General features: G+C 46.5%; 2 protein-coding genes across 3 annotated transcripts; one reads left to right on the forward strand and one right to left on the reverse strand.

The window, feature by feature from the left end:
- Nucleotides 1–42003: 42003 nt before the first annotated feature.
- pag1 (phosphoprotein membrane anchor with glycosphingolipid microdomains 1) lies at nucleotides 42004–326248 on the reverse strand. 2 transcript variants are annotated; one of them, XM_038809687.1, is made up of 8 exons: nucleotides 325958–326248; nucleotides 248983–249062; nucleotides 132755–132966; nucleotides 117570–117624; nucleotides 112431–112524; nucleotides 111455–111981; nucleotides 68140–68490; nucleotides 42004–42042 (listed from the first exon to the last, which is right to left on the reverse strand). In XM_038809687.1, the coding sequence occupies exons 3-8, from the start codon at nucleotides 132901–132903 to the stop codon at nucleotides 42019–42021; spliced, it is 1200 nt and encodes a 399-aa protein (XP_038665615.1). In that variant the 5' UTR covers nucleotides 132904–132966; nucleotides 248983–249062; nucleotides 325958–326248; the 3' UTR covers nucleotides 42004–42018. The 2 variants fall into 2 exon arrangements, with proteins under 2 accessions (XP_038665615.1, XP_038665616.1); XM_038809688.1 differs by lacking the exon at nucleotides 248983–249062.
- A 97-nt stretch (nucleotides 326249–326345) lies between these two features.
- Nucleotides 326346–365047, forward strand: mrpl53 (mitochondrial ribosomal protein L53). The gene is made up of 3 exons (XM_038809690.1): nucleotides 326346–326528; nucleotides 347872–347984; nucleotides 363846–365047. Exons 1-3 carry the CDS (start codon nucleotides 326437–326439, stop codon nucleotides 363971–363973), a joined length of 333 nt encoding a protein of 110 aa, XP_038665618.1. The 5' UTR covers nucleotides 326346–326436; the 3' UTR covers nucleotides 363974–365047.
- Nucleotides 365048–468760: the final 103713 nt, after the last annotated feature.

Here is a 468760-nt window from a genome sequence, read left to right on the forward strand (position 1 = left end):
TGAATGGAAGTGGAGGTATTACCAGCACCTGCAATCCCGACGCCATACATGAACTTGACTCCATCTTTACCCAAATCGCCTCCTGATCCCCGTACCAGCCCAGCATCTTTTCGGCATTCGCTGCTCAATAGTAATAAATCAGATTCAGCAGAGCCAAACCCCTCAACTGCCATCCTCTCTAAAGCACCGCTTTCCGAATCCTGGCTACCTCGCCCAGCCAAATAAACAATGAGACGAACCACTCCACTCCAAAAAAGAATGCTTTTGGCAGAAAAAACAGCAGGCACTGGAATAAAAATAGAAACCATGGTAATATGTTCATCTTTACCAATTCAACCAGGCCTGCCAATATTAGAAGGAGCCTATCCCACCTCTGTAGGTCCGCCTTAACCCTACTCACCAGGCTCGTGAAGTTAAAATTACAGAGCCTGGCCCAATCTAGAGCTACCTTCACCCCCAGATACCTAAAGTGGTTTGTCGCCAAGCGAAATGGCAGCCCACCCCAAGTTCGCCCCCTTCCCCAGTGGGGAGACCAAGAAACATAGGCTCTTTTCTAAATTCAGTTTGTATCCCGAGAAAGCCCCAAGTCCCATTATATCTTGACCAGGTCCAAGATATACAAAAGGTCATCGGCACATAGGGAAATCCTCTGCTCCACCCTCCCCCTCACTATCCCCCTCCACTTATCCGACCACCTCGTCACGATGGCCAAAGGCTCTTTCGCCAGTGCAAACAGAAGGGCGGCACAGGATGTCCCTGCCTCATTGAGCCCCCATATGTAAGTAAGAGTGATTTCACAGGGCTGGTGCATAGGTTGGTTTCAGGGGACCCATTAAGTTCAATTCTTATTTGACTTTTTCAAAGTGGTTTGATGCAATTGATGTCTTGCCTACCCATTCTGGGCACAGTTAAGAGTCAACCACATTGCAGTGGATCGGGAATCACATGTTGGATAGACAGGGTAAGGGCAGCAGATTTCCTTCCCTGAAGGATATTCGTGAACCAGATAGTCTTTTATGATAATCCAGTGGTTTCATGGTCACCATGAGGCTAGTGTTTTAATTCCAGATTTATTTATTTAATTTATATTTCCCCACCTATCCTGGTAGGAATTGAACAAGTGCCTCTGTGTCATTAGTCTTGGCCTCTGGATTATTAGTCCAGTCATGTTACCACTTTGTTACCATTTATTTAATTAGTGTTGAACAGAAAGTAGAAGAAAAACTTTGTTTTTCATTTTCCCGAAACCACAAAGCAAATGATGTGCAGGACCGTTATCTCTGACATCAGTTAGCTAAAAATGTAGAGGTGATCATTATTTTTGCCAGGAAACAACAACTCGTTGCATCTGTGACCCCCTCATTTACTCTTCATTTCACTCTCACTACCAGCTCCTCTTTATTTGGTGGTTTTGGATGCAATTCCTTTGTTTCTTCTGCATTGTCCTCCATGGCCCATGCGCAGGCCCAGATAGTCATCTGCCCAAGTATTAGTTATGTCTGAATGGAAGATCTGAGAAGATCCTGAGCTTAAACATCGCAGCAGCTCTCAAGTAAGTAGTCCTGGCATTGGAACTCAAGAGCTGGGGGTGTCTGGTCGAGATTGGGGTCTGGGGTCAGGTGGCCAGGAGCAGGGGATCCAGTGTTCAACTAGCCAAGAGCCAGAGGTCGGGATGTGGGAGTTTGGGAATCAAGGGACTGGAATACGCTAAGGCACTAGGAGCATGAAGGTTGGACAGACTAGAGCCCAAAGAATGTGTATAGTTCCTTTACTATGGGGGTCATAAAGAGCACAGCTCCTCCTCCAGGCTTTGCATTTGGGTAAATTGCTTACCTTCTTGGAACAGCCTGGCAGGCAATCTCCGGGTCCAGTTTCCTTGAATGCAATAGTTGCCTCAGGAAAAAAAACTTTCTTGGAATTTGGGTGCCTGAAGCAGGAAATGGGCCTGTATTTGTACATGCAAAGGACCTAATGCCTTTTCAGGCGTGAGTAAAGATGGTGCACTTGTGACAGAAAATGTACACACGTTTACTGCCTTCCATATTGAGGCCTTAGTAGTCCGAGTGACATCAAAACAGCAACATCTGCATGGACCAATTTCTAGGCCACCCCATCAACATTTGGCAGCAATTCTGGACTCAATTAGTGCCAGCATCTCTCTCTGCTGTTTTCAGGTGAAGATCATTTTTCTCAGTAGTCAGAATGCCATGTTTGTGAGGAAGGGGTCTAAAGGAATGGGGAAAAAAATACTTTATAAATTTGACTTTTTAATTTATTAATCAAAATGCAGTAAAAACTTAAATGTTGCTGCACTACATTTTCCTTCATTTCCTCCTTGTCTTCTTTGTCCATGTAATCCTTCATTTATTTTGGGTATTTTTCAATGTTATCTTAATTTAACCGCTTTCTGAAGCTTTTCTTTACATCTAGCCTGTGTTGTTATCGCAAGACCTCAGGGCAAGACTGACCTGTGCATGCACTCTTCCAATGCAATTGTGCACAGGCCACATCAAAAAATTGTAAAATTATAATCAGGGGATAAGTTCAATTTTCTTCAGGCAGTTCTCCAGCCACCGCCTTCTCCTTCTGCACTGGTGCCTGAGGCCTCGTGCAGCAATGCTAAAATCATATAAGGTTGACAAATTGGATCCAATTGTGCCTACATTTCCCACACACCAGAAGCTCAATTGGACAAACTAAACGCACAAATAAAAAGGAAGAAAATCGGAAATGCAAGAGGATTGTTTTCTTAAAATTGTTGTAAGTATATGGAACAGATTATCGCCACGGTTGGTGGACCGCAAGACTTTAATGTATTTCAGGAAGGAGCGAGACTGGTTCTTGTTAAGAAATGAAATTTAAAGCAATACAAAATGTACCAAGGGAATATTGTGGATAGGTGGGCTCAATAAACTGAAGATTCTCTACCTGAAACTGCCACTTTTACTTGTTCTCTGGCCCCAAATCATCCAAATGGAGACCAGGGAGGCTCATTTCCAATATGTAAATGACCCCAAAGCAAGAAATAAGGCCAGAGTCAGCTCTCATTTTCTGAACTAGGTGGAAAAAATCTACCAGAGTTCTATCTCATTGCTAGTGGGGCAACAGAAAGCTCAGGCCTTGCAAGAAACCAGGCTGAGTCAGGTGGTGGCATACCCCATCTAGTGATTCTGGCATCCATAGAGGAGGCAGTCCCTGAAAAAGGCCTGTTTCAGCTCTGCCGTGATTTAGCTTAACCGCCCTCTTATGTTTCCCACAGGACTGGTGTGGTTGGGGAGCCATTGCAGGCCAGAGCTACAGTGTCAGCATTAACTGTAGAAGAGGAAGAGGTGAGTGAGCCTGCACCATTACGTCAGTCAAGCACACCCTTCACTAGCACAGACACACATACCTTGGTGGGGGCCTCATATGATCTTGGTATGGGCATACTAGGGTGAGCAACATTTATGAGTGAACAGGAGGAGTTGTTGGAAGCAGAGGCAGCTGTGTCAGTCCCCATTGGAAGATGGAGGAAAGACACAGCCATGCTCAGGTAGCATGGAGATGCACAGCCACAAGAGTCACACAAAGTGGATATTCCTGTGCCCACATGGGAGCAGAATTCCTCATGTGTGCACCATCACATGTCCCATTATTTTGAATTCATGAGCTCCTGCATTGAGAGAGTGTCCACCCTTACAAAGAGCCATATGCAACATCACTCCAAGTGGATGCGGGAGCAGCAAGCTGACACAGAATGTCTGACACATTCTCTAGCATTTATTGTTCTGCGGCACGAATGGTTCAAAGATGCATGGAGTGGGCGATGGTAGCTGCTGATTTCCTCTGATGATTAGGTGCTCCAGCAAAGAGCTGAGAGAGTCAGAGAAGATGTTGAGGAGGCTACCCCTCATAAGGCACAGAATCTGACACCTTAGCCCCTCTGATCATTAACAGAACGGGGCACTGTGAACAGAGGCAGCCCCTGCAATGACACTGATGGAGCAACCTGTAGAGCAGTACCCACCGGCATTCCCCCCCCCCCCCCCCCCCCCTCCGCCCCCGCAAGAAAGGACAACTTCACTTGAGTGACACATGTTAATGCCTGTGTATAGCTATGAGAATACGCTGGATGTGGTATTTTCTGATCCAAGACCTCTATGTTTCCGGTCTTTGATGAAATCAAGATTAAAGGAAGGAGGGAGGAGTGATGCAAAGCTTTGGACTGATATTGTATATAGCTCTTTCAAATGTATGGCCGGTGGTGGCTTGTTCCTTATTCACTGTGGGAAGCAATGAAAGACTTTGCCTTACTTAATGAAGGTGAGTATCAAAACGGAGTTGAGGTGGAGATGGTTAACAGCTTCAAATTCCTAGGGGTGCACATCACTAAAAATCTGTCCTGGTCCACCCATGTCAACACTACCACCATGAAAGCACAAGAGCGCCTATACTTCCTCAGGAAACTAAGGAAACAAAGGAAATTTGGCATGTCCATACTGACTCTTACCAACCTTTACATCCTATCTGGCTGCATCACAGCCTGGTAAGGCAACTGCTCGGCCCAAGACTGCAAGAAACTTCAGAAAGTCATGAACACAACCCAATCCATCACACATCCATTGCCTCTATCCACACCTCCCGCTGCCTTGGGAAAACAGGCAGCATAATCAACAAAGACCCTTCCATCCAGCTTACTTACTCTTCCAACTTCTTCCACCGGGCAGGAGATACAAAAGTCTGAGAACACGCACAAACAGAATCACAAACAGCTTATTCGCCGCTGTTACCAGACTCCTAAACGACCCTCTTAAGGACTGACCTGTTTAATGTTACACTCTTGTATGTTTCACCCGATGCCGGTGTCTATGTATTTACATTGTCTACTTTGTGTTGCTCTATTATGTATTTTCTTTTTATTTTATTTTCATGTACTAAATGATTTGTTTGAGCTGCTCGTTGAAAAATTCTTTTCACTGTACCTCGGTAAACGTGACAATAAACAAATCCAATCCAATCCAATCCAGACATAAGTGCTTTCCAGAATGAAGCATCATCAGCAGCACGGTAGCATTGTGGACAGCACAATTGCTTCACAGCTCCAGGGTCCCAGGTTCGATTCCGGCTTGGGACACTGTCTGTGCGGAGTCTGCACATCCTCCCCGTGTGTGCGTGGGTTTCCTCCAGGTGCTCTGGCTTCCTCCCACAGTCCAAAGATGTGCAGGTTAGGTGGATTGGCCAGGCTAAATTGCCCTTAGTGTGCAAAATTGCCCTTAGTGTTGGGTGGGGTTACTGGGTTATGGGAGTAGGGTGAGGTGTTGACCTTGGGTAGGGTGCTCTTTCCAAGAGCCGGTGCAGACTCGATGGGCCGAATGGCCTCCTTCTATGAATTCTATGAAAACATTTCTGTATAAGAGCTGTCTGAGTTTCCCTGCCATCACGCTTAATGCCTTGAGCTCTGATCCTGACCTGTGGAAGGTGATGCAAAGTCTGGGCACCGCCCTCCACTGCACTTCCTCCTCCTCTGAAGAAGAAGTGGGCTGCTACCCCACTTCCCTCTCTTTGGGTACTACATATCTTAGGGCAACTATGTTAGGGAGAAATTCTTGAGGGAGGCTACAGAAGGGCACCTCCTAATTAATCAACCAGCAACTCCAGATGTCCAATGGCTCGCCAGATGGTGGTCATAGTGATGAGATAACAATAATGATAATCTTTATTGTCACAAGTAGGCTTACATTAACACTGCAATGAAGTTACTGTGAAAATCCCTCCGTTGCCATACTCCGGCGCCTGTTCGGGTGCACAGAGGGAGAATTCAAAATGTCTAAATTACCTAACAAGCACGTCTTTCGCGACTTGTGTGAGGATACCGGAGCACCCGGAGGAAACCCACGAAGACACAGGGAGAAAGAACAGACTCCGCACAGACAGCCAAGCCGGGAATCGAACCTGGGACCCTGGAGCTATGAAGCAACAGTACAAACCACTGTGCCACCCATGATACCAATTATAGCATCTTTCTGCCTCCATTGCAGGGTCTCACTTCCTTGACAGCAACCATCTTTCCAGACAATATCCCGTGTTACCTAGCAGTATCCACAGAATCTCTTGGGTGCTGTAAAGAGCCGCAGCACCTGTGATCGGCTGAGTATGGAGGGTCTTGGCAGCTGCCAGAATACCGTGCACACACCTGCATGAGACACTAATTGTGGTTGCAGACCAGCTGGGTATTTAAGGACTGAATTCCCTTCGAATTGAGAACCTCTCTGGCTGCTCAATCTGTGCCTTGATATCCACATGGAAGTAATATGACCTCCTGCACCTGAGGGAATCCAGCAATGGAGGTGAATCCCACTGCCCTCTGTATCTGTGTTATCTATACATTTTCAACTCAATGTACAATGCGGTCCTCTCAAACAGTGCTTCCATATACTGCCTTATGCAATGATTGGCAGCCACTTAAGAGATTCCACCCAGGTCAGCAGTGGATCCTTGGAAAGACAGAGCTGTGAGGAAGTTCACAACCAATGTGACTTTACAGTTGCTGGCAGGCTGTACTCACAAGACTTGTTATGCATAAGGTGATCGATCCTCAATGAGGGCACACAGGTCAGAAACAATTGCCTGGAAAAGGGCAGCCTCCTGCGGCACTGATGCTCTGACATTTCTCTTCTTCGTAAGTGCACCCTGTTGGTAGGTATTGCCCCCATTGTCTCCCAGCATTGGTTCCTCACCTCTGAATCCCTCATGGCCAATTAAGGATCTGCATCTATTGTTGTAGAGGCTTCTCTTCATTGCTGATCTCCAACTGCAGGAATGGCCTTGCTTGCCCCCAACTGGATTGCCAGTGCTTCATGGGTTTCCCCCAAATTTGCTTTTGCCTCTTGACCCCTGAGGCGTCACTCACTCCCTCCCATCAGCTGCTCACTAAGCAAACTCTCAGGGAGAACCTATCACGTTAAAGCCACTGTGGGGCAATGAATGAACTGATGCCTGAGCCTTTCTCTTCTTGCGCTGTGATAGTCCACACCGCGAAGCTGCCTTCTCATCACGGCTGCGGTGGGTCTGCATGCCAACTTACCCACCCCGCCATTTTCACGGAACTCGCTGCTACCCCCATCGCAGCAGAACCGCATCAGGAAACAGTCCCGCCTCTGGGCGGCGCGGTTTCCCAGCCCCGACTGCCTCCCTTCGCGCGCGCGAACCCACCGTGCATCTAAAATCTGCCCCCACAATCTTTTTCCTCTCATATTTCGCTATCCAGAAGCAAGGCCATTTTAGTAGCACAACTATACCCAATGCAAGTGATCGAACGCAGTTAAAAGTGAGAGAACTGTGAGAAAATGGGACAAATTAATGCAGCCAAGGTTAGTACTTTTCTCACGGTGCCCACCTTCAGCACTTTCATTGTAACCATCAGAATGTTTCAAAATACCTTTGGTCTGCCTCGCCCAGCCAGACTAACAAGTTTCCAGCTGGTTACAGTTACAGTTGGCCAGACAATTGCAAATGCTTAGTTCACCGGCAATGTTTAAAATCACAGTTTCGATTACATAGACAGTAGAATGCACATTAGAAATGCGACTGAACTGCTGGAACCCTTCTTCACTTTTGGATAGATGTTTAAGTGGGGCACAGGAACTGTCGCACGCATGGAATTAATCGCTGCAAACCATTTGTGAAATTATATTAACATCTTCTATGGCGCTGCAGAGAGACAGAATCTGAAAAAAAACACTGAATAAAATCAAAGAGCTGGTGTGCAGAGAAACTAATCAGGAAAGTTTCACTTTGGGGTGAAAATGTTATGATTTATCACTGAATATTACACAACAATTCACTTGTTTTAACTATAATATATTTTGCACTCTATGGTCTAACACTCCTGTCACAATAAAACAGCATATCCCACGTACAAAACATCTTGGTGTAAGTGCCAAGATGTGTCCACCAGGAGTCAAGGTAGCGAGTTTCCAATTCTGGATGGTGTTGAGCTTCTTGAGTGTTGGCGCTGCACTCTTTCACTCATCCACTTCGCCATATTCCTGACTTGACCCAGTACTGGGAACTGTCAGATACTCCTATTTCAATCAGAGACATGGGCGCGATTCTCCGGCCTAATTGCGCTCTCGCAAGACAAAGCCGGTGAATAGAGGGAGAGACGGAAAATGAGAACCGTGCCGAGTGCCAAACTGTTTGCGATGCAACCGGTCCGCTCATGTAGGTGAAATCGGGATCCCGCTGTAGCATAATGTGAAACCAATTATCATCAATTAAACCCGATTTCTATACAATTAACGGGAGCCACCCAACATCAAAAGGCCTCCGGTGATTCAGAGGCCTCCCCAGCAAGTGGTCACACTGGCACTGATTAGTACTCCTTTTGAAAACCTGAACCTGGCAGATGGGCTGCTGCGGGGAGCCAAGGAGGTGAGAAGCCATCTTCTCTCACAGACAGTAAGCCTGGGGGGGCACTGGGCTTGCTGCTCCTGTGCTCGGGAGGGTGTGGGTGGGGGAAACCATTGGGTGCCCTGTGGGACAGTGGGGGGGGGGGGGGAAGGGGCCATGCGTGGGTCTGCCATGCCAACCCCTGGACCGTGTGCCTGTATCGCGGCCAACCTTAGCCCCTGCCTGTCTGCCCCACCGACCACCCATAACTCCCACTGACAGGGGAAGCCTCTGGCCATGCGGTTGAAGACTATTGCTAATAGGGAATTGGCAATCGTCATTAAGTGCGCACTTCACACATCCCAAGCGGATCCCCATGGATGGGTATGTCATGTAGCATCCCAATGACACCTTGATGCATAAACACTATGCTTGAATACTGCAGGAGGCAGCACCACAGACAGAGCAGCCAACCTTCAATCATTCAGGGCATGAACTCCAGTACCGGGCACATGTCCACAGCCAGGTGTGCGTGGGCATGTCATTTGGGAGCTGGGGGGGGGGGGGGGGGGGGGGGGGGTTTATCTAGGGGGTGGGGCATGGGATTGGTGGCCAGCCCGCATCATGGAACAAAGAGCCAGAGGTGTCATACTTGGTGTGAGGGTATTTTAATATTCCTTGTACAAATGTCCACCACTGTCCCACTATCCCGATGGTGCCGCCCCACAATCCCCACCCTCCCTTCCTTGCCCCCCAACCCTCCAAGATGCCCCTTCGCACCCCCCAATGCACACTCCACTCTTTACCCCTTACTTACTCTCACTCCTTCATCAGAGGGGTGGAAGTCGAGGGAGCTGGTGGCTACCAGTGCTAGTCCATAGGATGGGTCAGGGTTGCCACCCAATGCCCTGTTCTCATGGTCGTTGCCTATAGGGCCATGTGGTTCACCTCAGGATGGAGGGGCAGCTGGTTCAAGCCCTGGCTGCACCTACATCATCTGGCTCTGCCAGCCCTTGTGGCTCCCCGGTTTCTGCACTGTGGTGTCAACGCCCTCAGCGATGCTCCACAGTGATTGGGCCAGGCTTTGCAGTGCCTCGGAAATGCCCACCTGTGACTGGGACAAGCTCTACAGTACCTTGGCCATTCCCATCTGAGAGCAGGACATGTCGCTCAGTGCCTCATCAAGGTCAGCCTGGTCCTGATTCACATCTCCTAGTGAGTTGGACATTGTGCTGAGGCCCTCCGCCATGGCGTCACCCCTGCACCATGCCTTGGACACCTCTACTAATGCTGCTGACGTCATGCACCAGGCTCCCCACTGAAGTCACCACCCTAGCAGTATTGGCCTCTGTGCCATGCATTGCCGGTGGCATCTCCTGTGCCTGAGATGCCGGTAACATCTCTACACCCCTCAGGATGTCCCGGCCGCTCCCTAACGTTTCCATCAGCCCCCGGTAAACCTGTTCCAGAGGCTCATCATCTGGTTGGGACCCAGTTGGGACCTGGGATCGAGCAGCCCTCTGACTGCTATCTCGCCCGGACATTACTGCCTCCACTTGATGTGCAGTAACGACTGTGTGGTGCTCACCAGCTTGTGCCCCAGAAACCTGTCCACTAACGTTGCTCACCGAGGTGCGTGTATCTGCTCTGGTGGAGGGTGGGGATGAAAGCTGTGACGGATCGATGGTTGCATACTCGGAGCTCTCCTCTGAGGTGGTCTCATGGGAGGCAGGAAAGGGGGCCACCCCGGATGGGCTGGCACCATCGGCTGCAGGATCTGCGGGAGAATGAACACGTGGTAAGTGGGAGGAATGGGTCAGTCTGATTGGCGATAACAATTCACGTGTGGCAGTCTATCTGGGTGGGACCCAGTGGATCTTCACTCTGCTGCATGCTCCGACATCCGTATTGGTGCTGGCTCTGTGTTCAGCCACCCCCGTAACCTCCATGGCCCATTCCTTGATGGTTGTAAGTATTATATTATGTCTGGCATCCCACGCCCGTCTGGGCCCTCTCCTGGCGATTGTGAGAGAGAATTAGCCTGCAGAGATATATAGAGGATATTGTTAGCCACACGTGTGGTTCAGATTGGTGGGGGTAAAGGGATAGTTGGGGTTTCGAGGGGGGGGTGGTTGGTGTCAACTAGCCCTTGCTGCTCAGTACAGGACATTGACCTTCCAACACTGGCCAGTTCTTCTGGTCACACTGCCCGAGCTGACAGCCATTGCCACTTTGTCCCAGGCAGCACTGGCTGCCCTGTGGCTCACCCTCTGGGACCCTCGGAGGAATAGGACATCCCCCCCTGGCCTCCACTGCATCTAAGAGCCTCCCTAGGTCCACGTCTCCAAACCTTGGGGTCCATCGTCTCAGCACCATGGCTGCGAGCTGAGTGGGGTTGGTTGTGCAATTTAAGTGCAGGTCGTCCTTGTTAGTGCGGGGCCACGTGCGGTCCCAGTGAATCGCCTGGCAAGCCCTCATTTGCGGCCTGAAGCCAGTGAAGTCTCATTAAGTGGACCAATTAACGTTGAATAGCGTTGCTGGCCTTGCCGGGCTGTGTGCAGGAAATCTCGCGGCCGTTCTCGCTCGCTACCACACTTAGAAATCATTTTGGAGAATCACGCCCTTCAGATGGTTCTGAATGTTTAATCGGGACAGTTACCCATGGAAAGTTAGAAGAATTAAAACCACTTTTAACTACTGGGTAACTACAATACTGATCCCTTGACCTCCCACTTAACCTCCTGACTACCCTCCTGTATCCCCACAGGAGCCCAAACCACCCCCATCTCTCTGACTACTCCAACTGCTGACTACCCTCTCAAACCCCCAACTACCTCCTCAACCCCTCATAATTAACACCACACACCTCCACAGGAGGTGGTGGTATAATGGTATTGTTGCTGAGCTAGTAATCCAGACACCCAGGATAATGCTCAGAGGGCCAGGGTTCGAAACCCACCACAGCAGATGGTGAAATTCAATAAAAACCTGGAATTAAAAGTCCCAAGATCATGAAACTATTGTCGATTGATGTAAAAACCCATCTGGTTCACTAATCTTTAGGGAAGAACATTGACCGTCCTTACCTGGTCTGGCCATACCATGCTGATTTATTACGACCTGGGGAGAGCCAGGATTACAAGTGAATGTCACTTTACAGAAAAACACACCCAGTCATTTACTTCTAATTAAATATAGCAGGAACTTATTTTTTCTTCTTCCATAAAATCTGAGCATCACTGGCCAGGCCAACATTTGTTGCCTGTGCCTAATTGTCCATGAAAAGGTGTTAGCGAGTCATCTTCTTTAATCATTGCGTACAATTTGGTATGGGTACACTCACAATGCTGCGAGGGAAGGAGATCCAGAATTTTGGCCCAGCAATAGTGAAGGAACAGCAAAACAGTTCCAAGTTAGGATGGTGCTCGACTTGGAGGGGATCTTGCAGATGGTGGTGTTCACATGTGACTGTCGCTCTTGTCCTTCTAAATGGTAGGGTGTTATGGTCTCAGAAAGTGCTGTCGAAGTAGGCTTGGTGAGTTGCTGCAGTTCATCCAATAGATGGTCTATGCTGCTACTACTGGGCTCTGGTGGTATAGGGAGTGAATGTTTAAGGTGGTGAGTGGGGTGCCAATCAAGTGGGCTGCTTTGTCCTGGATGATATTGAGTTTCGGCTGTACACATTCAAGTAATTGGAGAATATTTCATTACACTTCAAATTTTGCCTTGGAGATAGTAGAAAGGTTTAGGGGAATCAGGAGATTAGTTACTTACCACAGAATACTCAGCCTCTGGGCAATTTTTGTAGTACAATATTCATGTAGCTGGTCTAGTAAATTCTGGTCAATGGTAACCCTCAGGATATTGATAGTGGGGGATTTAGCAATGGTAATGCTGTTTAATGTCAAAAGGAAGTGGTTAGACATTCTTCTTGAAAATAGTCATTGTCTGATATTTGTTTAGACTGAACAATTGGTGCTTGCCACTTATCAATCCAAGCTTTAGTACTGCTTCAGCATCTGAGTATTGAATATTGTGCAATGATCAGCAAACATCTCCACTTCTGACTTTATGATGGAGGGAAGATCCTTGATGAGCAGATGAAGGTGGATGGGTCTAGAATATCACTCTTTTTTTTGCTATAAATTTAGAGTACTCAATTATTTTCTTCCAATTAAGGGGCAATTTAGCGTGGCAAATCCACCTAACCTGCACATCTTTTTGGGTTGTGGGGGTGAGACCCACGCTGACACGGGGAGAATGTGCAAACTCCACACGGATGGTGACTCGGGGCTGGGATCACACCTGGGTCCTCGGCGCCATGAGGCAGCAGTGCTAACCACTGTGCCACCACGCCGCCCCTAGAAAACTACCCGAGGAACTCCTGTGTCGATGTCCCAGAGCTGAGATGATTAGTCTTCAACAACCACAACCATCTTCATCCATAATAAAAATACTACAGTTGCGGAGATCTGAAATAAAAACAGAAAGTGTTGGAAAAAACTCAGCAGCTCTGGCAGCATCTGTGGAGAGAGAAACAAAGTTAATATGTCGAGTCCAATGTGACTCATTTTCAGAGCTGAACAACAGTCATACTGGACTTTAAATGTTAAATTTCTCTCACCATCTTCCTTTGTTCCAAGTATGACTTGGTTAGACAACAGCTTCACCAATGATTTCAATTGCCTTCAACCTTGCTCATGCTTCTTAGTGCCAAACTTGGTCAAGTGCTGTTTTGATGTCACTCTTAACACTTTTGAATTTCCGCTCTTTTGTACAAATTTGGACCAAGGCTGCAATGACACCTGGAATGGAGCAGAGGTGATCAGGTTATTGTTGAGTTAGTGCTGCTTCTTAGCACTATGGACAACTACTTTAATCATTTAAGAGTGCGCTGATGGGGGTATCAGGGAGGTGGGCCATGAGAGGAAAGATGGAAAAGGGGCAAGTGGAAGTGGGGACACTTCTCAATGTGCTTTAACCTTTCATGCCTTGCTCCCACTTCCCCCAGTGCCTCAGTCAGAGCCCTATATGCATACAGCCGCTGTGCATATGACAACGTCTGCCCCTGAACATGTATAAGTGGGGTAGTTGTTGGGAGAGGATGGCTGCCATGGTCATTTCAGCTGTAAGGGTAGGACACAAGTAGCCTATCTGGCTCCAGCTCTGCTGTAGTCACATGGTTGGCACCACATAGGAGTAATAGAAATCAGAAGAGGGAGACTTTTGTGTTGCACAAGGGATTTTATAAGGGATTTTATAATAATGTCATTGCTGTTTTTTCGATAGAAATTGAAATGAATCAAGCACTTTATTTGAAGCCCCCATTGTGCTCCATCTCCATTGTTGCCTCCTGCATTTGAAATGAACACTAGACTTCAGGAGATGATATGGGCGTGATGCAAAGGGCGTGAATGTGATGAAAGAACATGGGCTGGATTCTCAGTTTGGGGGACTAAGTCCCCACCCCGTCATGAAAACGGTGGTGTTTTACGCCAGGAAAACTGGCGCAAAACGGCCACCGATTCCCTGCTCCGGGTGGGACTAGCAGCCAGGCAGTGTAGAGCTCCCAGATCTAGCTGCTCATACGGACCAGAGCATTGCCGGGCCTATAGCCGCGCATGCACACAGCGGCGGCCTGCAGCGACCACGCTGTGCTTCATGGCAGACACAGCCCGCAAAAATAGTCCCCCCCCTTCAGCTGGCTCACACACCCTGGACCGTCTCCCACCCCAGGGTGCCCCCAGCCTAAAATAATGCCCACGGATTGGCCCTCCACCGACTGTGGTGGTGCTGGACTGAGTCCGCAGCTGCCACGCTGAGTTCCCGACAAATGAGACCACATGTGTTCCACGCCGTCGGGAACTCAGCTAGTCGGGGATGGAGCACCGCCTGAGGCCGTGGATACAGCGTGCGCTATACTCTTAGAGTACGCCACTTTTCAGGGGGCGTAACATTACGAAAGCAGTGCCGTCCCCGATTCTGTTGCCATCGGGGATTCTCTGCCCCGTCGCCGAATGCGATTTTGGCGTCGGGGATCCAGACCCATGTGACTGTGGAATGCTTTGTTTTTGTGGACAGTGGGCAGTGGTTTAGTACTGGAGTGTCATTTGGGACTTTACACACTCAGATCAGGCACCCTGGTCACATCAGATTCCCCTTCCTGATGGAGGTGGTGGGGGAGATCCATACTATCTGATCCTCCTTCTTCTGCATACGCTTCCCTTTCTGTAGCACCATGTTGTGCAAAGCTCAGTAGACCTTTACCAGTTCAATACCCTTGCTGGTGTTTACTGAATAGAGCCTCCAATCTGGTAAGGCACCTGAATCGCACCTTCAGTCACCCAATGGCTTTCTCAATGATCACCCTTATGATCATGTGGCTTCTGTCGTAGCTCTCCTCTGATTCAGTGTTAGGACTCCACATAGCTGTCACGAGCCAGGTCCATGTTCTCAGAGGACAGCCCTGGTTTTCCAGGAGACACCCGTAGACTCTATATGGAAGTGCAAACAAATTTGAGGGACACAAATGTCACAGAATTAAGAAATCACAGCATCTTCTGTCATATTTTGCTCAAGTCTGCATGAAAGTCTTCTCGCAGTCACATACTAGCTGAACATTGATGGAGTAGAATCCCTTCCGACTGATAAATAAGATAACCTGAGGTCACCTTAATGGCCCCATGTATTGTCCATGATTCTCTGTACCTGTGAGAATCCAGCTGCAGTAATTGTGAGAACATTATGTGTCTGACTGGCTTCAATAGTGTCAAAGTGGACATAAATTGTAGCATTGATAAATATGGTTTTGATCACCTGGGAGATTCGCTGTGAGCAGTGTGGCGATATGCATCACTGTAGATACACAAGGGGTTAATGTAAGTACACGTAGACTAGCTAGACACAAGAGGGAGCACCAGAGACATGACACACAGACACTCAACCGATAGGTCAGTAAGATAGGACACGACCAATGGCATTCACGATACACACAGAGGTGACACTACCACATGGGGGGCATTACACCAACCCATATATAAAGGACACAGCACACATGATCTTCCTCTTTCCAGTGAAGACACTCAGTGAGTACAGACACAGGGGTTGATTCAACATCACACCCACCACGTGGATTGTAGCAGACTGGTTTGTCAGTCTGAGTAGCTATAGAAGGATTAACAGTAGAGGCGAATCCGAGTAGGAGAATTGTAAATAGTTTAATAAACGTTTTGAAGTTATCTCCACGTCTGAACCTTCCTTTGTCAGAGTGCACATCAAGGAAGCAGCTTATGCTACGCCAAGCACATAACAAGACAAGCAGCAGATTATATAATTCTACTTATGTCAAAAGCAGTGTCTGACTGGCTTCAATAGTGTCAAAGTGGACATAAATTGTAGCATTGATAAATATGGTTTTGGTCACCTGGGAGATTTGCTGTGAGCAGCAGATTGTATAATTCTACTTATGTCAAAAGTAGATCAGAGTAGGAGCTGGAAGTGAACAAAATTTAGTGAACTTGACAGCCACTGGCAGTGCATGGACCTCTTGGAAAGAAGAATTGTTCCTTTAGGTTGCAGATATCAGTAACATCCTGCCATGAATGCCTGAGCCTCCTGTGGCACTGTTTCTCCATTATGCTGAAGAAGTTGATTCTCTGTCTATAGACCGTGTGCTGGGGTATCTCCCCCTTCAAGCTGTAGCTCTGTGTCCATCTCTTCTGCCCTGTGGAATTGCAAGTGGCTGAGGAGAAAGAAGCTGCTTTTGCTATTGTTGGTTCTGCTGCTGCTGTTGGTGTTGGTAAGACCGGTCCTCTTCTCCCTCATCAGAGATCAAGGGCAACATTTCATAAACACCTCCTATGCTGTAGTGAAGGAATGTTCAGATCAAAGTGGACAAGGTACAAAATCATAGAATCCCTACAGTGCAGAAGGAGGCCATTTAGCCCACTGAATCTCCTACGAAAGAGCACCCTACCTAGACTCAATCCCCTGCCCTATCCCCATAACCACACCTAACCTTTGGACACTGAAGGGCAATTTAGCACAGCCAATCCACCTAACCTGCACATCGTTGGCCTGTGTTAGGAAACCGGAGCTCCCAGAGGAAATCCACGCAAACTCCACACAGTCACCCAAGGTCGGAATTGAATTTGGGCCCCTGGCTGTATGACGCAGCAGTGCTAACCATTACATGATTTTTTTTAAAGTTAGAAATCGTCTGTAAAGCACTGAAATGTGCTCTCAGAACAAGCCCTTGGGGCTTAAGCCTTTCACACAGGCAGAGAACCAACTCTGCAGTTTTATTCTTTAAAGGCGTTCCAACCTGTCAGTTTCAATGATCAATGCCGGTGTGCTCTCACCTTGCTGATGCTGGTGAGATCCACATAGCCCATGAGCTGGTCATTAAAGCCAGGGTTAATAGAATAATAATTAAATATTTAAATATTTCCATGACTGATCCAACATCTCCATGGGCGTTCTCTCATACGCCTCAAACGAGCCCTGGTAAATACCAGGGGCGCAATTCTCCGCACCCTACGTCGGGTGGGAGTATCGCAGGAGGGCGGGCGAATCACGCCACGCCGCCCAGGCACCCCCCCGCGATTTTCCCACCCCCCCCCAAAATGGCGTGTCGCGTTTTGCAACAGGCCGCTCAGAGAATTGCCGCTCGCCGTTTCTAACGGCGACCGGCGATTCTCCGGCCCGGATGGGCCGAGCGGCCTGCCAAACCCGACCGGTTCACGCCAGCGCCAACCACACCTGGTCGCTGCCGGCGTGAACAGCGTGCGACCGCTGTGGGGGGGCGGAGGGAGGATCGAGCACCATGGGCGTGTTCAGAAGATGTCTAGCCCGAGATCAGTGCCCACCGATCGTCAGGCCGGTGTCTCTAACAGACGCACTCTTTTCCCTCCGCCGCCCCGCAAGATCAAGCCGCCATGTCTTGCGGGGCAGCGGAGGGGAAGACGGCAACCGCGCATGCGCGGCTGACGTCACTTAAGCGCCACCGGCCGCGTCATTCCTGGCGCGCCGCTTTGACTCAAGCGTCAAGGCCGGGCGCTCGGAATTCACGCGCCGCCGCTCCTAGCCCCCCTGGGGTGGGGGGGGGGGGAGAATAGGGGGCGAGGAGTGGCCTCCGACACCGGAGTGAAACACTCCGGGATTTACTCCGGCGTCGGCTGTTTGTCTCCCTTTGGGAGAATTGCACCCCAGAAGTGGCAGGTGTGGCTGGTTTCCAACACAGGCATTTTCTGGAGGTTTAACCTGCCCCCTACTCATATGCGAATCCATACCCCCACTGCTGAGCAGTAAAATGTGCCCTTTATTTCTCTTTATCTGCCTCATTCAATATTGAATTCACCAACTCTAATGTATGTTTCCTTCTTAATTTGCAGTTAATTTTACACATTTGAACCTGATTGGTGAGGGAGATACATAGCTACTTTGTGAGCTAGAACTGAAATAAGGAGGAACTACTTCTCGCAGAGGGTGGTGAATTTGTGGAACTCGCTGCCCCATAGTGTGTTGGAGTCTTGAGACATTAAATGATTTCAAGAAGGAGATAGATATATTTCTGATTCTAAAAAACGGATTAAAGGGATATGGGGAACTGATATGGAGGTGGATTTGAAACCAGCCAAGAGTTTAGCCATGACCTGACTGACTAACGGAGCAGGCTCGAGGGCTGAATTGCATACGTCTGCTCCTAATTCCTATGATGACCCTATTCACTCAGGTTCCAGATAGCCAGTTTTCCTCACTCCTCCGCTATTAGCTACGCAAAAATAGTAAAAATAGTAAGGGCAAGTCTAACCAGTAGCAGATAATGTAAGATGCCCTACCGGAATAAATTATGGTCCAATATATCACAGATGTCAAAACAATGTTTTTTAGGTTTGCGGGGAACTGGAAGGCAACATTTAAAAAAAAATTCAGAGTACCCAATTATTTGTTTTCAAATTAAGGGGGCAAAGTAGCATGGCCAATCCACCTACCCTATTGGGTTGTGGGAGTGAGACCCACGCAGACAAGGGGAGAATGTGCAAACTCCACACGGACAGTGACCTGGGGCCGGGATCGAATCTGGGTCCTCGCCACTGTGAAGCAGCAGTGCTAACCACTGTGCCACCATACTGCCCACTACTGGAAGACAACATTGGCAGTAATTCCTGTTTGTGGAATATGGCAGTGTCAGGGTAATGTTGTAGAGATACTGTTTAAAAATATATTGTGATGAACAGCTCCACTTCTAAATCACTCTTAAACGACTGGTTATTACCAATTTCAGTTCTTACTCTTATAGTAAGATAAACTTCTGACAATCTGCAAGACCAGTCCTAGCCAACAAAAACACATCTGTTAATGAGCTCTGCTTTCCATTTCACAAAATAAAAAGTGGAAGAGTTTCCTGAATTTTAGTATGTTGCTTTGAGAATGAAGTCAACAACAGACTCCAACCAGCTAGCTGCCTTATCAACAATCACTCGTGTTTTTAAATTGGCATTAAAAAAATATATATATAACAACTTTTTCCCACTCCAGGAAATTAATCTTGACTTTGATAGTGAGATGCATGATAGTGAGTCAGCAGCCAGGAGAAATGTAAAATGTGTAGCAGGCTGACTGTCAGCGATTTTATAAAGGATCATGTAAAGTCAAAATCTAGATGCCTCCCCCAACCCCATGTGTAATTATGTACGAGGTTCTGTGGAAGTACAAAGGCACCCATCATTTTGGACTGCAATACCCCACACCATAATAGTTACCCTGTTCACCTCTACAATAAAGTATATCATTAACTCCTACTAGATTAATATTTCAGAACAAATGATAAAGTTTTATTTGTGGGACAGAAGTGACGAGCTGAAATGGGTAAAGCATTGAGGTAATCTATTAGCAACCACAAATATTTAGGGTGGTATTGTCTGCTCCCGGGACTAAGTGCCCGTGCCACAGGGGGCCAGCATGGCGCTGGAGTGGTTCACGCCACTCCAGTGTCCCTACGCGGCGCCAGATGGGCGCCGCGTCAACCCGCGCATGCGCAGTTGGGGCAGCTCAATCCTGCGCATGCGTAGTTGGGCCGCGCCATCCTGCGCATGCGCAGGGAACTTACGTGCACCGGCCCCTCACCAACATGGTGCCGGTGTTCTGGGGCCAGCCGCGGAATGAGGTAGGCCCGTGGGGGGGTGGGGGGGGGGGGGGGAAAGAGGCCGGCCTGCCGATCGGTGGGCCCCGATTGCAGGCCAGACCCCATCGGAGGCCCCCCCCCCCCGGTGAAGGAGCCCCCCTCCCCCACTCACAGGCCGCCTCTCCAGCATTCCTGCACATTTCCCGCCGGCAGTGACCAGGGGTGGACGGCGCCGGCGGGAACCTGTCGTGTCGGAGCGGCCGCTCGGCCCATCTGGGCTGGTGAATCGGCGCTCGCCGTTTACGCCGATTCTCCGAGCGGCCCGGCGCGATTCGCACGACGCTGGTTTTGGAGGTGGGAGAATTGTGTGCGGGGGTCGGGGCGGCGTGGCGCGATTCGTGCACGCCCCGGCGATTCTCCCACGCAGCATGGGGGGGGGGGGGGGGGGGAGAATAACGCCCTTGGACTTTGTATGTTTCTTTGACCAAAATTTGGATTTAAATCCATATTTTGAACCATGTATGTCGCATGAGCAAGCAGAGCCATGCTTCGGGACTCAGAGAAGACCCGAACAATCCTCCTTGTTCCATCACTATATTCCAGCATGCTGCCAGTCCCAGTAGGTTCCCCCTCCTGCTTACTTTAAGTGCCCATTTTCAGCTCGACTCTGCAGGAAGCTGCCAGATTTCCCATGTTCCCTGTCAATTGCTGGCGGCTCATAAATGTTGTGTTATCTGGAGGAGTGTGTTCCAGATTCCCACTCCTCTTTGCACTAAGAATGACTTTATGATGTCACTTCCAAAAGGTCTCGCTCTAATTTTAAGGATATGCCCCTTGTTCCAGACATGACCTCTTCCACACAATCCATAGACTTCCTACAGTGCAGAAGGAGACCATTCAGCCCATTAAGTCTGCACCAACCCTCCGAAAGAGCACTCTACCCAGACCCACTCTCCTGCACTATCCCCGTAACCCCACTTAACCTGCATATCTTTGGACTGAGAAATATAATGGTCACAATTCTCCCGAAGTGTGGTAGCGAGCGGGAACTGCCACAAGCTTCTTGGTGCTCGGTCCGCTGAGGCCAGTAATGCAATGAAATGTTAATTGGCCCACCTAACAAGGCCCCAGGGGCTTTACGCTGCAAATGAAGGCTTGCCAGCCGATTCACCAGGACCACGCTCACCAGTCCTCTGCTAACAAGAGCGAAAAGTACTTAAACTACACTTGCACAGCCAACCCCACACACCTCAAGGTCATTGCGCCGATGCGACCAGCCCCAAGGTTTGGGGGTGCGGACCTAGGGAGACTCCTAGATGCGGTCGAGGCCAGGAAGGATTTCCCCTGAGGGTCCTGGAGGGTGAGCTAAAGGACAGCCAGTGCCGCTTGGGTTGAAGTGGCAATGACCGTCAGCTCGGGAAGCGTTCCCAGGAGGACTGACCTCCAGTACCGCAAGAAGGTCAACGACCTACACCAAGCTGCACGCATGAGTTGACACCACCTCTGAAACATTCCCACCCCAAAGTGACCAGTCCCCAACCCTCCATTTGCTCCCAACCCACCCTTCCCCCCCATTCCCTTCGTCCCTCCTCCCTTCACCCCAACCCTTCCTTTACCCCACTCCCTTCACTCCCCCTCCTTTCACCCAACCCTCCCTTTACCCCACTCCCCAAACCTTCATTCATACCCCACACCCACCCAATGTGAGCTGCATGTGTGACTAGCGATGTCTTCTCTGTCTCCACAGGAGAAGCTGCCCCACAATCGTCGGGCGAGCGCTCAGACTGGTGGAGGGGTGCCAGACGTAAGAATCCTCACAACCTTCAAGGAATGGGCTCTGGAGACTATGGGGGTGGCCGAGGACAGAGTGGTCACCAATGCCCCCTCCTCCTGCTCGGTACCCATGGGGCCCTGGGGTTGACCTCGGGTTGGAGGGGCAGCTGGATTGGTCGCCAATGCGGAAGTCGATCCACATGGTCGCACCCGGAGGATCTGTCAAACATGAATTGTTAATGTCATGAATTACCCATTCCTCCCACTGACCACGTGTTCATTCCCCCGTAGGTCCTCCAGCCGACGCCGCCGGCCCATCCAGGGTGGCCCCCTCCCTTGCCTCCCATGAGACAACCTTGGAGGAGAGTTCCGAAGATGCCACAATCGATGCTTCACTACTGTCATCCACACCCTCCACCAGCGCAGAGACATACACCTCAGTGGGAAATGTTCGTGGACAGGCTTCTGGGGCACAATCTGGTGAGCACCACACAGTCGCTGATGTACATCAGGTGCAGGCAGGAATGCCCCAGGCGAGACAGCAGTTGGAGGGCTGCTGGATCCCAGGATCCATCTTGGTCCCATCCAGAAGCTGAGCCTATGGAACATGCTATCCCGGAGCTGAGGAAGACATTAGGGAGCGGCAGGGACATTCAAAGGGCGACGTCAGCGACGCTCCAGCAGATCCATAGCCGATCTGGAGGAGGAGCCCCAGAGGCCACAGGTGCAGGAGATGTCCCCTGCAATTTGTGGCACCAAGGCAAACACTGCTGGGCTGGCGCCTGCAGTGGAGACCCTGGTGCACAAAGTCAGCAGCGTTAGTGCAGGTGTCCAAGGCGTCTCCATAGTAAGTCACGGCCTCGGCAGAATGTCTGACTCGCTGGGAGATGAGACTCAGTACCAGGCTGACCTTGATGAGGCGCTGACGGACATGTCCCGCTCTCAGATGGGAATGGCCGAGGCACTTGAGAGCATGGCCCAATCACTGAGGAGCATTGCCCAGGGCGCCGACACCATGGTGCAGAAAACAGGGAGCCACCAGGGCTGGCAGAGCCAGGTGATGCAGGGGAAACCAGGGCTCAATCCAGCTGGCCCTCTGTCCGAGGTCAACCCCAGAGCCCCATGGGTGTCATAATATACATCTATGTATATAATGGAGTGCAGACAGGCAGTGATTGACGCACAGGATGACCAGTAAGCACATAGAACACAGCAGCCAATCACCAGACAGGATACTACCACTATAAAGCCAGAGGGCACCAGTTTTCCTGCTCTCTCAGGACCCAGCCTCTGAGACAGTCAGAGTTCGTGAGCTAGCCAGTGCAAACACCATGTGGTAGCTAGTAAGTCTGGTTAGGCTGGTATCGGGTCTCCAATCAAGTCAGCATAGTGTCAACCCACAGTTGAACATGTATAATAGTTTAGGCTTTAAATAAAATCGTGTTGCATCTTATCAACTGTTGGAGATCTGTCTCTCGCTACACTGCATCAAGTGCAGTCCACATCGACCCAGCCTGCCCAACACATCAATGGGTACTGAGCAGGAGGAGGGAGCACAGAGTGGCAACCCGACCCATCCAATGGACTGGCAATGATGGCTACCAGCTGCCCAGAGTTCCACCACTTTGATGAGGGCGCGTCTCGCAACCAGCACCCGGAATTGGAAGGCACGGCTGTGCCGTCACCAAGTGCGCCGGGACCTTTCAGCCACAGAGCCCCCAGAGTATGCCCGCCAGGGTATTTGAAGGCCATGTGATGTGATGAGGTAAGCAGCTGTCTGCCTCCACCTCTGATGTGCATCCTGGGGATATACCTAGACATAGCGGTAGAGCAAGGAAGGCCAAGCACTTTGAGGATCACTGAGAGGGAAGTGGGGGTGTGGGGGTAGGTGGGGGGTAAGGAATGGAGTGTGCATTGGGGGGGGAGCGGGAGGGGGGTGTAATGTTCTTGTCAGATGGCCTGATTTACATTCCAAGAACACTTGTAGCTAAAGCTATAAACGATTTATTAACGTTAACTGCGGGTTAACTATATACAAAACAGGGGACTCTCGGTTGCGGCTATGCGGAGCTAAGTCGCATGTTCGGCAGCTCCCGCTAGCATAGGACTTTTGGGCTCTTTTTATGGCCCGCTACGGTGCTTGTTTGACTTTTCCCGGTGTGGAAAGAGAACAGCAACATTCCCCTGCTGGTGTATGGATTGGACCAGGAGTGGAGCTTCATCTTGTATACCGTTTCCTGGGGGCAGAGCCCCCCAGGGTTCCAAGCCCGGTCTTAAAGAGCCAATGTATTAAAGATAAGGTACCGTTACAGCAGCTACTGATACCATTCATCACATGGGCCAAGAAGGAGCAGAGCAGCAGATGGGAGAATGCGGAGGTCCGAATCTACCAGGATTGGAGTGTGGAGGTGGCGAGGAAGAGGGCCGGTTATAATCGGGCGAAAGCAGTGCTGCACGGGAGAGGGATGAGGTTTGACATGCTGCAGCCGGCGCATCTATGGGTCACCCACAAAGACCGTCATCACTATTTTGAGTCCCCGGAGGAGGCCTGGGCCTTTGTTCAGGTCGGAAAACTGGACTCAGACTGAGGGTTGGGGGATGGTCGGGGATGGTTGTGTTGTGCTTCGAGGGAGGGTTCTTTCTTTGTTCCTTTGTTCTTTGGGGGGTTGATGGGGCGTTGTTCAGGCCTGCCAGATGGGCTCGTGAAGGGGCCAATGCATTTAGGCGTTTAGCCTGGGGGGTCGATGGTCGGTAGGGGTTGATGGGGCCTCATGGGGTGGGGGTGGGGGAGAGGGTGGCCAGGGATGGGGCTAGTGAGATTGGGCCTGAAAAGGGAGCTGCGCCAGTGGAGGCGGGACTGGCTGAGTGGGAAGCGCAGGCTTTTTCCCGCGCTAAGGGCTGAAGGGGGCGGGGCTGAAGTTGGAAGCGCGGGCTTTTTCCCGTGCTGGGACCGGAAGGGGAAGGAGGTGAGCCTGTTCGTGGGCAGGGAGAGGAGGGGCAGTGTTACACGGGGGGGGGGGGGGGGGTCGTTGGTGCGGCGGGAGTAGCCGGGGTCAGCAGGAGTCAGCTGACTCACGGGAGTGCAATGGGGGGGGGGGGGGAAGCAACGCAGCTAGGGATTGGGGAAGAGGGGGGTACCGGGTTGCTGCTGAAAAGGCCAGGGAGGAGCTGGAGTTGACAGAGGGGGTCGAGACGGGGATCTGCCGCTGTGGGGAACGGGCCGTGCAGGGGACGGGGGCACGTGGCTGGTCTAGGAAGGTCTATGGCTGATCGGCGAGGGTGGGGGTGAATAGCCCCCTGATCCGGCTGATAACCTGGAATGTAAGGGGACTGAATGGGCCGGTCAAACGGGCCTGGGTATTCGCGCATCTGAAGGAGCTGAGGGCGGATCTGGTCATGCTCCAGGAGACGCACCTAAGAGTGGTGGATCAGGTAAGGTTGAGAAAGGGGTGGGTCGGGCAAGTGTTCCATTCTGGCTTAGATGCAGAAAACCGGGGTGGTGGCGATTTTTGTGGGGAAGAGAGTATCGTTCGTGGCGTCGAACATGGTGGCGGACAGTGGCGGCAGGTACATGATGGTAAGTGGTAAGCTTCAGGGGGAGCGGGTGGTGCTGGTCAATGTGTATGCCCCGAATTGGGACAACGCGGGCTTCATGCAGCGTATGTTGGGCCGGATTCCAGACCTTGAGTCAGGGAGTCTAATGATGGGAGGGGATTTCAACGCGGTGCTGAACCCGGCACTTGATCGCTCCAGGTCCAGGACGGGTAGGAAGCCGGCGGCGGCCAAGGTGTTGAGGGGGTTCATGGACCAGATGGGAGGGGTGGACCCCTGGAGATTTATGAGGCCGGGGGTTAGGGAATTCTCGTTCTTCTCCCATGTCCACAAGGCCTACTCGTGGATTGACTTTTTTGTCTTGGGCAGGCCGTTGATTCCGAGGGTGGAGGACGCGGAATACTCGGCGATAGCCATTTCTGATCACGCTCCGCATTGGGTGGACCTTGAGTTGGGGGAGGAGAGGGACCAACGTCCGATGTGGCGTCTAGAGGTGGGGTTGCTGGCTGACAAGGAGGCGAGCGGGTGGGTCCGGAGGTGTATAGATAATGGGGAGGTGCAAGTTGGGGTGGTTTGGGAGGTGCTGAAGGCGGTGGTTAGAGGGGAGCTGATCTCCATTAGGGCACACAAGGAGAGGGGGGAGAGGAGGGAGAGGTTGGTGGGGGAGATGGTGACGGTAGATAGGAGGTACGCAGAGGCCCCGGAGGAGGGATTGCTGAGGAAACGACGTAGCCTCCAGGCTGAGTTTGATTTATTGACCACCAGGAAAGTGGAGGCGCAGTGGAGGAGGGCGCAGGGGGTGGTATATGAATATGGAGAAAAGGCGAGTCGGATGCTGGCGCATCAGCTTCGGAAGCGGGAGGCAACTAGGGAGATCGGGGGAGTTAGGGACGGAAGAGGGAGCACGGTACGAAGCGCGATGGGCAACAACGGGGTCTTTAGGAGCTTCTACGAGGAACTGTACTGGTCAGAGCCCCCAGTGGAGGAGGGAGGGATGGATCACTTCCTGGACAAACAGGTTTCCGAGAGTGGAGGAGGAGCAGGTGGCGGGGTTGGGGGCACCAGTTGGACTAGAGGAGCTGGTCAGAGCGATAGGGAACATGCAGACGGGGAAGGCACCGGGGCCAGACGGGTTCCCGGTTGAATTCTACAAGAAGTATTCAGACTTGCTGGGCCCGCTGCTAGTTAGGACCTTCAACGAGGCAAGAGAAGGGGGGGCTCTGCCCCCGACGATGTCTAGGGCGCTGATCTCCCTGATCCTGAAGCGGGATAAGGATCCCCTACAGTGTGGGTCATATAGGCCGATTTCACTCCTAAATGTAAATGCAAAGTTGCTGGCAAAGATATTGGCCATGAGGATTGAGGACACCATGCCGCAGGTCATACACGAGGATCAAACGGGTTTTGTGAAAGGGAGGCAGTTGAATGCTAATGTATGGAGGCTCTTAAATGTTATAATGATGCCGGCAGTGGAAGGGGAGGCGGAGATAGTGGCGGCGATGGATGCGGAGAAGGCCTTTGATAGGGTGGAATGGGGATACCTATGGAAGGTGTTGAAAAAGTTTGGGTTTGCAGAGGGTTCGTTAGGGGGGTGAGGCTGCTATACGAGGCCCCGGTGGCGAGTGTGGCTACGAACAGAAGGAGGTCAGAGTATTTCCGACTGCACCGGGGGACGAGGCAGGGGTGCCGCCTGTCTCCCCTGCTCTTTGCGCTGGAGTCGAGGAACTGGAGGGAGGAGCATCGGCTGTTGTTATACGCTGATGACCTAGTGTTGTACTTGGCGGACCCGGTGAGGGGAATGCCGGAGGTGATGAGGATCCTTAGGGAGTTCGGGGATTTTTCCGGGTATAAGCTCAATGTGGGGAAGAGTGAGCTGTTCGTATTGCACCCAGGGGACCAGGAGAGGGGGATTGGTGAGCTCCCACTGAAGAGGGCGGAGAGGAGATTTAGGTACCTGGGGGTGCAGGTAGCTAGGAGCTGGGGGGGCCTTACATCGGCTTAACTTCACGAGGCTGGTGGAGCAGATGGAGGAGGAGTTTAAGAGGTGGGATGTGCTGGCACTCTCCCCAGCGGGCAGAGTCCAGTCAGTCAAAATGACGGTGCTCCTGAGGTTTTTGTTCTTGTTCCAGTGCCTCCATATCCTGATTCCTAAGGCTTTTTTCAGGCGGGTCAATCGGAGCGTTATGGGGTTTGTGTGGGCGCAGAAGACCCCCGAGGGTGAGAAGGGTAATCCTGGAGCGGGGCAGGGATTGGGGGGGGGGAGGGGGAGGTTGGCGCTGCCTAACCTCTGTGGGTACTACTGGACCGCCAACGTGGCGATGATACGTAGGTGGGTAATGGAGGGGGAGGGGGCGGAATGGAAGAGATTGGAGGTGGCGTCCTGTGTGGGCACGAGTCTGGAGGCGCTGGTGACGGCGCCGCTACCGCTTCCCCCAACGAGATATACTACGAGCCCGATGGTGGCGGCTACCCTCAAAATTTGGGGGCAATGGAGGCAGCATAGGGGGGAGGTGAGGGCTTTGGTGTGGTCCCCGATATGGGGGAACCACCGGTTTGTCCCAGGGAGAATGGACGGAGGGTTTATGAGCTGGCACAGGGCAGGTATTAGGGGGTTGGGGGACCTATTTGTAGATGGGAAGTTTGCGACCCTGGGGGATCTGGAGGGGAGGTTTGGCCTCCCCCCCGGGAAACACCTTCAGATACATCCAGGTAAGGACGTTTGTCAGGTGGCAGGTGGCGGAGATCCCACTGTTGCCGTCAAGAGGGGTTCAGGACAGGGTGCTCTCGGGGACGTGGGTTGGAGAGGGGAGGATTTCGGCAACCTATCAAGTGATGTAGGAGGGGGAGGAGGCCACGGTGGAAGAGCTGAAAGGTAAGTGGGAGGAGGAGTTAGGAGAGGAGATCAACGAGGGGACGTGGGCGGATCCCCTGGGGAGGGTGAATTCCTCCACCTCTTGCGCAAGGCTCAGCTTAATTCAATTTAAGGTGCTGCATTGGGCGCACATGACTGGGGCAAGGCTGAGCCGGTTCTTTGGGAGAGAGGACAGGTTTGTCAAGGTGTTCAGGGAGCCCAACAAACCACACCCACGTGTTCTGGGTGTGCCCTGCGCTGGAGGGCTTTTGGAGGGGCGTCGCGGAGACGCTGTCAAGTGTGGTTGGCTCCAGGGTGGAGCCGGGCTGGGGGCTCGCAATATTCGGGGTAGCGGTGGAGCCGGGAGTGCAGGAGGCGAAAGAGGCCGGTATTCTGGCCTTTGCGTCCCTGGTAGCCCAGCGCAGGATTCTTCTACAGTGGAAGGATGCGAGGCCCCTGGGCGTAGAATCCTGGGCCAATGATATGGCTGGGTTTATCAAACTGGAGGGGGTCAAATTTGCCTTAAGGGGGTTGGTGCAAGGGTTCTTCCGGCGGTGGCAACCGTTTCTAGACTTCCTGGCGGAGCGTTAGGTGGGCGGGCGGGTGAGAGTTCATTTGTTTTTCTTTATTGGCCGTGTATATTTGCTTTCATGTTAATTATTTCTGTTAACTTATTATTTGTGTGTGGGGGGGGGGGGGGGGGGGGGTTACTGTTCTTATTTCTTTCTGTTCTTGTTGGTAAAAATTTGTGAAAACTTGAATAAAAATTATTTTAAAAAAAACTATATAGAAAACAATAGATGAATCACGGCATTAACATGCACATGAGGGGCAGCACGGTGGCACAGTGGTTAGCACTGCTGCCTACGGCGCTGAGGACCCGGGTTTGAATCCCAGCCCTGGGTCACTGTCCGTATGGAGTTTGCACATTCTCCCAGTGCCTGCGTGGGTTTCACCCCCATAACCCTAAGATGTGCAAGTTTGGTGGATTGGCCACGCTAAATTGTCCCTTAATTGTAAAAAAAAATAATTGGGCACTCTAAATTTAAAAAAAAGAAACATGCACATGCAACCTCTCTTCCAGTTCTCAAGTCAGTCTGAGGTCACCTGACTCTCACATTCAGTTATATACTAATGAGACTCCTAGTGGTCCATCGGTGAATTACAACACAACGATGATATCACCACAGGGGGAGGGTCGGCATAGTGGTGCGGCACCATCAGGAGAGTGGAGCAATGGTGTACACTAGTAGGAGGAACATTAAAATACCCTTACCACAACCAGTATGACTCCTCTGCCTCTTTGTTCCACGATGAGGCCAACCACATGTCCTATCCTGCAGACATGGCCCCCCCCCCCCATACCCCCCAGCCGACATGCCCTGCCCAGGCACACCCGGCCGCTAATGTGCCCGGCGCAGGAGCCCATCTGCTGGGTGATCAAAGGCTGGTCGCTTCATCTGTGGTGCTGCCTCCTGCAGTGTGCAAACACAGTGCCCATGCTTCAAGGTGTGATTGTGATGCTCGGCAACGATCCCCCCATGTGCTACATGACATGCCCACCCACAGGGATCCACTTGGGATGCGTGAAGTGCTCACTTAACCATGATTTCCAATTCGCTATTATCAATAGCCTTCAGCTGCACGGCCAGAGGCCTCCGTGGTCAGTGGGAGTTATGGGTTATCGTTGGACAAACAGGCAGGGACTTGTGTTGCCCCCGGACTGGGAACGCATGGTCCAAGTGTTGACCTGGAGGACCCGCACACAGTTGACCCCCCCGCCCACATCAGTGCCCCTCCCCCGTCACAACTCTCCCAGACTCTATATCCCCAGCCCCCAATGGCGGCCTGTCCCCAACTGAGGCTGCACCCTCCTGGTGGCCCCCCCACCCCCCTCCGCGCACTGGGGCAGCAAGCCCAGTGTCCCAGACTCATTGCCTGTGAGCCAGGATGGCTCATCACCTCCTCAGGTCGCTGCAGCCTTCCACCAAGTTTTTCAAAAGGAGTACTAGTCTGCACCAGCGTGACCACTTGCTGGAGAGGCCGCTGGATCACGGGAGTCCATTGGGGTGGCTCCCGTTAATTGTATGGAAATAGGGCTTAAGTTGTGATTATTGGTTTCTCGCCACGCTAAGGCGGAATCCTGATTTTGCCAATGGGAGCAGGCTGGTTGCATCGCAAAAGGATTGACGCCAGGCGCAGTTCTAGTTTTTGGCCTCTCCCACTATTCACGGCCTCTCACTTGAGCGAAACAAGGCCAGAGAATCATGCCCACTATTTACACAATTCACTTTTCTTCACATCCACCAAGGAGTACTGCAATATGTTGTGAATGTGAGAGACACATCATATTGTACAGTATTGTGGCTATTTAAGCTTATTCACATGCTCTCTCCTGCCACAAGTATTATGCCCAAAAGAAAATAATGAAGCATTTGAACAATTATTTGACAGCTATAAATCAAACAGTGGAGGAATGCAAAAGGGGGAGGGGGGGGGGGGGGGGGGATAAATAATGCATGTTGCATTCTGGATCCACCTGCATGGGCGAAAACAGCTGCCTGACACATTTTTAGCTCAACTGGCTTGGACTCACACTTTTCTAATGTGTGTGTGATGAGGTTCTGCATACATTGAAATCCCTGTTGTGCTGCTACTGGTGCAGTAGCCCACTCCAATATGCTGATGAACCCAAGATTTGGGAGAGGGTTGTGGCGAGGTTAAGGTAGTGGGAGAAACATTTCACTCTAATATCTATGACTTAGCTTGAACATACACCCATTTTGAATGGGGGCATCATATTAGCATATTTTCAATCTACCAGGACTCTTCCAGAATCCAGGGAATTCTGAAATATCATAATCAATGCATTCCCTACTACCACCTCCCTTAATATCCTAGGGTGCAGGCCATCAGGTCCCAGAGACTTATCTGCCTTTAATCCCATTAGTTTATTCAATACAGTCTCCCTAATGATGGTTATGGCACAAAGTTCCTCTGCATTAACTGTAGTTTTTGGAATTATTTTATTATCCTCTACCTTGAAGACAGAGGCAAAATATTGATTCAATGCTTCCACTATTTCTGTGATCCCCATTATTACCTCACAGTATCGTCCTCTAAAGGGCCAACATTTACTTTAGCTGTTATCTTCCTCCTTATATACGTGTAGAAGCTTTTGGTGTTTACGTGTTATGTTTTCTGCTAGTTTTCTTTCAAAGTTTCGCTCTTTTGCTGAAAATTAAAATTCTCCCAATCCTCCAGCCTGCCACTTTTGCAGTATGGTATGCCCTAATTTTTGCCTTTGTCTTCCTTGACTTCCTTGTTTAGCCATGGAACATTTTGCTCCCTTTTGCAATTTCTCTTCCTCCCAGTAATATACTTCAATTGAAAGGTATTTAATATCTCCCCGAACATCCGCCATTGTTTCTCAACGGTCCTTCCCTCAATTATTTTTGCCCAGTCTACTTGGGCCAACTCTTTCCTCAGGCCTGTATAATTACCTTTGCCCAACGCCAAAACTCTAGCATGACTCTCCGTTCTCTCTTACTCAATCTGAATTTGAAATTCTAGCATGCTGTTATCACTCCTTCCAAGAGGAACCTTAATGACAAGACTATTTATCAACCCTTCTTCGTTACATAATACTAAATCTAAAATAGCCTGCTCCCTGGTTGGCTCCATAACATATTGCTCTCAGAAACAATCCCTCATACACTCTATGAAATCTCCCTCGAGGCTACCCTTGCCAATTTGATGAATCTAGTCAATATGCATGTTAAATTACCCATGATTCCCATTGTGTCCTTCTCACAAGCCCTCATTATTTCTTGGTTTATACTATGCCCCACTGTGGAAGTATTGCTCGGGGGCCTGTAAATTACTCCTACTGAGGAGATTTTCCCCTTGTTTTTTATTTTCATCTAGATCGATTCAACATTTTGGCCCTTAGTGCCAATATAATTTCTTAATACAGCCTTGATGTCAATCTTTAACCAATAAAGCAACTCTACCTCCTGTACCATCCTGTCTATCCTTGCAGAATACTGAGTCCCCTTGGACTCCCAGGTCACTGTCCTCCTGCAATCATGTTTCAGTAATCCCCACCAAATCATAGAAGAGTGGAAAAAGAAGTGGCAGATGGAATACATGTGAAAACATGTGAGGTTATGCACTTTGGTAGGAATAATGGAGGCATAGACTATTTTATAAATAGGAAAAAGCTTAGGAAATCAGAAGCACAAAGGGACTTGGGAGTTCTAATTCAAGAGTCTCTTAATGTTAACGCGCAGGTTCAGTTGTAAGTTAGGAAGGCGAATGCAATGTTAGCATTCATGTCGTGAGGGCTGGAATACAAGAGCAGGATGTACTCCTGAGGCTGTATAAAGCTCTGGTCAGACTCCATTTGGAGTATTGTGAGCAGTTTTGGGCCCTGTATGTAAGGAAGGATGTGCTGGCCTTGGAATGGGTCCAGAGAAGATTCACAAGAATGATCCCTGGAATGAAGAGATTGTCATATGAGGAGCAGTTGAAGACTCTGGGTCTGTACTCGTTGGAGTTTACAAGGACGAGGGTGGATCTTATTTAAACTTACAGGATACTGAGAATCCTAGATAGAGTGGACATTGAGAGGATGTTTCTGCTAAGGAAAAACTAGATCCCGAGGGCACAGCCTCAGACTGAAGGGTCGATCCTTTAAAACGGAGATGAGGAGGAATTTCTTCAGCCACAGGGTGGTGCATTTGTGGAACTTTTTGCCGCAGAAGGCTGTGGAGGCCAAATCACTGAATGTCTTTGATACAGAGATAGATAGGTTCTTGATTAATAAGGAAGTCAGAGGTTATGGGGAGAAGGCAGGAGAAAGGGAATGAGAAACAAATCAGCCATGATTGAATGGTGGAGCAGATTAGATAGGCCAAATGGCTTAATTCTGCTCCTATGTCTTATGGTCTTATATGTAGTAGAACAATCTGGCACCTAAAGGGTTAACATGGGACTGAGTACAGTACTGCCCACACAGTGATGTAAAAACGCACATGATCTAAAGCTAAGGTCAGTCTAGAGAGAGGTGGTAACATCTCAGGACCTAGTCTGGGGTCCTCTCCGTACCTTTACCCTGTACTGTAAATATGTACATAGTTCAGTCCTGTTAATAAAGACATCTTTGTAACAACACTGCTTCATGCTGTCCAAACCATGCACATCACGAGTAGCAACAACAGAACAGATCATTGTGCACAAAGAAGAAGTGAAATATAACTTCATGATTTTCAAAACAAAAATAAAAAGCCTGAGTAAGGGAATTAGGTCACAGTAATCCTGATGTTCCGTTCTATTCAAAATGATACCAGTAGGAAGTAAAAGTATCTTGGAATTTCTGTTTAAATGATAGTCTTTTGTAAAGCTGAAGGGCAAATGTTAAAATAACAAATTGTACCATGGACTGAAAGAAGTTACGTTTGCTGCCTTACCTTTTTGACCTGGTGGGTTCGAATGCAGATCTTGGGGGTCTGAGAAACTGTGAGAAGAGGTGAAGTGGCTCCATTTAAAGAAGAAATACATCTCAAAGGAGTGTCAACTCATCAATTCACAAAGTGTTTCCTTTTAAATTACTCTCAACAATCCTGTAATTCAGATGAGGTGGTTTTCCCATTCAATGATAGGTTAGTTCTGGTCTCATTTAAGTCAACCTTCAGCCAAATAGAGATAACTGGAAACAAGGCATATGAAACCTGTCTATGTTTCTAGTAACTCAGGGCCCCACTTTAAGGGTGTTGAGAACAGAACAAAACCTTTCAAGCTTGGAACCAGAATAAGGGAGGGAGGAAGATAGGAATTATTCTTGAAAGTCATCTTTATATTGCAAAATTTATGTTCACATCAAATTCAGCAGACTCTTTCTCGTGCTCTGGTTATTTTTATGAGATCACTTTTTATCAGCACAGCAAGCATGCTGTCTGTACCTGTGGGCAGCTCAGCAGACTGATTGATAAGAGGGATAGGTGTAAAGAGTGATCTGTTTTTCTGCTCCCAGTAGGCAGCTAAAATTAAAAAAAACTCACAGATGACAGCTGGGGTGAAACTCAGGGCAGTTCAGTCAGCTGTGATTCCAGAAATTGTAACTATCATGAATCAGACTTTTATTAGGTAACCCCTCACCACCCCGACTCCACAAACAACTTTTTGTTTTTCATGAACCAAAGCAACTCTGAACATGCACTGGGACAGCTCAACCCAGCCCAACCCAGCCTCCTCGTCAGACACTATCTCCTGGAATGACCTGAACCTGAAGGAAGCCACATTTCCCGACTTAATTTCAGGTATTATTAATTTGCTGTAACGAAATTGAAGTGGCTGCAGTACAGACACATTGACAATATCCAATGGAGAAACATTGAAATCGGATTTAAAGTGAGGCAGATTTCAAATCCAACACAGCAATCTGTCCAGAAATGTTCCTTGGACCCCAATTGCAGAGGGCAGCATGGAAGTTTGGGCTCCCTTTTATGCAATCAGCATACAATGGGGCTGGATTTAATGGTGGCCCTGATGCAACCACACAGCAACCCCACTGTGGGTGTTACCGGGTTCCCCAAATTGATTTGGTGCCCAAAAGGGAATTAACTGCCTAATATTGGGCTTCCTTTCCTTTGAAGTTGACGGTTTTGCCTCCAAGAGCTGCTGGTCAATTAGGGCCAGCAATTCTACAGTCCAGCAGCACCACCAAAAGTGATGGCCACTGCTGGTATTGCAGCCAACCAGGACCAGCAACATGCAGGCTGCCCCTCAACGCAGGTAACTGGGGTGGGCTGGCCAGGGTACGTTAGGTAGGAACGGTGAGGATATGGGGACGGATTATTGCTGAGGGCAGGGTGGGGTGTATTTCAGTGGTGACTGTCCTTGCCGCCATGAGTCACAGAGTGTCTGTTCAGAAAGACCCTCCTGCCCCTACGAGGAGGTTGCCAGCTTTTTCTGGGCAGCCTCCCCAAATGGGACAAGGCCACCACCCCCTCACCCCCAGCTGCTGATATAATGCCATTGGCAGCAGGATGAAACCCTTAAGTGGTGACACAATGCCCTTGATTAACTTCTGGGTTGGAAGGCCATCCTCAAACTTTCCCCCTCCTGACTGAACCACAGAAGGTCAGGAAGGTGATGGGCATCCACGTCCGGCCTTTCATTCGGATTTTAAAGCCCCCCTTCGCATAGCCCACTTCTGTGGGCTGATTCAATTCTGCCTACTGAGTTTAAAAGTTTTCTGCTGAACGGGGATGCTTTGTTAATCAGGCCTAAGGCAAAGATGATAAATTGAAGAACTATGTGATGGTCACTTTTCCAAGCCTTGATGGTCTCAGAGATGTTGGTCTGGTCACTGTGTTTATAGTACTAAAGTGATTGAAAGAGCTTAAGTGGACCGTATAATTATGTTAACAGAATGATTAGGAGAGGTTCAAATGGACTGTGAGTATGATCTTGGCTCCATGTTGTGGTTTTGATGCCATTTTTATGTGTCTTTTGACATATTGTGATTTAGTGATAACGCAGTGTGCATGAGATGTAGAGACCAAAGGTAGAATTGATAACGGTTTTGAGTATGTTGCAGTCATACTAGATTGTGTAGAATAATGTATCTCAATTCTTATAGTGCATAATAAATAATAATAAATAATTGTATCACCGTACTTGAATTTCACAGTATGATTTACTTCAGGTTGGCTGGTGTGAGATGAGATTGTTAAGGAACTGCTTCTGCAGAGCTACAACTGATGTCTATGTGGTCTGATCTTTAAAGTACTGCAATAAATTGGAACAAGAAATCAGTCAAACAGACAGTCTGGGAGAGGAGACATGGGGAAAACCTCTGTGTGTTGAAATACACCAATCAATGTGAGGGCTCATCTGGTGTTGAATATGTTCAGCTGTCAACAGAAAAAGGAGCTTTACCAAATGAATCTGGGAAGAACAGGTAACAAATAGTAAACATCCATGAATGCCCATATATGGTGTTATAGTTGCCGTCAATGCATGGTGTCTTTGACATGACCACATGTCTCCTACCTGTATGTTTGTGTAAGTAAATGTGCATGTATGGACAGATAAGCTGAAGGCAAGTGATGCTCAACACTGGCTCCTGCAAATCATGTTAATAAAAGAGATCATACCCCATCTCTGGTAGGACCCTTCCTCACCTGTCCCTCTCAGAGCAAATTTCACTTTCTCCAAATACAGGAACACATTTTGAAACTTTTATAAATAAACTTTTATGAAGAATTATTTTAGAAGGATTTGGGTTATTAGGGGAGAGGCCTTTCCATTTGGATCCTGCCTGGAAAGGACATCCAGGAAGCAACTTATTCCAGTATTAACAAATGTCATGATAGCCCTCTGAGTATCATTTAGTGAAGCTTCCCAAACTGGTTCTTTCTTTTGTTTATCCTCTTTAAATTGGATGAGGTGGCTAGTGAGTGAAATCGAGACGTCTGAATGATCCACAAGCAATCTCTGAAGACATCTGAGAATTTAAGGTTCAATTAAGGTTCAAACTGACATTGCTTTTGGTGCCCTGTGAAGGAAGTCCTAAACTGCCAAGTTGTTTAAGATGTTAAAATCCAGTTGTTGGCTATTAGAGGTTTTGACATTTTTGAGTGGGAATTACGGTTGAGTAAACATTGTTTTGAAGGAACATACGCTAGAACAGTAAGATCTGGGTCACCATGATTGCACTCAAACCACTGATTTTAAGAGATATTTCTTGTCACGTATGGTACCATTGTAAAATAGTTAAATGATGCAGACAATATATGTACAATATATGAGGGGTAATGTTAATGGTAATGCTACTACAGTCGTAACCCAGACATTTGGCCTGATTCTCCGGAGACATGAATTCAAGGCCCACCATGGCAACTGGAGAATTTATATTCAATTAATTAATTTCAAAAAAATCTGGAATACAGTGCTTGTCTCATTAATAATGATCATGAAACGACCAAGGCCATTGAAGAAGCGGTGACGGCTGACTTCCGGTGACGGTGGGCGGGAGGCAGCCGCGCGTTGGAGGGCTCCCGTTCGGGAACAGCATTGTCGGGGATTGACGCCCGGTCCTAGGGGCAGCGAAGGCGGTGAAGGCCAGGAGAAAGCACAGGGAAGGGATACGTCGAGGTCCAGTAAGAAAACGGCTGTGAAAACAGCTGAAAGTTCGTCGGGGAGTGGAAAGGTCACCGCGGAGTCACCAAGGAAAATGGAGGCTGGAGCACCAGGGGAGGCCGCATTGCTTACGGCTGAAGAAATAACTAAGGTAATGGCTGCGGAATTCGAAAGGCAGTTTACAAAATACATGGAGACAATGAGGAAGGAGATGAGGGAGGTTTTGAGTGTGCTGGTGGAGGAGGCGATTTCCCCGGTGACGACGGCGTTGGCGAGTGCAGTGGCGGAGGTGCGGGAGCAAGGAGAGGCACTGAAGGAAGTGCAGGAGACATTATTGCAGCATGGGGATCAACTTACGTCGATAGAGAGGGAGATGCAGAAGATGAAGGAGATTAATATGGATCTGCGAGGAAAAATGGAAGATCTGGAAAACAGGTCCAGGCGACAGAATTTCAGGATTGTGGGGCTGCCCGAAGGAGTTGAAGGGCCGAGGCCGACTGAGTATTTTGCTGCGATGCTGGCAAAACTAGTGGGCGAGGGGGAGGATCCCTCCCGATATGAACTGGATCGGGCTCATTGGTCGTGGAGGCCTGTACCAAAGGTGAGTGAGCCGCCAAGGGTAGTGACTCTGTGTTTTTGTAGGTACAGTGTGAAGGAGAAGGTCCTGTGCTGGGCCAAACAGAAGCAGGTGGTGCAGTGGGCTGGAGCTGGTATACGTGTATACCAGGACTTTACCGTGGAGCTGGCGAGGAGGTGGGCTGCTTTCAACCGGGTGAAGAGGGTACTGTATATTAGCAAGGTGCAGTGCGGCATTGTATATCCAGCAAAGCTGAGGGTGACTTATAAGCTCAAGGACTTTTATTTTGGAACGGCGGAGGCAGCGGAGGAGTTTGCAAAGGCAGAAGGACTGTGACAGAACTGAGAAATTGAAAAATGGGCATGTGCCGATGTAACCTCATGACTGTATTTTCTTTTTTTTGTTTATTAGTTTCACTGCGTGCGGGTGTATGGGCTAAAGGTGCCGATGTTGTATATATTTGGACAAGGGAAGTGATGGGACTTTCACTCAAATTGAGGGCTCTTTGGGGTGTAGGTGGATATGCGGTGTGCGTGTTCTGAAACGGGATTTTTGGGCTTTCCTAGGGTCGGGCAAGGGGGGAAGGGACCCGGGCGGGGGCCTCCACGCTGGCTGGTCTAAGTCGGCCAGTGAACGGGAGTGAGGTTCGGGGAGGGGCTGCAGCCATCGGAGCCTGGCAGAACAGGGTCCGAGTGGTCTAGCCGGAGTGGCAAGTTGGGGGGAAGGAACCGAGGTTGGGGGAAGGAGTTTTACAAGAGGCAGTGGGCGGGAGGAGTTGGGGAGAAGTGGGGAGGGGGAGGGGGGGGGGCTGTTTACAACTCTTGGGTATCATGTACGGCACTCTTTCAGAGGTTGGACGGCATTGAGTGTGTGTGTGTGTTGGGGGGGGGGGGGTTTACAACTTTTGGGTATCATGTACGGCACTCTTTCAGAGGTTGGATGGCATTGAGTGTGTGTGTGTGTTGGGGGGGGGGGGTTTACAACTTTTGGGTATCATGTACGGCACTCTTTCAGAGGTTGGATGGCATTGAGTGTGTGTGTGTGTGTTGGGGGGGGGGGGGGGGGGGGAGTGGACTCTATGGTGACCATGGGCGGTCCCGGACTCCTTTTTCTTTTTCACCTTTGGAGAATAAAAACATTTATTTTAAAAAATGATCATGAAACAACTATATTATCGTATAAAACCATTTGATTCAGTAATGTCTTTCCGGGGAGGAAATCTGCTGGTTTTACTTGATCTAGCCTGCACGTGACTCCAGACACACACATGTACACACACACCAATGTAGTTGACTCTTAACTGCACGCTGAAATGTCCAGGCAGGCCATCTAGTTTTAGGGCTCTGTTCAAGGGCAATTTGTGTTGCAGATTGCCAGAATTTCATAATAAAAAAGCAGCTGGCTAATTTTCTGCTGAAGTATAGGCCTGCTCCATGCTTCACTGCAGCATCTACATTGAGCTTGGGATAGAAAGGCAGTTGCGGACAGATCCGAGTCTGGCCTTCCTGGTTTTGACCATTAAAGTTGAGCGCCAATGGTTCAGTCAAAAGTGCCAATGGCACAAACAAAAAGAAATGCAATTTCAGACGAAATTCTAAGCCTCACTCACACAAGTGGGATGGATGTTGGAAGTGGAATAGAAGTTAATAGAACTAAAAGATACTTATTGATATTGGTGGAAAGATGAAAAATGTCCATTGAGATTGCCTGACCACAGCAAGGGTTGAACCAAAGCATGAGCATGATCCATTTGTTCACAAGCTTATGCCAAAGTGGCAATCGGTTTGGACTTCAGTGTCTGAAGTAACCAATTTGTGAGGAAGGTACAGGATCTTCGGAGTGCTGAGCTGAAGCTAACGGTCCAAAACCTGATTCTATACCAAAACATGGAAGGAAATCAGGAAGGTTTTGTAAAGCAGCTATTAAATTTGATCTGTAGATGTTTTAAAAAGCCAGTTGTAAACATGCCAAGTATGCATAATTACAAAGACTTGTTTATCTGCTTTTCACTGTTGAAATTGCATAGTTGATGAAATAGGAAATAGTTCATTAAAAATAAAAAAACATTTTTCAAAGGAGGAATGCATCATATATCATGAGCATGCACTGCGCAATGCGCAATGATATCATTAACACATGATCTGACCATCCTGCTATCTGTTTTTCTTTGTGAGTGCTTCGCAATATGCAACAGTTATCAAACTGAAACATTAATTTTGTTTCTCTCTCAATGAATGCTGTCAGACCTGCTGATTATTTATGTAGGGCCTTTCATGATACTACAATGTTCCAAGGCACTTTATGGTCAACAAATTATTTCTGGAGTCCAGCCAGTTGTACTGTGGGAAATGTGACAGCTAATTTTCACTGAGGGGACTTCCGGTGGCACATTTAGCAGCTCCAATGCGAGGCGTTTTTTTTTGTCCTTTTCCCCAGCTGTCAGGTGGATGTTTTGGAGGAGAAAGGTGTAGATGTGGTGGAGGAAAGCTATATTCCACTGGTCAGGTCGGTGGATGGATCCGCAGACAAGAAGTGGGTTGAGAAGAAAGGAGCTGCAGGAGCAAGAACCGCTTTGTGCGACACAGGGCAATATGGCAAAGGGTAGAGGGGTGGCCCTACCAGCCCAATGGTCGACGGAGCAGTTGGTTGATTTTCTAAATTAAAACATTCAGCCAACAGAGGAGGGAGGCTCAGAAGGACCTGGCAAAGGTGTTAGACCTGCTGATCGTGTGGAGCTGAGGCTGAAGACCCAGAGCCAGGCGATCCAGAAAGTGGAGAAGGTGGTGGGGGAAGCACAAGATGCAGCTTATCTGGTTGGCGGCCGAATTTGGGATGCTGAGGGAGATCCAGAAGCGGCACAAGGAGAAAGTGAGGATTTGGAGAACCGCTCCCGGAGGCAGAATCTGAGAATAGTGGGCATGCCTGAGGGCATCGAGGGAGCGGGCACAGGCTTTTATGTGGCCAAGATGTTGGAGAAGCTAATGGGGGAGGGGGTCTTTGACCTGCATTTATTTCTGAAACTCGGTTGCATAATTTGATGCCAGTGCCACGTGATATGGCACCTTTTCTTGTTAGGCGATGCGGTCGGAAATATTCCCACTTCCCACCTCCACTATGTAGGCTCAGAGTGGATGATTATGCCCAGAGAGAGAAAAAACTGCATAACTTTCCCAATTTGATACTTCAAGAGTCAGGTTTGTTCTTCAATGCCACAATGTAAAAATGACATGTTGCATTTCACAGTTTCCAAGTAAGGATGGCACGACTCTCGATATCCTCCTGAATAAATGTGGGATTTGTGGAATTTTCTCAAATCTTATTGAATCATTTGTTACAAAGATGGTGCACTCCACAATTCTATTATGAAATGTATACGGTTAAGTGGTATGCTAACTGCTATGCACATTTTGCACATTTTTCACAGTAACTTCATTGCAATGTTAATGTAAGCCTACTTGTGACAATAATAAAGATTGTTATTATGACTGCCTGCTATTGTTTCATCTGTAATCGAGAAATTGAGTTTATAGGAAGTAAACAATTAATTCCTATAATTTTGTTAACTATAGTTAATTGTGAAAAAAGCAGTTTAGCCTGTTATAGGTAAAAGTTGAAAATATCGCCCAACTACTTATCCCAACTATACTTCAAAGTTCATTGGAGTTAGCCTCTTTCATGAAACAAGAGAATCAACCCCAAAGACGGAGAAAGGTTCTGCCATTTTTTAAGTCGAGGAATAACTTGGAGATATACACAAAGTTGGTTCGGGCAATGGAAAATAAGGCACCCAGAAATATGTAGCCCATCTAGATAATCTTGACATGAAGCTAAAACAGCATCCATGAGACTATATTATTAAAACAAAAACAAATCATGTTAAAATTCAGTAGGACTTTTTGACAAGAACATCACCATTTGAAAAAATACTCTACTATTTAATTGTTGTATAATGGAACTTAGGTGCTCACATGTGTAGCACATGAACTAACTAGTAATACAGAGGTAGAATGAAATGTATTAGGGCTTACTCATTCATTTTGTAAGTGACATCTACGTTGACATGTTTGGCTTAAATCTGAGGGAATAATAATTTATCTGAAGTTCCGTCAAGTATTGGTTGAGGGGTATGGAGGAAAAAGATTTAATGACCAAATTGATTCTCAGAAATCATCCCAGACATATTAAAAGATGTTTAATTTCTTAACAATGTTGCTGTTTAATTTTTCTTAAACTGAAGTTGCCTTTCATCCTCAGTAGCTTCTTAGTGCCATCCATAAAGGCCACATAAAGGATCTGTATGACCAGTACTCTATCCTCAAAGATCTGCACATGAGTTTTATCTTCAAAACAAGCAATGTTGCATAATCACCAGACTGGACTGAAATCAGCAAAATCAGAAAGACAAAGCTTGTTTTAATTTCAGTTATAATTTTGCTTTTTACTGTTCTTTTCAACATTTAAATGTGTTTCCTGAATGTTAATTGGGATACAATACTTGGAAGATATATTCATTTTGTATTGTATGGAAGCAATTCCCGACTTCACCTGGTGTTGCTTTCTTCACCTTGTCGCTGAATTAGAGCCAATCACACCTATCATTCTGAATGGCTTCTCTTTATAAACTCAGTGCCATTTCAGGAGTGGGCCCTGCAGAAACGGGATTGGGAATATAGGAGGAAGAACAGAATGAGAAAACTTAAGACATGGATCCCTCCACAAAACTTTTAACCTCACCACTAACGCCATTGCCACTTTCTCAGGCTGGACTAGACTGACATCGTTCAACCTTAGTTGGGATTTTCCCTGATACTGGCAAAGGCCAATGTCGGGCGGGAAAAGTGGCGTTGAAACCATTTACAGAAATGGCTGCTTTCACTGCCATATGGTGTGGAACTGAGAAAAAAAGAAACTTGAAGTCACTGGTTCTACGATGTATATCGCTGGTGGGCGGCCTCTGATTTGCCCACACTGCCATCGGATCAGTCACTTGATGAACCATCTGTCATTTTTAAAGGCCGCCCCTGTGCACAGCTAGCAAAGCAGGAAACAATCTTCATCCAAGTGCGCAACCTGACATCACCCTGCCACTGCCCAGGCATCAAGCTTGCACCCCAGGCATCAGGCTGGCACAACCTATGCACTACCCTGGCATTATACAGGCACAACTACCCTCTCCCCCCGTGAGCAATGCCTTCACCTCTGAGCCCCCCTGGGAGTACTGCTCGCCTGAGACATGCTTCAAGCCTTTCTGGTATCACGTTGCCTTGGATGGATTTTTTGATGTGGGGCTGAGTCTGATGTACAGGCCTGACAATTAAACCCATCCAACACGAACAGGAGGGAAAAATTCCAGCCTTTGAGTTGAGATTCCAACCTGATATTGTCAGGCACGTCAACTCCTGTGATCGCAGAGTAAAATTAAGCCCACTTGCAAACATGTTCTAAAAGCCTGGGATTTTTAGTAGGCGTTCAAAAATGATGCTTTTGTTTGAGTCATAAGCCTCCCCCAGATCTTTGTGTCTCCGAATCAGCAGCGACAGGAATGCATGAGGATACTGAGGAAGGATCATTCCAGTTGCATGGAGGATGCTTTTCTGAAATGGGAACAAAGCAGCTTTTATACTGCATGAAACACATTTCCCAAAAATGGCACTCGCACTTCCAAAATAGCTCCATAAACCGCTGACACTACCCACTTCTGCAGTCCCCCTGTCGTCAGCACCTCTTCCAGCAATGTGGAGGCCAGTTCCACCGGGAAGCTCTGTATCTCCTTCCTGGCAAAATCTCGAACCTGCATGTATCTAAACACTTCCCCCCCCCGCCCCAGCCCATACTTCGCTTCCAGCTCCTTCAGTCCTGCAAACCGACCCCCAAGAAACAAATCTTTTAGCGTCTTAATCCCCTTTTCCTCCCATTTCTGAAAATTTCCATCTCACCTCCCTGGCTCAAATCTGTGGTTCCCCCGAAGTGGCATTTCCCTTGACCCTGCCCCCAACCCGAAGTATTGGCAAAACTGCCTCCAGATTCTCAATGAAGCTATTATTACCGGTGTGGTGAATGTGATTCACACTATATATAGTTGCCAATATCACTCCATGTATATATGTTCGTTATCTACCCGTTGTAAGATCAAAATGTATCAAAACAATTTTGGACAAAATGTATATTAGGCCCATGAACGAGGTCTTTGCCCGCCATGTGTTCATGACTCGCCGACAACGGCCTACTGAAACTCTAGCTGAATTTGCACGCGAGTTGAACAATCTCTCAAATGACTGCAATTACCAGGCTGTAACCGCGGCCGAACATAGGGAGCTTGCTGTGCGGAACGTTTTTGTAGCGGGCCTTCAATCTAACTATGTACACCAGAGGCTATTAGAAAATGGGCCCCAGAGCTTAGAGACTACCGTAGAGGCTGCTATCACAATGGAAGTTTCCTTCCGCAGCCTCAACTCGTTTCCCGCGGACCCCGCTAACCCCGCATGGGCCCCCGACCTGAGGACCCCCCAAGCCTGTGCCGCAAGGCCCCCCAGCTATCGCGCTCCACAGCCGGTCGCCCTACTGTCGCAGTCAACTACTCAAGCTATCCAGCTGCTCCAGATAATTACTCAGCTCCCCCAGCCAGCTACTCAGCTCGCCAAACCAGTTATTCAACTGCTCCAGACTGCCACTATTCAGCTCCCCAAACCAGTTATTCAACTGCTCCAGCCTGCCACTATTTAGCTGCCCAAGCCAGTTATTCAACTGCTCCAGCCTGCCACTTCTGTGGACAAAGCCAGCACCCACGGCAGCACTGCTCAGCCCGATCCGCGACCTGCAACAGCTGCAGGAAGAAAGGCCACTATGCTAGAGTGTGCCTCGGCAGAAGGGCCCCAACCCTCAACACCCCAACAGTCCAAAAACATCGCCCCCAGCACCAGCAGGCCCGCGGGGCCCGAAACGCTGCGGCCTACGCTCAGGCTCCGCCCCCTCCCGCCACGTGCGATCCATGGGGGCCGCCATCTTGGATGCCATCTTCATCACCACCCTCCACGTGCAATCCACGGGCCATAGCTGCATCCCCAGACTCAAACAGCTCATCGGAGGAGTACGATTTCCCCGGGCAGTCACCACATGGCCCGCAACTCAGCGCAATGTTCCTGCATCAAGCTCGCCAGAACACAGCGGCATCTACTCGATAGGACGCCCGATCGGAAGAATTCGACTCCCCCGGGCACCCACCACACGGTCCGCAACTCAACGTGGTCACCCTCGACCAATCTCGCCCCAAGCATCTGAGAAATTCGATGACGGAGGTCCAGATCAACGGGTACAACACGTCGTGCCTCTTCGACTCCGGGAGCACAGAGAGCTTCATACTCCCAGAGCTGGTAAGACGCTGTTCCCTCCCTATTTATCCCGTCAACCAAACTATCGCCCTCGCTTTGGGCTCCCATTCCATTCAAATCCAAGGCCGCACTACAGCAACGCTAACGATTCGAGGCGCTAGCTATTACAAATTGAAACTGTATGTCTTGCCCGACCTCTGCGCGCCACTCCTCTTAGGCTTGGATTTCCAATGTAATCTCAAGAGTCTCACCCTCAGCTTCGGCGGGCCCCTGCCCCCACTCACTATCTGCAGCCTCGCCATGCTGCGCATCGCCCCCCCCCCCTCTCTTCGCCAACCTCACCCCGGATTGCAAACCAGTAGCCACCCGCAGCAGGCGGTACAGCCTGCAGGATAGGGTATTTATCAGAACGGAGGTCCGAAGGCTGCTCAGTGAGGGGATCATAGAGGCCAGTAATAGTCCCTGGAGAGCTCAGGTGGTGGTCGTCAAGAGCGGGGAAAAATTCCGCATGGTCGTCGATTATAGCCAGACCATCAATCGCTTTACGCTCCTAGACGCGTATCCCCTCCCCAGAATCGCAGACATGGTAAACCAGATCGCCCAATATTGGGTATTTTCCACGGTGGATCTGAAGTCTGCATACCACCAGCTCCCAATCCGCCCAGAGGACCACAACTACACGGCATTCGAGGCCGATGGCCGCCTCGTCCATTTCCTCCGGGTTCCCTTCGGCGTCATTAACGGGGTTTTGGTGTTCCAACGAGCAATGGACCGAATGGTAGACCAGTACGGGCTGCGGGCCACGTTTCCGTATCTGGATAATGTTACCATCTGCGGCCATGACCAGCAGGACCACGACGCCAACCTCCACCATTTTCTCCAGATGGCCCAAAAATTAAACCTTACATATAACAAGGAGAAATGCTTGTTCCGCACAAACAGACTAGCCATCCTCGGCTACGTCGTGGAGAACGGAGTCCTGGGCCCAGACCCGGACCTCTTAGAACTCCCCCTCCCCCATGGCCCCAAGGCCCTGAAACGGTGCTTGGGGCTCTTTTCGTACTACACCCAGTGGGTTCCCCAATATGCGGACAAAGCCCGCCCACTCTTCAAGTCCACACTATTTCCCCTGTCTGCTGAGGCGCGCCAGGCCTTCAGCTGCATCAAGGACGACATCGCCAAAGCAGCCATGCGGGCGGTGGATGAATCCACTCCCTTTCAGGTTGAGAGCGACGCCTCAGAGGTAGCGCTAGCAGCCGCTTTAAACCAAGCAGGACGGCCCGTTGCATTTTTCTCCCGTCCCCTATCCGCTTCAGAACTCCCACTCCTCAGTCGAGAAGGAAGCACAAGCCATCGTGGAGGCTGTCCGACACTGGAGGCACTACCTCGCAGGTAGTGGTTCACCCTCATTACCGACCAACGGTCGGTCGCCTTCATGTTCGACAACTCGCAAAGGGGCAAAATAAAAAAAGACAAAATTCTTCAGTGGAGGATTGAACTCTCCACCTACAATTACGATATCAAATATCGAGTGGGGAAGCTCAACGAGCCCTCGGATGCCCTATCCCGCGGGACATGCGCCAGCGCGCAAATCAGCCGCCTAAAAGAGATGACCTCTGCCACCCAGGGGTCACCCAGCTCGTCCACTACATCAGAGCCCGAAACCTGCCTTTCTTCAACGAGGAGGTAAAAGCGGTCACCAGGGACTGCCCGATCTGTGCGGAGTGCAAACCGCACTTCTATAGACCAGACAGGGCCCACCTGGTCAAGGCTTCTAGACCCTTTGAACGCCTTGCAATCGATTTCAAAGGGCCACTCCCCTCCACTAACAAAACCATTTACTTCCTTAACATTATTGACGAGTTCTCCCGATTCCCCTTCGCCATCCCATGCCCCGATATGACCTCCCACACAGTCATTAGGGCCCTGCATAGTGTCTTCACCCTGTTCGGTTTCCCCAGCTACGTGCACAGTGACCGGGGTGCGTCCTTTATGAGTGATGAGCTGCGTCAGTACCTGCTCGACAAGGGCATCGCCTCGAGCAGGACTACCAGTTACAACCCCAGGGGGAACGGACAGGTGGAGAGGGAGAACGCGACGGTCTGGAAGACCGTCCTACTGACCCTTAGGTACAGAAAGCTCCAAGTTTCCCAATGGTAGGAAGTCCTCCCTGACGCGCTCCACGCAATTAGATCCCTCCTGTGTACAGCTACCAACCAAACCCCCCACGAGCGGCTCTTGAATTTTTCCAGGGGCACTACCACAGGGGTCTCACTTCTGGCGTGGCTGAGGACGCCAGACCCGGTTCTCCTAAGGAAGCACGTCAGGGCGCACAAAACCGACCCCATTGTTGAAAAGGTGCGCCTGCTTCATTCCAACCCACAGTACGCATTTGTTGAGTTCCCGGACGGTTGCTAGGACACAGTATCCCTCCGGGACCTGGCACCCGCTGGATCCAGCCCCCCATCTACCCCCACCGAGGAACCCCTTTCCCCGTTCCCTAAGCGGCCGCCCCCTTGCGCCCCCGTTTCTGCGAGCTCTCCCCACCAGTCCCGATCACCAGCACCAGCCCGCCCCTCGCGCCCCCTGTCTCCATTCGGCCAGGAGGTGTAGGAGGCTCGGACAAGACTCGCCCGGAGCCGGCAACCGTACCCCAGACCTCGCGCCCGCCCAGCCACCGCAAGAGGCTGCAACACCGGTGCTCCGCAGATCAAAACGGACAATTCGTCCACCGGACAGACTGACTCTTTGAGCCATCACCCCCGCTGGACTTGATTTTTTTAACAGGGGGTGAATGTGGTGAATGTGATTCACACTATATATAGTTACCAATATCACTCCATGTTCGTTATCTACCCGTTGTAAGATCAATGCTGTATATAGTTGCCAATATAACTTTGTGTATATATGTTCACTATCCACCATTGTAAGTGCAGTTGCACTATCCGACCACCAGGGGGAGTCACTCTGGGAGTACGCGAGAGTTTGTACTGGGCTCCTCCCTTGGCTCCACTCAGGATTCATCCCCCTGGGACTGACGTATAAAGATCAGTGCCTTAGAGCCAGCCTGTAGTCATCTGGAGTTCAACGCCCATCATCGCTGAATTGATGGTTCCATCAACCGGACTCCCGGAGTACTTCCCCAGGGCTATCGGGAGCGGCGCTGTTGCTAGTGCTTTCAGTCCCGACCCCCTGCACAAACTCTCCTCCATTCTGACACACTGGGAATCAACCCCTCTGACCCAGCTCCACACCTTTTCCACATTCGCCGCCCAGTAGTAGTGCATCAGCTTTGGAAGACCCAAATCCCCTGCCTGCCTTCCCCTCTATAGCAGCACCTTTCTCAATCTGGCCACCTTCCCTCCACATATGAACAAAATAATCCTTCCCTCAATCTCTCTGAAAAAAGCCTTTGGCAGGAAGATCTGTAGAAATCGCGGCAACACATTAATTTTAACCGCCTGTACCCGACCCACCAGTGACAGAGGGAGACCATCCCACCTTGCCAGATCAGCTTTCACTCTCCCCACCAAACTAGAGATGTTGGAGGCGATTCTCCAAGCCCCGTGCCGGGCCGGAGAATCGACATAACCGCGCCACAACGTCACAACGCCGGTGCACGATTCTCCAAGGTGTGAAGAATTGGTGCCGGCACGTTTGTGACAGCGCCAGCTGCGGGCCGCTGGAATCGGCGTGGCCGCCGATTCTCCGGCCCGGATGAGCCGAGCGGCCGTGCCGATACGACAGAGTCCCGCCGGTGGCGTTCACCCGTGGTTGCTGCCAGCGGGAACTCTGCGAGAACAGTCGGGGGGGTGGCCTGTAGCGGGGGGAGGGGGGCTCCTTCACCGGCAGGGGGGGGTGGGGGTGGGGCCTCCGATGGGGTCTGGCCCACGATTGGGGCCCACCGATCGGTGGGCCTGCTTCTCCCCCACGGGCCTACCTTCTGGCGCGGCCAGCCCCTGAACACCGACGCCATGTTGGTCGGGGCCGGCACGCTGAAGAAGTCCCCCGCGCATGTGCAGGTTGGTGCGGCCCAACTGCGCATGCGTGGGTTGGTGCGGCGCCCATTTGGTGCCGTGAAAGGAGGCTGGAGCAGCGTGAACCGCTCCAGCGCTGTGCTGGCCCCCTATGGGGGCCAGAATCGGTTGTACCCGGCCCCGGTTCGTGCAGTCCTGAAATGCAACGGCGTACATGATGGCACAAACACTTGGGCTCCATATTGGAAAATCACCCCCGTTGTACCTGCGAAGCCCCCCCCACCCCCAGATCCCGTCCATGATTTTTATACCAAATCTCTCAATTGTAAGGGTTTCCTCATTACTTATGAGATAATGTGGTTGACGTAACTCTAACCTCTCCATGACAAAGTCCATTCTGAAAACTTGCCATTTCTGCCACCATCACAGCCTACCCGCTACAGAAATCTTCATAGATGTCCCGCCAGTTGTCTATGACACCATCACAGATGTCCCGCAGACTCCAAGGGGTGCATTTTATGACCGGCTGTTGGTGTTTTTGAAGGGGGGTGGGGAGGGGCACCGTAAAATATAGTGGGTGGCCAGCTCACTGCCTTCCTGCCCATTGTGAAACTTCCCCTCCACAGGTAAAGCATCAAGCAGCCTGCCTACCCTCAGGCCATTGCTACCCTCAAAATGGCCAATTGATGGTCACTAAACTACCGCAGTTTCTACAACGCAATTCCTCCCCGTTTGGCGTCACAAAAGTGTCACTGACCAAAATGGTTATACTTACCCGATGTCCAATATCCTTCTTTTCCGTTCTTCTCAGGATTCCTTGAAGTCCCAGCAATGACGGTTACTGTGTTGTGGCGTTGCCAATCAGGTTGGCTGGCAGCTCAAGTGCAGGATTTCCGGGCCCTGGATGGCGGAAGTCCCATTCTGACCTCATTAAGGCCACTGTGAGGCAGTCATATTTAAAGTCGCGGTGGTGTTGACCGACTTTTCAGCCACAGGGGAGGGGGTGGGGTGGGAACGTGGGCAGTGTGCAAGGAATACATACCCGTAGTAAGATTCATCCTCAATTCTCTCCTGATTAGCCTCCCAATCTTTAAAACATCAGATTATTCAGAACTGTGTTGTCCACATCACTATCACTGGCTCCCACGAGTATTTTAGCCATCAAAACGTGCTTGGTATTGAATTGTTGATATTGTCACAGATAGTTGTTTTTGGAGAAAGCTGGATTCATGCCTCTTTTTGATCAACCTTGTGTTAAAGCCAGGCAGCCAATGAACACAACCAAGATTTCTTCCATATCCCATTCCTAAATTAAACCAGTTTTTAAAATTACTGTCAGATAAGAGCAGCTTGCGTTGAAATTTCATTTAAATGCCAGCCAAAATTCAGGAATGCAGCTTGAAGCTTCTAATACTGCTAATACCCAAATAGCTGCTTTACTGACACAATAAAACAGATCGATACTTTTCCTTTATGCACAACATATTCTCAGATAACCATTGTTACAATTCACAATTTGCTTGTTGTACTGGAGGGTGGATTATATTGTAATTGTAGCATCGGTGGAAAGCCTTTTGGTATTGTCGTATGAATCTGAAGACCAGGCTCTAACCAAATTGGAATGAAAAGCATTTGGGATTCCACTTTGGAGTCATTTTGTACATTGACATTCACAAAACAGGATTAGCAGTGGTGTGAAGCTGTTTCAAGACTATGGGCGCAGTTTTCCCACCATGTTATCCATTGCACCAAACGGGTTTTGCGTCAGGTGCCAAGCCGTTTGAGATTAACCCAACCTGCTGCCCTGGCATGATCTAGCTCAGACCCTCGTTGGGTGAGCAGTTTCAGGTCCCTTGAAGTACTTGGATTTTAAGACAAATATTTTGTCCCTGGGTCGGGTGCGTAGAGTTGGGAGATTTCCAGGGACTTCCTATATTCTAGCTTTCTTCATTCTCCATGGCAAAATATCTAGCTTGGATTTTGGAGATTGACCGGGCACAGAGGGCACTGATGAGGACGCCGCAGGCGAACGAGCTGCCGAGGGCAATGGTGGTGCGGTGAAGATATTGTAGTGGGCAAGGCAGACGAAGAGGTGCACCTGGGAAGGCAATGAGCTCTGGGTGAACCAGGACCTGGGCACGGAACTGCCGAAGAGGAGAGCCAGGTTCAATCGAGTGAAGGCTGCCCTCTTTAAGAAGGGGTTGAAGTTTGGGTTGCTGTACCTGGCCTGCCTCAGGGTGACTCACAACGATCGAGAACATTATTTTGGGACAACAGAGGAGGCGATGGAGATTTTAAGAGACAATAGACTGGCAGGAGAGGGAGGACATTGAGCTATGGAGGAGCAGTGAGGAGATGTTGATTTTCTTCGCCTTTTCACTGGCTTTTGATTGTTGGTTATGGGAGAACCTCTCTTCTTTCAGATATTTTGTTGGATTCTGTGGCAGATTGTTTGGGGATCGTGGAGAATGTGCGTACCTTTTTCTTATTTCATTGTTGTTTTTGATATGGAAGTGCATGAGCGCGGGGGGGAGGGGAATCAGTGGGGGGGGGGGGTAGAAGGTTTAGGCACCATGGGCAGGGGCTGCTAGGCTAGCTGGACATGCTAGCTAATGGGAGCCCAGTGGGGAGTGAGCAGGTGGTTTGTGTAGCAGAGGGGGATGGGATTGTTGATTTGCTCAGGGGGGAATGGGGGGGGGGGGGGGGCTGGTGACAAATGTGTGGTTGCTTTGGCGCAGCAAGAATGTAGGTGGTAGACATCAGAGGGTGGGCCTGAGGGTAGCGTGACACGGGGAAGGGGCTGGCCCAAGGAAGGATAAGTTTGATCGGCAGGGGAGGGGGTGGAGTATCCCTGACCAGGTTGGTCACATGGAATGTGAGAGGACTGAATGGGCCAGTCAAATGGTCGCATGTGTTTGTGTACTTGAAGAGCTTAAAGGCGGACATGACCTCTTTGTAAGAAACACACTAGAAGATTGGGGATCCAGGCTAAGCTACGGAAAGGATGGGTAGGGCAAATCTTTCATTCAAGATTAGATATGAAGACGTGGGGGATGGCAGTGCTGATAAACGGGTGGCATTTGAGGTGGGGAATATTGTGGTAGATTCAGGAGTGAGGATCATGATGGTGAGTTGGAAGCTGGAGGGGATGCCAGTGATTTTGGTGAATGTTTATGCCCCAAACTGGGATGTTGTGGAGTTCATGAGGCGGATGCTGACGAAGATCCCAACCTGGGCTCACAGCGGTTGATCATGGAGGGGGTCATGACGGTAGTACAGTGGGTAGTACTGTTGCTTCACAGCTCCAGGTTCCCTGGTTCGATTCCCGCTTGGGTCACTGTCTGTGCAGAGTCTGCATATTCTCCCCGTGTCTGCATGGGTTTCCTCCGGTGCTCTGGTTTCCTCCCACAAGTCCCGAAAGACATGCTGTTAGGTAATTTGGATATTCTGAATTCTCCCTCTGTGTACCCAAACAGGCACCGGAATGTGGCGACTAGGGGCTTTTCACAGTAACCTAATTGCAGTGTTAATGTAAGCCTACTTGTGACAATAAAGATTATAATTATAACACGGTCATTGAACCCAGGTGTGGACTGGACGAGGGTGTCGGCAGTGAGGAGCTGAAGGGGTTCATGGAGCACGGGGGGGGGGGGGGGGGGTGAAGGATCCATGGAGGTTTGGGAATCGAGGGCAAAGTGATTCTCATACTTCTCCCCTGTGCATAGGGTGTACTCACGGATCAATTACTTTGGTTTCAGACCACGCACTGCACTGTGTGGACTTGCAAGTGGACCGGGTTGGGGGAGGCAGGGGGGGGCTCAGTGCCTGCAGTGGAGAATGGGAATAAGGCTGTTAGCAGATGAGGAGGTGTGCGAGCAGGTGAGGGCCGCCATTTGGGGACATGAAATTGAATGATGCGGGTGAGGTCTCAGCCGCCACGCTATGGGAGGCACTCAAGGCAGTGTTTCGGGGGAAGTTCATATCAACCCGGGCACACAGGGAAAGAGGGAAAGGTGGAACGGGCAGAGATGACAAGATTGTGCAGAGGGGTCGAGCACAGGATCTCGCTATATATGGATGACCTGTTGCTTTATACCTCGGACCCATTGGGAGATATCGGGGGGAATGATGAGTATTTGAGGAGTTTGTCCAGTTTTCTGAATATAAGCTAAACATGGGGATGGGTGAGGTCTTCCCGATCGAGGACAGGGGGCAGGAGAGGAGTTTGGGTGAGCTGCCATTTAAGGTGGTGGGGCAAGCTTCAGATAATTGGGCATCCAGTTGGCGCAGGGATAGGAACAACTGCACAAATTGAATCTGGCACGGTTGATTGAACAGAGGGGTTTCAGGAGGTGGGGATGTACTGCCGTTTTCACTGGTGGGCAGGTGCAGATGGTGAAAATGATGGTTCTCCTAAGGCTCTTATTTGTTTTTCAGTACCTCCTGATCTCCGTCCTCAGGAAAATTGATGCTTTGATCTTGGGGTTTGCATGGGCGGGCAAAACTCCACGGGTTAAGGTGGTCCTGTTGGAGCAGGGAGGAGTTACTGTCCCCGCGCCGGCGTGGAGCAACATGCCGGGGACCTAACAGTGGACCCGGGCGGAAGGAGGTAGGTTCCTTCCAGATTGCGGCCACCCGCCGATCAGAAGCCCCCATCACGGGCCTGGAGCCTGTGGAGGCCCGCTCCCGGAGTCAGATCCCCTCGCCCCCCCCCCCCCCCACCCCCCCCCCACACCCACCCACCAGGATGTCCACAGCAGCTGTGGTTCCGAGCTCCCGCCGGGTGGTACCAGGTTTGAATCACGCCGGCGGAATGCGGCGGGAGTTTAGCACGTCACCCTCGGAGAATCGCCGCAGGGACCTATTTCAGCGGCCCCTGACTGCCGTGACTGTGCGGGTGCTATTTGCACCGATTCTCCGGCGACTGGAGAATCGGCGGCCTGGCGTCGGAGCGGCCCGGCAGGAATTTCCTGCGCCCCGCCGATTCTCCAACCCGTCGCGGGCTCGGAGAATCCCGGCCATGAACTATGGGGACTCCCTAGCGTGGAGTGGTGAATCAAAAATAAACAATCAGGCATTCAACATTCCCTTTGGGAAAAATGTACTCTCCTAAACTTCTCATAAAACTATTAATTAAACACACCCAGTAAAAATCCCATCGAAGAAACTTTTAATCCTGTCTAAACAAACACTGAAAAATTACTCTAAATGAATATCAAGCTACTACAAGGTAATAAAAATGGTTAATAAAACTTAACAGTTCCTTTTCCAATCTGGAAACAGCCCTCGAGAGAGCTGAATGCATTGGAGATCAGCCAAACATTCATAACAAGGCCATCTGAGAGCTTTATAGGAACACAGGAGCGGGAGTAGGTCATCTCTGCCATTTAATGTGATCATGGTTGATAATCCACTTCAATACCTTTACCCATACTGTTGCCATATTCATCTATGCCATTGGTATTTAGAAATCTGGGCTTGGTTAGCTCAGTTGGCTGGATGGCTGGTTCATGATGCGGAACAATGCCAATAGCATGGGTTCAATTCCCATGCCAGCTCAGGTTATTCATGAAGGCCTTGCTTTCTCTACATTGCCTTCACCGGAGATGTGGTGACCCTCAGATTAAATCACCACCAGCCAGCTCGAAAGGGGAGAGCAGCCTATAGTCCTCTGGCGACATTTATATTTTGAAATCTGTCAATCTCTGCTTTAAACATACACTATGACTGAGTTTACACAGCCCCCTGAGGTAAAGAATTCCAACGATTCATAAGCTTCTGACTAAAGAAAATTCTCATCTCAGTCTGCAGTCATTCCCCTTGTGTGCCCTGGTTCTAAATTCCCCAACCAAGGAAACATCGTATTCCTCAACCAGGGGAAACATCTTCACTGCACCTATTCTGTCTACCTCTTTAAGTATTTTGTATGTATCAATAATATCAACTCTCATTCTTCAAAACCTTAGAGAATACAGGCCCAGTTTCCCCAATCTCTTTTCATGAGTCAATCCTGCCATCCCAGAAACAGGTCTGGTGAACCTTCGTTGCACTCCCTCTATGGCAATAATATCCTTCCTTAGATAAGGGAACCAAAACTGTGCACAGTTCTCCAGATCTAGTCTAACCAACATTCTGTTGATGTTGGTCTTTACTACTCCTGTATTCAAATCCTGTTACGATAAAGGCCAACATACCATTTGGCTTCCTAATTGCCTGCTGCACCTGCATGTTAGCATTCGGTGACTAAATGGCAAGTACAACCTGATCCTTTTGTAGGCCTACACTGACTAATCTGTTACCATTTAAGAAATGCTGTTTTAAAACTCATTTATAGGATATGGGCATTGCTGGCTAGACCAGCATTTATTGCCCATCCCTAATTACCCTTGACAAAGTGGTGATCTGCCATCTTGAACCGCTTTGTACATCCCTTATGCACTCACTAACTTTGCCCAAATCTCCATGAAGCTGCTTTGCATCTGCCACATAACATCCAATTCACACCAACTTTATGACAACTGCAAATTTGGAAATATTACACTTGGTACCCCCATCCAAATAACTGATATATATTGTGAACAGTTGGGGCTCAAGTACTGATGCTTGCGTTACTGCACTAGTCACAGCCTGCCAATATGAGAATGACCCGTTTATTCCCATTCTCTTTTCTGCCTGCTAAATAATCCTTAATCCATGCCGGTATATTACTTCCCATCCTATGTGCTTTTATTTTGTTAACTAAATTCCTGTGCAGGACTTTATTGAAAGTCTTCTGAAAATCCAAGCACACCGGTCCACAGACTCCTCGTTATAAATTCTGTTGACAACATCCTCAAAATACTCCAACAGGTTTGTCAAACATGATTTCCCATTCATAAATTCATGTTGAGAATGCCCAATCAGATCACTATTATCCAAGTGTCCATTTATCATATCCTTAAACACAGATCCCAGAATTTTCCTCGGACTGATGTAAGACGAATAGGTGTTTTCTCTCTCTTACCTGGCACACAGGAAAATGGCTGTGTTGGTTGACGGTTCTTCAGGATAGTGCCCGAGGCCCAACCATCTTCAGCTACTTCATAATGACCTTCCTTACATCACAAAGTCAGAAGTGGGGAGGTTCACTGATGATTGCACAATATTCAGCACCATTTGCGACTCCTGAGGTATTGAGTCAGTACATGTCAAAATGCAGAAAGACCTGGACAATTTACAGGATTGGGCTGACAAGCGGCAAGTAACATTCATGCCACTCAACTGCCGGGCAATGACCATTTCCATCAAGAGAGAATCCATCAATCCTCGACATTCAATGGCAATACCATCGCTGAATCCCAAACATCCTGGGAGTTACCATTCACCAGAAATTGAATTGGACTAGCCATATACTGGGGCTACAAGAGCAGGTCAGAGGCTAGGAATTCTGCAGGGAGTAACTCACTCCACAAAGTCAGCCCACCATCTACAAGGCACAAGTCAGGAGTGTGATGGAATACTTTCCACTTAACTGAATGAGTGCAGTTCTAACAACACTCAAGAAACTTGACACCATCTAGAACAAAACGCCCCAATTGATTGGCACCCTTGCACAAACATTCATTCCCTCCACCACAAATTCCTTCCACCACAAATGACCAGGGGCAGCAGTGTGTACCATCTCCAGGATGCACTGCCAAAATTCACAAAGGCCTCTTAGTCAGCACCTTCCAAACCCACAAATGCTACCATATAGAAGGACAAGGGCAGCAGACACATGAGAACCCACCCCCTCCAAGTCACTCACTATCTTGACTTGATGTGGAGATGCCGGCGTTGGACTGGGGTGAGCACAGTAAGAAGTCTTACAACCCAGGTTAAAGTCCAACAGTTTGTTTCAAACCACTAGCTTTTGGAGCACTGCTCCTTCCTCAGGAAGGAGGAAGGAGCAGTGCTCTGAAAGCTAGTGATTTGAAACATACCAGTTGGACTTTAACCTGGTGTTGCAAGACTTCTTAATATCTTGACTTGGAAATATATTGTTGATCCTTCATTGTCGCAGGGTCAAAATCCTGGGACTCCCTCCCTAACAGCACCATGGGTGTACGTACACCACATAAACTGCAGCTCACAACCACCTTCCCAAAGGGAAATTAGGGATAGGCAAAAAATGTTGGACTAGCCAGCGAAGCCGACATCCTGTAAATGAATAATAAAAAAAGAATGCTGTGTGCATATAGGTATAGCACCCTTAACTTTGTCTTTTTTACATGATTCTGCATTCTAAGCTTGGTTGATGCTTAAATTAGTTTTGCCTGCCTTCTAAATTTTCTTGTTACATTTATACTTCCTGTTGCCAGCGTTATTTCCTTCCATTTTAAACTATCCCTCAGGTTCCAATTCCCCCGACAAGCTTGTGCAAACCCTCCCCAACAACACTCGCAAATCTCCCTTCGAGGATACTAGTCCTGGTCCTGTTGAGATGTAACCTGTTCACCTTGTACAGGTCCAACCTGCCCCAGAAGCAGTCCGTTCATGTATCAGTAGATGCAGGCTGCACTGTGGGCCAGACATCTGTTTTGCCAGGTCTCATTACCTTGTAAAAACTTGATCTTTCTTTGAAGTGGGTTTTCAAAATCAGGCTTTACCCTTATAAGCCACAGGGCCATAGCAAGTTAAGGTATAAAGAACGTGCTCTCTGCTGAAGTGGTTAGAACAATTTGGTCAATTGCTCAGAAGACACACATGGAGGAGCTGTCATGGGTTTGACCACCAGGATGGACTCCAGCTCACAGGGAACCGGTATTATCATGCGTATGTACTATTGCTTGGTAGTTTAATAAAGGTCCATCACCTTTGTTGAAACGTCATCCAAGTTATTCTGTCAGTATTTTCCAGAGTAAAGACAAAGGAATCTGTAGACCAGGTAGAGGTTCTTACATTACTTTCTTTTCAACACAATTAAATGTTTTGCAGTTACTTCAGTGAAAATACCACTTTTAAGGGTATCAAATGAGGATTGAAAGGACTTAATCTGTACAACAAAATAAATTGAAACAAATTTATCTTTATTTAACAACATTGCCAATTATTCACCAATTTCCACACAATCCATCAATTCCGACACATATTTAAACATCAAGAAACCATGGTAATGGACCAAATGCAGGACACTAAAGTCGGAAATACGAGAAAAGACTAAGTAAATTAGGAAATAGTTACCATGTGACATAATTGATTCCGGTTTGAATTAAATAAAAATATCAGACTGGTCAAATTATTTCAATACTAAAGAATCATAGCATGATCCCATTACTGCAGTTATGTGACAAACAAAATATTAAAGATAATAAATCATCAGACTTCTGATAGCAGATCTAAAACGAGGTTCCAATGCATATCAGCTGTATATTTACATAGTAGAGGAAGTGGGGTTAGTACTTGGCAGCAATTTCTTCCCCAAGTTTAGAAAATCAAAATGATTAATCCTAAATCTATTGGTAACAGGCTGAATTTCAATTAACTGAAGTATAGGCTGGCATTTTCCGGCTGTGCTGTGGCGGTGATGTGGTGGGCCAACCAAAAGCCAATGACTTTTGGCAGGATCAGACAATCCAGATGGCGAGCAGCCTGGAAAGTTTCACTGGTAGATTTTGTGCTGAAGAGCTGCAGCATAAAGAGTAATACCCATATTTAAAGCTTTAATGAAAATTGTCTTCCAGTTTATGTTTCCCAAAAGCTCAACGTGCTGTAAAACACATTGAAACAGGTCAGATCACTTGCATCACCACAATGAAAATGATGCAGAACAGACTTTTTTTCTGGCCCAGCTGAAAAATAAAGTTTGACAAAACATCTCTTTGTTAAAACTATTTAATTTTACTAAATAAATTTACTGAATTGGTTAAGCATTTAAAATAAAATAGAAACGGATTATTTTACAATAGAAATGATTCAAAATGTATCTATTAATAGTCTTCAGCAAAATCAATTGTATGCAAATATCATCTTGCAATTTAAAAAAGTACAAAAGAGATTTTAAAAGTGAATACAAAAGTTGTTGACTTTCATGTAGTAAGTACCATGTTTTCTTATTAAGACAAATAACCGAGGTTGACAAATATTGCAGTACAACAGGTACCGTTGATGAAGAGGCTAATGGAATATGGAAGTTTTGCACCAAGTTATCTTAACAGAAGTATAGCATTAGATCAGTTCCATTTCCTTAGCACTTCCTCTGCTCCAGCAAACATCTTTTTAAATGGATTTATAACAAATCATTTACTAATTCCAAGCAATGTGCCATTGTTCTTTCACTGATCTATAGTTTCCTGCACTTGAAAGATAAAGTTTCAATGTCAGCAGGAGAAAGGACTCTGCTAAAAGTATTGACACACTAACTCTCCATGTGGCACCTTACTGTGCATTATTTATTGTCAGCATTCATACTTGAACTACAATTACAGGACACACCTTTTAGAAAAACACAAAATTGGCCTAATTGGCTGAATATGTTACCAATGCTAACCGAAACTTGAGAGTTTAAAAAACATAATTATGATACAGACCTGATCATGTACAGACATGTTCAAATTGAAACAACTTGAAATCCTTTATATGGCACTAATATTGAGGCGCATATTTTTCGAGGCACCTATTTGTGCTTAGCAAGTACCGACTTGATCTATAGTGCGCAGTTTATTTCATTGTCTTGTAAGTTCTACTAAGGGACAGGATGAATGGTGACTTTGTTGTCTAGGCATTACCATTTTGAGTGTACGAATAACTCAACATTGCTTCTGGACCATCAGGAAAATGCTGAAATTGATTAGAGAAGTCTTAACAAAGCACTTAGAAAACCATAGTATGATTAGACAGAGTCAATGGGCATGATTCAGTTGACAAATATTAAAGTCCACTTTTGGGTGCGTACAGCGGGCTGATTCTCAGCAGCTACAGAGCCAAGAATCACCCCACTATCCAATGGTACTTTGCCGTTTCCTTTGGTCTCGGGGAGATTCTCTCCGCCAAGGCCGCACTTGAGAGATTTCCTGCTGGTGAGCTGATGCAAGATAGGGCTCATGGATTAGCATGGATGGAGGATTGGTTAATGGACAGAAAGCAGAGAGTAAAGATAAATTGCATTTTTAAGTTGGCTGTAACAAGTGGGGTGCCACAACGATTAAGTTTTGCTCAGCTATTTAGAATCCATATTAATGACTCAAGAGACTGAGAGCAGTGTATCGAAGTTTGCTGACAGTACAAAGCGAGATGGGTCCTTAATTCCATCTGGCCTCCCCAATGGAATTGATCAGAATTCAAATTCAAATTGAGTGGGAGAAGACAGAGTGCCATACTAGAGATTTAGCGTTTTTAATTATACTGATCTGAGGAAAGAGTTGGCCCAAGTACACTGGGCACGAATAATTGAGAGTAGGACAGTTGAGGAACAATGGCAGATGTTCAGGGAGATATCAAACACCTCTCAAAATATATTCCTGAGAGGAAGAGGAATTGTAAAAGTGAGAAAAACATTCTATGGCTAAACAAAGAAGTCAAAGAAGACAAAAGAACTAGGAGCAGGAGTAGGCCATCTGGCCCCTCGAGCCTGCTCCACCATTCAATGAGATCATGGCTGATCTTTTGTGGACTCAGCTCCACTTTCTGGCCCAAACACCATAACCCTTGATCCCTTTATTCTTCAAAAAACTATCTATCTTTACCTTAAAAACATTTAATGAAGGAGCCTCAACTGCTTCACTGGGCAAGGAATTCTATAGATTCGCAACCCTTTGGGTGAAGAAGTTCCTCCTAAACTCAGTCCTAAATCTACTTCCCCTTATTTTGAGGCTATGCCCCCTAGTTCTGCTTTTACCCACCAGTGGAAACAACCTGCCCGCATCTATCCTATCTATTCCCTTCATAATTTTATATGTTTCTATAAGATCCCCCTTCATCCTTCTAAATTCCAACGAGTACAGTCCCAGTCTACTCAACCTCTCCTCGTAATCCAACCCCTTCAGCTCTGGGATTAACCTAGTGAATCTCCTCTGCACACCCTCCAGTGCCAGTACGTCCTTTCTCAAGTAAGGAGACCAAAACTGAACACAATACTCCAGGTGTGGCCTCACTAACACCTTATACAATTGCAGCATAACCTCCCTAGTCTTAAATTCCATCCCTCTAGCAATGAAAGACAAAATTCCATTTGCCTTCTTAATCACCAGTTGCACCTGTAAACCAACCTTCTGTGACTCATGCACTAGCACACCCAGGTCTCTCTGCACAGCAGCATGCTTTAATATTTTATTGTTTAAATAATAATCCCGTTTGCTGTTATTCCTACCAAAATGGATAACCTCACATTTGTCAACATTGTATTCCATCTGCCAGACCCTAGCCCATTCACTTAACCTATCCAAATCCCTCTTCAGACTTCCAGTATCCTCTGCACTTTTTGCTTTACCACTCATCTTAGTGTCATCTGCAAACTTGGACACATTGCCCTTGGTCCCCAACTCCAAATCATCAATGTAAATTGTGAATAATTGTGGTCCCAACACGGATCCCTGAGGGACACCACTAGCTACTGATTGCCAACCAGAGAAGCACCCATTAATCCCCACTCTTTGCTTTCTATTAATTAACCAATCCTCTATCCATGCTACTACTTTACCCTTAATGCCATGCATCTTTATCTCATGCAGCAACCTTTTGTGTGGCACCTTGTCAAAGGCTTTCTGGAAATCCAGATATACCACATCCATTGGCTCCCCGTTATCTACTGCACTGGTAATGTCTTCAAAAAATTCCACTAAATTAGTTAGGCATGACCTGCCCTTTATGAACCCATGCTGCGTCTGCCCAATGGGACAATTTCTATCCAGATGCCTCGCTATTTCTTCCTTGATGATAGATTCCAGCATCTTCCCTACTACCGAAGTTAAGCTCACTGGCCTATAATTTCCCGCTCTCTCACTACCTACTTTTTTTAAACAGTGGTGTCACGTTTGCTAATTTCCAATCCACCGGGACCACCCCAGAATCTAGTGAATTTTGGTAATTCATCACTAGTGCATCTGCAATTTCCCTAGCCATCTATTTTAGCACTCTGGGATGCATTCCGTCAGGGCCAGGAGACTTGTCTACCTTTAGCCCCATTAGCATGCCCAACACTACCCCCTTAGTGATAACAATCCTCTCAAGGTCCTCACCTGTCATAGCCTCATTTCTATCAGTCGCTGGCATGTTATTTGTGTCTTCCACTGTGAAGACCGACCCAAAAAACCTGTTCAGTTCCTCAGCCATTTCCTCATCTCCCATTATTAAAACTCCCTTCTCATCCTCTAAAGGACCAATATTTACCTTAGCCACTCTTTTTTGTTTTATATATTTGTAAAAACTTCTACTGTCTGTTTTTATATTCTGAGCAAGTTTACTCTCATACTCTATCTTACTCTTCCTTATAGCTTTTTTAGTAGCTTTCTGTTGCCCCCTAAAGATTTCCCAGTCCTCTAGTCTCCCACCAATCTTTGCCACTTTGTATGCTTTTTCCTTCAATTTGATACTCTCCCTTATTTCCTTAGATATCCATGGTCGATTTTCCCTCTTTCTACCGTCCTTCCTTTTTGTTGGTATAAACCTTTGCTGAGCACTGTGAAAAATCGCTTGGAAGGTTCTCCACTGTTCCACCATGAAGTCTTTGCTCCCAGTCTACCTTAGCTAGTTCTTCTCTCATCCCATTGTAATCTCCTTTGTTTAAACACAAAACACTAGTATTTGATTTTACCTTCTCACCCTCCATCTGTATTTTAAATTCCACCATATTGTGATCGCTCCTTCCGAGAGGATCCCTAACTATGAGATCATGAATCAATCCTGTCTCATTACACAGGACAAGATCTAGGACCGCTTGTTCCCTCGTAGGTTTCATTACATACTGTTCTAGGAAACTATCGCGGATACATTCTATAAACTCCTCCTCAAGGTTGCCTTGACCGACCTGGTTAAACCAATTGACATGTAGATTAAAATCCCCCATGATAACTGCTGTACCATTTCTACATGCATCAGTTATTTCTTTGTTTATTGCCTGCCCCACCATAATGTTACTATTTGGTGGCCGATAGACTACTCCTATCAGTGACTTTTTCGCCTTACTATTCCCGATTTCCACCCAAATGGATTCAACCTTATCCTCCATAGCACCGATGTCATCCCTTACTATTGCCCGGATGTCATCCTTAAATAACAGAGCTACACCACCTCCCTTACCATCCACTCTGTCCTTCCGAATAGTTTGATACCCTCGGATATTTAACTCCCAGTCATGACCATCCTTTAACCATGTTTCAGTAATGGCCATTAAATCATAGTCATTCATGATGATTTGCGCCATCAACTCATTTACTTTATTCCGAATACTACAAGCATTCAAGTAAAGTACACTTATGTTGGTTTTTTTGGGGTTTTTTTTGTTTTTTTTTTAAAAGGCAAAAACTAGGGCATACCATACTGCAAAGGCTAGTGGTAAACTGGATTGGGAGAACTTTAAGGTTTAGCAAAAAGCTGTTAAAATAAATCAAAAGAGCCAAGATAAACTACGAATGGAAACTAGCAGAAAACATGAACACTGATACCTAAAGCTTCTACAAGTAGATAAAGAGGAAGAGAATAGCTAAAGTAAATGTTGGTCCTTGAGAGGATGATACTGGTGAGGTAATAATGGGGAACACAGATGGCGGAAGCACTGAACCAATATTTTGCCTCTGTCTTCATGGTAGAAGATAATAAAAAATTTCCGAAAACTACAGTTAATGCAGAGGAACTTGGTGCAATAACCACCATTAGGGAGATGGTATTTACTAAACTAATGGGATTAAAGGCAAATAAGTCTCTGGTACCAGATGGCCTGCACTCTAGGGTATTAAGGGAGGTGGCAGCAGAGATAATGGATGCATTGGTTCGGATATTTCAGAATTGCCTGGATTCTGGAAGGGTCCCAGTAGATTGGAAACAAGCAAATATGACATCCCTATTCAAAAAGGGAGAGAGGCAAAAAGTAGGAAGCTATAAACCGGTTAAGCTTAACCTCTGTGGCGGGAAGGCTGCTGGAATCAATCAGTACAGAGGTGATGACTGAACATTTAGAAAGACAAAGCTCAATCCACCATTGTCAGCAGTTTTTATGACGGGTAAGTAATGCTTGACAAATTTGCTGGAGTTCTTTGAGGATGTAACCAGCAAGATGGATAATGGGGCGTTGTGTTTTGTGGTTCCACCGTTGATAAAGATACACACAGAACGTATATGTGTTCAACGAGAACGATGATTTATTGTCAAACATGTGGAAAGATAACTAACAGATTTATATACAAAAGTTATTTGCATTCCTAGGGAGCTATACGAAGTGCGACTATATTATTGTACGGCCCACTACCAACTGGTGGGTCATTTCAGTCATGTGATGCATGTCTGACGCCTCCTGCTGGCTGTAAGTCATGACTATGATTACATGTGCTGATATGCAACTTTATACAACTATATACATTTATGTGTGCATGCATATCACCACATGGGGAACCTGTGGATGTGGTATATCAAGAACTCCAGAAGGCGTTTGACAAGGTGCCACATAAAAGGCTGATCCAGAAGGTGAAATCACAGGGGATTGGGGTAGAGTATGAGATTGGATTGAAGACTGGCTGGCTGACTGACAGAATCAGAGCGTCAGGATAAATGGGTCCTCCTCTACCTGGCGAACTGCAACTAGTTGGGTGCCACAGGGACCAGTCTTCGGACCTCAACTCTTTACAATCTAAATAAATGTTCTGCAAGCAGGGAGAGTGAAACATAGCAAAAGTTGTGGATGATACTAAAATAGGTGGGAAAGCAGGCAGCAGAGAACAGGAGAGAAAGATTTTACATATGGATATTATAGGCTAGGAGATTGGGCCAAAATTTGCCAGATGGAGATTAACATAGATAAGGTGATGTTATCCATTTTGCCCAAAACAAATAGAAGGGTGAATTATCTAAATGGAAAAAAGATTCAAAATATATTTAGGCAGAGGGATCTGGGTGTCTTTGTTCATGAATCGCAGGAAGTCAGTATGCAGGTCAAGCATGTAATTAAAAAGGCAAATAGAATGTGAGTATTTATTACAAAAGGACTGGAGTATACAGGTAGAGAAGTGTTGTTGCAATTGTATAAAGTGTTGGCGAGACAACATCTGGAGTATTGCGTCCAGTTTTGGACTCCTTATTTGAGGAAGGCTGTGGTGGCATTGGAGGCAGTTCAGAGGAGGTTCACCAGATTGATTCCAGGGATGAAAGTGCTGACATATGAGGAGAGATGAAACAGTTTGAGCTGGAATTAAGGAAGATGAGAGGGGATCTGATTGAGGTATATAAAATACCAAAAGGGATTGATAAAGTAAACAGAGACGAAATGCTCCCCCTTGTGGGGCAATCTAGAACGAGAGGTCACAGATATAGATTGAGGGGGGTAGATTTGAGATGTGGAGGAACTACTTCTCACAGAGGGTGGTGAATTTGTGAAACTTGCTGCCCCATAGTGCGGTAGAATCTCTGATAAAAAGTGGGTTAAGGGGATATGGGGAAATGGTAGGGAAGTGGATTTGAGACCATGAAGAGATCAGCCATGATCTGATTAAAAGACGGAGCAGGCTCGAAGGGCTGAATTGCCTACTTCTGCTCCTAATTCCTATGTTCCTGTGATTCCCTACCAGTTCTCTAACTGATGGGCAAGACCCCTGTTTTGCAAATTAAATCTTGCTCATTTTAAGTAAGTGGGTAACAAGGTGGCAGATGGTATATTATGTGGGAAAATGTGAGGTTATTTATTTAGTTAATAATAGGAAAGCAGATTATTTTGTAAGGTGTGAAAAGTTTCAATGTTGGTGTTTCAAGATACTAGGGTATACTCGTACAAGCAATGCAAAGTTAACAGGCAAGCACAGCAAGCAATCAGAAAGGCAAATGGCATGCAGGCTTTTACTGTAAGGAGACTGGAGTACAGGAACAAAGCTGCAATGGTATAGGGTTTTTAATGAGACTACACCTCAAGTACTGTGCACAGTTTTAGTTTCCATATCTAAGAAAGGATTTACTTGCTTCGGAGGTGGAACAATGAAGGTTTCCTGGATTAGTTCTTAAGCGAAGATGAGAGTCCTTTACTTTTTAAAAAATAAATTTAGAGTACCCAATTATGTTTTTTCCAATTAAGCGGCAGTTTAGTGTGGCCAATCTACCTACCCTGAGTTATGGGGCTGAAACTGACGCAGACATGGTGAGAATGCACAAACTCCACACAGACAGTGACCTGGGGCTGGGATCGAACCCGGGTCCTCAGCACCGTAGGCAGCATTGCTAACCACTGCACCACCATGCCGCCCCTATGTGAGACCTATACTCTCTGGAGTTTAAAAGAGATCGTATTGCAACAAACTAACTTCTGAAGGGATTTGACAGAGTAGATATGGAGGGTGCCTTCGAGACTGGGGAATCTAGAACATGGCCAATCCACCTAACCTGCACTTGGACGGTGGGAGGAAACCAGAGGATCCGGAGGAATCCCATGCAGACACAGGGAAAATGTACAAACTCTACACAGACAGTGACCCAAGGCTGGAATTAAACCCGGGTCCCTGGCACTGTAAGGCAGCAGTGCTAACTACTGTGCCACTGTGCTAGACACTGCAGACGTTACAATCAGTTTTGGTTTGCTAATGTAAAAAGACAGGAGTTACAAAATAATGGAACCATCTTTTAATTGGGATGTCGTACCCAACAAGCATAGAAAACTACCCAACAATGTGGTTTATGATATAAAGCACATGTTCGTAATCAAACCAAGTGCCTAATCCATTTGGAATTATTAGGCTTTAACATGGAAGCTTTTGAAGATGACTAACCTCTTCCTATATCTAGAAACGCAAGACTCTTATTTAACAAACTATTTACTTGAAGAAAGAAGCAAATTACTGCAGATGCTGAAATCTGAAACAAAACAGAAAATATTGGACAATCGCAGCAGGTCTGACAGAATCTGTGGAGAGAGAAGGGAGCTAACGTTTTGAATTTGGTGACTCTTTGTCATCTCTTACTTGAAGAACCAATCTGGAAGGGTTGTGCCAGATTTCAGTTGAGAATGACTGCTTATTTTAACTGTCTGCCCTGTTTGTCAACAGATCAGGCTTAATTATCTATGTAGGCCTAAGCATGTTGCTCCAATGGGATTACAATACAGCTGCATGTCTAACTTCTGTAGGAGGCAGTGGTGAGCAATTTTTGGAGGTGCTGGTACATTGAAGCTGGTATGTGGGATCGCTTAGTTTCTTTTTAAATACTTCCATTACATCAACATCATAAGAGCAGTTTTCCTTCAGAAAGGTTTAAGAGCAGTTTATTGAGTCACTCTTTCACAAATCTGAAATTAGTAGGCAGACAAGTATCTGGTGCAGAACTGGAATAATATTCCAAGAGGATAGAAGAAAAAATTGTTTTCTTCCACTCATTGCAAATGTTCGGTCTTAAATAAACATGCCCTGGAGATTTTGTGCTTTTCTATTATTTGAGCTGCAAGTGCAGTTCTGAATGTTCATTGCTGGTGCATGAATGGGTTGGGTGAAGACATCAATTTATACATTCTTATGACCATCCTTTGGAAAGTAGAAATAAAGTTCACACTCAATGGACAGTAACAAAATCCTTCACGATGGTTTTTGTGTTAAAGAGTAACAGCAAGATACTGGTACCAATAAGGGGAAGTAAGGTAGGGCTGGTTCACACACAGGCCCCAAGTTTAAAACAGGAAAATCTCTTAATGAGACACATCACTGTGGTTAAGCCTATTAAATTAAGTACATATTTCAAATGTTTTTGGAAATAACCATTTAAACATGAACTTTCTCTCTATTAGCTTATTTGCACAAGTATTCATTTTCCTATGGTTATTGTCCCATGTTGCAATTTACTAATGCACTTCCACCAAAAGAGAAATACTTGTTTTGCTGTGCACTTAGAATATTTTAATTTCTGAAAAGAACACATTTTTCTGTACCCTAAATAAAATGTACCAAACATAAGTGCTCAGTTCACCATACTGCATTCTGTAAAGAACACAGCTGCATTAATTGCAGCTATTTATTTCTGCAGTATAATCTGTTTGTGCATAAAAGCAGGCTCAAAGAGAAACTCCCCGATTTAGACACCCAGACATCAGTCTTTCCCTTTCCCAAAAGCCTGATTCAACAGAGATAAAATATTCATAATGTATCGGAGCACGAGTAGATGTAATCAGGAAATATTTCCTCCTTACATTCTGGTTACTAGGTGTCTAGTATAAGAAATGCCAAGAAAATAATTTTAAATAAAAGCCGAGAGTGTGACTCAAATGTGCGAAATGATGTCCACAGTTAAATATTAGGGTTATTCACGTTTTGTTTCTGTTGCAATTCCCGGATGCTTTCATAATGATTCTCGCCTTCGGTGCACAGAGATTGGTTTCCATTAGATTCAGTTTCCTGTTCTGGAGATTCCTCTTTTAGAGCTCTGATGGGTTCATATCCTGGATCAATGTCCTCTCCCACATCACTTACAGATTCATTCTGACCTGCAACTCTGGATTCTCTTTCACAGTCAGCTACAGAAGCATAAAGATGACTGGCTGTAGATGGACGTCTTTGAGGAGTCACCTCATCAATGCTGGCATATCCACCTTCCTGCTCTGCCTCTGCTTGAGACCATCGCTTTGTTGGTTTATTCACAGTGGAGTACATGGCTGTAATCTGGGAAGAAACAATTATCGAGCATTAGATTTCCAGATTGTCAAAACAAGCCACGACCAAACATTTTATTTTACAGATTCTGGGCCTGTTGTATCATGAGTTTAAAAAGTATCACTTCCCAAACTGATGCTGCCCAATCAAATATAAGTGCCAACAAACTCCAAAATAATACATAGTTAGTATTTTTCGGCTTGATCGGTACTATTGCATTGCAAAATTCAGGAACTTTTAATTTATCTGATAATAAAGAGGATAAAGGAACCATCCATTGTACTATCTAAAGATCCATTCTGATGTGTTTTGAAATGCAATCATGACTTCATGCCCTTGGCCTGGCCTAGTCCTATGACCTCTGCTATGAAGGAATGCCTGGGGGTTCAGTTCAATAAAGACAGTACATTAGAAAGACTTTTGAGCTCAGAGCACATGCCATGAAATGAGAGCTACAGAGAAATTCACTAGAGTGTTTACAGAGTTCAGGCACAATATCACTGGAAAGCATGAATCAACTCAGCAATCTGTATGAAAATCAATAAAGACATGGCTTACAAATGACTTATTTTCCAGTATTATGCTCATCATTAGTGTTGTCTTTTTAAAATCAGACTTTTTACTGTGAAGTAATGTTGATCCATAGGGTTACTGTAGTATTATGTTCATTTTGCAATTGTGGATGAATTCAATGTATGAATTGTGTTCACAATGTTCAAGTACTGAGCACGCTGTTGTTAAAATAAGAATGAATTACAAACAAAGTAAGAGATAACTAGAGGAGCTTGCACGCCAACAGTCAGCATTTCACAAGAAATGTCTACTTTTTCACTGAGATTAGAAATGGGTAATATTTAAAACATTAATTCAGTGATAAATCTATGGAACAAACTCATTTAGGAGACAGTGGAAGTAGAACTTGTAAATGTAAATCAGATATGATTCAGATTTTGGAAGACAGTACATAAAAGTACTTGCATTATTAGAGCACTTTTCATGACCACTGAAGATCTCAAAGTGCTTTACAGACAGTGAAGTATTTTTGAAGTTTAGTCACTTTTGCAATGTAGAAAATGCAGCAGTCAATTTGTTCACAGCAAACTCACATAAACAGCCAAGGGATTGTAACCAGAAAACCTGTTTTTGTGATATTGATTGAGATAAACATTGGCCAGGGCATGTCGGGTAACTCTCCTGCTCTTCTTCAAAATAGTACCATGGAATCTTTTACATCCACCTGGGCAGGCAGATGGGGCATTGGTTTATTGTCTTGTCAGAAAGATGACACCTCAACAGTGCAGCACTCCTTCAGTACCCCACTGGAGTGTCAGTTTTGCTTTTGGGCTCAAGCCCCAGAGTGGGACTTGAACATAGAACTTTGTGATTCAGAGACGAGAGTCTAACAAATGAGCTGAGGCTGTCACTGCCTAATTGGATTTTACATATGTAAAGTATAATACGCTTAATTGAGTATACCTGGCAGTATTATGTTGAATAACTAACATTTGCAAAATAGTGCCTGAGGCTGTGTGTGATATACTTTACTTAGTTCAAAAACTTACACTGAAACAATATTAGAATGAATGTAGAATCACTGTTATGGTACAAGGGCATAGCAAGAGCTACTGTGGGACTCAGAAACATTTTCACCCGCAGTTTGGTGGAAAGAGACATATGACTTGAGACCAGAGTCAACTGCGGACTGAACAGAGACCTGTGTAGAAGCAAGCATGAAGGGTGGCACAGTAGTTAGCATTGCTGCCTCACAGCACTGAGGACCTGGGTTCAATCTCGGCCTCGGGTCACTGTCTGCGTGGAGTTTGCGCATTCTCCCAGTGAGTGCGTGGGCCTCACTCCCACAACCCAAAGATGTGCAGAGATGAATTGGCCATGCTAAATTGCCCCTTAATTGAAAAAAAAAAAGCACGCATGGAATTATCTCACAACATGGGCTATACCCTGTATATATGTAGATAGTTATGTGTTATTCATAAACATAATGCTCAAGCATACAAGACTCAGAACTTTGTGAGACCTACTGAACATACAACGTACAGCTCGGTGACAGCTCACGGAAAAACACAGAACCTCAGCTATGCTGGAGCAGAAATTCAAAAGCTGGGAAGTTAAAGGAGCAGCACTCAGATCTAACAAAGTGCATAAAGTGAAGGCACAGAGGGAGATCAGTTGAAAGAAGCTCCATTGCTGAACTGGAAACAGAAAGACAGAAGAAACTCAAAACTCCACTATGCAGCTGAGGACTCCACAAGATTTTGAGACGTTCCATTGTGAATGCCCATACAGGGCAGAGTCAACGGACCGAGTACAGGTGAGCAAATAAATCAGTACTAAGCCAGGACTAGTTTAAAAAGCTTCTGTAATCTGATTGAAGTATTCAAGATATTAACAGGGAAAGACAGGGTAGATAAAGATAAACTAGTTCCATTGGTTGGAGATCTAAAACTAGGGGGCATTGTCTACAAATTAGGGCTAGACTGTTCAGGAGAGATGTTCGGAAAACCTCTTCACTGAAAGGGTGGTAGAGGTTTGGAACTCTCTCCCACAAACAGCAGTTGAAGCTAGAACTATTGTTAATTTTAAATCTGGATAACAAATCAGCATTACCAGACAAATTTGGACTGATTCAAGTGCCAGAGCAAACACAAAATTGAGGACTTTGGCAGAAAAGATTCTTGTTTTTAAAGAAAGTATTTTATTGAGGCATTTATAATTTTAACAATTTTAAACGTCAAATTTCAACAAGAGCAAAAACACAGCAATATAACCAACAAACTCCCCCGAGCACAGACCCCAGCCAACATGGCTTACATAAACAGTGCCGCCTTCCCCAGCCTCCCCTCCATTGTTTCTCCTGCCCTCACTTGTCTCTCCCATGTCCCCCCTTCGCCAGCCCTCGCTGACAGCTTAGTTTTTCTCAAAGAAGTCGATGAACGGCTGCCAGCTCCAAGCAAACCCCTGCAACAAACACCTCAAGGCAAATTTAATTTTCTCGAGTCTGAGAAACCCTGTCGCTAACCCATACCCCCAACTTCGGGGGTTCGGAGTCCCTCCATCCTAGTAAGATCCGTCTCTGGGCCACCAGGGAGGCAAAGGCCAGGATGTCAGCCTCTCTCAGCCCCTGGGCTCCCGGGTCTTCCGACACACCAAAGATCACCACCTTTGGACTCGGCACCACCCTCACTTTTAAGACCTCTGACATGACGTCAGCAAACCCCTGCCAGAAACCCCTCAGCCTCAGACATGCCTAAAACATATGGACATAGTTCACAGCACCTCCCACACAGCGCCCACACCTATCCTCCACCTCCTCAAATAACCTGCTCATCCGGGCCACAGTCATGTGTGCCCTATGAGCCGCCTTGAATTACATCAGGCGGAGTCTGGCGCACGATGAGGATGCGTTAACTCTCGTCAGGGGGCAGAAAGGATTCTTAAGGATAGCTTTGGGATTAGATAAAAAGACAAAAATTGAACAAGTGAATTGACTGATTTATTCAGTAGGTCCAATGGTCGATTATAATATTGTGACCTCACAATAAATCCTCAGATAAAGTTGATTAAGTTCTAAAATCATTCTATACATATTTTAACCTATGAAGCAACAGAAATTTAGAGAGAATAACATTCAACAAATGTGTCCAACAGATTGGAGAACCTGTTGACTCTTTTATAAGTGCATTATACAGACTGGTTAAAGGCAGTGACTATGGTGACCTTAAGTCAAAAATCACAAGGGACAGAATTGTTGTCAGAGTAACCAACGATGCCCTTTCAGATATACTACCGGCAATAGAAGATATGAATTTAGAAAAGGTCACCCAAATAGTCAGACATTCTGAAATCGACGAACAGCACCAGTCCATTTTACGTGACGTGAACAAGCCATAAGAGAGAGCAGCCCCAACTGTCCAGCTAGTAAAGCAACATAGGGGCAGAGAGATTCCAGGCCAAAGAAGACCATACCAAAGCTGACCACAAGAGGGTGGATAATCATGTCAATGCTGTGAAGCCAAATGATCTCACAGGCCAGAGCAATGCTCAGCAATCTCACTGCAAGGCTTAAACTGCAACCACCTGGGACACTTTGGAAAGTTATACAAAGCTAAGGCACCCAGATGGGTGGGGGGATCCCAAGCAATCCATGAGATTGAGGTACCACACCAGGAATTGACCCAAGGGTGCTCCGTGGGTGAGGTCAAGGATTCTGGAATCGCTTTTTGGAATGCAGACATCTCAGTAATGCAGACACCAACATCACAGGAGCCAGTGTTATTGTCCTTTCTTATAAGGAACCATGGCTGGTGATCCAATGCCTGATGCCACCTACAATACAGCTGTATGGAACAGATGGCATCAAGTTTGCAGTTAAAGGTATATTGCAGGTGACACTCCAGTACAAAGAGAAATTAATATATAAGACATTATTTGTAGCCGACAATCAATCATTTTCTCTTTTAATCAGAAAGGCATGTGTGAACCTCAACTGCCTTCAGAAAATTGACACGGTCAACCAGCAAGGGTCTGGTTCCAAATTTTAAAACGTTTCCCAAACTCTTCACTGGATTGAGGTGACTGAAGATTGCATACAATATTACACAGAGAGGATTGCACACCATGGGAAACATTGCACCCACTCATAAAGCAAGTGCAGCAACAACTGGATGAGGTGACCAAAATTGGAGTCATCTGCCTCATCACAGCCTACTCATTAGTTGTCAGCAAGGGTCCCTGTTCGGAAGTCAAGCAGGTCCATTTGCATCTGTGTTGACCTGATACAACGCAACAAGAGAAGTCCACCCAATAACCTCAATGTCCAACAGCCTGACCAAGCTCTCTAAAAGCACAGTGTTTCAAAGCTTAATGCTAACAGCAGTTCTGACAACTTACACTAGACGAGAAATACAGGTTGCTGACTAAGTTTATCATCCCTTTTGGCAGATTCTGTTTCGATCGATTGCTATTCAGCACTTCCTCAGGATTTGAGATTTTGCAATGCATAATATTAGCCATTTCACAAGGCCTGGAGAATGTCATCTGCCATGTGGATGATGCTTTGATCTACGGCACAACAGGAGGCTCACGACGGTCCTAGAATGCTTGCATAAGACGTCCCGGTGGATTGGAAATTAGCAAACGTGACACCACTGTTTAAAAAAGGAGGTAGGCAGAAAGCAGGAAATTATACGCCAGTGAGCTTAACTTCGGTAGTAGGGAAGATGCTGGAATCTATCATCAAGGAAGAAATAGCGAGGCATCTGGATAGAAATTGTCCCATTGGGCAGACGCAGCATGGGTTCATAAAGGGCAGGTCATGCCTAACTAATTTAGTGGAATTTTTTGAGGACATTACCAGTGCAGTAGATAACGGGGAGCTGATGGATGTGGTATATCTGGATTTCCAGAAAGCCTTTGACAAGGTGCCACACAAAAGGTTGCTGCATAAGATAAAGATGCATGGCGTTAAGGGTAAAGTAGTAGCATGGATAGAGGATTGGTTAATTAATAGAAAGCAAAGAGTGGGGATTAATGGGTGTTTCTCTGGTTGGCAATCAGTAGCTAGTGGTGTCCCTCAGGGATCCGTGTTGGGCCCACAATTGTTCACAATTTACATAGATGATTTGGAGTTGGGGACCAAGGGCAATGTGTCCAAGTTTGCAGATGACACTAAGATGAGTGGTAAAGGGAAAAGTGCAGAGGATACTGGAAGTCTGCAGAGGGATTTGGATAGGTTAAGTGAATGGGCTAGGGTCAGGCAGATGGAATACAATGTTGACAAATGTGAGGTTATCCATTTTGGTAGGAATAACAGCAAACGGGATTATTATTTAAACCATAAAATATTAAAGCATGCCGCTGTGCAGAGAGACTTGGGTGTGCTGGTGCATGAGTCACAGAAGGTTGGTTTACAGGTGCAACAGGTGATTAAGAAGGCAAATGGAATTTTGTCCTTCATTGCTAGAGGGATGGAGTTTAAGACTAGGGAGGTTATGTTGCAATTGTATAAGGTGTTAGTGAGGCCACACCTGGAGTATTGTGTTCAGTTTTGGTCTCCTTACTTGAGAAAGGACGTACTGGCACTGGAGGGTGTGCAGAGGAGATTCACTAGGTTAATCCCAGAGCTGAAGGGGTTGGATTATGAGGAGAGGTTGAGTAGACTGGGACTGTACTCATTGGAATTTAGAAGGATGAGGGGGGATCTTATAGAAACATTTAAAATTATGAAGGGAATAGATAGGATAGATGCGGGCAGGTTGTTTCCACTGGCGGGTGAAAGCAGAACTAGGGGGCATAGCCTCAAAATAAGGGGAAGTAGATTTAGGACTGAGTTTAGGAGGAACTTCTTCACCCAAAGGGTTGTGAATCTATGGAATTCCTTGCCCAGTGAAGCAGTTGAGGCTCCTTCATTACATGTTTTTAAGGTAAAGATAGATAGTTTTTTGAAGAATAAAGGGATTAAGGGTTATGGTGTTCGGGCCGGAAAGTGGAGCTGAGTCCACAAAAGATCAGCCATGATCTAATTGAATGGCGGAGCAGGCTCGAGGGGCCAGATGGCCTACTCCTGCTCCTAGTTCATATGTTCTTATGTTGACAAGGAATTAGAATTATATGTTGCCAAATTGGGGTACAGTATACATATGATCACAACTGGTTAAAATATGCTTTTCTTGTACTTTCACAAGATGTTCTTGCAAAACTATGATTTGGATGAACTAATGTCTGGAAACAAGAGTATTAATATTAACATAAAGAGGATTACGGGGCAGCACAGTTGCGGTGTGGCTAGCACTACTGCCTCGCAGCGCCGATGCTCCGGGTTCGATCCCGGCCCCTCATCACTATCCCTGTGGAGTTTGCACATTCTCCCTGTATCTGCGTTGGTCTAACCCCCACAACTCAAATATGTGCAAGGTAGGTGAATTGGCCACACTAAATTGCTCCTTAATTGGAAAAAAAAGGGAACTTGGGTACATTAAATTTATATTAAAAAAAAGAGGATTAACATTGTTTTTATCTTTAATTGCCAATCTGGGAAGTAAGTTGTCAAGAGGAGGTCAAGTATCTGGAAAATGCATAAAGATAGGTTAAATGAGTGGGCAAAAAATTGGCAGAAATGCAGGAAAATGTGAATTTTTCCAAATTGACAGGAAGAATAGAAAAACAGCATATTACTCAAATGGGGAGAGATTACAGAACTCTTGAGGTAGAGAGAGATCTGTATGTCCTGGTACATGAATCACTAAACATTAGTATGCAGGTACGGCAATTGATTAGGAAGGCAAACAGAATGTTGGTTTATTGCAAGGGGTATGGAATATAAAAGTAGGGAGGTTTTATTGCAGCTGTGCAGAGCGCTGGTGAGTCCACATCTGGAATACAGGATAGGTTTTGGTGTTGTCAATTGAAAAAGTATGCAGTAACATTAGATGCAGTACAGAGAAGATTCCCGTGACTCATTCCTGGGATGAAGGACTTATCGTATGCAGAAAAGGTTGAACAGGTTGGGCCTATACCCATTGGAGTTTAGAAAAATGAGGGGCGATATTATTTAAACATACAAGATCCTGAGGAGATTTGATAGGGTGGATGTTTCCATTTGTGGGGGAGACTAGAATTAGGGGACAGAGTTTAAGAATAAGAGATCTCTCTTTTAAGACTGAGGAGAAATTTCTTCTCTCAGAGTTCTTAATCTGCAAAATTCTCTTCCCCAGAGAGCAGTGGAGTCGGAGTCATTGAATCGATTCAAGGCAGAGTGAGACAGATTTTTGATCTACAAGGGAGTCCAGAGTTATGGCGGGCGGACAGGAAAGTGGCGTTGAGATAACAACCATGATCAGAGTGAATGGTAGAGCAGGCTTGCAAATGACCTACTCCTGCACCTAAATACTATATTCCACCACAGCTGCTTGTTGTTTGTTGTACTGCTGACTCAGACCTCGCATGCTGACTGCACACTAAACACCTGAAAGATTTGCTCCAGCAAATGAATGACAAAGAAGGGATAAAATCTAAAGCTGGTAGAGTTTAAGAAATTTCTCATTGCATATGTTGCATTTAATTTAAAAACCATTGGGCAGGATTCACCGACCAACCCGCCGGGTGTTTTTTGCCGGCGAAGGCGGCCCGTCAGCGGGATTTACCGACCCCGCTGTTGTCAACAGTGCACCCCTCGTCACCAGGAAACCCGTGCCCTGGTGTGGGACCGGAATATCCCTCTGGCATGAACAGTCGGCAATATCACGCCCAACTTTGCACACAACTTCAGGCTATGTAAAATTATGCAGCCCTATCTCAGTCCGAAAATGTCAACCAAAAATAGCCATTAACCAGGAGGAAGGAAGTTTGGTCAAGGTAAAGAACTACAGGCTTATGGTTTAAAGAGAAGTTCAAAGCTGCTTTGATCAGCGCAAGGGAACTTGCTAAAGACCATTGCAGCTCAGAGTAGAGAGAGAGAGAGAGCTTGCGGAACAACTGGCTTGTGGTAGCCTATCGCAAGATCAGAAATTAATTTGAAAGTTAAAACCAAATTGAATTAACAGAAAATAAACAACAAATAGATAAGTAACAGTTTAAATAATACTGGGCTGGATTTCATGCTCCCCAACCAGTGGATTTGAAGGCGGGGGGAATGTAAAATCCTGTGAGTCGCATTCCTGCCACCGACTGCTCCTGACCTGTCTGAATTTTTATGCGGGGGTGGGGGAGTCCACTCAGCCACCCACCCTTTGGCCAAATTAAGTCCTTATGTGGCTAATTGATGGCTACTTAAGGGCCTCACCCCATCCCCACTGGGAGTTGGGGGGTGGGGGGGCACACCATAGAACATAGAACAGTACAGCACAGAACAGGCCCTTCGGCCCTCGATGTTGTGCCGAACAATGATCACCCTACTTAAACCCACGTAACCCGTATACCCATAACCCAACAATCCCCCCATTAACCTTACACTACGGGCAATTTAGCATGGCCAATCCACCTAACCCGCACATCTTTGGACTGTGGGAGGAAACCGGAGCACCCGGAGGAAACCCACGCACACACGGGGAGGACGTGCAGACTCCACACAGACAGTGACCCAGCCGGGAATCGAACCTGGGACCCTGGAGCTGTGAAGCATTGATGCTAACCACCATGCTACCGTGAGGCCCTTAGCAGCTGCACAGGCGGACAGGCTGCTGTGGGACAAGGGAAGGAACCTCTTTGGGCCTGTTGGAGTCACTCCCCCAAAGGTCATCCCATCCTTTAACCCTTCGCCCTGTCCTCTTGAATCTGGCCTCCTACCCCACTCATTGAGGCTTCCAGCTCCAGACTTATCTGGTCTCCTGGTATGGTGTGACTGCCTGCAGTCCCAGCAGTGGCACTGCTCCTAGTTGATACTACTGAGGCTACAGTGCCGCGGTGGCCATCTTTTCATAATATAAACTAATTTGATGGATTATTTTGTATAATTTAGGCTTATTAAATACCCACAAAATTGTTACCATGTATTTGAGGTTTTAAATAATTGTCAGCTAAACTGAAACGGATGTATTCGTCATGCACATAACTGAACAATTCAAGTTGTTTTTTGAAATCTCCCTGAGGATTTTGGTCTATTGGAGACCAAAGGGAAACAGTGCTCGCAACACCATGAATTTAGTCTTTTTAAAAAAACTACTTATTTATTGTGGCAGATTTAAAGGAAACGCCTAAAAATTTTAATCATTTCAATTTTGCCACAGGAATCTTACGGAAATCTTTCCAGAAACGCAAGCATATTATGGCCCTTATCCATACCTTTGTTACTTCATTTGAAACGTCAATTGAATTTCTCTAACATGGCTTCCTATTTGTAAATCCAGACCAATACCTTATAAATAATTCACATTTCTAAGTATTTTCTATTAGGTTCCTCCCAAATCTTATTTTAAATAAAAGCACTGTACCAGGATTTCTTGAACAAGCAACTTCATGAATGACACAGACTGATATTAATTAACAATTCGGCAACTTGTAGCAAGGAAGCGATACCCATGAGCTGCTAATTGCCCAAAGGTTGCTAGCTGATTTGTGATATTCCAGTACTAATTTTGTGAAAATGGAATCTCACGCATAACCCTTCCTGTGAGTTTCGGGAATTGCTACATTTAGGGATCAGTTGCCCATTAAACATGCACCAGAAAGTCAAGTCTTGTAATTAAGAATTTAGATATACTTTTACCAATGTGATAAATGTTAATGACTGCCAATTAACCTCACTTTCCCAGAAAGAAAATATTTTTTTATTTGAAGTCTCCTTCCTTCGGTCTGGAAATTTTAAAAGAAATTTTTAATATTTCAAATTTGATATTTTTATCCTTACTTGACCTGTCTTTTTTCCTCTCTTTTAAATCTCTCTTTGTGACTTCCCTTGATATCACTCCCAGAATCTCTCCAACTTTTCACAGCCCCAGAACATATGTGCGTAATGCGATGGTCCCCGCCCACACTGCTCACACTCGTCTGCCACTCCCTGGAAGAATCCACACATTCTTGCCCACGTCATGTGTATCCTGTGTACGATCTTGAACTGTATCAGGCTCATCTTTGCGCACGAGGAAGTCACATTTACCCTTCGTATCTCTTCACTCGATGCTCCCCAGTTTATCTCCCCTCCCGGCGCCCCCTCCCACCTTTCCTTAATCTTCACCAAATATTCATCTCCCTGCTCTCCCAGCCACCCATATACATCTCAGATCCTGCCCTCCCCTTTCCGAAGCAGCAATTCCCTATTGGAGGTACACCTCCATCAGGGTGTACCTTGACAACCTGCGGAACTCTTTCCAAACCTTCCGCACAATTACCTGTAGGTACCTAACCTCACTTCCTCTCAGGAGTTCTACCCTTTCGTTCAGTTTCTCCATTATGGTAACCCCCTCTTCCAGGTACAGATCCCTCACCTTAACTAGCCCCACTTCTCTCCACTTCCTATGGATAGCATTTATCGCACTGGCTCAAATCAGTGGTTTTTGCACAGCGGCACCAGCACCGACATCCCTTCTATCCTGAAATCCCTCCTCAGATGGTTCCAGACCTTTACTGTTTACTGTACCAATGGGCTCTCCATGTATTTCCTTGGCGCTATTGGCAATGCTGCCATCACTGTAGCCCTCAAGCTGGGCCCCCTACAAAATTCTTCCTCCATCCAAACACATTCTGCTTCACTTCTTTCCCACCACCATCTCACCTTCTCCATGCTCGCCACCCAGTAATAGTGCACCAGATTCAGCAATGCTAACCCCCCCTTCTGCCTCTGCCTCTGTAACAGGGTCCTCTTAACCCTTAGCACCTTCCCTGCCTGTACACAAAGTCTGAAATAATCATATCCAGTTTCCGAAAGAGGGCCTTCGGTACAAAGATCGGGAGTGTCTGGAATATGAACAGGAACCTCAGCAGAATGTTTATCTTCACCACTTGGACTCTCCCTGCCAGAGTCAGGTGCAATGTGTCCCACCTCACAGATCCTCCCTAACCTCCTCCACCAGCTTTGTTAGATTCCATTTATGTAGCATCGTCCATTCCCTCGCCACCTAAATCCCCAGGTATCTCAAACCTGTCTCTGGCCACCTTGAACAGCATCCCCCCTAGGTTGGCTTGCCGATCCAGCTCGTTCTACGGGGAACACTTCACTTTTCCCTACATTTAACTTGTATCTCGAGAACGCCCCAAACCTCCCCAACAGGTCCATGATCCTCTCCCTTCGTCCCCTAGTAATCCCTTGCCACTCTGTCGACCCCTAAGAGCCATTGCCAGAGGCTCTATTACTAGTGCAAACAACCACAGCGAAAGCGTGCACCTCTGCCTTATTCTCCTGTGTAGTTCAAAGTTTCATGAGCCCATGTCATCGGTCCGCTCACTTGTCTTTGGTGCCACTTACAACAGGCGCATCCATGCCACATACTTCAGCCCAAACCTTCCCAGGACCTCAAACACCCAGTCAAATGCCTTCTCCGCGTTCATGGACACCACAACCTCCGGTACCGGAGCACTTGATGGGGGCATGGCCACATTTAACAGCATTCTTATAATTACTAGAAAGCTGCCTACCCTTTACGAAACCTGTCTGGTCCTCCGCAACTACCCCTGGGACACATCCTTCCCAACTTAGTCAGCACTTTCCCATTCATATTTAACAGTGATATGGGCCTATACATCCCACATTCCAATGGGTCTTTCCTCCTCTTTGGTATTGTAATCATTGCCTGTATCGTCATCTCCAGCAACTCTCCCTTCTCCAACGCCTCAATAAACGCCCCCAAGAGATGTGGTGCCAGGTCCATTGCGAACGCCTTGTAGAATTCCGCCAGGTAACTATCGGGCCAGGCCTTCCCCGACTTCATACCCCTTATTCTGTTCAATACCTCCCCTCAGTCCCAAGGGCTCCTCTGGTGCCTACCTATTCTCTTCCTTCAACTGTGGAAACTCCAGTTTGTTTAAAAACTGTCCCATGTCATCCCCCCCGCCCCCCCCCGGTCCATCCTGTACAGTTGTATATAGTTATACCTAAACACCTTGTTTATCTTCCCCGGCTCTGACACCACATCCCCTGCCCCAGTCCGTATCTTCAATATTTCCCCGGATGCGGCCTGCATTCGTAGCTGATGCGCTAACATTTGACTCCCCTTCGCCACGTATTCATACTGCACCCCTCTTGCCCTATGCAGCTATCCTACCGCCCCTCCCCCCCCCCCCCCCCCCCCCATCGTCAATTGCCCTGCAATTTCTTCCTCCTTGCCAATCCCTCCATGGTGGGCGCCCTAGAGTACTCCCTATCTGTCTCAACTATCTTGTTCATTAGCCGTTCATATTCCTTCCTCCTTTCCCTATCCGCGTGTACCTTGAATGAGATAGTCTCCCCTCGGACCACCTCTTTTAGTGCTTCCCAAATGTGGTCGCCGACACCTCCCCGTTTTGGTTTAATTCAACATAATCTTTAATCACAGTCTGCACTTTATTGCAAAACCCTCTATCTGTCAACAACCCCAACTCAAGCCTCCATCCCGGCCTCTGCTCCCGTCCTGATCTAAATCGAATCTCCAGCCAATGGGGCCCTTGGTCCGAGATTACTATTCCCGTGTACTCTGCCCCCTCCACCCCAACCAAAACCTCCCGGCTCACCACAAAAGTAGATTCTTGAATATACCCTATAAAAATGTGAGAGAAAGGAATACTCAATTTCCCCCGGAGTTCTTGAAGCGCCACCGGTCCACCATATCCACCTTTTCCATAAACCAGCCCAGCTCCTTTGCATTTCGTATCCTACCCATTGACCTGGGGCTCGATATATTTCCCCTCGGCTCTAGGACACAATTAACATCTCCTCCCATAATCAACTGATGCGTGGCCAAGTCCGGGATTGCTGCCAGAAACCCCATCATAAAATGTACATCGTCGCAATTCAGTGCATATACATCCACCAGTACCACCAGCATCCCCTCTAATACCCCCACTCACCATCACATATCTCCCACCTGGGTCCCTCACTTCCTTCTTGCTCATCAAAATGGCCAACCCCCGTGACTTTGAATCAAACCCCGAGTGGAAAACCTGTTCCATCCATCCCTTTCTTAGCCTAACCTGGTCCTTCACACGTCTCCTGTAGAAAGACCACCTCCGCTTTTAAACTCACTAGGTGCGCAAATACCTGAGATCTTCTCACCGGTCTAATAAGCCCTCACACATTCCATGTTATCAACCATACCAGGGACTTAAGCCTCCATTACCCTCGATCATCTGCCATCCTCCCCTTTTGGCTCTACTTCTCTTAGTTTCACCCTACACCTGGCCCATCTAAGGTGGTCCCATTCTTTGCCCCTGACCATATTTCTTCTCCAACCTCGCTGTGTCGCATCTATCTTCCGTCCCTCCAACCCCCACATGCCACCTCTCTCGGCCTTCTCCACCAGCATTACCTGGCAGCGTGGCAACTCCTGCCCCAAAGGCTCCTTGTACTGACGCCCCACCAATCCTCCACCCTCACCCAGTTTATGCTCCTTGATAAAGTAATTGGGCGCTTCTGGGATCTCAAAATAATATTCCTGGTCTTCATAAGTCACCCATTGTGTAACCGGGTAGACCATCCCAAACTTGATCTGCGGTCGATACAACACCGCCTTGGCCCTGTTGAACACCGCATGCCGTTTTGCCATTTCAGCTCCAATGTCCTGGCATATTCAGACTTTGTTCCCCTCCCATTTGCAGTTCCGCTTCTCCCTGGCCCACTGCAAGAACTTTGCTTTCTCCACAACTTGCGGGGTCTCACGATAACTACCCACGGCAGCTCCCCAGTTCTTGGCTTCTGCCTCAGAGACTTGTCCACCTCAGGGGCCTCCCTCCGCCGCCAGCGGTCGAAATGTACCTCGTGGTACTCGCACCTTCCACTCCTTCAGGCAGGCCACCTATTCATAGATTTTGCCTCCTCAACCAGTTTTCCTGCTCCTCCATCTTTGCTCTCATTGTCTTGCTAAGCTCTCCTAAGAGTCCCACCTCTGCCTCCAGTGCTACCTCTCTTATCGCTGTGTTCAGAGACCACCCTCTCGATCTCTCGGATCTGCGACGCCGGAACCTCCAGACATTTTTCCACTCCCTCCAATGAGCTCTTCAGGGGTGCCACAGCCCCTTCGATGGCCTTTGATTGCTCCTCCTGCATCTCCTTCCTCTGCTGGCGGAACTTTCTTTGATGAAGGCCATCAACTGTTCCATCTGGGGCTTTCCAACTTACACTGACTCTTCCCCCTCCGCCCACTTTCCACTAGCTGCTGCTTAACAGGTCTCTTTCAACTCCTTGGCCATATCGTTCACCTTCTTCTGCCCAGTTTGGTAACGAGCAGAAATGCCATTCCGAGGGGGAACTTCTTCTCCGACCTTCAGTTACGCTTTTCTGTCGAAGTTACACCCGATTTGGGGTAAAAAGAGCTCTTTTCTACACCTTCAAGCAGGAGCTGCTGTGTGTGCAATCACTCACACCATGGCCATCACCAGACGTCCATCATGACCGTTATTAGACCGAGTGTGGCATCATGGACCCCAAGCAAAACTGGAGCCAATAGGAATCATGTGGAAAACTCTCCGCTAGAGTCATACCAAGCACAAAGGAAGCTGGTTGCGTTTGTTGGATGCAAGTTATCTCATTCCCAGGACATCCCTGCAGAGATTCCTCAGGGTAGTGTTCTAGTGCCAACCATCTTTAGGTGTCTCATCGGTGGCCTTCCTGCCATCATAACGTCAGAAGGGGGGGGTGTTCGCTGATGACTGCATACTGTTCAGCATCATTCACAACTTCTCAGAAACTGAAGCAGTCCATATGCAAATGCAGCAAGAATTAGACAGTATCGAGGCTTGGGCTGATAAGTGACAAGTAACATTTGCAACACACATGCGGCAGGCAATGACCATCTCCAAAAAGAGAGAATCTAACCATCACCCTTTGGCATTACCATCTCTGAATCCCCCACTATCAACGTCCTGGGGGTTACCATTGACAAGAAACTGAACGGGACTGACCATATAGATGTGAATGTGGGGGTATGTTCGCAGGGGAGACAAAAATTGGTGATGTGGTAAACACTGAGGAGGGGAACCTTAGATTACGGGATGATATAGATGGGCTGGTCAGATGGGCAGATCTATGGCAAATGGAATTTAACCTTGCAATGTCTCAGATGATACATTTTGGGAGGACTAACAAGGTGACGGATGATAAGAAGTACAGAGGACCAACAGGTCCTTGGGGTGCATGTCCAAAGATCCCCAAAGGCAGAAGAAGATAGATAAGGTGGCTAAGAAAGCATATGGGATACCTTCCTTTATTAGTTGAGGCATGAAATACAAGAGCAGGCAGGTTATGATGGGGCTGTATAAAACACCTGTTAGGCCACAGCTAGAGTACTGTGTGCAGTTTGGTGGCCACACTATAGGAAGGAAGTGATTGCACTGGAAAGAGTGCAGAGGAGATTCACCAGGTTGTCGCCTGGGCTGGAGTGTTTTAGCTATAAGGAGAGACTGGATAGGCTGGGTTGTTTTCCTTAGAGCAGAGACTTCTGAGTGGAGACCTCATCTGTGCACAAAAGTTTGAGGGACAAAGATGGGGTGGATGGGAAGGAACATGTCCCCATAGTAGAGAAGTCAACCAAAGGGCATAGATTTAAGGTTAAGAATCAGGAAATTTCAAGGGGACTTGAGGAAAAACCCAGAGAGTGGTGGGAATCTGGAGCTCACTGACTGAAAGGGTGGTAACATTGGGAACCTCACTATATTTAAGAAGCATTTAGGTAAGCACTTCAAAGTGAACGATGGTGGTATAGTGGTGAGCATAGCTGCCTTCCAAGCAGTTGACCCGGATTTGATTCTCAGCCATTGCAGTAACAACTTAATCGGAACTTTTTGGGGCAGCATGGTGGCGCAGTGGTTCGCATTGCTGTCTCACGGGGCCAAGGACCCAGGTTCAATCCCGGCTCTGGGTCACTGCCCGTGTGGAGTTTGCACATTTCCCCATGTTTGCGTGGGTTTCGCCCCCACAAGCTAAAGATGTGCAGGGCAGGTGGATTGACCACGCTAAATTGCCCCTTAATTGGAAAAAATGAATTGGGTACTCTAAATTTATTTTTTAAAAGTGAGCACTTGAAACACCATACAAGACTACGGACCATGAGCTAGATTACAAGCGATAGGTGTTTGATGGCCAGCACAAACACAATGGATTGAAGGGTCTTTTTCTGTGCTGAAAAACTCTATGATATAAATACAATGTCAGCAAGAGCAGGTCAGAGGCTAGAAATCCTGCGGCGAGTAACTTACCTCCCAACCGTCCCCCCTGCCAAAAGTTTGTCGACTGTCTACGAGGCACAATTCAGGAATGTGGTGGAGTGGTCTCTTTTTGACTGGATGCTTGCAGCTCCAACAACACTCAAGAAGCTAAACACCATCCAGAACCATGCAGGCTGCTTGATTGGCGCCCCATCCACAAACATTCTCTCCCTCCACCACCGATGCACAGTGGCAGCCATGTGTACCATCTGCATAATGCACTGCAAGAACTCAGTAAGGATTCTTAGACAACACCTTCTAAACCCACAACTTTGTAGAACAACAAGAACAGCAGATACCTGGGAATGCCACCGCCTGAAAGTTCCCCTCCAAGCCACACACCATCCTGACTTGGAAATATATTGCCGTTCCTTCACTATCGCTGGGTCAAAATCCTCAAACTCCCTCCCTAACAGCACTGTGAGTATACCTACCCCACACATACTGTAGTGGTTTAAGAATGCCGCTAACCACCAACTTTCTGGTGGGCAATTAGGGATGGGCAATAAATGCTGGCCGAGCCTTATAATATATATAGCCTTCTGACTCAAGACAGTGTCAACACTGAGCCAAATTGGCATTATTAATGAATATATTTAATATATCAATTCATTTTTAAAAATTTGTTCTTGGGATGTGGGCATCACTGGTTGGGCCAACATTTGTTGCCCAATCCTAATTGCCCTTGAATGGAGTGGTTTGCTGGGCCATTTTAGTTGGGGGGGGGGCAGTTAAGAGTCAACTGAATCCTTCAGGGGCAGCAAATTCCCGTCTCCAAGGACATATGTGACATCAGCCACGCATTCGCAGGTTGGCCGGCTCCAACCCGCGCATGCGCGATGACATCACGACGGCTGACAGCTCGAACCCGCGCATGCACGGTGGCCGTCTTTCCCGTGGCGGCTTGATCTTGCGGGGTGGCGGAGGGGAAATAGTGCGTCCAATTGAGACGCCGGCCCGATGATCGGTGGGCACTGATCGCGGGCCTGTCCCCTCCCGAGCACAGTCGTGGTGCTCATTCCCCACCAGGCCCCCTACAAGCCCCAAAACGGGCATCTCACGGCGATTTCACGACGGCAGCAACCAGGTGTGGTTGCCGCCGCCGCCGTGAAACGGTCGCGAACGGCAGGCCACTCGGCCCATCCGGGTCGGAGAATCGCCGGTCGCCGTGAAAAACGGCGAGCGGCGATTCTTCCGAGCGGGGGGTGGGAGAATCGTGGTGGGGGGCGCCAGGGGGTCGTGAAATTAGTCGGGGTGCCCTCCCGTGATTCTCCCACCCGGCGTGGGGAGCGGAGAATCGCGCCCAAGGGGATCGTGTTCTGAGGACCTGGGTTCAAATCCCATCATGGCAGATGGTGAAAGTCGAATTCAATATAAATCTGGAATTGAAAAACAAAAAGCATTGTCAATTGCCGTAAAATCCATCTGGTTAATTAATGTCCTTTACAGAAGGAAATCGGCCATCCCTATCCTGTCTGGCTTACATGTGATTCCAGATCCACAGCAATGTGGTTGACTCTTAAGTACGCTCCAAAATGGCCTAGCAATCCTCTCCGTTCCAGGGCAATTAGGGGTGGGCAATAAATGCTGGCCCTGTCAGAGATGTCCACCTCCCATGAATTAAAAAAAAAATTGCCATTTGTAAACTAAAAAGACAGATGGTCACCTCAATCAGGAATATAATACTTTATCCTGTCAATATATATTGGAAGTATTAGGAAAATCAATTAGGTTCCAATTTTTGCAGCCTAAAGTACAAATTAAGAATACCTACTGAGTGAAATGAGGACTGATTAAAGTCAATAGCATCAATTGTCAAAATCCACAATAGCATCGGTCTTAGAATCCAACATCTCTTCATTGATATTACAGATAGTTGCCTATTCAAAATTGACGCATAACTTAATTATTTATTAAGAGACCAAGTCTGTTATTTATCAGTGTCAGCTCTTACATTATTGCACCGATGGCTGCCAAACATATAGTACAGAAAATGAGGTATAAACACACCAAATATCTGACTTTGTCCAAAATTAAATGAAAACTTACATGAGGCTAAAATTAACAGATGGATAATCATAAAAAGGTTGGAGAAAATGAGATTGAACCCCAATATGTCAGCCTAGCAAGCAGGTTTTGTGCCAGGAATGCTAGAGAAGAAAACTTCTCATGTGCAGGAACTGGGAAAGGATCGGTGCATTTTTTTGAACAATAACATTTTATCATAGAATTTTTTTTTCCACAGAATTTACAGTGCAGAAGGAGGCCATTCGGGCCATCAAGTCTGCACCTGCTCTTGGAAAGAGCACCCTACTTAAGCCCACATCTCCTCCCTATCCCCGTAACCCAGCAATCCCATCTAACCTAAGGGCAATTTAGCATGGCCAATCCACCTAACCGGCACATCTTTGGACTGTGGGAGGAAACCGGAGCACCCGGAGTAAACCCACGCACACACGGGGAGACGTGCAGACTCCGCACAGACAGTGACCCAAGCGGGAATCGATCTGGGACCCTGGTGCTGTGAAGGATTAGGAGAGCTAAGAGAGGGCATGAAAAATCTTTGGCGGGTAGGATCAAGGAAAACCCCAAGGCCTTTTACACATATGTGAGAAATATGAGAATGACTAGAGCGAGGGTAGGTCCGATTAAGGACAGTAGCGGGAGATTGTGTATTGAGTCTGAAGAGATAGGAGAGGTCTTGAACAAGTATTTTTCTTCAGTATTTACAAACGAGAGGGGCCATATTGTTGGAGAGGACAGCGTGAAGCAGACTGATAAGCTTGAGGAGATACTTGTCAGGAAGGAAGATGTGTTGCGCGTTTTGAAAAACTTGAGGATAGACAAGTCCCCCGGGCCCGACGGGATATATCCAAGGATTCTATGGGAAGCAAGAAATGAAATTGCAGAGCCGTTGGCAATTATCTTTTCGTCCTCGCTGTCAACAGGGGTGGTACCAGAGGATTGGAGAGTGGCGAATGTCGTGCCCCTGTTCAAAAAGGGAATAGGGATAACCCTGGGAATTACAGGCCAGTTAGTCTTACTTCGGTGGTAGGCAAAGTAATGGAAAGGGTACTGAGGGATAGGATTTCTGAGCATCTGGAAAGGCATTGCTTGATTAGGGATAGTCAGCACGGATTTGTGAGGGGTAGGTCTTGCCTTACAAGTCTTATTGAATTCTTTGAGGAGGTGACCAAGCATGTGGATGAAGGTAAAGCAGTGGATGTAGTGTACATGGATTTTAGTAAGGCATTTGATAAGGTTCCCCATGGTAGGCTTATGCAGAAAGTAAGGAGGCATGGGATAGTGGGAAATTTGGCCAGTTGGATAACAAACTGGCTAACCGATAGAAGACAGAGAGTTGTGGTGGATGGCAAATATTCAGCCTGGAGCCCAGTTATCAGTGGCGTACCGCAGGGATCAGTTCTGGGTCCTCTGCTGTTTGTGATTTTCATTAACGACTTGGATGAGGGAGTTGAAGGGTGGGTCAGTAAATTTGCAGATGATACGAAGATTGGTGGAGTTGTGGATAGTGAGGAGGGCTGTTGTCGGCTTCAAAGAGACATAGATAGAATGCAGAGCTGGGCTGAGAAGTGGCAGATGGAGTTTAACCCTGACAAGTGTGAGGTTGTCCATTTTGGAAGGACAAATCTGAATGCGGAATACAGGGTTAACGGTAGCGTTCTTGGCAATGTGGAGGAGCAGAGAGATTGAATTTAAGAGCCCGTGAGGTGATGATGCAGCTGTACAAAACCTTGGTCAGGCCACATTTGGAGTACTGTGTGCAGTTCTGGTCACCTCATTTTAGGAAGGATGTGGAAGCTTTGGAAAAGGTGCAAAGGAGATTTACCAGGATGTTGCCTGGAATGGAGAGTAGGTCATACGAGGAAAGGTTGAGGGTGCTAGGCCTTTTCTCATTAGAACGGAGAAGGATGAGGGGCGACTTGATAGAGGTTTATAAGATGATCAGGGGAATAGATAGAGTAGACAGTCAGAGACTTTTTCCCCGGGTGGAACACACCATTACAAGGGGACATAAATTTAAGATAAATGGTGGAAGATATAGAGGGGATGTCAGAGGTAGGTTCTTTACCCAGAGAGTAGTGGGGGCATGGAATGCACTGCCTGTGGTAGTAGTTGAGTCGGAAAATTTATGGACCTTCAAGCGGCTATTGGATAGGTACTTGGATTAGGGTAGAATAAGGGAGTGTAGGTTAACTTCTTAAGGGCAGCACGGTAGCATTGTGGATAGCACAATTGCTTCACAGCTCCAGGGTCCCAAGTTCGATTTCGACTTGGGTCACTGTCTGTGTGGAGTCTGCACATCCTCCCCGTGACTGCGTGGGTTTCCTCCGGGTACTCCGGTTTCCTCCCACAGTCCAAAGATGTGCAGGTTGGGTGGATTGGCCATGAAAAATTGCCCAAAATTCTATGATTAACCTAGGACAAAAGTTCGGCGCAACATCGTGGGCCGAAGGGCCTGTTCTGTGCTGTATTTCTCTATCTATCTCTAAGCCATAGTGCTAACCACTATGCTACTGTGCTGCCTGTGTGGGGTATACCTTTAAGGTCCACATAAACAAAGCAACCGAAAATCCTAATGCAACACAGTCCCATTGCAATGTTATTTTATAAACAATATACTCACGCACCAGGTAACGCCTTGTGCAAATAATGTGAATCTTTTTTTAAAAAACAGTAACTATGTGAAGCATAAAGAAAAACAACTAAGCTCTTCAGTGCAAACATGTAATTGAGTAAGCCTTTGTTGGCTTTATTTATTTAAAACCTTTAACCATGACAGCTCTACTTAGCTGAAATTAGTTAGTTTATAATGAGGTTTACAAGTCAGATCAGGAAGGCTAGTATTAACTGACCAGAATCAGAACTGGACAAGCCATATAAATACTGTGGAGCAAACCAGCTTGTCCCACTACAGTCACAGTGGCAACAGCATCTACAAGGTGCACTGCAGCAAATCACCTCAGCTCCGTTGACACCACCTTCTAAATCGACAGGCTTTACCATCTAGAGAACAAGAACAGCAGATACATAGGAATATCACCACCTTCAAGTTTCCCTCCAAGCCACACAGCATCCTGACTTGGAAATATACACTCTCGCTGGGTCAAAATCCTGGGGACTTCCTCCCAAACAGCACTATGTGCTTACCTACACCATATGGATTGTAGTGATTCAAGAAGGTGGCTCACCACCATCTTTTCAAGGGCAATTCGGGGTGGGAAATAAAAATCCTAGCCAAGCCAGCAATGCCCACCTCCTTTGAAAGAATAAAATGAATGTTGCAAAAGAACAAAAGATATGCACAAGAAAGCAAATGCCATACAAAATACAATTGGTGCTAATAAAATAGTAATTAGAGAAACCAAGGATAGTCATGTAGATCTGCCCGCTTGTCATTAACAGTTATGATCATGTGATCACCCACCAACTACAGTTGAAAAATCTGTTGCCAGCGTCATTTTTGTCCAGCTGACAGTGACAAGATTATCACTGTGGAGGATTATCAAAATGAGCGAAGTGCTTGAGTGGACATATAGAGAGGTTGGATGGATGAGAAGGTAAACACATGTAGAAAAGCAACAGTCTACTCATAGTAGTCAACTCACAACCATGTTTCACTTGGGAGCCAGCCAGAATACACATCCTAGTGAAATACACAACATCTCAGGGAAACAGCATGGGCCCATTAAAGGGGCTGGGAAGAAGTGTTCTAATAATGATGTTTGGAAACATTTCAAGTCTGTTACTGAAGCCAATGACTAATTTCTGCAACGAACTGATGGTATTTCTCAGTCTCTTGTGAATTTTTATACTAGGCTGTATTTTGCTTTTCAGTTTGGTTTATGGCCCTGTAAAAACACAGTATCAGTATGTCCATGCAATATTGAATACTATTTCCAGCAATAAGCGCAATAAACCCTGCAATGGAAGAAGCATTATGAGTGAGTGAATGAATGAATGAAAGGCAACATTTTCAGTAATTCTGGAGTGCTTTTGAATGTCTACATGGTTTTAGAAGGATAGGACCCCTGCAAGATGCGACTCCAGTGCAGGTGGGACAGGTTTCAAATATGTTCAACAAAGTTATTCAAATGTTGAGTCTGAAAATGTACACAACCATACTTTCAATACAGTTAGAGATCACGTGGTCATACCTCAGGGATGTCCATTCAGTTGGTATGCAATCATGTGATGATGCCCGAGCTCTTTTGCAGGAGAATATGTTGTTCAAGAAGTTTCAGAACCAGGTCACCCGAGGGCAGGAAGAAAATAAATTGATGGCAGGGACGTGACGGGGAAACCAGAGGTTGAAGAAATTGTGGTTAGATCGACCACAACTCCTCACTTAAATTGCACTTCTAATTAATAGTAAAGTGATATTAGATAGAATATAACTCAACATATTCAACTGGTGATAAACTGGAATGCCCCAAAATCTTACCTGTATTCCTCGCTCCGAAACCATAGCCTGAATGTCCTAGATTGGACTTTCTGCTAACAGTACACTCACACCCATCCACTGAACAGGGTCTGCATCGGGGGCCTTTGATCTTGTACCACTGTTCCCATGGGGCGGTGGCGGTGGGGAAGCAGGGCAGGCCCGTTGTGAAGATTAACGTGATAGAGGTTTCACATGTGTGAGGTGTGACAAGTTTTAATAGTTAACATTTCACAATGACAGATTACCATTTTCCAAAGCTACAGATAGTGCCCTCACCAATGCCCACACAAATGCTCCTCACACTATTTGATCTTCCGTGGTCCAGTACTACGTCTAGGTGTGTCCCCAGGATGCACATCAGAGGTGAAGGCAGCCTGCTGCCTCTGTGCCATTTGGCCTTTGATGCCCTTGGCAGATGTCCTCTGGAGGGCCTGGAGCCAGGGGGTCCTGGCCAACATACCGATGTCACTGGCGTCACCGTGCAACCATGTTCTGCCCGCTGCCCTTGAGATGCGGCGGTGTCAGGAGGGGGGAATCGGAAGAAATGGAGGCTGCCGTAGTCTCCTTGGTGGCAGGCCCTGGGTTGACCTTCAGCACTTCCTCCTCCCTGGCAGAGCCCTGGGAGACTCCATGGGACGGAGAGCCAGCTGGAGTGTGCATCAAAGGCCTCTGATTCATCTGGTGCTGACTGTCCTGGAGGCTCTCTATTGTCGGCAACATGGTATCAATGCCCTGAGAGATGCTCCTCAATGATTGGGTCATGCTCTGCAGTGCCTTAACAGTGTCCACCTGCGACTGGCACGCATCCCTCAGCGACTAAGATATGATGTCGAAGACCTCAGCCGTACCTTGGTCGACGCTACCCAACCTCGTGCTCCAGGTTTACTGTGGACGCCACTCTAGCAGTGCTGGCCTCGATGCCACACATTGTTGGTGTGATCTCCTGCGTCTCCAGCCTTTGGGACTCTTGCAATCGGCTTTGCAGTCGCTTGAATGTTGCTGACATCCCCTCCTGAATTGCATGGCTGTGGGAGAGCCATGCAACTGTGTGGTGATTACCAGATTGTGCCCCAGAAGCCTGTCCACTAATGTCACCCACAGAGGCATGTGTCTCTGCGCTGGTGGAACATGTGGGGGAAAGCTGTGACGCATTACCAGTGTTGTCCTCCGAGCTCTCCTCCAAGGTGTTGGGTGGCAGACGGGACAGACTCCAGATGGCCCAGTATCATCAGATGGAGATCCTGCAAGACAATGGACATGTGGTCAGTGAGAAGGAAGGATCATTTTGTCCGACATGAACTCACTCGAGACATGTCATCTGGGTGAAGGGGCAGTGGAGCCTCACCTTTCTGGCGCAGGTCAACCTCGCTGTCGGTGACTGCTCTCTCTTCAGGAAACCCCACGATTTGCAGGGCCTGTTCCTCATAGAGGTGAGGACTCGGACCTCTGGGATTCCTTCCCCTCCATCTTGGCCATTTCCCATTTATTACGGCCATCTTCTTCTGTGGGGAAAAGAGAGGGCTGCATGATCTGCATGCTTGATGGTTCGGGGGTTGGGGGGGGGGGGGTCTTACAGCAGGTGGCCACCAGACCTGGACATGAAGGGGTTGTGCTGGTGGTTTACAAGTGGTTCTGAGGAACAAGCATGAAGGTTGGATGTGGAGAGGATGCAAAGTATCGGCCAGTGGGTTGGAGGGGTTTGGGAATTTGAGAGGTGGCAGATGGAACTGATGCCAAGAGCAGTGGTAACTTACTCTTGAAGCTTGTTGGAGTTCTTTGGTCTTCTACCAACATTGGACGGCAGTCCTCCTCGTGTTGCTGCTACCACCTCCCAGGCAGTATTGCTGACCCTGCTGCCGGCTCTCCGATACCCTCAGAGGAATAGGGTGCCCTGTCTCTCATCCACAGCATCGGGAAGCTTGGGCAGGTTGGCATCCTCAAAGTGATGAGCAGGTCTGCACGCTGCCATGGTGGTGTGTTAGCTGGGTGCTGATGGAACATTTAGTAGCTCTCCCTTCTTAGCGGTGAGCAGCTGAGGTACGAGTCGGGTGAATCAGACGACGAGGGAGCCAGTACTGTTGAGAATCTCAAGGGGGCTAATTTTGGCACAAAGTGACGTTGAGTATGGGCCCCGAGTCCAGCAACACAGCCATCGCGAAACTCCCCGCCAGACAGGCCCAAAACCAGACTTTAACTTTGGTCCGCTGAATCAAGAACAAAGAACAATACAGCACAGGAACAGGCCTTTCGACCCTCCAAGCTTGCACCAATCACGATATCTAGACCAACCGCCTGTATCCTTCTATACCCAGTTTGTTCATGTGTCTATCCAGATAAGTCAAAAGGTCGCTCACGTATCTGCCTCAACCACCTGACTTGGCAGTTTGTTCCTGTTATCATGCCCGTTGTTTTGCCCTAGCCCTCAGTTTAAGAACTTGCATCCTTTCCTACATCATGTCAATGTGAATCTTTGTTTTTCATCCCTAGTTCCCCATTCACTCACCAATGGAAACAATGTTTCGTTATTTACCCATAATAATGGTCTCTTCAGTGGCCGGTCATGACTCACCATTTGGCTGCAGTTACTGCTGCTTCTGCCAGCTCTGCAGGAAATGCTACTTCCCAAACCCACCCCCACTCTACCCGAACTCTCTTCAGCTCCAGTTCCCAACTAGTCCCCTCATCTTCCATGACCTCTCATCAATTGATCTTCAATCTCCACCTACCTCCCATCACCCCGCCCACCCCAGCCTGAACTCCTATTCTCCAATCTCATTCCCCAATCTTCATCTATCCTGTTATCCCTCATTCACTGGTCTCCATCTCTTCGCCCGGTTCCTGTTCTCATCTGTCTCCCGGCCTCCATTCCAGACTCCTTTCACTCTGCCCACCCCCATGTTATGAGTCTAAGTGGACAACCATAATTCCCAAGCCCCCTGTCGACCGAGCTCTATGTGGTTGTGGCTGCCTGCTGCCACAGTCAGGTGACATCACCAAACTTGAGGTTTTATCATAAGGCAGTGACATCATGACATTTGAAGGGGGTTGAGGGGAGGTGCTGGTGCACCACAGCAAGAAAGTTTAATAACTGATCTCCCAAGTTGTTGGAGCCAGAATTCGAGAAAGTTACCCCATTTGGTGGATGACGTTACACATGTCGTTCAGAGAATTGTGCGTGAGAGGGTTTAAAGTTTACTGGCCTGCGGCCACGGCAATTCCACCTGACAACATTTTAACATCAACGGCTTTGAAGTTGGCCAAGGATCTCATTGCGTAAATTAAATTGAAAAATTGCCGCTCGATGAGTCCATGGTGCCACCTTGTTATGAAGGTCCAAGTCTTTCCAGTGTCAAGATGCAGAATGACCAGAAGAATGCAAGGTATGTAATACTTACAGAACTGGAAGGAATCCTCCGGCCTTCCTTGTCCTGGTCCACCCTCTTCCTCTTCATACAGCACATGTTTGGGAAACTGCCCTGGAAACCACCTCCACCCAGCACTTACTCTGACCCAGACTCCTTTCTCATTGGTCCCTGGCATCGACTGGCTTTCATCACTTCCTGCTCTCGATCGCTGGACCGGACATTATTTCAGCTGGCTTTGAGCTGGTCACCAGCTTCAAATACCTAATGTGCTTCCTTCAGTCAAAATAAACTGGACCTCACTTTTATCAAAACTGCTGAGTCAGCCTCCCACACACTGAACCTGCCCCCTTAAAATTATGAACGTTTCTCAAAAGAATCTATCAGTCCTAAACATAAATATTTTTATGGCTAGAATTAAAAAAAATAAAACCATGAAAATAAAATTGCAGTTGTTATTTTACATAAAACAGATGCAATTCAGATTTAATGAAGTGATTTGCCTATGTAAGCACAAATTCTTTTACAATCCATGAATTACTCTGCTGGTCCCAAACAATTAAAATTTTATGTGTCTGGTGTACTTAAAACATGCCACGTATCCTTCACTAATCATTCTACTCAGGCAGTGAATACAGAAACATGCGATTATCAATCAATAAGATCAACACGGTGCGAGACATCTTTAGATCAAAAATAAAGCAAGCATAATAACCAGCACTAGGGGCTGGTTAGCTCACTGGGCTAAATTGCTGGCTTTTAAAGCAGGCCAGCAGCACGGTTCGATTCCCGCACCAGCCTCCCCGGACAGGCGCCGGAATGTGGCGACTAGGGGCTTTTCACAGTAACTTCATTGAAGCCTACTCGTGACAATAAGCGATTTTCATTTCATAATGGTAATGTCAGAGAAATCGTGGTGCTTTCCATGAAGATATCATAAGTTAGTGTTATTTTGTTTTATCTCTTAAATGTAAAAGAAAACAATGGAATATCAGGATTAACGACCGTGGACAATTTGATTCTCCAACTGGATTTTGTTCTGTGGTATTCGAATGTAAAAACAGATTTTACATCACGTGCTATCAAAAAAGCTCCATAAAATCAGGATGCAATCAATATGATTAATAAAGATGGATGGCTTCAAAAAGCTTGCTGCTTTTAACTTTTAACAGCAGTAATATTTAACAGAGCTCAGTAAACACCTTCGGAATTTTCGACAGATCTTGTCCTTTAAGATGTTGTGGCAAAAATCTTTAATGTGCAGTGGAGCAGTTGTTAACACATATTTATTGCACCACTCAATAAATGTTAAAAGAATCATCAAAATAAACATGGGCTGAGGCATTTTTTTTGTTCATAGATTTTCCTAGTGTCTAATACTGCCAGGATTTCACTGCTCCTGCATGACCTTGGAAATTAAATTGGTTTTAGAGACAGAGGGAACTAGCACAAATTTGCTGAACTGGAGCTACTCCAGTTTTGTTGACAAATAAAGGATAATACAAGAATTTGCCTTAGAAATAACAACTTCAATCTATTCTCAATCTCAATTTTAAGCAGCAAAAAACAGAAAATTGACTTAGTTTGAGAGACTTTTGCGTTCTTCAAAGTGAGAGGTGCTTTTGGTCGGGAGCAGACAAGCAGGATTAGCATCACGCACTCAGGTTAGGTATTGCATGCCTAAGGACAGGATCCGAGAAATGCACCTCACTCTGCTCCAGCTTATCACTAAGGAGGGAGTGATGGGCAAGCTAATGGGGCTAAAGGTAGACAAGTCTCCTGGCCCTGATGGAATGCATTCCAGAGTGCTAAAAGAGATGGCTAGGGAAATTGCAAATGCACTAGTGATAATTTACCAAAACTCACTAGACTCTGGGGTAGTCCCAGCGGATTGGAAATTCGCAAACGTGACACCACTGTTTAAAAAAAGGAGGTAGGCAGAAAGAAGGTAATTATAGGCCAGTGAGCTTAACTTCGGTAGTAGGGAAGATGTTGGAATCCATCATCAAGGAAGAAATAGCGAGGCATCTGGATGGAAATTGTCCCATTGGGCAGACGCAGCATGGGTTCATAAAGGGCAGGTCATGCCTAACTAATTTAGTGGATTTTTTTGAGGACAATACGAGAGCGGTAGATAACGGGGAGCCAATGGATGTGGTATATCTGGATTTCCAGAAAGCCTTTGACAAGGTACGACACAAAAGGTTGCTGCATAACATAAAGATGCATGGCATTAAGGGTAAAGGAGTAGCATGGATAGAGGATTGGTTAATTAACAGAAAGCAAAGAGTGGTGATTAATGGGTGTTTCTCTGGTTGGCAATCAGTAGCTAGTGGTGTCCCTCAGGGATCAGTGTTGGGCCCACAATTGCTCACAATTTGCATTGATGATTTGGCATTGGGAACCAAGGGCAATGTGTCCAAGTTTGCAGACGACACTAAGATGAGTGGGAAAGCAAAAAGTGTAGAGGATACTGGAGGCCTGCAGAGGGATTTGGATTGAGTGAATGGGCTAGAGTCTGGCAGATGGAATACAATGTTGACAAATGTGAGGTTATCTATTTTGGTAGGAATAACAGAAAAAGGGATTATTATTTAAATGATAAAATATTAAAACATGCTGCTTTGCAGGGAGACCTGGGTGTGCTAGTGCATGAGTCGCAAAAAGTTGGTTTCCAGGTACAACAGGTGATTCAGAAGGCGGATGGAATTTTGTCCTTCATTGCTAGAGGGATGGAGTTTAAGACTAGGGAGGTTTTGCTGCAATTGTACAAGGTGTTATTGAGGCCACACCTGGAGTATTGTGTTCAGTTTTGGTCTCCTTACTTGAGAAAGGACGTACTGGCGCTGTGGAGTGTACAGAGGAGATTCACTAGGTTAATCCCAGAGCTGAAGGGGTTGGATTACGAGGAGAGGTTGAGTAGACTGGGACTGTACTCGTTGGAATTTAGAAGGATGAGGGGGGATCTTATAGAAACATATAAAATTCTGAAGGGAATAGATAGGATAGATGCGGGCAGGTTGTTTCCACTGGCGGGTGAAAGCAGAACTAGGGGGCATAGCCTCAAAATAAGGGGAAGTAGATTTAGGACTGAGTTTAGGAGGAACTTCTTCACCCAAAGGGTTGTGAATCTATGGAATTCCTTGCCCAGTGAAGCAGTTGAGGCTTCTTCATTGCATGTTTTTAAGATAAAGATAGATAGTTTTTTGAGGAATAAAGGGATTAAGGGTTATGATGTTCGGGCCGGAAAGTGGAGCTGAGTCCACAAAAGATCAGCCAAGATCTCATTGAATAGCAGAGCAGGCTCGAGGTGCCAGATGGCCTACTCCTGCTCCTAGTTCTTATGTTCTTATGTGTGATATTTTCCAGTTCCTCTAGATTTCCTTTGACATTTTTGAATGAGATTACGACTTTAGTGCCAAAGTAAGGGCAGTTTTTTTTCCGTGAGGGAAATGGAGTCTACCCAAAATCCATTTCACATTTCCTTTTCTTGCCTCTTACACCAGTTGCCAAAGGCAATGTTCATCCCATCAATCCGGTTTGAGCACAGACACAGTATCAGAAGTGCTCCAACTCATTCACCATCTTTTCCCAATGCACACCTTTTATAATCACTAATTAGCTAGAGATGCTATTACAGTATATTGTAAATCAGAGGTAATCAAAATAAAACTATTCCGAACAAATTTACATAATCTATTTATACAAGGCCCTTTTACTTCAACTTTAATGAAATGCCATAACCAGAAGTTTTCCACTCATGTGAAACATAATTCTCATAACTTTCCAGATGCACTAGATCACATGAGGTGTTCTGTTAAGTTTTGGCATTGTAAAATTAGGTTTTATACAGTATAAGTAAATGCATGTGTGTGTATGGAAATGCAGCAAGTATTTTAATTAAGGTAACAATCACGGCGGCATGATGGCGCAGTGGTTAGCACTGCTGCCTACGGCAGTAAGGGCCCGGGTTCAAATTCCGGCCCTGGGTCACTGTCTGTGTGGAGTTTGCACATTCACCCTGTGTCTCCATGGGTTTCACCTCCACAACCCAAAGATATGTAGGTTAGGTGGATTGGCCACGTTAAATTGCCCCTTAATGGGGGAAAAAAAACAATCGGGTACTCAAAATTTATTTTAAAAAATAGATCAATCACAAATGAGACTTTTTGCATCTGGTTATTTGAAAAAATGGTACACTTAAAGATATAGATTACAGACACAATGACAGAATGTTTAGTATCATGAAAGGATGGGGCATGGGAGAAAACAGGTTGGCACCAGCAGTTCAGGAATCTAGAAAGAGGCCATAGACATAAATTCAAATGCAAGAGATTTAAAACAGCCAACAGGAGAAACTTCTTCACCGAGTTGAGGAGGCTGTTGAATTCGAACTTTAAAAAAAAAAATCTTTATTGTCACAAGTAGGCTTACAGTAACACTGCAATGAAGTTACTGTGAAAATTCCCTAGTGGCTACATTCCGGCGCCTGTTCGGGTACACAGTGGGAGGATTCAGAATGTCCAAAGTACCTAACAGCACGTCTTTCAGGACTTATGGGAGGTAACCAGAGCATCCAAAGGAAACCCACGCAGACACGGGGAGAACGTGCAGACTCCACAAGTGACCCAAGACGGGAATTGAACCTGGGACCCTGGCGCTGTGAAGCAACGGTGCTAACCACTGTGCTACCGTGCTGCCCACAAAGCATGTGAATAAATCGTTACTGCGATGGCAGGGAATCAAACCCAGGTCAACAGCTGGGAACGCAGCTATGCTCACCACTATATCGCCATCACTCACTATTCCAGGATTCAAATCCAGGATAAAGCAGAAACAATGTTAACATTAAAGATTAGATTGCATAGGTGAATGAAGAAGGTGGTGAAGGGATACAGAACCAGGGTGGCAAATGCGATTAGGCCAATTTGGTCACATACAGGATAAACGTCAATATGGATTCCCTAGGATGAATGGCCCATTTTTATGTTGTAGCTTAGATACAGAGGTCCAGAGAGGGAATGAGTTCAGGTATCTGCAGGTTGGTTCCTGTACGACTTCCTGTGTTGGAGAAGATAAAGTATGAGTTAAGCAGGGACTCTGCGGGGGGGGGGTTGAGAAAAGGTGGGGGATGTTTGCGACCATGTTTGAGGAGCTGTTCTTCGCGGGGGGGGATGAAAAAAGGAAAAAAATCTGTACAGACTTTATAGTTGATTGCTGAGAAGTATGCTTCACGGGGTGTTTATTTGCTGTAACCTGCTTTGATACATATAATACATTAAAAAAATAGATACAGGGATCCCAGCCTGTAGAGTCAGCAGAAATATTTAACATCCCAATTATTCATTTAGAGGGAATATGGAGTTACTCCTGAGCGGGGGCGGGTGGGGGGTTGCATCATGATTGGTGTGCAAAAGTAGGATCCAATATTAAATATAAATATGTGGACATATATTTTTCCTTCATTTTATTCTTATGAACAAAGATGAACAATTAGCTTGAATTGCCAAATATATATTTAAAGAAAACTGTACTAATAATTTATTGAGGATTGATCACTCTTCATTTCTGCAAACAAATACAGAGATTCCTGTTTTCTTCTTCCTTCTACCAGAACACTCATCCAACACTTGGACTAAATTGTTGGCAACTGTTATTCTGTTGGATATCCCTTCAAGCATCAGTTATTGTTTAGTAGCTGGTTAATGTTAGAAATCTCACGGAGCTCATTTCTTTTTAGAACGCTGAATAGCTTGATGTTGTCGTCTCCCTGGTAACAGGCTGCAGAGTCAACATAATTTTCTGCATGGTGGCATCCCAGAAGTTAGACCTGAAAGCACTATTTTCTCTATCAAGAAATGTTAGAATTCAACCATTCTAATTCAGATATGTCCATACAAAAAAACAAACACATTTGCATAACTGTCCAATGTGATTATAATATAATTAAAGTAGAATCTAATGGTGAAGAGAAAATATTTGCCTCCTGAGTGAGGCAGAGGAGTAGCACACAGTTCTTTGACTTGTAAGAATTTAAGCAATTAATTTAAGTAGCTCATATAAGTTTCAATTGTCTTGAATCTTTCTCTTCTCACAAGTGACTGACATGCAGTACAAACGCAGCAAGGCGACAGGATTTCCTTTCTTAGATCAGGAATTGCAGACATTATTTGAAGAAAGAGAAAGAAGGAGGAATTAGCCGAACCCTTTCTAAATACCTCCGCAGTCATATGCAATGGAGAAGACGACAGATGCAGAGATTGTGGCGCCTGACTTGGTGTCGGGACAAGGCCTTTGAATCTCGTGAAAAGCCTCTCATGGAATTCACAATGCTCAATTCAATGGAATCTCACGAGACGTCACGATCTGGATCTCGCCATCGCTGGGCATGATGCAGGTCAGCACATTTAAATGAGTCATACGGCTAATTTAAATATACATTTGCTGGATTCACCGCGATCTCACCTTGCTGCATTTGTGTTGCATATCGTTCACATGTAAGAAGGGAAAAATTCAAGACAATTGAAACTTGTCTGAGCTACTCACGAGTCACGCCTGGGCGACCTCGCTGGGGTGCCGTTTAGTATTGGTCCACACAAACGTGGACCAGTTGTGTGGCCCTCTCCCAGGCCGTGGAGACTCCCAGTCGGTTGGAGACAGGGCAGGGTGGGCACCCTGCGGCGACTCCTGGGCCAGAGTGCCCAGATGCCAGGATGGCACTGCCAGGGATTGTGCCCAGGAGGGGCTTTACCAGGTAGAGGGTGAGAGGGGTGGGTTCTCTGGGCCCTCCCAAGTGTGGGGGAGGGGGCAAGAACGGGGGGGGGGGGGGGGAGGAGAAGAGAGATCAAGGCAGTGGGCGGGTGTGTTTGCAGACATCTTCAACCTCTCCCTACTCCGCTCCGAGGTTCCCACCTCCTTCAAGAAGGCAACCATCATACGGGTACCAAAGAGGAACCAGGCAACGTGCCTCAAAGAGGAACCAGGCAACGCGACTACTGTTCGGTGATCTTGACATCTATCATCATGAAGTGCTTTGAGAGGTTTGGTCATGAGACACAGCAACTCCATACTCCCAGAATGCCTTGATCTATTGCAATTCGCATACCACCAGAATCGATCCACAGCAGATGCTATTTCCCTGGACCTACATTCATTCCTGGGCCATCTCAAAAAGGACTCCTGCATCAGACCCTTATTCATTGACTACAGCTGCGTCTTCAACACCATAATTCCAGCCAAACTCATATCCAAACTCCAAAACCTAGGACTTGGCTCCTCCCTCTGCAAATGGATCCTCGGCTTCCTGACCCATAGACCATGATCAGTAAGGGTAAACAGTTACAGCTCTTCCATGATAGTCCTCAATATCGGGGCCCTGCAAGGCTGCTTACTTAGGCCCCTATTATACTCTTTATGCACACACGACTTGTGTGGCAAAATCTGGCTCTCCATCTACAAGTCTGCTGGTGACACGATCGTAGTGGGTCGGATCTCAAACAACGATGAGTCAGAGTACAGGAGGGAGATAGAGAACCTCGTGGCATGGTGCAATGACAACAATCTCTCCTTCAGTGTCAGCTAAACTAAGGCGTTAGTCATTAACTTCAGGAAGCAAAATATTGTACACACCGTCTGCATCAATGGTGCCGAGGTGGAGATGGTTGACAGCTTCAAATTCCTAGCTGTATACATCACCAACAATCTGTCCTGGTCCACCCACTTCAACGCTACAACCAAGAAAACACAACAGCACCTATACTTCCTCAGGAAACTAAGGAAATTCGGCATGTCCGCATTGACGCTTACCAATTTTTACAGATGCACCATAGAAAGCATCCTAATTGGCTGTATCACGGCTTGGTATGGCAACTGCTCAGCCCAAGACCGAAAGAAACGACAGAGAGTCGTGAACACAGTACTGTCCATCACGTGAACCGGCCTCCCATCCATTGACTCTGTCTACACCTCCCGCTGCCTTGGGAAAGCGGGCAGCATAATCAAAGACCCCTCCCACTTGGGCTATTCACTCTTCCAACCTCTTCCTTCAGGCAGAAGAAACAAAATTCTGAGAACACGCACTAACAGATTCAGAAACAACTTCTTCCCCGCTGTTACCAGACTCCTGAATGGTCCTCTTATGGACTGAACTGATCACTCTATGCATCTTCTCTACCATTGTCAGCCATATACTCCGTATGCTTCACCCAATGTCGATGTATTTACATTGTGTATTTATCGTATGTCTTATGTTTTTTCATGCATGGAATGATCTGCCTGGACTGTATGCAGAACAATACTTTAACAATGCAGAACTGTGCCTTGGTACACGAGACAATGAATCTAAATTTAAATATTAGATGCTGGAAGGCTGCTTTGTGGAATATTACAATTGTCATCATTCCACTCATGAAAATGCTGAGAGCTGCTGCAGATTAAATCAACATCGAGAGGGTGGGTGGTGCAGCGAATGTGCCTACTGCCTCCACCTCTGCGGGGAGCAGCACAGTATGGTCTCTGGAATTCCCACAGCGAACAGTGTCACATGGCGGCAGCAGGCTCCGGGAGATGACTCAGGGTGATCCTCCCTGGGATTTAGATAGAAGTCTTGGTTTTGGAGGACACAGTTGTCAGCATGGACCAACCACAAACCCACATCTCAACAGACCTGCATCCTTCTTTGGATAGAGGATTGGTAAATGGACAGGAAGCAGAGAGTTTGTATAAATGGAACAGGCTGTGACTAGTGGAATGCTGCAAGGTTGTGCACTGATAAAGAGACAGAGAGTGATGATGTATCTAAGTTTGCTGATGAGTCAATGTTCGGTGGAAAGGTAAGCTGTGCAGAGAACACGGAATGTCTGCAAAGAGACATAGACAAATTAAGTGAGTGTGCAACAAGTTAGAAGTATAATGTAGGGATGTGTGAAATTACTCACTTTGGTTGTAAGAACAGAAAAGTGGCATCAGGTCAAACATGGGCAAGAAAATCTCCTGGTGGTTACCCCATACTTGACCACATCCTCACCAACCTGCTTGCTACAGATGCATCTGACAATGGCAGTATTGGTAAGAGTGACCACTACACAGTCTTTGTAGAGACAAAGTCCCATCTTCACATTGAGGATGCGCTCCACCAAGTTGTGTGGCCCGACTACCATGTTAAATGCGATGGTCTTCGAATAGATCTAGCAACTCAAGACTGAGCAATCATGAGGTGTTGTGGGTCATCAACAAGAGCAGAATTATACTCAACCACAATCTGTAACCTCATGGCCTGGCACATCTCCCATTCCACCATCACCATCACGCCAGGAGTTCAATGAAGAGTGTAGGAGGGCATGCCAGGAGCATTATCAGGTAATACCTAAATATGATGTGTCAAACTGGTGAAATTACAACAGGGGACTGCCTGCATGCCAAATAGCCGAAGCAGCATGGGACAGACAGAGCTAAGTGATCCCACAATTTATGGATCATATTTAAGTTCTGCAGTCCTGCCACATCCAGTCGAGAATGGTGGTGGACAATTGAACAACTCACTTGAGAAGGAGGTTTCACAAATATGCTTATCCTCAAAGACGGGGAAGCCCAGAACATCAGTGCAAAAGATACGGCTGAAGCAATTACAATAATCTTCAACCGAAAGTGCTGAGTGGAATGATCCAGTTCGACCTCCTACAGAGCTCCCCAACATCACAGACTCTAGCCATTGACAAGTTCTATTCACTCAAAGTGACATCAAGAAATGGTTGAAGACAAATGGCACTGCAAAGGCTATGGGCCCTGACAATATTGCAACAATGTATGCTCAAGAATTTGCTGCGCCCTGAGCCAATCTGTTCCAGTACAGCTACAACACTGGCATCTACCCGGCAATGTGGGAAATTGCCCAGGCATGACCTGAACACAAAAAGCAAGACAAATCCAACCCGGCTAATTACTGCCCCATCTAAACAGGTGTCAACTTTCCCGCTCCTACTGCTGAGGGGGGATTCAGGACAGCGTAGTTTCCAGAGGGTGGGTAGGAGAAGGGAGAGTCTCTGACATTTACAAGGAACTTGTGGGGTCAGAAGAGAAGCAAGTGGGAGGAGAAGCTGGGAGGAGAGATAGAGGATGGTCTAAGGGCTTGTTAAGTAGAGTCAACGCGTCCGCAACATGTGCCAGGCTCAACCAGATACAATTCAAGGTCATTCATCGGGCTCACATAACAGTGGCCCAGATGAGCAGATTCTTTGGGGTGGAAGATAAGTGTGCAAAATGTGCGGGAGGACCAACAAACCATGTCCATATGTTCTGGACATGTCCGAAGCTTAGGGCATTTTGGCAGGGGTTTGCAGATGTCATGTCCACGGTGTTAAAATCAAGAGTGGCGCTGAGTCCCAAGGTGGCGATTTTCGAGGTGTCAGAAGACCCGGGAATCCAGGAGGAGAAAGAGGCAGACATTCTGGCCTTTGGTTTCCTGGTAGCCCGGAGACGGATACTATTAGCTTGGAGGGACACAAAGCCCCCGAAGTCGGAGACCTGGCTATCGGACATGGCTAGCTTTCTCTGTTTGGAGAAAATCAAGTTCACCTTGAGAGGGTCACTGTTAGGGTTCGCCCGGAGGTGGCAACCGTTCGTTGACTTCTTCAAGACAGCCTTTGAAGGAGTGTGGCATCAAGGAGCCCTCACAAAACTGGAGAACATGGAAATCAGGGAGGAATCTCTCTGATGATTGGAGTGATACCTGGCACAAAGGAAGATGGCTGTGGTGGCTTGGCGATCAATCAACTCAGCTCCAGGATATCATTGCAGGAGTTCCTCAGGATAGTGTCCTAATCCCAATAATCTTTACCTGCTTCATCAATGACCTTCCTTCCATCATAAGGTCAGAATCAGGGGTGTTTGCTGTTGATTGCACAATATTCAGCACCAATCATGACTCCTTAGATACTGAAATTGTACATGTTAAAATGCAGCAAGGCCTGAACAATATCCAGGCTTGGACTTGACAGGTTGCAAGTAATATTTCCCTTACCGTCTATTTCTGAAACACAGTCCTCCAAATCCTCGCTACCTTACCTGCCCAGACAAATAAATTTTTTTTTTTTTTTTTTTTATAAATTTAGAGTACCCAATTATTTTTTCCAATTAAGGGGCAATTTAGTCTGGCCAATCTACCTACCCTGCACATCTTTGGGTTGTGGGGGTGAAACCCACGCAGACACGGGGAGAATGTGCAAACTCCACATGGACAGTGACCCAGGGCCGGGATTCGAACCCGGGTCCTCAGCGCCGTAGGCAGCAATGCTAACCACTGTGCCACCGTGCTGCCCCACCTGCCCAGACAAATGACGTAAATTAACTGTTCCACCCCCACAAAAAACACTTTTGGCAAGAATACCAGTAAGCACTGGAATAAAAACAAAAACCAAGGCAAAACATTCATCTTTACCGCCTGCACCTGGCCTGTCAATGATAGGGAGGAGCCGACCCACCTGAACAAATCCACCTTGACCCTGCCCACCAGGTTCGTAGCTGGTAAAACTTTACGGGAGCCGGGCCCAATCTCAAGCCATCTGCGCCCCCAGATACGTTCAGTGAGTAGTCACCACCCAAAATAGCAATCCTCCCCCCCCGCCAAGGGTTGTGAATCTTTGGAATTCTGTACCTTAATAGGTTATGGATGCTCTATTGTTGAATACCTTGAAGGCTGGGATTGACAAATGTTGTCTCTGGGAATTGAGGGGTATGGGGAGTGGGCCAGGAAAGCGAAGTTGAAATCCAAGACCATCCATGATCGTATTGAATGGCAGAGGAGGCTTGACGGGCCATGTCACTTGCTCCTTCTCCTATTTTGTGTGGTCACACACCAATCCCCCCTTCTCTGGTTCCGTTTCCTGCAGCACTGCACGATGAGCAGCTGGTTAACGGGCTTGTCCATGGCCAAGGTTAAGCAAAGTCCTTTGAAGGAGATGCAATCATTTCTGTTCCGTCTCTGCTATCACCTCCATTCTCAGGAAGTGCAGGGAAGCTGCTTGACGGGAACATTGTGACCCTCACTAGTGCACTGTGTTATTGCTGCTAGTAAAAGAAAAATCTTTGGCTGGGATTCTCCAATCCCGTGGCCAAGTTCTGGCGCCGGTGTGAAAAGCGGCGCGAACCACTCTGGCGTCAATGGGCCTCAAGTGGCAGGTAAGGGGCTTGTACGGCACCGGAGTGGTGTCTGCTGCTCTGGCACCCGAAGGCCGGCGCGCCTCAGCTGGAGCGAGTCTGTGCTGCCGCGAGTCTGCGCATGCGCGCTACGGCTGGCGTGAATCTGCACATGCGCGCCATGGCCAGAGTCAATCCGCGCATGCGCGTCACGGCCGACAGGAATCCGCGCATGCGCGCCATGGCCGACAGGAATCCGTGCATGCGTGGGTTCCCGTCCCCGGGCAGTATGGGGGAGCCCTACAGGGGCCTGGCGTGGAGGAACAAAGGCCCCCCACGGAACTAGCCCACCCACCAATCGGTAGGCTCCAATCGCGGGCCAGTCCACCGTGGAGGCCCCCACCCGGGGTCAGATCCCCCCACCAGGACAGTCCCCACAGCCAGACCTCCGAGGTTCTGCCAAGTGGGACCATACATAACCCGGCCGGACTTGGCCGTTCCCGGTGGGCACTCAGCCTGTTGAGGCCCGGAGAATCACTGGGGGGTGTGGGGCACTTTCAACGGCCCCCAACCGGCGCGGCGGTAAGAGAATCCCGGCCATTGTTTCAACAAGTTAAATATTTATTTAACTTAGTTAAATGTTCCAATATGTATATAAATGTCTGCATTATTTTAATTCAGTTTGACAATCATTCTTAACTATTGTTATTGCTCATTGAATGTTAAACTGTTGTAAAAAGCAGTTCATAGAGTTTAACATTCCAATAAACCACTGGAAATCAAAATATGTTTCTCAGAGATTACTTAACATTATGTTGTAAGCTCCAAGTACAGTAACTTATTGTGAAAATAATTGTTATTTTTTCGCACTTGGGTTATAAAATATTTCTTGAAAGAACAAAATATTGAAATGAAATAAAACTGCCTTTTTTTTGAGAATGTCAAGGTAGTGCTCCTTGGATGAAATGACTGTGACTTGCACTCCAATCATCTGATTGACTCAAAACCTCCTGCAGACATACATTGCCATCTGACTCTGGCCATTGCAGCCAGGATCTTCACCTTCATTTAGCTCCTCTCTGGATATGTCAAATTTCAGACCTCGTGCCATTCCATAGATGTGTAGGACATAGCACACCTCAGGGGTCAGGTCTAGGTGTTTGAATTGCGTGGTGCCTTGCTCACATGTTGTGATGTTATAGATATTAAAAAAACACCAAGCTTTCTTTTTAAATTAATACAAGAAGCCTTAAAACTGGCTGCCAAAACCCTCCTGACCTTTCCAACTCCAATGTGGATAAGCTTCCTGAACATTTTAAGTGGATCGCAGGCAGAGATACCCAGACATGACAAGACTCTTGGAATTCAATGAGTCCTCAAACATGAGTCCCCAAAGGTGTGCGATGTGCCATCAATGAACACAAGATGAGTAGTGAACATAACTGAGGCTTTAATAAACTAAACAGAAAGCCTCCTGGCCTCTGATCCCAAACTGCGGCAGAGGCGGAGATCAGCCACCTTTATACCGAACCCGAGGGGAGGCAGAGCCATCAGGCAGTGGTTTATCACATTACATGTAATACAGTAGCCGTTTACCACAATACACATATAATGCACTGCAGTGGTTTACCACATTCACCCCTGTTAAAAAAAAAAGGTGCAGCGGCAGTGAAGTGGACTGATCAAGTCTGTCAGGGGCCTTGCCATTCCGCCGTGTTCGCCTCAGTCCCGGTTGTGGTGTGGGCACTGGTGTCGAGACCTGCGCATCCGGGAGCATGTTATCCTCTTCTTCACCCAGTTGTTGAGTCGGTGGGGGGGGGGGGGGGGGGGGGGGGGGCGGTGTAGGGGCGGGGGGTGGTGGTGATGGTCGCCAGTGGGCTGGCCGGTGCCAGATCTTGAAGTAGCCGGGTAGTGGAGGAGGGAGACAGTGTAGGGTCGGGGTGGTGGTGATGGTCGCTGGGGAACCTGCAGGTGCCAAATCCCGGAGGGAGACCGTGTTCTGCCGCCTGTCATGATGTGCCACATAGGCATATTGTGGATTGGCATGGAGGAGCAGGACCTTCTCAACAAGGGGATCTGATTTATGACTCCTCGCATGCTTCCGGAGGAGGACGGGCCCTGGGACTGTCTGCCAGGATGGGAGCGAGACACCGGAGGTGGACTTCCTGGGGAAGGCAAACATATGCTTGTGACGGGTTTCATTAATGGCAGTGCACAGGAGCAACCGGATGGAGTGGAGCACTAAGGGGGGGGGACCTCCTGCCAGCAGAAGACTGGCAAACTGCCCCTAGTTGAAAGATAGAGAGACAGTGATCAGTCCAAGCTGAGCAGTAGCAGTTAATGAGTCCAGTATTCCAGAACAGGCAAGTTGAAGAAAGCAGAGTACAGATCCAGAAGCTGAGAATAGATTGCTGCAGCTTCTTCCGTTTGTGGTGGGTCTACTCAACCCAGACCAAGTTGAACAGGTTCTGCAGACATATGTCTTTTGTGGTGAAGATTGTACCCATGCAATTCGGGTCAATTGACAGCAGCTGTCAGCTGGAGATCAGATTAGCTCCCAGAAGGAGAGGAGCTGAAATGTCTCATGAGGAAGAAACAATTTGAAGGACTTTGCGACGGAGTGTGGTTACTAAAGTCTGAGTGGACTGCTGAGCCAATTTACAAGCTCCGTCTTTTTTGCCATTTAATGTGCACTTTATGGTTCATATTTGACCTCAATTTTCCTGTCAATTCATGTTCAACTTATTAATTCTAGATGTCAGAGTATAGGATAGATTGTATTTAGCATTTACTTTGTTGACTCTTATAAAGTAAAAATTATTTTGTTTTAAACCATGGAATCTTGTGGCATCATTCTTTTAGTGAAGAACTGGGATTTTATATTTCCTTTATTTTAAAAAAAGGTTACTGGTCTCTAGCAAAATAGAACATAGAACATCCAGTGCAGAAGGAGGCCATTCGGCCCATCGGGTCTGCACGACCCATTTAAGCCCTCACTTCCACCCTATCCCCGTAACCCAATAACCCCTCCTAACCTTTTTTTTTTGGACACTAAGGGCAATTTAGCATGGCCAATCCACCTAACCTGCACGTCTTTGAACTATGGGAGGAAACCGGAGGACCCGGAGGAAACCCACGAGAACACGGGAGAACGTGCAGGCTCCGCACAGACCCAGCGGGGAATCGAACCTGGGACCCTGGCGCTGTAAAGCCACAGTGCTAGCCACTTGTGCTACCGTGCTGCACCTTTTGTAATAGTGTTATATAGTGCAATACATATAGAGTTATACACGCCTAAATATCCTTCAATTCACTACAAACAACATCCGCTAAGATCTGCTAGTCAATTCCTTTAAAACAAAATTGTCCATAGCCATAGTTACACAAGGATGGTCATAAATTAGTAAAATAAAGAATTAAAGACCATGCTATTTAATACAGCAGGTTTACAACTTAACTGTTGCAAACTTGCGTTCAAAGAATGTTTTCATTTTAGTCTGAAAATGAATAATACCCATACACAAATAACATATAGTTAAGAAAATATTTTCCTAACAAAAAAGGTACTGTAAACCTATTTTGGGGGTATTAAGGGTACCCAATGGAAAGAAACTAAAAGCAATGGTATGGGACAATTCAATTACTTTGAAAATGAAATAGATGAGTTAGTTAGATTTATGAAAGACAATGAAGTCAAGAGTTATGGGGGCAGACAGGAAGGTGGAGTTCAGACCACAATCAGATCAGCCATGATTTTATCAAATGGTGAAACAAGTTCAAAAAGCCTACTCTGCTCCAAGTCCTTTGTTCTGAAAAGGAATTCACAAACACATTGCTATTTTTGAAACCAACAGTATTGCAACAACACTGTAAAGTAAGGTGAGGCGACTCCACGTGCTAGATCCTTCTTGATCAAATGTGAGAGTCAGCACTTCAAAGAATCCATATAATCCCGACAGTGCAGCAGGAGGCCATCGAGTCGGCACCTTTCTTCAGAAAGAGCACCCTACCTAGGCCCACCCATCTGCCTGCCCCTCCTCGTAACCTCATAATCGCACCTAATCTGTACATTTTTGGAGACTGTGGGGCAATTTTAGCATGGACAATCCAGTTAACCTGCATATCTTTGGACAGATGTGAATGAGCTACAAATAATAACAAAATGTCTCACCTCTACGTCTTTATCCTCCAACTGTTCATTTTCATTCAGCTGCTTTACTGGAATTGGCGGAGGATCATCTACCATAATCGTTATCTGTTCTGTTGAAGTGTTCTGCCGATTCATTTTTGCCTTGCTTACTGTTGCATATTCTGCATTCACACCAGCAACTTCAGGATTTTGACCTTGTACCATGATATTCAAATCCATGTTTTCTGATTGAGCATAAATCACATTGGCCACACTGCCAGATTCCTCTTTTAGCTCCTTTACAGTTTCATACAGGGTGTCTTCAATGATTATATCTTGAAAAGAACTGTCCTTTAGCACCTCATAGGGCTCATATGCTCCATGAGAGGTCTTGCTTTCAGTCACTTCTGTAGATTCGACGTTTGGTACTGAATCATTGCCAGGTATTTGCGGAAGTTCTCTACTCTGAGGGCATTTTGAAGACTTACAGGAGCTATCTTGCTGATTTACTACAATTGGAAGCCCGGCGTCTTCAGGAGGATGAACAGTTGCGCTCTCATCTGAAAGAACTGTCAAAGTGAAATCATTTACTTTTAGTTCCATTTTAAAAAGTCAACATTATTATGAGACACGTAGAATTCTTTGCGTTTGGGTAAAAATAATTCCAAAATCCAACAACCAATGTAATGCAAATGTTAACTGCAACTGTTGCTGTAAGTGAACAGAAGCTTCAAATGAAAAAGTACAATGTGATGCTTTTGATATCAACAGAGTATCAGAAAATGGCAATGACCAAAGGATCAACATTTCGGCAAATGCAAGGCACAATTTTAAAATGACATTTCCACAAATGGAGCATGTACTTAATTTTGTCAACTAGGAATCAACCCATTGCAAAGTTAGGAAGTAATTACATAATTAAATATTAGTGTGCATAACTGTTTTAAGGTTGGTTCAAGCCAAGTAAGAATGCTACTTCAAAGGCCACTGGATTAAGAAATGCTAATTGCTGGCTTACCATCTCCATTTGCAAGACTGTCAGTGTGACCATTTGCTGGCACTTCATTTCCAAAATTGGTGACTGAATAGCTGTTGGTCTCCTTTTCTGAAAGCTATAAAAAGACTTGCATAATCAAGGCCATGTTCTGTTTTTGAAAAAGTTATTTCAAAATCTACATTAAAATATTATTACTTTAAAGAAGCAAAATTAACTGTTTTGAAAGTCTGTCAACATGATTTGACTCTTCCAGTTGCTCTGACACTTTCACTTATATGGTTTACTTCGCCTTCATACCAGCTCTGTACGAATTGAAAGAAAATAGGTTGCCTCACAAAAACTACAGAAAAATATCTTGCAACACCAAACTTAGCTGGTTGACTTCCAGATTCATAGTCTTGTCAATTATGTGGTTATTTTAACAGGTTTATGTGGCTCTGCAGTGTTGCAAATTTATCTTGGGAATTAATATTTTTCAGATTATGTTCCACTAAAAGAACCGTTTAACCACAAAAGGAAAACTTTGAAAGGAAACTATCACCATTTTTACCAATAGGAAACACTTTTATGTAGACAGGATGGGAGAAGTTAGGAACACTCTTTTGCAAATGTTAAAATTTAAAATGGAGATCCATAGATTGTCGTTAACCAAAACTATTGAAGGATTTGGGGCAAAAATGGCAAAAAAGGGTGGAATAATCTCACAGGCTCAAGGAAATAACTCCTGTTCATGTGGAAAAAAAATGAACTAGTGGTATGGTGGCACAATTTAACAGGATAGATGCTTATGATTCTCCATGAGGCAAGTGCAAAATTAAGTCTGTGATACAGGAAGAAAGACAAGATTGCCTGGAATCTCAATAATGGAAACAGATGAAATGGTGAATCATTTTGTTTCCTCATTTGTCCCGAATAGCTGATCCAAAAATGATGCTCATCAAATATCATGCATAGGTCACTTGGCTGTCCTCTAGGTTGGGCCACGGCTAATCAACAGAGGAAATAGAAATTGAGACAAATTGAAAAGTAAAACTTGAGAAATTATTGGCAGCATTTTACGGATAGAATCAGACGAATGGCCTGTGCCAATCATTGCACTGGTGTGGGTTTTCAGGTATTGGACAGTCAAAACAGGCCACGGTCTACAGAGGATCGGGGCCTGTGTACGAAGGACAACTAACAGCGTGTCCCCTCAATCAATCAGATTGAAGAATTTTCACGGAGGCATGTAGGGTTCAAACGTGGAAGTGTACAGAAAGCACGAGCCACATAGACTCGAAATGTTAACTCTGTTTTCTCTCCCTGCAGTTGCTGCCTGACCTACTGACTTTTTCCAGCATTCTCTGGTCTTGTGTGAGAAGGAAAGAATGATGGGATTGAGAAAGTGATTTAAAAAGAAATTTTAAAAAGTGTTTTCAATTTTTTAAAACATCTCCAACAAACATTAAAATATGAAGGTGTGAGACTCCACACTTATAAAATTAAATTTCCAGTACCAGAGTGGTTGATCGGCAGCAATTAAAATTTATCATAGTATTGAAAATTCACCGACATTAAATGGACAAGCTCCAAATCGTTATTATGGAATCTCTACAGTGCAGAAGGAGGCCATTCAGCCCATCGAGACTACACCAATCCTTAAAATGAGCACTCTACCCATTTAGACTCCCCCGTCCACCCCACCCTATCCCCGTAACCCCATACGCAACCTACACATCCCTAGACATTAAGGGGAAATTTAACATGGCCAATCTACCTAACGTGTACACCTTTGGTCTATGGGAGGAAACTGGAGTACCCAGAGGAAACCCACGCATAGACGGGAAGAACATACAAAACACCACACAGTCCACACATGCATCCAAGGCCGGAATTGAACCGGGTCCCTGGTGCTGTGAAGCAGCAGTGTTAATCACTGTGCCACCCTGCCGCCCTTTGGATATGATTAGTTGGTAACTAATTCATATTGTTAAATAACATCATTGCATCTATCTGAATTAAAAGTCTCTTGGTGAGTTATTATTTGAGCAAAGCTTTTGAAAGAGCAGGGAACCTCAAGACAGCAACTTCCCGATTTCCATGCTCACTGAGCTTAAGCAGCACAGTGGCATAGTGGTTAGCACTGCTGCCTCACAGCGCCAGGGGCCCGGGTTCAATTCTGGCCTCAGGTGACTGTGTGGAGCTTGCACGTTCTCCCCATGTCTGTGTGAGTTTCTTCCAGATGCTCAGTTTCCAGTTTCCTCCTACAGCCCAAAGATGTACAGGTTAGGTGGTCTGGCCATGCTAAATTGCTCCTTAGTGTCCAAAAGGTTAGGTCAGGTTATGGGGATAGCATCGGTGTATAGGCCTAGGTACGGTACTCTTTCTCAGGGTAGGTGCAGACTCGACGGGCTGAATGGCCTCCTTCTGCACTGTAGAGATTTTATGAATGCAAGCAAAGGTCAGACGTTGTCGTCTGATATACTCTTTGACAATGGTCCGCATAAATGGAAGCAGCTGACTTCCAGTTGGTTCACGGGAATTGAACACCTCAGCTTTACTACACAGTTTTGCCGGTTAAGAACATACTGGAATGATCTATAATTTCCACTCGCCGTGGTACTTTGCTCCCACTTTAATGATGACTAACAGAAATAATAGGATTTGTATTTATAAAGTGCCATTCTTGACCTCAGCACAAATGTTCCTTCTAAACTTTCTTTGTAGTGCATGGGCTGCGAACCTCTCTGAAAACTACTCATTGTCCAAGAACAACTTGCATTTTAAAATTCACTGAATTTCCACAAAATTTTAAGCGGCCTGTTTACTTCAATGCGTGGATAGCTGTATAACCCACAAGCTGGCACTTTGGAGCGAACACTAATCTCCTCTTGCTGGTCCTCTTCTCCCTTTCCTTATAGGTGCTTTTCCATCTCTATACCTTACTGGTTCCAATTCTCCTCTCCACACATCCCATTCTAGCTCTCTGCTCATTGACTACATTCTATCTCTCTTCCATCTCATTCTATCTCTCCTTGCGTATCCCACACCTAAACTATTAACTTTCTCTCCTGGCATAAGAGCTAGAACTTTCAGTGGACCATAAAGGGAGGGGAAGATGCATGCAGCTTGAAAGTCTGGACATAGATCATAAAAAGCCTTAAAATTCCATTCATCTTGCCAAAGAGTGTGATAGCATTTTCTAACTCTGGTGTCTCATATATTATTTAGGCACCCTCAATTAACCTGTGGCTTACACCATAGTAAATCTGGGTGAGTCAATGCTGAAGGAGATGTTCATTGGCCTCGTTTCATATGCATTATCAAGAATACAATCTGCTTCATAAAATTGCCAGAAAGTATTCAGCTTTCACTGTGACTAAATCCTTTGAGAAACACACACAATCTGAGGCAAAGATTTATCTGACCATGATTGACAATGTCCATCGGAATGGCTTTTAGTTTGTGTGTTTTTATGTGGCCCATTTGGCTCCAGGTAGTGTCTGGGCCATTGAGTGTTGCTAAATGGGGAAAATTCTAGAGTTTGGCTCGAATCCAAAGCCGGCAACCAGACGCTCAACGGGTCCTATTACATCCAGCCAGATCAGCCCCTCTGCTCAGAGGCCAACTGGCTACCAGGGCATTTCCCTCCCCCCGCCGAATCGCTCTCCACTTCCCACAACACTTGACCAATAATAATAATGATACTAATAATGTTTATTGTTGCACAAGTAGGCTTAGATTAAGTATTATTGTTACAAGTAGGCTGCAATGAAGTTACTGTGAAAGGCCCCTAGTTGCGACACTCCGGCGCCTGTTCGGGGACACAGGGAGAGAATTCAGAATATCCAATGCACCTAACAAACACGTCTTTCAGGACTTGTGGGAGGAAACTGGAGCACCCGGAGGAAACCCACGCAGACACGGGGAGAACGTGCAGACTCTGCACAGTGACCCAAGCAGGAATCAAACCCGGGACCCTGGCGCTGTGAAGCAACAGTGATAACCGATGTGCTACCGTGCCGCCCAATGAAACCAGAGTGCTCTCAGCTGCTGAAGCACAGTCCACTCGAGACCTTGTCTGGCTCATTGCTTCCTGCTCTTTTCTCCATGCACTATTCAATTGCAGACACACCTACCCTTTTCCCTCCATTCATTAGAGCTCCTCCATTCATTAGAGCTCTCTCTCCTCCACTCACCGATCCTCCAATTACAGATAACCTCTCTCCTGTGATCACTGTTCCTGCAATTACACATTCCCTTTCTCTGTCAGTTGCTGTTCTACCGCCAATCATAGCTACACCTTTTCCTGCTCTCACTCCAGCCATTTGCATTTTCACAGTTGATCTTTGATGCTTAAACCACCACACTACCACCCCCCACCCCGCTCCCAATCAGTTGCGGTCTTCTCAGATACTGGATATCCTTCCTATATGCCATAATGTTCTGCTGGATTTTGGCATATAAAAGCTTGATATAGAAATGGACACTCTGATTTTGAAGTTCTTAGAAAGCATAAAAAGAGGTAAGCATGTGCTTCTAGTGAAGGATGTCATTTACATTACTCCCCGACATTTTTAAATATCTACAATCCTCCAGACAAACTAAAGTTAGCATTTACACGTGAAAGGCTGTCACAGGAGGGAGGTGGGTTGGCACTGCCGAACTTGTGCAGCTATTACTGGGCAGCGAATGTGTCTATGATTCGGAAGTGGGTAATGGAGGGAGAGTGGGCGGCATGGAAACGGCTAGAAGCGTTGTCCTGTATAGGCACTAGCTTGGGGGCACTGATGACGGCACCATTGCCGCTTCCATCGATGCGATACACCACGAGCCCAGTGGTGGCGGCGACATTGAGGATCTGGGGGCAGTGGAGACGCCATGGGGGGAGGTGGGGGCCTCAGTTTCACGTTATTAGTTAGGGGCAGATGCCCTATTTTGTTTTGTTTGTTAAATTCTTAGCTGGATAGAGGGTTAAGTGGTTTTTGTTGATATATTGCTTTGTTTTCTTTGTATTATTCTCTTTTTTGTAGTGTTTTGTCAAAAATTATTGAAAAATTAGGAATAAAAACATTTTTAAAGAAAAGAAAGGCTGTCACAGCAAAATGTGGATTTTTAGTGGCTACATTGCTATCGTCTTGGTAGATTTTGAAATAAAGTAACTAATTGTACAACACGTACCACGCTCATTAGATTCTCAATGTCCCCATTCAGCTCAGCAGTGTCCAGGTCTCTGCTAATAGAAAGGCATTTGCATCATTAATTCATCTATTAATGTACATATGACATGTTTGAACAAGACGGTATTTTAAAATTTTGCAGTTACCCTTCATTCCTCATTGACCCATGACATTTGAGTAATTTGCACATTAAAATGAAATATGTTTGTTTGAATGCTCCATAATGTATCACAAAGTACAACCTGAACATATCAGCTATACTAATGATCCCAAACCACCTCACAAAGAGACTTTATGGCCAGGAAAGATATGTCCAAAGTAATAAAGGGAAGCTGCCAACATTACGCCAGAGTTCATCCTTTCGAATTGTCTCCTGCAATCAAGGTCTGTAATCACTTCCAATGTCAAGTTTATAAAATCACTCACTCTACACTCTCTAGTCAGAGCACTGCCCTTCCGATTCTGTTGGGAGACTATTTCCTGATAGTCGCACAGCAGTATTGCTGCTGGTCATAAACATGCCTACAGCCTTGGGTAGTTGCAAGGTATTGCAAAGCTGAGGAGTTGACTAATGTTACATTATTAACTCTCCCTCAACACAAATACACGAACAAATATAGGCACAATTTTTTTGCAGCGTGCACAGAATATGGTGAAATGAAATGAAATGAAATGAAAATCACTTATTGTCACGAGTAGGCTTCAATGACGTTACGATGAAAAGCCCCTAGTCGCCACATTCTGGCGCCTGTTCGGGAAGGCTGTTATGGGAATCGAACCGTGCTGCTGGACTGCCTTGGTTTGCTTTCAAAGCCAGCGATTTAGCCCAGTGTGCTAAACAGCCTGTGTAATTGCACAGATAGAATCCCTACAGTGCAAAAGGAGGCCATATGGCCCATCACGTCTGCACCGGCCCTTGGAAAGAGCACACTAGCGAGACTCCCACCCAATCCCCACAACCCAGTAACGAAAGGGACAATGCTAGAAAATCGCAGCAAGTCTGGCAGCATCTGTAGGGAGAGAAAAGTGTTAACGTTTCGAGTCCGATGACTCTTTGTCAAAGCTCCACAACCCAGTAACCCCACCCAACCTTTTGGACATTAAGGGTCAATTTATCATGGCCAATCCACTTAACCTGCACATCTTTGGACTGTGGGAGGAAACTGGAGCACCTGAACGAAACCCACGCAGACACAGGGAGAATGTGCAAACTCCACACAGACAGTCACCTGAGGCTGGAATTGAACCTTTGCCCTTGGCATTGTGCGGCAGCAGTGCTAACCACTATGCCACTGTGTTTGGACATCTGGCCGTATATTAGGCATATCAGAGGCCGTATATTGGTCTGAAATTGAAAACATCACATTCTCTGTGCACCCCCCCCCCCCATACAACCCCCCAACCAAGATGTTGGTTGCGTACCGTCTCCTTGAAATACTTCAGTCTATGTAACAGTATTTTCACTGTTAGATGAAGTAGGGAATTCTAGAATGATGACCTAGTAACAAGAAGGAATAGAATCCAAGTGGCGATGGTGTGAGTTAATGGGGATATGGTGAGTATTCCATCACATGTCTTGTCTGAGATTACAGATGGTTAAGAGGCTTTGATGAAGTCAGGATGTGAGTGACTCGTCACAGAAACTCCAGCCTGTTCTGCTTGTAGCTGCTTTAATTCAACATCTACCCAAGGTGCAGACAGTCATGGGAATGGGGCTAATCATTATACAGAGAAGAAAGTATTAGAAGGATACGCTGATAGGGTGAGATGAAGACAGGTGGGAGAAGGCTCACAAAAACATAAAAACTGGCACAAAACTGTTGGGTTGAATGGTCTGTTTCTAAATTCTATGTATGTTTAAAAAAAACAATAATGCCTTCTCATTTAGTGCCAAAGAAATAGGAGCAACTTGAACAATTCAGTTATTAGATGTTATGTCATGAAAATCATGGATTTTGAATAAAATACTCCACTTAAAGAATATTAATGTACGCTGATGCTTTACATTAGATAGATGCACAAACCTTAGCAAAAAGTCAATGATAGGCTTCTAAATAATCAGTTTGGAGATGTCAATATCTGCTTAGATCCTGGCTGCACTATACCCAGACTTGCCTATACAGACTGCAAAGTCTGTATAGGCAACCTCAAAACAAAGAGAGTATTGTATACATGCTACACATAGGCTTTCAATTTCTGTTCAGGGCAGATTTCAAGGACTGCCAATAAATTGCTCGAGAATTATTAGAAGACAGTCCTTTCTAGGTCAGCCCTTTAATCTTCTGCATGTAATGTAATAAATATAACTATAACACAACATGAAAATCTAGGTTACAAGCTCTTTCTGCAATGAACATTCTTAGTGGATAATTAAAATTGAAGTGCCTCGTTCCCTTTTCTAATGTACAAACCAGGTAGCTAAGGTTCAGAACTGTTCTATTTTTTAAATTCCACAGCCTAATTAGTAAAGCGCATTACAAAAATATTCTTCTCATTGTAGTCACGTAATTGGATAGCAGCACTCTAAGAAGCTGTTCAATACTGGGGAGTAATGCAATTTAATAGCAAGGCAGTTCATTGGGGAAAAGGCTTGACAGATAACTTGATTAAACTTGAAATGAAACATGGGGGCATAATATAATTTCATTCAGTAACTAAATGATGATCAGGTCACACTGAAATTTGGATTTTTCTCACCTATTTTCTTCCATTCCCTTCTAATCCCCTCCATTGAAGAGAATGATCCTTTGATGAAGTACAGCTCCAGATGAACTATTGTCCTCTGGTGTCTTATCTAGATGCAGGAGGAGGAATTGGCAGAACTTTTGCTCTCCACCTCAACTTGCCATTCATCTGCTGAGGGTTTGGGACATCTGCTCACGGATGGCTGGCACTTGCAGTGGGATGGGGTGGATCCAGTTGTGGTGGTCCATGTGGGTCCCAATGACATAGAATAGATTAAGAGCGAGGTTCTGCTTTTGAAAAATTTGTTTATGGAATGTAGTCGCTGGCTGTGCCAGCATTTATTTGCCATTCCTGGGAGCATTTAAGAGTCAACCACTTTGCTGTGGGTCTGGAGTCACATGAGGGCCAGACCAGGTAAGGGTGACAGATTTCCTTCCCTAAAGGACATTAGTGAACCTGATGAGTTTTTACAACAATGGTTTCATGGTGATTATTAGACTTTTCATTCCAGATTTTTTATTGAATTCAAATTCCACCATTAGAGATTATTAGCGGCTGAGGGCCAAAATAAAAAAACAAAACCACAAATTTAATAATTGCTGATTACCACCCGAGTCACAAGTTGAATTAGTGCAGGGTAAATATGATTAGAAGAGTTGAATGCACGGCTCAAAGCTAGGTGTGGGAGAAATCGGTTTTGATTCATGGGGCTCTGGTACGAGTATTGGGGAAAGTGGGAACTGTACCATTGGGACAGTTTTCAGCTGAATTGTGCTGGGACCAGTGTTCGAGCTAGTTGTATAACTTTTTAAAAAAGGTATTTAATTCCAAACACATGTATCATCAACAAAGTCCATCAAATCACAATCGACAGTGTGTACAATTTTGTTCCCTATTATCCCCTCCCCCCACGACAAGTAACTTCTCAAATAGCGTCATGAACAGCCTCCATCGCAACTTGAAGTCCTCCTTTGACCCCCTCAACTTGAACTTAGGGCTGGATTCTCCAATTTTGAGGCTATGTCCAGAGGAAGTGTCTAGTTTTACAATGAAAACGTTGGCGGTGCCCCCGCACCAATGCTCCGCCCGGTGGGGGGCTAGCAGCAGCGGCAGGTAAAACTCCCGGCGTTCCAGACATAAACAGCCGGAGAATTGCTGGGAAAGTGGCCGCGCACGTGCACAGTGACGCCCTGCAGCGGTCGTGCCATACAACATGGCGCTGGCCGAGCGCGGACCAGACTGGCCAAATAGTGTCCCCCTGGATCCCCCCCCCGAACCCCCACCAGTCCTCCCATCCCTCTCCATAAGCCCCTCCTGCCAGCAGCACAGCTCCACCCCCCCACCCCCGACTGTGGCGGCGCTGGACAAAATCTGCAGCTGCCACGCCGGGTTTATGAAAACTCAGACCACATGCAACCTGCGTGGTCGTGAATTCGGCCCATCGGGTGCGGAGCATCGGGGGAGGGCCTTAAAGCGACGTGCTGACGCCGTTGCAACGGCATGGGCCACGCTCCTAGATGACGGCGATTTGGAAGGGGCAGAAATACGGCGCTGACCCCGATTCGCTCGCAAATGGGGATTCTCTGCCCAATCGCCTGATAAGATTTTGGCGCCGGGCAACAGAGAATCCCGCCCTTAGTCTTCTCCAGCTGGAGAAAGTCATACAAATTCCCCAACCAAGCCGGGTGACATGTCCCACCTCCAATTTAACAGGATCCTTCGCCGAGCTATCAGAGAGGCGAAGGTCACAACATCAACCCCCACCCCCTCCAGAAGCTCCAGCACCCAAGACCCCAAATATTGCCACCACAGGGTCTGGCTTGACCTCCACCCCCACCATCTTGGCGAACCTTCCAACACAGCCTCCCAATGGCTCTCGGGCTTCGCACAGCTCCAGAACATATGCGCGTGATTTGCCAGTCCCCACCCAAATCTCTCTTACCTATTGACCACCCATTCATCCTTGCCCGGATCATATGCGCCCTTGAACTGAATCAAGCTCATCCTCATGCAGGAGGTTGAGTTCACCCGCCGCTTTGCCTCGCACCACAGCACCAACCCCATTTCCCTCCCAACTCCTCCTCCCAGTTACTCATGATCCTTACCACCTGCGTCCCCCCCAGCTCCCCCAACCATCCATATATATCTCCAACCCTGCCCTCCCCCACGTCATCAGTAAGCAGTAGTTGCTCCAACAGTGTGTACTCCGGTAGCTTGGGGAATGCCCCCCACTTCTTTCACGTCTGCATATACCTAAACTCACCGCCCTTCGGCAGCTCAAACCTCTCCCACAGCCCGTCAAGTCCTGCAAACTTCTCCTCCACGAACATATCCGCAACTTGCTCCAAACCCGCCTTCCTCCTCTTCCTCTACATCGCATCCGTCTCCCCCGGCTTGAACCTCTGGTTCCTACACAATGGTGTCAGCACCGACATTTTTTCCAACTTAAAATGTCTCCTTAACTGGTTCCACACCCTGCCCGTCGGTTGTACTACCAGACGCCCCGTATACTTCCCCAGAGGTAAAGGCAACAGGGCCATCACCATGGCCCTCAGGCTGGATCCCTGCAGGACTCCTCTTCTAACCTGACCAACTCCACCAGGCCACCCCTCCCCCCCGCCCGCCATCCCCCCCCCCCCATCCAAAATAATGCATCAGGCTTGTGAGCGCCAACCCCACATAGCAGAGCCCTCTTTACCCTCGGCACCTCCCTGGCCATATAAACTCCGAGATCAGTGCCTCCACCCTCGGGAAGGCGGCCTCAGGGAGAAAGATCAGGAGGGTCTGATAGACAAACAGGAACCTTGGCAGCATATTCATCTTCACCACCTGCACCCTTCCCTGCCAACTTCAAGTGCAACAAGTCCTACCTCTTCAAATCCCCCTTAACTCCCTCCACTAACGCTGTCAAATTCCACCTGTGCATTGTGGCCCATTCCCGTGTCACCTGAATCCCCAAATACCTAAACCTCTCTCCAGCTACCTTGAACAGCAGTGCACCTAAATTGGCCTCCCGTCCTGCCGCATTCACCAGAAATACCTCGCTCTTCCCAATGTTCACCTTATGCCTGGAGAAGACCCCAAACCTCTCTAACAAGCCCATGATCCCGCCCGTACTCTCCAGTGGGTCCGACACAAATAACAACAGGTCATCTGTGTACAATGGCACATGGTGCTCCCTGCCCCCCCTCCTCACAATCTCTCGCCACTCAGCAGACCTCCAAAGGGCCAAAGGTACAATCGCCAATGCGATTCGCAATCGTGACAACGGCATCCCTGCCTCATTCCCCTATGTAACCCAAAGTCCGGTGAACTCATCTCGTTCGTACGCTCGCTTGCCACCGGAGATGCATACAAAAGATGCACCCAGTCGGGGAGGTGGAGGGGTCTGGTGCGGGGTGGGGAGGAGCACCGAGTGTCGCCGTATGCAGACGACTTGCTGCTGTATGTAGCAGACCCGGTGGGGGGAATGCCGGAGATGATGGAGATTCTTGCTGAGTTTGGGAGTTTCTCGGGCTATAAATTGAACCTGGGCAAGAGTGAGCTGTTTGTTGTACACCCGGGAGATCAGGAGGAGGGGATTGGTAGGCTCCCACTAAAGAGGGCAGTGAGGAGTTTTAGGTACCTGGGGGTTCAGGTGGCTAGGAGCTGGGGGACTCTGCACAAGCTTAATTTTACTAGGTTGGTGGAGTAGATGGAGGATAAATTTAAAAGTTGGGACATGCTGCCGTTGTCGTTGGCGGGTAGAGTACAGTCCGTTAAAATGACGTTGCTCCCGAGGTTTTTGTTTTTGTTTCAGTGCCTCCCCATTTTCATTCCGAGGGCCTTTTATAGGAGGGTGAACAGCAGCATTCTGGGATTTGTTTGGGCACACGGGACTCCGAAGGTACGGAGGGTCTTTTTGGAGCGGGGCAGGGATAGATGGGAGATGGCGCTGCCCAACCTCTCTGGGTACTATTGGGCGGCTAATATCTTGATGGTATGTAAGTGGGTAATGGATGGGGAGGGGGCAGCATGGAAACGGATGGAGAGGGCGTCCTGTGGAGGCACGAGCCTGAAGGCACTGGTAACGGCGCCGTTGCCGCTCCCTCCAACGAGGTACACTACGAGCCCGGTGGTGGCGGCTACCCTCAAAATTTGGGGGCAGTGGAGGCGGCACAGGGGGGGGAAGTGGGGGGCTCGGTGGAGGCCCCGCTGCGGGGGAACCACCGGTTTGTCCCAGGGAACATTGATGGCGGGTTCCTGGGGTGGCACAGGGCGGGCATTAGGAAGTTGGGAGACCTGTTCATTGACGGGAGGTTTGCGAGCCTGGGTGAACTGGAGGAGAAGTTTGAGCTCCCCCCGGGGAATATGTTCAGGTACCTTCACGTCAAGGCATTTGCTAGGCGGCAGGTGGAGGGGTTCCCTTCGCTGCCCCCGCGGGGGTAAGGGATAGGGTGCTTTCGGGGGTGTGGGTCGGGGATGGGAAGGTGTCTGACATCTATCAGGTGATGCAGGAGGTGGAGGAGGCGTCGGTAGAGGAGCTGAAGGCTAAGTGGGAAGTGGGGCTGGGATAGCAGATTGAGGAGGGGACATGGGCGGACGCCCTGGAGAGGGTGAACTCCTCCTCTTCATGTGCGAGGCTTAGCCTCATCCAGTTCAAGGTACTGCACAGGGCTCATATGGCCGGGAGGAGGATGAGCAGGTTTTTTGGGGGCGAGGACAGGTGCATTAGGTGTTCGGGGAGCCCAGCGAACCATGCCCATATGTTTTGGGCATGCCCGGCACTGGGGGAATTCTGGCAGGGGGTGGCGAGAACGGTGTCGAGGGTGGTTGGGTCCAGGGTCAAGCCAGGCTGGGGACTCGCGATATTTGGGGTTGGGGTGGAGCCGGGAGTGCAGAAGGCGAAAAAGGCCGATATTTTGGCCTTTGCGTCCCTAGTAGCCCGGCGGAGGATCTTGCTGCAGTGGAAAGGTGCGAGACCTCCGAGCGTGGAGACCTGGATCAATGACATGGCGGGATTCATTAAGCTGGAGAGGGTCAAATTTGCCCTGAGGGGGTTGCTACAAGGGTTCTTTAGCAGGTGGCAGCCTTTCCTCAACTTTCTGGCTCAACGATAAGGAACTAGGTCAGCAGCAGCAGCAACCCGGGCCGGGGGAGGGGGGGGGGGGGGGGGGGGGGGGAGGTCTTAGGGGGATAGTGTTTAAGTTAATTTGCTTATTGTTAATTTATTTTGTTGTTTATTGGGTTTGGGGGTGTGGGGGGGGGTTTGTTATATGCGTTGTTACGGGTGCCGGGGATGTTTATTATTGTTATTATTATTATTGTTCTGCTGATATAGGGGTAGCACGGTAGCATGGTGGTTAGCATAAATGCTTCACAGCTCCAGGGTCCCAGGTTCGATTCCCGGCTGGGTCACTGTCTGTGCGGAGTCTGCACGTCCTCCCTGTGTCTGCGTGGGTTTCCTCCGGGTGCTCCGGTTTCCTCCCACAGTCCAAAGATGTGCGGGTTAGGTGGATTGGCCATGCTAAATTGCCCGTAGTGCCCTAAAAAAGTAAGGTTGTTGGGTTACGGGTATAGGGTGGATACGTGGGTTTGAGTAGGGTGATCATTGTTCGGCACGACATCGAGGGCTGAAGGGCCTGTTCTGTGCTGTACTGTTCTATGTTCTATATATTTTTCAAAAAATTCCAATAAAAATTTAAAAAAAACAAAAGATGCACCCACACCACAAACTTCAGCCCAAACCTTCCCAAAATTTCAAACAAGTACCCCCACTCCACCCGGTCAAAAGCCTTCTCTGCATCCATAGAAACATGGATGCCCACCCCCCTGATGGAGTCATAATGACATTTAACAGCCTCCTGACGTTACTGGAGAGCTTCCTACCCTTCACTAAACCTGTTTGATCCTCAGATACCACCCCTGGCACACACCCCTCACCCTACCCACCAACACCTTTGCCAATACTTTCCGGTCTGTATTCAGCAACAAGGTGGGCATGTATGACTCGCACTCCAGTGGATCCCTCCCCTTCTTCAAGGTCAGTGTAATCAACGCCTGCATCAGCATCTTTGGCAATTAGTCATATAACTAAGGCAGTAGAAAGACATTTAAATTAAAAGTGGTTGGGAGGGGGGCGGGGGTGAGAGTGTAGAGAGAGGTATCCTATGAGGGGAGATGTGGTAAAATAAAGAGGAAGGACAAAGCATTAGAGCAGGGTACAGATATGGGTAACGATAACCAGAATGTGGCAAGAAGGGAGAGAGGCTACAAACCTAAGAGTACACGAAAAATAAGGTCAGAGTTTACGAGAATGGTAAACAGACTGAATTAATGTCTCTGTATCTGAATGCATGCAACATTTGCAACAAAGCTAATTAATTAGTAGCTCAAATATAAATAAGTAAGTATGACCTCATTGCCATTTCAGAGATATGTTTGCAAGGTGACCAAGGCAAGGACCTAATTATTCAGGGGGGGTTTGACACTAAGGAACAACATGGAGCTAGAAGAAAGTGGTGAGGTTGCTCTCTTAATCAAGGCTGATATTAGTGCAGTTGAGAGAGATGACCTTAGTTCTGAAAATCGAGATGTATAATTAGTTTGGGTAGAGATCATCTGTAATAAAAATCATAATAATCTTTATTATGATTATTAATAATTAGTGTCACAAGCAGGCTTACATTAACACTGGAGTATAGTTACTGTGAAAATTCCCTAGTCGCCACACTCCGGGGCCTGTTCAGGTACATGGGGGAAGAATTCAGAATTCTTCCTAATTTACCTAACAATTCACCTAACAAGCACGTCTTTCAGGACTTGTGGGAGGATACCAGAGCACCCAGAGGAAACCCGGGGAGAACATGCAGACACCGCACAGAACTCCGCTCCAAACCGGGTATCGAACCTAGGTCCCTGGCGCTGTGAAGCATCAGTGCTAACCACTGTGCTACCATGCCGCCTGTGGGAGTAGTTTATGGGCTCCCTAACAATAGCTACAACATTGGATGGAGTACACGGAAAAATATATTTGGGACTTGCAGGAAAGGTGCTGCAACAATCAAAGAAGATTTTATTCTTAATATAGATTGGACAATTTGGCAAATGGAGCCGAGGGGTTGAGTTCATTGCGTGTATTCAAGACAGTTTCTTGGAGCTTTATATTCTAGTGCTAGCCAAGGAACAGGCTATATTTGACCTGATAATGTGCCATGAAAGAGTATTCGCTAATGGTGTCATTACGAATGAAACTATAGACAACAGTGATCATAACATGATAGAATTTCACAATCAGTTTCAGGGTGAGAAGTGTGGGTTTAAGATTAATGTCTGAAACCTATAGGCAATTACAAGGGTATGAAGTCAGAGTTAGCTAAAGTGAATCTGGAAAATAGGTTAAAAGTTAGGACAGCAGAGGAGCAGGAGCAGATATTTAAAGAGATATTTCTTAATTCTCAAAAAAGACACATTCTTTCAAGAAAGAAAGACTCTTTAAGAAGGATGTGCCATCTATGGCTAAGGAAGTTAAAGATACTATCAAATTGAAATAAAAGCATACAGTACTACAAAGTTTGATGATAGATCAGAAGTTTCAACATATTTTTGAAACCAGCAAAGAACTAAAAAATAAGGATGGAAAAGAATAACTAAAGTGAGCATTGGTCACTTAGAGGGAGAGACGGGGGCATTAATAATAGGAATCAAAGAAATGGTGGAACCATTGGATAAGTTATTTTGTGTTTCGTTGTGGAAGGCACAAAAAATCCCAAGATTATTTTTTTATGAAAAGAAAAATGGAAGGGAGGAATGTAATACAATCACAATGACTACGGAAAAGGTACTGGGAAAAACATTATATCTGGAAGCTGACAAGTCCTCAAGGCCTGATGGATTGCACCGAAAAAAAATGGCTGCAGTGATAGTAGAGGCATTAGTAGTGATCTTTCAAAATTCCCTGGATTCAAGGGAGATTCCCAGTGGATTGGAAAATTGTAATTGGAAATGTAATGCTATAATTCAAGATAGGAGACAGAAAGCAGGAAACAATATGCCAGTTAGCCTTACATCTGTCAGCATCCATTTTTAAGGGGGTAATGGCAGGGCATTTACAAAATGATAAATTTGTAAATTATGGGCAGCACAGTGCTCAGCACTGCTGCCTCAGTGCCAGGGACCCGGGTTCATTAGCCCTTGGGCGATTGTCTGTGTGGTGTTTGCATGGGTATCCTCCAGGTGCTCCGGTTTCCTTCCACAGCCCAAAGGTGTGCAGGTTGGGTGGATTGTCCATGCCAAAATTGCCCCTTAAGAATCCAAAGGTTAGGTGAGTTTACAAGGATAGGGCGAGGGTGCGGGCCAAGTAGGGTGCTCTCTCGGAGGGTCAGTGCAGGCTTGATGGGCCAAATGACGTCCTCTGCACTGTAGGGATTCTATTCTATGATAATGCAATCAGGCAGAGTCAGCATGGTTTTATGAATGGGAAATCATGTTTGATTAATCAGAGTTTTTTGAAATAGCAAAGTGGACAAAAAGGGGAACCTGTAGAGGTGGTATACTTGAATTTCCAAAAGGCATTCGATAATTGTTTTTAAAAATTAATTTTTATAGGATGTAGGCTTTGCTGACTTGGCCAACATTTATTACCCATCCCTAATTGCTCTTGAGAAACTGCCTTCTTGAACTGCAGCAATCCAGGTGGTGTAGGTACACCCACTGTGCTATTAGGGAGGGAGTTTCAGGATTTTGACTCAGCGACAGTGAAGGAATGGCAATATATTTCAAAGTCAGCGTGGCAAGTGATTTGGATGGGAACTTCCAATTGGTGGTGTTCCCATGTATCTTCTCCCCTTGTCCTTCTAGATGGAAGTGGTCGTGGTTTTTGAAGGTGCTATCTAGGGAGACTTGGTGAGTTCCTGCAGTGCATTGTGTAGATAGTACACACTGCTGCAATTGTGCATTGGTGGCGAAGGGAGTGTATATTTGTGGAAGGGGTGCCATTCAAGTGGGCTGCTTTGTCTTGGATGGTGTTGAGCTTCTTGAATATTGTTGGAGCTGCACTCGTGCAGGCAAGTGGAGAATATGCCATCACACTCCTTGTTGGTGGTGTACAGGCTTTGGGGAGTCAGGAGGTGAGTTACTCACCACAGGATTCCTAGCTTCTGACCTGTTCTTGCAGCCCCAGTATTTATTTGGCTAGTCCAGTTCAGTTTCTGGTCAGTGGTAACCCCCAGGGTGTTAATAGTTGGGGGGATTTAATGATGGTAATGCCATTGAATGTCAAGGGGCTATGGTTTGATTCTCTCTTATTGGAGATGCCCACTGCCTGACACTTGTGTGGCGTGAATGTTACTTGCCATTTGTCAGCTCAAGCTGGATATTGTCCAGGCTTAAAACAAAATTGTTTATGGGATGTGGGCGTCGCTGGCTGGCCCAGCTTTTATTTCCCATTCCGAACTGCCTTTGAAGGGGCAGTTAAGAGTCACCACATTGCTATACGTCTGGAGTCACATGTAGGCCAGACCAGGTAAGGATAGCAGATTTCCTTCCCTAAAGGACATTAGTGAACAAAAGGGTTTTCATGACAACCAACAATGGTTTCATGGTCACCATTAGAGTTTTAATTCCAGATTTTTATTGAATTCAAACTTTGCCATCTGCCGTGATGGGATTCGAACCCGGGTCCCCAGAGCTTTACCCTGCGTCCCTAGATTTTGCATTTGCACGTGGACCGCTTCAATGTCTCAGAAGTCGCGGTTATAGAGTGATAGATGTTTACAGCATGGAAACAGACCCATCGGCCCAGCTTGTCATTCAGTTTCTATCACTAAGTTCGTCCCACTTGCCCGCATTTGGCCCATATCCCTCTATACCCACCCTGCCCATGTAATGGTCTAACTGCTTTTTAAAGGACAAAATTAGGGCAGACAAGTAGCATGGTGGTTAGCATCAATGCTTCACAACTCCAGGGTCCCAGGTTCGATTCCTGGCTGGGTCACTGTCTGTGCTGAGTCTGCACGTCCTCCCCATGTGTGCGTGGGTTTCCTCCGGGGGCTCCGGTTTCCTCCCACAGTCCAAAGATGTGCACGTTAGGTGGAGTGTCCTAAAAAATAAGGTTAATGGGGGTTGTTGGGTTACTGGTATAGGGTGGATACGTGGGCTTGAGTAAGGTGATCATTGCTCGGCACAACATCGAGGGCCGAAGGGCCTGATCTGTACTGTTCTAAAAAAAAAAGACAATTTTGGGGCCTCACGGTAGCATGGTGGTTAGCATCAATGCTTCACAGCTCCAGGGTCCCAAGTTCGATTCCCGGCTGGGTCACTGTCTGTGTGGAGTCTGCACGTCCTCCCCGTGTGTGCGTGGGTTTCCTCCGGGTGCTCCGGTTTCCTCCCACAGTCCAAAGATGTGCGGGTTAGGTGGATTGGCCATGCTAAATTGCCCGTAGTGTAAGGTTAATGGGGGGATTGTTGGTATACGGGTTACGTGGGTTTAAGTAGGGTGATCATTGCTCGGCACAACATCGAGGGCCGAAGGGCCTGTTCTGTACTGTACTGTTCTATGTTCTATGTTCTAAAATTGTACCCGGCTCTACCACTGCCTCGGGCAGCCCTTTCCAGATGCTCATCACCCTCTGTGAGAAGAAATTTCCCCTCTGTCTCTTTTGGTGCAGTCCATTGTGCAATCATCAGAGAACATCCCCACATCTGATCTTATGTTTGAAGGAAGGTCATTGATGAAACAGCTGGAGATGGTTGGGCATAGGACACTACCCTGACGAACTCCTGCAGTGATGCCTCGGGACTAAGATAACTGATCTCGAACAACCGCTACCATCTTCCTTTATGCTAGGTATGATTCCAACCGGTGAAGAGTTTTCTCCGATTCCCATTTTGCTCAGGTTCCTTGATACTTGATCAAATACTGCCTTGATAAAGTGCCACATCAAAGATTTCCCCACAAAGTAAGATCTCATTATGTGGGGATTACATATTAGCATGGATTAGCATGGATAGAGCATTGGTAACGGGAAGCAGACAGTGAGAATAAATACGTTATTTTTGAGTTGGCAAAATGTTACTAGTCAAGTGCTACAGAGATTATTGTTGGAGCCTCTACTATTTCCGACCTGCATCACTGACTTGGATGAAGGGACCGAATGTATGCTGGTAAATTTGCAATTGACACAAAGGTAGGTAGTAAAGTAAAGTCTCAAGAGGACATAAAAGCCTACAAATGGATTTAGACAGGTTAAGTGAGTGGGCACAAATTAGACGGATAGGGTACAATGTGGGAAAATGTGAGGTTGGCAGGAAGAATAGAAAAGCAATATATTATTGGGAAAGAGAGAAACTGCAGAGCTCTTATGGTACAGAGGGATCTGGTTGTGCTGCCACATGAATCATAAAATGTTGGTATGGAGGCACAGCAAGTGATTAGGAAGGTAAATGGGAATGTTGTTCATTGCTAGGGGATTTGAGTCTAAAAGTAGGAAACAAGGCTGAAGCTGTACCGGGCCTGAGTACTGTGCACAGTTTTGGTCTCCTTATTTAAAAAAGGATATAAGTGTGTTAGGAGCAATTCAGAGGATGTTCACTTGTTTGATTCCAGGGATGAAGGGATTATTTTATGAGGCAAGACTAAACAGGTTGAAGCTATACCCATTGGAGCTTAGAAGAATGAGAGGGGATCTTCTTGAAGCACACAAGATCCTGAGGGGGCTTAATGGCATGGATGCTGAGAGGATGTTTCCCCTTGCGGTGGAGCCTACAATTTGAGAACACAGTGTAAACATTGGGGGTTGACCATTTAAGAATGAGATGAGAATTTATTTTTCCTCAAGAAGGTTATTACTTTACGGAATCTTCTTCATCAGAGAGCAGTGGAGACTGGCTTCTTGAATATATTCAAGGCTCGGTTAGATGGATCTTTGATCCACAAGCGAGTCAAGGGTTATGAGGAGCAGACCAGTAAGTGGAATTGAGGCCGCAGTCAGATCAACCATGATCTTATTGAAAGGCAGAGCAGACAAGGGGGCTAAATTACCTACTCCTGCTCCTAATTCTTCTATCCAAACTAAATACTATGGATGAGGCATCTGCTAGAAGACACCCACAGTGATGAAACAGAGCACCAGACCCACAAAGGCTCTGTAACTTCAGAGAGGCAGAAACACAGATAAGCCAACGTTAGTTTATAATAAAAATTCACAAGGAACAAAGAGATAACTTCACTTTAAAGTTTCAGCATTATTAATCCTAAAATCCCATAAAACGTTATCCACATGTCATACATTTGAAGCTAAAATCCTCTTCTCTGTGATCCAGTGCCAAATCACCAGGTTTCACACACCACTTTGCTTACTGCAATGATACCATTACTGCATCATCACATTTTCCCCATAAAAACGTGCCCCCACTCTCATGCAAACTCAGTGTTCTGTCAGAGAAAGTGTCCTCTATTGTCATCTTAAAGTCTAACAGAGTATGGTACTGGAAAACATTTTCTCTGTTGAGGGTTATTCTTACCTGTCGCAGCTATTGCACAGAAAACTGAGAATGGCCAGGAGCAAGAAGGCACAGACTATGGCAAGCAGGCTCCAGAGAATCAATTGGTGTTGGCCACTGTCAAATATCCCTGGCATAAGTCCACCAACGTCAACAGAATTTGGAGCCATCAGGGAAAAGGAGTTTGATTTCTACTGTCTGATGACATCAGTGTGGAAATAATTTTCCATTACCTGTAATACATAGAGAACACAAAACAATTCTGATTAATTACATTACTAACATTTTTTAAATGCGAGAAACGTTTGCTTGCACATACTCCAGATTGTTCAGTGTTCGAGTCAAACAGTGAGACAGCAATCAAAGCAGATCATTTGTTACACATAACATATATTGTTTTGTGTGTTCTCGTTCATAAGCTATCTGCACATTAGGATAAGTGCATGTTAAATTCCTTTGGGCTACTTTTTGATAGATGCTTCAAGGACTAATTTGGGGGGCAATGCCAGCAAAACTAAAGAGCTGGTCATCGACTTCAGGAAGCATAGTACTGTACACACCCCTGTCAGCATCAACGGAGCTGAGGTAGAGATGGTGAGCAGCTTCAAATTCCTAGGGGTGCACATCACCAAAAATCTATCCTGGTCCACTCATGTCGACGCTATCACCAAGAAAGCACAACAGCGCCTTTACTTCCTCAGGAAACTAAGGAAATTTGGCATGTCCACATTAACCCTTACCAACTTTTACAGATGCACTATAGAGAGCATCCTCTCGGGCTGCATCACAGCCTGGTATGGCAACTGCTCGGCCCAGGACCGCAAGGAACTTCAGAGAGTCGTGAATACCGCCCAGTCCATCACACAAACCTGCCTCCCATCCATCGATTCCATCTACACCTCCCGCTGCCGGGGGAAAGCAGGCAGCATAATCAAGGATCCCTCCCACCCGGCTTACTCACTTTTCCAACTTCTTCCATCGGGCAGGAGATTCAGAAGTCTGAGAACACGGACGAACAGACTCAAAAACAGCTTCTTCCCCACTGTCACCAGACTCCTAAACGACCCTTTTATGGACTGTCCTCATTAATACTACACCCTGTCTGCTTCATCCGATGCCAATGCTTATGTAGTTACATTGTATATATTGTGTAGCCCTATTATGTATTCTCATGTACTTTCTTGAATTCTGTTCAATTCCCTTTCTTCCAATGTACTGAATGATCTGTTGAGCTGCTTGCAGAAAAATACTTTTCATTGTACCTCGGTACACGTGACAATAAACAAATCCAATCCAATCCAATCCAATCCAAATATCTGCTCAACAACGTTTTTGTTAAAAACAGAAATTTTTGCTGGATCCCGCTCTCTGATTCATTATTAGAGAATGCCACATCTCATTTAAAATGTCAAACTGCTGGTAGTCAGTTGCTACATTTCATTTGACACAAGCCAAATGTGACTGAATTAATGGCAGACTGATCTGTCTATTCTGTTGATCATATTAGATTTTGCATGAGGAGTCATAAACAACAGATTCTTCCAACTATAAGCAGTTTCAGTTAGAAGTCTTATTCTGTGGGATTATTTACGGTGGATTTAGAATTAATTCCCTTTACTTTAACTATTCAAATAAATCTGTTCAGAAAAGCGCAGCTTGTGTTTTCCTTGGTTCTGCTCAATAAATTAACATTAAGAGAAGGTTATGTTTTTCTAATGAAGAAAGCAAAAGCTGAATGTTTCTGCAAAGGATCTGAAACTACCCATTACTTATAACTTCCTCAACAAACGTTCTGGTGACCCTTTTCAATGGGATCACAACATTACAGACTTAGTAAAACAGCGAGTTTGAACAAATATTTTCTGACAATGGAACATGAACGAACAGAAGTTTAAGGCACTGGCTCCTTGGCATTTGATGAAAGCATTTGTATTTGTTCCCCGCATGTTCCAATGATGGGTATTCTCATTGCAAATAGCTATTAACTTTGATTTACCAAAAGAAACATTAAAACTTAAAATACTTTTTCAGATGAACGTACTGGAGTTGTTTCATATCTCAAAATTTATTTTCATTTCCTGTTTGAATTATTTATTTTCCATGAACAATAAATTCATTCACTTTGAAGTTTATCGCCATGCTTCATTGTCCTCAACTGCAATCAGGGAGGTTATGGTGCATCACTGATTTTGTCCAATTATCTAATTGTATCCTTTAGCTTTTCTTCTTGATGCCTCCACATTAAGTTGGACCACAGAAATATTTTTGACTCAACCTATCTTTTAAGCACTTGAAGCATCTGTGTTTTCAGTTAAGAGCGAGCATGGAGCCGCAGCAAATTTTATAAAGTTATATATAACCGGTTGGGGAGGTGGAATGATGGGAAGAAGTCGGGATCATTTTCCCGCCTCCTTTTGCCTCTAAAATTTACAATTGCTTTAAGGCGCCGGCATGTGGTGACCAGGGGCTTTTCACAGTAACTTCATTGAAGCCTACTCGTGACAATAAGCGATTTTTTCATTTCATTTCATTTCAAAGACCAAGACCACTCAGATTGTAGCTTGTTGTTTACGATTGAATATGTAAACGTTTGATGTGACACTCATATTCATAAACCAATGCATTTTACACATAAAGATAAAATTCCTAAATGCATCATAATAAAACTGTTATAAAATTACAGCAGCTAAACAAAAGACAAACTCTGAAGATCAGTATTAGAAGACATCAGTCTGTGTGCTACTGACCTACTTAAAACAGAGCTGTTGACAGTGGACAAGCCTGACTGAACTGATTGATTTGTAAGACCCACGTGATAATTATGGATAAAAAAGGGCGTTGGCCCATCTTAATTCATCCATCCAGAGCATCTGACTTCACCCCTGCATGTACTTACTGACTAAACTATATTAATAAGTCTGTGTAATTAACAGGTTACTTTGAATAAGCTGCTCTCATAATTGTTACTTTTTCAAACTAGCTAAGGTGACTGGCAAGCTCAGTTTAATGCACCAATGGGCTTGTCACTTGATTAATATGTTTACTCAGTAATCAACTGTCCTTGCAAAGGGTACTTTGAGCGAATGTTTAAAAAGCCAATGTACATATTTTGCATAATATTTATCCTGCAAATATCATGCGCAACAAATCTTTGTGACTGTGAACAATTTGTAGACCTCTCAAAGAATTTAAGCATTATTACAGTATTCACTGCATTTTAGCAATCATCTCTCGTAAAATGGCCACTGTGATTTCAGGCAATATGGCACTGTAATTTATATACACAAAATGAAGATAGCATCAGGCAGCAGCTCACCCATGTTACAGAATAAACGTAAAATGTATCAGTGTTCTTTGCACATCTATGCATGGACTAAGTGAAAAGGGAAATATGCCATAGTCCCAGAGGACCATAGGCTGCTCTCCCCATGGAGAGAGAACTGACTGGTGGTGATTTATCCTGATGGGTACCACACCTCAGGACAAGTTTGAGATGGTAACTTCATGGTAACCTCAGCGGGTACGGGAAATGACACCCACTCTGTTGGCATCGCTTTACATCACAAACCAGCAATGCAGCCAACAGAGCAACTAAACATGTTAGTGTTGATAGGATATCAGAGTCAAATCACCTACGTTTTTCTCAATTTGGCACCAGCAAACTGTGTTGCTTGACCTCTTTCTGCCAATAATGTCCAACGCAAGGGAAGCAAAAGGAAAGAAAAATAATTTTTTTAAACTTTGAGGAAGAATTATGGACTTACAAATGGACGAGTAATATTTGACAGAACAGATTTGGCTCCATTTAATCTGCATCATATTGAAGATTGATGTGAGTTTAATGCTGCATGCAGATGCTACATTTGGGAGGAACTGATTTAGGTGTTAACCAATCATTAATAAAATTATATTCTAATTTTACTTTTGACTAATTTTGCTTTTGGAATGAAATATTGTAAATGAGGTCTGAGCAAGGAGTTCGATGCTGATTCATCCAAGGACTGTTCAATTAACTGCCACCTTTTCATCTGGGATGACTGTGAAAGGAAGAAAATTCTTAAAAACTTCCTTTCCCCCCACAACCTAGATTGTGAGATCAGGGTGCACAGGAGGGGGATATGGGGGTGAGCAGATGTGGTGCAAACAAAATCTTTGTTGCGTGATTCCTTCCTCTTATAATCTGCAGGCATTTAGATCTAAAGCTGCTTACCCCTTAATATCAATCTAATGTGCCTTCTCTCAGAATTTAATTTGTTCCCCTAAAACTTACAGCACTTAGCCAAACTGCTTCTTGAGCATGTCTAATTTTTGTTGCAAGAGACAAGGGAGACATTGTATCGCTGGAGGCAGAGAGAAGAGCACAAGGCTGATCACTGCACGTGTGTTGTGATATGCATCACCGTAAATACACAAGGTGTTAATGTAAATACACGTAGACTAGCTAGACACTAGAGGGAGCACCAGAGACATGACACACAGACATTCAACCAATAGGTCAGTAAAATAGGACACGACAAATGGGCATTCACGATACACACAGAGGTGACACTACCACAGGAGGGCATTACATCAACCCATATAAAAGGACACAGCACACATGATCTTCCTCTTTCCAGTGGAGACTCTCAGTGAGTACACAGGGTTGATTTGAAACATATCACACCCACCACGTGGATTGTAGCAGACCGAGTAGCAGGATTAACAGGAGAGTCGAATCCAAGTAGAAGAATTGTTAAGAGTTTAATAAACGTGTTAAAGCTATCTCCAAGTTTGAACCTTCCTTTGTCAGAGTGCACACCTGGGAAGCAGCTTATGCTACGTCAAGAGCATAACAAAACAGCGTGAAGTCTGTTACCGAGAAAGAGTGGAGAGCATGGATTTTTCAGTGTAGATGTGAGGCATTAAAGAGATGACATTCTTGGTACATGAGACGGTTCAGATATATAGAACCTTTCCATGAAAATGGACAACAGAGGAAAGGCTTTGCTACATATGCAATTGAGTGAATTTTGGGAAGATTGAGAAGAAAAAGGAAGAATGATGTTCTGCCATGAGAGGACATTTTGTAACATGGGCCAGGCCGCCTTGCTGAAGGGAGAAGGGTAGAAAAGAAGAATAAAATGGATTTTCATAGATTGATTTTGGAGCGTTCAGCGTGGAACTAATTAATAACAATAGATTCAGTGAAGGGAGGTTAGACCTGGGGTGCTGGTTGCAGGGGATGAAAGGGTCAAGGGTGGAAATTCTGAGAAGTGGTAGATCATGAGAAAAATCTTGAAAGGAGGGTGTTGGCTGAGCAAAAGGAGTCAAAGGTAATTGAGTGATTAGGATTTGGTTGGCATGGAGATTGAGGATGGAAGTTGTGGGTCTTATGGAAGTGTTATACCGTCAATTCACTATGAGACCGTGAGAATGAGTGAACATTAGGCTTTATTATCCATGAACTCGCCTGCCAGAGTCGGCTGCACAAATGAGTGCCACCCACAGGTGGCCGGACTATATGTGGCCCCGGTGAGGGCAGAGGCGGAGCCCACCGGGGTTCCAGTACAGTACCTGGAAGTAGCCCGTATCATCACTTCCAGGTCATGGGTCACATCATTATACAGACAGCTCATGCATTAGGTGAAATACATTCACCACAGGAAGAGATAAGTTTGGATAGGAGATGAGATGCGAGAGGAGCTGCGTAATAACAGGATAAGAGTACAAGAATAACAAAGAATATTACAGCACAGGAACAAGCCCTTCGGCCCACCAAGACGATCCAGCTTCCTTATTTAGACCTACTACATATTGCCCAAATGATCTGCATCCATCCTTTCCCCATTCTTTCATGTGTCTATCAAGATACATCTTAAATGTTGCTATCATGCCTGGCTCCACCACCTCCACTGGCAACACATTCCAGGCACCCACAACCCTCTGCGTGAAAAACTTTCACCGCACATCTACGCTAAACTTTCCCCTGTCACCTTGAACCTGTGCCCCCTTGTAATAATAATAATAACCTTTATCAGTGTCACAAGTAGGCTCACATTAACACTGCAAAGAAGTTACTGTGAAAATCCCCTAGTCGCCACACTCCAGCATCTGTTCGGGTACAAAGAAGGAGAATTCAGAATGTCCAATTCACCTAACAAGCACGTCTTTCGGGACTTGTGGGAGGAAACCGGAGCACCCGGAGGAAACCAATGCAGAAACGGGGTGATCGAGTCTGCTTCTGACCATTCACCCAGTCTTTCCCTCTTGTAATTTTGTAGACCTCAATCAGGTCTCCCCTCAATCTCCATCTTTTCAATGAAAACAATCCAAGTTTATTCAACCTCTCCAGATAGCTAACATAGCAATATCCTGGTAAATAATAATAATAATTTTTATTGTCACAAGTAGGCTTACAATAACACTGCAATGAATTTACTGTGAAAAGCCCCTAGTTGCCACATTCCGGTGCCTGTTCGGGTACACAGAGGGAGAATTCTGAATATCCAAATTACCTAACAGCACATCTTTCGGGACTTGTGGGAGGAAACCGGAGCACCCGGAGGAAACCCACGCAGACATGAGGAGAATGTGCAGACTTCACACAAACAGTGACCCGAGCCAGGAATTGAACCTAGGACCCTGGCGCTGTGAAGCAACAGTACTACCCACTGTGCTACTATGCTGTGCTACCGTGCTGCCCTTCTTTGCACTCTTTCCAAAGCACCACGTCCTTCTGGTAGTGTCAGTCTGGCGACCGGAACTGCATGCAATATTCCAAATGTGGCCTAACTAAATTTTTATAGAACTGTAACATGGTCTGCCAACTCAATGCCCCAGTCGATGATGGCAAGCATGCCAAGTGCCTTCCTGACCACCTTATCCACCTGCATTGCCACTAGGGGCTGTTTAGCACAGGGCTAAATCGCTGGCTTTGAAAGCAGACCAAGGCAGGCCAGCAGCACGGTTCAATTCCCGTAAAAGCTTCTCCGAACAGGCGCCGGAATGTGGCGACTAGGGGCTTTTCACAGTAACTTCATTTGAAGCCTACTTGTGACAATAAGCGATTTTCATTTCATTTCATGGAATCCAGATCCCTCTGTATACCAATGCTCTTAAGGGTTCTGCCATTTACTGTATAACTCGCACCAAATTGATCTGAATAGACTTATGCAGGATTCTTGAATTTCAAATCTACACTTGGTTTACAAATAGCTCCAATGATCATTATTCACCTTTAGCTTTTATGTTGGCTGAAGCCAGAAATCCTGGAAATTATTTGCTAGTAAGCCACATGGTATCAGAGTATCAGCTCCACTATAAAACCATTTTAGTGTTACCAACTCAAAACAGATTCCAAGAAGTACTAATAAAAGAAGTACAAGATAACTTTTGGATTAAGGATCTCTTGATACCCTGATTCCTGATACCAAATCTTCATTTTACTGCACAACAGGTTCCCCAGGTTGGCCAAAGTTTGAGTTGTGATTTATCTCTTACTGAAGCATTATTTAAAAGAAAAGGAATAACCAACTTCCACATACTGCAGTCAGCTATAGACATCATTATTCCAGTGAATCTGCTCAATTTGTGGCGGTGTTACTGCTGATTGCCAGCAGCTCTGACCATGTTCCTTTCAAATGTACTACCATATGTACATGAATCCTCAGTGCCTATTTCAATTTTACAATTAACACAGTTATGACTCTCGGACATGCTCCCAGGTTTTTGGTGAGAACCAGTTCGGGACCAATAACATTTGGTTCAAAGTAGATAAAGTTTGAGATTTAAGACACTTGCACAGTGAATAAAACTATGATGAACGTTATAAGGTCAGAAAGATGAAACAATTTAAAATATGTATTTTATACTCATTCAATATTATAATATTCAAGTATGTTTGAGGGTACGTGAATTAACAAGCCAACTGTGGTCAAACACACTCCACCATGCAATAAATGGCAGATGTGACGAACTCAAGAGTCCGTGGATTTCTTAACAACCCACCCAGATGGCAGTAACAGTTGAGTTATCCAATCTCACAAACTCTGTCTCTCACAAGGGATTCAAGTCTTCACCTTCGAACATTAGCCTTAGAATTTTCTCAAAGCCGCCCCAATTTGGATGGCCCACCCTGCATGGTTTCAATCTCATCTCCCGAGATTCCGTTCTCCTGGATTCCTGAATATACACTAAAACACCAACTCGCAAGCGAAACTTACAGTTCGTCAGTTGTACCAAGCAGAACACTATTATTCCAACACCCTTGCCCCAACGGTCTGCAGTCCGAAGCATTGACCTCCTTGGATCTTCATAGAATCATAGAATTTACAGTGCAGAAGGAGGCCATTTGGTACATCGAGTCTGCACTGGCCCTTAGGAGAGAGCACCCCACTTAAGCACACATATCCACCCACCCCCCGTAACCCAACAATCCCACCAAACCTTTTTGGACACTAACTGATGAGTTATCATCATCAATCCACCTAACCTGCTCTCTTTCCAATGAGACGTTAAACCGAGGTCCCATCTGCCTTCTCAGGTTAAGGTAAAAGATTCTATGGTTTTCTTTTGAAGAGCAAGGGAGTTTTTGCTCAACTACTATCATTAAAAACAACTTATCTGGTCATTACCACTTTGCTGTTTATGGAAGCTTGCTGTGCTCAAATTGGCTCTCATGTTTCCTACATTGCAACAGTGACTGCAGTTCAGGACATCCTGTGGTCATGAAAGGAGCCAAGTAAATGTTTTAATAAACATTTTAACCCCCCCCCCCCCCCCCCCCCCCCATAGCCTTCCAGCAAGTTTCCATTTTCAAGCTCTCCTGGTCATGTCCTTGAATTGACAGCGGCACATATTTCGACAGTTGGTGCACATTACATATGAAAGTAACTTAAGATCAGTTTATATAACTACGTGCCTGAGGTACCCATTTTTTTCATGAATCTAATCACATTTTATAAGGAAAATTTGAGATTACAGTCACACTCATGAACCTTTAAAATTCTAAACAAATGAGGCAATGTAGCTTTAAATGATCTACCACAGGAGTGTTTCAAATTTGTGAATAACAGCAGCTTAATTTGCGTATATATGTAATGCATCATTATTCTAAGCTATGTATAGTGAGAAGTGTTACTGCCCCCCACTGTTTGTACATGGAATCACGCCATTTGTTTTGTCAAATGAAGGCTGACCAGGACTTGATCATCCTTTCATTTCTAAATCTACAGATTATTGCTCACATTTTGGATTCAATTTGAGTTAGTGCAATAATGAATCACAAACACAGTGCATAAGTCAAATCTGTAGTTACTAGAGTAGTTTGACAATTTAAAAAAATGTTTTTCTCATGCTGATGCTAGATTGCTCATCCTCAGTTACCCTGATGGTAGTAGGCCATCTCCTTTAATTAGTGTGGGGATTGCACTTCCATGCTGCTGTTAGGTGGGAAATTCTGGGATATTGATTTAGAAATAGAGGCATAGATCCAAGAAAGAGAGGATGTGTGCTTGGGGTAATGGTATTCCCATGATACAGATATTCACTATGGAGGCAGGCACAAGGAAGCGGAGGGCTGTTGACACAACCTTGGTGAGTAGTTGGAGTGTATCCTTTGCATGCACCACAGTCACACTATGCTAATGATGGATGCATGGTATTAGGCCTGGTGACAGAGCAACTATTAAGAATACTGCCGTCTTGGATTGTGTAAAGTTTATTAAGTGCTGTTGTGGGTGCAGCCACCCGGGTGAATGGAAGGTATTCCACACACGGGTCTTTAGTCTAAAGTTAGTGGAGAGGATTTGAGGCCTCCGGAGATGTGTTATTTGTTCCAGGTTACTCTACCCTGATTTTATAATCAGTGTTATATAGTTGGTCGAATTGAGCTTCTGGAGAATGCTGATCCCCAAGATGTTAACATTGTTGTTCAAGCTGGTAGTATGCCACATTTATACAGCTCAAATTGTACTGTCATTTTGGAAATAGATCAGTGTAATTGCCTGATTATACTGGACTAATTGGAATCTATGTATAATCTTTGCCAATTAATAAAATGAGAAACAGAACCATATGCACGTGAGCATACTTTGCAGGTTTCCTCAGTGTAAATAACCATTGCTTCGGAGGGTCATTACTGACTAGGTATTGCAAGACCATCACCCACACGTTCTCTTCCAAATCTCTCATTATCCTGACTTGAATATATCGTAGGAACTTATAGTGAGGGAAGAGGCCATTTGGTCCACCATACCTGTGCTGGCTCTTTGGAAGAGCAGTCATGCTTAATCCCACATTACTGCTGATGTGTTGGGTACTCTGGATCTCTGGAGACTGCGTTTACCTTAGCAGTAACATAGACAGGCTACCAACACTTGTAATAGTACAACTCTACTTTATTTAAGTAAGAGCTGTTGAACATACTTGCACTGTGGGTCGACACTATGTTAGATTGATTGAAGACTATGCCTAACCTGACCAGCCTATACTGCTGGCACATGGTGGATGTTGTGCTACTGACTGTGGGCTCTGTTTGTCTCAGAGGCTGCATCCCGAATGAACGGGAAAACTAGTGACCTCTGGTTTTATAGTGACCGTGCCCTAACTGGTGATTGGCTGCTGTGTTGTGTGTGTTGATTGGTCTTGCAGTGTGTCAGTCAGTGTGTGTCTCTGCACCATCATATACTGATGTGTATATTATGACAACTGCTTTTTGTCTGTAACCTTGTATATACCTCATCCTCAAACCCCCTTAAAGTTATGGAAGCAGCGATCAACACCTCTTCAGGGAGAACAATCCAGATCCAGACAACCAAGTGAAAGAATTATCCTCAACTCCTCTTTACATCTTTAATCAATGATTTTTAATCTGTGACCTTTAGTTATTCACCAGAAGAGTTTCTATTTGTACTATCAAAACCTCTCATCACATTGCCAAACCGTAATAGATAATTTCTTAACTTTCTCAGTTCCAAGGGGAACAGTCCTAATGCTTCCAGCCTCTCATACTAAAACCTCTTATCACGGTCAACATCCTGGTAAATCAAGAATTTACAGTGCAGCAGGAGGCCATTCGGCCCATCGAGTCTGCCCAGTTACTTGGAAAGAGCACCATACTTAAGCCCATGCCTCCACGCTATCCCCGTAACCCTCCTAACCTTTTGGACACCAAGGGGCAATTTACCATGGCCAATCCACCTAACCTGCACATCTTTGGACTGTGGGAGGAAACCAGAGCACCCAGAGGAAAACCACGCAGAAACTGGGAGGAAGTGCAAACTCCACACAGTCACTCAAGGCCAAAATTGAACCCAGGTCCCTGGAGCTGTGAGGCAGCAGTGCTAACCACTGTGCCTCACCTCTACTGTTCCCTTTCTAAGGTCTTTACAATTTTCCTGAAGTGTGGTTCCCAGAATTGTCCATAATACTTCAGTTGAGGTCCATCTCTGACTTCGCAAGATATAATAATTATCTCCATTTTTATATTCTATCCCTTGCTCTATTTATAAATGTGAGTAACCATTTGCTTTTTCATCACCTTATCAGTTGTCATGCCCGCTTTAAAGATTTGTGTGCATAGGAACACCAGGTTCTCTGTTCTCCTACATATTTCAAACGGTGTCATTCACAGTAAATTGTCTTTGAATACATTTCACACCAACGTGCATCACTTCACACTTCCCTGTATTGAACTCCATTTGCTATGCTTTTGCCCATTTCATGAACCTATGTCATCTTGAAGAAAACAATGATCCTCGTCACTATCTATTAAATTGCACATTTCATATAATCTGCAAATTTGAAAATGCTACTCCCAACATCTGCGTCTAGTTGGTTTATAAACTTTGAAAAAAATAATGGAGCCAAACTGCCTGTTGAGAGCACTATTACATTTTCACAGCCTAAAAAACCATCCAACCCCCAACAACTTTGGTACCCTGTTACTGAGCTAATATTGTATCAATGTTGCCATTTTCCCCTTAATTCCACAGATTTCCCCTCAAAAGAATTCAAATCAAGACAGGCATGATTTCCCTTTAATAAATCCATGCTGACTGCAATTGCTTTTCCAGAGGAGAATTTATTTTATTCTTGATTATGGTTTCCAAATGCCTGCTAATTTATTAGGTTATCCCACTTTTGTTTATTGAGTAGTGATATGACATTAGCAACCTCCAGTGCCCCATCCCTCCTCCATATCTAATGGGGATTGAAAGATTTGTTTAAACATTAATTGAATGGACTTCCAGTGGCGGCTATGATGGAGTAAGTCGCACATTTGTTGGCTCCCGCTCGGGTTGGACTTTTGCCCTCCGATTTTCGACCGGATTTGAATTGAAAATTTGATGACAGAGGCAATTGTGTACTGAATTCCCACATCGGTGCATGGAGAGGAGGATTAGGAGTGCTCGTAAAGGCAGAAACAGAAAGACAGAGAAGGTTTGGGCTGAAGCTGCAGGGGGAGAAAGCATGATGGAGGACCGGACCTCTGGCTCGGCGACCCAGCGGTCAATGGAGCAGCTGATGCAAGTTATTCAGGAAGGCTTCGCTAAGCAGAAACGGGACTGCTTGGACCCGATAAAAGAGTCAATTGAGTGGATGGAGCTAAGATTGGATGCCCAAGATCGGGCGATCCAGAAGGTGGAGAAGGCACTTACTGACCAGGAGGAACATCAAATCGCGGTGGAGTTGGAGGTGGGGATGCTGAGAGACCAGCAGTAAAAGCTCCTGGAGAAGGTGGAGGACCTAGAGAATAGGACTCACCGGCAGAACTTGAGAATTGTTGGGCTCCCGGGGGGTCCGAAGGAGCAGACGCTGGGGCATACATCGCAGATATGTTTGAGAAGCTGCTGGGGGATGGGACATTCTCCCGACCCTTGGAGGTTTGGAGCTGGACAGAGCTCACAGAACACTCGCAAGGAAGCCGCGAATCGGAGACCCCCCCCCCCCCCACCCGCCAGTTAAATGTTAAACATATTCTTCCTTGCATCTGAAATTGCCTCGAGGTTGGAGGCCTCGATATACAGGAGGAACTTTTGCTTGAAGATCTTCCAATTGGCGGCGAGGTTGCTGGAGATGCGGAGCTGCGGAGGAGGCTGGATGCTTTCCATGTCGCTGGATGGCTGCTTGCTGGTCATTGCAGATTCACTCGAGGTAGGTTCGGCAGGATTAATAGTACTCTGGTACCATGATGTGTTAGGTAGGTTGGTTTGACGTTGACTGCAACTGGATGCAGGGAAGCTATAAACAAACGTCTAACACCGGAGATGATCCAACACGTTTTTATGTAAACTACGAACGGCTGTACATGTTCAGCTGTGGGTTGACTCTCTACTAATCCTACTGACGACCTCTTACTGGTTCGACCAGACCTACTAGCTACCACATGGCAAAAATGTCCACTGACTTGTGCACTGACTGTCTCAGTGTCTGGGTCCCGAAAAGAGCGGGAGTCTTAATGCCCTGTGAGCTTTATAGTGGTGGTGTCTTGCCTGGTGATTGGTTGTTCTGTGTTGTGTGTTCATTGCTTATCCTATTTGTCAATCACTGCCTGTCTGCATCTCATTATATACATGAGTGGATATTAGGATAGGTCACATGTAAGACAAATCAGGAAAGATTGCAAATGCCATTCCCCAAGGAGATGAATGAACCAGATGGATTTGATGACTATTTGTCAATTTCAAGCTGCATATAGACCCCAATGTACCCCCAGTTGCACATCCTAGGTTGTGAACACCATGCTATGTCCGGAGGGAGACCGAGAAGGAACTTCAAAGTCTATGTGCCCTTAACATTATTGAGCACGTTGGGGATCAGCCTACCCTTTGGACCTCACTCTTACAAATTGCCAAGAAGACCAAGAGTGAGAACCAGATTAGAATCTGTATTGATTTGAGGTCTCAAAGCAAACCATTCAACAAAAAAGACACTTGACATTGACAATCAATGACATCATGGAGAAAGTGCATGGTGCTAATAAATTTAGCTTCAATGCAGTAAACAATCAAATCGAACAGAAGAATCAAGGTAGCTTACAATATTCTGCATTCATGTTAGACCGTTTCAATACAAGAGGCTCAACTTTGGAGTCAATTCAGGATCGGAGGTATTTTAACACATAATTCAGCCTTCACTTCAAGAACTTGAAGGCACACTGAACATCAGTGATGACATTCTCATCTACGGTCACACTAAAAGTGACCCTGAGACATGCTCGTATGCATGCGTACAATGCCTTAGAGGATGCAATCTCAACTCGAACAAAGCTTGTTCAATGGGAGCAGAATCAAATGCTTCAACCTGTGTTCAGCAGTAATGGAGCATCACCTGATCCCTGAAAACTGAAGCCATTGCAAATGCTGTGGATCCTGCAAACATGCAAGAAATCCCGAGTCTGCTAGGACTCATTAAGTAATGTAGTCGCTTCATTCATGACATCAGTAGGCTATCTGCCCCACTATGCAATCTGACAAAAGAGACTGTCAAGTGAGAGAGGACAACATTACACACATCAGATCAAACGATGGCTGTCAGTAAGTCGATCCCACAAAATCCCCAGCTCGTCGTGGATGCAAGCTCGGTTCTTGTGCAGTTCTACATGCAGTTCTTGTGCAGAAATGGAAGGCAGGGACCTAACCAATTGTGTGATGGCAAGAGATTGTTAACATCCGTAAAGCCATGTTAGCACATAGAGAGGTGCTCTCAATTTAAATTTTCATCTCTACTTGTATGGAAACAATTTTGAAGTCATTACTGATGTAGTATAATGTGGACAAATATGAGGTTGTCCACTTTGGCAGATTATTTATTGAATGGGTGTAAACTGAGAGAGGTGGATACTCAATGAGATCTTGGTGTCCTTGTGCATCAGTTGCTGAAAGTAACCACACAGGTACAGCCGGCAGTAAATAAGGCAAATGGTATGTTGGCCTTCATGGCAAGAGGATTTGAGTTTAGGAATAGGGATTGTGACTGCAATTGTATAGGGCATTGGTGAGGCCACATCTGGAGTATTGTGGTCAGTTTTGGTGTCTTTATCTGAGGAAGGATGTTCTTGCTATGGGAGTACAACAAAGATTTTCCAGGCTGATTCCTGGGACGGCAGGACTGTCATATGTGGAGATGTGGAGAGACTAAATTGGTTAGGACTTTTTAATCCAGAGAGTGGTGAATCTGTGGATTCACTACCACAAAACGTAGTTGAGGCAAAAAGATTGGGTGGAATTCTCCGCAAGGCCCGACGCCGTTGTGAAACCCGGAGAGGTTCATGACGGCGTCGGAGGCCGCTCCTCGCCCCCTATTCTCCCCCCCCCCAGGAGGGCCATGCCGTAAATCTCGGCCGCGGGGCCTTGTCGCTGGCATCAAGGCCCAGCGCGCCGAGAATGACGCGGCCGGCGCTCCTAATGATGTCAGCCGTGCATGCGCAGGTTGGCCGGCTCCAACCCGCGCATGTGCGGCTGACGTCACGACGGCTGACGGCTCAAAACCACGCATGCGCGGTTGCCGCCTTCCCCTCTGCTGCCCCGCACGACGTAGCGGCTTGATCTTGCGGGGCGACGGAGTGGACACCGATCGCGGGCCAGTCCCCTCCCGAGCACGGTCGTGGTGCTCACTCCCCTCTACGCCCCTTACAAGCCACAAACCAGCTTTTGGCGCCATGTTCACGCCAGGTGTGGTTGCCGCCTGCGTGAACCGGTCGGGAACGGCAGGCCGCTTGGCCCATACGGGTCGGAGAATCGCGGGTCGCCGTGAAAAACTGGGGGGAGGGGGGGGATCGCGGGGGGTGCCAGAGCGGCCCTCCCGCGATTCTCCACCCGTCGTGGGAGCGGAGAATCGTGCCCTTAGTGTGATTTCAAGAAGGAATTAGATATAGCTGTTGGACTGAAGGGATATTGGGGGGGGGGGGGGGGGGGGGGATTAGGATATTTAACTTGATGATCAACCATGATTGTAATGAATGCTGAATGGTCTCCTCCAGCTTCAATTTTCTATTTATGTTTCTGTGTATAGCTAACCACCTCCTCAAGTAGAGCAATGGATATTCAAACTATAAGAGCACGAGTTCCATGTTGGCTATCAGCCAGGCAAGTTTAACCCAGCAAACTACCTTTTGCAACATCCGTTGCCAACAGTCAGTCCTGCTAGTCACGAGGAAACGATTGCTGAACAAAATTTTAAATACATAAACCTAAGTGCAGAGCCAAAGTCACTAAAAGTAGCTGATGTCACAGTAGCAACAAAACAACATAGAACATAGAGAAATACAGCACAGAACAGGCCCTTCGGCCCACGATGTTGTGCCGAACTTTTGTCCTAGGTTAATCACAGATCATAGAATTTTGGACACTAAGGGCAATTTATCATGGCCAATCCACCCAACCTGCACATCTTTGGACTGTGGGAGGAAACCGGAGCACCCGGAGGAAACCCACGCACACACGGGGAGGATGTGCAGACTCCACACAGACAGTGACCCAAGCCGGAATCGAATCTGGAACCCTGGAGCTGTGAAGCAATTGTGCTATCCACAATGCTACCGTGCTGCCCTTAAGAACAAATTAATCTACACTCCATTATTCTACCATAATCCATGTACCTATCCAATAGCCGCTTGAAGGTCCCTAACGTTTCTGACTCAACTACTTCCACCGGCAGTGCATTCTGTGCCCCCACTACTCTCTGGGTAAAGAACCTACCTCTGACATCCCCCCTATATCTTCCACCATTTACCTTAAATTTATGTCCCCTTGTAATGGTTTATTCCACCCGAGGAAAAAGTCTCTGACTGTCTATCTATTTCCCTGATCATCTTATAAACCTCTATCAAGTCGCCCCTCATCCTTCTCCGTTCTAATGAGAAAAGGCCTAGCACCCTCAACCTTTCCTCGTAAGACCTACTCTCCATTCCAGGCAACATCCTGGTAAATCTCCTTTGCACCTTTTCCAAAGCTTCCACATCCTTCCTAAAATGAGGTGACCAGAACTGCACACAGTACTCCAAATGTGGCCGTACCAAGGTTTTGTACAGCTGCATCATCACCTCACGGCTCTTAAATTCAATCCCTCTGCTAATGAACGCTAGCACACCATAGGCCTTCTTCACAGCTCTATCCACTTGAGTGGCAACTTTCAAAGATGAGGCATTGCAACTATATACGACAGCTATGGAATCGCAAAACTGGAAAGATAAGGTCGAGAGAGCATCTAAAAACAAAATCAATCGCACACTACAAGATCTTCACAATGTTCAAAATGAGTTCACCATTACAACCACATCTGATCCTGCGTTACAGAGCAACTGCATTGTCATTCCACACTCATTAAGGGAATATGCTGCCGATATAACACATGACGGCCACCAGGGTGCTGTTAAAACCGAACTCCTTAGAAAAAGGTATGGCTCTCATAATTTAACCGCTTAGAAGAGAGAAAAATCAGTGTTTCCCATGTCGAGCAACCAAAATGTTAAATGTTAGTGATCTCCTAAAGATGTCTGAACAACCTCCAAGACTATGGATTGAGGTTAGTACTGTCACTGAAAACTACTTCAGATTCCCAGTCATGAAAATTGTTATGTCTACTTCAAGAAAGCAGGAAAGCAGACATCCAAAAGCTTGAACAGATTTTTGCCTTGCTTGGAATCCCTCAAATGGTGAGTAAGCGAGCACTTTTCCAGGAGACACATCCGGAGTGAGACTCATACAGAGTGAGAGATTTAAAGATTTAAACTTGGTAATTTGGTGCAGTGAGGTAATTCGGTGCAGAGTGTGAGGAGGTGCTTTTTAACCCTGGTAAGTGACTGGTAAGTAGTCTCTCTTTTTCTTTTCATTGTCTAATTTACTTATTTTTATTTTGAAATTGTAGTTGTTTAAGTTTACCAAGGGTTTAAGACATGGCAGGAGATCCCAGACCCGTGTCATGCTCCTCGTGTGCGATGTGGGAGCTCAGGGACACGGCCACTGTCCCTGGCTCCTTCACGTGCAAGAAGTGTGTTCAGTTGCAGCTCTTGTTCATTGTCTAATTTATTTATTTTTATTTTGAAATTCTAGTTGTTTAAGTTTACCAAGGGTTTAAGACATGGCAGGAGATCCCAGACCCGTGTCATGCTCCTCGTGTGCGATGTGGGAGCTCAGGGACACGTCCACTGTCCCTGGCTCCTTCACGTGCAAGAAGTGTGTTCAGTTGCAGCTCTTGTTAGACCGCTTGACGGCTCTGGAGCTGCGGATGGACTCACTTTGGAGCATCCGCGATGCTGAGGAGGTCGTGGATAGCACGTTTAGCGAGTTGGTCACACCGCAGGTGAAGGTTACTGAGGGAGATAGAAAATGGGTGACCAAAAGAAAGAGCAAGAGTAGGAAGGCAGTGCAGGTGTCCCCTGCGGTCATCTCCCTGCAAAACAGATATACCGCTTTGGATACTGTTGAGGGAGATGGCTCACCAGGGGAAGGCAGCAGCAGCCAGGTTCATGGCACCGTGGCTGGCTCTGCTGCACAGCAGGGCAGGAAGAAAAATGGCAGGGCTATAGTGATAGGGGCTCGATCGTAAGGGGAATAGACAGGCGGTTCTGTGGACGCAATCGAGACTCCAGGATGGTATGTTGCCTCCCTGGTGCAAGGGTCAAGGATGTCTCGGAGCGGCTGCAGGACATTCTGGGGGGGGGGGAGGGTGAACAGCCAGCTGTCGTGGTGCACATAGGCACCAACGATATAGGTAAAAAACGGGATGAGGTCCTACAAGCGGAATTCAGGGAGTTAGGAGTTAAACTAAAAAGTAGGACCTCAAAGGTAGTAATCTCAGGAGTGCTTCCAGTGCCACGAGCTAGTCAGAGTAGGAATGTCAGGATAGATAGGATGAATGCGTGGCTCGAGAGATGGTGCAAGAGGGAGGGATTCAAATTCCTGGGGCATTGGGATCGGTTCTGGGGGAGGTGGGACCAGTACAAACCGGACGGTCTGCACTTGGGCAGGACTGGAACCGATGTCCTAGGGGGGTGTTTTCTAGAGCTGTTGGGGAGGGTTTAAACTAATGTGGCAGGGGGATGGGAACCAATGCTGGAAGTTGGAAGGTAGTAAAACAGGGACAGAAACAAAAGGAAGTAAGGGGAAAAGTGCAAGGCAGAGAAGACATAGTCAGAAATCCATAAGGGCGACAGTACAAGGTACAGTGACTGAGGGGAGCACAGTGAATAGGCCCAGTAATAACAAAAGGAATAAAACTGGAGATGTTAAGATTCAAAACAGAGGTAAAAAAACCAACATAAGTGTACTTTACCTGAATGCTCGTAGTATTCGGAATAAAGTAAATGAGTTGGTGGCACAAATCATCGTAAATGACTATGATTTAGTGGCCATTACTGAAACATGGTTAAAGGATGGTCACGACTGGGAGTTAAATATCCGAGGGTATCAAACTATTCGGAAGGACAGAGTGGATGGTAAGGGAGGTGGTGTTGCTCTGTTATTTAAGGATGACATCCGGGCAATAGTAAGGGATGACATCGGTGCTATGGAGGATAAGGTTGAATCCATTTGGGTGGAAATCAGGAATAGTAAGGCGAAAAAGTCACTGATAGGAGTAGTCTATCGGCCACCAAATAGTAACGAGATGGTGGGGCAGGCAATAAACAAAGAAATAACTGATGCATGTAGAAATGGTACAGCAGTTATCATGGGGGATTTTAATCTACATGTCGATTGGTTTAACCAGGTCGGTCAAGGCAACCGTGAGGAGGAGTTTATAGAATGTATCCGCGATAGTTTCCTAGAACAGTATGTAATGGAACCTACGAGGGAACAAGCGGTCCTAGATCTTGTCCTGTGTAATGAGACAGGATTGATTCATGATCTCATAGTTAGGGATCCTCTCGGAAGGAGCGATCACAATATGGTGGAATTTAAAATACAGATGAAGGGTGAGAAAGTAAAATCAAATACTAGTGTTTTGTGTTTAAACAAAGGAGATTACAAGGGGATGAGAGAAGAACTAGCTAAGGTAGACTGGGAGCTAAGACTTTATGGTGGAACAGTTGAGGAACAGTGGAGAACCTTCCAAGCGATTTTTCACAGTGCTCAGCAAAGGTTTATACCAACAAAAAGGAAGGACGGAAGAAAGAGGGAAAATCGACCGTGGATATCTAAGGAAATAAGGGAGAGTATCAAATTGAAGGAAAAAGCATATAAAGTGGCAAAGATTGCTGGGAGATTAGAGGACTGGGAAATCTTTAGGGGGCAACAGAAAGCTACTAAAAAAGCTATAAAGAAGAGTAAGATAGAGTATGAGAGTAAACTTGCTCAGAATATAAAAACAGACAGTAAAAGTTTTTACAAATATATAAGACAAAAAAGAGTGGCTAAGGTAAATATTGGTCCTTTAGAGGATGAGAAGGGAGTTTTAATAATGGGAAATGAGGAAATGGCTGAGGAACTGAACAGGTTTTTTGGGTCGGTCTTCACAGTGGAAGACACAAATAACATGCCAGCGACTGATAGAAATGAGGCTATGACAGGTGAGGACCTTGAGAGGATTGTTATCACTAAGGAGGGAGTGATGGGCAAGCTAATGGGGCTAAAGGTAGACAAGTCTCCTGGCCTGATGGAATGCATCCCAGAGTGCTAAAAGAGATGGCTAGGGAAATTGCAGATGCACTAGTGATAATTTACCGAAATTCACTAGACTCTGGGGTGGTCCCGGTGGATTGGAAATTAGCAAACGTGACGCCACTGTTTAAAAAAGGAGGTAGGCAGAAAGCAGGAAATTATAGGCCAGTGAGTTTAACTTCGGTAATAGGAAAGATGCTGGAATCTATCATCAAGGAAGAAATTGCGAGGCATCTGGATAGAAATTGTCCCATTGGGCAGACGCAGCATGGGTTCGTTAAAGGCAGGTCATGCCTAACTAATTTAGTGGAATTTTTTAAGGACATTACCAGTGCAGTAGATAACGGGGAGCCGATGGATGTGGTATATCTGGATTTCCAGAAAGCCTTTGACAAGGTGCCACACAAAAGGTTGCTGCATAAGATAAAGATGCATGGCATTAAGGGTAAAGTAGTAGCATGGATAGAGGATTGGTTAATTAATAGAAAGCAAAGAGTTGGGATAAATGGGTGTTTCTCTGGTTGGCAATCAGTAGCTAGTGGTGTCCCTCAGGGATCCGTGTTGGGCCCACAATTGTTCACAATTTACATTGATGATTTGGAGTTGGGGACCAAGGGCAATGTGTCCAAGTTTGCAGATGACACTAAGATGAGTGGTAAAGCGAAAAGTGCAGAGGATACTGGAAGTCTGCAGAGGGATTTGGATAGGTTAAGTGAATGGGCTCGGGTCTGGCAGATGGAATACAATGTTGACAAATGTGAGGTTATCCATTTTGGTAGGAATAACAGCAAACGGGATTATTATTTAAACCATAAAATATTAAAGCATGCCGCTGTTCAGAGAGACTTGGGTGTGCTAGTGCATGAGTCACAGAAGGTTGGTTTACAAGTGCAACAGGTGATTAAGAAGGCAAATGGAATTTTGTCCTTCATTGCTAGAGGGATGGAGTTTAAGACTAGGGAGGTTATGTTGCAATTGTATAAGGTGTTAGTGCGGCCACACCTGGAGTATTGTGTTCAGTTTTGGTCTCCTTACTTGAGAAAGGACGTACTGGCACTGGAGGGTGTGCAGAGGAGATTCACTAGGTTAATCCCAGAGCTGAAGGGGTTGGATTATGAGGAGAGGTTGAGTAGACTGGGACTGTACTCGTTGGAATTTAGAAGGATGAGGGGGGATCTTATAGAAACATTTAAAATTATGAAGGGAATAGATAGGATAGATGCGGGCAGGTTGTTTCCACTGGCGGGTGACAGCAGAACTAGGGGGCATAGCCTCAAAATAAGGGGAAGTAGATTTAGGACTGAGTTTAGGAGGAACTTCTTCACCCAAAGGGTTGTGAATCTATGGAATTCCTTGCCCAGTGAAGCAGTTGAGGCTCCTTCATTACATGTTTTTAAGGTAAAGATAGATAGTTTTTTGAAGAATAAAGGGATTAAGGGTTATGGTGTTCGGGCCGGAAAGTGGAGCTGAGTCCACAAAAGATCAGCCATGATCTAATTGAATGGCGGAGCAGGCTCGAGGGGCCAGATGGCCTACTCCTGCTCCTAGTTCTTATGTTCTTATGTTCTTATGAACCACCATTCAACAGTGATGAGTTTAGTAAATTTTCAAACTAACTAGGTTTCACAGCCTGCTGGGCCAAGAGCTGATGGAGAAGTTGAGAGATTCATGTGTTCCTTGTAAAAAGTGATACAGCTACAGATGACAGCAAGTCATGGAAGGAAGAGCTATATCGCTTTCTTGGCAACTGCAGAGCTACTTTGCACTCAACTACTGGAAAACTCCAGCTAGACTCAAATTTGCACATGCTATGCACACACTTCTTCCTGAACCGCCCTTTGGAGCTAATGATCAATATGCATGTGAACGTGATTGAGTACAGGAGGATTGAACAAAAGTAAATGCACAGCGAAACATAAAACTCAACACTAAAACAGGCAATAACATGCATGTGAAACGTGATGGTCATGTTGGAAAACAACGGGGACGGCATGTGGCACAATGGTTAGCATTGCTGCCTACCGCATTGAGGACCCGGGTTCGAATCCTGGCCCTGGGTCACTCTCCGTGTGGAGTTTGCACATTCTCCCCGTGTCTGCGTGGGTTTCACCACCACAACCCAAAGGTGTGGTGGTTAGGTGGATTGGCCATGCTAAATTGCCCCTTAATTGGTAAAAATAATTGGGTACTCTAAATTTATCTTAAAAAAAAGAAAAAATGGTGGAAAACATTGTTTTACATCCAACCATTTGTTGTGACCCATACAAAAGGATCAACATCACTGCTAAAGATTCACAAATCATCACACTAAACTTGTCAGTCTTCAAAATACTGGAAACACCAGTCCTCAACACTGAATTCGATTGATGTTGACACCTCAAATTAAATCAGGAGTTGAATGAGACTACACTTGATGTTAGACAATATACTATTTGCATGAGAAAACATCCAGCATACCCAAGTGGCTTTGAGATAAAATGAACTATTTGCAGTTGGTGAACACTTCATTTTATTGTATATAACTAAATATATTATTAAATTAACAAAAAAGTTAGAATATTTAAAACTTGAATGCTCAAGTTTATTGTTTACATTTTGGAGACAAATGTTTCTCATTTACTAAGAAAGGGAGGGATGTAGTGCATTAAGTGTAAATTTTGTTGGTTTAATGTGACCATACTGAATTATGCCAGCAGAGGAAGTCTGCAGGCAGGAGCGAAAAATAAAGAAATTGTTTCAATAAAGAAGCCATATTGCTTGTGCACTTAATTCGGGCTGTTTCTAATCCCAAGAACCTCACAAGTATACAATGGATGGTTTAGAAACTGCTAAAAGTAAAGCAGTAAGGTGTGTAATTGATTGTAGATTCAGCATATAGTATGCCAAGTTACTGTGAAGCAAACTTCTGAACTATATTATTCGCTCAGTTGAGTATAATTCAGAAAATGGCATGCTAAAACTGTTCAACATCCAGATCAGAATATAGCTTCAATTCAGAAGCAATCATTAAGATGCAAGGGGAACATTCAAACATGGATGGTACTCCATAATACTAACGGATTAAGTTTACAGCTCTTCAATATCAAAGGGATGTGCCTGATAATCAACTTGATGTGAAGGGGAAATGTTGTTTTATTTATGCTGGGTGAAGATAAAATGCATGGTCACAGTCATGTGCATTAACCTTAAGAAAATTAAACAACTCTACATACTATTGCCACTAGATGGAGCCAATGTTTAAAAAAAGACATGTTAATAGTTTAATTTCAAAGTTCTAATTGCACTTCAGTGCTATGTGGAATACCCAGTGGAGAACCTTTTGAGCCACGGTAACGTGCAACTCACAAGATACCAAGCAACATTGATATCATAGTCCAAAGGACTGAAAACAGCATGGTCAAAAGTTGATAATGGACGCCCTCCACTTAAAGACAAACTTCTATATTCGGACATTTCGGCATTTGGGAACACTGGTCAACACAAATCTCAAGGGAACCTGTCAATAAGAAACAAAAACTTGGTTTTGATCTACCTTCTCTTGATTCCCTTCAATGAATGGAAGACAGTGCCAGTAGTTCAATACCAGTGACTCAGTGCTTCTCCATCTGACTTCTCAAATCCCTGTAGAGCATGTATGTCGTAACAACATTCCCACCTATTTTAGCATCCACCTGCCTTTCAACTTCCAGTGTCTTGGAAACTTTCTTCTACCTCACTTAACATCTCACCAAAAATAAAACAATTGCTCTTCTGAATATGTAGCTACTAATAGACCATCATTATCCCACTGGCATCAAGGGTATAGTATAAACCTTATCTATACCGTAACAGTATATTTGTATTCAAAACAAACATGTCCTCTATGTTGATGGACTTATATAGGTTTGCTTATTAAGTTTCTTTACAACTGTTTAACATCAGCAGATCGATGAGCTTGGTAATATGATGAATGCAGAATTTCTCTGTTAAAGTGAAATTTTAAAGAAGAAATCTAGTTGAATAGTGGAACCTCTATTATCCCATGCAATGAACGGTCTGACTCATTCTGCTAAACAATAGAAATTGGTGTATAACTGAGGGTTCTGTTAAAATATTAACATTTTAATTTTTTATTTGTTTAATTTAAATTTGGGAACTTGGATAGATGATGTGCAGATAAGATTATCAAGATATTCTTGGAAGATTTGTTGTCCACTAGTAGTCTCTTGACCTGGAGCGAGATACAAAATCTTTTTCGGGACTCTTGATTCTTGCTGGTACGGTATAATTTTGAGCTTACTGCATCAAGAAACCAGGCCCAGTTACATCAAATATGGTCCAAATAATTTAATTACACTTTTGCTGATTTATGCAAAACTAAGAAACAATTCAGATGATATAATCAATTGTAAAAAACATGTGATGAATAGTTAGTAGAGAAAATATACCACTCATGATATTGGCCTTAAGACCCAATTCTACCCAGATTATTTGCACATTATGGCAGACAATGTTATGTGGTTTTCATCTTCCATTTTACCCACTTTTGTTACAGTCATCAACAAAGAGTTGTTCTGTATTGTTCTGCAATATTTTTATTTTATTTTTTGGGGATAAATTTAGAGTGCCCAATTCATTTTTTCCAATTAAGGGGCAATTTAGCGTGGCCAATCCACCTAGCCTGTACATCTTTGGGTTGTGGGGGCGAAACCCACGCAAACATGGGAGTTCTCCAATATAAGTGAGCGGTTTTGAATACAATCGGAAACAGCCAATATACGTATTCTCTCACATCCCTTCATAAGGACACCTGTTCCACACCTACAGAAACCAAAAATTGCAGAAACCTTGTGGGAGAGATTTGCTCATGTGATATCAATGAAGAAAGCCATGCAGGTAACGGCTTGTGAGGCTGCCTGTCCTGCCTCTACGATTGAGGCAAGGTCTACGTAGCAATGCTTCTTACTCAATTCCCTTCCTAAAACTTTTAAACATCTTTGATTGACTCTATACATACTCATGTATATGAGAGAGGCTTAATTTGCTGAGTTGCTTCCTTGATTTAAAAATTCACCACGCGACAGCCTTCAGATGCAAAAGATATTCCACAAGGGTGGCATGATGGCACAGTGGTTAGTACTGCTGTCAGGACCTGGGTTCAATTCTGACCTTGAGTGACTGTGGAGTTTATGCTTTCTCACACTGTCTGCGTGGGTTTCTCCCAGGTGCTCCTGTTTCTTCCCACAGTCCAAAGATGTGCAGTTTAGGTAAATTAGCCATTCTAAATTGTCCCTTAGTGTCCAAACGTTAGGGGTTACAAGGCTAGGGGGATAGGGCAGGTGAGTGGGCCTAGGTAGGATGCTCCTTCGAGGGTCGGTGCAGACTTGATGGGCCAAACGGCCTCTTTCTGCACTGTAGGGGTTCTATGATTCTATAAATAGGTATGATTTAATAATTCAAGGTTGACTATCAATCAAAAAACACCCAAGAGCCACAAAAAAAATCACAATTAAGTGTATTGACAAGAGTATGTTTCAATAGATGCTACTCTTTAGGGGTGGATTGGACTTTTGCAATCTATGTTTGTGAAGGTGATTAATCTGCTGCAAGCAAAAATCATAAAACCATAGGCACACTATTACTGATTTTCTCTTCACTTCTTATGGACTTTGAAATCATTAGTCAATTCTTACAATATTAATTAAATAATGGAGGATCATTTTGACAACATAGGTTGCAATTTCATCCTTTTAATAAACATGTGTCTTATGATTCTGGATGTAATTACCCTGCCACTTTATATCGACAAAATATCGATTCAAGGATTCAACAAGAGACTTGGAGCCAAATTTCAATCTGAAAGCACAATAACATTGTAACATCAGGGCCAAGATTCTCCCCTATCTGGCGGGGCGAGGGGTCCCGGCGTGTTGGAGTGGCGTGAACCACTCCGGCATCGGGCCGCCCCACTTCCGCACCTTTAGGGGCCAAGCCCTCACATTGAGGGGCTAGGCCCGCGCCGTAGTGGTTCCACATCCGTCGGCTGGCATGAACGGCGTTTGGCACCACGCCAGCCGGGGCTGAAAGGACTTCACCGGCCGGCGTAAGTCCGCGCATGTGCCGGAGCGTCAGCGGCAGCTGACATCATACCGGCGCATGAGCAGGGGAGGGGGTCTCTTCCGCCTCCACCATGGTGAAGACCATGGCGAAGGTGGAAGAAAAAGAGTGCCCCCACGGCACAGGCCCACCCGCCGCTCGGTGGGCCCCGATCGCGGGCCAGGCCACCGTAGGGTCAGAGCGCCCCGCGCCCCCCCCCCCCCCAGGACCCCGGAGCCCACCCGCGCCGCCAGTCAGGTAAGTGGTTTAATCCACGCCGGCGGGAGAGGCCTGTCAGCGGCGGGACTTCGGCCCATCGTGGGCCAGAGAATCACCGTGGGGTGGCCGCCGACAGGCACGGCACGATTCCCGCCCCTGCCGAATCTTGGGGGGGTCGGAGAATCCCACGCCAGGTCTGTAAGAGCCAAGGCTGCCTCACACTATTTTCAATTTATCCTGAGTGCTGTGCAACTCATCTTTAAAAGTGTCCAGTTTCCACTAGACCTCTTGGCACTTTACAAACTTACTTTTTAATATTCTTTATATTAGGATCATGCAAAATAGCTTACCCACATATTACGATTCCGGAGCAAATCACAACAGTTGCTAGGATACCAGACAACACCCCCCAATATTTTATTTAACTTGTAAGACTGTGAGGAAGGGAAGCTTCACTCCAGGAGTGACTCAGTGCACAAATAGGGATATAGCATATTAAAACAAACTTTATGACTAACAAAGTATTAAAATAACTTTATTGTGCAACAAAATAGATTACAATTACCCATTAAACAATCTCCACTCAAGCAAAACCTACCTCAGGGCAAAATTCGCACTTCAATACAGTCAGCAGACCCAGAAATACTTGCTTAATTGAGATGCCTTGGATAAACTGCTTTGAGAGAGGTCCTTCAGGAACCAGCTTGCAGAAACTTACCTGCGTCAAACTACTTTTTAAACTTGCCAACATTTGGCAATAAGCTGCTCGTCTGTTCACATCTCCAATCTAAACTGCTTTTTTTTCCAGAAACCTGAACTCAGTGCCTAATTGCTTCATCCTCTGGCTCCTTCATTTTTTTTTTAATAAACATTTTATTGAGGTATTTTTTGGTATTATAACAACAACACAATGTACGTGAAACTATAAACATAATGCAAAATCCGTCTCCCTCCCTTACAGGTCCCACCTTTATTAACCCCCTACTCTAAGCTAAACTAACACCCTCCCCTTCTGCTGACGATTAATTTTCCGCGAAGAAGTCGACAAACGGTTGCCACCTCCGGGTGAACCCGAACAGTGACCCTCTCAAGGCAAACTTGATTTTCTCCAAACAGAGAAAGCTAGCCATGTCCGATAGCCAGGTCTCCGACTTTGGGGGCTTTGAGTCCCTCCAAGCTAATAGTATCTGTCTCCGGGCTACCAGGGAAGCAAAGGCCAGAACATCTGCCTCTTTCTCCTTCTGGATTCCTGGGTTTTCTGACACCCTGAAAATCGCCACCTCTGGACTCAGTGCCACCCTTGTTTTTAACACCGTTGTCATGACATCTGCAAACCCCTGCCAAAATCCTCTAAGCTTCGGGCATGCCCAGAACATATGAACATGGTTCGCTGGTCCTCCCGCACATTTTGCACACCTGCCTTCCACCCCAAAGAATCTGCTCATCCGGGCCACTGTCATGGGGGCCCGGTGAACAACCTTAAATTGTATCAGGCTGAGCCCGGCACATGTTGTGGGCGCATTGACTCTACTCAACAGTATCCGCCCATAGACCATCCTCTATCTCTCCTCCCAGCTCCTCCTCCTACTATCGCTTCAGCTCCTCGGTCTGCGTCGCCTCTGCCCCCATAAGTTCCTTGTAAATGTCCGAGACGCTCCCTTCTCCTACCCACCCTCTGGAAACTACCCTGTCCTGAATCCCCCTTAGCGGGAGGAGCGGGAAGGTTGACACCTGTTTACGTAGGAAGTCTCGCACCTGCAGATACCTGAATTTGTTTCCCTCGCCAACCCAAACTTCTCCTCCAGCGCCCTCATACTCGGAAAGCTCCGCGCTATAAACGTATCCCCCATCCAGTGCCGGTGCTAGGAATTGCGGGCCCAATTAGAAAAGTGATGGCGGGGCCCCTACTCTACAAAAGTAAAAATTTATGTATGTTTATATTTCGTGTAGTATGCTCGTCTTTAACCAAAAAAGAAAATTAAATGCTTGATATACTAAAATTTTGAAACTTACTTACCCGGGCGGAAGGATTTGGCGGCGCAGGGCTGAAGGATTTGTCGACGGTAATGCGGTGCGTTCCCCAAAAGTAAAAACTACCCTATAGTTCCTCTTAGAATACAGAAAAGGCTTCAAACGGTAACTCTGTTGCCGCTGGCGCGGGGCCCCCTTAAGGTGCGGGGCCCAATTTGATGAAATTGGTCAAATAGGCTTAAAACCGGCTCTGCCCCCATCCTCTCAATGTCTGCTCTTCACCATATCCGGATACCCCCATCCATACTTCCCGGGGCAAACGGTGATTATTACAGATTGGGGACCAGACCGATGCTCCCTCTGCTCCCACATGTCTCCTCCATTGCCCCCAGACTCTCAGGGCCACCACCACTAAGGGGCTGGTGGAGTACCATGCCGGCGGGAATGGCAGAGGCGCAGTTACCAACTCCCCCAGACTGGTGCCCTTGCATGAAGCCGCCTCCATTCGCTCCCATGCCGACCCCTCTCCAACCACCCACTTCCTGATCATGGCTATATTCGCCGCCCAGTAATAGTTACTAAAATTTGGCAGCGCCAGCCCGCCCTCTCCCCAACTCCGTTCAAGCATTACCATCCTCACCCGCGGGGTCTTGCCCGCCCGAACGAAGCCATAGATCACTTTGCTGACCCGTTTAAAAAAGGACCGTGGAATAAAGATGGGGAGACACTGAAATACAAACAGGAATCTCGGGAGGACCGTCATCTTCACCGTCTGCATCCCCCAGCTAATGACATCGGGAGCGTCCCATCTCCGACAATCGTCCTTCATTTGGTCTACTAGCCTGGCCAGATTTAATTTATGCAGCCGGTCCCATTCCCACGCCACTTGAATGCCTAGGTACCTAAAGCTTCCCCTACTAATCGAAACTGCAGCTCCCCCTACTAATCTAAACTGCAGCTCCCCAAATCGCCTCTCCTGTCCCCTCATCTGGACCGCAAACATCTCACTTTTCCCCATATTTAGCTTATACCCCGAAAACCGGCCAAATTCCCCCAGAATCCTCATGATTTCTTTCATCCCCTCTTATGGGTCCGATACATACAGAAGTCGGTCGTCTGCATAGAGCGAAACTCTGTGCTCCACCCCCCCACCCCTGGACCTTCCCCTTCCAGCCCCTTGAGGCTCTCAGAGCAATTGCCAGCGGCTCTATAGTTAGCGCGAACAACAGTGGGAAGAGGGGGCACCCCTGTCTCGTCCCCCGGTGCAGTCTAAAATAGTCCGATTTTGTCCTATTTGTCCGTACACTTGCCACAGGAGCCTGGTACAGCAACCATCCCAGTACCTCCCACAGATAATCCCATTCTACCCGATCAAAAGCCTATTCTGCATCCATTGCGATCACTACCTCCACCTCCCTACCTTCATGATCACATTTAAAAACCTTCTAACATTGGCCACCAACTGCCTACTCTTAACAAACCCAGTCTGGTCCTCCCCAATAATGTCCGGAACACAATCCTCAATCCTGGAGGACAAAATTTTAGCCAGCAGTTTGGCATCCACATTTAACAGGGATATCTGCCTGTAGGGCCCTATCTGCTCCGGGTAATTGTTCCGCTTCATAATCAGTGAAATCGTGGCCTGTGACAACGTCGGGGGCAGCACCCCTCTTTCCCTTGCCTCATTGAACATCCTCATCAAAAATGGCCTCAATATCCCAGAGAACTTTTAATAAAACTCCACTGAGTACCCGTCCGGCCCCGGGGCTTTACCCGCCTGCATGGCCTTCAGACCCCCCACTATCTCTTCCAACCCAATCGGGGCCCCCAGCCCCTCTACCAGCTCCCCGTCCACCTTTAGGAAATTCAGCTCCCCCAAGAAGTGCCTCATCCACTCCGGCTCCATAGGGGGTTCCGACCTATACAGCCTACTGTAGAAATCCCTAAATTATTCACCCCTGCTGAATCTCCAACCAGGTTCCCATCTCCGTCATTTACTTCCCCTAACTCCCTGGCTGCCTCCCTCTTTCTAAGCTGCTGTGCAAGCATTCTGCTGGCTTTCCCTCCATACTCATAAATCGCCCCCCTCGCCTTTCTCAGCTACTCCACTGCCATCGCTGTGGTTAACAAGCCGAACTCCATCGGTAGCCTCCGCCGTTCCCTTAAAAGCCCTGCCTCTGGGGTCTCCGCATACCTCCTATCAATTTGTAGTATCTCCTTTAACAGTCGGTCCATCTCTGCCCTGTCTACCTTCTCCCTGTGGGCCCGTATCGAGATCAGCTTCCCTCTAACCACCACCTTTAGTGCTTCCCTTTGTCAGCCAAAAGTCCCACATCTAACCTCCAGTGCGGGCGCTGTTTACTGTCTTTACTAACCTGCAGGTCAACCCACTGCGGAGCATGGTCTGAGATTGTGATTGCCGAGTACCCCGTGTCCACCACCTCTGCCAGTAAGGCCCTGCTCAAAATGAAGAAATCGATCCAGGAGTACACTTTATGCATGTATGAGTAGAAGGAGAACTTCTTCACCCTCGGCTGCCTAAATCTCCCTGGATCCTCCACCCCCCATCAGCTCCATGAACCCTTTTAGTTCCTTTGCCATTGCTGGCACCCTGCCCGTTATCGAGCTTGACGGGTCCAAGCCAGGGTCAATAATTGTGTTGAAGTCCTCTCCCATGACCAACCTGTGCGAGTCCAGGTCCGGTATATTCCCCAGCATCCTCTTTATAAACTCCACATCATCCCAATTTGGCACATACACATTTACTAATACCACCTGCACCCCCTCCAGTTTCCCACTGACCATAATGTACTGACCTCCCACATCCGAAACTATTCTACTCGCCTCAAACACCACCCGCTTATTCACCAGGATCGCCACCCCTCTAGTCTTTGAATCCAGATCCGAGTGAAGGACCTGACTGACCCAGCCTTTCCTCAATCTAATCTGGTCAGTTACTCTAAGGTGCATCTCCTGCCACATTACCACGTCTGCCTTCAGTGCCCTAAGATGCGCGAACACACATGCCCTCGTGACCGGCCCATTTAACGCTCGAACATTCCAGGTAATCAGCCTAGTTGGGGGATCATTGCCCTGCCCTCCCCCCCCCCTTCGCCGATCAGCCATCCCCTGTTTTGGAGCCCCCTCCAGCCCTTGCTCCACGCCTCCACCAGCCCGCCCCCATGCAGCCTCCACCTCCAACCTCCTCTCTGTCCCTTGGTCCAAGTCCCTCCCTCGTCAGCAGAACATTCCCCCCCCCCCAGTAACAACATCTGTAACCCAACCCCTTTGATAAACAGAACATATGCACCCCCCCCCCCCCCCCCCCCCCACTGCACTTCCATGAGCTAGCCCACCCAGCTATCTTGGTGACCCCCATCCCTGGTGGCGGATAGTGTCCCACCTATTGTCCCCCCCCCCCCCTCATACAAACATACTCCAACATCAATCCCAACACAATTGCCCGACAGAAAAACACCAAAATCTAAACTGGCACACCTCCATCCCCCAACAGTGCAAATGAAAACCTTAACTCACTCAGCCCAGCCACTGGTCCCAAATCAATACAGCTTCCACAAAACAAAAAACGAGAAACGAAAAGAAACAAAACAAAAACCCATGAACGTTGCAGCAAAGTTCAAAAGTTCTCAGTCCACCACCAGTCCTTTCCTTTTCACAAAGTCCAGCGAGTCTGGGTTCGCGTGCGGTCGGCACCATGTTGCACAGCGCGGCCGCTGCCATGATCATGCGTGGCCACGGACCCGGCAATTCTACGGCAGCATCCGCAGGTAAAGCCAGGGGCCAGCCCCCCTGCCAGCCTGGTACTGCCACCCAGACACCATGGAAATGCCATGGTGGCAGCGCCAAGGTGCCCGGTGTTAGGACTGCCAGGGCACCACCCTGCCCAGTGCTTGATGGGGCATCTGATGGCCTGAGAGATTGCCCCAGGTGCCGTTACACCTCGTCCACACAAGGATAGACCAGTGCTGATTGGCGCCATGGCGAGGCGTTTAGACCATCGCAAAAATTGACGTCAGAGATTTAATAGTTTAAAAGGGAACACTGAGTTTGGGAATGGAGAGAAGGAAAGAACAAAGAGAAAGACCTGTGATATTATTAATTAAATGACAAATATGATGCTGCAAATTAAATATAGTGGTAATAGGGCAAATAAAGAAATAGGACGAGGAGTGTGAATAGCAACAGAAGAACCATTATCACACCAATCATATGAAGAAATGGGAACAGTGGTTCTGATCTCATGCAGCAAGGCTTGGGCAGCACTGAAGCTTAGACTGATAAAAGACGAGTAACATTCAGACCAAAAGTGCCAGAGAATGACCATCTGCAACAAGAGTGTCTAACCACCTCACCTTAACTCCATGGCATTACCCATTGGCATCCCATTCAGCACTGTAAATATTCATTCCTTCCACCACCAGAGGTAGTACTGTTTACTATCTATATACTTGGAACAACTTGCCAAGGCTCCGAATGGCTCCAAGAAGAACGAGGGCAGCAAGCACAAGGGAACACCATCATTCGCAAGATCCCCTCTAAGTCACACACCACCCTGACTTGGAAATATATTGCTGTTCTTTCCTTCACTGTCACTGGGTTTAAATTCTGGAACTCTCTACCCACACCAGACAGACTACAGCAGGCCAAGAAGGCGATTGTAGCAATTAAGAATGGAGGATTAACACTGACCTCGTCAGCGGCACCAACAGACAATGAACAAAATCAATAAAGTTGTTAGAGAGAGAAAATTAATCATAGAATCTACAGTTCAGAAGGAGGCCATTTGGTGCATCGGGTCTGCGCAAGCCCTTGGAAAGAGCACCCTACTTCAGCTTAAGCCCACACCTCCACCCTATCCCCGTAACCCAGTAAACCCACCTAACCGTTGGGCATTAAGGAACAATTTAGCATGGCCAATCCACCTAACCTGCTTATCTTTAGACTATGGGAGGAAACTGGAGCACCCAGAAGAAACCTACGCAGAAAGTGCAAACTCCACACAGACAGTCACCCGAGACCGGAATTGAACCCGGGACCCTGGAGCTATGAAGCAGCAGTGTTAACCAGTGCGCCACCATGCACCGTAACAAGGAAATAGGAAATGGGAGATTAAATGAACAAATATTTTGCTTCTGTCTTTGCTCTACAGGATAAAAAACATTCCAGTAATAGCTGTAAATCAGGAGTTGGTAGGGAGCGAAGAACTTGGTGATATTACAGTCTGTAGGAAATCAGTAGGAAAGTGGTTCTGAACAAACTGATGGAGCTGCGGGTTGACAAGTCTCCGGGTCCAGATGTACTTCATCCTAGGGTCTTAAAAGTGGTGGTTAATGTGATAGTAGGTGCTGTGATGTCGAAAATATGATGGATTTTGGAAAGGTTCCATCAAACTGGAAAATAGCAAATATAACTTCTCTATTCAAGAAGGGCGGGAGGCAAAAAACAATAAACCATAGGCCAGTTAGCTTGATATCTGTCATCAGAAAGGTGTTAGAATTGATCATTAAAGAGGTTATATCTGACCAATTCAATATTAGCTCGGATAAAAGATCAGCTGGCTAGCAGAAAACAGAACATGCATAAATGGGATTTTGTCTGATTGGCAGGGCATGCTCAGTGGAGTCCCACAAGGGTCTGTGCTGAAGCCTTAACTTCTACAATTTACATCAATGACTTAGGTGATGGGAGTGAAGGCATGGTAACTAAATTAGGAGATTACATAAAGATTGGTAGGAAAATAAGTTATGAAGAAGACGCAAGCAATTTAAAGATGAATATTGACAGAGTGGGCAAAAATCTGTCAGATGGAGTATAATGTGGGAAAATGTTACGTCGTTCTCTTTGTCAAGAAGAATAAAAGAGCAGAGGATTATTTAAATGGAGAACGGCTGCATAATTCTGAGATGCAGACTCTGGTGCATGAGTCACAAAAGCTAATATACAGGTGCATTATGTAACCAAGAAGGCGAATGGAATAGTCTCCCTTATTATGAGAGGAATTGAACATAGAAGGATGTTATGCTTCAGTTATACAAGGCATTGGTGAGACCATAGCGTTATAATCCCCACAAAAGTCAAGGAATAAGGACAACCCGATTTCCCGTGACCTCCAGGGAATATGAGCTTCCCAAGTAATGGGGGCAGGGCTTCCCCTTAACAAGGGAAGTCCTCACTCGTATAACAACCCTGATCTGGGTGCAGGTCAGAGAGAGAGACCCTTTGGGGAGTGGAGAGTTGATTCTATTGTTAATAAACCTTATTCATGACTTCTGGCGGCGGCCATGGTGTAGGAGGTCGCACATTTGGTAGTTCCCGCTTGTGACAAATGTTTTGGACCTTTTATAGAACATAGAACATAGAACAGTACAGCACAGAACAGGCCCTTCGGCCCTCGATGTTGTGCCGAGCCATGATCACCCTACTCAAACCCACATATCCACCCTATACCCGTAACCCAACAACCCCCCCCTTAACCTTACTTTTTAGGACACTACGGGCAATTTAGCATGGCCAATCCACCTAACCCGCACATCTTTGGACTGTGGGAGGAAACCGGAGCACCCGGAGGAAACCCACGCACACACGGGGAGGACGTGCAGACTCCGCACAGACAGTGACCCAGCCGGGAATCGAACCTGGGACCCTGGAGCTGTGAAGCATTTATGCTAACCCCGGAATTTTACCCGATAAATCGGTGGAGAGTGAGACTATCCAACCGCTTCGGAGGCCGAGGTGGGGCTGATGAAGGACCACCAGAAAAGGTTGCAGGAGGAGCTGGAAGACTTGGAGAATAGGTCCAGGAGACAGAACCTGAGTATCGTCAACGATACAGGACTGTGTCCTGGGGGTGATGGGGGAAGATCAGATGGGGTTTGTAAAGGGCAAGCAACTCATGGCCAATGTTAGAAGGCTCTTAAACGTTATCATGATGCTCTCGGAGGGGCGGGGTGGGGGGGGGGGGGGGGGGAAAGAGAAGAGATGGAGGTGGTGGTTGTGATGGATGCGGAGAAGGCCTTTAATCGGGCGGAGTGGAATTATTTGCGAGAGGTGTTAGGAAGGTTCAGGTTTGGTCAGATCTTCTTTGATTGGGTGCGGTTGCTGTATCAGGCAGCAGTGGCAAGTGTGTGTGCGAATCGGCAGATGTCGGGCTATTTTAAACTGCACCGAGGGACAAGGTAAGGGTGTCCCCTCTCCCCGCTGTTGTTTTCTCTGGCCATAGAGCTTCCAGGAACTGGAAAGGGCTGGTCCGGGGTTGGGGGTTGGGGGGCGGGGGGGGGGGGGGGGGGGGGGGGAGCATCGGGTCGGGCTTTACACGGATGACCTGCTCCTGTATATTTTGGACCCATTAGAGGGCATGGGGGAGATGATGCAGATCTTTGGGGGAATTTGGCAGGTTCTCGGGGTATAAATTGGATATGGGGAAAAGCGAGATGTTCGCGATCCAGGCGAGGGGGCAGGAGAGGAGACAGGGTGAGCTGCCATTTAGAATGGTAGGAAGGAGCTTTCGCTATCTGGGAATCCAGGTGGCACGGGAATGGGAGACACTGCACAAGTTAAACATGAAGGATGATGGGACATACTCCCACTATCACTGGCGCGGAGGGTACGACCGTGAAAATGACGGTCCTCCCCAGATTTCTGTTTATCTTTCAGTGTCTCCCCATCTTTATCCCGAGGGCCTTTTTTAAACGGTTGAATAAATGATTTTGGGCTTTGTGTGGGCGGGTAAAACCCAGCGAGTGAAGAAAGCGTTGTTGGAGCGTAGTCGGGGGAGGGAGTGTGGGTCGGCGCTGCTGAACTTTTGTAACTACTACTGGGCGGCTAATATAGCCATGATTGGGAAGTGGGGGGTGGGGGGGGGGGGGGGGGGGGGGGGGTGGGGGGGGGGGGGGGGGGCGAGTAGAAGCAGCATTGAGTAAGAACACAAGTTTGGGGGTACTGATAACGGCACCTCTGCTGTTCTCGCCGGCCCGGTACTCCACAAGCCCGGTGGTAGTGGCAGCTCTGTCTGGGGGCAGTGGAGGAAATATAGGAGAGCGGAAGGAGCATTGGTCTGGGCCCCGATTTACAACAACCATCTGTTTGTGAAATGAAAATGAAATGAAAATCGCTTATTGTCACGAGTAGTCTTCAATGAAGTTACTGTGAAAAGCCCCTAGTTTGTGCTGGGAAGGCTGGATGGAGGGTTTCGGAGATGGTAGAGAGAAGGAATTGACAGGATGGGAGATCTATTTATAGACGGGAGCTTCCCTGGCTTGAAGGATTTGGAGGAGAAATTTGAACTGGCAGCACGGAATGGGTTTAGATATCTGCAAGTACGGGATTTTCTGAGAAGGCAGGTTGCAACCTTCCCGCTCCTGCCACCGTGGGGGATACAGGACAGGGTAATTTCCAGAACATGGGTGGGAGAGGGGAAGGTATCAGATATCTACCAAGAACTTATGGAGTCGGAGGAAACCCAGATAGAGGAACTAAAGGGCAAGTGGGAAGATGAGCTAGGGGGAAGAGATCGAGGCGGGCCTGTGGGCGGATGTCTCAAGCAAGGTTAATACATCCTCATCATGTGCCAGGCTTAGCCTGATACAATTTAAGGTAGTCGACCGGGCACACACAATAGATCAAACAGATCAGCTATGATCTTATTGAATGGCGGAGCAGGCTGGAGGGACCTACTTCTGCTCTTATTTTGTATTTTTGTATAGAATTTATAGTGCAGAAGGGGGCCATTCAGCAAATCTGCACCTGCCTTTGGAAAAAGCACCTCACTTAAGTCCACACCTGTAACCCAGCAACCCCACCCCATCCCCTTTAGGCAATAAGGGCAATTTAACATGGCCAATCCACCTAACCTGCACGTCTTTGGACTGTGGGAGGAAACCAGAGCTCCCAGAGGAAACCCACGCAGACATGGGGAGAACGTGCAGACTCGCATAGACAGTGACCCAAGCCGGGAATTGAACCTGGGACCCTGGAGCTGAGAAGCGACAGTGCTACCCACTGTGCTACAGTGCCACCCATGTTCTGGAAGGTTGTAAAACATCTAATTGAAAGAAGTTTCTTTTGGTTGTTGCAGTTCCTGAACTTTCATGGGATTCAGGACTTGTTAAAAAGACAAGTATATTATAGTGTATTTTGCTCCATCATGGCATGGGACTGGAATCTCATTCCAGTGCTTCCTTTCCCCTCAGCATGCTATTGACCAATTCCGGATCTATCACTCCATTCAGTGCAATCGAATTCCAGCCTCTGAGGTACATCCCTTATTGTACTAGCATTACATTCAGTTCCTAACATCATTATAGTTCTCACTGAATGAGACTGCCCAATCAAGACAGATTCACAGGCGGTTTCATACTGTGAACTGCTGTAGGGTCGTTGTAGTTTCCTCACTAACAGCCTTGCTGTGGAAGAGGGGCACTTTAAGAGACCGATCACACTTTGTACTGAGTGATTGGCCAAACGGGCAGTGTACCAGAACAGCCTATAGTGTTAACATTTTATAATAAAGCTCTTTGTTTGAACCACTTGAGGCCTGCCAACTTCATTTTAAAACCACCATCTAAAAACCACCATATAAAAACCTGGCAACGAGGTTGGGCATCAGTGTTTGCAGGCACCCAAAAAGAATAATAATGCATTAAAATCATCACTAAGCTGGCGATGGGGCAGCCAAATATTATGATCACAGACCAGTGGCTAGGATACTGCACCGAAACTCCAATATTATAGTTTATTTTTAAGACTGCAGAAAGAATGATTTGCACCAGGAGTGATTGCATGAAGAAATAGGGCTTAGTTATTTTTAAAACAAAACTTTATTATGCACACAATATTAAAATTTTTAACTTCACACCCAAAAAGAACAGCTTGCAATGATCTCTTAAACACTACTACTCAATTTCCCATTAAACAATACGAAAGTAAACATACAGCTCTCAATCTATCTTACTGTGGGAGAATTGTCTCAGCACTAAGCAGGTCAGAATTCAACTCCTCTCTCCAAAGTTTCTCCACAAAATGCCTCTCTAAAGCTTTTCAAAATGTCTCTCTGTACTGCGTAGCTCCAGCCAGCAATGAGCTCATCTCCAAAAGCTGGGGGAAAAAAAATGATCTCTGCTGGTTGTAAAGCACATCAACTCCCCAGGGACATTCCCAGTCAAACCACAGTCCATTAGTGCAGACTGAAAAACAGGTTCCTTTGTCATTTTCACCTTCTGGCTGCTAAAAGCACCCAGGCCCTGCAAAATAGAATTCTTCAAAAAATATATGACCACTGCAATCAAACAAACTCTAACCCCAGGCTTGTATCCCTTAAATTGCCCAATACATAGAATCCAATATTCCTAACATCTTCCAATCGTCACACAAACAACAGTTTCAACCACCAGAGGAATCGGAAAATTATCGGGGAATCCAAAAAAACCTTTGGAAAGAAGCTCGCTACGTGCAGCACCAAAACAAACTTGGTAGCTGTTAGTAGGAACTACCCTTCAACAACAAATTTAGAGCTGGGCGTGCTGTAAACCATGAAAGGAAAACAGACGGATATCAGGTTTGCCTTGTTTTAGGGAGAAAGGAAGCATGGTAGTGTGAAAAATCTGTGGCACATCGTACACACGCAGCTCCTTCCATATTGAAAATGGCGAAAATAGCACCGTGGGACAATTTGATGAGAATATAAGGCGATGAAGCTCATATACAGAGATGTTCGACTATGTTCAAGCGAACAAGATAGCAGTAGATATACAAGTCCCAACTTTCATGAGCTTAATGGGAGGGGCGGGATGATATTTTACCTCCTGAGGAGTCTGGCACAGCTGGAAAAGCCAGGCGTGAAAACCTATGATGAAATAGTGGAAATATTACAGGCCCACTACTCACCGAAGCCTTTGGCCATCATCTGAAGGGTTAGGTTTCATAAGCGCAACTAAGAAGAAGTGGAATTGATTGTACAGTTTGTAGCTACCCTGAAAACACTGGCGAACCTTGCAAATTCAGGGATGTGTTAAACGATACCAACAGAGATAGATTAGCCTGTGGTTTAAAGAGAGTTTCAAAAGTGGTTGTTAACCGAAAGCAACTTGACCTGAAGGAAAGCTTTAGAAGTTGCTGTATCCATGGAGTTAGCAGCCAGTGAAGCTCAACAGTTGATTTTAAGCACAAGGAATCACAAATAGGCACTTTTAATCCTGCACTGTGTGAAAAACCCTCTGCCCTTGATTGATGACTTATTCGCCGAGCTGGCTCGAGGCCAACACTTCTGTACAATTGACCTCAGTCAAGCATATCTTTAACTGAATATGCATCCAGGTTCACAATGGTGCTTGATGATTGTGACACACAAAAGGGTTATTTTGATGTAAAAAAATACCATTTGTCATCACTACTACACCCGTGTTGTCCCAACGAGCTATGGACCAAATTTTAAGTGGATTAGACGGAGTTCAATGTTACTTAGATGGCATTATGGTTACTGGAAAGAATGAGGGTGAACATCTCCGCAACCTAGATGCCACACTCCAGAGATAAGAAGATTCTGGTTTAAGAATCCAAAAAGACAAATGTGAATTCTTCTCATCTTAAATCGAATATCTGGGACATGTTAATGATGCCAAGGGACTGCATAAGTCACCTCCGAAAGTTAAAGCCATTACCAAGGCACCCCCCTGCACCAATGTAAACCAACCTCACTCTTTCTAAACTTACTAAATTATTACAGAAGGTTTGTCCATAATCTGACTACTATTCTAAAACCTTTACATCAGTTTACTGTCAAAAGGATCACCTGAGAGAGCATTCATGCAAGCCAAAGAAGCATTGCTCAAGTCAGATGTTCATTTTGATCCAAAAATGCAACACATCACGTTATGGGGTTGGGGCGGTGGTTCCAACATAATGCCCAAGTGAAGAGGAGCCGACGGTCTTCGTGTCCAAGACCTTGAATCTTGAATAAGGCCGCAATCAATTACACACAGATGAAGAAAAAAGATCAAGTAATAAAATGTTATACCAATTCCTGTAAGGAGGAAATTCACTAACAACAATTCTTGGACCTCATAACTGGATTCCATCAATAGCTGCAAACAGGATGCAGAGGTGGTCATTGCGCGTCAGTACACACATGCACAATCAAGTATCGTCGGAAACTTTCATGGGAACGTGGATGGTCTCGCACGACTACCCTTACCAAATAGTTGATAGGCAGTTTGTGTGGAAGCTTTTCTATTTCGAGCAAGTAGATAACTTGTCCTGAGGTTGCAGAAGTGTTAAGAAGCATACCAGAAATGATTCAGTGATGTCTAGGTTATGACGATAGTGCTGGGAGGAAAGCTTTAGCTGCTGAAGGTTTTCTTGCAATACATGTTTGAGAATCAGTTAATTGAACAAAGTAAGAGTAGTTGGAGTTTGTTGGTCGTGCTCGTACTGAAGCCGGATGGGATAACCCGGTTCTATATAGACTACCGGAAGGTCAATGTCATCAACAAAATGGATTTGTCTCAGATTGTTTTAGAGGATTGTATCAATAGGACAGCAGTGCCTCATACCTTTTGAAAATAGGTTTGTTAAAGAGGTTCCTTTAACGCCCAGCGTCAAAGAGATATGTGCCTTTGTGACTCCAAGAGGATTGTATCAGTATAAAGTGATGTCATTCAGATGTATAAACGCACCAGCTACATTTCAATGACTCATACATAAAGTAGTGGCGGGGGTGCCTAATTGCGTGATCTATTTGGATGGCATGGTAGTTTACAGTGACACATGGAAGGAGCATGTAGGACAATTGGAGGAGTTACTTAAACCAGCCATTTTCAAAGTCAGGGTCGCAGGCAGGTGTGGGGAGGTCGCGTGCTTTGGGCGCAATTGCGATTCCTCCAATTTGTTAGCAGCAAACAAGCAACAGGACTGTAAAATTTAAAATGGATGGATCGTTTTGTAATAAGGAAGAGAGGGCCAGAGACATAAACAGGCCAGGATCTCCGAACTGAACCTGCTGGAGAGAATGGCTCAGGAGAATTCACAACCGGACAAAGCAGTGGTGGTGTGAGCTGTACAGGAGAGTCCAGAACAGGACAAAGCAGTGGTGGTGTGAGCTCCAGGATCTCTGATGAACAACCCATTCAGAAATGTATAATTGAATGACAAAGCAAGTGAGATCGTGAGGACCAAGCATTAAAGATAAGTGAAAATGGCGAGCCGCAAAGGTCGGCCGGCGTGGGTCGCAAAGGTCGGCCGGCGTGGGTCGCAAAGGTCGTCCGGCGTGGGTCGCAAAGGTCGGCGAACGTGGGTCGTGAAGGTCAGCCGGCATGGGCCACGAAGGTTGGCCGGCATGGGTCGCAAAGGTCGGCCAATTGGCAAAAATGGGTCCCCGGAAAAAAGTTTGGAAAATACTTAAACCTAAACAACTGCAGTTGGTCGATTTAGTCATTAATTTTATTCAAAAGCGAGTTTGCCAAGTGTGCGATTTCCAGAAGTTGCTGTCAGTTTCAGTGGAGTAATGATAGTGAACACTGACAGTTTCAATGTCATTACTACTGCAAAGTGCAAGCCAAAAGCTTTAAAAAGAGATTTGGTAAGTATTTCAAAATGAAGACTATAAAGGTACACAAGTAATAGTAGGGAAGTGGGTTTATAGTAGATTGTTCATTCGAAAAGCTGGCACTGTACCTAATTGTCTCCTTTTGTGTTACAATTCCAATGTTTTCATGATTTCTCAATTCATTTTAAATGTGTAAAAAAATTAAAATCATGTGGAGAAACACGTTACAAGGAGGGAGTTAGAAATCTGTGAAACTAAAGTCTGCTGTCATTGTGAAAATAATCCCCAACGTTTGCTGAGCAGAGCAGGAAAGTTCCAGATCCAATACCCAAGTTGCAGAAATTCCGTTGAATGGTGATGAGGATACTATATTGGGCTTCTGTCCCGGGCTTAGAGGCAAGTTGGAACCAGAGAGAAGAAAATTGCCATTGGTCATTGTAATGATATGTATAGTGCCAGTGTAGTAAGGGTTAACATCCGAAATCATGTGTAAATCAAACACTAGATGGCATTACTGATTCACTGTAAATAAGACAGAATCTCTAGGAATTCCGGGAGAACATGATGAGAAGCTTCGGGGAACAGAGTCAGAATTGATTGCAGAGATATAGCACAAGGTCTAGTCATAGTGTAGTTTATTAGTTAGATAGAATGTTGATTACTGTACTACAGATTCAGTATCATTAGTTTAGCATCTGTAACTCAGTAAAGTGTGCAAATCTAATCAAAGTTAGTAGTGCAAGGCAAAATAAATTTGTGTTGATTCAAACTTCTTATTTCTATATTCTTTGTCAACACTACATATCTGGCTATCTTGGAGGAAAAGGCAAGGAATAGAACACTCATACATTTGGAACTATAAACCTGCAAGTGAGTTCCTTAGGACTATGCAGCATGGTAGCATAGTGGTTAGCACTGTGGTTTCACAGCACCAGGGTCCCAGGTTTGATTCCCTGCTGGGTCACTGTCTGTGCGGAGTCTGCACGTTCTCCCAGTGTCTGCGCAGGTTTCCTCCGGGTGCTCCGGTTTCTTCCCACAGTCCAAAGACGTGCAGGTTAGGTAGATTGGCCATGATAAATTGCCCTTAATGTCCACAAAGGTTAGGAAGGCTTATTGGGTTAGGGGGATAGGGTGGAAGTGAGCGTTTAAGTGGGTTGGTGCAGACTCGATGGGCCAAATGGCCTCCTTCTGCACTTATGTTTGATGCAAATCTATGTAAAAATGGTAAAGCAAAGGTGGATTCAGACTAGCCCAGTTCAAAAAAAAGGCATCTCTTGTGACCAGAGTCAAAAGGTTTCACAGCATGAACATTTGTGCAGGAAAACACGGAGACTATAGTAACAAAACTCATTTATATGTACAAAGCATCTCAGAGGGTTTCACAAATATGTGTGATGGAAACACAGCACGAGTCAGTAAGAAATTATAAAGGGTGACTGAAGGCTCGACTACCAAGAAGGTCTTGAAATGTGGAGACAGAAGTGCACAGTGTGAAAAGTTTAGGGGAAGGCTTCCAATGAAATGAAAAGTGAAAATGTAAATCGCTTATTGTCACGAGTAGGCTTCAATGAAGTTACTGTGAAAAGCCCCTAGTCGCCATATTCCGGCTCCTGTTCGGGGAGGCTGTTACGGGAATCGAACTGTGCTGCTGGCCTGCCTTGGTCTGCTTTCAAAGCCAGCGATTTAGCCCAGTGTGCTAAACAGCCCCTGTGGATTATTGAACAATCAACTGATTAATCAACAAAGGTGAGTCAAAGGGAAAAAGGATGCGTAGAAGGCAGCAGTTCGAAGATTGGAACGTTTGGAGGAATTGCAGGGATAAAGCGAACACTGATGGAGAAAATTTTAGGCAATCAATGATTTTAAATTGAACGTGTTGGGGAACAGCTTGCTGGAACAAATCAATAAGAATGGGGATAATGAACCAGCGGAGCTTGGTACAACGGAGTTGGAGTTTATAGAGTGAAGGATGAATGACCGACAAAACAAATGCGAGAGTAGTCAAATATGGAGATATACAAGAGTGTCAGCAGCAAAAAGATAAAGGTGTTGCAGCAGCCAGTCTTGATGATGGATCAGATATGGGTTAAACAATGTGCCAAAATTACAATGTATCTTGTTCAGTCTGAGCATAGGCTGTGGAGGGTAGTAGAGTCAGTAACAAAGGAGAAGAGTTTGCAGGTGGGGCCAACAGACCATCATTTTGGTCTTAATATTGATCAGGAAGAAGATGTAACTAGCCCATGACAATATAAGATGAGCATTATTGCAGCATAGAGATTGTTCAAGGGTTGCAAAGAGTTGGAGAAGTAGAAATCATGAGCATGCATGAAAGACCACCATGACTGTGGATAATCTAAAAGATAACACGTTGATAAAGAAGAGTAGGCATTAGATCCCTAGAGATCCGGGAGATAACTCGGTGGATATGGGATAAAGAAACCACTATTGGAGCTGGCTCAGTTCCATCTGGCTAGGTCGAATGGAAGACTATTCCCACCAAGCTGAGTGATGAACGAGGGGTGTTGGAGGGGGTGACCTGACCAACCGTACTGAACACTTCTGGAAAGACGATAAAAAAGGAGGGTGAACCACAGTCACAGACACTGGCCTTCATGACTCTGGCTAGAGCTTATTCAGTCTTTCAAAATACAGAAGCCATGCAGTCTGGAGGCGTTTGAACATGGTGTTTTCGGAGAGATGACAATGGAGCTGGAGACAATCACCTGTTTGATGACCTTCAGAGGAAAGGGATTTTAGAAATGGTCGTTGGAGAAAATAATTAGGGATAGGTTTTTTTTGAAATGGGGATATGACAGTAGTGAATGACAAAAGGACTGTACCTGAGCAAAGACAGCCAATATCAGTACAAGTTGGCATGGTTGGAGGGTTATTTGGCAAGGGGATCATGGGAGCAAAGGGTGGCACTCATGGATAAGGTGAACTTGAAGAGGGCAGGCAACAATGGCACACCAAAGAGACAGGAACTCTTCGCCAAGGGATAATTGAGGCTTCGGAAATTTGAAGCATAAAAGGACTTGGGAGTCCTAGTTCAGATTTTCTTTAGGATATCATGCAGGTTCAGTTGGCAGTTAGGAAGAAAAATGCAATTTTAACATTCATTTCGAGAGGGTTAGAATACAAGAGCAGGAATGGACTGCTGAGGCTGTAAAAGGCTCTGGACAGATCCCATTTGGGGTATGGTGAGCAGTTTTGGGCCCCGTATCTCAGGGTGGATGTGCTGGCCTTGGAGGGGGTCTAGAGGAGGTTCACAAGAATGATCCCTGGAATTAAGGGCTTGTCATATGAGAAGCGTTTGAGGACTCTGGGCCTCTACTTGAGTTTAGAAGGGCGAGGGGAGATTTCACTGAAACTTACAGACTACTGTGAGTCCGAAATAGAGCGGACGTGGAGAAGATGTTTCCATTAGTAGGAGAGACTAGAACCAGAGGGCACAGCCTCAGACTGAGAAACGATTCTTTAAAACTGAGATGAGGAGGAATTTCTTCAGTTAGAGGTTGGAGAATCTGTGGAATTCTTTGCTGCAGAAGGCTGTGGAGGCCAAGTCACTGAGTGTCTTTAAGCCAGAGATAGATCGGTTCTGGATTAATCAGGGAATCAGGGGTTAATCAGGGAGAAGGCAGGAGAATGGGGATAAGCAACATATCAACCATGATTGAATGGCAGATCAGACTTAATGGGCCGAATAGCCTAATTCTGCTCCTGTATCTTATGGTCTTATTCTGCTAACTTTTGATTAAATGATGGGATTGGCTTTGAGCTATTACTTTGAGGGCTGCACAAAATTAAGTGGTTTCCATGAGCAGAGAAGAGATGGAATCCCGGTTCTCCTTCTTCTTAATTGCAGTGCCTCAGCTGCAATGAATGTCTTGCTGCCACCCTGATTTGATGGGTTCTAAGATGGCCAAGTCCAATCCATAACCTGTATACTCGGCCACCTGCAGGGCAGATGGTGCTTGCAGAGTTACATAGGTGGGTTGTTTGGAGGTTTTTTGCGCTCCCTCCAACACCACAACTTCACCTCTGCATGTTCCCAAAGGAGTCCTTTAATATGTTTAGCATCTTCCCGAATGAGCCTTCTTTAGTTTAGTCTGTCGCAAGCCAGGGCCTCCAGAGCAGGGATGGCTGATCTTTTCAGGGATGTTTTGAGGACATCTCGAAAGCGTTTTTGCTGTCTGCCTGTGAGTGCCCTGCCATGATCATGTTCTAAGTAGAGCAGTTGACTCGGGAGTCTTATGTCAGAACTGCCCAGCACAGCTTGGTTTGAGTGATTAGCGTCTCAATGCTGGGCAGGTTGGCTTGGGAGAGAATACTGTTGTTGCAAAGTCTTTCTTGTTACATAACTGGGAAGATCTTGCAAAAGTACTGCTCATGCTGCTTCTCCAGTGCTTTGATGTCCCTACTGTAGGCTGTTTCTGAAGGAGCACGGAGATCACTGCTGTCCAGTAAACTATGATTTTAGTCTGTGGTCTAATATCTTGGACCTCAAATACTCAGTTTGTTAATCAGCTGAAAGTTGAGCTGGCACATTGGAGACGATGAACGAGTGCAAAGATATGGAAAATCGTCTGCATTTTTCAGGATCTTGTTGAAGACCTTAGGAAGGGGGAGGGTGGAAGGCATGGAATTGTTGTGCTTTGGGAGGTGGTTGGAAGAGGACCTTAATTTACTAGGTGTTTAGTGAAAGGCCCATTTTCTCATATGTACCAGAGGAGTTGACAATGAGCTGGAGCTCAGTTTCTGAGTGAGTGATACGCATAAGCTTCATCTGCATACTAGAGGTCTATGACTGAGATTGGAGTGGTTTTAGTTTGGATTGAAGCATCGGAGGTTGAACAGTCTCCTGGCTGTTCTGTTGATTATCTCTATGCCTGTAGTAATTTGCTGGAGGTAAGGTGCAACATTGCAGCAAGGAAGGTGGAGAACAGAGTTGGTGCAATGACACAGCCTTGTTTGACCCCATTCTTCACTGAGATAGCATTTCCGATGGTTCAGTTAGTAAGAGTCACAGCTTGCAAGCCATGCTGTTGCAGGCAGAGGATGGTATCAACTTTGAGGGCAGCCAAATTGAAGATGATACTCCATAAGCATTCTTGGTTGACAGAGCTAAAGCCTTTCAAGAGGTCGAAAAAGACCATGTACAGTCATTGGTGCTGTCCCTTGCGTTTTGTTGCATAGTGAAGATCACGTGTGTGGTCTCTCTTGATGACAGAAAACCGCACAGCAACTCCAGGAGGACAATGGAAGATGGCAGTCAGGGAGAATCCTTGCAATTATCTTTCCTGTGGCAGACAGCAATGAGACTCCTCTATAGTTACTGCGATTGGACTTGGCTCCCTTCTCAAACATAGTCATGAACACAGCGTTTCCAAGATCCCCTGGCATGCCTCTCCTTCTCAGATGAGAGATGATAGGAAAGCATAAAGGGAAATCATAGTCTTGTTCGAGGAATTCAAGCATGGAAAAAATAGTGACAGGTGGGAAGAGGTTTAAGGGAGGCATGGTCTTAGACAAGGCAAACAAAAAATGTGGTGACTAGGTGAAAGGAAGAGGAGGAAGGAGGTAAACAGGGCTTAAGTAGGGCTGACAAAACAAATTAGGAGTAGCGCAGTCAATGTACACATTAAAATTGACACAGCATCATTTCATGTTTCAATAACATTTTATCTTTACCAAGTTATGACATAAATTGGCTTTCCGAGCTATAAATTTCAATTTTGGAATGCGAAGGATGAAACAGAAAAATCATGTGCTTGTGAACAGCACAGCCTAACAAGTCATTCCCATGGAATAATTACATTCCCAAAAGCAGGCGTGAAAGGGATTTTCATGCGAAAATAGCCTGTTACAAAGTTCACAGCTTTGGATCAAAATACACTCCATAAGATCCATGCACTGAGGCAGAAACAGCTGTTGTGCTGTTGCCCTAGCAAAATCCCGCATACCTCAATGAATTTCATCCACAGGGATTCTACTTTTACTCTGGGGTCATATTTAAAAAGATGCAACACTGAACATGCTGCTTGTTTGCTAGTTTAAGGAGCGAAAATGTTATGCTTGATATGACAGTATATTCTTACTGATAATGATGGCACAAACACTTGTCCCTTTGAGCTTCATCACTGGAATTTGTGTGTGTGGCTTTATGCTAATTGGTAATACTGTGCTAAGTAACCGTAAAATCGTCATCTCTTGAATTGTAGTAGACTTCAACTGAATAATGATGCACTCTTCAACGTTCACATTATAAAGAGGTAACTATACAGGTTTGTTATTTGTGTTAATTTTAGGGAAATATCGAAAAGTACAAGTTACAGCATTCACTATTATTGTGTGAAGACAGAAATGGCCTGATGTGGGGAAAATTGAATTGTTACTTTCGAAACAGGGGTCAGCCACAATAGAATTCCTCAGAATTCCCTTCAATACTGGGTAATAAATTAATACAGGCTGTTTGGGCCAATCACAAAATACTACAGATACTCTAGGTCATTGTGAAATAAGCTAACTGGCATACACCGTTAAAAATAACCATCATGTAACAGGCAGAACGTCGGAAAAAATTATCAGTATTATTTGAGTTCCTGGGTCGAATTTTACCAGTCTCAAAGGCAGGGTCGGAAGCAGGGCAACCAGTAAAAAAAAGTGGGCCCAAATCGGGCTCAAACCTCTTTCTGCCATCGGGTGATTTGTCCAAATGTGGCCACATGGTAGATCGATGGTAGACTGACTGGAAATAGGAAGGCACTTAACAAATTAAGCAGCCAATATTTTACCAGGTATTAGCAATCTTACCGAACGCAATGGAAGCACGGACGGTCAGAATCTCACCATGTGCAGCAAAGCAAGAATTTAGAGCCAGCAGTGACAGGTCTATGAAGCCGGCTGCAGGGTGTGCCCTCAAACAAGCCAAACTATCAGGTTTGGATCTGCAGAGGGTGGAAGCCAAGGACAGTTGTTGGTGCTGAAAGGATGTCTCCCATATCATAAGGGGCCACTGGAGGCAGGGCAAAGGTCAGTGGGAACCGCTAGCAGTGGAAGCCTAGTCTGGTGATAGGGTTAGCATTTTCAGACTCTGACTCTCTCTCCAGTCTGGAGGAGAGGGGCCCAGAGATGGGCATACAGTCTCATGTTGTGGCTTTGGAAAGAAAGGGAGTTCCAGGGGCAGAAAATGCCACCGGAGGTGAATGAGGAGGTCACATGGGGACAATTAGGGCAACCTGGTCAGAGAAGGCGCTACCCGGTTCAGTGCATAGAGTCTCAGTTTCATTAAGATGTCTAAGCAACAATGTTTATACAGACCGTGCCTTTCCAGCCTGGTGGTGACAAAACAATGTGGAATAATAGAACAGGAGTTGAGGCCACTGGGAAGTGGAGAGCACCCAATGACTGTCACCAGTGGCACTCAATTTCTGTGCGAGCAAGTTGTTCCAGAGATTGCCTGGAAATCTATGTGGCCTCTTTCAGTCAGCAGCCTATCGTTGCTTAAAGGACGTCATGGATGCATGTAGATATCATAGTACTCTCGGGCTGGTCAATATATCAAGCGCACAAGAAATCAAAGCACTCAGACAAACAGGGCTGTCGATTTGGAGGTCATTGTTGGATTTTCCAAGGTGCAGGGAGTTATTGACTGTACTCACATGGCCATTAGGGATGGCCTCACAGCAACAAGATGCCCACATGAAGGGCTTTCGCTTTCATTTTCTCAATGTTCAGATTGTGTGACCACCATTAATTCTTAATGCAGGTGTATGCAAGGTTTCTAGGAAGCTGCCAAAATGCGAACATAAGTAGACAGTCCCAATTGTCCCAGCTCTTTAAACCTTGCGGATGGTTTGTGGATGTATCCTGGGAGACACGGTGTATCCATTGAAGTCATGGATTCTGACCCAAACAGACAGGCAGAAGAAAAATATAACTGCTGCCACATGGCTACAAGAGCCGCCACCCGTCAGTCCATCAGCCACTTGATGACTAAGTTTTAATGCCTCGATAGATCTGGAGCAAGCTATGCAATAAATAAATAAATAATCTTTATTAGTGTCACAAGCAGACTTATGAAGTTACTGTGAAAAGCCCCGAGTCGCCACATTACGGCACCTGTTCAGGCACACTGAGGGAGAATTCAAAATGTCCAATTCACCTGACAAGCCAATCTTTCGGGACTTGTGGAAGGAAACCGGAGCACCCGGAAGAAACCCAGGCAGACACAGGGAGAACGTGCAGACTCCACACAGACAGTGACCCAAGCTGGGAATCGAACCCCGATCACTGGCGTTGTAAGCAACATTGCTAACCACTGTGTTACCGTGCAATGAGCACCCCGCATCATTAGCTTCTGCTGTTCATTGTACAACCGGGTGCTCTAGGAGGGATATGGGGGGAAAGAGTAGCACTGGAGCTAGAGAAAGGCACTGAGCGAGCTGTCCTCTCTTGATCATGAGGCACCTCAAGAGTCGTTGATGATGAACATGGGAGCTAGGCAACAGGACATTTGTCACACATAGTGGGGAGATTTGAGACTCTGATTGACTAGCAGACTGACATTAACACTGCAATGAAGTTGCTGTGAAAAGCCCCTAGTCGCCACATTACGCCGATTTACTTCAGCACAGGTGGAAAGAGACAATCAGCCAAGAATTTCCCTTACAGAAGCGTGGGTTATGGCCCTTCTATTGGAATCACTCAATCTCTGTGCCTGTGACTGCAATGTGCAACGGTCAGCATCAAAACAGGTGCTCAAGGGTCTTGGCTTTAAATATCATACCCTCATTATATTTAACATTTGGCATAAAGCACATCTTCATGAACATAGGAACAAAGGAGCAGGTGTAGACCATTGAAACTTTTGAACCTGTTCTGTCATTCAATTAGATCATCGTTGCTGTTTTACCTCAGTGCCACTTTTCCTTACTATCCCCATATCTCTTGTTGTCATTAGTATCCAGAAATCTACCAATTTCTGTCTCTAACATGCTCAATGATTAAGCTTCCACTGTTCTGTGGGCAGAGAACTCTAAATATCCTCCACCCTCTGAGTGAAGAAATTCCTCCTTATCTCAGTCTTAAACGCCTACCTCTTAATCTGAGACTGGGTCCGCTGTTCTAGATTCACCAGTCAGGGGAAACATCCTATCTACATCTACCCTGTTATGCCCTGTAAAGATTTTGCAAATAGGACTGTCAAACATTACTTTCCTTTCGTAAATCCACGTTGACTCTGCACAATCATATTATTTTCCAAGTGTCTAATTATCACATTGTTTATAATAGATCTTAATATTTTCCCTACTACTGACGCCAAACTAACTGGTCTGCAGCTCTCAGTTTCTTTCTTTCCCTCCCTTAAGTAGTGGGGTTACATTTTCTAGTTCCCAGTCTGCAGGAATCTTTCCAAAATCAACAGGATTTCAAAAGTTAACCACCAATGCATCCACTATCGCTACACCACCTCCTTCAACTCTCTGGGATATAGTGTACAAATGTTAACGTTTACAGAAATTAGAGGAACAATCAACTGCATGAAGAAATCAGAATATTTATAAGACATCAGAGGGGTGCACTTGTTCAACTATTGTGAACTCTGTCCGAAGATACTGTAATGACATAATCCTCCTCGTGTTAATTCATTCTTAATTTTCACTTACACTGAAAATGTAAAGTCAACTTGGCATAGGGGAAATTTGCATGCAGAATTTTGTTCCTCGTGTTACTTCTAAGTCTGAAATATTCTTCTTTAAGCTACACAAGTACAATCATTGTTATATAGGCAACTTCAGCAGCAATGTCAGGCAGATAGAAGTGAAATGAATGACCAGTTAATTTGTTGCTGTGCTGTACCGGTAAAGGAGAAATGCTGCTTGGAGTAACAAGAAAATTCCCTAACAAAAACAGAAAATGCTGGACTATCATTGCAGGTCGCCAGCATCTGTGGAGAGAACACGGAGCTAATGTTTCGATTCTGGATGACTCTGCGTCAAAGCTAGTGAGAACTGGTATAGGATTAGATTTATACTGTCGTGGGGTTCGGGGGGGGGGGGGGGGGATGCATGGAGCAGTGGGATTGAGGGCAAGCAATAGGCGATGATTGACAAAGATGTCATGGACAAAACGACAAAGGGAATGTAAATGGTGGTGATCGTGGCTGAGAAGGGTGCTGATAGTGACATTAAGAGATCAGAATGTGTTAATGGCAGAACAAAGGTGAGCAGTGCAAAGGACAACTTGGAACCGGGAACAGATGGCCCTAGTGAGGCAGGGTGGGAGGGGGAGGGGATACAATGGTGAGGGGAAAAGGAATTGATTGAAGAAACTAAAATAAACTGACAGAAATAGAAGTGGGGAGAAATGGGGTGAAGGTGGAAGAGAGTTCCAGAGAATTCCCTACTCTTCTTGAAGACGTCTCACAAAAATAGATGTGGAAAATAACATTACTTCCCCAGTGTCTCATGTGACTCAGAGATGTCTCAAGCACTTGATACAATGAATGGTTTTTAATAGTGTGGTGAATTATAAACCTAGTAATTCGCACTGTGTTCTATTATATGTATTGTGTCCTTGTGGGCTCTGTATATGAGCCGTTGCGTGGCTCTGCCCATAGGGGGAGATGAGGAGTTTGTACTGGGCTCCTTGGCTCCGCCCATGGCTCCTCCCACTAACCGGAAGTATAAAGCTCTGCAGTCGTGAGCCTGCTGCCAGTTTATCTCATTGCAGGCAGGCTCAGTTGTAAGACTATTAAAAACTCTGTTCACTTCTAATCACCTGTCTTGTGAATTGATGGTCTCATGACAAATGCAGCAGACATTTTGCACATAGCAAGATTCCATAGTAGTACGACGAATACTTCAGGGATTAATTCTGGTGAGAGTGGGCTTCCTTGTTTGTTCGCTTTCAAAAACAGTCATGGATTCTTTGACATCTACCTAAAGCTCTGGCATGCGCAATCATTTAGTGAGGGAAGGAAGATAGAATCAAAAATAGTACAGCAGAGCAAGGCCCTTCAGCCCATCAGATCTGTACTGCAGATTTAAGTAAAAACAGAAAATACTGGAAATTCTCAGACCAGCACACCTATGGAAAAAGAAGCAAAGTAACCTTTCAAGTGGCTGAGTTTTAATCAGAACTGGAAGTGTTAGAGGTAAACAGCTTTTTAGCAAGTACAGAGCCAGGGGAATTGGGGAAGGATAAGGGCAGAGGCAAGAAAGAAGAAAGGAATTAAGTTGATATAAAATTTTTCATTCTTCAGAACATTACAAAGTGATTTACGATAAGAGTGCTTTTTTAGAGAAGTTACTGCTGAATTACAGGGTGTCAGTTTGCGTACAAAAGGTTGCACAAACAACAATGAGAAAAATAACTAGACAAAGGGAATTAGGCACGGTTGGTGAGGGATAAATGTTGACCAGCACGCTGGAAGAAATATCTGCTATTCTTCAAATATTGTCAGGTGATCTTTCACGTTCACTTGAGAGGGCAGATGGACAACACTGCAATGTCCGCTAACAACTAAACTGAGCAGCTGGATGATGTAATCAAGTCTCGGGACTGAAACATGAATACAAGGGTGTTTCCGCTAAGACTCACACCACAGGGCTCCAAAGAATATGGCCTTCCATATCCTTCTGAGCTCCGGAATGTCATAACCAAGGGCATCCCAACGTCGCACCACCTGACCCCCCCCCCCCCCCCCACTGAATGCCCGACTCCCCAGAATGGTGGAACCCCCAGCTGATTGCTCCCCCTTCCCAACGCACGCCCCCTCACTCCCACTGACTGACGGACGTCCATCCTCCCACTGACCAACCAAACCCACACAACCGCCTGGGCCCTGTTCCCCCACTGGCCAACCAACAATCCGCTCCAACCGACCACGCCAATGACTGCAGACCCTCATCACCGCACTAGCCAATCGACCCCCACCCCCATTCTCCAATCCTACCAACTTATCTGACAAATCTACTTTCTCACTGGGATCTGGACCTTTAAACTTAACTGTTTTACGGCAGTCAGTGCCATAGAAAAGCTTCTTTACTTCAGATTCTCCAGCCCCTCAACACAAGGCCTCAGGAATGTGTTGCACTTGTCAGTTCTCACCCGGCCGGAGTTGGTAAGTCAGGAAAGAAAGGAGCAGTTGGATTTTCAGCTAAGAAACTAGGAGTGGAGTGACAATCCAACTAATTTCCAGTTAAGGAAAAATAACTTAGCAAATTTTTGTCCCTTTTTTCAATCGGCCTCTCTCCCAACTAACCAAGTAATTTTGGTCACAAACATTCAACAGCTGAAATATAATCTTGGACATCTTGTTTGGGTCTAAAATACTTTCAGTAAACCATTGACCTCTCTCCCTGTTCCCTCATTCACTTTTAAATATAAAGATCAGTTTTGACAGTATCACAAGTCTTGAAAAGTGGCACCTTAAATAAAAACTTGGTGAGTCAAAATTTCCTATTACAATGAAGGTAAAAGTTTTAGTTGTGTTCAATAAGACCTTTCCCATTCAAAGAAAATTAACATGCTTTATTCTGCAAGTTGAAATACTGTACATGCCTAAATTCATACATGAAGTAACTTTTAAAGTATAATAAATTTAAAATTATAAAAGAAATATGCCAAGTCTTTCTACTTAACAACTCGTCCACAGCCTGTCTCTCAGGGGGACTCTTTCATTTTTCCACTCGCTCACCCCCCTTTCCCGCCACCCCACTTGCTGACTCTTGCTCTCACTTGCTCAGGCAGAAAAGCAGCACGCGAGACGGTACTTGCAAAGCTAAAGCAAAATGATGCTAAATGAGGGGACATAAAATGGGGACTTGCTATACTGTCAAAACTGATCTTTACATTTAAAAGTGGGTGAGGGAAAAGCTGCGGCCTGTCTGTCCTATCACGATCTTCCAGGACATAGCCATGATGAAGCTTCGCTCCTGAAAGTCAATTTTACCCCCTTTGACTGTGAGCAGTCTCCAGCTTCACAGCGGAAGGCTATTTCAAATGAGGAATTAGCCTTGTTAGTTGTGAGAACCCTCTAGGTTCTTCAACTCAAGTGCCTCCTCGAAGGCACAAGTGCCATGTCTCGGAGGATGATTAATGCGCTGCATGGCCAGCAAATTTTGATGCCTGAACAGTGTGCCGACACTCTAGGAGCGTCAGCATTACAGAAATAGCTGCCAACAATCAAACAGTAATGGGCAGGGTTGCACCAATGAGGATCTGGGGCGTCACGGTGGCATTGAGGTTAGCACTACTGCTTCATAGCGCCAGGGACCTGGGTTCAATTCCAGCCTTGGGTGACTGTTTGTGTGGAGTTTGCACATTCTCCCCGTGTCTGCGTGGGTTTCCTCCGGGTGCTCTGGATTCCTCCTACAGTCCAAAAATATGCAGATTAGGTGGATTAGCCATGCTAAACTGCCATAAGTATCCCAATGGTTAGGTGGATTTATGGCGTTATGGGGATTGGGGCGGGGGATTGGGCCTAGGGGGGGGGTGCTCCTTCGGAAAGTCAGTGCAGACTCCATGGGTTAAATGGTCTCCTTGGCACTGTAGGGATTCCATGATTCTTATGATCCTCTCACAGCCAAAAGTAAGTGTGTGGATTAGCGGAGGGCAGCTGAGCACAGCCTTCCCAATGTTCCCAGCGGAGGTCTGTGGCCTCCGGGCTCCTGATCTGACCGGGGTGTGTGAAAGTTTTGTCAGCACAACTAGCTCGCTGGATGGCACTCAGAGAAGGAAGAACAGTCATAGAATCTCCCCAAATCTCCCTCCACCCCCCTTCACCACCCACCAACTCTCCCTCTCCTCCCTTCATCCCCCAATCTCCTCCCTTCACCCCACAAATTTCTCCTCCTTCACCCCCCCAATCTCTCTCCCCCCCCCCCCCCCATTTCCCTCCATCCCTCCCTCCCCTCCCAGTCTCCTCTGAACACCGTCCCCTCCCCAATGACCCCTGTACCCCTCTCCAAGGTTCTGTGTAATATTACTCCAGGGTGATGGGCCTGTGTTGGCACTGTCAGTGGATCACTATACGAGGCAGGAGACTGATATCACTCGCCCTAAGGAAATCTCTGGTGCTCCTCAGTTTTTGCTGACAGTATGCTCACAACCATCTCTGAACAGGGTCTGCAATGGGGGCTTTTGATCTTGGATCACTGTACCCAGGATGCATGGGTGCGGGCAGGCCCGATGTGAAGATTAACGTGACTGAGGCTTCACATGTATGAGGTGTGACATGTTTTAATAGTGAACATTTTATTGTGACGTATTTCCATTCCCCCCTATCTACTTATAGTGACCCCGCCTCCCCCCCCAGTGTCCACCCAAAGCTTCTCACTCTTTTTGATTTTTTGTGGTATAGCGCTACGTTTAAGTGTGTCCCTCGGATGCACATCAGTGGTGGAGGCAGCATGCTGCTTACCGCACTCTGTGGCCTGAGATGCCCGTGGCAGATGTCCTCTGGAGGGCCATGGCCAACTTACCAGTGTCACTGGTGTCACCGTGCCACCCTGTTCTGCCCGCTGCCCAGAGATGGAGCGGTGTCAGGAGTGGGAGATTCTTAAGAACTGGAGACCACCATTCTCTCCTTGGTGGGAGGCCGCAGGTTGGCATCCACCGCTTCCTCCTCCCTGACGGTGCCCATAGGGTCCTGGGGGACTCCATAGATCAGAGGGGCTGCAGGAGTGAGTTCCAGAGACTCGGAGTCATCTGGCGCTGCCAGTCCCAGAGTTTCCCCATTGTCTGCACCATGGTGTCGACATCCTCACCGATGGTCCTCAGTGACTGGGCCATGCTTTGCAGTGTCTCGGCAATGTCCACCTGCATTTGGGATATGTCCCTCAGCGACTGGTACATGGTCGTCACAAACACAGCTATGCCTTGGACACCACCACTCTCCAGGTTTTCCACTGTGGCCACTACCCTAGCAATGCTGGCCCCGGTGCCACGCATTGCCAACATCATATCCTGCGCCTGAAGCCTATGGGAGCCCCCAATCGGTTTTGCAGTCGCTGAAATGTTGCTGACACCACTCCTGAATTTTACAGCTGTGTCCTATCATCCTCATCAGCTCTGTGCGAACCTTGTCCAGAGGTTCATCATCTTGCTGGGACCCAAATGTGTCCTTGAATCCAGCAAACCTCCGACTACCATCTCCCCTGGATGTTTCTGCTCCACCTGTTGTGCATCAGCAACTGTGTTATGATCACCAGATTGTGTCCCAGAAGCCTGTCCACTAGTGTCACCCATTGAAGTGCTGTGTCTCTGCGCTGGTGGAAGGTGTGAGTGAAAGCTGTGATGCCTTGCCAGTGGTCTCCTCGGAGCTCTCTTCCAAGGTGTTGTCTTGGGTGGCAGAGGGGGGGTATGACTCCGGATGGCTCAGCCTTATCAGGTGGTCATCCTGCAAAACAATGGACTTGTGATCAGTAAGAGGAAAGGATCATTTTGTCTGACATGAACAACTCATTTGAGACAGATAATCTGGATGACGGGGCAGTGGATCTTCCTCTCTGGCACAGACTAATCTCGCGGTCGGTGACTGCTCTCTCCTCAGGCAACCCTGCGATTTCCACGGTCCGTTCCTCATAGAGGGTGAGCACTCAAATCTCTGGGATTCTCCCCTCCATCTTGGACCTATCCCGTTTATTATGGGCTACCTTCTCCTGCAGGGACTAAGAGAAGGCATTATGAGTCACATGCCTGATGGGTCAGGGGGATCTTTAGCAGGTGGCATGTATGGGCACCGCACCTGGACATGAATGGGTTCTGCTGGTGGTTGCCAGGGGGTTCTGAGGAACAAGCTTGAAGATCGGATGTGGGTAGGGTGCGCAATGTCAGCCAGTGGATTGAGTGGGGGGTGGGGTTGGGAATTTGAAGAGTGTCAGGAAGAACTGATGTCAGAAGAGGTAACTTACTCTTGTAGTTCATTGGAGGTTGTTGATCTTCTTCCGACATTGGACGGCGGCCCTTCTGGTCATGCTGCCCGCACTCCCAGGCGGCATTGCTCACTCTGCTGCTAGTCCTCCAACCCCCTTGGGCAAATAGGTTGCCTCACCTCTCATCTACAGAATCGAGAAGGCATGTGAGGTCGGCATACCCAAAGCGAGGAGCAGATCTATGCACTTCTATGCTTGTGGTGACCGGTAGTGGTGAAGGAGCGCTTAAAAGCAGCTCCACTTTGTTAGCGTTCAGCAGCTGAGGTAGAAGGTTAGTGAACCAGACAGCAAAGGAGTCAGTAATGTCGCAAATCTCATGGGGGCTCATTTTGGGCACTAGGTTGCCCATGAATACGGTCCACGATCTCGTTAACACGTCTGTCTCAAAACTCCCTGCCAAACATGCCCAAAAGCAGACTTTAACTTTGGTCTGCTGAATTGTGGCCCTTATCTTTACAATGGCTTCCTCTGCATCCTTCCCCTTGGCAAAGTGAATGATACAGGGTTGTATCTAGGTAGAATTGCTAATTGTTCTTGAGAATCCAATTCTCTCTCATCCTGAAACTAATGTGCCATGAATGGAATGTTATTTTGATTATGGGGATTCCCGGTGGAAATAATTAGATTTTAGCTTGGTAAGATGACATAATTACTAGGTGGAGCTAGGTTATCAGACATTTTGCAGGGAAAGCAGGTCAATGGAGTTCCAGCTGAAGCTGTGACCACAAGTCAAGCAGTTTGCTCTCTGCAGTTCAGTTAAAAGATATGTCTGTAGACAGAGGAGCAGTGTAGTTGGAAAGATGAAAAACAGCTGAAACAGCTTCTGAAGAAATACTGCCAGTGTTTCTGCATGGGTCTGACAGGGGTCAGATCTTTTCTTGAGAGCAGTATCAAGAGATCACTCTTTCTCAAAGAACATCTCTGTAAAGTAAGTATTCCCGAGTGCCAGTGGTGTTTAATAGTGGATTGAGAGACGAGATAGTTTTTTTTCTTGTTGTTTGAGTGGAAATAAAGATAGCAGTTAAGGATATTGTATTCACTGTATTGAGTAACATTGCTGAAGTGGCAAATGTAAGATTTTTTCTGGTGTGGTGTTAAAGATATTTTAATACTGTGTTACTGTAGTAATAAAGTTTGTTTTAATTTAACATATCCCTATTTCTTAGTCCTGGAGCCCGCACAGGCGTACAAAACTAAAATAAAATATTGGGCTTTCTGTCCCCATCCCAGTCACTGTTGGGGTCTTTTCTGGGATTCTTACATTAAGCAGGCAGGTTAAAGCACAACCTATAACAACTTGATATTCTCAATGCTTTCTGGGACTTTGGAGACTCTGTTATCCATTGTTAACATACAAGGAAATACCTTTCACCTTCTTCCCAGTGCGACAATTTAAAACTTCCTTTGACAATCAAACCACCCACGTTACTGTCAAACAGACTTCAGAACAGGTCACCTGACCGCTTCATTTTAAAGTAAATTTAAAGATAAAGTCCACAAAAACATGACAATCTTAAAAACCTCAAAATAATGCTCTCAAGTCGAACACCAAGAAAATCAAACCCTATGGCAGACTTCATGATCTCAGGGTCTCTCTGTGGACAAGGATCCTAGTTAAAAATATGTGTAAATTTTAAGGTGTCATCGTACTAATTCTTCTTCAAGATTTATACAAGAGATATTAAAAAAGTTGTCTGCTTCAGAGCTCCAAGAGTTTACTTCTAATTCGTTTCATACAGAATTATGTTTCTAAGTCAGCATAGAGCTATTGCTACAATACACATCATAGGACATATATCTTCACCAGCAATAACCAGTGCCATTCTGTGAACACTACAGTGATCATAATTATTGGTCAGAGATTGAACATGAAACCTTCCAATTCTGCATGGGTTAACTGATCACTGCCTTAAACAGACGGGCCAACACATGATATTATTTTACGATCTGATCTGTTTTTTCTCTCATCATACAAGAGTTTGAATATACTGCAGTTATAAAAAATTGCCTCAGTTACTAATTAGCCTCGAGCCACAAAAAAACTTTTTGCAACATGCAAGAGATCCAATTTTGCATCAAAATGTACAGATATGCTGCGGATCAGGAGCTACAGTCAGACAAACACACCGCACAATTCTTAGGCATTGCAGAAAAACCACAGTGTAAAATATGGCTTCATGCAACACACAAATTAATTATTTGGTTTTACTTGGACATCAATATCGAGATAGCTATTCATTACAATTACTTTTCCATCCGCTTGCTTGGTAAATATTGACCGTGAAACCCTTACTATATGTAGTAAGAACGAATATAATGCCTCTGACTGATCCAGCTACATAATAAAATTAAACAAATAAGATTATGGAATGTAATGAACTGAAACTAATGCAATTTTCTATACCATAATAGTCATCGAAGAAAGCAAACTGTTTCCCTGGAGATTCCTTGGAATAGTTCAAACAGCCAACCGAAGGACGGTATAACAGTTTTTCACCATCACTGCACAAGAGGTTCCTCTCAAGTAATATGTTTACATACTGACTATAAACCATATCTTCCCCACTCCATGAATTTCTCAGTACACTACTTGTTTAATCATTTTCCACACAACTGCACATGCAAGAGTTGAAAAACAAAAGGCCCTCTGGATAGACAGTAATTACTATGATACACTTTTAAGTAAGAAGCTTTTTCATAAAGATTCAAGCAGTAATTAGTGACTGCTCATTATCAGGTTTTAATTGCCTTTGACTCCTTCATGAACTTTACTTCCCACAACATAAGCAAATTGCTGAACCTTCCACAGACCATGAATAAAACATTCACAATCATCCCAGAATGAAGAGAGAGTCAGTTATACCTAGTCACTGACAAGTTCAGGTTGTTGTAAGATTTTGTGATCTCAGTGATGTAAAAGCTGATCAAATTTACATTCTGGATGAATATTTCACCATGGCCATGAACTATTAAGTGAGATTTTCAAGCTCAATGGTTCTCACTACATCTGAGACATCTAGTGTTTTTTCTTCTGCTTGGATCTTGCACTTCAGTGTCTGATTTACAGTTTCCCATCTTATTTGCTCTCTTACTTGCCCGAAAGACGTGCTACAGTATTAGGTAATTTGGACATTCTGAATTCTCCCTGTGTACCCGAACAGGTGCTGGAATGTGGAGACGATACACAGTAACTTCATTGTAGTGTTAATGTGGGCCTACTTGTGACAATAAAGATTATTATCTTGAACCATTAATTGTTAACATTTAACTATTTACAGATCCCAGATATTATCTTGCATGGTGCCACTTCTCCATGCAGGAAGGCTGATAGAATGCTCTCTATGTTTAGTAACATGTGGCTTGATACATCACACTGTGGGTGGTGCTATTCTCCAATCCCATGTTAACCATTATTCTGCCAAGCACCTAAATATGTAGGCACGTAATACAATATCCCCCATTCTTCTCAGTAGAAAACTTTCCTCCCTTTTAATGGAGTATAACAATTTGCAATAATAATCCTTGCTCTGCCAAGCAGCTTTATATTACAATGGCATGCAGGAAAATAATATAACAGTAACCGCATGGGAATCCTATATGCCTGTCCAGTCAAGACAAGAATTTGGGACAAGGCAGCATAGAGGTTCAGTGAGGGAATGGCAATGGATATGTCAGGAGTTTGCACTGCACATTTTTGTGTGTCATCAGAGAAAGTGAGTTTGACCAGTTTGAACACTTCAAACAGTAGCAACTCAAGACTGAGCATCCACGAGGCGCTGTGGGCCATCAGCAGCAGCAAAATTGTACTCAGCTACAATCTGTAACCTCATGGCCCAGCATATGCCCCGCTCTACCATTACCACCAAGCCAGCGGATTAACCATGGTTCAATGGAGCGTGCAGGAGGGCATGCCAGGCATACCTACAGTGAAACTACCACATAGGACTATTCGTGTGCCAAACAGCATAACATCAAGTGATAGGCAGAGCTAAGCAATTCCACAATGAATGGATCAGATCTAAGCTCTGCAGTCTTGCCCCAGTCCTGCCATATCCAGCCGTGAATGGTGGTGGATAATTAAACAACTCACTGGAGGAGGCTCCACAAATATCCTCATTCTCAATGATGGATGATGTTTACTACCCTATCAGTCTACTCTCCATCATCAGCAAAGTTATGGAAGGAGTCATCAATAGTACTATCAAACAGCACTTACTCACCAGTAACCCATTCACGGACACTCAGTTTGCCAGGGTCACTCTGCTCTTGACTTAATTACAGTCTGGTTCAAACATGGACAAAAGAGCTGAATGCCAGAGGTGAGGCGAGAGTGAATGCCCTTGACATCAAGGCTGCATTTGACAGAGTATGACATCAAGGAGCCCTAGCTAAACTGGAGTCAATGGGAATCAGGGGGAAAACTCTCCACTGGTTGGAGTTATACCTGACCCAAAGGTTGATGGTCAATCATCTCATTACTGGAGGAGTTTCTCAGGAATTATCTTGCATCACTAAATTTGTCTATATATAGGTGTCTGTGGAACCCACCTCTTCAGTCACCTGAGGAAGGAGCTACGCTCCGAAAGATAGTGATTCAAAACAAACCTGCTGGGCTTGAACCTGGTGTGTAAGACGTCTTACTGTGCCCACCCCAGTCCAACACCGGCATCTCCACATCATCAAATTCAATTCCTATATCCCTTGATCCCTTTAGCACCAACAGCTATATCTAATTCCTTCTTGAAATCAAACAACGTTTTGGCCTCAACTACTTTTGTGAGGGCCACGAAGAATCCAGCACGAGTTTTCAGGATACAAAGAAATAACATTTATTTACAAATTAACATATATATACAACAGCAGCAACAACTTCTCTTGCTGCCAACTCCTCTCTCCCTGGTTCCAAACTGGCCAGCTCTATTTATGCAGGGAGTCTGCTAATGATTTCTCTGCTCCCCCTCATTGGGGAAGCTCATACTCCCACAGGATTGTGGGATTGTCATTAGTCCCCAGCCAATGGTAAGCAGGGAGGTTATAACAACTACTTTCTGTGGTAGTGAATCCACAGATTCACCACTCTCTGCGTGAAGAAATTTAGCACCAGCTCAGTCCAATAGCGTTTACTTACCCGTTGTGCTCAAACTATGACCCCTGTCATAGCTCTGGACACCCCACCATCGGGAATATTCTTTTTGAATCTGCCCTGTTAGAATTTTCTAAGTTTTTATGAGATACCCTCTCACTCTTCTAAATTCCCATGAATATAATCCTAACTGAGTTAGTCTCTCCTCATATGACAGTCCTGCCATTCTAGAAACCAGCCTGATAAAACTTTGCTGCACAAGCGATGGGCCGCGATCCTTATCAATGAGCGGGTGACATTTGAGACAGGGAATATAGTTGGAGACTTAGTTTGGGGGGGGGGGTAGGTATATCATGGTGAGTGGGAAGCTGGAGGGAATGCTGGTGGGACAACGCAAGGATGTCCCCTCTCTCCATTGCTGTTTGCTTTGGCCATAGAGCCACGGATGATGGTGCTATGAGCATCAAAGGAATGGAAGGGGATAGTCTGGGGGGTGGAACACAGGGTCCCGCTGACTGGCTCATGTATATTTCCGACCCGTTTGTGGTGGTGGTGGGGGGGGGGGGGGGGGGGGGGGGGGGGGGGGGGGGAGAATGGTGGAGATTATGCGGATCTTGGGGGACTTTGGCCGGTTTTTGGGTTACAAATTGAATATGGGTAAAAGTGAGATGTTTACGATCGAGACAAAGGGGCAGGAGAGACTGGGGGAGTTACCGTTCAGAGTGGTGGGAGGGAGTTTCCGCTATTTAGGAATCCAGGTGTCATGGGAATGGGAGTTGCTACATAAACTAAATTTGACCCAGCTAGTGGAATAAATGAAGGAGGACTTTCGAAGGTGGGATATGCTCCCACTGTCAATGGCAGGGAGGGTACAGACCATGGAAACGATGGTCCTCCCTAGATTTTTGTTTGTTTTCCAGTGCCTCCCTATCATTATCCCAAAGGCCTTTTTTTAAACGGCAAATAGGGTGATCTCTGGTTTTCTGTGGGTGGGTAAAAACCCACGAGTAAAGAAAGCGCTGAGGAACTTTAGCAACTATTACTGGGCGGTAAACATAGCCATGATTAGGAAGTGGGTAGTGGGGGGCGGTGTGGGAGCAAGTAGAGGTGGCATCATGTAAGGGCACAAATTTGGTGGCATTGATAACGACACTTCTGCCGCTCTCGCTGGCCCGATACTCCAATGGTGGTGCCGAGTCCAGAGATGGTGATTTTTGGAGTGGAGGAAGATCTGGGAGTCCAGGGGGCGAGAGAGGTTGACGGCTTGGCCTTTACCTCCTTGGTAGCCCCGAGGCGGATATTGCTCGTGAGGAGGGACTCGAAGCCCCCGAGATCAGAGATCTGGGTTAGCAACATGGTTGGGTTTCTCAGACTTGAGAAAATTAAGTTTGTCTTAAGAGGGTCAATGCTAGAGTACGTCCGGAGGTGGCAGACGTTTGTCGACTTCTTCAGGGAAAACTAAACTGTTAGCAGAGGCAATAAAAGGCCCGGGGGGGGGGGGTTAGACTATTTTATGTTTAGGGTAGGTGGGATTAGTGAGGGATGGAGATGTTTTTATGCACTATGTTTACATTTGTATTTGTATTGTTTATTGTTATTATTATAAAAACCTTAATAAAATGTTTTACAAAAAACCCTTCATTGCAGTCCCTCCATTGCAGGAACATCCTTCCTCAGATAAGGACACCAAAACAGCACAGAATACTCCAGGTGTGTCCTCACCAATGCCCTGTACAATTGCAATAAAACATCCCTATTCCTGTACGCTTAAGTAGGGTGCTCGTTCCAAGGGCCGGTGCAGACCCGATGGGCCGAATGGCCTCCTTCTACACTATAAATTCTATGATTTTATGATTCTACTCAAATCATCTCGCTTTGAAGGCCAACACACTATTTGCCTTCTTTACTGCCTGCTGTACCTGCATGCTTACTTTCAGAAACCGATTCACAAGGACACTCACTGAGTATCTATCTCCCTCAATTTATACACATTCAAATAATAATCTGCCTTCCTATTTTTGCTACCGAAGTGGATAATGGATAACCTCACATTTATCTCATTATACTGCATCTGCCATGCTTATGCCCACTCACTCAGCCTGTCCAAATCCCACTGAAGCATCGCTGCATCCCCCTTATAGCTCACCCTCCCACTCAACTTTGTATCATTTGCAAACTTGGAGATAATATATTTAGTTTCCTCGTCCAAATCATTAATATGTAATGTGAACATTTGGGGTCCGAGCACAGATCCCTGCACTAGTCACTGTCTGCTAATCGGAAAAAGACGCATTTATTCCAACTCTTTGCTTCTCAACTGCTAACCAGCTTTCTATCCATCTGAAGACATCGCCCGCAATCCCATGCACTTTAACTTCACATAGAAATCTGCTATGTGAGACCGTGTCGAAGGCCTTCTGAAAGTCTAAATAAATTACATCCACTGGTTCTCCCTGGTTATGAGTTACATCTTCAAAGACTTCCAATAGGTTTGTCAAGCATGATTTTCCTTTTGTAAATCCATGCTAACTTTGTCTGATTATACCACTGCTTTCAAAATGCTGTGCTATGAAATCCTTGATAGTGGAATCTAGCAACTTCCCTACTACCGACATTCGGCTCACAGGTCTACAGTTCTCTGTTTTCTATCTACCTCCTTTTTTGAATAGCGGGCTTATATTAGCTACCCTATAAACCATTCCAGAGTTCAAAGTATTTTGGAAAATGACCACCAATAGATCTACTAGTTCTAGGGCCACTTCCTTAACTACTCTGGGATGACGATTATGAGGTCCTGGATATTTATCCATCTTCAATTTATCTACTAATACTGATTTCCTTCAGCTCCTCACTAAAAATTATGTTTCTCAGAACTTCCGGTATATTATTCATGCCTTTCTCGTGGAGACAAAAGCAAAGTACGAATTTAGTTCCTGGACCATTTCTTTGTTCCCTGTTATGAATCCCTCCGTTTCTGACTGTCAGGGGCCTACTTTAGTTTTTAATCAATCTTTTCCACTTTACATACAAGTAGAAACTTTTAGAGTCAGTTTTTATGTTCCCCGCTAGCTAACTTTCATATTGTATTTTCCCCTTCTAAATCAATCCCTTGGTCCGCCTTTGCTGGTTTTAAACTGTTCCCAATCCTCGGGTCTATTGCTTTTTCTAGCTAATTTGTATTTGCGATCTGGATCTCACCCTCACTGGGCGTGATACCGATTTGCATATTTAAGTGAGCAGTTAGTTTCACTTAAATATGTCTGCGACGGAGTATCCCAAAGCCCGAGCTCAAATGCCTGCGCCTGGGAGACCTTGCCTTGGTACTGTTAGCTCTGGTGTGCACAAGATCAGGCGCAACAGCACTTGGGGGGAGGGGGGTTTACCAGGCGATTGGAGGCCCCGGGTGGTCGGGCTCTGGGCAGGATGGTATCCCGACACCCCCCGATCCCTGATGCCACCCAGATATCGCCACCTGGGCATTGCCAGGCTGGAAGGGTAACTGTCAGGGTGCCAGGCTTGCAGTGCCAAGAATAGTAGGTGCCAGGTTGCCCATGTTGGGGCATAAGCCAGGTGCTGAGAATACCCCGCTAAATATGCCCAAAATGTGACTCTGTTTTTTTCCCCCCCGTTAAACCGTGCCCTTTATTTTTAAGGTAATTGAAATGTGTTATGAATTTTATTTTTATTCCGAATTGATGGTTTGACGAAACTGTCAAGTATCAAGTCTATATAGTAGATAGATAGAATCTACAGTGCAAAAGGAGGCCATTTAGCCCATCGAGTCTGCCACGGCCCTTGGAAAGAGCACCCTACCTCCACCCTATCCCCAGTAACCCACCTAACCTCTTTGGACTGTGGGAGGAAAACCGGAGCACCCGGGGGAAACCCACACTGACACAGGGAGAACAAGCAGACTCCACACAGACAGTGACCCTGGAGCCGTGAAACAACTGTGCTAACCACTGTGCTACCGTGCTGCCCCAAACTTTTCCGATTGGCAGGCTGTGACTAGTGCGGCACCGCTGGTACCCAACGGTTCACATTATATATTAATCATTTAGACGAGGGAACTAAATTATTGTCTCCAAATTTGCAGATAATTTGCATATAATACAACGGTGGGAGGGTGAACTGTGAACTATGAGGAGGATGCAGAGAAGCTTCAGTGGGATTTAGACAGGCCAAGTGAGTGGGCATATGCATGGCAGATGCAGTATAACGTGGATAAATGTGAGGTTATCCACTTGGGCAGCACAAATACGAAGACAATAATTATTTGAAAAGGTGTAAATTGAGAGAGGTAGATACTCAGCGAGACCTTGGTGTCCTTGTGCATCAGTTGCTGAAAGTAAGCGCGCAGGTGCAGCAGGCAGTAAACATGGCAAATGGTATGTTGGCCTTCATAGCGAGAAGATTTGAGTATAGTAATAGAGATGTTTTACTACAATTGTATAGGGCACTGGTGAGGCCATGCTGGAGTTGTGTGCCCAGTTTTGGTGTCTTTATCTGAGGAAGGTTGCTCTTACCAAGAAAGGAGTGCAGCGAAGATTTACCAGGCTGATTCCTGGGATGGTGGGACTGTCATATGAGGAGAGACTAAGTCGGTTAGGATTATATTCATTGGAGTTTAGATGAACGAGAGGAGATCTCATAGATACTTTAAAAATTCTTACAGGATTAGACAGAGTAGATTCAGAAAGAATGTTCCCGATGGTGGGGGAGACCAGAACGAGGGGGTTATAGTTTGAGGATAAGGGGTAAACCTTTTAGGACTGAGACTGAGGCGTAATCTCTTCATCCAAAGAGTGGTGAACATGAGGAATTCACTACCACAGAAAGTAGTTGAGGTGAAAACATTGTGTAATTTCAAGAAGGCATTAGATATAGCTGTTGGGGCTGAAGGGATCAGGGATATGGGGGTTGGGGGGGGAGGGGAGGCGGAATCAGGGTATTGAACTTGATCTCAGCCACGATCATAGTGAATGGTGGAGCTGGCTCATAGGGCTGAATGGCCTCAACCTGCTTCTATTTTCCATGTATGCTTTCTATGTATGGTGGATTTAGCCTCAATTGATAAGGGCCGGGTTTCTCCCCTACCCAGCGCAGCGGGGGGTCCCGTCGGGACGGAGTGGCGTGAACCACTCCGGCGTCGGGCCTCCCCAAAGGTGCAGAATTCTCCGCACCTTTAGTGGCCAAGCCCTCATATTGAGGGGTTAAGCCTGCACCGGAGTGGTTGGCACCCTGCCGGCCGGCACGAACGGCCTTTGGCACCCCGTCAGCCAGGGCCGAAAGGCCTTCGCCGGCTGGCGGAAGTCCGCGCATGCGCGGGTGCGTCAGCGGCTGCTGACGTCATACCGGCACATGCGCAGGGGATGGGGTCTCTTCCGCTCCCGCCATGGTGAAGGCTGTGGCGGGGTGGAAGAAAAAGAGTGCCCCCACAGCACAGGACCCCCCCCCCCCGCCGATCAGTGGGCCCAATGCGGGCCAGGCCACCGTGGGGGCACACCCCCCCCCCCCCCCCCCCCCCCCCCGCGCGCCGGGTCAGATCGCCCTGCGCCCACCCCCAGGACCCTGGAGCCCGCTTGCGCCGCCAATCCCGCTGATACCAGAGGTTGTTTAAACCACACCGGCGGGAAAGGCCTGTCAGCGGCGGGACTTCGGCCCATCACGGGCCAGAGAATCGCCGCGAGGGGCCTGCCAAACGGCGTGGTGTAATTCCTGCCCCCACCGACTCTCGGGGTTGGAGAATTTGGGACACGGCGGGGGCGGGATTGACGCTGGCCCCGAGCGATTCTCCGACCCACCGGGGGGGGGGGTCAGAGAATTCCGTCCCCAGGATCCGGAATGGTGTGAAGGGTAGATGTTGGATCTTTTTGAGTTTCTCGGAGTTTCTTCTGGGCAATTGGGTTGGGATTGTTTATGCTTGCATATGTGTGGGTCCGAGCGAGGGGGAGGGGAGGGGGGAGGGAACAATAGGTGGGAAAATGTCTGGCGCCATGGGTGGGGACCACCAAGCTAGCTGGGCGGGCTAGCTCACGGAAACGCTGTTTGGGGAGGGGGGGGGGGGGGGGGGGGGGGGGGGGAGTGAGAATTAGTTGCAGTGGCAACTAATGAGGAAGTTTGAAATAAAATCTAAAATAGCTTTTCTCCAAACTCTATTTCGCCACAATCCAGGAATAATACTACATGGTCTGCAATAATTCAGAGTGTATACTGATGCCAGGGTCAGGCTTCAGACACTGGGAATCCACAAAAATAGAACTCTGGCTCCTCTCACTGTGTTGACACTGAAGTCTGTTTGGGTAGATTAACAGTCACATCTTGCAATGATAACAAAAATCATGACAGAAAAAAAGTGGCGGATAAAAAATAAGAAATGAAATGAGAAACTAGGCTTTTGATTTTGCCAGTCAATGATCCTTCTCCACAAAGTGGTATTAATTCAATTGTCGACAGGGTAGTTATTGTGCAATTACTGTGGCAATTTAAAATTCTGACTGAGAAGCATTTGGGAATCACCCAAAGACACTGCAGCACCTTTCCCAGTCTTGTTCTTTATTTTTTTTTAAAATTTAGAATACCCAATTCATTTTTTCCAATTGGGGGGCAGTTTAGCGTGGCCAATCCACCTAGCCTGCACATCTTTGGGTGTGGGAGCGAAACCCACACAAACACAGGGAGAGTGTGCAAACTCCACACGGACAGTGACCCAGAGCCGGGATCGAACCTGTGACCTCGGTGCCGTGAGGCAACAGGACTAACCCACTGTGCCACCCTTTATTTATTTTTTTACGTGGTTGGATTGTACAGACAAAGGTTGACAAACTGATGGGAAAATAATCACAAGTTCACAACTTTCACCTTTGTGAATGCTAACTCTAGCAACTTGTGGTGAGAAAGAGTGTGCTGTCAGTCGAATTTGCCACAAGTACGGTCAGCACGATCCCACAACCCAAAGATGTGCAAGCTAGGTGGATTGACCACGCTAAAAGTGCCCCTTAATTGGAAAAAATAAATTGGGTAGTCTAAATTTACTTTAAAAAAATAAATTGCCACAAATACACATTAATCTCGTCATAGCCATCATGGCTGGTATTCCTTGTCACAAGGGCCCTATTATTCATTTACGGTCTTGATATGAAGAGCCAGAAAATCACAGTTGAAGCTGTGGGGTTTCACTCTTATGGATAATAAATTGTTCCTAGAGGTTTACGTAAAAATAAACTATTTGTATTTAAGCCTTTCCTTCCTTCTTCAACTCTCCATCCATGTTTCTTTCTGGATTTAATTTGACATACATTCACTCAATTATTTTCACTGCTTGCTTTTTCATTCTTCATCCTTAAATATTTATCATTGACTAAAGATATAAGACATTGGACCAGATGTCCAGAAAGTTCCATATGCACTGATAACATCACCCTGCCATAATTCACATTTCCAGCAACTTATGGCGTAAACATACATTGGAAAGGCTGCACGACTCCCTCACAGCGCCAGGGACCTGGGTTCAATTCCGGCCTTAGGTGAAAGTGTGGAGTTTGCACTTTCTCCCTGTGTTTGCATGGGTTTCTTTCAAGTGCTCCAGTTTCCTCCCACAGTTCAAAGATGTGCTTGTTAGGTGGATTGGCCATGCTAAATTGCCCCCTAGTGTCCAGGGGTATAAAGGCTAGGTTACAGGGATAGGGTAGGAGAGTGGACCTAGGTTGGGTGCTCTTTCAGCGGCTTCCAATGGGGTGCAGGAGCGTACACCTTTACCAGTATCACCGGTGCCCCTTCCAGGCCACTGTTGACCATGACGTACCGTCCCCTGTCCGTAACTGTCTTGGTTTCTGTAAACCTTGTTTTCTTGTTGATTAGTATTGCTACCCCCCTAGCCCTCGTCCCGTAGCATGAGTGGTACGTCTGTCCCACCCAGCCCTTGCTTACCAGCAGTCGGTCCTTCTCCCTCAGGTGCGTCTCTTGTAAGTAGATTATGTCTGCTTTTAGGCTTCTTAAGTGGGTGAAGACTCTGGATCTTTTAACTGGGCCGTTGAGTCCCCTTACGTTCCAGGTAACAATCCTGGTGGGATTGTTTTTTGACCTCCCTGGTCCGGCGGGATCACCCATACGTACCTGGTGGACATGTCCCTGCCCTCCGGGGTTTCCCTTTGTTAGGGCGCCGTCCAAAATGGCCACGATCGCCGCTCTCACCATGAGGTAGAGCCCCAGCGCTTCAGGGTTTCCCTTTGTCCAGGGGTCACCCAACATGGCCCCCAACTACGTGTACGCCACGTGAATGTGCCACTGCACTCGGGGTCTCCCTTCGCCCTGATGCCCTCCCGAGTGGCTGTTTGCAGCTCCATCTTGGTTCCTCGCTCTGCTCCATGCCTGCCAAGGCCTGCGTCTGTTCTGTTTCTCTACCTCAACCTTCCCTTTGTTTCTTTTTTGTTCTGCGCTCCCCCCAACGCCTCCTCCCCCACCCCCATGTTCCTCCTCCCTTCTGCCCTGTCCCCATCGCCTCTTTGTTCCAGGTGCTCCCTCTCTCCATAGAGGTGCGCCATGGCCCTCCTTTCTTTCTACCCTCCTGTGGTGGCACACCTCACTAATATGGTGGCTCCCCTCCCAGTACTTGCCCGAATCTGGCCCTACTTTACCCTCCGCCTCCCACCCCTTATCTTGCCCTCCTGCCTGCTTGCTTTTCTCACTCTCACTCCTCTTGCTCTGTTCCCCCTCATCACATTGAGGGAAGAGAAGAGCTCGAAAGCGAGGCAGCACAGTCCCACGTAAAACAAAAACATACGCAGAGAGTTTGTGATGTTATAGTCTCAGTTTGCGGTTTGTCCTCCGCTCTTTGTTTCGATCCTTTTTTCTGCGCCTGCACCTTTCATTGTTGTTGCGACTGTTTCTCCCCCAATTTGTTTGATTTAACAAACTCATCAGCCTCTGCTGGGGTGGACGGTTCCTTTCCCTTGAAGGTTACTCAGAGTCTGGCCGGGAATAACATCCCAAATCGCACCCCACTTTTGCAGGGTGCTGATTTTGCTGTGTTGAACTCGGCCCTCTTTTTTGCCAGATCCGTGCCAATGTCCTGGTACACTCTTATCTTCTTCCCTTCCCATGAGCATGATTTCGTTTGATGGGCCCAGCTGAAGATTTTTTCCCTGTCGTGGAACCGGTGCAGATTTTGGTAATCGCTTTGGGCTTCTCCCGGCTTTGGGCCTGGGTCGAAGCGACCTGTGCACCCTGTCCATCTCTGGGGGTTTTGGAAAGCCCTCCCTCCCCATTAGCTTGCCCAGTATTTGGGCGATGTAGCCCGTTGGGTCTCTACCCTCTATCCCCTCTGGCAGGCCCAATATTCTGATGTTCTGCTGTCTGGACCTGTTTTCCTGGTCCTCCACTTTCGCGTTTAGGCTCCCCTGGGTCGTCACCAACCTCCTCACCTCGGTTCCCAGATCTACAATCCTGTCACTCTGGTCTGTGGCGGCCTTCTCCAACTCCAGCATTGTTTTCTCCTGCACCTCCACCTTCTTTCTGAGGCCTTCTATGGTTTTTTATTTTTTATTTTTTTTTAAATTTAGTATACCCAATTCATTTTTCCTAATTAAGGGGCAATTTAGCGTGGCCAATCCACGTAGCCTGCACATCTTTTGGGTTGTGGGGTCGAAACCCACACAGACATGGAGAGAATGTGCAAACTCCACACGGACAGTGACCCAGAGCCGGGATCGAACCTGGGACCTAGGCGCCGTGAGGCCGCAGTGCTAACCCACTGCGCCACCGTGCTGCCCTGGTTTTTTATTTTTTAAATATTTTTTATTCTCCTCCTTTTTTACATTTTCTCCCATATTTACACCCACCAACAATAAACAATAATCAGCAACAAATATGTCAATCCCCATATCATTAACAACGATCCCTTCCTCCCGCCAAACTTCAAACATGTTCAATAAACAAATAACATAAAGGAATCAGGAATCACCCATAGTCACCATTATCACACACCGCCCCCCCTTCCCGCAACCCTCCCACCCACCACCCCCAACTAATGTTCGATGTTATCCAGTTCTTGAAAGTGCATAATAAAAAATGCCCATGAATTGTAGAACCCCTCCATCCTTCAGCTCAGTTCAAACTTAACCTTCTCAGGAGTCAAGAATTCGATCAGATCGCCCCGCCCCGCCAGGGCACAGGGTGGAGAGGTTGATCTCAAACCCATCAGGATCCGCCTTCGGGCGATCAACGAGGCAAAGGCTACAACGCCTGCCTCCGCACCCATTTCTAACCCTGGCTGGCCCGACACCCCGAATATGGCCACCCGGATGCCCGGGTCCAGTTTCACGTGCACCACTTTAGAAATTACCCTAAAAACCTCCTTCCAGTAATCCTCCAGCTTTGGACAAGACAAAAACATATGAACATGAGCGCCACCACCCCCCCCCCCCCCCCCCCCCCCCCACGCCGCCGCCCCCCCCCCCCCTCCCCCCCCACCGGCAACGTTCACACACATCTTCTACTCCCTCAAAAAATCGGCTCATCCTCACCCTTGTGAGGTGTGCTCGATATACCACCTTCAGCTGTACAAGTCCCAACATCGCGCACGAGGTGGAGGCATTCACTCTCCGGAGCACCTCACACCAGAACCCCTCCTCCATAACCTCTCCCAACTCTTCCTCCCACTTCACTTTGATCCTTTCCAGTGATGCCTTCTCCTCTTCCAAAATAGCTCCGTAAACCGCTGACACTACTCCCTTCTCCAGTCCCCCTGTCGTCAGCACCTCCTCCAGCAATGTGGAGGCCGGCTCCACCGGGAAGCTCTATATCTCCTTTCCGGCAATATCTTGAACCTGCATGTATCTAAACATTTTCCCCTGCTCCAGCCAATATTTCGCTTCCAGTTCCTTCAATCCTGCAAACCGACCCCCAAGAAACAAATGTTTTAGTGTCTTAATCCCCATCTCCTCCCATTTCCAAAAATTTCCATCCCACCTCCCTGGCTCAAATTTGTGGTTTCCCCGAATCGGCATTTCCCTTGACCCTGCCCCAACCCGAAGTGTTGGCAAAACTGCCTCCAAATTTGAAGATATTATTACCGGGCTCCCTGAGTATTTCCCTGGGGCTATCGGGAGCGGCGCTGTTGCTAGAGCTTTCAATTCCAACCCCCTGCACAAACTCTCCTGCATTCTGACCCACTGGGAATCTACCCCTCTTACCCAGCTCCGCACCTTCGCCACATTCGCCGCCCAGTAGTAATACATCACGTTCGGAAGACCTAAACCCCTTGCCTGCCTTCCTCTCTGTAGCAGCACCTTTCTAACTCTGGCCACCTTCCTGCCACCTTCCCTCCCCATATGAACAACCTAATTCTTCCCCCAATCTTTCTGAAAAAAGCCTTTGCCAGGAAAATTGGCAGGCATTGAAAGAAAAACAGAAATCACGGCAACACGTTCATTTTAACCACCAGTACCCAACCTGCCAGTGACAGAGGGAGACCATCCCACCTTGCCAGATCCGCTTTCATTCTCTCCACCAAACTAGAAATGTTGTACCTGCAGAGCTCCCCCCACTCCCGGGCAACCTGCACCCCCAGGTACCTAAAGTGAGTCCCTGCCGTATGGAATGGCAACCCCCCCCAACCCCCACCCCTGACCAAGACACCACAAAATACTCACTCTTGTCTAGATTTAGTTTGTACCCCGAGAATAACCCAAACACTCGATGCAGCTCCAATATTCCCCCTATCGACACACTCGGTTCCGACACGTATAACAGCAGGTCATCGGCATATAAGGACACCCTGTGCTCTATCCCTCCTGGACTATTCCTTTCCATACCTCCGAACGTCTTAATGCAATCGCCTATGGCTCAATCGCGAGTGCAAACAGCAGGGGGGACATAGGCCATCCCTGCCTAGTCCCATGGTAGAGAGAAAAGTATCTCGAGCTGATGATGTTTGTGCGGACACTCACCCTCGGCACCTTATACAGTAGCTTTACCCAATTCACAAATCCTGGTCCAATCCCAAACCGCTCCAGAACTGCCATCAAGTACCCCCATTCTACCCGGTCAAACGCCTTCTCAGCTTCCAATGCCACAACCACCTCTGCTTCCTTCCCCTCTACTGGTGCCATAATGACGTTCGATACCCTCCTAATGTTCGAAAAGAGCTGCCTCCCTCTCACGAATCCCGTCTGATCTTCACCTATCACCTTTGGGAGGCACTCCTCCAACCTACCCGCCAGTACCTTCGCCAATACTTTTGGGTCCACATTCAGAAGCGATATGGGCCTATACAACCCACACTCCATCAGATCCTCATCTTTTTTTAGCAACAGGGAAATCGATGCCTACTCCAAAGTTTGTGGTACCACTCCCTTCCCTATCGCCTCCTCAAACATCCCCACCATCAGGGGTGCCAGCTTATCCTTGAATTTTTTATAATATCCCACCGGAAACCCATCCAGACTGGCCACCTTCCCCAACTGCATCCTCCCAATCGCATCTACTATCTCCTGCTCTACTATCACTCCTTCCAATGTAGCCCTGTCCCCCTCCCCTAACCTCGGGTACTCCAACCCATCGAGAAATTCCTGCATCTCCCGGTCTCCCCCAGGTGTCTCTGACCTGTACAACCTCTCATAAAATTACTCAAAAACCTTGTTAATCAGATCCGGAGCCACCACCAACTTCCCTGCCCTATCCCTCACCTTAACAATTTCACTTGCCACTGCTTCCCTCCGGAGCGGACCTGCTAACATATGCCCCGCCTTATCTCCATATTCGTAAACTGCAGCCCTTGCTCATCTCCGTTGGCGCACCGCCTTCCTGGTAGATAGCTGGTCAAAGTTGGCCTGTAGTTCCTTCCTCTTTTCCAGCTTTGCTGGGTCTCCATCTTCTGCATAACTCCTATCTACTTCCAACATCTCATCTATTACCCTCTGCCACTCCAACCTCTCCTCTTTGTCCACCCTGGCCTTAAACAAAATCACCTCCCCCCCTCACCACCGCCTTTAGAGCCTCCCAGACAACTGCCTTCAGCACCTGACCTGTACAGTTGAAACCTACATATTCTTTAATTACCTTTTCAATTTTGTCACAGAACACTTGGTCCCCCAAAATCTAATTTCCACCCCGGCCTCTGCACTACCCCCTTCTCCAGTACCATATCCACCCAATGCGGAGCGTTATCTGACACTGCAAGTACCGAGTATTCCGACCCCTTAATCCCAGCCAGAAAAGCCTTCCCCACCACAAAAACGTCGATCCGCAAGTATACTTTATGGACTGCTTTGAAAAACGAGTACTCCCGTTCCCTTGGGTGCAGGAATCTCCAAGGGTCTGCCCCTCCCATTTCCACCATTAGCCCAGCCAACACCTTCACCCCCTCTGATGGGACCAGCGAGCGCGGCCGTGACCTGTCCAGCCTTGGCTCCTGCACCAAGTTCCAGTCCCCTCCCAAGTCGGGGATGACCCCAAACACCTTTGCGAATCCCACATTGTCCCAATTGGGGCCGTATATACTTAATAGTGTCACTAACCTCCCCTCCAGCGCCCCTGTGAGGCCTTCTATGGTTTGCTGAATTTTGTTTGTTGCCTCCGACATCACCTCCTCCATCATCGTGTGGAGCTCCGTCCTGATCGCCTCCTTCATGGCATTGAATTCCCTTTTCAGAGCGTTTCTCCATTCTTCCCCCTGTGCGGGGAAAGGGGCCTGGGGGTGGCGGGAATGGTCGCCGCATCCTGTTCCTGCTCCGTTGTTCGGTTCACTAGCTTTTCCCCTTCCTGGTTCGCCTGAACCTCCGTCTCGTCTTGTGTGGGTGCCTATCTGCGCGCCCGCAGCTCCTGCCCCTTACCTTCGCTGCCGCTCCTAATATCTCGCCGTCCCCTCTGTTTATTATTACTAGGCATATTCCTTTGAATAACCATAGAATTTACAGTGCAGAATGAGGCCATTCGGCCCATCGAGTCTGCACGGGCTCTTGGAAAGAGCACCCTACCCAAGCCCACGCCTCCACCCTATCCATGTAACCCAGTAACCCCAGCTAACATTTTTTGGACGCATATCTTACACATCTTTCGCCTTTGGTTGGGTTTTGGTGGGCTTTTTAAGCCAAAATTCTCGATAAATTGCCTCTGCTGGGTTAGTTTGGGAGGAAAGCCACCTGCTGTGCGCCGGCTCAGCCAATCGCCGTCACCGGAAGTCCTCGCCTACCTGTTTGTGGACTACTACTATTACAGGATCTCGCCCTCCTAGGATAAGACATCTTATCACCAGTACGTGATTGTTTCCAAGTGCCAGAATCACTCTCAGGAGCTGCGCTCCGAAAGCTAGTGATTCCAAACAAACCTGTTGGACTTCAATCTGGTGTTGTAAGACTTCTTGCTGTGCCCACTCGCAGATCAATTGAGAACTTGCACTGTTTGACCTCATATTGCCAGTCCATGGATTTTACCTCTTGTCCATTTCGCCTATGTTTGAATTTGCTGGTCATTTTTCCTGGTTTCTCTACAACAGTCACATGCCTCCATTTACTGGACCCTCCGGGTAAATGTATCAATTGAGTATCCATTCTAAACAGTTGTCCTTTGGATACGATAACCCTGTTCTGTGCATCAGTATCATTCTGCCCATCACCATCTACCTTATCTACCATATTCTGTTTCTCATAACTGTCAAATACATGAGTCTGTGAGGTACAGGGTGCCTCATTACCTTCTATGAGCCGCTCAGATTATGAAAGTTTAAAATCAATCTCAATTAACCAAGATCAATGGTTCTTAATAGCCTGACTGCCATTTTGGAGAATTACTGTCATTACATCACACGCTCACCCAGACATTTTCACTCTTTATGACCCTCTCTTCTGTAGTATACTAAATCCCCAGGATTAAAGGTAATCTCAGATAGTCTTAAAATATGTCTAGCAGCTCTCCAAGACCTTGATGAATGCCCTTGTTCCTGCAAGTAAACTATTCATATGTGCAGACAAAATGGAACGAATTGTAGTCCCTTCTAGAGCAGGGGAATATCACACAGCACACAAGGCATCTTGGAATTCCTCCCATCGACCAACTGATGGAGACTATAGCTCTCAAACATCTCAAGTGACTTTAGGTGGACTGCCCTTGCCAAGTCAGCTATTCATTTGCAGTGCGGTTAATCTGCCAGACACCTCACCAATCATCACATGATTTCTTTCACAGAGTCCATTGCTTGAAAGGACTTTCAGCTGCAGTGTTCATGATCACAAGGGGTAGTCTATAGATGGGAAATAATCTGAAACCACAGAATTTGAATTAGGGATGAGCAATGATGGGGAAGAGGAAGTAGAAACTCCAAAATAATTTAGCCAAGTAAAAGTCTGCAGCAGAAGTCTAAACAAAGCCAAGATGCACCCATGGACAGATGACACAACGTTGCCGTGTGACTCGTAGGGACATGCCCGGATTGGCACCATAGAGCATGCTCTCCTGCTCCCCAGCCCTTCTGCTCGCCACCTCTCCAGCTTCTGGCCGACCTCCGTGATCCTAAATTCAAGGTTGCCCTCACCCCGTAGGTTGATTACTGCCTCATGCCACTCCTCTTCCAAACCCCTACTCACATGAGAATTCAGGAGAGTGAAGCGATGTGCGGGAGGGTTGGGTAACAGGAAAGTTGGGGAACACCATCGGGAATGAGCCGTAGGGTTGAGGAGTGGCGATTGTGTAAAGAGCGATGGGTGGAAGGTGCAGCAAGCAGGAGAAATGGCAAGTAGCTGTCTCTGACAACTCCCCCTCTCCCCCCTTTGCAGTGACTGTCCAAGTAAAATCTTAAGTGAGGAATTATTTGAAGTGGTCAGCAAGCTCAATTTATTTTTTTTTAAATGTGAGAAAAAATTTAAGTCGTCCCAGGGATTTGATGAGCAGCTAACACAGTGCCAGGATCCAGGAAAATTAACACCAATGGTCGCAATATCTGTTTGGATAAAGTATCAGAAAGCACTTCACAACGTGAATAAACAGCGAACCAGGCATTGTATAGCAACTCGTTTAGATAGTGATTATAGAGTCTGTTTCCACCACCCTTTCAGTCAATATATTCTTGACTTTAACTCTGCATAAATGAATATGCATCATGTGGAATGTGGGAAGTCATGGACACACCATATGACCTAGACAAGCACATCTGCGAGGCGTGTTACCAGCTGCAAAAGCTTGAGCTCTGGGTTTCAGATTGAGCAGTGGGTAGAGTTACTGGGCGCACCCACAAGGGAGAGAACTGTATGGATAGCATGTTTAGGGAGGTGGTCAGACTGCAGTTTCAGAGCATTCCTGTAGACTGGGTATAGGCAACTGCTAGGTCGTCTAAGAGAACCAAGCAGGTAGCACAGAGCCCCCTGAATCAATCTTGCTATCTGACTCTTTTTCCAGTTTGGATACTGGCGAGAGTGATGGTACCTCAGAGGAGTGTAGCAAGAGTCAAGTCCATGGGGGTTTCATCTGCATAGGAGGGGAGACCGAAGAATGGACGAGCAATAGTGATTGGGATCCAATAGTTAAGGGAATAGACAGGCATTTCTGCAATTTTAGACACGACTTTAGGATGGTATGGTTGCTTCAAGGATGTAATATACTTCTGAGGGAGGGGGAACAGCCAGAGGACATAGTCCATATTGGTACCAAGGACATATGTAGGGAGGGGAATGAGGTCCTGAAAGTAGATTTAGGAGCAAAATTAAAAAGCAGAATCTCCAAATCCAGTGATCTCAGGATTACTCCCAGTGCTATGTGCTAGTGTCCATAGGAAGAAGGGGATTGAGCAAATTAACACATGACTGGAGAATTGGTCTAGAAGGGCATCAGAGTTTTGAGGCATTAGTACAGATGGTTGGCTTACACTATAGCAGGTCTGGGACTAACACTTTCACAAGGAAATTGGCTAGTACTGTTGGGGAGGCTTTAAACCAGATTGGCAGGGGGATGGGAACCTGAAAGGAATCCAAGATTAGGACAAATCTGCAAACCTGGTAACAAGAAGTAGAAAAGTACTAAGCAACTAAACAATTACACTGTAGCTGAAATTTTCCGGGGCCCCCGTGGTGGATTTTCTGGTGGCGGAGCCGGCTCGTCATTGGCCGTTGACAGGACCCTTTATTTTACAACAGTTTTTACTAGTTCTAGATTATCCCACAACCATTAGCCATTTATTTTAAGACCCGAGGATGAAGTCCATCAGGACCTGAGGACTTGCCAGCCTGCAGCTCCAACAATGTTCTTAGTACCACTTCTCTGATGATTGCAATTTTCATGAGCTCTTCCCCTACTTTCCAGGGGCCGGTTTAGCACAGGGCTAAAGAGCTGGCTTTTAGAGCAGACCAAGGCAGGCCGGCAGCACGGTTCAATTCCCGTTCCCGCCTCCCCAAATAGGCGCCGGAATGTGGCGACTCAGGGCTTTTCACAGTAACTTCATTTGTAGCTTGTGACAATAAGCGATTTTCATTTCATTTCATTTCCTGATATGGATATTTCTGTAATGTTACTGGTGTCCTCAATGGTGAAGATGAAATAAATAAACGAGAACGAGTGGATGTGGGGACCAAATGTAAAATTTCCAAAATTGCTGATGTCACTAAACTAGGTGTGAATATAAACTATGAGGATGATGCACGTGGGCTTCAAGGGGACTTGGGCAGGCTAAGTGAATGGGCAAGAATACGGCAGATGAAACAGAATGCGAATAAGTGTGAAGTCAATTACTTTGGTGGAATATTTCTTAAATGAAGGCAGCACGGTGGCGCAGTGGGTTAGCACAGCTGCCTCACGGCGCCGAGATCCCAGGTTTGTCCCGGCTCTGGGTCACTATCCGTGTGGAGTTTGCACATTCTCCCCGTGTTTGCATGGGTTTCGCCCCCACAACCCAAAAATGTGCAGGCTAGGTGGATTGGCCACGCTAAATTGCCCCCTAATTGGAAAAAATGAATTGGGTACTCTAAATTTATAAAAAAAAGAATATTTTTAAAATGGTGAGTGATTGGGAAATGTTGATGCCCAAAGGGACCTGGGTGTCCTTGTTCATGAGTCACCAAAAGCTAGCATGCAGGTGCAATAAGCAATTAGGAAGCCAAATGGTATGCTCACATTCATCACAAGGGGATTTGAGTACAGGAGTAATGATGTCTTGCTGCAATTGTATAGAGCCTTGGTGAGACCACACCTAGAGTATTATGCACAGTTATAGATATATAGAACAGTACAGCACAGAACAGGCCCTTCGGCCCTCGATGTTGTGCCGAGCAATGATCACCCAACTCAAACCCACGTATCAACCCTATACCCGTAACCCAACAACCCCCCCACCTTACTTTTTAGGACACTACGGGCAATTTAGCATGGCCAATCCACCTAACCCCGCACATCTTTGGACTGTGGGAGGAAACCGGAGCACCCGGAGGAAACCCACGCACACACGGGGAGGACGTGCAGACTCCGTACAGACAGTGACCCAGCCGGGAATCGAACCTGGGACCCTGGAGCTGTGAAGCATTTATGCTAACCACCATGCTACCGTGCTGCCCCGTGAGCAGAAAGAGTTCTGCTCTCTTTACCCAAGAAAGCATCCATGCCATAGACGGAGTGCAACGGGGTTACAGAATAAGGGACAGGTCACTTATGACTGAGGAAGTTCTTCACTCAAGAGGATGGTGAATATTTTGAAATCTCTATACCAGAAGTGTGGAAGCTCAATCATCAAGCATGTTCAAGATAGAGAATCAATAGATCTCTGGACACTGGTGACATCAAGCGATATGGGAAACGTAGTGTTGAGATAAATGACCAGCCCATGAATGGTGGAGCAGGCTCAACAGGCCAAATAGCTCACTCTTGGTCCTGTATTCCTAAATTTTATTTCCTCACATCATCTTTGGTGAGAGGAAACAGCTTCTCTTTATTTACTATCAAAACCTTTAAGAATTAGAAAGATTTTCTCTCCTTAACCTTTTTTGTTCCAGGAAGAACTACTCCAATACCTCTTGTCTTGCCATCTAACAGAGGTCTTTAATCCTGGGTATGTTTCTTGTTAATCTAAACTGCACCCTCTTTAAGACCTTGGCATCCTTCCTAAAGTGGAGCAGCTGGAATTGGACACAACATGTATTTTATAAAAGGCTTTGTTTTTGTACTCGAGGCCTTGATTTAACAAGGTAAAGGTTCCCAAATGTCATCTTAACAGACTTATCAACTTGTCTAGCCATCTTTAAAAGTTTGTAAGTCAACCCCTGGGTCTCTGTTTCTGTACCCCATTTAAAATTGTACCAATTAGTTTTGCCCATCTTCATTCTTCCAACCAAAATTAACTACTTTGCACTGGATTTCATCTATGTGTCCCTCATTTCGGGATCCTATGTCCCCCGGAAATATGTTTCTATCCTTCTCACTGTTGACTACACTCGAGCTCTGTGTCATCTGAAAGCTTTGAAATTAGAACATAGAACAGTACAGCACAGAACAGGCCCTTCGGCCCTCGATGTTGTGCCGAGCAATGATCACCCTACTCAAACCCACATATCCACCCTATACCCGTAACCCAACCGGGAATCGAACCTGGGACCCTGGAGCTGTGAGGCATTTATGCTAACCACCATGCTACCGTGCTACCCTCAATTAATTATGTCCTTTATTTCCAAGTCCACATCCCAAAAAGAGCAGTGGTCTTGATATTGATCCTTGAGGTACACCACTACACACTTCCCTCCAGTCTCAATTCAAATGTTCACCACTCCTCTCTGCTTGGTCCCTTGTCCAGTTATATCTGAGCAGCCACTGTCCCTGTAATCTCATCAGCTTTGATTTTGCGAGCTGGTCTATTCACTAATATTTTATCAAATACCTTTTGAAAAGTCCACATACACATTAACCACACTTGTGTCCTCAAAAAAGGAGAAGTCGATCAAGTTAGTCAAACACAATCTGCCTTTAACAAATCCATACAGACTTTCATTTATTAATCAATGTTTTCCAAAGTTCCAATTAATCTTATCCTGGATCACGGTCTCTCAAGATTCTTCAACACTGACATTAGTCTGACTAGCCTGAAATTGGCGAGCTTATCCCCTCCCATTTTTGAACAGGAGTGTAACATTTTCAATCCACCAGTCCTCTGGCACCAGAGAAATTATTGGAAAATTTTGACCAGAACTTCCACAATTCCCTATGCAACTTGGATGCATCATACCCGGGTGACTTTTCTACTTTGAGTATTTAAATCTATTAAATGTCACTTCTTTATCTGTTTTTATCATGTTGAGGCAAATACCTAGCTGTGTCATGTGTTCATGTATTTTAGAATATAATTTTTAGTTTCAGGAATTGAAGTTTAACTGTAGAAAACGAGATATATTCAATGAAAGCAAGCTTAGTGTCTATTGGTTGGGGGGTCATGTTGCCATAACTGCTAGAAAGGCAAGGTACTTAAATGCTGGACTTTAAAGAATACCAGGAAATCTCAAGAAATGGTCAGTCAAAAGGTGACCCTCTTTCTTTAGTCAGAGAGGTAGAGCTAATAAGCAGCAGATGGTCTTACTTAGTAATGGAAGTCCGGAGGGATGATTTTGTTTTGTGGAATTAGAGCTAAATTAGTCTAAAAAACATTCAGTAAACCCTGAAATATTGTAAACATCCATTTACTTAATTGGACCGAAGAAGAAATTGTAAATGAAGGAAAATGAACTTTTTTGATGACAGCCCAGAGCCGGTTGGATGGAGTTTAGGGAGATTCTCTGGTTTCAATTTATCTGGGTATTTGCCGTGAGAGTTAATCACAGTTAGGATCTTGTGTGGTTTGCAGCTACTGAAAGAAGATGACCAAAGTAACAGTTAGCGAGCCATGTGCTGTAAGCAGAGTAAAAAAAAAATAAACTCCATTACTCTCAATGTGGAATGCAGGTGAGGCTTAATCTCAGTTTGAGTCTTGTACGGGAAGAGAAGCTGGAAAATTGCCCAATTTGAAAAGAGTGGGAGAATCAACAATGGACCGAACTGTGTCTTATTGCAAAAGGAAGTATTCAGCTAAATTAGCTTGGAATCATTGAAAAGTAACCAGAACAAGGGACTGGGATATCCACAGTCAAGAGATGATAAATGAAAGGTATATGGCAGGCAAAGCTGACATTGTCATTGGAACTTCAATGCTGCTTTTCCTGCCCGACATTGGCCTCGCTGCCGGAGGAGGTGGTGGAAGCAGGGACGATAGTGATGTTTAAGGGGTATCTTGACAAATACATGAATAGGATGGGAATAGAGGGATACGGAGCCGAAGTGCAGAAGATTTTAGTTTAGACGGGCTTGGAGGGCCGAAGGGCCTGTTCCTGTGCTGTACTTTTTTTTTGCTCTTTGTTCTTGCCAATATCTGGGAAAATCCCAGCCATAGACAGATTAAATGAGTGGCCAATAAGTGACAGGTGGATGTAATGTGGGGGTTATTCACTTTGATAATATAATAGTAAAGCAGAATTTTTTTTTAAAATGTGCATTTGTAAATGCTGATATTCAGAGGTACCTGGGTACACCCATACAAGGGTCATAGAAAGTTGGCATGGAGGTACAGAAAATGGCATGTTGGTCTTTATTGCAAGAGCTTGGAAATACAAGAACAAGAAAGTTTTCTGCCAATTATAGAACATAGAACATAGAACAGTACAGCACAGAACAGGCCCTTCGGCCCTCGATGTTGTGCCGAGCAATGATCACCCTACTCAAACCCACATATCCACCCTATGCCCGTAACCCAACAACTCCCCCCCTTAACCTTACTATTAGGACACTACGGGCAATTTAGCATGGCCAATCCACCTAACCCGCACATCTTTGGACTGTGGGAGGAAACCGGAGCACCCGGAGGAAACCCACGCACACACGGGGAGGACGTGCAGACTCCACACAGACAGTGACCCAGCCGGGAATCGAACCTGGGACCCTGGAGCTGTGAAGAATTTATGCTAACCATCATGCTACCGTGCTGCCCCTGTACAGGGTTTTGGTGAGATTACATCAGGATTATGACATGCAGTTTTAGTCTCCATATTTAAGGGAAGTTGCATTGAAACCGGTGCAATGAAAGTTCACTAGATTGGATCCTGGGATGGAAGGGTTGCTCTATTGTGGGAGGCTGAGGAAATTGGGCCTGCACTCTCTCGTGTTTAGAAGGATGAGAGGTGATCTCATTGAAGCGGAGAAGATTCTAAAGGGGTTTGATAGGGTACATATCAAAAGGTTGTTTCCTTTAGCAAGGGAATCTAGTAAATGGGGGCACAGTTCAGGGCCTAACGTATGCCTGCAGTTCACCGGGCGGCACGGTAGCACTGTGGTCAGTGTTGTTGCTTCACAGCGCCAGGGTCCTATGTTCGATTCCCAAACTCGTCACGGTCTATGCGGAGTCTGCACGTTCTCCCCATGTCTGCGTGGGTTTCCTCCGGATGCTCCAGTTTCCTCCCACAAGTCCTGAAAGACGTGCTGTTAGGTAATTTGGACATTCTGAATTCCCCCTCTGTGTACCCGAACAGACACCAGAATGTGGCGACTCGGGGCTTTTCACAGTAACTTCATTGCAGTGATAATGGAAGCCTACTTGTGACAATAAAGGTTCTATTATATCAACCTTATTTGCCATTCTGTTCATTTATGTACATGGAGTTAAAATCATCTCAGTTAGCATGAGATTTCCACGTCTCATCCTTCCTATTTCTGTATTTATTTATTCTATTTATTGCTTTCTAATCTCCCTTCAGTGTTTCAGTTCAGTGTCTAACTCACTGTCAAATTAGATTAATTGCTCATTGATGATCTCATTCTAAAAACTTCTACCAGCCCTGTTGAAGTACATTCAATCCGTCCTGTTAAGATCACCACTGCCTCAGAACTGGTCCCAAATAAAAGATTCTGTAGCCCTCCTACCTGTACCATTTCGCCAGCCATAGCGTTATACTATCTTATCCTTTTGCTCTTATACTCACCTGCGTGTAGCACTGGGATTAATCCAGAGATTAGTAACTTTGAGGCACCATTCTTGAAATTCCTCCATTGTCTGGAAACTGTTTGTCAAACTCTGACTCTTTTCTTATCAATCTCACTGGTTCCAAACTGGACCACAATTTTTGGTTGTTCTACTTCTTAATATTCTGCATTCATTCAGCAATTCTGGCAGTAACACACCATGCAAATGTACCAATGCACTGAACCCAAACCTTTTCCCTCATTATCATTTTTCATCAATTTGTGGGTGCAACTATTTTTGAAACTTGTTGGATTTGAGCTGAATCATGGAACATGCATCAGCTGAGCTTCTCAAATACTGCAGGCATGTTTTTCTCACAATATATGGCAGTATTTGTAAAATGCAAAACAGTTATCCATTGTGAGTTAAGCACAGGAGTCACAGAAAAAATAGGAACAGGAGGAGGCAATTCGGCCCTTCAAGCCTCGTCCACCATTCATCTCAACAGCCTAATCCCGCTTTCCCCCATATCCTTTGATTCCCTTCGCCTTAAGTGCTATATCTAACTGCTATCTAACTGGTTCTTGAAACCGTACAATGTTTTGGACTCAACTACTTCTTGCGGTAACAAAATTTCTCCTCATCTCTCTCCTAAATGGTCTAACCCGTATCCTCTAACTTTGACCCCTGGTTCTGGACGCACCCATCACTCTTCCTGCATCAACCCTCTCCAGTCCTGTTAGAATTTTATAGGTTTCTCTATAAAATGCCCAATATAACATTTTATTGAGGTATTTTTAGTATTATAACAACACAATAAACAATGTACATGAAACTATAAATATAGTGCAAAAGCCGTCTCCCTCCCTTACAGGTCCCACCTTTATTAATCCCCTACTTTAAGCTAAACTAAACACCCCCCTTCTGCTGACGATTAATTTTCCGCTAAGAAGTCGACAAACGGTTGCCACCTACGGGCGAACCCAGACAGTGACCCTCTCAAGGCGAACTTGATTTTCTCCAAACAGAGAAAGCTAGCCATGTCCGATAGCCAGGTCTCCGACTTCGGGGGTTTTGAGTCCCTCCAAGCTAATAGTACCTGTCTCTGGGCTACCGAGAAAGCAAAGGCCAGAACGTCTGCCTCTTTCTCCTCTTGGATTCCCGGGTCTTCCGACACCCCGAAAATCGGTACCTCTGGACTCAGCGCCACCCTTGTTTTTAACATGTGGACATGACATCTGCAAACCCCTGCCAGAATCCCCTAAGCTTCAGACATGTCCAGAACATGTGGACATGGTTCACTGGTCTTCACGCACATTTTGCACACCTGTCTTCCACCCCAAAGAATCTGCTCATCCGGGCCAGTCATGTGAGCCCGGTGAATTACCTTAAATTGCATCAGGCCGAGCCTGGCACATGTTGCGGACGTGTTGACTTTACTCAACGTGTCCGTCCATAGACCATCCTCTAGCTCGCCTCCCAGCTTCCCCACCCATTTGCGCTTCAGCACCTCGGTCTGCGTCTCCTCTGACCCCATAAGTTCCTTGTAAATGTCCAAGACGCTCCCTTCTCCTACCCACCCTTTGGACGCTACCCTGTCGTGAATCCATCTTAGTGGTCAGAGCGGGAAGGTTGACACCTGTTTACGAAGGAAGTCCCGCACCTGCAGATACTTGAATTTGTTTCCCCTCGTAGTCGGAAAGCTCCCCTCTATAAACACATCCCCCATCCTCTGAATCCCTGCTCTCCGCCATATCCAGGATCCCCCATCCATAGTTCCCAGGGCAAACCGGTGATTATTACAGATTGGAGACCTGACCGATGCTCCCTCTGCTCCCACGTATCTCCTCCATTGCCCACAGACTCTCAGGGCCGCCACCACCACGGGGCTGGTGGAGTACCATGCAGGCGGGAATGGCAGAGGCGCAGTTACCAATGCCCCCAAACTGATGCCCTTGCATGAAGCCGCCTCCATACGCTCCCATGCTGACCCCTCCCCCACCACCCACTTTCTGATCATGGCTATATTCGCCGCCCAGTAATAGTTATTAAAATTTGGCAGCGCCAGCCCACCCTCTCCCCGACTCCGCTCAAGCATTACCTTCCTTACTTGCGGGTTCTTGCCCACCCAAACAAAGCCAGAGATCACTTTGTTGATCCGTTTAAAAAAGGACCACGGAATAAAGATGGGGAGACATTGAAACACGAACAGGAATCTCAGGAAGACCATCATCTTCACCGTCTGCACCCTCCCAGCTCAGCGAATACAATCTTAACCGATTCAATCTCTCCTCGTACGTCAGCACTGCCATCCCAGGAATCAGTCTGGTCAACCTTCGCTGCACTCCCTCTATAGCTATAACATCGTTCCTCAGAAAAGGAGACCAAAATTTCACACAATATTTCAGGTGTGGCCTCACCAAGGCCCTGTATAATTTCAGCAAGTCATCCCTGCTCCTGTACTCACAATGAAGACCAGCATACCATTTGCCTTCTTTCCTGCTTGCTGTACCTGCCTGCTCAGCTTCAATGACTGGTGTGCGAAGACACCTAGGTTTCATTGCACGTTCCTCTCTCCTAATTTATGGCCATTCAGATAATAGTCTGCTTTCTTGTTTTTGCTACCAAAGTGGATAACCTCGCATTTATCCAAATCATACTGCGTCTGCCATTCATTTGCCTACTTACTCAACTTATCCAAATCATACTGAAGAATCTCTGCATCCTCCTCACAGCTCACCCTCCCACGCAACTTGGTGTCATCTGCAAATTTGGAGATATGACATTCTGTTCCCTCATCTAAATCATTAATTTAGCTGGAGTCCTAGCACCGATCCCTGCAGTACCCCACTCGTCACTGAAAAAAGACCCGTTAATTCCTACTTTTTTGTTTATATTTGTCCATGGGACGTGGGCGTCGCAGGCTGTACCCGCATTTATTGCCCATCCCTAATTGCCTATGAGGGGACAGTTAAAAGTCAGCCACACTGTTGTGGGTCTGGAGTTACACGGAGGCCAGGCCTGGTAAGAACGACAGATTTTCCCCCCTAAAGGACGTTATTGAACCAGACGGGATTTTATGATAAATCAACAATGGTTTCACGGTCATCATTCAACTTTTAATACCAGATTTTGTTTTATTGAATTCAAATTTCACCATCTGCACTGGCGGGATTTGAACCTGGATCCCCAGAGTATTACTGTGGGTCTCTGGTTTACGAGACCAGTGGCAACATCACTACGCCAGATCTCCCCTGGCAACCAGTTTTCTATCCATCTCAATACACTACCCCCAATCGCTTTAATTTTACACGCTAATCTTTTATGCGGGACTTTGTCAAAAGCCTTCTGAAAGTCCAAATACACCACATCCACTGTCTCCCCTTCATCAATTCTACGAGTTACATCCTTGAAGAATTCCAGTTGATTTGTCAAGCATGGTTTACCCTTTATAAATCCATGCTGACTCTGTCTGATCATGCCACTGTTTTCTAAGTGCTCTGCTAAAAAATCTTTGAGAATAGATTCGAGAATTTTCCCCACTACTGACGTCAGACTTACTGGTCTATAAGTTCCTGCTTTCTCTCTACCTCCCTTTTTAAATAGTGGAGTTACATTTGCCACCCTCCAGTCTGCAGAAACTGTTCCACAGTCTGTAGAATCCTGGAATATGACCACCAATGCATTCACTATTTCTCGAGCTACCTCCTTCAGTACCCTGGGATATAGATTATCAGGCCCTGGGGAGTTATCAGCCTTCAATCCCATCAATTTCCCCAACACCATTTCTCTACTGATATTGATCACCTTAATTTCCTCCTTTTTACTAAACCCTGCATTCCCCAACATTTCTGGTACCTTATTTGTGTCCTCATTTTGTGAAGACAGAACCAAAGTATGTATTTAGTTGCTCAGCCATGTCTTTGTCCCCTATAATTCATTCCCCTGTTTCTGACTGTAAGGGACCTATATTTGGCTTCACCAATCTTTTTCTCTTCACGTACCTATGGAAACTTTGTCAGTTTTTATGTTCCCTGCAAGCTTACTTTCGTACTCTATTTTCCCCTTCTTAATCAATCCTTTGGTCCTTCTTTGCTGAATTTTAAACAGCTCCCAATCCCAAGGCCTGTTGTGAAGCAACAGTGCTAACCACTGTGCTACTGTATTTGCCCGGTAATTATAGTTGTTCCTTCATCACATGCGTCTCTAATTTCCTGTTTAATGCCATTCCCAATATGCATGCTCCTTCCTTGGACCGAATACTATTCTTAATTTCCCTTGTAAGCAATGGATTTGCCATCTTCCCGGTTTTACTTTTGTGCCAGACAGGAATAAACAATTGTTGCAATTCCTCCATGCACTCTTCGAATGTTTGCCATATCCACTGTCATCCCTTCAAGTAACATTCCTCAATCGATCATAGTCAACCCAACTCTGCCATATTATGGTCGCTCATCCCCAAGGTGTCGCTCACAACTAGTTTGCCAATGATTTTGTTCCCATTACACAGTAGCCAGTCTAGGATGGCTCATTTTCTAGTTGGCTCCTCAACATATCGATCCAGAAAATCATCCTGCATCCAGTTTCATGATTACCTTCTCTATGGTATTGTGGCTAATTTATTTTTCCTGATCTATATGCAGATTAAAATCACCCATAATAATAATAATTTTTATTGTTACCAGTAGGCTTACATTAACACTGCAATGAAGTTACTGTGAAAAGCCCCTAGTCGCCACATTCCGGCGCCTGTTTGGGTACACGGAGAATTCAGAATGTCCAATTCACCTAACAAGAATGTCTTTCGGGACTTGTGGGAAGAAACCGGAGCGCCCGGTAGAAATCCACGTAGACACGGGGTGAACGTGCAGACTCCACACAGACAGTGACCCAAGCGAGAATCGAACCCAGGATCTTGGCGCTGTGAAGCAACAGTGCTAACCACTGTCCTGTGTTTGCCTGGTAATTATAGTTGTTCCTTTATCACATGCGTCTATAATTTCCTGTTTACTGCTATTCCCAACAATATCACTGCAGTTTGGGGTCTATATATGATGCCCACTAACATTTTCTGCCCCTTGCTGTTTCTCCCCTCTACACATACAGATTCTGCTCTGTCGGAGCTAATATCCTCCCTCACTATTGTGTTAATTTTCTCCTTGACCAGCAATACAACCCCACCGCCTTTTCCTTTTGTCTGTCTTTCCTTTTTTTTTAAAATAATTTTTATTGAGAAATTTTGATTTTATACAACATTGACGCACCTTAGTAAAATACCGAAAATAACAATAATATTAACAATCATATACATTCGCCCCATCCCCATGAACAACCCAGCATTTTAACAACAACGCAAATTAACACACTATAAAGTTACAGAATAAACACTACAATAATGCACCCCCCCCCCCCCCCCCCCCCCCCCCCCCCCCCTGGGTTGCTGCTGCTATTGACCCAGTTACCTATCTCTGAGCCAGGAAGTCCAGAAAAGGCTGCCACCGTTTATAGAACCCTTGTGTTGATCCTCTCAGGGCAAATTTGACCTTTTCCAATTTTATAAATCCCGCCATGTCACTGATCCAGGTCTCCACGCTTGGGGGCCTCGCATCCTTCCACTGTAGCAGTATCCTTCGACGGGCTACTAGGGACGCAAAGGCCAGGACCCCGGCCTCTTTCGCCTCCTGCACTCCCGGCTCTACCGCAACTCCAAAAATTGCGAGTCCCCACCCTGGTTTGACCCTGGATCCAACCACCCTCGACACAGTCCCCGCCACCCCCTTCCAGAATTCTTCCAGTGCTGGGCATGCACAGAACATATGGCCGTGGTTCGCAGGACTCCCCGAACATCTGGTGCACCTGTCCTCACCCCCGAAGAACCTACTCATCCTAGTCCTGGACATGTGGGCCCAGTGCAGCACCTTAAATTGGATGAGACTAAGCCTCGCACATGAGGAGGAAGAGTTGACTCTCTCCAAGGCCTCCGCCCAAGTCCCGTCCTCTATTTGCTCCCCGAGTTCCTCCTCCCATTTAGCCTTCTGCTCCTCCACTGACGACTCCTCCACCTCCTGCATTACCTTATAGATGTCAGACACCTTCCCCTCTCTTACCCACACCCCCGAAAGCACTCTGTCCATCGTCCCCTGCGAGGGCAGCAAAGGGAATTCCTCTACCTGACGCCTAGCAAACGCCTTTACCTGCAGGTATCTGAACATGTTCCCCTGGGGAAGGCCAAATTTATCTTCCAGTTCCCCCAGGCCCGCAAACCTCCCGCCAATAAACAGGTCCCTCAATTTGCTGATGCCCGCCCTTTGCCACCCCCTGAATCCCCCATCCGTGTTCCCCGGGACGAACCGATGGTTGCCACCCAGTGGAGCCTCCATCGATCCCCCTGTTTCCCCCCGATGCCGTCTCCACTGTCCCCAGATTCTTAGGGTTGCCGCCACCACCGGGCTCGTGGTAAGCCTCTTAGGGGAGAGCAGCAACGGTGCCGTTACCATGGCACCCAGGCTCGTACCTCTACATGACGCCATCTCCATTCTTTTCCACGCCGCCCCTCCCCCCTCCATCACCCATTTATGCACCATTGACACATTGGCTGTCCAATAGTACCCCAGAAGGTTGGGCAGCGCCAGCCCGTCTCTATCCCTTCCTCGCTCCAGGAACACCCCACTCACTCTCGGAGTCCCATGTGCCCACACAAAGCTCAGAATACTGCCGGTCACTCTCCTAAAGAAGGCCCTGGGGATAAATATGGGCAGGCACTGAAAAAGGAACAAGAACCTCGGAAGCACTGTCATTTTGACGGACTGCACCCTCCCCGCCAACGACAATGGCAGCATGTCCCACCTCCTGAACTCCTCCTCCATCTGATCTACCAGTCTGGTAAAGTTATGCTTGTGGAGAGTCCCCCAGTCCCCGGCCACTTGCACCCCCAGGTACCTAAAGCTCTCCCCTGCCCGCCTAAGCGGGAGCCTACCAATTCCTTCCTCCTGGTCTCCAGGGTGCACCACAAACACCTCGCTCTTGCCTAAGTTTAATTTATAACCTGAGAAGGTCCCAAACTCGGCTAGTAACTCCATCACTCCCGGCATCCCTCCCACCGGGTCCGCCACATACAGTAACAGGTCGTCGGCATACAACGACACCCTATGTTCCTCTCCACCTCGCACCAAGCCTCTCCACCTCTCTGAATCTCTCAATGCCATCGCCAGCGGCTCGATTGCCAGTGCAAACAACAAGGGGGACAGGGGGCAACCCTGCCTGGTCCCTCGGTAAAGCCGGAAGTACTCCGACCTCTTCCTATTCGTGGCCACGCACGCCATCGGGGCCTCATATAGCAGCCTTACCCATCTAATGAACCCTTCACCAAATCCAAACATCCCCAACACCTCCCATAGGTACCCCCACTCAACTCTATCGAAGGCCTTCTCCGCATCCAGCGTCACCACTATCTCTGCCTCCCCCTCAATCGCCGGCATTATAATGACATTCAGCAATCTCCGCACATTCGTGTTTAGCTGCCTTCCCTTCACAAAACCTGTCTGGTCCTCGTGCACAACCCCTGGCACACAGTCCTCTATAGGTGGCCAGGATTTTTGCCAGCACCTTAGCATCCACGTTGAGGAGAGATATGGGCCTGTATGAACCACACTGCTGGGGGTCCTTGTCCTTCTTTAAAATTAACGAGATCAGCGCCCGTGACATCGTCGAGGGCAAAGTCCCCCCTTTCCACGCTTCGTTGAGTGTCCGCACCAGCAAGGGGCCCACTAGATCCACAAACTTTTTATAAAATTCCACCGGGAACCCATCCGGCCCCGGTGCCTTCCCTGACTGCATCTGCCCGATCCCCTTAACTAGCTCCTCCAGCTCAATCGGCGCACCCAGCCCCTCCACCTTCTCCTCCTGCACCTTCGGGAAAGAAAGCCTGTCAAGGAACCTCTCCATTCCCCTCCTCTCCCCCGTTGGCTCCGACCGGTACAGTTCCCCGTAAAAGTCCTTGAAGACCTCATTCACCTCTACCCCCTTCCGCACCACCTTCCCACTCTTGCCTCTCACTCCAGCAATCTCCTTAGCCGCATTCCCGCTTACGGAGCTGATGAGCCAGCATCCTACTCGCCTTTTCACCATGTTCGTACACTGCCCCTTGTGCCTTCCTCCACTGTGCCTCCGCCTTTCTAGTGGTCAGCAAATCAAATTTAGCCTGCAGGCTGCGCCTCTCCCCCAACAGTCCCTCCTCTGGTGCCTCTGCATACCTCCTGTCCACCTCCAGCATCTTTCCCACCAGTCTATCCCTCTCAATCCTCTCGCTCCTCTCCCTGTGTGCCCGGATGGATATCAGCTCCCCACGAATTACTGCCTTCAGGGCTTCCCAGACTATCCCCACCTGAACCTCCCCCGTATCATTCACATCAAGGTACCCCTCAATACTTGCCCGGACCCTCCTACACAACTCCTCCTCCGCCAACAACCCCACATCCAACCGCCACAACGGACGTTGGTCTCGCACCTCCCCCATCTCCAACTCTATCCAATGCGGAGCGTGGTCGGAGATTGCAATGGCCAAATACTCGGCCTCCTCCACTCTCGGAATCAGTCCCCTACTCACCATGAAGAAGTCTATCCGAGAGTAGACCCTATGTACGTGGGAGAAGAAAGAGTACTCGCGTGCCCTTGGCCTCACAAACCTCCATGGATCCACCCCACCTATCTGGTCCATAAACCCTCTCAGTACCTTGGCCGCCGCCGGCCTCCTACCCGTCCTAGAGCTGGACCGATCCAGTAAAGGATCCAACACCGTATTAAAGTCAGACCTATGATCAGACCTCCCGCCTCCAGATCCGGGATCCGTCCCAACATACGCCTCATAAAGCCCGCATCGTCCCAATTTGGGGCATACACACTAGCCAGTACCACCTTCTCTCCTTGTAGCCTGCCCCTAACCATCACATACCTACCCCCCCCCCTTATCCGCCACCACCTCCGATGCCTCAAACAACACATTTTTCACCACCAGAATCGCCACTCCCCGGTTCCTCACATCCAACCCAGAGTGGAAAACCTGCCCCACCCATCCCTTCCTCAGGCGGACCTGTTCCGCCACCCTCAGGTGGGTCTCCTGAAGCATTGCCACATCCGCCTTTAGCCCCTTCAGGTGAGCCAGTACCCTCGACCGCTTCACCGGCCCATTCAACCCTCTCATATTCCAGGTGACCAACCGGATCAGAGGGCGTCCCGCCCCCCTCCCCCGTCGGCTAGCCATAGCCCGTCGACTGCCCGCCCCAGGCCAGCACCCCCTGCTCGACCCCGTCCCCATAGCGACAACCCCTCACCTCTGTCCCCCCCAGCCCCCACCAGCTCCTTCTTGACCCTACCAGCAGCAACCCGGTATTCCCCTTTCCCCCCCTCCCTTCCCCCCCAGGCTAGGAACCCTCCCAGCCGCGAACCGTCCTCCATTGTACTTCCGTGGGTCAGCTAACTTCTGCTGATGTCTGTCTTTTCTAAATGTGGAATACCCCTAGACATTCAATTCCCATCCCTGGTCACTCTGCAATCATGTCTCCATAATTCCGACTATGTCATACCCGTTTACGTCTATTTGTGCAATTAATTCATCCACTTTATTGTGAAGGCTCCGCGCATTAAGGCACAAAGTTTTTAAGCTTGTCTTTTTGACATTACTAGCGCTTCCGATATTTTTAACTGTGGCCCTGTTTGAATCTGGCTCCTGGTTTATCTGCCTGTCATTTTTCTTATTCCCCTTTGTCTTTTGTTTTGGTCCTTATTTCCTCCTCCTCCTCCGACTCCTTGCATAGATCCACAACCCCCTGCCATATTAGCTTAAATCATCCCCAACCGCTCTAGCAAATACTCCCCCAAGGACCAGTTTGTACTGGTCCCATTTCCCCCAGAACCGGTCCCAATGCCTCAGGAATCTGAACCCCCCCCCAATTCCTCAGGAATCTGAACCCCCCCCCCCCCCCACATTTTATCCGCTATATCCTGCTATTTCTACTCTGACTAGCACGTGACACTGGCAGTAATCCTGAGATCCTAACTCCCTATATTCTGCTTTTAGGACCACTCCCCTTTTTAAAATCTATGTTGTTTGTACCGATGTGTACCACGACCAGTGGCTGTTCACCCTCCCCCTCCGGAATGTCCTGGAACTGGTTAGCCGAGTGAGATTGACTTGTATCTGGCCCGTGAAATGGCCTATTCAATTCAAGGGCAATTAGGGATGGACAACAAATGCTGGCCCAGCCAGCAATGCCCATGTCCTATGAATTAATTTTTACAATGTGCCATGCCAGGTACATCCTTGCAACAGATGCAAACAGTCTTTTTAAAAAATCCAGTTATTGACAGAAATCCTTAATATTAAGCAATCTGTTCATCTGCAAGCTTCCTTTACCATTGGGCAATTAGACTCTGATTCACCTTGCCCACAAATTAAACTTTAGAAATTTAAAGGAAATAGCTTTACTTTAGAAAGGAAATTAATGGTGCCCTATGGTTTAATGGCCCTAGTGGGGCCGTTTAGCTCACTTGGCTAGACAGCTCGTTTGTGATGCAGTGCCAGCAGCGTGGGTTGAATTCCCGTACTGCCTGAAGGCCCCACCTTCTCAACCATGCCCCTCGCCTGAGGTGTGGTGATCCTCAGGTTAAATCACCACCCTCTCCCCCTCAAAGGGAACAGCAGCCTAAGGCCATCTGGGACTATGGCGACTTTACCGTACTTACTTGCAAAACAACAAGTGGTTTAGCCATGAGCTTAAAAGGGATATATGCCACTCAGGTCTTTTCTTTCAAGAGGTGCAGATAATGGCAGAACAAAATAGTGTGGCCAACCATGGAGGACAAGGATGTGATCAAGAGCAATTTTGTCATGAGGAGATCCCAACAGATTTGGTCATTTTCTCGGATAATGTACCACGTGTCACGGAAGAATACCACTGTTATTTTATCAAATTATATTGTATGCTGTTTATCTTGAAATGGCCTTATGTTTACTTTTTGTCCAGCTAACAGTCATACCTGATTAATCTTGCAAATAACACACATTTAAGACATTCTTTCCTGTCAATGTGATTTATTTGCGGCTTTAATTGAAAGATACAGCTGTATGCTTCGGATATCCACACTTAATCATATATACTCTGCTAATGTATGGCAAAATGAAGGAAATCATGAAATATGGCTTCATGGTCAGATTTATTTACTTTAAAGTAGATCAAAAACAATTAAGGTAACCAGAAAAGGCACATAACTATGAATATTTTACAGACAGTAATTGAATTCTTACCCATTTTGAATTCAAACCAAGTTTTGAATATATACAAACAAAATAAAATCATGTCAGCATACCCAAGATGCAAAATATTTGAATATCTTTTTTATTGCAATAACTTTGATAGGATTTGACTCAAGAAATAACAGCAAGGCTCTTTTGTTTTGTTTGACAACAGGTAGATGTTGAAGTGAATTTTTTGGGGTCTCGTTCTACTACAGTGTTTGCACAGAATACGTTACTAATATTTGGAGATGCCTGTAATAATATGCCAAGGTGTATAAATGACATTGTGGATCAAAAAGTAAAGGGCATTAATGCGGACCAACTGGCGGGTGTGTTTGTGGACATCTCCAACCTCTCCCTACTCCGTTCCCAGGTTCCCACCTGCTTCAAGACGACCATCATCATACCGGTTACAAAGAAGAACCAGACAACATGCAAAAACGACTACCGTCTGGTGGCCCTGACAGCCATCATTATGAAGTGCTTCGAGAGGTTGGTAATGAGACACATCAACACCATACTCCCAGAATGCCTTGATCCACTGCAATTCGCATACCACCACAACCGGTCCAGATGCCATCTCCCTGGCCCTACACTCATCCCTGGAGCATCTCGATAACAAGGACTCCTACGTTAGACTCCTATTCATTGACTACAGCTTCGCCTCCAACACCCAGCCAAACACATATCAAAACTCCAAAAATTAGGACTTGGCTCCTCCCTCTGCTACTGGATCTTCAGCTTCCTGACCCACAGACCACAATCAGCAAGGATAAACAGCAACACCTCCACAATAGTCCTCAATACCGGGTCCCACTAATATACTCCCTATATAAACCACTGTGTTGCAAAATGTGGCTTCAACTACATCTACAAGCTTGCTGATGGCACAACTGTAGTGGGTCGGATCTCAAACAACGATGAGTCAGAATACAGGAGGGAGATCGAGAACCTCGTGGCATGCTGTAATGACAATAATCTCTCCCTCAATGTCAGCAAAACTAAGGAGCTGGTCATTGACTTCAGGAAGCAAAGTATCGTACACAGTGTGTCTGTATCAATGGCGCAGAGGTGGAAATAGTTGACAGCTTCAAATTCCTAGGTGTGCACATCACCAACAATCTGTTCTGGTCCATCCACGTCAACGCTGTGACCAAGAAAGCACCCCGGCGCCTATACTTTCTATGGAAACTAAGGAAATTTGGCATGAACACATTGACTGTTACCAATTTTTACAGATGCACCATAGAAAGCATCCTTTCTGGCTGCATCACAGCCTGGTATGGCAACAGTTCGGCCAAAGACCCCAAGAAACTTCAAAGTCATGAGCGCAGCCCAGTCCATCACACAAACACACCTCCCATCCAATGACTCTGTCTATACCTCCGGCTGCCTTGGGAAAGTGGGAAGCATAATCAAAGATCCCTCCTACCCGGGGTATTCCCTCTTCCAACCTCTTCCATCGGGCAGAAGGTACAAAAGTCTAACATGCACTAATGGGTTCAAAAACAGTTTCTTCCCCGCTGTTACTAGACACCCTCTTATGGACTGAACTGATCTCTCCACACATCCTCTCTACTGGACAGTCCTACTCTGTATGCTTCATCCGATGTCTGTGTCTATGTATTTACATTTTATATTTATCATACGTCCTATATTTTTTCATGTATGGAACGATCTGCCTAGCCTGTACACAGAACAATACTTTCACTGTACTTCGGTACACGAGACAATAAATCCAAGCCAATCCAACATATTTTTAAATTGTATGGAGATATTAAAATAATTTGGTAATTCATAAATATATTACTCTATTCAAAAGGGAGAAAAGGAAAACTTGATCTATGGTCACCCAGTTTAATACAATTATCAATAAGGGACAAATTCCTGGAATCCAAAATTGGGATAAAATTAGTGAACTTTAAAGTTACATGGATTAATCAAACCCAATCAGCATGAATATGTTGGGCGGGGTTACTGGGTTATGGGGATAGGGTGGAGGTGTTGACCTTGGTAGGGTGCTCTTCCAAGAGCCGGTGCAGACTCGATGGGCCGAATGGCCTCCTTCTGCACTATAAATTCTATGAAAATCTATGATTAATTTAGGACAAGGTTCGGCACATCGTGGGCTGAAGGGCCTGTTCTGTGCTGTATTTTTCTATGTTCCATGTTCTATGAATTTGATTAGGGTAAATCATTTTTGAAGAAATTATCAATTAGACAAATGGAATGAAGCAGATTTGCATAAATCAATTTTCAGAAGGCATATAAAGTATACACAAAAATGGGACTTGTTCTAAAATTCAGATGTATGGTATGAAAAAATGTACCAACATGGATACCAAGTTAGAAAAACAGAAAATTCCAGAAACACTCAGCAGGTTAGGCAGCATCTTTGGAGAGAAACAGTATTAATGAATGGGATGTAACCAGCCCCCAGCTGGCAAGATTGGGGGGGGTTGGTATAATGCTGGTGAGCGAGGGAGGGATGGCTCCCCATGCAGTCACTCTGCCGAGAGATTTCCCGGTGGTGGGAATGGTGGCTGCTCAGCTGCTGGCCAAACAGAGACGAGTAGCCAATCTGAATGATTGATAGCCCAATGAAGGGTGGTTTTTTTTTCCAGTGGCAGAGTGGTCCCTTGTTACATCAGGAGGCAGTCACCTGAATGGGAATGGTCATCAAAGCCGGAGCCTCCATGACAGACGGATATGGCTTTTGGCAAACTTGACCCCTCAAAGGCTGCAACTGGAGGCGTTTCTGCTCCATTCTGTAGGCCTTGCCTGCTTGGCCATGTAGAAATTTATTTAATGCTTACCTTTCCAAGGGTACCTAAAAGGATGGTTACCTTGCATGTTCCCTGCTGTCTTAGAAACAGCCACCTCTTGTTGCCAATTTTGTTAAGTGTGCTTTACACTTAATTGCTCTGTTTTATAACCTTTGCTCTAGAGTCGCCAGGTATCTTTATGATACCACCACGAGGTTCAAGTTCAAGTGCTGATCAATAACTCAATACACCAGTTAGTAAGGTTCAAATCAAAACACATTTATTATATACACAGTCAAGCGCTACTCATGCATAAAATACTACAGAACTAGACTATTTCTAACACTAAAGGCCAATACTTAGCTTTGGAAAAGGGACCCACTAGGTCAGGGAACAATGGCCTCTCGTTCGATCCTGAGTCTGCAGGCTTCCAGCTGGTATGGACTAAGGGTTAGGAGCGCCTATCTCGTAGCGTGCGTTGACTGGACACTTACTTGTTGGTGCAGCTGCTAGGCAAGCCCATCCGAGTTGAGAGTCACGGTCGAGTTCTTTGAGAGCTGCCAAAAAGGCCGAATTGAACTTGGGGACTCTAATTTTGAGCGGGCCCCGTACCTGGTTCCAATTGATTGGACCATGTTCCTAATCAATTGGTTTGATTTCCCCAATACTGGGGCTATTCCCTGATCGCTGGGCGGTTCCCAAGTGTCCGTTGGCTTCTTTTGTTTTGGCTCCTGCTGGCGCCGAGGAGTCTGGCTTTGCCTCGATTATCTCAACTGTTGCTATTGTTCCCGGGGATCGCTCATCAATATGCAGATGATCGTCAGTTTCAGGCTGTCTGGTTTTCTGCAACTTCGAATATACAGGAAACTTTGCATTCTGCTTGCTTCCCTGTACCTGTCCATTTTTCCCTGCGTTCTTAGCGAATCTCCTTTTTAAAGTCGGGAAGTGGCCAACCCAGGTGGCTACATTCTCGCATTAGCACTGCTGAGGCTCCAGGGCTGCTGGCCCTCGTGCGAGGAGCGTGTTCCAGCAGCATGGGCTAACTCCTAGCCTACTGGCTTTTCTTTACCTCCTCTTTGCAATATCATGGCGGAAATTCTGCCTCTTGCCCAAACGTGCGAGTAACCTGAAAACCATTGCAACGAAGGGACCGCCACCGTTCGACAAAATCTCACAACCTTTCAGTCCAAATGATGAAAGGTCATTGACCTGAAGCATCAACTATTTCTCTCGCGATAGATGCTGCAAAGTAAATCCATCATTTTCTGTTTTTGTTTCAGATTTCCAGCATCAGTATTGCTTTTGTATAGATATTGAGCTGTTTGGCAGATCTATGCAAATTGTCAGATATCGGGGTGGCAGTGTTTAGTACTGGGACTACGGCGCTGAGGACCCGGGTTTGAATCCCGGCCCTGGGTCACTGTCCATGTGGAATTTGCACATTCTCCCCGTGTCTGCGTGGGTTTCATCCCCACAACACAAGGATGTGCAAGTTAGGTGGATTGGCCACGCTAAATTGTCCCTTAATTGGGGAAAAAAAATAATTGGGTACTCTAAATCTATTTTTAAAAAATTGTCAGATGGGTACACCACTTCCAATCTTATTCCTAAGTCATTAGTACTGGATTCCCATTTGTTCTTGGCATATATAGATGATTTGGACTGGAGAACTGAAACACAGTGTTGAGATGCTTAAGATACAGGGCTTACAGGTTCACTTTTCACTCAGTATTATTACTCTCACCTGAATCAGAAGGTTGGGGACTAAAACTTCTTTCAAGGATTTGAGCACATACAACATACTGAAATTACAATGGCTGCACTTGAAAAATATTCAACTAGTTGTAAAATACCTTGGTTGTGAAAAATGCTTTATAAACACGAGCCTTTCTTTTCTTTAATCTGGGCTGATACTTCACTGACAAATTGCCATCTTGCAGAACAGACATTAAACATTGGCTAGCTTTCTGATCTCATGCAGACATAAAAGGATCCTGTAACAGAAGTCGAAGAACAGCTGAAATGTTCCCCTGGTGTCTTGACTAGCATTTATTTCTCAAACATTATCAAAAAACTACTTAACTGGTCATTTATCTTAGTGCTCCTTATGGAACTTTTCTGTTCACATATTAGCTGTCGCATTTCCTTACAACAGTATTTAAAAATACTTCATGAGTTGTAAACCACGTTCGGATATCCTAAGGCACTATATATAGATGCAAGTCATCTCACTTACACATGGGACTTATGCTACTGAGCATAGAAAAATAAGGGAAAATTTAATAGAAATTTCTAAAATTTTACATTTTTAAGGTGGCTATTTCCTCTGGTTATAAGTCAGTGACAAGTACTACGAGTGTGAGATATTATTCGACAGTTCTGTTTTAATATGTCACCATGGTCTTTATTATTGTCACAAGTAGGCTTACATTAACACTGCAATGAAGTTACTGTGAAAAGCCCCTAGTCGCCCCATTCTGGCGCCTGTTCGGGTACACAGAGGGAGAATTCAGAATGTGCAATTCACCTAACAAGCATGGGCGGGATTCTCCCAGCCCGTGGCCGGGCCGGAGAATCTCCGCACCCGGACCACGCCGCCCTGACGCTGGCACGCGATTCGCTGCAGAGCAGAGAATCGGCGCCAATGTTTGGCGCAGTGCCAGTCGCGGCCGGGCCGCCGATTCTCTGGCCTTTTGGGTCAAGCGGCCGCTCTAAAAAGGCAGACTCACGCCGGCGCCGTCCACACCTGGTCGCAGCCGGCGGGAACTCTGCACGCATGGTCGAAGGGCGGCCTGCGGGGGGGTGGGGGGCTCCGATCCCGTGTGGTGTCTCCGATGGGGCCTGGCCCGCGATCGGGGCCCACCGATCGGCGGGCCGGCCTCTCGCTCCCTGGGCCTATTTTCTTACGCGCCTGCCCCTGAACTCCCTTGCCATGTTGCGTCAGAGCCGGCACATTGAGGGAGGCCACTGCGCATGCGCGGTTGGTGCTGGCGTCACTGTGCATGCACGGGTCCCGTGGCATACAGTTCATGCTGGGATGTGAGGCTGGAACGGCATGAACCGCTCCAGCGCCGTGCTGGCCCCCTGTAGGGGCCAGAATCGGTACTCCCAGCGGCCCGTTCATGCCGTTGTGAAACGCGACGGCATTTCCGACGGCATGGAAACTCTGCTGCCAAATGGGAGAATCCTGCCCCATGTATTTCGGGATGTGCAGGAGGAAACCGGACCACCTGGAGGAAACCCACTCAGACACAGGGAGAATGTGCAGACTTCGCACAAACAGTGACCCAAGGTGGGAGTCGAACCTGGGACCCTGGCGCTGTGAATGAACAGTGCTAACACTTCGCTACGCCTTTAATTTAGGGTAATAAACTGTGTTCTTGATAGGGGGCCAATGGTGAGATCATACAAATTCTCCCCTGGGCAGCACAGTGGCAAGCACTGCTGCCTCACAGCACCAGGGATCTGGGTTTAATTCCGGCCTGGCATGGCTGTCTGTGTGGAGTTTGTACTTTCTCCCAGTGTCTGCGCGAGTTTCCTTTAGGTGCTCCGGTTTCCTCCCATAGTCCAAAGATGTGCAGGTTAGGTGGATTGGCCATGCTAAATTGTCCCATTAGTGTACAAAAAGATGTATAGGTTAGATTAATGGGTTAAAGGAATAGGGTGGGAAGGGAGCTTGGATACAGTGCTCTTTCAGAGGGCTGGTGTAGACTCAATGGGCCTAGTGGCCTCCTTCTGCATTGTAGGGGTTCTATGATTTTGAGACATGCTCATGTGATCTGTAACTGAAAACAATAGAAAAAGCAAGCAACAGTTTTCAGACTTTGACTCCAAAGAGGGGCAGATGTTTTTCTGCCTGCAAATGAAGCGGAAATGGGTGTTACTGTGAAAGTCAGAGGAAAATATTTCTGTGGGTATACGTGTGCTAGCCACCAGGCAGCATACTGGTGAGAACTGGTTCTGTGCTGTAATAAATTGTGCACATGTAAGTGTTATGGGCCAGGGTCTACAGAACCCCAAAGTGTATCATGGACCCACAACTTTTAATAGATTGTGGTTATGGGGAACACTTTACAGGTGTGGTGCAACAGAGAGCTACAGTACTTTGAAATTAAAACAATGTTCAAGTGAAATGTTGCTTCGCCTGACAGGAGTGCTTGGGGCCTTGAACAGTGAGGAGGGCTGAAGTAAGGGAGCAGGTGTTGCACTTTCTGCAATTGCAAGGAAAGGTGCAGTAGGAACGGCATGGGAGTTGATGTGATGGAGGAGTAGACCAGAGCATCATGTGGGAGCAGTCCCTGTGGAATAACAAACATGGGGGTGAGGGGAAGCTGCATTTCATGGTGGCATCATGTTGGAGTTGATGGAAATGGCAGAGGATGATCCTTTGCAGAGACTGGTGGGATGGAATGTGTTTGGGACGCTCAGTGAATCACTGGTTGCGGGGAGTGGGGGAGAGAGTGAGAGAGAGAGAAGGAAAAAAGACTTGTTAAAGAAAAACGCACACATGTCAGAAGCACCATTTTCGAGGGTGGCATCATCAGAACAGATGCAACGGAGGCAGAGAAACTGACAGGTTGGAATGGAGTCCTCACAAGAAGAAGGTGTAAGGAGTTTAAGTCGAGGTAGCTGTGGGAATCAACGGATTTGTAATGAATATTGGTGCTCAATCTATCAATCAGAAATGGAGACATAGAGGTCAAGGAAGGGAAGTGTCAGAGATGGACCATGTGAAGGTAAGATAGGAGTGGAAATAGGAAGCAAAATTGATTTTAAAAATTTCAGGTCCAAATGAAGTGGCACCAATGAAGTCATCGATATAGCAGAAAAAGAGTTGCAGAATCAGACTCAAGTGGGATTGGATCAAGGAGCTTTCCACAAAAAGACAGGCATAACTTTCAAACGACAGTGGAAGACTTGCAGCAGCGAGAACGGAGCCTACTGAAAAACTGGGAGGAGCTTGGAACTTAATCTTCAAGGTTTCACATCTGCTGGGACCATGGCATTAAATAAAAATGTGGTAGAAAGTACTTTAGCTGAATCATTTAATGGGGAAGTACCTTTCATTTTCAATTTAGTTTGATGTATTAGTTGCTTGTTAATTAGTGGAGTTTTGGCTATGTTTTGTTTGGTCTTTTAGTTAATCTGTTATAATAAAAGTATTTTTTAATAATTGTGAAATCTTGTCCTGCGATTCTCTCTGTTGCTCATTGCAAAATTAATTTTAAAAAGTAATCTGTCTCTGCAGGGATGTAGCACAAGAATCACAAATTTAAAAATTGGCACCAAGGGCAGAATTTTGTTCAGGTAAAGGGAGGTGGGTGTGTGAGTGCATGTGGGGTGTTACATCCCCTGAAATTTGATGGGTCAGGATCCTGCCGTCATCATCCTTCCCTCTTAGAGTTTCTGCAGACTGGGATTGAAGGTGGGGGGAATCCTTGGATCTGTCGGGTGAGTAATTAAGGTACTTAAATTGCCAATTAATAACTGTTTAACCCTCAATTCAGGATTTAGCAACCAGGGCACTTGCTTCCCAGCCTGTCAGCAATGTGCCTGGGTCGCCAAGGAGAGTGCTCAAAAGAAAGAGCTTCTTCAATGATATGGACAAGCTGGGAGGCCTTTAATCAGTCAAATTCAAGAGCTCGAGCCATGACGATTCTGAGGCTGCTGCTTGAAGCACTTTTCTCAGAAAGTGCTGTCACTTTTTGACAGGTCGTTGCTAACTTCACCTACCTTCCATTGCACACATTTTCAGTTGCATTTCCCTGCTGTTTGCCTTCATCACCACAGTCTGTGCAACTCCAACTTCCATCACCGCTGAGAAAAATAAAATGGTCGAAGCAATGCTGCCATCAAAAGAACCAGCAAGAGCAACAACTAGCAGCAGCACCGTCAGCAGCTGTCTTAGTCTCATGCCCCTCCTCAAAGCAGATGGTCCATGTCAGCTGGAAGGAGAGAAGACTCCCAACACAAGGCCTACAAGGAAGAGGATGTAACACCCCACATGCACCCACACCCACCTTTTTTTACCTGAACAAAATTCTGCCCTTGGTGTCAATGGAAATGATCTTTCCTAGCATCTGGTCGAACAATTTTTCATTTAAAGGTGCAATTCTTTCTCATATATTCAAATATATTATTTAAAAACACTTACACGAGTATTAGTAAGGATAGCCAATTGAGCACATTAATACAGTATAGAACCACAAATAACTGGAAACCTTGAAAGATGACTATGCAGAATCACAGAATTGTTAGTGCAGGAGGCCATTCAGCCCATCGTGTCTACACCTGCTCTACAGTGAATGTTTTCTTTAATGCCATTTCCCTGTCTTCTCGCTGTAATCCTGCACATTGTTCCTTTTCAAATAACCACCCATCACCTAATTCCTTTTTGAATTCTTGATCAAACCTTCCTCCACCACACTTTCAGACAGCGCATTCAAGACACACCTGCTGTGTGATAAAGTTTATTCTCATATCACTTTTGTTAATTACTTTAAATCTGTGCCCTCTCATTTTTGATCATTGCACAAATATAAAGATTTTCACAGGAAAATATTCTGGATTGGTGCTACAGGGCCCCCGCACCAAATTCATGTCAAAAAGGAAGGGGAAAGGAATGAAGAAACTCAAAGTAGACAATTCTTTGGTGGACTTGGAGGCCTCAGGGAACCCCTGGCGCCATGGGTTTGGTTCCAATTTCTGGTTTTGATTGGGGGGGGGGGGGTTTTGATTGGAGAGGGGGGGGGGGGGGGGAGACAGGACCGGGGTCAGTTGGCTGACAGTTGATCTAGTATTTTCTTTCTGTCTTTCTGAAGGTGGGGTTGGCGACCATATTGGGAGGACCTTTGAAGATTTATTTAGCTGTCCCCGACAGTGGGGGAGATAGACCCCCAATTCGGTTGCTCACCTGGAATGTAAGGGAGTTGGGTGGGAGTTGGGTGGTCCAGTGACGAGGTCGTGAATTTTTCCCCTCTGAAGATCTCAAGCACAGATGTGATATTTCGGGAGAAGATCCATTTGCGGGTGAGGCATCAGACCAGACTCAGGAGCGGGTGGGTGGGGCATATATTTCACTCAGGCTTCGATGGGATTAATAAGTAGGTACCCCTGTCGACCACCAGGATTGTGGTGGATCCTAATGGTAGGTACGTGGTATTTAGTGGGTCTCTGGCAGGTACCTTGGTAGTCATGGTAAATGTGTATGTCCCCAACTGGGATGATGCAGCATTTATTAGGATTAGACTCGCCTCAATCACTGATATGGAACACACCAGTTGGTATCGAGAGGGGACTTTAAGTGTGCGCTGGAACCTAAAATGGATCGGTCCAGGCACAAGTCTCTGGCTCTCTCGGGGGTGGCAAAGCTTCTTTGGGCCTTCATGGAGCAATGTGGGGAGTGGAGCCGTGGAGATCTTAACACCCATACAACAAGTAGTTTTCATTTTTTCACATGTACATGAGGTCTATTCAAGGATATACTATTTCTTGTTGGGTAGGTCACTGCTTCCGGGCGTCACAGTGAAGAATATTTGGCGATAGTAATTTCTGACCATGCTCCACATTTTGGGGAGCTGGAGACGGACCCCATCCAGTGGGCACCATGGAGGTTCGATGTGGCACTACTAGTGGAGAAGGGGTTCTGTGAGCGCATGTCTGTGGCCATTGAGGAATACATCAGGTTTAATAGAAATGGATAGGTCTCTCCCTCTGTGCACTGGGAGGCACTTAAGCTGGTGGTAAGAGGAGATGTAATCTCTGATAAAGTGCACTTAGACAGGACAGTGAGAGCAAAGTGACAGCGGTTGGTAAGGGCGATCCTGGAAACAGATCGTTGCTACTCAGAGGACTCTACTCTGGAGTTGCTGGCATCTGGGAAGCAGATGCAAATGCAGTTTGACCTGGTTTCCATGAGGGAGGCGGTGGACCAGCTGCTGCGCTCAAGGGGTATAGTATATGAGCATGGGGAGAAGACAGGCAGTCTGCTGGCACACCAGCTGAGGCAGCAGGTGACTTTCCGGGAGATTGTACAGATCAGGGACTGGGGTGGCAGCTTGGTAGCCGCATCAAGGGAAGCCAAAGTGGCATTTAAACATTTCTGTAGGGATCTTTATAGGTCAGAGCCCCCAGAAAGGATGTCGGACATGGCAGAGTTCTTGGATGGGTTGGCGTTCCCGGTGGTAGAGGGGGAAAGTAGGGAGGAGTGGGAGGCCCGGTTAGGCTCGGAGGAACGACAGACGACTGGGCTGTTGCAAACGGGTAAGGCTCCATACCCTGATGGGTATCTCATTGAGTTCTATAAGAGGTTTTCAGACCAACTGGTGCCATCAATGGTAGATATGGGCAGCACGGTAGCACAGTGGTTAATACTGTTGCTTCACAGAGCCAGGGTCCCAGATTCAATTCCCGGCTTGGGTCACTGTTTGTGCGGAGTCTGCATGTTCTCCCCATGTTGGCGTGGGTTTCCTGCGGGTACTCCGGTTTCTTCCCACATCCCGAAATACGTGATTATTAGGTGAATTGGACATTCTGAATTCTCCCTGTGTACCTGAACAGGCGCCAGAGTGTGGCAACTAGAGGATTTTCATAATAACCTCATTGCAGTGTTAACGTAAGCCTACTTGTGACAATAAAGATTATTATAAAGAAAGATTATAACGATGCTTTAGTTTGGGGTTCCCTGCCTGACACACTTTCGCAGGTCGCCTTCTCCCTCATTTTGAATAATGATAAAGACCCAGGGAGTGTGGTGCATACAGGCCCATTTTGTTGCTTAATATGGATGCCAAATTATTGGCTAAGGTGCTAGCTTTGTGTTTAGAGCCATGTGCCCCAGGTATAGCTGCAGAGGACCAGGCATGTTTTGTGAAGGGGCAGCAACTGTCAGCTAATATATGGAAGGTTCTGAACTTTGTCCTTTTCCCTTCTCCGGTCCCTCAGCCAGAGGTTATTATGTCGATGGATGGGAAGAAGACATTCGACAGGGTGGAGTGGGAGTACCTTTTTGAGATGCTTGGAAGATTTAGACTTGGCAGAGGGTTGGTGCAGACTCGATGGCCGAATGGCCCATCGTCACTGCTCCTGTTCGCCCAGGCGATAGAATCTCTGGCTATAGCACAGAGGACTTCAGAGAGATGGAGGGGGATATGCCAGGTGGGGTTGTGTGGGGTGGGGGACATAGGGTGTCTCTATACGTTGACGACCTGCTCTTTTATGTTACGGACCAGGTCTCCTCCATGAACGAGATCATGAAGCTACTGAGGGGTTTTGGCTCCTTTTTAGGCTATAAGTTAAACCTGGAAAAAAGAGTGAATGGTTTCCAGTTAATCCCTCGGGGAGAAGAGCCAATCTGGTCTTTTCGCCTTGCCAGAGTTAGCTTCCGGTATCTGTGTATTCAAGTGGCTCGTGATTGACCTCGGCATCGTAAGTTAAATTATAGAAGCCTGGTAGGTAGGGTGAGATCCGAGTGGATAGGTGGATAGTCCCTGGCGGGTCGAGTCCAGACGATCAAGATGAATATTCCGCCACGGTTCTCATTTCTGTTTCAGTGCCTGTCTGCTCCTTGCTAAATTGTGCTTTGCGAGGGTGAACAAGCTAATGAATTCATTCATATGGACAGGTAAGGCACAAGAATTTGTAGGGTGTCCCTTCAGAGGGACCAGCAGTATGGGGGCTGGGCGTTACCCAACTTTCTCCTTTGTTATTGGGGGGGTCAATGTGGAGGTGCTGGATTGGTACAGGGAGTCAGATACCATGGACGCAATTCACCGATCATGGGACTAAGTGTCCGCGCCATCGTGAACGCCGTCGCTTTTCACGACGGTGTGAAACGGGCGCGGGCAATAGGGATTCTGGCCCCGCAGGGGGGCCAGCACAGCGCTGGCGCAGTTCACACCGCTCCAGCCTTGCATCCTGGCGCGGACTGGGGGCGGGGCCAACCTGTGCATGCGCAGTGGCGAAGCGGCAGCTGACGCATGCACGATAGACTCACGGAACATTGAGCGGGGGCTCTGGGGCCGGAAGCGGAACAAAGTAGGCCCGGGGGTGGGGGAGCCCCGATCGCAGGCCAGACCCCATCGGTGGCCCCTACCCCAGTGAAGGAGCGCTTTTGCCCGCCCCACAAGCCCCCCCCCCCACCAAGTTCCCGCCGGCAGCGACCAGGAATGAATGGCGCCGGCGGGACTCTGCCGTTTCTGTGCGGCCGCTCGGCCCATCCGGGCCAGAGAATCGGCGGTCCGGCAGCGGACAGTGCTGAGTGCCATGTAATTGTTTGGCCCCTATATAAGGGAACAATTTGTTTGCACCATCAGGTTTGGCTGCGACTTTCAAGGTCAGCACGGTAGCATGGTGGTTAGCATAAATGCTTCACAGCTCCAGGGTCCCAGGTTCGATTCCCACCTGGGTCACTGTCTGTGTGGAGTCTGCACGTCCTCCCAGTGTGTGCGTGGGTTTCCTCCGGGTGCTCCGCTTTCCTCCCACAGTCCAAAGATGTGCGGGTTAGGTGGATTGGCCATGCTAAATTGCCCATAGTGTCCTGGGGGGGGGGGGGGGTTGTTGGGTTACGGGTATAGGGTGGATACGTGGGTTTGAGTGGGGTGATCATTGCTCGGCACAACATCGAGGGCCGAAGGGCCTGTTCTGTGCTGTACTGTTCTATGTCTGGGAAGGGAAGGGCTAGAGTGCATAAGGGACCGGTTTATGGAGGGATAGTTTGCCAGCTGGGAGGGGTTTTTGGCACAATTACAATTAACAGGGGCACACTTGTTCCGATACTTTCAGTTGTGCGACTTGGTTCTTGGAGAGCTTGCCTACTTATCCTGTGGTACCACAACCCTCCCTGCTGAGGGAACCTTATTGTTGGTGGGGTCTGGAGGGGGAGCATCACAAGTATTTATGGACTGATCATTTCAGTGGAATTGCGCTGCTGGATCAGGTGAGGGCAAAATGGGAGGAGTTGGGGCCTATGCTAGGTGAGGATATGTGGAATGAGGACCTTTGTATGGTGAATTCCACCTTCTCCTGCACACAGCTCAGCCTAATCCAGCTTAAGGTGATATACAGGGCTCATCTGATTAAAACTGAATGAGCGGGTTTTCTCCGGGTGCCCCAGTTTCTTCCCATAGTCCAAAGATGTGCAGGTTAGGTGGATTGGCCATGCTAAATGCCCTTAATGTCCAAAAGAAAATGTCAGGTGGGGTTACTGGGTGATGGGGATATGGTAGATGCATAGGCCAAGGTGGATGCATAAGTTAAGGTACTCTTTCCAAGGGAGGTGCAGACTCAATGGGCCAAATGGCCTTCTTCTGCACTGTAAACTGTAAATTCTATGAGCGGGTTTTATGCCAAAGTGGAGGACAGGTGTGAGCGGGTGCTCTTCCCACTAATCACACCTACATGTTCTGGTTGTGTCCAAAGATGGTAAGCTTTTGGATCTCCTTCTTTAGCCCCATGTCAGCGATTCTGAACATTGATCTGGGGCCTTGTCCGTTGCTGCCCATTTTCAGGGTATCGGACTCGCAGAGGCTGCAGACAGGGGTGAAGGTGGAGGATCTTGCCGTTGCCTCGCTGATAGACCGTTCTGCAAAAATGGAGAACTTCTGCTCCGCCTAGTGCCTCAGCCCGGTTGGGTGACCTTATGGGGTTATTATGCCACGATCCAGTACAACATTAAGGGGTGGGTGGAGGGGTCCTACCTGAGGTGGCGGCCATTTATCTCATCCTTAAAGAATTAATTACGATTAGCTGTTGGGGAGGGGGGGGGGGGGGGTAGGATATAGTTGTGGGGCTAGGGGGGTTAATAGGGTGGTTTAATGTTGATTATTTTTGTGTTATTAGTATAACTAAAGTATCATGTATGAGCAGTTTTCTGAGCTGTCTTGAATTTGAGGCTATGTTTTTATCTATGAAAATGTTTTAATAATATATCTAATTTTTAGAACATTGAACTCTGGGAAATTACACTTCAAACCTTCCTCTAGACCGAAAAATGTTCATTGATGTTCTCGGTTTGGATTTGAGAACTGAAACACGGTGCTGAGACGCTCAAGATACAGGGCTTCCAAGTTCAGCTTTAACTGAGTGGTATCACTCTCACCCGAATCAGTATGTTGTGGATTAAAAATACATTCAATGATTTGAGCACATACAACCCACTAAAATTACTCCCCTTTCACTGTGACCTGGGTAGCATCTTCTTCCTTGGTAAAGACAAATGCAAAGTATTTATTCAATAGCTCAGCCATGTGCCCCCTGCCTCCATATCTAAATCCCATGTTTAGTCCCTAATCAGCCCCCCTCCTCATTTTACCATGCATCTGGTAATCAGTCTTCAACTGCCCAGTGATCTACACTAATGGCTCAAATTGCAAATAATGTGTCATTATCTACTTTAACTCCAATTGGATGAATAATAATTGGATGCAATGAACTTAATCCTTGATAAGCTCTGGGCTGGCTAATGCAAAAATACTAAAATAACCCATTAACCAAGAATGATAAAATGAAGTATTTGTGTCTCTGTTAGATTATCTACTGGCTCCATCACTGTTGACAATATGTGCACAAGATTACAATCAATTATTGCGAGCTGCTTTCTACAAACTGGATAGAATTCACACATCAGTCTGGTTATTATTGGAGCGTTGCTATGCCTGGTCTTATTGATCCCTGTACTGGTATAACACAGACAAACCAGCCTATATTGCAAATTATTGAACGTAGATCATCCATAATACATTATAGTTTCCCTGTCATTAGCTGCAAACCGAAAATGTGTTAAAGGTTTTTGAACTTCCACATCCAATAGTAACATCCAATTATCAGCCACCTTAAGGCTACTGTTAATATCAAAGCACACTTCTAAAATTCAGTTGCCGCCTGATCTCCGAATGTTCATTTTAAAGCTACTCTATCAATCAGTTCTTTTTTTATTGGGACCATTTGAAAAGTAACTCTCGGAGCGAATTAGATCTTAATTGTGTAAAGTTCACAATCAATGAAATTAAGTTGGAACTAAAGCAAATGAGGTACGGCATTTACAGAACTATATAAAATGAAACATACCATTTGTGCTTGTGTAAGACCTTTGTTATATGCCCAGTTTCAGTCTGCTCAAGTGAAAGGTGATATTGAGATTCTGGAAAAAGTGTCAAAATTGCTTTGTTCAACATATAATCCTATTCACAAATTATTTCAATTAAATTAGTTGGAGGGACCAAAGGGTTCTGATCCTATGCTACGCAAGGCTAGAACCAAGTTAGATATTCCCTTTCCAGAGAATCATTGAGCTTTGGAAAAGATCAGAGCGAACAAAAGATAGGTGCTAAGTAATATGAGTCATGATCAAAGCAATCTCCTTAACAGTTTCTGTCACTTAGCGGAATTGGAGAGGAATTTGTGCTGTCAAAATAAATGAGCCAACACAATTATTTCAGGGATAAATTTGATAGAAACACCTGAAAAGAATCACAATGGACTCACAATATGATGCTTTTAACAATTCTGTAGCAGCGATTGAACCATAGGTAGAAATGCCCGAATGTTGGTTAATCCAACAGTAGAGTACTCAAAAATAATAGGTAATAACTTATCAGAAAATAACCTACCAATTCACCAATCAGAATGTACAAATTCTGAGTGTTGTGAAGCAACATATTGCTGCTGGCAGTTGTGTGTGTGTGTGTGTGTGTGTGGGGGGGGGGGGGGGGGGGGGGGGGGGGTAGGAAAGAGAGAGAGAGATGCAGTGAATGACCCCCCAGTATGCAACTAAGAGCATGACAGAAAACAGACTCTATCCATGACAAGTATTGGACTCAAGCAAGGAAGAAATTGCATCGCTTCAGAAGAATACAAAAGGTAAGGCACATTTGCTATCGCATAGTGACCGCACAAAACACACAAATATGTAATGGAAGACAACAAACATTTTATCTCTAAATAAGTTATATTCACAAGAAATATTAGCAACAGTTCAGCAAGGAATGCATTTGAAATGAAAATTATGGGTTATACAAATTGCATTATACATGGCATACTGAGGAGAATGCATAGCAGGAAGCAAATTTAATCAGCCGAATCAGCCATCACTACTGTCATGAAATTCAAATCTTGTATATAATCGAAAAGAATAATGTGAAACAGGTGAAGGATCTCCATTATATAAAAGCCACTGGAGTCACTACAAGCAATTTGTTTGTTTGAGAGGAAAGCTTAACGACTTGTGGAGACCATAGCATGCTACTCACATATTTTGAGTTGCATGATGTGTTATATGAGCATACCAATACACAATCTTTTTTAAAATCTATTCTCAGGGTGTGGGTTTCACTGTCAAGGCGAGCATTCATTGCCTTTCCCTGGTTGCTTAGGAGGTGGGCCTTTTTGAATTACTGTAGGCCATGTGGTGCTCCTGCAGCACTTCAGGTACGGAGCTCCTGGAATTTAACTCAGCAACAATAAAGGTCCAAGGATTGTGTGCAACTTACAGGAAAACTTTAAGGTAATGCACCTGTTTTTTTAGATGGTGGGGATTACTGGTTTGAGAGTTGCTTTCAAAGAAGCCTTGGTGGCTTGTGTCGATACACCCTATAGGTAGTACACAATGTGAGCAGACTACACCGATGGTGAATGTGGTAAGGCGGTCGATGTGATACTATATAAATAAGACAGCTTTACCTGAGATGATGTTGAGCTTCTGGAGTGTTGTTGAAGCTGCACCAGTCAAGTAGAGAGAGTATCCCATCACACTCCTGACTTGAGCCTTGTAAGTGGGGCTGACTATTTGGGGAGATGGGAAGTGGGCCACTTGTGACAGAAGTCACAGCCTTTAACCTGCTCTGGTGACTTATGTTGCCCACAGAAAGCATGCCAAATCCAAATCTGTCAATTATCACCCTGATAAGCAAAAAAAGTGATAACAGGAGACAAATAAAACTGTACAAGGCTCACCTCTTGAGATTGCTGTGGTTTGTGAAGCTTACTAACTCCCAAGTCTAAGGCAAAATACCTTTTGATTTTACTGTGCTGCTGTAGAGTATTGCACTTTATTCTCATTAATGATCTAATGAATTATTTTTTTAAAGTCTTCCTGCTGGGCATTTTTCATAAATGTTCAATAGTCTATTTTTGGAGAAATGCTCGGAACACTAATAATCAGATGAATACTCTTCAGCATTTTCTGTCTACATTCTATCTTTTAAACTCTTGCCATATTTTCATACAATTAGAAAATAAAGACATTTCTCACCATACAAAGGAAATTCTAATTGCTTTTTTGGAGGCCTTTTTGTATTTTTTTCAAAAGCTTCAATGTATTTAGTGGCCACGACATCCATATAGATAAAAACAAACTCCTCTGCCCAACAGCATTCATTATACCCACCAGTCCAAACAAAAAGATCAGATAAAATGTAAACGGGATCTCAGCTTCTCATGTTTCAGCTGTTGGACATGGATCCTAATCAATTTCAATATTTTAATATTTGCTGTGCATCTCAAATTAAAAGATTTTATTCAATTAACACTCAACCAAAATTTGGATCATTAATGACTAGAAAGAATTGTTGAAATTGCATCTAGCCCAAGAATGTGTAATTGCAGAAGTAAAAAGTTGTAAATAAAACCATTTAATTTTCTCCTTCCTCAGTGATAGCACAGATGATTAAAACAAATTACAATGCCAATTCTTCTATCAATCAAATAAATTAGCAAAATAGTTAGTCATGCTACCTGCATTGTAATCTTGCTCTACATTACCAATTAATAGAGAATACAAAATGGCAACATAATCTTATACGGTTCACATCAGACATACCTTGTGCTTCTGTTAACAGATGACAGCAGTAATATGTAGTCTTTCCTCCTGATGCAAAGCCATGCCTTCCTGTTCACTCTCTGTAGGTTTAAGAGACACTGCAATGATTCATCTCCTCTATCCCCAACACTATCAGTTTAAATGGTTTTACAGCTGCATGTTTCAATCGGTAGGAGCTGAACAAACACTAACCCTGTAATGAAAGGATTGGATCAATTGCACTGGGCCTTCTGACAGCCCAGAATTGCTTTTCCTGATGTTCGTCCACAGACAGTTTTAATAATTGCAACTCAAATATGTTGCTGAAATGCCAACCGAGTAGCATAGCAATGAATCAAAACACTAGCCGCTGCCCTCCTCAATTTTCATCAAATTATTAAATTTGGGGGCAGCACTGTGGCGCAGTGGGTAAGCCCTGCAGCCTCACGGCGCTGAGGTCGCAGGTTCGATCCCGGCTCTGGGTCACTGTCCGTGTGGAGTTTGCACATTCTCTCCGTGTCTGCGTGGGTTTCGTCCCCACAACCCAAAGATGTGCAGGCTCGGTGGATTGGCCATGTTAAATTGCCCTTTAATTGGAAAAATGAATTGGATACTCAAAAAAAAAAAATTTTTTTAATTATTACATTTATTAGAGGGCATAAAATGAAATAGATAAATTATATTTCTAAACAGTAACACAGAACTAATAATGCATGCATATGTGCACTCACACAAAGGTACATTCTAATTATATATTATTTAGATCTTTAAAGCAACAAATATACTTGGGATCATCAATGTTAGAACTCAGAAACTGACTCTTAAAATCTGTGTGGGTTTCTCTTCCATGAGGCACCAGGTTTAAGTTCACTCTCCTTGATCCCAGGATCTTTTAATGTATCTCTTTTAAAAAAGATCATGTAGCTTCTAAAAAAAGATATTATGAACACAGCATCAAAAATGTTTTAGATGGGGATTTCCACATTAAAACCACTGCTGTTCACTACATTAGCTACCAGTCACATGTGGCTAATTGGAAATCCAATGTAGCTAATTGAATTTCAAACTAATAAATAAATAACAAGTTAGGGGCCTCACGATAGCATGGTGGTTAGCATCAATGCTTCACAGCTCCAGGGTCCCAGGTTCGATTCCCGGCTGGGTCACTGTCTGTGTGGAGTCTGCACGTCCTCCCCGTGTGTGCGTGGGTTTCCTCCGGGTGCTCCGGTTTCCTCCCACAGTCCAAAGATGTGCGGGTTAGGTGGATTGGCCATGCTAAAATTGCCCGTAGTGTAAGGTTAATGGGGGGATTGTTGGGTTACGGGTATACGGGTTACGTGGGTTTAAGTAGGGTGATCATTGCTCGGCACAACATCGAGGGCCGAAGGGCCTGTTCTGTGCTGTACTGTTCTATGTTCTAAAAGACACCATTGTACGATAATGATCTCAATACCAATGTACATACCGCAGGAATTCCCCCTCCCCATCCCTGTTTTAGTCAGTAAAACGGCAAGATGATTTACTGGAAGGAGGTTAGAGTAGGGCAAGTCAAGGACAGTAGTGGGAGGTTGTGCGTAGAGTCCGAGGAGATAGGAGAGGTGCTAAATGAGTATTTGTCGTCAGTATTCACACAGGAAAAAGACAAAGTTGTCGAGGAGAATACTGAGATACAGGCTACTAGACTAGAAGGGCTTGACGTTCATAAGGAGGAGGTGTTAGCGATTCTGGAAAGTGTGAAAATAGGTAAGACCCGTGGGCCGGATGGGATTTATCCTAGGATTCTCTGGGAAGCTAGGGAGGAGATTGCCGAGCCTTTGGCTTTGATCTTTAAGTCATCTTTGTCTACAGGAATAGTGCCAGAGGACTGGACGATAGCAAATGTTGCCCCGTTGTACAAGAAGGGGAGTAGAGATAACACCGGTAACTATAGACCAGTGAGCCTTACTTCTGTTGTGGGAAAAGTCTTGGAAAGGTTTATAAGAGATAGGATGTATAATCATCTGGAAAGGAATAATTTGATTAGAGATAGTCAACATGGTTTTGTGAAGGGTAGGTCGTGCCTCACAAACCTCATTGAGTTCTTCGAGAAGGTGACCAAACAGGTGGATGAGGGTAAAGCAGTTGATGTGGTGTATATGGATTTCAGTAAAGCGTTTGATAAGGTTCCCCACGGTAGGCTATTGCAGAAAATACAGAGGCATGGGATTCAGGGTGATTTAGCAATTTGGATCAGAAATTGGCTAGCTGATAGAAGACAAAGAGTGGTGGTTGATGGGAAATGCTCTGACTGGTGTCCAGTTACTAGTGGTGTGCCACAAGGATCTGTTTTGGGGCCGTTGCTGTTTGTCATTTTTATAAATGACCTGGAGGAGGGCGTAGAAGGATGGGTGAGTAAATTTGCAGATGACACTAAAGTCGGTGGAGTTGTGGACAGTGCAGAAGGATGTTACAAGTTACAGAGGGACATAGATAAGCTGCAGAGCTGGGCTGACAGGTGGCAAATGGAGTTTAATGCAGAAAAGTGTGAGGTGATTCATTTTGGAAGGAATAACAGGAAGGCAGAGTACTGGGCTAATGGTAAGATACTTGGTAGTGTGGACGAGCAGAGAGATCTCGGTGTCCATGTCCATAGATCCCTGAAAGTTGCCACCCAGGTTGAGAGGGTTGTTAAGAAGGCGTACGGTGAGTTAGTTTTTATTGGTAGAGGAATTGAGTTTCGGAGCCATGAGGTCATGTTGCAGTTGTACAAAACCCTGGTGCGGCCGCATTTGGAGTATTGTGTGCAGCTCTGGTCACCACATTATAGGAAGGATGTGGAAGCATTGGAAAGGGTACAGAGGAGATTTACAAGAATGTTGCCTGGTATGGAGGGAAGATCATATGAGGAAAGGCTGAAGGACTTGAGGTTGTTTTCGTTAGAGAGAAGAAGGTTAAGAGGTGACTTAATTGAGGCATACAAGATGATCAGAGGATTAGACAGGGTGGACATCGAGAGCCTTTTTCCTTGGATGGTGATGTCCAGCACGAGGGGACATAGCTTTAAATTGAGGGGAGATAGATATAGGACAGATGTCAGAGGTAGGTTCTTTACTCAGAGAGTAGTAAGGGCGTGGAATGCCCTGCCTGCAACAGTAGTGGACTCGCCAACACTAAACGCATTCAAATGGTCATTGGATAGGCATATGGACGATAAGGGAATAGTATAGAGGGACTTTAGAAGGGTTTCACAGGTCGGTGCAACATCGAGGGCCGAAGGGCCTGTACTGCGCTGTAATGTTCTATGTTCTATGTTTTTGGGTGATGTGTTGGGCAGACTGGGTTGATGTGGACTGCACTTGATGCAGTAGAGCGAGAGACAGACCTCCAACACTTGATAAGCTGCAATACGATTTTATTTAACGTCTTAAATACTATACATGTTCAATTGTGGGTTGACACTATTCTGACTTGACTGGAGACCTATGTACTAGCCTGACCAGACTTTCTAGCTACCGCATGGTGTTTGCACTGGCTAGCTCACGAACTCTGACTGTCTCAGAGGCTGGGTCCCGAGAGAACGGGAAACCTAGTGCCCGCTGGCCTTATAGCGGTAGTGTCCTGTCTGGTGATTGGCTGCTAAGTTCTGTGTGCTTACTGGTCATCCTGTGTGTTAATCACTGCCTGTCTGGACTCCATTATATACATAGATGTATATTATGACATAGGGTAATTTCTAAAGTGGTGAATGTGAAACTGGACCCGGGCTCCCGGGTGACCATATTCGGGGTGTCGGACCAGCCAGGGTTGGAAACGGGTGCGGAGGCAGATGATGTAGTATTCGCCTCGTTGATCGCCCGAAGGCGGATTCTGATGGGTTGGAGAGCAACCTCTCCACCCTGTGCCCCGGTGTGGCGGGGGGACCTGTTGGAATCTTGAGAAGGTTAAGTTTGAACTGAGGGGAAGGATGGAGGGGTTCTAGAATTCATGGGTATTATTCATTATGCACTTTCAAGAACTGGATAACATCGAACATTAGTTGGGGGGGGTGGTGTATTAATGATGACTATGGGTGATTCCTGATTCCTTTTTGCCATTTGTTTATGTGAACATGCGGGCTAATGTTTGGGGTTTGGTGGAAGGATGGGATTGTTGTTATTGATATGGGGATTGACATATTTGTTATTGATTACTGTTTATTGTTGGTGGGTGTCAATTTGGGAGAAAATGTGAAAAAGGAGAATAAATAATATTTTTTTAAAAACGGCAAGATGAAAAATGGTGTGCAAGTGTTTTTTGATCATTATGCATGCTTTACTGCCTTGGTTGCACTTATGCTGAATTGTTGTGGAATATGAGTGACAACCTTGGCACAGAAGCACCTGCAGTATGGACCGTATGGATCACAGGAGTAAGGGAGTGTCACTGCGGTCAGCTTGCCCAATTAGAATAACTGATTCACGTCAGAAACAAACATGTCCTGGCGACAATAAACAACTCTAAGAGGGCATGACATGGCAACGGATGGGCAACACCCAACTACATTCGAGACAGAGAGAGCAGGCTGGATCTTATGTCAATAGTTTCAACAAACACTTGAAGTTAAAATAACACTATTGCTGGACAAAAATCTAAAAGTTACACGATAATATATATGTTGCACCTGATCGTCTTCCTCTTTCATCTGCTGGCATGAACCCAAGTGTTTTGCACTGAATGGTATTTTTTGAGTAAATATTCATATGAAATGTGTTTACCGGTATTGTGTGTAAGGCATTTTTCATTAAAAGAACAGGTGCCAACCCCTGAGGGAGAGGAGTGGAGTTGGAGGAACTACCATTTAAAATAACCCAGATCAAGTTCAGTTACCTGGGGATCCAAGTGCCCAACACCTGGAGGAGGCTCCACAAATGGAACCTCTCCAGCCTGGTGGAGAACGTGAAGAGGGACCTGTAAAAAGATGGGACCCATTCCCTCTTTCGCTAGCTGGAAGGGTACAGGCGGTCAAAATGAATGTGCTGCCTAGGTTTCTCTTCATATTTAGATTGCTCCCGATCTTCATCCTGTTATGGGCCAGGGCTTAGAAACTCCAAAGTGGTGGACAGCACGGTGACGCAGTGATTAGCACTGCTGCCTCATGGCGCCGAGGTCCCAGGTGCAATCCCGGCTCTGGGTCACTGTCCATGTGGAGTTTGCACATTCTCCCAGTGTTAGCGTGGGTTTCGCCCCCACAACCCAAACATGTGCAGGCTAGGTGGATTGGCCATGCTAAATTGTCCCTTAATTGGAAAAAATGAATTGGGTACCCTAAATTTATTTTTTAAAAAAGAAGAAAAATAAAAGAAACTGCAAAGTGTATTATGACGTTCACCTGACCTATAACCTTTATATTGAATTTGGCTGGCATGAGCACAAAAGCCTTCTCTTAAGGTGTGATTCATCAGACTTCTTAGGCATTTTAATCAAAACAAGGTTATTCTAAGAATGCAGTTAACATGTATATATATTTTTAAAAAACAGCAAGAATTTCCTATTAATTACAAACATAAAGACAACACACCAGCTACAATAATCTATGTATATAACACTTAATGAATTTCCCCTTAGCTGGGAGGAATAGAAAAGGGGGGGGAGTGGGGGGGGGGGGGGGGGGGTTAGGGATAGCCGCCCAGAGACAGGAGAGCTAGAGAAGAATAGGGAAGGAAGGAGGAGGGAGGAAGGCCATCTACTGGAAGGAGCATAGGCCTCTCCTACATGGGGAGAAACAAGCAGGCCCACCCCATTTCAAAGACCTAAAGACCAAGGGGGAAGGGAGACTTTCCCTTCCCCTGCCTCCAATGGAATGAAGGTTACAGACAAATGAGTGGGGACCCCAAACACACCAGGATACAGAAGGGAGAAACGAGAAACAACTCCTACCGCTAAGCAACAACCTAGTGAAACCCGACACACTGTTCTGAAAAATCGAACATTGTTGTACAAATGTAAATACCATTCAGCATTAGAGTCCCAGTCATGGCTATGGTGGCAAGGGGAGCCCCAAGACCGGCTGTTCAAACCTATATCATCATGTGTGGAACCCAGTTTTTTTTTTCCTTCCTTTCTTGTTTACTCCGTAACTGTTATTTGAAGTACCAATACAAATATTTTCAACAAAGAAGAGCATGTGGCTAAAATAATATTGTTGTATCCATGTCTCTGGCTAGCCAGCAACATTTATTGGTCAAAACTGTTTTATCTACTCCCCATGAAAATACATAGAGGAAAAGAGGAGGTAGTGGTGCAGTGGCATTGTCACTCGACTAGTAATTCAGAGGCCCTGGAAAATGCACTGGGGACCTGGGTTCGGATCCCACCATGGCAGATGGTGACATTTGAATTCAATAAAAATTAAACGTCTAATGAAACCATTGTCATAAAAACCCATCTGGTTTATTAATGTCCTTGAGGGAAGGAAATCTGCCATCCTTACCTGGTCTGGCCTACATGTTGTTGTGTTATGCTGCATTGGATAACACAGGCTGCTACTTGATGCAGTCTTAACTAAAGGATGCTCCAGACTCTGAAATGAGTTCAATGTGTTTATTGAACTAGTAACACAGTTCTCAAATGAGTTTGACTCTGCAAATCTAACTGTAGTAACTCAGTCTAACTGTACCAGCTTGCTCAAAGCCACGTGCTGGGGTGTGATGTTGCTGATCAACCCTGTCTAACTCTCCAGATGTCTGTCTGTGGATAGAGGCAGGGTGTGAGTGCCTCATCCCTTTATAGTGTTTATGTCATGCCCCCTTGTGATGATGCCACCTCGGAGTGTCCTGACTGCCCATTGGTTGTGTCCTATTCGGAGTGTTCATTGGTTGCATGTTTGCATATCATGACACGTGACTCCAGATTAACTCTTAAATGTCCTCTGAAATGGCCTACCAAAACACTCAGTTAAAGGGCAATTAGAGTTAGGCAATAAATGCTGACCCAGCCCGCGATTAAACATAGACATAGAACAGTACAGCACAGAACAGGCCCTTCGGCCCTCGATGTTGTGCTGAGCCATGATCACCCTACTCAAACCCCCGTATCCACCCTATACCCGTAACCCAACAACCTCCCCCTTAAACTTACTTTTTAGGACTCTACGGGCAATTTAGCATGGCCAATCCACCTAACCCGCACATCTTTGGACTGTGGGAGGAAACCGGAGCACCCGGAGGAAACCCACGCACACACGGGGAGGACGTGCAGACTCCGCACAGACAGTGACCCAGCCGGGAATCGAACCTGGGACCCTGGAGCTGTGAAGCATTTATGCTAACCACCATGCTACCGTGCTGCCCCGTGATGCCCACATCGCATTAAAGAATAAAAAACATTTCAAACTCCCCTTTAATTGGCTTAATGATTGCTATTCTCGCCACCATTTAAAACTATCCATCACTACTTAAATACTACCTTACATAATTTTATAAAATCACACAGCACAGAAAGATACCAATTGTCCTATGTCAGCTCTTTGAAAGGGCTAACCATTAGCCCCATTCCCTATAGTTCTTCAAATTCTTATTGAAACATATTGACCAGAGGTTGGGGTTTTTAGGACAAACTGTTCCATGACCACAGACACCAAACAGACTTCGAATCAAATGTTGCAACTCAGAAACTGACTTGTCAAATCTATGTGGGTTTTACTTCTATGGGGAACCAAGTTTAAGGTCACTCTCCTTGATCCCAAGATCCTTTAATGTACCTATTATTCTTCAGCCGTATTTATTTTTTAATTGAACCAAATTCTTAAACTTGGAAGTGGGACACAACAGCAACATGATGGTCATATGTTACTTGATGGATAAATATCAGCCAAAGAACTGTGGGGATCATGGTTGCCCCTTGCCTTAATGTGTTATTTGAAATTTAGTATCTCCAACAGTGCAGCGCTCCCTCAGTACTGCACTGAACTGTCAGAGGAGACTTTGTGCTTGCAACCTTCTGACTCATAGACGAAACCTCGATCGCTGATCCGTGGTCAACTCTTACCTCATCCCTTGCAAAATCCTTGAATAAATAAAACATTGTTTCCCCCTCTCGCCCCGCTTTTACAGCACTCCTCGGATGGCATGCCAAAAACTGACTTCAGATCACAAAATACAAACATGGCTCCTATTATTTATTAATCTATAATTAAATGTTGATTTTTGAAATACCCAATTGCTAATTAGAAGAATGTAGAATCAGATCACAATCAATGATATAAATCCACAGCAGCCATATTAGATAATAAGAGCAAAAAAAATATAACAAACCACGGTTAAAATAGAAAATAGCTTGAACATCAGTTAACAGTCATACCCACGTGCACTTCAGAGATTTAAATGCAAACACAAGAAAATCAATAATACCAAATGACGTGGCCTTACTGACTCTCTCGTTTGAGAGTCACATCACTGATATGATTCTGGCTCTTGACTTACAAGAAACTTGAACTTGTAGAAGAATTCCTTGATAACTGGCATTCAAACTTTGATGACTTGCTGCATCGTAAAGGTGATCAGCTAGGGATAAGTAAGCAGTACAGCTATATGGTGACAGGTCGTCAAGCTGAAACATTGGGCAGGATATTCATCCCCCTCTGTGGCGTGTTTTGCAGCGGCGGAGAGCGGCTCACCACTGATCGATCTTCTGGTCCTGCCGTTGTCAACGGGGCTTCCCACTCCTGGTCACTGCTAAACCTGTGGCGGGGGTGTACACTCAGCGAGAGCATATGATCCGCCAGCGTGAATATCCCACCCATTAACTCTGTTTCTCTCTCCACCGGTGCCGAGAGACCTGCTAAATATTTCCAGCATTTTGTGTTCACATTCAGCAGCATAGTTGGACTTAAAAGATGACAACGATCACACTTTCTACCATTTCACATTATAGTAGCATGCAACTCCTAACATTCAGACTTTACAAATAAAATTGTGATGTTTGTATTTTTGGGTGAGATTAATATTGTATAGCACAGTTGTACAGGATACAGGATTCACAAATACACTGTGCACTGAATGGCAGAGCAAAGGTTTACTAAACTCTTCATCTCAATGATGTAGAGCCCACAGAAGAAGGAAAGGGAAAAAAACAAAGGCAGATTAATTGCTGGACAACAATTATGCACAAGGTTTAAAGCAACTTCTTGGGAAGCATAAGTTTGGAAACAGGATCCCCAGCTGTCAGAACTGTAGGAACATCAGTCCACCAAAGCAGATGAAAGGAAAGGGTGGGAAAAAAGGAGAGGAACACTCAATCAAATGGCAATGCATTCAACATTGGGCCACCTACTAGGTTTAGTTTCATTTTGCATGCTTTGAAAGTCAGTCAGGTGCACACTCGTGTTCCTTCTAGCTGCACATTATGGAGAGTATACTGTACAATCATACAATGCTTTTGCAATCCAACAGACAAAACTGAATTTTCTGAATGCAACCGGAGCTGGCTGCCTTGGAGCAAACCAAAGTTCTCAAACAAGAACCAGTCCTCTTATTTACAAATACAAAGAGACTAAAATCTGCTTTGTGCTTCAGCATTGCATAATTACGTTTTGGTCTTTTCTAGGAGTACGGTGGGCAATTAAGAAGCTTTTGTTTCCTGCTGGTTATACTAGGAAATCATTTAGCACACAATTTCAAGATCCAGGTTTTTATTGGAAAAAAAACAAACGATTCAAACGAAGTCTTTCCTCATTTTACTGCTGTTGCATTTACACTTCATTGTTATTTTGCTTGGTGGATTCAACAGTCACCAACTTGGTTCAATCATTTGTTTAACAAAGTTGCAACCAAAGTAGCGACAAAGGCCCAATTTTAACTCCTACTTCACCAGATGAGAACAGAGCACGCAGAGGGTTCAAACCGTGTCGGTATGGTAGAATGAGTTTGGGTGGAGGTGAGAAATAGCAAGGGAAAGAAGTCATTGGTAAGAGTAGTTTATACACCCACTAACAGTGGCTACACTGTAGTATAGAGTGTACATTAAGAAATAACAAGGGGTTGTGAGAAAGAACTTAAATAATCAAGTGTGATTGAAATTTTCACATCGATTGCACAATACAAATTGGCAAAGGTAGCCTTGAGGGTGAGTTCATAGTGCGTATTCAGGGCAATCAGGGAACATGGTAACATTTAATAAGATAGGATTAATTAATTATCTCCTTTTAAAAGATGCCCCAGGCGAGAGTGATCATAACATGGTTGAATTTGACATTCAGTTTGAAGGTTAAGAAACTTGGATCTTAAACTAGTTAAATAAAGGCAAATACAAAGATATGAAGACAAAGTTTACTCAAGTGGATTGTGGAAATAGATTAAGACATAAGATGGTAGAAAAGCAGTAGCAGACACCAAAGGAGATATTTCATAACTTTCAACAAAGATATATTCCCAGCAGGAGAGAAAGACTATGAGAAAGATGTACTATCGGTAGCTAACTTTAGTAGGATGATATCAAATTGAAAGAAAAGATATACTGGGAAGGTTAATGGTCGGCTAGAAGATTGGGAAAATTTTAGAAACCAGAAACAGATCGCAAAAAGAATAAAGATGGAGAAATTAGAACTCGAGAGCAAATTAGCAAGCATATAAAAACAGATAGTAAGAGCTTTTACAAGTATATAAAAAAAGCAGAGCAGCTAAAGTAAAAATTGGTCCCTTAGAGGTTAAGGCTAGGGAATTAATAATGGAAAAAAGGAAATTACAGACACATTGAGCAAGTATTTTATATCTGTCTTCATTGTAGGAGCCATAATAAGCATCCCAAGAGTAATTGAAGAAATTCAAGGGGCAAAAGGAAAAGAGGAACTTAAACCAATCACCATGAAGTAGGGTGCTCTTTCCAAGGGCCAGTGCAGATCCAATAGGCCGAATGGCTTATTCTGCACTGTCAATTCTATGATTCTATGAAAGAAAAAGTACTAGGCAAACACCGGATGGCGTGCGTCCTAAGGTCTTAAATGAAATGGCAGCAGGAGTGCATTAATTGTAATCTTCCAAAATTTCCTTGATTATGAAAAGATCCAGCAGATTGGCAAACTGCAAATGTAACATTCTTATTTAAGAAAGGAGGGGGCAGAAATCCATAGGGTTGGTAGCCAAACATCCATCATTGGGAAAATGCTGGAATCCACTATTAGACTCATGGAGGTGTACAGAATGGAAACAGGCCCTTCGGCCGCCCAGTTTCTCCCATTAAGCTAGTCCCAATTGCCCACATTTGGCCCATATCCCTCCATACCCATCTTTCCCATATACCTGTCTAAATGCTTTTTAAAAGACAAAATTGTACCCGCCTCTACTACTGCCTCTGGCAGCTCATTCCAGACACTCACCACCCTCTGTGAATAAATTGCCCCTCTGGGCCCTTTTGTATCTCTCCCCCCTCACCTTAAACCTGTGTCGTCTAGTTTTAGACTCCCCTACCTTTGGCAAAAGATGCTGTCTACCTACCACATCTATGCCCCTCATTATTTTATACACCTCTGTAAGATCACACTAAGCCTCCTACGCTCCAGGGGAAAAAGTCCCAGTCTATCCAGCTTCTCGTTATGACTCAAACCATCAAGTCCCAGTACCATCCTAGTAAAATTTTTCTGCACTCTTTCTAGTTTAATAATATCCTTCCTATAATAGGGTGACCAGAACTGTACACAGTATTCCAAGTTTGGCCTTACTAATGTCTTGTACAACTTCAACATGATGTCCCAACCCCTGTATTCAATATTCTGATCAATGAAACCAAGCATGCCGAATGCCTTATTCACCACCCTGTCCTCCTGTGACTTCACTTTCAAGGAGCTACAAACCTGCACTCCTAGATCTCTTTCCGCCATAATTCCCCCAACACCCTATTATTAACTGAATAGGTCATGCCCCAATTCAATCTACTAAAATGCATCAACTCACATTTTGTCTAAATTAAACTCCATCTGCCATTCATCAGCCACTAGCCCAATTGATTAAGATCCCGTTGCAATCCTAGACAATCTTGTTCACCGTCCACTGTGCCACCAATCTTGGTGTCAACTGCGAACTTACTAACCATGCCTCCTAAATTCTCATCCAAATCATTAATATAAATACGAAATAACAGCCACACCGCTGGTCACAGGCCTCCAGTCTGAAAAACAACCTCTGCAACCACCCTTTGTCTTCTGTCTATTGAGTAAATAGCAGCACGACATATAGAAAATCATAATACAATCAAGCAGAGCCAACATGGATTTCTGAAAGGGAAATTATGTTTGACAAATTTATTAGTCTTCTTTGAGGACAAGCAGGATGGATAAAGAGGAACCAATAGATCAAGTTTATTTGGATTTTCAAAAGGTTACTACACGAGGATAGCTTTTGGTGTTAGGGTAATATATTCAAGTGATAGAGGATTGGTTAACTAACAGGAAACAGAGTTAGCATAAATATATAATTTCAGGTTCAAACGGAAACTAGTAGGTTGCCATAGCAATCAATGCTGGGGCCTCAACTATAATTTATATTAATCACCTGGATGAAGGATTAAGTGTATTGCAGCACAATTTGCTGATGATACCATTGAAGTCCAAAGATGTGCATACAAGTTAGGTGGATTGGCTATGATCAATGCACAGGGTTATGGGAATAGAGCAGGGGAGTTGGCCGTGGTAAAGTGCTCTTTCGGAGGGTCGTGCAGACTCAGTGGGTTAAATGGCATCCTTCTGCACTGTCAGGATTTTATTTTAAAATAAACATTTTATTGAATTATCAAATATAAACAGTAACATACAAAGATAAACAAATTACATTTTTGTATAAAGAAAAAAAAAGTCAAAAGTACGAAGATAATTAATCAGTGCAATGGAACAAGGAACCCCTATTACTAAACTAACCCCCTCTAACTCAACCCACCTAACCTTCAAACGTGTTCAGATCCTTAAAGAAAGAAATGAAAGGCCGCCACCTCTGGTAGTCTTCCTCCCTCGCCTCTGATCGTACACTCAACCTTTTCCAGATGTAAGATCGATATTGTATCTTCCACCCACGTGTATGCCTTGGATGGCGAGGGAGCTCTCCAGTTGAGTAATATTCGTCTCCTGGCTATTAAGGAAGCAAAGGCAAGAACTCCCGAGTAGAAAGGCAGGGAGTCCGAAACCAGCGGGCAAGGTTTTCCGCAAAATCTTATATAGGGTGCCGAAAGAGGAAACCCAGTAGCCAGCAATCTTAAGACAAGACCAAAACACATGTCTGTGGTTAGCCTAGGTGAACAGCAGTCACACTTATTCACCAAGTCTCGAAAGAATCCACTCATCCTTGACTTTTTCCAATGTGTTGTACGTAGCAATTTGAACTGAACCAAACTCAGTCTGGCACAGAATGAAGTGGAATGCACCCTGTAGAGGGCATCCCTCCAGACCTCCTCAGTAAACACAGAGCCTCGCTCCTCCATCCATTTCTCATATATTTTATACAAAGGGGCAGGATCCGAATATAGAATAAGGTTGAAATTGACCCTCTCCCCTGCTATGCTATGGCAGCAGGGAAGGGGCCAGGGGGAAGGAGGAAAAGAACTTACATGAAAAATCCCAAATCTGAAAGAAACAAAATAGGTTGGAACCCATCAGATAGCATCTGTGAGTTCTTCAAGGCTGAGAAAGCCTCCATTGAGAAATAATTCCCCAAAGTGCATGAGACTCCTGTTCTCCAGACCTGAATAATGGGTCCAAGCCCGAAGGCATGAAGAGGTGGTTATCACATATCAGGGCAAATGAGGACAGTGAAAGAAAACTGAAGTGCTGCTAGATCGCTTCACAAATCCTGAGGGAGGAAATCACCACAGGGCTTGAGGAAAAGGGCAGCGGTGCGGTAATTATAGCATGTAGGAAGGAGGCTGCGCCGCACCTCTAATCCACTCCAGTTTGACTTTGGGTCACTGAACCATTGTAGGATTTTCTGTAGGTTGGCAGCCCAGTAATTAAACAGGAGATTGAGGAGGGTTTAGCCTCCCGATCCTCTGTCTCTGTGAAGTAGAGCGCTGTGGACTCTGGGACTATACCTGCCCAGAAAAAAAGACAATATTCATTTGTTGACTGTAATAAAAAATGCTTTGGGTAAACAAAATGGGGATACATTGAAATAAGAATAAAAACTTGGAGCACATTCATATTGCCAGTTTGAATCCTGCCTGCTAGACTCAGAGGAAGATTATTCCACCTCTATAAGTCCATTGTAATAGTACCGATGAGGCGTGAAAAGTTCAGTTTGTGGAGTAAGGTCCAGTTATAGGCTACAGGAATCCCCAGATATTGGAAATAGAGGCAACAGGCAAAATGACAGCGAACCAAGCTGAGCCGCTCTGGCCGATGGGTTCACTGGGAAACACTCACTATTACTCACATTTAATTTATAACCTGAAAGTGTGCCAAATCTCTTATCTTCATGATGTTTTCTATTGAGCAGGTCGGATCCGTAATATACAAGAGTAGGTCATCTGCGTACAGCGAGACCCGGTGCTCCTCTCCCTCCCGATGCACTCCCCTCCACCCCTCTGATCATCTCAACGCTATCGCCAGAGGTCCAATGGTCATAAAGAGCAATGGAGAAGGGGAGCAGTCTTGGCAAGTACTTCTGCCTAGCGAAAAATATTCAGAGGAGGTCATATTTGTGTGGATGTTGGCTTTCAGGGCATTGTACATCATACAAACCCAAGGAGGAGAATTTGGGACCAAATCTAAATCTATCCACAATCTCAAAAAGGAGACCTATCCTTTTATCAAATGCTTTTTTCACATCCAAAGATACTATAACCAGATTCTTGAGCCAATGAGGGGGAATGGATAATGTTCAAGAGACATTGGCCGATAATGGTCTACCTTTGATAAAGCCGATCTGATCCTCCGATATTATAGTTGGGAGACATGGTTCTATGCAGTTTGCCAGGACTTTAGCCAATAGTTTAGTATCAGTGTTAAGGAGTGAAATGGATTGATAAGATCCGCACTCTACTGCGTCCTTACCCTCTTTAAGGAGTACCTAGATTGTGGCTAGGGCAAGGGATGGGGGTAGTGACCCCCTAGACAGTGAATCATTGAACATGTCCAATAATAAGGGTATTAGTTGCTCCAAGAACTTCTTATAACATCAGATTGCAGCCGACTGATACATTTCCATATTTCTTCTTGACTTAAGGGGGATTCCAGTTCCCGTTTCCTGCCTTCCTCAATGGTTGGGATGTGTACACCATCTAGAAACCTCGTCATGTCTCTTTTATTACACTCCTGTATTGTCTTTTATTATACTTCTCTGTGTGCCTTGATATACTACGGAGTGTAATATGTGTTACTCAAACCTCGGTTACTGATGAGGTCATCTGAATCTCGATGAAGATTCAAACTCGTACAGTAGTAACAAAAGGTTTATTGAGTAACTATAACAATAATTGCATGAGTTCTTTACTTTAACATTGATACTAGTGAAAAGGTGAACAAGATCAAACTACTGTGACTACACGTAACTCCACTAACCATCTGAACTAATCTGATACTCCTGTGCTGGTCACAGTACACCCAAAAGAGAGGGAGAGAGACCAAATGTGTTTCTTTTATACCCCTGTTGGTCCGGCCCTCTAGTGATCATGTGGTGCTGCTGATTACACATTAACCCGTATATACATGCACATACAGAGATCACTACAATGTCTAAGCTGTCTGGAGGAGGCTCTGACTCTGTACTGAAAGCCACATTAACTTGGAGAGGGGCTGACACTAGGTTCCCTTTTTCGTTCCGAATCGGAGGGATTTTGCGGGAGGCAGTCTACTTCTTGAGTTGATGTGCAAGAAAACAATCTGCCTTTTCCCCATGTTCATAGAAGGTGCCCATAGAACATCATAACTGATGCATCACTTTATTCGTAGAGATCAATTAAAATTGAAGTTGCAAGTTTTTCTATGCATCAGTAGTTCTGGCGTCGGGCAGATGAATATTGGCGATCAACGTCCCATCTGCACACACTCCCATCTGCGTCAATGACTCCGAAGTGGAGATGGTCGCTAGCTTTAAGTTCCTGGGGGTCACCAGCACCAACAGTCTGCCCTGCGACAGTCAAGAAAGCCCAACAACGTCTCTACTTCCTCGATAGTTTATGAAATTTGGCACGTCTGCATTCACTCTCTCAAACTTCTACAGATGTGCGATAGAAAGCATACTATCCAGCTGCCTCACAGCCTGGTATAGCAACTGCTCGGTCCAAGATCGCAAGAAACTGCAGACTGTGGTGAACTCAGCCCAACGCATCACACAAACTTGCCACCCCATATGGATTCTGTATAAACCTCTCACTGCCTCAGGAAGGCAGACAGCATTATCAGAGACCCCTCCCACCCAGGCATTGCCTTCTTCCAGACCCTTACATCAGGCAGAAGGTACAGAAGTCTGAAGTCTCGCACATCCAGACATAGGAACAGCTTCTTCCCCACAACTACAAGACACCTCAATGACTCCCCCTCGGACTGATCTGTTCCTTGTAAGAGCACTATTTACGATGCCCTAGAATGCTCTTTCTCATGTATTTGCTTTGTTTGGCCCCTTGTTCCGCACTGTAACCAATCACTGTTTTGTTGATATACTATTTGTCAATGTTCTCTGTTGATTATGCTCTTTGTCTACTATATACGTACTGTGCACATTCCCTCAGCCGCAGAAAAATACTTTTCACTGTACTTCGGTACATATGACAATAAATCAAATCACACCTCCAAGATGGAGCCCACTAGCCTTGGTCGTTCCACTCTTTCCCTTTTCACAATGTGAGCTATATATGAGATAATCTCCCCCCTTATGACAGCCTTCAGGATTTCCCAGAGTGTTGAGGGAGAAATTGACTCTGTTTTGTTGAGTTTGTTAAAAGTCTGCTATAACAGCAGACAAATATTTCACCAAACAGTAAAGTAATGTCCAGTCTCCAGGGTGGTGTTTTGGGGGGGGGGGGGGGGGGGGGGGGGGGGAATCATAGCAAAATTCAACAAAATGAGGGGCATGATCCAAGATGACAATTGCCGAGTATTCAGCTGCTCTCACTGAGGAGAGGATGGATATGTCAACAGCAAAAAAAAATCAATTCACGAGTAGGCACGGTGAACATGCAAAAGAAAAAGAAAATTCTTTACTGTATGGATGCAGAAAGCCCCATGGGTCGACCCCTCCAATACTATGTATGAAAAAGAGGTCAATGCCCTGGACATCCCAGGTTGGGGCTGGGATTTTGACATGGAGCAACCAATCTAAGGTCTAAGACACAGTTTAAATCTCCTCCTAGGATCATCCGACGCGAGTCCAAGTCAGGGAACACATTTACCAGAGAGCTTATGAGGCTCGGGTCATCCCAATTGGGAATATAAAATATTCACCAAAATAAGTCTTTTCCAGTGAACCACAGACAATAATGCAATGCCCATTGGGATAATCTATAATCAGGGAGGGAGTAAATTGCATTTTTTGGTGTATTAATACTGCAGCGCCTCCAGACTTATTATGAAAGCTTGAGTGAAAGACTTCTCCCACCCAATTTTTGTGAAGCCTTATCTGGTCCTTCATTCACAAGTGGGTCTCCTGTAGGAACACAACACCTGGATCTAGAACTTTCAAACATGCAAAGATTTGCCCGCTTCAGTGGTGCATTCAAACCCCTCAAATTCCAGATTATAAAATGGAAATGTGAACCTCCACTGCCTCTCCACTGGGGTCAGCCATTACATCTGTATATCAACAAGCAAGGAATCTTATAAAGCCACAGTGAAGTGATCCCACCGGACAGAAACCTGGTCCAGTCCAAAGAGCAAATAAATACAAATTAGTGGACAGCATCAGCCGACTTTAACCTCCTCTCTTCCCCATTCCCACCCCCCAACCCGACAACCCCCAACAGAAACATCAAATTTACACAAAATCTGAACTCCTTAACACTATAATCTAAACTCCCACTCTCAAGTGTGTTTGCGAGTGGGAGCTGCAGTATAACCACATTTGTGACTTCCCTTCACTAAACCCATCTCTAGCTACAACTGAGAGGCTCTGCAACCAACGCTATATTAAAAACAGAGAAGAAACATCAATAAGATTTAAATCCCAGTTATAACAGTCCAGTGACAACGACGGCACTAAGAGCAATATATACAGCACTAGCATAAAAAAGCACTTCACCAGCAATAACATTTTAGTATAAACCATCCATACAGAAAGATTATTTAACTTCCAAATGTACAGAAACTTCATGGGAGACAAAAATAGAAAAGGGTTTACACAGAGTTCAAACCAAGTTTCCTGACAAAAAATGTTTAGATTCTTGATCCATAAGGGAATCAAGGGTTACGGGGAAAGTGCAAGAAAATGGATGTGGGGAATGTTGGATCAGCCATGATCCTATTGAATGGTGTGGAGGTAAACAGCCTACTCCCGATCCTATTTCTGAGGGCCTTATGGAAAGATACGAGGAGGGCACAGAATGTCAGTGAACGAATATAGATAGATCAAGTGAGTAGGCAGAACTTTGACAGTTGGAGTATAATGTGGGAAAATGTGAGGTTGTCTACTTTGGTGGGAAGAATAGAAGAACAGGATTTATTTAATTAATTAATAATCTTTATTGTCACAAGTAGGCTTACATCAACACTGCAATGAAGTTACTGTGAAAAAATAAAAAGACTGAAGAATGTTGTCATACAGAGGGATCTGGGTATCCGCATACCAGACCATACAAATTGGAACAGGAGGACGACATTCAGCCCCTCGAGCCTGCTCTGCCATTCAATAGGGTCATGGCTGAATCGACATTCCTCGTGCACTCTCTCTGACCCTTTCCACATGACCCTTTTTGCCTTACTGATCAATAATCTATCTCAAACTTAACTATACACAAGGACTCTGCCCCACGCCTATCTGTGCGAAGGAGTTCCAAAGACTCAATCCTCAGAGAAGAAATTCCTCGTCATCTCAGTCTTAATTGGCACCACTTTATTCTGAGACTCTCCCAAGAGGGGAAACATCCTTTCAGCGTTTACCCTGTCAAGCCCCTTAAGAATACCATACGTGTCAATGAGATCATCTCTCATTCTTCTAAACTCCAATGAGTCTCAACTTGTTTAACCTTTGCGCATAAGATAATCTCTCCATACCTGGGATCATCCTCGTGAACCTTCTCTGAATCGCCTCCAATGAAATAATATCTTTGTTTAATTAAGGGGACCAAAACTGCTCACAGTACTCCACATACGGTTTCACCAGTACCTTGTACAGTTACAGCAAGGCTTCCCTACTCTCATCCTCCAATCCCCTTGCAATAAGGGCCAGCATTCCATTAGCCTTCCTGATTACCCGCTGCATCGATGTGCAAGCTTTCTGCATTTCATACACAAGTGTCCCCAAGTCCCTTCAAGTTGCAGCTTTTTTCTGTTTTTCTCCATTTAAATAATATTCTGTTCTTTAGTTCTCGTTCTCACCTCCAGAATGAACAACTTCCCATTTTCCCCACATTATGCGCCATTTGTCAACTTTTTGCCTACTTACTTAATCTATCGATTTCTCTTTGTGAACAGTTTGAATCCCTCTTACAACCTGCCTTTCTAACTATTTTTAAAAATGCTTTTATTGAGTTTTTTGCGGTATACAAAACAAGGCTAAGCGTGGACAAACAAGAGTCAGAGGATAAAGAGAAATATTTACACATCAGTCGGTTTCTATTATTTACATACATACATACATCATCATTCTTAGTAAGAAGTCTTACAACACCAGGTTAAAGGTTGGACTTTAACCTGGTGTTGTAAGACTTCTTACTGTGCTCACCCCAGTCCAACGCCGGCATCTCCACATCATGATCATCATTCTTCTCCTTGCATTATTTACATTGGTGGTTACGATTTCCTGTATTTCATTCCCGAGTAGTTTTTCGATCCCCCCCCCCCCACCCCGCCCTTGGTCATTTTTCTTTCTTTCTTCCCTCATCTGTTCTTGTACCATGCTCCAGTTATGTTGGTGTGATACTGCTTCTCATATTTCTTTTGTTGGACATGGTTGGGTTCCCCGTACCCCTGCACCCCTCACACTCCATTTCCCCCCCTCCCCCCCCCCCCCCCCTTCCTTGTTATGTCATGACTACTCTCTCCTGTATTTTGACTTCTTAGTTGTCGGTTAAAAACTGGTCTTGGAACAACCAAGTGAATGGCTCCACATTTTGTGGAAACCGTCCTCTGACCCTCGGATGGCGAATTTAATTTTCACCATTTGGCGAAATTCAGATATGTCGGACAGCCAGTCTGCAGCTTTGGGTGGGTGGTGCTGCTGACCGCCAGTGAGCAGGATTCCCTGGTGGGCATTTAGGGAGGCAAAAGCCCTCCTCCCCATGAAGAGACTGGCTGTTCTGATACCCTGAAGACTGCCACTCTTGGGCAAGGCTCCACCCTCATCCCCACCATTTTGGACATGGCCTCAAACAAGGCTGTCCAGAGCCCAGGTTTGGACAAGACCAGAACATGTGGGTGTGGTTGGCCGGACTTCCTTGGCACCGTTCGCATTTGTCCTCCACTGCCGGGAAGAACCTGCTCACTTCAGTTCTGGTTAAGTGGGCTCTGCGTACTACTTTTAACGACATTAGTTACAGACACCCACAACCCGTAAATTAATTTTTTTAAATTCTCAGAATGGAATTAGAATATTTGGAATTTCCACCATTATATGGTTTGTTATCGATTCCATACAACATAAATTGCAAACGTGCAATCAGCTGAAGAGATGGTTGTCTGACCTGACTAAAGTTAATGTTGCTTTTCCAGGTCAATTTAATCTCAGTTTGCCTTTTATGAATTTTAACTAGCCAAATAAAAATTAGTTAATGTACCTTGAAATTTTTGTGTTAAGCACATAAATAGAATACGCAAAATGAAGCCACTTGGCCCATAAAGTCTGTCTCCGCTTTAACAGTGAGCAGTCCAGTTAGTCCCGAAATGTGCCTGACATAAAATCAGACAAAAAAACAATGTCCAACAAAAGAATGAGATAAAATGAACACTGAAAGCTGCTTGGTCAAAGAAGTTGAGTTTTATAAACAGTGTTAAAGGGCGAGATGGACATCAAAGTAAAGACCTTAGGTTGTGTTTTTGGAGATTAGGTCGATGTTGGCTTAAAACATGGTAGTGGGGCAAAAGGAGGGTGGATGCACATTTGGCACATACAAGCGTTTCACAACTTCATCCCCGAGGGGCTGGCTCTAATATTTAGGCCATCTTCGCTGAGCCTTAGGTTTCCCAACCAGCAGAAAAAGTTTATATCTACCCCTCTAATATCTTGCTAACTTCAATTAAATCACCCCTCAACCTTCCAAATTCCAGGGAATATAAACCTAGTTTGTAAAAAAAAGATGGGAGGGTACAGGTGAAGTCAATTTATAAATGTAAAAAAAAAGTTCAATGTAATAGAGTGGTGTAGTGATTTGGGTAAAGGAATGGCAGGAAGATGTAGTGAAGGTCAAATTAAGGAAAAATTGTAAAAAAGTAAAATGTTAATATGCTTTATCTGAATGCCAAAAGCATTTGCGACAGGAGAGGTGAATTAATGGCCTAAATATAGATAAATGGGTTTGATCTAATAGCTAGTATGGCTGCCTGGTGGCCAAGGTTGGGAACTAAATATTGCCATATATTTGATGTTTTGAAAAGACAATCAAAGTAGAAAGGTGGGGAAGGGGAGATAATGGTAGCCTTAATAATAAAAACACATATATAGAATATTAATTAGCCAAATCATCTGCTGAGTCTACAGAGCTCTTAGAGACAATGGCTAAGATAAGCTCCAGGCAGAAACCAGAGGGAATTAACATAACCACGGTCTTGAGTGTAAAATATACTGGATGAGACTGCCACCGGGATGATAGGGGCAACAGTCCTACTCCCCGTTGCTTGCACCGCGCAACCCATACATACAAACTCTCTCTCTCTTAATCAAAGCTGAGCCATGTTTGTGATGATGCAGAGTGACTGCTTCAGTGAGAAACCAATGTACCTGTAGTAACTGTAGTAAGTAATTCTACAGTCAAGACAAGCATTCAGACAATCCATGAAGTTTTTCTGACCTGTTTGTAAAACTCTGAAACTCTGTAAAGTTTTATTCCTTTTTGTGCATATCTGGGGGGAGATGTGTGGTGTGGTCTGTGTCAGCTCATCCCTCCTAACTTGGTCACAACAGATACTAGTGAGACCAGACCTTCACTCAAAAAAGCAGAAAGATGAACTAGTATAGCAGAGATAAGAAGTAGCAAGTGCAGAAAGACTGGTGGGAATAGTTTATCGGTTCCCCAAGAGTAGTACACTATTGAATAGAGTAGTAATCGAGAAATAAGAGAAGCTGTAATAAAGGGAAAACGTGAAGCATTTAATTTACATATAGACAAATCAAATCAGTCAAAGTAGTTTGGAGGATAAGTTCATGGAATATATTCAAAACCATTTCCCAAAACAATATATTGTGAAACCAACCAGGAAAAGACTATTTTAGATATCTTCCTGAACATTGAGAAAAAGTTGATTAGGAGATGCTCTGGGGAAGAGTAGTCATCATATGATGAATTTCAACTTTTTTTTAAAAGAGTATTTAAATTAAATAAAAACAATTACACAGCAATAAGGGGTGAGTTAGCTGAAATAAATTTAAGGTTAAACATTTTAAACAGTAGATAAGCAAAGGCATACATTTAAAGAAATATTTCATAATTTTCAATAAATGAACATTGCATTGAGAAATATTTAAAAACTCAATGAGAAAAGGAATCCATTCACAGCTAAGGGGTTAAGGATTGTATTCGATTTTTATTTAAGTTTCATTGTCAATATGAGGGACAAGTCTGAGCACTAGAAGAATTTTAGAAGACTTCTGGTGACGGCATGTAGGTGGAGGTCGCATGTTGGCGGCTCCTGCTCGAGGCTCTGGGAGGCACGGTAGCACAGTGGTTAGCACCGAAGGTTGGTTAGTGAACGGGAGTGTGGTGGTGGGGGAGCCTTCTTTGTTGGAACCTGGTTGAATAGGTTTCGATGGGCTTGGGAGGTGTGAATGGTGGGGGAAGGGGATTGACACTGGGAGAGGTGCTTGCAAGTGGAAGTAGATGGAGGATTCTGGGAGGGAAATGTCGACGGTAACAAAAGGATGGGGCGGGTCAGGCCTGAGGGGCAGGGCCTGGGCTTATGATGATGTCAGATAAGAGGGCCGGGTGAGAGTGCTGTGGAGGGAGGGAGGGGGGAGGGGGGGTGGGGGGGTAAGTGGCCACCGGTTAGGATAGTGATGTGGACCGTGAGGGGGTTAGGGGGACCGGTGAAGAGATTGAGGGTTTTTACACATTTGAAGAGCTTAAAGGCCGACGTGGTGATGCTGCAGTTGATCCAACCGAGGGTGAAGGATCAAGTGAGGCTTAGGAAGAGTTGTGCGAGTCAGGTGTTCCACTCGGGGTTCGATAGCAGGGCACTGGGGGTAACGGTATTGGTGGGAAAGAGGTGAGGTTTCAGATGGAGAAGGTGGTCGCGGATCAGGGGGCAGGTACATTATATTGACTGGGGCATTAGAGGGGAGGTTGGTGGCACTGGCAAATATGGCCCCAACCAAGATGATGCGGGGTTTGTGAAGAGGGGTTGGATGCCATCCCGGATCTGGATGCCCATGAGCTGATAGTAGGTGGGGGATTGGAATAGGAATGAGATAGATGGGAGGATTGGACCAGTGGAAGTTCTTAACCTGAGGGAGCGGGAATATTTGTTTTCTTCCCCAGTACACAATGTGTACTCGAGGATTGACTTTTTCATGGTGGGGAAGGTGCTATTGGCTGGGTTAGGAGGTCGGAGTACTCGGCAATTGTGATTTCGGATCATGATCCACATTGGATGGATGTGATTTTAGAAAAGGGGATAGCCCAGAGTGGAGAATGGACATGGGGTTGTTCGCGGACCGGGGCTTTTGTGGCAAGATCGGGAAGGTGATTGAGGAATATGTGGGATTCAGTTGCACGGGAGAAATCTCACATGCGGCGATTTGGGAGGCTCTGAAGGGAGTAGTGAGGGGAGAGGTGATCTCGTTCAAGGCTAAAGTGAATAAGGAGGAGAGGGAGGAATGCCAAAAACTGATGAGGAGATTTTGGAGGTGGATGGGCAGTATACGGGCACCCGGACCCGGGTCTCGTAGCCAAGAAGAAGGTGGTGCAGGCAAGGTTGAACCAATTGTCCATGGGGAAAGCTGTGCACCAGCTAAGAAGGGTGAAGGGTGCTGTCTAGGAGCTTGGGGAGAAGGCAGGGCGTATACTGGCTAGCCAGCTCCGGAGGGAGGCAGCGGCGAGGGAGATTGTTTGGGTATGGGATAGGAAGGGAAAGCTAGTGGTGGCCCCGGAGCAGATTAAAAAAGTATTTGAGGAGTTTTATGGGGACCTGTATAGGTCGGAATCACTGGGGGAGGAGCGGGGGATGAGGGAGTTCCTGGACGGGTTGGTGTCCGAGACTGGGAAAGGAGGATAGGGCAGGGTTGGAGGGACCAGTGGGGGATCAGGAGGTGAAGGAGGCGATGTCATGTGAGAGTACCTTTAAGAAATGGATGTTTCTGAAATAACTGTAGTGGGTGTACGTTTAAGAAATGAGTGTTTATCAAATAGCTGCAGTGATGTCAGAGTGTGGTTAGAGCTGGGTTTTGGTCTGTGGCTTTTTACTTTCGCTTTGAGCTAAAAGCTGTTGCGTGTCTGTGTTTTAGTTTTGTTTTCAGAGTTGGAGCTGCATCCAGCCAAACAAGGTGTAATTTTGATCCCTCTCTGCATGTAAAGAATGTCTTCAGATTTATAACTGGCAATTGGAAGGATGCAGGCTGGGAAGACAATGGGGCCCGATGGGTTCCCAGTTGATTTTATAAGAAATTGAAGGGCAAGCGGTCAGCGTTGATGGTGGGAATGTTTGAGGGTGCGATAGGTAGGGATGTTTTGCTGCAAACAATGGGCATGCTTCTATTTTGTTACTGCTAAAGAAGGATAAGGACCCCGTCGAGTGTGGGTTGTATAGGCCCATATCTCTGCTGAATGTAGATGCCCAGATATTGACTCAGGTGTTGGCATCAAGATTGGAAGGGTGTCTCCTGAAGGTGATTCGGGAGGATCAAACGGGATTCGTGAAGGGAAGGCAGTTATTCTCGAATGTGAGGAGGTTGCTGAACATGGTCCTGTCTCCAGCGGAGGAAAGGAGACGGAGTTGGTGATGGCACTGGACGTAGAGAAGGCATTTGATCGGGTAGATCGGGCAGTATTGGTGAGATTTGGAATTGGGCCGAGATTTGTGGCATGGGTGCGGCTTTTGTATAAGGAACCGATGCTGAGTGTTCGCACTAACAGCATAAATTTGGGGTGTTTTTCACTGCACCGGGGTACAAGGCAGGGGTGCCCCATGTCCACCCAATTGTTTGCATTGGCTATAGAACCCCTGGCCATTGCGCTAAGGAGCTTGGGGCTGTGGAAGAGGATAGTGGGTGGGGGCGGGAGAGGGCATAGGGTCCCGGTACGGCGATGATCAGCTGCTGTATATTTCAGAACCGGGCACGTTGGAGAGGAGTATAATGGAGCTGCTTCAGAGATTCGGGTTGTTCTCAGGGTATAAATTGAATTTAGGAAAGAGCAAGTATTTTATGGACTCTCCGCCAAGAGTAGGAACAGGGGTGAGGGTGGGAAGGGGGTGGGCTACCATTCCGCTTGGCGGCAACCCACATTCAGTATTTGGGGGTGCAGGTGGCCTGAGATTAGGGAGGGCTCCGGAAGTATAATTTCACTAGTTTGGTGGGGAAGGTGAACGTCAGTATATTGAGGTGGGACAATCTCCTGCTGTCGTTGATGGACTGGGTGCAGGCAGTTAAATTGAACGTTTGCCACGGTTTCTGTTTTTATTTCAATGTCTGCCGGCCTGTTTACTTAAGTCCTTCTTCGGGAGGGGGGGGGGCATAAATTGATCCCCTCTATCACTTGGCGGGGGTGGCGGTGGGAGAAGGTGGCTGGGATTAGGAGGGTGGTTTTCCAGAGAGGACAACAGGCAGGGTGAGGTGGGGGCAGGTTAGGCCTCCCCAAACTTGCTGTATATTATTGGGCGGCGAATGCGGAGAAAGTGTGTGCCTGGAGCAAAGATGGGGGGACTCTATGGGTAATGATGGAGGCGGGCCCCTGTAGGGGGTCAGGGTTGCGGGCGCTGGCAATGGTGCCTCTCCCAATGGCCCCAGGAAAGTACTCAGTGAGTCCGGCTGGTGGTGGCCACATTGACGATTTGGGGGACACTGAGGCAGCACTTTAAGCTGGGGGATGAGGGGAGGATGCTAATCAGGGGGAATCATGGACTTGAGCTGGGGAAGATGGATGCGAGGTTTCGGGGATAGGACGAGAGGGGCGTGAAGGAAATGAAGGGGCGATTCGCGAGCCTAGAGGAGTTGGGAGAGAAGTATGGGTTAGGACCGGGGGAAGGGTTCAGGTACTTGCAGGTTCGGGACTTCGCAAGAAAGGTTTCCCAATCGAGAACAGGAGTAGGAGAGGGGAAGGTCTCAGAGATCTATAAGGGCTGATAGAGGGAGCCCAGATAGGGGAGGTGAAGACAAAGTGGGAAGAAGAGTTGGGTGGGGAGCTGGAGGCCGGTTATGGGAGGAGGCTCTGAGGAGAGTTAACGCATCTTCGTCATGCTCCAGACTCAGCCTATTACAGTTTAAGGTGGCCCACAGGGCCCAACTCTCTCAATACGGTTAGGTTCTGAAATGCCCACCTCCACAATGGAGCTGGCAACATTGGTTGATTAATTTTCTTTTACTTTAGCTTTGTATATTTTTTGTTCCTTTTAAATAACTCCAAACACCTTATTGCGTTCTTTTTCAAAGCTCGTATGTAGCATTTTCCAAGACTTCTGCCACTGCTGCACGGAGGTTTGTGCAATAACATTCAGGGTGATTTACCTATTGGCTCTGCTTCCATCGATATGAATAGGAATCAGAATTAGGAAAAGCCGAACACACCTATGGATTTGGATTTTTGTTTATTGCCACGTGTTCCAAGGTACAGTGAAAAGTATTTTTCTTCAAGCAGCTCAACAGATCATTAAGTACGCGAAAAGCAAAGGAAAGGAAATAACAGAAAATACATAATAGGGCAACACAAGGTACACAATGTAACTACATAACACCGGCATCGGGTGAAGCATACAGGGATGTAGTTCTAATGAGGTCAGTCCATAAGAGGGTCGTTTGGGAGTCTGGTAACAGTGGGCAAGAAGCTGTTTTTGAACCTGTTTGTGCGTGTTCTCAGACTTTTGCATCTCCTGCCCGATGGAAGAAGTTGGAAGAGTGAGTAAGCCGGGTGGGAGGGGTCTTTGGTTATGCTGCCCGCTTTCCCCAGGCAGCGGGAGGTGTAGATGGAGTCAATGGATGGGAGGCAGGTTTGTGTTGTGGACTGGGCTGTGTTCGCGACCTCTGAAGTTTCTTGCGGTCTTGGGCCGAGCAGTTGCCATACCAGGCTGTGATGCAGCCAGATGGGATGCTTTCTATGCTGCATCTGTAAAAGTTGGTAAGAGTTAATGTGGGCATGCTGAAGTTCCTTAGTTTCATGAGGAAGTATAGGCGCTGTTGTGCTTTCTTGGTGGTAGCTTCGACGTGGGTGGACCAGGACAGATTTTTGGAGATGTGTACCCCTAGTATCAAGTAAAACACTAATACAGAGCCCAGACCCTTTATGGTATCATCTGCTGTACACATAATTAACGTATAATGGTTTAACAACCATTGTTAAAGTATCTGCTTCCACAACCTCTCCTGGCAGCACTCACCACCCGCTGTGTGAAAAAACCTGCCTCGCACGTCTCCTTTAAACTTTGCCTTACCTCACATTTATCTGGATTAAGCTCCATTTGCCATTTCTCTGCCCAAGTCTCCAACCTATCTCTGTCCTGCTGTATCCTCTGACATCCTTAACACTATCTGCCACTCCATCAACCTTGATGTCATCCGCAAACTAACTAATCAGACCAGCTACATTTTCCTCCAAATCGTTTATGTACACTACAAACAACAGAGGCCCAAGCACAGATCCCTGTGGAACACCACTAGTCACAGCCTTCCATTCAGAAAAAAACCCTTCTACTGCTACCTTTTGCCTTCTGTGACCAAGCAAGTTCTGTATCCATCTTACCACCTCACCTCTGATCCCGTGTGATTTCACTTTTGTACCAGTCTGCCATGAGACACCTTGTCTACAATATGGTCTGAATAAATGTATGATGTGGAGAGACCACATCTCCATTGGCGAGACCATGCAGACACTGCGACAACGAATAAACGGGCATCGTGCGACTATCAACAGGCAGGACTGTTCCCTTCCAGTTGGGGAACACTTCAGCAGTCAAGGACATTCAGCCTCTGATCTCCGGGTCAGCATTCTACAAGGAGGCCTTCAGGAGACGCGACAACGCAAAATTGCTGAGCAAAAACTTATAGCTAAGTTCCGCACGCATGAATGCGGACTCAACCGGGATCTGGGATTCATGTCGCATTACATTCGGCCCCCACCAACAAGCCTGGACTTGCAGAGGCCTACCGACTGAACTGGCTTGGGACAATTCACACCTCTTTAACCTGGAGTTACCTCTCTCTCTGCATCTTTGATGATTTGATTGCCTGTAGGTGCTCGCATTCCGGGGCATCTCTGACTGTGTCTATATAAACATTTCTGGAACAAGCCTTTCCATTCACCTGAAGAAGGAGCCGTGCTCCGAAAGCTCGTGTTTGAAACAAACCTGTTGGACTTTAACCTGGTGTTGTAAGACTTCTTACTGTGAATAAATGTAATAAATGGATAGATAGAATCTACAGCGCAGAAGGAGGCCATTTGGCCCATCGAGTCTGCACCGGCCCTTGGAAAGAGCACCGTACCTCCACCTTATCCCCAGTAACACCACCTAACCTTTTTGGTCACTAAGAGCAATTTATCATGGCCAACCCACCTAACCTGCACATCTTTGGACTGTGGGAGGAAAACTGGAGCACCCGGAGGAAACCCACACTGACACAGGGAGAACAAGCAGACTCCACACAGACAGTGACCCTGGAGCTGTGAAGCAACTGTGCTAACCACTGTGCTACCGTGCTGCCCCAAACTTTTCCGATTGGCAGGCAGTGACTAGTGCGGCACCGCTGGGATCTATGACCCCAACGGGTTCACATTATATATTAATCATTTAGACGAGGGAACTAAATTATTGTCTCCAAATTTGCAGATAATTTGCAGATAATACAAAGGTGGGAGGGTGAACTGTGAACTATGAGGAGGATGCAGAGAAGCTTCAGTGGTATTTGGACAGGCTGAGTTAGTGGGCATATGCATGGCAGATGTAGTATAACGTAGATAAATGTGAGGTTATCCACTTGGATAGCAAAAATAGGAAGACAATTATTATTTGAAAAGGTGTAAATTGAGCAAGACCTTGGTGTCCTTGTGCATCAGTTGCTGAAAGTAAGCGCACAGGTACAGCAGGAAGTAAAGACGACAAACGGTATGTTGGCCTTCATAGTGAGAGGATTTGAGTATAGTAATAGAGATGTTTTACTTCAATTGGGGGCATTGGTGAGGCCATGCTGGAGTTGTTGCGCAGTTTTGGTGTCCTTATCTAAAGAAGGTTGTTCTTACCAAGAAAGGAGTGCAGCGACGATTTACCAGGCTGATTCCTGGGATGGTGGGACTGTCATATAAGGAGAGACTAAATCGGTTAGGATTATATTCATTGGAGTTTAGATGAGTGAGAGGAGATCTCATAGAAACTTTAAAAATTCTGACAGGATTAGACAGGGTAGATTCAGAAAGAATGTTCCCGATGGTGGGGGAGACCAGAACCAGGGGGTTATAGTTTGAGGATAAGGGGTAAACCTTTTAGGACTGAGGTGAGGAGTAATCTCTTCACCCAAAGAGTGGTGAACATGTGGAATTCACTACCACAGAAAGTAGTTGAGTTGAATTGTTTAATTTCAAGAAGGCATTAGAGATAGCTGTTGGAGCTGAAGGGATCAAGGGCTATGGGGGGGTAGGGGAGGTGGAATCAGGGTATTGAACTTGATGATCAGCCACGATCGTAACGAATGGTGGAGCTGGCTCGAAGGGCTGCTTCTATTTTCTACGTATGCTTTCTATGTATGGTGGATTTTAACCTCAATGGTCAACCTCAAGGGTCCCTCCCCCGAGAGGAATGGTGGCAAGATTCCACAGGTACCTGGACAAGGAGGAGTGCATTCTACAGTGGGCCAGGCAGACACGGAGCTGTAAATGGGAGAACAGCATGTATACCAGGATCTGAGCACGGATGTGGCCAGGTGAAGAGCAGGGTTCAATCAAATAAAATTGACCCTTTTTAAGAAGAAGGTAAAGTTTGGCTGCTGTATCCGGCCTGTCTTTGGGTCACTCACGAAGAGCAGCATTTCTACTTCGAGTCACCAGAGGAAGCGATGGACTTCACTTGAAGGAAAGGGCTGGTAGTGGACTGAGGAGTTTGGACTGAACTTTGCTGCAGAGTTCATGTGTTTTAAAAAAGTTTTTGTATTTTGGACGTTACTTGTAATGCCTTGTGTCTTGATTTGGGGTCTGCGGGTGAGCTATGTGAATTAGAATTTGCATTTTCACTGATGGATGATGGAGGTGTGAATGGTAGATGTTGGATCTTTTTGATTTTCTTTGTGTTTCTTCAGGGCAATTGGGTTGGGATTGTTTACGTTTGCATATGTGTGGGACTTTTAGCTGATGAGGAGGTGTGTGAGTGGCTGACGAAACGTATCCAGAACTATCTGGAAGTCAACAACACGAGGGAAGTTTCGGCTGCAGTGGTCTGGGAGGCGCTGAAGGCGGTGGTTAGAGGAGAGCTGAACTTGATACGTGCCCACAGGGAGAAGGCAGACAGAGCAGAGACGGACTGACTGATAAAGGAAATACTACAGGTCGACAGGAGGTAAGCGGAGACCCCAGAGGCAGGGCATCTAAGGGAACGACGGAGGCTACAGGCGGAGTTTGGCTTGTTAACTACAGGGAAAGCAATCTATGAATTTGGGAAGAAGGCCAGTAGAATGCTTGCGCAGCAGCTTAGAAAGCGGGAGGAGGCCATGGAGATTGGGAAAGTAAGGGACAGGGATGGGAACCTGGTCGGAGATTCAGCAGGAGTTAATAAGGCGTTTAAGGAGTTTTACAGCAGGCTCTATGAGTGGGTACCCCCAACTGGGCCGGAGGGGATGAGGCAATTCTTAGGGAGGCTGAAGTTCCCGAAGGTTGACGAAGAGTTGGTAGAAGGGCTGGGGACCCAGATTGGGTTGGAAGAGATAGCAGAAGGGCTGAAGGCCATGCAGTCGGGTAAAGCACCGGGATCGGATGGGTACCCCATGGAGTTTTACAAAAAGTTCTCTGGGATACTGGGGTCACTGCTGATGAGGATATTTAATGAGGCAAGGGAGGGGGGGGGGGGGGGGGGGGGGGAGAGATATGTTTATTGAGGGGAGCTTTCCCAGCCTGAGAGAACTGGAGGAGAAATTTGAACTGACGGGAGGGAATGAATTTAGGTACCAGCAGGTGCAGGACTTCCTACGCGGGCTTCCTACTCAAACTTTCCCCTCTTACCACCAAGGGGGATACAGGGCAGGGTAGTTTCCAGATTGTGGGTGGGAGAAGGGAGGGTTTTGGACATTTAGAAGGAAATAATGGGGTCAGAGGAAACGCAGACCGAGGAGCTGAAACACAAATGAGAAGACGAGTTAGGAGGAGAGACAGAGGATGGTCTCTGGGTGGACACATTGAGCAGAGTCAACGCGTCCACAACAGGTGCCAGGCTCAGTCTGATACAGTTTAAGGTTGTTCACCAGGCTCACATGACAGTGGCCCGGATGAGCAGGTTCTTTGGGGTAGAAGACAGGTGCGCAAGATATGCGGGAGGACAAGCGGGCCATGTCCATATGTTCTGGGCATGCCCGAAGCTTGGAGAGACTCAAAGCCCCCGAAGTCGGAGACCTGGCTTATTGACATGGCTAGCTTTCTCTGTCTGGAGAAAATCAAGTTTGCCTCGAGAGGGTCAATGTTAGGGTTCGCACGGAGGTGGCAGCCATTTGTCGACGTCTTTAGGGAAAATTAACCATCAGCAGAAGGGGGAGGGGGGGGGTGCTTTAGGGTTATTTTAGTTTAGATTAGGGTGTTAGACCTATGAGAGAGGAAGATGGTTTTTGCAATGTTTAGAATTGTATGTACACTGTTTCTTCTGTTACTGTTATGAAACCATAAATACCTCAATAAAATGCTTATAAAAAATAAATAAATTCTCCTGACTCCGTTTAATGGATCCACATTTGTTTGCGTTAATCTTTTCCTTTTTACACCTCTCGAAGCTTATACAGTCTCCAAGTATAAAAGAAAGGAACTAAATCAGGAAATGCTGAAAAAAAAACAGCAAGTTGGTCAGCGAATCTGGAGAGAACAGACGAGTTGGCATTTTTGGTGTAGCCCTTAATCAGAACAGAAAGTAACTGAAAAAAAGGAACAAACACTTAAGTAGAATCAGAACACATAGGAAAAGAAGCATCGGTGGAATGATGTCATCTGCTTGTAAGAAAAAGATATATTGTGCAGATGATTTTAACAGCAGGCAATGAAAAGACATCAAATAAAAGACCCACCAAAAAAAAGATCCAAGAGAAACAAGGATTATGTTAATAAGATGGAGGCAGTGGCAAGTAATCAAATCTGTAATTGAAATAGAAGCTAGAGCCTCGCAACCCAAGATGGGGGAGAATAGGGCCAACACCAAAAGTACATCTCCCCATCAGAGAATTCTAACAAGTCTCAACCCCACATATCAGACTTCCCCGACATACCGACCCATCCCACATTGTTCAAAAGAGAGATTAAGTCATGCCAGGTGAAAACCAAAGTTCTCTGACTGTACGTCAGAATTATCAAATGCCAGAGAGAGTTGCCTTCCAGAATAATCTGCTCTGCTGTGAGTATAGTCACGATGGAAGAAAGACTATGCCTGAAGAACAGGGGAGGTTAAATGAATGCATTTAATCAGAAGCTCGTCCACTCCCTCAGTTATCTACTCACAATTTTGCTGATGGAAATTAATTTCCTCTAGCAGTTCTGAAACAACCCCTCCCATCCAGTTGTCAGCAGGTCTCACGTTTTAAAAAAAAAGTCAATTATTTTTAAACTTCTAATATTGATGGGAGTGCCTAGTTCTCTAAATACACATCTCCCCCAGTTTGATTCTACCACTTCACCTCTATTTGTAGATGGAGGGATAAACTGACATAGAATACAGAATATTAATTTGATTAGATAGTTTTACATCTATCCCTCTCGGATTACTTTATTAAAAAGGTTGTTCCTGGTTAGGTCACTATTTGAATATAGAGCTCTGCAGTTACAATAGGTTTGCTGTCATGTTGTGAAATACGGTAAATAATCAATCACATATTCCCAGTTGCACATTAACCACAGGAACTTGGTGGTCAGCAGACAGATGAAGTCGGAAACTTGCATGTTTCCATTTATAGCAACATTTAGTCTAAAAAGGACACAAAAAACAAAGTTTATTTTTTAACAGTTGACTGAAGAAATTAGTTAAAGTATAATACGATGTCCCTATTACTAGAAAATGTGTACTTTTCTATTCCCATCATACTGACAGTGACAGAATTTTTTAAAATAAACGCTTTATTGAATTATCAAATATAAACAGTAATATACATTAGCCAAAAATATACACACATTATAACTTTCATAAAACAACCAAATAAAATAAAAAATTAAACACCAAAACAAAAGTAGGAAGAGAGTTAAAGAGTGTAATGGAACCAGGAACCCCTATTACTAACCTAACCCCCACTAACTCATTCCCCCTGACATGACCAGGTCCAAATGAATGCCCGCCAAGTCTGGTGGAACCTCCCCATTGAGCCTCTGATAGTGTACTTGACTTTCTCCAGATGCAAGACCGATATCAAATCCTCCACCCAGGCAGACGCCGTGGATGGTGAGGGTGATCTCCAGTTGAGTAATACGCGCCTCCTGGCTATTAAGGAAGCAAAGGCAAGAACATCCGCCTTCATTGCAGAGTACAAAGGCAGGGTGTCCGATACTCCAAATATTGCAACCAGCAGGCAAGGTTCTAGGATTGTCTGCAAAATCTTGGTTATTGTGTTGAAAAAGCTTAGGACAAGACTAAAACACACGAGTTTAGTTAGCCAGTGTAAATGAACAGCAGTCACACTTGTTCTCCACCCCGAAGAATCCACTCACCCTTGCCTTAGTCCAATGAGTTCTATATAACACTTTGAACTGAACCAAACTCAGTCTGGCACAGAATGAAGAGGAGTTCACCCTGTAGTGGACACCCTGACACTCTCCCGTGGTTTGAAGAAATACCTACCAGGCAAAAGGGCAGCGGTAATTATGGTTGTAGGGGTTGGAAGCAACACAAGACCATGCCTCCAATCCACTCCAGTTCAACTTGTTTTCTATTGAGGAGATTGGATCCGTAATATATAAGAGTAGGTTATTTGCATTTAGTGAGATCCAGCGCTCCTCTGTGTATTCCCCTCTATTGGCCTCAATGCTATCGCCAAAGAGGTTAGTGACAGAAATTAAGCATGGTTTTCATGGTAAGATACTCAAGAGTACACAATTGTTCATTGATGCAATAGGTTTAGTACTTCAGTTTTGTCTGGCTTTTAAATAATAATAATCTTTAGTAGTGTCACAAGTAGGCTTACATTAACACTGTAATGAAGTTACTGTGAAAATCCCCAAGTCGCCACACTACGGTGCCTGTTCGGGTACGCTGAGGGAGAATTTGGAATGTCCAATTTACCTAACAAGCACCATCTTTCGGGACTTGTGGAAGAAAACTGGAGCATTCAGAGGAAACCCACGCAGACACGGGGAGAACGTGAAGACTCCGCACAGACAGTTACCCTAGCCAGGAATTGAACCTGGGTCCCTGGCACTGTGAAGCAACAGTGTTAACCACTGTGCTACCAGTTACAGAATTTCATGGAGACTCATTGAGGCAAGTCAGCAGATTTACCCCAAACATAAAATATTTTCTGTGCATCACCATATTGAATGGTAAATCACTCTTCACTACTGGTAAAATATTCCAGGTCTAGTTTAACATTTAAAAAAAATTTATTTACAGGATATGGGATTCGCTGGTTTGGCCAGAATTTATTGCCCGTCCCTAGCTGCCCTTCAGAAGGTGGTGGTGAATTGCCTTCTTGAAACTCTGCAGTCCTTGAGGTGTCGGTACATCCACTGTACTGCTAGGGGGGTGTTCCAGGATGTTGCCCCAGTGACTGTGAACGAGCGACAATGTATTTCTACGTCAGGGTGGTAAGTGGCTTGGAGGGGAACCTTCAGGTATCTGCTGCTCTTGTCCTTCTAGATGGTACTGGTTGTGGGTTTGGAAGGTGTTGTTTGAGCAACCTTGGAGAGTTACAACAGTAGTATCAGTAGATGATACACACCGATGCTACTGTTTGTCGGTGGAGGATTTGAATGTTTCTGGAAGGGGGGTAATCAAGCAGGCTGCTTTGTCCTGGGTGGTGTCGAGCTTCTCGAGTGTTGTCAGAGCTGCACTCATCCAGACAAGTGGAGAGTATTCCATTCCACTCCACTACTAATTTGTGCCTTGTAGGTCGTGGACAGGCTTTTACGCCGGGGGGGGGTGAGTTGCTCGCCGTAGGATTCCTGGCCTTCGAGCTTGCCTGGTAGCCACAGTATTAATATGGCTAGTCCAGTCAGTTTCTGATCAATCATAACCCTCAGGATGTTAATTGGTAGAAGATGCTTTGTTCTCAGTAAATATGCTTAAGTCAATTGTGATCAGGAGATTCTGAGTGCCTTGTTCATCAAACAGCATAGCTAACACCTGTTCAACATCTTCATGTGCTGCATTGTTCCTTTTATCTGGGACACACATGTTCCCACTTCCTACTTTGCCCTTATGTGTTCAGCAGATTTGCTAAACTTTTCATTCTCAATTGCTTTCCACTCAAATGTTCCTTTATTCAGCCAGGTGACCATTTAAATTAACATAGCTCATTTGCATGTCACATATAAAGATAAGGACCTACCAACAAACATCATAATATCCAGTCACAGGGCGGCATGTGGTGCAGTGGATAGCACTGGGACTGCGGCACTGTGGACCGGGGTTCGAATCCCAGCCCTGGGTCACTGTCCATGTGGAGTTTGCACATTCTCCCCATGTCTGTGTGGATTTCACCCCCACGACCCAAAGATGTGCAGGGTAGGTGGATTTGCCATGCTAAATTACCCCTTAATTGGAAAAAAATAATTGGGTACTCTAAATTTTTTTTTTTTAAATCCTAGTCACACCCAACCCCATCATCTGACTCCTCCACCCCCTCTAATCACCTGACACCCCCATTACCCCAACCCCCAATCACCTTTAAACATAGTTGCTTTATGGCAGCCAATGCTGTTAAAAAGAAAGGGGGCCATGGCTTCCTTACCTTCAACTCCCTGCGCTCGACACCAAGGCCTCGGGAACCCGCTGAACTAGACGGTTCCCACCTGGCCTGAGTTGGCGGGTCAGGCAAGAAAGGAGCAGCTGGATTTTTTTGCTTTAAATAATTTTTATTCAAATGTTCACAAAATATCAATAAAAGAAAATACTAAGAACAGTAAGAACGAACCACCCCCCCCCCCCCCGCCCCATGTATACAAAGAAGAAATAAATTAACGCCCGTCATTAGCAAAGAACAAATATACACGTCCCTTCAGCCCAAAACAAAGAGACAACCCCTCCTCCCTCCCCCCGGGTTGCTGCTGCTGCTGGCCGTTTTCTACCGTTCGGCCAGGAAATCTATGAATGGTTGCCACCTCTTGAAAAAACCCTGTACTGATCCCCTTAGGGCAAATTTCACCCTCTCCAATTTAATAAACCCCGCCATATCGTTGACCCAGGCCTCCACGCTTGGGGGCCTCGCGTCCTTCCACTGAAGAAGAATCCTCCGCCGGGCTACTAGGGACGCAAAGGCCAGAATGCCAGCCTCTTTCGCCTCCTACACTCCCGGCTCCTCTGCAACCAAAAATATTGCGAGCCCCCAGCCCGGATTGACCCGGATTGACCCTGGATCCTACCACCCTCAACACAGTCTTTGCTACGCCCTTCCAAAAGCTGGGTATGCCCAAAACATATAGGCATGGTTTGCTGGGCTCCCTGAGCACCTAATACACCTGCCCTCGCTCCCAAAGAACCGGCTCATCCTTGTCCCAGTCATGTGAGCCCTATGCAGCACCTTAAACTGTATGAGGCTAAGCCTCGCACAAGAAGAGGAGGAGTTCACCCTTCCTCGGGCGTCCGCCCACGTCCCCTCCCCAATCTCCTCACCCAGCTCCTCCTCCCATTTACCCTTCAGCTCCTCCACCGAGGCCTCGTCTACCTCTTGCATCACTTGGTACGATGCTGAGATCCTCTCCTCTCCAACTCACACCCCCCGAGAGCACCCTGTCCTGGACCCCACGCGGCGGCAGCAGAGGGAACTCTGCCACCTGCCGCCTGACAAACGCCCTTACCTGCATATACCTAAAGGTGTTCCCCAGGGGGAGCCCGAACCTCCCTTCCAGCTCACCCAGGCTCGCAAATTTCCCGTCTACAAACAGGTCCCTCAACCTCCTAACACCTGCCCTGTGCCAGCTCAGGAACCCGCCATCAATTCTCCCCGGGACAAACCGGTGGTTACCCCGTATCGGGGACCCCATCGAGGCCCCCACCTCCCCCCGTGCCGTCTCCATTGCCCCCACATTTTGAGGGTAGCCGCCACCTCCGGGCTCGTGGTATACCACGTTGGAGGGAGCGGCAACGGCGCCGTTACCAGCGCCTCCAGGCTCGTTCCCACACAGGACGCCATCTCCATCCTCTTCCATGCTTCCCCTTCCCCTCCATTACCCACTTACGCACCATCGCTGCATTGGCAGCCCAATAATACCCACAGAGGTTGGGCAGCGCCAGCCCCCCCATCCCTGTCCCACTCCAAGAACACCCTTCTCACCCTCGGGGTCCCGTGTGCCCACACAAACCCCGTAATGCTCCTGTTAACCCGCCTGAAAAAGGCCTTCGGGATAAGGATGGGGAGGCACTGGAACAGGAACAGAAATCTCAGGAGCACCGTCATCTTGACTGATTGCACCCTACCCGCCAGAGACAGCGGCAACATGTCCCATCTCTTAAACTCCTCCTCCATTTGCTCCACCAGCCTTGTGAGGTTAAGCTTATGCAAGGCCCCCCAGCTCCTGGTCACCTGGACCCCCAAGTACCTGAAGCTCCTCTCCGCCCTTTTTAGTGGGAGCCTACCAATCTCCCCCTCCTGGTCCCCCGAGTGCACAACGAACAGCTCACTCTTCCCAAAGTTGAGCTTGTACCCTGAGAAATCCCCAAATTCCCACGAGAATCCTCATAACCTCCGGCATTCCCCCCACCAGGTCCGCCACACACAATAGGTCATCCGCATAGAGCGACACTCGGTGCTCCTCCCCACCCCGCACCAGCCCCCTCCAGTTCCTCGACTCCCTCAGCGCCATGGCCAGGGGTTCAATTGCCAGCGCAAAAAGCAGGGGGGACAAGGGACACCCCTGCCTCGTCCCTCGGTATAACCGAAAGTACTCCGACCTCCTCCTATTCGTGGCCATGCTCGCCATCGGGGCCTCATATAACAGCCTCACCCACCTGACAAACCCCTCCCCAAACCCAAACCTTTCCAGCACCTCCCACAAGTACCCCCACTCAACCCTATCAAAGGCCTTCTCCGCGTCCAACGCCATCACTATCTCCGCCGCCCCTTCTACCGCCGGCATCATTATAACATTCAAGAGCCTCCGTATGTTAGTGTTCAGCTGCCTCGCCTTCACGAACCCTGTTTGATCCTCGTGGATAACCTGCGGCACACAGTCCTCTATCCTCGTGGCTAAAATCTTCGCCAACAGCTTGGCATCTACATTCAAGAGTGAGATCGGCCTGTATGACCCACACTGCAGGGGATCTTTGTCCCGCTTAAGGATCAAGGAAATCAGCGCCCGAGACATCGTCAGAGGCAGTGCCCCCCCTTCCCTTGCCTTGTTGAAGGTCCTAACCAACAGGGGGCCCAACAGGTCTGCATACATCTTATAGAATTTGACCGGGAACCCATCCGGCCCCAGCGCCTTCCTCAGCTGCATGCTCCCTATTCCTTTGACCAGCTCCTCCAGCTCAACCGTGCCCCCAGTCCCTCCTCCACCCTCGGGAATCTCAGCCGGTCCAAAAAGCGCCCCATCCCCCCCCCCCCCCCCCCCCCCTCCTCCGCTGGGGGTTCGGACCGATACAGTTCCTCATGAGCAGCTGGATTTTAATGGTAGGGAAACGGGAACAGAGTTCAGGGCTGACGAATGTGAAGTAAGTCGATAGGATGGTATATGGATCTTGCAAATGATTGAGCATAATATTTAAAAAATCTAATTTTGTTGTGCATCTCCATTTCAAACTGTGGTATCTGTAAACCCCTTGAAACAAAATACAAATCACAACTGAGATAAATTACTTTTAAAAATATCTAAAACAATTTTTGTTTGACGTGCAAAAGAAGATCAGACTGAGATGCATTAAATCACAAATAAACTTTTAAGCAGAAAGAGCGAAATTAAAGCAGGTCAATGCAATATGAACAAGAGGGCCTTAACATTTCCTTATTCAACAACAGCTCGTTCTGCCAGTTAATTCCGAGCAGATCACTGGCAGTTTAAAGCTGTGTGGAGATACAAACCAGAAAGTAATCTCATGCAAACGGTGCCCAGTGCACAAAAAGAGCTAATTCAATTGAATCAAATGAACACAGTAGCGGCTTTGTGACTACTCTAAGTGAATGGACTAGTAATAAAATATACAACACATGCAAAACAGAACTCCAGGGCTTTTACACAAACGGATACTGAGCAGGTTTCAACAATAACTCCGATAGGCTAACTGCAACATGTGGATGTGGAGAGAAACTACACAAAGATTAAATAAGATCAAGGTTTAAAGAAGTTGCAACAGCTACAGAAGCTGTTGAATCCCAAAGGATAGAATTATATATACTAGGAAAGTGCTTAAAAGGCAGTAATTCAATCAAAAAGATTGAATGTTTGCAGTTCACATCATCAGAATTTCAAAATTGAATAATTTACTTTATACAACTTCCAGGCACAGTGAGTTCTCTTACATTTGAAATTCCATTTATCACTGGAAACAGCAAAATGCCATTACAGCTAGAAGTGGCCGATTACCCATTTTTGACCCACAGCTAATAGAAACTGAGACATCAATGCTCCCACATTGAACCATAAATTGGCATTTGTACAGACCAACAATCCAGAGACCGAAAACTTTGGTTCAGGCTGTAAATTTGACCCAACCGATCGTATATTTCATTAAAAAGATTGTAGCCTTTTATCCCCAGTGATAAATGGAATGTCAAATGTAAGAGAACCCACTGTACCAGGAAGTTGGATAAAGAAAATAATTTCATTTTGGGATTCTGATTTTTCGAACTGCGAATACTCAATCTTCTTGACTGAATTACTGTCTTTTAACCACTTTCCAAATATATAAATCTGTCCTTTGGGATTCAACAGCTTGTGTAGAAGTTTCTAATAAAAGCAATACATCTTCAGCCATCATAGTTGAGGAAATACATTGATCTAAAAGCATGCACGCTGTATCTTTTGTGACCTCTTTAAGATATATATCACTTAGAGACATGTTTATTGAAACTGAACATTTCTAAAACATGGAAATTGAGATTTAAACAGTAAAGAAAGGTGAGCTCTCAGATATTCACGAATGTTTGGATTATTTAATTACAAGTGGATTTGTACCATTTTTCATCATAAACGGCAAGTATACAAATTGATTACACACCAAGCAGAGTGTATTTCAATGCTAATTTATGTAATGTTATGCTCATTATTGATAGAAGTTTTCTTGTTTAGGTTCATGTTTTCTGCTGCAGCTGCAAAAGGCAAAAACTGCCTCACTTCCCTAATATTTTACAGGCACCCTTCTCCAACTTTTACACGGTCATTCTTGCTCTCTCAATCCAACCTGGTTTTCATTTCCACCTCCAAACTACTTAAAATAACTCCCTTATTCCAATCTCCTTAAACAAATTTATTCTCTTCATTACCTATAATCTCTCCCAAAGAGTTCTCACAGGTACCTTTTGCTATATATCCCTCACGCACAACTTCCAGATGCTGCTCCTTTCCTTCTTCCCTTCATTACCACTCATTTTCCCATTCCCTTCATTTCCTCTTTTAGTAACTATTTACTTCCCTCTACCCTCCCACAACATTTCAATCCATTCCCCCGTTTTATTGCCGTCCATCTCCCACTTCATCTCCTAATCGCAAACACCCTCTCCCTGTAAATAATTTCTCTCCTCAGTCTACCACTTACCCCAGCAAACCCCTGCTCACTCCAACCCAAGTCAATTGGCTTATTCATCAGAACTTCTCCATCTTTCCTTTAATTTCTTTACAACAATAGACATCAAACATGAAAATTAATTTTTAAGTTTATCCTTGTAATTTAGAACGTCCTTATTCCTCTTTTCAGTGCACTCTTGGTGCTCACAGTTGAGATTGTTGCCTTTCAATTTTCTCGGCATGAAACCTACTTAATAGTCGCCATCTCAAGGTAGACAGGCAGCAGCCCTGTCTATTAGTGTAGGAGGCATGCTGAAAGGAGAAACAGATTTCTCCAGTGTGTTACGACACCCTGGGTGAGTGTGCGGTCAATTCCAGGCCCACAGACCCCGGAGCCCCAACATAAGTGAACTAACCAATAATTTGTGTATTGTCCTGAGATTTCTGACTCTTGACTGCTCCAATGAGTTACAAGCACTAGATTTGTAAGTAAAACATTTTTTAAAACTGGTTATTTATAACAAGAGTAAAAGATGAACATATAATGGGAATAAAGGAAAAAAGGTCTACCAGTTTAGTTATTCCTCAAACATCATCCCACCCTCCACCCAAACAAGACAGATCACATGGGAAAAGGGGAAGGATCAAAATAATGGAGATTAAAATGGGTGTGAGATATTTGAGGATCTTATCTGCTGGGGTTGAAGTCTTTGTCGGTGGTGATCTCTTCAGAATTTGAGGTGCTGAATTGGCGGTTGGTTTGGATCTTCAAGCTGGGCCACTCAGGCCGGATTCTCAGGCTGTGGGATCCCCTCTAGAAATACGCTTCAACTTGTGTTGAGCCAAACCTTACCCTCGGAAGATGCACTTCGGGTCTGCTCAGTTTGTAATAATAATAATATTCTTTACTGTCACAAGTAGGCTTACATAAGCACTGCAATGAAGTTACTGTGAAAAACCCCTAGTCTCCACATTCCGGCACCTGTTCGGGTACACGGGAGGGAGAATTCAGAATGTCCAAATTACTAACAGCACAATTTTCTGGACTTGTGGAAGGAAATCGGAACACACGTGGAAACCCACACAGACACAGGGAGAACATGCAGACTCCACACAGACAATTTTTGATATGTGGCCAGCTTCAGCGGGCGCGCCGATAGATTGCCTCAGTTAAACAGAATATCAGAGTGGCAGTTTTAATGAGGCCTTCGAATGGTCTACTACCTTTAATGGGAGAGGAATCTGGAGAGTTCCCCTTCCCCAGCTCTATCTTTAGGGTTTGAATGCTCACAGATTGCTCAGTTTACCTGAAGGGAGTTCCAGCTAAGATTTGAGAGAGAATTTCACCTCTTCTGGGGGAGAGATTCAAAAGGATCCTGCTGAGCTCTGCAGTTCCAATCAAACCCCTGACTTGGAGAAACAGGCTCACAGAGAATGCCTATCAGCTCAGCCGAGGAGAAAACAGAACGTCCAACTGAAGTTTTCCAGAGAGATCCACCCACTCCAGGGAGAGAACATTTAAAGCGTTCTTCAGCTCTGTCCCCAAAAAATGAAATTGAAACCAAACAGTTTGACTAAAAATAACAGTTTAAAACAACATCTGCAATATGATTATTATTAAAAGCGAAACATGAAACAGACAAGGATACAGACAGTTCCTTACAAGTTGATGACTTGGATGGAACAGAACCAGTGATCGGGGGAGCAAAAAGGGGTCCAGTAGCACAGAGTTGGTCCAGCAAATGCTGACCAGGCCCCCAGGATACTTACTGTCATGAGAAAAGGTGATCTATTTCAAGAAGTACCTGATGGGATATAATAAATCAGGTCTTTCTGCAATGAGGCCAGAAGAACCTAGACAAGGAGGACATAAAAATCAGCCAAGCAGCTACATGCAGTCCTTTATTCATTTATTAAATCATCAAATGCTTCATGTTCAGTGCTTCTTGATTGCCACTCACCATTGTCGTTACAGGGAACTGTGAATTCAGCTGCTATTTATACAAGGATTTAGGGTAAATATATGAATTGCTCCTTTGGTAAATGCAATTCAATGTAGAGATGCAAAATGGTACATCATGAATAAAAAGCAGTGAAAAGAAGTATGGCGAGGATGCAGAAATGGAGGTCTCAGACCACTAGGTGAACAGAGGGCAAATATGAAAGTTTATTTATTCAAATAGTTACTTAAAACAAATATTGCTGCAATAGCCATTAAGAAATTACAGAACATGAAGGAATTGGATATGCATTTGAAAAAGAACAAACAGCAGACAAATGGATGACTTCAGTTAAAGAGCTAACATATACACCAGCTGAAAAGCTTCCTTTATTACCATAAGCTTTTGCAATTGTAGGATGACCAAAACACATTCATTTTATTCCTCACATTCATTTGAAGTAGCATCTGGTGAAAAGAACAATTCAGCAATAACATCTCCAGTGCGGTCTAACCATGCAACATTCCTATATCAAGCATTGGCAACAATCTGAGGTGCACATTCATAATTTCAAAAGTGAACATATTTGAGCAATTTGTTTATTTTACAGAATGGTTTTGTCTCTAGCTGTGCTGCAAGTAGATCAATTTGGAGATTAAATCCCCTGATAACCACAGTTTAAAAAAATGTGCATTATTTATATACTGATAAAACAAGTACATCCTGTATGCACATTTTAATCGGAAAAGCATAACATGGTTTTCAAAAATGTTCTCATCACAAAAAGTGCCACCAGTAAAGCATTTTCTGAATTATATGTTCATGTGAAATCATTTATCTTAACTTCCCTCTGATCTTTTCAATTATTAATCTTTCTACAAATTATTATAATCTATCCCTACCCCAGGAAATGACCTCTATGCCAAGGAAAATAAAGTGGATATGAACAACCCAAGTCCCTTACAATTTTACCTTCAGTCGAACTTTCCCTCGGCCTCTTCAGTTCCAAAAAACACAACACCAGCCTATCCAATCTTTCCTTCTCGTTAAAATTCTCCTCTCCTGTGTCATAAATAAAACGTTCTTTTCTCTCTGACTGCCCATAACCAGTATGTTTGTATGGAAAGAGGTATATGTTTTCCTACCCTTAAGAGTGCATAGTCCAATAAAGTAATTCAGCAGCAAGCTTTCATGAGTTCTTACAGATAAAGATGAGTGCACATTTACAGATTACAGTTAATTTATGATTTCCAGTCTACCACATGGCAAACCTATGGTTTCTTGGATGGATTTGATGACTAAAAGTTGAAATGAGGGTCCTGTAAAGAGAAGGGTTCACAGCAGGTTCTACGGTTTCTTGTATTCAAATATCTAGGAAGTTAGTTCTCAGGTAAACTTTGAGGCTAGAAATGGTTAAGTACTTTGGCTGCTTATATCTACCAGCTAGTATGAATCTGGTTCTCAGACTGGCTGATGATGGGTCTGAAGGCACATATGACACAGCCATTCTCTTTAGTGTTGTCTTATTGGTGCTCTTCCCCAATCAAATCATATTTTATCACAGTCTTGAGATAATAAAGGATCACAGTTTGAGACACAGTGAACGGCCTTCATCTGCCCACAATGACTTAAAGCTAAAAGGCCATTCATATACATTAGGAGATAAATTGAGATCTTTCACATTTAACTGATGGATAACTAGTTTCCTTAGATTCCTTTTGTTAAATTGCAAATCTGGTGACAAAATCTAGGACTCTGCTGATTCTGCTTTTTGAGTAAGCTTCAAAACAATGGCAGATGTGACTTTCACAAATAATATTCATCTTGGTTTGTCCATTCCAGCCAGGGACCCCAACCATGGTTATTCAATTCAGAACCTTCCAGCAGCCTAGTCTGCATTAAATAAGTAAAGGTGACCCGACCACATGACAGCCATCTCAACAGTTCATTAGTGTTCATTTTAATTAAAAGGCAGCTTCCGTACAAACACAATCCATGTTTAAGGTTATGAATATGACATGCCTTTACTGGACATGATATCTGGTATCATCCTCATAACTCTTCTGTTACCCTCACTAGTGCAATCACACCCATCCTGCATTGTGGACCAGAACTGTTTTCAGTACTCTGGCTGTTGCCTAACTTGTGTTTAATGCAAGGTTAGCATAACGTCTCCGCAGTTATATACTTCCTAACCACCTTATCAATCTGACTTGCACCCTCAATCTGCACTCCAAGGTGTTTCAATTCCACTACACTTCTCAATATCCTACCATTTATTGTGTATTCCCTGCCTTGTTTATCTTCCCCAACTGCGTTACCTCATACTTCCCCAGATGGAATTTAATTTTCTGCTCCACAACCCGACCACTGGCATCTTCCTGCAGTCCATTGGAAACAGCCTTCATGTCGCAAAACAGACCCACACCAGGTCTTCCACCTCTACACAAAGATTCTATTTTTTTTTAAAAAATAATTTTTATTGGAATTTCTTACAGAAAATATAAAAATATAACAACAAGTATAGCAACAAGCAGTAATATGCAACTAACAGCCCCATAACACCCATACCGTAACATCACATGTATCACACTCCCCCCCCCCCCCCCCCAACAAGAGAACTTAACCATAAATTAAAATTAAATAAATCAAATTTAAATAAAATAAGCAAACATAACCCCCCCTCCCCGGGTTGCTGCTGCTACTGTCCCAGTACCCTATCGTTGAGCCAGAAAGTCGAGGAAAGGTTGCCACCATTTAAAGAACCCTTGCACCGATCCTCTCAGGGCGAATTTAACCTTCTCAAGCTTAATGAAGCCCGCCATGTCATTGATCCAGGTCTCCACGCTTGGGGGCCTCGCGTCCTTCCACTGTATCAAAATCCTTCGCCTAGCTACTAGGGACGCAAAGGCCAGCACACCGGCCTCTTTCACCTCCTGCACTCCCGGCTCTACCCCAACCCCAAAGATCGAGAGTCCCCATCCTGGCTTGACCCTGGATCCCACCACCCTTGACACCGTCCTCGCCACCCCCTTCCAGAACTCCTCCAGTGCTGGGCATGCCCAGAACATATGGGCATGGTTCGCTGGACTCCCCGAGCACCTGACACACCTATCTTCACCCCCAAAGAACCTATATGGGCAGCACGGTAGCATGGTGGTTAGCATAAATGCTTCACAGCTCCAGGGTCCCAGGTTCGGTTCCCGGCTGGGTCACTGTCTGTGCGGAGTCTGCACGTCCTCCCCGTGTGTGCGTGGGTTTCCTCCGGGTGCTCCGCTTTCCTCCCACAGTCCAAAGATGTGCGGGTTAGGTGGATTGGCCATGCTAAATTGCCCGTAGTGTCCTTAAAAGTAAGGTTAAGGGGGGGGGGGTTGTTGGGTTACGGGTATAGGGTGGATACGTGGGGTTGAGTAGGGTAATCATTGTTCGGCACAACATCGAGGGCCGAAGGGCCTGTTCTGTGCTGTACTGTTCTATCTATCTACTCATCCTCGTCCCAGCCATGTGGGCCCTATGCAGCACCTTGAATTGGATGAGGCTAAGCCGCGCACACGAGGAGGAAGAATTAACCCTTTCCATGGCATCAACCCATGTCCCGTCTTCGATCTGTTCCCCCAGTTCCCCCTCCCACTTCGTTTTCAGCTCCTCTACTGACACCTCTTCCACCTCCTGCATAAGCTTGTAGATATCGGATATCTTCCCCTCCCCAACCCAGACCCCCGAGAGCACCCTGTCACTCACCCCGCTCGCGGGGAGCGCAGGGAATCCCTCCACCCGCCGTCTAGCAAATGCCTTTACCTGCAGATATCTAAACATGTTTCCCGGCGGGAGCCCAAATTTCTCCTCCAACTCCCCCAGGCTCGCAAACCTTCCGTCGATAAACAGGTCCCTCAGCTGTCTAATGCCCGCTCTATACCATCCCCGAAATCCCCCATCCATGTTCCCCGGGACGAACCTTAACAGAGCCTCCATCGAGCCCCCCACTTCTCCCCTATGTCGCCTCCACTTTACCCCCAAATCTTGAGGGTAGCCGCCACCACCGGACTCGTGGTATACCTCGTGTGAGGGAGCGGCCACGGCGCCGTTACCATGGCCCCCAGGCTTATATCCCCACAGGACGCTCTCTCCATCCGTTTCCATGCTGCCCCCTCCCCCTCCATCACCCACTTACGCACCATCGACACGTTGGCCGCCCAGTAGTACCCCGAGAGGTTGGGCAACGCCAGCCCGCTCCCATCTCTACTCCGCTCCAAGAAGACCCTCTTCACCCTCGGGGTGCCATGCGCCCAAACAAATCCCATGATGCTGCTGGTCACCCTTTTAAAAAAGGCCCTAGGGATAAAGATGGGCAAGCAAAGATTCTATTTTTGATCTTCAATTTGTTCTACTGTACGTCAATCTCTTGGTCTTTATGTATTTATAAATGATCTTTGGGTTCTTTTGATTTTACTAGCCAATTTTCTTAATGCTTTTTTTGCTTTCCTAATTTCCTTTTTAATTTCACTGTACACTGTACATACTCCTCTAATCTTACTGCAGTGTTAAGCTCACGGAATTGACGTAAAATTTCCTGATCTGTCGTGTATGCTCCTTGACATTCTGGGGTCTCCAAATTTAGGAGTTCCACCCTTTTTCTTTATGGAATATATTTGTTCTTGCTCCTCACTATTGTCTCCTTTGACAACGCTTTACTTTCAATTAATTGGTTCCAGGCCACATTCGTTAAATCCAACCTTAGTTGAGTAAAACTGATCTTTCCTGAATTGAAAACGTATCCTGATCTAATCTTTTCCATGACTATGTCAATTCTAACTGAATTAGAAGCGTTGAGGTGAAATTTAAAAATAAATTAGGAAAGCAAATAAAGCAAATAAAAAATATTGGCAAGTAAAATCAAGAAAAACCCAAAAATGATTTAATAATACATAAAGAGCAAAAGGGTAACTTAGAGTAGAACCAATTGAAGATCAAAAATAGAACCTGTGTATAGTCTTAAACTGCATGCCCCTCTCTCTTGTTTAGCTTGTTATATACCAGTAATGGCCAAAGAAGGTTCTCCCGAATGTATTTTTAAGAATTTGGCACACTCTATGGGCGAGATTCTCCCGTACCCGGCAGGGCGGGGGGTCCTGGCGCCGAGGAGTGGCGTGAACCACTCCGGCGTGGCCCATCCCAAAGGTGCGGAATCCTCTGCACCTCCAGGGGCTAGGCCAGTGCCCGAGTGGTTTGCGCCCCGCCGGTTGGTGTGGAAGGCCTTTGGCGGCACGCCAGCCGAGGCCAAAGGGACTCCACTGGCCGGCGCGTGTCCGCGCATGCACGGGAGGGTCCAGCGGCTGCTAACATCATCCCCGCGCATGCGCGGGTTTGACCTATGCATCGGCCATTGCGGAGACTGACATGGCCGATGTGTAGGAAAAGAGTGCCCCCACGGCACAGGCCCGCCGGGGATCAGTGGGCCCCGATCGTGGGCCAGGCCGCCGTGGGGGCAACCCCCCCCCCCCCCCCCCCGAGGCCAGATCGCCTGCGCCCCCCCACCAGGATCCCGGAGCCTGCCCGCACCGCCAGGTCCCACCGGTAAGGGACCTAGTCTAATCTATGCCGGCGGGACTGGCAAAGAACCAGCGGGACTTCGGCCCATCGCTGGCTGGAGAATCGTCGGGGGGGGGGCGCGCTGGGAGCGGCCGCCGACTGGCGCGGCACGATTCCCGCCCCCGCCGAATCTCCGGTGCCGGAGAATTCGGCGGACGGCGGGGTGGGATTCACGCTGCCCCCCGGCGATTCTCCGACCCGGCGGGGGGTCGTAGAATCCCGCCCCATATCTTTCCTATCCCAGTTATTATAAGATAGTTGAAACACCCCTTACCTATTGTTCCTGCACTTATCAAAATTCTATTTACATGACTGTTTGTCTCTCTCCCTCCAGAGTCTAAAATACACTCCTCGTAGTTAAACTTTCCCTTTTGCTTCTTCACATCAACCCATATGACCTAATTTGATGATTCTTCCAGCATTTCTTCCCTCCTCACAACATTGTGACCATCTTATTTTTCATCCCCATCTGCACCTCATTTGAAAGCACTGCAGCCAAGAACGCGGAGCTGCATTCCTGCTCTTCTTTAAACCATGCGCCAGGGACTAAGACGTCATACTGTGTATTTAGATAGGTATCCTCATAGCTATTTTAAAAATTTTAAAAACTGAACAAAGATCCTTATAATGCCTGAATCCATGTCTGTCTGTGACCCCTGAACAAAGGAGCTTCCCAGCGGTATCAGGGAAACTCGCACATAGTCATCTCTGGGGAGCCACTAATGACCCCCATAGGCTGCACCAGCCAAATTCAAAGAGAGCAATAGAAAGGCCATCTGCATTCCATATCCCAGGCTGACCAAGGGGAGACTTTCTAAAAAAAATAAAGGGCACAGCAACCTTTGTTTCAATTCTTAATGGTCGAGACATTTAACAATTTTGGGGACCCAGATGACGGATACACATTCTTTGTTCAAAGACAGTGTGGAGAGGTGGGAGTCATGTGAGACAGGCCTCAGGCTTGTGGAACCAGTAATATTGCGCTGTTGAACTGACCAGCAGCCTCACAGACAGGTTGGAGGCCATGCTTAATCCACACTGCTTCTGCTTAAATTCTGTACCATTGCCTAGAAGACTGATTCTTTTCTGCATGCTATTTCATCGTGTGAAGTCAAGCACCGGAAAAGTGCATTATCCAGCATCGGTTTTCAACCCCAACATCCGTGAAGGAATACCACATTGGACTTTGATTCTGGAGTCTGGAACCCACTTGAAACATTTCAGCTAAGAGGTTGACAAAGACATCATGGACACAAGACACATGGAATGGCAATGTTAAAGTTTAAAGAAGGTGCTGATAATGGCATAAAGATACGATAGCAGAATTTATTAATGGCAGAACAAGGGTTGGCTATTAACATATTTTGATAACACATGGCATTAGTAATAATATTGAAATTTCTGCTTTTGAGGTCCTGCTTTTTGTTTTTGTTCATAGAGTCGCAAGATCTGCCTGCAGGACCTCTTTCTACCTGGGTCGCTGCTATTCACATGGACCACAACCATGTCTGGCAGTTACCCTTTCCCTCCCTGCCTGCAGTCTTAAGTTGCAGTGTGACCATTTCTTGAAACATTCTATCCACGTAGCTCTCAGCCTTGACAATGAACTGCAGCAATGCCAGTCGCTGCCCAAGCTCGGAAATCTGGAACACAAACTCCTCCAGCTAATGACACTTTCTCAGCATGTGGTTGTCGAGGATACGAGAAGCATCCTGGAGATGCCATATGGCACAGGATGTGCAATCAACAGGGTTGAGGTGCCTGCCCTTGCTTCTATTAATTAGACTATCTTAATGTACCAGAAATAAATTTAAAGCTTTGACATAGATGATAGGCATTTCATACCTTGCCACACAGCATGCCTTTATTGCAAAGGTTCAGTACTAGCTTGCCCCCTTCCACCCAGATATACTTCCCCCACCCGAACACTATGTCACACACCCTCGGCCCTTCTCTGAATTTCTAATCTTCTATTATGTACCCCTTGGGTTGAGCACAAGTTCTATCAGCCTTTGTGTTCATGTCAACTCCAGAATTAATCTCACTACACCATTCTCACTTCAAATTCATAGAATTATAGATTTTACAGTGCAGGAGGCCATTCGGCCCATCGGGCCTGCACGGGCCCTTGGAAAGAGCACCCTACTTAAGTTCATGCCTCCATCCTATCCCTGTAACCCAGTAACCCCACCTAACCTTTTGGGCACTAAGGGGCAATTTAGCATGGCCAATCTACCTAACCTGCACATCTTTGGACTGTGGGAGGAAACCGGAGCGCCTGGAGGAAACCCACACAGTCACTAGGATAAAGTGCAAACTCCACACAGTCACCCAAAGTCGGAATTGAACTCGGGACCCTGGAGCTGTGAGGTAGCAGTGCTCACTGTGCTACCGTGCCTCCCAAGTTGTCGTTCTCTGTTTCATCGGTTTCTTTATCCTTCTTTGCATTTCCTTCAAAGACACAGTAATCTCTGCCTTGACAAGTCACTGCAGCAACGTGCTCCATCCTCCAGAATTTGTTATCCAAAGGGAATTTTTCTTGCCCTCTGTTTTTAAAAAAATATATTTTTATTCTCCTCCTTTTTCACAATTTTTCTTCCGAATTTACACCCAACAACAATCAATAACCAACAACAAATATCTCAAACTCCATAACAGTAATAACGATTCCATCCTCCCACCATGCCCAGAATCAGCCTACATGTTAACATAAACAAATGTCAAAGAAAAAAAAAGGAATCAGGGATTACCCATAGCCATCTTCAACATACATAGCCCCCCTCCCCCCGCACCCCACCCACCCTTCCCCCCCCCCCCACTAATGTTCGATGTTACCCAGTTCTTGAAAGTGCATAATAAATAGTGCCCATGACTTGTAGAACCCCTCCGAGCTTCCCCTCAGTTCGAACTTAACCTTCTCAAGGGTCAAGTATTCCAACAGGTCCCCTTGCCACGCCAGGGCACAGGGTGGAGAGGCCGCTCTCCATCCCAGCAGGATCCGCCTTCGGGTGATCAACGAGGCGAAGGCTATGATATCTGCCTCCGCACCCGTTTCCAACCCTGGCTGATCCGACACCCCGAATATGGCCTCCCGGGGATCCGGGTCTAGCTTCACATGCACCACCTTGGAAATTACCCTAAACACCTCGTTCCAGTACTCCCCAAGCTTTGGACAGGACCAAAACATATGAATGTGATTAGCAGGGCCACTCCCGCAACGTTCACACACATCTTCTACCCCTTCAAAGAATCGGCTCATCCTTGCCCTCGTAAGGTGTGCCCTGTACACCACCTTCAGCTGTATCAGCCCCAACCTCGCACACGAGGTGGAGGCATTCACTCTCCGGAGCACCTCACACCAGACCCCCTCCTCTATAACCTCTCCCAATTCTTCCTCCCACTTCGCTTTGATCCCTTCCAGTGGTGCCTTATCCTTTTCCAACATAGCTCCGTATACCGCTGACACTGTCCCCTTCTCCAGTCCACTTGCCGCCAGCACCTCCTCCAACAAAGTGGAGGCCGGTTCCTCCGGGAAGCTCTGTATCTTCTTCCTGGCAAAGACCATAACCTGCATATACCTAAACACTGCTCCAGCCCATACTTCGCTTCCAGCTCCTTCAATCCTGCAAATCGACCCTGAGGAAACAAATCTTTTAGAGTCTTAATCCCCTTCTCTTCCCATTTCCGAAAGCTTCCGTCCCACCTCCCTGGCTCAAATCTGGGTTTCTCCCGGATCGGCATTTCTCTCAACCCTGCCCCCAACCTGAAGTGTTGGCGAAACTGCCTCCAGATTTTCAATGAGGCTATTACTACTGGACTCCCTGAGTATTTCCCCGGAGCTATCGAGAGCGGGGCCTTTGCTAGTGCCTTCAGCCCCGACCCCCTGCACGAACTCTCCTCCACTCTGACCCACTGGGAATCAACCCCCCTGACCCAGCTCTGCACCTTCTCCACATTCGCCGCCCAGTAGTACGTCAGGTTCAGGAGACCCAAACCCCCTGCCTGCCTTCCCCTCTGTAGCAGCACCTTCCTCACTCTGGCCACCTTCCCTCCCCATATAAACGAGGTAATCCTTCCCTCAATCTCCCTGAAAAAAAGACTTTGGCAAGAAAATCGGTAGGCATTGAAAAATAAACAGAAATTGCGGCAACACATTCATTTTAACCGCCTGCACCCAACCCGCCAGTGACAGAGGGAGACCATCCCACCTCGCCAGGTCGGCTTTCACTCTCCCCACCAAACTAGTGATGTTGTATCTGCAAAGCCTTCCCCACTCCCAGGCAACCTGCACCCCGAAATACCTAAAGTGAGTCCCTGCCCTACGGAATAGCAGCCCCACCACCCCTGCCCCTGCCCCCACCCCCGGTTGAGACACCACGAAATACTCACTCTTGTCCAAATTCAGCTTGTACCCAGAGAAAGACCCAAATACCTGCAGCAACTCCAATATTCCTCCTATCGACGCACTCGGCTCCGACACATACAGAAGCAAGTCATCGGCATACAAGGACACCCTATGCTCTATCCCCCCTCACTATTCCTTTCCATGCTCCCGAACTTCTTAATGCGATGGCCAACGGCTCAATCGCAAGCGCAAACAGCAGGGGGGACATAGGACATCCTGCCTCGTCCCACGGTGGAGAGAGAAGTATCTCGAACTGATATTGTTCTTGCGGACACTGGCCTTCGGCTCCTTATATAATAACTTTACCCAGTTCACAAATCTCGGTCCAATCCCAAACCGTTCCAGCACTGCCATCAGGTACCCCCATTCCAGCCGATCAAACGCCTTCTCGGCGTCCAGTGCAACCACCACCTCTGTTTCCTTCCCTTCCGCCGGTGCCATAACGACGTTCAAGACCCTCCTAATATTCAAAAACAGCTGCCTCCCTTTCACGAACCCTGTCTGATCCTCACTTATCATCTTCGGGTGGCACCCTTCCAGCCTACCCACCAGTACCTTTGCCAATACCTTTGCGTCCACATTAGGAAGTGAAATGGGCCTATACGACCCACACTCCGTCGGATCCTTATCCTTTTTAAGCAACAGTGAAATCGATGCCTGCCCCAAGGTTTGCGGCAGCACTCCCTTCTCTATCGCCTCTTCAAACATCCCTACCATCAGGGGTGCCAACTTATCTTTAAATTTTTTATAATATTCCACCAGAAATCCATCCGGCCCTGCCATCTTCCCCAACTGCATCCTCCCAATTGCGTCTTTTATCTCCTGCTCCAGTATTGCTCCTTCTAATGTAGCCCTGTCTCCCTCCCCTGGCCTCGGGTACTCCAACCCATCCAGAAATTCCAGCATCTCACGATCTCCCCCGGGTGGCTCTGACCTGTACAACCTCTCGTAGAATTCCCCAAAAAACTTGTTAATCAGCTCCGGAGCCACCGCCAACTTCCCGCCTTATCTCTTACCTGAAGAATTTCCCTTGCTGCTGCCTCCCTCCGGAGCTGACCTGCAAACATACGCCCCGCCTTGTCTCCATGTTCATAAACTGCACCCCTCAGTTGGCGCACCGCCTTCCTGGTGGATAGTCGGTCGAAGCTCGCCTGTAGTTCCTTCCTCTTTCCCACCATCGCTGGGTCCCCATCCTCCGCATAACTCCTATCTGCCTCCAACATCTCATCTATTAGCCTCTGCCGCTCCAACCTCTCCTCTTCGTCCACCCTGGCCGTAGACGAAATTACCTCACCCCTCACAACTGCCTTTAGAGCCTCCCAGACGACTGCCATTGACACCTCACCCGTACAGTTGAATCTTACATATTCCTTAATTACCTTTTCAGTTTTTTCACAGAATACTTGGTTCCCCAAAAGCCCCACATCCAGTTTCCACCCCAGCCTCTGCATTACCCCCTTCTCCAGCACCATATCCACCCAATGTGGCGCGTGATCTGACACAGCAATTGCAGAGTATTCCGACCCCTTGACTCCAGCCAGCAAAGCCTTTCCCACCACAAAAAAGTCAATCCGCGAGTATACCCTATGGACTGCTGAGAAAAACGAGTACTCCCGTTCCCCTGGGTGCAGGAACCTCCAAGGATCCACCCCTCCCATTTCCACCATTAGCCCAGCTAGCGGCTTTGCCCCCCCCCCCCCCCCGATGGGACCAGCGAGCGCAGTCGTGATCTATCCAACCTTGGCTCCTGCACCAGGTTCCAGTCCCCCCACCCCCCCCCCCCCCCCGCCCCCCCCACACAATCAGCTCGTGTGTGTCCAAGTCAGGAATGGCCCCAAACACCTTCCTCGCAAATCCAGCATCGTCCCAGTTGGGACCGTATACACTTACCAGCGCCACTAATCTCCCGTCCAGCGCCCCGGCCACAATCACATATCTACCCCCCTGATCTGCCACTACCTTCTCCATCTGGAAGCGTACCCTTTTGCTGACCAACACTGCTACCCCTCGAGCCCTTCCATCAAATCCAGAGTGAAACACTTGGCTAACCCAGCCCTTTTTAAGTCTCACCTGGTCCTTCACCCTCAAGTGAGTCTCCTGCAGCATTGCCACATCGGTTTTCAGACTTTTAAGATGCGCAAGCACCCTTGACCTCTTGACCGGACCTCCTAGCCCTCTCACGTTCCACGTAACTATTCTTACTGGGGGTCTCTCACCCCCCCCCCACCTTTCTTATCCACCATCAACATACCGCCGGGCCCTGCCCCATAAGCCTGACCCGCCCCTGTCCATTGTCAACATCGAACCCCTTCCCCCCCTCCCGAAAACCCCCCTACCTTTCCCCCAGAAACAAAATACCCCAGCATCCAACTCTTCCCTCTTCCCCCCCCCCGCTTGCCTAATAGGCCCATTGACGCCTGCTATCCAGGCTCCAGTGTCCGCAGCCCTCCTCTCCTCTCCCCTCCGTTCACTAGCTGACTGAATTTAGCTAGCTAGTGCGGGTGGCTCCCTCCCCGCCAAGACATATCATCCCCTTCCACCCAGTCCCAGAGAAAAAAAAAACCAAACCCATCAATCCCAACCATACAATTCACTAACATAACATTTAACCATCGCAACATAGAGCGCCCATCAACCCACCATTAACTTAAACTCTATAACAATACAAAGAGAAGTAGATTACAATACAAATCTGTAAAAAGAAAGTTATAACATTTATACATTTTCCGGCTGTTCAAACACAGTCCACAGTCTCTCTTCCAGCTCCGCTCTTCATGTCTGTCCCAAGCCTTCACGAACGCCTCAGCCGCATCCGCTGTCTCAAAATAAAAGTCTTTGCCGTTATACGTTACCCTCAACCTCGCCGGGTACACCATATCAAACCGTACCCCTTCTTGTACAACGTCGCCTTCACTCACCCAAACGCCGCTCGTCTTTTTGCCAACTCCACCGTCAAGTCCTGGTAGATCCGGACCGTAGTACCATCCCATAGTATCTCCCGCTTCTGCTTCGCCCAGTTTAACACCTTCTCCTTCATGCAAAACTTATGGAAGCAGATAATTACTGCCCTTGGCGGCTCGTTCACTTTGGGCTTCGGCCATAATGACCGATGGGCTCGGTCTAGCTAGTACTGAAAGGGGCTCTCACCCTCCCCCATCAGCTCCGCCAACTTCTTAGCGAAGTATTGTGTTGGCCTTGGGCCCTCTGTCCCTTCGGGCAAGCCCACAATTCTCAAATTATGCCGCCTTGAGCGGTTTTCCAAGTCTTCCAGCTTTGCTCGGAGACCTCTATTAATCTCCACAGCCCTCCGCAACTCATCTCCCATCGAGGTGACCTGGTCGCTGTGTCCTGACGTGGCTTCCTCCACTTCTTTCATCTTCTCGCCCTGCTCTCACCTTGGCCAATGCCTTTGCCACCGCCACCTTCAACGGGGCAATTATCGGGGCGATTGCCTCCTCCACCAGTAACTTCAATGCGGCCGCTGTCTCCTTTTTCTAGGCCTCCATGTGCCTCGCAAACTGGTTTTCCAGCTCCACCGCCATCAACTCGGTCATCTTCTCCACCGTAAATAGTGCGGCACCGCTTTGCAGTTCGGCTTCCGCAATCCTATCACCACTTTTATTCGTCTTCTCCTTCAACGGCGACCCCGCGTTTTCTCCTTTCTTCGACGCTGCTTTTTGCATCCTTTAGCAGCTATTGTTTTTCACTTTCTTTCTTTTCTCCTCTCTCTCCCTCCACCCTTCTGTCCTTCATCAATCTGAATTATTCTTTTTTAAAGACAAAGGGGAGGAAAAAAAAAACTTCTTTAAATTTCTTTAAATCTTCCAGCTTTCTTTCTTTCCCCTCTGTACTCATCCAGAACTCCCCTGGGACCAGGTTCCAGCCTTCTTTCTTCCTCCTAGGTGGGAGCCATCCGTTGTGGGACACCGCTCTTACATGGTGTCCTGGACTCGGGCCTGCCTCCTCGTAGCTCCGCCCCCCGCTGCTCTGGCCCCGACGCCGTGCTGGGCCCAGAACCTCAGCACCCGCCGCCCCAACACCCGCACGGGGTTCTTCACCGGTTTTTAAACCGGCCCCGCTGGCTGCTCGCGATGGCCCCGAAGGCCGACGGTAGTCGGAGGGTGCGTCGAAACCGCCACAACTTCTTGCCCTCTGTTTTAAAATGACTGGCATCAATACATTTCACCCACCAGAGGAAAGATTCATTCCCTAGTAAATCCATCAAGATCTTTTAAAATTTCCATAAAATTCTGTTCCAGTGGGAATATTCCCACCCATGGTCGGTATTCTCCAGCCGTTTGCTGGGGGGCAAGGTTCTCTGGACCCACTGGCCGCGCACCCCTGCCCATGCGTTTTCTGACAGCATGGGGTAGCTTAAATGGGAATTCCCATTGACAGTGGTGGAGATTCCAGTTGCCAGTGAACGGCATGTCACCTCCTGCCATCGAGAAACACGTGGCTGGGAGGCCAGAGAATCCTGCCTCATATCTCTATTGTCTCATTTGGAAGATCATCCACCATCATCCTATTGAAGATGCATTGATAATAAATAACGATGATCCATAAGTAGTGTTTTACTATTCAGGTAATTTGCATTACTTCATAGATTAAAAAATAGTCAGGTGTCAAAAATCAACAAACAAATAAAATCAAATTTTTTTTAAATGGTTCCCTTGTGGTGAATCTATGTTATGTTTTTAAACTTATGTCCAATATCTTCCTTGTACTCAGTGTCAAAGACTACTCGTGCAAGCATACCCTTGCTCCCCGAAGGAGGATAGAGCTTTGCACACATCAGTATCTGCATAGTCCTATGGTTGAACAACAGTCTTTTGTCACTACAATTTACTGACTATACCACATTCTTACACATGATCCGCTCAACTTTGAAAAGCAGTGGAACAAAATCCATTAGTTTGAAGTTTAGACTATAAAATCTGGAACAAAATTATTAACAAAGGGAAAATGAGGAACAGTAAATTCATTATATCGAAGCTCAGTTATGTGCTGTACAAAAACCCCAATGATAGCACAGAAAATAAGCATTAAACCAAGTTAAAACTAGATTTGAAACTAATTAACTGATAATAACTTTGCAACTATTCCGAAATTGACTAAATCATTGCTGTCCACATCCTAAATGGCAGCAATTTCTGATGAACTATCACCCCTCACCTCACTGAACGTCACTGGCCTGGTCCCCAATGCCTCCAATTTAAAATTATCATGCCCATATTCAAATCTTTTCATGGCCCCTGACCAATATTGCTCCAACATGCTCTACTAACTCTAAATAACTTCTGCCCTGCAAACATCAAGAGTCATGAAGTTCAGTTTTACAGATTGTTATGGGCCAGGGTTTAGAAAACCCAAAGTATATCATGGAGTTCACCTGACCTACAACTATTTATCAAATTTGGCTAGGTTGAGCACAAGAGCCCATCTTTCAGATGTTATTCAACAGAGGTCTTGTGCTTTTAATCAAAAAAACAAACTTTACTCGATGAATGTAGTTACCATTTGTATAGCCACACACTTGCAAGAATTTTTATCAACTACAAACATAAATACCCTACACAGCTACAGTAATCTATTTATAACCCTTAATGAATCTCCCCTTTACTGTTCCAATTTAATAAGAAGTTCCCAGTGAAAAAAACATAACCCCCTTTTCACCGGTGTGGCCCAGCACACAGCACGCTTGCTGGTATATAACTTGGTATTGATACTCTTGATTCTTTTCCAAACAGCAGATTCGAATTCCTTCCAGAAAACAATTATTCCTTTTAAGTTATCAAGCAGTATGGAAACAGCTTTTAAGGGGCTGGTTTAGCTCACTCGGCTCAATCGCTGGCTTTCAAAGCAGACCAAGCAGGCCAGCAGCACGGTTCGATTCCCGTACGAGCCTCCCCGGACAGGCACCGGAATGTGGCGACTAGGGGCTTTTCACAGTAACTTCATTGAAGCCTACTCGTGACAATAAGCAATTTTCATTTCATTTCAAATGAAAATAGAGAAGCCTTTCTTTCAACCTGTGCAGTACAAACCAGTCCAAACTCAAAGCGAAAGTAAAAGTCAAAAACAAAAGTAAACTCACAAAGCCACAGCCTAGCTCCACCCATGCAATGACATCACTGAAATCATGTGATACGACAAAAACATTTCTTAAAGGGACACTCACATGACAGGATATCAGAGCAGCAATACAGAGTGCTGCTATCCCGAATGAGTCTAATGTTGTTCTTCTATCCAGCCAGATGCTGAATTTGCAGAATACGTCAGAACACAACAATTTGCACCCCATGGGAAACAGGTGTCTGCATTGGAACCAGCTCCATGCAGAGTGACAATGTTGTGTAATACACTGTATACTAATTTCAATAGTCCAATTCTGACCTCGACTATTGGCCTCTGATATGGTTCCAGCTAAGCTCAATGCAAGCATCGGGAGCACAATTTTGTCTATCCACTGGACACTGTAGTCCTCTGGTTTAAACAATATAGCTGCAGGATGTAGCTAAATCTCTATTATATTATAGCTGTTCCAGTCAGACAATTTCTGTGAGGAGTTGCAATTCAGACTTTTTAAGTGAGCATTAACAATATTTATGACTTTTTTCTTCAAGAAGTAAGATGCAATACCAACCCTTCAACTATTCATCATGCTCTAAACACTCGGTTTTGCAGGCTTTTCTGTTTGAATCATGAATGCACTTTATCTCAGAAACCCAAGTACATTCATTTCAGAATTTTCCATTTTTAATTTTAAAAAATATAAAAAATTAAAAATTAAAATAAATGAGGCACAACTGATATTAAACGGTTAGCACAATTCTTGCAAGTAAACCTCGAGAGAACAATTAACTTTAAAAACATCAATATTAACATACTCAGCTATGTAAATGTGCACACAGGTAATAGACTCACCAAAATACTGATGGTAAACTTTAGGTAAAATATAGGTAGGACTATAATATGTTGAACTACAATGATATGTCACTGTATTTAGCACCACAGATGCCGATGAGATTGTAGATGATATTTCATACCAATATTTAAGAGGTAGGGCGGTACAGTAGCACAGTGGTTAGCATTGTTGCTTCGCAGCACCAGTGTCCCGGGTTCGATTCCCGGTGGGGTCACTGTCTGTGCGAAGTCTGCACGTTCTCCCCGTGTTGGCGTGGGTTTCCTCTGGGTGCTCCAGTTTCCTCCCACGTCCCGAAATATGTGCTTGTTTGGTGAATTGGACATTCTGAATTCTCTCTCGGTGTACCCAAACAGACGCCAGAGTGTGGCGACTAGGGGATTTTCACAGTAACTTCATTCAGTGATAATATAAGCCTACCTGTGACAATAATAATAATTAATAAAAACAGATTTTTTAATTACATTCCTGTGCATTAAAATTATGTATGGTATGCACCTCTTGTCCATAAACTTCATTTCAAAAATCATGCCCTTAATTTTAATATACTATCTAAGCATCAACTTTAATTATCATATTCTGTTGTCTCACATAAATTTGGTCACGATCCACATGGGGTACATAACCAATGACAACAGAGAGAACTAACCCTGAAATTGGATTCATGGCTCACTATAATTTAGCCAAGCCTTTGTTGTTTGTTGAGTCTCAGGAAACAGCTTGCTCACCTCAAAGATTTAGATTTTTGCTGCCTGCTTCACCAGCAGTAGCCCGAATGTTAAGTCCTGGAAGGGACTTGCAAAGGCAAAGGAGGAGGGAGGGCAGGGCAATTGCATGCTGGCAAGCAGGGCCAGGGAAATAAATCATGGGACCTGGTGCTTCTCCTGTTTCTGGGACCTCGAATGTGTTTGCACAACAGAACATTTAAAAGAGGCCAAAGGATAAAAACTGAATGGCTTACAGTTACATAGGTTGTGAGATTTGGAAGTCTGAAGACTCTGGTGATTGCTGTTTCTCATGGCAATTTAATTTCCATATCTACTATACCACACAACTTTATAAAGACAGTTCAATACCTCAAAAACTCATAAAAAGCACCTGGATGGAATTCCTACAGTGCAGAAGGAGGTCATTCGACCCATCATGTTTGCACCGATCCTCTGAAAGGCCCACTCCCCCGCCCTATCCCAAGCGAATCTACACATCTTTGGACACTAAGGGCAATTTAGCTTGACCAATCCATCTAACTTGCACATTGTTGGACTGTGGGAGGAAACCGGAGCACCCGGAAGAAACCTATGCAGACACGAGAAGAACGTGCAACTCCACACGGTCACCCAAGGTCGGAATTGACCCCGGGTCCCTGGCGCTGTGAGGCAGCAGTGCTAACCAGTGTCACTGTGTCGCAATGTAATTTATGTTTCCTTATGGTATTTGCAATTTGCTTCTACCATGTGTATACCAAAATTTTTTAAGTTGCACAAGAACTTAGTGAACACCCTGTATTGGTAGGAAGAACAAAATCAAGATGGGGTCGGGTTGCTGAAAGATGAAGTGTACAAGGTTGTACCGAGAGAATGGTACTTATTAAATAATACTTTGCCGCAGTTTTCACAGAACAGGTGGACATTGAGATTAAAGGACCAAAGATGTGGCTGTAGGACAGATATTGGAGTTTATTATTCAAAAATATTATGAAGTATTGCTGAAAAAACGTTTCGTTGAAGCTTTTGTCTTACTCATCGGGACAATCTGAAGAATTCCAAAGCGAGGGGAAACAACATAGAATCATAGCATCCCTACAGCGCAGAAGGAGGCCATTCAGCCCAGAGTCTGCACTAACCCTTTATGAGAAGAGTGTTCATTGGTTTGCAAGTGGACTCTGATTAGTGCAGGTGCTGCCATAGAGAATGCACCAGTTAATGGTGACTGACAGTTAACTGCCAAGCATAATTTGAAAATTTAAACCAGAAGCTTGACTCTGGTCAAGGCATTGCCCTGAGGAATGAATCAGCTAATGGATATTATTATTATTTTGTTCAGCTGAATTCTTTGCGGCACTTTCAGCTGAACAAAATAAGCAATAGCCATTCGCTAATTCATTCACAAAATGAGTGATAGACATAGGGCGCGATTATCCGCAAATGCGGAGAGTCGTAAAGGCTGCCGTGAAACTGGCCGTGTTTCACGGCAGCCTCCGCGCCCCCTCCCGGGACCCGATTCACCCCCTGATCGGGGCTAGCATCGCGGCCCCGGGAAGAACGGCAGCGTGGGCTTAGCGAACGTTAGCTAAGCCCAGCCGCCAAGACTCACGGCGGCTGACGCGCACGATGACGTCAGCCGCGCATGCGCGGGTTGGACGGCTCCAACCCGCGCATGTGCGGATGACGGTATCGAGCATATGCGTCAAACCCGCGCATGCGCGGTCCATCATGCCCCTCAGCCGCCCCGCGGACTGATCCTGGGGGCGGCGGAGGGACAGAGTGTGGGGGAATCGGACCTGCTGCCCGCGATCGGTGCCCACCGATCGCGGGCCCATGCCGCCCTTGGCACAGCCGTGGTGCGGCCGTGCCAATCGGTGGCATGGTTGTGCAGAACGGCACTTTGCGGCCGTTTTCACGAACTGTGATAGCAGGTGTGTTTAAATTCGTGAAAACGGCCGTAAAGGCCTGGGAAATCGGCCCATCGGATAGGGGAGAATCGCTGCTCGCCGTAAAAAAACAGCGAGCAGCGATTCGTGTCGTGGGGCGGCCGTGGGGGGGGGGGGGGGGGAGAATAGCGGGAGGTCGGGAAAAATGTCGGGAAGGCCCTCCCGCTATTCTCCGACCCATCGTTGGGGGGCGGAGAATCACGCCTATAAGGTCAGATCATGCAGAGTCTGGGGCAATGTAGGAGAACGAATAGCAAGCCGCGACAGAAAAGAAAAAAGTAGTTGGAATTAAGAGTACCTACTCAACTAGTGAAAGGTGAGAAGTGGTGTTTCATAATAATTGGTGTTGAGGCCTCGGTTTACCATTTATATAAATAATTTGAGCTCTCGCATCAATAGCACAATTTCCAAATTTCTGGATAACACCAAGTTGCGAGTATAGTTAATACTGAGACACACTGTGGTATAATAATTAATGGGCGTGTAACTGGCAAATAACGGCTATTTAAATATAAGCAAGGGGTTAAATTTTGGTAGGAAGAATAAGGGAGACATAGATTCTTGGCAAATAACGGTCAAAATTAGTTCAAAGAGTAAAGGGATCTGGGATACAGATGCACAGACTATTAAAGGCAATGATGCAGGTTAAAATGGCCACAGAAAGCAGACCAAGTATTGGGGTTCACTGCTGGAAGGATAAAACCTAAAAGCAGAAAGGTTACGTTAAAAGTGATATCAAACCTTGGTTAGAAAAAACTAAGTATGATACAGAGTTCTGGACTCCATATGATAAAAGGAATAGAGGCATTGGAGAAGGTGCAAAAAAGATTCACAATTATGTTGCCAGAATATTGAGGTTTCACTTGCCAACAACAGCTGATAAGTATTAAAAAAAAGGAGGGTGGAGGTTAAGCTAATAGAGGCCTTTAAAATTCTGAAAGGATTTGAGAGGTTAAATATAGGGAAGATGTTTCCACTTCTGGAGGAGGTGTTGGCCAATGTTCGCAGGGCCATGGAATACAAGATAGTCACCAATAAGTCCAACAATGAATTTAGGACTAGAAATCATTGAGACGAATAGCATTGATGCAATTATAGAGAAGATACATAAGCATTTGTGTGAGAAAAGATCAGAATGATACAAGACCATAAGACATAGGGGCAGAAGTAGGTCATTCAGCCGAGTCTGCTCCGCCATTCAATATCATCATGAATGACCTGATGTGACAATCCTTAGCTCCACTTTCCTCCCTTATTCCCATAACCCTCGATTCCCTTACTGATTAAAAATTTGCTGTCTCAGCCTTCATAGAATCATAGAATTTACAGTGCTGAAGAAGGCCATTCGGCCTATCGAGTCTGCACTGGCCCTTGGAAAATGCACTACATCTGCACCCTATCCCCGTAACCCCACTTTACCTTTTTGGACACTAACGGCAATTTAGCATGGCCAATCCACCTAACCCGCACATCTTTGGACTGTGGGAGGAAACCGGAGCACCCGGAGGAAACTCACGCACACACAGGGAGAACGTGCAGACTCCGCAGAGAGTGACCAAAGCCGGGAATCGAACTTGGGACTCTGGAGCTGTGAAGCAACTGTGCTGCCCCTTGAACATACTTAACAGTCTTGAACATACTGAACGACCCAACCCCTATAGCCCTCTGCGGTAAAGAATTCCACATAAATTCCTCTTCATCTCTGTCGTAAATGGGCAACCCCTTACTCTGAGATTTTGCCCTTTGGTCCTGGACTTCCCCACAAGGGGAAACAACCTCGCAGCATCTACCTTGTCAAGCCCCCTGAGAATCCTATATATCTCAATAATGTTGCCTCTCATTCTTCTAAACTACAATGAGTACAGGCCCAACCTACTCAGCCTCTCTTCATAAGAAAATCCATGCATACCTGGGATCAACCAACTGAAACATCTTTGGGTTCCATAAGGGATCTGGAAAATGGTGGATAAATGATGTTGAAGATATCGATCGGCCACAGTAGATTTGAAAGGAAGAATAGGTTTAAGGGGCTGAATGGTCTACTCCTGTTTCAAAGTTTCAATCTCTATTTGATATGATATTCCTTATATAATGGAGACAAACTCTTCCAGGGTGAAGGGTCTGTTCTACTATTCAGGTCTTGCTGGTGTACAGATTACCCAATTGAAAGATCTGAAAACTGCACGTGTTCAGAATGCACAGATGTGGTTGAAAACTAAGTCTTGTGGATGAGGGGTAAAAATATCTAGTAAAAGTTTAAGCTTTTGAGGCTGAAATGAGGAACTAAAACAAGAGGGATGTTAACCATTATGGTTAATTATCTTATTTTTTAAATCTTTGTTTAAATTTTTTAAATTCTGATATGTAAAAAAAAATTAATTACAGGGTGTAAAATGGGAGATAACAACTTTCTTAAAAAGCATTTTCAATGAATGTGTCATCAAAATGGGTAGAAATTGGACTTGCATTTTTATGGGCACAAGGGCTAATTTCAGGAAGCAATGCTACTCTGCTTCAGACCTTTGGGCAGCTTTGGATTCTGATGTATTTTTTAAAGCCCGCCAGGAAAGCATAAAGTTGCCAGGAGGTGAAAAGCAGCAGCATGCAACTCGAGTGTTCTGCATGAAAAATGATATGTCAAATCTGTCATTTTACAACCAACTGCTCACTCTGTGGGGGGAGTGGGGGGGGGAAAGTTGGGAGGATAGGTTTGGGGTTCAGCAGCAGTTGATTACCGAGAGTTGAGTTGTTTTGGAAGTATAGGTGATTTATTTGCAGTCACTTTCCTCCCATCAGTTGATCTGTAATTAATTATCCTTAGAGAATCAGCATTGGGCCTCCAATTTCACCACTGTCACTTGCACTCTGGCCACTGCATGTAGATGTAATTTAAAAGACAAAACCTGCACTTATGCAGCACTTTCATGATATTCCAAATCTCTTGACAATCTTTTGAGTTGTAGTCATTGGTATAATGTAGACAATGTTATCAAATGGCACAGAAGGGCTGAATGGCTACTCCTTCTCCTAATACGTATGTTTATAAGTCATTCAGGGATGGATGAGATGAACTGGGCTAGGCGGCCTTTGTCATCCATAATTATCTTGCAAACAAAGAGCGAAATCAAGGCTGGATTTCTGTTTGTTTTATTGCTAATAAACGCTTACAGTGAGTGGGCTTTGTGAGGAGAGATTGCCAGGACAGAGTGTGTAATGGGCTCATAGAGAATCTGTAGACTGTTGTACACTGCACAAGAAGAGTCTTTTCCAATTACTTTCGTCTATTTACCTATTATCCCACTCTGTCAAAACCTATAAGGTTTTAACACAATTCAGTTCAAATTTCTTGGCTTTAACCTAATTGCCATTTTTTGTGCGAAGTCAGAACCATTTTCCAATAGTTTACCTTTCATTTCACTGTTGCCATTTTCAGTTTTAACAGCATTAATTCAATACTAGCATCAAAAACTAGGGTACAGCAGGAACAATTTACATATATATATATATAGTAACTTTAAATGCAGAAAACTATGCACAAGTAGCATTATCAAACAAACTTGAAAGGAACCAATGTTGTTCCCTGGAAAAACTCTCCTTCAAGTCACTCGCCACTACAATTTCTAATTCCCAACTAACTACGCTTTGGTTTATAATTCATTCAAACATTTCTGCTGCCACCAATCTGCTAAATCACATCATCTCTAGCACTTCTATAGCCTTTGGCACCATTAATGCCAGTACTCTCCTTCACACTACTTGATCCCCTTGTTATATCCCTAATTTCCCCTCAAGTCCCAGGGTCACCAATTTCAATGTCATTGGAAGACAACTAGTTTAACTATCCATTACCAGACTGAGCTGGACCACAAAGCAGCAGAGTTCCTATTCTCTACCATTGTTTAAAACATCATCCAGGAATGCAAAAATAATCCTAGCCTCTCTTCTGCACCACAGTCTTCTTCGGCCATCCTCAACTTCGATAAGGGCAAGGAACACATGAACTTATTTGCCACAAAGATCAAGCCCAGCTGCATGTGTTATTTCCCTCATTTTCTCTAGTTTAGTTGGCGAGATTTCTACTACTATTTGCTACTGTCCCGAGTCCTGAATGCATGCCTTTCTCTCGATACAATCCTATCTCCTGTCATGCTCTCTCCAAGCTCATTTTGTCTATGAAATCCACATCCTATTTTCTTGATCCTATTCCGACCAAAGTGTTGATCATCCAACTTCCCTTCCTGTGCCCCATGTTAGTTGCTATTAATGCAAAGATACAATTTACTCTTTGTATAAAATGTTGAATTAATATCATGGTTATATAGCAAAAATTACACTAATGTAGCAGAGTGGTCGGAGGATAAGTATTCCTCTTTGTATGGACCGAGTAGCTAACTAAGATGAAAAACAAAAATGTTATTGCACCACTACAGGTGGAAGGATGGTTGCAATTTCCACCAGCAATTTGCATTACACAATGCTTTCAACATAGAAAAGCATTGCAAGATATTTCATAGAGCTATAATCAGATAGAAATTGACATCACAGCATAGGTTAAATATTAGAAAGTTTGGTCAAAGGGCTGTGTTATATGGAGGAGCAGTTCTTCGGCAGCTAATTTCAGAGCATGCAGTTATGAAGGCTGAAGGCATCAAGGCCAATAGTATGGCTACAGGAGAGAAAACCAAAGGGAAGAGGATAGCAATATGACTGACCCAGTACCGTTGCATTAAAGCATAAGGATCTAAATGCAAAGTACTCAAACAGAATATTTTGGATTGATCGGAGGAATAGCTGTAATGTTGGAAATATAAATAGAAAGGAAATAGAGAATGAAATGTGACAAATTAGGAAGGTTTTTTTTTTAGTTGTTCATGGGACGTGGCATTCCAGGCTGTGCCAGCATTTATTGCCCATCCCTAATTTCCCTTAAGGGGACAATTAAGAGTCAACTGCATTGCTGTGGTCTCGAGTCACATGTAGGCAGGTAAGGATGGCAGAATTCCTTCCCAAAAGGATTTTAGCAAACCAGATGGGTTTTGCCGACAATGGTTTCATGGTCAGCACGAGACATTTTTAATTCCAGGATTTTTATTGAATTCAAATTTCACCATCTGCAGTGGTGGGATTTGAATCTGGGTCCCCAGAGCATTACTCTGGGTCTCTGGTTTACAAGTCCAGTGACAATACCACTACGTCACTGCCTCCCAATTTTTTTATTTTTTTAAATTTAAGAGTACCTAATTCATTTTTTTACAATTAAGGGGCAATTTAGCATGGCCAATCCACCTAGCCTGCACATCTTTGGGTTGTGGGGGCGAAACCCACTCAAACACAAGGAGAATATGCAAATTCTACACGGACAGTGACCCGGAGCCGGGATCGAACCTGGGACCTTGGCGCCATGAGGCAGCAGTGCTCCTCACTGTGCCACCGTGCTGCCCGCACTGCCTCCCAATTGAACTCTAATTTTTTTTTTTTTTTAAAAGGATTTTATTGAGGCATTTATATATTAACACAACAAACATAATCACAAACCAATGCAGCCAACAAGGTTGTACATAACCACCTCACCAACCCGCCCACCCATTTCCGCAAGCTTCGGACATGCTCAAAACACGTGGACATGGTTCGTGGGACCACCCGCACACCGCCCCACACGTATCCTTCACCCCTTCAAAAAACCTGCTCATCCTGGCCGCAGGTGCCCTGTGGGCCACCTTAAATTGGATAAGGCTAAGCCTAGCACATGACGAGGATGCATTCACTCTCCTCAGGGCATCCTCTCACAACCCAGCCTCGAACTCCCTACCCACCTCTTCCACCCACTTGCCCTTCACTTCCCCTATCAGGGCTCCCTCCAGTCCATCAGTTCCTTGTAAATTTCTAACACCTTCCCCTTCCCTATCCCCTGTTCTTGACACTACCTAACCCTGTAACTGCTGAGGCGGTAGGTGAGGAAAGGATGATACCTGCCTCCGAACAAAGTCCCTCACCTGCAAATACCGGAACCTATTCCCAAAGTGCAGCTCAAATTCCTCCTCCAAGCTCGGAAAGCCACGTTGATGAACAAATTCCCAAACAGCTCAATCCCCGCCCACTGCCACCCCCAAAACCCCCATCCAGTCCCTCGGGAGCAAACCGGTGGTTCCCACAAATTGGTGCCCAAACCAATGCCCTCTCCAGCCCCAGATGCTGTCGCCACTGCCCCCACACCCTGAAGGCCGCTGGAATACCTGGCCAGCGAAAACTGCAGAGGCGCCATTAACAGTGTTCCCAAACTCGTGTCTTTGCAGGAGGATGCCTCCATCCACTCTCATACCAGCCCCTCCCCCACTACCCATTTCCAAACCACAGCTACGTTTGCCGCCCAGCAGTAATTCATCAACACCCCCCCCCCCCCCCCCCCCCCCCCCCCCAAACACCTGCTCCAGCAGCACCTTCTTCCCCCGCGGAGTTTTACACTCCCACACAAATCCTGAAATCACCACATTCACCCTCCAAAAAAAAAACCTTGAGAATAAAAGTCAGGAGGTTCTGGAATACAAACAAGAACCTTGGGAGGACCATCACCGTCACCATTTGCACCCGTCCGCAATGACAGAGGGAGCATTTCCCACCTCCTAAAATCCCCCTTCATCTGTTCCACCAACCGGGCCAATTTCAGGTTATGCAACTGCTCCCACCCCCATGCCACCTGAATGCCTAAGCACTGAACATTTCCCCCCCCCCCCAACCACCCTAAACGGCAACTCCCCAACCTTTGCTGCCTCCTCATCTGGATCAGAAAGACCTCGCTCTTCCCCATGTTCAATTTATACCCAAGAACCGGCTGAATTCCTCTAAAATCCCCCCAATACCCTCTAACTGGTCCGGCATATAGAGCAGCAAATCATGAATTTGGAAATGGGTAGTGGGGGAGGGGCTGGTATGAGAGTGTCCTTTAGCCTGGATCACAAACAACTTGCTCTTCCCCACAGGTACTCCCACTCCACCTGATCAAAAGCTTTCTCTGCATCCATCGCTGCCACAACCTCTGTTTCCTCTCCTTCCGAGGGCATCGTAACAATATTTAAAAGCCTCTGCGCATTAGCATTAAGTTGCCTGTCCTCAACGAATCCAGTCTGGTCTTCCCCCATCACCCCGGGACACAATCCTCTATCCTAATGGCCAACATCTTCGCCAATAGCTTGGCATCCACATTTAGCAATGAGATTGGCCTGTAAGACCCACACTGTTCAAGGTCCTTCTCCCATTTGAAAATAAGTGAGATTGAGGCCTGTGACATTGTAGGGGGGAGGATTCCCTTCTCTCTCGCCTCATTAAAGGTGCTCAACAGTAGTAGGCTCAACGCCTCTGAATATTTTTTTTTTAAATTCCAAAGGGAAGCCATCCAGCCCCGGGGCTTTGCCCGACTGCATGCCCTCCAGCCCCTTAATCATTTCTTCTATCTCGATCGGCGCCCCCAGCCCCTCTACCAGACCCTCCTCCACCCTTGGGAACCTCAACTGGTCTAGAAATTGCCTCATCCCTTCCGCACCCGCCTGGGGTTCCGACTCATATAGTTTCTGTAGAATTCCTTAAAAACTTCATTCACCCCCTCCGGGTCTGAGACCAAGTTACCCTCCTTATTCTTTACTCCCACAATCTCCCTGGACACTTCTTTCTTCCTAAGCTGGTGCGCCAACATCCTGCTCGCCTTCTCCCCATATTCATTTGCCTTCTCCCCATATTCATACACTGCACCCCTAGCCTTCCTCAACTGTTCTACCGCTTTCCCTGTGGTCAATAATTCAAACTCTGCCTGAAGCTTGTACCGCTCCCTCAGGAGTCCCGCGTCCGGGGCCTCTGCATATTTCCTACCACCCGGAGTATCTCCTCCACCAATCTCTCCCTCTCCGCCCTTTCCCTCTTTTCTCTATGGGACCGGATCGATACAAGATCCCCTCTAATAACTGCCATCAGGGCTTCCCAGACCATCACTGCCGATACCTCTCCCATGTCATTTGTCTCCAAATAATTCTGGATACTCTTAGTCATCCGCCCGCAAACCACCTCGTCCGCTACCAGCCCCACTTCCAGTCTCCACAGCAGACGCTGTCCTCTCTCCTCCCCAAGCCGCAAATCTACCCAGTGCGGGGCATGGTCCGAAACTGTAATCATCGAGTATTCCATCTCCGTCACCTTTGGGATCAAAGCCCTGCCCTGTACAAAAAAATCAATACAGGAATAAACTTTGTGGACGCAGGAGAAGAAGGAAAACTCCTCTACCCTCGGCTGTGTAAACCTCCAGGGGTCTACGCCCCCCCATCTGTTCCATAAAGCCCTTCAACTCCCTTGCCGCCGCCGGCCTCTTCCCTGTCCTGGATTTTGAGCGATCCAATTCAGGTTCAATGACCGTATTAAATTCCCTCCCATGACCAACTTGTGTGACTCAAGGTCCGGGATTTTGTCTAACACACTCCTCATAAAATCCACATCATCCCAGTTTGGGGCGTAGACATTCACAAGTACCGCTGGGACCCCCTCGAGCTTCCCACACACCATGATATACCTACCCCCTTTATCAGCCACTATTCTCCCAGCCTCAAATGCCACTTGCTTGCTGATCAGAATGCTACCCCCCTGGTCTTAAGAGTTCAGCCCCGAGTGGAACATCTGACCCATCCAACCCTTCCTTAATCTCATCTGATCTGTGACCTTCAGATATGTCTCCTGGAGCATTGCGCGTCTGCCTTTAGTCCCTTTAAATGTGCAAACACGCGTGCTCTCTTCACTGGCCCATTCAGACCTCTCACGTTCCACGTAATCAGTCTGGACAGGGGGCTGCCACCCACCCCCACCCCCACTCCCCCCACCCCTGCCAACCGACTAGCCATCACCCTTTTTTGGCTAGCCCCGAGCCCGCGCCCTCTGTTTCCCTGGGCACCCCCTCAAGCAGCAGCCGCCCCCGACCATCCTTTTATTCCCTGAAGAAAATTTCTCCCTTGATAGGAGATTTTGATTATCTCAGAAAACACCAAAATGTAGGAAACATTTTTAGTGAGAAACACCTCTGACCAAACTTTTTTGTTATATCTACTTTGTCATATTTTCTTTTAAATTTACATCTCTTTCAAATGGCGTGAGATGTTATTCTTTTTCCTTCTTAAAATAATTTTTATTAAGATTTCCAAAAACATAAAATAACAGCAAGAAAATAACCCCCAAAACCAACCCCCCCCCCCCGATTGCTGCTGCTGCCGGCCTATTTTCCTACCGTTCTGCCAGGAAGTCCAGGAAAGGCTGCCACCGCCTAAAGAACCCCTGTACTGATCCACTCAGGGCAAATTTCACCTTCTCCAATTTGAATAACCCCGCCATATCATTGATCCAGGCCTCCACGCTTGGGGGCCTCGCATCCTTCCATTGAAGCAAAATCTTCCGCCGAGCTACTAGGGAGGCAAAGACCAGAACACCGGCCTCTTTCGCCTCCTGTACTCCCGGCTCCACTGCAGCCCCAAAAATTGAGAGTCCCCAGCCTGGCTTGACCCTGGATCCTACCACCCTCGACACCGTCCTTGCTACCCCCTTCCAAAATTCCCCCAGCGCTGGGCAATGCGAGAACATATGGGCATGGTTCGCTGGGCTCCCCGAGCACCTAGCACACCTGTCTTCGCCCCCGAAAAACCTACTCATCCTCGTCCCGGTAATGTGGGCCCTGTGCAGCCCCTTGAACTGTATGAGGCTAAGCCTCGCACAGGAAGAGGAGGAATTCACTCTCTCCAGGGCATCCGCCCATGTCCCGTCCTCAATCTCCTCACCCAGCTCCTCTTCCCATTTACCCTTCAGCTCCCCCACCGAAGCCTCATCCACCTCCTGCAGGACGTGGTACACGTCCAAAATTCTCCCCCCTCCAACCCACACCCCCGAGAGCACCCTGTCCCGTACCCCACGTGGGGGCAGCAGAGGGAACCCCTCCACCTGCCGCCTGGCAAATGCCCTAACCTGCATGTACCTAAACATGTTCCCCGGGGGGAGCCCAAACTTCCCCTCTAACTCACCCAGGCTCGCAAACCTCCCATCCACAAACAGGTCCACAAACCTCCTAATACCTACCCTATGCCAGCCAAGAAACCCACCATCGATGCTCCCTGGAACAAACCGGTGGTTCCCCCTTATCGGGGACTCCATTGAGCCTCCCACCTCCCCCCTATGCCATCTCCATTGCCCCCAAATTTTGAGGGTAGCAACCACCACCGGGCTCGTGGTATACCTCGTTGGAGGGAGCGGCAACGGCGCCGTTACCAGCGCCTCCAGGCTTGTGTCCACGCAGGACGCCATCTCCATCCTCTTCCATGATGCCCCTGCCCCGTCCATTACCCACTTACGCACCATCGCTGTGTTGGCAGCCCAATAGTACCCACAGAGGTTGGGCAACACCAGCCCGCCAGCGACAGCGGCAACATGTCCCATCTTTTAAACTCCTCCTCCATTTGCTCCACCAGCCTAGTGAGGTTAAGTTTGTGAAGGGCCCCCAGCTCCTAGCCACCTGGACTCCCAGGTACCGAAAGCTCCTCCCTGCCCTTTTCAGCGGGAGCCTACCAATCCCCTCCTCTTGATCCCCCGGGTGCACAACGAACAGCTCACTCTTACCCAGGTTGAGCTTGTACCCAGAAAAGCCCCCAAATTCTCCAAGGATCGTCATCACATCCGGCATTTCCCCCACTGGGTCCGCCACATAAAGCAACAAGTCATCTGCGTATAATGACACTTGGTGCTCCTCCCCACCCCGCACCAGACCCCTCCAATGCCTCAACTCCCTCAACGCCATGGCCAGGGGCTCAACTGCCAACGCAAAGAGCAAGGGGGACAGGGGACACCCCTGTCTCGTCCCCCAGTACACCCGAAAGTACTCCGATCTCCTCCTATTCATGGCTACGCACGCCATCGGGGCCTCATATAACAGCCTCACCCAACTGACAAACCCCTCCCCGAACCTTTCCAGCACCTCCCACAAGTACCCCCACTCAACCCTATCAAAGGCCTTCTCCGCATCTACCACTATCTCCGGCTCCCCTTCTACCGCCGGCATCATCATGACATTCAGAAGCCTACGCATATTGGTATTCAGCTGCCTTCCCTTCACAAACCCCGTCTGGTCCTCATGAATGACCCCGGCACACAGTCCTCTATCCTTGTGGCCAAGATCTTCGCCAACAGCTTGGCATCCACATTTAACAACGAGATCGGCCTATATGATCCACACTGCAGGGGTCCTTGTTCCGTTTAAGTATCAAGGAAATCAGCGCCCGTGACATAGTCGGGCGCAAAGCCCCCCCTTCCCTTGCCTCATTAAAAGGTCCTAACCAACAGGTCTGCATACATTTTGTAAAATTCAACCGGAAACCCATCCGGCCCAGGCGCCTTCCCCGACTGCATGCTACCTATCCCTTTGACCAGCTCCTCCAGCTCAATTGGCGCCCCCAGCCCCTCCACCTGTCCCCCCTCCACCTTTGGAAGTCTCAGCCTGTCCAAAAAGCACCCCATTCCCCCCCGCCTCCACCGGGGACTCGGACCAGTACAATTCCCCATAAAAGTCCCTGAAGACCCCATTAATGTCCACCCCCCCCTCGCACCACATTGCCTCCCCTATCCGTCACTCCACCAATCTCCCTGTCTTACGCTTATCACGCTTACGAAACTGATACGCCAGCATCCTACTCTTCTTCTCCCCATATTCGTACACCGCTCCCTGTGCCTTCCTCCACTGAGCTTCCGCCTTTCCGGTGGTCAGCAAGTCAAACCTGGTCTGAAGGTTACGTCGCTCCCTCAACAGTCCCTCCTCCGGAGCCTCCGCGTATCTCCTGTCCACCCTCACCACCTCCCCCACCAACCTCTCCCTCTCTCTTTGCTCTCCCCTCTCTCTATGGGCTCGGATGGAAATCAACTCCCATCTAACCACCGCCTTCAATGCTTCCCAATCCGTCCCCACCCAGACTTCCCCATTATCATTGGTCTCTAAGTACCTCTTGATACACCCCCGAAACAGCCCGCCCACCTTCTCATCTGTCAGCAGTCCCACCTCCAGGCGCCAGAGTGGGCGCTGGTCCCTCTCCTCCCCCAGCCCAAGGTCTACCCAGTGCGGGGCATGGTCCGAAATGACTATGGCCGAATATTCGGCATCCTCCACCCTCGAAATCAGCCCCCTGCTCAGGACAAAAAAAAAAAAAATCGATCCGGGAATAGGCTTTATGCTCGTGGGAAAAAAATGAATACTCCCTGGCCCTCGACCTAGCGAACCTCCACGGATCCACCCCTCCCATCTGGTCCATAAACCCCCTCAACACCTTAGCCGCCGCAGGCCTCCTGCCCATCCTGGACATGGATCGATGCAATGGGGGATCCAGCACCGTGTTAAAGTCCCCCCCCTAGTATCAAGCCCCCCGTCTCTAGATCCGGAATGTGGCCCAACATGCGCCGCATAAAACCCGCATCGTCCCAATTTGGGGCATAGACATTCACCAGCACCACCCGCTCCCCTTGCAACTTGCCGCTCACCATCACATACCTCCCTCCACTGTCAGCCACCACCTTTGATGCCTCAAACGACACCCTTTTTCCCACTAGAATCGTCGCCGCCGCCGCCGCGCCCCCCCCCCCGCCCCCCCGATTTTTTTCATCCAGCCCCGAATGAAACACCTGGCCTACCCAGCCCTTCCTCAGTCTAACCTGATCCGCCACCTTCAGGTGCGTCTCCTGGAGCATAGCCACGTCCGCCTTCAGCCCCTTGAGATGTTATTCTTAATCAAAAATGTTAAATAAATGCAAGTTGTTGTTCCTTCCTCCGAGAACTTCTGAACCAGCTTTATATTGTCTCAGCATCATTCATGACTCATATGACCGTATGGCAATGAGTAACATCACTGAATGAAATCAACTTTAAATGTGTTTGCATGTAATGTAGTATGCATTTTGTCATATCATAACTCAAGAAAGCAGGCAATATTTTTCTGTTTAAAAGCACTGTAATGCATCCAGATGGAACGTTTGATGAAACCTGCAAACAATTTCACCAGAAACCACTTGGAACAGCATTTAAAGGGATTGGGAACATATATTTAGAAGTTTGCGCTGTGACTATGGAAAGAATTTCCTAACTATACCACATAATTTCAGTATATTAAATCCAGACTAATTTAATGACAGATATTTACAATCAATTGCCATTTAGTTCCTAGAAGATCAGCTAAACATGTAATCCCAAACAAACATTTGGTTTTGTCACTCAACATTTTAAAATAAAATGTAACATATAACAAATATCTATCGTACAATTATTGAGATGATCACAGTTTTGCCTATGTGATTCCGTGAAATTCAACAATCACTTAGAGTAAATGTAAGAATGATAAACGCTTTATATTTAACTGCACAAGTATACGAAAGAACAGGTATTTAACATACGATCAAAGGAATTTTTATCCAAAGTGTGGCAAAAAAAATTGGTGAAGGATGAATTACGTTTTAAATGATGTCCGAAAACACCTCTTCAGAACTCCGAGTGTAAATAAAATGATTGTGCACTTATGCAACATTCAACAGTATACAAACTGCAGATTTGAATCCAAGTCACATAGTGATGGTTTCTCATGAAAACCCAACAAGACTTAAAGATAATCGTGTGATCTGCTTTTATGTTACTAAAGACGAATAATTGTATTTACTGTACTAAGTTGAAAATAAGCTAAAATGCTGTACAAGACTATGCATGTTAATTTTACGTTTCAAATGTCCAGTTTTTTATCCTTTGGGTATTCCTCAAATCAATGTCAGTTTTTCATTGTACTCCAGGCAACAACAAAGTATTACACTGCCGGTATGTACATCTATGCTATGAAGAGTACTCCCACCAAACCGTGAGACTTTCGAGATACTAGTTCCCAGATGTCACACACGGAATAAATAATTTGCATATTTCACAAATCTGGCTGCGAAACTAAACATTTACAAAGAATGTTTCAAAAAAATCTTACCATGAAAAACGACGAAAGAAGCCACTAATTCGCGCAGCTGCTTCACACAAGTTGATGGAGCTCAAGTACTGCAACAAACATCAGTTAGAGCAGTAAATTGTAACGTGCTGCATTATGAATAGTGATCGCGCTTTCTCTCTGTGCTGCAATAATTTGGACCCCCACAAGCTTCTCCAAGGCAGCGACATTCGCTCTGGCTCTGGACTCTGCTCCGCCCACAGACAGTGTGCGAGAGACAAGCTTCTGCAAACAGCTGGACAGAGCCCGAGCGCGCTTGTGCAGCCCTGCGAGCCGCACGCAGACAGGCAGGCGGAGGAAGGATTGCGTCCTGCGTGACGCAGCGACGCCTCCAGCGCGGCGCCGTCTTCAAACTGCTTGCTCCTCGGGTCGCGGAAGGAACTACAATTCCCAGGGTGCATGGTGACACAAACCACCAGATCCGCCCTGCAGGCAGATCGGTCAAAGGCGAGTGAAGTAAGATGGCGGCGGGCAGGGGGAGGGTGATCTTGAAAACAGTGAAAGAGATCATCGTGCAGTTCTGCCCCTTCGAGTCTAATGTGCGTGGCGCCAGGTAGGAAAGGCCTCCAGAATAAAACTCTCATCTTCCACTCGCTTCACCGGTGATTTTCTGCCTTAATCTGGAGTCGCTTCTATCCTTGAAATAATTCTATTCAGAAGTGCTGCGAATAAAATTTATAAAGACAAGCAGTCGCCATGAAAGGGCAGTTGGACACAGGATTCTAATTTTATTGAATCACAATCATAAACAACACAGAAGGTGACCATTCGGCCCATCGTGTTAACACTGGCCCTCTGAATGAGCAATTCACACAATGCAGAAATTATACAACTTTTTCTATATTTTACTCTTAAGGGCTGATCATCAAATTTTGGGAAAATTAGGTTTGACACAACATTAGACTGAATTTCAAAAAAACGTTGTGTTATTAGTATGATGTAGATGCTCTTATTGCACTGTTTCCTGGACCAGACCCCAACAGTGGGTAGGATACTGGATAGAAACCCCAATATTGTAAGACTGTTGAGGAGAGGATATCTTGCTCCAGGAGTGATTGCATGCAAAATAGGGATATGGTATATTAAAACAATCTTTGTTGCTAACACAGTAGTATTACAATATCTTTAACATCACACAAGAAAATAGCTAACAATTACTCCTTTAACAATGCTAATCAATACAGTGACACAATAACCCCTTACTGCCATCTTTATTTCCACTCGAACACAAACCACCTTGGGTCACAATTCATGTTTTAAATACAGTTAGCAGACTCGGGTGTACTTGCTGTAAAGAGATGTCTTGGACCTCCACTTTGAGAAAGAGATCTATTGAGACTACTTAAAAGAAAAGGACCTGTCACCCTGTCAGAATAATGCAGAAATCTCTGGCTGAACTCTTCAGAATCCTTCTCAGCTCACTTTCCAGCCAAAAACTGGCTCATGCCATTGACTACAGCATCTCACTAAGTTGAACACAGAGGGCTGGATTCTCCAATTTTGAGGCAATGTCCCCACGCTGGCGTTTTACAACAGATAAAACGGTGTATAACGGCTACCAATCCTCCGTTTGACTGGGGGCTGGCATCAAGGCAGCTGAGCACCTGGCAGTAGGTGCCGATATGGCCTGGAGAATTGCCGGGACTGTGGCTGCGCACGACGGCGGCCTACGGTGGCCGTGTCGTGCAACATGGTGCAGGCCGCTTGCAGACCCGGCCTGCGAAATAGTGCCCCACTCTTTGGTCGGCTTGTGAGCCCCAGACCATCCCCCCCAGTGCCCCCAGCTCCTGGTAAAGTCCCCCCTGCCTGTGGATCGGCCCTCCCTTGACTTTGGCGGTGCTGGACTGAGTCCACAGCTACCACACCGCGTTCCTGACGGGTGAGACCACATGTGACCGACGCTGTCAGGAACTTGGGCAGTCGGGGGCGGAGTAGCAGAAGGTGGGCCTTAGGCAACGTCCTGAGGCCGTCGATATGTCGCATGGCGTACTCTCCAAGTATGCGTCTTCGGAGAGTGCGGAGCATCGCAAAAGTAGCACCGTTCCCGATTGGGTCACAAACGTTAATTCTCTGACCAATTGCCGGACCCGATTTCGGCGACCGGAGAATCCCACCCAATGTCTCTAGCTATCTACTCCTCGGGAAACCCTCTTAAAATAAAGTCCATTCGGCCAAACTTTTACAATGCTTTAATTCCACCTCTGGCTTCAAAAAGCCTAGTTGCCTTTCAAACCAGGATTTTTAAAAACATGACTGAAGCAGTCTCACATGCTATCCCAGGCTTTTAACCTTTATTATGCCTAATACAGTATATCTGAAATTCCTGCATTCATCATATTAGATAAGGAGCTCAAGAATACTGTATTCACCTGGAATCATAGAATAGTTAAAGCACATAAGGAGAACATTCAAGCCTGCACAACCTCTTGTGAGAGCAATTTAGCTAGTCATACTATCCAACCCTTTCCCTGTTTAAAAAATAAATTGCTCATCAGATGCTTGTACAATTCATATTTAAAAGCCACAATTTCATCCACTTCCGCCACCTTCTTAGGCAGTATATTCCAGATTGCAACCATTCACGGTGTAAAAATGACTTTTCCCACATGTCGTCTTTGGTTCTTTTGGCAGTCATTTTAAATCTGTGTCCTTGGGTATGAGAAAAATATCAGCCATGATTGAATGGCGGAGCAGACTCGATGGGCCAAGTGGCCTAATTCTGCTCCTGAGTCTTATGGACCCGGGACCGGGATTGAACCCAAATTTTGGTGTTGTGAGTCAGCAATGCTAACCATTGCGCAACCGTGCTGCCTGCTTTGACAAATGTATTAGGGTTCTTTGAGGATGCAGCAGCAGGGCGGATAAAGGGGAACCAATAGTTGTAGTATATTTGGATTTCGAAAAGGCATTCAATAAGGTATCACGTAAAAAGTTACTACATACATTAAGAGCTTATGGATTAAGTCCTCTGGTTCTAGTTTTTCCTATAAGTAGAAACATCCCCTCCACGTCCACTCTAACCAGGCCTCGCAGTATCCTGTAAGTTTCAGTAAGATCTCTCCTCGTCCTTCTAAACTCCAACGAGTACAGACTCAGAGTCCTCAACTGTTCCTCATACGACAAGTTCTACGTTCCAGGGATCATTCTTGTGAACCTTCTCCGGACCCTTTCCAAGGCCAGCACATCCTTCCTTAGATACGGGGCCCCAAACTGCTCATAATAGTTCGAATGGGGTCTGACCAGAGCCTTGTACAGCGTCAGAAGTATATCCCTGGTCTTGTATTCTAGGCATTCGACATGAATGCTAACATTGAATTTGCCTTCCTAACTGCTGACTGAACCTGCACGTTAACCTTAAGAGAATCTCTAACAAGGACTAAGCATTTCCATGTGGAGTTTGGTCCCTGTGTCTGTGTGGGTCTCACCCCCACAACCCAAAGATGTACAGGGTAGGTTAGTTGGCAATGGTAAATTGTCCCTTAATTGGAAGAAAAGAACTGCGTACTCTAAATTAATTAAAAATAAAACAAAATTGAGCAGCACGATAGTGCAGTGGTTAGCACTGCTGTCTTATGGCGCCGCGGTCTGAGGTTCGATCCTGGCTCTGGGTCACTGTCCGTGTGGCGTTTGCACGTTCTTTCCGTGTTTGCATGGGTTTTGTCCACACAACCCAGCGATGTGGAGGCTAGGTGGATTGGCCACGCTAAATTGCCCCTTAATTGGAAAACATGAATTGGATACTCTAAATTTGTAAAAAAAAAATTGTTAAATGCAATTTCACTTTCACAAAGCCATGTTGAATCTGCCTGATTGTATTATGATTTTCTAAACGTCCCGCTACAAGTTGAAAATCCCTTATGTGAAATGCTTGGGGCCGAGTGTGTATCGGATTTCGGAATTTTTCAGACTTCGGAATATACTGCATATGTACGCCGCATGTTGGGAACTGCACTTGTGCATTGGGAATTGCGCGTGTGCGATACACATTGAGAACTGCGCATTAGCCAGAAATCTTTTGGGATTTCTCATTTGTGATGTCACGTTTGCGCGCAAAAGGAAATGAAGATTTTGGAGTTTTTCAGCTTTAGGAATTTCGGATAAGGGATGCTTAATATTGGACATTTTACCAATGTTAGGTTTTCTGGCTTGTGCTTCTGCTTTCTGTCTCCCTCCTTTTTGAACATCGTGTTCTTGAGTGTTATGGGGCTGTACTTATCCAGATAAGTGAGAGTATTCCATTACACTTCTGACTTAATGCCTTGTAGATGGTGGAATTACTTTGGGAAGTCAGGAGGCAAGTTCTGACTCAATATACAAAATATCCAAGCTCTGACCTGGTCTTGGAACTACAGTATTATTTATGTTGTTACCCCAGTTCGGCTTCCAGTCAATGGTGATCACCCGAATATTGATGCTAGTGGATTTGATGATACTAGTGCCGTTGAATGTCAATGAGAAGTGGCTAGGCACTTTTTTAGACACTGAGGATTTGCGGATGCAATTGAACATTGTGCAATATCATCCCCACTTCTGACCTTATGAAGGCTGAATGGTTATTGGAAAAGCAGCTGAAAATGGTTGCGTCTGTGACACTTGCCATGGCAAGTGTCACAGACGCAACCAAATAGTTCTCAAGAAAACTTTCTAGTTTGGTGGGGAGGGTGAAAGCTGATCTGGCACGGTGGGACAGTCTCCCTCTGTTACTGGCGGGTCGGGTACAGGCGGTTAAAATGAATGTGTTGCTGCGATTCCTGTTTATTTTCCAATGCCAGCTGATTTTCCTGCCAACGGCATTTTTTAGAGAAATTGAAGGGATGATTACCTCGTTCATATGGGGAGGGAAGGTGGCCAGAATTAGAAAGGTGCTACTACAGCGAGGAAGGCAGGCAGGGGGTTTGGGTCTTCCGAACCTGATGTATTATTACTGGGCGGCGAATGTGGAGAAGGTACGGAGCTGGGTCAGAGGGGTTGACTCCCAATGGTTCAGAATGGAGGAGAGCTTGTGTAGGGGGTCGGGATTGAAGGTGGTAGCAATAGCGCCACTCCCGACGGCCCTGGGGAAATAGTCAGGGAGTCTGGTAGTAATAGCTTTGTTGAGAATTTGGAGGCAGTTTTGCCAGCACTTCGGGTTGGGGGCAGGGTCAAGGGAAATGCTGATTCGGGGGGACTATAGATTTGAGCCAGGGAAGTGGGATGGAAATTTTCGGAGATGGAAGGAGAAAGGAATTAGGACACTAAAAGATTTGTTTCTTTGGGGTCGGTTTGCGGGATTGAAGGAGCTGGGAGCGAAGTATGGTCTGGAGCAGGGGGAAATATTTAGATACATGCAGGTTTGAGACTTTGCCAGAAAGGAGATAACAGAATTTCCCACTAGAGCCGGCTTCCACATTGCTGGAGGAGGTGCTGACCACAGGGGGACTGGAGAATGGGATAGTATCGGCGGTTTACGGGGTTATTTTGTAAGAGGAGAAGGCCCCGCTGGAAGGGTTCAAGGCAAAATGGCAGGAAGAGTTGGGAGAGGGTATGGATATGTTTTGGTCCTGTCCAAAGCTGGAGGATTACTGGAAGGAGGTTTTTAGGGTAATCTCTAAAGTGGTGCATGTGAAACTGGACCCGGGCCCTCAGGTGGCCATATTCGGGGTGTCGGACCAGCCAGGGTTGGAAACAGGTGTGAGGCAGGTGGTGTGGCCTTCACCTCGTTGATCGCCTGAAGGCGGATCCTCTTAGGGTGGAGATCAACCTCGCCACCCTGTGCCCTGCTGGATTTCTTGATTCTTGAGAAGGTCAAATTTGAACTGAGGGGAAGGATGGAGGGATTCTACAATTCATGGGCATTATTCATTATGCACTTTCGAGAATTGGATTACATCGAACGTTGGTGGGGTGACGGGGGGCTGCTGGGAGGGTTGGGGAGGGGGGGAATGGTATGTGTTAATGGTGACTATGGGTGATTCCTGATTCATTTTTGTCATTTTTTTAATGTTAACATGCGGGCTAATGTTTGGTGGGAGGATGGAATTGTTGTTATTGATATGATGATCGACATTGCATTCGTTACTGATTATTGTTGGGTCTAAATTTGGTAGAAAATGTGAAAAAGGAGAAGAATAAAAATATTTTTAAACAGAAAGAAAACTAATCTGGGCATCAGTGAAGTGAGCAGGTTATTGCGAACTAAGTGTTGCTTAAAAGCACCGTCAACAATGCCTTCCATCAGTTTGCTGATGATTGAGAGTATTCAATTGGGGTGATAATTAGCCTGTTTTTATGAATAGGACTTGACCGCCAATATGAAATATTGTCCCGCTACTTGCCAGAATTGGAGCTGCACTAGAATAGCTTCGCGAAAGGCATGGCTAATTCTGGAACGCAAGTCTAACCACAGCCAGTATGCTTTCGGGGCCCATAGTCATTGCTGGATCCAATGTTTCTTGATATCATTTGGAAATAATAAAATTGAATGGGAACTGTGATGATGGGAACTTCAAAAAGAGGCTCCATGAATTATCCACTCAGTACACTTGACTGAAAACAGTTTCACCAGCTTCAACCTTGTCTTTTTCATTCACACGTTCAGCTTTGCCGTTATTGACAATGGAAATGTTATTGAGCTTCCTCCTCCTTTTGTTTAATTAATCACCACCATTCTTGCCTGGATATGGTAAAACTGAAGTTTTGATCTGATCTGTTGATCTGGGTTGTTTACCTCTGTTTATAGCATGAAGCTTTCATTGTTTACCGTACATGTAGGCCTAAATTGTAGTTTCACCAAGGTAGCACCTCATTTTTAGGTATTCCTGGAACTGCACCTGGCTTGCTCTCCTCATTGAACCAAGGTTGGTCCAGTGACTTGATGATATGGTAAACTAATGAATATCATGCGATGAGAGTACAGATTGTGGTGGGATACAAATTCTGCCACTGAAGATGGCCCACAGCGCCTCATTGATGTCCACTTTCAAGCTGGTTGATCTGTTCTGAATCTATCCCATTTAGTGATGCCACACAATACAATAAAGGGTGCCTTCAGCGTGAAAATGGCACGACTCCTCCACAAAAAATATGTGGTGTTCACTCTTACCAATGTTGCCACTGTCATGAATCTGCCGAGCAACAGCAGAAAAACAAATTTAAAAACATAATAGGATGTGAGATGTCCGGCAACAGATATAAATCTGTGTAGAGATAGCAATAGTTAATATTCAAAAGGCCCCAAATGAGATGCGTCTTGCCCAATAACAAGGTTAGAAGGCCATTTAGATAATCAGGTATGAATAGCTTATGAGGAGAAACCGCTTCTAGACAATTAGCAAGATCAGTGAGGTACACATACGGTAATGATCAGTCAAGGTGGTTGATAAAGGCAGATAGATGAACACAGAGGAAATAATCGAAGAAGAACAACGGTATAATTGGCCCGATGATCAGAAGCCAGGGAGGCAGTTAAAAACTAGAAGTCTCAGAAACCAGACACAGTAGAACAGTGCTGTTTGTGTGTATTTGTCTTTACTTTCATAAATAGTCTTTTAAGAATTATTACACAACTGGACTATTTAGTCTCACTGGGGTTTCACTTGCCTCCTCACATCAAATCAAAATAAAACTATGCAGCCTCACAACTGGTGTTGCAAATTGGGATACCTTTGCAGATAACATCGGCATGCTTTGTGATAGTTAGAAACAGATAAATTTGCAAAAGGTAGATTGGTGAGAATAAAGTCAGTAAGCTTATCCCTCATGCTAACTCATTCACCACATATAACAGGCCCAGTGGCAACTATGTCCTTTAGCACTTGGCCAACTTGGTCAGTAGTGATGCTACTGAGCCACTCTTCGTGTTGGACATTGAAAACCCTAAATAGAGCATATTCTGTTTCCTTCTTTCATTCACTCTTTCTTTCAAGTGGTGTTCATTCAACATAGAGGAGTGCTAATTCATCAGTTAAGTAAGGCCAGCTAGTGGCAATCAGCAGGAGATCTCCTTGCCCATGTTTGATGTTACAAGACTTCACTGGGTCCAGAGTCAATGTTAAGGACCGCCAGGGACACTCCCTCTTGACCGTATATCACTATGCTGCCACATCTGGTCGTCCTGCTCCCAGTGGGACCGGACATACTCAGATCCCCAGGGACACTCTGTCTTGACCGTATAACTCTGTGCTGCCACATCTGATGGGACCGGACATACCCAGGGCTGGTGATGAAGGAACCTGGGACATTGACTGAAAGGTATGATTCTGTGTGTATAACCGTGTCAGATTATTGCTTGAGTAGTCCGTGGACTACCTCTTACAATTTTGGCACTAATCCCCAGATGTTAGTGAAAAGGACTTTGCGGGGTCATTGGGCTGGGCATGTCTCTTATCATGCCTGATGCCGCTTGCAAGGTCAGAGAACAGTGAAAAGTGAACCAGATTGCTTGGGTCTAGAGTCATATATTACCCAGACTAAATGAAGATGACACAATTCCTTCTCTAAAGGACATTAATGCAGATGGCTGTGGACAAGGTGCAGATTTGATCTTATTAAATGGCCTGTACCTGATTTTTGTCCATATGTCTGTATAAAACTTCAGTAGTTTCATGGTCACCATCATTGAGACTAGTTTTGTTTTTTAATTTCAGATTGACTTAATTAACTGAATTTAATTTCCCAGTTGCCGCAGTTGGATTTGACTTGACTCTTGGGATAATTAGTCCAGGTCTCTGGATTATTAATTGAGCAGCATAACCACTATGCTACCGTGCCCATAGGCGCATAGCATCCTCCCTCTCCAAGGCCACCCGGGTGTAGAAGCAGGAAGCCAGAGTGAAACACTCCTGCAAATCGTGTCCAACCACGACTTGTAAATGGTTCTGCACTGATGCTGAGCAACATTTTCTGTTTTTATTTCCAGTGTTGCAGAAGTAAGTCCAAAAATTGGTGAAGTAAAAGGAGGAGTTCCTACTAAGTGAACGGCAGGTTCTAAGTGCTAAATTATAAAGCGTGGCCTTGAGGTACCAATCCCCCAAAATCCTGAATCATACCCTAATTGCCATCAGGGAAAACAGAAAGAAACTGAATGCGTGATTGAAAGAATGTCATGGGAAAGAGGGAATTTTAGTTACCGAGACATTGTGACGGAATTCATAATATTGCTAGGACTAAGGTCCTAATGGAAAGGATAAGTAGGATTTTAGAAATAACATTAAGTAGTATAGGGGGAAGCTTGAGATGGATATAATTCTTTGTATTTGATAAAGAATTAATTATTACATGGAACTTATTTACACCCTGAAACATTTTTCATTATTTTACTACCCTTATAAAAATAGGACAGAATAAAATTCAGTTATCACAGCAGTTACTCTGCACAGGTAACATGAGGAAGATACTTTAGAGGCTCGAGTGCTGCTGGATTGCTGAGATAGTCTCCAGCTCCTTGCATTCCTCCTCAGCCCATGAGTACATGAGGAAGAGTGTGACAGTAGCAAAGGTAGCAGCATTGACAGGGAAAGCTTTCAAGAGTAGAGGTGAGCCCTCTTCTATTGCAATAGAAATGTAGCAAGTGCGAACAGCAAAATGGGGGATTTGGAGGCAAAAATAAAAAGTGAGAAATTAAATGTTATTGGAATAGTAGAAAATATTGTAAATTATTATGTACTTCGGAATGATATGGAAGGAGGAAAAGATGGGGTTAACTGTGTTAATCAGAAATGACAATGGCAGGAGCAAGTAAGGATATAACTAACAGAGTTGATGTATAATCCATATGAATTGAGATAAAGGATAGAAAGCCACACAATTGGGGGCATACAGACTAAATAGTGCAAAGGAAGTAGAGGAATAAATTTGTCGGCAGATACACAAATTGAGTAAAAATAAATACAATCATAATCATGCTGGATTTAACTACCCCAAATAGGCAGGGAGAGGGAGCTAAAAGGGCAAAGTGGATGGAGCTTTTAAAATCTTTAACCGAGCATGGCTCCCGGTTAAGCAGCATCTTAGTTTTAAAATTATCACCCTTGTTTTCGGATCCCTCTATGGTGTGGCCTCTCCCTATCTCTGTAATCTCCTCCTGCTCTACAACCTTCCAAGATATCTGTACTCTTACAATTCCGTAACGTCCCCAATTTGAATAGCATTGGTGACCCTCCTATCTTCACATGTCAGGGCCTTAATCTTTGAAATTCCGTCCCTCAAATGTTCTTCCTTTAAGATGCTCATTAAAACGTACCTCCCTGGCCAAGCTTTTGATCACTTTGAATAGCTCTTTTGGTAGCTCATATTTTGTTTTATAACACCTCTGTGACGCCACTTGGGACATTTTATTATGATAGAACTTCTATAGAAGTACAAGTTGTGTTTTAAATGTCTTGTACATGTTTGACACATTAGAAAACCCAACAAGGGAGGCAGCAAGGCTAGATCGAGTAATGAGAAGTGAACTAAAGCAGAAAAGAATAGCAATTTTGCGAGAAATAGTAGAGAGAATTGACCACAATATGATAAAGTTTAAGCAAATGCTTTATAAAGTTATTACAAACACCAAAGTGATATACTGGAGAAAAGCCAACTATGAGAGAATGCATATTTAACTAAGGGAAGAAAAATGAGGCTAATGATTGACAAATAAATCAAATAACAGTGGGCAGTAATTAAATTAAGAGATCAGTAAAGCCCAGGGAATAATATTCCACTTAAAAACCAGATAAAACTCGCAAGGAATGCAAAAACACAAAAAAATAAGAAGTTGAGGGTAAAATTGAATCTACAGAAAAGCATATACAAATTGCATACACAATAAAGGAAATTTTACAAAATGGAATATGATGAGCTTAGGAAAGGTGTAGAAGGACAAATGGGAAAGCAGAGTGGAAACATGCATCAAAATATAAACATGTAATAATGATATATTCTATAGGCACTTGGGTAACAAAATTAGATTTAATATAGGGTTAGGGTCACAAAGGGCTGATCAAGTTAAGCTCATAAGATGATACTAAAGTGGGTGAATACCGATTAGATATTTGCCTCAATTTTCATTGAAGAGTCCAACCAAGTGGAAATAAAAACAGTATAAATCAAGAGGGTTAATAGCCTTAGTTTTGACATAGTAATTAAAAAACATTTTTTTATTCCAAGCAGTTTTTCGTTTTTCCCTTTTTAAAATTTTGCCTAACTTCACCCCCCCCCCCCACCCCAAAAGGACCTCGCCAGCGACAAACAAGTCTTTAATCACAGATATAAACAGCCTCCATGTCACACACAATCCCTCCTGTGACCCAGCAAAACCTCATTTTTTCCAATTGTAGGAATTCTCCCATGTCCCCCAGCCATGCCGACACGTTCAGTGGTGTCACCGACCGCCACCCTAGCAGAATTCAACGCCGGGTAACCAGAGAGGTGAAGGCCATGACATTGGCCCCCCCAATCCTTCAGTAGCTCCGGCATCTCCAACACTCCAAAAATCGCTACTGGCGGGCATGGTTCCACCTTCACCCCTACAATCTCTGACAATGCCCCAAAGATCGATATCCAAAACTCTACTCGCTTCGGGCAGGACCAGGACATTTATACGTGATTCGCCAGCCTCTGATCACCTCTCGTACCTATTCTCCACCTTTGGGAAGAACCTATGCATCAGAGCCCATGTCACATGAGCTCTGTGGACCACCTTGAACTATATCAGTCTGATCCTCGCACACGAGGAAGCCAGGTTCACCCAATACAGAATCGAGGCACCCCGTGCCCACTCCACCCCCCAGCTCATCCTTGCACTTTCCCTTTATTTCTTCTAATGGCCCCTTCCCCGTTTCCAGTAGTCACCCATAAATATCCACAATCTTCCCTTCCCCAACTCAACATCTGATAATCTGTCCAGCAGGGTCTGACTCGGTAGCTGAGGGAAAGAAGCGAGCTCCTTTCGCGCAAAGACCCACACCTGCGTGTGTCTGAATACATTTCCCTTCGGCAACCTCCCTTTCATGAACAAGTCCCTAATCCATTCAACCCCTTCCCCACTCCAACTTATATATGTGGCATCCATTCTTGCTGGTGCACATCTATGATTCCCACATAACAGGGCCAGTACTGACATTCCTCCCCACTCCAAACATGTCACCTAAGCTGGTTCCAGATGTTACAGGATGCCACACCACCGGGCTTGCTGTATACCTGGCTGGCGAAGACTGGAGGGGGGCCGTCGCTGAAGTCCTTAAGCACACCCCATACAGGAGGCCTCTGCTGTACCCATTCTGACCCGACCCTTCCTGCAATCACCGCTGCACCGTTTCTACATTTGCTGTCCAGTAATAACATAACAACTTTGGAAGCACCAACCCCAACTGCATGTTGCCCCCTCTGCAAGAAAGCCCTCCCAATCCTGGGTGTCTTGTCTGTCCAGGCGAAGGCCAAGATTAGCTTATGTACTCTGAGGGGGGGGGGGAAAATGCTTTGGGGAGGACTAGCGGGAGGATTGAAACACAACCAAAAACCTTGGGAGAATGTTCGTCTTTATGGTCTTCACTCTTCCCATCAAGGAAATTGGGAGGGCTTCCCATCTCTTTAGATCCCCTCTTATCCACTCTACCAAACTCATTTGTGCATTGTAGCCCACTCTTGAGTCACTTGTGTTCCTAAATACTTAAAACCTTGTTTTGGCCAGCTTGAACGGCAGGGTTCCCAAGTTGGCACTTCTCCCCTGGGCGTTCACTGGGAATATCTTGCTCTTTAGCACATTGTGTTTGTACCCTGAAAAGATGGCAAACTTCCCTAACAGGCCATTTATCTTCTCCATGCACGCCAGAGGGTCTAAGACATATAGCAACAGGTTGTCTGCATAGAACAACGTCCTGTGCTTCCGACCACCCCTTTCAATACCCTTCCACTCCTTTGAGGCCCGCAATGTGATAGCAAGAGGCTCAATAGCCAATGCGAGCAACAGTGGGGACAATGGGCATCCCTGTCTCATGCCCCTATGCAGCCCAAAATATCCTGAGCTCACCACATTCATCCTTACACTCGCAGTGGGGACGTCATAAAGCAATCTCATCCAAGTGATGCCTTCTCTGCGTCCATTGAGATAACTTCTGACACCCCCCCAACACCCACACAGACAGATTTAGTCATCACAACGCTCAACAGCCACCTATGTTGATTGATGATTGTCGCCCCTTGTCAAAACCCGTCTGATCCTCAGAAACCACCTCCAGCGCACGCCCCTACAGTCGTATCGCCAACAAGTTGGCCAACACCTTCACATCGGTATTGAGCAGGGAAGCGAGACTATACAACCCACACTCCACTGGGTCCTTCTCCTTTTTTGGAATCAAAGAGCTTGACGCACATGCCAACGTGGCTGCCAACCCCTCCCATGCCAACGAATAATTGTACATCTCCGGGAGATGGGGTGCCACCGTTGCTGTGAATTGTTTATCAAATTCTGTAGGAAAACCATCCTGCCCTGTGCCTTCCCCGATTGCATCAGCCCAATGGCCTCCATTATTTCCTCCAATCCCAATCGCACCTCCAATCCCTGTCCCTCTGCACTTACGGGAACTCCAACCCATCTAGAAAGCGCCCTGGAGCTTGGACCTATACAACCTCCGATAAAAGTCCTCAAATGCCTTGTTAATCTTTTCCGGAGCCCCCACCCCATACCCTCTGCTATCTCACGTATAGCCACCTGTCACCTCAACTGATCAGTTAGCAGGCGGCTGGGCTTCTCCCCATACTCATGGAACACTATCCTTGAGCAATGGAACTGACCCTTCGCCTTTCCTGTCAGCATCACACCAAACTCCACCTGCAGCCTCTTTCAGAGTCGGGGCCTCTGAGTACTGCCGGTCCACTTGCACGATGTCCTCCACCAACCGCTGTCTCTTCACCTGCTCACCCTTGTCCCTGTGGGTTTTATAAGATATTATCTCCCCCGGACTGCTGCCTTCAGCGCTTGCCATAATGTGGAGGTTGAGACCTCCCCATTTTGGTTAAACTCCACATATTCTTATATTGTCGAGGCCACCTTCTTACAATACTGCTTGCCAGCTGGAAGTGTCGAATCAGACCTTCATGGGGGTCTCTGAGGCTCAGCCTGTTTCGAACCTTGCCCACATGGTGTGATGTCCAGTCTGATATTGCAATCGCGGTGTATTTCACCCCCACAATCCTCGGAAGTAAAAATTTCCCCACCACAAAAAGATCTATTCGGAAGTATACCTGATGCAAAGGGGAGATTCATGAATACACCCATTCCCGATGTTACCAATGACTTCGAGCTGGACCTATCCATCCTGGGATCCAAAACAAGGTTGAAATGCCCCCACCCCCCCATAATCCATTGGTGTGAGTCTAAGTCCAGAATGGCTGCCAGCGTTGTCTTAATGAATTCTATATTATCTCAATTGGGCGCATAAATATTAACTAAGTTAACCGGCATCCCCACCAAGACTCGGCGCACCATTACATACCACCCTACCGAGACCTGCACCTCATTAGCCGCCATATATACCACCTTCTTACTGAACAAAATTGCGACCCCTCGCAACTTAGAATCAAACCCCGAGTGGAACATATGCCCCATCCATCGCTTCCTTAACCTTGTCTGTTCCTTCGCCCTCAGATGCGCCTCCTGCAGGAAAACCACATCTGTCTTTAAACTTTTCAAATGGGCAAACAACCAGGATCATTTAACCGGGCCATTCAGCCCCTGCATGTTCCCCGTCACCATCCTCAGTGGGAGTCTCTGAATTCTCTCTCTATTAATGTCCGCCATCCCAACCTAACAAGAAGCTTCCATTATCTCCGGGCCCATCTCACATTCAGGCCCATCCAAAATGGCCACCCCCTCCATGCTCACTTACACCCTGCCACTTACACCCGCTCCCTCCCCTCCCAAGTCCCCCCTCCCCCTCTAACCTCCCATTCAACCTGCCCTCCCCACCAAGCCATTTCTACCTAACTGCTCTTTCCCCTCCCCCCTCCCCCCCCCTCTCTGGCTGTCTGCTGCAGCCCCCTCCCCCATGTTGCTTCCGTTTACTAGCATCCCTGCTAGCATGGCAACCCCCATCCTGAGATATACACAAAGAAACCTGCCACACACTCTTCCTCTCAAACCTTCACCCTTCGGACAGTCCCTGCCAAGCGCCCCCCACCCCCAACAGGCCGGAGCCCCCTCCCTACCAATCTCCAGCTGGAGGACAAAAAACCCAGGACTCTAAACCATTCCCCCATCAACCATAACAAAAGAAAACATATGAAACAATAACCCTTCCAACCATTCACATTACAAACAAATCAAAACCATGAAATCCTACCATTTGTGTACCCCCACCACCACCACCACGCTTCCTGACAAAGTTATTTGCCTCCTTTGGCGGAGTGAAATACTGTTCCTTGCTCTTAAATGTCACCCAGAGTTTAGTCAGGTGCAACACCCAAAACGGGACCTTGCTCCGAAAGAGCGCAGCCTTGTCAAGTCAGATCCAGTGTCCTGGTAGATCCAATTCCTCTCCCAGCTACAGTCTGTGTCGCCTTCGGCCACCTCAGAATTCGCTCCTTCTCTTGGAACTTGTGCATCCGAACGATCACTGCCCGCGGTGACTGGTGGGCGTGATCCACCTCTGGGTACCTCTTGAAGACCTCCTCCTCGACCAGCTTTGCAAACATCCTTGCCACATAATCTGTGGCACTTATTCCCTTGACCCCTCTGCGGCAGCCCGGCGATTCTCAGGCTCTGCCTCCTGATTGATTCTCCTGATCACCCACCCTCGTTTTCACTAACTTGCAGGCCTCTCCCAACAATGCCACCTCCACCTCCAGCTCCATGATCCAACACTATGGTTAGACATCGCTCTTTCCACCTCGTGGATCGTTGCGCCCTGAAACTCCCAACAGCTGCTCCACACTCTCCAGAGACCCGTGAAGAGGGGCTACTGCTCCCTCAATCGCTTTGGACCGGTCTTCCTGCAACTCTTGCCGATGACTCTTGAATTTCCCCTTGATAAATGGCATCAGCTGCTCCACTGGCAGTGGGGTAGGATAAATGCCATCAACTGCTCCACCGGCAGTGGGGTAGGCAACGACGACATATCCAACTCCGCCATCCTTTCTGTTGCTGCGCCACAAGGACCTTCCACCTCTTCAGTTGAAGCCTAATTCAACTTCTGCCGGGTGTTGTAGTCAGCCTATGGAGGAGAAACCAATACCCTCCAATTATTCTGCACTTTTCCCCAACAAAGCGTCTGTTAACTGGGTAGTAAGGGTCAAGACCTAAGCTTCCCAAGTGGGAGCTACCTTCTGTGTGACCGATCAGCTCATGTCCGCCACCGGAAGTCACCTTGCCATAGCAAAAACAGTGAGGCTATCGCTGTTATCACAGGGTAAATCATAGAATCCCTGCAGTGCAGAAGGAGACCATTTGGCCCATCGAGTCTACAGTGACAATTCAGAAGAGCACTCTACCCATGTCCACCCACTGTAACCCCGTAACCTAACCTGCACATCCCTGGACACCTGAGGGGCAATTTCTAGTGACCGTACATGAACAACTCATCTTGGAAACCTGGAAGCTGCTGCCAGAGATACCCTGCTCCTCCACATAGTGCTTTAAAAAAATATATATTTAGAGTACCCAATTCATTTTTCCAATTAAGGGGCAATTTAGCGTGTCCAATCCACCTTGCCTGCACATCTTTGGGTTGTGGGGGCGAAGCCCATGCAAACACGGAGAGAATGTGCAAACTCCATGATGTGACCATCAATTCACTCGAGACATGATAGGAAGTAAACTGTGGCTTTAATAGACTTACAACTGAGCCTGCCTGCGACCAGAAGAACTGAGGGCAGACTCACAAGGCTGCTGCACTTTATACTTCCGGTAGTGGGATGGGCCATGGGCGGAGCCGAGGGTGGAGCCCTGTACAAGCTCCTCATCTCCCTCTGTGGGCAGAGCCGCACAACAGCTCACAGACAGAGCCCACAAGGACACAATGCTATACAGTGTGAATTACATGATGTACATTCACCACACTCCACACGGACAGTGACCCAGAGCCGGGATCAAACCTGGGGCCTCAGTGCTGTGAGGCAGCAGGGCTAACCCACTGCGTCCCCGTGCTGCCTCCACACAGTACTTTAATCACAGTAGTGATTTGTGGTTTCCTAATATTACACTACTGTGATTAAAGCAGCACCAATCCACAGTTTTTTCACACATAAGACTATTAATAAGAAGTTAACTCATAAAACCAGTAGCTACCATGGTTCAACATGCAGTTATTATGGACTCACAAAAGACTAGTGATTAAAGCAGCAATCAATCTACAACATTTCTAACAACACCAATAAGAATTGGCATTGAGGTTAAGCATTAAAGCAGCAATTTCCAGCACTATGATTTACTGCTGAGATTAGCTACAATGCAAAGCACACTACATCAGCAGCAAGCAATTTGAAACCAGCACATACAGTAGTTTCCGGCAAGGCAGGCAGCAACCAACTTAAGATCTCCATGTTTTAGGCTTCAGGCAAAATATGGCAGACGGTTTCAAACCCCAGGCTTGAGCTGAACAAAATGTTTTGCGGACCCCACTTCCAATGCCCTCTCCAATATTCTGCCCAGGCACATTCACAAGTGCAACTAATGGAGTGATCATACAGAGACAGTTTTTCTGCTCCCTGATACAAGCCTATATGAACAGAAAGGCTGATATGTCTTGCAAGTAATCACTCTAATTGAAATTCATGTAATAGCATGAATTTGTGTTACATACCCACTGGCTGGACACTAAAGACAGATGTAAAAATTAGAACTCGTCCATTTTTAAACAAGTGATAATTACTGCCGAACAAATTCTGTCACCCTGCAAAAGTAATTTTAGAACTGTGATATATCATTCCCTCAGAAGAATATTAGTGGTGCAGGTTTTTTAAAGTTTGTTTTTTCAAGAAACAACAATGTGCCTAGTTCTCAATCGTGTCATCAACCTGATATCTGTCATACACATCCTGTTACATCTTTATATCTCCTTTGTCATCCAGGAGCCCTGGCTTTGGTTGCTCTACCCTTTCCCTCATGTCAGGATGTACATCAAGTGTTCTGTTATAATTTTGCCTGTAAATCTCTGATTCCAATTTATCTGCATTGGGCCCTTCACAACCCAATGAAATTCACTCTCCTTCAACTAAGTCTTTTTTTTAAAAGATTTTTTTTAAACATTTATTTGTTTTTTAAAAAAAAATTCCAATTAAGGGGCAATTTAGCATGGCCAGTCCACCTACCCTGCACATCTTTGGGTTGTGGGGGTGAGAGCCACGCAGACAAGGGGAGGATGTGCAAACTCCACATGGACAGTGACCCGGGACCAGAACAAACCCAGGTCCTCAGCACTGCAAGGCAGCAGTGCTAACCAGTGCACCACCGTGCTGCCCAACAATTAAGTATTTTAACTCTAGATTGTGCCTTGTCCTTCTTCATAACTAGCCTCTATCGTATGATATGCTGTTCCCTCGGGATCACAGTTGCCTAGATCTTCCCCAGTGACACTGATTGTCTTGACTCCCCTCATTCCCCAGAACCAGATTTAAGAATGTGTCTTTCCTCGTTCGGCTAGAAATGTACTGATAAAGAAAATTCTCCTGAACACATTTCATGAACTCATCCTCCACCCTGCCCTTTACTTTATTATTGCCCCAATCTGTAATAAGATATTTTAAGTTCCCCATTATCACTCCACCATATTCTTTCTCCTTTAAGTCTTTCCCCCTAGATGGTGGCCTTTAGAATACACCCAGTAATATAATGACAACTCTGTCATTTCTTAATACTAACAAAATAGATTCTGACCTCGACTCCTCGAGACTATTCTCTATCTCCAACACCAATGTTTTCTTTGCCAACCCTCCTCCTCTCATTCTTCTGCCTTGAGCACCTTGTATCCCAGGTATAATTAGTACGCAGTCCTGCCCTTTTTTAATCCAGGCCTTTATTATTGTTTGCTAATGATTGAGAGTACACTGACGGGGTGGTAACTGTTTGGACTGGATTTGCCCTTTTTGAGGACAGGACATATGTGAGCAATTTTTCACTTTGTTGAGTGCGTTCCAATACAGTAGCTGTAGTGGAACAGCTTGGCCATTGGTGCAGCTAGTTTAGGTGCACACAAGTCTTCAATGTTACAGCTGGCATGTTGTCTGGACCTTGTTATATCCAGTGCACTCAATTGTTTCTTGATACCTTTTGGAATAAATTGAATTGCGGAAGATTGGGATCTTTGCTGATGGAGACCTCAGGAGGAGACATTGGATCATCATTAGGCACTTCTGGCTGAAGGAAGCTCCAAATGCAATCTCTTTGAAATATGCTATAGAAGACACTTAGCAGGGATTTTGACAGTTTAGTACTTGAGGACCATAGAACATACAGTGCAGAAGGAGGCCATTCGGCCCATCAAGTCTGCACCGACCCACTTAAGCCCTCACTTCCACTCTATCCCCGTAACCCAATAACCCCTACTAACCTTTTTGGACACTAAGGGCAATTTAGTATGGCCAATCCACCTAACCTGCACGTTTTTGGACTGTGGGAGGAAACCAGTGCACCTGGTGAAGACCCACACAGACACTGGGAGAACGTGCAGACTCCGCACAGTGACCCAGAGGGGAATAGAACCTGGGACCCTGGCGTTTGAAGCAACAGTGCTATCCACTTGTGCTACCATGCTGCCCACTTGTATTTGTATGTGTGTACACAGCTGGATGTGTGTGTTTCAGAGTTCAGTAATTTGAATTTGTGTAAAACTGTGGGTTTTGCTAACCTCCAAAGAAATACTTGAGACCTTTTCTTTAAAAATTTGAGGAAACGTCTGGTGGCGTAATGTAGGGGGATAAGGTGGCTCCCAGTACAGTACTACACTTTTTGCCCTTTTCTCTTAGTTTCAGGGGGCTGTCTCCTCTCCCCCCCCCCCCCCCCCCCCCCAACCGATCTAGAGTGAGTTATACCCTCCAAGTGAGAACCCAGCAACTACCCAGAGAATGCCGACACTGGATGAAATGAAAATGAAATGAAAATCGCTTATTGTCACAAGTAGGCTTCAAATGAAGTTACTGTGAAAAGCCCCTAGTCGCCACATTCCGGTGCCTGTTCGGGGAGGCTGGTATGGGAATTGAACCGTGTTGCTGGCCTGCCTTGGTCTGCTTTCAAAGCCAGTGATTTAGCCCTGTGCTAAACAGATGGCTGCCGAAACCCCCCCTCCATCGGACAGAACAAAGAAAACGTTGTAGTCACATCAGAGAACCAACCTCATCCTGCCCTCCCCTCCCCAGCTTGCCTCCTAACACATCCAGATAAACCAGTAAACAGCAACAAGGCAAACAAAGGACCCCACCCCTAACACCAAACAAAACAAAAACAAAAATCCTAAACTCATCATTAAAACTCCCCTAATGCAATGAGCTGCAGTTAAACACCCCCCCCCCCCCCAACTCCCATTAGCTAACTCTACAGTTAGTGAAGGATGACCCCCGTCCTGAGTAAAAACAGGACAAATAACCATAACACCAACCAGCCCCCACCCCCACCCACATCCAACTCTAATAGCCAAAGAAAAAAGAATAATACCCATCCTATAAATGTACAGGAAAAATACAAACCCCAACTAATTCCAAAAATCACACGCCCTCTGCCCAAACCGAAATCTCACAATAAATACAATTTTCATGTCGTCCATTCCATGCTGCTTCACAAACGCATCAGCCTCCTCAGGCGCATCAAAGTAGTTGTCTTTTGAGTCGTAAGTCACTCTGAAGCGTGTAGGGTATACCACACCAAATTGAACATTGTTCCTGAACAGCACGGCCTTGGCCTTGTTGAATGCTGCACGCCTCTTAGTCAGTGCCACTCCTGGTCGAACCTAATGGCCTGGCTATCCCATTTGTAGTCCCAATGGTCCTTTACCCACCACAGAAATCGCTCCTTCTGGTAACTATGGAACCGCACAATGATCGCCCGCAGTGGTTCACCAGAACGGGGCCTTTGCCCGAACGACCTCTGGACCCAATCCAGCTCGGGAGGAGATATCATTCCAGCATCCCCCACTATCTTCCCAGATGTGTACTGCATATATTCGATTGGATTCAGGCCTTCCATATCCTCTGTCAGTCCTACAATTCTCAAGTTCCACCTTTTGGAACGATTCTCCAGATTGTTCACCTTGGCCCTGTGTGCCTTTTTACCCCCAGCTTCGCTTCCCATCTCTGCTTCCAGGGTGGCAACCTGGTCACTCTGCCTCTCCTAGCCTGTATCACCAGACCTTTACCGTCGGGTCTGTTTTTGCCACGGCCGCCCGAATGGGGGCCAGGGCCCCTTTGACTCCTTTGTCGAGGTCCTCAGAGACAGCCTGCCGTATCTTCTTAAGCTCCACTGCCAAGATGCCTGTGAGTATCTTGGCCATCAGTGGAGTGGCCAAAGTTGCAGCAGGAGCTGCCACCATTTTCTCAGCAGACAAGGCTCGCGAGGCTTCTGAGTTTGACAATGCATCTTTACTTGTCTGGTGCCTTATTTTGTACTTTTTGTGCATTCCTTTTCTGGGGGAATCTTATCCCACGGAACTAATTGTTTCCCCCCCAATCACCCCCCAAAGGTGCCAAAATCAAAATCTTCTCGGGGAGGTGCCACCTCCTGTTCGATTGTTCTCCTCATGCTGCCCCCAGAAGTCACCTTTGGAAAATTTTTAATAAACATTTTTTTAAATCTTGAAATGTCTCGCAAATAAGACACATGTCCTGCATTGTTCCAACTATTTATGATAATGTACATCTCCGTTGAATAGAGAAATGCATGAAAATATTTATTTAATTTCTCATTTATATTGGCAGTTTGTGTTCATTTACATTTCCTTTCCAACTTTTTGTAGAGAATTCCTTGCTGCAATAGGAACGGAAAAGGCTCGCCTAACAAACTCCAATTGTCGGATTGTAGCTGATGTAAAGCATGATGAGACGGAGCTTGTTATAGCTGTCACGTTCAGTAAGTTTCCCCCCATCTTTTAGCCCATTAAAGGTATAGGTATAAAAATATAGTGAAAGCCAACCCACATTTCATTCCCCAGAGAGGCATGTCTGTGTAAACAAAATAAGTAAATAAATGGATGTAACAGTCCCAGGTTCAGTAAAAATCCTGTTCTTTTGGAATTTATCTGATCATGGGTGACTTGTTTGGACATGCAGTTTTTGATATTAATGTGCATCTCTGCATTTTTTATCCAAACTTTGTTTCACCATCTGGGGATTGATGTCTTTTATATAATTTTCCCATAACTAATTGTCAGTCTGAGCTGCTGGCTAATATCTGCTATTGATCATAAATTGCTCTTTTGGGTTCATGGTATCCTCTAATTATCTTTGAGCCAAAACCAGCACAAAGTTGGACTGTTCATGATGTCGTCTGATAGTTTATAGTGTAAAAAATTGACAACGCATTTATGCAGAACAAGCAATTCTTTTTCGTTTTATATTAAATAATAGTACTGTACTAGGTCCCAAATGAGCATAAAGTATCGCTAGTGTTGGACTTTGTCTGAAATAATCTTGAACACATTTTTTGGGGGACTAGTTATTGGCCAGTTAATTTGAAAATAAAATTGATGTCTGCCCACATAGGTTGGTTTATTATGAAAGAGGCTGAATAGGAATCAACAAATCATTTCATTTTTCAAAAAATATCCAAGGAAGCAGAATGCTGTTTTCCAGTTAGGCACATATGTTTTCTACCCTTTTTATGTTAAAACAAAAACAAAGTATGCAACTTTCAAGACAGAATCCACTTACAAACTAGCTGCCTTTAGGCTAGCTGATGCCTAGATTTTTCTGCTGTAAAATTGTGTTCATACCAAAGCCTGGAATCTCTTAGTCATAGGATAATAAAGCACAGATGGCTCCTTCATACCAGTGCTGACTCTTTGTAATAGCTATTGAATTGATCCTACATCCCTGTCCTTTCTCCATAACCCCTGCATTTTTTTCCCCTTTGGGTTTTTATTCAATTTCCTTTTGAAAGTTATTATTGAATCTGCTTCCCCCATTGCTTCTGGCAATGTGTTCTAGATCCTAACATGCTGAGTAAAATGAATTTGTCTCTAACCTCAGGCTCTTCTGCTATTGAAGTATAGCACTTTAAATGGCTAAAAAACAAAGTACTTCTGTGCTCTGCGACACTCTGAGAACGTTGCATTCCTCCCAATTCTGAACTCTTGAACATCCCCCACTCCCTTTGCCCCACATTTGACATCTGTGCCTTCAATCAGCTAGGACTTGGGCTCAAGAATTCCTTCTCTAAATCCCTAATCCTCTATAATACTGTTGTCCTTTGATCCTTAAAATCTTTCACCAATCTTTCAGTCTTTTCCCCATCTTTGGCTTGGCATTGGTTTTTGTCTTACGCCAATGTGATGTGCCAGCCTCTGTTTCGCAACCTCATTTGTGCAGCTTTGGGAAGTATGATGCAGAGGCCAAATGTCTTATTTGTGAGAGATGAATAAGTAAATAGTGAACATCTGTTTTATCTCACTCGAACATCTGGTTGCCGGTATACAGTAGCATTGGTAATGGTTTCTCTGGAAACATTCCTTCCATCTCAATTTTACCATATCAAAGCGGAATTAGTAATGAGTGAAAACTAAGGGTTAGGAAGATCATGTGTGTCTAACAAATTATGCAGTTTACAATGTCAGGCTAGAATGTATGTTTGTGCCAAAAATCTGGACCTGATTTTAAATCTTCTGTTTTATATAATTTTATTAATTTGTTCTTTAAACATTTTCTTATATGAACTGTATCTTTATTAGCCTGAACCCTGTCAGCAAAGCATTCTTCATGCCGAACAATGATATTTTGGCTGGAAACCAGAATTGAACTTTTAAAAACATACTTTTATTTCAAATAGACCTTCTTATAACAAAGACTATCGTAGAATTTACCATGCAGAAGGAGGCCATTCGGCCCATCGAGCCTGCACCAGCTCTTGGAAAGAGCACCCTACTTAAGCCCATGCCTCCACCCTATCACAGTAACCCCGCCTAACCTTTTGGGCACTAAGGGACAATTTATCATGGCCAATCCATCTAACCTGCACATTTTTGGACTGTGGGAGGAAACCGGAGCACCCGGAGGAAACCCACGCATACACTGGAAGGAAGTGCAAACTCCACAGTCACCCGAGGCCAGAATTGAACCCAGGTCCCTGGAGCTGTGATGCACTATGTGTGACATGGGCTCGCAACTAAACATGGCTACACAATTTCCATCACTATACTCTCCATATTGCAATTGTTGAGATGGAGACACCATGTCTGCAGATACCCATCAAGAGAAATGACCTCCGAGAAAAAAAATTTCTAAAAATTTTGAGTACCCAATTACTTTTTTCCAATTCAGAGACAATTTAGTGTGGCCAACCCATCTGCCATGCACATTTTTGGGTTGTGGAGGTGAAACCCATGCAGCCACAGGGAGAATGTGCTAACTCCACACGGACAGTGACCCAGGGCCGGGATCAAACTTGGATCCTCAGCGCCGTAGGTTGCAGTGCTAACCACTATGCCACCGTGCACCCCGAACTCAGAAGAATATGAGTGAGCCACATATGCTGTTCCCATTATAAAGGCAATCATCTGAGATATTCTCCAGGGAGTTCCTAGCTATGAATGAATCAAGCTACAATGGGAATACTCTTTAAACCCAATCAGTTAATCAATGGGATCCTGGTTGAGTGAGAAGATTCCAGACATGAACTGAGAAAGTTACAAGGTGGAATACACTAATAATGCCTAATTTTAAATCACTGGGTCATGGTCATGTGACAGACCCCTTCTTTGTATGGTAAGCTTCTGCTTTCTCTGCCGTAAGGGCTGAGGCGCTTTTTAAAAATAATATTTTATTAAGGTATTTGAAATGTTTTATAAGAGTAACATAAACAATGACATCAACATGGTAAAATAAACATCCCCCCCCCCCACCACCACCAAAAGCTCGATCTTCACGCACCTCAACCATACAACAACAACCCCCCCCCTTTGGAATACTGCATCTGCTGACATTTGGATTTTCCACGAGAAAGTCGACGAACAGCTGCCATCTCCGGGAGAACCCTAACATTGACCCTCTTAAGGCAACATGTCACTAACCCAGGTCTCTACATTGGGGGCTTTGAGTCCCTCCACATTAACAAGATCCGTCTCCGGGCTACCAGGGAGGCAAAGGCCAAGATATCGGCCTCGCAAAGACCAAGATGTTGGTCTCAACAGCTGAGATGCTTATGATAGCAGAATTGAGTAGGATCCCTCCTTCCTTCTTCTCTCCAACTTACAACCTGTAAGAGCACACACGGGGAGGATGTGCAGACTCCGCACAGACAGTAACCCAAGCCAGAATCGAACCTGGGACCCTGGAGTTGTGAAGCAATTGTGCTAACCACAATGCTACCATGCTGTCCCTCTCCATATATGGTTTGATTGTTGTCCTTGCTTTTTTTGTTTGTCTTTGAAGATTAGGTGAAGACGGGGGAGTAAAAGATATTTGGTCATTGTTGGGGTTTTTTTTTGGTGTTTTGATGGGGTGGTTGGTGGGGGTTTTCTATGTTTTATTTCGTATTATTTTAATTTGCACTACTGAGGGGTGTGCTGTGGGGGTCTCTGTCTGTCTTGGGCTGCCTCCTATGGTAATTAGGAGATTGTTCGATCTTGGTTTGATGAGGGAAGTGGTTTCGATGGGCGGGGGGTGGGGAGAGGAGTAGGGAACAATAGGTGGGAGACTTTGCGGCGCTGGAGGCGAGAGCCACCAGGCTAGCTGAGTGAGCTAGTTCACAGAAGCACGGTGGGGGTGTATACTGGTTCAATACAGGGCAGGGGTGGGGCAATAGAGTGATGTTGCTGGGTGCGGGGGGGGGGAGCTATTCTGCTGATGAGGGAGGGAATTTGGTCTGGGAATGGAGAGAGGTCGGGGTGGGGGCTGCCTGGAGGCGGGCAGTTGGCGGCGTGGCGGGGGGGTGGGCCCAGAAAGAGGGCTGGTTGATAATCGTGGGGGGGGGGGGGGGGGGGGGGGGAACGGTGCCCCCAACCAGACTGATCGCTTGGAATGTTAGAGGGAGAGGGCTGAATGGGCCTGTCAAGAGGGCCCGTGTGTTCGTGCACCTGAGGGCTCTGAAGGCGGATGTGGTGGTACTGCAGGAGACGCACCTGTAAGTGGCAGATCAAGTTAGGCTGAGGAAGGTTTGGGTCAGTCAGGTCTTCCTCCCGGGACTGCATACTAAGACGAGAGGGGTGGTGATTTTCATTAATAAGCGGGTGCAATTCCAGGCAGGCAGTATTGTTTTGGACGCGGGTGGGGGTGCTGTTATATCATGGTGAGTGGTAAGCTGGAGGGGAGGAAAGTGGTATTGGTCAACGTCTATGCGCCAAACTGGGACGATGTTGATTTCATTAGGAAGGTACTGGGGAAGATACCGGATTTGGACTCGCACAAGCTGGTGATGGGAGGGTATTTTAACACGGTTATTGACCCCGGCCTGGACCAGTCATGCTCGAGAACGGGGTAGGTGCCAGCGATGGCAAAGGAGTTGATAGGGTTCATGGAACAGATTGGGGGGATCGACCCATGGAGGTTTAGACAGCCGACAGCTAAGGGGTTTTCTTTCTACTCGCATGTACACAGTGTATTCCCGGATCGACTTTTTCATTTTGAGTAGGGATCTGCTGGCGGGGGTGGTGGACACTGGGTACTCGGCCGTCACTATCTCGGACCGTGCCCCACATTGGGTGGAACTGCAGGTCAGTGAGGAGAGCTTTCAGCACCCGCAGTGGCGATTGGACGTCGGCCTGTTGGCGGATGAGGCGGTGTGTGAGAGAGTAAGAAAATGTGTGCTGGACTACCTGCAGGTCAGTGACACGGGGGAAGTCCCACCAGCGGTGGTCTGGGAGGCGCTGAAGGCAGTGGTGAGAGGGGAGTTGATTTCAATCCAAGCACATTGAGACAGGACGGATAGGGCAGAGACGGACCGACTGATCAAGGACATCCTACGGATAGATAGGAGGTATGCGGTGACCCCAGGGGTGGAACTGTTAAGGGAGCATCGGAGGCTGCAGGCGGAGTTTGGGGTACTGTCCACGGGCAAGGCAGTGGAGCAGCTTAGAAAGGCGAGGGGGACGCTGTATGAATCTGGGGAGAAAGCTAGCAGAATGCTGGCTCAGCAGTTGAGGAAGAGGGAGGCGGCCAGGGGAATCGATAAGGTGGTCGACGGGGATGGGAACCTGGTAGGGGATTCGGCTTGGCTAAATAGGGGGTTCAGGGATTTTTATAGCGGACTTTGCCACTCGGAGCCCGAGGAGATGAAACGCTTTTTGGACCGGCTGACTTTCCCAAGGGTGGGCAGGGAGCTGGTGGATGAGTTGGGGGCTCCGATTAGAAGAAATTTCTGAGGGCTTGAAGGCAATGCAGTCGGGCAAAGCTCCAGGGCCGGATGGGTTTCTGGCAGAATTATACAATAAATTTTCGGGGATATTAGGGCCGTTGCTGGTTAAGGTTTTTAACGGGGCGAGGGATAGAGGGTGCTTCCCCCGACGATGTCACAGCCCACCATCTTATTAATATTGAAGCGGGACAAAAACCCGGAGCTGTATGGGTCCTACAGGCCAATCTCGTTGCTCAATGTGGAGGCTAAGCTGCTGGCCGAAGTGTTGGCCTTCAGGATTGAAGATTGTGTGCCGGATGTGATTATGGAGGACCAAACCGGATTTGTCAAGGGTAGGCAGTTGGTGGCCAATATTAGAAGGTTGCTTACCATGATTATGATGCCCCCGGAGTGCAGGGAGGTAGAGGTAGTTGTGGCCATGGATGCAGAGAAGGCGTTTGACCGGGTAGAGTGGGACTATTTATGGGAGATGTTGGGAGACTTGGGTTTGGTAGGGGCTTTATCGATTGGGTCAGGCTGCTGTACCAGGCTCCGGAAGCTAGTGTAAGGACAAACAATACGACCTCGGACTATTTTAGGCTGTACCGGGGGACAAGACAGGGATGTCCCCTCTCCCCGCTGCTGTTTGCGCTAGCCATAGAGCCGCTGGCAATTGCTGGAAAGGGCTGGTTCTGGGGAGGTGAGCAGACGGTTAAGATGACGATATTGTCGAAATTTTTATTTGTGTTCCAATGCCTCCCGATTTTCATACCGCAGTCTTTTTTTAAGACGATCAACAAAATCATTTTGGGCTTTGTTTGGGCGGGTAAGTCCCCGTGGGTGAAGAAGGTGATGCTCGAGAGGAATCTGGGGGAGGGAGGGCTTGCCCTGCCAAATTTTAGTAATTATTACTGGGCGGCCAATATTGCGATGGTAAAGAAGTGGGTGGTGGGAACGGGGGCGGCTTGGGAGCGGGTGGAAGGGGCACCAGCTTAGGGGTGCTGATAACGGCACCATTGCCGTTCCCGCTGGTGGGATATTCCACCAGCCCGTGGTGGTGGCGGCCCTGAGGATCTGGGGTCAATGGAGGAGATCTGTTGGTACAGTGAGGGTGTCGGTTTGGTCCCCAATATGTAACAATCATCGGTTCACTCCGGGGAGCTTAGATGGGGGATTTCAGAAATGGCAAAGGGCGAGGATTGGGAAGATGGGGGACCTGTTTCTGGAAGGGAGCTTTCCTAGCTTAAGGGTGCAGGAGGAGAAGTTTGGGCTGACAGCAGGGAATGATTTCAGATATCTACAGGTGCGGGACTTTCTGCGCAGGCAGGTACCATCCTTCCTACTCCTGCCACGAAGAGGGATTCAAGCTAGGGTAGTGTCTCGGGGATGGGTGGGGGAGGGGAGCATCTCGGACATCTACAAAGAATTAATGGGGGCGGAGGAGACGCATACAGAGGAGCTGAAGCGTAAGTGGGAGGAGGAACTGGGGGGTGAGATGGAGGACGACCTATGGGCAGAGGCGCTGAGCAGGGTCAATGCGACCGCTACATGCGCAAGGCTCAGCTTGATCCAGTTTAAGGTAGTGCACCGGGCGCACATGACAGCGACCCGGATGAGTAGATTATTTGGGGTGGAGGACAAGTGTGTCAGATGTGCGGGTGGACCAGCAAACCATGTCTATTTGTTCTGGGCATGCCCTAAACATAGGCAGGGGTTCGTGGATGTCAAGTCCAGGGTATTAGAATTAGAACAGTACAGCACAGAACAGGCCCTTCGGCCCTCGATGTTGTGCCGAACAATGATCACCCTACTCAAACCCACGTATCCACCCTATACCCGTAACCCAACAACCCCCCCTTAACCTTACTTTTTAGGACACTACGGGCAATTTAGCATCGCCAATCCACCTAACCCGCACATCTTTGGACTGTGGGAGGAAACCGGAGCACCCGGAGGAAACCCACGCACACACGGGGAGGACATGCAGACTCCGCACAGACAGTGACCCAGCCGGGAACCGAACCTGGGACCCTGGAGCTGTGAAGCATTTATGCTAACCACCATGCTACCGTGCTGCCCAAGACAAGGGTGGAAATGAGTCCAGGGGTCGTGATCTTTGGCGTGTTGGGTGTATCCAGGTGTTCAGGAGGAGGGAGAGGCAGATGTTCTGGCCTTTTCCTCCTTGGCAGCTCAGCGACGGATACTACTGGCTTGGAGGGAGTCTAGGCCTCCGAAGTCAGAAGTCTGGTTAATCGACATGGCAAGCTTTCTCGGCCTGGAAAAGATCAAGTTCGCATTGAGAGGGTTGGTGTCAGGGTTCGCTCGGAGGTGGCAACCATTCATTTACTTCTTTGCGGGGAATTAATCATCAGCAGGGGAGGGGGCGGTGCTAGGGTAGTATAGAGTTGTGGGTTAAATAGGTGGGCCTTGGAGGAACGTATGTCGGCGGCTGTTTTTTTTGATTACTGTTCTTTGTATTCTATTGTTTTTTGTACTGTGGTTGCTTGTTATGCCAAAAATACTTCATTAAAAACTGTTTGTTTAAAAAAAAAGAAAACCATCTACATCGTTAAAGCCTCGCAAACCAGAAGCATTGGGGAATTGAGGGAAATCACAAAACCACCAAATTCATCCTGATGCCAGCCCAGTCACCAGACATATACCCCGTTTATTTCCCTGGACTCTAATTCAATTAATCTATCCTTCCCCACTCTAATTATTCATATGTGTGAATTTCAAGGGAGTGTGTATGTGCGAAAGTCAGAGCATATTTTACATTTTTTAGACCAGTTTAAGGATAAAAAAACAAACCGCTTTCTTTGTGAAAGCTCAAGGAAACCTGTTTGCTTCTTTTATTATCGCTGTGCATAAACAGTTAAACACTCACTGAATTGGCAAGAATATCATTTTCAAAAAGACAAGGTGCAGTCAAACAAGGAAAAGCCTATCTGATTAAGCTGTCTCCTTGCTTAGTAAAAGCCAAACAACAGAATCTTAAAAGATTTTCAAATTGGAATTTCTGCATTTGCAACAGTAACTTGAATTTATATAGCCCCCTTAACAAAGAAACAATGTTCCAAGGTGCTTCGCAGGGGCACAAGGGGGAAAAATGTACATCAATCCGAAGGAGAGATCAATATACATTACTAAAAGCTTGGTCAAAGAGATGATCTTTGAAAGTTGGTCTTGAGGGACGCAGACTGCTTTTAGAAGAGAATTTCAGAGCAGGTAGCCCAGTTGTTTGAAGGGATGAACAGTCTGAAGAGAGGGAAGAATGCACAAGATATTAGGAACACAGATATCAAATTGTTATGTGTTGGAAGACTAGGAGGCAATATAGGCAAGTAGCACTCAATTCTGGTATTCAGAGTACAGAGTTTCAATAAGATAAAGTTTTTGAAGATGGATAATGAAAAGCCAACCAGAAGAACATTGGAGTAATCAAGTCTGAAGGTGACAAAGGAATAGATGAGGGTTTTAATAGCTGATCGGACTTGGGTAAGCGGATAGAGGCAGGGTGATGCTATGGAGGCAGAATCAGTCAATCATTGTGATTGGGTTTGTGGTGGGCAATATTCCCTCTAACTTCTGTTTGTTGTGTGTGGCTGACATGTTGCATTGCAATACAGTAGTGCCTTTCCAGCTCTGCATATAGGTACAACAAAACCGCAACCCTCCCCTATCTTTCAACCCCCAGTAACTCAAAGAAAATGACCCATACCCTTGGCATGTAACCAGCTCTTTAACATGTAATATCAACAGACCCCATCTCGTGTGGAACCCTCACTTGTCTCCCTCAAAATGAACTTAACGTTCTCCAAGTGCAGGAACTTTTAAGAACCCCCAGCCATATGGAGACACAGGGCAGAGAGACTGACCTCCACACCAACAGGACTCCTCCTAATCCACGTGCAGGATCGGCAAAATGGTGCTGAAGAACAAACTCCAGAATTGTCCCAACTTTGGGCAGGACCAGAACATGATTGGCCGAACCCCTCTCACACTGTTCACAAGCGTCCTCCACCGCCTCAAACAACCAGCTCATCCTTGACTTCACCAGGTGTGCTCTATGTAGCATTTTTAGCCGTATCCACCACAGCTTCACACACTAGGTTCAGGCATTCACCCTCCGCAGGACCTCCCGTCACAACCCCTCCTCCATTGCCATCTCCAACTCCTCCTCCCACTTGGCCATCCCCCACATGGCCCAGCCCATCACCGGCAGCACCTCCTCCAACAACGATTAGGACGGTGCCACCGAAAAGTCGGGAAAACCTTCTTCGCGAAATCCCGCACCTGCATATACCTAAAGGCCTCTCACCAAACCTCTCCGTCAACTCATCCAAGCTCGTGAACTGTCCTTCTAGAAATAAGTCCTTAGCTTCCATCACCCCTCCGCTCCCCCCACCCCCGAAACCTAGCATCCAACCTCCCTGGCTCGAACACATGATTTCCCTGGCATCAACTTCGATACTTAAAAGTGCTGCTGAAATAGCCTCCATATTTTCAATGTTGCATCATCACCAGTCTCCCTGAATATATTTCCCTGGGGAAAACGGTAGTGGCGCCATTGCCAGCACCCGCAACCCCGCTCCTTTGCAAGAGCCTGCCTCCATCTTCACCAACAAAGGAGGAGGGACATGGGACACCCTTGCCTTGTTCCCCTATGTAACCGAAAGTACCCCGAATTCACCTCATTTGTGCGCACTTGAAGGATCTTATGATTGCGAAGTTTATTCAATTCAAGGTTACCGGTTGTTCTTGTACATTGCTGAAACTCAGTAGAAATTCAAGTTAAAAACTTGTAAGGTGCAAATAAGAATTGTTTTATTTGGAGTTCATTGGTTACAACTTGAAAATCATTTAAAAGGTAGTTTGTAGACAATTTGATTTTCTTCAAAGAATCACAGGAATTATCTTCTGAGACAATAGCCCGAACACAACTTTAAAAGTCAAAGTCTGAAGTCAAAGTCTGAAAATGAAATATGAATACAGAACTCTTTTCTAATTCTCTTCCTTTACTTTCTGGCTCTCTCTGTCTCTGTGTCTCTGGCTCTCTGTCTTTCTCTCTTTTTCTTTCTCTGTCTCTCCCTTTTCCTTTCTCTCTCGCTTTCTCTTTTTCTTTCTCTCAAAATGGTGGCCAAATCGTCCATGGATATACTATTTCATATCTGTCTTAAGCGATCCGATCACACCCCAATATAATCCTAATTGGTTTGAGTTGGACTCAAACACATTTGATTTGATAGCAAGCTGTCCATCTTCACTATGTAAAGAATGCAATACTGTATTGTGCTTTATCAAAACCAGCAAAAACTGGTCTAATGCTGACCTACCTATTGCCACAATGGAGACCTCATGCTGACCTCACTGCTGCAACAATGGAGACCTTATGTTATCATGCCATGCTAGGCATAATTGTGAAAATATAATTCAAACTGTCTTTTATAAGATTGTTTCAATGAGAATGTTGGAATCGAATATATATATATATTATATTTGATTCGATATTTTAACTGTCCATTTATTAAAAACAAGGCAACACAGTCTAAAATGTTTCACCTTGTATAATCAGGGAATGTAATTCACCCTAATCTCAAATGGCGTGAGAATCGTGCAATCGTTCATTCTTATTCCTCGTTGCCATGGATTCAACCCTTGTCCTTGGAAAAATGTAATGACTCAAAAATCAGACTTCTGTGTTTTGCAAACTCATGACTGAGTTTGGAAATTATATAGTTTCTTTCATTTTAAAACTGGGAATTAATATTTATGCTTTAAGCAGCTTTTTACCTATATTAAGTGTATTTAAAATACCTGGCTTCTACAGTACTCTTCTTTGGTTCCCTATATAACAATTTGACTCACGCCACAAACTTAGACCCCATCCCAAATTTCTCAAACACTGCAAGCAAATAACCGGTCAAATGCCTTCTCCCCGCCCAACAACTCCACCAATTCCAGCACCCTCCCTTCTGCTGGAGAGAGCACCACATTTATTAAACTGCACATTCGAGGACAACCGCCTACCCTTTACAAACCCCATCAGCAATCACCACAGGAGGCGCTCTTCCAACTTAAGCGCCAAAACCTTGGCAAGACTCTTAGCGTCTACATTTAGCAAAGATATTGGCTTATACGACCCACACTTATCCTTTTTTAATAACAACAAAATGGATGCCTGTCCCATCGTCTCCGGGAGCGTCCCTTTACCCACAGCATCTTCAAACATCTCCATCAAAAGCGGCGCCAGCCAACCCACAATATATAAAACTGCACCGAAAACCCATCTGGCCCGGTGCAGTTCCCGTTTGCATCTTCCCTATCGCTGCCCGAACCTCCTCAATCCCCACTGGCTCTTCCAGCTCTACCCTCTCCTACGCTAGTACACTCCAAACCCCCCCAAAAATATTCCCCTCTTATCGACTCGTCCCCTGGGGGCACCGACCTATACAACGTTTTATAAAACTCCTGAAATGCCTTGTTGACCTGCTCCGGCACCATCACCAGCTCCCCTGCCCCATCCCAGACCCGAACAATCTCTTGTGCCTGCCGGCAGAGCTGGCCCGCTAGCAAGCGACTGGCCTTCTCCCCATACTCCTGTACAAACCCCTTTGCCCACCTTAACTGCTGAACCGCTTTTCCTGTGGACAGAAAGTTCAAACCTGCAATTCCTTTTTCCTCACGAGGTGTTCCGGAGTCGGATCCTCCACATACTTCCCATCCACCTCCAAGATTCCCCCCACCAGCCGCTACCACTCCTCTCTTGCCTTCCTGTCCACCTGAGCCTTAAACGAGATGACCTTGCCCCTCTGGTCAAAAATATTTTTTAAAATTAATTTATAGGATGTGGACATCGCTGGCTAGGATGCCATTTATTGCCCATTCCTAGTTCCCCTTTAGAAGGTGGTGGTGAGCTGCTTTCTTTAATGGCTGCAGTCCCGGAGGGATAGGTACGCTCACCCTGCTGTTATGTGGGGGGGGGGGGGGGGGGGTTTCTAGTTTTTCATCCAGCGATAGTGAAGGGACAACAATATATTTCTAATCAGGATGGTGAATGACTTGAAGAAGAACCTTAAGATGATGGTGTTTCCAGGTATCTGCTGCACTTCTCTTCCTAGATGGGAGCGGTCGTAGGTTTGGAAGTAACTGCATCAGGAACCTTAGTGAGTCACTGCAGTGCATCTTGTAGATGGTACACACTGCTGCCACTGTTCGTCAGTGTTGAAGGGAGTGAATGTTTGTGGAAGGGATACCATTCAAGCAGGCTGCTTTGTCCTGGATGGTGTTGAGCGTCTTCAGCATTGTTGGAACTGCACTCATCCAGGCAAATGGAGAATATCCCATCACACACCTGACTTGTGTATGGTGGACAGGCTTTGGGGAATCAGGTGATGAGTTACTCACCGCAGGATTCCTAGCCCCTATGGTTAGTCTTGTTCAGTTTCTGGTTAATGGTAACCTCCATGATGTTGATTGTGGTGAATTCAGCAATGCCATTGAGTGTCATGGGGTGATGATTTAATTTTCTCTTATCGGAGATAGTCATTGCCTGGCACTTGTGCAGTGTGAATGTTACTTGCCACTTGTCAGCCCAGGCCTGGATACTGTCTACGTCTTGCTGCATTTGGAAGTGGACTGCTTCAGTATCTGAGGAGTCTCAAATGGTGCTGAACATTGTGCAGCCATCTGTGCTGTGGGAAGGGAGTAGGAAATAGCACAGGATGTTCCATTGAATACTGAGGCTGGTTGGATAGAAGGTAAGGACAAGGAGAATCTATCGTCCTGTGAGAAGGAGGGGAAAGGATGAGAACAGAAGTATTGGAAATGGGGTGGACACAGTTGAGTACTATGTCATGATGGGGGTGGGGAGTCGTAAATTGATGGAAAAAGAAGACACATCAGAAGTGCTGGTATGGAAGGTTTCATCATTCAAACATGTGGTGGAAAAACTGGGAGATTTGAATGGAATCCTTAAGAGAGTACAGTCTCTGCTCCTTGCTTCAGCTCAACAGTAACACATTGTGGTACATGAAACATGAATTTTAATTGCATTTCTATTTGTGAGCAATGGTAACTTTTTTTTTGTTGGTGATGGTTCATTTTTGGTTTGGAGGTGGGTGGTGTGGCACATTTGCATTTATACATTACATTACATGTGACATCTCATTCATTACACATAGCCATTTTGATATCATGTTCTGCACACCACCGTCTACATTTCTGTAGTGACTGTTATAAATGCAATATTGTTGGAACAAAGTTTTGTAAAATATTGGAACTATATGAAAATTCTCAAACTCAAAAAGCAATCTTAAAGGGGAAAGCAGACGCGGTGATGGTGGGCGGGAGGTAGCCGCGCGTTGGAGGGCTCCCGTTCGGGAACGGCATTGTCGGGGTTGATGCCCGGTCCTAGGGGCAGCGAAGATGCTGAAGGTCAGGGGAAAGCACAGGGAAGGGATATGTCGAGGACCAGTAAAAGAAAAACGGCTGTGACAACAGCTGAAAATCCGTCGGGGAGTAGAAAGGTCACCGCGGGGTCACCAAGGAAAATGGAGGCTAGAGCACCGGGGAGACCCCAATGCTTACGGCTGAAGAAATAACTAAGGTGATGGCTGCGGAATTCGAAAGGCAGTTTACAAAATGCATGGAGACAACGAGGAAGCAGATGAGGGAGGTTTTGAGTGTGCTGGTGAAGGAGGCGATTTCCCCGGTGACGACGGCGGGCGCAGTGGCGGAGGTGCGGAAGCAAGGGGAGGTGCTGAAGGAAGTGGAAGAGACATTATTGCAGCACGGTGATCTGCTTACCTCGATGGGGAAGGAGATGCAGAAGGTGATGGAGATTCACAAGGATCTGCGAGGAAAAATGGAAGACCTGGAAAACAGATCCAGGTGACAGAATTTGAGGATTGTGGGGCTGCCCGAAGGAGTTGAAGGGCCGAGGCCGACTGAGTATTTTGCTGCGGTGCTGGCGAAACTATTGGGGGAGGATTGCTCCCGATATGAACTGGATCGGGCTCATCGGTTCTTGGAGGCCTGTACCAAAGGCGACTGAGCCGCCAAGGGACTGTGCATCCGTAGGTACAGTGTGAAGGAGAAGGTCCTGTGCTGGGCCATGCAGAAGCGGGTGATGCAATGGGCTGGAGTTGCTATGCGTGTATACCAGGACTTTACGGTGGAGCTGGTGAGGAGGCGGGCTACTTTCAACCGAGTGTACATTAGCACGGTGCAGTTCGGCATTGTATATCCAGCGAAGCTGAAGGTGACTTACAAGCTCAAGGACTTTTATTTTGGAACGGTGGAAGTAGCGGAGGAGTTTGCGAAGGCAGAAGGACTGTGGCAGGGTGTATGGGCTAAAGGAGCCGATGTTGTATATATTTGGACAAGGGAAGTGATGGGATTTTCACTCGAAGTGAGGGCTCTTTGGGGTGTAGGTGGATATGCGGGGTTTGTGTGCTAAAAGGGGATTTCTGGGCTTTCCTAGGGCCGAGCAAGGGACCTGGGCGGGGGAAGGAGTTTTTACAAGAGGCAATGGACGGGAGGAGTTGGGGTGGGGGTTTACAACTCTTGGGTATCATGTACGGCACTCTTTCAGAGGTTGGACGGCGTTGGGTGTGGCGGGGGGTGGGCTCTATGGTGACTATGGGCGGTCCCGGACTCCCTTTTTCTTTTTCTCCTTTGTTTTTTGTTTCCACCGTGGGAGGGGTTTGGTTTATTGGATGCATATATTGACAGGTGGGCTGTTGTTTGGGGTGGTGGGAGGATGGGATCGTTGTTATTGTTGAGGGGATTGATTTTGTATTTGTTACCGTTTACTGTTTGTGGGTGGAGTGTAAATTTTGACAGAAAATGTGAAAATGGAGAATAAAAACATTAAAAAAAAACATTTTTAAAAAGGGGAAAGCAGACTAAGGTGACTTTACATTTTAGCTTGTCATGCATCCTGCTATGCCATCTGTTATAGAAAAGCAAATTACTTAAAGGAAGCCGTATCATCTTGGTACAAAACCATGGAATTTCAGAGGAAAAGGAAATTGGATTTCCTTAAAATCTATTTTCTCTTGCTTGTGTGTGCAGTTTAAAGCAGATCTGTATTCATACATTTTGTGTTCCACTTTTCAGCATGCATAATTTCAAAAGTTGTATTTTGTTGATGTATAAAATTATTTCCTTTTTCCCATAGGTGTAAAGCATATTGTGGAAATGAAACTCAAAGATTGCACTTAATGTAGCAAGTTGTGCAAATGCTCAGTTTTTATGAAAGAATATTGGCGAAAATAATCACAGTTTGGCATACTTGTGAAACTGAAACTCCAAGATTGCATTTAATTATGTAAATTGCGTGAATGCCCAGTTTTCGTTAAAGAGTGATCCAGTTTGGCTTGTTTATTTGGAAGTATAGTTATTGTAACCTTTAACTTAAAAAAATGTTTTCTTCCTCTGCAGATGATGGAGAAAAATTGGTAATGAAAGCAGCAAACTTGACAACCAGGGAGATGCTGTCGTTTTTCACTGAGAGATGCTTTGCAAAGGACCCTCAGGCCCAAGAAATGGCATCAAAGAAAAGCCACTAACCTTAAATTGAACATTCCTGTTATGTTTTCATGTGCCTGCTTGCAATTGAAACCCGGTCAAGTACTGAATGGTGTTTGGCCAGTATAAAAATAGCAAGTAGCATACTTGCAGACGTGGAACTGATCGATATGTTAAAACACCTTTTCAGTTCATTCAGCTAGATTCTCAGCCATCATTCTAAAAGTTGTTTCTTTCTGAGATATGACCAAAAAAAGGATTCATTCGCCAGTAATATGGAGAATTGCAGCGTCCCAGTTACTATCAAAATACTTGATTATGTATAATAATTTATTGTTCTTGTATTAACCACTAAATAAAGTTCTGTCTATGTAAGAATGTTGTATTAATTTACGAATTAGTACTTTTTATTAATAAGTTTGACTTCTGTGGTGACATACCAGGTTTAGGCCTGATTAGAATTGGGCACTTTAAAACAAACCACAGCCACTCCAGCACAGCCTCATGAGAATTCGGACTGGCCAAGTTCAAATACACTAGAGCTGCCAAGACATGTCCGGACCTGCCCTGTCAATCGGACATCAAGAGATAATCAATCTGATTGATGAGAGCGGCCTATTGTTGCAGACCCAGTCCAGGCCAGGCTCTCGGGCACCTAGATTCCCGCCGCCATCTTATTTGGCAAAGGTGTACGTGTGAACACGGCCACTGGAGATGGACACCTACTTTCAAATAAACACCAGGTGACCTGTCAATTGGGCATTAATCGAATCATTGGACACTTAAAAACTGCTTTCAATACCCCATCGGCAAAAGGCCACAGGAAGTGGGAAAAGGAGGCAAAGCCAAAAGGGGATAAAAATAGGCACTCCGGCCACTTGCCAGCAAAGACTTGGCGTGGGGGTTGACCTTGACCAGACCAGAGAAGTGAAGACCGGACCAGAAGGAAGGAAGAGACTGCCAACGAGAACCTACTTTGTGAAGACGGACCAGAGGAACGCCAGCAATCAGACCCATAACCCCACTAAGCCATCTTTGCGGGTAGTATACACTGATCTTGGTACCGCTAGTATTTTGTGGGTTAATTGTGTTAAATAAATATTGTTGAATGTGAACTTGTGTTTGTGGTTTGTTCTCTTTATAAAAGACAGCCTAGGTAAAACTTTTGAGTAAGGAAACTGGTGGAAAGTATCTGAGGTTTTATAGATACAGCACTTCTCACCCTTTTGTGATTATATCAATGAATCTAAAATAAAACTAACGCAACAGTAAGGTATCTGCAGTGAAGTGATTCATCTTCAGATATTTTTAAAAATTGAGAGATAGAAGCTGTTTTAAAAAAAATCAAATATTAAAATTTTTTAGACTTTGGGGCGCGATCTACCTGCTGGTGAGTGGGATGTGCAGAGGAGATTCACTAGGTTAATCCCAGAGCTGAAGGGGTTGGATTATGAGGAGAGGTTGAGTAGACTGGGACTGTACTCGTTGGAATTTAGAAGGATGAGGGGGGATCTTATAGAAACATTTAAAATTATGAAGGGAATAGATAGGATAGATGCGGGCAGGTTGTTTCCACTGGCGGGTGACAGCAGAACTAGGGGACATAGCCTCAAAATAAGGGGAAGTAGATTTAGGACTGAGTTTAGGAGGAACTTCTTCACCCAAAGGGTTGTGAATCTATGGAATTCCTTGCCCAGTGAAGCAGTTGAGGCTCCTTCATTACATGTTTTTAAGGTAAAGATAGATAGTTTTTTGAAGAATAAAGGGATTAAGGGTTATGGTGTTCGGGCCGGAAAGTGGAGCTGAGTCCACAAAAGATCAGCCATGATCTAATTGAATGGCGGAGCAGGCTCGAGGGGCCAGATGGCCTACTCCTGCTCCTAGTTCTTATGTGCCCGGCAAATGCCGGGAGAGGGCACTCCCGGGATTCCCGATGACCGTCAAGCCTTGAGAGATGTGGATCTCGCCAACAATGAGCAGGACTTATCTCGTACGGTTAAGTGGGTTTAAGGACACACTTAACTGTGCTGACACCAGAACTAACTGGCTCCTGGCATCTATCGGCCTCCCCAAGACCACCCCAGCTGGGTGCCAGTTAGTACTGGTCCACATTTAACGCCACCTGGGGGTCTCCTGGGCAATAGGAGCCCCCTGGGTAGTTAGGGACAGGGCAGGGTGGCACCCTGGTGCTACCGAGGGGGCCCTCCAGCTCACTTAGAAATCGGGGCACCCTTTCAAAATGGTGGCACGATCTCTGAGAAGCTGGTCTGGTCAGTGAGTTCAGCTCCCCATTGATGAAATAAATTGGGCTCGCCCGGAGAGAAACTCCCCCAGGACCCAAAAAAAATAACTAAATGTGATTAAACTGGGGAGAAACACCCAGCCGAACCTACCTGTAATGCCACTTAGAAACATCTGTTAAATCGCGCACTTAGTATATTTCTTCTCATGAGAATCAAATTAGCAAAGCCTACTTTACATGCTTAGATATTAGCTATTTGAAGATTGCAGGACAATATTTCCATATTTTCTAAAGTAATATGGTTCTGAGAATTTCCCAAATACCTTGCCATGTGAAAACCAAGTACAACGTAGGTGGCTGAATTGCCCTCAGCAAGCTCCCGCAAACAACAATCTGATAATACCTGTGATATTGATTGAAGGATAAATATTGGCCAGAACACTGGGTAACTCCCTGCTCTTCTAAGTAAAGTCACGGGATCGTTTACATCTATCCAAGCAGGCGGATGGGGGCCTCAGTTTGACATCTAACCCATCTGACTGCAGTGCTCCCTCAATACTGCACTGGACTGTCAGTTGTGATTTTTGTGCTCAGGCCTTGGAGTGGAACTTAAGTTTTCCAACTTTCCTCAAAGACTTTCCAACTCTACCTCACTAGATATGAGACTTCAAGGGCCTTAATATTGTCGTCAGCGGCAAATAATTGCAAAACTGTGTTGCTCACAGCTGCGTTTGAAAAGTTCTGGCTATTCATCCTTGTGTTCATGTTTTATTTCCAAGTGTCAGAGTGGAAGATATGGTTTTGGACTATTGTTCAACTGGACTGCACCACATAACAGACACATGGCTGAATATATTGTGCTTGTTCCGGCACAAGCGAATCCTATTTCAATGTACTTTTTATCAGAATTACGTCTCTGATATGGATTCTATTTTGTGCACCATGTCAAGATTTCACTTCATATTCTGAGATTCACACATTGAGTCATGTGATGTAAAGTAACCACTTGCTGGTCCCAACTAGTCCAAAGAAAAGGGAGTGTTGTACCTAAAAATATGTCACGGCCTACTTCAGACATTATCACTTCAAAGGAAGAGATGCAATGCAAAAACTCAACTGTAATCGCCTGTGGATGCAGAGATAACGGAAACTAATTGCCAGCTCAGCAGAAACAATCTCCTGTGAGCTGTATCACAGACTGGGCATGATGTGAGATGCAAGAAAGCAGTTTCTGGGTGGAAGACAAGTTTGTTTTTCCCTTCCTGGAATACACAAAAGCTTTAAAAGCCAACTGCAACCCTAGTCTCTATGTGCTAGTCTGCTGTTCTAGTTCTAATGGGCTAGTGTGTGAGATGACGGTCGCAGCTGAAGAACATTCATTAAGATATCCCCGCGATTGCATGTTTAAAAAAAAAGTCTGATTGCTGGAAGTCACAAATTGGCCAATCCACAGTCGAAAAGATAGCAGGACAATTCCTTTTAGCTAACCTGCAGAACCAAGAATCTTCAAACCAACTGCTCAACTGCCAAAGTCAACACTACCAGAATCACCCAACTTAACAGCTGCAATGCGTCTGTGTTAAGTATGCATATTCTCCCCGTGTTTGCGTGGGTTCCCTCTGGGTGCTCCGGTTTCCTCCCACAGTCCAAAGATGTGCAGGTTAGATGAGATTATGAGTTGGTGTCTTTGACCCACTTTAGGTCAGGAACTGGAGTCTCGTGCATGTGCCAGCTGGAAGGTGGCCACACACATGCCGTTGGATTGTTTTCAAGTCTTCAGGCCAGGAACCGACACTGCACACATGAGCAGAAGGAGAAGAAGAAAATACTTGAAATGGTGTGATATTGAAGGTCATGTGATCTGAACTGGAACACCATTCGAGAGAAGGTGTCCCAGAGAACAGGGCATGGGGAGGGGGGCCGGGAGAAGGTCCCAAACCAAGATGAAGATACCAGGCAGAGATAAAGACAGGGATCAGAGATATGCCCCAATGAGTCCAGATAAACAACAGGAGCGGAGAAAAGCATTCCAAGTTAAAGAAGAGCTGCGGGGAGCAGACTTGAAGTGACACAGGCTTGAAAGAAACCATGAGATCCAAGAGAGCAGTTGGAGGATGGTGACATTACAAAAGCAAGGAAGTCATGTTGGAGTCATATGTCAAGGCAGAAAAGTAGCGTGGAGGGGCGGAGAATCCAGCCCAGAGTTTCAATGAGACCAGTTGATTCAAGCTTCTTGGTGGGTTGTTGAGAAATCCACAGAATCTTCTTTGGTCACATCTGTCATTTAATTTGGAGTATGATGTGTCTGACCCTAGCTTGCAAGTTTGTTCGCATATACCGCATACTTAACCCTGAATTTTAGAGAACAAAACAGATGTGGGGCTGAATTCTCCATTGCCTGATACTGGTAGCGGGTTTCCCAATCTGGCAGGGAATGAAGTTGTGACATCAGTGAGCTGCATGCCCCACGCTGGTAGCAACATGCAAATCGGTGATTTTCACCCATTTACATCTGATTACGGCTGCAAGCCTGATTCTCCAGCTCCCCATGATGCTCTCAACCAGGATTCATATGGGAGTGAATTGGTGCAAGCATTTACAAGTGGGATCCAGGCACCATCGGCGTTGAGGGGGAGCAAGGAGGTAAGCAAACATTTTGGGTTTGCTGGGGGGAGGGGGTTGCCTGGGCCTCAGGGAAGCATAGGGAATGACTTGGTGGCATGAGTGTGCACTCGAGGTGTCCCCTCGAGTGCCCTGGCTGAGACCCCCATTGCTGCATAAAATCATTTAAACCTACCCCCTAGCTGCTGCTTACAGGCTCCTGGCTGTTGAAACTGCTGACAACTCACAGTATCTTGCAAATGCTCTGAGGGCTTCATATGGAAATCCACCCACCCCGCCCATTTGGAAACCCTCATATCCCAGCAGTATCATCAAGACTTTGGACGTGACCATGCTAAATCGCTGGCCCACATCGGGGAATTAGCAGAGCTCACTCCAAACAAAGGACATATATACCGTAGCCATTTGAATCTTTCCTGGCACACAACTCTTCTCAGACTAAAAGCCTCACTAGTGTCACTATCAGCTAGCCGACCCCCGAGATCACAAGAGGTCTCCAAGCCCTGCCTGTCCACCGTATGCCTGATCCCATTCATTCTGCCCCCAGCCAGGATACCTGACCAGTTCCGTGTCACAAACTGTGTGTAGAACCCAGGCTCCACGTAACACAGCAGCTAAGGTCCCAGCAAACACACACATCCCTCGTTCACCCCCATATGTAGCACCTGCCCACACACAGGCTCTTAGCATGGAGACGAATGACTGCACGATATGAACAACTTCACAGTACAACCAGTTGCCACCCTCCTGCCGCTGTAGCACAAGGCTCACCCAGTGAGTAGATCACACAGTGAGAAGAAGGACAGGGGCGAACATCTGCTGTGGCAGCCACTGTTACCCCAGTTGGCAGGGACAACTGGTGAGGACAGAGGCTCCCCGCATTATAGACTGGGTGCCAGTCAGTAACGGGGAGAGGGCTGCAGTATAGACTACATCCTTTCGAAGAGGCCGAGAGAGGGGGGACATTTTGAGTGTGGAACAGGTGTCCAACTCAAGTTGACCATGAAACCTGGTGGCATTGGATGATCAAGGGAATCATCACCTTGCCGACATTTTCTGTATCTCCACTCCCTCCTCCAAGAGTCATACAGCATCACCACAGGGTGTTGGCCCTAGGTTGACAGTATCAACAGGAATTGTCTACGGATGGAGGAGAATGTCTGTAAGATGAGCTTTGCTGCTGCTCGTTATCTGGCAAAGTCTGACTTCTGTCTTTAAAATAATAGACCCTGTCCAGCCAGGTGATCCCTGCATATGTGCTGACAATTTCTTCTCATGGGGTCAGTCAAATAGGTTGGTGGGGGATTGCGGGTGAAGGTGAACGGTTACGGCTCACGCACTTCCAGCCCCAGCTCATCGTTCGCACCTGTGAGACAGAGGTTAGAGGCAGAGTGGACTGGTGGTGCAGAAGTGGGTTTTTTAAGAAAATATTTTATGATGGTATTTATAATTTTAACACTTTTAAACAGAAAGATCCAACAAACACGAAAACCCACAATAACATATCCATCACTCCCCCAAGCATAAACCCTAACTATCATGGTCCATGTAACTAATCCATCTCACGGTTCTCCCTTCTTCGGTTTTTCTACCTTTATTCATCACTTCCATGCCTCCCCCCACCGACTGTCTAATTTTCCTTGAAGAAGTCAATGAACGGCTGCCATCTCTGAGTGAAACCCTGTAACAAACCCCTTAAGACAAATTTGAAACCTCGCAATGTCGCTGACCCCAAACCCCCGACTTTGGAGGCTCCGAGTCCCTTCATCCCAGCAGAATCCGTCTCCGAGACACCAGGGAGGCAAAGGCTAAGACATCAGCCTCCCCCCGTCCCGGGCTTCCGGATCTTCCCACACTCTAAATATTGCCACCTCTGGACTTGGAGTCACCGTCCATTCCAGGACCTCCGACATGACATCCGCAAACCCCAGCCAAAAACCCCTCGACCTCAGACACGCCCAGAACATGTATACATGATTGGCAGGACCTCCCCCACAGCGCCCACATCTGTCCTCCACCCCCTCAGAAAACCTGCTGATCCGGGCTACGGTCATATGAGCCCTGTGGACCACCTTAAATTGGAGCAGGCTAAGCACATGACGAAGATGCATTGACTTTCCTCAGGGCCTCCTCCCATACTCGACCTCCAACTCCACTCCCAACTCTTCCTCCCACTTCCTCTTCACCTCCCTATTAACCCCTTCCCACTCCATCAGCTCCTTATATGTTTCCGAGACCATCCCCTCCCCACCTCCTGTTTTTGACATCACCTTTCCTGTAGCCCTCTTAGCAGGATGCACGGGAAGCTTGGGACCTGTCTCCGAACAAAATTCTGCACTTGCAAGTACCGGAACCCATTTCCACCTGGCAACTCGAACTCCTCTTGTAGCTCCTCCAAACTCCAAACCTTCCTCAATAAAAAGGTCTCCAAATCTCTCGATCCCTGCCCGCTGCCACCTCCTAAACCCCCCGTCCAGCAACCCTGGAGCAAACCGGTGATTGTCACAGATCGGTGACCACACCGATGCACCCTCCAGTCCCATGTGCTGCCTCCACTATTGGTGCAAAGGTGTTTAATGGTACCTATTTACAATATGTGTGCCTTTCCCCCTTATTATCTATTCTATAGGTTTGGTGAGGTTACTGGGTTATGGGGAGGAAGGGCGGGGGGGGGGGCTTGGGTAGGGTAGGGTGGTCTTTCCAAGGGCCGGTGCAGACTCGATGGGCTGTAATGGCCTCTTTCTGCACTGTAAATTCTATGAAATGCTATACCCATGACAACTTAAAGGTCATTTATCTTCCTACTCTTTCATGGCCTCCTGCTTCTTCTAGGTGTTACCCAGACAGCACATCAGCACTGGAGGTGGCCTGTTGCTTGTCACGCCCTCTGCCCTGTGTTGCCCTTGGCAGGCGCCCTCTGGAGGGCAGGGTGACTTTCGGGTGTCACAGAGTGATGACGTGTCATCCTGCACTGCCCTCTTCCATGTCGAGTTTAGTAAAAGTGCAACATCCTCTGAACTTCTCGTAAAGATCCTCGATCCTAGGGTCTGAATAACAGTCCATTTGAGACACACGGTTGGCCGTCATCTTATAGCCTCCACACAGACGTACTGATGCATCCAGTTTTATGACCGGGACGACCGGTACTGCCCAGTCAGAGAACTAAACTGGCCGTATGATGTCCAAATTCTTTATTCTGTGTCTTAAGGGGCAGGGGACAGGCCGGGCATGGAACTAGTGCGGCTGAGCCATGGGTCAACGCTTATTCGGGCCACAGTTCCTTTTATGGTGCCCAAGCCATCCTGGAATACCAATGGAAACCTTGTCAGAAATCTTCAGCATATAGCATACCTATTATCTATCTAACTGTAGGTAGCATAACCAGTCACAACCCAACAAACTCTGACTGCTCCCGTGGACTGCTGCAAGAGGAAGGTTTGCAGATTGTTGACCATACTCGACCGGAACCATAGAAGACCCAATATTGCCAGTGGTTCCCCATATAAATGGCCAGCCTTGCGTAAGTCAGGGTCAGCGATAGAAGGCCAGACCAGATGTGGTCGAATGTATGGTGACTGACTATCAACACTGCTGCCTCAGTGTCGATTTCCATGCAGATTGGGTGTCCATTAATTAGAAGGGAGATCTGGATAGGTGCCACTCTTAGCGCAACTGCGCAGTGCAATTGCTGGTATGTGCTGGTATGACATAGCTCTGTCATGTGGGTGCCTAGCGGGTCGGCAGGCGGGCAGATCCTCACGTGGCCTCCTGTTTTCCTTGTTTCTGTGGCCTGTTTCGGCCCCTGGTAGCTGGTGGTCATTATTCCAGTTCCTCCTTGTCGAGGGAGAATGTCTGGCAGCATCCCCGACCTGTATTACGGTGGCCAGTGTTCCTCTGGTACGTGTCCCATTGTCGGGAGGGGGCCGCCTCCTCAGTTCTAGCTAAGTGTGATTGGCACTTGTTTCAGCAACCCAGACTGAGCACTGCCAGTCCCTGGACCCCTTGTTTGGCGGTTTCTCTGGAGATGGCCATCTCTACTGTGCTTTGTAGGTCCAGGTAGATCTCAGCTGGTAATTTCTGTTTTGTGGCCACATCGCGGAGTTCACACACCATGCGGTCTTGGAGTGCCTCATTCAATGTTGTTCCGAATTCACAAGTCTCAGCCAGCCTGGAGGAGGGCCAGGAAGTCACTCACTGACCTGGCCTGGGCCTGAGCAGTCATGTGGATCCGGAAACCATGCACGATAAGCAGTGGTTACAGGTCGAAATGATCCCGCACTAGGGCCACCAGGGCGATGAACGACTGGGTATCTGGGGGTCCGGATGAGTCAGGTTCTTCATCACACTGTAGTTGGGCCCTCTGCAAGACATTAGTAATATCACAGCTTGTCTCTCATTGCTGGTAATCACATTTGTTTGAAAAAAATAGTTCATGTGTTCCACATATTGCTCCTAATTGCCTGTACCTGTGGTAAAAGGTTCCAGCTTTCCCATGTACAGCATTTCAGTGATTAGTAGTGGGGCCCCTCAAAGCCTAAGCAAGGTCGCCAGTGTTAACTCCGCGATATGTAGAATGCATAGACGATAGTAAAAATTACAAAAAAGGTTTATTTCACTACAATTCTAATACTTCTCCACTCCCCTGAGGGTCTCCTTTTCTGACCTGCACCTAGGCCATAGTTTTTGTACTGCTGGGGCTCGCCATGTAGAGGGAAAGCCTTAAAATGGAAGGCCTCCGCCTCCACCCCCCCCCCCCCCCCCAAAAAGCAGAAGTTCATAAAACAAAAGAGTTTGCACTTTAAGGTGATCTAGCAATTGGTTGTAAGTATTTCATCCAACCCTTTTGAGGCCCATGATTCCCCCCTTACCGAGTTAAAATTCAGAAGATCCCACCATCGGTGAATGACGGAGGGGAAACCGGAGCACCCGGAGGATACCCAGACAGACGCGGGGAGAACGTACAAACTCCACACAGACAGTAACCCGAGGCCAGGATTGAACCCAGGTCCTTGGCGCTGTGAGGCAGCAGTGCTAACCACTGTGCCACCGTCCTTCTCCTTTCATTCGACTGTCAGTAGATCAGACTCACTGCATTCAAAACTGCTGTTAGATCGAAAACAAATTCATTTTGCAGGCTCCATGTGTTTTATATGGATGACAGGTTGCCTTGACAATCTATGCAGCAAGTTGGCTTAAGTGACTGTCGGGCCTCAGAGATGAGTAAGCTAAGATGGGCTAAAGGACCTTGTTTGTTCTATTCAGTTCATAGTTAGGGAGGGTCATAGCAGAAGGACTGGGGAGAATAAAATCAGGAAAAAAACATTATAAATGCCTGGCAGGCAAACATTGATGAAAAGTATTGATTGTGACACAAGGAGATTTCTTCAGGGAATACACACTGCAATAAAGTGAAAACCAATTAGAAGAACGCATCAATGCCAAATTCATCTAACCACCTCGATAAAGTGTTCTCAAAGTATGGAGACATAAGCAGATCATGTCAATCATTGAGTTGTACTTGTGGCAGGAAGAGGAAACATATTTTATAATTTGTTCTTGAGCTGCAGGTGACACTGGCGAGGCAATATTGTCCACCCCTGGATATTTTGAGGACATGAAGTAGGACGACACTAGCAAATGGAATCATGAATTGTGGCTGGTTCCCTTTCACAAAGGACATTAGTGAACCAGGTATCTCCATGGACCATTTCTGGAGGCAGTCCACAAATTCTGAGTAATTAACTATTAGAATAGGAAATCTGGAGGACTCGCACCTGAAAAACCTTGCCAGCTACCGAGGGTCTGTCTGTTTTCTTAAAATGCCATCACTGCAAGAACCTTTTCAACAATGAAAGGGAAACCTGCCTCTTTTATAATCTTTTTTCAGAAAATAAAACACTATTCATTTCAATCTGCTCCCAGACAATATGGTGGACCACTGGAAGGTGTGTAAGAGCAGCTTGGGATAACTTTCTCCAATTCAATTCTTGTCTGACTGGCTTCTTCTTCGTTTCGGTTCTCAGTGACACTTCATTACAAACTCAATATGTAGATAGATCTGGGGGTCCTCATTCATGAGTCACAGAAAACGAGCATGCAGGTGCAGCAGATAATAAAGAAAGTGAATGGAATGTTAGCATTTATAGCTAAAGGAATTGAGTATAAAAGTGCTGTTGCAACTCTGCAAGGCATTGGTGAGACCATACCTGGAATATTGTGCACAGTTTTGGTCCCCTTATTTGAGGAAAGATGTAGTGGCATTGGGGGCAGTTCTGATTGATTCCAGAGATGAGGGCTTTGTCGTATGAAGAGAGATTGAACAGTTTAGGCCTATGCTCCCTAGAGTTTAGAAGGATGAGGGGAGATCAAATTGAGGTATACAAAATGATAAAAGGAATGGATAAAGTATACGTGGAGCGGTTGCTTCTGCTTGTGGGGCATTCTAGAATGAGAGGTCATAGTCTTAGGATAGGAGGTAGCAAATTTAAAACAGAGTTGAGGAGAAACTACTTCTCCCAAAGGCTTCGCAATTCGCTATCCCAGAGTGCGATGTACGCTGGGACTGTGAGTAAATTTAAGGAGGAGTTAGACAGACATTTGATTGGTAATGGGTTGAAGGGTTACAGAGAATGGGCAGGAAGGTGGAGTTAAGGCCAGGATGAGATCAGCCATGATTGAATGGCGGAGCAGACTCGATTGGCCAAATGGCCTAATTCTGCTCCTAAATCTTATGAAATTATGAATTTATGAAAGGACTGTGGAAAATTACATGTCAATCAGTATGGATTATCTGCCTGTAATATTTAATCTGGGGCATTGAATTCCATTTCAATTTTTTTGCTTTATCTCAACAATCTAGCATGATGTGTAATAGATCATTATTCCCCAATAGAGTATGCGTGAGACGACTATCTGGTGTAAAGGACCACTATTGGGGGGAAATGCACAGTGCCAGTCACTGGGTGATAGGTAAAAAAGAGTCTGCTTCATGAAACGGATCATCTCTCATTATAAGCATCCACCATGGGTTCACTCAGCATTGCTCCATAACATAGATAAGATCATGTTTCTCCAGAAGCAAGAGGATGAGGTTTTGGCATACCTACCCGCACAATTGGCAGTTGTTAAGTTATGTTATCTAAGTTTATTAATTTAAATTAATTTGTGAGTACTTGCCTCCAGATTAGTCAAAGAATGATTAATGTGACAGATTATTTTCCCGGAGAATGCCTAATGTCAACATGTATAATGACAAATTTCAGTGTTGAATAATATCAATTGGTTTTACTGACCCTTCTTGTCCACCATCCCCATTCCCCAATCCCATTAGTTTTTACACCACAGTGGCACCATGGATACCTTTTTTAATTGTGCTGTTACCCCATGAATTAATAACATTGCTCAATCTGCAGAAACTTAGTGCAGATAAGCCTGACTGGGATAAGGCTCGCCATGAACACCCACATGTTGCAGTTATGCAGCATCACCTGCCCTGGAATATCTGTCCAATCTTGTCTATTTACTTTATTAGTTAACTAGCTACCGATTTAGCGAAGTGAAGCAATAGCAAGTTATAGTTTCCAAGCTTCGAGACAAAGAAACACACCAGCTACTGGAGGTAAAACAAAAAAGAATTTTAAAAAACAACAGTTCCTTCCCCCTCTGCACTGAATTTCCAACTTTAGCGCTCAGTTAAATGAAACACTCCATTTCCTAATAACTCTATCCTCCAAATAATGGTCAGCAGGCCACTCACCGTCCAGTTAAGAATGGCTGGTGGGTTCTGGATGCTGGAGCGCCAAAAGGAGGCTATCCAACACGGAAGGAGCTACAGTCCATTGTTGCTGGTAAGGGGGAGAGAAGGTATCTCCATATTGAGGCACCCCCTCAGCAACTTTAAAAATGTTGAAATAAAAACTACTCCAGCTGCCAAACCATTATTGTGAGGCTGAAACTTCTCTACCAGGCAGTGGTTGTAGCCAAGTTAGCACACGGCTAAATCGCTGGCTTTGAAAGCAGACCAAGGCAGGCCAGCAGCACGGTTCAATTCCTGTACCACCCTTGCCGAACAGGCGCTGGAATGTGGCGACTAGGGGCTTTTCACAGTAACTTTATTTGAAGCCTACTTGTGACAATAAGCGATTTTCATTTCAGTAGGTGTGGGGAATTTGATTGATCAATGATATTTATTGTCACATGTTACTAAAGTACAGTGAAAAGTGTTATCCTGCAGCCAAGGGAATGTACACAGTACATACATAGTCGACAAAAGAATAGTCGACAGAGTACATTGACAAATGGTACATCAACAAATAGTAATTGGTTACAGTGCGGAACAAGGGCCAAACAAAAGCAGCATAGGGTATTGTGAATAGTGTTCTTACAGAGATCAGATCAGTCCAAGGGAGAGTTGTTGAGGAGTCTAGTAGCTGTGGGGAAGGAGCTGTTCCTATGGCTGGATGAGCGGGTCTTCAGACTTCTGTATCTTCTGCCTGATGGAAGGGTCTGGAAGAGGGCAAAGCCTGGGTGTGAGTGGACCAGGACAGACTGTTGGTGATGGTGACCCTCAGGAACTTAAAGCTATCGACTATCTCCACTTTGGAGCCACTGGTGTAGATGGTGGGGGAGGGGGGGTCGTGCTACCCTTCTTGAAATTGATGATCAGTTCATTGGTCTTTCCAACATTTAGAGAGAGGTTCTTTTCGGTACACCATGCAACCAAGTGATCTATTTCCCATCTGAAGTCTGATTCGTCGTTGTTTGAGATACGACCCACCACAGTCGTATCATCCACAAACTTATGGATTGAATTGGAGTTAAATCTAGCCGTACACTCCAAAGCATTCTGGAGCATTGGCTTTCTGGTCTTTCATTCGGAGGCCATCTCCCAGGAGGCCGCAAATGAACTGGAAAATTCCAGGCAGTCTCTGAAAACTAGCTCTACCCAGAAGGAAAAATAAGTTTGGACCAGTATTTTTATTTCCCTGTTTTACTGGTGTTCCACTTTAAAGTGGGTGGCATGATGGCACAGTGGTTAGCACCATTGCTTCAAAGCTCCAGGGACCCGGGTTCAATTCCAGCCTCGGGTGACTGTCTGTGTGGAGTTTCCACTTTCTCCCTTTGGCTGCGTGGGTTTCCTCCGGGTGCACCGGTTTCCTCCCACAGTCCAAAGATGTGCAGGTTAGGTAGATTGGCCGTGGTAAATTGCCTTTAGTGTCCAAAGAAGGTTAGGTGGGGTTACTGGGTTGCGGGGATGGGGTGAAGGTGTGGGCTTGGGTGGGATGCTCTTTCCAGACTCAATGGACACAATGGCCTCCTTCTGCACTGTAAATTCTATTATTCTATACAAGACCAGTTCTGACTCGTATTCTTCTTTCCCTGTCTTACTGTTTTTCCCTGAACAAGCTATGAGCCATTTGTGGGCGTGTATAGCTAATTCTGCCCCCATTGCAGTAAAAAGGCTCAAGGGTGGGATGATGCCAGAAAACTGGCTGCCAGCTGGTGGCGCAAAATTACCCAAAGTTGGCCATCTCTACCCCCATCCCATATCTGCACAGAGACCTGCCCAGTACCTCTGAATTGGAGCCTAAGTTTTTTTTCTTTATTCTTTCATGGGGTGTGGGTGTTGCAGGCAAGTCAGCATTTGTTGCCCGTCTCTAAGTGTCCTCGAACTGAGTGGCAACTTTAAGAGTCAACCACATTTCTGTAGGTGTGGAGTCACATGTAGGCTAGATCAGGAAAGGATGGCAGATTTCCTTCCCTAAAGGACATTAGTGAACCAGATGGGTTTTTACGACAATCAACAATGGTTTCATGGTCATCATTGGACTTTTCATTCCAGATTTTTAATGAATTTAATTTCACCGTCTGCCATGGTGGCATTCGAAACCGGGTCCCCAGTGCATTACCCTGAGTGTCTGGATTACTAATCCAGCAACAATATTCTACGCCACCACCTCCCCAGGTGTGATTGAACATCACAGTGTGATGTTTTGGGTACCATTTTTGAAGTGAAAATCTTGTTGGTCTGTTGAAAAATAAATGCCACTTTTATTTTCTTGCCAAAATGAAACTAAAAGAGTTTCTGGGAAAAGTGCAACCACAACCTATTTTTAACGGAGAGAGGCAATTCACAGGGCCGAGAACGGATGCCTATTAATAATAAGCAAGATTAGGAGATGCCTGAAGCAATGCTCAAAGATATAGGGCGTGATCTAGCAGAAACGTTTCTAAGTGTCATTTGTGGCAAGTTTTGCTGGAAGTTTCCCACGGGCTCTGTCAGCAAGTTCCTCACCGCTATCTAACGACACTCAGTCACTTTTTTGGACCCTGGGGCGTTTTTTACTGGTTTAGCCACACTTCGAATTTTTTTCATCACTGAGAGCTAAACTCAGACATCTAGCCACCATTTTGAAAGGCAGTGCCAGGCTGTCCACATTCCAGGGGCCAACCTGCCCTATATGGGGCAGCACGGTAGCATGGTGGTTAGCATAAATGCTTTACAGTTCCAGGGTCCCAGGTTCGATTCCCGGCTGGGTCACTGTCTGTGTGGAGTCTGCACGTCCTCCCCGTGTGTGCGTGGGTTTCCTCCGGGTGCTCCGGTTTCCTCCCACAGTCCAAAGATGTGCGGGTTAGGTGGATTGGCCATGCTAAATTGCCCGTAGTGTAAGGTTAATGGGGGGATTGTTGGGTTACGGGTATAGGGTGGATATGTGGGTTTGAGTAGGGTGATCATTGCTCGGCACAACATCGAGGGCCGAAGGGCCTGTTCTGTGCTGTACTGTTCTATGTTCTATCCCTGACCCCATCTGGTGGCCTGGGAAACCCCCCCTCCCCCTGGGCACCGTTGCGCTTAGTCCATGTTTGTGTCGACCAATACTGAGCGGCACACAACGGTGCTCCCTGGGGAGACCGTTAGATGCCAGGAGGCCAGTAGATTGCAGGTAGGTAAGCCTTAATAGGTTTAAGACCTACTTACATGAACGCGGCTTGGTAACGCCCATTGTGGGCAGGTTCCTGACCTCGACACCACATGGGACTTGGGTTGATCCCGCGAGGCGCAGTGGCTGCTGGGAAGCCGGGAGGCTTCACCCGGCATTTACCGACTGTGCCTTACTCACGTTCGAGTGCGACGTAGCTGGTAGATCTTGCCCAGAAGTTTTGAAGGCATGTCTGTAATGACAATAGGTTTTTGAAGAAACAGTGAGATTCACAGTATTGGAAACATTTGCAATGTGCATCAGGAATTTAATGCTGTGGAAGACAGGAGGGCAGCAATATGAATGGGAACAATAAAGGAGTGAAATTTATTGTGGGATGGAATGCAGGCAGTTGTGCACAAGTCTTTGGAATCAATGGATAACAGACTAAGGCTGGGAAGTAGAAATAGTCTGGAATAAGGATGAGAGTTGGCACCTGGAAGACCTGGTGGTTTGACCTTTTATTCATCAAATGCCTACATATAAAAGGAGAAGGTAGTGCCTGAGGCCTCTTGATTGGTCAGGTGGAGCAGACTGGAGGATGGGACTAGAAGCATAATGTTGAGGTTTTACAGAGGTCAAAAGTAGGCCTGGGAGAAACACAGGTGAGGATCTTCGGGGTTAACAGCAGCGAAGAAAGGGTTTCATAAGCTGAGACAAACACCTGTAATTTATGAATACTACAAGATTTTCCCTTGAACTCAGATGACTCAGTCAAGCAACAGCCTGATATAGTCATACTCACAGAATCATAGCTTACAGACAGTGTCCCAGGCAGCACTATCACCATTCTTGGCTTGTCTCACCAGCAAGGCAGTCCAAGCTGTGGTGGAGGCACAGTGCTATACAGTGGGGAGGGAGTTTCCCTGGGAGTTCTCAACATCGACTCTGGACCCCATGAAGTCTCATGGCTTCAGGTTGAACATGGGCATGGAAACCTCCTGATGATTACTATGTACAGGCCACCATCAGCTGATGAACCAGTATTCCTCCATGTTGAACACCACTTGGAGGAAGCACTGAGGGTGGCAAGGGTGCAGAATATGCTCTGGGTGGGGGACTTCAGTGTCCATCACCAAGAGTGGCTCGGTAGTACCAACACAGACAGAGCTGGCTGGGTCCTAAATGACATAGCTGCTAGACTGGGATTGCATCAGGTGATGAGGGAACCAGCAAGAGAGAAAAAACATACTTGACATCATCCTCACCAATCTGCATGCTGCAAATGTATCTGTTCATGATAGTATCAGTAATAATAATATTTATCATTGTCACAAGTAGGCTTACACTAACACTGCAATAAAGTTACTGTGAAAATCTCCTAGTCGCCACACTCCAGCGCCTGTTCGGTACATAGAGGGAGAATTCAGAATATCCAATTCACCTAACAAGCACATCTTTTGGGACTTGTGGGAGAAAACAGGAGCACTAGGAGGAAACCCACGCAAATGCAGGAGACGTGCAGACTCCGCACAGACAGGTGACCCAAGCGGGAATCGAACCTGATGTTAAAATAACCAGGGGGCAAGAGATGCATTCAGAGCACAAGGCGCAAAGGCAGACGGCAGCCATGATGGGGCCCACCACTGTCTTGTAGAAGAGAGCAGGCAATACCTCGGAGGGCCAGCAACAAGGCAAACATGAAATTGGCCAAACGATCAAAGAAAGTGACATGCAAAACCTGGTGCAAGATTTTCCAGCTCCCAACATCTTTCAACTACAAAAATGAACTTTAACTTTTACAAATCTGACAGCGGTGCATTAATGTGCACCAGACCGAGTTCAACAATTTACAGTAGGACTGTAACTTTCAAACTGCACATGAACCACTTCCTGACCATACCAGCAAGTGAAACTCCTGGCTCATGTTTTATATCCATTCATAATTACAGATATCTCCAGTATTTAGCATTTCTCAAACCACAGCTGTTACTGCATCTTGACATCCACATGTGATGCAATGCACTGCCATGTGCAACCTCTTGACCTCTCTCTTCAGGGGCACTGACTTACTCTATCTCAAAGCTGTCCTGATCTACAGTTTGATTTAATACTTCACCTTATGCAACACTTTAACAACAAATATTTTTCTTCTTTTCAATGTGAAGGATTGCAAGCTTCAACAACTCTTAAACACCAACCCTTTTCTTCCTTCATTTTATTCTGACCAGACCCCTCCTTCCAATCTCAATTATGGACATCAAATCCCTCAACACCTTCAATCATTAAGTTTGAAAGTGAATTCCACAGTGTCACAACTCTGTGTAAAAATATGTCTCTTGGTCTCTATTCTAAATCTGTTGCATTTAATCTTCTATCTATGACTCTCATTCTAGACACCGAAGAACAAATATGAATAAGTTAATGAGAACATTGATTTAACAAACATACCAACAAAAGATCATAAGCAATAGGAGCATGAGTAGGCCATTTGGCATCTCAAGCCTGATTTGCCATTCAATAAGATTGTGGCCAATCTGATCTTGGCCTCAACCCTACCTTCCTGCATGTTCCTCATAGCCCTTGATTTCCTTATAATTCAAGATTTTTTTCTATCATCGCCTTGCCTTAAATATAATCAGTGACTCAGCCTCCACAACCTTGTGGGTAAAGAATTCAAATATTCACAATGTTCAAAGAAAATAAATTCCTCCTCATCTCCACCTTAAATGGGTAAATCCTTGTTCTGAAAAGGAAAGTGAGGGAAAGAGGCAAAGAGATGTAAAGGGGAATTCCAGAGCTTGGGGACTAGACAACTGAAGGCATGGCCACCCAAAGATAGAGCGACGACAGTACCTACCTACATAGGCCGAAAAAAAAGATACCAAGGTTAAATGGAATGAGGCTAGATTGGTTGGCCTGGAAATCAGTTCGCTATTCATTATTTTCAATCATGGGTAAAGAATTGACAGGTCTTCGATCACATAGGTGTATTCCATGTACACATTTGTGATGTAGACTTCTATAAAAAACGTTTTCATCCAAAAATCCTTCTGTTTATCAAATCCGGTAAGAAATATTCTCTAACATGGGAGATCTACTGGCAGCCCATGAGGCAAATACTGTATTGCCCAACAGATCACAGAGGTGCTATCTGGCTTGTGAAATGACTGTGTTGAGAAACCTAGCCAATTTTCAACCCTTATTTACTTATCATCACACATTTTGAACAAATGATTGAAGAGGGATGAAAATCTAATGGCGACAACATAGATCCCAGCTGCTGAAGGGACATAGGGATATTGCGGAGATTGATCTTTGAGGGACAGAAGGAGCATTAATCCTCCTGTTGACTACTCAAAATCAGTTATAGACCTGACTACAACCTGTTGTTTGAGTGTGTAGTAGTGACCAGAGTTCTGTTTATTTAGTAATTTACCGATATTACTTATGTCATGTGAGAGTACCTTTAAGAAAAGTGTGTTTATAAATGGGTGTGTATATAAATATCTGTAGTGAGAGTACCTTTAAGAAATGGGTGTTTATTACTGCAGTGATGTCAGAGAGTGGGTGGAGCTGGGCTGTCTGTCAGCTTTTTACTTTCGCTTTCGAGCAGGCTGCTGGGTCTGTTTTAGTTTTGTTTTCAGTGTTGGAGCTGAAGCCAGACCAAGCAGGTGTACTGCTGTTCTCTCTGCCATCAAAAGACTATCTCTTGATCATTTGGTGAATTAAGAATTATAAATGTTTTCAATAGTGACTTTAACCTGATGTGCTTTTGATAAAGGTTTTGTTTTTAAGTCGTATGGATGTTAAAAAGGAAAGCTTAAAGGTTTACCTAGTGTTGTAGTCTTTGGGGGTTGTATTTGAATTAATGGTTGCTAAAATGTTCACTGTATGTTTTAAAAAGATTAACTTGAGTTCATAGAATAAACATTGTTTTGCTTTAAAAAATGCTTTTTCATTTCTGCTGTACCACACCTGTAGAGTGGGCCGTGTGCTCCCCATGCCACAATCTATTAAAAGTTGCGGGTCAGCGGAACTCCATGATACATTTTAGGGTTTTCTAAAGTCTGGTCCATAACACAAGTGTCATGTTGGAGGGGCCTATAAAGTTCATCAGACATTTTCCACTTTCGTCGCCGTGCGAGTAAATAGCCTCAAAGAACTCCCAGGAATATTTGTTGTGGTAAATTTAATGCCTCCATTTGATTCCACTTATTTTTAACCTTTATGTTAATGGAATCATGGAATACCTACAGTGCAGAAGGAAGTCATTTGGCCTATCGAGTCTGCACAGACCCCTCCCTATCTCTGTGACCCTCTGGTAGAACACCCTACCTCGGCACACTCCTCCACCCTATCCCCACAATCCCATAACCCCGTCCAATCTGCAAATCTTTGCACACTAAGGGGCAATTTAACATGGTCAACTCCATTGTGTGCATTGGCTTAGAAGGTCGAATAGTGCTTTATCAAAAACAATTATGTCTACGTGTACTTCTTATTAATGTTTTTCCAAAAAAACTGGAGATTGGTGGTATGGAAGTACTGTAAAGTGATCAGCACAAAGTACCCCGGCACTGGCAATGTGCCAGGAGTGCAATTTAAATCCGGTTGTGGCATGACACTGGCACATCTGTGGAGCATTTAGTTGTTGGTGCAGGGTAATCTTGGAAGAACTTTGAAATAGTTTTACACTTACACCCAAAATGGACAAAACGTGGGTGGTTATCCACTGTTAATAATCGCAAAAAGAGTCCTACAGACAATTAGGCTCTTTCAGATAGAAGTGTTGTTCTGCCCATTTTGAGGCCTACCTGAAAATTACATTAGACAGGCCTCAGACACCCAGCTGGTGAGGGACCTATCACCACCACCCCCATTTTATAATTGCCAGCTGCTCCTTTCACGCTGGAGGATGGGGCAGGCAGCTCTAGAAAATCTCAGCAATTGTACTTGACCATGAAAAATTCAGGGAAAGGAAGAACTTAAATTTGTCCTGAAATTTTCTCTTCATTTGGATGTGTTGAGAATTGGGGAAAATTATGCATTAAAAAATGAAATTTGGATAAAATAAAATAAAAAGGTGAATTAATAAGGATAGCTGCCTGAAAGAAGTTTTGATATACAAGTTAGTATACCAGTGAGAAAAGCAATTGTTTGCCGATGTGACTAAAAACAATGGGGTACAGAAGAAGTAACTTCAAAGTGGGGTGATAAGGGAATTGGCAGTTATATGATAAAAAGCCATGTCCACAGGGTGGAAAACATCAAAGGGAAAGAATTATATATACCCATAATACGATAACTGGAGAAAGGGACACAGTACAGACAGCTACTATCACAGCCACATCCAGCTGCAGAAAACAGTTTCCCCTGAAAACAAGTTATTGCTAAAAGGGCAGCTGGTTAAAATCCAAAACTTGAACTAAGAAAATTTCACATTTGTTGAAACTGAAGAATGTTTTCCCAAAAGTGGGCAAATAACCTGTACATGGTAATTATCTGCTGGATTTAGCTCATAAAGTTATATAATATTAGATGTTGTTTGGGAACAAGGGGCATCTCAGACTTCAGGAAACATATTATGTGTGGCACGGTAGCACAATGGTTAGCACTGTTGCTTCAGAGCTCCAGGATCCCAGGTTCAATTCCTGGCTTGGGTCACTGTCTGTGTGGAGTCTGCATGTTCTCCCTGTAACTGCGTGGGTTTCCTCCGGGTTCTCCGGTTTCCTCCCACAAGTCCCGAAAGACATGTTGTTAGGTAATTTGGACATTCTGAATTTTCCCTCTGTGAACCCAGAATGTGGCGACTAGGGGCTTTTCACAGCAACTTCATTGCAGTGTGAATATGCACTTGTGACAATAAAGATTATTAAATTAAAGGTAGTTGGGAACATGTAATACTGTGTGTGCATAGCCATAAGTGTAATTAAGTGTACTGTTGTACTATATTATAGTTCTTCGTGTGTTTTTCTTTTAAGTTAATAAATATTCTTTATTAATTGATCACAAAACGACTGAACTATTTCTCCCTGGTTTGCATACCTTTTTTCACAGTAAACCAAATTGAAAATATACACCACCAAAAACCGGTGTTCCAAGTTACCCTTCTGGGTTTTCTAACACTCTCTCATTTAACATCAGTGAGGTTCTTCACAGATTCCCCAAGGTTTCCTGGTACGGTCAAAATATTTCCGTCAGCAAACGTTGCAGCTCATTTACATACAGAAGGAATCACAACAGCAAATAATCGGTCAAATGACTGATTAGTCTGTTTGATGTTAGTGCTGACAGAGGATATGCGGTAGTCAGGACATGTTCCTTTGTGGAGAGGCAGTGCAATCCTTTGTATCTACCTGAACAGGCAGACATGATCCCATTTTAATTTTCCATCCAAGCGCCAGCACCTCTGACAATGCTGCATACCCTCAGTAATCCATTGACATTTGTACAATGTGAAGTTTGGATCAATGTTCTGATTCAGAAACAAGAGCGATATCACTGAGCCAATACAGTGTCACATTAAGCAGAATGGCATTTCCAGCTTTAACTTTGTAATATCATAAGTAAACTGGAGGCCACAATGAGTTGGGAACTCTGAGATCTTGATTCAATTTAGTCCAGACCATGGACCCCTCTGCCTGTTGGCTTTAGAAGTCTGATACCTGACTCCATAGGTCTCATTTTTGTTTTCAAATCCCTCCGTGGACTTGCCCCTCCCTATCTCTGTGATCTCTTCCAGCCCCATAATCCTCCGGGATATCTGCACTCCTCTTAATTCTGACCTCTTATGCATCCCTGAATGTAGTCGCTCCATCTTTGGTGGCCAGGCCTTCAGTTGTCTCGGCCTCATGATCTGGAGAACCCTCTCTACATCTCTCTTCCTCTTTACCTCATTTTCCTCCCTGAAGACTCTCCTTAAAATAAAACTATATCATAGACCAAGACTGTGTGATCAATTAAGGGACAATTTAGCGTGGCCAATTCACCTACCCTGCACATCTTTGGGTTGTGGGATGAGACTCATGCAGACACGGGGAGAATATGCAAATTCCACGCAGAGAGTGACTCGGGGCCGGGATTGTACCAGGGTCCTTGGCGCCGTGATGCAGCGGTGCTAACCACTGCGCCACCATGCCTAATATATAATATATAATATATATGTGGCTCAGTGTAATACCTTGTTTTTTCATACTCCTGTGAAGCACTATGGGACATTTTATGATGTTAAGGGCACTATATAAATCTAATTTGTTGTTATTGTTGACGGGTTTCAGATATCTCAGCCTTGTTCAATCGGGCTTGCAAGCACTGCCCAAAACTTTACTGTGCATCTGGCCTTTCTTAATGGTATTGGATGTTTCAATAGAAAATTGTTCCACTCACCAGCAGTAACATCCCTTATCTTAACACATCACCCAATATATATATGGGAAATTATATCTATTTTTTAGGATTGAAGCCACCGATCCAGTTAATGTTAGAGCAATAGTTGATGTGTTCACATGAATTCAGCCTGTTCTTTCCTCACCCATTTGAAATATATGCAATAGTAACATTAAATTAACGCAGACAGGAATTTGCATGAATGTGTCAATGCATGTGCTAAAAATAAAAAGCAGAAGTGTTGAACGTACAACAATTTAAATAGAACAGCAGTAGTAAAACATATTTATAGAAGACTCAATTCGGAAGAAAACACATCAGCACCACCTGCTGGCTGAGTTAATAAGATCGTTTTCAGTTCAGTATATTTTGTTTCAACATAATTGCCACAAACAAAACTGATTAAGCCGAAATAGTTTGACGGACAATTCAGTATTTCTCAGGTACAGTGGGCGGCATTCTCCCCTACCCGGCGTGACGGAGGGTCCCGGAGTAGGGGAGTGGCGCCAACCACTCAGGGGTCGCGCCTCCCCAAAGGTGGGGAATTCTCCCCACCTTTGGGGGGCCAGCCCTGCGCCGGAGCGGTTGCCACCAGAAGACCGGCTGAAAAAACCGGCGCCCCCGGCAGCGGGGCTGGCCGAAAGGTTTTCGCCGGTCCGCGCATGCGCCGGCAGTGACGTCAGCGGCAGCTGGCCGCTGACGTCACTGCCGGCGCATGCGCGATGTGGGGTTCTCTTCCGCTTCCACCATGGTGAAGGCCGTGGCGGCCGCGGAAGAAAATAGTGCAGCCAGGGCACTGGCCCGGAGTCTGAGCGGGGGGCCCCGATCGCGGGCCAGGCCACCATGGGGGCACCCCCCGGGCTTCGATCGCCCCCCGCCCCCCCCCCCAGGACCCCGGGGGCCTGCTCGCGCCGCTGATCCCGCCGTTCCAGAGGTGGTTTAAACCTCGGCGGCAGGAGAGGCCTCCCAGCGGCGGGACTTCGGCCCATCCGGGCCGGAGAATCACCGCAGAGGCCTCTCCAATCGGAGTGGCGAGATTCCTACCCCCGCCACTTCCTGGGTGGCGGAGAATCTCTGCCACGGCTGGGGCGGGATTTTAGACGGCCCCAGGCGATTCTCCGACCCTGCTGGGGGTCGGAGAATTTCGCCCAGTATGAGGAAATTGAGAGACAAATTATCTGACAATCTGGAAAGATGTGAATAGTGCACTTTTAGATATTGTTTCTCTTTAGGTCCCATCCTGCCTGTTCACAGCTACGCTCCCTCCCTCCGCCAGCCAGGAGAGCATTGGGATCACAGACTTTTCTAGGCCATCTGTGTAGTGAGTGGTGATTTAACCTGCGAACTTACTTTCTCAGGAAAAGGAGTGAAGTTCGGCATGTTGCAGCCGGCGTGTTTGTGGGCCACCTACAAGGACCAACACTTTTACTTCGAGTCCCCGGAGGAGGCGTGGGCCTTTGTGCAGGCCGAGAAGTTGGACTCAAACTGAGGGTTGGGTGCGGGTGTCTGTATGTAACTGTGTTATTTTCTGAGGGGGGCTTTTCTGTTTAATGCTGGTTCTGTTTCGTTTTCAGGGCGGGGTGGGTTCGGTGGATGGGCTCGAGGAGGGGGGTAGACTTGCAGTGTGGGGTGATGATGGTGGGAAGGGGGGCTAGGGCCCCCGAAGAGGATTGGGCCGACAATGGGAGCTGCTTTAGAGGAGGCGGGGTCGGGCAGGTGGAAAGCGCAGACTTTTTCCCGCGCTGAGGGTTGATGGGGGCGGGGTCGGAGCTGGGAAGCGCGGACTTTTTCCCGCGTGAGAGCAGGAGGGGAAGGAGGAGAGCATGCTGGTGGGCACTGGGGAGGAGGGGTAGCCCCACGCTGGGAGGGGTCGGAGGAGTGGCGGGAGTTGCCGGGCTCAGCAGGAGTCAGCTGGCTTATGGGAGTACTATGGAGGGAGGAATGCGGCTAGGGGGGTATCCTAGCTGGGGTTGGGGGGGGGGGGGGGTACCGGGTTGCTGCTGGAATGGCCAGGAAGGAACTGGAGTATGCAGGGGGGTTGAGACAGGGGTTTGCCGCCGTGGGGAACGGGCCGAGCGGGGGGCGCGGGCAAGTGGCGGGCAGAGGAAGGGTTATGGCTAATCGGCGGGGGAGAGGGGCAGTGAGCCTCCTGATCCGGCTGATAACCTGGAATGTGAGGGGACTGAATGGGCCGGTCAAACGTGCCCACGTGTTTACGCACCTGAAGGGGCTGAAGGCGGACGTGGCCATGCTTCAGGAGACGGTGGCGGACCAGGTTAGACAGAGGAAGGTATGGGTAGGCCAAGTGTTTCATTCAGGGCTGGATGCAAAAAATCGGGCGGTGGCGATCCTGGTGGGAAAGAGGGTGTAGTTTGAGGCGTCGAATGTGGTGGTGGACAGCGGCGGCAGGTATGTGATGGTGAGTGGCAAGCTGCAGGGGGAGCGAGTGGTGCTGGTCAACGTATACGCCCCGAACTGGGACAATGCGGGTTTTATGCGGCACATGTTGGGCCGCATTCCAGATCTGGAGACGGGGGGTCTGATAATGGGGGGGGGACTTCAATACAGTGCTGGATCCACCACTGGATCGATCCAGGTCCAAGACGGGTAAGAGGCCAGTGGCGGCTAATGTGTTGAGGGGGTTCATGGACCAGATGGGAGGGGTGGATCCTTGGAGGTTTGCGAGGCCGAGGACCAGGGAGTTTTCATACTTCTCCCATGTGCATAAGACCTATTCCCGGATCGATTTTTAAATTATGAGCAGAGCGCTGATTCCGAGGGTGGAGGATGCCGAATATTTGGCGATAGCCATTTCGGATCATGCCCCGCACCGGGTGGACCTCGAGCTGGGGGAGGAGAGAGACCAGCACCCGCTCTGGCGCTTGGAGGTGGGGCTGCTGGCAATTGAGGAGGTGGGTGGGCGGGTTTGAGGATGTATCAAGAGGCCAATGATAATGGGGAGGTCCGAGTGGTGACGGTCTGGGAGGCATTGAAGGCGGTGGTCAGAGGGGAGTTGATCTCCATCCGAGCCCATAGGGAGAGGAGAGAGCAGAGAGAGAGGGAGAGGCTGGTGGGGGAGTTGGTGAGGGTGGATAGGAGATACGCGGATGCTCCGGAGGAGGGAATGCTGGGGGAGCGGCGTAGTCTTCAGCCCAAGTTTGACCTGCTGACCACCAGAAAGGCGGAAGCTCAGTGGAGGAAGGCACAGGGAGCGGTGTATGAATATGGGGAGAAGGCGAGTCGGATGCTGGTGCATCAGCTCCGTAAACGGGATGCGGCCAGGGAGATTGGTGGAGTTAAGGATAGGGGAGGGAATGTGGTGCGAAGGGGGATAGGCATCAATGGGGTCTTCAGGGACTTTTATGAGGAATTGTATCGGTCTGAACCCCCAGCGGAGGGGGGGGGGGAATGGGGCGCTTCTTGGGCCGGCTGAGATTCCCGAATGTGGAGGAGGGGCAGGTGGAGGGACTGGGGGCGCCGATTGAGCTGGAGGAACTGGTCAAAGGGATAGGGAGCATGCAGTCAGGGAAGGTGCCGGGGCCGGATGGGTTCCCGGTCAAATTCTATAAAATGTATGCAGACCTGCTGGGTCCCCTGTTGGTTAGGACCTTTAACGAGGCAAGGGAGGGGGGGGGGGCTTTGCCCCCCCGACTATGTCCCGGGCGTTGATTTCCTTGATCCTTAAGCGGGACAAGGACACCCTGCTGTGTGAGTCATACAGGCCGATCTCACTGTTAAATGTAGACGCCAAGCTGTTGGCGAAGATCTTGGCAACAAGGATAGAGGACTGTGTGCTGCGGGTCATCCACGAGGATCAGCCTTCGTGAAGCGGAGGCATCTGAACACCAACATACGGAGGCTCTTGAGCTGGCGCTGCCCAACCGCTGTGGGTACTATTGGGCTGCCAACACAACGATGGTGCGTAAGTGAGTAATGGACGGGGAAGGGGCAGCATGGAAGAGGATGGAGATGGCGTCCTGTGTGGGCACGAGCCTGGAGGCGCTGGTAACGGTGCCGCTGCCGCTCCCTCCAACGAGGTATACCACGAGCCCGGTGGTGGCGGCTACCCTCAGAATTTGGGGGCAATGGTGATGGCACAGGGGGGAGGTGGGGATCTCGATGGGGTCCCCGATACAGGGGAACCACCTGTTTGTCCCGGGGAGAATTGATGACGGGTTCCTGAGTTGGCACACGGCAGGTGTTAGGAGATTGAGAGACCTGTTTTTAGACGGGAAGTTTGCAAGCCTAGGTGAGTTTGAGGGGAAGTTCGGGCTCCCCCCGGGGAACATCTTTAGGTACATACAGGTAAGGGCGTTTGCCAGACGGCAGGTGACGGAGTTCCCTCTGTTGCCCCCGCGTGGGGTGCAGGACAGGGTGCTTTCGGGGATGTGGGTTGGAGAGGGGAGAATTTCGGACATGTACCAAGTGATGCAGGAGGTAGACGAGGCTTCGGTGGAGGAGCTGAAGGGTAAATGGGAAGAGGAGCTGGGTGAGGAGATTGAGGAGGGGACGTGGGCGGATGCTCTGGAATGAGTAAACTCCTCCTCTTCTTGTGCGAGGCTTAGCCTCATACAGTTCAAGCTGCTACATAGGGCTCATATGACTGGGACGAGGATGAGTAGGTACTTTGGGGGCAAGGATATGTGTACTAGGTGCTTGGGGAGCCCAGCGAACCATGCCCATATGTTCTGGGCATGCCCAGCGCTGGGGGAATTTTGGAAGTGGAGAGCAAACACGGTGTTGAGGGTGGTAGGATCCAGGGTCAATCAGGCTGGGGGCTCGCAATATTCGGCGTTGCAGAGGAGCCGGGAGTGCAGGAGGCGAAAGAGGCTGGCATCCTGGCCTTTGCGTCCCTAGTAGCCCGGCGGAGGATTCTTCTTTAATGGAAGGATGCGAGGCCCCCAAGCGTGGAGGCCTGGATCAATGATATGGCGGGGTTCATCAAATTGGAGAGGGTGAAATTTGCCCTGAGGGGTTCAGCACAGGGGTTTTTCAGGCAGTGGCAACCTTTCCTAGATTTCCTGGCGGAACGGTAGGGAAAAACGCCAGCAGCCCGGGGCGGGGGGGGGGGGGGGGGGGGGGGGGGGGTCGTTTCTATGGGTTGGGTTGAAGGGATTTGTACATGTGTTCTTTCTTTATGACGAGCGTTAATCTATTTCTTCTGTTTTGTATTTACCGGGGGAGGGGCGGGGGGGGGGGGGGGGGGGGGGTGGTTTACTCTCTTTTGTTTTCTCAGTTGTTAATATTTTCTGTTATTGATATTTTGTAAAAATCTGAATAAAAATTATTTTTTTTTAAAACTTACTTTCTCAGTGGAGTGCTCCATATGATTATGTTTTCTAAATGGTGGCCTACCGGATGTCGGAACATTCAATGTCTAGCCTAAGAACTGATATATTGACAAATATGAAAATCAGCAAAGCGTGCTTCTGGAGTTTTCAGGTTGCTCTTTTCCTCAGCATTCTGCATCTTTGTGGGATTATGTGATACGACCAAGCATTAACAGTAGGGCATTTCCTTCATCAAAATATCAGCAAAACCCGCAGGTCTGTAAACTCTCCATCCCGTTGGCAGCTTGTAACTGGAGGCCTTCCTCCACTTCCCAGAGGTATTGAGAGTTGTAGATCTTACTTCCTCTTCTATCTGCTGAGGGGCCTGGTGTTGGGCAATCCTCCACCCATACAGAAGGACAAAAACATTAAAACGGGGAAATAAGAATACTGGTCAGAACTAGTCTTGTATGCACTAAAAATGGAACACCAGTACAATGGGGAGATATGAATTCTGGTCAGAACAGTTTCTTCCAAGCAGCACGGCGGCGCAGTGGTTAGCACTGCTGCCTCACGGCGCCAAGGGCCCCGGTTCAATCCCTGCCCCGGGTCACTCTCCGTGTGGAGTTTGCACATTCTCCCCATATCTGCGTGGGTCTCACCCCACAAACCAAAGATGTACAGGGTAAGTGAATTGGCCACGCTAAATTGGAAAAAAAGAATTGGATACTTTAAATTAAAAGAAAGAACAGTTTACATAATATGATCACACAAATTCAACATAGTTTTTGGAAAAGAAAATGGTGTTTGACAAATTTCTTACTAGGTTTTTGAGGATGTAACTGGTAGGGTAGATATAGGATACCTGGATTTCAAAAGGCCACACAAAGGCTAATATACAAGATGAATGCTCCTGGAATTGGAAGTAATATATTAACGTTGATAAATGATTTGTTAATGGGCTGGAAGCAAGGAGTAGGGATAAACAGAACATTTTCAAACTGGCAGGCTGTAACTAGTTTTCCGCATGGATCAGTGCTGGGGACTCAGCTACTTACGATGATATTAATGACTTAGACAAAGAGACAGAGAGTAATATATCTAAGTTTGTTGGCGGCACAGTGGTTAGCACTGCTGCCTCACAGTGCTAGGGACTCGGGTTAATTCGGACCTTGGGTCACTGCCTGGGTGGAGTTTGTATGTTCTCCCCATGTCTGTGTGGGTTTCCTCCCACAGTCCAAAGATATACAGAGTAGATGGATTGGTGTAGAAGTCAGGTATTTTAAATACACTTAATATAGGTAAGAAAACTGTTTAAAGCATAAATATTAAATCCCAGTTTTAAAATGAAAGAAACATACAGGGCGAAATTCTCCGCCCCCCACGACGGGTGGGAGAATAGCGGGAGGGCCTTCCCGACATTTTTGCCGCCCTCCCGCTATTCTCCCACCCCCCCCGCCGAAGTCCCGACCCGAATCGCTGCCGCCGTTTTTTTACGGCCGGCAGCGATTCTCAGCTGTTAGATGGGCCGAAGTCCCAGCCCTTTCCGCCATTTTTACGAACGGCAAACACACCTGGTCTTGCCGTTCGTAAAAACGGCGTCACAAACTCGCTTTTTATAACCATGGCATCGATTGGCACGGCAGTACCACGGCCATGCCAAGGGTGCCATGGGCCCGCGATCGGTGGGCACCGATTGCGGGCAGCGGGCCCGATGCCCGTGCACTACTTGTCCTTCCGCCGCCCCGCAGTATCCATTCGCGGGGCGGCTGAGGGGCAACCCGGACCGCGCATGCGCGGGTTTCGCGCAAAAACGCGATGACGTCACCCGCGCATGCGCGGGTTGGAGTCTTCCAAACTGCGCATGCGCGGCTGACGTCATGTGACGCGTCAGCCGGCGCTAACTCCGGCAAGCGGGCTTAACGATTTTCGTTAAGCCCGTCTTGCCGGAGCCTACGGCGTCGGGCTGCTAGCCCCGACCGGGTACCAGAATCGGTCCCCGGTCGGGAAGGGGCGCGCTGATTTCTTTACGATTTCTCCCGTTTTGGGAGAATCTCGCCCACAATTTCCAAACTCAGACATGAGTTTGGGAAACACAGAACCACTGATAAAAACATCACATTTTTCCAAGGGCATGGCTGAATTTAAGGTGGAAGCATTAAAGGCTCCATTGTTCTGATTTCAGGCCACTTGTGATAACAGCCTGAACCACATTCCATAACGTATGCAAGCCGAAACATTTTAGACTGTGTCAAAAAACAGTTTCAATTATATTTTCGAAATTATAGTATGATGAGATGACATAACGTCTCAATTGTTGCAGATAAGCAACAATTGGAAGTGGCGTTGCATCGTGAGGATGGACGGCTTGTTATCAAATCAAATGTGTTTTGAATATAGCTTAAACCAATTAGGATTATATTGGGGTGTGATCGGATCGCTTAAGACAGATATGAAATAGTATATCCATGGATGATTTGGCCACCATTTTAGACAGAAAGAGACAGAGAAAGAAAGGACAGAAAGAGACAGAGAAAGAAAGGACAGAAAGAGACAGAGAAAGGAAGAGAGGGAAAGGAAGAAAGAGACAGACAGAAAGAGACAGAAAGAGACAGAAAGAGACAGAGACAGAAAGGAAGAAAGAAAGAGACAGAAAGAGACAAAAAGAAGAAAGACAGAAAGAGAGAGAGAGAGAAAGTAAAGGAAGAGAATTAGAAAAGAGTTCTGTATTCCTATTTCATTTTCATACTTTGACTTCAGCCTTTGACTTTTAAAGTTGTGTTCAGGCTATTGTCTCAGAAGATAATTCCTGTGATTCTTTGAAGAAAATCAAATTGTCTACAAACTACCTTTTAAATGAAATTCAAGTTGTAACCAATGAACTTCAAATAAAACAATTCTTATTTGCACCTGACAAGTTTTTAACTTGAATTTCTACTGAGTTTCAACAATGTCTCAACAACAACCGGCAACCGTAAATTGAATAAACATCACAATTCCGAAGATACAACAATTGGCCATGCTAAATTGCCCCTTATTGTCCAGGGATGTGAAGGTTAGGATATGGCGTTGCAGGGATAGGGTGGGACATGGATCGGTGCAGATTTGATGGGCCGAATGGCCTCCTTCTGCACTGCAGGAATTCTATAATTCTATGATTCTTCCTTCTCAGGAGTTGGCCCTTGCCTCTAGTTGGCAGATATTTCTCCATGGGGGGATCATAAACTGTTTCAATGTGTTTCCATCTAGATGTTTGCAGACATTCCCTTGTGAACATGTCAATGTGGCTGTGTGGTGATGCATTATACTTCCAGCAGCAACCCAACCTCTGCAAGAACGCGTGCCCTCGTTTGCCTTGCCTAGCCTGTTGACTGTCTTAAAATCTTCCTATCACTAAGCTGCTGATCATGGAATCGTGAATTTAGTACTGCCCCACCCTGGGTATCACCATCATCCACACTGCCTACTCATCCGTTATCTGTAGTGTAATTCCCTGGTGCCAAAGAGTCTCTATTTTCTAGCCCTAATCGCTGACAAAAAAAATATTTTATCAATGTTAAAGTCTTGTCACAATTTTGCTCACAATTCTCCTTCTAACTTTTTTTAAATTCATGGGACATGAGGGTCGTTGACCATGCCAACATTTATTGCCCATCCCTAATTGTTCTTGAGAAGCTAGGTTGAACTGCTTCCTTGATCCTCCAACCCTCCAGCATTTGTTTTTTTTACATTTGCAGCCTTCCCTTGATTTCCCTTCTTCCTAGCAATGATGACACAGTCAGAGGTGTGTTTCTCACTGGAATTCTCAGTGTATCCTCCTGAAAGATGCAGCCAGCTGCTGGCTTGAGAACATGAACAAGTATAAGTCTCACATTTGCATTCAAAACACTGGAAGCTCCTGTGGTGTTCTTTGTGATTCTGTTATCAGGATGGATGTTGTGTTCACAAAGACCACAGAAGCTAAGTTCATTAACAAAGCTAACTTTTATTTACATTTAAATTAAGCTCGACCACTTACTCTTATAGTAAACAATAATTATAGTAATCTACACTCTACTAACCCCAGGTCTCTACACTCTAAATCAAACTTACTCTATCCTCTCTATGGCCAGGATTCTCCCCTACCCGGCGGGGCGGGGGGTCCCGTCGTGTTGGAGTGGTGTGAACCACTCCGGCGTCGGGCCACCCATTCTCCGCACCTTTAGGGGCCAAGCCCTCACATTGATGGGCTAGGCCCGCGCCGGAGTGGTTCCCACTCTGCCGGCTGGCATGAACAGCCTTTGGCGCCACGCCAGCCGGGGCCAAAAGGACTTCACCGGCCGGCGTAAGTCCGTGCATGTGCCGGAGCGTCAGCGGCTGCTGACGTCATACCGGCGCATGCGCAGGAGAGGGGGTCTCTTCCGCCTCCACCATGGTGAAGACCATGGCAAAGGCGGAAAGAAAAGAGTGGCCCCGTGGCACAGGCCCGCCCGCCGATCGGTGGGCCCTGATCGCGGGCTGGGCCCCCCCCAGGGGGTCGGAGAATCCCGCCCAATGTCTCTCCTATGACATCTACTCCAGCCTTCCCTCTCCCAGAAGTCTGAGAGTCAGTGCTTTATACAGTACTGCGTCTATCTCCATCTAGTGGTTAATTGTAACATGACATTAACTCTTTGTATACTTAACATTTCTATAATGTCACAGCACCAGTCAGAGGCTTTATGGAGAGAAGGAAGCAGGACTGCATCCAGGAGCTGGGCTGCAGGACAAGCCTGAACATCCCTAGTGAGTGCTGTACTGAGGAGCCAAGTCCCTGACTAGGAGAGGGATCTGGAGAATGGCTATTCTCCGTGAATTGTTGTTTCGTGAAGTTATATTTTCCCTTGACAACTTATACAATTTTCATGCCAATGGAATAAAATAACCTTTTTTTTTAACCTTAGTGCAGTCCATGTGCTTAGACAGTACATTATACTTTTATAAAATTTAACATCTAATGTGCATTTTCTGTTTTTCACAATTGATTCCCCTTACCATATTTTTGCCTTTGCACTTTTGTTAGAATACCTTGCTGATTGCCTCAAAATAAAACAGCAACAGATCTGAACTGAAGACACAGGAGACACACAAATCCTAACAAAAATAATGGTGATTAAATGCCAGTTACTATTAGTGACAGACAAAAATAACCAGTCCGGAGAACTTATTAATTTAAAATGTAAAATCACTGAGCTTGTTCTCCGTTGGGAGACTAAGGGCTTGATTCAACAGGGAAAAAAACAGAATCCACTTTTGGGTTGGTTTATAGAATCCCTACAGTGTAGAATGAGGCCATTTGACCCATCAAGTCTGCATTAACCCTCTGAAAGAGCAGCCTATCTCGACACACCCAATCCCCGTAACCCCAACTAACCTTTCTTAGACACTAAGGGGCAATTGATCATGCAAATCCACCTAACCTGTACATCTTTGGACTGTGGTTGGAAACCGGAGCATCCGGAGGAAATCCACACAGACACGGGGAGAATGTACAAACTCAACACAGACAGTTACTCAAGGCTGGGATTGAACCCAGGTCCCTGGTTCTGTGAGGCAGCAGTGCTAACCACTGTGCCACCATGCCGCCCTGCAGTGCCAAGAAACGCCTCACACTTCAACAGTACTTTACCCTTTTTTTGGAAGGGCTGTGGGGCCAGGTGACCCCCAAGAAACTGTCAGTGTCCAAACACGGAATGCCATTGCCGTGGCCTGCAAAGCAGCCATCTTTCTGTGCACCCCACTGACCACCCACCTTGGCCCCTGGTTCCGCAGAGTGTCACTGGCAGTATGGGTGCTCCCAACCTCACAACCAGCCCCCACCCTCCATCCCACCACAACACACCCTGGACCCCACCCTCCACTCCCTAACCCTGCACTCCACCCTCTGCCACCTGCCATACCACCCCTCTCCCACAACTGGCAGCCACCCGCTAGCGGGGCATCAAGAGGCCAACCCAAGGACAAGGCTCACAGTAGGCCCTATAGGGAGCTGCCGGATGGGGGCCGAGGAGCGTACCGCTGACGTGGGCAGCAGCAGCCATGGTACCCCTGGCAGCAGGGACAGGTGTCAGGGCCAGAGGCCCTCAGGGGGCTGGTCAACGTTGGGACCCAGGGTGCAGAGGAGGGGGGAAGGGGAAAATGCGGGGGCAGAGTCTGCAGTGACAACCGTAGCCACTGTGTAGACCATTAGACCTGGTTGGGGATGGATCTACACACCATGCTAACATGTCAGCCTTTCATCCCCTGCAGACAATGGATATTGGAATTCAGCCAGCAATGTTGGCTTTCCTCCTGGTCGCTGCAGCCCTGTGAATGCACTGAGGCTGTACAAACCTGAGCTGCTCAAGGGGGAGGAAGCTGCAGCAGTGGAGCATGCAGCAGCGGAGTGTGCAGCAGCGGAGCATGCAACAGTGGAGTGTACAGCAGTGGAGCATGCAGCAGTGGAGTGGGCAGCAGTGGAGCATGCAGCAGTGGAGTGTGCAGCAGTGGAGTGTGCAGCAGTGGAGCATGCAGCAGTGGAGCATGCAGCAGTGGAGTGTGCAGCAGTGGAGTGTGCAGTAGTGGAGCATTCAGCAGCAGAGTGTGCAGCAGTGGAGCATGCAGCAGTGTAGCATGCAGCAGTGGAGCGTGCAGCAGCGGAGCATGCAGCAGTGGAGTGTGCAGCAGTGGAGCATTCAGCAGTGGAGTGTGCAGCAGCGGAGCATGCAGCAGTGGAGTGTGCAGCAGTGGAGCATGCAGCAGTGGAGTGTGCAGCAGCGGAGCATGCAGCAGTGGCGTGTGCAGCAGTGGAGTGTGCAGCAGTGGAGCATGTAGCAATGGAGCATGCAGGAGCAGAACAGGAGACAGCTAGAGAGGACGGGGAGTCGCCGCCCAACAGGTTGAGAAGGAGCAGGAGGAGGGGAGGTTGTGGCTGATGATGCCTGGCTGGAGGCCACAGACCATATGTGGAGACGCGCTACAACAAGGCCCAAGCAGTGACCAGGAGCGTGATAGAGCGGTGCTTCGGCATCCTGAAATGCGGTTCAGGTGCACGAAGGGCTCTGGAGGGGCTCTCCAGTATGACGCTGGGAGGGCTTCCCTCATCGTGGTGGCCTGCTGGGTCCTCCACAACATCGCACAGCAGAGAGGTGGCATGCTGGGGAAGAAGGATGAATGGCAGTCCTTGTCCAACTTGGAGCATGGGAGGAGGGTGAGGATGGGGAGGATATGGGCCCAGGCAGGAACGGAAGGCCGCACAACCTGTGCGACTGGGCCAACATCCATGGGACACTCTGATCCACTTCAGGTTCACCGACTGAGGGGGGTCGGTCTGGCCAGGGGCACAGACACCAAATTCCATCCCCACACACCGTGCCCCACTCCCCCCTCTCCCCCGCCTGCAACCCCCTCCATGATACATACCTACCACACGATGGGGTGCGGGCCCTGGGTTGACAGTAACAGCGGGTCTGGTCCATGGGACGGAGGCTGATGACAACCCACTCTGCAATGAGCTCTGGCGCTCTGCCTCGTTTGACAACGTCTGACTCCTGCCCATGGTACCATTGTCCACTGTCCACCTGAGTGATAATTGCATGCGAGCTGGTCATTCCATCGCATGGTCCCATCGATTCTCTGGGGTGGCGGAGGTGGGGACTGTTGGGCAAGGGGATGGGAGTCGGACACCGGAGCAGCGAGCACTGGCTGAACAGTGGTCCCTAAGCCAAACCCACCCACAATGTCCGCCCACTCCGCCCCCTCCAACCCGCGTCCCCGCTGCGGCCAGCCCAGACCACTTCACCCCTCACACCCATCAGACAGAGCACCGAGGCAGGTTGTAACATTGTGCACAGGTGTTTAATGGGCAAACATTAGCCCCTAGCCCCTATCACTAAACTGTGCTCTGCCCCCGGGTCAACATAACTGGTGTCTATTCTTCTGGCCTTAGGGACCCTAACACTAGGCCTAGGTGGACCCCAGACGGCACATCAGGAGTGGAGGTGGCCTGCTGTGATTTGCGCCCTGCAACCTGGGTCCCCATTGGCAGTCTGGATGGGCCAAGCTGCTGCTCGGGTGTCCCACGTGGCATGGTGCCGCCCTTTTTGGCTTGCTAGCCACCAGATGTGGCAACGGCAGGAGGGAGGGGGTGGGGGGACAGTCCGAGGAGCTGCGGTATTCTGGCACCTCCTTCCCCTATGGGACTCACTGGCACGGGCCTATCACCTCCTCCTCCCTTGGGATGCCCGATGGCCCCTGGGCAACTCCATGAAAATGGGGTGTGAGGGGAGCAAAGCTCTGAGGCTCCCCCGCCACCTGCCGCTGTCAGTTCTGAAGGCCGGCTGCCGTCTTGACCAGCGTCTGCATTCTCTTGGCCATGGAACACAGAGAGTGGACCGCCTCTGCCTGGGACTGCACCACATAGCGCTGTGACAGGGCCACCACCTTCTGGGTCTGTACCACAAGAGCCAGTGACTGTGCCATCTCCCTCTGGGACTCGGCCACTTCCCTCTGTGTCTGTACCTGTTCGGCCAGCACCTTGGAAATGCCGCCGATGCTCTCAGCCAAGGCCCGCTGTGACTGGGCCATGCTCAGGAGCGCCGCTGCAATGTCCAGGTGGCTCTGGCACATGGCTGCCTCTGAGAGGACAGCCCTGTCCTCGGCCTAGGCCACCACCTGCACAGATCTCCCTCGGCTTTGAACATACTGATCCATAGCCAAAACTCTTGACCCCAAGGCCTCCAGCGCGGACACCACCTGTTCAGTGTTGGCCTGGGTGGCACACATGGTCGGCACCACCTCCTGCACACTGACTCCTCCACCTGGGCTTGCAGGTGCTGGATGTTCGCCGACAACCCCTCATTGAGTTCCTTGGCTCGCTGACTGCATCTCCACAATCGATGGGCGCTTCCGTTCCAGAATCCCGAAACCCATCTGGATGGTAGCTCGTCCCTGGGGTTGGCCTGCCCTCCGATTGACTGGCCACTTGGGAGTTCCAACCGCCACCTGCTATACTGCAGTATGTGTGTGGTAAGCACCAGATGGTGTCACAGGAGGCCCTTCACTCACGTATCCAATTGAGGTGAGTGTTTCTGGGATGGTGGCGGGTGTTGGAGACAGCTGTGATGGGAAATCTATGTAATCCCAGACTCGAGCTCCGGGATGTCCTGGGTCTTGGGTTGATGGCTCCCGTCCGTGTCGGTGTCCTCATCGCTGCTCGGCACCTGGGGCTGTGGCTCAAATGTGGCTGGGGGTGGGGGACTCCAGAAGAACCCACGCCATCACCAGTAGCTCCTGCAAGACAATAGGCAAGATTAGGTCAGGGGCCGGGGGGGGGGTGTAGGAGTGATAGGGGTATGTGGAATGAGGAGATGGGTAATGTGGGGATGGTGTGTGGGTGAGGGTGGATGTGAGGGTAGTGTGGGGGTAAGGGTGGTGACTGGGTGAGGGCGGTGTGAGGGTGAGGGTGGTGTGGAGAGAGGTGACACACGTGGCACGGGAAACCACATCTCAGACGGGGTCTAAATTCCTTGCCAGACGTCGATCTTCAGCCCGGCGACTGCCCGTCCAGGGCCCGCTGCTCTGCCGTAGTGAGGGGCCACAAGTCCTGTGGTCCCCCTCTAGACATCTCCTGCTCCTGGCAGTTATGGGCAGCATTCTCCTGGGTGAGTGGTGGAAGCAGAAAATGCACAGCGTTAGACAGTCTGACACATATGCATCCCAGGGGGTGGGTAGCTATAGGTTTCAGTGGCTAGGGCACCGGTCATGGCAGCCGATATGGGTTCCGGCATGTGGTGCAGGGTGGGGGTTCAGCCACCCTCTTGGTGGAGGGGGGGGCGTTGGTGCGTATGGTTATAGGTGTGTCGGAAAGGGGTTGGTGCCAGGGGCACAGTGCTGCCAACTCACCCTGAGGAGGTTGTGCAGTTTCTTCTGACATTGCTGGCCAGTCTGGATGGTGTTCCTCCTGACGCTTACGACCTCTGCCACCTGCACGGCGAGCGGTGGCGACTGGCAGCCTCCTTCCCGGGCCGGGGTACAGGATCTCCCGCCACTCCTCCATGGGTCCAGCAGGGTCTCAAGTTCGGTGTCTGTAAAACAGGGTGCCCCTCCTCGCTGCCATCTAGTTGTCTGGGATGAGCACATTAAGAAGTCTTACAACACCAGGTTAAAGTCCAACAGGTTTGTTTCATACATTAGCTTTCGGAGCACTGCTCCTTCCTCAGGTGAATGAAGAGATATGTTCCAGAAACATATATATAGACAAATTCAAAGATGCCAGACAATGCTTTGAAAGCGAGCATTTGCAGGTAATTAAGTCTTTACAGATCCAGAGATAGGGGTAACCCCAGGTTAAAGGGGTGTGAATTGTCTCAAGCCAGGACAGTTGGTAGGATTTTGCAAGCCCAGGCCAGATGGTGGGGGATGAATGTAATGCGACATGAATCCCAAGTCCCGGTTGAGGCCATACTCATGTGTGCGGAACTTGGCGATAAGTTTCTTTCGGCGATTCTGCGTTGTCGTGCGTCCTGAAGGCCGCCTTGGAGAACGCTTACCCGGAGATCAGAGGCTGAATGCCCTTGACTGCTGAAGTGATCCCCGACAGGAAGGGAACATTCCTGCCTGGTGATTGTCACGCGATGTCCGTTCATTCGTTGTCGCAGCGTCTGCATGGTCTCGTCAATGTACCACGCTTCGGGACATCCTTTCCTGTAATGGTGTGTGGGATGGTGTGTGTGGGGAATGCAGTGTGTCTATGTGGCTGCAGCTTGTCAGCCTCCTGAGTGTCAACTGCAAATCCAGGTCCGTTTCTCATTGGAATTGATACGTGGAGCTGGTGACTAGCTCCTCAACGGTCGCTGAATTGGTCCAGTTGCAGGGCTAGTTTTGATGTTATAGAAGTCCACGAATCCTGTGCCGGCATCAACACTTAGGAACGGGGAATTCCGCCCCATGTGTGGATAGCTCCTTTAACATTTGTATGGTGCTGATATCTCAGCGAGGGATTATGAGAGTCAAATTGAGCGCTGGTGCATCTTCCCGCAGCCTCACTTACTTCCACTGGGGCATGGGACTGGATTCTCCGCCCCACCACATTTCTGTTTTACCCCACCAGCGGGATGCTCCGTTGTGCCGGCTGGTCAATGGGTTTCCCATTGTGGGGCAGACCCACACCATCGGGAAACTCCCAGGCTGCTGGCAAAACTGAGCACCCCGCCGGCGGAGAATTCAGCCCCTGCTCTTCCACATTCTCAGCATCTGAAATAATAGGTAGGTAAGATTTGTTTGATGGCTTCAAAAAAGAACATAGAAAGACTTATAGATGCTGAAAGTATTTGTAGCTCGCAATGGAGTGTATTAAAGGAGAATAATAGTCAGTGGGCGCAATTCTCCACTCTCACGAAAATTCGGAGAATAGCGGGCGGCGTAAATTTTTACGGACACGCTGGTCCGACACCCTCCCGCTATTCTCCCCCCCCCCCCCCCCACGCCCGCCTCCCGACACGAATTGCTGCCCGCCGTTTTTTTACGGCGAGCAGCGATTCTCTCCTGGCCGATGGGCCGATTTCCAAGGCCTTTACGGCCGTTTTTACAAGCGTAAAACACACCTGCTCTGACCGTTCGTAAAAACGGCCGTAAAGTCCCGTTCTCGGGAACCATGGCACCCTTGGCATGGCCGTGGTACGGCCGTGGGCACCGATAGCGGGCAGCGGGTACTTACCCCGCGCACTCTTTCTCCCTCCGCTGCCCCGATGGATCCATCCGTGGGGCTTCTGCGGGGCATAACGGCCCGCGCATGCGCGGGTTTCACGCACAAGCGTGATGACGTCATCCGCGCATACGCGGGTTAGAGTCGTCCAATCCGCGCATGCGCGGCTGACGTCATCTGACACGTCAGCTTCGCTAACTCTGGCTAGCAGGCTTAACGAAATTCGTTAAGCCCGCGATGCCGGAGTTCACGGCTGCGCGATACTAGCCCTGACCGGGGAGCTGAATCGGTTCCCAGTCGGGGGGGGGGGGGGGGGAGGCTGGCGTCAAACGCGCCCGTTTTTGACGCCAGCTTCCCGAGTTTTCGTAACTCGGGAGAATCGCGCCCAGTATGTCTGGATAAATGAGGGATGGAGAGTGTGATTATAAGACGGGGAGATTCTCTGTTAGCCAATGCCGAAATCAGGAAAGGTTATTGGGCGGAGAAACGTTTCCGACGGCAAAACCGCGACAGGCGCCGATTTGACGCCAAACTGCAATGCTCCAGCACCTCAACAGCGGCGTCAATGCATACGGAACACGCGTACAGTAGACACCGTTTGCATATCATTAGCGCCCCTGACCCGGTATTCTCCAGGACCTCCGCGATTCTCTGCCTCTGATGGACTGAGTTCCTGATGGCGCTGTTCACTTGTGAACATTGTGAAACCATCACTTCTTGGCCTTTTGGCTAAGATGAGCGTGAGGTCCGGTGAGGTCTGGATCTGGTATGTCTCTCTTGTTTGGACCACAAATTGGTTTCAATTTTAATTAGTTTATGGAGCAGACAAGGAGCTGGATTAGGGGTTTGTCCCTGTCCACACTCTGAGCTCTTGCTTTGTAATTCTGATAAAGTAATAAAAAAAATTGTGAAACCGAGGGAGAGAGAGGGGGTACGGAAAGTGTCCAACATCGCCATAGTTTGCTGACAGTTGTGCCGCTGTCCGGGGGACTTCTGCCAGGCCCGGGCAGAGTAGTGGGGGGTGGGCAGGAGGCGGGCTGTGGGGTTGGGGTGGATGGGCATGGAGCACCATTGATGCAGCCGGCAAAGCAGCCATGCAGCTGCGCACGCCGCTAACAGCCCACTTTGAACTTAGGGCCATGGGCCACCCCCCAAGGAGTCCCCTAGCCCCAGCTGACCCATCAGCTATTTGAACACGCTCCAGCACAACCAGTGCCATATTTTTGGCTGGGATGAGTGTGTGTGGGGATTGTAATGTGTATGTGCAGCTGCAGCTTATCAGCCTCCCGAATTTCAGTCATGGACCAGGCGAACCCTGCACCATTTTTCATTGGAACCGATTGTGTTCCACGTGGCCTGGTGCTAGCCCCTAAATAGTAGTTGGATCCGTGCAGGTGTGGGCAGTTTTTCTGTTGTGAAAGTCCACAAAATCTGCATTGGCGTCAATACTTAGGGCAGGATTCTCCATCCCACTAGCTGGCCAATGGGCTTTCCCATTGTGGGCAACCCCACAATATAATTGTATGGGGCAATGATTGATTGCAGGCAATTGGATTCAATGTTCCTGGCATTCCCATGCTCCGTCATTTCGTCCCATCAATGGAAGTGTCAATATTTGAGGGGCTTCCTGGTCCCTGGGAGGAAGAGCTTGTCCCTCTTCCTGTTCAGTGCCTGTGGCAGAACCTCCAAAAGAGCATCAGAGAATGACGATGCCCTCTCACTTGTTGCTAAAGGCATATATTTACTGAGAACAAACTGCAGCCAGAATACACCTCATCTTTAAGGCACAATATCCAATGTGTACAGCCATTGAGTAACACTGGTTTTATACCTGCATGATGATTATGGCTGGACAGCATGAATATTCTATGCCATCTGAGTCACAACAAGTGCATAGCACATTCCCCACCCTCTGAGCATTCAGTTTCTAGACCATGGTACTTGTGGTCATCACTGTATTCAGTCACGCACACACTTTCTTATATTTGACTAAGTGGAGGTAATTGATGTGGATGAAATAATCAAACAAAACCAAAAGGAAGCTTGCACCCTTTTGGTGAACTGGATAAGTTCCCATGGTTTCCCATGGTCTGACTGTAATTAACATGTGCCTTTCTCCAATGGAAGCCGAATTCACAGCTACTGACACATGAAAAACGTGGGCTGGATTCTCCATTTTGCAGACTAAGTCCCCATGCCAGCATGAAAACGGTGGTGTTTTACGCCTGGAAAACTGCCGTAAAACGGCCACCGATTCCCCATTTTGCTGGGGCTAGCAAGGAGGCTGCGTAAAGCTTGCAGCCCTAGCTGCCGCTACGGTCCTGAGCATTTCCGGTTCTGAGGCCGTGCATGCGCACGGCGGTGGTCTGCAGCAGCTGCACCGTGCTCCATGGTGGACTCAGCCCACGGACCCAGATGACAAAAGTAGTGCCTCCCTTGGGCAGCTCGCGCACCTTGAACCGCCCACCCATAGTGCCCCAGTCCAAATGAAGCCCCCCCCCCTGCCCGTGGATCGGCCCTCTCCCAACTGTGGTGGCCCCGGACTGAATCCGCAGAATATGCAACGCGAGGTTCCCGAGTTAGTGAGACCATGAGAGTCCCACGCCGTCGGGAACTTGGCCGGTCAGGGACGGAGTATCAAGGGGCAGGCCTGAGGCAATGGCCTGAGGCCATGGATAATCGCACTCCGTATTCCGAGAGTACATGTAGAAGTCAACTATTTCCTAACACACCTGATAGGGAAAAGATAGCTATTTAAGATAAATAATAAGCCCCAGTTTTACCCATTTTAAATTAAGGATTTCAACACTCTCAGACCTCAGATCATCTCAAAACATACAGTTTACAAAATAGCGTAACACAGCATAATTCATTTTACTAAGTTCCATTATTCTAGCAAGACAGTACAACAGAAAAACAACAGAAACACAAAAAGAACCTGATACATGCAAACGCAGTAGAGATTAAAACAAACACTTTAACTGAACTAATGAATACATTTTTCAAGACAGTGTCCAAAGACAGGGCAGGCTCCATAGCAACAGCATAGTAACAGCACAGTAACATGAAGGCTCTATTATTATAACAGCTAAGTCAGCAAAAGACCAGTTCAAACTGGTCTTGATAACAGCACAATATCGCATTCCTTAACATACACAAGTATGCAGACACGAAACAACTAAAACTAATGTTACATATTAAGGATGGACGGCTTGCTGTCAAATCAGATGTGTTTGGGTCTAACCCAAACCAATTAGGATTATATTGGGGTGTAATTAGATGGCTAAAAACAGATATGATACAATATAACTGTGAAGTTTCGGGTGGCCATTTTTAGCTGGAGCTGGATCATTAGCTGGATTTCTCTCTCCTTCATGAATCATCAATACGTTGATCTGAACTATTCACTGTCTCCCTGTCTTCATATTTAATTTTCAGATTTTGACTTCTAAAGTTATTGCGAGGTGTTTGCCTAAGCAAGAAGATAATTTCTGTGATTCTTTGAAAGCTTCAAATTGTCTGTGAATTGCCTTTTAAATGACTTTCAATAATAATCAATAGAAGACAAATAAAACAATACCTATTTGCACCTGAGAAGTTTTAACTTAAATTTCTACTGAGTTCTAGTAATTGTAAAGTGCTAGTGAAACCGCATGGTAGATCTATCATTACACCGCTTTTCAGGGGGCGAAAATACAAAAAACGGTGCTGCTCCTGATATTGGCGCCGAAACGCATTCTCCGCCCCATCGCCGAACCCGATTTTGGCGTTGGGGAGCGAAGAATCTAGCCCCATATCTTGTCATTGTATCAATTTTTAAAAGTTGGAGAAGTTTGCTTCTTAATTGTCTAATTATCTTATAATCTATGCATTTTACTTTATAATTATGTGGGCTGGAAGGGACTTTTAGGTTAGATTATAATGTGTGGACTATATGTCTTTAATATGAAGTTAGATTTAGGATTCAAAGGATTGATTCCCAAGGGAAATTGGCAGAGTTCAAAAGCTGGGGAAAGTGAGGAAATAATGCAGGATTGGGATGTGAATGAACTCTCCCAAAATGAGATGGATCAGTTGTCACCATATCTATTTGGATCAAAGGAGAGATCTTTAAAAATAGTTCCAACAAATATACACAAATGGCATGTTGCAAAGTTGTCAGTTGATGTCCACTTAAGGGCCTCATCCTGCCGCCACTGCGATTTTATCAACATCAGCATCCAGGCTGTCAACGTACTCTGCACAGGCTGGTGGCAGGTCGAGGGACCCATAGTTCTATTAAAGGACTCCCCAAGATGGAAAACCCCCTCTCTCCAGGTTCCCCTTCTCCCTGGACTTTATAACCCGGCCACTCCACCCACTTGTTTCGGCACAGCAGGCTCTGGTGAAACTCCCATATTTACCTCCGGCCCTGGCTCCAGCATAGCATGCCATCCTCCAGATCTCACTGCATCACCAGTAATGGCCAATCCCAGTGGCACTGCTGATACTGGAGAGCTTTTGGGCTCGAATTTGCCGGCATCTCTCTGAGGCAGGACTTCCTGTTGCTAAAGGACAGTGTTATGATCCCCACAGAGATGAATAAAAAGAGATTTGAATTCCCAGTGACCAACTTGAAGGAATTGCATGACAAGATTTCACGTTTTAAGACCTTTACTGTGGCAAACAAACTATAATGAACATTGACTGAACATTATTTAGTAAGCAACTAAATCAAACCCTAGTTTTGGAATCCTGACATCCAAATGTCAAGGGACCAGACAAATCCTTAACTCCCATCACTTAACTCCTCAATAGGGGATTATCTGGGGTTTATCCATCCCAAAAGCACCAATGTCAAGCAGCCTCCCCACCCCACAACCACCCCATTATTGCTCATACTTGTGTATAGCAGTATAACAGCTCAACCAACAGTTTGAACAACAAAAAAATAGTTTCTTAACAAAATTCATAGCAGACATTCTAAAGTCAATTCAAGGTATCAATGTATTAACTGAATCGCTGACTGTTAGCTTATAGTGAAGTTCATTGGCTGAGATTGTTGTAAATTGGAGGGATTAAATAGCATTAACTCAATAGTTGACAGGTTAACAGCATTATATAATCAGTGTGCTGAATGGATTATAATCTATATACTGCTGTTTGGGAATGTTATCAGATCTTGCACATCCCCAACAGTGTGGTTGACATTCTCTCTTCCACCTTCTTCCGTCAGTTAAAAGATACCAAAGTTTGAGGTCACGTACCAACCGACTCAAGAACAGTTTCTTCCCTGCTGCCATCAGACCTTTGAATGGACTTACCTCGTATTAAGTTGATCTTTTCTCTACACCTTGCAACAACTGTAACATTATATTCTGCAGTCTCTCCTTCCTTCACTATGTACGGTATGCATTGTTTGTACAGCATGCAAGAAGCAATACTTTTCACTGTATACTAGTACATGTGACAATAATAAATCAAATCAAATCAAAGATAACCTTATCCCTGAGATGGTGACGTTAGATTTTTGAGTGTTGGGTTGTTGAACTACTTTTCTTTGGTGTTATCTGCCACACTTAGATTCTTTGCCTATAACTAGTTAGTGTTGTCATATAATTTGATTTATGTAACTTTTTATGCTTTGTCCTGGATTTTCTTACACTTTTCTGCAGTTGCTTTGTAAAGGTGCACAGAAGAAAGGGCAGAAATCTGCATATAACAAGATCTTATCATTAGAAAGAGAATTTGAGTGAATGTGTTGAGCACCTCTTCCCCAATTTAAATTTTTGAAAAACATTTCCATTCAATCTGAGGGACACGTGTCAGAGGATTTAACTACTTTTGGGGCTAATTATTTCCAACACACAGGCAATTAATCTGGACGCCTCTAAGTTAATGAGGCATGGATTGCTCGCCATGTCAAGCTGAATCTTCAGTCTCTTCAACTGTCAATGTTTTGTTAATAAAGGACCCCGCAGTTAAGGTTTGACACAAATAACTTTCCCAGAGCAAAATCCTTAGTGCTGCCCTCTTTTCACTGATAACAAATATAATATCTGCATAAGACTTCCACGTGGTTTTAATTAGTTTCAAGTTCTCAGAATCCACTTTAACTTGTGGACAACTTTTTAAAAATAATATTTTTATTGAACATTTTTGAATATATAAATACAAAAATACAAAACAGATAAACAACCCCCACAATAAACCCAACACCCCCAATCCCACACTCCTGGCTTTTGACAGTTACCAGTTCCTTGAAATACATGACAAATGCTGCCATCCTGTGGTTAATCTCCCAATCAAACCTCTCAACGTGAATTTAATTTTCTCAAGGTACAAAAACTCCATGCGATCCCCCAGCCACGCTGAGGCAAGGGGCGGAGAAGCTGACTGCCACTCCAATAGAAGCCCCTCTGCGAGCAATATGCAAGGCGAAGGCTGAGACATCTGCAGCTCCGGCAGGTCCAACATCCCAAAAAAGGCTTCTAGGGGACCAGGCTCCATTTCCTTTTGTACAATCGCTGACATGGTGCTGAAGAAGGAACCACAAGGGTTCGCTAGCTTAGGGCATGCCTAAAACATATATACATGATCGCTGGGCCCTTTTCACACCGCTCACATCTATCTTCCACTCCCTCAAACACTCGACTCCTAGCCCTTGTGAAATATGCCCGATGCACCACCTTCAGTTGTATGAGCCCAAGCCTTGCACACGACGAGGTGGCATTCACCCTCCGCAGAGCTTCACACCACACCCCCTCCTCCACTCCCCCCTAGTTCTTCCTCCCCCTTGGCCTTAATCCTCTCCAGCGTCCCTGTGTCCTCCGCCAGACTGCTCCCATAAATTCTGGAAGTACTCTCCTCTTCCGCCCCTGCCAACTGCAGAATCTCCTCCATCAACAATGATGGCTGCAACACCGGGATGATCAGAAAAATCTTTTCTTGGACACCTTTAAGCTGAAATTTCATTTTGAGAACATATTTCAGGCACTGTACTGGTCATTCTTTCCGTTACAACAAAGACGGTCAATATTGCACTCGAAATCTTAACTCCACAGATGCTGCCCGGCCTGCTGAGCTTTTCCAGCACTTGCTGTTTTTATTTCAGAGCTCCAGCATCTGGGATTTTGCTTTTGTTTTATCTCAGTTTTATGGGCCTGGGTCATGCAATTATGTAACCAGATTTTGGACTGTAAACTCCTGAAATTAAGGGTTGTGGACTCCATTTATGGGAGAGATTGGTGACAATGAACCAGAGAAAATATCTATTGTAGATCCAGAATCTGTAACAGGGAGGTTTACATACACATCTATAAGAAACAACTCTAAGGAGAGATAGGTAAGAGAGCATTGGGTAGAGATAACCACGCAACTCTTTAAAGAAAAATTAAAGTGTTCAAAATAGGCAGGAGAACACAATGTTACAATAAGCCAAACTTTTTTATTAATTTTCATTCATGTTTTTAAATTAAGAATAAAATACTCCCTTTCCGATTGACTTATTTTCCATCAACCTTTCCCAAATCTTTAAAGATCTTGACGTCATCTTTCTGAATTCCTTCTCAACCTAATGGCAATTGTTTTCATTACGAAAGTTAATAATGGCCTCTAGATCCAACTATAGATTAGTTTTTACATGTATATCATAGACAATTTTCAACATGATGTCAGTGTCCTGATGTTACAAAAGTGGTTTAATAATCAGACCGATCACTTTCATAATAATGTCAGAAAACATAAATAGGTCTTGTTTCGGATTCTTGCCAGCCTCATATTTTGGGAATAAAGTATTGTTTGTGTGATGATGTGGGATTTTCCCTTGGTCCATTGAAGAAAATAAGCTTATATTTAAAGCCCTGGCAACTCTGGTTAAAGGTGAGTATGTATCTACCATCTGTACGTAAGTTCAATGCTGATCCAATGCATTGGAGGGAGGGTGTTGGAATCCAGCTGAACAAGCCAGTTTTACAGTAGCATATTTTCAGATATTCTGGATTTTCTTTTCACTTCCAGGATTTTAGAAGGGACTTCCCATCTCGTTATTTACAGTATGAATTTGAATCAACCTTCTCAACCTTGGTTCATTTTTTGCTAACTCTAATCTGTACTGACAAACGGTATATTAATTTGGAAATATCTTGGAGCATAGCACATTAGTGTTCAAATGGGACTATCGAGTGACCATGTCCATGAGGACGCTCAAATATTGGCCCAGCTTCAGTGCCAACCCAAGAGGTCAATCACATTAAAGCATATTCACAGACATCCATGGGGGTTTCCTCCGGGTGCTCCGGTTTCGTCCCACAGCCAAAAGATGTGCAGGTTAGATGGATTGGACATGCTAAATTGCCCCTCAGTGTCCGAAAGGTTAGATTGGATTACGGGGATAAGGAGGGGGCATGGGCTTAGGTTGGGTGCGCCTTTGGAGGGTCGGTGCAGACTTGGCAGGCCAAATGGCCTCCTTCTGCACTGCAAGGATTCTATTCTATAATTCTATCCTACCAGAAAATAAATTCTACCAGAAAACAAATTTGGGCAGCACGGTAGCATAGTGGTTGGCACAATTGCTTCACAGCTCCCGGGTCCCAGGTTCAATTCCCAGCTTGGGTCACTGTCTGTGCGGAGTCTGCACGTCCTCCCCGTGTGTGCGTGGGTTTCCTCCGGGTGCTCCGATTTCCTCCCACAGTCCACAGATGTGCAGGTTAGGTTGATTGGACATGATAAATTGCCCTTAGTGTCCAAAACTGCCCTTAGTGTTGGGTGGGGTTACTGGGTTATGGGGATAGGGTGGAGGTGTGGGGTTGGGCAGGGTGCTCTTTCCAAGAGCCAGTGCAGACTCGATGGGCCGAATGGCCTCCTTCTGCACTGTAAATTCTATAATTATAACTGCAATGTGGAAGTGGGAAAGTGAAATTTCTCATTGATTTTATGGCAGCCAATTCTGGGAAGGTGGTAAGGGTGGAGGCTGGAAGCAGAAAGCAGCCAGTGTTGGAAACTGAATAACAGACCACAATTTCGGGATTTCCTGAAGTTACAGAAGGTTTCAGAGGAACATTGGCAATAACATTTTGCTGTCAATCCCCTCAGCAATATCCAGACCAAATAATTTTCCCACATCAGTCAAGAAGACTGGGCAGCACGGTAGCATGGTGGTTAGCATAATGCTTCACAGCTCCAGGGTCCCAGGTTCGATTCCCGGCTGGGTCACTGTCTGTGCGGAGTCTGCACGTCCTCCCTGTGTGTGCGTGGGTTTCCTCCGGGTGCTCCGGTTTCCTCCCACAGTCCAAAGATGTGCGGGTTAGGTGGATTGGCCATGCTAAATTTCCCGTAGTGTCCTAAAAAAAAGTAAGGTTAAGGGGGGGGGGGGGGTATAGGGTGGATACGTGGGTTTGAGTAGGGTGATCATTGCTCGGCACAACATCGAGGGCCGAAGGGCCTGTTCTGTGCTGTACTGTTCTATGTTCTATGTTCTAAGAACTGTGGTGAGGTACCAAGTGAATATGATATTACCAGTACTGCTGTTATATATCTGCTGGAAACTGATACAAAGCAGTAGAGGTTAGAATGAAAGAATAGGGCACATGTTCATTCTCTTGATAATGATAATATATGATATCTGCCAAAAATAATATACAAAATGAAAGGGAACAAAGAGATTAAGAAACCTGGGGTGGAATTCTCTGATAATGGGGCTATGTCCCCACGCCCTCAAGAAAGCGGGCGCGAATCACTCTGGAATTTATTGGAGAAAGTGTAGAGTGATTCTCCGTTTTGATGGGGGCTTGCGGGGCCTCGGAGTAGTCCACAGCTCCAGCTGCCGACATGGGGCCCTGCACTTCCGGCCACGGATCCACGCATGCGTGCGGAGGCCACTTGCGGCGGCTGCCCCGCGCAACATGGCGGACCCGCACCGCAGGCTGGCCATGTAAATATAGGCCCCCAGATCGCGTGTGCCCGCCGATCAGTGGCCCTCGATCGTAAGCCTGGACGTACTGGAGGCCCCCCCCTGGTGACGGATCACCTCGCCCCCCCACCGTATGCTGCTGACAACCAGCTTTAAACCTGGCGCCCTGGGTTATATAGGTGAGCCCGCCAGGGCACCCCTTGGGTGCCCTCTGGCCCCAGCAGACCCATCAGCTGTCTGGACGCTCCAACATAACCTGTCCCATCTTTTCAGCCTCAATTAGTGAGTGTGTGGGGAGTGTATTGTTTAAGTGCGGCTGCGGCTTGTCAGCGCTGCGAGTGTCCATCACGGACGCTGCGAATCCCGCACCATTTTCCATAAGATTTGATGGTGTTCCACGTGGTGCCGGTGCTAGCCCCTCACCAATAGCAGAATTAGTGCTGGAGTGGTGCCGATTTTTCTGACATGAATGTCCACGGAGTCTCCGTTGGCATCAACGCTTAGTCTCAAAAATGGAGCAGCGGCCCCATGTTGGACATTTTTTATACTATCATTGAAGAATTAGGTGCTCTCTCAGAGTGAAGTCCAATGTTAACAAACCCCAATGAAACTAATAAACTATCCTTACAGTTTTTTCCAGTGCAATAATCCTTCAGTGCCACTCAGCATCTTCAGGATAAATTAGAAGAATTAGAATTGCAGCAATATAAAAGAGGCACATACATTGCGATTTCATGAAAGTATTTCAATATGTATACAGGATATAAACCTGTAATAATGTATTACAACAGTTCTTTTACAAATAGTCTACCAGTATTCATGAATAGAAATGAGCTGTAAGTCACAGACACGGCAGACATGTGAGTTATGGTTATGATCCCCTCCCACATGAGTAACTTATTGCTTGGAACGTAATTCTGTTGGCAATATATTTTGCTTACACAATGATTGTGCCTGAAGGCTATTCCAAAATGAATTCTGGAATGTACAAATACAAGGATTAAGAGCTAAACTAGGCCATTTGGCCTCTTGAGTCTGCTCTGCCTTGCAATAAGATCATGATTGATCTGACTGTGGCTTCAACTCCACATTACCACCTAGCCCCAATCACCAGTCAAGGTTAGTCAAGAATCTATCTACATCTGCCTGAAAAATATTCAATGATCCTGCCCACACCACTCTCTGGGGAAGAGAGTTTCAAACACTCATGACCCTCTGGAAGATAAACATTCTCTTAATCTCCACTTTAAGTGGAAGATCCCATATTTTTAAATTGTGTCTCCTGGTTCTAGTCTCCACACAAATAAAAATATCCTTTCAGCATCCTCCCTATCAAGTCCCCTCAGTGTCGTTTTTTAATATAATTTTTTATTGGAATTTTTTACAGAAAATGTAAAACATAACGACAAATAATGAAATGCAACAAAATAACCCATAATAACTGTAACACCCCGCAGACCGTATCGACGCATGTATCACATCCCCCCACCCCCCAACCCCAATGAACCACAAAAGAACTTTAAAATAAATTAAAATTAAATAAACAAACATAGTCATCGTCCCCGTCCCCCTCTTTTCCCTCCCCCTTCCCCCCCCCTCCCCCCTGGGTTGCTGCTGCTACTGTCCCAGTACCCTATCGTTGAGCCAGAAAGTCGAGGAAAGGTTGCCACCGCCTAAAGAACCCTTGTACCGACCCTCTCAGGGCGAATTTGACCTTCTCTAGCTTAATTAAACCCTCCATGTCATTGATCCAGGTCTCCACACTTGGGGGACTTGCATCCTTCCATTGTAGCAGAATCCTTCGCCGGGCTACTAGGGACGCAAAGGCCAGCACACCGGCCTCTTTCGCCTCCTGCACTCCTGGCTCCACCCCAACCTCAAAAATCGCGAGTCCCCATCCTGGCTTGACCCTGGATCCCACCACCCTTGACACCGTCCTCGCTACCCCCTTCCAGAACTCCTCCAGTGCCGGGCATGCCCAGAACATATGGGCATGGTTCGCTGGACTCCCCGAGCACCTGACACACCTGTCTTCACCCCCAAAGAACCTACTCATCCTCGTCCCAGTCATGTGGGCCCGGTGCAGCACCTTGAATTGGATGAGGCTAAGCCGCGCACACGAGGAGGAAGAATTAACCCTCTCCAGGGCATCAGCCCATGTCCCGTCTTCGATCTGTTCCCCCAGTTCCCCCTCCCACTTAGCTTTCAGCTCCTCTACTGACGCCTCCTCCGCCTCCTGCATAACCTTGTAGATATCAGATATCTTCCCCTCTCCGACCCAGACCCCCGAAAGCAGCCTGTCGCTCACCCCCCTCGCGGGAAGCGAAGGGAATCCCTCCACCTGCCGCCTAGCAAATGCCTTTACCTGCAGATACCTGAACATGTTCCCCGGGGGGAGCCCAAATTTCTCCTCCAACTCCCCCAGGCTCACAAACCTCCCATCAATAAACAGGTCATTCAGCTGTCTGATGCCCGCTCTGTGCCAACCCTGAAATCCCCCATCAATGTTCCCCGGGACGAACCTATGGTTCCCCCTTAACGGAGCCTCCATCGAGCCCCCCACTTCTCCCCTATGTCGCTTCCACTGCCCCCAAATCGTGAGGGTAGCCGCCACCACTGGACTCGTGGTACACCTCGTAGGAGGGAACGGCCACGGTGCCGTTACCAGGGCCCCCAGGCTTGTATCTCCACAGGACGCCCTCTCCATCCGTTTCCATGCTGCCCCCTCCCCCTCCATTACCCACTTGCGCACCATCGACACATTGGCCGCCCAATAATACCCCGAGAGATTGGGTAACGCCAGCCCCCCCCATCTCTACCCTGCTCCAAGAAGGCCCTCTTCACCCTCGGGGTCCCATGCGCCCAAACAAAGCTCATGATGCTGCTAGTCACCCTTCTAAAAAAGGCCCTAGGGATAAAGATGGGCAAACACTGAAAAAGGAACAAGAACCTCGGGAGAACCGTCATTTTGACGGACTTCACTCTACCCGCCAACGATAGCGGCACCATGTCCCACCTTTTAAATTCCTCCTCCATCTGCTCCACCAGCCTGGTAAAATTAAGCTTATGGAGATTCCCCCAACTCCTGGCCACCTGCACCCCCAGGTATCTGAAACTCTTCACTGCCCTCTTAAATGGGAGTCTCCCAATTCCCTCCTCCCGATCACCCGGGTGTACTACAAATACCTCACTCTTGCCTAGATTTAACTTATAGCCCGAGAAGCCCCCAAATTCCGCTAACAGCTCCATCAACCCCGGCATTCCCCCTTCTGGATCCGCCACATACAACAGCAGGTCGTCCGCATACAGCGATACACGATGTTCCTCCCCACCCCGCACCAGACCCCTCCATCTCCCTGACTCCCTCAACGCCATAGCCAAAGGGTCAATCGCCAGTGCAAAGAGCAAGGGGGACAGGGGGCACCCCTGCCTGGTAAGTCCCCTCAGTATCTAAACTCCAATGGGCCTCACCCATCCAATGTTTCCCATAAGATAATGCCATCCACCACCACTTGCCCCATTCCAAGTAGGTTGATTGAACTTTGTCTGAACTGCTTTTATTGCATTTATGTCCTCTCTTAAATAAGGAGAACAAAACTGTACATAGTACTTTTGCCTTCCTAATCACTTGCTGTACCTGCTTACTAACTTTTTGGGACTCATGTACCACGGACCCCCAAAGCCCTCAGTACCTGGGCAGCACGGTAGCATTGTGGGTAGCATGATCGCTTCACAGTTCCAGGGTCCCAGGTTCGATTCCGGCTTGGGTCACTGTCTGTGCGGAGTCTGCACATCCTCCCCGTGTGTGTGCGTGGGTTTCCTCCGGGTACTCCGGTTTCCTCCCACAGTCCAAAGATGTTCAGGTTAGGTGGATTGGCCATGATAAATTGCCCTTAGTGTCCAAAATTGCCCTTAGTGTTAGGTGGGGTTACGGGGATAGGGGGAGGTGTTAACCTTGGGTAGGGTGCTCTTTCCAAGAGCCGTTGCAGACTCGATGGGCCGAATGGCCTCCTTCTGCACTGTAAATTCTATGTATACCTCAGAATTCCATAATCTCTCTCCATTTAAATAATATGCTTCTTTTCTATTCCTCCTATCAAAGTGGACAAGATGCTAATTTTCCCACATTATGCTGCGTCTGTCAATTTTCTTCCCACTCTTAACTTATCTATATCTCTTTGCAGATTCCTTGGGCTGGATTCTCTGTTGGCTGATGCCGAATTCGGGCAACGAGATTGGGCGGAGAATAGGTTCTGACGCCAAAATTGTGGTGGGCACTGATTTGACGCCAAATCACAATTCTCGGTCACCTGGGCAGCGGCGTCAATGCGGTCCAGAAAGCATGTACAGTAAACAACGTTTGCATATCATTAGCGGGCCTGACCCAATATTCTCCAGGGCCTCAGTAATTCTCTACCTCTGATGGGCTGAGTTCCTCATGGCGAGGTTCACTTGTGCTTTTAAAAATCGTGAAACCAGCATCATGGCTGCCGAGGGTGAGAAAGGCGGTACAGAGAGTGGCCAACATTGCCATAGTTTGCTGACAGTTGTGCTTCTGCCAGGATTGGGGGTAGTAGCGGGCTGGCCAGGAGGTGAGCTGCGGGTTCGGGGTGGACTGGCATGGAACACCATTGTGGCAGCCGGAAAGGCAACCATGCAGCTGCGCACACAGCTGACAGACCGCTGTGAACTTTGTGCCATGGGTCGTACAGGTATCCCCCAAGGCCACCCCCCTAGGTGCCCTCTGGCCCCAGCCAACTGATCAGCTGTATGGGCACACTCCAGCACAACCAGTGCTATGTTGGCTGGGATGAATATGTGTGGGGGTTGTAATGTGCATATACGGCTGCAGCTTGTCAGGCTCCCAAGTGTCAATCATTGTATTCCACGTGGCACCGGTGCTAGCCCCTCCACAGTCGCTGAAGCGGTCCAGGTTCGGAGCCAGTTTTGCTGTCGTGAAAGGCCCTGAAAATCCTGCCCGGTGTCTGCAGTTTCAGGAATGGATAATCCAGCCCCTTATGTCCTCTTCACAATTTACTTTCCTACCTCTGTTTGTATCATCAGCAAATTTAACAAATACACATTTGGTTCCTTCATTCAAGACATTGATATTAATTGTAAATCATTGAGTACTCTGTGGCACTCCGCTTAAAACACATTGCTAACTGGAAAATGACCCACTTATGCTAACTTTCTGTTTCCTATTAGGTGACCAATCCTCTACCCATGCAGACATGACAGCGCGGACAGGTAAAAAGCAGTGAATGCGACAAATAACGCTCAAGTTAGATGAGGTGACTAAAGGACAAGTGTTTTTTTGTCACTATTCCAAGCAACCTTCATTTTTGGATGAAAAACAACATAAGTTTTTTTTTTCTAATTTGTGGTATCGCAAAGGAATTATCTTTGTTAAGAAATATTTTCAAACCTTTTTGCTTCAGTATAAAGCCAGAAACGCTGTGCAACAATATCATCAAAATGTGACACAACGATACATTTTTACTGATACTTATGTCACTGCATTTTGTGTTAATAACAAATAAAGATTTGATACATTGACTCAAAAGTCTACTCTTTAAATAACATTTATGTATCAGTTCCATATCCTCTAGTCTATCGAATTGCACTTTGTCTCCTTGGCTGAGGGTGATGGTGATGGCGGCAACCCTGAGATCGGCAGTGATTCTCTCCCAGATATTCAGAAACAGCTGATGGAGATGAGGGGCGTTATCTTCTTCTCTAAAATTTGAAATTCTCTGCTGGGACCCCCCCACTCCTGCGGCTTTTCCATTCTTCATGTGTTTAATAGCGGCTTTGACTTCATCCACGTTTGGTGGGCATCCAAGATCATCTCGGATGAGGAATTGGGAGATTTCCTCGAACACATCCTCATCTATGATTGTATCTCGGTTTGGGAGATCTTTGAAGTGTTCTCTCCATCAAAATTTTCTCTCTATATCTCAAAAGGGTTCCATCCTTACTCTGCAGCAATGTTACGCCAAGAGTGTTGAGTCCATGGTGGCATTGGAGAAGGCCCAGGGGTCGTGCTTGTCAGCCAGGAGCTGCAACTCCTTCGCTTTCTCAGTCCACCATTGGTTCCTGATTTCCCTAATTTTTCTTTGTACCTTTACCTTTGCTGTTTAATGGGTTTTCATATTTGCCTTGCTGTTGATGTAATTTTGCCAGCTTTCCTCTTCTTGTCGATGAGGTCTTGGACGACGTGGTCATTCTGGTCGGACCAGTCTTGGTGTTTCCTGGTCTTGTAGCCGATGGTTTCCTCACAGCTTGAGATGATAGCTGTCTTCAGCTCGTTCCAGTTTTCCTCCACCCCATTAGAAAGAACGCTTTGGAGATTTTGGTGAAGAATTGTTGGACGTCACTAGCATGTTTGGCTTTGAAGCCGTTCAACATTGATCTTTTTTCTGAGCTGTTTCTTCATCTTCCGCTGCTTCTGGTGAAATTTGATAGAGGAGCGGATGAGTCAGTGGTCTGTCCATCAGTCGTCTGCACTGGTCATCGCAAATTCCATCTCTTTAATAAAATGTATGTATCAGTCCCATATTCTCTATTTGAATGGTAATGATGCTCATCTTCTGGAGAGCTGAGGCAGATGATCAGCCATGATCCAATTGAATGGTCGAGTCGGGTCAAAGGAACAAATGGTCTATTCCTGCTCACTATTTCTTCTGTTTCGACTTGCAGCTGATTAAAACATCATTGGGTTAATCTTGGTTTAGACTGTTGGCCAATATTCTTCAGAAATCTGCCTTAGGATGGTCAGAGCACCCTCCTGTTGCAGACAATAGACTCTGCCGATATGTAATTCAGGGACTTACGACATACCTTGGAGCCTGGTTGGAATCTTGGGCAAATCATGAACACTGAACATCATGCCAGGTTTCAGAACAGAATAAGCACCAAAGTTTAAAATTATTTTCATATGGCCATGAGGAACAGGAGTACTTTTACCTCCCCAATCCTGTCCTGTCCGGTTGTCATGGAACAAAGTTTTATAGTGGAGGGGTCTCTTGACCCCTCCAGTATATCCGTGCAGTCAGCCTGCTTATCCAACATCATTCCTAGACCTTGTTCCTTGCCGTAAACACTTATTACTATCACTTCCCCTCCCCAGGTTCAAATTGGGTTCATTTGCCTAAGTTTTAAACTGACTGTTCACAACCTCAACATCCTATTTGACCCTGAGTTAAGCTTTTGATTCCATATTCATCTTAAACTCCTCTCCCATGTCTCCTCCACTCTTGCCTTCAATGACAATTCTGAGGAGCTCATCGATTTCTTTATCACCAAAATTGAGACCATCCGCTAAAATGCATTGATCACTTTCCTCCCTTCCCCCAGCATGCAGGTCATAATTACTCTAAGCCCCCCCCCCCCCCCCCCCCTCCCCCCCATCCCTGATTTTGTTTTTTGCCCAATTTCCCTGCAACTTCCCAACATGCCCTCTCCAAGCACATCTTGTCCATCACACCCACTGCTTACTCTCTTGGTACTATTCCCACTAAACTAACATCCCTTTCTGGCCCCCATGTTAGGTGATATTATTAATGATCCATCTCCAAACACCGTTTCCTCTCCAAAGTTCGTGATCGTGTTGTTGCCTCTCAGACTCATGCTCATTCATCTTTGCTGCTGCATCATGGGGTGAATTTTACAGGGGGAGGGGAGCAGTGCATGTATTGTTCTCCCCCTCCCATTAGCAAACTCTTTCACAGAAACTGACTGATTTTTAAAAAGGGTTGGCCCATAGGAGAAATATGTTGCAGGCGGCCTGAACAAGTTCAGCATAAAACGTTCACCCCTCATTGAAAGGAAGTGCCACCTTCAAGAGCTTCCAATCTGATTGACTGATATCTTCAGCAGTCCCTGCAGCACCAGGTCTCAGTAGTGGGCACTGCTGGGATTAAAAACAGTCCCACAAAGAAAACAACATGGACACCAGACTAAGGTAAGTCTGGCATTTTTGGGCAGGGATGGATTGAACACTCTAGGAAGGGGTGAGAGTCGGGTTTTAGAGGCCGGAGGGAGGCATTAACCATTGTTTTGCCACAATGTGCACAGGGCACCCTGCTAAAGGAGGTCTGGGTATCTTGGAATTAGAGGGGACTATCATTAACATCTCTGCCATTATGGAATTCATTGAGAATAGAACCGTGGATGCCATCCAGGGATTGCAATCAGAGATTCAATCTCTCTCTAAAGTAGTACTCCAGAACTGAATGGCCCTTGATTTCCTACTGGCAGCGCAAGGGGAGTCTGTGCAGAATCTTGCTGTTTTTATATTAATGAGAACAAAAGAATCGAAACAGATGAGAGCAATATACAGAAGCAAGTCCGCCTTCTCCATTCCGTGGCTCAAGAAAAGCCTTCTGATTGGTGGGGATGGCTCCCTAATATTGGAGGGTAGTTTGGAGGATTTTTTAAGACCCACCTCAGTACCTCGTGGTAGGTCTTGCTCTTCTTATCGTCCTGTACAGAGGCATACAGCTCCTCTTATGTTGTGTTCGCTCTTGCTGCCGATTAAGGGCACTTCAAGCCCCAGGCAACAACTCCGCAGCCCAGCTCCTTCTCCTCCTCAATGATCACAACCTTACGGACAAAGAAGCCCTACGGTTAGGGGAGATAGAGCTTGAGTAAGATCCTGAGTTGTCCTTGAAGGACAAAATGGGGGAAACTGTGGAATTCATAATAACCAGTTCCTCTGTGAAGGACATAAGTCTGTGGAGACAGGCCGATGGAGGTAGCATTCTCAGGAATGCGCTTTACGAAACCTCCAAGGGCAAAGGGGAGATAATTACATAAAAGAAAGATTGAAAGACCTTGCACTTCTATTGGTCCGTTTGCCCTGATTTCTATTGGCTGGAATTACTGTTCTTTCATTCGCTTAAAATGAAAGCTTAACTGATATTATTGGTGTGTGACATGCAAATGAAGGATTAGACTGCAACTGTGATTCAATTGGTTAATAAAGCTATAACTGCTTCTGCTTCACTGTACTCAAAGAGAGTGATGCAGTGAACGCCACTGGGTTGCTGTCCTTGTGCACAAGTCAATAAATATTGATCAAAGAGTACTCCCATGCATGCCTTGCAATAATTTCAACAGTACCGGAGGATTGGAAAACAGCCAAAGTGACTCCTTTGTTCAAAACGGGAGAAAGGCAGAAGGCAAGAAACAATAGACCAGTTAGTCTCACATGAGATGAGCAGGTTCTTTGGGGTGGAAGACAGGTGCGAAACTGTGCAGGAGGACCAGCGAACCATGTCCATATGTTCTGGGCATGCCCAAAGCTTAGGGGATTCTGGCAGGGGTTTGCAGATGTTATGTCCAAGGTGTTGAAAACAAGGGTGGCGCCGAGTCCAAAGGTACCGATTTTCGGAAGATCCGGGATTCCAGGAGGAGAAAGAGGCAGATGTTCTGGCCTTTGCCTCCCTGGTAGCCCAGAGACGGATACTATTAGCTTGGAGGGACTCAAAGCCCCCGAAGTTGGAGACCTGGCTAACTTACATGACTAGCTTTCTCTGTCTGGAGAAAATTAAGTTCACCTTGAGAGGGTCAATATTAGGGTTCGCCCGGAGGTGGCAGCTGCTCGTTGACTACTTTGGGGAAAATTAACTGTCAGCAGAAAGGTGGGGGGGGGGGCTAGTTTAGAGTAGAGTAGGGGGTTAGAAAAGTTGGGACCTGTGAGAGAGGAAGACGGCTTTTGCACTATGTTTATATTTGTATGTGCACTGTTTCTTCTGTTGTTTTTATAAAACCATAAATACCTCAATAAAATGTTTATATGAAAAAAAATAGGCCAGTTAGTTCAGAATCTCTTATTGGCAAGATGCTGGAGCCAATAATCAAAGAGGAGATAGCGGATCATTTAGAAATGCTGACTATAATCAAACCTAGTCAACGTGGTTTTATGAAAGGTAAATCATGTTTGACAAATTTGCTCTTATTCTATGAGGATGAACTTCCAGTGGTGGCCATGCTGTGAGTGGTCACACACAGGGCAGCTCCTGCTTGAAGGCACAGAAAATAGCTCTTTTTACCCAATACGAGGTGGAATTTTGATGAAAAGGCATAGGTGAAGGTTGGAGGAGTAATTTCCCCCGGGAGTGGTATGTCTGCTGGTTACCAAACGCGGCAGAAGACAATGAGAGACCAGGGCAAAGAGTTTGAGGAGGCCTGTGGTGCAGCAGAAACCAGTGCAAGGACGGCTGCAGGGGAAGCGTTGATGCAAGGTGGAAAGCCCCAGATAGAGCAATTGATGGTTTTTATTAAGGAGGAATTCTGCCAGTAGAGGAAGGAAATGCAGGAGGATCACTCGAAGGCCATTGAAGGAGATGTGGCACCTCTGAAGAGTTTGATGGAATGGGCGGAGAAGTACTGGCACTTCATAATGATTGGGAACATGTTCGAAGTGGGGGTAAGGATTGGGGGATTTTGAACCCTCAAGTTTGGAGGGGGTCCTTTTTTGGGGTTTGCTGTTTACTGTTGGGATTGTAAGGGGTTGTAGGGGTGAAAAGTTTATGTGGGGATGGATGTTCCCAACCCCCCTCCTGTTTTATGGGACTGTATGTGTTCAGCATTTGATTGTTTGCTTTTCGGGGAGGCAGCCTGGGACTCCGGCAAAGCCTTTGTTTGTGTGGGGTAAGGTCAGCAGGGAGCCTTCTTCTTTGAGTGAGGAGTGGGGGAAATGGAGGTCATGGGGGGGCCCTTTGGGCATGGGTTGTCACGCTAGCAAGTGATGCTATTGAATGGAAGTTACGTGGTGAGGGAGAAGGCCGAGAGTGGTGGTCGGTGGGTGGGTGTGGTGTGGAGGGGGTGTTGCGACGTGGCAGGGGGTGAGAGATGACATGGTCAGGGGCAGAGAAGGGCGCCATTTGGTATGGTCTAGGTATAGGGTGGAATTAAGGAAGTGGGAGTTAAGTGGGGAAGATGACGGACGGTAGAGGGAATTGGAGGCATAAGCCTCCGGTAAGGCTGGTAACGTGGAATGTCCGGGGACTGAATGGGCCAGTTAAAAGGTCACGGTATTAAAAGGTCACTTGTGCCTTCTACTGTGAAGACAAGATAATTGTTCAATGTCTCTGCCGTTTCCTTATTCCCTGTGATAATTTCTCCTGCCTCTACTTCTGTGGGACCAACATTTACTTTAGCTACAACAAGAATAAAAGAACTCATCAGATCTACCAGCCTGAAAGGAGGGAGAATTTTTGAGCAAGGAAGCTGCAACAAAACGTACCAGCTTTAAGAACAAATGACAGATTGCCAGGTGTGAGGGGGTGGGGTGGTGGTGGTGGTGGTGGTGGTGGGAGGGGGGGGGGGGGGGGGGGGGTGGGGGGGGGGTTTGCATTGAGGCAATAAATGTATGTAATATTTTTTAAAAAGAGAGAAAGGAGAAGAAAGGGAGCTTAAGATGGAGAAGAAAGGTTAAAATCTAAAATCTAAAGTTACCAAATTCAGCATTAAGACCTGAAGGCTGCACGTGCCCAACCGGAGGATGAGGTGCTCCTCCAGTTTACGTTGGGCTTTACCGGAGTCCAAGGACGGACATCTGGACGTGACAGTAAGCTGAACTCTTAATATTTCCAGTTTCCTCTGTTCTCATTTCAGATTCCAGCATCCGCAGCATTTTGCATATTTACCTTAGCCAGATTAGCTCAGTGGGCTAGATAGCTGGCTTATGATTTAAAAAAAAATCTATATTTTTATTCGCTTCCTTTTTCATACTATCAGCAAAATTTACAACAACAGATAATCAACAATAACAATAAATACAATGGCAATCCCCTGGCCAACAATCCCCTTATCTCACCCATCCTCAAACAGCTCCCAACATTTTGAATACAAAACACCAATGAAAAAGAATCATCAATAACTTATACATTCCAAACTCCCCCTCCCAACTCCCCCCCCATAATGTTTGATGCCTTCCAATTTATGAAAATGCATGATGAACAAGGCCCATGCGTTGTAAAACCCTTCCATCCTCCCCCTCAACTCGAACTTTACTTTCTCGAGCATTAAGAACTCCTGCAGTTCCCCGCCGAGGCACAAGATGGAGAAGCCGACCTCCACCCCAACAGAATCCACCTTCGGGAAATTAGCGAGGCGAAGGCTAAGACATCTGCCTCTGTGCCCGCTTCCAACCCCAGCCGATCCGACACCCTGAATGTGGCTTCTAGGGGACCTGGTTCGAGTCTCACGTGCACCACCTTTGAGATTACCCTAAAGACCTCCCTCGAATGCCCCTCCAGTTTTGAACAGGACCAAAACATGTGAACGTGATTAATAGGGCCCCTTCACACTGTTCACAAACATCCTCCACCCCCTCAAAAATTCAGCTCATCCTCGCCCTTGTGAGGTGCGCCAAATACACCAACTTCAACTGTGTCAGCCCCAACCTCACGCACAAAGTTGATGCATTGATGGAGGAGAAAGGTTAAAATCTAAAGTGGGAAGCGTGGTAGCATTGTGGATAGCATAATTGCTTCACAGCTCCAGGGTCCCAGGTTCGATTCCGGCTTGGGTCACTGTCTGTGCGGAGTCTGCACGTCCTCCCCGTGTGTACGTGGGTTTCCTCCGGGTGCTCCGGTTTCCTCCCACAGTCCAAAAATGTGCAGATTAGGTGGATTGGCCATGAAAAATTGCCCTTAGTGTCCAAAATTGCCCTTAGTGTTGGGTGGGGTTACTGGGTTATGGGGATAGGGTGGAGGTGTTGACCTTGGGTAGGGCGCTCTTTCGAAGAACCGGTGTAGACTCGATGGGCTGAATGGCCTCCTTCTACACTCTAAATTCTATGATTCTATCCCCAGCACCTCACACCATGACCCCCGTCAATATCCTCCCCCAACTCTTCCTTCCACTTCGCCTAAATCCTCTCCAGCGATACCTTATTGTTATAACCTGCCTGCTGACCACTGGCTGGGGACTAATGGCAATCCCACAATCCTTTGAGAGTATAAGTTTCCTCAATGAGGGGGTGAAGAAATCATTAGCTGATTCCCTGCATAAATAAATCTGGCCAGTTTGGAACCAGCTAGAGAGAGGAGTGAGCAGCAAAGGAGTTACTGCTGCTGTTGTATATACATGTTATTGTAATTAAATGTTATTTCTTTCTATCCTTCAACACATGCTGGATTCCTCGTGGCCCTCACAAAACTGGCGACGAGGGTTAAAGTGAATAGCTGTCTACACTGCTGAAGTCACCTCCCTGCATTTTTTTTTTGGACACAGGTTGGAAGTTGTTTTCTATTACACCATGCCTCTGTATGGACGTTTGGATGTTTTTGATGCTGCGCTGGAAAGCTGGAACCAGTACGCACAACGGATGCGTTACTATTTCCGGGCAAACAACATCACCGAAACGATCGGCAGGTGGTCATATTGCTCACCGCCTGTGGCCCGCATACGTTTGGGGTGATTAGGAGCCTTACACATCCAGCTGCGCCAGGGACCAAAATGTTTGATGAATTTGTGAACTTAGTGGTGCAACATTTTAACCCAACCCTGTCCACGATAGTCCAACGTTACCGGTTTAATACCGCTGGGAGGACCCCAGGAGAATCCCTTGCCGAGTTTCTATCCAGGCTACGCAGGATTGCGGAGTACTGTGACTATGGTGAGATCTTGTCAGAAATGTTACACGACCGTTTATTTTGCGGTATTAACAATGCAGCCACCCAGAGAAAGTTGTGAGCTGAGCCAACATTGACTTTTCTACAGGCCATTCAAATAGTATTGTCCTGAGAGCGCAGAACGGGGAGTGCTGGAGCTACAGGGAATTGAGGTGCATGCCTTGGGGTGCAACCCCTTCTGTCCGAAAGCATCCCCCCGCACCCCTGCGGTACCTTGAGCGGGGCAATGTCCGGATTGAAGCCAGTGGCTGTTGGAGATTCCTCCCCAAAGGGAGCCTTCTCCAGGACCAATGGATGAGGAGCCATGTCTGTGTCAGACTTGTAGGCGCCAGCCCCGTCGCGGATGCCGGTCCTGGGGGCATCAGAGGCGTCGTCGTTTCGACAGAAACTGGGGCCAGCCGAGGGGCCGTATCTTCCATTTGGATGAACCTGTGGCGACTACTCCCAAGGACTTGGAGACGGAGGACGACTGCCTGCAGCTGCATTGTGTGACAGCTCCCACGCGTGAGATGGAGTTGGACACTGGCGCACCGGTCTCCGTGATCGCCCAGAGGACATTCGACCGCATCAAGCAGGGTATACAGACCCTTACATTAACCTACACACAGGACAGGTTGGCCACCTATACGGGGGTACCATTGGACATTGCAGGAACTACAATGACCCCTGTTGTTTATGGACGACAGGAGGGGCATTTCCCACTTATCGTGGTGCCAGCCATGGGCCCAGCCTGTTGGGTCAGGGCTGGTTGCGCTATTTGCGGCTGCAGTGCCAGCACATCCTCCAAACAGTTTCTGGATGGTTGACTGAGGTGCTAGGACGGTACCCAGATGTATTCCAGCCCGGTTTGGGGAAAATAAAAGGGGCCGTAGCCCATAGCCAAGTTGAACCAGGAACCACGCTGCGCTATTTCCGGGCCCGCCTGGTGCTTTACGCTTGAGAAGGTAGAAGGGGAGCTCACTTGTTTGGAGACTTTGGGTATTATCAGGCCCATTCGTTTAGTTGACTGGGCAGCACCAATTGTACCTGTAATGAAGCCAGATGCCACAGTTCGCTTGTGCAGCGACAATAAACTTATAGTGAATACGGCTTCCCGGCTCGACCGATATCCAATTCCTCGCATAGAGGATCTCTACGCGAAGCTTGCAGGCGGACTCTCGTTCACAAAATTAGATATGAGTCACGCCTACCTACAGTTGGAGCTGGACGCTGCCTCCCGGCCCTATGTAATTATTAATACTCACCGGGGCCTGTATGAATATACACGGTTGCCCTTTGGGGTATCCACTGCCTGCGCTATTTTTCAACGCGTTATGGAGGGCATTTTGAGAGGTTTACCGCGTGTTGCTGTCTACTTGGAAGACGTTTTGATTACAGGGACGTCGGAGCAGGAACATTTGGAAAATTTGGAGACTGTTCTTAGACGCTTTTCAGAGGCTGGAGTCCATTTACGTCGTACAAAGTGCATCTTTTAGGTGAAGGAAGTAGTCTACCTGGGTTATCGGGTGGACCGCGAAGGTTTGCACCCCGTCGCAGAGAAGGTGCACACAATTCAACAGGCCCCCGCCTCAACTAACACTTCGCAACTTCGTTCTTTTCTCGGCCTCGTAAACTATTACGGGAAGTTCCTCCCCAATCTGGCAACTACGCTGGCCCCATTACACCTTCTGCTAAAGAAGAATCACACCTGGGTTTGGGGTCAGCCGCAAGAAACCGCTTTCCGGCGGGTAAAACTACAATCGTTGTAGTCTGGGTTACTAATCCACTATGATCCTGGAAAGCCTTTGCTCATCACATGTGATGCATCCCCGTATGGTATTGGGGCTGTCCTGTCCCACAAGATGGAGAACGGGCCGAGCGGCCGATAGCTTTCGCCTCCCTCACATTGACTGCAGCGGAAAAGAAGTCGGCGCAGTTCGAGAAGGAAAGCCTGGCGGTGGTCTTTGTGGTGAAATGCTTCCACCAGTACATGTATGGCCACCACTTCACTACCGTGACTGATCATAAGTCTCTGCTGGGACTTTTCTGAGAGGATAAACCAATACCGCCCATTGCTTCTGCACGGATCCAGCGCTGGGCTTTGTTACTCGCTGCCTACGAGTATTCTCTGGAGCACAAACCAGGAACCCAGATAGCGAATGCCGACGCACTGAGCCGATTACTTTTATCGACCGGCCCCTTGTTGACCCCCATGACTGGGGAGGTGGTTTCAACCCTAAATTTTATGGACTCCTTGCCTGTCACGGCATTACAGATCCGTGAGTGGACCCAGACGGAGCCAGTCCTGTCAAAGGTTTGGCACATAGTCCTGTATGGTGAGCAGCATAGACAGCTCCCAGGCGAGTTGCGAGCATTTTCCTCCAAGCTGTCGGAATTTAGCGTGGAAGACGGTATCCTCTTGTGGGGGACGCATGTGATTGTCCCGGAAAAAGGACAGGAGCTGATACTGAGAGACTTGCACGATGGGCATCCGGGTGTGACCAAAATGAAAATGTTGGCCCGGAGTTATGTCTGGTGGCCAGGCCTTGACACCGACATTGAGAAGGTGGCCCAAACTGCTCCATTTGCCAGGAGCATCAGAAGCTTCCGCCGGCTGCGCCCCTGCATCACTGGGAATGGCCAGGGCGGCCTTGGGCACACTTGCATGCGGATTTCGCCGGCCCTTTTCAAGGATCCATGTTCCTTCTATTAATCAATACCCAGTCTAAATGGTTAGAGGTGCATAAGATGGTAGGCACAACGTCCTGCACAACAATCGAGAAGATGCGTTTGTCTTTCAGTACGCATGGCCTCCCCGAGGTGCTGGTCACGGACAACAGCACTCCGTTCACAAGTGAGGAGTTTGCGAGATTCATGAAGATGAACGGCATATGCTATATCCGCACCGCCCCATACCACCCAGCTTTAAATGGGTTGGCGGAGCGCACAGTGCAGACATTCAAACGAGGCCTCAAGAAGCAGTCTTCCGGGTTGATGGACACGAGACTGGCTCGTATTTTGTTTTCATATAGGACCATCCCACATGCGGTGACTGGAGTAGCTCCCACGGAACTCCTAATGGGCCGGAGACTTTGCACCCGCCTTAGCATGGTTTTCCCGGACATTGGCGCAAAAGTACACCACACACAAGAACGGCAGGGACATGGTTTCTCGCAGTTTGCGCCAGGTGACCCAGTGTTCGTTCGGAATTTTGCTGGTGGTGCCCAGTGGGTCCCTGGTGTATTCTTTCGCCAAACGGGCCCTATCTCTTACCAGGTGCAAGTCCAGGGTCGTCTCCAGCACAAGCATGTAGACCACGTTCGGTCCAGAAGACCATCCCTTCCAAAGATTCCTCGCCCCGGAGCTCATTTCTACAGCCAGAGACCAGACACAGTGGAGAATATTCCTCACAATCTTCCTCTGGTGCCGCACTCAAAGCCTGCGCAGGTCGTTATAGAGATGCTGAGATGACGGAGGCAGCAGACTCCGACTCTGAGATGGAGACACAGGACGCCTCAAAGGAGAAATCCTTGGGTCCACGGGCCGTGGATGTACAACCATTACGCCGTTCATCTCAGAGGCGCTGTTCTCCGTCTCATTACACGCCACTCGATCCAATGCCTTGTGCAAATGGTGTCCTGGCCTGTGGCAAATCGAGTCTGACGCCGTCCTTTGCCAGGATCTTCGGTGGATTCCTTGGACTTTGGGGTGGGAGGGATGTTATAACCTGCCTGCTTACCACTGGCTGGGGACTACTGGCAATCCCACAATCCTTTGGGAGTATGAGCTTCTCCAATGAGGGGGCGGAGAAATCATTAGCAGATTCCCTGCATAAATAAAGCTGGCCAGTTTGGAGCCGGCTAGAGGAGAGTGAGCAGCAAGGGAGTTGCTGCTGCTGTTGTATATATATGTTATTGTAAATAAATGTTATTTCTTTCTATCTTTCAACTCGAGCTGCATTCTTCGTGGCCCTCAAAAAACTTAACTTCCCCCAGAATCATCCCATGAATCGCTGACACCTCCCTTTCTCCATTCCCCCGTCATCAATATCTCTTCCAACAGTGTAGGAGCCAGCGCCATCGGAAAGCTCTGTACCTCATTCCTGGCAAAATATTGGATCTGTATATACCTAAACACGATAGCTGGTTTATGGTGCAGAACAAGGCCAGCAGCATGGGTTCAATTCCTGCACTAGCTGAGGTTATTCATGAAGGCCCTTCCTTCTCAACCTTGCCTGAGGTGTGGTGATCCTCAGGTTAAACCACCACCAGTCAGCTCTCCCCCTCAAAGGGGAAAGCAGCCTATGATCAACTGGGACCATGGAGACTTTACCTGAGCTGCTCTCTTTTCATATACATGAGAAAGCTTTTACAGTTCCTTTATACTCCTGGGTTGGTTATTCTCCTATTTTTTTTTTCCTTTTTGTCAATTTTTTGATGGCAATTTGCTGGTTTCTGAAACATTCCTCAAGACTCACTACTATTTTTTGCAAGAAAGATTATAACTCTTTTAATCTCATACAATCCTTAACCTTGGTAACAAGACACTGGTGCATCTTTCTCACTGAATTTTTGTTTTTAAATGGAATATATGTTTGATGAACACTTTGAATTGTTTCCTTTAATGTATGTCAGTATGTATTTACTTCCATACTTCTTAGTCTATTTACTAAATTAATCTCCCCTTATTCTTATGTAATTGGTTTTAAGTTTAAGATTCTTGTTTGTGACTAAAATTGTGATGCATACAATGCAGAAAAATAATGGATCACCAGGAATATTCATGGGAAATGGTAATGGTGGAACCAATCAATAGCAATTAGACCAAACACTTTTCTTTGGCATCTTGAATTGTCAGTTGATGATTCTCATGAAACTCCCAAGAAATGTAAAAGAACCACAGTTAAAGGGCAAACCTGTGCTGATTCAATTTTCAATACATTTTTTGTGAGCTCCATTCAAACTCGCTTGGTGTTCTGGCCCACATCCTCTTTGCATCAATTGCCTTGTAAAGCTCTGGTAGATGATCTGCATCCACAGAATAATCTGTAAACTTTAGCATTAGGAGCAGATCTGGTATAACTGAGTTCAATTTAAGATTCTCCTGATCGATACCTTAAGTCGTTTTTCGTTTCATACTTCACAAGGTTAGTTTCTGCTTTGCAATGATGTTGAAATTTGGGGGAGAAATCGGGTGCCAAAGTCGAAACCAACTCTGCAACAAAGCAGAGTAAGAATATATCCTCAAGAATTCTCACTCAGGTACGTTTTGATGTCAGTTCAGGCTTTCACTACTGGATTCAGGATGTGGTTAAATTGCAACTGCAAAACTTTACACTGAAATTGCCCCATTAAATGCATAAATATAGAAATTTCAAACTGTTAGCAACCCAGGACAAAATTGATATGCAGCTTACAGAACATCACATGCGCAAGAGTTGGCAGGTACACATGCATGCCAGAATTAAGTGACTATTGTATTCTGATGCATACATTGACATTAAAGTGGGGAGAATCTGGTGGTACTGACTGTGATAATAATGTGATCATCAATAATAAGCCTCCTGTACATGGTTTGGTTACTATATTTACACAGCCATTTTAGTTTATTTTAAGAGCATAAACAACCTCAATTTCTTTCTCAACCAGAGTGTGCAGTAATACGTTTCATATTATAAAGCAGAGGATGGGACTGAAATTAACATTTTTTAAGATGAATTTCAGCAAAGCTTTTTGTGGCCCTTACGGGGTGATCTGCTGAGAGGGTCACGTGGCCTGGGTAACCAATCAGGGACCATGGTGGGGGATTACTTTAGCAAGCATGGGTTTCTGTTTCAGTTCGATCCTGCAAGCAGACTCACAGCCACAAGGCTGCAAGGCTTTCCATTGTAGATATGTAAATTGATGTCGCAGTTGTTATTTACCGTATGGGTGAATAGGAAATTTTACTCTTTTTATCCCAGTCTTTCAATTAAAAGGTTTCCCGTTGAAGCGCTACTATGCATTTCTATGCACCATATATTAATATAGATTGCCAGGAAAGTACATTGGGCTGGATTCTCCCAAAATGGAACTTTGTCCCCACGCCACCGTAAAAATGCTGCCGTTTTACTCCAGAGATTCCTGGAAAAAGGAAGAACTAATTCAATGCCCTGCAGGGGGCTAGCAAGGACCCGGAGTCAATCTCGCAGCTTTAACTGCAGATACGCGCCCCTGCACTTCCGGTTTGGAGTCCGCACATGCGCACGGCAGCGGCCTCCAGCGGCCACACCGAGCTCCATGGCAGACCCAGACCGCGGAGCCAGACGCAAAAATAAGACCCCCATGATCGGTCGCGCGCCCGAGCATCTAACCGCACATATCTAACCCCGGCCTATGAGGCCGCCGTCCCGGTGTCTGATCCCCCGCCCTCCCTCCACCAGGAAGGTCGTGGACTGAGTCCGTAGCCGCCACGCGAACTGAGTCCGCAGCCGCCCTGCGAGCATCCCAACCGGCAATAGGTGGTTTGTTCCACGCTATCGGGAACTTAGCCAGTCGGGAGCGGAGGATCGCTGCGCGGGCCTGTCAATGGGCCCACAGCTGTGCAGCGTACTCTGGGATCACGCTGATTTTCGGGTCCTATAGAATTTACGGACAGGCGCTGGTCCTGATTTTGGCCTGAAAGTGGATTCTTTGCCCCAACGCCAACTGTGGTTTTGGCGCGGGGCTGCGGAGAATCCAGCCATTATGTGTCAATAAAATCTGGCATGTAACCGCAGAGGATGGAATATTTGGAAGTATTTCAATCAAAATTCAGGTAATTAATTGGAAGCAATACAATCATAATTAAGTGCAGAGTCAGGAGCAAAAGTGAAACATCAAAACTGAATAACAAATATCCATTATTTTAAGTTGAGTGCTTTTCCTTCAAATGAAATGGCAAATAGGTAACTGATCATTGTAATTATATGGTAGAATTAATTTGTACATGTGAGACTGCAAAGCTGCATTAAACACAAAGCACATCCCAGCTCAGTGCCTCATTTAAAGGATTAAATATGACCCATGAATACAAAACTGGAATATAGCATTCATTCCTTTTTGATGTTTTAATGTGCAAAAATATTTGTTTATGTTGTCATTACACCTCAGGTTGTGCAATTAAATAGTTAAACAGTTAAATACTTCCATTGCAACCTTTCATCTTCCATCTGTGTCTCAGCTGATAGCATTCTCCTCTGTGAATCTCAGGGTACTAGGGTCAAGTTCAACTCCAGGACTTGAGCATAAAAATCAAGGCTGACACTCCTGCGTATGCACTCAACTCCCCGAACAGGCGCCGGAATGTGGCAACTAGGGGCTTTTCACAGTAACTTCATTGAAGCCTACTCGTGACAATAAACGATTTTCATTTCATTTCATTTCATTATGTGCTGCCGTTCAGTTGAGATATTATCCTGTAATTTTCTGGCTCCCCAGTGTCAAATTTGGGGGATAGCTGTCCTGAGACAGGAAGGTCAGGTGAGACAGGCACTTAAGAATTTTAGCTGTGTTTCCTGCATTACACTTCAAAGGTACTTCATTTGCTGCAAAGTGCTTTGACATATCTGGTGGTTGTGAAAAGCACTAAATGCAAGTCTTTCGAAATCTCCCAAAGACCACAAGGCTAGCAGATCAGAGTTAATTTACTTTATGATCAAATGGGCTCTTGACAGGCTCTGTTCTTCTACCCTGACCCTCAGTTCTCACCTTTTATCACATTCAGTAGGGCAACTGTTACCTCTGGTTACACGATGTCATCACCAACCGTGCTGCCTCTCTCCATCTTTCCTACTTCCAGATTGACAACTGATGTCATAACAAGATGCAACACTTGCCAATTTGTTTTGGCCCACAGTTATCCAAGGCCCAAAAACCTGGGGGGTCACCATCACCAACAATCTGTCCTGGTCCACTCACGTTGATGCAACATTCAAGAAAGACCATCAACGTCTCTACTTCCTACTGAAGCTAAAGAAATTCGGCATGACTGCATCGACTCTCACAAACCTCTACATAGAAGAGCATCCTATCCAGCAGCATCACAGCCTGGTATGGCAACTGCTCGGCCCAAGTTCGCAAGAAACTGCAGAGTGTGGCGAGCTCAGCCCACCGCATTACACAAGCTTGCCTTCCTCCCATTGATTCTGTCTACACCTCCCGCTGCCTCAGAAAGGCAGTAGCATTGTCAGAGAACCCTCTCACCCAGGCTTTGCCTCCTTCCAGACCCTTCCATCAGGCAGAAGATACAGAAGTCTGAAGACCCGCACATCCAGACATAGGAACAGCTTCTTCCCCACAGCTACGAGACTCCTCAATGACTCTCCCTTGGACTGACCTGTTCCCTGTAAGAATACTATTCACAACGTCCTATGCTGCTCTTGTTTGGCCTTGTTCCACACTATAACCAATCACTATTTGTTGATGCACCACTGTCAATATACTCTGTAGATTATTCTTTTGTCTACAATGTACGTACAGTGTACGTTCTCTTGGCCGCAGAGAATACTTTTCACTGTACTTCGCTACATGTGACAATAAATATTAATCAATCAATCAATCAACCCATTCAGAAATTAATGCTGAGTATTTTGCTTTTGTATTATGATTTTAAGACAATTTTGTTTTGGACTTATCATGAACATTGCATCTGACATTAATTTGGAGAGTACAATATGTCGATTACTTGTGGGAAAATATTCAAAATGATAAAGCAATGCACAGATGTAGTAGACAGAGCATTCTATGTATTAGTTTCCAAAACAACAGTTCAGCACTGATTTCGTCACATGGAGTGCAATATAATTTCTGTATAAAGGTCAGACATACTCATTTAAAAAAAAGTTTTTTCTCCATATGGCAACTGTGCAGAAGGATCATGTCATAAATATCTTCCCACTTTGAAAACACTGAAAGAGGAAATGTGCAACCACATGCAGCAAAATTCCCGTTGGACGCTAATTGAATTTACTGCGTGGAATTATCCCAAAGATTGTCAGAGTGTCGGTTTCAGTGAGAAACCCAGCATGTAGCTCTGCAGCTACACAGCCGAGTTTCCCTTCCAGATTCTCTGGCACTCTGAGCACGGAGAATCTGAGGGTGTGGTTTCCGCTGTCACTATCGTGGGGTGGGGCCTCATAGAGGCAACAAAGTTGCTCCACAAGAGGGGGGGGGGGGGGGGTGTTTACAACTCTTGGGTATCATGTACGGTACTCTTTCGGAGGCTGGATGGCATTGAGTGTAGGGGGGAGGGGGGGAGCGGACTCTATAGGTTAATGGTGACCATGGGCGGTCCCGGACTCCTTTTTCTTTTTCTCCTTTGTTTTTTGTTTCCACCGTGGGAGGGTTTTTTTTATTGGATGCATATATTGACAAGTGGGCCGTTGTTTGGGATGGTGGGAGGATGGGATCGTTGTTATTGTTAGGGAATTGATTTTGCATTTGTTACCGTTTACTGTCTGTTGGTGGGGGTATAAATTTTGAAGGAAAATGTGAAAATGGAGAATAAAAATATATTTTTTTTAAAGTGCTGCAGCAAAATCACAATATTTTGCTAACCTTCTTAAAGTCGCTGTAGATTGTAAAATGCTTTCACTTTCTTTCTCACTATGGCGGTGGAAACAATAGTTTTCTGTAATCAATAATGGCCCTGAAGAGAAATGCTCCTCTAAGATTTTTATTAATTCAATGTAGGACTTATCTCCTGGTTTTGCTGGGTGAACTAAAGTTTATAGCAGCATAAAGGATTAACGCCCCACTGAGCTGAGAAATGTTGCAAACTTTAGGTCCTCGATGTTTAATTTGCTATGGGATATAATTGGAATCTTTCCTCATATGAGTTCCAAGTCTTACAGAGCGGAAAGGGTGTGTGGTGAATGTGATTCACACTATATATGGTTGCCAATATCACTCCATGTATATATGTTTGTTATCTACCCATTGTAAGTGCAGTTGCACTATCCGACCACCAGGGGGAGTCGCTCTGGGAGTACACGAGAGTTTGTACTGGGCTCCTCCCTTGGCTCCGCCCAGGACTCCTCCCCCTGGGACCGATGTATAAAGATCAGTGCCTTAGAGCCAGCCTGCCATTTCACCTGAATTTCAACGATGAATAGGCTGGCTCTATTGTAAGTGTATTAAAGCCTCTGTTCATATCCAACTACACGTGTTCGCTGAATTGATGGTTCCATCAGGGTGATTGAGAGGTAAAGAAAATATTAATAAAAATAAAAGCAGAAAGGATCTTTGATACTAGAAGAGTTCAAGCTTGTGTTTTGGCACTTCTTCCTTCTAGTCTTAAGATGGTTTTCTCTCGCAAGGTTGTCTACTTCTCTGTAGATTCAAGATCATTTCAAGTTTACAGCAAAGATGTACCAGGATCTTTGTGGAGGTCAACTGTTTCCTGACACACCTAATAGGTAGAAGATAGCTATTTATAGTATTGAGCCCCTGGTCTATTGAATCACTCATAACCTCAGGTCATTTAAAAACACACATTCAGCATTTAAAAAAAAGCAGAGCAGCAAACAGAAATTTCTACTCAGCTAACAAATACATTTGCAAGATAAAGTGACCAAGGACAGGGCAGTCTCCATGACAACGCCATAGGAGCCTAAAGGCAATATTGTATTCAATAACAAACCAGTTTGATAACAGCATTCCATAACTTATACAGGAATTCATTTCAGGTTAATGTTGCATATTAAAGATGGATGGCTTGCCATCAAATCAGATGTGTTTGAGTCTGACCCAAACCAATTAGGATTGTATTGGGGTGTGATTAGATGGCTGAAGACAGATATGAAACAGTATAGCTGTAAGTTTTTGAAGCTGGAGCTGGGCTGGATCATTAGCTGGATTTCTTTCTCGCTCTCTTTCTTCTGAATCATCTATACTTGATCTGAACTATTCACCGTCTCCCTGTATTCATGTTTCATTTTCAGCCTTTGACTTTCAAAGCTATTGCGAGCTGTTTGCCTAAGCAAGAAGATAATTTCTGTGATTCTTTGAAAGCTTCAAATTGTCTATGAATTGCCTTTTAAATGACTTTCAGATTGTAATCAATAGAAGACAAATAAAACAATTCCTATTTGCACCTGAGAAGTTTTAACTTAAATTTCTACTGAGTTCCAGTAATCGCAAAGTGCTGCTGAAACCAAATGGGAAATCTATCAACTTTGTAGATTGTAGAACAATAAAACATTTTTTTACTTCAGCAGCACGTGAGAGAGAGAGAGAGAGACAGAGAGACTGTCCCTTTCACTTCCAAGGTGTAAATTTCTGCCAGGCCCTCTCAAAAATCATCACGTAGGAACCAATCACTGACTTATCAGACAGAACACTGGGCTGGATTCTCCCAAATTGGGACAATGTTCCCACGCCGGCGTAAACACGGATTGGATTGGATTGGATTGGATTTGTTTATTGTCACGTGTACCGAGGTACAGTGAAAAGTATTTTTCTGCAAGCAGCTCAACAGATCATTCAGTACATGGGAAGAAAAGGGAATTAAACAGAATTCAAGAAAATACATGAGAATACATAATAGGGCAACACAATATATACAATGTACTACATAAGCATTGGCATCGGATGAAGCAGACACGGGTGTAGTGTTAATGAGGTCAGTCCATAAGAGGGTCATTTAGGAGTCTGGTGACAGTGGGGAAGAAGCTGTTTCTGAGTCTGTTCGTAGTAATAATGTTAGCTTTAGAATTAATTTTTAAAAGGTTAGAACGAGTATAAATAAAGTTAAAAGTGGATCTGTTGGGGAGAGCTTGCAGAGAGTCGCCTCGCTCCGGCGCCATCATCTTGCAGGTGGAGTTTTACTCCCGAAATTTCTGGTAAAAAAGTTCACCTAATTCAATGCCGTGCAGGGGGCTAGCAGGGACCCCTGCTTTAGCTGTGGATACTGGCCCCCGCACTTCCAGTTCGGAGTCCGCGCATGCACACGGTGGTGGCCTCCAGCAGCCATGCCGAGCTCCATGGCGGACTAGGACCACGGAGGCACACTGAGAAAGGAAACCCCCCGATTGGCCGCGTGACCGATAATCTAACCCCGCAGATCTAACCCCCGGTTGCCTATAAGGGCCCCTCCCCGATTCCCCCGCCCCCGACCAGGGCGGCCGCGGGCTGAGTCCGCAGCTACCATGCCAGCATCCCGACCTGCAATAGGTGGTTAGTTCCACGCCGTCGGGAACTCGGCCGGTCGGGAGTGGAGGATTGCAGTGCGGGCCTCAGTCAATGGGCCCGCAGCCGCGCGGCGCACTCAGCGATCACGCCGATTCTCAGGTCCTGGAAAATCGCTGGACCGGCACCGGGCCCGATTCTGGCGCAGGGCTGCGGATAATCCAGCCAACTGTCCCTGACCAACCCACCATTTTCCAGCCAACGAATCGAACTGACTTTCTCCAAAGATTCCCAAGATTCACTCTGTGCCGACGTGTCTGTTCCTCCTCTCCAAAATACAAAACCTCGGAACATAATGTCCTGATAAGCAGATTGCTTCAGATTGAGTCCTCCACTTAAAGATATATTCCGATTATGGGTCCATGGACCAAAAATAATAAAATTAAAATTAAATAAATGGGAACAAAGAAAATAACCAGGAAGGACTCTTACACTTCCAACAGAATTACTTCTCTAAGAACCTCATAGATTCCTTCTATGTTTAATGTTCTTACCCACCTATCAAAATTACTTTATTTTACCCCTTCCAAATTTAATATAAGTTGGTCCAGACTGTTTTCTTACATTTGAAAACTTTTATCTGTAAGCCTCTGGCACGAACTCATAAACACTCAATATAGCTTTCTTGACTATATCATACACCCCAGACCTTTCCTCTGAGAAACATGCAGAGACTATACAAGCCCTACTTACAAGTTTACTCTGTAAGAGCAGCATCCAAATATCCTGTGACCACTTACTTTGTCTCTCTATTTTCTCAGATGAGTTAAAAAATGCCTCCATACCCATTTCATCATGTTGTGGAAGTGCCTGCACAAATCTAAGCATTCCCCACACGGCTCATGTCTTGAAATACTTCCTTCCTCAACCTGTCCTCATGTCTCTGCTTTAACTTCCCACATTTTAAGCTGAAATGCTCTCTTTTTCCTTTCCCCTTTATGTCATTGTTAACTTCTCCATTTCCAATTCCCTTTGAAAAGCTCTCGCTTTTTCCTGCACTTCTGGCTTTTTCCTGGTTTAGCACATGGCTAAATTGCTGGCTTTGAAAGCAGACCAAGGCGGGCCAGCAGCACGGTTCAATTCCCGTACCAGCCTCCCCAAACAGGCGCCGGAATGTGGCGACTAGGGGCTTTTCACAGTAACTTCATTGAAGCCTACTTGTGACAATAAGCGATTTTCATTTTCATTTTCATTTCATTTCATTTCTAATTGTTTAATTTGTAATTGAATTTTAGCCAATTCCAATTGCCTCACTTTTTGGAGAACTTGGTCTATCTGACAACATTTGTACATTTAAATGCTTTTCTTTACTTTCCACTAACTCAGTTTTCTTAGCCACTGTAGATAATCCTATTTGTAACATATTCAGCAATTCCATCAGTTTAGGTCCACTTTTAAAACTTTCCAAGGTTATCTACTCCCAAACAAGTGTTAGTCATTGCAGGAGCCATGTTGCAGTCAACTTATTTTAATTCACAGACCTCCTCACTTGGTTCAACACTTTCCTCATGCTCCTTACGTTTAAGTCACAAATTCCCGTACACCCAAGGAATTATGCTTTTTAGAATCCCGTTAAAGAGCCCCCAATTTTGTTAAGAACCCCATTAATATTAAATGTGAAGGATTCCCCAAACTCAGAAGGTAAACTTGGAACACCAGTTCTTAGTGGTGTGTATTTTTAATTTGATATACTGTGAGAAATGATATGCAAAGCCAGGGAGGAACCATCTAGTCATTTTGTGATCAATTAATAAAGAATATTTATTGACCTACAAGGAAACACACAAGAGGACTGTAAGACACTGCAATAATACACTTATTTAAAAAAATATTTTTTATTAAAGCTTTTTCCAACCAGGATTTTTACATAACAAAAAGAAAAACAATAAACGCAAAATATTTAACAAAACGAGGTGGCTGCTATCATTATATAATGATGTGGAGATGCCGGCGTTGGACTGGGGTGAGCACAGTAAGAAGTCTTACAACACCAGGTTAAAGTCCAACAGGTTTGATTCAAACACGAGCTTTCGGAGCACTGCTCATTCACCTGAGGAAGGAGCCGCGCCCCGAAAGCTAGTGTTTGAATCAAACCTGTTGGACTTTAACCTGGTGTTGTAAGACTTCTGACTGTGATCATTATATAAAACGTTGCTGCTGCTGCTGACATTTTACTGCTCCCCTGGAAAGTCAAGGAAAGGTTGCCACAGCCGGGAGAACCCCAACAAGGACCCTCTCAAGGCGAACTTTATTCACTCCAGGCTGAGGAACCCAGCCTTATCGCTAACCCAGGTCTCTACACTCGGGGGGTTTCGAGTCCCTCCACATTAACAGGATCCGCTTCCGGGCTACCAGGGAGGCAAAGGCCAACACCTCGGCCTCTTTCGCTTCCTGCACTCTTGGATCCTCCGACACCCCAAATATCGCTATTGTTGGACTCGACTTCACCCACGTGTCCAAAATCGCCCTGTATCATGTTCCGCTACCCCTTTTTTCCCAACTGCCCACATTTCCTCAACTCTGAGATGTCCCTTTCCCCCAAACAACATCCAATATTGTGTAACTCTATAAGCTAAATTCTGCAGATAGTTACGATGCACAGGTTATTTGCCCAGTTTTGGGAAAACTGTCTTCAGTTTCAGCAAAGGCATAATCTTCTCTGTTCGTGTTTTAGATTTTAACCAGCCGCTTTTTAGCAATAACCTGTTTTCAGGAGAGACTGTTTTCTGCAGCTGGGTGTGACTATCATGGGAGCTGCTTCTACTGTGTGCCTTTCTCCAGTTATGGTGCTATAGGTGTATTATTCTTTCCCTTTGATGTTAGCCACTCTGTGGACCCGCCGTTTAGCATATAAGAGCAAAGTCTCTTATCTCTCCACTTTGAAGTCACCTATTCTACACTCTGTTGTTTCCCCTCGTCACAAAGCAACATTTGTTTTGCTAATTTGCATGTCAAAACACCCTTCAGACAACTGCGCTTATCAATCCCTTTTTATGTTTTCCTAATTTCATTTTCTAAATCTTAATCCTATTTTTTTAATGTCCTTATGGTGAAAGGAAGGCGATTGATGATGGGTGGGCTGAGGATACTAGCCTGAGAAATTCCTGTAGCACTGTCCTGGGACTGAGATGATTGACCTCCAAAGACCGGCTCTTCCTTTGAGTTTGGTATGGCTCTAATCAGTGCAGTCTTTTCCTCCTGATTCCCATTGATTTCATGTCACACTCATTCAAATACTGTCTTTATATCAAGGCCAGTCACCAGTACCCTTGAGGTCCAGACAAATGCTCTGGAGACAAGGGTTCAAATCCCACCACCGCAGTTGGTGGAATTTAAATTCAATCCATTAATATATTTGAATTTTTTTAAAAGCTAGGCGTCAATTGTCACCTAGTTCATGAATAACCTTTAGGGAAGGAAGTCTTCCATCCCTATCTGGTCAGACCTGGATATGGCTCCAGACCCAGGAAAGTAGTTGGCTCTTAAAGGACCTCTGAAATGGCTTAGCAAGCCATCAATTTGTATGTATAAAACCACTACAGATCAGTCAAAAAGGAATTAAACCAGGCAGGCCACCCAGTATCAACCTAGCCACCAGAAACAACTTCGGCATACCCAGCCCTTTTATACCTGCAACATCCTCCTTAGTAAAACTTTGGGGCGTGTACCAAAATTAGGCGAGCTGTCCCACAGACAAGGCAAATAACCTGACATATTCACACTCACTAAATCATAATCTATAGATATGTGGGATTTCCTCCCACAGTCCAAAGATGTGCGGGTTAGGTGGATTGGCCATGCTAAATTGCCCGTAGTGTCCTAAAAAGTAAGGTTAAGGGGGCGGTTGTTGGGTTACGGGTATAGGGTGGATACGTGGGTTTGAGTAGGGTGATCATGGCTCGGCACAACATCGAGGGCCGAAGGGCCTGTTCTGTGCTGTACTGTTCTATGTTCTAGATAATATCCCAAGCCCCACCATCACCATCCCTGAACCACCAGCAGGTCAGACCCATCAGAGGCAATGGAACAGTGGTGTACAGTCAGGATGGTATTGCCCAGGGGTTCCTCAACATTGACTCTTGATTCCATGCTCTCATGGCATCAGGTCAAATATGGGCAAGGAAACCTCCTGCTGGTTACCACCTACTGCATTCCACCCTCTCCCACCACTGGATGAATCAATATTCCTTCATGTTGAACATCAATTGAATGCAGCACCGAGGGTGGCAGGCGCACAGAATTTACTCTAGATTGGAGACTTCAATGCCATCATAAAATAAAATGGTTTGGTAGCACCATCACTGACCTAGCTGGCCAATCTTAAACACCATAGCTATGAGATTGAGTCTGCATCAGGTGGTAAGGGAACGAGAAGGAAAAACCTACTTTATCTCACCACCACTAATCTACCTGTCACAGATGCATCTGCCCATGACAGTATTGGTAGAAGTGACAACCACACAGTGTGGCACTACCACCATAAATTCAGAACAGATCTAGCAATTCAAAACTGGGCATCCATGAGGGACTGTGGGACATCAGTAGCAGTAGCGGTATTCAACCACAATCTACAACTTTATGGCAAATTACTAACAAGCTAGGGTCAACCGTGGTTCAACAAAGACTGCAAGAGATCATGCCATGAGCAGCATCTGACATACCCAAAAGGTGTCAACTTGGCAAAGCTATAACACAGGGCTACTTTCATGCCAAAACAGCAGAGGCAGCGTGCAATAGACAGAGCTAAGCAATCCCACCACAACAGATCAGATCATAAGTTTGCAAGTCCTAAGGAATATGTCAAAAAGCACTTACTCAGCAGTAACCTGCTCACTGGCGCTCAATTTGGGTTCCCCCAGCTTCTGGGCTCGTTATAGCCCTAGTCCAAATGTAGACAAAAGAACACCCCACTGATAGGAGTCATACCTTGTTCTCCACCATTCAGTAAGATCATGGGTGATCTTCTACCTGAACTACATATTCTCGCACCATCCAACTATTAACAGAAAAGTACAACTTGAATAAATGGCCACTCGATACTGGAAGTTGTGCAGGGTCATAGAACTGTAACCAGCAACCATCAATGCTTTCAGGAGATAAGAAAATGGTTGCAGGGGTGTGGTGAATGTAATTTAGTAATTCACACTGTATTTACCAATACCATTGTAAGCGCAGTAGCGTTATCTGACCACTAGGGGGAGTAGCTCTGGGAATGCTCAGGAGTTTGTACAGGGCTCCACCCTTGGCTCCGCCCATGACTCCTCCCCCTGGACTGCTGTATAGATACCCTTGTCCAGAGCCAGCCTTCATCGAGAGTTCAACGGGTAACAGACTGGCTCTGTAGTAAGTAGATTAAAACCACTGTTCATATCTTAAAGCACGTGTCTAGTGAATTGATGGTTCCATCAATTTAATCTACTTAAGAACAGTCAGGATCGATCATGGAATCAGCCCTCAAGCCTGGACACCTGGAACTCCACCCACAGGATGCAGAGGCAAAAGAAATCTTCTCCCACTGGCTGCGGTGCTTTAAGGCCTACCGGGCAGAAGCGAGCACAGCCGAAACAACAGAGGAACAGAAGTTAAGTCTATTGCACGCGAGGGTGAGCCACAGAATCTCTACGCAACTAAACTCGGCCGGTTCATATACTGCAGCGCTAGCGATACTCGATAAGATGTATGTAAGGCCCATTAACAAAGTTTACGCACGCCATGTGTTCACGACTCGCCACCAGCGGCCTACAGAATCACTCGCCGAATTTTTAAGAGAGCTCAATAATCTATCAAATGACTGTAACTATCAAGCAATTACCGCGGTTGAACAGAGAGAACTTGCTCTACGCGATGTTTTTGTAGCGGGCCTCAGGTCTAATTATGTGCGCCAATGACTGCTGGAAAAGGGGACCCAAGACTTAGAAACAACTGCGGAAATTGGTACCACGATGGAGGTCTCCTTCCACAGCCTCACCTCGTTCCCTGCGGACCCCGCGACCCAATCATGGGCCCCCGACCAGCGACTCCCCAGGCCTGTGCCACGCGGCCGCCCAGCCACCATGCTGCCCCAGCCAGCCACTATGCTGCTCCAGCCAGCCACTATGCCGCTCCAGCCTGCCATTTCTGCGGCCAGAATCAGCACCCGCGGCAGCACTGCCCGGCCCACAACGCGACCTGCAGCAGCTGCGGGCGGAAAGACCACTTCGCGAGAGTGTGCCTCGCAAAAAGGGCCCCAGCTTCCAACTCCCCAACGGCACAAAGTAATCGCTCCCCACACCTGCAGGCCCGCGGGGCCCGAAACGCTGCGGCCTATGCCCCGACCCCACCCCCTCCAGCCACGTGCGATCCATGGGGGCCGCCATCTTGGCAAACCTCCACCACGTGGCTGGCCACGTGCGACTCATGGGGGCCGCCACCTTAGACGCCTTCTTCCTCGCCGCCCGCCACGTGCGATCCACGGGCCCGACCTGCATCTCCACGCTCGGACAACTCATCGGAAGTGTACGACCTCCCCGGGCGCTCGTCACTCAGCGCAGTCACCCTGGATCAATCACGCCCGAAGCATCTGCGAAATTCGATGGCAGAGGTCCAAATCAACGAGTACAACACGCCATGCCTTTTCGACTCCGGGAGCACTGAGAGCTTCATACACCCAGACCTGGTAAGACGCTGTTCGCTCCCCATATTCCCCGTGCGGCAAACTATCTCGCTCGCTTCAGGTTCCCATTCTGTCCAGATCCAGGGGCGCATCGCCGCGACACTCACAATACGAGGCGCTAGCTACTCAAAATTTCAACTCTACGTTTTGCCCGACCTCTGCGCGCCACTCTTATTAAGCCTAGATTTTCAGTGTAACCTTAAGAGCCTCACCCTCAGCTTCGGCGGGCCCCTGCCCCCACTCACTATCTGCAGCCTCGCTACGCTGCAAATCTCCCCCCCTCCTCTCTTCGCCAATCTCACAAAGGACTGTAAACCCGTAGCCACTCGCAGCAGGCGATACAGCCTGCAGGATAGGGTATTTATCAGATCAGAGGTCCGAAGGCTTCTCAGTGAGGGGACTATAGAGGCCAGCAATAGTCCCTGGAGAGCTCAGGTCGTGGTCGTTAAGACCGGGGGAAGATTCCGCATTGTTGTCGACTATAGTCAGACCATAAATAGATTTACGCTCCTCGACGCGTATCCCCTCCCCAGGATTGCAGACATGGTAAATCAGATCGCCCAGTATCGGCTCTTTTCCATGGTGGATCTGAAGTCTGCATACCACCAGCTCCCAATCCGCCCGGAGGACCGCCACTACACGGCATTCGAGGCCAATGGCCGCCTCTTCCATTTCCTCCGGGTCCCCTTCGGCGTCACTAATGGGGTCTCGGTGTTCCAACGAGCAATGGACCGAATGGTGGACCAGTGCGGGCTGCAGGCCACGTTCCCGTACTTGGACAATGTCACCATCTGCGGCTATGACCAGCAGGACCACGACGCCAACCTCCACTATTTTCTCCAGACGGCACTGAAATTAAACCTCACTTATAACAAGGAGAAATGCGGTTTCCGCACAACCAGACTAGCCATCCTCGGCTATGTCGTGGAAAACGGAGTCCTGGGCCCAGACCCGGACTGTATGCGCCCCCTCTTAGAACTCCCCCTCCCCCATTGCCCCAAGTCCCTCAAACGGTGCTTGGGCTTCTTCTCCTACTACGCCTAGTGGGTCCCTCAATATGCGGACAAAGCCCGCCCACTCTTTAAGGCCACACGATTTCCCCTGTCAGCTGAGGCACGCCAGGCCTTCAACTGCATCAAGGAGGTCATCGCCAAAGCAGCCATGCGGACGGTGGATGAATCCACTCCATTCCAGGTTGAGAGCGACGCCTCAGAGGTAGCTCTAGCAGCCACACTAAATCAGGCAGGGTGACCAGTTGCATTTTTCTCCCGTACCCTCTCCGCTTCAGAACTCCGACACTCCTCAGTCGAGAAAGAAGCACAAGCCATTGTGGAGGCTATTCGTTACTGGAGGCACTACCTCGCAGGTAGGAGGTTCACCCTCATCACCGACCAAAGATCGGTTGCCTTTATGTTTGATAACTTGCAAAGGGGCAAAATAAAAAATGATAAAATTCTTCGGTGGAGGATCGAACTCTCCACCTATAGCTACGATATTAAGTATCGACCCGGGAAGCTCAACGAGCCTCCGGATGCCCTATCCCGCGGGACATGCGCCAGCGCGCAGATTGACCGACTGAAAGTCATCCACAACGACCTCTGCCACCCGGGGATCACCCGGCTCGCCCACTACATCAGAGCCCAAAACCTGCCTTTCTCCAACAAGAGGTAAAAGCGGTCACCAGGGACTGCCCGATCTGTGCGGAGTGCAAACCGCACTTCTATAGACCAGACAGGGCCCACCTGGTCAAGGCGTCTAGGCCCTTTGAACGCCTCACGATTGATTTCAAAGGACCACTCCCCTCAACTAACAAGAACGTTTACTTTCTAAACGTCGTAGATGAGTTCTCCCGTTTCCCATTTGCTATCCCGTGCCCCAACATGACCTCCCACACAGTTATTAGGGCCCTGCATAGCATCTTCACCCTGTTTGGTTTCCCCAGCTACGTGCACAGCGACCGCTGTTCGTCCTTCATGAGCGACGAGCTGCGTCAGTACCTGCTCGACAAGGGCATTGCCTTGAGCAGGGCTACCAGCTACAACCCCAGGGGGAACGGGCAGGTGGAGAGGGAGAACGCGACGGTCTGGAAGACCGTCCTACTAACCCTCCGGTCTAGAAAGCTCCAAGTCTCCCAGTGGCAGGAAGTCCTCCCAGACGCGCTCCACGCTATTAGGTCCCTCTTATGCACAGTGACCAATCAGACCCCTCACGAGAGGCTCTTCATTTTTTCCAGGGGCACTACCACGGGGGTCTCACTTCCGGCATGGCTGAGGACTCCGGGCCCGGTACTCCTGAGGAAACATGTCAGGGCACACAAAACCGACCCCCTTGTTGAGAAGGTGCGCCTGCTCCACTCCAACCCCCAGTACGCCTTCGTCGAGTTCCCTGACGGCCATCAGGACACAGTATCCCTCTGGGATCTGGCACCCGCCGGATCCAGCGCCCCCACTACCCCCACAGAAGGACCCCTCACCCTACATCCCATGCTGCCGCCCCCTCGCGCTCCCGAGCCCACGAGCTCGCCCCACCAGTTCCATGCACCTGTGCCGGCCAGCCCCCAGCGCCCCCAGTCCCCGGTCGAACAAGAAGAATATGAAGCTCGGACACAACCCTTCCTGGAGTCCGCCATCGTACCCCAGCACACAACACCCATCCAGCCACCGCAAGAGGCTGCAACACCGGTGCTCCGCAGATCACAGCAGACAGTTCGACCACCGGACAGGTTTACTTTGTAGACCACCACCCCTGCCGGACTTGATTTTTTTGCAGGGGGTGAATGTGGTGAATGTAACTTAGTAATTCACACTGTATTTACCAATACCATTGTAAGCGCAGTAGCGTTATCCGACCATTAGGGGGAGTAGCTCTGGGAATGCTCAGGCGTTTGTACAGGGCTCCACCCTTGGCTCCGCCCACGACTCCTCCCCCTGGACTGCTGTATAAATACCCTTGTCCAGAGCCAGCCTGCAGTGCATCGAGAGTTCAACGGGTAACAGGCTGGCTCTGTAGTAAGTAGATTAAAACCACTGTTCATATCTTAAAGCACGTGTCTAGTGAATTGATGGTTCCATCAAGGGGAAATAAATCGGTAACCATTCTGTTAGATTTCTAATGCCTGGACACAGTACCAACTTAACTTCTTGACTGAATCCTTGCTACAGGTTTCCAAGTTGATCATAAGGAAAGAAGGGACAGCATTGTGGCAGTGGGCAGCACTGCTGCCTTACAGCGCCAGGGACCAGAGTTTGATTCTGACCTTGGGTGACTGTGTGAAGTTTGTATGTTCTCCCCTTGGCTGCATGTGTTTTCTCCCACCGTCCTAAAATACGCAGATTAAGTAAATTGCCTTTGCTAAAATTACCCTTTAAGTATCCAAGGTTAGATGGAGTTAGAGCTGTGGAGTGGGTCTAGGTAGGTGCTCTTTCAGGGTGGGTGCAGACCCAATGGGTCAAATGGCCTCCTTCTGCACTGAAGGGATTTTATGTTCTATGATCAAACTCAAAATTGTACATCTAACATACAGTAAACTTTTACAAACGGGCAGGCACTGGAGAAATATTTATACTAGAAACACACCATTGGCAATTCAGGTAGGGACATCTTCAGACCTCGCAGGATTGCCATTAATTAATGACTGGAAAACCGTGCTGATCTGTGCAACCAAATTTCTTGTTCTCTTCCATCTGTCCATCCCAACCAACTTTGTGAAGTTGGGTGGCCACTCTCTTTCACCGTGTGGTGAAGGTACTCTCAGTGTTAGGTAAGGAGTTCCAGGATTTTGATCAAACAAGAGAAAAACAGCAATATATGTCAAGTCAAGATGATATGGCGGTGTTCGCATGTACCTGCTGCTCTTGTCCTTCTAGCTGCTAGAGATTGATAAATAACTGTTGGATCAGGTACAGGCAGATAAAATGAAAGTGCTGCCACGATTGCTGTTTATTTTCCAATGTCTGCCAATTTTCCTGCCAAAGGCATTTTTTAGAGATTGAAGGGATGATTACCTCGTTCATATGGGGATGGAAGGTGGCCAGAGTTAGAAAGGTGCTACTACAGCGAGGAAGGCAGGCAGGGGGTTTGGGTCTTCCGAACCTGATGTATTATTACTGGGCGGCAAATGTGGAGAAGGTACGGAGCTGGGTCAAAGGGTCTCACTCCCAATGGGTCAGAATGGAGTAAAGTTTGTGTCGGGGGTTGGGATTGAAGGCGATAGCAACAGCGCCGCTCCCGACGGCTCTAGGGAGATACTCAGGGAGTCCGGTAGTAATAGCTTCGTTGAGAGTTTGGAGGCAGTTTTGCCAGCACTTCGGGTTGGGGGTAAGGTCAAGGGAAATGCCGATTCGGGGAACCATAGATTTGAACCAGGGAAGTGGGATCAAAATTTTCGGAGATGGGAGAAAGGAATTAGGACACTAAAAGATTTGTTTCTTGGGGGTCGGTTTGCAGGATTGAAGGAGCTGGGAGCGAAGTATGGGCTGGAGCAGGGGGAAATGTTTAGATACATGCAGGTTTGAGATTTTGCCAGAAAGGAGATATAGAGCTTCCCAGTAGAGCCGGCTTCCACGTTGCTGGAGGAGGTGCTGACGACAGGGGGGCTGGAGAAGGAGGTAGTATCAGCGGTTTACAGGGATTTTTTGGAAGAGAAAGCGCCACTGGAAGGGATCAAGGCAAAGTGGGAGGAAGAGTTGGGAGAGGGTATGGAGGAGGGGCTCTGGTGTGAGGTGCTCCGGAGGGTGAACGCCTCCACCTCGTTTGCGAGATTGGGGCTGACACAGCTGAAGGTGCTGTATAGAGCACATCTTACAAGGGCGATGATGAGCCGGTTCTTTGAGGTGGTAGAAGATGTGTGTAAACGTTGTGGGTGGGGAAACCACGTTCATATGTTTTGGTCCTGTCCAAAGCTGAAACAGTATTGGAAGGAGGTTTTTAGGGTAATCTCTAAAGTGGTGCACGTGAAACTGAGCACGGGCCCTCGGGAGACCATATACGGGGTGTCGGACCAGCCAGGGTTGGAAACGGGTGCGGATGCAAATGTTGTAGCCTTCGCCTCATTGATCGCCCGAAGGTGGATCCTGTTCAGGTGGAGATCAACCTTTCCACACTGTGCCCTGGCGTGGTGGGGGGGGGGGGAACCTGCTGGAATTCCTGACACTCGAAAAGGTCAAATTTGAACTGAGGGGAAGGATGGAGGGGTTCTAGAATTCATGGGCGTTATTCATTATGCACTTTCAAGTACTGGATAACATCGAACATTCGTGGGGGGGGGGGGGGGGGGGGGGGGGGTGCTGGGAGGGGTGGGGGACTGTATGTGACTGATGGTGACTATGGGTGATTCCTGTTTGTCATTTGTTTATGTTAACATGCAGGCTAATGTTTGGGGGTTTAGTGGGAGGATCAAATTGTTGTTATTGATATGGGATTGACATTGCATTCGTTATTGAATGTTGTTGGAGTTGTTCTCATCCATAAAAGTGAAGAGCATTTCATCAAATTCCTGACTTGTGCCTTGTAGGTGTAGGAGTCAGCAGGCAAATCACTCACTGCAGCCATCTGGGATCACCACTTTCAGTATATAAAATGGACTCCTATTAGCACTTCGAACCCAACAGCCTCAGATCCGAACAACGGCCATTGTTCCTCTGACCTAAGTGGGCACCCGAAGTTAAGTATAGGTGTTAGTGATAGATATAGTTTAGCCTGTAATGTTATTGTGCATGACTAAATCATACCGTGTGTAAATAAAGTAGAATTGACTTTGAACTAACTAACTGGTGTATTCGCTCTTTGATCAGTATTCGGGTTGAACCTTGTGGTGGTATCGAGAGATACCTGGCGACTCTGAAAGTATACTCATAATTAGGATTAAGAAAGGTGACCTTATTAACCGCCATATTTATTGCAAGTAAACAGAGCACCATTACTGGCGACTCCGCCGGGACTCAACCTAGAAGTGGCTTTGTCACTCTGAGAGAACCCAAATTTGAATTAGAAACCCAATTGGAAAAAGTAAAAACCACAAGTGTAAGACCAATATCGATCAAACCTCCAAGGTTCGGAAGTGTGTTATTTGCATGCGTACTAACAAGGGATATAAGGTAAACTTGATAGATTTTGTTGCGTGAAACTATCAGGAGTTTTGTAGACCGGAAACTAGCGTAAGCCGTACCCGTGTTTGCATCACCGCTTTATTCCCCCCTGTTTCAAATTCGGTAGAAACCCAGAGATAACAGTAGAGATGGCAGTGAAGGCAATGGAACGCCTTATGAACCCCCAGGAATTCAAGGTCACAGCGACCAATAGAGCAGGACAGTGTCCCATATGGGAAGAGGAAATTCGGAAATATCTGAAAGGGAAAGAATGGCCCCTTTGGAGCGAATTTTGTGCAAATGACGAAATAGGTCCCGGAAGTATAGGACATACTTGGTGGGAGAACCTGACCGAGACTCATAAGAAAAACTTAGGTAAAGTTCGTAAGCCGATGGCAATCGTGTCCTGCTTGGCACAATTGCAAGGCACAGAGGAAGCCGTGAAGACGCTCCGCAGAGAGATTCAGGAAAGAGAGAAGAATAGTGAGGGAGATGTTAGCGAGTGCGAGAAAGTTAACAGGCAACTTAGAGAGCAGTTAGCGGTGAAGGACAAGGAGATGCTGATGTCAAACGGGCACACCATTCTTGTCTCGCTCACCTAAGCAGCTTTCAGTCACAATATGATAAGGCCTACCAAGACACGCAACGCGCGGTGTAGGTAAGAGAAGAGACAGAACATCAAGTTGAGCAATTAAAGAAACAATGTAACCATTTAAAAGCAGTCCTACAAGCCCTCCAGAGTTCCACGATGGAACAAAGGCAGAGTTCGGTAGACCACACCAAATGCCGAAAGCAAATTGCAGACCTACTTTCAGTACAAAATGGTTTCCAAGATACATTCGGACCCCAGTTAGATCAGAAAAATGGCCCCGATTGGCAGGAGTTAAATGAAACTGCCCATCGCTATGTCCATGGAACATGTACTCAGGATAAACCTCAGAAACCCCCCCCCCCCCCCCGACTGCAGAGGTAGAGCACAACCCCATGAACCCTGTCACCACACAGCGCAGGGCCACAACAAACGGAGACCCCGATTTTCTGTACACCACCCCACTAACCGTCCCTCAATTAAGGGACACATGTGACAAAATAACACCATTCCAACCCACATCAGACCCGCACCATTATTTTGCAAAAGTTAAACAACAGGCGACCATGTACGGCCTGGACGAAAAAGAGCAAGTTAAGCTCACAGTTTTGAGCCTCGACCCCTCAATCGTGGCAGTCCTTCCCGACCCACAAAATGTAGGAGGAGGAGCCCTCCAAGAAATGCACGCAGCGATCCTAGATGCGATCGGCTACAATAAGGGAGATCCCGTAGAAGGCCTCAATAAATGTAGGCAGTAAAAGACCGAGCACCCAACAGCGTTTGCTGGACGCCTTTGGACTCATTTCACAGCAATATTCGGAGAGTTAGCCCGTGCCCATTTGACACCAGAAAATATGGCCAAATGGACTCGAATCCCAGTCTCTCACGCAACCGAAGCAAGACAGAGAGCTTGTGCCAATTATGACCCCTCAGACGAAACACACAATGATAAATTGGTACTAAAGAGATTATCCCGAGCTTTGGAACAGTCCCTTCAGGGAAAGTCAGATTACGGATAAACAGATGAAGAGCAGGCAGATGCTAACATGCATCCAGTCAGGACACATCAAAACCCGCATGGATAAACGAGGGAATAGCCCACAGCAGCCTAAATCCCACAAGTGTTACAATTGCAGACAGTTGGGACATTACCCCCGAGAGTGCAATGCCCCCCAGAAACAGCAGCGAAACCAGCAGACAAATACCCTGAATAAGAATAGGGCCACGCCAACTCATAGTGTTAGTGCCCGTTCCGAGAACGCAGACATGAACGGCACCGATTGACAGTGTTCGGACTCCCCAACCTGGGTCTGCGACACCCTTTGGGACAAGTCCGGGAGACCTGGAGTAGCAGGCACAGTCCAGGGACACCCCGTAAAATTTCTTTGGGACACAGGAGGGTCCCGTACCACGCTAAATTCCTCCACAATGTTCCAACGAGAGACATGGCCTACCACAGAAACCATTACCCTCAGCGGTTTCACAGGACACTTGCAGCAGGGGCACATTACAGCCCCTGTAGCGATTCGGATAGGCAACATTAAAACCATGCACCCCGTCGTTCTAGTCGATCTACCCCAGACAGCCTAACACATTTTGGCGATAGACTTTATGAGCTTCCACAATCTTTCGTTCGACCTCGTAAATAAATGTATGTGGAGAATGGCAAAGGCAGCATGAGCCCCCGCCACGCTCACAGTTGGAGACTACGCACACAGACTTCTGGTAGGAGACTTCTGGTTTGATCCATGAACCATTAGTTAGGACACAAGTACGACTGCGGCAAGATAGCAGGCTTAGTAAACATCACAGGACCCGACCCCAACCCCAAAAAACAGTACGGTTTTCCCCAATAAGCAGAGGGAGAAATCGCAAAGGTCATTCAAAGTTTGCTTGACCAAGGCGTACTTCGTCAGTAGCCTCAACTAACAATGCCCCAATTTGGCCCGTCAGGAAACCCGATGGCTCATGGTGACTGACCATCGATTATAGGGAACTAAACAAAGTAACCCCATTAGCAGCCCCCACCGTAGCCACGGGTCCCGAGACAATGTTAAAACAGGGACCCCAGTCAAAATGTTTCTCGATTTTGGACTTCAGCAACGGTTTTTTGGTCCATTCCATTGGATAAAGCATGCCAATACAAATTTGCTTTCACCTTCCAGGGACAGCAATACACATGGACGTGCCTACCACAAGGCTTCCACTACTCCCCCTCCATTTTCCACCGACAGCTGGCGAATGGGTTAGCTATATTTTCCCGACCTAATTGCCTCATCCAGTATGTAGACGACTTGCTTCTACAGACAGACACTAAGGGAGAGCACATTTCGCTTCTCTCCGAATTATTAGGACTCCTTCACAAAATCGGATGTAAGATAAACGTCAAAAAGGCCCAGATTCTATAACAAAAGGTCATTTATTTGGGCACAGTGATCACCCATGGCAAACGCGAGATCGAGCAGTAACGCATTGACTCCATTGTTAAATTACCCTTGCCCCATAATTTAACAGCCCTCCGGTCATTTCTAGGACTGGTTGGCTACTGCAGGAACCACATAGATGGTTTTGCCACAAAGGCAGCCCCTCTCTCCGATCTCCTATAAAAGCAAGCCCCATGGGAATGGCTTCCACAGCACATGGATGCCGTGCATGCATTAAAACGAGCCCTCAGCACAGCTCCCGCATTACAGGTCCCAGATCCACTCTCCTCATACGCAATTGAGGTTGCAACCACCGACCGAACCCTTTCCGCCGTTCTCCTCCAAGAAAGACACGATCGTTTAAGCCCCGTAGCATACGCCTCACGAGTTCTCGATCCAGTAGAGCAAGGATTTTCTGCCTGCAAAAGGCACTTGCTCGCAGTTTTTTGGGCTGTTCAGTACTTCGCATACATAACAGGACTCAACCCCATAACCATTTTAGAACATAAGAACATAAGAACTAGGAGCAGTAGTAGGCTGATCTTTTGTGGACTCAGCTCCACTTTCTGGCCCGAACACCACAACCCTTAATCCCTTTTTTCTTCAAAAAACTATCTATCTCTACCTTAAAAACATTTAATGAAGGAGCCTCAACTGCTTCACTGGGCAAGGAATTCCATAGATTCACAACCCTTTGGGTGAAGACGTTCCTCCTAAACTCAGTCCTAAATCTACTTCCCCTTATTTTGAGGCTATGCCCCCTAGTTCTGCTTTCACCCACCAGTGGAAACAACCTGCCCGCATCTCTCCTATCTATTCCCTTCATAATTTTAAATGTTTCGATAAGATCCCCCCTCATCCTTCTAAATTCCAACGAGTACAGTCCCAGTCTACTCAACCTCTCCTCATAATCCAACCCCTTCAGCTCTGGGATTAACCTCGTGAATCTCCTCTGCACATCCTCCAGTGCCAGTACGTCCTTTCTCAAGTAAGGAGACCAAAACTGAACACAATACTCCAGGTGTGGCCTCACTAACACCTTATACAATTGCAGCATAACCTCCCTAGTCTTAAACTCCATCCCTCTAGCAATGAAGGACAAAATTCCATTTGCCTTCTTAATCACCTGTCGCACCTGTAAACTAACTTTCTGTGATTCATGCACTAGCACACCCAGGTCCCTCTGCACAGCAGCATGCTTTAATATTTTATTGTTTAAATAATAATCCTGTTTGCTGTTATTCCTATCAAAATGGATAACCTCACATTTGTCAACATTGTATTCCATTTGCCAGACCCTAGCCCATTCACTTAACCTATCCAAATCCCTCTGCAGACTTCCAGTATCCTCTGCACTTATCGCTTTACCACTCATCTTAGTGTCATCTGCAAACTTGGACACATTGCCCTTGGTCCCCAACTCCAAATCATCTATGTAAATTGTGAACAATTGTGGGCCCAACACGGATCCCTGAGGGACACCACTAGCCACTGATTGCCAACCAGAGAAACACCCATTAATCCCCACTCTTTGATTTCTATTAATTAACCAATCCTCTATCCATGCTACTACTTTACCCTTAATGCCATGCATCTTTATCTTATGCAGCAGCCTTTTGTGTGGCACCTTGTCAAAAGCTTTCTGGAAATCCAATATACCACATCCATTGGCTCCCCGTTATCCACTGCACTGGTAATGTCCTTAAAAAATTCCACTAAATTAGTTAGGCACGACCTGCCCTTTATGAACCCATGCTGCGTCGGCCCAATGGGACAATTTCTATCCAGATGCCTCGCTATTTCTTCCTTGATGATAGATTCCAGCATCTTCCCTACTACCGACGTTAAGCTCACTGGCCTATAATTTCCTGCTCTCTGCCTACCTCCTTTTTTAAACAGTGGTGTCATGTTTGCTAATTTCCGATCCACCGGGACCACCCCAGAGTCTAGTGTATTTTGGTAAATCATCACTAGTGCATCTGCAATTTCCCTAGCCATCTCTTTTAGCACTCTGGGATGCATTCCATCAGCGCCAGGAGACTTGTCTACCTTTAGCCCCATTAGCTTGCCCATCACTACCTCCTTAGTGATAACAATCCTCTCAAGGTCCTCACCTGTCATTTGTGTCTTCCACTGTGAAGACAAACCCAAAAAACCTGTTCAGTTCCTCAGCCATTTCTTCATCTCCCATTATTAAAACTCCCTTCTCATCCTCTAAAGGACCAATATTTACCTTAGCCATTCTTTTTTGCTTTATATATTTGTAAAAACTTTTGCTGTCTGCTTTTATATTCTGAGCACGTTTACTCTCATACGCTATCTTACTCTTCTTTATAGCTTTTTTAGTAGCTTTATGTTGCCCCTTAAATATTTCCCAGTCCTCTAGTCTCCCACCAATCTTTGCCACTTTGTATGCTCTTTCCTTCAATTTGATACTCTCCCTTATTTCCTTAGATATCCATGGTCGATTTTCACTCTTTCTACCATCCTTCCTTTTTGTGGGTATAAACCTTTGCTGAGCACTGTGAAAAATCGCTTGGAAGGTTCTCCACTGTTCCTCAACTGTTCCCCCATAAAGTCTTTGCTCCCAGTCTACCTTAGCTAGTTCTTCTCTCATCCCATTGTAATCTCCTTTGTTTAAACACAAAACACTAGTATTTGATTTTACCTTCTCACCCTCCATCTGTATTTTAAATTCCACCATATTGTGATCGCTCCTTCTGAGAGGATCCCTAACTATGAGATCATGAATCAATCCTGTCTCATTACACAGGACAAGATCTAGGACCGCTTGTTCCCTCGTAGGTTCCATTACATACTGTTCTAGGAAACTATCGCGGATACATTCTATAAACTCCTCCTCAAGGTTGCCTTGACCGACCTGGTTAAACCAATCGACATGTAGATTAAAATCCCCCATGATAACTGCTGTACCATTTCTACATGCATAAGTTATCTCTTTGTTTATTGCCTGCCCCACCATAACGTTACTATTTGGTGGCCGATAGACTACTCCTATCAGTGACTTTTTCGCCTTACTATTCCTGATTTCCACCCAAATGGATTCAACCTTATCCTCCATAGCCCCCATATCATCCCTAACTATTGCCCAGATGCCATCCTTAAATAACAGAGCAACACGACCTCCCTTACCATCCACTCTGTCCTTTAACAGACCACACCCCAACCCAACTTCTACTAGATGGTAGACTAAAGGACGGCAGTCAGCCAAATTTGCGCCGCACGATGGACCCTACTCTTACAAGAGTGAGACATTACAGTTAAAGGAACTAAGACACACACGTTTCTCGCAGATAATTTACATTACGCAGGCACCCCACATGAGTGTGAGATCATTAGCACCAGGCACAATACAGGACCCTTTGTACACAAGTCAGCTCCCCCGAAACCAGGTACTACACCCCAGTGACCCCAGCCCACAGACACAGACGCACCCCTAAAGATTTATGTGGATGGCTCCTCCACAGTTTTGAACGGTAAACGAATCACTAGTTGCCTGGACATCGAGGTTCGCAGCCAGCGGAATTAGTAGCCGTAGCATATATTGTAGAGCACCCCAACTCATTCCCGACCCCAGCCGACATATACTCCGACAGCCTATATGTCTGCAATAGTTTAACGGAATTCCTACCCCTGTGGGAATCTAGAGGTTTTGTTTCCGTGGATGGAAAGCCCCTACCCTCAGCCCCATTACTCCAACATATTCTCAGGACAGCTAAAGATCGTAAATACAGTATCATTAAAGTCCGTAACCACAATCGTTCTCCCCCACCCCAGTAACGTTAAAGCAGACACCCTAGCAAAGGCAGGTTCCAGACACAGTCACTTTTGGAATCCCCCGAGAGTGCCCCAGTACACGTGGTCCAGGTCTCACAGACCAATATTCAAGATTTAGCTCAGGCCCAAAAGGAAGACAAAAAGCTCAGGGAAGTTTTAAAAGGTAATTTTCCGGCCCCCTACGATAAGTACAGAAACGCTTTAACGACACACGACAGCATAATTTTAAAGGATGGTATTTATGTGGTCCCCACTCAGGATAGAAACCAAATTATCAGCCAATTCCATGACAACCATGGACACCAAGGGATAGAAGCAACCCGTGCCCACCTCAGACCTCTCTGCTGGTGGCCTGATTTGAAATCCAATGTAACGCATTACATTGAAAATTGTTCAATTTGCGCCCAGAACAATCCAGACAGGTATGCGAGGAAAAGTCAGCTCAGTCACACCCGCCCTGTTAATGGCCCCTGGATGAATTTACAGATTGATTACATAGGTCCCCTACCCCCCTGCAGGAATGGTTTTAAGTATGTGTTGGTAGTAATCGACACCTTCACGAAAAGGGTGGAAGCTTTTCCATCCAGAACACGGCAAAGACGACAGCCAAGATCCTAACATAAGAACATAAGAACATAAGAACTAGGAGCAGGAGTAGGCCATCTGGCCCCTCGAGCCTGCTCTGCCATTCAATCAGATCATGGCTGATCTTTTGTGGACTCAGCTCCACTTTCCGGCCCGAACACCATAACCCTTAATCCCTTTATTCTTCAAAAAACTATCTATCTTTACCTTAAAAACATTTAATGAAGGAGCCTCAACTGCTTCACTGGGCAAGGAATTCCATAGATTCACAACCCTTTGGGTGAAGAAGTTCCTCCTAAACTCAGTCCTAAATCTACTTCCCCTTATTTTGAGGCTATGTCCCCTAGTTCTGCTGTCACCCGCCAGTGGAAACAACCTGCCCGCATCTATCCTATCTATTCCCTTCATAATTTTAAATGTTTCGATAAGATCCCCCCTCATCCTTCTAAATTCCAACCAGTACAGTCCCAGTCTACTCAACCTCTCCTCATAATCCAACCCCCTCAGCTCTGGGATTAACCTAGTGAATCTCCTCTGCACACCCTCCAGCGCCAGTACGTCCTTTCTCAAGTAAGGAGACCAAAACTGAACACAATACTCCAGGTGTGGCCGCACTAACACCTTATACAATTGCAACATAACCTCCCTAGTCTTAAACTCCATCCCTCTAGCAATGAAGGACAAAATTCCATTTGCCTTCTTAATCACCTGTTGCACTTGTAAACCAACCTTCTGTGACTCATGCACTAGCACACCCAAGTCTCTCTGAACAGCGGCATGCTTTAATATTTTATCGTTTAAATAATAATCCCGTTTGCTGTTATTCCTACCAAAATGGATAACCTCACATTTGTCAACATTGTATTCCAACTACCAGACCCTAGCCCATTCACTTAACCTATCCAAATCCCTCTGCAGACTTCCAGTATCCTCTGCACTTATCACTTTACCACTCATCTTAGTGTCATCTGCAAACTTGGACACATTGCCCTTGGTCCCCAACTCCAAATCATCTATGTAAATTGTGAACAATTGTGGGCCCAACACGGATCCCTGAGGGACACCACTAGCTACATGATTGCTAACCAGGGAAACATCCATTTACCCCAACTCTTTGCTTTCTATTAATTAACCAATCCTCTATCCATGCTACTACTTTACCCTTAATGCCATGCATCTTTATCTTATGCAGCAACCTTTTGTGTGGCACCTTGTCAAAGGCTTTCTGGAAATCCAGATATACCACATCCATCGGCTCCCCGTTATCTACTGCACTGGTAATGTCCTCAAAAAATTCCACTAAATTAGTTAGGCATGACCTGCCCTTTACGAACCCATACTGTGTCTGCCCAATGGGACAATTTCTATCCAGATGCCTCGCAATTTCTTCCTTGATGATAGATTCCAGCATCTTCCCTACTACCGAAGTTAAGCTCACTGGCCTATAATTTCCTGCTTTCTGCCTACCTCCTTTTTTAAACAGTGGCGTCATGTTTGCTAATTTCCAATCCACCGGGACCACCCCAGAATCTAGTGAATTTCGGTAAATTATCACTAGTGCATCTGCAATTTCCCTAGCCATCTCTTTTAGCACTCTGGGATGCATTCCATCAGGGCCAGGAGACTTGTCTACCTTTAGCCCCATTAGCTTGCCCATCACTCCCTCCTTAGTGATAACAATCCTCTCAAGGTCCTCACCTGTCATAGCCTCATTTCTATCAGTCGCTGGCATGTTATTTGTGTCTTCCACTGTGAAGACCGACCCAAAAAACCTGTTCAGTTCCTCAGCCATTTCCTCATTTCCCATTATTAAAACTCCCTTCTCATCCTCTAAAGGACCATATTTACCTTAGCCACTCTTTTTTGTCTGATATATTTGTAAAAACTTTTATAGTCTGTTTTTATATTCTGAGCAAGTTTACTCTCATACTCTATCTTACTCTTCTTTATAGCTTTTTTAGTAGCTTTCTGTTGCCCCCTAAAGATTTCCCAGTCCTCTAATCTCCCAGCAATCTTTGCCACTTTATATGCTTTTTCCTTCAATTTGATACTCTCCCTTATTTCCTTAGATATCCACGGTCGATTTTCCCTCTTTCTTCCGTCCTTCCTTTTTGTTGGTATAAACCTTTGCTGAGCACTGTGAAAAATCGCTTGGAAGGTTCTCCACTGTTCCTCAACTGTTCCACCATAAAGTCTTAGCTCCCAGTCTACCTTAGCTAGTTCTTCTCTCATCCCCTTGTAATCTCCTTTGTTTAAACACAAAACACTAGTATTTGATTTTACTTTCTCACCCTCTATCTGTATTTTAAATTCCACCATATTGTGATCGCTCCTTCCGAGAGGATCCCTAACTATGAGATCATGAATCAATCCTGTCTCATTACACAGGACATGATCTAGGACCGCTTGTTCCCTCGTAGGTTCCATTACATACTGTTCTAGGAAACTATCGCGGATACATTCTATAAACTCCTCCTCACGGTTGCCTTGACCGACCTGGTTAAACCAATCGACATGTAGATTAAAATCCCCCATGATAACTGCTGTACCATTTCTACATGCATCAGTTATTTCTTTGTTTATTGCCTGCCCCACCATATCGTTACTATTTGGTGGCCGATAGACTACTCCTATCAGTGACTTTTTCGCCTTACTATTCCTGATTTTCACCCCAATGGATTCAACCTTATCCTCCATAGCACCGATGTCATCCCTTACTATTGCCCGGATGTCATCCTTAAATAACAGAGCAACACCACCTCCCTTACCATCCACTCTGTCCTTCCGAATAGTTTGATACCCTCGGATATTTAACTCCCAGTCGTGACCATCCTTTAACCATGTTTCAGTAATGGCCACTAAATCATAGTCATTTACGATGATTTGTGCCATCAACTCATTTACTTTATTCCGAATACTACGAGCATTCAGGTAAAGTACACTTATGTTGGTTTTTTTACCTCTGTTTTGAATCTTAACATCTCCAGTTTTATTCCTTTTGTTATTACTGGGCCTATTCACTGAGCTCCCCTCAGTCACTGTACCTTGTACTGTCGCCCTTTTAAATTTTTGACTATGTCTTCTCTGCCTTGCACTTTTCCCCTTACTTCCTTTTGCTTCTGTCCCTGTTTTACTACCTTCCAACTTCCTGCATCGGTTCCCATCCCCCTGCCACATTAGTTTAAACCCTCCCCAACAGCTTTAGAAAACACCCCCCCTAGGACATCGGTTCCAGTCCTGCCCAGGTGCAGACCGTCCGGTTTGTACTGGTCCCACCTCCCCCAGAACCGGTCCCAATGCCCCAGGAATTTGAATCCCTCCCTCTTGCACCATCTCTCGAGCCACACATTCATCCTATCTATCCTGACATTCCTACTCTGACTAGCTCGTGGCACTGGTAGCAATCCTGAGATTACTACCTTTGAGGTCCTACTTTTTAGTTTAACTCCTAACTCCCTGAATTCCGCTTGTAGGACCTCATCCCGTTTTTTACCTATATCGTTGGTGCCTATGTGCACCACGACAGCTGGCTGTTCACCCTCCCCCCCCAGAATGTCCTGCAGCCGCTCCGAGACATCCTTGACCCTTGCACCAGGGAGGCAACATACCATCCCAGAGTCTCGATTGCGTCCACAGAACCGTCTGTCTATTCCCCTTACGATCGAGTCCACTATCACTATAGCCCTGCCATTTTTCTTCCTGCCCTGCTGTGCAGCAGGGCCAGCCACGGTGCCATGAACCTGACTGCTGCTGCCTTCCCCTGGTGAGCCATCTCCCTCAACAGTATCCAAAGCGGTATATCTGTTTTGCAGGGAGAAGACCGCAGGGGACACCTGCACTGCCTTCCTACTCTTGCTCTTTCTTTTGGTCACCCATTTTCTATCTCCCTCAGTAACCTTCACCTGCGGTGTGACCAACTCGCTAAACGTGCTATCCACGACCTCCTCAGCATCGCGGATGCTCCAAAGTGAGTCCATCCGCAGCTCCAGAGCCGTCAAGCGGTCTAACAAGAGCTGCAACTGAACACACTTCTTGCACGTGAAGGAGCCAGGGACAGTGGACGTGTCCCTGAGCTCCCACATCGCACACGGGGAGCATGACACGGGTCTGGGATCTCCTGCCATGTCTTAAACCCTTGGTAACTTAAACAACTAGAATTTCAAAATAAAAATAAATAAATTAGACAATGAAAAGAAAAAGAGAGACTACTTACCAGTCACTTACCAGGGTTAAAAAGCACCTCCTCACACTCTGCACCGAATTACCTCACTGAACCAAATTACCAAGTTTCAAACCCCACTCTGGATGAGTCTCACTCCGGATGTGTCTCCTGGAAAAGTGCTAGCTTACTGTGTGCGCTGTCTGTCTGTCTTTTATACAGACCTCAGCTAATCGATGACTCAAAAAATACCTTAACTTCAAAGAGAAGAATACAATGTGCCCCTAAACAGACCTCAGGTGATTGACAGATAACTGCCTCTCAGCAATTAGGGTGGGGGCAGCTTCAACCAATCAGACACTAAGCTCCACACTGCACTTTTAACTGAAAAACAGCAGAATTAGATTTTCCACTTACCTTTGCAGATTTACCTCACTGCACCAAATTACCAAGTTTCAAACCCTACTCTGGATGAGTCTCACTCCGGATGTGTCTCCTGGAAAAGTGCTAAAGCAGCACATCTTCACAAGATGGGAACTTCCCTGTAGTATAGAGTCAGACCAAGGCTCACATTTCACAGGACGAGTCATGAAAAATGCCCTCACAATTTTCGGCATCCGACAAAAATTTCACATTACCGATCACCCCCAATCAAGCGGAATAATAGAGCGAATGAATAGAACCCTTAAGGCAACCCTCAGGAAAATTGTGCAACAGCACAATACCACATGGGCCACAGTTCTCCCCTTTGCACTAATGTTCATAAGGAACACGGTACCCATTTCAACAGGATTCACCCCCCACACCCTCATGACTGGACGACCCATGAAGGGAACAGAATACTTGTTAGGACTTAATTTGACCAGCCCCACAGTCACCGCCCTCACCCATGAGAAAGCAGTACAGCAGATCCTCGAAAACGTTAAAGCAGTCCAGCTCGCCGCAGCTGTTAGGCTTGGTACACAAAATAAACAAAGTAAAGTATGTTTTGACAAAATGGTACACTCCACAGAATTTTCAGTAGGACAGCAGGTTATGCTCTCCCTGTACAACCCCAGTTCATTTCTTTCCCCCAGATTCACAGTACCCTACTCAATTTCCGATAAAGTCAGCCCCTCCGTTTATAAGATCACTTATCCCAATGGCAAGTCAGGATGGTTTCACATAAGCCAGCTTAAGGCTTATGGCACACAGAGCAACCACTCACACCACATCTCACTTGCAGCAGCAGACGAACACGCCCCGCCCATGGACGACCTATTCCTAACCTCCCCCAACCAGTCCAGCCCATCCTCGGACACCACTTCAACTCCACTCCCAGAGGCTCGACTCCGCCTCTCCGTTCATTCGACCAGCACTGACAGCGACAACGACAGCACTGATACACCAGACCCCATGGACCCGCCACACAATTTCAATTCTGCATCAGGCCCCACTCCCAGCGACTCCGAACAACATTCATTTGACTCCTTTGAGACCACGTACATAAAAGCCCCTGAACCAGACCCATTGTCCGACGACTATGGATTGCCCCATACCACCTCCAACCTCGACACAAAACATTGGCACCGCGACAATTCCTACAGACTCATCCATAACGATGAGATGGACCCCACTTCGCCCCAAGCAGCCTTGGCACAGCTACTCCAGTCACGAGTGAGGCAACCGGGAGAAGTTGATGACTTAGAATCTGACTCCCACCAGACAAGCCCCTTTGCGACTCTTTTTGCAGTGGAGCAATGAGGTGTCCAGATGATGGTAGAAAGGAACCGATTGAGATTTACGGTGTCCTTCTTTCTGATGGAGCCTGTCTGATTTTGGTATTTTAGTTTGATAATTTTAAATGTTGAATGTTTGTTTGTGTACTACCCTTTGATAACATTTATTCATGGCCCCACGCCAAATTTTGATGCAGTCATAACCACTCTTTTAATGCCGATTGGCAGTTAAAGGATCTAGTTTGTCGACAGACACCCATTCATAGCTACTCTTCTGATTCGACGGCAATCATAAGAGGCAGTATCCATGATGAACACAAATTCTTTCCGTTCTTGCCAGGTCACTCAGGCAGTGGAGTAACGGCGCCGATCCTTGCCCTGCCTGAGGACCCCCATCTGGTCAGCTACGCTTGGGTAGTGCACCTACGGCAATGGTCACGGTCCTACCCGGGGATTCCACCCATTCTTGCCCCGCCACGGCCCATACACACCCCATTCGGAGCTTTTGATTCGAAACTCTTTTACTGTTCTTTTAGTCTGTGGTTTAAAGAATGCTCTTTACCACAAGTTTTGTTTGCTTTCCGGCGACCCTGAGGTCGCTCTCCCATATGCTATTTACATCCTCAAACACTTGAATGAAACACTTTGCTGCTGGACGGAGAAAGTATCCGCCCACTCACCGCATCGATCACACAGGCTGTGAGACTGCTCGTGCTGTGACAGTATTTTCTTTTTGCATGTCTTGTCCCCAAAATATTTGGTTTTTAAAAAATGAGGGAGTCACATATGGTGATAATTCTAATGGACAATTGATAATAAAAGGAGAGACAGACAGACATACGAGATCTTAAACAAGGTAATAACAGATATTCCACAGGAAATCCAGAACAACAGAAGACAGAGGAAAAAGAGAACATGAAAACAGACATCATGATCTACGGGGCAGCACGGTAGCATAGTGGTTAGCATCAATGCTTCACAGCTCCAGGGTCCCAGGTTCGGTTCCCGGCTGGGTCACTGTCTGTGCGGAGTCTGCACGTCCTCCCCGTGTGTGCGTGGGTTTCCTCCGGGTGCTCCGGTTTCCTCCCACAGTCCAAAGATGTGCGGGTTAGGTGGATTGGCCATGCTAAATTGCCCGTAGTGTCCTAAAAAGTAAGGTTAAGGGGGAGTTGTTGGGTTACGGGTATAGGGTGGATACGTGGGTTTGAGTAGGGTGATCGTTGCTCGGCACAACATCGAGGGCCGAAGGGCCTGTTCTGTGCTGTACTGTTCTAATTCTAATTCTAATTTGTATCTTCGTAGGATCACTACAGTTGGCGTGGATGCGACCCCCCGACCCCTACCCCACAGGCTGTGAATGTTTCCCATCCCTGCCACACACCACACCCAGAGACAGCCACTGACACACCAACCTGGTGTGACAACTTTATAAAATGGTATTCCCCGTCGTACATAGTAGAAGCATTGTTAGTCATAGTGATACTCTGTTGTGTCATCCAGATACTGAGACTTTGGAAATGGCAAAGGAAAGCCTCCCGCACTCCGGTATATACCCTCAGACCCCCTATTTTCGGACTCCAGCAAATTCCCCACTCCCTCTAAGCAAATAAAGTGTATCGACTAATTTTTTTGTTTGTTCTAATAAAAGAAAAATGTGAAATTCAGTACTTGACTGCCAAGATACAGAGAAATGTAATGCTGCCATTATATTGTTTATACTGTTTGTAAATTCTTTTGATTGACTAAGGATAGTTTAGAGAAGGATAGTTAGAGGTTCTCGTGTTTTAAATGATAAAGAAATGTAATGATGTGGAGATGCCGGCGTTGGACTGGGGTGAGCACAGTAAGAAATCTTACAACACCAGGTTAAAGCCCAACAGGTTTGTTTCAAACACTAGCTTTTGGAGCACTGCTCCTTCCTCAGGTGAATGAAGAAGTATGTTCCAGAAACATATATATATAGACAAATTCAAAGATGCCAGACAATGCTTAGAATGCAAGCATTTGCAGGTAATTAGATCTTTACAGATCCAGAGATAGGGGTAACCCCAGTTTAAAGAGGTGTGCATTGTCTCAAGCTAGGACAGTTGGTAGGATTTCACAAACCCAGGCCAGATGATGGGGGATGAATGTAATGCGACATGAATCCCAGATCCCGGTTGAGGCCGCACTCATGTGTGCGGAACTTGGCTATAAGTTTCTGCTCGGCGATTCTGCGTTGTCGCGTGTCCTGAAGGCCGCCTTGGAGAACGCTTACCTGGAGATCAGAGGCTGAATGCCCTTGACTGCTGAAGTCTTCCCCGACTGGAAGGGAACATTCCTGCCTGATGATTGTCGCGCGATGTCCGTTCATTCGTTGTCGCAGCGTCTGCATGGTCTCGCCAATGTACCACGCTTCGGGACATTCTTTTCTGCAGTGTATGAGGTAGACAACATTGGCCGAGTCGCACGAGTATGTACCGCGTACCTGGTGGGTGGTGTTACCACGTGTAATGGTGGTATCCATGTCGATGATCTGGCATGTCTTGCAGAGATTGCCATGGCAGGGTTGTGTGGTGTTGTGGTCTCTGTTCTGAAGGCTGGATAGTTTGCTGCAAACAATGGTTTGTTTGAGGATGCGCGGTTGTTTGAAGGCAAGTAGTGAGGGTGTGGGGATGACCTTGGCAAGATATTCCTCTTCATCGATGATGTGTTGAAGGCTACGAAGAAGATGTCGTAGTTTCTCCGGTCCGGGAAAGTACTGTACGACGAATGGTACTCTGTCGGTTGTGTCCCGTGTTTGTCTTCTGAGGAGGTCGGTACGGTTTTTTGCTGTGGCATGTTGGAACTGTTGATCGATGAGTCGAGCGCCATATCCCGTTCGTACGAGGGCATCTTTCAGTGTCTGTAGATGTCTGTTAGGCTCCTCCTCGTCTGAGCAGATCCTGTGTATACGGAGGGCTTGTCCATAGG

The sequence above is a fragment of the Scyliorhinus canicula genome, chromosome 10 (genome assembly GCF_902713615.1).
Source record: "Scyliorhinus canicula chromosome 10, sScyCan1.1, whole genome shotgun sequence".
NCBI classification, from domain to species: domain Eukaryota; kingdom Metazoa; phylum Chordata; class Chondrichthyes; order Carcharhiniformes; family Scyliorhinidae; genus Scyliorhinus; species Scyliorhinus canicula.

Excerpts from the sequence above, each read along its gene's own strand:
- pag1 (XM_038809688.1), bottom strand. The coding sequence starts at position 132,903 with ATGGCTCCAAATTCTGTTGACGTTGGTGGACTTATGCCAGGGATATTT. Across the intron at positions 112,525-117,569 it reads TTGAGAATCTAATGAGCGTG|CTTTCAGAAAAGGAGACCAA; the intron begins GTACGTGTTGTA and ends GTCTTTTTATAG. Across the intron at positions 68,491-111,454 it reads TGGAGGATAAAGACGTAGAG|ATTACAGCCATGTACTCCAC; the intron begins GTGAGACATTTT and ends GTTTCTTCCCAG.
- mrpl53 (XM_038809690.1), top strand. The coding sequence starts at position 326,437 with ATGGCGGCGGGCAGGGGGAGGGTGATCTTGAAAACAGTGAAAGAGATC. Across the intron at positions 326,529-347,871 it reads TCTAATGTGCGTGGCGCCAG|AGAATTCCTTGCTGCAATAG; the intron begins GTAGGAAAGGCC and ends AACTTTTTGTAG. Across the intron at positions 347,985-363,845 it reads TGTTATAGCTGTCACGTTCA|ATGATGGAGAAAAATTGGTA; the intron begins GTAAGTTTCCCC and ends CTTCCTCTGCAG.